The sequence below is a fragment of the Pseudophryne corroboree genome, chromosome 8 (assembly GCF_028390025.1).
Source record: "Pseudophryne corroboree isolate aPseCor3 chromosome 8, aPseCor3.hap2, whole genome shotgun sequence".
Taxonomy (NCBI): domain Eukaryota; kingdom Metazoa; phylum Chordata; class Amphibia; order Anura; family Myobatrachidae; genus Pseudophryne; species Pseudophryne corroboree.
In genome coordinates this window covers 240,499,342-241,052,529 of record NC_086451.1, presented here as the reverse complement: position 1 = coordinate 241,052,529, position 553,188 = coordinate 240,499,342, and the positions used below count along the sequence as shown (strand labels likewise).

Sequence of the window (553,188 nt, the reverse complement as noted above, 5' to 3'; positions counted from 1 at the left end):
TGGTGGGGGACCGAAAAATGGGTAAAGTCTTTAGTGTGAGGATGTTGTAACCGCCAGGTATCACAGAGGCCATGGCGTTTTAAGGTGGCAATGAGGGTACAAGAGGCCCTAGGGAAAATCGTTATAGAAGCGTGAGGAGGAGGACTAGTTCTATCTAACAACGGGTTGATGAATGTATTAAAGACACCGCCCATAATAATGCGACCTTGTGCCTTTTTGTCCAAGCGTTTAGACAGGGAATCAAAGAACAGAGATTGGTCTTGGTTGGGGGCATAAATAGAGACTAAAGTGAGAGTCACGGAGTGGAGGGTACCTATTACCATAAGAAACCGCCCATCCGGGTCAATTACTGTTTTAGAGTGGACAAACTGGATATTACGGTGGAGTAAAATGGCCACGTCATGTTTTTTTTTTTTTTTTTTTACAGTCCGCAGTCGTGAAAAAAGACTGAGAAACCACCTACCTCTAAGCAGAGTATGCAAACCAGTGAGATGTGCTTCTTGGAGAAAGGCAATGTCAACTTTTTCTCGCCCACAGGCACAGTACGTTCAAGCCATTAACATTGGCTATGCGTAAAAGGGAGTACTACATATTGCATATAATAACCTGTGGAGGCACAGTATGAGCCCGGCAGGGGCCACCCCATAAAAAAAAAAAAGTGTAAGAAAAGAAAGAACCCAAAACGGGGAAAATCCCTGAAATCATGGGTCCGGTTCACGGACCGCAACAGAAAAAAGCTGCATAAAAAAACATTAGAAACATCAGTAAGGGAGTTTTGGGGGGTAACTGGGAGACCAAGCAGCATAGGCTAGACCACCTAGACCATAACAAGTGAATGTGGCGGTGACGGAGGAGGAGGAGGAGGACTGTCTACACAAAAAGGAAGAGGAAGAAAGGGAAAAAAAAAAAAAAAAGAAAGAAGGGGGAGCAGTGGGTAAAGGGGGGAGAGAGACTGACGTAATACAACATCATGTAAGAAACATATGAAAATCTAGAGTTTAAACAAACTATACAGTAGCGAAAAAACATAGATCAAAAAAATTAAGATTTTGGGGCATAGTCTACGTCAGCCAACAGATATCAGAGGGCATGGAAACATGGCTTCGATACAGAGAGAACAGATAGCAAAAGGGGTACCCTCTTAGTTCAGGGAGGTTCATTGTTCTCAGAACGCTGGCGAGTTACTCTTGTCCAGTCGGGAGGCAAGGGAGGTTGAGGGCGTTGCGATTTAGGGGGTGGGGCCGTAGTGTCGACCGCAGATTATTCTGGGAGAAGATCAAGCTTAGCCAACAATTCCTGTCCTTGAGGTAAAGTTTTAACAGATTGGACGGAGTTATTTACTGAAACCTGAAGTTGAAAAGGAAAGCCCCATCTGTATCGAATCTGGTCCTGTCGCAAGATCCGAGTGACAGGCTGGAGATCCTGTCATTTTTAGATGGTAGAGGGGGCTAGATCCTGGAAAACTTGTAGTTGCATGCAATTGAACAAGAGCTCTGGGGAGTCTCGAATGAAGGACAGGACTCTCTCCTTGGAGCGGAAATAATGAAGACTGACAATAACATCCCTGGGCGGCTGAGTGGGGGAAGGTTTTGCATGAAGCGCTCTATGAGCCCTATCACAAAGGCAATCTTCATCTGTGAGGTCTGGTACGAGTTATTTGAAGAAGTCTTTCAAGAAAGACGGGGACCGTTGGGCCGAGGACCGATTCTGCAACGGTGCATATTCGCAAGTTGTTTCTACGAGAGCGATTCTCCTGGTCCTCCTGCCGTTCTTTAAGCGACTCCACTTCCTCATGCAGCCTGGTGTGCTCCTTGGCGAGGCGATGCTGGGAGCGGCAAAGATCATCAGTCTTTGATTTCAAAACATCTGTTCGGTTACCAAGAGCTGAGAGGTCAGACTTGAATTCCGTAATAGCATTAGAGAGTTCTTGTTTAAACGCAGACTGAACTCCCTCCAGTAGACTCGTCATTAACGCTTGAATCTGAGGGTCGATACCAACTTCCGATGAACAAGGAGAAGGAGGGGAGTCGAGGGAATGGCGGGGATTCTGCGAACCCTTCGATTTTGATCCAAAGAAGTTGGTCGGGACCTGCAAAGCCTTCTTGTTTTTGGACATTGTGAAAAAAAAACAAAAAAAACAAACAAACCACAACACACGACTGTAGGGGGGTGGGGGGGGGGGGAGAAATCAGTAAAAAGGGACAAAAGGGAAAGACATAGTCTGCGGATGATGTATCAGGCAAGGACAGTGGTCCAGGCGGGCCAAGTAGCAGCCTTAGCGCTCCATCCTGGGTTCTGGTGTGAGTGAGAAGTCAAGTCCCGTAAGGAACTCAGAGGACGAGAGGGGGCAAGCAATAACTTCGTAGAAAGACAACGCTCCAGGCTTAAGTTGTAAATTGAACAAGCAATAGGTAGTGTAGATAACAACAGTAGCCACCAGACGGGGTCAGAAGATCAGCCTCAATTACAACACCATAGATGCTGGTAAGGTGTATATAGCGGCAGCAAAAGTCCAATTATATGTGCATGGCAGGTGGAGTATAATGGGAATCCAGGCACATCAATATAGGAGCCAAGAAAAATTGCAGCCTCTCCAGGAGCAATGACAGCAGCTTGGGCAGTGTGCAGCAAAAGGATGGGAAACAAACAGCTACTCACCACTCCATGGGCTCTGGCATCCAGTGATAGTATAAACAGGGGGGGGGGGGGGTGCTCCGACCACGGACCAAGCCTGTGGTCAAGGTGCCACTGGGGAAGAGATGGAGATGGCTGCCGCAAGTCAGGACTAGCGCTGGGGGCACAGCAGCCACAGCCTCCAGCAGCCTCTGGAACAGTCTCCGGCGGGTGAACAGAAGGTACGGCGCCACAGCTGCTACCCCCGCACTCCGGCGATTCGGCCCCTGCAACTCAGGGGATCTTGGCTGGCCGCAGCAGGTGCTGATGGAGCAGTGTCAGCTGAGCAGCAGCTGGAGGTCAGCGGCCACCAGCGGGAGGGATGGGATCAGATGCACGCGGAAGGGGTCGCCGGCGGGGATCCACTGTAGGGACATGCTGAGAGCCCAAGACACAGCTGATTGCCGGCCGGTAGGATGGAGCCTCTCTCCACAGCATGTGCAGGTGGGTGGAATAGAAAAGAGAGCCCCCTCGGGAACATCCGTTGAGAGGCCTCCTGCAGCGGGCAGAAAGTCTCACTTGAGGCCGCGGCTTTAACATCCGGGAAGGCCACAACCTGCAGAGGCTCTTATAAGAACCTCCCGGGTGTCCAGAGGATGTGAGGGGACTGGGTGAGTGCACAGGTAGTAGGTTAGGGTGGCAGGAGAGGTGAGCAGGGGAAAAAAACTGGCAAAGGAACGGGAGCTTCTTTACCACACCGCCATTCATGCCACTCACCAGGCCACGCCCCGAGAATAAGGGGATTTTGGTTCTTACCTGTAAAATCCTTTTTTTCTGAGTCCACGGGGGGATACTAGAGACCTTGGTAATGGGGGAGCTGCAGAAGTCCTGGGCACCAAAGGGTAAACTTCTTTGGACTGTAGCACAGGCTCTTCTCCCCCATAGCCTGCCTGGAAAACGGAGAACACCCCCCCCCCCCCCCCCCCGGCACATACAGATGGGTCCATCTTTATCTTGACCTTTAATAGAATTAACGGAGACCGGGCTGTATTGTATTGCAGCTGAGAACAATAGATGAAGGGTTTATGTTAATAAACCATGTTGTGCCTAGGCGCAGCAAACTAGCCAAGATAACCGCGGACTCATCTGTACACACAACTGCAAAACCCCCAACCTGCCAGGGGTGTGTGCGTCCAGTGTACCCCATGCAGGACTGCAGTCCCCCCCAGTTAAAATCCACAAACTCAGCATCAGTGAAGTCAGATGCAGTCAGTGACTGCACTGACTTCACTGTGGATTCCTATTGGAAGTTCTACCTGACAGTCAGACATACAAGGCATTCCCATTGGTAGGCATGTCCTCCCTCCAGGACTGCCATGCCTGGCTGTGATAAGCAGGGAGCTGGCTTCTTGTAGAAAGCCAAATCACTGCCTTTTGTGCTGCCATTGACACAGTCCATTGAAGCCGGGGGATTGCATATGCGCAGTCACGACGATAACGACACCTGCAGGATTCATTGTACAGGTACCGGGACCAGGGGCTGACTAAACTCTCCTCTCCGGGCATGGGGATAGCGGCAGCCCCATACGTTTAATAAGTAGGAGCAGCGGCTGCCCCCATGTCTTCCATGTGAGCAAACAAATCAATGGACTCCATCAGTTCAAAGGGGATAGCTCCTTACACCAATGTTAAGTCCCACTAAGAAATAGGGGGAACCACCGGAGGCTGAATATGCAGGCCCTACTGCAGAAAGTCTGTACTGCTGGTAAAAAGGGCCACCTTGCACTGGAAAAGGATTGAGAGGGCAGACACCTGCACTGTCCAGGAAGAAAGATGAAAACCTAGATCCAAACAAGACCGCAAGAAGGACAAAATTCAGGAAAGACAAAAGACCAAGGGATTCAGACAATGGGCAGAACACCAATTAAAATAGACCTGCCAGATGAATAGATTTCAAAGAAGAGGGTTTCCAGGCACAAAACATGGTCCAGATACCCAAATCTGAGAACCCACGAGCCCCCAAGATTGAGGTCTCAGTAGCCACCCCATTAAAGCCAGATGAGCCGGGTCTGGCAAAAGCATGGGCCCTGAGATAGGAGATCCGGACGGGGAGGTAAGCGTCACAAGTGTTCTATGGAAAGACTTCATAGATCTGCATACCAAGCCAGCCATGACTAGTCTGGTGATACCAGTATGGTGGTGCTACCCTCTAGCTTAAGTGTGCTGAGGACCAGTGGTAGTAGAGCAATTGGTGGAAAGATGTACAAAAGTGGATGTCTGGTCTGGGAGCAGTATTGAGGAAGCTTATGGTTGTGGAGGGAGGCCATCATGCTGATTTATGGACTACCCCAGCAGAAGACCAACATCTGGAATACTTTAGGGTGAAAAGGACCACTGGCCAGCTGAGGAAGTCCACCTCCCAATTCTCGCCCCCGGAATGTACACTGCTGAGAAGGCTGGTAGAAACTGTTCAGCCCACAGGAGGATACGGCAGACCTCCTGCATGGTGCCTCAACTTGTGGTGCCTACCTGGTGATTTAAAGTATATAAAAGAGACCATAGTCGCATTGTCCAACTGCACCTTCTCCGCCTTGTGCTGATGGAGGTCATGTTTGTCAAGGTGCCAGAAAACCAAAGTTCCAGTATGTTAATTCGTACGCCCACTTCTTGAACTTACCACCAACCCTGGAGAGAGAGTGGTGTCATGGATCCCCAACCATGGAGACATGCATCAGTCATCAAGAGAAACCAATCCTGAAATAGCAATGGGCAACCCCTGTCCAGGTGGGAGGACTGGAGCTACCATAGGAGAGTGGCACACTTAATAGAACAATGGTATGGGACAAGAGATGAAGGGTACAGCGGTTCCACCTTCCCATGAGTTTCAGATACAGGGGTCTGGAATGGAACAGGGCGAACTCCACCACATTGAAAGTGGAAACCAGTTTGCTCAGAACCCGCATACACAAGTGGATTGAGACTATGCGGTGTAGAAGAAAATAGCTGATTAGGGAAAGGAAGGAGACCAACTTCTCCCTGGAAAGAAAAACCAACTGAGTCCAAAAGATCTCCGAGATGGAGCAAGTCTGGACTTGGGTAAATTAATCAGTCAACCGTGGTCAGCGTGATGCGCAGATGTTTCTGAGGGGGTGTCCAGAGACTAGGTGAGAAGGAGATGTTCGTGAAAGTAAGGTAAACAATTAGCGAAGAGTAGATGATGACCGCCCATGCTGGAAAGTCCCAGGATGGAGCCAGTTCAGTCATGCTGCACACTTGACCTCTTGCCTTAACTCGTGAGCGAAACAGACAAAAGGAAAATCCCTTTACACTAGGAGATGCCGAAGATGGAAAGCAGCCTTAGACTCTGGCAATAATCTCATACAGTTCTTGGCCAAAGAGCACTTTGCCAAAGAAAGGAAGAGCCTCCATAGCCTTTTTGGACTCATTGTCCTCCCATCAGGTGTGAAGCCGTAGAGCCTGCCTGGCCACCACATTAGATGAGAGTACACCCAAGTCAATAGCGGCCTCACCCAGATATGCGCTAGCTTCCTAAATGTTATCTACTAATGATAGTAATGTAGTATGGATCTGTGGGTACCTGAGTGAAGACCATCCTCCAGGGAATCTACCCAGCGACCCAAGACCTTGGCTACCCAGGCAGAAGCAGGGTCAGCACCCATGTTAGCGAAGATCAACTTCATGAAATGTTTTTTTCCTGAGGGAGGACAGGTTTAGAATAGTAAGTGTGGTAGTATTTACAAACCATGCAATGTGGGTATCCACTGGAGGAGGTGACTCACTTTTTCCTGTCCACTAGAAGGAGATAATAAGAGGTCAAGATTCACTTGGAAACCAGGAACTTCTTGTTCGGATGTGACCAAGCTCCACCTGGAGATCCTCTAGCTGAGCAGAGGGAGGGAAAACAGCCAACCTCCTCCTTCCGTTTGGATAGAGGTAACTCTGAGGTCAGAGAGACCTCAGAATCTTTTATAAGCAATACAGACCGCACTGCTTTTAATAGTGCATCAAAATCAACCTGGTACCAAGCACTTGTTGACATCCGACATCTGGTACAAAACATCCTCTAGACCCGAAGAGTTGTCCGACTGAGTCATAGCCAGAAAAGAGGGTAGTGAAGCTATCCCACCTGGAGGAAGGCTCTAACATCTGTTGCAAGGAATCAATGCAATACAAAGCTTGGGGAACTAAATTGGCGCTTCCGTGAATATGAGCTGAGCCTTCAGTGAGACTTCGGTTCTCCTAGTGGAACCACAGAAACACAGCAATTGTGGAAGTAGTGTCACGTGATTGGCGCTTATCCACTGAACCAATAAAAGCAGTAAAGAGAGAAGTGGTAAAACGCAGATTTAATTATAAAACAAAAACAAACAAGGATATATTGTAGACAATGATATAGATGGCACTCTTTCATTAGTATAAAATTTGACATAGGGTGGAGAAAAATCAAAATCCTACCAAGGATGACGTATTGGACCCGCAGGTGCAAATGTGCAGAGTAACCAGGTTCTCCCTGCACATGGCTCCAAAGCTTGAATGAAGGGTACAGCGGTTCCACCTGTGGCAGTGCCCCCTATGGATTCAAAGAAAAGGATTTACCTGGTAAGTACCAAAATCCTATTTTCTTTTTCATCCACTAGGGGTCACTGGAGTACTCTTGGGACGTACCAAAGCTTCCCCTGTGGGCGGGAGAGCCGTTTGGCACCTGTAACACTAGGCGGCCAAAGCTAGAAGCCGATGCCGCAAACTTATCAAACTTGTAAAAGCGCACAAACGTGTGCACTGATGACCATGTAGCCGCACGGCAAAGCTGCGTCGTAGAAGCTCCACGACCAGCTGCCCATGAAGTTCCCACAGAACGTGTGGAATGAGCTGTTACTGATGTAGGCGGCTGTAACCTAGCATGAAGGTAAGCCTGACGTATAGTCAGTTTTATCCATCTGGATAAGGTCTGCTTAGAAGCTGGGCAACCCATCTTGGCAGCATCATAGAGAACAAACAACGTATCCGTCTCACGAACTGTAGACGTTCGGGATACATAAATGCGTAATGCGCGTACCACATCCAGAGTTCCAGACTGTCCTGTTAACACAGGAACTACTATTGGTTGATTGATGTGAAAAGATGACACTACCTTTGGTAATAAAACGGGATTCGTCCGAAGTTCTGCTCTGTCATGAAACACCAAATACGGTGGCTTGCATGACAAGGCACCCAAATCTGAAACACGCCTTGCCAAAGCTAAGGCTAGGAGAAAAATAGTTTTCCAAGTGAGAAACTTAATATCCACTTGTTGTAAGGGTTCAAAATATGAAGACTGTAAGAACTCTAAAACCAGATTCAAGTCCCATGGCGCTGTAGGTGGAATGAATGGAGGCTGTACTCTGAGGACACCTTGCAGAAAAGTGTGTACCGACGGCAATAGAGCCAATCGTCTTTGAAAGTAAATTGACAACACAGATACCTGCACCTTTAGTGTAGATAAACGCAGTCCTCCATCTAACCCCGTTTGTAGAAATAACAAAAGACGGGATAACTTGAAAGATGATGTCGGAAACTTCTGAGCTTCGCACCAACCTATATAGGCACGCCAAATTCTGTAATAATGAGCTGCCGTAACCAGCTTCCTAGCTCGTAACATGGTTGGTATAACAGATTCTGGAATGCCCTCTCTGCTTAAGAGTGCGGTCTCAACAGCCACCCCGTCAAACACAGCCGCGCTAAATCCGGGTGAAGGAACGGACCCTGTTGTAACAGGTCTGGACGTAGTGGGAGCGGCCACGGATCGTCTGCGAGTAGTCAGCGGAGATCCGAGAACCAAGCTCTCCGAGGCCAATGAGGCGCCACTAGTATGACTGACTGACTCTTGATCCGTTTTAGCAACAGAGGGAGCAGCGGAAACAGATACACGAGGCTGTACGGCCAAGCGATTGTGAGAGCATCCACCGCCACTGCCTTTGGATCTCTCGTTCTGGACACATACTGGGGCGTTTGGTGATTGTGGCGAGATGCCATCAGGTCCACTTGAGGGTAACCCCACCTCTGGACCAACATGTGAAACACTTCTGGATTTAATGCCCATTCTCCTGGATGAAAATCCCGACGGCTGAGATAATCCGCCTCCCAGTTGTCCACTCCCGGAATGAACACTGCCGACAATATCACTTGGTGATGTTCGGCCCAATTAAGGATTCGAGCTACTTCCCACATTGCTATGCGGCTTCTCGTTCCTCCTTGTTTGTTGATGTACGCGACTGCCGTCGCGTTGTTTGACTGCACCTGGACAGTGAGACCGAAGCATGTGTACTGCTTGTCGTAGCGCATTGTAAATTGCCCGGAGTTCCAGGACATTTATAGACAGCAATCTTTCGTGATCCGCCCAGAGACCCTGGAGCTGACAATTTTGAACTACAGCTCCCCAACCTCTGAGACTCGCGTCCGTCGTTAGAATTATCCAATTCCAGGCGCCGAACCGTTTCCCTGCGGTTAGATTGTGTACTTTGAGCCACCAGAGTAGAGATACCCTTGCCCGTGGCGACAACCTCACTCTGTGGTGAATCTGCAGATGCGAGCCCGACCACTGTGCGAGCACATCCAGTTGAAATGGACGTGAGTGAAATCTTCCGAACTGAAGCGCTTCGAAAGCCGCCACCATTGTGCCTAAGAGGCGAATGCACAAATGTACAGAGACTGTGCGTGGCTTGAGCACTAATTGTACCAGATGACTAATAATTTGTACTTTGTTCTGGTAGGTAAAATTCTTTGATTTACCGTATTGAGAATCATACCTAGGAATTGAAGTCGTTGAGACGGAATTAGATGTGATTTCTTGAAGTTGACAATCCAACCGTGGTGAACTAGTACATTGTACGTTAGCAGCGCATGTTGGAGGAGCATCTGTTGAGACGGAGCTTTGATGAGCAGATCGTCTAAGTACGGAACTATTGTCACTCCTAGGGATCTGAGATGAGCTATCATCACAGACATCACTTTGGCCTCTCGTCAGCGCCTCGGGTATTCACCAAACGGTAGAGCCTGAAACTGGTAATGGTTCTGGCGTATTGCAAAACGCAAGAACCTCTGATGAGGTTGCCAAATCGGAATGTGTAAGTACGCATTCTTGAGATCTAGCGCAATCATGAATTCCTTTGGCTCTAAACCTGCAATTACTGACCGCAGAGATTCCATCTTGAATCTGTAGTAAGTGACGTACTGATTGAGACCCTTTAAGTTCAATATTGGCCTGACGGAGCCATCCGGCTTCGGTACCACAAACAGACTGGAATAATAACCCTGACCTTGTTGTTGTTCCGGGACCTGAATCAAAACTGCTGAATGCAGTAGGGACTGAATGGCAATTTGCAGAACCGCCCTCTTGTCGTCCGAGAGAGGTAGTCCTGTCTTGAAAAACCGCAGTGGCAGAAGACAGTCGAACTCTATTTTGTAACCTTTTAACACTAAATTGCGGATCCACCCATCTGTGGATGTCTGGAACCACGCCAAATGGAACGTCTGAAGGCGTGCTCCCACAATTGGAGATCCGAGATGGGCTGGGAGCCCGTCATGCCACTGGCTTGTCGGTGACCTTAGCGTCCTGACGACTGGTGTTGGTTTGTTGGAAACCACGTCCTCGACCTCGTCTACCAGGCGTGGCTGTTCCTCTGCCACGCCCGCGAAAGGGCTGAGGTCTAAAGGATTTGAACGCAGGTCCAGAGTATCTCCGTCTTGGTACCGTTGGAGGCAATGGTAAGAAAACAGACTTTCCTCTCGTGGCCTCAGAAATCCATTTGTCCAATTCAGGACCAAACAACTTCTCGCCCCCGTAAGGTAACGCCTCTATACCTCTTTTGACCTCTGCCTCCGCTTGCCAAGAACACAGCCAGAGTGCTCGTCGTACTGTAACCAGTGACGATGAAATGCAAGAAGTGAGCTGACAGACGTCAGTAGAAACTGTACATAGATACTCCGCAGCCTCACACATTTGATCAGCAAGAAGTATAAGGTGATCGTCATGTAGGGCAGACTTGAGTTCTGTTATCCATACTATGAGCGCCTTAGTGACCCAAATGCCAACCAACCCAGGTCTCAGCAGCACTCCTGCTGCTATATACATGGACTTTAGCATGGTTTCTATTTTGCGGTCTGAAGGGTCTTTAAGCGTAGTAGCAGTTGGCACTGGTATGGTTAATTTCTTTGTAAGTTTTGACACAGACGAATCAACCATTGGTGGATTCTCCCATGTACATGTCACCGAGTCTGGAAACGGGTAACTAGACTTAAATCTACGAGGTATAGAAAACCGTTTATCTGGATTCTTTCGCGTTTCTACTAACATCTTATTAAGAGACTCCGAAACAGGAAAACACATTGGAGATCTGTCGTTTAGTAAAGACTACTTCATCATTTGTCAAAGGCTCCTCAGTTTCTGTAAACTTCAGAGACTGACGCACCGCTCTGATGAGATTATCAATGCCTGGGCTGGTAAAATCATCACTATCTGACTGCTGGTCCACTTCGCCCTCCTCACCCTCATCTTGCGCAGTGAGGTCTGGCATGGAATCGCCAGAATGCAACATAGCAGAAACGGGTAAATCATAAGACATATGAAATTTATCCAGTCTACCCAAAATGGATTTGGACTTTTGGCAAGGCTGAGACCCCTCCGGTAGTTCTGGCGGTCTCACCCTAGACACAGATCTTGCCGCTTCCCGCTCTTGTCGAGCGGCGGTCAATTCTGATTGCAACCCAGCCAGTACATTGGCTAGCATTTCCCATTGATGGTCCGGGGAGGAAACTGGCTTTAAAACCGGAGCAGAAATTGTATTCGTAACCGATTTAACAAAACATACTGTACATGTGGTAGATCCATCCGGTAACACACTGCTACAGACCTTGCAGCGAAACTGCTTTTTAGTTTTTGCTGGTGCCTTACTCATTATGCAGACAGACAATACAATATACAAAAACAGACACTGCACGACTCAGTAAAATAGTACTAAGGTGTGTGTAATATATATATATATCTGACCAAGTGCAGTACACGTGGCCAGTCCTATGAAATGTGATCCCAAATTCCCACTAACACCCCTGCGCCTCCGGTGGAGTAGAGATGTAGGACAGGAACGTTCTGGAATCACAACAGGAAGAACAGGAAGCATGGTTAAAATGGCCCCCATGCCATGCTTACAGTATAATCACAGTGCAGGTTATAATCTTTTTTATATAACCTGGGATAGTGGTAACAAAAAGCTAATTTCTATGCTTCCCTTATATATATATGCAGCCTAGCATACTGCTGCTGCTGCTCCCCCCCCACCCGTGCAGCATTGTGTGCTGTGAGCTTCTCCCCCCCCCCCCCCCCTCCCTGTATGCTCCGTATATTGGAACACCAGGAGCAAGTAAAAGGGCCGGGGAGCGGTAGCCGGGGGACAGCCAGCGGGAGGCGGGTAGCCGGAGACCAGGCAGCGGGAGCCGGGGAGCGCGCTGCATAGAGCGTGGTGCGCTGTGAGCAGCGGCGGCGGGCAGCTCTTTGATAAACAGTGCTCCCCCCTTCCCACACAGCGGCCCGACCAACATACCTGGACTCCTGTGGTGAGGCTCCGACGGGGCTTCTCTGTAAGCACCAGCCAGCCTTTCTGCAGTATGTCTGCTCTGGCTGTGAGGGTGCTCTTTTAGAGAGGACCGACACGCCACAGCTGCTAGTAGCAGCTTCCACTATCCCTGACCCTGGCCTTTTGGAAGGGGGAAAGGGATGTGGTAATGTGAAAAAAAAGAAAAAATCAGAAATAAAAATATATTCAAAATTAGTGTGGATTGAGCCACACAAGCCTGTTGCTACGATGAGCACAGAAAAAACACTGAGGTACTCTGAGATATGGAGGGGAGGAGAGTTCTAAATTTAAATATTCAGTGCCCTGTTCCTGCGGAAGACGTCCATATCCCAAGAGTACTCCAGTGGCCCCTAGTGGATGAAAAAGAAATTGTATAACCGCATTCTCACAGTATATACCAAGAAAACATAAAAAAAAGCAAATTTGCAATATAAGTATTAGGATATAAAAGTAGGAGAACAGTCGAATAGATAATGTCACAGCTTAAATCTTCATCGAATATTATAGATTAAGATTTGTCGTTCAGAGAAGTACTCATGCCGGTTCTGATAGAGATGGATGTGATTTTGCTGGAGCAGAGTGAGCAGTGACAAGATGACCGCCATATGTAGCCGAGGCCAATGGTTAATGAGGCATCCAGATGACAAGCCAATTCTCGTATAGCATGCAACAAGACAGTTGCCCACCCAGGCTCTTGAGAGGGAAAAATACCTGAGGCGCAGTGGTCCTATGCCTCCGCAGAGCATTGGTCACAGAGGCCAGTCTGAATCTTTGGATATTTTTTCTTTACAGACTTTGCAGGTTTAAGTGAGCAGCACAGAAGCACCCCGTCCCTGAATAAACTTAGCGGAGGTTCCCTTAGAAAACATAATAGTGTTGTCTTCCACTGGAGAAGAATCTGAACACAAAGCTCACTACAGTGGTTGTAAGGGTGTGAGAGCAGTGAAGGACGCGAGACCACAAAGTGGAATAAGTGGTCTTGTGGTCTTCGAAACTTTAATACCCAGATACAGTAGGTAGGCACAAGTGAGAGAGAAAAATAAACTATTAAAGAATAGTCAGTAATAAAATATATAGCTAACAGAAGAGATAGAAAACACAATTCTATCTAACAGGCAACCTGCATTAAAAGTAGTAGCTGTATGCAGCAGAGGCTGGAAACAAAACAGTGAAAATAGGATTTTAATTACCTACCGGTAAATCCTTTTCTCGCAGTCAGTAGAGGAAGCTGGGGTCCACATTAGTACCACGGGTATAGACGGCTCCACCAGGAGCCATTGGCACTTTAAGGAGGTTGAGAGTGTGGGCTGGCTCCTCCCTCTATGCCCCTCCTACCAGTCTCGTCTAGAAACTGTGACCGAGGAGAATGACAACTTCGGGAGAAGGATTTTACACAGATAGTGGCGAGATTCATACCAGCTCACACAGACAAGGCAAACCAAGCTAACCAGCTTGAAAAATCAGCAACGACTGAACAAGATTACTTAACCAAGTAACAAAACCGTACTTAACCAAGAACTAAGCAGTACTGAACTAAGTAACAACTGCAGGATCACGAAGCGCTGGGCAGATGCCCAGCATCCTCTACGGACTACGAGAAAATAAGAATTTACTTACCGATAATTCTATTTCTCGGAGTCCGTAGTGGATGCTGGGGTTCCTGAAAGGACCATGGGGAATAGCGGCTCCGCAGGAGACAGGGCACAAAAAGTAAAGCTTTAGGATCAGGTGGTGTGCACTGGCTCCTCCCCCTATGACCCTCCTCCAAGCCTCAGTTAGATACTGTGCCCGGACGAGCGTACACAATAAGGAAGGATTTATGAATCCCGGGTAAGACTCATACCAGCCACACCAATCACACTGTACAACCTGTGATCTGAACCCAGTTAACAGTATGATAACAGCGGAGCCTCTGAAAAGATGGCTCACAACAATAATAACCCGATTTTTGTAACTATGTACAAGTAATGCAGATAATCCGCACTTGGGATGGGCGCCCAGCATCCACTACGGACTCCGAGAAATAGAATTATCGGTAAGTAAATTCTTATTTTCTCTATCGTCCTAGTGGATGCTGGGGTTCCTGAAAGGACCATGGGGATTATACCAAAGCTCCCAAACGGGCGGGAGAGTGCGGATGACTCTGCAGCACCGAATGAGAGAACTCCAGGTCCTCCTTAGCCAGGGTATCAAATTTGTAGGATTTTACAAACGTGTTTGCCCCTGACTAAATAGCCGCTCGGCAAAGTTGTAAAGCCGAGACCCCTCGGGCAGCCGCCCAAGATGAGCCCACCTTCCTTGTGGAATGGGCATTTACATATTTTGGCTGTGGCAGGCCTGCCACAGAATGTGCAAGCTGAATTGTATTACACATCCAACTAGCAAAAGTCTGCTTAAAAGCAAGAGCACCCAGTTTGTTGGGTGCATACAGGATAACAGCAAGTCAGTTTTCCTGACTCCAGCCGTCCTGGAACCTATATTTTCAGGGCCTTGACCACATCTAGCAACTTGGAGTCCTCCAAGTCCCTAGTAGGCGCAAGACACCACAATAAGCTGGTTCAGGTGAAACACTGACACCACCTTAGGGAGAGAACTGGGGACGAGTCCGCAGCTCTGCCCTGTCCGAATGGACAAACAGATATGGGCTTTTTTGAGAAAAAAACCACCAATTTGACACTCGCCTGGTCCAGGCCAGGTCCAAGAGCATGTTCACTTTTCATGTGAGATGCTTCAAATCCACAGATTTGACTGGTTTTAAACCAATGTGTTTTGAGGAATCCCAGAACTACGTTGAGATCCCACAGTGCCACTGGAGGCACAAAAGGGGGTTGTATATGCAATACTCCCTTGACAAACTTCTGGACTTCAGGAACTGAAGCCAATTCTTTCTGGAAGAAAAATCGACAGGGCCGAAATTTGAACCTTAATGGACCCCAATTTGAGGCCCATAGACACTCCTGTTTGCAAGAAATGCAGGAATCGACCGAGTTGAAATTTCTTCGTGGGGCCTTCCTGGCCTCACACCACGCAACATATTTTCGCCACATGTGGTGATAATGTTGTGCGGTCACCTCCTTTCTGGCTTTGACCAGGGTAGGAATGACCTCTTCCTGAATGCCTTTTCCCTTAGGATCCGGCGTTCCACCGCCATGCCGTCAAACGCAGCTGCGGTAAGTCTTGGAACAGACATGGTACTTGCTGAAACAAGTCCCTTCTTAGCGGCAGAGGCCATAAGTCCTCTGTGAGCATCTCTTGAAGTTCCGGGTACCAAGTCCTTCTTGGCCAATCCGGAGCCATGAGTATAGTTCTTACTCCTCTACGTCTTATAATTCTCAGTACCTTAGGTATGAAAAGCAGAGGATGGAACACATACACCGACTGGTACACCCACGGTGTTACCAGAACGTCCACAGCTATTGCCTGAGGGTCTCTTAACCTGGCGCAATACCTGTCCCGTTTTTTGTTCAGACGGGACGCCATCATGTCCACCTTTGGTAATTCCCAACGGTTTACAATTATGTGGAAAACTTCCCCATGAAGTTCCCACTCTGCCGGGTGGAGGTCGTGCCTACTGAGGAAGTCTGCTTCCCAGTTTCCATTCCCGGAATGAAACACTGCTGACAGTGCTATCACATGATTTTCCGCCCAGCGAAAAGTCCTTGCAGTTTTTGCCACTGCCCTCCTGCTTCTTGTGCCGCCCTGTCTATTTACGTGGGCGACTGCCGTGATGTTTTATCCCACTGGATCAATACCGGCTGACCTTGAAGCAGAGGTCTTGCTAAGCTTAGAGCATTATAAATTTACCCTTAGCTATATTTATGTGGAGAAAAATCTCCAGACTTGATCACACTCCCTGGAAATTTTTTTCTTGTGTGACTGCTCCCCAGCCTCTCGGGCTGGCCTCCGTGGTCACCAACATCCAAAACTGAATGCCGAATCTGCGGCCCTCTAGAAGATGAGCACTCTGTAACCACCACAGGAGAGACACCCTTGTCCTTGGATATAGGGTTATCCGCTGATGCATCTGAAGATGCGATCCGGACCATTTGTCCAGCAGATCCCACTGAAAAGTTCTTGCATGAAATCTGCCGACTGGAATTGCTTCGAAGGAAGTCACCATTTTTTTACTATGGCCCTTGTGCAATGATGCACTGATTTTAGGAGGTTCCTGACTAGCTCGGATAACTCCCTGGCTTTCTCTTCCGGGAGAAACACCTTTTTCTGGACTGTGTCCAGAATCATCCCTAAGCACAGGAGACTTGTTGTCGGGATCAGCTGCGATTTTGGAATCTTTAGAATCCACCCCTGCTGTTGTAACAGTATCCGAGATAGTGCTACTCCGACCTCCAACTGTTCCCTGGACTTTGCCCTTATCAGGAGATCGTCCAAGTAAGGGATAATTAAGACGCCTTTTCTTCGAAGAAGAACCATCATTTCGGCCATTACCTTGGTAAAGACCCGGGGTGCCGTAGACAATCCAAACGGCAGCGTCTGAAACTGATAGTGACAGTTCTGTACCACGAACCTGAGGTACCCTTAGTGATGAGGGCAAATTTGGGACATGGAGGTAAGCATCCCTGATGTCTCGGGACACCAGATAGTCCCCTTCTTCCCGGTTCGTTATCACTGCTCTGAGTGACTCCATCTTGATTTGAACCTTTGTAAGTGTTCAAATTTTTTTAGATTTAGAATAGGTCTCACCTAGCCTTCTGGCTTCAGTACCACAATATAGTGTGGAATAATACCCCTTTTCTTGTTGTAGGAGGGGTAATTTAATTATCACCTGCTGGGAATACAGCTCGTGAATTTTTTCCCATACTGCCTCCTTGTCGGAGGGAGACCTTGGTAAAGCAGCCTTCAGGAGCCTGCGCAGGGGAAACGTCTCGACATTCCAAACTGTACCCCTGGGATACTACTTGTAGGATCCAGGGGTCCTGTACGGTCTCAGCGTCATGCTGAGAGCTTGTCAGAAGCGGTGGAACGCTTCTGTTCCTGGGAATGGGCTGCCTGCTGCAGTCTTCTTCCCTTTCCTCTATCCCTGGGCAGATATGACTCTTATAGGGACGAAAGGACTGAAGCTGAAAAGACGGTGTCTTTTTCTGCAGAGATGTGACTTAGGGTAAAAACGGTGGATTTTCCAGCAGTTGCCGTGGCCACCAGGTCCGATGGACCGACCCCAAATAACTCCTCTTCCTTTATACGGCAATACACCTTTGTGCCGTTTGGAATCTGCATCACCTGACCACTGTCGTGTCCATAAACATCTTCTGGCAGATATGGACATCGCACTTACTCTTGATGCCAGAGTGCAAATATCCCTCTGTGCATCTCGCATATATAGAAATACATCCTTTAAATGCTCTATAGTCAATAAAATACTGTCCCTGTCAAGGGTATCAATATTTTTAGTCAGGGAATCCGACCAAGCCACCCCAGCTCTGCACATCCAGGCTGAGGCGATCGCTGGTCGCAGTATAACACCAGTATGTGTGTATATACTTTTTATGATATTTTTCCAGCCTCCTGTCAGCTGGCTCCTTGAGGACGGCCCTATCTATAGACGGTACCGCCACTTGTTCTGATAAGCGTGAGCGCCTTATCCACCCTAAGGGGTGTTTCCCAACGCGCCCTAACTTCTGGCGGGAAAGGGTATACCGCCCATATTTTCTATCGGGGGGAACCCACGCATCACCACACACTTCATTTAATTTATCTGATTCAGGAAAAACTACGGTAGTTTTTTCACATCCCACATAATACCCTCTTTTGTGGTACTTGTAGTATCAGAAATATGTAACACCTCCTTCATTGCCCTTAACGTGTGGCCCTAATAAGGAATACGTTTGTTTATTCACCGTCGACACTGGATTCAGTGTCCCTGTCTGTGTCTGTGTCGACCGACTAAAGTAAACGGGCGTTTTAAAACCCCTGACGGTGTTTTTGAGACGTCTGGACCGGTACTAATTGTTTGTCGGCCGTCTCATGTCGTCAACCGACCTTGGCGCGTGTTGACATTATCACGTAATTCCCTAAATAAGCCATCCATTCCGGTGTCGACTCCCTAGAGAGTGACATCACCATTACAGGCAATTGCTCCGCCTCCTCACCAACATCGTCCTCATACATGTCGACACACACGTACCGACACACAGCACACACACAGGGAATGCTCTGATAGAGGACAGGACCCACTAGCCCTTTGGAGAGACAGAGGGAGAGTTTGCCAGCACACACCAAAAACGCTATAATTATATAGGGACAACCTTATATAAGTGTTTTCCCTTATAGCATCTTTTTTATATATTTCTAACGCCAAATTAGTGCCCCCCCTCTCTGTTTTAACCCTGTTTCTGTAGTGCAGTGCAGGGGAGAGCCTGGGAGCCTTCCCTCCAGCCTTTCTGTGAGGGAAAATGGCGCTGTGTGCTGAGGAGATAGGCCCCGCCCCTTTTTCGGCGGCCTCGTCTCCCGCTCTTAACGGATTCTGGCAGGGGTTAAATATCTCCATATAGCCCCCGGAGGCTATATGTGAGGTATTTTTAGCCAAAAAAGGTTTTCATTTGCCTCCCAGGGCGCCCCCCTCCCAGCGCCCTGCACCCTCAGTGACTGCCGTGTGAAGTGTGCTGAGAGGAAAATGGCGCACAGCTGCAGTGCTGTGCGCTACCTTAAGAAGACTGAGGAGTCTTCTGCCGCCGATTCTGGACCTCTTCTCGTTTCAGCATCTGCAAGGGGGCCGGCGGCGAGGCTCCGGTGACCATCCAGGCTGTACCTGTGATCGTCCCTCTGGAGCTAATGTCCAGTAGCCAAGAAGCCAATCCATCCTGCACGCAGGTGAGTTCACTTCTTCTCCCCTAAGTCCCTCGTTGCAGTGATCCTGTTGCCAGCAGGACTCACTGTAAAATAAAAAACCTAAGCTAAACTTTTCTAAGCAGCTCTTTAGGAGAGCCACCTAGATTGCACCCTTCTCGGCCGGGCACAAAAATCTAACTGAGGCTTGGAGGAGGGTCATAGGGGGAGGAGCCAGTGCACACCACCTGATCCTAAAGCTTTACTTTTTGTGCCCTGTCTCCTGCGGAGCCGCTATTCCCCATGGTCCTTTCAGGAACCCCAGCATCCACTAGGACGATAGAGAAAAGGATTTACCGGTAGGTAATTAAAATCCTACTTTCTCTTATGTCCTAGAGGATGCTGGGGTCCACATTAGTACCATGGGGGATGTACCAAAGCTCCCTGAACGGAAGGGAGAGCGTGGAGGCTCCTGCAGAACAGACTGACCAAATTTCAGGTCCTCAGAGGCCAAAGTATCGAACTTGTAGAACTTTGCAAATGTGTTCGACCCAGACCAAGTAGCCGCTCGGCAAAGCTGTAAAGCCGAGACAGCCCGGGCAGCCGCCCAGGAAGAATCCACCTTACGAGTAGAGTGGGCCTTAACAGATGAAGGACATGGCAATCCTGCCGTAGAGTACGCATGCTGGATAGCGAACCTGATCCAGCGAGAGATAGTCTGCTTAGAAGCAGGACACCCAAGTTTCTTGGGATCATACAGGACAAACAAAGAGTCCGATTTTCGGTGATGAGCAGTCCTCTTCACATAGATTTTCAGAGCCCTTACAACATCCAAGGACTTTGATGAAATTGAGGAGTCAGTAGCAACTGGCACCACAATAGTTTGGTTGATATGAAATGCCGACACAACCTTCGGAAGGAACTGCTGATGTGTCCGGAGCTCAGCCCTATCTTCATGGAAGATCAAGTGAGCCAACAAAGTGACAGCCTTCCACGTGAGAAACTTGACCTCAACCTCCGGTAGAGGTTCGAACCAATCCGATTGGAGAAACTGTAACATCACGTTAAGATCCCAGGGCGCCATAGGTGGCACAAAGGGAGGCTGGATGTGCAGAACCTCAGGGGAGGGAAGCCAAATGTTTCTGGAAGAAAATTGATAGGGACAAAATCTGGACCTTTACGGATCCCAACCTCAGGCCCATATCCACACCTGCTTGCAGGAAGAGAAGAAACCGTTCCAGTTGAAACTCCACCATAGGAAACTTCTTGGACTCACACCAAGATACATATTTTTTCCAAATACGATGGTAATGTTTAATGTTTAGGCTTTCCTAGCCTGTATCAGGGTAGGAATAACCTTGTTCGGAATGCCCTTCAGAGTGTCACGGGCTGGTCTGATTGTGTTCCCGGTAATGACCTTGGTGAGCCAGTGGAGGGCGCAGGGAGGCAGAAGTTAGGTGGCTTGAGATATGGACAAGTCATATGCTGGAGCACTCTGGAAGTTTACACAGTGAGCACAGAGAATTGGCGAGACCTGAAGCAGAGGCGTGGAGTCTAACTCGACAGGGGTTTTTGGCAGTGACCCCAGCTAGGGGATATGGTCTTTGCTGCGCCTGATGGGCAGGTCGCGGCCCTCTGCTCAGGTTCCTCTGTGGAGGCTGTGAGACACTCTGGTATACAGGGATGCTTAATAACAGATTATACTGAAGTGCTTAACCATCGATGGTGACGTGAAAAGGTAAGTATATCGGAGATGGTGCACTCTGGAGTGCTTGGGTAGCTGAGGATATCCGGAGCCTGTGAGGGGAATCCTGGACTGAGCACCGCAGACTGGTAACACACGGAGATGGAGATAGTGGAAGTCTATGGCGGCAAGTAAGTAACCAGGAAAGGCAGGTACAGCAGAACACAGGTAAACAGATCTCTGGAGCAAGCCTGGAGCCTTGAGAGCGATGCTGGAGAACTTGCAGGAGAACCGACAAGTTGTTCAAGGCAATGAGGACTCTGGGAAGCCTGCTTATATCCCCCAAGAAGGATGCGGATTGGTTGCTGCCGGCAGCAGCAGCATGCACAGAACCAGGAAATAATTACCTGGATAATGTGACTCTGGATCATGTGACTGCCAGTGTCAGTGAAAATCATCCTAGTAACCACAGAAAGCACCAGCAGCTGATCTGCGGCACAGAATACACCAGCGTGCCGGTAAGTGCCATGTGCGAGCAGTGCGTGAACTGTGGTTGCTGACAGTACCCCCCCCTTTTAGGGTGGGCACCGAACACCCACAAGGCTTAGAAGGATTGTCCCTGTGGAAGGCTGCGATCAGACGAGGAGCGTGAACATCAGAGGCATTAACCCAGCTTCTCTCTTCTGGGCCATAGCCCTTCCAAATCGATAGGATACTGGATATGCCCATATCTCTGGCGAGAATCCACAATTTTATTGACCTCAACTCCTCGATGGGTGTACACTCTAGGGGGCTCAGGGGAAGATTTTTGGAAGCTGTTAAGAATGGGAGGCCGCAGCAAAGAGATGTGGAAAGAATTAGGTATTCTCAGGTAGGCTGGAAGTTTTAACTTGTATGCCACAGGATTGATCATTTGTTCCACGGAGAATGGGCCTATGAATCGAGGGGCAAACTTCATGGAAGGAACCCTTAAACGTAGATTCCGAGTAGAGGGCCAAACTTTGTCTCCAGGTTTTAGCAGAGGAACAGCTCGCCGTTTGCGATCAGCAAAGATTTTATATCGCTTGGAAGCTTTCTTGAGCGAGACATGGACATTTTTCCAAACTAGAGAGAAGTGCTTGAGTGTAGAAGATGCAGCCGGCACTTCTAAAGCTGGTAGCGCCTCGAAGTTAGGTGGATGCAGATGTTGACCATACACAATATAGAATGGTGAATAACCCATTGCCGTATGGTACCTGAAATTATGGGCAAACTCTGCCCAAGGAAGTAGACTAACCCAGTTATCCTGTGGAGAGGAAATGTACAGCCTGAGGAATGCTTCAAGGTCCTGGTTGACCCTCTCTGTTTGACCATTGGACTGGGGGTGGTACGTAGTGGAGAAATTTAACTTCACTTGTAAGGCAGAACAAAGGGATTTCCAGAAGTGGGCTACGAATTGTACACCGGTCAGAGAGAATTTCTGTAGGAAGTCCATGAATCTTGAAAATATGCTGTATGAATATGTGTGCGAGCTTGGGAGCCGAAGGTAGACCGGTGAGTGATATGAAGTGTGCCATCTTTGAGAATCGAGCCACCACTACCCAGATGGTATTACACTCTTGGGACTTTGGGAGCTCTGAGATGAAGTCCATGGATAAGTGTGTCCATGGACGCGTAGGAATGGGCAATGGGATGAGAGCACCTGCATGAGCTTGGCGATGTACTTTATGTTGGGCACATGTGGAACAAAAGGCCACAAAATCTTGGACGTCTTTCCTAATTTTGGACCACCAGTAAGAGCGACTAACAAGTTCAAGTGTCTTGAGAACCCTAGGATGTCCAGAAAAGTGCGAAGCGTGAGCCCAAGATAGTAACTTCGGCCGAAGTTCAGGCGACACATTTTCCCTGGAGGTGGCACAGGAGACACGTGAGTGGTGGCAAAGGCAGTGGGACTGATGATGGGACGCTGAACATCTTCCTCCATGGACCGTGATAACGCGTCTGCCTTTACATTCTGGACGATACAAGATCTTGAAATCAAAACGCAAGAAGAATAGTAACCAGCGGGCTTGGCGAGAATTCAGGCACTGGGCCGCTTGGAGGTAAAGCAAGTTCTTGTGGTCTGTAAAAATGGTTACGGTGAATTTGGCACCCTCTAAAAAGTACCTCCACTCTTCCAATGCCAAACTTGATTGCTAACAACTCTTGATCGCCAATGGAGTAGTTTTTCTCTGCAGGAAGGAATTTGTGAGAAAAAAAAAAAAAATGCATGGATGTTGCTTCCCATCTTCCGCGGTCTGGGATAGCACTGCGCCAATACCCACATTAGAGGCATCAACCTCAAGGGAAAAGGGCTCATCAGGGTCTAGTTGCTGGAGAATAGGAGCAGAGATGAAGGCTTGTTTTAGCAGATGGAACGAGGACAAGGCTTCTTCAGACCAGGCTGCGCGATTTGCTCCTTTTTTGGTCAGGGCTGTAATTAGAGAGGAGCGTGGAGAATCCCCTGATAAATTTTCTACTGATCACCACCCTCAGGAGCTCAGTATCCCGTCAGCGGAGATAGTGGCTCAGACCCCGCAGGGCGAACACCACTCTCCCCCCCCTCCCCCCCCCCTTAGTCCCACTGAGCAGGGAGGCTGTTGCCAGCAGCCTCCCTGTGTCTAAATTAAACTCTAGAAAATAAAATTAATAAATATTTATGTATTTATTTATAGAAGCTCTAGGAGCTCCCCTAACTGTGAACAGCTCCTCCGGGCACCTTTTCTAAACTGAGTCTGGTAGGAGGGGCACAGAGGGAGGAGCCATCCCACACTCTCAAACTCTTAAAGTGCCAGTGGCTCCTAGTGGACCAGTCTATACCCATGGTACTAATGTGGACCCCAGCATCCTCTAGGACATAAGAGAAATGGAGAAAACTTAAATATAAAACATAGATAAATGTCTGACCAACATCATAATACACATGCACACAATAATATTCAAATGCTTTCCACATAAAAGTAGTGATGAGCGGATTCGGTTTTACTCGGTTTTACTCGGTTTTACTCGGTTCTCAAAACGGCATCTTATTGGCTCACGGATGTCACGTGTTTTGGATAGCCAATAAGATGCCGTTTTGAGAACCGAGTAAAACCGAGTAAAACCGAACCTCGCTCATCACTACATAAAAGACAAAAAAAAAAAAAAAAAAAAAAACAAACACCACCAGTAAATCCCAAGAATGATAGATGAGGAAGGGGAGAAACTACAACATGGTAGCCAAAAAGTAAGGCTATGTGCACACTAGTATGACCAGCAATCGTGCCGATGTGCAGGGCGATTACCCATTGCCCTGCACATCGGGGGATTGCCGGCATACACTAGGCAGATATTAATGAGAGTTGGAGCAAACAATGTTCCGTCCCTCATTAATATTCACTGCATTGTAAGCAAGGTCATGTAATTGGCCGTGCAGCTCCCACATGCAACACAGAACAGCATGCAAATGGTCATGCACACTGCACGATATGGCTGATTTGTCATTCCAGATCACCTGGATTGAACAAATCTGTACAATATCGTGCAAGTGTGTACCCATTTTAAGGTATTGGGGGAGGAAGGATTTTCTCTCCGTGCAGGCAGTCTGCTATTAGTCAAGATGGCTGCCCAGCATTTATGGGTAGGAGGAGAGAGAGAGGAGTCTTTGGAGGGCAGCCCTAAGACAGGGGAGGAGATAAGACAATTCTCCTCCCCCTCTGGTCAACCCCAGGGCCTTGCCAGCCATAAATATAGTGCCTCTTTGCAATAATGTCCCTGGTGGTCTAGTGGCAGCATGGAACGAACCGAGTGCCACTACCAGACCCACCTGCGGCCTCCCACGCCGGCGATGACCCGCTCACCAGTACACTGGCACCAGAGGAAGGGGGGTGGAGTAGTTAGTCCTTTGGTACCCAGCACTCCTGCAGCTCCACTATACCCAAGGTCTCCAGTGTCCCCCTTGGCTGAAAGGAAGAAAAAAAAAATGGAGCGTATGATTGTGCCAGGATGAGCAGGTTGTCCAGGTATGGAAATATCCTTATCCCCTGGCAACAAAGTTGAGCCGACATTACCATCATGATTTTGGTGAACACACGAGGAGCTGTAGCAATTCCATAGGGTAGCGCCTGAAATTGGAAATGTTGCTGGAGGACTGCAAACCTGAGATGCAGGTAAGCATCTTGAATGTCCAGAGACACCATGAAATCCCCCGGCTCCATTGCCAGGGTAATAGATCGTAAAGTTTCCACACGAAACCGGGGTACCGAACATATTTGTTCAGAGCTTTGAGATGGAGATGGGCCCCATTGGGCTTGTGAACAAGGAGAAGGGTAGAGTAGAAACCCAGTCCTCACTGTGCTGAGGGAACCAGTTTTATCACTCTATTGCAGTAAGTACCAGTTAATAGTAACATAGTTAATGAGCTTTAAAAAAAATGAAAAAAAAATTCCATCGAGTTCAACCTGTATTATAAATCTTACACTATTCTGTGTGTAGATATAGTTTACATATAATGACCCAGATGGAGTTATGTTTTTTTATTTTAAGATCTGAATTGATTTTTGTAGAGCCTCGGCCTTGATTGAAGCTAAAGGTGGGCTGGTGCTAAAGAACTGCTGGGTTGGGGGTGGGTCGCTTCACAAAGATGAAGGCATAACTGTAAGAAACCACTTCTTGCACCCAGGTATCTGTGGTGCCACCGCCGTCAGCTGGAGGGTTTGTCTTCTGATTTGGAAATTGGATGCTTGGCGGCTCAGGCCTGTCTGGCTTAAGGATTAATGGTTTTAGATGATTGAAATCGTCTGGAATAAGCCTGTCCTTTTGCTTTGTCCTTGGTCCGAAAGCAGAGGACCTTGGTTTCAGAGTTGATGCTGAGGGCAAAAACGCCGATTTAGAGGCTGCTAAGATAGCCACTATTTTGTCCAATGCTGTTCCAAACAAAATATCTCCAAAGGGTAGGGATTCCAATGCCTTATTGGATTCCGAATCCACCTTCCAGGGTTGTAGCCACTATGGAGGTGGTTGAAGCTTGGGAAGCTAGTAGGCCTGTGTTTAAGGCCACTTCTTCCAAATAGGCAAGTGCTTGCCTTATATTCGTTATATGGGATAACCGAGAGACTATCCTCTAATGCATCCACCCGGCCTGCAACAGCCTTGGCCACCCATGCTGAGGCCATAGCTGGTCTTGTAATTGCCACTGTAAGGGAAAACACAGATTTAAGACAGGTTTCAACTTTTGTCTGTTAGGTCTTTCAAAGAAGACGTTGATAGTATAGGCTATGTAGAAGTGTACACTCGACGTGCCACATGAGCCTCAACTGAGGGAGGTACTTCCCATTTGGCATATTCTAACGGTGGAATATGGTATAAAGAAGCCATTTTCTTTGGCAATTATACCTCTTATTTGGAGTACCCCATGCTTCCCGCATCATTTCAGTAAGCTGATCTTACAGACTGCGGAATTCAGCTTTGACTATTTTTTGTCGTTATTTACTTTGGTGGGGGACTCCTGTACTTCTATTGTCAATATGGACTTTACCGCATGAAGCAATGTGGTCACGTCCAGTGAGATGTGACAATCTTCTTCACCTGAGGGGGACTCAAGGAGAGAGGAGTCAGCTTCATCTTCTGAAGACATCTCAGATTCTGAAAGCTGTATTGAGTGTGAGGACGATGCCGCACGTCTACGTGCTTTCCCTTCCACAGACTTGTTTGCCTGCAACATCTGTTAAAATGCCACAATGAGCCATATCCTGGAGTGATCCAGGTGCAGCCATACGATCCGCTATACACGTCTAAACCTGCGTAAAAAAAGCCACCCAAGGTGGTTCTTGTACTTGTTCTAGGCTAGAAGCAAGTTGGTCAGCTTGATTTGGTTTAGGATTTGAACGTAGCTCGTCCTTAGAAGTTAATCCTGCAGCACAGGATTTGCATGAAATTAACACAGCTGCAGTAGCTGCCTTGTTACCTTGCCTTTCATGGACTTTATAACAATATAATCACCCATTCAGTGTATATTAAGCAGCAATGTGACGCACCTTCACTTAAAACAGGTAAAAGTGAAGTACATTGGAAAAAAAAAACCTTTCGCACCAGCCTTTAAGGTTTGAAAGGACCAGAAAAGAGCTGACAGAAAAACAGTATTAAAGTCATAAAGTCACAAACAATGCATTAAAATTATACAATTTCAATGGGCACTTAATCAACTACTCAGTACCACAGAGGTAGGTAGAAGTCAGTGCTGTATAACCTGGCCCTCGGGAAAGGTATACAGGGAGGCTAAACCCAGCATTCCTGAAGACATGCTGTAACAATTTAACCATGAGGATATTGTCGCCAAGCGACCATCTGCAATAGATGCGTCCAGCATATACTGCCGCACATAGCGATTACTGCAGCAGATACAGGTATAATGTTGTTTAGAGTCTTCTGTAAAGGAAGGCAGGAAAACCGGCGTTGATATGCCACCTGAGCCGGTGGTGGTGGTGGTGGTGGGGGGGAGGGGGGAGGGGGAGCGACCAAGGGAGGGCCTTACTTGTCCCCACTGCTGATATCCGCCTCAGGGTTCTGCGGCCTCCAAATTTATCCCTGGAGCATGTGTATCCCTGGTGGTCTGGCAGGGGAACAAACGAAGTGACCACCCTGCGTCAGCGCTGTTCGGTAGCCTCCAACCCGAGACAGCCAGGCTGCTTAAACAAACATGACTTTCCGTGAGTGGGAAAACGAGTTTTATGGTAAGAACTTACCCTTGTTAAAGCTCTTTCTGCAAGGTACACTGGGCTCCACAAGTCTGGACAATGGGGTGTAGAGTAGGATCTTGATCCGAGGCACCAACAGGCTCAAAGCTTTGACTGTTCCCAGAATGCACAGCGCCGCCTCCTATATCACCCCGCCTCACAGCACAGGAGCTCAGTTTAGTTAACCAGCCCAATGCAGGAGCAGGAAAAGAGACGACAACGGTTAGTAGCCACATACACCACACTCTCGCGACAAGAGAAGTGTCAGCGGCTAATGCCATATCAACCCAAAGAAGCTAAGTGCGTCAGGGTGGGCGCCTTGTGGAGCCCAGTGTACCTCGCAGAAAGAGTTTTAACAAGGGTAAGTTCTTACCATAAAAAACTTGTTTTCTGCTGCGGGGTACACTGGGCTCCACAAGTCTGGACAATGGGGATGTCCTAAAGCAGTTCCTTATGGGAGGGGACGCACTGTGGCGGGCACAAGAACCCAACGTCCAAAGGAAGCATCCTGGGAAGCGGCAGTATCGAAGGCATAGAACCTTATGAACGTGTTCCTGGAGGACCACGTAGCCGCCTTGCACAATTGATCAAGGGTCGCACCACGTTGGGCCGCCCAACAAAGTCGAACAGACCTAGTAGAATGGGCTGTAATGTGATGTGAACAGGAGCGGACAGACCAGCCTTCACATAAGCATGCGCAATCACCATTCTAATCCACCTGGCCAGGGTCTGCTTGTGAGCAGGCCAGCCACGTTTTTGAAATCCAAACAAAACAAAGAGAATCAGACTCTCGAATAGAAGCAGTTCTCTTCACATAGATAGGGAGAGCCCGTACCACATCCAAAGACCGCTCTTTGGGCGACAAATCAGGAGAGACAAAAGCTGGAACCACAATCTCCTGATTAAGGTGGAACGAAGAAACCACCTTAGGTAAATATCCGTGACGAGTCCTAAGAACCGCCCAGTCACGGTGAAAAATCAGATATGGGGAACTACAAGACAAGGCACCCAAATCCGACACTCTTCTAGCAGAGGCAATAGCCAGCAAGAACACCACCTTAAGGAAAAGCCACTTAAGGTCAGCTGAACCAAGAGGTTCAAATGTAGGCTCCCGCAACGCCTCCAAAACCACGACAAGTCCCAAGGAGCCACAGGCGGGACATAGGGAGGTTGGATACGCAACACACCCTGAGTGAAAGTATGAACATCAGGTAAAGTCGCAATTTTTCGCTGAAACCACACCGACAAGGCAGAAATATGAACCTTGAGGGAGGCCAGACGCAGGCCTAAATCTAGGCCCTGCTGTAGAAAAGCCAAAAGTTTGGCTGTACTAAACTTGGAAGAGTCATAATGGTTAGATGCGCACCAAACAAAGTAGGAATGCCAGACCAGATGGTAAATCCGAGCAGAGGCCGGTTTCCGGGTCCGCAACATAGTTTTAATGACCTCTTCAGAAAAACCCTTCGCTCTTAAGACGGAAGCTTCAAGAGCCACGCCGTCAAAGACAGCCGGGCTAGGTCCTGGTAGACACAGGGGCCCTGAATGAGGAGGTCTGGGCATTGTGGAAGTAGAAGTGGACGCTCTGACGATAGGCCTTGCAGGTCTGAGAACCAGTGCCGTCTGGGCCACGCCGGAGCTATGAGAAGCAGATTTCCTTTTTCTTGCTTGAACTTCCGAATTACCCTGGGCAGGAGTGACACTGGAGGGAACACGTACGGCAGCCGAAACCTCCACGGCACTGCCAGCGCATCCACGAATGCTGCTCGAGGATCCCTTGTCCTTGCTCTGAAGAACGGAACCTTGTGATTGTGTAGAGACTCCATCAGATCCACATCTGGAAGACCACCTTTCCACGAGGAGTTGAAACACTTCTGGATGGAGGCCCCACTCGCCGGCATGCACGTCCTGACGACTGAGAAAGTCCGCTTCCCAATTCAGGACTCCCGGAATGAATATTGCCGGTAGATAGCATTCTGCCCAACATAGAATCCGTGATGCTTCCTTCATTGCCAAACGGCTTCGAGTGCCGCCTTGATGATTTATGTAAGCCACTGTGGTGGCGTTGTCCGACTGTACTTGAACAGGACGGTTCTGAATCAAATCCTGGGCTAGGTTCAACACATTGAAGACCGCCCGCAATTCCAGAATGTTGATCGAGAGGAGAGATTCCTATTTGGTCCACCGACCCTGCAAGGAGTGCTGCTCCAGCACCGCGCCCCAACCTCTTAGACTGGCATCTGTTGTTAACAGGACCCAGTTGGATATCCAGAAGGGACGGCCTCTGCACAATTGTCGGTCCTGGAGCCACCAGAGCAGCGACAGACGGACCTCCGGAGTCAAAGAGATCATTTGAGACCTGATCCGGTGAGGCAGGCTGTCCCACTTGGCTAGAATCAGCTTCTGGAGGGGGCGAGAATGGAATTGAGCATACTCCACCATGTCGAATGCTGATACCATGAGGCCCAGCACCTGCATTGCCGAATGTATCGACACTTGTGGACGAGAAAGGAAGCAACGAATCCTGTCCTGAAGTTTCAGGACTTTCTCCTGAGACAAGAACAACCTCTGGTTGTGAGTGTCCAACAGCGCTCCCAGATGCACAATGCTCTGAGCAGGGACCAGGGAGGATTTCTTCCAGTTGATGAGCCACCCGTGGGCTTGTAGAAACCAGACCGTCATATCCAGATGACGCAGGAGAAGATCTGGGGAATTTGCCAGGATAAACAAGTCGTCCAGATACGGCAGTATCCTGACCCCTTGACGGCGGAGTACCACCGCCATCACTTTGGTGAAGACTCACGGAGCCGTTGTTAAACCAAAAGGTAATGCCCGAAACTGGTAATTGAGGTTGCCAATAGCGAACCTCAGGTATTGTTGATGTGACACTGCTATAGGAATATGCAGGTAAGCATCCTGTATGTCCAGGGAGACCATGTAGTGTCCAGGTTCCAAGGCCAGTACTATAGAGCGAAGGGTTCCATACGGAACTTGGAAACCTTCACAAACTTGTTCAGTGCGTTGAGGTTGAGAATGGGCCGGGAGGACCCATTCGATTTTGGGACTAGAAACAGCGGAGAATAGTACCCCCGGCCCCTCTGAGCAAGAGGCACCTGTACTATGACTCCTGTATCCAGGAGGGTCTGTACCACCGAATGCAGAGGGTTTGCCTTGGTCTGGTCCGACGGGACATCTGTCAGGCAAAATCGATGAGGGGGTCGGTTTTTGAAGGCTATGGCGTAACCTCGAGTGACAACTTCCCGTACCCAGGCATCTGAAGTGGTCTTCAACCATTCCTGGGTATACCCTAGAAGCCGGCTACCCACCCTGGGCTCCCCCAGGGGGAGGCCCGCCCCGTCATGTGGCAGGCTTATCGGTCTCGGCTGCTGGCTGACAGGCAGCCCAGGCTCTTTTGGGATTCGGCTTACCAGGTTTGGAAGTGCTGGCCTGCTTATGGTACGCCTGACCTTTTGCTTTACCTGAAGGACGAAAGGGGCGAAAATACGTGCCTTTGGCTTTCGACACAGAAGGAGCTGTATTAGGCAGACAGGCAGTAGCCAAGTCAGCCACTATCTTATTTAAGTCCTCCCCAAACAGAATATCCCCCTTGAAAGGGAGTACCTACAGGGTTTTTCTAGAGTCCAGATCCACAGACCAGGATCTCAGCCACAATATCCTGCGAGCCAGGACTGACGTAGTAGAGCCTTGGCTGCTAGGATACCGGCATCAGAAGCGGCCTCTTTAATATAGCGAGAAGCTGTGACAACATATGACAAGCATTGTCTAGCATGGTCAGAGGAGATTTCAGCTTCTAACTCCAAGGCCCATGCTTCAATAGCCTCTGCCGCCCATGTAGCTGCAATAGTGGGCCTTTGTGCAGCACCCGTGAGGGTGTAAAATCGCTTTTAGACAACCCTCGACACGTTTATCCGTAGGCTCTTTTAGAGACGCGACGGTAGTGACAGGTAGAGCTGAGGAAACCACCATCCTAGCCACATGCGAGTCTACTGGAGGAGGCGTTTCCCAATTCTTAGACAGCTCTGGCGCGAGGGGATAGCGAGCCAGCATCTTTTTTTGAGGCACAAACTTCGTACCCGGGCTTTGCCAGGGTTCCTGACGTATATCCACTAGGTGGTCAGAGTGAGGTAAAACTTGTTTAATCACCTTCTGACACTTGAACCTATCTGGTTTCTTAGGAGGAACGGATGGCTCGGGATCATCCGTGATCTGCAGAATTAACTTAACAGCCTCCAAAAGATCACGAACATCCACATGTTAACTACCCTCCCCATCAGCCGTATCCGAGTCAGAACCTGTGGGGTCAGTGTATGTGCCGTCTTCATCAGACGAGGTGTCAGTGACAGCAGTGGATTGTGAGGAGACGAGCGCTCGCTTAGAGGACCTCTTGGATTTAGGCGAGCGATGGTCAGACTTTTTAGTAGTCGGGGACTGGTTCAACTTCTTTAATTGAGCAGATAAATCGTCCGCCCACGGCGGGTTAGCTGCAGGGACCACATACGGTTGTACCGGCATTGGGGGTCCCATAGGGGGTGTTCGTTTATGAACTAGCATATGCAGAAGCGTGGAAAAAGCGGCCCACGGAGGGTCAGTATGTGCCTCCGTTGCCACAGTCCCAGTGGGGGGCAAGGAGCCCCCAGAACCAGAGCCCACAGCTGCTATATTCTCCCCATATGTGCCTGTGGCTTCAGCAACACCAGCAGTGTGTTCCGCCCCAGAACAGTTACCCTCAGAAGCAGACATGATATAACTTGCAGTATGAGGTAACACAGTACAATTATTATTTCTAAAATACACAGCGCTTTATGATAATACCACCAAGAAATCTGTTAATTACTACCCATAATTGATTAAAAAACACACCTAATCTCTACTGCTCCCACCGGTGGTACTGTTCCACCAATTACCAAAAACCACAAAATATATTTAAACAAGGGAGCGCTAAGAACAGGGTCAGTTTAAATCACACATTTATTACAATCCACATATACACAGCAAATAAAATCAAGGATAATATCCGGATATTAAAAACAATATAGTGCACTCTTTATTTAGTCCCATGCCCTGAGCTCGAATTAGTAATTGTCTATTCACACGGATAGATTCGTACAATCTCCACTGGTACGCATTAATTGTGTCCAATTGTAACCATGCTGTCTTGATAATTAATTGGCTTTAGACAAGGCAACCTTCTTATTATTTGTATCCAGCAAAAATGTATCAGTCACTGGAAGGCTCCTTAATAGATAGCAGTAGGGGGAGAGCGCTGTGTAGTAAATGGATGCACAGCGGTATGCTACGACCCCTACGTCCCAGCCGCAGCACGTCTTTTGAAAGGTTACTCACAGCCACCTCTGCTTCCCTCGGGGTGCAGACCGTTTTGCACTTGGTCCTGCTGTTGCTTTATCCCCGGTCAGGTTTCCATTGCGCTGCGTGCGGTAGTGGGATCCGTTCGTGAAAGAGCTCCGGGCACCGGAATCCAAGTAGTGAACGCCCCTCTTACGCGTTTCTCCGCCCACGGGGCCAGCGGTTTCCTCAGAGAGTACAATTATTAGCAGCACTATATCTCTAAACCCAAACCCCTGCGCTGTTAGGTTCCTGGTGCTCAGAACAAGGGAGATGTTATGAAGTGAGTCCAGAGCACCAGGACGTAACGCTGGGAAAGGGGAATGGAAAGGGAATAGCCCCTGGCGCCCTATCTCCATTGTCTCGCCCGTGCTGTCAGTACACTTTTGCGAGACTATGGTTGCTTGAGCCCATGGCAGCCGCGTTTGAAGGGCGGATTACGTCTGACCAACTTCGATGCCCACTCAGGTCTTAATGAGAGAAAGAGTGTACCGAGACAGGGTGATAACAAGGGGCCCTCTTACTGAAACAACCAAAGCCAGGGGCTACTAACTAGCCTAAAACTAAATGTATGTGCGGCTTGCCGCCAAAGGAAAAGAACAACAAAGGAAATGCTGACCACACGCCGACACAATACTTTTGTGTACCGGCGGTGACAGCATAAGCAGAACCCTCTGCAAAACACCAGTGACAGAAATAATAACGGAATACAGCGGCCTAGGCCGACGGACGCGGCAGAGCCGCTACTCACGGAACCGGTACGAATACTGGCAAACGGACAGGAACTCCAAATGCTGCTGACACAGACTCTCAGAACTGGAGGACAGGCAGAATCCCAAACGACAGACCGGTGGACACCAAGAAGCCAGAAACTTGACCAGGCACAGGCAAAGCCACTGGACCTCAGGACAGGAACGCCTCACGGCAGGACACGGGATCAGACACAGGAATCGACACAGGGACTGACACAGGAATCGACACAGGAAGCAGCTCGACTGACACTGCTACACAGGAGCTCAGGAACTAGCAGGAACCAAGCTCAGAACTCAAGCAGACTGGAAACCTAGAAATATCACCAGCGTCTGTGAATAGCACTGAGCCAGCATATAACAGAGAGGCCTAATTAATAATCTCATGCAGCTGCCCTGTTGCATGACTCCAAACTGACAAAATGCAATTAGCAGCCAGGTGAGGCTGAACACATGGGAACAAGCTGCAATTACACAGACTCACCAGCGGCAGCAACCAAGAGTACTCTTAAACAGAGCAATGGGAAATCCTGGCCTGCGAAACAACTTATAAACATAAAATAGGAATGAACCACTACCTGTGGTTCATAACAGTATCCCCTCCTTAAGGGTGAGTTCCGAGCACCCCATGACACCCACGGGGAACATGAACAGAAGAATAACATAAAATACCTAACAGACATGCAAAACAGGAATGAGCCACAGCCGTGGCTCATAACATGCGCAGTGTAGTCAACACCAGCAGAGATATGGTGACTAAATCACAGAGAAAAAATAAGATTTTACTCACCGGTAAATCTATTTCTCGTAGTCCGTAGTGGATGCTGGGACTCCGTAAGGACCATGGGGAATAGCGGCTCCGCAGGAGACTGGGCACAACTAAAGAAAGCTTTAGGACTACCTGGTGTGCACTGGCTCCTCCCACTATGACCCTCCTCCAGACCTCAGTTAGGATACTGTGCCCGGAAGAGCTGACACAATAAGGAAGGATTTTGAATCCCGGGTAAGACTCATACCAGCCACACCAATCACACCGTATAACGCGTGATACTATACCCAGTTAACAGTATGAAATATAACAGCCTCTCAGATGGCTCAACAATAACCCTTTAGTTATGCAATAACTATATACAAGTATTGCAGACAATCCGCACTTGGGATGGGCGCCCAGCATCCACTACGGACTACGAGAAATAGATTTACCGGTGAGTAAATTCTTATTTTCTCTGACGTCCTAAGTGGATGCTGGGACTCCGTAAGGACCATGGGGATTATACCAAAGCTCCCAAATGGGCGGGAGAGTGCGGATGACTCTGCAGCACCGAATGAGCAAACTCTAGGTTCTCCTCAGCCAGGGTATCAAACTTGTAGACTCTTGCAAAAGTGTTTGAACCCGACCAAGTAACCGCTCTGCAAATTTGTAAAGCCGAGACCCCTCGGGCAGCCGCCCAAGAAGAGCCCACTTTCCTCGTGGAATGGGCTTTTACATATATAGAGTCTGTGACTGGCAGGTATAAACTTCCAATAGGAAGTCACTGACAGTCACAGTGAAGCCAGTGTAGTCTCACAGACTGGATTTTGCTCACCGATACCGAGCTGCAATGCTTTCCAGCAACTGCATGGGCTGCCTGCCGAGGCACTTTTCCCTGGTTCCTACTGCTCCCTCAACTCCTGTCATATTATTTCTGAGTGGAGTAATAAGACAGGAAGGAGAGGGGAGTGGGGTAGCGAGCAGGCACCGGGCGGCTGACGGAGCAGGTAGGCGGGAGCTGGCACAGGCGGAAGCTGTGTACACACACACACACACACACACACACACACACACACACACACACACACACCACCCCCTCACTGGCAACTAGCATTACTCACCCCCTAGCAACTAGCAATACACACCCTCTAGCAACTAGCATTACACACCCCCTAGCAACCCCCATCCCAGAGAATGTAACCCCTGTCAACAAGCAAGACACCCAGCTCATGAAACCCCTGGCAATGACGGAGCATGACACCCAGCGCATGAAACTCCTGCAACGAGCATGACACCCAGCGCATGTCCCTTGGCAACAAGCAGGTAATTTAAAAGTAATTAGAAGCTTTACTGTAAGGCATAATGCATCACGGACATTGCGGTATGTGGCATAATATGGTGCTAAGGGCATTACGGTGGGGCTTAATATGGTGGAATTTATGTTTTCCCTGTGGTGGCCGAGGTCTGTTGGTGCAGGGTCAAAAACTGGTGTAAGGTAGTCTTTTCTTGCGGGGACAGACCCATTTCAGCGAGACCACTGGGAGCACGTGATTTTTGTTTTCTCCAACGTCCTAGTGGATGCTGGGGACTCCGTAAGGACCATGGGGATAGACGGGCTCCGCAGGAGACATGGGCACTTTAAGAAAGAATTTAGGTTCTGGTGTGCACTGGCTCCTCCCTCTATGCCCCTCCTCCAGACCTCAGTTTGATACTGTGCCCAGACGAGCTGGGTGCTTTTCAGTGAGCTCTCCTGAGTTTGCTGAGAGAAAGTATTTTGTTAGGTTTTTTATTTTCAGGGAACTCTGCTGGCAACAGACTCCCTGCATCGTGGGACTGAGGGGAGAGAAGCAGGCCTACTCTCTGAAGCTAGGTCCTGCTTCTTAGGCTACTGGACACCATTAGCTCCAGAGGGATCGTACGCAGGATCTCACCCTCGCCGTCCAATCCCAGAGCCGCGCCGCCGTCCCCCTCGCAGAGCCGGAAGACAGAAGCCGGGTGAGTATGAGAAGCAAAGACGACTTTACAGGCGGCAGAAGACTCCGCGGTCTTCACTGAGGTAACGCACAGCATTGCAGCTGTGCGCCATTGCTCCCACACACCTCACATACTCCTGTCACTGTAAGGGTGCAGGGCGCAGGGGGGGGGCGCCCTGGGCAGCAATATAAACCTCTTATTTGGCAAAAGGAGCATATATACAGCTGGACACTGTATATATGCAGGAGCCCCCGCCAATTTTACACTTTTAGCGGGACAGAAGCCCGCCGTCGAGGGGGCGGGGCTTCTCCCTCAGCACTCACCAGCGCCATGTTTTTTTCTCCACAGCACCGCTGAGAGGAAGCTCCCCGGTCTCTCCCCTGCTTATACCACGGTAGAAGAGAGGGTTTTAAAGAAGAGGGGGGGCACATAATTTGGCGCAGATAATAACAGCGCTACTGTGTCAACATTAAATTGCTGTGTTTTTTCCTTGGTCATATAGCGCTGGGGTGTGTGCTGGCATACTCTCTCTCGGTCTCTCCAAAGGGCCTTGTGGGGGAATTATCTTCAGATGAGCATTCCCTGAGTGTGTGGTGTGTCGGTACGTGTGTGTCGACATGTCTGAGGTAAAAGGCTCTCCTATGGAGGTGATAGAGCAAATGTGTGTGTGTGTGGTGTCTCCGTCGACAACGCCGACACCTGATTGGATATGTGAAATTAAGTGCCGAGGTAAATTTATTGCACAAAAGATGAGAACAGACAGGGAATCTAACCAGGTCTGTCCCTATGTCGCAGAGACATTCAGAGTCTCACAACGCTCACTATCCAAAATACTAGACACTGATATCGACACGGAGTCTGACTCCAGTGTCGACTACGATAATGCAAAGTTACAGCCAAAATGGCAGGAAAGTATTCAATATATGATTATTGGAATAAAAGATGTTTTGCATATCACTGATGACTCATCTGTCCCTGACACGAGGGTACACCTGTTTAAGGGGAAGAAAGCTGAGGTAAAATTTCCCTCCTCTCGCATACCCTCCAACATTTTACACAGAAAAATCGGTACAAATCCGAAAAAGGGGCGTGGTCGCGTGTAAAAGGGGAGTGGCCACGCCCCTATTCCTATACTTTCAATGGAAGTTTGGAGAGGCAAAAATCGGTACAGACCATGAAAAAAAAGGTACTGTAGACTGCAGTTTCCCACAAAGAATTCTCAGGGAGTATCCGTTCCCTACTAGGGCCAGGATACGATGGGAATCTTCCCCTAGGGTGGACAAAGCTTGTCACGTTTACCCAAAAGGTAGCGCTGACTTAACAGCTATCCTCAGGGATCCTGCAGATAGCATGCAGTAAAAATAAGAATTTACTTACCGATAATTCTATTTCTCATAGTCCGTAGTGGATGCTGGGACTCCGTAAGGACCATGGGGAATAGCGGCTCCGCAGGAGACTGGGCACAAAAGTAAAAGCTTGAACTAGCTGGTGTGCACTGGCTCCTCCCCCTATGACCCTCCTCCAAGCCTCAGTTAGGATACTGTGCCCGGACGAGCGTACATAATAAGGAAGGATATTGAATCCCGGGTAAGACTCATACCAGCCACACCAATCACACCGTACAACCTGTGATCTGAACCCAGTTAACAGTATGATAAACGAAGGAGCCTCTGAAAAGATGGCTCACAACAATAATAACCCGAATTTTGTAACAATAACTATACAAGTATTGCAGACAATCCGCACTTGGGATGGGCGCCCAGCATCCACTACGGACTATGAGAAATAGAATTATCGGTAAGTAAATTCTTATTTTCTCTAACGTCCTAAGTGGATGCTGGGACTCCGTAAGGACCATGGGGATTATACCAAAGCTCCCAAACGGGCGGGAGAGTGCGGATGACTCTGCAGCACCGAATGAGAGAACTCCAGATCCTCCTCAGCCAGGGTATCAAATTTGTAGAATTTAGCAAACGTGTTTGCCCCTGACCAAGTAGCTGCTCGGCAAAGTTGTAAAGCCGAGACCCCTCGGGCAGCCGCCCAAGATGAGCCCACCTTCCTTGTGGAATGGGCTTTTACAGATTTTGGCTGTGGCAGGCCTGCCACAGAATGTGCAAGCTGAATTGTACTACAAATCCAACGAGCAATCGTCTGCTTAGAAGCAGGAGCACCCAGCTTGTTGGGTGCATACAGGATAAACAGCGATTTCCTGACTCCAGCTGTCCTGGAAATATATATTTTCAGGGCCCTGACTACGTCCAGTAACTTGGAGTCCTCCAAGTCCCTAGTAGCCGCAGGCACCACAATAGGCTGGTTCACGTGAAACGCTGAAACCACCTTTGGGAGAAATTGAGGACGAGTCCTCAATTCTGCCCTATCCGTGTGAAAAATCAGGTAAGGGCTTTTATAAGATAAAGCCGCCAATTCTGAGACACGCCTGGCTGAAGCCAGGGCTAACAGCATTACCACCTTCCATGTGAGATATTTTAATTCCACAGTGGTGAGTGGTTCAAACCAATGTGATTTTAGGAACCCCAAAACCACATTGAGATCCCAAGGTGCCACCGGGGGCACAAAAGGAGGCTGTATATGCAGTACCCCTTTGACAAACGTCTGGACTTCAGGCACTGAAGCCAGTTCTTTTTGGAAGAAAATCGACCGGGCCGAAATTTGAACCTTAATGGACCCTAATTTTAGGCCCATAGACAGTCCTGTTTGCAGGAAATGTAGGAAGCGACTTAGTTGAAATTCCTCTGTAGGGGCCTCTTTGGCCTCACACCACGCAACATATTTTCGCCAAATGCGGTGATAATGTTTCGCGGTTACATCCTTCCTGGCCTTTATCAGGGTAGGGATGACTTCTTCTGGAATGCCTTTTTCCTTCAGGATCCGGCGTTCAACCGCCATGCCGTCAAACGCAGCCGCGGTAAGTCTTGGAACAGACAAGGTCCCTGCTGGAGCAGGTCCTTTCTTAGAGGTAGAGGCCACGGGTCCTCCGTGAGCATCTCTTGAAGTTCCGGGTACCAAGTCCTTCTTGGCCAATCCGGAACCACGAGTATAGTTCTTACTCCTCTCCTTTTTATGATTCTCAGTACTTTTGGTATGAGAGGCAGAGGAGGGAACACATACACTGACTGGTACACCCATGGTGTTACCAGAGCGTCCACCACTATTGCCTGAGGGTCCCTTGACCTGGCGCAATATCCGTCTAGTTTTTTTTTTTGAGACGGGACGCCATCATGTCCACCTTTGGTTTTTCCCAACGGTTTACCATCTCTTGGAAGACTTCTGGATGAAGTCCCCATTCCCCCAGGTGAAGGTCGTGTCTGCTGAGGAAGTCCGCTTCCCAGTTGTCCACTCCCGGAATGAACACTGCTGACAGTGCTATCACATGATTCTCCGCCCAGCGAAGAATCCTTGCAGCTTCTGCCATCGCCCTCCTGCTTCTCGTGCCGCCCTGTCTGTTTACGTGGGCGACTGACGTGATGTTGTCCGATTGGATCAATACCGCCTGACCCTGAAGCAGGGGTTTTGCTTGACTTAGGGCATTGTAAATGGCCCTTAGTTCCAGAATGTTTATATGAAGAGATGTTTCCATGCTTGACCACAAGCCCTGGAAATTTTGTCCCTGTGTGACTGCTCCCCAGCCTCTCAGGCTGGCATCTGTGGTCACCAGGATCCAATCCTGAATGCCGAATCTGCGGCCCTCTAGTAGATGAGCACTCTGCAGCCACCACAGAAGAGACACCCTTGTCCTTGGCGACAGGGTTATCCGCTGATGCATCTGAAGATGCGATCCGGACCATTTGTCCAGAAGATCCCACTGAAACGTTCTTGCATGGAATCTTCCGAATGGAATCGCTTCGTAAGAAGCCACCATTTTTCCCAGGACCCTCGTGCACTGATGCACTGACACCTGGCCTGGTTTTAGGAGATTCCTGACTAGCTCGGATAACTCCCTGGCCTTCTCCTCTGGGAGAAACACCTTTTTCTGGACTGTGTCCAGAATCATTCCTAGGAACAGGAGACGTGTCGTTGGAATCAGCTGCGATTTTGGAATATTTAGAATCCACCCGTGCTGACGTAACACTAACTGAGATAGTGCTACTCCGACTTCTAACTGTTCCCTGGACCTTGCCCTTATCAGGAGATCGTCCAAGTAAGGGATAATTAAAACGCCTTTTCTTCGAAGAAGAATCATCATTTCGGCCATTACCTTGGTAAAGACCCGAGGTGCCGTGGACAATCCAAACGGCAGCGTCTGAAACGGATAATGACAGTTTTGTACTACAAACCTGAGGTACCCTTGGTGAGAAGGGTAGATTGGGACGTGGAGATAAGCATCTTTGATGTCCAGAGACACCATATAGTCCCCTTCTTCCAGGTTTGCTATCACTGCTCTGAGTGACTCCATCTTGAATTTGAACCTCTTTATGTAAGTGTTCAAGGATTTTAGATTTAAAATTGGTCTCACCGAGCCGTCCGGCTTCGGTACCACAAACAGCGTGGAATAATACCCCTTTCCCTGTTGTAGGAGAGGTACCTTGATTATCACCTGCTGGGAATACAGCTTGTGAATGGCTTCCAAAACTGCCTCCCTGTCGGAGGGAGACTTTGGTAGAGCAGACTTCAGGAACCGGCGAGGGGGAGACGTCTCGAATTCCAGTTTGTACCCCTGTGATACTACCTGCAGAATCCAGGGGTCCACTTGCGAGTGAGCCCACTGCGCGTTGACATTTTTGAGACGGGCCCCCACCGTGTCCGAGTCCGCTTGTAAAGCCCCAGCGTCATGCTGAAGACTTGGCAGAAGCAGAGGAGGGCTTCTGCTCCTGGGAAGAGGCTGCCTGGTGCAGTCTTTTTCCTCTTCCTCTGCCCCGGGGCAGAAATGAGTGGCCTTTTGCCCGCCTGTACTTATGGGAACGAAAGGACTGAGTTTGAAAAGACGGTGTCTTTTTCTGCTGAGAGGTGACCTGGGGTAAAAAGGTGGACTTTCTGGCCGTTGCCGTGGCCACCAGGTCCGATAGACCGGCCTCAAATAACTCCTCCCCTTTAAACGGCAATACTTCCATATGTCGTTTGGAATCCGCATCCCCTGACCACTGTCGCGTCCATAACGCTCTTCTGGCAGAAATGGACATAGCAACTCCAGCACTGCACATCCAGGCTGATGCGATTGCTGGTCGCAGTATAACACCAGTATGTGTGTATATACCATGGGTCTTCAACCTGTGGCCCTCCAGCTGCTGCGGAACTACACATCCCACCATGCCCTGCCACAGTTTTGCTATTAAGGCATGGTAAAACTGAGGCAGGGCATGCTGGGATGTGTAGTTCCGCAGCAGCTGGAGGGCCACAGGTTGAAGACCTATGGTATATACCCTTGTAGGGACTGCAGGGGAGAGTCAGGGAGCCGTCCTTCCAGCGGAACTGTGAGGGAAAATGGCGCTTGTGTGCTGAGGAGATAGGCTCCGCCCCTTCACGACGGCCTTATCTCCCGCTTTTTCTGGAAAACTGGCAGGGGTTAAATACATCCATATAGCCCAGGAGCTATATGTGATGTATTTCTTTTGCCATCCTAAGGTATTTCTGTTTTTATTGCGTCTCAGGGCGCTCCCCCCCAGCGCCCTGCACCCTCAGTGACCAGAGTGTGAAGTGTGCTGAGAGCAATGGCGCACAGCTGCAGTGCTGTGCGCTACCTTAGTTGAAGACAGGAACGTCTTCTGCCGCCGATTTCACCGGACCTCTTCGTTCTTCTGGCTCTGTAAGGGGACCGGCGGCGCGGCTCCGGGACCCATCCAGGCTGAACCTGTGATCGTCCCTCTGGAGCTAATGTCCAGTAGCCTAAGAAACCCAATCCACTCTGCACGCAGGTGAGTTCGTTTCTTCTCCCCTTAGTCCCACGATGCAGTGAGCCTGTTGCCAGCAGGACTCACTGAAAATAAAAAACCTAAAATAAACTTTTACTCTAAGCAGCTCAGGAGAGCCACCTAGCATGCACCCTTCTCGTTCGGGCACAAAAATCTAACTGAGGCTTGGAGGAGGGTCATAGGGGGAGGAGCCAGTGCACACCAGCTAGTTCAAGCTTTTACTTTTGTGCCCAGTCTCCTGCGGAGCCGCTATTCCCCATGGTCCTTACGGAGTCCCAGCATCCACTTAGGACGTTAGAGAAAGTACTTTGAAGTCCATTACACACATTCTGGTACACTACTCAGACCGGCATTTATAGCGCTGTAGCAGCGTGGACAGATACCTTATCAGCAGAAATTGAGACACTAATATATATATATATATATATATATATATATATATATATATATATATATATATATATATATATATATATATATATATATATATATATATATATATATATATATATAATCTCACATGCCCAAAGAGACATTAGTCTACTGGGTTCTAGAGTCAACACTTGATTTCTGCTAGACGTGTCCTGTGTTACATGCAATGGACAGGTGATGCCGACTAAAGAGGCATATGGAAGGTTTACCTTACAAGGCTGAGGAATTGTGTGGAGAAGGGCTATCGGACCTGGTCTCCACAGCTATAGCTGGTAATTCTGATCTTTTGCCTTATATTCCCGCACAGCCTAAGAAAGCACGACATTAGCAAATGCAGTCCTTTCGATCACAAAGAAACAAGAAAGTCCGAGGTGCATCCTTTCTTGCCTGAGGCAGGGGCAGAGGAAAAGCTGCACAACACAGCTAGTTCCCAGGAACAGAAGTCCTCCCCGGCCTCTGCAAAATCCACCGCATGACGCTGGGGCTCCACAGGCGGAGCTAGGCCCGATGGGGGCACGTCTTCGAAATTTCAGCCACAAGTGGGTTCACTCCCAGTTGAATCCCTGGGCAATAGATATTGCGTCTCAGGGATACAAGCTGGAATTCGAAGAGATGCCCCCTCACCGATACCTCAAATCGGCCCTGCCAGCTTCCCCCCACGAGAGGGAAAATAAGAAATTTACTTACCGATAATTCTATTTCTTGTAGTCCGTAGTGGATGCTGGGAACTCCGTAAGGACCATGGGGAATAGCGGCTCCGCAGGAGACTGGGCACATCTAAAGAAAGCTTTAGGACTATCTGGTGTGCACTGGCTCCTCCCCCCATGACCCTCCTCCAAGCCTCAGTTAGGATACTGTGCCCGGACGAGCGTACACAATAAGGAAGGATTTTGAATCCCGGGTAAGACTCATACCAGCCACACCAATCACACCGTACAACTTGTGATATGAAACCCAGTTAACAGCATGATAACAGAGGAGCCTCTGAATAGATGGCTCACAACAAGAACCCGATTAGTTAACAATAACTATGTACAAGTATTGCAGACAATCCGCACTTGGGATGGGCGCCCAGCATCCACTACGGACTACGAGAAATAGAATTATCGGTAAGTAAATTCTTATTTTCTCTGACATCCTAGTGGATGCTGGGAACTCCGTAAGGACCATGGGGATTATACCAAAGCTCCCAAAACGGGCGGGAGAGTGCGGATGACTCTGCAGCACCGAATGAGAGAACTCCAGGTCCTCCTCAGCTAGGGTATCAATTCGTAGAATTTTGCAAACGTGTTTGCCCCTGACCAAGTAGCTGCTCGGCAAAGTTGTAAAGCCGAGACCCCTCGGGCAGCCGCCCAAGATGAGCCCACCGTCCTTGTGGAATGGGCTTTTTATTGATTTAGGCTGCGGTAATCCTACCGCAGAATGCGCCAGCTGAATAGTGCTACAAAACCAGCGCGCAATAGACTGCCTAGAAGCAGGAGCACCCAGCTTGTTGGGTGCCATCAGGATAAACAGCGAGTCAGTTTTCCTGACTCCAGCCGTCCTGGAAAAATAAAATTTACAGGGCTCTGACTACGTCCAGCAACTTGGAATCCTCCAAGTCCCCAGTGTCACAACTGAGGGCCTGAGCTGACGGGAGGCAGCCTCAGTTGTAGGGGCTGAGATGTACCGGAACCTGGGAGGTTGTATCAGACCCCTGGACATGTAAGTAACATGAATAATAACTGCCCGAAGGCGTGACCACGACAACTTGGATAAAAGTCAATGATGTTTATTATGACAACTCCGCAACACAGCAGCAGTAAAAGAAAACGTAAAAGTCAGCAAAGAATAAATACAGTTCCTGGGTGTCACAATCCTGACTGTAGGTTTTATATTTGGTGACTTACCCCTGCCATCTGTCCTGGATCCTGTGTCTTTTCACTCACGGAGTTAAACAGCTTGTCAGTTTTCCTGAGTTCTCTGCCTGAGAGGTAATAGTTAATTAGCTCCACCTGTGGTGATCTCCTGTGTGAGGCTGAATTCAGTAATCTAAAAGCAAGCATCCTGTGTTTTGCAGAAGTCCAGGCTTCAGTGTTCTCTTGGCCTGCTAGGCCTCATTCTACATCACAGCCTTGGCTAGAGTAGTCACATGACAGTGACATCACCTAATCCTGCCCACCAATCATCAAGGACCAGGAAGTATAAATCAGGAGGCTGAGTTGGAATCTGGGCCATTTCCTTGTGTCACATACAGCCTTGTGTGGGTCTTAAGCTGAGCTCCCTAAAGGTAACCTTTGTACCTAAGTTCCTGTGGAAACTCTGTTCCCTTGTTACCGTTTGGTTTATTTGTGTGTTGCCATTTGATTTCACCATTTCCCTGAGTCTCAATGTAAAGGTACAGCTGCAATGTTTCGTCTTAAAGGCACAGTACTGAATTCCGTGTTCTCCACTGAAAACCACAGCTGTCGTGTTTCAGTTTTACTACTGTTGTAGTTGGGATCTCCGTGCCTCAGCACCTCAGTGCCTCAGCATCTTCGTGACTCAGTGCCTCAGTACCTCCGTGCTTCCAGCACCTCCGTGCCTCAGTGCCTCAGTACCTTCGTGCTTCCAGCACCTCCGTGCCACAGCATCTCCGTGCCTCAGTACCTCCGTGCCACAGCATCTCCGTGCTTCCAGCACCTCCGTGCCTCAGCACCCCTACGCACCCCAGTGTCTCTACGCATCCCAGTGTCTCTACGCACCTCAGTGCCTCCACGCACCTCAGTGCCTCCACGCACCTCAGTGCCTCCACGCACCTCAGTGTCTCCAAGCACCTCAGTGTCTCCAAGCACCTCAGTGTCTCCACGCACCTCAGTGTCTCCACGCACCTCAGTGCCTCCACGCACCTCAGTGTCTCCACGCACCTCAGTGTCTCCACGCACCTCAGTGTCTCCAAGCACCTCAGTGTCTCCAAGCACCTCAGTGTCTCCAAGCACCTCAGTGTCTCCAAGCACCTCAGTGTCTCCAAGCACCTCAGTGTCTCCAAGCACCTCAGTGTCTCCAAGCACCTCAGTGTCTCCAAGCACCTCAGTGTCTCCAAGCACCCCGTGCCCTTTAGCACAATTATACCTGGTATTCTTCACTGATTCATCAGTGCCTTTCCAGTTCTGTCTTTCAGGAGACCTTCAGCATGCCTCCTGTCTGCCGACCTAATCCTGCATGAGGAGAACCTAGATTCGGCCATCTCTGCTGCGGTTCCTCTTCCCAGTCTCCGGAGGAAACCCAGAGTCCACGGCATTTCCAAACCAGGTCAGTGGTAGTATTCACATAATCCTCCAGTCGCCCGCACAGACTTCACTACACCGGGTTCACAAAACCTCAGTCATGACAGTAGGAACAGGCCACATGGACCCGGCCGAAAGTGTTAGTCTGACGCATGACCTCCTAAGCAATATTGCAGGACGCTTGGAAGGTCTGGAGTCGACTCAGCAATCGATTGGCACAGTGTCTGCAGCGGAATTCGTCCTCCAGAGATTCTATGACCTTCTGCTCTAAGACTCCTGACCAACTGCAGATTTTCTACCAGATGTTACTACAGTTACAAGAACTTTTGTCTAGTATTCTCTCTGTGATGCCTGATCTCCTCAGGAATACTACCAACGTTGTTGATCCTGTTTTGTCCCATCCAGTTAATAGAGTCTCTTCCTCTGCGCAAGGGAAAGTTTTTCATCAGAGCTATCCACGGCCCAAGCTCTCTGAAGCTGAACGTCAGCGGCGTAAGGAGCTACATCTCTGTCTTTACTGTGGAAATTCTGGTCATTTTGTTAAAGACTGCATTCTTCGCAAGCCAGGTAATAGTGACAAATCTCAGTATCATAGTGCTCATGTCTACAAGTCATCCACAGTATCCGATTCTTCTGCTGCTGACGGGGGTATCAAGAAGGCTACTCTTCTGAGAGAGACTCAAATTTATGACTGGGGTCCGGTGGTTAAAAGACCTTATCCCAAGTTGGGTGTCCAGAGAAGAATGTTCAAGCCATTTACAGTCACAGAGGAGTCCGTGTCCACAGACCCAGGAGGGGCGTTTTCAGAGCGTCCAGCCCCAGGAGGGGCGTTTTCAGAGCGTCCAGCCCCAGGAGGGGCGTCTTCAGAGCGTCCAGCCCCAGAGAGTCTTCAGAGTGCTGCCCAGCCAGTGAGTCTTCAGAGTGCTGCCCAGCCAGAGATTCTACAGAGTGCTGCCCAGCCAGAGATTCTACAGAGTGCTGCCCAGCCAGAGATTCTACAGAGTGCTGCCCAGCCAGAGATTCTACAGAGTGCTGCCCAGCCAGAGATTCTACAGAGTGCTGCCCAGCCAGAGATTCTACAGAGTGCTGCCCAGCCAGAGATTCTACAGAGTGCTGCCCAGCCAGAGATTCTACAGAGTGCTGCCCAGCCAGAGATTCTACAGAGTGCTGCCCAGCCCCGTGAAGAGGGGGCTCTTGCCTCAGCCCAGCCCCGTGAAGAGGGGGCTCTTGCCTCAGCCCAGCCCCGTGAAGAGGGGGCTCTTGCCTCAGCCCAGCCCCGTGAAGAGGGGGCTCTTGCCTCAGCCCAGCCCTGTGAAGAAAGGGCTCAGCCCGTCCCGGTTCCAGCCGGTCCAGCAATATTCCAGGCCCTGCCTGGTCAGTCCGTCCCGGTTCCAGCCGGTCCAGCAATACTCCAGGACCAGCCTGGTCCGTCTCCTTTGGCTCCAGCCAATTCAAGTATCCTTGGATTCAATCCAGTCCTACTCGTCCAGCCAAAGCTTTCTTCAGTTTCATCCTCTAAGCTTTCGTCTGATGGTTTTCCACCTATTTACTTTGATGGAGATTTATTGCAATATGCCGCTCTGGTTGAACAATTTCTCTCTCGGATGGAGTCTGATCCTTCAGGTGCAGTAACTCTTTCCAACGTTACTCGATATCTGTTCCTGGCATTCAGAGGAAGAGCTTTGGAGTGGGCCAACATGCTCTTTGAGAGTAATGATCCTGTGTTCCATGACTTACAGACTTTCAGTAACGCTGTAGTTAAAGAATTTAGTCCTAAACCTTTGGAATCTGCATCAACGAAGGTCCTAAATTCTTCTGTATGAATTTCTCAAGTTCCTCTAAGATTCAAGATGGGTGTCCGGAGTCCACCCTTGAAGAGGGGGATACTGTCACAATCCTGACTGTAGGTTTTATATTTGGTGACTTACCCCTGCCATCTGTCCTGGATCCTGTGTCTTTTCACTCACGGAGTTAAACAGCTTGTCAGTTTTCCTGAGTTCTCTGCCTGAGAGGTAATAGTTAATTAGCTCCACCTGTGGTGATCTCCTGTGTGAGGCTGAATTCAGTAATCTAAAAGCAAGCATCCTGTGTTTTGCAGAAGTCCAGGCTTCAGTGTTCTCTTGGCCTGCTAGGCCTCATTCTACATCACAGCCTTGGCTAGAGTAGTCACATGACGGTGACATCACCTAATCCTGCCCACCAATCATCAAGGACCAGGAAGTATAAATCAGGAGGCTGAGTTGGAATCTGGGCCATTTCCTTGTGTCACATACAGCCTTGTGTGGGTCTTAAGCTGAGCTCCCTAAAGGTAACCTTTGTACCTAAGTTCCTGTGGAAACTCTGTTCCCTTGTTACCGTTTGGTTTATTTGTGTGTTGCCATTTGATTTCACCATTTCCCTGAGTCTCAATGTAAAAGGTACAGCTGCAATGTTTCGTCTTAAAGGCACAGTACTGAATTCCGTGTTCTCCACTGAAAACCACAGCTGTCGTGTTTCAGTTTTACTACTGTTGTAGTTGGGATCTCCGTGCCTCAGCACCTCAGTGCCTCAGCATCTTCGTGACTCAGTGCCTCAGTACCTCCGTGCTTCCAGCACCTCCGTGCCTCAGTGCCTCAGTACCTTCGTGCTTCCAGCACCTCCGTGCCACAGCATCTCCGTGCCTCAGTACCTCCGTGCCACAGCATCTCCGTGCTTCCAGCACCTCCGTGCCTCAGCACCCCTACGCACCCCAGTGTCTCTACGCATCCCAGTGTCTCTACGCACCTCAGTGCCTCCACGCACCTCAGTGCCTCCACGCACCTCAGTGTCTCCACGCACCTCAGTGTCTCCACGCACCTCAGTGTCTCCACGCACCTCAGTGTCTCCACGCACCTCAGTGTCTCCAAGCACCTCAGTGTCTCCAAGCACCCCGTGCCCTTTAGCACAATTATACCTGGTATTCTTCACTGATTCATCAGTGCCTTTCCAGTTCTGTCTTTCAGGAGACCTTCAGCATGCCTCCTGTCTGCCGACCTAATCCTGCATGAGGAGAACCTAGATTCGGCCATCTCTGCTGCGGTTCCTCTTCCCAGTCTCCGGAGGAAACCCAGAGTCCACGGCATTTCCAAACCAGGTCAGTGGTAGTATTCACATAATCCTCCAGTCGCCCGCACAGACTTCACTACACCGGGTTCACAAAACCTCAGTCATGACACTGGGTACTACAGGATGGCAGGAGCCACAGGGCACTGGTAGTGTGAGATAGTTCTTATGATCTTCTAGATGGAAAGTCCTTACCAGGCCCGACTGTAGCAATGGAGATAACCCAGGATTGTGCCAGCTGGTGTTCCAGGAAAAGCTGGGTTGCTGAAGATAAAACAGCTGCTGTGGATACTGGCTGGAACCAGACTGTTGTTAGCACGGAGTGGATACTGGCTGGAACCAGTTAAATAATAAATGAACTTGGGAGCGATGAAATATGAACTGAAATGTAGAACTTGAGAGCGGAGAAATAATAATACCGGTGGAGAGTGGTAAAGTGTAGAAAGGACACCGGCCCTTTAAGGGAAGCTGTACTCTGCTGGAAGCTGAGCTGGAAGCAGGTAATGTTGAAGCTGGAAACAGATGAATCCACAATGGATTGGAGAGTCAGGCTACACCGCAGGTGGAATGCTGGTGCGGGTCTCTATGGTGGAAGTCTTGAGACAGGAGCTGGAACCTGGAAGACAATCACAGGAGAGAGACAAACAGGAACTAGGTTTGACAACCAAAGCACTGACGCCTTCCTTGCTCAGGCACAGTGTATTTATACCTGCAGCAAGGAAGGGATTGGCTAGGCAATTATGCAGATTATCAATACTGAGAACAGATTGGTGGAAATGATCAGCTGACAGAATCCAAGATGGCTGCGCCCATGCAGACACTTGGAGGGAAGTTTGGTTTGTAATCCATGTGGTAATGAAAACAGTAATGGCGGCGCCGGCCACCGGAGACAGGAGGCGCCAGGCTGACAGATGCACATCCAACCACGCGGACACAGCGGAGGCCGCGGCTGACGTAATCGCCACTCCGACACTCTGCATGCAGAAGTTCAGGGACGGCGGCGGAGGCCGCGGGAGACGCCATGCCAGGTGTAATATGGCGTTTACTGTGACAGCGTCCCAGAGTGACAGGAGAGGATACAGGAATGTACACATCAGGATAACAGATGGGATCCGGTCCTGGAGCGCTGAGCCAGCCTTAGGAGGCATCTGATGGGTAAGAAATGGCGTCCAGATACCCGGATCGTGACACCCAGTAGCCGCAGGCACCACAATAGGTTGGTTCAAGTGAAAACCTGAGACCACCTTCGGGAGAAACTGAGGACGAGTCCTCAACTCTGCCCTATCCATACAGAAAATCAGATAAGGCCTTTTACATGACAAAGCCGCCAATTCTGACACACGCCTGGCCAAGGCCAACAGCATGACCACTTTCCACGCGAGATACTTTAGCTCCATGGTTTTAAGTGGCTCAACCAATGCGACATTAGGAAATCCAACACCACGTTGAGATCCAAAAAGTGCCACAGGAGGCACAAAAGGAGGCTGAATATGTAGTACTCCTTTAACCAAAGTCTGAACTTCAGGCAGTGAAGCCAGTTTTTTCTGGAAGAAAATCGACCGAGCCGAAATCTGGACCTTGATGGACCCCAATTTGAGGCCCAAACGTCACCCCTGCTTGCAGGAATCGACATAGTTGAAATTCCTCCGTCGGGGCCTTCATGGCCTCCCACCAAGCAACAAATTTTCGCAAAACGCGGCGATAATGTCTTGCGGTGACATCCTTCCTGGCTATGATCAGGGTAGGGATGACTTCCTTCGGAATACCCTTTTCCTTTAGGATCCGGTGTTCTACCGCCATGCCGTCAAACGCAGCTGCGGTAAGTCTTGGAACAGACAGGGTCCCTGCTGCAGCAGGTCTTGTCTGAGCGGCAGAGGCCAAGGGTCCTCTGCCAGCATCTCTTGAAGTTCCGGGTACCAAGCTCTTCATGGCCAATCCGGAACCCCGAGTATGGTTTTCACTACTCGCCTTCTTATTATTCTCAGTACCTTGGGTATGAGAGGTAGAGGAGGAGACACATAAACCAACTGGTACACCCACGGTGTCACTAGAGCGTCCCCAGCGATCGCCTGAGGGTCCCTTGACCTGGCGCAATATCTTTTCAACTTCTTGTTGAGGCGGGACGCCATCATGTCCACCCGTGGTCATTCCCAACGGTTTACCCGCATTTGGAAAACTTCTGGATGAAGTCCCCATTCTCCTGGGTGTAGGTCGCCCATCGGAGAATCCTTGTGGCTTCTGCCATCGCCATCCTGCTTCTTGTGCCGCCCTGTCTGTGTACATGGGCGACCGCCGTGATGTCGTCTGATTGGATCAGTACCGGCTGGTTCTGAAGCAGGGGCCTTGCTTGTCTTAGGGCATTGTAAATGGCCCTTAGCTGCAGAATATTTATGTGAAGCGAAATCTCCTTGGAAATTTCTTCCCTGTGTGACTGCACCCCAGCCCCGAAGGCTGGCATCCGTGGTCACCAGGACCCAGTCCTGTATTCCGAATCTACGGCCCACTAGTAGATGAGCCCTCTGCAGCCACCACAGCAGCGACACCCTGTTTCTTGCTGACAGGGTTATCCGCTGTTGTATCTGTACATGGGACCCGGACCATTAGTCCCACAGGTCCCACTGGAACGTCCTTGCATGGAGTCTTCCGAATGGAATTGCTTCGTACGAAGCTACCATTTTTCCCAGGACTCGTGTGCATTGATGTACCGACACCTGTCCTGGTTTTAGGAGGTCTCTGACTAGAGATGACAACTCCTCTGCTTTTTCCACTGGAATAAACACTCTTTTCTGGTCTGCGTTCAGAAACATTCCCAGGAACAGAAGACGTGTCGTCGGGACCAGCTGTGACTTTGGAATATTGAGAATCCAGTCGTGCTGTTGTAGCACTTCCCGAGAGAGTGCTACCCCCACTACCAACTGTTCTTTGGACCTCGCCTTTATCAGGAGATCGTCCAAGTACGGGATAATAGAAACTTCCTTCTTGTGAAGAAGTATCATCACTTCGGCCATTACCTAGGTAAAGACCTTCGGTGCCGTGGACAACTCCAACGGCCGCGTCTGGAACAGATAGTGACAGTCCTGTACCACATATCTGAGGTACTCCTGGTGAGGGGGGGGGGGGGGGAATGGGGACATGCAGGTACGCATTCTTGATGTCCAGGAGACCCTGTAATCCCCCTCGTCCAGGCTCGTAATAAGCGCCCTGAGCGATTCCATCTTGAACTTGAATCTTCTGATATAAAAGTTCAAGTATTTTAATTTCAAGATGGGTCTCACCGAACCGTTGTGGTACCACAACCACTGTGGAATAGTAACCCCTTCCTTGCTGAAGGAGGGGCACCTTGACAATCACTTGTTGTGATTATAGTGTTGAATATACACCAACACCGTCTCCCTGGCAGAGGGAGGTGCCGGTAAGGCAGATTTTAGGAAACGGCGGGGGGAAGAACGTCTCGAACTCCAGCCTGTACCCCTGAGATACTACTTGAAGGACCCAGGGATCTATGTGAGAGAGCCCACTGTCCGCTGAAATATCTGAGACGGGCCCCCACCGTACCCGGGTCCGCCTGAGCAGCCCCAGCACCATGCTGTGGACCTACCGGACGCAGGGAGGACTTCTGCTCTTGGGAACTAGCTGTGTGTTGCAGCTTTTTTCCTCTACCTTTGCCTCTCGGCAGAAAGGATGAGCCTCTAGCCCACTTGTTTTTCTGGGGCCGAAAGGACTGTACTTGATGATACGGTGCTTTCTTTTGTTGTGGGGTAGCCTGTGGCAAAAAAATTAATTTCCCAGCAGTAGCTGTGGAAACGAGGTCTGAAAAACTATCCCCAAACAGTTTTACCCCCTTATAGGGCAACTTCTATGTGCCGATTCGAGTCGGCATCGCCTGACCATTGCCAAGTCCATAACCCCCGTCTGGCGGCAATGGACCTAGCGCTTATTTTTGATGCCAGCCGGCAAATATCCCTCTGTGCATCACGCATGTATAAGACCACGTCTTTTATATGCTCTATTTTCAGCAAAATATTGTCCCTATCCATAGTTATTTTCCGACAGGGAATCTGACCACGCAGCGGGAGCACTGCCCATCCATGCCGAAGCAACGGCTGGTCGCAATATAATGCCCTAGTGTGTGACCATATCTTATAGAGTAACCTCCTGCTTTCTATCAGCAGGTTCCTTCAGGGCGGCCGTAGCCGAAGACGGTAGTGCCACCTTTTCTGATAAGCGTGTAAGCGCTGTATCTACCCTATGGGGTGTTTCCCCGCGTGACCTATCCTCTGGCGGGAAAGGGTACGCTGCCAATAACCGTTGTAGAAATTATCAATTTCTTACCGGGGGAAGACCACTCTTCCTCACACACCTCATTTAATTTCTCAGATGCAAGAAAAACTACTAATAGTTTTCTCTCACCAAACACAATACCCTTTTATGTGGTACCTGGGGTATAATCATAAATGTGTAATACATTTTTCATTGTCTCAATCCTGTAACGGGTGGACCTATTTGGAGGGTACACCAGTCTCATCGATGTCGACACTGGAGTCAGTATCTGTGTCGACATCTGTGTCTGTTATCTGAGGTAGCGGGCGATTTTAGAGCCCCCCATGACATTTGAGACGCTGGAACAGGCACAAGCTGAGTAGCCGGCTGTTCCGTGTTGTCGGCCTTTTATGTAAGGAGTTGACACTTTCACGTAATCCTTCCATAAGTTCAACCACACCGGTGTCGACTCCGCAGGGGGTGACAACATATTTACAGGCATTTGCTCCGCCTCCACCTCATTATCCTCCACATACCTGTCGACACAGCCGTACCGACACACAGCACACACACAGGGAATGCTCTGATAGAGGACAGGACCCCACAAAGCCCTTTGGGGAGACAGAGGGAGAGTATGCCAGCACACACCAGGGCGCTATATATCACAGGGATAGCACCTATAAAAAAGTGTTTTCCCTTATAGCTGCCTATATGTTGTATACTGCGCCTAAATTGTGCCCCCCCCTCTCTTTTTAACCCTTTCTGTAGTGTATTAACTGCAGGGGAGAGCCAGGGAGCTTCCCTCCAACGGAGCTGTGAGGGAAAAATGGCGCCAGTGTGCTGAGGAGATAAGTCCGCGAAAAAGGGGCGGAGCCTTTCTCCCGCATTTTTATGGAATCTGGCAGGGGTTAATATACATCCATATAGCCCTGGGGGTTATATGTGATGTATTTTTGCCAGCCAAGGTGTTTATATTGCTGCTCAGGGCGCCCCCCCCCCCCAGCGCCCTGCACCCTCAGTGACCGGAGTGTGTGGTGTGCATGAGGAGCAATGGCGCACAGCTGCAATGCTGTGCGCTACCTTGGTGAAGACTGAGGTCTTCTGCCGCCGATTTTCCGGACCTCTTCTTGCTTCTGGCTCTGTAAGGGGGCCGGCGGCGCGGCTCTGGGACCGGACTCCGAGGCTGGGCCTGTGTTCGGTCCCTCTGGAGCTAATGGTGTCCAGTAGCCTAAGAAGCCCAAGCTGGCTGCAAGCAGGCAGGTTCGCTTCTTCTCCCCTTAGTCCCTCGATGCAGTGAGCCTGTTGCCAGCAGGTCTCACTGAAAATAAAAAACCTAAAACTAACTTTTTCTAAGAAGCTCAGCAGAGCTCCTAGATTGCACCCTGCTCGGTCGGGCACAAAAATCTAACTGAGGCTTGGAGGAGGGTCATGGGGGGGAGGAGCCAGTGCACACCAGATAGTCCTAAAGCTTTCTTTAGATGTGCCCAGTCTCCTGCGGAGCCGCTATTCCCCATGGTCCTTACGGAGTTCCCAGCATCCACTAGGACGTCAGAGAAATAGTGTTAATTGCAATTCACAAATTGTATCTTCAACAGGTGGTGGTCAAGGTTCCCCTCCTTCAACAAGGAGGGGGTTATTATTCGACCATGTTTGTAGTCCCGAAACCGGACGGTTCGGTCAGACCCATATTGAATTTAAAATCCCTGAACATATACCTGAAAAGGTTCAAGTTCAAGATGGAAATCTCTGAGAGCGGTCGTCGCAAGCCTGGAAGGGGGGGGGGGGGGGGGGGGATTTTATGGTGTCTCTGGACATAAAGGATGCATACCTTCATGTCCCCATTTATCCACCTCATCAGGCGTACCTCAGATTTGTGGTACAGGATTGTCATTACCAATTTCAGACGTTGCCGTTTGGTCTCTCCACGGCACCGAGAATATTTACCAAGGTAATGGCGGAAATGATGGTACTCCTGCGGAAGCAAGGGGTCGCAATTATCCCATACTTGGACGATCTCCTCATAAAAGTGGGATCAAGAGAGCAGTTGCTGATCAGCGTAGCACTCTCTCTAAATATTCCAAAGTCGCAGTTGGTTCCTACGACTCGTCTGCCTTTCCTGGGCATGATTCTAGACACAGACCAGTAAAGGGTTTATCTCCCGATAGAGAAAGCTCAGGAACTCAGGACACTGGTCAGGAATCTATTAAAACCAAAACAGGTGTCAGTGCATTACTGCACTCGAGTCCTGGGAAAGATGGTGGCATCATACGAGGCCATTCCCTTCGGCAGGTTCCATGCGAGGACCTTTCAATGGGACTTACTGGACTAGTGGTCCGGATCTCATCTTCAGATGCATCGGTTAATCACCCTATCCCCCAGGGCCAGGGTGTCACTCCTGTGGTGGCTGCAGAGTGCTCACCTTCTCGAGGGCCGCAGATTCGGCATTCAGGACTGGGTCCTGGTGAACACGGATGCAAGCCTCAGAGGTTGGGGAGCAGTCACACAGGGAAGAAATTTCCAAGGTCTGTGGTCAAGTCAGGAGACTTGCCTTCACATCAACATCCTGGAACTAAGGGCCATATACAACGCCCTACGTCAAGTGGAGACCCTGCTTCGCGACCAACCGGTTCTGATTCAGTCAGACATCACCGCAGTGGCTCATGTAAACCGACAAGGCGGCACAAGGAGCAGGGTGGCGATGGCGAAGCCAACAGAATTCTTCGCTGGGCGGAGAATCACGTAAGCGCACTGTCAGCAGTGTTCGTCCCGGGAGTGGACAACTGGGAAGCAGACTTCCTCAGCAGACACGACCACCCGGGAGAGTGGGGACTTCATCAGGAAGTCTTCGCACAGATTACAAGTCGGTGGGAACTGCCACAGGTAGACATTATGGCATCCCGCCTCAACAAAAAGCTACAGAGGTATTGCGCCAGGTCAGGAGACCCTCAGGCGGTAGCTGTGGACGCCCTGGTGATACCGTGGGTGTTCCAGTCGGCCTATGCATTTCCTCCTCTTCCTCTCATACCCAAGGTGCTGAGGTTAATAAGAAAAAGAGGAGTGAGAACAATCCTCATTGTTCCAGATTGGCCACGAAGGACTTGGTATCCAAATCTGCAAGAAATGCTCACAGCGGACCCGTGGCCTCTTCCTCTAAGACAGGACCTGTTGCAACAGGGGCCCTGTCTGTTCCAAGACTTACCGCGACTGCGTTTGACGACATGGTGGTTGAACGCCGGATCCTAGCAGAGAAAGGCATTCTGGATGAGGTCATTCCTACGCTGATAAAGGCTAGGAAGGACGTGACAGCTCAACATTATCACCGTATATGGCGAAAATATGTTTATTGCTGTGAGGCCAGGAATGCTCCTACGGAGGAATTCCAGCTGGGCAGTTTCCTTCACTTCCTACAGTCCGGAGTGAATTTGGGCCTAAAATTGGGTTCCATTAAGGTCAGGATTTCGGCCCTATCCATTTTCTTTCAAAAGGAGCTGGCTTCTCTACCTGAGGTTTAGACGTTTGTAAAGGGAGTGCTGCATATTCAGCCTCCTTTTGTGCCTCCAGTGGCACCTTGGGATCTTAACGTGGTGTTAAGTTTCCTGAAATCCCACTGGGTTTGAACCACTTAAAACGGTGGAGTTGAAATATCTCACCTGGAAGGTGGTCATGCTATTAGCCTTGGCTTCGGCTAGGCGTGTGTCAGAGTTGGCGGATTTGTCACATAAAAGCCCCTATCTGGTTTTCCATATGGATAGAGCAGAATTGCAGACCCGTCCACAATTTCTGCCGAAAGTGGTTTCATCTTTTCATATGAACCAACCTATTGTGGTGCCTGTGGCTACTCGTGACTTGGAGGATTCAGAGTTGCTTGATGTGGTCAGGGCTTTGAAGGTTTATGTAGCCAGAACGGCTAGGGTCAGGAAAACAGAGTCGTTGTTTATCCTGTATGCATCCAACAAGCTTGGTGCTCCTGCTTCAAAGCAAACTATTGCTCGCTGGATCTGTAACACGATTCAGCAGACTCATTCTGTGGCTGGATTGCCGCTGCCAAAATCAGTTAAGGCCCATTCCACTAGGAAGGTGGGTTCTTCTTGGGCGGCTGCCCGAGGGGTCTCGGCATTACAACTTTGCCGAGCGGCGACTTGGTCAGTTTCAAACACTTTTGCAAAGTTCTACAAGTTTGATACCCTGGCTGAGGAGGACCTCTTGTTTGCTCAATCGGTGCTGCAGAGTCATCCGCACTCTCCTGCCCGTTTGGGAGCTTTGGTATAATCCCCATGGTCCTTACGGAGTCCCCAGCATCCACTAGGACGTTAGAGAAAATAAGATTTTACTTACCGGTAAATCTATTTCTCGTAGTCCGTAGTGGATGCTGGGCACCCGTCGGAAGTGCGGACTTCTTCTGCAATGCTTGTATATAGTTATTGCTTCAATAAGGGTTATGTTATGGTTGCATCAGGGTTTGACCTGATGCTCTGTTTGTCATACTGTTGACTGGTTGTTATAAACTCATGTTATACGGTGTGATTGGTGTGGCTGGTATGAGTCTTGCCCTGGATTACCAAAATCCTTTCCTTGTACGGTCAGCTCTTCTGGGCACAGTTTCTCTAACGGAGGTCTGGAGGAGGGGCATAGAGAGAGAAGCCAGTGCACACCAGAACCTAAATTCTTTCTTAAAGTGCCCATGTCTCCTGCGGAGCCCGTCTATCCCCATGGTCCTTACGGAGTCCCCAGCATCCACTACGGACTACGAGAAATAGATTTACCAGTAAGTAAAATCTTATTTTTTTTATATCTATGGTGGGGGGGGGGGGGGGGGCGAGCTTTTTTTTTTTTTAATGTCAATGGGGGGGCGCTTTTTTAAATCTTGCACTGGGAGCCAAATTGTCTAGAAACAGCCCTGCAGAGCTGGGTGGCGGATTTTACCTGGGGGTGCAGCCCTGCAACCCGTAGTTTAAAACAGCCACTGGTTGTATCTCACTGTTAATTAACAGATTCATAACTCAGTTTTAGATTAAACATTAAATTTACAAGGCTCTAATATGAATATTCGCTCCTTATCTATTATTCAAAGTCATTATTCCAATAGATTAACATTCCTCTATTTTATTACATAAAAAAAAAATTCTTCACTTAAACCAAAAGTAATAAAACTATATCCCAGTAGAATATTATGATTATCTCCCAACAATATAGGTGTAAACTCAACTTTATGTAGATGAATGCCAGTCACAACTCTACCAAGGACCAGAATTATCACGCCTTGGAGAGTGATAAATTGCACGGTGCTAAAAGTACCAGTCAGCAGTCGTTCTTTTTCTAATTCACAGATCAACACAAATTTTGAGTCTGGGATCTGTATCCGATTTTTATTTCTTCCACATTACTAACGCAAAAAAAATAAATTGGATTTTAGTACCTACCGGTAAATCCTTTTCTCTTAGTCCGAAGAGGATGCTGGGTCACTTCAAAAACCATGGGGTATAGACGGGGTCCGCAGGAGACATGGGCACTTTAATACTTTCAAAGGAGTGTGAACTGGCTCCTCCCTCTATGCCCCTCCTCCAGCTATAGGAACTGTGCCCAGGGAGACGGACATTTCGAGGAAAAGGATTTATTGTTAAACTAAGGTGAGACACATACCAGCTCACACCTCAAGCACGCCGTACAACATGGCATTCAATACAACGCAAGTCAACGGCATGAACAACATCAGCAACAGGCTGACTATAAACGTAACACAACAGGTGTGTAACCATAACTAAAACTGCAGATACAGTACGAACTGGGACGGACGCCCAGCATCCTCTACAGACTAAGAGAAAAGGATTTACCGGTAGGTATTAAAATCCTATTTTCTCATACGTCCTAGAGGATGCTGGGGTCACTTCAAGAACCATGGGGTTTATACCAAAGCTCTAGAACGGTCGGGAGAGTGCGGATGACTCTGCAGCACCGATTGACCAAACATGAGGTCCTCATCAGCCAGGGTATCAAACTTGTAGAACTTCGCAAAGGTGTTTGAACCCGACCAAGTAGCCGCTCGGCAAAGTTGTAATGCCGAGACCCCCCGGGCAGCCCCCCAGGACGAGCCCACCTTTCTGGTAGAATGGGCCTTCACCGATTTCGGTAATGGCAATCCAGCCGTAGAATGAGCCTGCTGAATCGTATGACAGATCCAGCGCGCAATAGTCTGCTTGGAAGCAAGAGCCCCAATTTTGTTGTGAGCATACAGGACAAACAGAGCCTCCGTTTTCCTAAACGGAGCCGTTCTGGCCACATAAATTTTCAAAGCTCTGACTACGTCAAGAAACTTAGATTCCAGCAAGGCGTCAGTAGCCACTGGCACCACAATAGGTTGGTTGAAGTGGAACGACGAAACCACTTTCGGAAGAAACTGCTGACGAGTCCTCAACTCTGCTCTATCTTCATGGAAGATCAAATAAGGGCTCTTGCGAGACAAGGCCGCCAATTCAGACACCCGCCTGGCGGATGCCAAGGCCAACAGCATGACCACTCTCCAAGTGAGGAACTTCAACTCCACCTTTTGTAAAGGTTCAAACCAATGAGATTGAAGGAATTGCAACACCCCGTTAAGATCCCACGGCGCCACAAAGGGAGGTTGGATGTGCAACACGCCTTTCACAAAAGTCTGAACTTCTGGAAGGGAGGCCAATTGTTTTTGGAAGAAAACCGATAAGGCTGAAATTTGTACTTTAATGGAGCCCAACTTTAGGCCCGCATCCACACCGGCTTGTAGAAAATGGAGAAAACTACCTAACTGAAATTCTTCCGTAGGAGCCTTCTTGGATTCACACCAAGACACGTATTTTCTCCAAATACGGTGGTAATGTTTAGACGTTACTCCTTTCCTGGCCTGAATAAGAGTAGGGATGACTTCCTCTGGAATACCATTTCGGGCTAGGATCTGGCGTTCAACCTCCAAGCCGTCAAACGAAGTCGCGGTAAGTCTTGGAACACACACGGCCCCTGCTGGAACAGATCCTCCCTCAGAGGAGGAGGCCAGGGGTCTCCTATGAGTAAATTCCAGAAGATCCAGATACCAAGCCCTCCTTGGCCAGTCTGGAACAAGGAGGATCGTTGGAACCTTTGTTCTTCTTATGATCTTTATCACTTTTGGAATGAGTGGAAGCGGAGGAAACGCGTACACCGACTGAAACACCCACGGTGTCACTAGGGTGTCCACTGCTATTGCTTGAGGGTCTCTCGACCTGGAACAATATCTCTGAAGTTTCTTGTGGAGGTGAGACGCCATCATGTCTATTTGAGGAAGTACCCAAAGACTTGTCACTTCTGCAAAGACCTCTTGATGAAGACCCCACTCTCCTGGTTGGAGATAGTGTCTGCTGAGGAAGTCTGCTTCCCAGATCGCTGACAGAGCGCTTGTATGCCTTTCCGCCCAACGGAGAACCTTTGTGGCCTCTGCCATAGCCGCTCTGCTCTTTGGTCCGCCTGTTGCTGATGTTGTTCATGCCGTTGACTTGCGTTGTATTGAATGCCATGTTGTACGGCGTGCTTGAGGTGTGAGCTGGTATGTATCTCACCTTAGTTTAACAATAAATCCTTTTCCTCAAAATGTCAGTCTCCCTGGGCACAGATTCTAAACTGGAGCTTGGAGGAGGGGCATAGAGGGAGGAGCCAGTTCACACCCCTTTGAAAGTCTTAAAGTGCTCATGTCTCCTGCGAATCCAGTCTATACCCCATGGTTCTTGAAGTGACCCCAGCATCCTCTACGGACTAAGAAAAGGATTTACCGGTAAGTATTAATATCCTATTTTTTTTGTGTTAGTAATGTGGAAGAGAAAAATGAGATACAGATCCCAGACTCAAAATGTATGTTGATCGGTGAATTAGAAAAAGAACGACTGCATCCTCTATGACGTATGAGAAAAAAAAAAATATCGTTTTACCTGAAAAAGTTTGCTTTTGTAGCCATCAGAATGAAATTATGGATTTATAAAAAAATATCCCTATTTTCCTTACTTTAATGTATGTAAACATAAAACAAACTCTTGTTATGAATTTGAATTACTTGTATTTACAAATTATTATTTTTTACACTACTGTAACGAGAGAGAGAGAGAGAGAGAGAGATTTTTTTTTTTTCGGATTTCTCTGTGATTGTATGAACTCTCATATTAGCCCCCAAATATAATCCCCCCATCATACGCTCATTGTATTGACGTTCAAAGTCAAGTCCATCACATCTTGATGAAAACGTTCACCTTGCTCTTCCAAATAGGCATCCATTTTATCTTTTCTGCATTTGTTTGTCTATGCTTAGCTGCCTTTTGCCATGTGACAGTGCAAAGTGGTTAGATCCTCCATTTTTGTTACTACTCAGTTATCTATGCATGAGTTGCTGACAGGCTGTTAAGTTTCCTCTACCCCAGAGACTTATATCTTATTTCCGTGCACTGTTTATTCTTTTTTGTTACAGGTACAGTGATATATTCTGCAGAACTACAGCTATATTGTATGGAGAATCATTCCAGTCTGTATTAATAAAAGGTTTACAGTTCTAGAAATCTCATATGCATAGAGATGGCCACACTGCATACATGTAATGAGGGCATAGGCGTGCGCAGCACATTTTATTAGGGGGTGCACCGTCGGAGGGGTGTGTCTAGCACCGCCTTTTGGGCGTGTCTAGCACCATCTATTGACGGTCAACGCAATATAAAATATCCACCCTTGTACCAATCCTAATAAAGCAGATACATTGTCAGATGTGCACCAAACACCCCTGATGGCACTCACTGCAATTACACTGCTCCTCCTCAGCCTGGTCTGGCTCCCCCTCTCTTTCTTCTGCAAGCTGCAACAGCTTACTTAAAAGTCAGTCACTCACTGACACGGACAGTCGCAGACTAGTACTGCTGCTGGAAAAACGAGTGACGTGTCAATGTTGCTGCTGACCGTATGCCAGTATTGAATTTGTCTTCCTAAGAGGAACACTGGCTGCATGCTGATCCTCATCAGTGGCTTGTGTTGGCATAGCATAGAAGGAGAGAGGTGGGCATGTGGCGGGTGGGCGTGCGAGCAGCATGACGTAATCACATCACGCTGTTTTTGTACATGGAGGTGGAGCCGGGAGTTTGAAAGCCGGTGGCAGTGGCACCCTTGATTAACCCAGGCGTCCGGTCAGTAATACAGTCCTGACAGGGTGCAGCGCAGAAGAGACCATAATCGGCTTGCTCGGCGATCGCTGCATCAGGCATGTGAGATTTGGTGCCAGACATTAGGGGGTGCCTGTGCGCACCAGGCACCCCCCCTGCGCACACCTATGAATGAGGGTCAGATTACAACTTGCTTTCCCCCCTGCTCACCCCCTCCCTTACTTAAACACACTTCTTCTTATGTGGTCATTCAAAAACTTTAATATTTATTGATCATTGTAAAAAGGGACAAAAGCAAAGTTTTTTTTTTTTAAATAAACAAAAGGTTTTGGTTATTTTTCGATATAGAGAATCTGAAAATAGACAATTTTTTATATAATTTATATATATATATATTTTTTTTTTTTTTTTCTTTCCTTGTCATCCGGTGTTATAATGTCAAAGTCGAAAAATATTGTAATGCATATGCCTTGTACTAACCCCATGCACATGCCCGCTGCTCGTGCACTCAGTCCGCCGTGCATGCACATATCCGCAATTTGCGTAGAATCGCTCCGGCGATCATGCGTGTGATATGGGTATTTACGGCAGAGTTTTTGAGCGCGTAGAGGGTTATTAGAACATTACATATTTAACCCAAATAGTGTATATTTTAGATATAACTCCCTTGCACCACATCAGCGAGTATTGATAGTTTAAACAGTTCCAGGACTAAGAGATTCGCCTTTGCATAATAGGAAGGGTCAGATAAAGGTTGGAAGGTGATGTCTAGTATCCAGCTGTAGGGTATTTTGAGGGTAACATTCTGGTGTTGGTTAGAGAAAGATCGCATGTTCCAGCGTATAGTTATGTGCAAAAGTAGAATATAGATATTAACTGTATATTATGTATGCGGCGGGAATCCAGAGGATACCACCCACAAGAGCAGTTGGGGAAAGACATCGCCCATCTATTCAAATCAACCTATGACCTCTTCTGTAATGAAAAGACACATCTGTGTGTCCAATGGACAATGCGATTACAGTGACCATTGTATTGTGTATGTAAGTTGTGTATAAAAAGCCCATTGTTGCCTGGCCGGTCAGAAGACTCTGAACGCTTTCTATCTGACTAGCGGAGGACCGGCCGGGTTGCGCTTGCGAACATTCTCACGTATGTACATTCTCTGTAGCCATTATTCTGTTTAGATTTATCTTGTTAGTCTGTAGTGTATGATTTGTATTGTTTTACCTTTTAGAATAATCCACGGTGGCCTTAGAACCCTGTGGTTTCAACTACAAATTGGTGTTGTGTCTTCACTTTCCTGCAAGGGTTTTAAAGTATATTTATCTGTATAAGGTGTATAAGTATTGATAAGGTGTACGCACTGCGGGTACTTTATACCATCAGCGCTACTTAAGGTTTAAGGTATAACATCGTTGCAGTACTTTGCTGCCAAGGGTTTAAAGTGTAATCATATCATTGCATTGTATCATTAACAAGGTTTAAAGGTTATCAATTGTGTGTGCGTGCGCCGTGTATACTCTGTACACTCAGCGTGGTGTGTGTACGCAAAGTACGTACCACGTGCGGGACTCTGTACGCAAATAGCGTACAAAGTGCGTAGCACGTGCATTCAGTCTAGCGGCCATAGCGGCTCCACGGTAATAGTGTATTTAGAGGTATAGCTTTTCGGTCTAAGGTAATATCGACATTATCAATAAATATCACTGTCGATCAGCGCCCTCTTATTTCACCTCCACAAGTACCTTCGGTGTAATTCCTTCAATAAGATCATGGCAGAATAATCAGAGAAAGTGGATGCTCAAATTACATGAGACCTCGAAAAATAAAATAGAAAGCAAACAGATAATCATTGTAAAACAACCAAAAACAAAGACTGTACAGGTGAAAGTTTAAGTCTACCAAATATTTGCCAACAAGTAAATATAATTGTCATTTCATGGTCATGGCTAGACCACCCCCAATTGCAAAGAGAAATTGCAATTTTCCATAAGTGGAAAATTTATAATCTGAGGAACATTCATCAGAATTAGCCGATAATAAACTTGTTACAGAGTGAGAGAGTGTACATGATGACAAACTTTCCACAATGCCTTGGGTCGATGTAAAAACGGTAACGGAAGAGGGGGTACTCTCACAGACCATAGCACGGACTATATTGAGCTCTACAAGCCAACACAAAGCCAAGATGTTCTCACAGCCAGTCTACTCTCTAGTATGTATAAATCACATGCTTTCTGTTGCTTTAGTGTCCAAGCTGGGATATGAAGGTGCTACAGATCCTGACTGACAGTGGCAGTCAGTGTAATTAGATGCAATACTTTATCAACCAAAAAATTGCATCATCATTGGCGCCCAGCGTATCTCAGTAACTATATTTTACCTGGCCAAGTCGTTAGCAAGATGCCACATGGATTCTCTCCCCCAGTAAATATAGTTACTGAGGCACGCTGGGTGCCAGTGATGATGCTATTCCCTGTCTTATAGTTTCAGACCAAAGCTTACTGTAGCTCACACACTTTGCCTTATTGTACAGTTTGGGCTTAACGCAGAGCTTCTCAAATGCAGTCCTCTGGGCACCCCAACAGTCCAGATTTAAAGTATATCCATGCTTGGCCAAAGGTGACTTAATTAGTACTTCAGTCAATTTGACTTAACCATATGTACTGAGCCTTCGATATACTTAAAACCTGGACTGTTGAGGTGCCTTGAGGACAGTGTTAGAGAACCTCTGGCTTAACGCCTACTTATCCATTTACAAGACTCTTGGCTTTGACCCCGACCATAAGCCACATTAATGGCATACCACACCTATGTATTTCAGTAGCAATATGTAGCCCGTGAGGTTACAGGAAATAGATAGAAGCGATATGCTGCCTCAACCTAAATCACATTGAAGCTCTGTATGGAACAAGATCTCCTTGTTCAACCAGGACTTTTTTTTTCCCCCTTTAACCATTTTATTGCCTATAGAGTCACATAAGAGATGACCTTTATTAGACTTTGTTGAGCTGGGTACACACTGGGTGACCTTAGCTAGTTAGCAAATAAGCGCTATATAAAACTGTTTGATAATTAATTAGGGAAGATCGCCATTGCATACACACTGAACAATATCAATATACGATATCGTTCAGTGACGTCATCTCCTCACTCCCTGAACATGCAGCTCAAGAGATATAGTTAACATTGAACTGCATGTTCAGTAGATGATGGATGAACAAGAACGACCCGCGGCCGAGTGCATTGTTCATCCATACACACGATAGATCTTGCAGAAGAGATAGTTATCATTCATATTGTCCTGTGTGGTCGCCCAGTGTGTACAGGGCTTTAGTGCAAATGAAAGATGACCACACACACACACACACACACACACACTATACCCTGGAAGTGTTATGGCTACATGACCTTACCTCATCCTATAGGACTACTTACATGTTTGGACAAATGTGTATGTCTGACAATAACTGCTGGAGAACGATTCTAAAAATAAATTTTCTTTTATGGAATAGTGAAAAAAAAAAAAAAAAAAAAACCCCACTATTGTCATATCAGATACTATGAAACAAGATATACTGTCCTTTAGGTGAAGACAAAAATATCTGCACAATGCTTTGACTGGTTTTTGCAACCTAATACCTCAGACACCAGACCGAATTACCTCTCCGATGGGTTTGGTCTTAGCAGCTGATCGATCTCCAGGGAGTAGCAGAAAAATGCCCAAAATAGCACGCAACAAAAATAATGAATCCAGGTCTACAGATAAGAGAAAAAATAAATAAATAAATAAGAAGAGAAAACAAAAACCTATGTAAACTAGGAGGCACATAGCTCTATGGGAGCAGTAAATGAAGAACCAAATATTAGATTGAAAAGAACTCACTGAGATGACAACACAGAGTATGTGAGACAGCCCATATCTCTGACTGGACAGGAAATCAGGAACGCTGAGTGACAAGACTGAATGTAAGAGTATACCTTAGAGTAGAGAATAAGGAAATTAATACACATAAGATTGAAACAAATCATGTCATTGAACATTTGTTAGCTCAGGAGGTTGAGCACGTTTCAGGCAAACTAATATCAGACTCCATAAACCTTCATGTATTGTAAAGGGTCTTGCACAGCAGGGCACTTCCAGTCCCAGCCCTTCTATCAGATACAAACTAGAGTAGTATTCAGCTACATATCAACAGGACTACATTGTATTTTATTGCATTATGGGGTAAATATATGAAGCAGTGATAAAAGCAGAGAAGTGAGACAGTGGAGAGTTCTCCATGGCAACCAATCAGCTGCTCTGTGTAATTCAGACTTGCCTACTCTTCCGGAATGGCCGGGAGGCTCCCGAAAATCGGGTGACCCTTCCGGCCACCCGGAAGAGCAGGCAAGTCTCCCGATTGCAAACAAGAAAAAATATAAGTGAAGGCGCACAGAAAAATATAGTAACAGACTGCTGTTTTGATACAAATTAATGATTTATTGCTAATTACGGTATATTTAAAATCTTAAAATGCACACAATAAAACAAGAGTAATTACCATAAGACCAAAAAAACATTAATTTTGTTAATTATTCCACATATATTAATGTTAGCTCCACACAGACTGATGCTTTGGTTAGTATAATAATCCTTCAGGAAAAAGGGCTTAAATGCATGCACCTATCTATATTAGAACAATTATGTATTAGTTCTCCTTCAGCTGATATGGTCAGATTCCATGCACATATGTAAACAGAATTAGATTAGTTTTAGTCCCAAGCAAGTTGGCTGTTAGTTGTGCAGAAAATAAATCACAATGAAGAGAGCATGCACCTGTATAGATTAAAGAAATTACAGGATAGTTCTCCTTCAGCTGAATTGGCTTGATTTCATGCACACATGTGAATATAGTATTGACTCCAAACCGGCTGATTAATAATTTGTGTAGAGAATATTCACAGATAATGATGTAAACACAAGCCACTTAGGAGAAAGGTGCTGTTTGTTGTGAAGATGTTGTGAATACTTCACCAATTCATAGGTATCAGGAGCGCTCCTATGATGTGCAAACCCGTATATGTCCTCCTATTAGTTCCTCCTGCCTGGTCCACAATCGCTGGGGTCCTGATGTCGGATGCAAGGGATGGGGAACTCGTAGCTGTGTCCACGGGTTCGTGCACAGCCGCAGCGGCTGTGGGAGAGTGGAAACACCTGTGTGTCGCGTTCCGCGACTTTCGGTTTCGGGCTTCCGGACTTTGCGGTTCACTTGAAAAATGAGTCACCTGATGCGTTTCTCTGCCCACAAAGATGGCGGTTTCATCAGAGGATGATACTCATTACCATGGGCTCTTTTTATCCCCTTAAGGGGCTCCCAATTGGATAATTCATATTAACTCCTAATCTCCCTTAATTGGAATACATTCCCATTCTGTTCTATCAGCATTATTTATATCCACAGCAAATAGTTAATAAGTGAATCATTAGCTCGTTAAAATGTCCTTGCTAGCATTTACATAGTACAAAACAGTTACATTAAATTATTGAGGTGCCTGTCTATTACTCAATTCAGACTAAAAGAGATAATAAAAAGAATATACAATCTATAATCCAACAATTATTAAATACTAGATAAACAATAAATATATATATATATATATATATATATATATATATATATATATATATATATATATATATACATACACACACACACACACACACACACACACACACACACACACACACACACACACACACACACGGGTTGTAGGCGGCACTCACGGTCTCATATCAAACAAATGACCCGGACACTCCTGGGTTCAAAACAACGTTTCGGTTTTTATAAACCTTCGTCAGGTATGAAAGATATACAAAGAATGAGCTTACCTTTATACAATAAATGAGACACCAGGTGAGAAAACACGTGCAGCACCACTACCCATACTTCTGCCGACGTCATCACTAGCAGACGGCGCCAGTGCGGTGACTGGGACATAATCAAAGTGAAACCATCACCATGGATACATCAACAGGATTACCATATCATACATATAACACCGTAAATGTAGCACAGTCTCTGCAATCATGAAAACTTGACATATTAAAGGAAGCAATTAAAAGAAATCATTTCATTTAATCCATGCGGAGAGACAGTATTAAGGAGGTGAATCCATTTGATCTCAAGTTGCAAAAGGATTCTTCCTCTGTCACCCCCCCTAATATCTTCCTTCACATGATCCACCATCATATAGCGAAGTGAGGATAAACTGTGCTTACAGGCTTTGAAGTGTTTAGCAATGGGTTGATCCACATTCTTCCCCTCTAATATCTGCTTAATGGCACTACGGTGTTATACCATCCGTTCTTTAAATTGGCATACCGTTTTGCCTATATAATATAAACTGCAGGGGCACCTGATGCAATAGATGACATACTTGCTAGTACATGTGAATACGTGTTTTAATTTAATCTGTTTTCCACTGTGTGGGTGTCTAATATAGTTACCAGTATCTAGATACATGCAAGTGGTACAGCCTAGGCATCTGTAGTTGCCCAGCTTTCTTTTCATGAAATGTTCAGGGTGTACTGGTGAAAAGTTAGAAATATCAGTATGTACCACATGGTCTCCGATGTTCTTTCTTTCCCCTTGTGTAACATGGGAGCAAAGCCCGATCGGATAATTAAAAAAGGTCTGGGTCTGATTGTACTACTGGCCAGACTCTTTTAGCCACAAAGATGGCGGTTTCATCAGAGGATGATAGACGCATTACCATGGGCTCTTTTTATCCCCTTAAGGGGCTCCCAATTGGATAATTCATATTAACTCCTAAACTCCCTTAATTGGAATACATTCCCATTCTGTTCTATCAGCATTATTTATATCCACAGCAAATAGTTAATAAGTGAATCATTAGCTCGTTTAAATGTCCTTGCTAGCATTTACATAGTACAAAACAGTTACATTAAATTATTGAGGTGCCTGTCTATTACTCAATTTAGAATATAAGAGATAATAAAAAGAATATACAATCTATAATCCAACAATTATTAAATACTATATATATATATATATATATATATATATATATATATATATATATATATATATATATATATATATATATACATATACATATACACATACACATATATACACACACACATATACACAAATCTGAGAGATTTCTCTTTTGAATATCTGAATAAATATATCAACATATAACATTATCATATCTTCTCAGATTTCAATTAAATTTCATTTTCCATGTATATATTGATATTAATATTAGATACTTGTTTGGCAGAATATATATATATATATATATATATATATATATATATATATATATACACATATACACACATATACACACACACATACATACATACATACACACGATCTTATTAGAAAATAGAATCAAATATATGCAAATATTTATAGATCAGACAGGTCAAAGTGTATAGAGAGATGTTTATAGAAAAAACAATCATATATCCAGTTATCCTATAGGAAGAGACAGAGGTCATATATAGAGACATATATTTTAATTTAATATTCAATATTTAATAGTTTATAGGGAGGAAGAAACAAAGAAAGACAAATAGAGAAATAGAGAACATCCCTTCAGTTTTCCTTCTCATAAGGGGACAATATTAGTATATTTAATACCTAATCATTATAAATACTCATCCAGATATAATTATTTTTATATATATTTATTGGTTTTAATTATTATTCATATTTAGATTAATTATTGTTCTTTTTAGTTTAAAGTCTATAGAATACCAAATATTTAATTCAGAAAGAGGCATCATAATTCCCATATATTATTTAATTCAATGTTCTCGTTGAGCCCTAAGGGTTCCAATGTCTTTAATAGGAATATCCAATAAGCTTCCCATCTGCATAGCAGATTAAACCTGTTTCCCCCTCTTTCAGTCATTCTAACTTGTTCAATTACACATATGGTAATATTCTTTAATTCCCCTTGTTGGCAGTGGTTTGTGTCTAGATACACTGTGTAATAAACTTTTCTTCAGGATGTTACGTCTATGTTCCAAAAACGTATTTTACATTTTCTAATGGTGCGACCAACATATTGTCGGCCGCACCCACAAGTAAGTAGATACACAACATAAGATTCACAATTGGTAAAATTTTCTATAAGATATATTTCTCCTGTAATAGTTGACTTATAACTGGTTACTTTCCTAGAACCAACATAATTACAAGTAAGACACTTATTTTTAGCACACTTGAAGAAGCCCTTTGGTCTTTCTAATCTCCAATCTTTAATACCCATACTCTTTTCTATCTTATCATTCTCTTGTTTGGGTTTCCTCTTCCCAAACATACTGGGAGCTAATTTTGATTGCAAAGTGTCCGACTTCCTATATACCACTTAAATTAATGTCAGACCCTACATTCAATAAACTGTCTACTTTCAATATAGCAGAGTTCTGATTAATAATTCTTCCTATGTCCGCAGCATGAGTATTATACTGTGTCACAAAAAATAAGATTTTACTCACCGGTAAATCTATTTCTCGTAGTCCGTAGTGGATGCTGGGGACTCCGTAAGGACCATGGGGAATAGACGGGCTCCGCAGGAGACTGGGCACTCTAAGAAAGAATTAGGACTACTGGTGTGCACTGGCTCCTCCCTCTATGCCCCTCCTCCAGACCTCAGTTAAGGAAACTGCCCGGAAGAGCTGACATTACAAGGAAAGGATTTTGGAATCCAGGGTAAGACTCATACCAGCCACACCGTATAACTGGTGATAAACTTACCCAGTTAACAGTATGAACAACAACAGAGCATCAAACAAACGGATGCCAACATAACATAACCCTTTTATTAAGCAATAACTATATACACGTATTGCAAAAAGTCCGCACTTGGGACGGGCGCCCAGCATCCACTACGGACTACGAGAAATAGATTTACCGGTGAGTAAAATCTTATTTTCTCTAACGTCCTAGTGGATGCTGGGGACTCCGTAAGGACCATGAGGATTATACCAAAGCTCCCAAACGGGCGGGAGAGTGCGGATGACTCTGCAGCACCGAATGGGCAAACACAAGGTCCTCCTCAGCCAGGGTATCAAACTTATAGAACTTTGCAAAGGTGTTTGAACCCGACCAAGTAGCTGCTCGGCAAAGTTGTAATGCCGAGACCCCTCGGGCAGCCGCCCAAGAAGAGCCTACTTTCCTTGTGGAATGGGCTTTCACTGATTTTGGATGCGGCAAACCAGCCGCAGAATGAGCCTGCTGAATCGTGTTACAGATCCAGCGAGCAATAGTCTGCTTTGAAGCAGGAGCACCCAGCTTGTTGGATGCATACAGGATAAACAGAGAGAGTCAGTTTTCCTGACTCCAGCCGTCCTGGCTACATAAATCTTCAAAGCCCTGACTACATCAAGCAACTTGGAGTCCAAGTCACGGAGTAGCCGCAGGCACCACAATAGGTTGGTTCAAATGAAAGGATGACACCACCTTCGGCAGAAATTGCGGACGAGTCCGTAATTCTGCCCTGTCCATATGGAAAACCAGATAGGTGCTTTTACATGACAAAGCTGCCAATTCTGACACACGCCTAGCCGAAGCTAAGGCCAAGAGCATGACCACTTTCCACGTGAGATACTTTAGCTCCACGGTCTTAAGTGGCTCAAACCAGTGGGATTTCAGGAAACCCAACACCACGTTGAGATCCCAAGGTGCCACTGGTGGCACAAAAAGGGGCTGAATATGCAGCACTCCTTTAACAAACGTCTGAACCTCAGGAAGAGAAGCCAGTTCTTTTTGAAAGAAAATGGATAGGGCTGAAATCTGGACCTTTTATGGACCCCAATTTTAAGCCCATAGTCACTCCTGACTGTAGGAAATGCAGGAACCGGCCCAGCTGGAATTCCTCTGCAGGGGCCTTCCTGGCCTCACACCAAGCAACATATTTTCGCCATATACGGTGATAGTGCTTAGCTGTCACGTCCTTCCTAGCCTTTATTAGCGTAGGAATAACTTCCTCCGGAATGCCTTTTTCCACTAGGATCCGGCGTTCAACCGCCATGCCGTCAAACGCAGCCGCGGTAAGTCTTGGAACAGACAGGGCCCTTGTTGCAACAGGTCCTGTTTGAGAGGCAGAGGCCATGGGTCCTCTGTGAGCATTTCTTGCAGTTCCAGGTACCAAGTCCTTCTTGGCCAATCCGGTACAATGAGTATTGTTCTCACTCCTCTTTTTCTTACGATTCTCAGCACCTTGGGTATGAGAGGAAGAGGAGGAAACACATACCAACTGGAACACCCACGGTGTTACTAGTGCGTCCACAGCTATCGCCTGAGGGTCCCTTGACCTGGCGCAATACCTTTTTAGCTTTTTGTTGAGGCGGGATGCCATCATGTCCACCTGTGGCAGTTCCCATCGATTTGCAATCTGCGTGAAGACTTCTTGATGAAGTCCCCACTCTCCTGGGTGGAGGTCGTGCCTGCTGTGGAAGTCTGCTTCCCAGTTGTCCACTCCCGGAATGAACACTGCTGACAGTGCTTGCACGTGATTCTCCGCCCAAAGAAGAATCCTGGCGGCTTCCGCCATCGCCACCCTGCTTCTTGTGCCGCCCTGGCGGTTTACATGAGCCACTGCGGTGATGTTGTCTGATTGAATCAGCACCGATTGATTGCGAAGCAGGGTCTCCGCTTGACTTAGGGCGTTGTATATGGCCCTTAGTTCCAGGATATTGATGTGAAGGCAAGTCTCCTGACTTGACCACAGCCCTTGGAAGTTTCTTCCCTGAGTGACTGCCCCCCATCCTCGGAGGCTTGCATCCGTGGTCACCAGGACCCAGTCCTGTATGCCGAACCTGCGGCCCTCGAGAAGGTGAGCACTCTGCAGTCACCACAGAAGAGACACCCTGGCCCTGGGGGATAGGGAGATCAGCCGATGCATCTGAAGATGCGATCCGGACCACTTGTCCAACAGATCCCACTGAAAGATCCTTGCATGGAACCTGCCGAAGAGAATGGCTTCGTATGATGCCACCATCTTTCCCAGGACTCGCGTGCAATGATGCACCGACACCTGTTTTGGTTTTAGGAGGTCTCTGACCAGAGTCACGAGCTCCTGAGCCTTCTCCGCCGGGAGAAACACCTTCTTCTGGTCTGTGTCCAGAATCATGCCCAGGAAGGGCAGACGCGTCGTAGGAATCAGCTGCGACTTCGGAATATTCAGAATCCAGCCGTGCTGTTGCAACACTTCCTGAGAGTGTGCTACGCTGATCAGCAACTGCTCTCTGGACCTCGCCTTTATGAGATCGTCCAAGTATGGGATAATTGTAACTCCTTGCTTTCGAAGGAGCACCATCATTTCCGCCATTACCTTGGTAAATATTCTCGGTGCCGTGGACAGACCAAACGGCAACGTCTGGAATTGGTAATGACAGTCCTGTACCACAAATCTGAGGTACTCTTGATGAGGTGGATAAATGGTGACATGCAAGTAAGCATCCTTGATGTCCAGAGACACCAGAAAATCCCCCTCTTCCAGGCTTGCAATCACCGCTCTGAGCGATTCCATTTTGAACTTGAATCTTTTCAGATAAATGTTCAGGTACTTTAAATTCAATATGAGTCTGACCGAACCGTCCGGTTTCGGTACCACAAACATTGTGGAATATTAACCCTTCCCCTGTTGAGGAAGGGGAACCTTTACCACCACCTGCTGGAGATATAACTTGTGAATTGCCGCTAACACTACCTCCCTTTCCATGGGGGAAGCCGGCAGGGCCGATTTGAGGTAACGGTGAGGGGGCATCACTTCGAATTCCAGCTTGTATCCCTGAGACACAATCTGTATAGCCCAGGGATCCACCTGTGAGCGAACCCACTGGTGGCTGAAATTTCGGAGACGCGCCCCCACCGCTCCCGGCTCCACCTGTGGAGCCCCAGCGTCATGCGGTGGACTTAGTGGAAGCCGGGGAGGACTTCTGTTCCTGGGAACTAGCTGTATGGTGCAGCTTCTTTCCTCTACCCCTGCCTCTGGCAAGAAAGGATGCACCTCTGACTTTCTTGCTTTTTTGTGAACGAAAGGACTGCATTTGGTAATATGGCGCTTTCTTAGGCTGTGAGGGAATATATGGCAAAAAATTAGACTTCCCAGCCGTAGCTGTGGAAACCAGGTCCGAGAGACCGTCCCCAAACAATTCCTCACCCTTATAAGGTAAAACCTCCATGTGTTTTTTTTAGAGTCGGCATCACCTGTCCATTGTCGAGTCCACAGGACACTTCTGGCAGAAATCAACATTGCATTTATTCTAGAGCCCAGTAGGCAAATGTCCCTCTGGGCATCCCTCATATATAGGACAGCGTCTTTTATATGCCCCTGGGTTAGTAAAATAGTATCCTTGTCCAAGGTATCCAGTTCCTCACACAGTATCTGTCCATGCTGCTACAGCACTACACATCCAGGCCGACGCAATTGCCGGCCTCAGCAGAGTACCTGAATGTGTAAACACAGACTTGAGGATACCTTCCTGCTTCCTATCCGCAGGATCCTTTAGGGAGGCCGTATCCTGTGACGGCAGGGCCACCTTCTTAGATAAGCGCGTCAGAGCTTTGTCTACCCTAGGGGAGGATTCCCAGCGCATCCTGTCCGTTGGCGGGAAAGGGTACACCATAATTAACCTTTTGGAAATCAGCACTTTCCTATCAGGAGAATCCCACGCTTTTTCACATAACTCATGTGAAGGGTGAAAAGTCACCTCTTGCTTTTTCTCCCCAAACATATAAACCTTTTTGTCAGGGACAGGGTTTACCTCTGATATGTGCCATACATCCTTCATTGCTATAATCATGTAGCGGATGGCTTTAGCCATTTTAGGCTGCAATTTTGCATCATCGCCATCAACACTGGAGTCAGAATCCGTGTCGATATCTGTGTCAACAATTTGGGGTAGTGGGCGCTTCTGAGACCCTGACGGCCTCTGCGCTGTAGGATCGGGCATGGGCTGAGACCCCGACTGTCCCAAGGCATCAGCTTTATCCAACCTTTTATGCAAGGAGTCTACATTATCATTTAACACCTTCCACATATCCATCCAATCAGGTGTCGGCGGGGACACCTCATTCATCTGCACCTCCTCTGCCTCCACATAGCCCTCCTCGTCAAACATGTCGACACAGGCGTACCGACACCACACACAGGGGATGCTCTATATGAGGACAGGACCCCCACAAGGCCTTTGAGAGAGAGAGAGAGAGAGAGAGAGAGAGAGAGAGAGAGAGAGAGAGAGAGAGAGAGAGAGAGAGAGTATGCCAGCACACACCCCAGCGCTATATGACTCAGGAATCACACAGTAACTTAGTGTGTACCCAGTAGCTGCTGTATATATGATTATTGCGCTAAATTTATGTGCCCCCCTCTTTTTACCCTTTTTCTACCGTGAGTCTGCAGGGGAGAGCCTGGGGAGCTTCCTCTCAGCGGAGCTGTGGAGAGAAAATGGCGCTGGTGAGTGCTAAGAAGCCCCGCCCCCTCAGCGGTGGGCTTCTGTCCCGCGATTTGGTGTAAAAATGGCAGGGGCTCATGCATATATACAGTGCCCAGCTGTATATATGCTGCTTTTTGCCAGGAGGTACTCAAATTGCTGCCCAGGGCGCCCCCCCCCTGCGCCCTGCACCCTACAGTGACCGGAGTGTGTGGGTTAGTGTGGGCGCAATGGCGCACAGCTGCAGTGCTGTGCGCTACCTCATGTGAAGACAGGAGTCATCTGCCGCCGATTTTGACTTCTTCTTGCTTCATCCGCCGGCTTCTGTCTTCTGGCTCTGCGAGGAGGACGCGGCGCGGCTCCGGGAACGGACGACCAAGGTTAAGATCCTGTGTTCGAACCCTCTGGAGCTAATTGTGTCCAGTAGCCTAAGAAGCGCAACCTAGCAGCAGTTAGTAGGTTTGCTTCTCTCCCCTCAGTCCCACGTAGCAGAGAGAGTCTGTTGCCAGCAGAAGCTCTCTGAAAATAAAAAACCTAACTAAAATACTTTCTTAATAGCAGGCTCAGGAGAGCTCACTAAAATGCACCCAGCTCCTTCCGGGCACAGATTCCAACTGAGGTCTGGAGGAGGGGCATAGAGGGAGGAGCCAGTGCACACCAGTAGTCCTAATTCTTTCTTAGAGTGCCCAGTCTCCTGCGGAGCCAGTCTATTCCCCATGGTCCTTACGGAGTCCCCAGCATCCACTAGGACGTTAGAGAAACTAATGTATCCCTGATGGGGTCTTCTTTATCTCTTTCCCCCTCACCTTAACTAATAATGTTATTAATATTTTTATTTTACCATATCAGCTGAAGGAGAACTAATACATAATTGTTCTAATCTAGATAGGTGCATGCATTTAAGCCCTTTTTCTTGAAGGAGCATTATACTAACCAAAGCATCAGTCTATGTGGAGCTAACATTAATATATGTGGAATAATGAACAAAATTAATGTGTTTTGGTCTTATGGTAATTACTTTTGTTTTATTGTGTGCATTTTAAGATTTTAAATATAAATTAGCAATAAATCATTAATTTGTATCAAAACAGCAGTTGGTTACTATATTTTTCTGTGCGCCTTCACTTATATTTTTTCTTGTTTGCATTTGTGTGTTGGGTGGATTTCCAGGTTCACATTGTGAAGGCAGCCGAATATAGGTTGTCCTCTCTTTTTATAGAGACATAGTACTTATCATTAATCTAGCGCCAGACACTTTTGTTTTGAAGTCTCCCGATTACAGGGGTCCCCCCCTGCCCGGCCGCCCACTTAGCGAGTAAAGTGGGTGGTCCGGGCAGGCGATGACGCGATTCTTGTTGAATCGCGTCATCATAGCCACGCCCCCTGCGGTATAATGATGGTAATAGCGCCATTACACAGCGGGGGGCAGGGTTTACACAACATGATCCCGTGGTCACGCCCCTGGCCCGCCTCCACCACACCCCCGGTCCGCCCCCCTCTGCACGCACATCACAGCCCGCCCCCCTGCCGAGCTGGCTGCTCTCTCCCGGAGAGAGCAGCCAAAAAGTCGGTAAGTATGGTATAATTTTATAGTATGCAAATTATAAATGTTGCTTCAATGCTGATCGGTTGCCATGGGTAACTTCTCCACTCTTTATCAATGCTTCATACATTTACCCCTATATGGAGGTATGGCTATTAAATAATGAGAACGTATTTGTAAAAAAATAAACCACACAGAGTTAAAAGGGAGTAGGGGGGGGTAACATTGACCTTGGACTATCCCAAAACAGTTTTTACTAGTGTCATCCATCTTTAACAGATAGTTTGCCGTCTCACAGCATTCAAAGACCTTGTGTTTTTCCCCGTGTGTTGTAAAAAATAAGATTTTACTCACCGGTAAATCTATTTCTCGTAGTCCGTAGTGGATGCTGGGAACTCCGTAAGGACCATGGGGAATAGACGGGCTCCGCATGAGACTGGGCACTCTAAAAGAAAGATTAGGTACTATCTGGTGTGCACTGGCTCCTCACACTATGACCCTCCTCCAGACCTCAGTTAGGATACTGTGCCCGGAAGAGCTGACACAATAAGGAAGGATTTTGAATCCCGGGTAAGACTCATACCAGCCACACCAATCACACCGTATAACTGGTGATACTACACCCAGTTAACAGTATGAAATATAACTGAGCCTCTCAACAGATGGCTCAACAATAACCCTTAGTTAGGCAATAACTACATACAAGTATTGCAGACAATCCGCACTTGGGACGGGCGCCCAGCATCCACTACGGACTACGAGAAATAGATTTACCGGTGAGTAAAATCTTATTTTTTCTGACGTCCTAGTGGATGCTGGGAACTCCGTAAGGACCATGGGGATTATACCAAAGCTCCCAAACGGGCGGGAGAGTGCGGATGACTCTGCAGCACCGAATGAGAGAACTCAAGGTCCTCCTCAGCCAGGGTATCAATTTTGTAGAATTTAGCAAACGTGTTTGCCCCTGACCAAGTTGCAGCTCGGCAAAATTGTAAAGCCGAGACCCCTCGGGCAGCCGCCCAAGATGAGCCCACTTTCCTCGTGGAATGGGCTTTTACCGATTTAGGATGCGGCAATCCAGCCGCAGAATGCTCCAGCTGAATTGTGCTACAAATTCAGCGAGCAATATTCTGCTTAGAAGCAGGAGCACCTATTTTGTTGGGTGCCTACAGGATAAAAAGCGAGTCAGTTTTCCTGACTCCAGCCGTCCTGGAAATATAAATTTTTAAGGCCCTGACTACATCCAGTAACTTGGAATCTTCCAAGTCCCTAGTAGCCGCAGGCACTACAATAGGTTGGTTCAAGTGAAAAGCTGATACCACCTTAGGGAGAAACTGGGGACGAGTCCTCAATTCTGCCCTATCCATATGGAAAATCAGATAAGGGCTTTTACATGACAAAGCCGCCAATTCTGACACACGCCTGGCCGAAGCCAAGGCCAATAACATGACCACTTTCCACGTGAGATATTTCAAATCCACAGTTTTAAGTGGCTCAAACCAATGTGATTTTAAGAAACTCAACACCACGTTGAGATCCCAAGGTGCCACAGGAGGCACAAAAGGGGGCTGAATATGTAGCACTCCCTTTACAAATGTCTGAACTCCAGGCAGTGAAGCCAGTTCTTTCTGGAAGAAAATCGACAGAGCCGAAATCTGGACCTTAATGGAACCCAATTTTAGGCCCATAGTCACCCCTGACTGTAGGAAGTGCAGAAAACGACCCAGCTGAAATTCCTCTGTTGGGGCCTTCCTGGCCTCACACCACGCAACATATTTTCGCCAAATACGGTGATAATGGTTTGCGGTTACTTCTTTCCCGTCTTTTATCAGCGTAGGAATGACTTCTTCCGGAATGCCCTTTTCCTTTAGGATCCGGAATTCAACCGCCATGCCGTCAAACGCAGCCACGGTAAGTCTTGGAACAGACAGGGCCCCTGCTGTAGCAGATCCTGTCTGAGCGGTAGAGGCCATGGGTCCTCTGATATCATTTCTTGAAGTTCTGGGTACCAAGCTCTTCTTGGCCCATCCGGAACCACGAGTATCGTTCTTACTCCTCGTTTTCTTATTATTCTCAGTACCTTTGGTATGAGAGGCAGAGGAGGGAATACATAAACCGACTGGTACACCCACGGTGTCTCTAGAGCGTCCACAGCTATTGCCTGAGGGTCCCTTGACCTGGCGCAATATCTAGTTTTTTGTTTAGGCGGGACGCCATCATGTCCACCTGTGGCCTTTCCCAACGGTTTACCAACAGTTGGAAGACTTCTGGATGAAGTCCCCACTCTCCCGGGTGTAGGTCGTGTCTGCTGAGGAAGTCTGCTTCCCAGTTGTCCACTCCCGGAATGAACACTGCTGACAGTGCTAAGACGTGATTTTCCGCCCATCGGAGAATCCTTGTGGCTTCTGCCATCGCCATCCTGCTTCTTGTGCCGCCCTGTCAGTTTACATGGGCGACTGCCGTGATGTTGTCTGATTGGATCAGTACCGGCTGGTTTTGAAGCAGAGGCCTTGCCAGACTTAGGGCATTGTAAATGGCCCTCAGTTCCAGAATCTTTATGTGTAGGGACGACTCCTGACTTGACCAAAGTCCTTGGAAATTTCTTCCCTGTGTGACTGCCCCCCAGCCTCGAAGGCTGGCATCCGTGGTTACCAGGACCCAGTCCTGTATGCCGAATCTGCGGCCCTCTTGAAAAGGAGCACTCTGCAGCCACCACAGTAGAGATAACCCTGTCTCCAAGGACCAGGGTATCAGCCGATGCATCTGAAGATGCGATCCCGACCACTTGTCCAAGAGGTCCCACTGAAAGGTTATTGCATGGAACCTGCCGAATGGAATTTTGCTTCGTAAGAAGCTACCATTTTTCCCAGGACTCGTGTGCAGTGATGCACCGATCCCTTTTTTGGTTTCAGGAGGTCTCTGACTAGAGATGACAGCTCCTTGGCTTTCTCCTGCGGGAGAAACACTTTTTTCTGTTCTGTGTCCAGAACCATCCCCAGGAACAGTAGGCGTGTGGTAGGAACCAGCTGTGACTTTGGAATGTATAGAATCCATCCGTGCTGTTGTAGCACTTCCCGAGATAGTGCTACTCCGACCAACAACTGCTCCTTGGACCTCGCCTTTATAAGGAGATCATCCAAGTACGGGATAATTAAAACTCCCTTTTTTCGAAGGAGTATCATCATTTCTGCCATTACCTTGGTAAAGACCCTCGGTGCCGTGGACAGTCCAAACGGCAGTGTTTGGAATTGGTAATGGCAATCCTGTACCACAAATCTGAGGTACTCCTGGTGAGGATGGTAAATGGGGACATGTAGGTAAGCATCCTTGATGTCCAGGGATACCATGTAATCCCCCTCCTCCAGGCTTGCAATAACCGCCCTGAGCGATTCCATCTTGAACTTTAATTTTTTTATGTATGTGTTCAAGGATTTCAAATATAAAATGGGTCTCACCGAACCGTCCGGTTTCGGTTCCACAAACAGTGTGGAATAGTAACCCCCTCCTTGTTGAAGTAGGGGCACCTTGACTATCACCTGCTGGGAATACAGCTTGTGAATTGCCTCTAGCACAGCCTCCCTGCCTGAGGGAGTTGTCGGCAAGGCAGATTTGAGGAAACAGCGGGGGGGGGGGGGACGCCTCGAATTCCAGCTTGCACCCCTGAGATACTACTTGAAGGATCCAGGGATCCACCTGTGAGCGAGCCCGCTGATCGCTGAAATTTTTGAGGCGGCCCCCCACCGTACCTGGCTACGCCTGTGGAGCCCCAGCGTCATGCGGTGGACTCAGAGGAAGCATTTTGATTCTGGGAACTGGCTGACTGGTGCAGCTTTTTCCCTCTTCCCTCGTCTCTGTGCAGAAAGGAATCGCCTTTGACCCGCTTGCTTTTCTGAAGCCGAAAGGACTGTACCTGATAATACAGTGCTTTCTTAGGCTGTGAGGAAACCTGAGGTAAAAATTTTTCTTCCCAGCTGTTGCTGTGGATACGAGGTCCCAGAGACCATCCCCAAACAATTCCTCACCCTTATAAGGCTCTATGTGCCTTTTAAAGTCAGCATCACCTGTCCAGTGTCGGGTCTCTAATACCCTCCTGACAGAATGGACATTGCATTAATTCTGGATGCCAGCCGGCAAAATATCCCTCTGTGCATCCCTCATATATAAGACGACGTCTTATGTTCGCAAAATAGTATCCCTGTTTGACAGGGTTACAGACCACGCTGCAGCAGCACTATCTGCAGGTCTCAGTCTAGTACCTGAGTGTGTAAATACAGACTTCAGGATAGCCTCCTGCTTTTTATCAGCAGGTACCTTCAAAGTGGCCGTATCCTAAGACGGCAGTGCCACCTTTTTTGACAAACGTGTGAGCGCCTTATCCACCCTAGAGGATATCTCCCAGCGTAACTTATCCTCTGGCGGGAAAGGGTACGCCATCAGTAACTTTTTAGAAATTACCAGTTTCTTATCGGGGGAACCCACGCTTTTTCACACTTCATTCACTCATTTGATGGGGGAACAAAACACTGCCTGCTTTTTCTCCCCAAACATAAAACCCTTTTTTAGTGGTACTTGGGTTAATGTCAGAAATGTGTAACACATTTTTTATTGCCGGGATCATGTAACGGATGTTCCTAGTAGATTGTGTATATGTCTCAACCTCGTCGACACTGGAGTCAGACTCCGTGTCGACATCTGTGTCTGCCATCTGAGGGAGCGGGCGTTTGAGCCCCTGATGGCCTTTGAGACGCCTGGGCAGGCGCGGGCTGAGAAGCCGGCTGTCCCATAGCTGTTACGTCATCCAGCCTTTTATGTAAGGAGTTGACACTGTCGGTTTATACCTTCCACCTATCCATCCACTCTGGTGTCGGCCCCACAGGGGGAGACATCCCATTTATCGGCATCTGCTCTGCCATCACATAAGCCTCATCAAACTTGTCGACACAGCCGTACCGACACACCGCACACACACACACAGGGAATGCTCTGACTGAGGACAGGACCCCACACAGCCCTTTGGGGAGGCAGAGAGAGAGTATGCCAGCACACACCAGAGCGCTATATAATTTTGGGATTAACACTATATTGAGTGAATTTTTCCCAATAGCCGCTTGTATATACAATATTGCACCTAAATTTTGTGCCCCCCCCCCTCTCTTTTTAACCCTTTGAGCCTGAAAACTACAGGGGAGAGCCTGGGGAGCTGTCTTCCAGCTGCACTGTGAAGAGAAAATGGCGCCAGTGTGCTGAGGGAGAAGCCCCGCCCCTTTTTCAACTGACTTTCTCCCGCTTTTTCTGGAATACTGGCAGGGGTAATTTTACATCTATATAGCCTCTAGGACTATATATGATGTAGATTTGCCAGCCAAGGTGTCATATTGCCCTCAGGGCGCCCCCCCCCCCCAGCGCCCTGCACCCTCAGTGACCGGAGTGTGAAGTGTGCATGAGGAGCAATGGCGCAGAGCTGCAGTGCTGTGCGCTACCTTGGTGAAGACCGAAGTCTTCTGCCGCCGATTTTCCGGACCTCTTCATGCTTCTGGCTCTGTAAGGGGGACGGCGGCGTGGCTCCGGGAACGAACACCAAGGCCAGTTCCATGCGGTCGATCCCTCTGGAGCTAATGGTGTCCAGTAGCCTAAGAAGCCCAAGCTAGCTGCAAGCAGGTAGGTTCGCTTCTTCTCCCCTTAGTCCCTCAATGCAGTGAGCCTGTTGCCAGCAGGTCTCACTGTAAAATAAAAAACCTAAAATAAACTTTCTTTCTAGGAGCTCAGGAGAGCCCCTAGTGTGCATCCAGCTCGGCCGGGCACAGAAATCTAACCGAGGTCTGGAGGAGGGTCATAGTGGGAGGAGCCAGTGCACACCAGATAGTACCTAATCTTTCTTTTAGAGTGCCCAGTCTCCTGCGGAGCCCGTCTATTCCCCATGGTCCTTACGGAGTTCCCAGCATCCACTAGGACGTCAGAGAAAGGCTTAGTTCAAAAGTAGAGCAGTGTTAACGTAAAATTTAGTTAAAAATTTACAAAACGCACGCCAAATCTTTCTGTAATAACTGAAGCTTATGGGGGGGGGGGGGGGGGGGGAGAGATTGTATGTCACATGCATTTGAGAGGCACAAAAGATTTAGTGACTGTTGTGAGGATGTCGAATATGATGAACGTACCGGAAGGCCTTGCACATCAAAAACAAATGAAAATGTGGAAGAGATTGAGAGAATTGTTCGAAAATTGACCATCAGCTCAGCATTGAAAAAAAATAGCAGAAATGGTAAACATCGACAAAGACTGTCAGACAAGTTTTGCATCAATATCATAATATGACAAAAGTTTGTGATAAGATGGTTCCAAGGCTTCTCACTGCCAAGCAGAAAGAAAATGAAAAGCAAATTTGTACAGACATTTTAAAACAAATGCAAGCAGATTTGCATTATTTTTTTTTAATCACGTTATTACCCGTGATGAAACATGGAACTTCCGGTACGATCCGGAGACAAAAAACACCATCATCAAGAATGAAGAAGAAAACATGTCAAAGCAAATGCAAATGCCAAGTTAATAGTTTTCTTTGATATCAAGCAGTGGCAGCCGTTTGGCAGCGTTTGGGGTGGCAGTTAGTGTGGCTCCCCTATTTGAATTTTGGGCCTCACCTCTGGAGCCACCACTGAAATCAAGGGTATTATATAGGCAGACTGGGAACCAGAAGGTGCAACAGTGATTCAACCAGGGCCGGTTCTAGACCTTATGACCAGGGTCGGCTCGAGGCATGTTCGACTCGAGCGGCCGCGCAGGGCGCCACCCTTAAAGGTCGCCGCGCGCTGGCGTCGCCATGTCGGAGCCTGGAGCCGGCCCTGATCTCCCCTGCTGTCCTCCCTCCCGCTGTGTGCGCTATGCGGCACCGGCGTCTGATGTCAGACACCAGCGCCGCACAGCGCGCACAGTTCTGTGTCGGTCAGCGGCGCGCACAGCAGCACTCCCCCTCCCTCGGCACAGCAGGTACTGGAGGCATATGTGGCACTGTGGGGGGCATTTATCTGGCACTGTGGGGGGGGGGGGGGGCATTCATTTATCTGGCACTGTGGGGGGGCATTTATCTGGCACTGTGAGGGGGCATTTATCTGGCACTGTGGGGTCATTTATCTGGCACTGTGGGGTCATTTATCTATCTGGCACTGTGGGGTCATTTATCTATCTGGCACTGTGGGGTCATTTATCTATCTGGCACTGTGGGGTCATTTATCTATCTGGCACTGTGGGGTCATTTATCTATCTGGCACTGTGGGGTCATATCTGGCACTGTGGGGGGCATTTATGTATCTGGCACTGCTGGGGGGGCATGTCATGTGCATTTGGCACTGCTGGGGGGGCATGTCATGTGCATTTGGCACTGCTGGGGGGGCATGTCGTGTCTAGCTGGCACGGCTGGGGGGCATATCATGTAGTGTTCCCATGTCTCAGTGCAATACCTGGCGCAAAGTGTCTAACGTGCTCTGCCTGGCGCAAAGTGTCTAACGTGCTCTGCCTGGCGCAAAGTGTCTAGGAGGTTCTACCTGGTGCAATGTGCATTAGCTGCACTACTGTGTGGTGTAATGCGAATTGCCACTATTATGTGGCCGCGCCCCTTCCCCAAGAAGCAACGCCCCTAAATTTTTGATGTGCGCCTTCGGCGCGCAAGGTCCATGATTTTGAACGGAGCAACAAGCATTACAGTATGTACATAATTTTGCCCTTCTAACTTAAATATGTGCCCTCCCAAATGCAAAATGTGCCCTCCCCGTGATCAGCACCCCTGCCCTAAAAAAATCCTAGAGTGAACACTATCATGTGTAGCTGGCACTGCTGGGGGGCATATCATGTGTAGCTAGCACTGAGGCAGGGCATGTCCTGTCTATCTGGCACTGCTGGGGGGTATATCATGTCTATCTGGCACTGCTGGGGGGCATGTCGTGTAGCTGGCACTGCTGGGGGGCATGTCATGTGTAGCTGGCACTGCTGCGGGGCATGTCATGTCTATCTGGCACTGCACTACTATAGACATTATGGGTAGCTGGCACTATACTGGAGACATTGTGTGTAAGGAACACTACTGTAGCTGTTATGTGTAAGGCTGCTAATTGTGTGCGTAGAGGGGGTGTGAAAATATATTTATTTATAGTGTGATAATATGAAGTTGTGAGGCCACGCCCACTTTTCCAGGAGCGCGCGTGCGCATAGAGTATGGGGGGGGGGGGGGGGGGGCTTTTACATTTTCTCTCACAGGGTGCTAGTAGGCCTGGAGCCGGCCCTGCTTATGACGCCCAGTGCAAACGTAGCTTCATGGGGAAGGGGCGTGGCCACAGAACAGCACTAATTCACATGAAACCGCATAGTAGTGTTAGTCCGTGCCATAGTGTGTCTTTTCCCTGAAATCAAATCTGTACTTGAGGGAACACGTTTTGCATCAGTTACGGAGGTAAAGCAGAAGACGATGGAGCAGTTTGGACAGCTGACGGGATAATGAGCTACAGCACGGCTTTAACAGACGGTGTGTGGTTGCACAAGGGGAGTACGGAGTTCAAATATACTCAATATAATTAAATGTAAAATTATAGCAACAGTCTTGTTATTTAATAGCCACACCTCATTCCGTGCTACAAATTGCTAGCATTTTAGTGATCTAAAAAGGTAATATCACACAAACTATAAATATAAAAAAATACATATAAATACATTACAGAAGTGAATAAATCTTACACGTGTCAATTTACTTCTGTGTCAGCGTGCAAGCAGTTAATCGATATATTATATGCAAGCATTTTAGTTGTTCATGTGACATTAAACCTTAATCTCGGCCTTCACCAGTTGCTCACTAAGGAGCAAGTGTGATGACCGATACAGTGAGAGGAACAGGAGTCTCCCTTCCTGTCCCTGCTCTCAAGGGCCCTACAGACTCGGCGACCCGCCGCCGAGCTGCCCGACCGCCGATATGGCAGACGGGCGACCCGGCGGCGGGGAGAGTGAAGTTTCTTCACTCCTCCCGGCTCCATAGCAATGCATGCTAATATGGACGATATTGTCCATATTGGCCTGCATGTTTAAACGAGCCGGCACACTGAAAGATATGAAATCTTTCACTGGTATTGACCAGTGTGTAGGGCTCTTCAGTCTGCCAGTTCTCACTACAGCGATTGCATGAAACTGGCAGACAGAGCACCTTCTACAATTATTTGCAGGGTCTGGGGAGGAGGACTTTGTAGCCAGGAGGCAAAATGGAAATTAGGGGGTAAATTTACTAAAAGTCGACTTTGGTTCTATTCTATTTAAAATTTGACCAGAATAGAACCAATAGTCCCACAAAATCGACTACAGTGGCATACCCTCCAACTGTACCTTTTTGACCGGTACAGTACCTTTTGTATTTTTATGTCTATACCATCCAAAAAGGAATATGTACCAATTTTCAGCATCTCCATTGTCGTATTGATTCCTGTGGCAAAGCCACGTGGCCGCGCCTCTTTATGGATTTGTACCGATCTCCTCTTTAATTATATGGGAGGATATGCAGTGGTTCTATTTGAAATAGCTCATTTACTAACCGCCGATTTTGAGTTCCTTTTAAAAATTTCTGTGTGATGCGAGTTCTGTTTTAAAGTTCTAAAAATATTATATTCATCAAAAAATTAACCCAAAATAGACAAAAGTATTTCTATTGGTCAAAACAGGTCACACCCACAAACACCTTCATTCCTGGGCTAATTTGCATATCCACTTTTTTTTTTATTTTTTAAATCATTGTTGTGCCTTTCAAGGCCATCATTTGTGAAGCCAGAGTGCCCCACATGCTTCTCTGCCATGTTATTCCCATCATATTGAGGTTTCAGACAATTCTACATGAAAATAAAGAAATAAAAAGAGATTAATGGTAGACTTACCATTGTTAAATCTCTTTCTGCGAGGTACCGTTGGAGAGGGCGAGAATGGAATTGAGCATACTCCACCAGGTCGAAAGTCGACACCATCAGGCCTAGTACTTGCATCGCCGAGTGACTGGACACTTTTGGGGCGAGAGAAAGTACCTGATCATGTCCTGAAGCCTCAGGACCTTCTCTGGAGGCAGAAACAGCCTCTGGCTGTGCGTATCCAGTAGGGCCCCCAGGTGCACCATGCGCAGCGCAGGGACCAGGGAGGACTTTTTCCAATTGATGGTGCAATTCCTCACAGCCCACGGATGGCTCATCAGCTGGAGAGGACTCAGGAGGACATCTTGGGAGGTTGCCAGGATCAGCAGGTCGTCCAAGTATGACAGGACCTTGATTCCCTGTTGATGGAGAGGAGCGGTCATCGCGGCCATGACCTTTGTGAAAATCCGAGGGGCGTAGCCAGTCCAAACGGCAGAGCCGTGAATTGATAATGGAGGTTGCCAATAGCAAACCGCAGATATTGCTGATGCGAAATGGCAATAGGTATATGCAGGTAAGCATCCTGTATATTCAGGGATACCATGTAGTCCCCAGGTTCCATGGCCAGCACAATGAAGCGCAGTGTTTCCATACAGAACTTGGAAACTCTCACAATCTTGTTCAGTGACTTGAGGTTGAGAATAGGCCGGAAAGACCCATTGGGTTTCGGTAGTAGAAAACAGGGTCGAGTAGTAGCCCCTCCATCTTTGAGAGATCGGCACCGGCACCACCACTCCCGTCTCCAGGAGGGATTGGACAACCAAGTTTAGAGCTCGCGCCTTCAACAGGTCCAATGGGATAACTGTTGCGCAGAACTGGTGAGGGAGGGGGGGGGGGGCAGTCTCTTGAAGGAGACCGCGTACCCGTGAGAGGCAACTTCCTGCACCCACGCGTCTGAAGTGTTCTTTAACAAGACCTGGGTGAACTGGAGAAGTTGGCCAGGGGGAGGCCCGCTCGTCATGCTGCAAGCTTGTCCTGTTTGGAAGCAGGCTGACGGGCAGCCAAGGATTGCTTAGAGTTGGGCTTCCTGGTCTTGGAAGTCCGAGGCTTGCTTGAATACCCTGGACCCTTTGCTTTACTGGAAGACTGAAAGGAACAAAAAGTAGAACTTTTAGCTTTCGGAGCAGAAGGAGCAGTGTTAGGAAGGCACGCAGTCTTAGCAGAGGCTAAGTCAGTCACAATCTTAAGATCTTCTCCAAATAGGATGTCTCCCTTAAAAGTACCTCCAGAGTCTTCTTGGAATCTAGGTCCACCTTCCAGGACCGCAACCATAGAATCCAGAATAGACGTAGTGGACGCTTTGGATGCCAGAATACCTGCCTCAGAGGACACGTCTTCAATATAATGGGAGGCAGTGGTAATGTGAGACAAACAGTGTTTGGCAATATCAGAAATATCATGGAGGTAACTCTTCCTCAAAAACCTGAACCCACGCATCAATAGCTTTTGCAGCCCAGGAGGCCGCAATAGTGGGCCTGTGAATTGCCCCAGTTATGGAATAAATACACTTCAGGCATCTCTCCACACGCTTATCTGTCGGCTCCTTCAGGGAGGTGACAGGCAGAGAAGAGGAAACCACAATCCGGGCGACATGAGAGTCGACCGGCGGTGGAGTTTCCCCACTTGTTAGTCAACTCAGCAGGGATAGGAAATTGAGCCAACATCCTCTTGGACAGGTCAAACTTTTTACCTGGGGAGATCCAAGCCTCTTGACGTATGTCAATTAAATAAAAAAAAAAAAAAAAAAAAAAAAAGAGAAGGTCAGAGTGAGGAACAGAAAGAAGAAATATATATATATATATATATATATATATATATATATATATATATATACACACACACACACACACACACACACACACACACACACGTACGTACGTACGTACATATATATATATATATATATATATGTACACACATACATACATACATATACACACACACACACACACACACACACATATATACATACTATATACATACACACATATACACCAATGTAGGGTACCTTCAACTATTGACCATAGGTAAGGAACCAGGCGGCACTCCAAGGGTTTTGTTCAAGCAAAAAAGTTTGTATTAAAGTGACAGTGCAAAAATAATTAATCCAGCATAGTGCAAACCACCGACGTTTCAACGCCCATCCGGCATTTTTTTCAAGGTGCTATGCTAAAAAGTGCAACGTGACAACAGCAAAAACAAACATATCTGTAACATCTTTCCTGTGCTGTATAAATACCTGAATGTACATGTGGTCCTCCCCGTTCGTTCACGCCGGCCGGTGTCCCGAAGCCGGAAGCCGCGACCACCCTGTGTTCCGGTCACATGGGACGCAGCTGTGACGTAAACTCCTGTCACTTCCGCCGTTGCCTAGTGACCGCGGCCCAACCGTAGCCAAAGGAACCGGCCCTGACAGAACGAAAACAATGCAGGGGTGATCACTGTGCATGAGTGCAAAAGATAAAGTGCTAGTGCATAATAAGTGTCATAACGTGGTAAATGGGCAACCAGTTACGGTTGCACGTGGAAGGCCTGCAGGTGCAGGCGTTAAAATATTGACAGAATTAAAGAATTAAAATACTGAGATAGCTGCTAGGCTGCAGCACAGGACTAGGTACAGCAGTAAGTACATTTAGGGAAGAAAAAGGTTAATCCTACATGTAGAAGACATGTGCTATGGCCTAGAGGAAATGCTTAATACTATGTACTTATGCAAACTTGTATAATACAGAACTTCCAAGGGCAGACCGTACCGCTAGAGGAGAGGATCAGATTAGTTATCATAAAAAGACATTCCACATTAACTGTTCATTCAGGCCATTGGGGGCCAGGGAGTCAAGCATATAGATCCATTTCACTTCTTTCTGCGACAACATCCTGGCACGGTTGCCACCCCGTACCGGTTTCGGCACATGGTCCAATATCATATGTCTCAACTGTGACAGCGTGTGGTTAGCTGCCTTAAAATGCCGCGCTACCGGCTGATCATTACCTCTCCCCTCCAGCGCTGCTCTGATGGCCGACCTATGTAGCGCCATGCGTTCGCGGAATGTCCTTATAGTTTGACCCACATATATACCTCAACAGGGGCGAACGATTGCATATATGACAAACTGAGATGTACAGGAGAGATGGTGTCTAATGTCATATTCCTTATTAGTTTTAGGGTGTCTAAATTTGCACCCTGCCAGCATATAATTACAGGTCTCGCATTTCGGGCATTTAAAACACCCTTTTCGACTTGGCCCAATGGCTCTCTTCGTAACATCTAGTTTCACAACTCTGTCCTTCAAATTGCGACCCCTTTTATAACTAGGCATAATAGTTCTTCCCTTGAAGCAAGGTACTGCTGGGTCTGAAGACACCAAAGGCCACAGGGCTCTCGTTGCCCTGGGGAGTACTGAACTGGCCGTCGTGAACTCAGTAATAAGGGGAATCCTCTTCTCACCATTATTTTTAGTCCTACTCCTAAGTAGCTCTTCTCTAAACATGCCCAGCACCTCATTCTTTAAAGAGAGTAGCGGGCCCTTATGGTAGCCTCTAGCTTGAAATTTATCTACTACTGCATCCAGAGCCGGTTCCAATTTATGTCCATTGCTTGTTATCCTGGCCGCCCTCATCAACTGTGACTTAGGTAAGCCATTCTTGAGGGCCGGCGGGTGGAAACTACTATGCAGGAGAAGAGTATTCCGGTCCGTGGGTTTATTAAAGACCTCTGTACCTACTTGACTACTTGTGACAGAAATACAAACATCCAAAAAGTTAATTGTTTGGCAACTGCAGGTAAGGGACAGTTTAACTGGTGAATCACTTTTGTTGTTGCCGTCAACCAAATCCTCCAAAGCTCCTTGTTCCCCTAGCCAAAACAGTAATAGATCGTCTATATAACGCTTATACAGTAGGATATTCCTACTGATAGAACTATGGGTCAGGAACAGCTCTTTTTCTACGTCAAACATGTACACATTCGCATACATTGGCGCTACATTCGATCCAATTGCACAGCCGGTCAATTTAAGATTACTTCCTCCACAATGGGGGATATTATTAGGTGTAAGAGTAAAGTGCAAAAGCTGGAGAAAAAAAAAAAAAAAACTGTATATCCAAAGATTCAAAGTTATTTTGGACCAAGAATCTTTCCATGGCCTCCATCCCCCTAGCGTGTGGGATAATGGTATACAGGCTTTTTACATCTAGTGTAGCAAAGATTGTATCCGGGGGTAAGTTGCCCAGGCCTTTCAAGCAATTTAATTAATGTGTCGTATCCTTGAGGTACGTAGGCTGGATTGTTACCAGAGGTTGTAATAGAGCATCCAGATATTGGGATACAGGTTGGGTCAGGGAGCCACTTGCGGAGATTATCGGCCTGCCCGGTGGGTTATCTTTGTCTTTATGGACCTTAGGGACCGTATAAAATATCGGAGTGATGGGAAATGGTTGCGTAAGGGCTTTCACCACCTTCTGGTCTATAAGGTTCTTCATGACGGCTTCCTTCAAGAGGGCATCTAATTTCTTTTTGAAGACATTAGTCGGGTCACTGGGCAGTCTCTTATACGTACCCTGATCCTTAAGTTGATTGTCTAAGAGACTGCCCAGTGACCCGACTAATGTCTTCAAAAAGAAATTAGATGCCCTCTTGAAGGAAGCCGTCATGAAGAACCTTATAGACCAGAAGGTGGTGAAAGCCCTTACGCAACCATTTCCCATCACTCCGATATTTTATACGGTCCCTAAGGTCCATAAAGACAAAGATAACCCACCGGGCAGGCCGATAATCTCCGCAAGTGGCTCCCTGACCCAACCTGTATCCCAATATCTGGATGCTCTATTACAACCTCTGGTAACAATCCAGCCTACGTACCTCAAGGATACGACACATTTATTAAATTGCTTGAAAGGCCTGGGCAACTTACCCCCGGATACAATCTTGGCTACACTAGATGTAAAAAGCCTGTATACCATTATCCCACACGCTAGGGGGATGGAGGCCATGGAAAGATTCTTGGTCCAAAATAACTTTGAATCTTTGGATATACAGTTTTTTTTTCTCCAGCTTTTGCACTTTACTCTTACACCTAATAATATCCCCCATTGTGGAGGAAGTAATCTTCAATTGACCGGCTGTGCAATTGGATCGAATGTAGCGCCAATGTATGCGAATGTGTACATGTTTGACGTAGAAAAAGAGCTGTTCCTGACCCATAGTTCTATCAGTAGGAATATCCTACTGTATAAGCGTTATATAGACGATCTATTACTGTTTTGGCTAGGGGAACAAGGAGCTTTGGAGGATTTGGTTGACGGCAACAAAAGTGATTCACCAGTTAAACTGTCCCTTACCTGCAGTTGCCAAACAATTAACTTTTTGGATGTTTGTATTTCTGTCACAAGTGGTCAAGTAGGTACAGAGGTCTTTAATAAACCCACGGACCGGAATACTCTTCTCCTGCATAGTAGTTTCCACCCGCCGGCCCTCAAGAATGGCTTACCTAAGTCACAGTTGATGAGGGCGGCCAGGATAACAAGCGATGGACATAAATTGGAACCGGCTCTGGATGCAGTAGTAGATAAATTTCAAGCTAGAGGCTACCATAAGGGCCCGCTACTCTCTTTAAAGAATGAGGTGCTGGGCATGTCTAGAGAAGAGCTACTTAGTCCTACTCCTAAAAATAATGGTGAGAAGAGGATTCCCCTTATTACTGAGTTCACGACGGCCAGTTCAGTACTCCCCAGGGCAACGAGAGCCCTGTGGCCTTTGGTGTCTTCAGACCCAGCAGTACCTTGCTTCAAGGGAAGAACTATTATGCCTAGTTATAAAAGGGGTCGCAATTTGAAGGACAGAGTTGTGAAACTAGATGTTACGAAGAGAGCCATTGGGCCAAGTCGAAAAGGGTGTTTTAAATGCCCGAAATGCGAGACCTGTAATTATATGCTGGCAGGGAGCAAATTTAGACACCCTAAAACTAATAAGGAATATGACACTAGACACCATCTCTCCTGTACATCTCAGTTTGTCATATATGCAATCGTTTGCCCCTGTGGAGGTATATATGTGGGTCAAACTATAAGGACATTCCGCGAACGCATGGTGCTACATAGGTCGGCCATCAGAGCAGCGCTGGAGGGGAGAGGTAATGATCAGCCGGTAGCGCGGCATTTTAAGGCAGCTAACCACACGCTGTCACAGTTGAGACATATGATATTGGACCATGTGCCGAAACCGGTACGGGGTGGCAACCGTGCCAGGATGTTGTCGCAGAAAGAAGTGAAATGGATCTATATGCTTGACTCCCTGGCCCCCAATGGCCTGAATGAACAGTTAATGTGGAATGTCTTTTTATGATAACTAATCTGATCCTCTCCTCTAGCGGTACTGTCTGCCCTTGGAAGTTCTGTATTATACAAGTTTGCATAAGTACATAGTATTAAGCATTTCCTCTAGGCCATAGCACATGTCTTCTACATGTAGGATTAACCTTTTTCTTCCCTAAATGTACTTACGGCTGTACCTAGTCCTGTGCTGCAGCCTAGCAGCTATCTCAGTATTTTAATTCTTTAATTCTGTCAATATTTTAACACCTGCAGGCCTTCCACGTGCAACCGTAACTGGTTGCCCATTTACCACGTTATGACACTTATTATGCACTAGCACTTTATCTTTTGCACTCATGCACAGTGATCACCCCTGCATTGTTTTCGTTCTGTCAGGGCCGGTTCCCTTGGCTACGGTTGGGCCGCGGTCACTAGGCAACGGCGGAAGTGACAGGAGTTTACGTCACAGCTGCGTCCCATGTGACCGGAACACAAGGTGGTCGCGGCTTCGGGACGCCGGCCGGCGTGAACGAACGGGGAGGACCACATGTACATTCAGGTATTTATACAGCACAGGAAAGATGTTACAGATATGTTTGTTTTTGCTGTTGTCACGTTGCACTTTTTAGCATAGCACCTTGAAAAAAATGCCGGATGGGCGTTGAAACGTCGGTGGTTTGCACTATGCTGGATTAATTATTTTTGCACTGTCACTTTAATACAAACTTTTTTGCTTGAACAAAACCCTTGGAGTGCCGCCTGGTTCCTTTCCTATGGTCAATAGTTGAAGGTACCCTACATTGGTCTATAATTTCTGGAGGAGGGCACCCAGGTGGATGACATTGTGTTTGGGAGTGCCATAACGATATAGATACATACATACATACATACATACATACATACATACATAGGTTGAGTATCCCATATCCAAATATTCAGAAATACGGAATATTCCGAAATACAGACTTTTTTGAGTGAGAGCGAGATCGTGAAACCTTTGTTTTTTGATGGCTCAATGGGGGTAATTCCAGGTTGATCGCAGCAGGAATATTTTTAGCAGTTGGGCAAAACCAAGTGCACTGCAGGAGGGGCAGATATAAAATGTGCAGAGAGAGTAAGATTTGAGTGGGGTGTATTCAAACTGAAATCTAAATTGCAGTGTAAAAACAAAGCAGCCAGTATTTACCCTGCACAGAAACAAAATAACTCACCCAAATCTAACTCTCTCTGCAAATGTTATATCTCCCCCCTCTAGTGCACATGGTTTTGCCCAATTGCTAACAAACTTGCTGCTGCGATCAACTCAGAATTACCTCAAATGTACACAAACTTTGTTTAATACACAAAGTTATTAAAAATATTGTATTAAATGACCTTCAGGCTGTATGTATAAGGTGTATATGAAACATAAATGCATACTGTGCTTAGACTTAGGTCCCATCACCATGATATCTCATTATGGGATGCAATTATTCCAAAATACAGAAAAATCAGATATCCAAAATACCTCTGGTCCCAAGCATTTTGGATAAGGGATACTCAACATGAGAGATTATATATAATATATATATATATATATATAATTTAAAATCACCTACCGGCAAATAATTTTCTCGTAGTCCGTAGAGGATGCTGAGGTCCACATTAGTACCATGGGGGTATAGACTGGTCCCTTGGGAGCCATGGGCACTTTAAGAGTTTAATAGTGTGGGCGGGCTCCTCCCTCTATGCCCCTTCTACCAGACTCAGTCTAGAAACTGTGCCCGGAGGAGACGGACATACACAGATAGTGGCGAGATTCATACAAGCTCATACATAACAGAAAGCCAAGCTAACCAGCTTGAAACAATTCAGCAACGGCTGAACAACAGTACTTAACCAAGTAACAAATGCAGGAAAAAGCGCTGGGCGGGCACCCAGCATCCTCTACGGACTACGAGAAAAAGATTTACCGGTAGGCAATTAAAATCCTATTTTCTCTTACGTCCTAGAGGATGCTGGGGTCCACATTAGTACCATAGCTCCCAGTACGGGAGGGAGAGCGCAGAGGCTCCTGCAGCACCGATTGGCCTCTGAGGACCTAAAGTTTGGTCAAAGTATCGAACTTGTAGAACTTAGCAAACGTGTTCGACCCAGACCAAGTAGCCGCTCAGCAAAGTTGTAAAGCCAAGACATCCGGCCAGCTGCCCAAGAAGAACCCACTTTACGAGTAGAGTGGGCCTTAACCAATTTTGGACACGGCAAGCCTGCCGTAGAATAAGCATGCTGGATAGTAAACCTGATCCAGCGAGAAATCGTCTGCTTAGAAACAGGACACCCAACCTTGTTGGAATAATAAAGGACAAACAGAACGTCTGACTTTCTGGGACGAGAAATTCTCTTTACATAAATCTTCAAAGCCCTCAGAACATCCAAGGACTTTGAGGAGTCAGTAGTCACTAGCACCACAATAGGTTTATTGATTGATATGAAACGCAGACACAACCTTCGGAAGAAATTGACGCGTCCTGAGCTCAGCTCTATCTTCATGGAAAATCAAGTAGGGGCTCTTGCAGGACAATGCCCCCAAATTCTGACACCTGTCTAGCAGATGCTAATGCCAATAGTGTGACCACTTTCCAAGAAAGAAACTTGACTTCAACCTCCTGTAAAGGCTCGAACCAATCCGACTGCAGGAACTACAGCACCATATTAAGATCCCAAGGTGCCATAGGAGGCACAGAGGGAGGCTGGATGTGCAGAACTCCTTTCAAGAAAGTCTGAACCTCAGGGAGGGCAGCCAATTGATTCTGGAAGAAAATGAACAAGGCCGAAATCTGGACTTTTATGGAGTCCAAATGCAGGCCCACATCCACAACTGCTTGCAGAAAGAGGAGAAATCGTCCTAGTTGAAACTCCACCACAGGAAACGTCTTGGATTCACATCAAGACATGTACTTTTTCCAAATTTGATGGTAGTGTTAGATGATACTCCTTTCCTAGCCTGTATCAGGGAAGGATTAACAGTGTTCGGAATGCCCTTTCGAGCTAAGATCTGGCATTCAACCTCCATGCCATCAAATGTAGCCGTGGTAAGTCTTGATAAGCGAACGGCCCCTGTTGCAGAAGGTCCTCGCGAAGAGGAAGAGGCTTCAGATCTTCCAGAAGATCTGCGTACCAAGCCCTTCTTGGCCAGTACAGAGCAATGAGGATCACATGAACGCTTGTTCTTTTTATTAATTTGAGAATCCTTGGGATGAGGGGAAGTGGAGGGAACACATACACTCACTTGAACACCCACGGAGTCACCAGGGTGTCCACCGCCACTGCTTGTGGGTCCCTTAGCAGACGACTTTCAACAGTACCTCCGAAGCTTCTTGTTGAGGCGGGAGGCCATCATGTCTATGTGAGGTACGCCCCACAGACCTGTCACCTCCGCGAACACCTCCGGGTGGACGCCCCACTCTCATGGATGGAGATTGTGTTTGCTGAGGAAGTCCGCTTCCCAGTTGCCCACTCCCAGAATGAAGATTGCCGACAGTGCCACTGCGTGCTTTTCTGCCCAGAGGAGGATTCTTGTTACCTCCGACATTGCAGCTCTGCTCTTCATTCCGCCCTGTCGGTTTATGTAGGTCACCGTCGTTACATTGTCCGACTGACTCTGAATAGCCTGATCTTTTAGAAGATGTGCCGCTTGTAGAAGACAGTTGTACACGGCCCTTCGTTCCAGAATGTTTATCGGAAGGATGGATTCCAGACTTGACCACTTTCCTTGGAAGTTTTCCCCCTGGGTGACTGCTCCCAAACCTCTGAGACTTGCATCCATGGTTAGAAGGATCCAAATCTGAATCCCGAACCTGCGGCCCTCTAGTAGGTGAGAAGTTTGCAGCCACCAGAGGAGAAGAATTCTGGCTTTCAGCGAGAGACGTATCCACTGGTGCATGTGAAGATGAGATCCCGACCATTTGTCCAGGAGATCCAGTTGGAAAGACAGTGCATGAAATCTTCCATACTGTAGAGCCTCGTAGGAGGCAACCATCTTCCCCAAAAGGCGAATGCACTGATGAACTGATACCCGGGCTGGCTTCAGGACATCCCGGACCATTGTTTGTATCACCAACGCTTTCTCCGCCGGCAGAAACACCCTCTGTACTTCAGTGTCGAATATCATCCCCAGGAAGGACAGTCTCCTTGTCGGCTCCAAATGCGACTTTGGAAGATTCAGGAGCCATCCATGATCCTGGAGTAGTTCAGTTGAGAGAGCAATGCTCTGTAACCGCTTCTCCCTAGAAGACGCTTTTATTAGCAGGTCGTCCAGTTAAAAGAATAATGTTCACACCCTGCTTGCGGAGGAGTAGCATCATCTTCGCCATGACCTTGGGGAACACCCTCGGTGCCGTGGAGAGGCCAGACGGCAGTGCCTGGAATTGATAGTGACAGTCCATCAGCGCAAATCTTAGATAAGACTGGTGAGGCGGCCAGATCGGAATGTGAAGGTACGCATTCTTGATATCCAGGGATACTAGAAATTCCCCCTCCAGACCCAAGATCACCGCTCATAGACAAATGTGGACCCTGACACACTTATACTCACAGGGTTCAGAATATAGTTATAGCAAGGGTGTGATACACTTAAGAGAGCACACACAGCAGCTCTATGGCACACTCAGTCACAAACACAATGCAGGAGTAATGTACACAACAATATTACTGCACTGGACAGGCAATTTACATATAATAGCAGGTATGTATATGCAGAGAGATATAACAATGCACAGCATACTTGCCTACTTTTGAAAAAGCATTTCAGGGAGATTGTGAAGTAACAACTAAAAGCGCGGACACGTACTGCTACATCGGAGAGGCGTGTTATGAACAAGACTTACAGCTAAATGTAAACGAGGCCCAAACTTAGTACTATCTATTTGTTGAAGAAAAGACAGGGATATTTTGCAGGATTTGTTTGTGTATTGTGTTTTTCAAGAGGTGAAAAAGGAGATTGCTGCTATTTCCGGGAGTCTCCTGCAGAATGAGGGAGGGTAGGAAACTATGATGCACAGCAGTACTGGATGTATATCACAGAATAATTGTACCACCTATTCTGTCAGAAGCACACATTTCTTAACTAACACAGTCAAATGACAGGTAGAATACTCAAGTGTCCTGTATAAGCATGGCGGTGCGATGCATCCTGGGAACAGTCAAAGTTTTTAGCCTGTTGGTGCCTAGGATCAAGATCTAACTCTACACCCTGATGTTATTCCCTGTGGAATATTAGTGTACCCCGCTGCAGAAATAGAACTATTTTTGGCGGTTCTATTGAAAATGGTTATTTGGGGGTCGATTTTCAAATCAACTATTAGTAAATATTGGTTAGAAGCTGAACCCTAAGTATATGAAGTTCTATTCTATTTGAGTGTAAGGTTCTATTTGGGTCGATTTCAACTTTAGTAAATACCGGTCACTCAAAATCGACTCAAACACAAAATCGACTGTTAGTAGATATACAACCCCCCCTACCCCCAAAGGCGTAGCTACCATCGGTGCGGGCAGTGCAGCTGCTATGGGGCCCACCTTCCCTGTCAAAGTTACATGTGTTATATATTTTTCACCATTGAGTGGTACATAGGGGGTCCTTTCAAACGTTTTTTTCTTGGTGCCTGCAATAAAATCTAGGTATGCCCCTGGACTGTTAATTGTAGTGTGGCATAAAATGAACTGGAGGGCATTTTAATTGTTATATAATATGAACCAGGGCACTGTAATGAGGCACAATATGAACGGGGAGCACTATATATTATAATGTGAATTGGGGGTACTGTGCGGCATAATGTGTACTGGCAGCTCTGAAATGTGACATAGGGTGAACTTAAGCACTAATACAATTCATAAAAAAAAAAAAATAATAGACTAGGGCACTTCTATGGGGCACAGTATTAAATAAGGCTCTACTATGGTTCAGAAAATTAACTAGGGCACTATTATAGGGCATATACTTAACAACTGCTGCAGAGAAGTGTCTCTCTAGAAGCATTGGGACGGGGGCCCCTTTAAAATGTTGCTATGGGGGCGGCCCACAAAGTACTGTCTACGCCCCTGCACCCACCCTTCACCCAGTCTCTGCCACTCTTAGCTATAGCAAGTCTGAGAAAAGGTTCTAGGCTCACCCCATATGCAATGATAAACCTACTGTAGAAGACACACACATTGCCATAGAGGAGAAATACGGAGATGTAATGCTCCATTTTATACTACAAGGAAATGCTTGTGTTTCAACCCAAGGAATGTATCTTTTAAGGTCTGCATTGCTCTACCATTATATCATATGTAGATTCTGGTTTCTCATCACAGCAGCCTTTAACAGCTCCATGGGAGGGTCTTGCAGCACTACACAAAACCAGTAGTGAGCCGGTCAGAGATAAAAATGATTAGTTAATATTTCAGCTAGTGCTGTAACTAGGCATTTTAGCGCTGTGTGCAAGAAACGGCATTGGCGACCCCCCCCCCATGCAAGACAGGGGCAGTGCGCGGCGTAGGCGCGCTAAAAATCTATAGGGGGCGTGGCTTCATGGGGAAGGGCGTGGCCACAAAATAATACCAATTCATACTACGGTGCACCAGTGCCGTAACTAGACATTTTGGCGCAGTGTGCAAGAAACGGCTTCGGCGCCCCCCCCTTTATGTAAAATAGGGGCAGGGTGCACGTGAAAAATATAGAGGCGTGGCTTCATGGAGAAGGGGTGTTGCCACAAAATAATACCAATTCATATTACGGTGCATAGTAGTCTCCATTATTCAAATTACGCCGCACAGTAGTGCCACTACACCAGGTAGAGCCCCTTTTACACATTACGGCAGACAGCATCCCCTTTTTACACATTACAGCCGACAGCGTCCCCCTTTTTACACATTACGGCAGGTGGAGCCCCCTTTTACTCATTACGGTAGGAACAGCACCTTACAGCCCCCCTACCCTCAGGCTGTAATGTAGTGTACTGTACTTTAGTGTAGTGTAGTGTAGTGTAGTGTAGTGTAGTGTAATGTGTGGGCAGCCACTTACATGATTTCTCCTTCTTACTGCCGGCTCCTGACCCAGCGCTCCCTCTGTACACTGCAGGCCAAGAGAGGGGGCGGGCCGTGGGAGCGCAGCACAGGGGGACCAAGAGAGGGGGCAGGCTGCGGGAGCACATGGGGGCGAAGAGAGGTGGTGGGCCGCTGGAGCGCAGTACACGGGGGCCGATGGAGGAGGGGCCATATGAGCACAGTACACAGGGACCAAGAGAGGGGGTGGGCCGCTGGAGCGCAGTAGACAGGGACGGGCAGTGGGAGCGCAGGGGGAATATGTGCTGTAACTAGGTGTGCGCTGTGGGCAATGCCCCTTCTGCACACACCTAGTTACGGCGCTGCGGTGCACAGTAGTCTCCATTATTCAAATTACGCTGCACAGTAGCGCCACTAGACCAGGTAGAGCCCCTTTTACACATTATGGCAGCCAGTCCCCCTTTTTACACATTACGGAAGACAGGAGAGGGAGAGATACTTACCATCTCTCCCCACTGGCAGTCAGGCTCCTCGTGCTGGCAGATCCCAGTCAGCCGCAGGGGAGCAGGATGGAGGGGGACTGGAGCCGCAGAAGCGCTATGTCATTCGTAGTAGCGCTGCTGCAGCAGTCCCCTCTCCTTCCGCATTGGCTGGCCACCGCTGTAAATGCTGGGATGAGGGAAGCGCATCCCAGCATTCACAGCGGTGGCCAGCCAATGCTGAAGGAGAGGGGACTGCTGCAGCGGCGCTACTACCAATTACATAGCGCTGCTGCGGCTCCAGTCCCTCTCCCTCCTCCTCCTTCCCTGCTCTCCAGCGCAGCGCACACAGCACAGGCGGCTTGTAATGAGTCAATTTGACTCATTACAAGCCGCTGGCAGTGTGCCCTCAGGGCAACTGCGCTGTGTGCCAGGCACACATGTAGTTACGGCGCTGGCCTTTATTGTGCATATCAACGTTTTGGGGAACAAGTTCCCTTCCTCAGGACAGTGTAAAAACAATGTGTCACATCAAAAAAATAACATATGTCACTTACCCAAACAATGACTTCCCCCCCAGCACGCTCCGAGGCCGGCAGGAGCATGGAGTGTGCTGGGGGGGAAAGTCATTAGTGCCAGTTGCATATTTTATTTTAAAGACCACAGATTGCATTTAGATAAACGTACCACAGCATATTCAAAATCAAAGAAAGAAGAAGGAAGAAAGTTTATCCTTTGAATAATAATAATATATATATATATATATATATATATATATACACACACACACATATACATACACACACACACACACACACACATATATACATACACACACACTGTTATTGCTGGAATGTGACCCCAGACAAGGCTGTACTCTCCAATCAGTCACCACTTAAACCTCCCCTACAATAAAGGAGCCATTTACAAAGACCTCTGATCATAGGGGCAGCCCATTACTTCTACTCACCCTCCTCCAGTGCTGCAGTGTCGCGGCCCCTTCAGTGACAGACAGTCTCACTCTGGCTGGCAGCGGCTCATTCACTGTGCAAGCGTGCTTACACGCCAGTTTAACCTGATTGGTGGATAGCACCAGCCATCCGCCAATCAGTGTTTAGATACTCCCGAGAACTGTGATTGGTGGATGGCCAGCGCCTTCCACCAATCGACACTTGTATCACCCAGCAGTGGAGCCGCAGCGTGACCACGGACACCGATAGCTCCTGGGCTGGCAGTGAAATAGTGTATAGCTCGGCGATAGCTAGCGACCGGGAGCAAGCAAGAGAAAGCTGGCCGCTCCAGTTGTGGCAGGGAAGCATTCTTTTCCTGCCAATGGGCTGCGGCCATTGAATGCAGAGCACACAGGGTTGCGGGAGCCGGAGGAGCAATAAGCGGAGCACACGGGGGCAAGAGGCGGCCGATCGGGGTGTATGTGGAAGGTGTGCCCACAGGGCAAATGCGCTGTGGGCAATGCACCTTCTACACACACAGGTACGGCCATGATTTCAGCAGGTGTAAAACAAATGGGTGAGATGCAAACATATAGACTTTCCCACACCCTCCAACATTTTACACTCAAAACCCGGTACAAAATTAAGAAAGGGGGCATGGCCAAGGGGTAAAGGGGGCGTGAAAACGGTCCCTTTCCTATACTTTTAATGGAAATTTAGGGAGTAAAAAAAATCGGTACAAAGCCCTTTTTGTCCAGTACGGACCATAAAAAAAATAAAAGTAAAAAATACTGTACCTTCCAAAAAGGTACAGTTCGAGGGACTAATGTGGCCATTAAACAACAGTATTTACTGACCTGTCCAATCAATATCACGTTCTATGCAACTGGGATAATAGATCATTGTTTTCAGCCCAATCAGCAATTTCAGGTTTGTTTGTTTTCATTTTTTTTACTGTGCCAAATTGGCAAGTGCCATCCCTTTAAACTGCCATTTCAGGGATCTGAACACATAGAACATGAGGCATATTTATACTGCAAATTAATTAAAATGTATGCTGAAAAAGTCTATTGCTGTCTGAGTGGAATTATACAGAATGTATTAGCTTACTCTCTCATAGCTGATCAGGCAAACACAACCCATACCCTCCAACATTTTACACAAAAAAAAAAAAAGCACACATTAGGAAAAGGGGCGTGACCATGGGTAAAGGGTGTGTGACCACAGCCCCTTTCCTTTACTTCCAGTGGAAATTTAGTGAGTACAAAAAAAAAAATCGGTACAAAGCCCTTTTTGGCCGGTACAGACCATAAAAAAAAAAAAAAAAACCACAACCACACACACACACACACACACACACACACACACACACACAAACGGTACTCTACCAGCCAAAAAGGTAGAATTGGAGGGTATGACATCCAAGAGTTCAAAGAGAAAATCTGCTAAATCATACCATTATGCACCAGCTCAGTAAAAAGCATTCTATGACAAAACCTTTGGCTACCCACTTGTGGAACTTCAAGCCTATGAGATAATAGCCTAAGAGAAGGACAAGTAAGCAGAAACAAAACACGTGACCTTTTACAGGACAGGATGTTACAATGGTGGCTGGCATATTGTATTTTGTAACAGATGCCCTACAATGTTATAGACCATTTTCAAAGTACTATAGGCTATCAAAGGCAAAGGTTGTGGCTATAACCCTTTATAAAACTAAAAGCAAGGTACAGATCATTAATACACACTTTTACAGCAGACAAAAAAAAAAGAAAAAGCATAATTCAACATCATTTAAATTCTGATGTCACTCACAACCTGCAGCCTTATATTTGTATCATTATAGGTAAACCACTGGGCACACCTGCAGTGACCAAAGCACTGGCCAAGAGAACTCTCCCACCCATCCTCACAGTTCGTCTCTTTCTTTTATTTCTGCAACGGCAGCAGATGGTCAAACTTAATAGTCCCAGGAGAGCGCTGCAGCCACATAAAGCATGATAGAGGGTAGAATCCATCAACAGCTCAGTGCCGGCATCCTTATCTGGACAGCACAATCGGGGAAGCCTCAGTGATGCCATAACCTGGAACAACACAGGAAACATGCCGTGTGGCAGTGTATATAACCTAATGACAGCAGGTGTTGCTCAGCTCCTACTAATTTCATTCCACTATTGACCAATGACTAATACTAAAAAGTATATAGTACCATGGTACCTTAATTAACACTAAAGTGTATCTAATGTAGTGATACACCAATCACTAACACAACGCAGGCTATGTCCACTGACATTTGTAGGAAGCTTGCAGGAGAGAAAAGGAGTGCAGGAAATAATTATTGCATAATTTCTCAAAGTCCTCTACGATACATAAAGACTAATGCTGGCCATACAATTGTGCGATGCCCTGCGACGCGACATCGCGAGGCATCGCTCCGGCAGTTCAGGTGCGATGAAATCGCACCTGAACTGCCAAAGTGATTACCATGCGATCATGAGATAGATCGCATAGTAATCACGTGATGGGCACGTCACTGCTGAGTGGGAGCGGCCCCTGGCCGCTCCCGGCGAGTGCCCATCGCACATCGCAGTGCGATATATCTCATGTGGGTTTAAAACCACATGCGATCGCATTGCGATGCGAGAAATATTATGTGCAGCACATAATATCTTGAGACGCGATATTCGACCGGCGTGCCCTCGCATCGCATCTCAAGGTGCCTAAAATGTGCATACAATCCTTCGATTTCTCTCACAGATGTGGTCGAAATCGAAGGATAGCACCGATTATCTCATAAGTGTATGGGCACCTTAACAAATCTGGAAAAAAAACCCATTGAATAAGCAGGTATCCTAAGGGGTATTACACTGCACAATACACCACTAATACCCCTTTCACACCGCACAAATAACCCGGTATTGACCTGGCATATTGCTGGGTCGATATGGGTCAGCGTGCGCTGTGAAAGCGCCATAGCCGACATCCAGAGTCCCCTGACCCGGCAATTCAACCCGGGAATAAAGTGTTATTCCCGGGTTGAATACCGAGTCAATGGCAGCGTAAACGGGTTTGGGACCCGTTCACTACAACAAGGAGTGGTGGCACGGAGATAATCTCATCTCCCACTGCCGACCCTGCCCCCCGCCGCTATGGCAACCCACCCGGCATATTGCCGGGCCGGGGAAGCCAGCAGAAGCGTCCAATGCCGGATCCCACCCGGTAAGGACCCGTTTCCAATTCCTGGGTGGGATCCGGTATTGGCAGTGTGAAAGGGGTATTACTAATACCGCTTTTATATCTAATGTAAATGTAGGGTCACACCCAAGATTTTGTAGCCAGCAAGACCCCTGATCAGACTGGCAGCAAGACCAGGCTTATTGCTGGGTCGCTGACGTCAATGGTCACATGTGCAGTGCCAGCGCTATCATCTCATAGCGCCACCTCTCTATGTGCAGTAAATGGGACCCAGGTTGCATCGACCCAGCTTACCTGTTTACAAAGCACCACAACCATTCTAAAACAAACCATGCAAAGCTAGTTTCTGGACTCGGGTAAACCCTTTTACACTGAGCCACTGCCAGGTTATCACAGCAAAAACCCGTGCTTTTAACGGCAGTGTAAAAGGGGTATGTTCTTTATTAGTGTTGGAGCCTCTGGTTGAGGTAACCTAGGAGGGCACCGGACCAGGTGCAAGTATGCTCTGCTTCTGGACTTTCCTCTTAATATATGATTGCCATCACCTGTGCCGAAACACCTTTTCCATTAACCTGTTCAAACCAGGTGCCAGCAATCACAGATTAAGAGAAAAGTCCAGAATCAGAGCATTGTGTCCCTCCTGGAGAGGGTCATGTTGGGAGGTATGGGTATATGATTTAAGTTTAGAACATGGGGCATTGGGGCCCCCTGGGCTTTAGCGTAACCAAACTGCCTCAGAATACTATATAACATCGTTTGAGAAATAAAATGTGCAAACGTTCTCTATTGAACTGAAAACGAACATTGATATAGAGTCACATATACGCACTTTTCAAAGTTTAAAACAGCCCAATAATGGCTGACTGCAGTTAGACAAAGTACCGTTAGATGATATGTACACACTGTATTCCTACTGGTCGGAGACAAGGAGAGGCCACACTGCCAAGACTAAAGATGGTGGCTTCAGAGTCGCTGCTCTCACATACAGCGACGTAAGCAGCGCGCTCCCTACCACAGCGGGGTTCGGTCACGGCCAGTTGTTTCCTTTATACGTCATCTGGTGCGCGGCCCCTGTAAGGGAAGGAAGATGGCGGCCTTCGGTATACTCAGCTACGAACACCGGCCGCTAAAAAGACCACGACTCGGCCCGCCAGACGTATACCCGCAGGACGCCAAGCAGAAGGAGGCAAGTGCAGGGTCACTGCAAGCCCAGCGCTGAGGGGAGGAGGGTTCTGCTTCTGCAAGGGAGAGGCCAGTGCTGACTGCATGTATGGGGAGAGGGCTGTGACATAAGGGACAATACACATTCACTGCTGGGGCTGCAGGCAGGGGACAAAGTAGGCGATGGCTGAGGGTGCGGCTATTATAGGGAAACAAGGATTCGGGCATGAGACTAAAGTGAAGGGAAGAGGATCAGTCAGAGGAGGACAATGGAACTGAGATACATGCATGCCACCCAATACTGAATCCACAGATCAGAGGGGTCTTAAGATGGGGTCAGGTGACTGCTGTGGTTATGATGCCCTGATTTTTTAGTTATGAATTTGGGGTCTTGTGAAATTAGTTGGGTATAAATGAGAGAATAGTACGTGGAAGCTGAATGTCGGATAGAATGGGAGTTGTCCAAGGAGAGGAGTAAGAGGTTTTTGCAGCAGGTAAGGACAAGTGGAGTATGCTGGGGAATGGATCAGGTAAGGATGAGCGGAAGAGCAGGTTAAGGGTAGGCTTACCATATAGTCCCTTTAAACTGTGACACATGAATTGCATAGGTTCTGTGGATGGCTGAAATCATGCCGACATTTCACCTGGTCTTAATCCGCTAGAGAACATGTGTGATTCATGAGTGTCCCGGTTTAAAGGGGTAGTATGGTAAGTCTAGATAAGGGGCAAGTAAGGATGAGAGAAGGCGTAGGAGTGTGTTGGATTGAGGGGAAAGAAGAGATGAGAGGAGTAAAGTGCTGGGATCCAGCAGTCACTAGGGATGGGAAAGCTGGCGTGTGCTGGGCAGTTTGTACAGTATGAGGAGCAGAAGTGTGCTGACGTAGTGGCCAGTAAGGATGAGAGGAGTATGCTGGATTGATGGACCAGTAAGGATGAAAGGAGGTGGATTGTGCTGGGTTGAGGGGCCAGTCAGAACTAGAGCAGGACCCAACATAAGATAGATTTAAGAGCAAGCTAGGACACAGGAGAAGTGTGCGGGTATGATGTGCCAATAAGGATGACAGGAGTAGTGTGCTATGTTGAGAGACCAGTAAGGACAAGAGGAGTGGGAGTGTGCTGAGCCGTAAGGACGAGAGGCGGAGGAGTATGCTGGGTTGAGGGACCAGTAAGAAGAGAGGAGGATTAGTGTGCTGGGATAAGAGGACAGTAAGGACAAAAGGAGACGTAGGAGTGTGCTGAGTCAAAAGAACGATAAGGGCGAGAGGAGGAGAATGCTGGCTTCAGGTGCCAGTAAGCACGAGAGAAGAATTAATGTGCTGGGTTGTTGGGTCCCATCATCCCAGCACATTAATTCTTCTCTCGTGCTTACTGGCACCTGAAGGATGAAGGGAAAGGTGTCATGTTCTGGGCAGGTAAGAACAAGACAGGGAAGAGTATGCTCCATTTAGGTTAAGGGGCCTGTAAGTATTAGAGGAGGATTGTGCTGTTAGAAGGGAAAGTAAGGACTGTGGAGGACATTGTACTGTGGAGAGGGACCTGTTAAGTGTTACAACAGATGTTTGGTAAAGGAAACAGACCTAAACAGGCCAAACACTTTACGATTATCTTTTGGCAAGAAAATCTGGTAATGACAAATGACAATCAACTATTGCCAACAAAAGCCAGAAAACAGACAAAAAACAGTAATTCATATTAGTTACATCAAACTGACTTGTGCTGTTTTATTATTTTTTTTCACATTAAATAATCCAAATGAGTAATGAGGCTTTTTCATGGGCCTTAGCTGTCTGTCTGTTGGAACTCTGTCTGCCAATGCTGTTATAAAGTCAGCTTCAGTGGAATGACTTTAAACCACAACACTTGGTGATCATGTCCTGTCTTAACATGGGTGGTAATTGTTTTCCCAAAATTAATAGAAGGTCAAAAGATTGATTTGTTTGGTTTGTATTTAAAAAAACAACAACTAAAAAAAACCTGTGAATTTAATGTCAGAATAACTTGTCATCCTCTGCCCAAACATAATCTTTCCACTTGGCTGTGTATATGTCAGGCCTGGCCAACCTCTGGCTCTCCAGATGTTGTGAAACTACACATCCCAGCATGCCTTGCCACAGTTTTAGCATTCCCTAATAGCAAAACTGTGGCAAAGCATGAGGGGACTTGTCGTTTTACAACAGCTGGAGAGCCACAGGTTGGCCAGGCCTGGTATATGTGGTTTATTTGGTGAGCAACTGGTTTAGCTTATGACTACAAAGAGATTGCTGATTTAGATCTCCCTTTAGATCTCCCAAGCAACAACTGGTCTTTAGCAGTCTCATTCAAACTCATAACTACTGACTCAAATATAATAGAATGATATGGCAAGTGTACATGGGGGAATACAATCCAATTTCAGTGTAATGTCTTTCAGATTTACTGGGAATTGAGCTATTTGGAAAGCTCTCCTAACATTCATCCTCTCTATACAGAATTTTCTTCATATTGAGGGTCAACTCAGATGTTGTATGCATACTGCTTGCCTCATTCCCATTCTACATAGAGTTCCCCCTAGGACGTGGGCAGGGCGCATGGGTGACTGGACAGTGCGTTGGAACTCGCATGAAAGGGGGCGGGATGGCCAGGGAGGGGGGGCCCCCCCTTCCCCCACGACTCAACTAATGGGGGCGTGCCCAGAACCTATGGAGTTGCTGGGCTTCCCCCAAGCTCTCCATTTAATGTAAATAGATGCTGTGCATGTGCGCACAGTATCTATTCACACAGTGGCAGCGAGCAGGCTGTTTTGGCATGGTGCATTTTGCCCTTTAAAAATCATGCAGGGTGCAGCGCCCTTCTAAAGCAGCCTAGCATAAACCCTACTACAGATGTGTTCTCATACTTCTAGCCTCAATACACAATGCACCATGAGATGTCTGGCTTGAATGAACCGTCAGTTCCCGAGCAGGTCTGCTAACATACGGCAACTTTTTTTGTCGAAAATGCGTCCTATTCCCATCGCTATGCTATTAAGACGCACATGCATACTCTGCTGATTAAAATGATTTGCAACTGCCTATAAGTCTGTGGCTGTATGCATATGAAATGCTATGTTACAGTGTTTTCCAGGTAAGCGATGTGAATAATATGCATTTTCATAGAAAAAATGCAGAAAAAGACACCCAGCATTAGTAAACGTGCTTACAACTAGGCGTGACTAGAAGGGCTGTTTAATGTGACTGCAACACGGGTGTAGAAGGACACATCTGTATATGTACCAGATACGTGCAAAAGTGTACCAACGAGCTCCAATATAGACTTTCCATTTCAATCTTATGCTGTGTGCCTACAGTGCTGCTATCTACCTCCGCCCAGTCCTCCAATTCCTGTTGTCTCTTCACTTTCAACTGCATCCTCTGCCCCCCTCCCTCCTTGCCTTACCTCTTCACTTTCTGCCTATGACTTTGCCACCCACTGCATATCCATAATTGAATACTATTGTTACTACCACATCCCATCAGACCCCTTCTTTTCTAGCCTGTCTGTCTCCAATCCTCCCTATCCATTTTACCAACTCTGACTTCCTTCTCCCCAGTATCTGGAGATCGTCATGGTCCTAATCTGTGGAGTAAAGATAGATCGGAGTGTCATCAGCAAAGAGATAATATTGGAGGCTGAAAGACCTGATGAGTTCACCTAAAGAGGATGTATGCAGGGAGAATAAGAGAGGACCAAAAACAGAAACGTGGGGGACAGTGAAGTCAGGAGAGTATCTAGAAAAAGAATAGTCAGATAGGTAGGAGGACAGCCGAAAGAGGGCAGTAACTTACAGACTGAGGAAGTTAAGGATTTGCAAACGGAGAGGGTGGTCCACAATGTCAAAAGCAGCATAGCACAGTGTCTCTTGGATTTGGCAGTAATGAGAATACACTCAAGGGATGGTATTCAATTAAACGTTCTATTGAATAGCACCAGGAGTGAGTGCCCAGAGTTATTCAGTTTGTCACAGATTTTTTGCTCGCACCTTCCAGGTGCGAGCAAAAAAGTGCATTCTGAAATTTAACAAAAAAAGTGCCATGGTGTGAGTTGTGGGCTTACCACCCACGCTAGCAGCATCGCACCTGGCACGCAAGTCGGAGAATGCTCTTTACAGCGACAAAATGGTATTGTTTAGGAGCTGTGTCCTGCATCTCCCGACTTAAGTGCAGTTCGCGATGTGGTCCTTGATCAACCATATATAGAGCGGGATGTACTAAAGGGAAAATGCTACGAAAACCCTGAAAAACTACCTTTTTCATACTTGGGCACATTTCCCATATGCACTAAGCCCCTCAATCACAAGGTTCGATGTGGTGGGTAACACCATCCTTTAGAAGCCTATGGGCTTCTTTCCACATTCTGCCTGAGAGGCTGAAACCCGGAAGTGCTGTGATCACAAAGGACAGCTCTTTTCGGGAAAGCTGTCCTTTGCGTTACTAATTGCATATTTAGGTACATGTGCGATTAGTATAGGTGCAGTAATTGGTTGGATGTACCGGATCGCGGATGCCGTGCTTGGTGCATTCCACCCTAACAATCCAAAGTTGTTAGTATTTGATGTGATTTTATTTTACATCTTTCGATAAAACCATTTTTTTTATGGCTCATCAATCCTATTCTATCTGAATGTGCCCCAAGTCCTCCTTTGTCTTTGTTGTTTGACTATGCATCTAGTGTTCCCGCCAGGAACAGAGCAAGGTGCAGGGGCAATATGTTGCACGCGCCTTCAAAAAGTCAACCCCCTTCAAGGCACTAATTGGAGTGTGACCAGCACTTGCGTAGTCCTGGGCTTCACTTAAACTCTCACTTTAATGTGAATAGATGCCGCACAGCATTTATTCACGCGGTGGCAGGCTCTTCTAGCAGGGGGGCGTTAAAAGAGCAGATCACATTTTGTCCTTTAACCACTTAACTGACTATTTATTTTGCCAAAAACCGCTGCAAAATTGTCAGGGTTTTTTACGAGTGAATTACATGAATTTAGGTGAAGAACATGAATTTAACCCTATCCCAAATGATTTTAGTTTAAAAAAAGGAAAGCAAATTTATTTGTGTGATTTTTTTTTTTTTTTTTTTTTTTCTTTACATTTTTTCCCCAAACCTCGAAACATCGACCGGGAACATCGCGGCTTTCATTTTGAAAGCCACGTCCAGGTATACAGGGGAGGTCTGGGGGGCTTAATTTACACTTCCCCAACGGCTGCTATTGTCTGCAGCTGCTGGAGGTGGGTCCTGCCTTGCTGACCGATCAGCAGTGATCGGCAGCACGGCAGACACAGGGGGAGAGTGCGGGGAGGCAGAGGGACCTTCCAGTCCCTCTGACAGCAGCAGCGGAGGGAAGTTTCTCTTCCCTGCCGCTGCTAACACTGTTTATCTGACTGGTCGCATCCTGTGCGACCAGGTCAGATAGAGCACTTGCAGGCATGGTCGCATCTGATGTGACCATGCCAGGAAAGTGGTTAAAAATGGGCAGGACACGGTGCCCTGCTAAAACAGCTTAGCATGAACACTTTACATCCGAATATATGTAGCTAGATTCAACAGTTTATAACATACTTAGTACATCCGGATATAGAGGAAATTGAAAATGAGAATAACAAAATGTTAAACATTAGTCCTACTTATTACTTAATTAAATTAATAAAAACACACACAAAGGTTAAGTATTAGCACTGGGCACCACTGGCATTAAACATTTTGAATACATTTTTTTTTTTTTTTTTGTATAATAATTTTTTTTGAGAAGTCACGTCACAGCTTTATAAAAAAAAAGTGTTTTTTTTTGTTTGTCTAAACCAGTCAACCTTGCCGAGTGCTTATTCCCACCGCTATTAAATAGCATGTTTGAATGAATTCCTCCCCCAAAATGTTGCTGTGTGTTCTTGGTTTTCCAATAGGAAATGATTGCATCAGGGAAAAGTCCTGTCATGCAACTTAGTTGCTTGAACAGTTGCTCTGTAAACAGTTTGGCCCCATAAGTAGAAGGCCAGGTATAGTTGCAGCCATTCAGACTTCCAACTGAGATGCACTTTGTACCTAATTTAAGATTACAAGTAGATAGACGCAATTTACTGTCCTGCCAGTTTTGATTCTACTAAATATTCACACATAAAGTGAGATAATTAACCATTTTGGCAAAGTTACATTGGACAGCAATGTCTATATAAACAAATATGCAGTGGGGATGGTGTAATGGTTGGCTTTTCTACCTCACAGCACTGAAGTATTGGTATCAATTCCTACCATGGCCCTAACTGTGTGGGGTTTGTATATGCTGCATGTTCATTTGTGTGTTTCCTCCGGGTACTCCGTTTTTCTCTGACGTCCTAGTGGATGCTGGGACTCCGTAAGGACCATGGGGAATAGCGGCTCCGCAGGAGACAGGGCACAAGAATAAAAGCTTTAGGATCAGGTGGTGTGCACTGGCTCCTCCCCCTATGACCCTCCTCCAAGCCTCAGTTAGATTTTTGTGCCCGAACGAGAAGGGTGCAGGCTAGGTGGCTCTCCTGAGCTGCTTAGAATAAAAGTGTATTTTAGGTTTTTTATTTTCAGTGAGTCCTGCTGGCAACAGGCTCACTGCATCGTGGGACTAAGGGGAGAAGAAACGGACTCACCTGCGTGCAGAGTGGATTGGGTTTCTTAGGCTACTGGACATTAGCTCCAGAGGGACGATCACAGTTTCAGCCTGGATGGGTCCCGGAGCCGCGCCGCCGGCCCCCTTACAGAGCCAGAAGAGCGAAGAGGTCCGGTGAAATCGGCGGCAGAAGACGATCCTGTCTTCAGACTAAGGTAGCGCACAGCTACAATCTCAACCCTTTTTGAACCTTAATTCTTTGTAAGGATATTCATATGCCTATCCCAAGCATGTTTAAATTGCTCTACAGTCTTAGCCTCTACCACCTCTGATGAGAGGCTATTCCACTTATCCACTACCCTTTCTGTGAAATAATTTTTCCTCAAATTTCCCCTGAACCTGCCTCCCTCCAGTTTCAGTGTATGTTCTCGAGTTCTAATACTCCTCTTCCTATGAAGAATGTTACCCTCCTGAACTTTAAAACCTTTGGTATATTTGAAAGTTTCTATCATGTCTCCCCTTTCCCTTCTCTCCTTCATACTATACATGTTAAGATCTTTTAGCCTTTCCGGGTAAGTTTTGTGATGTAGGCCATGCACCATTTTAGTTGCCCTTCTTTGTACACTCTCTAATGTATTTATATCCTTCTGGAGATATGGTCTCCAGAACTGGACACAGTATTCCAGATGACCTATACAGTGGCATTATTACTTCTCTTTTCCTGCTACTGATTCCTCTCCCTATGCAACCAAGCATCTGACTTGCCTTTCTCATTGTTTTGTTGCATTGCTTTCCTGCCTTTAAGTCACTTGAAATAGTGACTCCTAAATCCTTTTCCTCCTCAGTAGTTTCCATTATAATACCGTTGATACTATATTTAGCCTTTGGGTTTTTGAGACCCAAGTGCATGATTTTGCATTTTTTTTAGCATTAAACTGTAGTTGCCATGTTCTTGACCATTTTTCAAGCCTAGCTAGGTCATCATCAATCATTTGTTTTACCCCTCCTGGTGTGTGTACCCTGTTGCATATCTTTGTATCATCTGCAAAAAGGCATACTTTCCCTTCAATACCATTTGCAATGTCACCAACAAAGATATTAAAGAGAACTGGTCTGAGTACAGATCCCTGGGGTACTCCTCTGGTAACATTTCCCTCCATAGATTGCACTCCATTTACTACAACTGTCTGTTTCCTATCCTGCAACCAGGTTCTTATCCATTTAACTATTTTATAATCCACCCCCACGCTTTCAAGTTTATTTAGCAGTCTGCGATGTGGGACAGTGTCAAATGCCTTACTAAAGTCTAGATATGCTACATCTACAGCTTCCCCTTGATCTATTATTTTCATCACAGAGTCAAAAAAGTCAATAAGATTTGTTTGGCATGATCTCCCACCAGTGCTGTTTTGGATCCTGTAAGTTGTTTGATTTAAGATATTCCACAACTCTTTATGTTAGTAGTTTTTCCATTACTTTCCCTACTACTGATGTAAGGCTTACTGGTCTGTAGTTACTTGCTTCTTCCTTGTATTAAATACAATGAGAGCATACATCAATAATAATAGTTAACCAGTGAATAATAGAATATTTAAACTATAAAGTGCAAAGACCTAATATTCAGTGTTACGTCAAGTCATCTGCAGATAACATGTAATCTGTCTAAACTAGAGATGAGCGGGTTCGGATTTACTCAGTTCTCAAAACGGCATCTTATTGGCTCACGGATGTCTCGTGTTTTGGATAGCCAATAAGATGCCATTTAGAGAACCGAGTAAAACCCGAACCCGCTCATCTCTAGTCTAAACATAACCTACTCAGTGGTCAATCTCTAGTTTAATTTTATCAATTCAGAAACAAAAACAGATAGGAAGAAGAAAAAGAAAAAATTCAAGGGAGGTAAGGGGAAAATAACAAATGAACAGATGATTAAACGGGAGAATGGGTTTGGACGGATGTGGATCATCAAATCGACAGTGTCTAGGTCGACAATGTTTAGGTCGACAGTCACTAGGTCGACAGGGTTTGAAGGTCGACAGGGTTTCTAGGTCGACATGTACTAGGCCGACAGGTCAAAAGGTCGACATGAGTTTTTTCTTTTTTTCTTTTTGTGTGTCGTTTTCTGCGTACAGTGACCGGGAAGCCGAATCAGTGCACCGTGTCCCCTCGCATGGCTCGCTTCGCTCGCAGATTACCATTCCAATCGTAGTCCACGTGGATCGTTATGTATGAAAAAGTAAAAAAAAAAGAAAAAAATTTGAGAAACTCATGTCGACCTGGAGACTGTCGACCTAGACCGTGTCGATCTTCAGACCGGATCCCGTTTGGACATAGATAGGGATATCAACAGGGTATGGGTAAGGAGCGTGTGAGATACCATGGGGACCAGATATTATGAAACTAAGCCACTGTGTTATTCTGTAAGGTGGTGATATATTCCAATATCAGTAATATAGTTAATCTTCGCCACTAGTGCTGTCAGGGAAGGTGCTTTTTGGTCTTTCCAGTGTTTAGCTATCAGGGACTTAGCCGCCATACAAAAGTGCATAATGAGCCTGTTCTGGGCAGGTCGAAGATAGGGACATGAAGCAAAGCTGTTGCTGGAGAAAGAAAAATACTATGCCCAAAAGATAGGGAGCGCGTTAATTGCCCAAAGTTCTAGAAGGGCCGAACAGAAGCACAGGTCCACCATATGTGGAAAAGGTACCCTCCTCCCCACAAAATCTCCTGCATTGATTCGAGTTCGCGGGCAAGATAGTGAAGTTTGGACGAAACTAGGTACCACCGGATACAAACTTTATAACAGGTTTCCCTAATCGCCGCGCTAAGAGAATCCTTAGCAATACACATTCTAATTTCTTCCCACTGATCGTCCACTAAAGGTTGAATGAGGTCTGTTTCCCAGGCTAATTCGTGGGGTGCACGAGGGGGAGGATCAGGAGCTAAAATGGAGTTGTAGATTATCGAGATGTTCCCCCTTCCTGCCATTTGAGAGTAGGCACATACGTTTAAAGGAAGTAGGCAACCTCAAAGAAGAAGATTTAAGTTGGGAGCTGAGGAAACTAGAAGTTGTGTGCTTTTTTGCTTTATTTAGCTGGGCAAAAACTACAATTATCTGGCAGAAGATCTGCTAGATCTGGCTGGTTGGAATGAAAATCTGGTAATGGATATGGGAGCAAATGACAATTGACCATTTGATCCCAAACACTAGAAAACAGACAACAAACGGTCATTCATACAAATTGCTTAAATAGCGAACAGGTTTTGTTCATTTTCCAGTGTTTGTTAACAAATGGTTTATTGTCATTTACTCTTATCTATTACCAGATTTTCATTTCAACCAGCCAGATAATTGTATAATGTATAGCCCAGATTTACAAACCTGAATCAAGCCCATAGATTGTAAGCTCCACAGGGGCAGGAACTAATGCGCATGGCCTAAATATCTGGTAATAAATGTGGCTTAAGGTTTTTGAAGTCTAAAGCTCACCAAAGTTCATTGCCTTAATCACGTGGCGACTCATGCTCAGTAATAGAGCTTACTGGCATCCGTTCAGTTTTCTGCACTGAACTTTAATTGTCTGTTGGAGAATAGTGGGGGGGAGACGCAGTAGCCACCTGGAGAGAAAGCTGACATGAAGTGCCGATACTTAGCATGTGATTAATAGACTGAGAACCGTGCAAATAATGTTTCTAAAGTTTTACATCTGTCACCTACAGTTTGCACACATTTGTCAAAACTTGCCTCTATTTTCTCTGACGTCCTAAGTGGATGCTGGGACTCTGTAAGGACCATGGGGAATAGCGGCTCCGCAGGAGACTGGGCACAACTAAAGAAAGCTTTAGGACTACCTGGTGTGCACTGGCTCCTCCCACTATGACCCTCCTCCAGACCTCAGTTAGAATCTTGTGCCCGGCTGAGCTGGATGCACACTAGGGGCTCTCCTGAGCTCCTAGAAAAGAAAGTATATTTTAGGTTTTTTATTTTCAGTGAGATCTGCTGGCAACAGACTCACTGCTACGAGGGACTAAGGGGAGAAGAAGCGAACCTACCTGACTGGAGATAGTTTGGGCTTCTTAGGCTACTGGACACTATTAGCTCCAGAGGGATCGAACACAGGACCCGACCTCGATCGTTCGGTCCCGGAGCCGCGCCGCCGTCCCCCTTACATAGCCAGAAGCATGAAGATGGTCCTGGAAATCGGCGGCAGAAGACTTCGGTCTTCAACAAGGTAGCGCACAGCACTGCAGCTGTGCACCATTGCTCCTCATGCACACCTCACACTCCGGTCACTGATGGGTGCAGGGCGCTGGGGGGGGGGGGGGGGGGGGCGGCGGCGCCCTGAGCAGCAATATTCATACCTTGGCTGGCAAAAAAATCACAATATATAGTCCCAGAGGCTATATATGTGATAAATACCCCTGCCAGAATCCATAAAAAAAGCGGGAGAAAAGTCAGCCGAAAAAGGGGCGGGGCTATCTCCCTCAGCACACTGGCGCCATTTTCTCTTCACAGTGCAGCTGGAAGACAGCTCCCCAGGCTCTCCCCTGTAGTTTTCAAGCTCAAAGGGTTAAAAAGAGAGGGGGGGCACTAAATTTAGGCGCAATATTGTGTATACAAGCTATTGGGAAAAAATCACTCAGTTATAGTGTTAATCCCTGCATTATATATAGCTCTGGTGTGTGCTGGCATACTCTCTCTCTGTCTCCCCAAAGGACTTTGTGGGGTCCTGTCCTCAGTCAGAGCATTCCCTGTGTGTGCGCGGTGTGTCGGTACGGCTGTGTCGACATGTTTGAGGAGGAAGGTTATGTGGAGGCGGAGCAGATGCCGATAAATGTGATGTCGCCCCCTGGGGGGCCGACACCAGAGTGGATGGATAGGTGGAAGGTATTAACCGACAGTGTCAACTCCTTACATAAAAGGCTGGATGACGTAACAGCTGTGGGACAGACGGCTTCTCAGCCCGCGCCTGCCCAGGCGTCTCAAAGGCCATCCGGGGCTCAAAAACGCCCGCTACCTCAGATGGCAGACACAGATGTCGACACGGAGTATGACTCCAGTGTCGACGAGGTTGAGACATATACACAATCCACTAGGAACATCCGTTGCATGATCTCGGCTATGAAAAATGTGTTACACATTTCTGACATTAACCCAGGTACCACAAAAAAAAAAAAAGGGGTTTTATGTTTGGGGAGAAAAAGCAGACCGTGTTTTGTTCCCCCATCAGATGAGTGAATGAAGTGTGTGAAGAAGCGTGGGTTCCCCCGATAAGAAACTGGTAATTTCTAAAAAGTTACTGATGGCGTACCCTTTCCCGCCAGAGGATAGGTCACGTTGGGAGATATCCCCTAGGGTGGATAAGGCGCTCACACGTTTGTCAAAAAAGGTGGCACTGCCGTCTTAGAATACGGCCACTTTGAAGGAGCCTGCTGATAAAAAGCAGGAGGCTATCCTGAAGTCTGTATATACACACTCAGGTACTATACTGAGACCTGCAATTGCCTCAGCATGACTAGTGCTGCTGCAGCGTGGTCTATTACCCTGTCAGGACAGGGATACTATTTGCTAACCATAGAGCATATTAAAGACGTCGTTGTCACAACTGAGGGCCTGAGCTGACGGGAGGCAGCCTCAGTTGTAGGGGCTGAGATGTACCGGAACCTGGGAGGTTGTATCAGACCCCTGGACATGTAAGTAACATGAATAATAACTGCCCGAAGGCGTGACCACGACAACTTGGATAAAAGTCAATGATGTTTATTATGACAACTCCGCAACACAGCAGCAGTAAAAGAAAACGTAAAAGTCAGCAAAGAATAAATACAGTTCCTGGGTACTACAGGATGGCAGGAGCCACAGGGCACTGGTAGTGTGAGATAGTTCTTATGATCTTCTAGATGGAAAGTCCTTACCAGGCCCGACTGTAGCAATGGAGATAACCCAGGATTGTGCCAGCTGGTGTTCCAGGAAAAGCTGGGTTGCTGAAGATAAAACAGCTGCTGTGGATACTGGCTGGAACCAGACTGTTGTTAGCACGGAGTGGATACTGGCTGGAACCAGTTAAATAATAAATGAACTTGGGAGCGATGAAATATGAACTTAAATGTAGAACTTGAGAGCGGAGAAATAATAATACCGGTGGAGAGTGGTAAAGTGTAGAAAGGACACCGGCCCTTTAAGGGAAGCTGTACTCTGCTGGAAGCTGAGCTGGAAGCAGGTAATGTTGTAGCTGGAAACAGATGAATCCACAATGGATTGGAGAGTCAGGCTACACCGCAGGTGGAATGCTGGTGCGGGTCTCTATGGTGGAAGTCTTGAGACAGGAGCTGGAACCTGGAAGACAATCACAGGAGAGAGACAAACAGGAACTAGGTTTGACAACCAAAGCACTGACGCCTTCCTTGCTCAGGCACAGTGTATTTATACCTGCAGCAAGGAAGGGATTGGCTAGGCAATTATGCAGATTATCAATACTGAGAACAGATTGGTGGAAATGATCAGCTGACCGAATCCAAGATGGCTGCGCCCATGCAGACACTTGGATGGAAGTTTGGTTTGTAATCCATGTGGTAATGAAAACAGTAATGGCGGCGCCGGCCACCGGAGACAGGAGGCGCCAGGCTGACAGATGCACATCCAACCACACGGACACAGCGGAGGCCGCGGCTGACTTAATCGCCACTCGGACACACTGCATGCAGAAGTTCAGGGACAGCGGCGGAGGCCGCGGGAGACGCCATGCCAGGTGTAATATGGCGTTTACTGTGACAGCGTCCCAGAGTGACAGGAGAGGATACAGGAATGTACACATCAGGATAACAGATGGAATCCGGTCCTGGAGCGCTGAGCCAGCCTTAGGAGGCATCTGATGGGTAAGAAATGGCGTCCAGATACCCGGATCGTGACAGCACCCCCCCCCTTTAGGAGTGGCCCCAGGACACTTCTTTGGCTTTTGAGGAAACTTGGAATGGAATCTCCGGACCAAGGCAGGAGCATGGACATCAGAAGCATTGGTCCATGAACGTTCCTCAGGACCATAACCTTTCCAGTCAATAAGATATTGTAGTTGACCGTAACGGTGACGTGAGTCCAGGATCTTGGCCACTTCATACTCAACGCCTCGTTGAGTTTGGACTTTCGGAGTTGGAGGAAGTGAGGAATGAAACCGATTCAAGATCAGCGGTTTCAACAGGGAAACATGGAATGTCCTGGGTATTTTTAAGAAGGGAGGCAACTGGAGTCTGTAAGCAACAGGATTGATGACTTGTTCAATCTTGAAAGGACCGATATAGCGAGGTGCAAACTTCATACTGGGAACTCTTAACCTCAAATTCTTCGTGGATAACCATACCCGATCACCCACCTTGAGAGCAGGAACTGCTCGACGCTTCTTATCCGCAAACTTCTTGTACCTGAACGATGCCTTGAGCAGAGCTGATCGTACGCTCTTCCAGATATTGGCAAACTGATGCAAGGTGATATCCACTGCTGGAACAGAAGTTGCTGGAAGCGGTTGGAACTCAGGGACTTTAGGGTGGAATCCAAAGTTAGTGAAGAATGGTGTTGAAGCAGATGAAGAATGATACTGGTTGTTATGACAGAACTCGGCCCAGGGAAGTAATTGAACCCAGTCATCTTGAGAGGAGGACACATAGATGCGGAGGAAGGCCTCCAAGTCCTGATTCACCCTCTCGGTTTGACCATTGGTCTGAGGATGGTAAGCCGTGGAAAACTTTAGCTTGACTTGGAGGACTTGACATAAACTTCGCCAGAATTTGGCTGTGAATTGAACTCCTCGATCTGAGATAATTTCTTCAGGAAGACCGTGGAGTCGGAAGATCTCTTGTATGAATACTTGAGCCAACTTGGAAGCTGACGGAAGACCGGTGAGAGGAATGAAGTGTGCCATCTTGGTGAACCGGTCAACTACCACCCAGATGGTATTGAACTTGTTGCACATGGGTAAGTCTGTAATGAAATCCATCGACAAGTGGGTCCATGGTCGACGGGGAACGGATAGTGGAACCAGTTGCCCCGCAGGCGACTGGCGGGATACTTTATGTTGGGCACACTTTGGGCAAGATGCAATAAACTCCAAGACGTCCTTTTTCAGAGTTGGCCACCAATAGGACCTAGAGATAAACTCCAGGGTTTTTTGGATACCTGTATGTCCGGCAAAACGGGAAGCATGGGCCCAATGCATGAGCTTCTTCCTTAGCATCGGCTTCACAAAACTTTTCCCTGATGGGGGCGTAGAGTCCATCCCTACCGTAGAGAATGCCAACGGATTTATAATAGGATGCTTGTCTGAAGACTCTGACTCATTTTCTTGCTCCCATGAGCGGGAAAGGGCATCGGCCTTGCGATTCTGAGAGCCCGGACAGAACTGGAGTTTAAAGTCGAACCTGGAAAAGAAAAGTGCCCATCTGGCCTGACGAGGGTTGAGACATTGTGTGCCCTTCAGGTATAAAAGGTTCTTGTGGTCTGTAAGTATGGTGATTGAATGAGAAGCTCCCTCCAACAGATACCTCCACTCTTCTAGAGCGAGCTTGATGGCTAGCAACTCCTGGTCGCCAATGGCATAGTTGCGCTCAGCTGGGGAGAACTTCCGGGAGAAGAAACTGCAAGGGTGTAAATGGCCATCTTTAGCCCTCTGAGATAACACCGCTCCTACTCCAACGGAGGAGGCATCCACCTCTAAGATGAAAGGAGAGTCGATGTCAGGCTGTTTCAGAACAGGCGCAGAGATGAACCTTTGTTTTAAAAGATGAAATGCTTGCATGGCTTCTTCAGACCACTTGGACGGGTTAGCACCCTTCTTAGTGAAAGCAGTAATAGGCGCCACAATGGTGGAAAAGTCTCGTATAAACTTTCGGTAATAGTTGGCGAACCCTAAGAACCTCTGGACCCCTTTGAGGGTTAAGGGTACCGGCCAATTTTGGATTGCTTGTAGTTTCTCAGGATCCATCTCTAGTTCCGGACACAATGTACCCTAGAAACGGAATGGACTTGACTTCAAAGACGCATTTTTCTAATTTGCAATAGAGATGATTGACACGGAGACGGGACAGAACCTCTTTAACCCAAAAACGATGTTCCTCTAAATCGTTGGCAAAAATGAGGATATCGTCTAGATAGACCACGACATGACGGTATAGAATGTCTCTGAAGATCTCATTGACAAAATGCTGGAAGACAGCTGGAGCATTGCTCAATCCGAAGGGCATGACGAGGTACTCATAATGTCCGTCACGGGTGTTAAAGGCGGTCTTCCACTCGTCACCCTCACGGATCCGGATGAGATTGTATGCACCTCGCAAGTCCAGCTTTGTAAAGATGGTAGCTCCGCTAACTCTGTCAAAGAGCTCAGTAATCAGGGGTAAAGGATAACGGTTCTTGATGGTAATGTCGTTCAAACCTCTGTAGTCGATGCACGGCCGCAGCCCACCATCTTTCTTTTTTACAAAAAAGAAGCCTGCGCCGGCTGGAGAAGAAGAAGGTCGAATGAACCCCTTTGCTAGGTTCTCTTTAATATATTCCTCCATAGAATGCGTCTCAGGCAGAGACAACGGATAAGTTCGGCCTCGAGGTGGAACCTTCCCTGGAACGAGATCAATCGGACAGTCCCATTCTCTATGAGGAGGAAGGATATCAGCAGAAGCTTTACTGAACACATCCGTGAAATCTTGATATGGAGGAGGTGGAACATCAGACGACCTGGGGGAGGAAGAACAGACAGGCAATACTTTAAACAAACATGTCTCAGCACAGGAGGAACCCCATGCCAGGATTTGCGTAGTCGTCCAATCAATTGTAGGATTGTGAAGACGGAGCCATGGAAGGCCCAGGACCACAGGATGTGTGGCTCTTGGAATCACTAAAAAAGAAATAAGTTCGGAATGAAGAACTCCCACTCTCAGACGAACTGGTAGAGTCCTTAAAGAAATAACTGCATCAAAAATTTTGCTGCCATCCACGGCAGTTAAAGAAATGGACGAAGGAAGTCTCTCGGTGGGTAGGGACCACCGTTTAACATAGGCTTCGGTAATAAAGTTCCCAGCCGCTCCGGAATCAAGGAGGGCAATGACGTTCCGATAACGTTGAGCAACTTGAAGCGAGACTGGGAGATTACAATCTTGAGGAGATGGAGAGGAGATCATTACTCCTAGCCGGCCCTCTCCTTGGCGAGCTAGGATTTGGAGTTTCCCGGACGTTTGGGACAGGCATTAATGGTGTGAGACGGAGCTGCACAATAGAGACAGAGAAACTCGGAGAGACGTCTTCGGCGCTCAGCAGGAGTTAAACGGGAACGGCCAAGTTGCATGGGCTCATCTTTAGATGGTGACAGTTGACGAGGAGGAGGAGCAGAAGATTTTGGAGCAGATGATCTTCCACGCTCAGTTGCTCTCTCTCTGAAACGTAAATCAACTTTCGTGCAGAGTGAGATTAGCTCATCTAACTTAGAAGGTAAGTCTCTGGTAGCTAACTCATCTTTAATATGCTCAGATAAGCCATGCCAGAATGCAGCATACAGGGCCTCGTCGTTCCATGCCAGTTCGGATGCCAGGATCTGGAACTGTATCAGATATTGTCCTACAGTACGTGACCCCTGGCGTAAACGGAGAATCTCGGATGAAGCTGAGGTTACCCGGCCTGGCTCGTCGAAGATGCGCCTGAATGTTGAGACGAATGCAGTGTAAGAAGATAGCAGGGTGTCGGACCTCTCCCATAACGGTGATGCCCAATCAAGGGCTGAGCCACTGAGAAGAGAAATAATGTAGGCAATTTTTGTACGGTCACTGGGAAAATTGCCAGGTTGTAGCTCAAACTGAATCTCACACTGGTTGAGAAATCCCCTGCAGAATCTTGGAGATCCGTCAAATTTTGCTGGCGTTGGAAGATGAAGACGTGGAGCAGAAATGGGTAAGGTGGGTGGGGTTATAGCTGGAGTCACTGTGGTTGACGCACCAGACGCGCCTGATCCACGGAGAGTTGTCTGAATCCCATCCAGCCGAGTAGAGAGATCCTGGAGACAGCGGATGATGTGGCCCTGTGCAGCCTCCTGATGTTCTAGTCGGGCTGCCAGTTCTTGCATCGGCCTGGCCGCTTGATCCTGGTCTCCGGCTGGATTCATTAGGTCAGTGCTTACTGTCACAACTGAGGGCCTGAGCTGACGGGAGGCAGCCTCAGTTGTAGGGGCTGAGATGTACCGGAACCTGGGAGGTTGTATCAGACCCCTGGACATGTAAGTAACATGAATAATAACTGCCCGAAGGCGTGACCACGACAACTTGGATAAAAGTCAATGATGTTTATTATGACAACTCCGCAACACAGCAGCAGTAAAAGAAAACGTAAAAGTCAGCAAAGAATAAATACAGTTCCTGGGTACTACAGGATGGCAGGAGCCACAGGGCACTGGTAGTGTGAGATAGTTCTTATGATCTTCTAGATGGAAAGTCCTTACCAGGCCCGACTGTAGCAATGGAGATAACCCAGGATTGTGCCAGCTGGTGTTCCAGGAAAAGCTGGGTTGCTGAAGATAAAACAGCTGCTGTGGATACTGGCTGGAACCAGACTGTTGTTAGCACGGAGTGGATACTGGCTGGAACCAGTTAAATAATAAATGAACTTGGGAGCGATGAAATATGAACTTAAATGTAGAACTTGAGAGCGGAGAAATAATAATACCGGTGGAGAGTGGTAAAGTGTAGAAAGGACACCGGCCCTTTAAGGGAAGCTGTACTCTGCTGGAAGCTGAGCTGGAAGCAGGTAATGTTGTAGCTGGAAACAGATGAATCCACAATGGATTGGAGAGTCAGGCTACACCGCAGGTGGAATGCTGGTGCGGGTCTCTATGGTGGAAGTCTTGAGACAGGAGCTGGAACCTGGAAGACAATCACAGGAGAGAGACAAACAGGAACTAGGTTTGACAACCAAAGCACTGACGCCTTCCTTGCTCAGGCACAGTGTATTTATACCTGCAGCAAGGAAGGGATTGGCTAGGCAATTATGCAGATTATCAATACTGAGAACAGATTGGTGGAAATGATCAGCTGACAGAATCCAAGATGGCTGCGCCCATGCAGACACTTGGAGGGAAGTTTGGTTTGTAATCCATGTGGTAATGAAAACAGTAATGGCGGCGCCGGCCACCGGAGACAGGAGGCGCCAGGCTGACAGATGCACATCCAACCACGCGGACACAGCGGAGGCCGCGGCTGACGTAATCGCCACTCAGACACTCTGCATGCAGAAGTTCAGGGACGGCGGCGGAGGCCGCGGGAGACGCCATGCCAGGTGTAATATGGCGTTTACTGTGACAGCGTCCCAGAGTGACAGGAGAGGATACAGGAATGTACACATCAGGATAACAGATGGAATCCGGTCCTGGAGCGCTGAGCCAGCCTTAGGAGGCATCTGATGGGTAAGAAATGGCGTCCAGATACCCGGATCGTGACAGTCGTCTTATATATGAGGGATGCACAGAGGGATATTTGCCGGCTGGCATCCAGAATTAATGCAATGTCCATTCTGCCAGGAGGGTATTAGGGACCCGGCAGTGGACAGGCGATGCTGACTTTAGAAGGCACATGAAGATTCTGCCTTATAAGGGTGAGGAATTGTTTGGGGATGGTCTCTGGGACCTCGTATCCACAGCAACTGCTGGGAAGAAAAAAATTTACCTCAAGTTTCCTCACAGCCTAAGAAAGCACCGTATTATCAGGTACAGTCCTTTCGGCTTCAGAAAAGCAAGCGGGTCAAAGGCGCTTCCTTTCTGACAGAGACAAGGGAAGAGGGAAAAAGCTGCACCAGACAGCTAGTTCCCAGGATCAAAAATCTTCCCCCGCTTCCTCTGAGTCCACCGCATGACGCTGGGGCTCCACAGGTGGAGCCAGGTGCGGTGGGGGCGCGTCTCGGGAACTTCAGCGACCAGTGGGCTCGCTCACAGGTGGATCCCTGGGTTCTGCAAGTAGTATCACAGGGATACAAGCTGGAGTTCGAGGCGACTCCCCCTCGTCGTTACCTCAAATCAGCCTTGCCTGCTGCCCTCGAGGAGAGATAGTACTGGCGGCAATTCACAAGCTGTACTTCCAGCAGGTGATAATCAAGGTACCCCTCCTTCAACAAGGCCGGGGTTACTATTCCACAATGTTTGTGGTACCGAAACCAGACGGTTCGGTGAGACCCATTCTAAAATTGAAATCCTTGAACACTTATATACGAAGGTTCAAGTTCAAAATGGAATCGCTCAGGGTGGTTATTGCAAGCCTGGACGAAGGGGATTACATGGTATCACTGGACATCAAGGATGCTTACCTGCATGTCCCCATTTACCCTCCTCACCAGGAGTACCTCAAAATTGTGGTACAGGACTGTCATTACCAATTCCAGACGTTGCCGTTGGTCTGTCCCCGGCACCGAGGGTATTTACCAAGGTAAGGGCCGAAATGTGATGATACTCCTTCGAAAAAAGGGAGTTATAATTATCTCGTACTTGGACGATCTCCTTATAAAGGCGAGGTCCAGGGAGCAGTTGTTCGTCGGAGTAGCACTATCTCGGGAAGTGCTACAACAGCACGGCTGGATTCTGAATAGTCCAAAGTTGCAGCTGGTTCCTACGACGCGTCTACTGTTCCTGGGTATGGTTCTGGACACAGAACAGGAAAAAGGGTTTCTCCCGGAGGAGAAGGCCAAGGAGTTGTCATCTCTAGTCAGAGACCTCCTAATACAAATACAGGTGTCGGTGCATCAATGCACGCGAGTCCTGGGAAAGATGGTAGCTTCTTACGAAGAAATTCCATTCGGCAGGTTCCATGCAAGGATCTTCCAGTGGGATCTGTTGGACAAGTGGTCCGGATCGCATCTTCAGATGCATCGGCTGATAACCCTGTCTCCAAGGGCCAGGGTGTCGCTGTTGTGGTGGCTGCAGAGTGCTCGGGCCGCAGATTCGGCATACAGGACTGGGTCCTGGTGACCACGGATGCCAGCCTTCGAGGCTGGGGGGCAGTCGCACAGGGAAGTAACGTCCAGGGACTGTGGTCAAGTCAGGAGACTTCCCTACACATAGATATTCTGGGACTAAGGGCCATTCACAATGCCCTAAGTCAGGCTAGACCCCTACTTCAACACCAGCCGGTGCTGATCCAGTCAGACATCACGGCGGTCGCCCATGTAAACCAGCAGGGCGGCACAAGAAGCAGGATGGTGATGGCAGAAGCCACAAGGATTTTCCGATGGGCGGAAAATCATGTGTTAGCACTGTCAGCAGTGTTCATTCCCGGAGTGGACAACTGGGAAGCAGACTTTCTCAGCAGGCACGACCTCCACCCGGGTGAGTGGGGACTTCATCCAGAAGTCTTCAAAATGATTGTATACCATTGGGAAAGGCCACAGGTGGACATGACTGCGTCCCGCCTCAACAAAAAGCTAAAAAGATATTGCGCCAGGTCAAGGGACCTTCAGGCGATCGCTGTGGACGCTCTGGTAACACCGTGGGTGTACCAGTCGGTGTATGTATTCCTTCCGTTGCCTCTCATACCCAAGGTACTGAGAATACTACGAAGGAGAGGAGTAAGAACTATACTCGTGGTTCCGGATTGGCCAAGAAGAGCTTGGTACCCAGAACTCCAAGAAATGATCTCAGAGGACCCATGGCCTCTGCCGCTCAGACAGGACCTGCTGCAGCAGGGGCCCTGCCTGTTCCAAGGCTTACCACGGCTGTGTTTGACGGCATGGTGGTTGAACACCGGATCCTAAAGGAAAAAGGCATTCCGGAGGAAGTCATTCCTACGCTGATTAAGGCTAGGAAAGATGTGATCGCAAAATATTTTCTCTAACGTCCTAAGTGGATGCTGGGACTCCGTAAGGACCATGGGGAATAGCGGCTCCGCAGGAGACAGGGCACAAAATAAAAGCTTGAGATATCAGGTGGTGTGCACTGGCTCCTCCCCCTATGACCCTCCTCCAAGCCAGTTAGATTTTTGTGCCCGGCCGAGAAGGGTGCAAACTAGGTAGCTCTCCAGAGCTGCTTAGAATAAAAGTTTAGTTAGGTTTTTTTATTTTCAGTGAGTCCTGCTGGCAACAGGCTCACTGCATCGTGGGACTAAGGGGAGAAGAAGCGAACTCACCTGAGTGCAGAGTGGATTGGGCTTCTTAGGCTACTGGACGTTAGCTCCAGAGGGACGATCACAGGTTCAGCCTGGATGGGTCACCGGAGCCGCGCCGCCGTCCCCCTTACAGAGCCAGAAGAGACGAAGGTCTGGTGAAAGCGGCGGCAGAAGACATCCTGTCTTCAAGACTAAGGTAGCGCACAGCACCGCAGCTGTGCGCCATTGCTCTCAGCACACTTCACACTCCGGTCACTGAGGGTGCAGGGCGCTGGGGGGGAGCGCCCTGAGACGCAATATAACACACATATACCTTAGCTGGCAAAAGGAATACATCACATATAGCTCCAGGGCTATATGGATGTATTTTTTCCCCTGCCATTTTACACAAAAAAGCGGGAGTTAAGGACGTCGTGAAGGGGCGGGGCCTATCTCCTCAGCACACTGGCGCCATTATTCCCTCACAGCTCCGCTGGAAGGACGGCTCCCTGATTCTCCCCTGCAGTACTGCATCTGATTCAGGGTAAAAAAGAGAAGGGGGGGCATTTTGGCAGCAAATAACTAGATTAACAGCAGCTATAAGGGATTAACACTTATATAAGGTTATCCCTGTATATATATAGCGCTGGGTGTGTGCTGGCAGACTCTCCCTCTGTCTCTCCAAAGGGCTAAGTAGGGTCCTGTCCTCTATCAGAGCATTCCCGGTGTGTGTGCTGTGTGTCGGTACGCGTGTGTCGACATGTATGAGGAGGAAAATGAGGTGGAGGCGGAGCAGTTGCCTGTGTTAGTGATGTCACCCCCTAGGGAGTCGACACCTGACTGGATGATTGTGTTTAAGCAATTAAGTGATAATGTCAGCAATTTACAAAAAACTGTTGACGACATGAGAAAGCCGGCAAATCAATTAGTGCCTGTTCAGGCGTCTCAGACACCCTCAGGGGCCCTAAAACGGCCGCTACCTCAGTGGGTCGACACGGATCCAGATACAGATACTGAATCTAGTGTCGACGGTGACGAGACAAACGTAATGTCCAGTAGGGCCACACGTTTCATGATCACGGCAATGAAAGAGGCATTGAACCTTTCTGACACTACAAATACCTCAAAGGCGGGTATTATGTGGGGTGTGAAAAAACTGCCAATAGTTTTTCCTGAGTCTGAGGAAATAAATGAGGTGTGTGATAAAGCGTGGGTTTCCCCCGATAAAAAACAGCTAATTTCTAATAAGTTATTAGCACTATACCCTTTCCCACCAGAGGTTAGGGCACGGTGGGAAACAACCCCTAGGGTAGATAAGGCGCTCACACGTTTATCTAAACAAGTAGCGTTACCGTCCCCTGATACGGCCACCCTCAAAGAACCAGCTGATAGGAGGCTGGAAAATATCCTGAAAAGTATATACACACATACTGGTGTTATACTGCGACCAGCAATCGCATCAGCCTGGATGTGCAGTGCTGGAGTCGCATGGGCGGATTCCCTGACTGAGAATATTGATACCCTGGATAGGGACAATATTCTGTTAACTATAGAACATTTAAAGGATGCATTGCTATATATGCGTGATGCGCAGAGGGATATTTGTACCCTGGCATCAAGAGTAAGCGCAATGTCCATCTCTGCCAGAAGAGCATTATGGACCAGACAGTGGTCAGGGGACGCAGATTCCAAACGGCACATGGAAGTATTGCCGTATAAGGGGGAGGAGTTATTTGGGGCTGGTCTAACAGACCTGGTGGCCACGGCAACGGCTGGAAAATCCACCTTTTTACCCCAGGTTACTTCACATCAACAGAAAAAGACACAGTCTTTTCAAACTCAGTCCTTTCGTTCCCATAAGTACAAGCGAGCAAAAGGTCACTCTTTTCTGCCCAAGGGCAGAGGAAGAGGAAAAAGGCAGCACCATGCAGCCGCTTCCCAGGAGCCAGAAGCCCTCCCCTGCTTCTGCCAAGTCTTCAGCATGACGCTGGGGCTTTACAAGCAGACTCAGACACGGTGGGGGCCCGTCTCAAGAATTTCAACGCGCAGTGGGCTCACTCGCAAGTGGATCCCTGGATTCTACAGGTAGTATCACAGGGGTACAAACTGGAATTCGAGGCGTTTCCTCCTCATCGGTTCCTGAAGTCTGCTTTACCAAAGTCTCCCTCCGACAGGGAGGCAGTTCTGGAAGCCATTCACAAGCTGTACTCCCAGCAGGTGATAATCAAGGTACCCCTCTTACAACAGGGGAAGGGGTATTATTCCACACTATTTGTGGTACCGAAGCCGGACGGCTCGGTGAGACCAATATTAAATCTAAAATCTTTGAACACTTACATTAAAAGGTTCAAATTCAAGATGGAGTCACTCAGAGCGGTGATAGCGAACCTGGAAGAGGGGGACTATATGGTGTCGCTGGACATCAAGGATGCTTATCTCCACGTCCCAATATATCCTTCTCACCAAGGGTACCTCAGGTTTGTAGTACAAAACTGTCATTATCAGTTTCAGACGCTGCCGTTTGGATTGTCCACGGCGCCTCGGGTCTTTACCAAGGTAATGGCCGAAATGATGATTCTTCTACGAAGAAAAGGCATCTTAATTATCCCTTACTTGGACGATCTCCTGATAAGGGCAAGAACCAAGGAACAGTTAGAAGTCGGAGTGGCACTATCTCAGGTAGTGCTAAGTCAGCACGGATGGATTCTAAATATTCCAAAATCGCAGCTGATTCCAACGACACGTCTACTGTTCTTAGGAATGATTCTGAACACAGTCCAGAAGAAGGTGTTTCTCCCGGAGGAGAAGGCCAGGGAGTTATCCGAGCTAGTCAGGAACCTCCTAAAACCAGGACAGGTCTCAGTGCATCAGTGCACAAGGGTCCTGGGAAAAATGGTGGCTTCTTACGAAGCGATTCCATTCGGAAGATTCCATGCTAGAACTTTTCAGTGGGATCTACTGGGAAAATGGTCCGGATCGCATCTTCAGATGCATCAACGGATAACCCTGTCGCCAAGGACAAGGGTGTCTTTCCTGTGGTGGCTTCAGAGGGCTCATCTACTAGAGGGCCGCAGATTTGGCATTCAGGATTGGATCCTGGTAACCACGGATGCCAGCCTGAGAGGCTGGGGAGCAGTCACACAGGGAAGGAATTTCCAGGGCTTGTGGTCAAGCATGGAAACATCTCTTCATATAAACATTCTAGAACTAAGGGCCATTTACAATGCCTTAATTCAAGCAAAACCTCTGCTTCAGGGTCAGGCGGTGTTGATCCAGTCGGACAACATCACGTCAGTCGCCCACATAAACAGACAGGGCGGCACGAGAAGCAGGAGGGCAATGGCAGAAACTGCAAGGATTCTTCGCTGGGCGGAAAATCATGTGATAGCACTGTCAGCAGTGTTCATTCCGGGAGTGGACAACTGGGAAGCAGACTTCCTCAGCAGACACGACCTTCACCCGGGAGAGTGGGGACTTCACCCAGAAGTCTTCCACCAAATTGTAAACCGTTGGGAAAGACCAAAGGTGGACATGATGGCGTCACGTCTAAACAAAAAACTGGACAGATATTGCGCCAGGTCAAGGGACCCTCAGGCAATAGCAGTGGACGCTCTGGTAACGCCGTGGGTGTACCAGTCAGTGTATGTATTCCCTCCTCTGCCCCTCATACCGAAAGTATTGAGAATCATAAGAAGGAGAGGAGTAAGAACTATACTCGTGGTTCCGGATTGGCCAAGAAGGTCTTGGTACCCGGAACTTCAAGAGATGCTCACGGACGAACCGTGGCCTCTACCTCTAAGACAGGACCTGCTACTGCAGGGGCCTTGTCTGTTCCAAGACTTACCGCGGCTGCGTTTGACGGCATGGCGGTTGAACGCCGGATCCTGAAGGACAAGGGCATTCCAGAAGAAGTCATCCCTACTCTGGTAAAAGCCAGAAAGGAAGTAACCGCAAAACATTATCACCGCATTTGGCGTAAATATGTTGCGTGGTGTGAGGCCAAGAAGGCCCCTACACAGGAATTTCAACTGGGTCGTTTCTTGCATTTCCTGCAAACAGGACTGTCTATGGGCCTAAAATTAGGGTCCATTAAGGTTCAAATTTCGGCCCTGTCGATATTCTTCCAGAAAGAACTGGCTTCAGTACCTGAAGTTCAGACATTTGTGAAAGGGGTGCTGCACATACAGCCTCCTTTTGTGCCTCCAGTGGCACCTTGGGATCTCAATGTTGTGTTGAGATTTCTAAAATCACACTGGTTTGAACCATTGTCTACGGTAGATTTAAAATATCTCACGTGGAAGGTGTCGATGCTGTTGGCCTTGGCTTCAGCTAGGCGTGTGTCAGAATTGGCGGCTTTATCATGTAAAAGCCCTTACCTAAATTTTCATTCTGACAGGGCGGAATTGAGGACTCGTCCTCAATTTCTACCTAAGGTGGTTTCTGCATTTCACATGAACCAACCTATTGTGGTACCTGCGGCTACTAGGGACTTAGAGGACTCTAAGTTGCTGGACGTTGTCAGGGCCTTGAAAATATATGTTTCCAGGACGGCTGGAGTCAGGAAAACTGACTCGCTGTTTATCCTGTATGCACCCAACAAGCTGGGTGCTCCTGCTTCAAAGCAGACGATTGCTCGTTGGATTTGTAGTACAATTCAGCTTGCACATTCCGTGGCAGGATTGCCACAGCCAAAATCAGTAAAAGCCCATTCCACAAGGAAAGTGGGCTCATCTTGGGCGGCTGCCCGAGGGGTCTCGGCTTTACAACTTTGCCGAGCAGCTACTTGGTCAGGGGCAAACACGTTTGCTAAATTCTACAAATTTGATACCCTGGCTGAGGAGGACCTGGAGTTCTCTCATTCGGTGCTGCAGAGTCATCCGCACTCTCCCGCCCGTTTGGGAGCTTTGGTATAATCCCCATGGTCCTTACGGAGTCCCAGCATCCACTTAGGACGTTAGAGAAAATAAGATTTTACTTACCGATAAATCTATTTCTCGTAGTCCGTAGTGGATGCTGGGCGCCCATCCCTAGTGCGGATTGTCTGCAATACTTGTATATAGTTATTGTTACAAAAAATTCGGGTTATTATTGTTGAGCCATCTTTTCAGAGGCTCCTTTAAATTTATCATACTGTTAACTGGGTTCAGATCACGAGTTGTACGGTGTGATTGGTGTGGCTGGTATGAGTCTTACCCGGGATTCAATATCCTTCCTTATTATGTACGCTCGTCCGGGCACAGTATCCTAACTGGCTTGGAGGAGGGTCATAGGGGGAGGAGCCAGTGCACACCACCTGATATCTCAAGCTTTTATTTTGTGCCCTGTCTCCTGCGGAGCCGCTATTCCCCATGGTCCTTACGGAGTCCCAGCATCCACTACGGACTACGAGAAATAGATTTATCGGTAAGTAAAATCTTATTATCACCGAATATGGCAAAAATATGTTGCTTAGTGTGAGGCCAGGAAGGCCCCAACGGAGGAATTTCAACTGGGTCGATTCTGCACTTCCTACAGTCAGGAGTGACTACGGGCCTAAAATTGGGTTCCATTAAGGTCCAGATTTCGGCTCTGTACATTTTCTTCCAAAAAGAACTGGCTTCACTGTCTGAAGTTCAGACTTTTGTTAAGGGAGTGCTGCATATTCAGCCCCCGTTTGTGCCTCTAGTGGCACCTTGGGATCTCAACGTGGTGTTGGATTTCCTGAAGTCGCATTGGGTTGAGCCACTTAAATCCGTAGAGCTAAAATACCTCACGTGGAAAGTGGTCATGCTGTTGGCCTTGGCGTCGGCCAGGCGTGTATCAGAATTGGCGGCTTTGTCATGCAAAAGCCCTTATCTGATTTTCATATGGATAGGGCGGAATTGAGGACTCGTTCCCAATTCCTTCCTAAGGTGGTATCAGCTTTTCATGTGAACCAACCTATTGTGGTGCCTGCGGCTACGTGGGACTTGGAGGACTCCAAGTTACTGGACGTAGTCAGGGCCCTGAAAATATATGTTTCCAGGACGGCTGGAGTAGGGAAAACTGACTCGCTATTTATCCTGTATGCACCCAACAAGCTGGGTGCTCCTGCTTCAAAGCAGACTATTGCTCGCTGGATCTGTAGTACGATTCAGCTTGCACATTCTGCGGCTGGGCTGCCGCATCCTAAATCAGTGAAAGCCCATTCCACGAGGAAGGTGGGCTTTTCTTGGGCGGCTGCCCGAGGGGTCTCGGCTTTACAACTTTGCCGAGCAGCTACTTGGTCGGGGTCAAACACATTTGCTAAATTCTACAAGTTTGACACCCTGCCTGAGGAGGACCTAGAGTTTGCCCATTCGGTGCTGCAGAGTCATCCGCACTCTCCCGCCCGTTTGGGAGCTTTGGTATAATCCCCATGGTCCTTACGGAGTCCCAGCATCCACTTAGGACATCAGAGAAAATAAGATTTTACTCACCGGTAAATCTATTTCTCGTAGTCCGTAGTGGATGCTGGGCGCCCATCCCAAGTGCGGATTGTCTGCAATACTTGTATATAGTTATTGCCTAACTAAAGGGTTATTGTTATGAGCCATCTGTAGTGAGGCTCAGTTATATTTCATACTGTTAACTGGGTATAATATCACGAGTTATACGGTGTGATTGGTGTGGCTGGTATGAGTCTTACCCGGGATTCAAAATCCTTTTCCTATTGTGTCAGCTCTTCCGGGCACAGTATCCTAACTGAGGTCTGGAGGAGGGTCATAGTGGGAGGAGCCAGTGCACACCAGGTAGTCCTAAAGCTTTCTTTAGTTGTGCCCAGTCTCCTGCGAAGCCGCTATTCCCCATGGTCCTTACGGAGTCCCAGCATCCACTACGATCTACGAGAAATAGATTTACTGGTGAGTAAAATCTTATTTTAAGTGCCTTCAAAGTCTATCTGCTCTGTTTTACTATTGTGCAAGTTGAGGACACACTTGGCCCAATGGTGAAAAATATTATTTCAGAACACGAAATATTCGGGGGTGAAGATATTGTATCAGTAGCTCATTTCATTTAGATCAGAAGACAAGGGAACAAGTCCTGTTAATACTGAAATAGAAGCTGACAAAGTCTTTTATCAGAGAAAATTTAAATAGTGTGGATACCTCTTATTTTTTAATAAAGGTGAAATTAAAACTATGTTTCTCTTACGTCCTAGTGGATACTGGGAAACTGTACTTTAGTACCATGGGGTAAAGATCGGGTCCACTGGAGCCTGGCACTTTAAAACCTTTAGTGTGTGTGTGCTGGCTCCTCACCTCTATACCTCTCCTACCAGACTCTGTTTAGAAAAATGTGCCCAAGCAGCCGGGTGCATTTCTCTGGAACTCCAGAGAGTTTCCTTTATTTTTTATTTTAGTTATTTATTTGCAGGTAGTACTGGTAGGCAACCAGTCTGCATACACACGGAGAGATTTTGACTATGAGAGATTTTTACTGAGCGATTTCCCTTGAACTGGCACTAGGAGATTTTGACTAACTTTTCCAGCGATTTTGGCTCTGGGCGATTTTGGCTAACTCATTCAAGCAAGGGGATGCTTTTTCTTTTCCAGCGACATAGCCAAAATTTACTTGCCTGCACAGTCTATTTTTAGCAGCGATAGCGACCTGGCGGGGCCGCGCATCGCTATCGCTGGCTGTGTACACATGGAGAGATATGCACTAACTTTCTGAGCGATTTTGACTATATAGTCAAAATCGCTCAGTTATATCGCTCCGTGTGTATGGTGCATACACACGGAGCGATATAACTGAGCGATTTTGACTATATAGTCAAAATCGCTCAGAAAGTTAGTGCATATCTCTCCATGTGTACCCAGCCAGCGATAGCGATGCGCGTCCCCGCCAGTCAAAATCTCCTACTGCCAGTTCAAGGGAAATCTCTCAGTCAAAATCTCTCATAGTCAAAATCTCTCCGTGTGTATGCACCTTAGAGTGGGGACCGAACCAACCTTCTGAGAGTTAATGGTTCGCAATCCCAGGTGACAGGACATTGAGCTCCTGAGGTGCTGTTTCACACCATTCTGTGTGTGCCCACGCCAGCGGCTACCTGCCACTCTCTAACAGAAGCAGAAGAGTCACAGTTGTGGTGAGTGTTAACACCGGGGTCCCGGTTAGCGGGTCCCTGGTGCGGTTTGGCGGCATGTCATGTGGTGGTCACAGGCCACGAGCTGCGGTGCCTGCTGTGGACTACACTGGCTCAGCAGGGCTTTATGCGCCACTGGGTGCTCACTGTCAGTAGGCATTGTGGGGCAGATATATTAAGCCTGGTGAAGTGATAAAGTGGAAGGTGATAAATGACCAGCCAATTAGATCCTAACTTCCATGTTACAGGCTGGGTTTGAAAAATGTCAGTTTGGAGCTGACTGGCTGGTGCGATATCACCTTCCACTTTATCACTTCACCAGGCTTAATAAACCTGCCCCTGAGTGAACTGGGTATATTATTTCAGCCAGTATAAACAACTTTCTGCGGCTGGGTACACTGGTATTCCACAGGGAATAACATCGGGGTGTAGAGTTGGATCTTGATCCGAGGCACCAACAAGCTAAAGCTTTGACTGTTCCCAGGATGCACTGCACCACCTCCTCTATAGCCCCGCCTCCAGGCACTGGAGCTCAGTTTGTAAGTTGGTGCCTGTAGTGCAGGCAGCTAACAGGGAGGGCTGCGCTAGGCAGCCCTAATAGCTTTTTTTGAGAAAAAAAGACTGCAAGGGCCGCAGCATAGGCACTAGATGCTATGTCTTACTGACATATGAATATTTAGTACAAGTATTCTGTGATATACATCCAGTGTTTGCTGTGCATTGTTATATCCGTATACATACATAGCTCTATGTAGTATTATTAGTCCAGTGCAGTTATATGTATTAATTTCTGCATTGTACCTGTGTCTGTGTGTGCATATAGCTGCTGTGTGGTTTCCATTCTGTGTATCCCCACATATTGCTATCATTATATTCTGTACCCTAAGAGGGGCTAAGCGCATCAGGGTCTCATATATTATACTAGGCGCTTCATCGCGCCCTACGGGCGCTCTTCACACCGTTGAAAGGGGCTACGCCCCCTTAACCCCTGCACGCCTTGCTGGGGTTCAATATTTGTATGAGTATTACCTGCATTCCTAGGTTTGTTAGTTGTTAAATATTGCACGACGAAAGGGCTTCAGATGGTGAAGGGGGTGTAGGCCCTTGCGACGGCGTTAACGGTGCCTGCAGGGCACGATGTACAGAATGTAGCGGGGGGGGGGTGCGCGGATGAGGCAGGGAGTATGTGGATGCTGCGGGTGGAGGGGGGGGCGGTGGATGCAGGTGGGGGGGGGTGCAGGACCTATAACTGTGATTGTATGTGTAACAATATATAGGACACTGATAAGGATGCATGTGGTATAGACATACCGGCATGAAGAGGTATATGGTGTCATTAGACACAGAGGGGAGTGCTGGTACAATGCGGAACAGAGGCAGCTGTGTCCTGTCTCTACACCGTCTGATCTTTCAGGTGTAGCAATGCGGACATGTTGCGCACGCAATGTCTCCACGCGGCCACAGGTGCACCAGTCCCCTCTGCATGCGCTATGTGCGCGCCCCCCTCAGGTGCAGTAGGAGGAGGGTGCGCAGGCTGGAGCTGCTCCCAGGGCCAATGGCCATGGGCAGCGCGATCATCTGCTTGGTGCTGGGCTTGCGCCCTGCGCTTGCTGAGTGAGGGATAGGGAGGAGGCGGCAGAGCGGAGCATCACCAATATACCGGTAACTACGGTGAGCACCGCAGGGGGTTACGGCTCCTGTCCTCCTGGTGACGATTTGTCAGGGAGGTATCAAGGAGCCGGTGGTATGGACCCTGTATGGGACGCAGGGGGGTAGGGAGGGGACACAGAGACACAGGGCCATAGGGAGGGGATACAGAGACGCGGGGAGGTAGGAAGGGGATTGAGAGACGCAGAGCGGTAGGGAGGGGATAGAGAGAGGCGTGGCGGTAAGGAGGGGATACAAAGACGCAGGGCAGTAGGGAGGGGATACAGAGACGCGGGGCGGTAGGGAGGGGATACAGAGACGCGGGGCGGTAGGGAGGGGATAGAGAGGCGGGGCGGTAGGGAGGGGATACAGAGATGCAGGGCGGTAGGGAGGGGATAGAAAGACGCGGGGTGGTAGGGAGGGGACAGAGAGACACGGTAGGGAGTGGATAGAGAGATGCGGGGCGGTAGGGAGGGGACAGAGAGACGCGGGGCGGTAGGGAGGGGACAGAGAGACGCAGAGCGGTAGGGAGGGGACAGAGAGACGCAGAGCGGTAGGGAGGGGACAGAGACGCGGTAGGGATGAGACAGAGGCGGGCGGTAGGGAGGGGACAGACAGACGCGGGCGGTAGGGAGGGGACATAGAGACGCTGGCGGCAGGGAGGGGACAGAGAGACGCGGTAGGGAGGGGACAGAGACGCGGGGCGGTAGGGAGGGGATAGAGAGACGCGGGGCGGTAGGGAGGGGATAGAGAGACGCGGGGCGGTAGGGAGGGGATAGAGAGACGCGGGGCGGTAGGGAGGGGATAGAGAGACGTAGGGAGGGGATAGAGAGACGCAGGGCGGTAGGGAGGGGATAGAGAGACGCAGGGCGGTAGGGAGGGGATAGAGAGACGCGGGGCGGTAGGGAGGGGATAGAGAGACGCGGGGCGGTAGGGAGGGGATAGAGAGACGCGGGGCGGTAGGGAGGGGATAGAGAGACGCGGGGCGGTAGGGAGGGGATAGAGAGACGCGGGGCGGTAGGGAGGGGATAGAGAGAAGCGGGGCGGTAGGGTGGGGATACAGAGGTGTAGGGAGGAGGGGATACAGAGACATGGGGCGGTAGGTAGGGGATACAGAGACATGGGGCGGTAGGGAGGGGATACAGAGACATGGGGCGGTAGGGAGGGGAAAGAAAGATGCGGGGCGGTAGGAAGGGGAAAGAGACGCGGGGTGGTAGGGTGGGGATACAGAGGCGTAGGAGGAGGGGATACAGAGACATGGGGCGGTAGGGAGGGGATGCAGAGACATGGGGCGGTAGGGAGGGGAAAGAGACGCGGGGCGGTAGGGAGGGGAAAGAGAGACGCGGGGTGGTAGGGAGGGGGAAGAGAGACGCGGGGCGTTAGGGGATAGAGAGACGCGGGGTGGTAGGGAGGGGATAGAGAGACGCGGGGCGGTAGGAAGGGGATAGAGGGACGCGGGGCGGTAGGGAGGGGACAGAGACGCGGGGCATAGGGAGGAGGGGAAACAGACGTAGGGCGGTAGGAAGTGGATACTGAGACGTGGGGCGGTAGGGAGGGGACAGAGAGACGCGGGGCGGTAGGGAGGGGACAGAGAGGTGGGGCGGTAGGGAGGGGACAGAGAGGTGGGGCGGTAGGGAGGGGACAGAGAGGTGGGGCGGTAAGGAGGGGACAGAGAGACGCTGGGCAGTAGGGAGGGGAAAGAGACGCGGGGCGGTAGGGAGGGGATAGAGAGAGACGCGGGGCGGTAGGGAGGGGATAGAGGGACGCGGGGCGGTAGGGAGGGGATAGAGGGACGCGGGGCGGTAGGAAGGGGACAGAGACGCGGGGCATAGGGAGGAGGGGAAACAGACGTAGGGCGGTAGGAAGTGGATACTGAGACGTGGGGTGGTAGGGAGGGGAAAGAGACGCGGGGCGGTAGGGAGGGGACAGAGGTGGGGCGGTAGGGAGGGGACAGAGAGACGCAGGGCGGTAGGGAGGGGGGACAGAGACACGGGGCGGTAGGGAGGGGACAGAGACACGGGGCGGTAGGGAGGGGACAGAGAGACGCGGGCGGTAGGGAGGGGACAGAGAGGTGGGGCGGTAGGGAGGGGACAGAGACACGGGGCGGTAGGGAGGGGACAGAGAGATGTGGGGCGGTAGGGAGGGGATAGAGACACGTGGGGCGGTAGGGAGGGCCCAGTGAGGAAGCTGATGAAGAAAGGGCGGAAGTAGTGGAGGGGGTGGACTTGTGTAAAGTGGCAACCAGACATATATACAGTGGCTAGGATGGTTGGAGGGACTCACCGTTGGGGCTGTGGGTGGCTGCTGCAGGCTGTGAAATAGTCCAGTATCCAGAGGCGTCACCAGGTGTGGGAGAGCAGTCTGTACTATGACATTTCCTCCCCCGCCCCCCCCCCCTCGCACGGCGAAACGGGGGCGTGGCCTAAAGTAAAAGGGGGCGTGGCCTCGTGGGTATGTTCTCTCTCGCTCCGGGGGTGTTTCCAGCTTGCCTGTAGATGCTGGCAGCCCCCGGAGACTGGAGTGTGTGTGCCGGCTGTGTGACAGGAGGCGAGTGCTGCAGGAGATGACATCACTGCAGCACTCTGCTCCTGTCACAGCAGGAGAGCGGACAGCTGGATGTGTGCGGAGGAGGCGGCGGGTCTGTGTACGCGGGGCAGGGAGGGCTATGAAGCCTTCTCCTGCGCCACCCTCCTAATGTCTGTGCCTGTGGCAGCAGCTGCTGTTGTTCGGCCGGGGAGTCAGAGTTGCTGGGGGGGGGAAGGGGTGTGAGATGGTCAGGCAGCAGGAGCAGAGACTTGCTGCACATGTGGTGGGCGGGCTCTGTGACTCCGCCCACCGCTGTGACTCCGCCCAGCATTACGGCCAGGCACAGAATCACAGACTTGGGCTAATATATAGGAGATAGTGTTCCACAGGATATACTATTTTGTATTTTTCACTGTGTGTTTCAGTCAACCCATACCGCTTAAATCCTCTGTTTGTGCTCTGCATTTGCAGTCACTTTACACAAGGGGGTTTTGTCAGGTACTGTGTTTGTCTGGCTATATTGTACTGTTACGTTTCCAAATAATGTCTGCTGTACAGGGCGGGAAATCTGTGGACGCTCCTGCATCATGCAGTGCTGCTGCCACAGATTTACATGAGGAAAATATTTCAGCTGAGGGTCCAGGTACTGTGACACACCAAGACCCACCTTGGTCTGCTTTTTCTAATATGCTGACTATGCTTGTAACAAGACCTACGCACTAAGTGGGACCTCCTGTGCCATTGCAGCCACATATCGTCCCTGTAGTTAATCCGCCATGGGTATATACTCAGTTACAGCAATTAAATTAGTCCTTGGTTAAACAAAATCCTAACTCTCGCCCTCCTAGGACCAAAGGGTCATCTAAACGGGACATTTCTTCCTCACAATCCACTCATGTTTCGGATACTTCTTCCGATGAAGATGGTGAATATACTGATCCCTCAGACTCTGATGTGGAATCTGCAACACAGGTTGATGTTCGTGACTTAGTGGAGGCTATCAAACTGATTCTTCAGATTGAGGATGAGATTGATCCTCCTGATACGTCTAAGAAACCTGATAAGTTCAAACGTCAGAAGGTTACTAAATTAGTCTTACCACATTCTGACCATTTAATTGACATACGTCAAGAATTTTGGTCGTCTCCAAGAAAGAAATTTTCCCTGTCTAAAAAGATGCTAGCTTGTTATCCTTTCCCTGCGGAGTTGAGTAACAATTGGGAAACTCCACCGCCGGTGGACTCTCGTATCGCCCGTCTTGTGGTGTCATCTACTCTGCCTGTCACCACTGTCACCTCTCTGAAGGAACCAACGGATAAGCGTGTGGAAGGATGCTTGAAGTCTATTTACACTCTTGTGGGTGCTGTACATAGACCCACTATAGCAGCCTCTTGGGCTGCAAAAGGTATTGAAGCATGGGTTCAAGCAGTAGATGCAGAGCTACCGCTGAAGTTTCCTGATAATGCCAGACAATGTCTGACCATGTCTATCATATATTACCACAGCCTCCCATTACATTCAGGAGGCGACCTCGTCGGAGTTATGGCGGCCAATGCGTCTACTACATCTATTCTGTATCGCCGGATTCTGTGGTTGCGCTCCTGGTCAGTGGACCTGGACTCTAAAAAGACCTTGGAGGTGCTCCCTTTTAAGGGACATATACTATTTGGGGAAGATCTGAACAAGATTGTGACGTACTTGGTGTCTGCCAACACTGCATGTCTCCCAAGTACTAATCCTTCAGCTCCGAAGGCTAAGCGTACCACCATTCGTTCCTTTCGACCTCCAGGTAAAGCAAAGGGTCATGCGTACCCGAAACAAGCTTGCGCTTCCAAAACTTCTAAGCGCAAACATTCTTGGGCCGCCCGTCAGCCTGCTTCCAAATCAAACAAGCCTTCTGCATGACGGGACGGGCCTCCCCCGACGGGACGGGCCTCCCCCTGCGGGACCGCAGAGTGGGACGCCGACTTCGACAGTTCGCCCAGGTATGGTTACAGACCACTTCAGACGCCTGGGTGCGGGAAGTCGTCTCTCACGGATACGCCATCTTTTTCAGGAAATGTCCCCCTCGCCATTTGGTTGTACAATCCCTCCTGGATACAGGAGTGATAGTGCTGGTGCCTCTATCTCAGAGAGGCAGGGTGTACTATTCGACACTGTATGTAGTTCCGAAGCCGAATGGATCTCTCTGCCCATTCTCAACCTCAAATCTCTGAACAAATTTTTGAAGGTATCCAAATTCCGTATGGAAACTCTTCGCTCTATTGTTCTAGCTTTGGAGCCCAGGGATTATATGGTATTCCTGGACATACAGGATGCTTACCTTCACATACCTATTGCCATGTCACATCAGCAGTATCTGCGGTTTGCTATTGCAACCTACATTATCAATTCCAAGCCTTGCCTTTTGGCCTAACTACAGCTCCTCGGATCTTCACCAAGGTCGTGGCAGTCATGACGACCGTTCTCCGTCGTCGAGGCATAAGGATCCTGCCGTATCTGGACAACTTGCTGATCCTGGCGAACTCCCCAGAGGTTCTCATCCGTCTTTTTTAATTGACGGTCCAATTCCTACAAGCCCACGGATGGATCATCAATTAGAAGAAATCCTCGCTTGTCCCTGCTCAGAACATGGTGCACCTTGGGACTTTTCTGGACACACACAACCAACGTTTGTTCTCGTCTCCAGAGAAGGTCCTGAAACTCCAGGACAGGATAAGATGCTTCCTCTTTCGCCCAAGATTGTCAATACACTCGGCGATGCAAGTACTAGGCCTCATGGGGTCTGCTTTCAACATGGTAGAGTACGCTCAATTTCATTCCCTCCCTCTGTGGAGGTTACTCCTTTCCAAGTGGGACAGCCTGCCGCCCCGGATCAGATCTCACATGATCTCCTTGACTCCGGAGGTTGTCTGTCACTGAGCTGGTGGATACTGGACAAACAATTGAGCAGGGGTCGTACCTTCTGGATCTCCAATTGTGTCCTCCTAACGACGGATGCCAATCTGCGGGGTTGGGGTACAGTGTTAGAGCAACACTCTCTCCAGGGTCGGTGGACCAGGGAGGAATCTCTCCTAATAAATATTCTAGAGTTGCGGGCAGTGTTCAATGCTTTGGAGCTTGCCCTGCTTCTGGTACAGAACAGGCTGTTCAAGTACAGTCGGACAAAGCTACCATGGTGGCGTACATAAATCATCAAGGCGGCACTCGAAGCTGCATGGCAATGATGGAAGTGTCAAAGATTCTTCAATGGGCGGAACGCCATCTGCCAGCCATATCGGCAGTGTTCATTACGGTGGTCCTCAACTGGGAAGTGGACTTCCTCAGTCGTCAGTACGTACACGCCGGAGAGTGGAGCCTTCTTCCGGAAGTCTTCCAATTCCTAGTGGACAAGTTGGGCCTACCAGATGTAGACCTGATGGCGTCTCGACACAATCACAAGGTTCCGGTCTTCGGAGCAAGGACAAGGGATCCTCAAGCAGCTTTCGTGGACGCACTAGCCATTCCATGGAACTTTCGGCTGCCATACGTGTTCCCTCCAGTGTCACTCCTGCCCAGGGTAATTCGGAAGTTCAATCAAGAAGGAGGAATACTATACTCGTAATCGCTCCAGCGTGGCCCAGACAACATTGGTTCTCAGACCTGCTGGGTCTTTCGATAGAGCGTACTTTTCTACTTCCGCAACGCCCAGACCCCCTCGTTCAGGGCCCCTGTGTCTACCAGGACTTGGAAAGACTGGCTTTGACGGCGTGGCTCTTGAAGCTTCACTCCTGAGGGCCAAAGGATTTTCTGAGGCGGTTATTCAAACTATGCTGAAGGCCCGTAAACCAGCGTCAGCTCGGATTTATTATAGGGTCTGGAATTATTACTTCACCTGGTGTGCTTCTAAGAATTATGATACTTACAAGTTCAGCACTGCCAAACTTTTGGCTTTTCTGCAACAAGGCCTGGCCTTAGGCCTTCGTCTAGCCTCCCTCAAGGTTCATATTTCTGCCTTGTCTGTTTGGTTTCAGAGCAAAATTGCATCTCTACTGGACGTTCATACTTTCACTCAGGGTGTTTTACGGATTCAGCCACCCGATGTCCCTCCTGTGGCTCCATGGGATCTGTCTGTTCTGGATTCCCTACAAGGGGCTCCATGTGAACCACTTGAGTCTGTGGACCTTAAGTGGCTTACGGTTAAGGTCTTGTTTCTACTGGCTATTGCCTCTGCTAGGAGGGTGTCGGACTTAGGGGCTTTGTACTGTTGTCCACCCTTTATGATTTTTCACCGTGACCGGCAGATCTTAGAACTTTCCCTGGTTATCTAACTAAGGTGGTGTCGTCTTTCCACCTTAACCAAGAGATTGTGGTTCTGGCTTTTACCTCTCCCGGTTTATCCTCCAAAGAGCGGTCTTTGGATGTGGTACGGGCTCTCCGTATATATGTGGAGAGCACTGCCTCTATCAGGAGGGCTTATTCTCTCTTTTGTATTGTTGGGTTTTCACAAACGGGGCTGGCCTGCGAATAAGCAGGCTTTGGCCAGATGGATTAGAATGGTGATTGCACAAGCTTATGCGCAGGCTGGGCTCCCTGCTCCTGCTGCTATCAAGGCCAATTCTATTCGGTCTGTTGGACCTTCTTGGGTGTCCTGTCGTGGCGCGTCCCCAGAACAATTGTGCAAGGCGGCTACGTGGTCCTCCGTGAACACGTTCATAAGGTTCTATGCCTTGGATGCTTCTTTTGGACGCCGGGTTCTTGTGCTCGCTACAGTGTGACCCCTCCCATGAGCAACTGCTTTAGGACTTACAATGGTTAAATCTCTTTCTGCGAGGTACACTGGATTCCACAGGGCGCCCACCCTGACGCACATAGCTTCTTTTGGGTTTGTATGGCATTAGCCGCTGGTACCTTCTCCTGCCCTGGGAATGTGGTTCCATGTGGCTAACGACTATCATCTCTCTTACCTGCTACTGCATTGGACTGGTTAACAAAACTGAGCTCCAGTGCCTGGAGGTGAGGCTATAGAGGAGGCAGTGCAGTGCATCCTGGGAACAGTCAAGTTTTAGCCTGTTTTTGCCTCGGATCAAGATCCAACTACACCCCGATGTTATTCCCTATGGAATCCAGTGTACCTCGCAGAAAGAGATTTAACCATGGTAAGTCTTACTATAAATCTCCTTTTGTGTTACTGCGCACCATTAGAGGGACGGGGCTTCCCGGAGAGCGGAACCAGAGGTGGGAAGGCGCCATTTCCTGCTGCTGCGAATCACAGGCTGCATGCACGCTGCTCCTCCACAGACCCACGCTGTTACGGACTCTGCACTGGTACCAGGAGGTCATAGTGGGGGGGGAAACATCAGCGGTAGCGCCGCTGAACATAAGTAAGGTGATACACATACTTTTACACACTGCGCTGCTGTGTTTTGTGTGCTGGTCTCCATTTCTCTGTGTCACTCCAGGGGCTATCTGTGGTCTGTGTGTAGGTGTTTTCAGAGGGTTTGCGCTACATTATCATTGTGTACAATGTCAGTTGACATGGTTATGTGTACTGGTTGTAACTCTACCCCTTCTGCGGGGACCCTCATGTGTAAACAGTGCTTCTTATTTCCACAGGGACACAGTTCAGAGGCACCTGACTAGCTAGATACTTTTAAGAACATGATTCACAATGTGAATTCAGAATTAGCTGCAGCTAAGAAGGAGAGACAGGTGTTAAAACAGTCTATTGATTGTATGGCTAAAGCAGCAGATACCAAAAAGGCTTCTCGGCCCCTTCTGTTGGTTTCACATGCTCACTGCCACAGGTGCTCCAGTCTGATTCTGACCAGCCTGATGATGATGATGATGATATGGGCGAGGACAGCTCTCTGTCCCCCGGGGTGGAGGCCCTCATTTATGCTGTAAGAGAAGTTCTTCACATACCCGATCAGGAAGCAGAACCAGATGAGGGAGGCATGGGTGAACCCTGACAAGAAATTCAATACCCCTCAGATGTTTTTATCTACATTTCCCCTCCCAACTGATGACAGGAAGGTATGGGACAACCCCCCCCCCCCCAATCAGTCGATACGTCTGTGTCCAGACTGTCTAAGAAATTGGTACTGCCAGTGCCAGGGGCTATATCCCTAAAATATCTTGCTGACCGTAAAATTGAGACCACTCTCAAGGCAATATACATGGCAGCGGACGTAGCACAGCACTCCACAATAGTTTGTGGGTGGATTTTCAGGGCAGTAGTTAAGTGGTCCGATAATAATAGATTAGACACTCTACCCCAGGATGAGGTCATTACTCTGTCACAACACATACCGGATGCTGCAAATGTTATGAGTGAATCTATAATGGAATTGTGTAAGATAAATGGCCGCACTACTGCTACGGCAGGTTCGGCACGCAGGGCTCTGTGGTTACGTCAATGGTCAGCGGTTGCTGATTCCAAAAAGGGTGTTGAAAATTTTCCCTTTGCAGGTGATGCCTTGTTTGGAGATGAGTTAAAAAAATCGATCTCTCGGGCAACGGCGGGTAAGTCTTCCTATCTTCCGTCGGCTGTACACCTGCTCGACGTTCTTACCCAGGACCCTCCTTGCAGTCCTTTCGTGTGGCAAGGTTCAGAGGCAGGGGCCGGGTGGTCTCCACTGCTCCCAGAGGATCTCATGGTAAGTCCCGTAAAAACCTGCAACTGCTGCATGGACCAGACCACCGGGTCTCCTGCCACTAGGCCTTCCTTGTGACGGTTGGCCCCAACAGCAGGGCGAGTTTCAAGTAGGTCCTTGCCTTAAACACTTCGCCCAAGTGTGGGCGACGTCCTGCTGGGATCCTTGAGTGAGGGACCTCATTTCCCAGGGATTCCGGCTGGAATTTCAAGCGCTTTCTCCTCACAGATTTTTCAAGTCAGTCTTACCAGTTTTACCCGCAGCAAAAGTTACCTTGCAAGAGGCTGTTCAAAAACTTTTGCAGACGGGAGTGGTAGTTCCAGTACCACCTCCATTACGCAACAGGGGTATTTACTCTAGTCTTTTTGCTGTTCCAAAATCAGACTCTTCGGTGCAACCCATCTTGAACCTGACATCTCTAAACCCGTATCTGCGGGTGTTCAAATTCAAGATGGAATCCTTGCTGGCAGTGATGTCTTGTCTGGAGGAGGGGGAATTCCTTGTGTCTCTAGCTGTCAAGGATGCTTACATACATTTTCCCATGTGGCCCCCTCATCACCCTTACCTCAGGTTCGCCATATTGGATGACCATTTCCAGCTCCGAGAGTCTTCACCAAGGTCATGGCAGAGATGATGCTGCAACTGCGCATGATGGGAGTAGACATAGTCCCCTACTTGGACGATCTCTTGATAAATGCTGTGTCCAGGGACCGTCTACTGCGCAGCATCGATCTGACGACTCGCCTACTTACGGATCCTAAATTTTCAGAAATCTTACCTGGAACCAGCCCAACGACTTCCTGGGAATGATACTGGATACGGTGTCTCAAAAGGTGTTTCTTCCGTTGGACAAGGCTTTGGCAATCCAAGCCATGGTCCACTCAGTGCTCCGTCCTTGCAAGGTATCCATACACCTTTGCATACGCAGGATGGTGGTAGCTGCTTATGAGGCAATCCAATACGGCAGGTTTCATGCCCGTCCATTTCAACTGGATCTGCTGGACAAATTGTCAGGATCTCACCTTCACATTCATCAGGAAGTGACCTTATTGCAGAAAGCCCGGATTTTTCTAATATGGTGGCTTCAGATTCCTCACCTGGTAGAAGGCAGGCATTTCAATATCCACTCGTGTTCTACTGACAACGGATGCAGCCTCCGGAGGTGGAGTGCTGTGACCCAGGGCTCCCAGTTCCAGGGGACATGGTCGAATCAGAAATCTACTCTGCTGATAAACATCCTGGAACTCAGGGCAATTTACAATGCCCTTCTGCAGGCTTCCCATCTCCTGAAGGATCAGGCGATCCAGGTTCAATCGGACGACACGGCGATGGCGTACATAAATCGACAAGGGGGAACAAGAAGCAAAGCGGCTATGTGAGAAGTGTCAAAAATACTCTTCTGAGTGGAGGCCAACGCAAAGGCCATCTCAGGCATATTCATTCCAGTTGTGGACAACTGGGAAGCAGACTTCCTCCGCAGACACGACCTCCATCCTGGGAAATGGAGCCTAAATCCCCAGGTGTTTCAACAGTTAATTCACTGGTGGGGCTGTCCGCAGATAGATCTGATGGCTTCTTGTCTCAACGAGAAGCTATGCCGTTACTGTTCCAGAACGAGGGATCCGCAGGCTGTAGCAGTGGACGCACTGACATCACCATGGACGTACCAGTCTGTGTACCTGTTCCCTCCTCTACCGCTAATCCCAAGGGTTCTAAAAAGACTGAGAAAGGAAAGCGTTCAAGCGATTTTGATTTTCCCAGATTTGCCTTGATGGGCGTGGTACCTTCTAACCATGGCTCTGGAGGATCCCTGGCCTGTGCCGCTTCAAAAGGATCTTCTTCAGCAAGGTCCTTTAGTCTATCCAGACTTACCGCAGCTTCGTTTGACTGCTTGGAAGTTGAGAGGGAGATTCTAGCCAGAAAAGGTCTTTCCTCCAGGGTTATTTCCACTATGGTCCAGGCTAGAAAGATGGTTACGTCAAAAAACATAATCATCGTATCTGGAAAAAGTATGTTTCGCGGTGTGAAAGTAGAAAGGTTTCTCCCGTGGCTTTTAGAATTGGTCGCTTTCTACTTTTCCTGCAAGCAGGAGTTGATATGGGCCTATGTTTAGGCTCCATCAAAGTGCAGATTTCGGCGCGATCTCTTTTCTTCCAGATACAACTTGCAATGTTGCTGGAAGTACTGACTTTCCTAAAAGGAGTTCTTCATATGCAACCTTTGTACTTCCCACGGCTCCGTGGGATCTCAATAGGTTTTGTCCTTTCTTCAATCGGACTGGTTTGAAACCCTTACATAGGGTGAAATTGAAATTTCTTACCTGGAAGACTGTGATGTTACTAGCATTGGCGTCTGCCAGACGTGTCTCTAAATTGAGGGCCTTATCCTGTAAGAGCTCTTACTTGATTTTTCATGAAGACAGGGCGGATCTCAGGACCCGATCTCCGTTTTTGCCAAAAGTGGCGTCCGCTTTTCACGTGAATCCAACCCATTGGGGTTCCGGTGTTGTCTAACGCTTCCATTGGTCCAGAGTCCTTGGACGTGGTGAGGGCTCTGAATGTTTGTCAAGCAGACTGCTCGTCATTGGAAATCTGATTCGCTGTTTGTCCTTTATGATGCCACCAAGATTGGTCATTTGGCTTAAAATCAATCAATTGCTCGTTGCCTCCGGTTGACCATTCAACAAGCCTATATTTTGGCGGCTCTGCCTTTGCCGACGTCTATTCAGGCCCACTCAACGAGATCTGTGGGCTCTTCCTGGTTGGCTGCCCGGGGTGTCTCGGCCTTACAGTTGTGCCGAGCTGCTACTTTAGTCTGATTCGAACACTTTTGTTAAGTTCTGTCGGTTCGACACCTTGGTCAAGGATGACCTTCAGTTTGGTCAGGCAGTTTTACAGGGGTCTCGGCACTCTCCCACTTGTTTGGGAGCTTTGGGACTTCCCCATGGTACTAAAGTACAGTTCCCTAGTATCCACTAGGATGTAAGAGAAAATAGGAATTTGATACTTTCCGGTAATTCCTTTTCTCGTAGTCCGTAGTGGATACTGGGCGCCCGCCTCAGTGCTTCAATTCCTGCTTACCTGAGTAAGTGTTTGGTTGGCCCGCCATTGCAGTCCCCTTATGTTGTTGGGATAGCTTTGCTATCCTGGTTAGGTTGGTATAGCTATCCTCTGTTTTGGTTTGCGCCCTCCTTTTCAGTTGTGGTTGTGTGTTGGCTTCGTGCCTCACTGCTGTTGTACCTGTTTTCTTCTCTCGTGGTATGTCCGTCTCCTCAGGCACAGTTTCCTAGACTGTCTGATAGCAGGGGCATAGAGGGGAGGAGCCAGCACACATACAAACTAAAGTTTTTAAAGTGCCAGGCTTCAGTGGACCGAAACTATAACCCATGGTACTAAAGTACAGTTCCCAAGTATCCACTACGGACTACGATAAAATTAATTACCGGTAGGTATCATATTCCTATTTTTAATATTTACCATTTCACATATTCATACATATCATATGAAAGAGTGTCCCCAAAAAAGAATGATTTTCTTTATTAGCCGTTGTTAATTCTGTCCTTTGAGTACACTAACTAAAAACGCTGTAGAGTCCTTGCATTTGCAGGCTACATACTGGAATAGGCACCATTAATGGTAAATCCTGGATAAATTTATATAATCCTGTCAGTATTTGGCATCAGTCCGGGTGTAGGAGTCCCTTTGGTTGGTGTGGCCGAGCTGCTTTGAGGCATCGTTATTGTAAACACTTAAGGCGGTATCCTATTACCTGCAGTAAATTACCCTGGCTAATATAACCGCTACGGGGAAAGAGGGGAGGTGATGCTGGTCCCGGCTTCCCCGCCGGGGGTCGTAGTGCCGAGTGCTGACTCCCGAGCCGCCGCACCCTCCCTGCAGTTCTAGCCTGCCCCAGCGGGCATGGGACACTGCAGGTTTCTGCGGTTATCAGTGATTTAATCCCTGAAAACTGAGCTATTTCTCACGAAAACACACGGGTTTCGCTGAACCTATATGTTTTCGGGAGAAAGGGATTTTTTTTTTTTTTTGGGCGATCTAATTAGGATAGCCTGTAAAAAAGACAAAACAAAAAAACAAAAACCCTGTTTTTTACCATTGGTAATAGGGTACTGCCCTTAATCTAACACTTTTTAGGACCTAAGCTGCTTTTCACTAATGTAACACCATTTAACACCCTAATTACTACTACTCCTCAGTTACAGTATGTTACACGTTTAGTACTGAGTGGCTACTTTTTAGTAATGTAACACCTTTTAACACTTAATTCTGCTCACTAGTATGTTGCCTTCGGGTGCTTAGGTTGTATTGGCCAAGGGGCTCTTGAATTGAATCTTAGAAATATTATAGACCCACCGTATTTTTCAAATTATGCTGAGTCTCAATTTTACACCATATTAAATTGCAGAGTTTATTATAATTGTACTGATTGCCAGTGTTAGCGTTTAGAGTGTGCACCTGCTGTTTTTCTTTTTCTGTGTGGCTTAAAATAGAAGTATGCTTGGAACAGTAAAAAGTCAACTCTGGTTCAGTGATTACAAACCAAGGTAGGGTCTGTGAGGCATTAAAGGAAACTTACCGGTATATACATGATCTGAAGCAGGAACAGAAGTAAAGGTTTTCCAATGTAGGTAGTAATGTTATAATGTTATAATTTATTAAGAATGTATATGAATGCAGCAGTGAATTAGCAAAATACCGTCAGACCAAATTTTTTCAACTGGGCCATAAGGTGTCAATTAGGGTAGTTTTCTCTACCATCCATAAGTTTTCTATACCATCCATAAGGGATATTGGGGGAACTAGTATGATGGGTATAGACAGGGTCCAAAGGAGCCAGTGCACTTTAAATTTCTTCAACTGGGCGTGTTGTCTCCTCCCTAGTATGCCCCCTCCCACAGGCAGTTTAGAAAAAAGTGCCCTCAGGAGAGGATGCACATCTCTGCTGCTCCAGAGAGTTTTCTTCAATTACTTTTATAACTTTTATTATTTTCGGTATGCTGTCTGGGCAACAGCATACCTGCGCCGTGGGAGGAGGGCACCGGGCGTACGAGGTGCAGAGCCGCTTCCCCGCTGAGGGGTTTTGTTCTGCGGGGTACTGCGCCCCCCCCCCCCCGTGTGTAAACTGGCACAAAACTGTTTGACTAGCACTTGTGTGATGTTTTTAGCTGTTTAAGAGACTTTGCCAGCATAAATATGTACAGCTCTGGCGCCATTGGAGGGGCGGAGCTTTCTCAGAGCGTGACTTGGGGCGTTTTGGCGCCTTCCTCTGCTTACTGCAGCCATCTACAGCATACACACAGCGCTTCCTGCCTTACAGACACGCTGGAAAACTGGTACAGGGTGTAGGAAAGGGGGAGAACCACTTATGTACACTATCCTGAGCATATTTAGGAATACAATTGTTAGTGTTTACTGTGTTTTACAGAGCGGACAGTCTGTCTGGGGCTGTGCAGCTCAGGGTGTGCTGATATCATCCCTCTCTCTGTGTCTCATCTCACACACAGTAGGGCAGGCTTGCATTATAGCTGTCTGTGTGTGTTTCTGTACTTACTGTGAAATATGGGTAAGCACAAGCTGTGCAGTGTGTGTTACACCAGATTCTCTCCATTATCTAATGACTGTTTCCTATGAACAATGCAGCCAGTCTTCACAAATTACTGAAGAGGCTGTGGGAGAGGGTCCAGAGCCCCACTGGTTATGGTCTCTTAAGACTATGATGTCAGATATGTCATCCCAGCTCATTGCTAATGTGCAGAAAAATCAGCTACTGCAACAAGCTGTTGCAGATTTAGCTGCTAGGGCTGATGCACAGCCCCCCCTCTCTCATGCAGGTCCCAAGAAGCGTGGTTTACCTGCGCTGCTATCTGATACAGATGATGATATACAAGATGATGGGGATGACCTGGATCCCGTTAGTGGTGATCCCGATTCTACTCAGGGTATTGAACTCCTCATTTTGGCTATAAGGGATGTGCTAAAGCTCCCTCTAGAGGACACTGCGTCACAGCAGCCGTTTTTCTGTGTACAAAACAAGCCCAATGTCACTTTCCCTGATTCTCCAGAGTTAGATGACTTATTCAAACAGGCCTGGAAAATTCCAGACAAAAAGTTTTTGCACACTTTCCCATTTGCTCCTAAAGGTAGAAAATTTTGGGATGTCGTGGATGTCTGTCTCTCGCCTGTCTAAGAAGGCTGCCTGCCCCGGACTCTTACCATGAAGGATCCTGGGGATCGGAAGATAGACTACCCTAAAGTCTATATACACTGCAGCCGGCCTCTCACAAAGACCCGTCATTGCGGGTTGCTGGATGACCCATGCTATTCATTCTTGGGCCATTCAAATTCAGGGGGGGTCACTCAGGGGATATGCCCTTCGGTACTATGGTAACCCTACTGAAGCACATTCAGGACACTACACGTGTCCTCTGTGATTCCCTCAAGGAGATAGGGATAATTAATGCTCGGATGTCTGCCATGGCAGTGTCGGCAAGTAGGGCCTTGTGGTTGCATCAGTGGATTGCGGATGCAGAATCCAGTCGTAGTCTGGAATCCCTCCCCTTTTCTGGGTAATGGCTTTTTGGGGTTGATTTGGATACCTGGATTTCCAAAGTTGGGAAATCCACGTTTCTCCCCTCTGGGGCCCCACCAGCGAGACGCTCCTATCTGGGGCCGTCTGTCCAATCCTTTCAGTCTCACAGATTTCGAATGAAGGCCAGAGGTGCCTCCAATGCAGTTAGAGGCACCAGAGGTAAATCCAGAAAACCTGCAAGTACCAGTTCTCAGGAACAAACCACCATTTCTGCTTCCACTAAGGCCTCAGCATGACGGTGCCCACCCACCCCAAGGGGATCTCGAGGCGGGAGCTCGACTGCATCACTTCAGCGGCGTCTGGGAGACTTTCTGCTGGGATGCCTTGGTCAGTTAGCTTGTTTCTCAGAGCTCGTTTCTCAGGGCTACAAGCTGGAGTTCGACTGTACACTCCCCCCCCCCCCCCCCCCCCCCCCCCAACGATTTTTCAAATCAAGCTTGCCTGCTTTGGAGGATATACAAGTTACGATACATCAGGCTATACAAAGGTTGGTCCTGTCCCACCACTACCGCAATGTGGTAAGGGGTTTTAAGCAAACCTGTTTGTGGTGCCGAAGCCGGACGGTTCGGTCAGACCCATTCTGAATCTGACATCCTTGAATCCTTATTTGAGGGTGTTCAAGTTTAAAATGGAATCCCTGCGAGCAGTGATTGCGGGCCTGGAGGAACAGGAATTTTTGGTCTCCTTGGATCTCAAGGACGCCTATCTCCATATTCCGAGTTGGCCTTCTCATCAGGCGTACCTGCGGTTTGCCCTGCTGGACGATCACTTCCAATTCCTGGCACTGTCGTTCGGCCTGTCAACAGCCTTGAGAGTATTCACGATGGTGATGGTGGAGATGATGCTTCAACTCTGGGTCCAGGGGATCAATGTGGTCCCTTATCTGGACGATCTGCTGATAAAGGCAAGATCCAGGGAGCTTTTGTTGCTCCATATTGACCGCACCATTCGTCTTCTGTCCGACCATCGGTGGATACTCTACTTACAGAAGTCCCACCTGGAGCTTACTCAGAGACTCCTGTTCCTGGGTATGTTGCTGGATACTGTGGCCCAGAAGGTATTTCTACCAGAGGACAAGGCGAAAACACTTCAGGAGATGGTCCGCATGGTGCTCCGACCTACTCAAGTGTCTGTACATCTCTGCATAAGATTGTTGGGAAAGATGGTTTTCTCATACGAGGCAATCCAGTATGGGAGGTTCCATGCCTGAACGTTTCAGTTGGATCTCCTGAGCAAGTGGTCCGGATCGCATCTTCAGATGCACCGGATGATTCAGCTGTCACGTCAGGCCAGGGTTTCCCTCCTGTGGTGGCTACAGTCCGCCAATCTCCTGGAGGGCAGGAGTTTCGGGATTCAGGATTGGACCCTCCTCACGACGGATGGGGAGCTGTCACCCAAGGTGCGCAGTTCCAGGGCAGGTGGTCATGCCAAGAAAGCCTCCTTCCAATCAACATCCCGGAACTTCGTGCAATCTACAATGCTCTACTTCAAGCCTCTCCTCTACTCAAGGATCACGCAGTCCAGGTACAGTCGGACAATGCCCTGGCGGTGGCATATATCAATAGACAAGGATGGACAAAAAGCAGAGCCTGCATGCGAGAGGTGTCAAAGATACTCCTCTGGGCGGAAAGAAATACAAGAGCGATGTCGGCAATCTTCATTCCGGGTGGGGACAACTGGGAGGCGGACTTCCGGAGTCCTCAGGATCTCCACCCGGGGGAGTGGGGGCTCCACCATCTGGTGTTCCAGCAGATCATCGACCGGTGGGGTTGCCCACAAATAGACATGATGGCTTCTCGTCTCAACAAGAAACTTCCCTGGTATTGCTCGCGGACCAGGGACCCTCAGGCGAGGGCAGTGGACGCACTGGCGTGGCCTTGGCCGTATCGGTTGGTCTACCTGTTTCCTCCGATCCCATTGCTCCCAAGGGTGCTAAAGCGAATCAGGAATCAAGGTGTCCAGGCAATTCTAATTGCCCCGGATTGGCCTCTGATGGTTTGGTACACGGATCTTCTGGACATGTCCGTCGAGGACCCTTGGCCTCTACCACTCAGAAGAGATCTTCTTCAACAAGGACTGTTCGTCTACCCGGACTTTCGGCGACTTCGTTTGACGGCATGGAGGGTGAGCGGAACATCCTAGCTCACAAGTGCCTTTCGAAGAAGGTTATTGCAAACATGGTTCAGGCCAGGAAACCTGTGACGTCAAAACACTTATCATATCTGGAGGAGAGATGTCTCTTGGTGTGCGGAACGCCTGCAGAGTTTCACTTGGGACGTTTCCTACGTTTCCTGCAGGCTGGTGTGGATAAGGGCTTACGTCTGGGTTTCATTAAGGTCCAGATGTCAGCGCTCTTCATTTTCTTTCAGAAGAAATTGGCAGTGTTGCCAGAATTTCAGACCTTCTTGCAATATCCTTTATGGATGCTAGAGAAAATAGGATTTTAAAACTTACGTGTAAATCCTTTTCTCGTAGTTCATAAGGGTTATTGGGCGCCCATCTCAGTGCGTGGACTTTTCTGCAGGTTCTTGTTCTATAGTTACCTGTTCAGCTGTTGCTGCTGTTACCAGCCGTTGCTGCTGTTACCAGCCGTTGCTGCTGTTACCAGCCGTTGCTGTTTGTTGTATGTTAGTGGTGTGCTGGTGTGTAAAGTCACCACCCTTTCTGTTATCATGTTTCTTCTCTCGTATATGTTCTTTCTCCTTCTGGCACGTTTTTACCTATAACTGCTTGTGGGAGGGGGCATAGAGGGGAGGAGCCAGCACACCCAGTTGAAGAAATTTAAAGTGCACAGGCTCCTTTGGACCCCGTCTATACCTATCGTACTAGTTTCCCCCAATATCCCTTATGGACTACGAGAAAAGGATTTACCGGTAGGTATTAAAATCCTATTTTTTTTTATTTATTTTTTGTGCCTAGGTGATAAATTTGTCAGGAGCGAAAAACATATGGATCGGTGAATCCTCATGTTTTCGCACCTGTGAAAACGTGGGCTGTTTTCGCCAATTTTGAGTTATTTTTCGCCAATGCCTTTCCACTAAAAAAACAGAAGTGACAATGCATTTGGCGAAAATGCCGTAATGTCTGAAAACGGCCCGCGATTGAATATACAGGGGGGTGAATTTGATCGCTCCAAAATTGTTGGAGCTAATTGAATCTCCCCCCCTTCCATAATCCTACACACTCTCAGGGCTCAATCCAGTTAGGTGCGAGTCTGTTTAATGCACATTCTTGTACAGAAATGCACTCAACCAGTGACCGTATTAACTTATGTACAGGTGTCTGATGTCTTTAAAAGGCTATACAAGTGGTTCCCAAACGCGCGGCCCACAAGGCACTTAACAGTTTTAAAGATATCCATGCTAAAGCACTCGTGACTTAATTATTACCTCAGTCAGTTTGATTATACCATCTATGCACTAGATTGGATATCTTTAAAATCTGGGCTGGACTAGGTACTTGTTAAAATCAGGCTCATGTATATTTGTACACTAGACCTCAGGTTCTCAAACTCCGTATTCGGGACCCCTGTCCTGAGGACAGAGGGGGAGTACGCATCGGGATCGAATTAGTATCGCAGCTGCCTAACACCTTGCGATTTCCACTAACTTTCCTTGCGATTTTCACGATATAGTCAAAGTCGAAAGGAGAAATCTCACCGTGTGTACACACCTTAAGTCTAGTGCAGTTGCTATCAAACAATGGGGCAGATGTATTAACCTGGAGAAGGCATAAGGAAGTGATAAACCAGTGATAAATGCAAGGTGATAAACGATCCAACCAATCACCTCCAATATGTAAATAAACAGTTAGGAGCTGATTGGCTGTGTTTTATCACCTTGCATTTATCACTGGTTTATCACTTCCTTATATCTTCTCCAGGTTTATACATCTGCCCCATTGTTTGATAGCAACTGCACTAGACTTAAGGTGTGTACACACGGTGAGATTTCTCCTTTCGACTTTGACTATATCGTGAAAATCGCAAGGAAAGTTAGTGGAAATCGCAAGGTGTTAGGCAGCTGCGATACTAATTCGATCCCGATGCGTACTCCCACGGGGTCGGTATCGTAAGTCTAGATAGACTGTGCAGGCAAGTCAATCTTGACTATCTAGTGTACTATCTAGTACAGGTATGGGGAACCTTTGGCCCTCCAGCTGTTGTTGAACTACACATCACAGCGTGCCGTGCAACAGTTTTAGCATGGCCAGATAGCAAAACTGTAGCAAGGCATGCTGGTATGTGTAGTTCAACAACAGCTGGAGGGCCAAAGGTTTCCCACCCCTGATCTAGTACAAAATATAGTCAAAATTGGCATTTAGCACAGATTTTGACTGGGTACGATTTTGACTAAGTGCCAATTTTGACTATACTTTGTACTAGATCAGGGGTGGAGAACCTTTTGACCTCCAGCTGTTGTTGAACTACACATCCCAGCGTGCCGTGCAACAGTTTTAGCATGGCCAGATAGCAAAACTGTAGCAAGGCATGCTGGTATGTGTAGTTCAACAACAGCTGGCGGGCCAAAGGTTCCCCACCCCTGATCTAGTACAAAGTATAGTCAAAATTGGCACTTAGCACAGATTTTTGACTTTGTACGATTTTGACTATCTGGGCTCTGAGGGAGTTCAAGGGAAATTGCATAGTCAGAATAGGACAAAGCAAGGATCTCGCCGTGTGTACACACCTTAAGCCAATCAGTGTGGTTTCCCCCCCCCCCCCCCATAAAATCATGTAGTTTTGGCAGTTTCTGCATAATTTTATGAGCTGTTGCTATGTACTAATAGCTTAATGCAGGAAATTTCACAGAAATCTTCTTTAAAAGACAAATGAGTGCTGCAAATCGCAGTCCCCATTATTATCAGTAGGACTACGATTTGACTCTTATGTTCCCAACTCTAAAGAGCCTCGCTAATGTAAGTTTGTCTCTCTCAGTTTATACCATCTTCTGATCCCTCTCCTGCAGCTACTAACTCCCTCCATCTGGAGACGTAAACAGACCCTGTTCCACTCCCCCGATATGCTGGGGAAGTAACTTGCAGAGACAGCAGTTATCGCTACTGCTAGCCTGTGAGTTACATAGTACATAGTAGGGATATTTTCATACAGAATAAAAATATCCATAGCGATACATATTGTTAATAATAGCGGCAGTACCACTTTTATTAATACATAAGCCTCTGATTGTTAGAAGAAAAGACAAATCACAAAGTGCTAATGATATGCGAAAGACATTCGTGTATGTAATCTTTTTTTCTCTAACGTCCTAGTGGATACTGGGGCTCTGTACTTTAGTAACATGGGGTATACATCGGGTCCACTGGAGCCTGTACTTTAAAACCTTTAGAGTGTATGTGTGTGTGGGCTGGCTCCTCCCCTCTATGCCTCTCCTACCAGACTCTGTTTAGAAAAATGTGCCCAAGGAGCCGGGTGCACTTCTCTGGAGCTCCAGAGTGTTTCTGTTAATTTTGTTTTAGTTTATTGTTTTTCTTGTAATCCTGGTTGGCAACCAGACTACCTGCTTCGTGGGACTTAGGGGGGGTCCAAACCAACCTCCTGAGGGTTAATTGTTAGTAATCCCAGCTGACAGGACACTGAGCTCCTGAGGTGCTGATCACACATAATTAGTATGTGTGTCCACGCCAGCAGCTAGCAGCCACCCTCTAACAGATGCTGGAGATCACAGGTGCGGTGAGTGTTACACCGGGGGCCCGGTTAGCGGGTACCCAGTGCAGTTTGGCAGCAGGTCGCGCGGCGGTCACGGGCCACAAGCTGTGGTGCCCGCCGCGGACATTACTGGCTCAGGGCTCATGCCCCACAGTTCTCACTGCCCCTAAGGGCTTGTCTGTACTGATAGGTATGTGACTCTCACTCATGGCCAGTATAATATTGTGAGGGACTCCGCACCATTGCAAGGGGCGGGGCTTTGCGGAGCGGGACCAGAGGCGGGAAGGCGCCATTTCCTGCTGCTGCGGACATCAAGGCTGCATGCACGCTGCTACTCCAGGGACCCACGCTGTTACAGACTCTGTACTGGTACCAGGGGATCATAGCAGGGGGGAGCACTACAGCGGTAGCGCTGCTGCACGTTTTATCAGCTTTATTCATATTATTTCACACACTGTGCTGCTGTGTGGGTGTGCTGGTCTCCGCTCCTCAATGTCACTCCGGGGGCTCTCTAGGGACTGTGTGGGGGTGTTATACAGTGAACTGCACTTCTTTTTACAGTATTTAAGGATGTCTGTAGACATGGTTGTGTGTACTGCTTGTAACTCTACCCCTTCATCAGGAGGGTCGCTCATGTGTGAACAGTGGTCCTTGTCTCCTCAGGGACACAGTTCACAGGCACCTGACTGGTTAGATAATTTTAAAAGCATGATTCAGAATGTATATTCAGAATTAGCTGCAGCTAAAAAGGAGAGACAGGTGTTGAAACAGTCTATTGATTGTATGGCTAAAACAGCTGATACCAAAAAGGGTTCTCTGCCCCCTCTCTCTGTTTCACATAAACGCTCACTACCACAGGTGCTCCAGTCTGATTCTGATCAACCTGATGTGGATGATGATGATATGTATGAAGACAGCTCTCTGTCCCCTGGTGTGGAAGCCCTCATTTATGCTGTTAGAGAGGTTCTTCAGTCAGTCGATCAGTCTGTATCCAGACTAAGAAATTGGTGCTACCGGTGCCAGGGGCTATCTCCTTTAAAGAGCCGGCTGACCGTACAATTGAGACCACTCTCAAGGCAATATATACGGCAGCAGGTGTAGCATAGCGACCCACAATTGTTTGTGGGTGGATTTCCAGGGCAGTAGTCAAGTGGTCTGATTCTGTTATTGATGGTTTGGAGACTCTGCCCCGGGATTAGGACATTACTCTGTTGCAACACATACAGGATGCTGCAAATTTGATGAGCGAGGCAATAAAAGAATTGTGTGAGATAAATGGCCGCACTACTGCTATGGCTGTTTTGGCACGCAGAGCTCTGTGGTTGCGTCAATGGTCAGCGGACGCGGATTCCAAAAAAGGGGTAGAGAATCTTCCCTTTACAGGTGATGCTTTGTTTGGTGACGAATTAAATAAATGGATCTCTGGCAATGGCTGGTAAGTCTACCTATCTGCCGACGGCTGCGCCACCTGTTACACGTTCTTACACAAGACCTTCCTTGCAGTCCTTTCATGTGGCGAGGTTCAGAGGCAGGAACAGGGGCGTCTCCACCACTCCGAACTCGTGGTAAGTCCCATAAACCTGAAGCTTCTGCCTCCCTGGACCAGACCACCGGATCCTCTGCCGCTAAGCCTTCCGTGTGATGGTTGGCCCCTGCAGCGGGGCGACTTTCAGGTGGGTGCTCGCCTTCAACACTTCGCCCACGATCCTTGGAGGAGGGACCTCATTTCCAAGGAATACTGGCTGGAATTTCAGGCTATTCCTCCTCAGATTTTTCAAATCGGGCTTGCCAGTTTTACCCGCAGCAAAAGTTATCTTACAAGAGCTATTCAAAAACTTTTGCGGACAGGGGTGGTGGTTCCAGTACCTCATCCGTTACGCAACAGGGGTTTTTACTCCAGTCTTCTTGTCGTTCCCAAACCAGACGGTTCGGTGCGACCCATCTTGAACCTGAAATCTTTAAACCCATATCTACGGGTGTTCAAATTCAAGATGGAATCCCTGCGGGCAGTGGTGTCCGATCTGGAGGAGGGGGAGTTCCTGGTATCGCTAGATGTCAAGGATGCTTACCTACACATTCCCATATGGCCCCCTCATCAGGTTTACTTCAGGTTCGCCATATTGGACGACCATTTTCAGTTTCGGGCCTTACCCTTTGTCTTGTCCACAGCTCCGACGTCTTCACCAAGGTCATGGTGGAGATGATGCTGCAGCTGCGCGTGATGGGAGTAGACATAGTCCCCTACTTGGACGATCTCCTGATAAAGGCTTTGTCCAGGGAGTGGCTGCTACACTGCATAGATCTGACGACCCGTCTGCTTACGGATCATGGGTGGTTCCTAAATTTTCAAAAGTCTCATCTGGACCCAACCCAACGGCTTCAGTTCCTAGGAATGATACTGGATACGGTTTCTCAAAAGGTGTTTCTTCCGCTTTACAATGCCTTGGCTATCCAGGCTATGGTCCGCTCAGTGCTCCGTCCTCGCAGAGTATCCATACATCTTTGTACCCGATTGCTGGGGAAGATGGTGGCTGCTTACGAGGCGATCCAATATGACAGATTTCATGCCCGGCCTTTTCAGCTGGATCTGCTGACAAATGGTAAGGGTCTCACCTTCACATGCATCAGGAAGTGACTTTATCTTCGAAAGTCCGGATTTCTCCATTATGGTGGTTTCAAGTTCCTCACCTGGTAGAAGGCAGGACTTTCAATATCCACTCGTGGATTCTTCTGATGACTAATGCCAGCCTCCGGGGTTGGGGGGGGGGGGGGGGGGGGGGCGGTGGCTGTGACCCAAGGGACCCAGTTCCAGGGCTTATGGTCACGTCAGGAATCTACTCTGCTGATACACATCCTGGAACTCAGGGCAGTTTACAATGTCCTTTTGCAAGCTTCTCATCTCATGAGGGAACAGACGATCCAGGTTCAATCTGACATCACCACGGCGGTGGCGTACATAAACCGACAAGGAGGAACAAGAAGCAGAGCAGCAATGCGAGAAGTGTCAAAAATACTCCTCTGGGCGGAGGCCAGCGCAAGGGCCATATCAGCCATATTCATTCCAGGAGTGGACAACTGAGAAGCAGACTTCCTCAGCAGACACGACCTCCATCCGGGGGAATGGAGCCTACATCCCCAGGTGTTTCAACAGTTTATTCACCGGTGTGGCTGTCCGCAGATAGATCTGATGGCTTCTTGTCTCAACAAGAAGCTATATCGTTATTGTTCCAGAACGAGGGATCTGCAGGCTGTAGCAGTGGACGCGTTCACGACACATTGGACGTACCAGTTTGTATACCTGTTCACTCCTTCCGCTAATCCCAAGGGTTCTAAAAAGACTAAGAAGGGAAAGCGTTCAAGCAATTCTATTTCTCTTACGTCCTAGAGGATGCTGGGGACTCCGTAAGGACCATGGGGTATAGACGGGCTCCGCAGGAGACATAGGCACTATAAAGAACTTTAGATGGGTGTGCACTGGCTCCTCCCTCTATGCCCCTCCTCCAGACCTCAGTTAGATCCTGTGCCCAGAGGAGACTGGGTACATTACAGGGGAGCTCTCCTGAGTTTCTCTGAAAAAGAATTTTGTTAGGTTTTTTTATTTTCAGGGAGCACTGCTGGCAACAGGCTCCCTGCATCGTAGGACTGGGGGAGAGAAGCAGACGTACTTAAATGATAGGCTCTGCTTCTTAGGCTACTGGACACCATTAGCTCCAGAGGATCGGAACACAGGTCTCACCCTCGCCGTTCGTCCCGGAGCTGCGCCGCCGTCCTCCTCACAGAGCCGAAAGATAGAAGCTGGGTGAGTATACGAAGAAAGAAGACTTCACAGGTGGCAGAAGACTTCAGATCTTCTCTGAGGTAGCGCGCCATTGCTCCCACACACAACACACACAGCGGGCACTGATTGGTGCAGGGTGCAGGGGGGGGCGCCCTGGGCAGCAATATTAAACCTCTAGGGACTGGCTATATATATATATATATATATATATATATATATATATATATATATATATATATTAGCACAGAAAGTTTAGGCGGCACTCAGAGGACTTAAGATGCTGAAAATAAACCGGCACTATCGCCTACATGTCATCAACGTTTCAGTTTTATTTCAAAAACTTTCGTCAGGATACAGAACAGTATAAACCACATACCTTTATAGACAATACACCCACAGTGTCAGGCTCGTGGTCCCGGGGCCGTGGCCGAGGTAGATGACGTCACACAAGGTGCGACGGGTGCTGCGTTTACACAGAGTCCCGTCAGCCGTAGCCTGGAAACCAACAAACAAATAGAAAAGACTAATTAACCCTCATAACCCCCAAAGATGTACAGTGAGCAATATTCCATGACTGAGCTTAATAGTAACAATCTGGTGTGACCACTACGTACTGGTTTACCATGAATATAAGAAACAAGCACTTATTTTAAATCAAAAAACTGCTGAGAAGCAGACTGTAGAATAATATCCCAATAACCCGATTTGTGTGGAGGTTTCTTCCTCCAACACTGGGGTTATGTAGCACAATAACAAAAAATAAACAAACAATGAATGTAGCAATGTGCACTAGAAGCATGCAGTTCTATGGATAAATAGCTACACACACTGCAATTATAGACCACACAGTACCGTTCACATTAAGTCACCTTCTAATTAAATGAAAATAAACCTTAAGGCGTGTTAAAGTGTGGGCAGCGCCAATTTATAGCACAAGTCCAAAGTCCATAATCTATGCTTCTTCTTACTCCGAATGAGAGTAACATACCACAGCTGGTTTAGACACAGCTGTGGTATGTTACTCTCATTCGGAGTAAGAAGAAGCATAGATTATGGACTTTGGACTTGTGCTATAAATTGGCGCTGCCCACACCTTAACACGCCTTAAGGTTTATTTTCATTTAATTAGAAGGTGACTTAATGTGAACGGTACTGTGTGGTCTATAATTGCAGTGTGTGTAGCTATTTATCCATAGAACTGCATGCTTCTAGTGCACATTGCTACATTCATTGTTTGTTTATTTTTTGTTATTGTGCTACATAACCCCAGTGTTGGAGGAAGAAACCTCCACACAAATCGGGTTATTGGGATATTATTCTACAGTCTGCTTCTCAGCAGTTTTTTGATTTAAAATAAGTGCTTGTTTCTTATATTCCTGGTAAACCAGTACGTAGTGGTCACACCAGATTGTTACTATTAAGCTCAGTCATGGAATATTGCTCACTGTACATCTTTGGGGGTTATGAGGGTTAATTAGTCTTTTCTATTTGTTTGTTGGTTTCCAGGCTACGGCTGACGGGACTCGGTGTAAACGCAGCACCCGTCGCACCTTGTGTGACATCATCTACCTCGGCCACGGCCCCGGGACCACGAGCCTGACACTGTGGGTGTATTGTCTATAAAGGTATGTGGTTTATACTGTTCTGTATCCTGACGAAAGTTTTTAAAATAAAACTGAAACGTTGATGACATGTAGGCGATAGTGCCGTTTTTTTTCAGCATCTTAAGTCCTCTGAGTGCCGCCTAAACCTTCTGTGCTATATATTCCACTTTTAGTGGTAAGGAAGGCACCAAGGCGATTTCTAACTTGTCAGACGGAGTGCCAGCCAACGCAACAAGTCTAATATATATATATATATATATATATATATATATATATATATATGTGTGTGTGTATATATATATATATATATATATATATATATATATATATATATATATATATATATAATAATATGCATATGCTGCGGAGGCAGTATATATAATAATCCCCCACCAGTATTGGGAAAATTGAGCGGGACCGAAGCCCGCCGCTGAGGGGGGCGGAGCTTGATCCTCCAGCACTAACCAGCGCAATGTTCTCCACAGCACACTGCAGAGAAGCTGGCTCCCCGGACTCTCCCCTGCTGAACACTGTGACAGAGGGCAAAAAAGAGGGGGGGGGGGGGGCACTTTTAATGGCGCAGTGAGTGTATAAATATATGTTTATCTGGGAAGTTTGTTTCCAGTGTCAGTTGGCGCTGGGTGTGTGCTGGCATACTCTCTCTCTGTCTCTCCAAGGGGCCTTATTGGGGAACTGTCTCCATATAGATATATCCCTGTGTGTGTGGGGGTGTCGGTACGCGTGTGTTGGCATGTCTGAAGCGGAAGGCTCATCTAAGGAGGAGGTGGAGCAGATGATTGTGGTGTCTCTGTCGGCATGTGGAATGTTTTAAATGCAAATGTGGCTTTATTACATAAGAGATTAGACAAAGCAGAGTCCAGGGATAATACAGGGAGTCAATCAATGGCTTTGACGGTGTCCCAGGGCCCTTCAGGGTCTCAAAAACGTCCCCTATACCAAATAGCAGACACTGATACCGACACGGATTCTGACTCCAGTGTCGACTACGATGATGCGAGGTTACACCCAAGGGTGGCCAAAAGTATTCATTATATGATTATTGCAATAAAAGATGTTTTGCATATCACGGATGACCCCTCTATCCCTGACAAGAGGGTACACATGTTTAAGGAAAAGAAACCTGAGGTAACCTTTCCCCCATCTCATGAGCTGAACGAGTTATTTGAAAAGGCTTGGGAAACTCCAGACAAGAAACTGCAGATTCCCAAAAGAATTCTTATGGCGTATCCTTTCCCTGCGCAGGACAGGTTACGGTGGGAATCCTCACCCAGGGTGGCCAAGGCTTTAACGCGCTTGTCCAAAAAGGTGGCGCTACCGTCTCCAGACACGGCAGCCCTCAAGGATCCTGCTGATCGCAGACAGGAAACTACCTTAAAATCAATTTATACACATACGGGGGCTTTGCTCAAACCGGCAATAGCGTCGGCTTGGGTTTGTAGCGCTGTAGCAGCTTGGACTGATACCTTGTCAGCTGACATTGATACCCTAGATAGGGATACCATTTTATTGATCTTAGGTCACATTAAAGACGCAGTCTTATATATGAGAGACGCTCAGAGAGACGTTGGTCTGCTAGGTTCGAGAGCCAACGCCATGGCGATTTCGGCTAGGCGAGCCCTGTGGACCCGCCAATGGACGGGTGATGCCGACTCAAAGAAACGTATGGAAGTTGTACCTTAAAAAGGTGAGTATTTATTTGGGGAAGGTCTCGCAGACCTGGTTTCCACAGCTACCGCGGGTAAATCTACCTTTTTACCTTTATGTTTCTCCACAGCAAAAGAAAACGCCGCAATATCAGATGCATAAGTCCAGAAGGGGTCGGGGCTCTTCCTTCCTCGCCAGAGGTAAGGGTAGAGGGAAAAAACTGCTGGCTACGGCTAGTTTCCAGGAGCAGAAGTCCTCCCCGGCTTCTACTAAATCCACCGCATGACGCTGGGGCTCCACTGAAGGAGTCCGCGCCGGTGGGACCACGTCTTCGACTCTTCAGCCACGTCTGGGTTCAGTCAGACGTGGATCCTTGGGCAATGGAAATTGTATCCCAGGGTTACAAGCTGGAATTCGAAGACGTGCCTCCTCGCCGATTTTTCAAATCGGCTTTACCAGATTCTCCCCCAGAAAGGGAGATAGTTTTAGCTGCAATTCAAAAACTGTGTCAACAACAAGTGGTTGTCGAGGTTCCCCTAGTTCAACAGGGGAAGGGGTACTATTCTACCGTATTTGTGGTCCTGAAACCGGATGGCTCGGTCAGACCCATTCTAAATTTAAAATCCCTAAACCTGTACTTGAAAAAGTTAAAATTCAAGATGGAATCGCTCAGGGCGGTTATCTCCAGCTTGGAAGGGGGGGATTTTATGGTTTTACTAGACATAAAGGATGCATACCTTCATGTCCCCATATATCCCCCTCATCAGGCGTACCTGAGATTCGCTGTACAGGACTGTCATTACCAGTTTCAGACGTTGCCGTTTGGGCTTTCCACGGCCCCGAGGATTTTCACCAAGGTAATGGCGGAAATGATGGTGCTCCTGCAGGGAGTCACAATTATCCCGTACTTGGACGATCTCCTGATAAAAGCGAGATCGAGAGATCAGTTGCTTAAAAGCGTGTCGCTCTCCCTGAGAGTGTTGCAGCAACTTGGCTGGATTCTAAATCTACCAAAGTCACAGTTGGTTCCAACGACTCGGCTATCTTTCTTAGGCATGATTCTGGACACGGAACAAGAGGGTTTTTCTCCCAATGGAAAAAGCCCAGGAACTCCAGAACATGGTCAGAGACCTGTTAAAACTGAAAAGAGTGTCAGTCCATCAATGCACTCGAGTACTGGGGAAAATGGTGCCGACCTACGAGGCCATCCCCTTCGGCAGGTTTCATGCGAGGACGTTTCAGTGGGACCTTCTGGACAAGTGGTCCGGGTCCCATCTTCAAATTCATCATAAAATAAGCCTGTCCCCCAGGGCCAGGACGTCTCTCCTGTGGTGGCTGCAGAGTGCTCACCTTCTAGAGGGTCGCAGGTTCGGCATTCAGGACTGGGTTCTGGTGACCACGGACGCGAGCTTCCGCGGATGGGGAGCAGTCACACAAGGAAGAAACTTTCAGGGGATATGGTCAAGCCAGGAGGCTTGTCTACACATCAACGTACTGGAATTGAGGGCCATATACAACGGCCTGCGTCAAGCGGAGAATCTTCTTCGCGAACTACCGGTTCTGATTCAATCAGACAACGTCACAGCCGTGGCTCATGTATACCGCCCAGGCGGAACAAGGAGCAGAGTGGCAATGGCAGAAGCCACTAGGATTCTGCGCTGGGCGGAAAATCACATAAGCGCTTTGGCAGCAGTTTTCATTCCGGGAGTGGACAACTGGGAAGCAGACTTCCTCAGCAGACACGATCTACATCCAGGAGAGTGGGGACTTCATCAAGAAGTTTTTGCAGAGATAACAAGTCGTTGGGGACTTCCTCAAATAGACATGATGGCGTCACGCCTCAACAAGAAGCTTCGGAGGTATTGTGCCAGGTCAATGGACCCTCAGGCAGTAGCAGTGGACGCCCTGGTGACACCGTGGGTGTTTCAGTTGGTCTATGTGTTCCCTCCTCTTCCACTCATCTCAAAGATATTGAGAATCATAAGACGAAAAAGAGTGCAGACAATACTCATTGTTCCAGATTGGCCTCGAAGGGCCTGGTATTCAGATCTTCAGGAAATGCTAACAGAAGATTCGTGGCCTCTTCCTCTCAGAGAGGACCTGTTGCAACAGGGGCCCTGCGTGTTCCAAGACTTACCACGGTTACGTTTGACGGCATGGCGGTTGAACACCGAATCCTAGCTGGGAAAGGCATTCCGGAAGAAGTCATCCCTACTCTGATAAAGGCTAGGAAGGAGGTGACGGCGAAACATTATCACCGTATCTGGAGAAAGTATGTATCTTGGTGTGAATCTAAGAATGCTCCTACGGAAGATTTCCATCTGGGCCGTTTTCTCCACTTTCTGCAGACAGGAGTGGATATGGGCCTTAAATTAGGCTCCATTAAGGTACAGATTTCGGCCCTATCAATTTTCTTTCAGAAGGAATTGGCTTCTATCCCAGAAGTCCAGACTTTTGTAAAGGGAGTGCTGCACATACAGCCTCCTTTTGTGCCCCCAGTGGCACCATGGGACCTTAACGTGGTGTTACAGTTCCTAAAATCTCACTGGTTTGAGCCCCTTCAAACAGTGGATTAAAATTTCTCACTTGGAAGGTGGTCATGTTGTTGGCCTTGGCATCTGCAAGGCGGGTGTCTGAATTGGCGGCTTTATCTCACAAAAGCCCCTATCTGATGTTCCATGTGGATAGAACAGAGTTGAGGACTCGTCCTCAATTTTTGCCTAAGGTGGTTTCATCGTTTCATATGACCCAACCTATTGACGTGCCGGTGGCTACGAGTGACTTGGAGGATTCCAAGTCCCTGGATGTAGTCAGGGCCTTAAAAATTTACGTAGCCAGGACGGCTCGGGTTAGGAAAACAGTGCGTTTGTCCTGTATGCAGCCAACAAGGTTGGCGCTCCTGCTTCTAAGCAGACTATTGCTCGCTGGATCTGTAACACGATTCAGCAGGCTCATTCTACGGCTGGATTGCCGTTACCAAATTCGGTAAAGGCCCATTCCACTAGAAAGGTGGGCTCTTCTTGGGCGGCTGCCCGAGGCGTCTCGGCATTACAGCTTTGCCGAGCGGCGACTTGGTCGGGTTCAAACACTTTTGCAAAATTCTACAAGTTTGATACCCTGGCTGATGAGGACCTCATGTTTGCTTAATCTGTGCTGCAGAGTCATCTGCACTCTCCCGCCCTGTCTGGAGCTTTGGTATAATCCCCATGGTCCTTACGGAGTCCCCAGCATCCTCTAGGACGTAAGAGAAAATAAGATTTTAAACCTACCGGTAAATCTTTTTCTCCTAGACCGTAGAGGATGCTGGGCGCCCGTCCCAGTGCGGACGTATTTCTGCAAGACTTGTATATAGTTATTGCTTACATAAGGGTTTATGTTACAGTTTTGATCAGTCTCGGGCTGATGCTGTTTTGTTTCATACTGTTAACTGGTTGCGTATATTCCAGGTTATACGGTGTGGATGGTGTGGGCTGGTATGAATCTTGCCCTTTAGATTAACAAAAATCCTTTCCTCGTACTGTCCGTCTCCTCTGGGCACAGTTTCTCTAACTGAGGTCTGGAGGAGGGGCATAGAGGGAGGAGCCAGTGCACACCCATCTAAAGTTTGTTATAGTGCCCATGTCTCTTGCGGAGCCCGTCTATACCCCATGGTCCTTACGGAGTCCCCAGCATCCTCTACGGACTAGAAGAAAAAGATTTACCGGTAGGTTTAAAATCTTATTTTGTCCCTGTTTGACCTCAACGGGCGTGGTACTCGGACGTCCTCACCATGGCTCTAGAACAGGGGTGGGGAACCTTTTTTCTACCGAGGGCCATTTGGATATTTATAAAATCCTTCGGGGGCCATACAAAAATTTTCAACTTAAAAAATGACCCTGCCCCCCAGTAGGTATGCCCCTTAGAGTTACTGTGTGTGCGCGCCGGAGGCGCGCACGCGCCAAAAAAATGGGTGTGGCCAGTTAAAATGGGACATGATACACATATGCCCCCAATAGTGCGGTGCCAGATCCACAATTGCCCCCACAGTGCCAGGTATACAAATGCCCCTCACAGTGCCAGGTATACAGATGCCCCTCACAGTGCCAGGTATACAGATGCCCCCACAGTGCCAGGTATACAGATGCCCCCACAGTGCCAGGTATACAAATGCCCCTCACAGTGCCAGGTATACAAATACCCCCTACAGTGCCAGGTATACAAATGCCCCTCACAGTGCCAGGTATACAAATGCCCCTCACAGTGCCAGGTATACAAATGCCCCCCACAGTGCCAGGTATACAAATACCCCCCACAGTGCCAGGTATACAGCCCCCACAGTGCCAGGTATACAGATTCCCCCACAGTGCCAGGTATACAAATACCCCCCACAGTGCCAGGTATACAGATTCCCCCACAGTGCCAGGTATACAGATTCCCCCACAGTGCCAGGTATACAAATGCCCCCCACAGTGCCAGGTATACAAATACCCCCCACAGTGCCAGGTATACAGCCCCCACAGTGCCAGGTATACAAATACCCCCCACAGTGCCAGGTATACAGCCCCCACAGTGCCAGGTATACAAATGCCCTCCCCTCTCCCCTTACCGTGGACGCGACGGAGGAGAGCGAGGCTGTCGGGTGAAAGCGGTGGCGTGTAGTACTTCAAATCAGCCGCCGGTTCGAGAGCCAATCAGAGCTCGCGGACCGGCAGCCGCGGCTCCTGATTGGCTGCCGGTCCGCGAGCTCTGATTGGCTCACGGACCGGCGGCTGGTTTGAAGTACTACACGCCGCTGGTCCCATTCTACAGCCGCGCTCTCCTCCGTCTCCCTGCTTTGACAGCTGAGTCACGCTGCCGCCCGACTGAGCGGCAGCGTGTCTCACTGACACAACCTGGTGGGCCGGACCAAACGGCTTCGCGGGCCGTATACGGCCAGCGGGCCGGAGGTTCCCCACCCCTGCTCTAGAAGATCCCTGGCCTTTGCCGCTCCGCAAGGATCTTCTTCAACAGGGTCCGTTCGTCTATCCAGACTTAAAGCGGCTAGGTTTGACGGCTTGGAAGTTGAGAGGGATGTTCTAGCAAGAAAAGGTCTTCCCTCCCGGGTTATTTCCACCATGGTCCAGGCCAGGAAGATGGTTACGTCAAAATATTATCGTATCTGGAAATAGTATGTTTCGTGGCGTGAAAATAAGAAAATGTCTCCTGTGGAATTTCAAATTGGTCGTTTTCTACTTTTCCTACAAGCGGGAGTGGATATATGGGCCTATGCTTAGGCTCCATCAGTGTCCGCAAGACGTGTCTCTGAATTGGGGTCCTTATCCTGTAAGAGCCCTTATTTGATTTTTCATGAAGACAGGGCGGAACTCAGGACCCGTCCTCAGTTTTTGCCGAAAGTGGTTTCAGCTTTTCATGTCAATCAACCCATTGTGGTTTCGGTGTTCTCTAACGCTTCCATTGGACCAGAGTACTTGGATGTAGTGAGGACTCTGAAGGTTTATGTCAAGAGGACGGCTTGTCATCGGAAATCTGACTCGCTGTTTGTCCTCTATGATGCCGCAAAGATTGGTCGTCCGGCTTCCAAGCAATCCATTACTCGTTGGCTCAGGTTGACCATCAACAAGCCTATACTTCAGTGGCTCTGTCTTTGCTGATGTCTATTCAGGCCCACTCAATGAGATCCGTGGGCTCTTCCTGGGCGGACCTGATCTATACCCCATGGTACTAAAGTAGAGAACCCCAGTATCCACTATGGACTACGAGAAAAAGAATTACCGGTAGGTATCATATTCCTATTTTTCAATGGCGCCATATGGGATCTGCAGCGCCCAGTTACAGAGTACATAAACAAATAGGCAAAACAAGAAAACAGTGACTTACAGTTCAAGACAATATAGGACAAGTTCAGGGTATGTAAACATAGCTGCATCAGCAGACGACACTGAAATAAATATTAGGGCGGCAGAAAACTGGCGGATTTGGTGCCGTCGAAGGGAATATTGAAAAGATAGGTTAAGTCAGAGATGGAAAAGCACATGAAGGAAGAGGGCACTGCTCATGAAAGGGGAGGGGAGGGGCTCACAGACAGGGGTGACACAGATGGGGGTCGAAAATGAGTGTGGGACAGAGGGCTTAAAATGAGACAGCTGGTTTAGTGAAGCCCATTTGAAGTTTTGTGGAGAGCCTGAGGGGGAGAGGTAGAGAATTCCAGAGAAAGGGAGCAGCACGTGCAAAATCTTGGAGGTAGGCTTGGGAGGAGGTAATCAGTAAGCAGGAGAGGTGACGGGCAGGAGTATAAAGGAAGATAAGGTCAGAGATGTAAACGGGTAGGAGTGGGTGAGGGCTTTGTAGGTGAGTGAGAAGCTTTAAATGGATTCTGAAGGGGAAGGGAGCAAGTGAAGGTCTTGTAAGAGAGGGGAGGTGCGTGCAGTATGTTTTGTGAGGAAGATGAGCCTGGCAGCAGCATTGAGGATAGATTGAAGTGGAGAGAGGCATTTGTCAGGGATGCCACATAGGAGAAGATTACAGTAGTTCAGTCTGGAGATGACTAGTGAGTGGATAAGGGTCTTCATGGTATCCTGGGTGAGAAATGGTCTGATAAGGGCCATGACTTCCTCACCAGATACATGGGAGAAAGATGCCAGAACTGGTAAGAGGGATGAGGAGGTGTAGTAAGGGAGAGGAGGTGGCTGGTTGCTGATGGTTTGGTTGGAAGTGATGTCCTGACGTGTGGAGTCAATTTTGGGAGTGAATTAAGTGCCAAAATTAAGAGCTGAGAGTAAGTATTGGAGATGAGGTGGGGATGGGCAGAGGAGGGAGTTGAGGGTGGCAAAGAGGTGTCGGGGGTTGGAAGACTGGGAGGAGATGAGGTTCTTGAAGTATGACTGTTTAGCGAGCTGAAGGGTAGCACTGAAGGTTGAGAGCTTACGTTTGAAATGGAGCAAGTCTGCCTTAAAGCATGACTTCCTCCACTGTTACTCAGCAGTACGTGAGCATTTTTGAAGATATCTGGTGCATTTGGTGTGCCAGGGTTGAGGTGTAGATATGCGAGGGTGAATGGTGGTCGGTGGAGCGACAGCTAAGAGCAGAAGTAAGGGAAGCATTGTATAGGGAAGTGGCTTGTTCAGGACATGAGAGAGAAGTGAGTCACGCAGGGAGGATAGGGAAGTGGTATTGATAGCCTCAATGTTATGTTTAGTGATGATAGTCTTAGGAGGTAGAGATGGAGTAGCAGAGAGATAAGTTAAAGGAGAGCAGGTGGTGGTCAGAGAGGGGAAATGGGGAGTTTGAGAAATCAGAAATATCACAACGGTAAGTGAAGACCAGATCCAGTGAGCTCCCATTCACATGGGAGGAGGTCCACTGGGAGAGACCGAGGGAAGAGTTAAGAGTAAGGAGTTTAGAGGCAGGGGATTTTGTGGCGATATCGATTGGGATGTTGAAATCACCTAAGATAATTGGAGGGAATGTTAGAAGAGAGGAAGCAAAGTTGTCAAGGAATTGGAGTCAAGAAATTACTGACTGGCTTGTGTGCCAATGCCAACACTGGTGAACAGAATGCATAAAAGCTGCATAATGAATAATATTCTGTACTGTAGGTTCATGCTATAGCATTTAAGTGGAGCTTTACGGTGGTAACTTTTCAGTGTTTATGAGAAACTTGATATATCAGTACGTTATGTATCCTGGAAGATATTTAGGACTTTTTGGTTATATTTCTCATTTAGAAAGTTAGCATTTCCATCTTTTTTGAGGGCAACAAACAGTCTTTTGGGGGAATTCAATTGGTATTTTCGCTGGCAGATGGCGACCAATGGAGCTATTTAAATGTAGGTCTGTTCTGGCGCGATCGGCTGTCGGTGCTGGCATTTCAGCTCGAACAAACCCCCCGTTGGTGGCAAGCTGAAATGATTGAAAAGTGACCTGTTTTAGCTCTTAAGCTGGACTTTTAGGCTAGTTTAGCTGCTTTATGCGTCTAAACCTGACACTATCTCCCGTCACTTTAGAAAGGAGATCGGGCGGTGATATCAATTGAATTCTCCCCCCCTTTGTGTCACTAAGGGGTCTATTCATGAATCAGTGAAAAGGGTTAAGATACCCATGGCAATTAAATGGCTGCTACATATAATTTTATTGAATGCACTTTAGAAATGTTACCTCAGCACTTGTTGCCATGGGCAACTTCTCCACTAGCTTACTTCTCCACTGTTTTTACTGCTTTATGAATAGTCCTCTTTATACCAACTTGTGCAATTTTGTTTCTGACTACGTTTCAATAAGCGCTCCCAGAGAGCCTAATATCAGATTAGTGGAGGCAGATTTAAGTTAACTATAGCTTACTTCAGCAAAATTGGAAACGCTGTGTTACTCTAGAAACTGCTTCTCTACAGCTTAAGTGAGTTAAATTCAGGTTTGTAGAAGCACTTTGCATATAGATAGAATAATGTGCAGCGTGTTTCGTTTCTAGCTCTGTCTGAGGTGCTCATGCTAAATGTTTATTTACTCAGGACGAGCTAACTGCTCTTAACGTAAAACAAGGATTCAATAACCAGCCAGCTGTATCAGGAGATGAACATGGCAGTGCTAAGAATGTCAATTTTAACCCAGCCAAGGTATTTATTTTATTCTTTTGCCAGTGTTCTTTATACCTGTGTGTTTCTCCTTTTCCGATATACAGTATACTGTTGTCATTCAACATCCTTCCGCGTTTTCAAATGGTCTATCCTTAGTTTCTCACCCTCCATTTTCAGAAACCCCATCTTGATGTTCTCGCTTTCTCCATCTACTTTTCACAGATCAGCTCAAACTTCAGTAATATCATGGCAGAAAAGCTGCGATGTAATACTCTGCCAGACACTGGTCGCAGGAAGCCACAAGTTAACCAGAAGGACAACTTTTGGTTGGTAACCGCTCGCTCCCAGAGCTCCATAAATAACTGGTTCACAGATCTTGCTGGAACCAAACCTCTCACATATCTTGCTAAGAAGGTGAGCGCTACAACTTTAATAAAATAGACTTCTACAGTTTAAATGACAGTATAAAATACAGTTAAATTACATCAGTAATCCTTAGATTCTCTATAATGAAAATTTGGTTTTAGTTTTGATGTGAAAGTGCAGATTGTCCATCCTCCAAAACCTATGCTCTCTCCCCAATCTGCTTCATTTTTGTGCTGGACAGGTTCCCATTTTTGGCAAGAAAGAGGAGGTATTTGGTTTCCTGGCTCGTTATTCTGTGCCAGTCATGCGGGCGGCTTGGCTCATAAAGATGACTTGTGCCTATTATGCGGCCATTACGGAAACCAAAGTGAAGAAAAGGCATGTCATGGATCCCTTCATAGGTACTGTAATATGGTGTTTCTTCTACTCCTGGTGCTATTAACTTAAAGCATGAGTATGCTCTTAAATTACTTTCAATCTTTTCTTGGACCCATGTAGAGTGGACACAGATCATAACTCGCTACTTATGGGAGCAGCTGCAGAAGATTGCAGAGTATTACCGGCAGGTGACTGGAGGTTGCGGGCCCTCTCCTGGACCTGTGCCGCCAGAGGTGGAGCTTGCACTGAAACAGTGGGAGTATAATGAGAAATTAGCCATGTTTATGTTCCAGGTAAGCATTCTGTGTGAAATCCTTCAGTCTTGAAGTCAGAAACTTGGCAGAAAGTCTTAAGTATGAAATTGCAAAAATTAAAAGTTTAGAATTTTTATTTAAATGTATGCTTGTAGTGTTGACTGGGAAATCGCCAATACTTTAATAGTGTCTGTTCACTCATCAGATAAATGTATTCAATGAAATTACTTATCTAGTATAAAGAACAAACTATAACCCCTTCTTAGAATTGCTCACTGGGAGCAATGTATAATAGAACATTTTTTTAAAAGTTCTAAAGGGTAACTTGGATGTAGTCCGTAAGATCGCCTGACCGATTTTTCTCTAACGTCCTAGTGGATGCTGGGAACTCCGAAAGGACCATGGGGAATAGCGGCTCCGCAGGAGTCTGGGCACAACTAAAAGAAAGCTTTTAGACTACCTGGTGTGCACTGGCTCCTCCCACTATGACCCTCCTCCAAACCTCAGTTAGATTTTTGTGCCCGGCCGAGCTGGATGCACACTAGGGGCTCTCCTGAGCTCTTAGAAGAAAGTATATTTTAGGTTTTTTATTTTACAGTGAGACCTGCTGGCAACAGGCTCACTGCAACGAGGGACTAAGGGGAGAAGAAGCGAACCTACCTGCTTGCAGCTAGCTTGGGCTTCTTAGGCTACTGGACACCATTAGCTCCAGAGGGACCGACCGCATGGAACTGGCCTTGGTGTTCGGTCCCGGAGCTGCGCCGCCGCCCCCCTTACAGAGCCAGAAGCAAGAAGAAGTCCGGAAAATCGGCGGCATGAAGACTTCTGTCTTCTCCAAGGTAGCGCACAGCACTGCAGCTGTGCGCCATTGCTTCTCATACACACTTCACACTCCGGTCACTGAGGGTGCAGGGCGCTGGGGGGGGGGCACCCTGAGCAGCAATAAAAACACCTTGGCTGGCAAAACAATCACAATATATAGCCCCAGAGGCTATATATGTGATAATTACCCCTGCCAGAATCCTTAAAAAAGCGGGAGAATAGTCAGCGAAAAAGGGGCGGAGCTATCCCCCTCAGCACACTGGCGCCATTTTTCCCTCACAGTTCCGCTGGAAGGAAGCTCCCTGGCTCTCCCCTGCAGTCTACACTACAGAAAAAGGGTAAAAAAGAGAGGGGGGGGGGCACTAAATTTAGGCGCAGTAAATATTATAGCAGCTATAGGGGACATAATTCAGTTAGTCCCTGCAGTATATAGCGCTCTGGTGTGTGCTGGCATACTCTCTCTCTGTCTCCCCAAAGGGCTTCTGTGGGGTCCTGTCCTCTGTTTAGAGCATTCCCGGTGTGTGTGCGGTGTGTCGGTACGGCTGTGTCGACATGTTTGAGGAGGAAAATTATGTGGAGGCGGAGCAGATGCCTGTAGAAGTGATGTCACCCCCTGCGGGGCAGACACCTGAGTGGATGGTTTTATGGAAGGAATTACGTGCAAGTGTCGACTCCTTACACAAAAAATTTGACGACATGCCAAATGCGGGACAGCCGGCTTCTCAGCTTGTGCCTGCCCAGGTGTCTCAAAGGCCATCAGGGGCTCTAAAACGCCCGCTACCTCAGATGGCAGACCCAGATGTCGACACGGATACTGATACCAGTGTCGACGACGATGAGTCTAATCTAATGTCCACTAAGGCCATTCGCTGCATGATTGAGGCAATGAAAGAGGTGTTACACATTTCAGATTTAAACCCAGGTACCACAAAAAAGGGTATTATGTTTGGGGAGAAAAAACTACCCGTAGTTTTTCCCCCGTCTGAAGAAGTAAATGAAGTGTGTGAAGAAGCGTGGGCTTTCCCTGATAAAAGATTGATAATCTCAAAAAAATTACTAATGGCGTTCCCTTTCCCGCCAGAGGATAGGGCACGTTGGGAAACACCTCCTAGGGTGGATAAAGCGCTCACACGTTTGTCTAAAAAGGTGGCACTTCCGTCTCCGGATACGGCCGCCCTGAAGGAGCCTGCGGATAGAAAACAGGAGGCACTCCTTAAGTCTATATATACACACACAGGCATTATACTTAGACCAGCTATTGCGTCAGCATGGATGTGCAGTGCTGCCGCTGCGTGGTCAGATTCCCTGTCAGAAAATATTGACACCCTAGACAGGGACACTATTCTGCTAACCATAGAGCATATAAAAGACTCAGTCTTATACATGAGAGATGCACAGAGGGAGATCTGCCGGCTGGCATCTAAAATAAGTGCATTGTCCATTTCTGCTAGGAGAGGCTTATGGACCCGGCAGTGGACAGGGGATGCAGATTCCAAAAGGCGCATGGAAGTTTTGCCTTATAAGGGTGAGGAGTTATTCGGGGATGGTCTCTCGGACCTCGTTTCCACAGCGACAGCTGGGAAGTCAGCATTTTTACCCCATGTTCCCTCACAGCCTAAAAAAGCGCCGTTTTATCAGGTACAGTCCTTTCGGACCCAGAAAAACAGGCGAGGAAAAGGCGGGTCTTTTCTGTCCAGAGGCAGAGGTAGGGGAAAAAGGCTGCAACAAACAGCTAGTTCCCAGGAGCAAAAGTCCTCCCCCGCTTCTTCCAAGTCCGCCGCATGACGGTGGGGCTCCACAGGCGGAGCCAGGTACGGTGGGGGGCCGCCTCAAAAATTTCAGCGATCAGTGGGCTCGCTCACAGGTGGATCCCTGGATCTTTCAAGTAGTATCTCTGGGGTACAAGCTGGAATTCGAGGCATCTCCCCCCCGCCGTTTCCTCAAATCAGCCTTGCCAGCAACTCCCTCGGACAGGGAGGCTGTGCTAGAGGCAATTCACAAGCTGTATTCCCAGCGCGTGATAGTCAAGGTGCCCCTACTTCAACAAGGACGGGGTTACTATTCCACACTGTTTGTGGTACCGAAACCGGACGGTTCGGTGAGACCCATTTTAAATTTGAAATCCTTGAACACATACATAAAAAAATTCAAGTTCAAGATGGAATCGCTCAGGGCGGTTATTGCAAGTCTAGACGAGGGGGATTACATGGTATCCCTGGACATCAAGGATGCTTACCTGCATGTCCCCATTTACCATCCTCACCAGGAGTACCTCAGATTTGCGGTACAGAATTGCCATTACCAATTCCAGACGCTGCCGTTTGGTCTGTCCACGGCACCGAGGGTGTTTACCAAGGTTATGGCGGAAATGATGATACTCCTTCGAAAAAAGGGAGTTTTAATTATCCCATACTTGGACGATCTCCTAATAAAGGCGAGATCCAAGGAGCAGTTGTTGGTAGGAGTAGCACTATCTCAGGAGGTGCTACACCAGCACGGTTGGATTCTAAGTATTCCAAAGTCACAGCTGGTTCCGACGACACGTCTACTGTTCCTGGGAATGATTCTGGACACAGTCCAGAAAAAAGTGTTTCTCCCAGAGGAAAAAGCCATGGAGCTGTCGTCTCTAGTCAGAAACCTCCTGAAACCAAAACAGGTGTCGGTGCATCACTGCACGCGAGTCCTGGGAAAGATGGTGGCTTCTTACGAAGCAATTCCTTTCGGCAGGTTCCATGCCAGAATCTTTCAGTGTGACCTGTTGGACCAATGGTCCGGATCGCATCTTCAGATGCATCGGCTACTAACCCTGTCTCCAAGAACCAGGGTGTCTCTACTGTGGTGGCTGCAGAGTGCTCATCTTCTAGAGGGCCGCAGATTCGGCATACAGGACTGGGTCCTGGTGACCACGGATGCCAGCCTTCGAGGCTGGGGGGCAGTCACACAGGGAAGAAACTTCCAAGGACTATGGTCGAGTCCGGAGACTTCCCTACACATAAATATTATAGAACTGAGGGCCATTTACAATGCCCTAAGTCAGGCAAAATCCCTGCTTCAAAACCAGCCGGTACTGATCCAATCAGACAACATCACGGCAGTCGCCCATGTTAACCGACAGGGCGGCACAAGAAGCAGGACGGCGATGGCAGAAGCCACAAGGATTCTCCGATGGGCGGAAAATCACGTGTTAGCACTGTCAGCAGTGTTCATTCCGGGAGTGGACAACTGGGAAGCAGACTTCCTCAGCAGACACGATCTCCACCCGGGAGAGTGGGGACTTCATCCAGAAGTCTTCACACTGATTGTAAATCGTTGGGAACGGCCACAGGTGGACATGATGGCGTCCCGCCTAAACAAAAAACTAGAGAGATATTGCGCCAGGTCAAGGGACCCTCAGGCGATAGCTGTGGACGCTCTAGTGACACCGTGGGTGTACCAGTCGGTTTATGTGTTCCCTCCTCTTCCTCTCATACCAAAGGTACTGAGAATAATAAGAAATCGAGGAGTAAGGACAATACTCGTGGTTCCGGATTGGCCAAGAAGAGCGTGGTACCCGAAACTTCAAGAGATGATCTCAGAGGACCCATGGCCTCTGCCGCTCAGACAGGACCTGCTGCAGCAGGGGCCCTGTCTGTTCCAAGACTTACCGCGGCTGCGTTTGACGGCATGGCGGTTGAACGCCGGATCCTAAAGGAGAAAGGCATTCCGGAGGATGTCATTCCTACGCTGATTAAAGCCAGGAAAGATGTAACTGTAAAACATTATCACCGCATATGGCGGAAATATGTTGCTTGGTGTGAGGCCAATAAGGCCCCAACAGAGGAGTTTCAGCTGGGTCGATTTCTGCACTTCCTACAGGCAGGAGTGTCTATGGGCCTAAAATTAGGCTCCATTAAGGTGCAGATATCGGCTCTGTCGATTTTCTTCCAAAAAGAACTAGCTTCACTACCTGAAGTTCAGACATTTGTAAAAGGAGTGCTGCATATTCAGCCCCCTTTTGTGCCTCCAGTGGCACCCTGGGATCTCAACGTGGTGTTGAATTTCCTAATATCACATTGGTTTGAACCACTGAAGACCGTGGATCTTAAATATCTCACGTGGAAAGTGGTCATGTTATTGGCCTTGGCTTCGGCCAGGCGTGTTTCAGAATTGGCGGCTTTGTCATGCAAAAGCCCTTATCTGATTTTCCATATGGATAGGGCAGAATTGAGGACTCGTCCCCAGTTTCTCCCTAAGGTGGTATCAGCTTTTCACTTGAACCAACCTATTGTAGTGCCTGGGGCTACTAGTAACGTGGAGGATTCCAAGTTGCTGGACGTAGTCAGGGCCTTGAAAATTTATGTTTCCAGGACGGCTGGAGTCAGGAAAACTGACTCGCTATTTATCCTGTATGCACCCAACAAACTGGGTGCTCCTGCTTCTAAGCAGACTATTGCTCGCTGGATTTGTAGCACAATTCAGCTGGCGCATTCTGCGGTTGGACTGCCGCGTCCTAAATCAGTTAAAGCCCATTCTACAAGGAAGGTGGGCTCATCTTGGGCGGCTGCCCGAGGGGTCTCGGCTTTACAACTTTGCTGAGCTGCTACTTGGTCAGGGGCAAACACGTTTGCAAAATTCTACAAATTTGATACCCTGGCTGAGGAGGACCTTGAGTTCTCTCATTCGGTGCTGCAGAGTCATCCGCACTCTCCCGCCCGTTTGGGAGCTTTGGTATAATCCCCATGGTCCTTTCGGAGTACCCAGCATCCACTAGGACGTTAGAGAAAATAAGATTTTACTCACCGGTAAATCTATTTCTCGTAGTCCGTAGTGGATGCTGGGCGCCCGTCCCTAGTGCGGATTGTCTGCAATAATTGTACATAGTTATTGTTTAATAACGGGTTATTGTTATGAGCCATCTGTTGAGAGGCTCAGTTTTGTTTCATACTGTTAACTGGATATGGTATCACGTGTTGTACGGTGTGATTGGTGTGGCTGGTATGAGTCTTACCCGGGATTCAAAATCCTTCCTTATTGTGTCAGCTCTTCCGGGCACAGTATCCTAACTGAGGCTTGGAGGAGGGTCATAGTGGGAGGAGCCAGTGCACACCAGGTAGTCTAAAAGCTTTCTTTTAGTTGTGCCCAGACTCCTGCGGAGCCGCTATTCCCCATGGTCCTTTCGGAGTTCCCAGCATCCACTACGGACTACGAGAAATAGATTTACCGGTGAGTAAAATCTTATTTTAACCCCACAGTCCTAAGTCATAATTAATTGACAAATGTCTGTTCTTGGACCATAACCAATGAAATAATCCTATGATTAAAGGCTGGGGATCTGAAACCGGTGAAGTGGTCCTATTGGTTACGTACATGTTTTAATATTTATAGATCTAGTGAGAGAGGATATTTTTTAACACAATGCATGGTTCTGGGTGTGGGTGATAGTAGTACTTTGGGATCTCTTGGTTATATTTGCACAGTCCTTTACATGCACCAGAATTGTTGTTCTTGCTTCCTCTGTATATTTGTATGTTTTTAAAGGATGGAATGCTAGACCGTCACGAGTTCCTTACTTGGGTTCTGGAATGTTTTGAAAAGATCCGACCTGGGGAAGATGAACTATTGAAACTGCTGCTTCCTCTCTTACTGCGTGTGAGCATAATACATTGAATATTCGTTACATACCTATAATGTGTTTCACTAATCTGGTTGTGTTTTCACCACAGTATTCAGGTTCTTTAGTACAGTCTGCTTATCTGTCACGTCGTCTGGCATATTTCTGCACAAGGCGTTTAGCACAGCTGTTGGAAAGTAGTGGGAGTCATACAGGACACCTCCTTACAGCTCAGACGGGTGCAGCTCTGCCTCCAGCACCTGCCCCTCCTCCACCTTCAGGATCATCCCCATCTTCCCCCTTCAGTGACCTTCTACAATGTCCTCAACATCGTCCTCTTGTGTTTGGGTTAAGCTGTATGCTGCAGGTATGGCTTGTATTTACATTGGAGTTGAACTCCTTTATTTTGCTTTTACATAACCGGTTAATAAAATAGCAGCAGAAAATACTGGTCATTTTGTGAAACAAATTCCTGTTTTGGAGCCTTTTTAATGTTTCTACAGAAGAACCCAGACTGTCTTTTTATCAATCGTATATGAACTGGCATCAGTATTGTTTTCCCACTTACTATCCCTTTCTATTTCTGACATATTGACTTCAGAAGTTTTTGGGAGGCAGACAGTGGTTGTATGATCTTTGATAATTATTAGCGCTATATGGTCAGTTCAGTTAAGTGCTAGTCGCATGGATTTTACAAAGTGCCAAAGGAATTCAATTATTAATCCAGCATAGCTCCCAGAAACAGAGCTTATACTGCTCATTTTTACTCATACCTCTGGATATGGTGTTTAATAACTTATTAAATATTTAAATATTCTCTGTCATTAAGGGAAGATTTTGGTATGTAAAAGCCAGTGTCACATTATGCTCCAGTTCAATGGATATCTCAATGTAATATACACGTTTTGCAAAGTCTAAACTTACTGGCCTAATGATAAAAAAAGGCACATTCCTAAATTGTAAGAATGTGTAATATCAAAATCTTTCTCGCAAGTCCTGAATAGTCCTTTTATCTTGCCCTGATTTAAAGCATTGTTACTGAAACATACATCACTAAAACAATGCGGGGTATCCAATTAACCCAAGTATCCACGGTCATCGACTGTTTATCGCCGGGGGCTATCCAGTTGGCCCCGATGTTGTAGCCTCCCCCCCTATCGTGGTTAATGGTTCAGGTGCCAAAGTATTATCTACGATAAACGGCTGCTGGAACCGCGATAACACATGGGTCCCATGTGTGTGTTCACGCGATCGCGGGTCCATTTTTCGGGCAATGAAAAGTGACCCTAATTGGACACTGCAGTAATGACCATCGTTAATTACTCGCGAAATCTGTCCGTTTTCACCCACCAAAAATTGATTGGATCTAATTGGATACCCCCTATGTGTGTTTTCTGTATACATGTAAATAAGCATATATTTTTTGCGGGTGTGTTTAAGTAAGTTTAAAGCTTACAGACTGGAAGCTGTTACAATACTGGTAGTCGGGATCCCGGTAGTCATAGTGCCGATGCCGGAATCCCGACTAGCGGTGAAATGCCACCGCAGGAATACTGGTGACACAGGCTATTCTCCCTCTGTGGGTGTCCATGACTTCCATAGAGGGAGAATATAACCTGTGGCGAGCTCAGTGAGCCACCGTGCACGTGTCATGCGCAGCGAGCCCGCACTGGGCTTAATAGTGCTCGCCCCGCTGCTGGCATACTGATGGCCGGGATGCCCCTGACCGTATACTGACGGCTGCCATCCAGGCTACCGGTAATTTATACTGGACCTTTACAAACATGGCCTTTTCCATGTGAGCAACATATTATAGTGCCTTGGTATTGCTTTTTACTGTTTTCATTTAAAGTACATTTGTTCTTTCTCCAACTTTTGTAAAATGTAATAATAAACCGCTTCTCTGAAAACTCTTCTCTTTACTATAAGTAGGATTTTTCTTTTTTCAGAGCATCGTCCTCTGCTGTCCCAGTGCTCTTGTATGGCATTACTCTTTGACTGATAACCGAATTAAGACTGGGTCACCCTTAGATCATCTTCCTATTGCTCCCTCTAGTCTCCCTATGCCAGGGGGCAATTCTACGTTCACTCAGCAGGTTAGTGCTGCCAGCAGGTTGTGTGTAAACATTTTCTTTACATGCCTTTTATGTCTGTGTATTTAAGGCTATCCATGTACCTTTCCACCCATTTTCTTTCAAATACATTATTCTCTTTGATTTATCTCTAGAACTGTCTACCAGTTTGACTAGCTATTCATTTTTCAGGTGCGTAGGAAACTGCGGGAAATGGAGCAGCAGATAAAGGAGCGGGGTCGCGCTGTAGAGGTCCGATGGTCATTTGATAAGTGCCAGGAAGCCACAGCAGGTAACCATACTCTGCCTAAGCATACTGGAGTTGTTCTGGAACTGTTCATGTCTTTATGATCTCTATCTCCTTTCAGGATTTCCTATTGGACGAGTTCTTCATACCCTGGAGGTTCTAGATAGCCACAGTTTTGAGAAATCTGACTTTAGTAACAACTTAGACTCTCTGTACAACCGCATCTTTGGACTTGGTCTTGGCAAGGATGGTCATGAGGTGATGAGGGAAATTGTGCTCTCACTAATGTCTGCAAGTGTGGCACAGTTGACAGACTAGTATCACAGTTGCAATCCATTATATCTTTATTTCTTTTTTTTTTTTTTTTTTCCCTTTGGTTGTATTCTCAGGATGCATCCTTTGTTGGTAAAAGCTGATCTCATGTGTCTCTTCTGCCCCCTAGATATCTCCAGACGATGATGCTGTAGTTGCACTTCTTTGTGAGTGGGCTGTCAGTTGTAAACGCTATGGACACCATCGCGCATTAGTTGTTGCTAAATTACTAGAGAAGAGGCAAATGGAGATTGAAGCTGAGGTGTGTTACTGTTTGTATATGGAATGTCCCTGTTACTGTCTCTCTTCTGTGGCAGCATTGATATTTTGTGTCTTCTTTTTCAGAGATGTGGGGATTCTGAGGCAGTTGATGAAAAGGGATCTGTATCTTCAGGGTCCTTGTCTGCACTTAGTTCCCCCCCTGTTTTCCAAGATGTTCTGCTCCAGTTTCTTGATACACAGGCTCCAGTATTAAGTGAGTGTTGGCTATGCAGTGTTGTGTAACATATTGTAATTATGTGTACACTGGCGAATATAGAGTACATGCCCAGTCCTTGAGGTCAGACACTAAAATGCAGGCCGTTTTCCAGGCATGACTTAAGCAAATTGAAGTTTAGTTTTCTTAGGAGTTGGGCACACATGTATGGAGGTGGCAGTACTTGTACACCGGATATAACTGATAGATGAATATTAGTGTGAAACTTTAAAATGTTATTGTCAAGAGGGTATAAATGTTACAGATGTTTCCTCATATGTCATTGCTGCAGTCACTTTAAACAGCCCCTGTTGCCATGCCAGTTAGCACGAGAATCTTCTGGTGTCTTTTTTTCCAAAAATGTGCCTTAGTTGTGATGCGACTAGAGCGCATAAGCAGATGATATAAAAAAAGCAAAAGCACCCTACTGCGTCACCTATTGTAGCACCTGAAAACTTCAAACATAAAATTGGACGCACAAGCAGACTGTACTGATTAGTTTGATAGACAATACTTCTGTGTGCGACTGAGTCTCTGAATCTGTATATAAAGTGCTACAATGCAGTGGTTGCAGCTTTTTCCAGTGCTAGTTCTGTGCTGCTCTTTATACAGAATCAGCCACGCACAATATAAAGGTGTCACATACCAAATTATTCAGCACAGTCTACTTGTACGTCCTAGTTGCATCGTGTTGTGACTACTGTTTTGAAAAAAAAAGATGCCCAACATTAGCAGAGTTGCACGGGACCTGGTGGCTCACTCACTCCAGGCATCTTGTGATACATGGCATATTGAGGCTGTATGTATGAGGAAACATCTGTACTTTGGTTTTCATGCGTTCCTGTTACTGCTTCTTACGTTCAGATATTTATGGTTGACCAAGTCTCAGTGAATCATTAAGATTAGTTGATGTATCACTGCTACGGATGGAGTACAACAACCTTTCTCTTACGTCCTAGAGCAGAGGTTCTCAAACTCGGTCGCATGTTTTGCAGGTAACCCAGCAGGTGCACAGGTGTATTAATTACTCACTGACACATTTTTAAAGGTCCACAGGTGGAGCTAATTATTTCACTTGTGATTCTGTGAGGAGACCTGCAAAACATGCACTGTGTGGGCCCCCGAGTACCGAGTTTGAGAACCTCTGTCCTAGAGGATGCTGTGGTCCACATTAGTACCATAGGGTATAGACTGGTCCACCAGGAGCCATTGGCACTTTAAGAGTTTGAGAGTGTGGGCTGGCTCCTCCCTCTATACCCCTCCTACCAGACTCAGTTTAGAAAATGTGGCCGGAGGAGCCGGTCACAGCTATGGGAGCTCTACAGAGCTCATCTGGAAAAGTTTATTTTTATTATTTTACAGGGAGGCTGCTGGCAACAGCCTCCCTGCAGCGAGGGACTAAGGGGGGGAGTAGTGTCTGCCCTGCGGGGTCTGAGCCACTGTATCCGCTGACTGAACACTGAGCTCCAGAGGGGTCTGATCGTTCTCCGCCACAGGGGACCGCTCGCCCCAGCAGCATGCCGCCAACCCCTTACAGAGCTGAAGAAGTGGTGAGTAAGATACCGCCCCCCCCCCCCCCCCAGCAAGCGGTGGGCTGGTGTGAAGATGGCGGCACCGTGAAGGGAGCGCAGTATTAACTGCGCTCCTGGGAAGGCTCAGCGGCACATGGTGCGGCGCTGTGAGGGGCGCCCTTGGCCAGCGCTTACCACCTACACAGGTCCAGTAGCCTTTCGGGGTCCTCTGATCTCAGCCAGCACAATTTCTTCAGGCCATTATAATCCATGAAGAGCGGGAAGACAGCGATATCAAGGGGGCGGAGCTTCTCAGAGCGGACCCAGCAGCGTTTCAGCGCCATTTTCCTGCCTCCTGCACAGCGCTGAGAGGAAGAACAGGTCCCTCCACAGCAACTTCAGCTATCTGTACACGGTACCAGGGGGTTGTAGAAGGGAGGGGAGGCTGTAATAAGACTGTGTGTCCTATTAAGGAGCACAGTCGGCACTAACAAGGGGTCTCCCTTTGCTAAAAAGCGCTGTGTGGGGGTTGGCTCCAATCTGTATCTCTCTTGCCATTCTTGGGGGGGAACTCCGTCTACCCTCACCTGTGTGTGGAGTGTTTGGTGGTCTACTTTTAGCTATGTCCAGGGATACTGTGTCATATGCTGCAGAGGATTTATCCTCCCAGGAAGATCCTATTCCATGTAATCAGGATTGCACTGGTTTAGCACAGATACCAGCAAGGGAACCTGAGTGGTTTTCCTCTATCAAATCTTGGATTTCTCAGATTTCTGACAGGGTTGCAAGTAATGAATCTGCAACCCAGGTATTACAGAGCTCTATGGCAGTATGGCCTGTTGCTGGTACCTCCGGACGCCCCGCTATATACTCCCACAAACGTGCGCTTGTGCATGTCACACAAGACGACGCGGATACCGATTCTGACACCACAGACTGTGATGGGGATGTGTTGTGGGGGGGTCCGCTATCAGGGATGTGTTGAATGTTAATGATACCACACCTGAGCAGGTTGAGGAGGCCTTTTTCACTGAAAATAAAAAGACCTCGCTAACCTTCCCTGCATCAAAGGAATTGAATGCTTTATTTGAAAATGCATGGGAAAACCCTGAGAATAAATGGGAAAACCCGCCGATTGTTGACGCCTCTGTGTCCAGACTCTCAAAGAAGGTGGTTTTACCTGTTCCAGGATCTACCGCCTTAAAGGAGCCGGCTGATAGGAAAATTGATAACACGCTTAAATCAATGTACACTGCTTCAGGGGCCATATTACGTCCCACTATTTCTACTGCATGGATTGCAAAGGCAATAGTAAAGTGTTCGGCTGCCTTACTAGAGGATTTGGATACGATGGCTAGGGATGACGTTGCATTATATTTACGCAACATACATGATTCAGCAGGTTTTATGGTAGAATCCTTGAAGGAACTGGGTTCCATGGCTGCGGGAATATCTTCCATGTCTGTTTCAGCTCGTCGGGGACTGTGGCTGCGCCAGTGGTCGGCCGACGCGGAATCCAGAAAAAGTGTGGAGTCCCTACCCTATACAGGTCAGGCTCTCTTTGGGGTAGATCTAGATGCGTGGATATCCACGGCTACAGCGGATAAGTCTCTAAGTCTCCGTTTCTTCCCTCAGCAGTACCTGCTCCGAAGAAATCCTTCTCTTCATCTGCAATGCAGTCCTTTCGGCCTAACCAGCCTAGAAAGTCCAGGACGTCCAAACCCTTCTTTAAGGGAGGTTGGCTTAAGTCCAAGAAACCTGCCGCTGCAGGTTCCCAGGAACAAAAGCCTGCTTCATGTACGCCAAAGTCCTCCGCATGACCGCGCGGCCTGGAGGTGGGGCCAGTGGGAGCGAGACTCAGATACTTCAGTCATGTCTGGGTATTGGGGGTAATTCCAAGTTGATCGCAGCAGGATTTTTTTTAGCAATTGGGCAAAACCATGTGCACTGCAGGGGAGGCAGATATAACATGTGCAGAGAGAGTTAGGTTTGGGTGGGTTATTTTGTTTCTGTGCAGGGTAAATACTGGCTGCTTTATTTTTACACTGCAAATTAGATTGCAGATTGAACACACCCCACCCAAATATAACTCTCTCTGCACATGTTATATCTGCCTCCCCTGCAGTGCACATGGTTTTGCTCAATTGCTAACAAAAATCCTGCTGCGTTCAACTTGGAATTACCCCCATTGTCCGGCCTGGATCCCTGGGTGTGATAGATATTGTGTCCCAGGGATACAGGCTGGAATTTAGGAGTCTCTCTCCTCATCGCTTTTTCAAATTAGGCTTACCAACTCTGTTGGCAGACAGCACTGTATTATATTTTCCAACTCTGTTGGCAGACAGCACTGTATTACAAGACGCTGTCCAAAAACTGGTGGAGGCACAGGTCATTGTGCCAGTACCACCTCAAATGCAGAACAAAGGTTACTATTCAAACCTTTTCGTGGTACCGAAACCGGATGGTTCGGTCGGGCCCATTCTAAACCTAAAATCATTGAACCCCTTTCTAAAGGAGTTCAAGATGGAGTCTCTTAGGGCGGTGATATCAGGTCTGGAAGAGGGGGAATTCCTGGTATCACTGGATATCAAGGATGCGTACCTCCACTTTCCGATCTGGCTGCTGCATCGGGCTTATCTTCGTTTCGCATTACTGGACTGTCATTTCCAGTTCGAGGCCCTGCCATTCGGCCTCTCCACAGCACCAAGGGTGTTTACCAAGGTGATGTCAGGAATGATGGTTCTCCTCCGCAAGAAGGATCTGCTGATAAAGGCATCGTCCAAGGAGAAGCTGCTGCAGTCCATTGTTCTCACAACACGCCTCCTCAAGATCCATGTTTGGATTCTGAACCTTCTTAAGTCATATTTGGAACCAACCCAGAGGTTGTCTTTTCTGGGAATGATCCTGGATACGGAAGTGCAAAGGGTGTTTCTTCCGCAGGAAAATGCGTTGGTGATGCAGGCTATGGTCTGGGATGTCTTGAAGCCAGCCCGGGTGTCTGTTCATCAATGCATTCGCCTATTGGGAAAGGTGGTGGCCTCTTACGAGGCTCTCCAGTACGGGAGGTTCCACGCTCGGACCTTCCAACTGGATCTCCTGGACAAGTGGTCGGGATCTCATCTCCACATGCACCAGAGAATTCGTCTGTCTCCAAGGGCCAGGATTTCGCTCCTCTGGTGGCTCCAATTGCCTCACCTTAAGGGGCCGCAGGTTCGGGATTCAGGACTGGGTCCTTCTAACCACGCATGCGAGCCTTTGGGGCTGGGGAACAGTCACTCAGGGAGTAACCTTCCAAGAATGGTGGTCAAGCCTGGAAGCCAGCCTGCCCATCAACATCCTGGAACTAAGAGCTGTCTACAACGGTCTTCTTCAAGCGGCCCCTCTTCTAAGAAATCGGCCCATTCAAGTGCAGTCGGACAACGTAACAACAGTGGCTTACATAAACCAACAGGGCGGAACGGAGAGCAGAGCGGCAATGTCGGAGGTGACAAGAATACTCCTCTGGACAGAAAAGCACGCGTTGGCACTGTCATCCATCTTCATTCCGGGAGTAGACAACTGGGAAGCAGACTTCCTGACCAGACTCTATCTCCATCCAGGGGAGTGGGGTCTCCATCCGGAGGTGTTCAAGGAGGTAACAGATCTTTGGGGTGGACCCCAAATAGACATGATGGCCTCTCGTCTCAACAAGAAGCTTCGGCGGTATTTTTCCAGGTCGAGGGACCCACAGGCAGTGGCAGTGGACGTCCTGGTGTCTCCGTGGGTGTTCCAGTCAGTGTACGTGTTTCCACCACTCCCACTCATCCCAAGGATCCTAAAGCTCATAAGGAGAACAAGGGTTCAAGCGATCCTCATTGCCCCAGACTGGCCAAGAAGGGCTTGGTACGCGGACCTTCTGAATCTACTGCAAGAAGAGCCGAGGCCTCTTCCTCTTCGGGAGGACCTGCTGCAGCAGGGGCCGTTCGCCTATCAAGACTTACCGTGACTACGTTTGACGGCATGGAAGTTGAGTGCCTGATACTTGCTCGGAAGGGCATTCCAAAGGAGGTCATTCCTACCCTGATACAGGCTAGGAAAGGGATAACGTCTAAACATTATCATCGTACTTGGAAGAAATGTGTCTCTTGGTGTGAATCCAAGAAGTTTCCTGCGGTGGAGTTTCAACTCTGACGTTTTCTCCTCTTCCTGCAAGCAGGTGTGGATATGGGCCTGAGGTTGGGATCTGTGAAGGTCCAGATTTCGGTCCTATCCATTTTCATTCAGAAACAATTGGCTGCCCTCCTTGAGGTTCAGACCTTTTTGAAGGGAGTTCTGCACATCCAACCTCCCTTTGTACTGCCTACGGCGCCTTGGGACTTTAACGTGGTGTTGCAGTTCCTCCAGTCGGATTGGTTTGAGCCTCTATAGGAGGAGGACGTCAAATTTCTTACATGGAAGGCGGTCACGTTGTTGGCCTTGGCTTCTGCTAGACGTGTGTCCGAGTTGGGGGCTTTATCCTGTAAAAGACCTTATCTTATCTTCCACGAAGATAGAGCTGAGCACCGGACACGTCAGCAGTTTCTTCCGAAGGTTGTTTAGGCATTTCATATCAACCAACCTATTGTGGTGCCAGTGGCTACTGACTCCTCAATTACTTCAAAATCCTTGGATGTTGTACGGGCTCTCAAGATCTATGTGAAGAGAACTTCTCGTCACAGAAAGTCGAACTCTGTTTGTCCTATATGATCCCAAGAAAATTGGGTGTCCTGCTTCTAAGCAGGCTATTTCTCACTGGATTAGGTTCACTATCCAGCACGCTTATTCTACTGCAGGACTGCCGTGTCCAAAATCTGTTAAGGCCTACTCTACTCGTAAGGTGGGGTCTTCCTGGGCGGCTGCCCGGGGTGTCTCGGCATTGCAACTTTGCCGAGCTGCAACTTGGTCTGGGTCGAACATGTTTTCAAAGTTTTACAAGTTCGATACTTTGGCCGCTGATGATCTGACGTTCAGTCAATCAGTTCTGATTGACTGAAAACGCTCTCCCTCCCGTTCTGGGATCTTTGGTACATCCCCATGGTACTAATGTGGACCACAGCATCCCCTAAGACATAAGAGAAAATAGGATTTTGGTTACCTACCGGTAAATCCTTTTCTCGTAGTCCGTAGAGGATGCTGGGCGCCCGCCCAGCGCTTCGTTTTCCTGCTAATGTTACTTGGTTCAGTACCTCTTCGTTTTAGTTATGTTCTGCATTGTTACTTGGTAAGTACTGTTTCAGCAGTTGCTGAGAGTTTCAAGCAAGATAGCTTGATGTGCCTTGTATGTGTGAGCTGGTATGAATCTCGCCACTATCTGTGTTAAATCCTTGTCTCGAAGATGTCCGTCTCCTTGGGCACAGTTTCTAGACTGAGTCTGGTAGGAGGGGCATAGAGGGAGGAGCCAGCCCACACTCTTAAACTCTTAAAGTGCCAATGGCTACTGGTGGACCCGTCTATACCCCATGGTACTAACGTGGACCCCAGAATCCTCTATGGACTACGAGAAAAGGATTTACCGGTAGGTAACAAAAATCCTATTTTTATCTCAGTTGGAATGTGTAAGTGAATAAAATGTGAGAGGTCCTCTGTCAGTGCGTGTACTTTCCTCTTCCTTCCATACCACATATTTCATTTGTTTCCTCTCACAGCTGACCCGGCAAATGAAGGAGAACGTGTGGAGTTCTATAATCTGGTGCTGCTATTTTGTGAGTTGATCCGGCATGATGTGTTCTCACACAACATGTATATGTGTACTCTGATCTCAAGAGGTGACTTAGGACTGGATGCTCACGCACCGCGACCCCGTTCCCCGTATGAGGACCCATCAGATGACACTGACCGCAAGGAGGGAGAGGCCAGTAATAGTACGAAGTTAGAAGTGAGTGATATAGAGGGAAAACGCTTCAGAGCAAATGCACTAGATTAGTGGATTATTTGTTGATTTTGCAGGGTGTTGCTATATTTATTTAATTGCACGTTCTAAAACCATATTACCTTATATGTTGTCAGATATATGTGCATATAGATATTTACTGTAAAAATGAAACTTAATTGTTCAGTTTACGTAAAATCTATTAATGTGACCTTTTTATTTATTTTTCTTAATCTTTCTTGTGCCATGTCTCTACTACTACAGGACACTGCACTTTCAGAAACAATGGATCTGGACCACAGTTCAGGGGCTCTATTTGATGACATGGAGAAGAGCGAATTTCCGGTAAATATGTGAAACTGTATATCCCTTTTTCAGTGAGTGCTCATCTGGGCTCATTGTAAATCCAGGCTGTCTGACAAATAGCTCATAAGCTACCACTGCTTTTTTTGTAATTAAAAAATGTTTAGTATACATGTATGTGTGTGTGTGTGTATATGCATGCATGTATGTATGTGTGTGTATATGTATGTATGTGTGTGTCTATATATATATATATATATATATATATATATACACACACACACACACACACACACACACACACACACACACACACACACACACACACACACACACACACCCCATGACACCATGGATACAACTTTGAAAATTCTTTTTTTTTTTTTTTTTTTTGTGTGAAGCAAACAAATAATAAAGGGGATAAGGACACCTGTATGTCACACTATCATGACAGATGTGTCAAGTACTTGCAGACTATGGAGATAGATAGATAGATATACACGCTGGGTGGACCGGCACTCTGCCCCTCACAAAACAGCCATACCCCGGTGCCCTCTGGAAAACATGTTGTAGTCGTCCAAAATCAAACAGCAGCGGCACTCGTGGGATTTGTAGACAAATTGAAGTGTATTTCACATCAAATCCAAAACCAACGTTTCGGGGCTCGCACGCCCCTTTGTCAAGGTGAGTAACATACATACATTAAACAAGTGATTACCTTATATGCTGTGAAGAAGCCCGCCAGTGTATCCCGCTCGGATCAGCGCAACGGACTTCCGCTCCGTCGCTGGACCCTCTCCTATGACGTCACCCGCCCTGCGCCGCATGGTTGCCTTAGCAACCGCAACGCTGGCTGGCCCCGTCATCCTAGTACAATTCTTACGATCCTCCCCACTTCCTTATACACACACGCAGTGGTGGTGCCTATAACTACAGAGACTCTCCACCTCATGTAAAAAGAGTATAACTAAAGAAACAACAAGCTGTACTACATTAAAATATAACAATTTAGTGAGCTGATCAGTAATCAGTGAAGGCTGAGGTAGAGACAGGACCCCGGTGCTTGCTGCCCTCCAGAATTCTTATGTAAAACACAATTTTAAACAACCAGTCGTCATAGCACTAATACGCCCTATACTGCAGTAAAACAGCCCCACTTGGAGCGCTAAATAAGTGAATAAAAACCATTATAAATCCCTATCATAATGCATTATTGCAGTTGATAAAGCTAGATATTTATCTTATATAAAACCCTTTATGAGGTCTGAGAACACTGTACGCTATTTACGTATGGAGTACCGTAAGGGTACGCACGTTGTGTAGCAATCGCTTAGCCGTAGTCGAGACGCTCAAGCGTCACGTTCGCTCACGGCCAAGAGATCACAGGCAGGCACGCTATTGGCTGCTGACTAACGTAATGATTCGCTATAGCGTAGCGGACGCTCGGGACCACGAGGAGATCACCAGCGGCGCTGACGCTAACAATGTTAAACCTTTGTATCTAAACCATAAGCAGTGTATTGTGCAGTAAAACCTTAGTGTAATGATAGAGAGTAAATGCAACACAGTGTAACCTTATTAACTTAAAAGCTGTTTGAGCGTCACCGACGCTCTGTGAATACTTAACACTATAAGAAATACACAGATACCTGGGCTTAGGGTCCAACGCCTAATATATATATATTATGAATGATATACTTGCAAAAGAATTAACACAATACAAGTCATACACTACAATATAACATAGACTACCTAACCAGATAACTACACATGAAATACAATACAATACTATTACGTTTAAGGGATTACGAGAGAAAGAGAAGAGAGAGAGAGAGAGAGAGAGAGAGAGAGAGAGATATGGCCCATAACAACAAGGAAAGACAATATGGTTGCGGAGAAACACTTACGCACAAGGGGAAACGATCGCATGCGCCTCTGGACATCCAGCTCCCGATTTTCAGCAATGATAACCGTTGAAGAGTGAGAGCTGGATGTGATCGGCTTGCCTATTTATGCCCCACACACAATACAATTCAATGGTCCCTACAATCTCATTGTTCATTGGACACAGGAATTCCTCCTCGCATTATAACAAAAGGTCATAGGTTGATTCATACAGGTGGGCCGTGACTATTTCCAACAGCTCAGGTGGGAGGGAAACTGGGTTTCCCGCCGCATGGATAAGTAAGTGCAAATACAGTAAATGTTCATAAACTTCTTATGTCCATAACTATTCGCACGAGCGATTAATCCGCTTCAAACCAACACCGGAATATTGCTAATTAAATACTCTTCCGATGGGTACTAAACACCACTGTATTACTCCTGTCTGTCCCTTCGTATCAAACAAAGAGGGATTTCTCTGTTCATGAACATTCTACATTAACCAAACTTTCAGAATCTATCAAAGGGACCATGATCTACAAAATACATTATATAGTGAAAATATGTAACGATTGAGTCGCACGCTACGATCACATAAACTCTACCGTAAATACGCATACCGTGCGCCTGCGGGTGCCCACGACTGTGAGTATGCGCACGTACGGGAGAGCGTACGCATGCGCAGCACGGACCTGTGTGAGGTGCAAATATGGTAGTGTGCATAGAGATATTTTTCTGACTTTGACAGTCCACCCTTTGGCAGTCAACAATAACTGCCACCTTCTAAAACATTTCAAAAAGAGAAAAATATATGTCAGGGGTTAATACATTTACATGGTTGGGTAGGGGAGGAGAGGAGAAGGTAGGAAAAAGGGTATGACCTAGTGAGATAGCAGAAGCATGTGTGTATGAATCCGTGCTTGGGGGTCATGTATCATCGTGCCGTACGTGTTTTAAATCAAGCTTCGAGGTATTGCGAAGTATACATTTGAATTCCTTCTTATCCCGTGGTACGGGTCTGTGGATGGGCTGTCAAACTTTACCGAGCTCTTTTCGGCTTTGGTTGTAACAAAATGGGGGAGCACATTTTAGTTGATGATACATGAATGGGGGAGATATGTGATTGCTGATATCTGTGCCTGTATTCCCTATCGACTATGTGTGTCATTACCTGAGGGTTGTAGAAATGAAGAAAAGACATAATTACGGTAAATGCGGTGGTATTCTATGTCAGGTAAATGTACATTCGTCGATTGAGGTCTTGTTTGGTGTCTGTTGGTTGCAGTCTTCTTTGTGCTTTTGCCCATAAGGTGCGAGCAAAAGCTGTCAATGTCCATAGATTTACAAAAGTGTTGGGCTAGCGTAATTTTAAAATTTCTAGGGAAACTGGGGATCCATGGCATAGTTCATCAAAAATCTGTGTATAAGGTTGTCAAAACTTCTTCTTTAATCCATCTGTTGTCTGTATATCGGCTCATCAAATTCCTCGTCCAAGTGGGTCTTTTTACCTTGGAGGAAACGGAAAAACAGGTGAAAGAAACGGACCGTAGAAATCGCATTTTCATCACATCATTGTTTCTACATTTGGGTCATAAATCAAATCCATTGGAATTACAGTTTCCTCACTCCTTAAACTCATCACCCTAGTACGACGATTGCACTTCATTAAAGCCTGACCGCATCTAAATATCAAGCCAATCGTTATGACAACACCTAAGATACATAGGAGAAACTTCCCAACATCCATTATGACTCCTTGAGCCCAGTCTCCTAAACCAGAGAACCAATTTCGCGGGTTCAACCATGACACCCAACCAGTCAGCTCATTACCTACTGCAGCAAGAGTGAGATTGTGTCTCCTGCGAAATTCCCACTTCAGTTGGAGAATATCGTCCATCTTTTGGTCTATGACCTCGACCGGGTCCTCGGTGCTATTCGTAATATATGTGCAACACTTCACGCCGTATTGTGTTGCCAGTGTGACACAATATCCGCCTGTCACTGCTGTGAGGTAATTAAGAACCATTCTATGCTGTACCAGTTCTGTTTTATAAGCTTGAAGTTCTCTTCCAGTATACCTAAACGTGTCATCATACATTTCAGTGATATTATCTAACAAATTTGCAAGTGCAGATATGTATTTATAATTCAACACTCCTCTGGCGGTACGAGTGATGTCTAACGCGATTAGAAACTGAATCCCGGTGGATTCATGGATCATGTCAGAGGCCGGATGCTCTGTTCTTTCTATCAGGTGCCGTTTAACTACGTGCTCGTAATGGGTGTGAGTATAAGGAGTTTGGGCAACACGGTGTATGTCTTTCATTTTGTCATGTGATACAGTCATTACTTCAGGCAGTACTTTTCCAATATAACACAATCCTTCAGAGTTTGGGGCAAGCCACTTATACGCCTTTCTCCCGCATATGAAATATGCATCATCGGGGAGAACATATGGGACGGAGTAGGACATAACCATATTACACACCTTCCATGTGAAATCTCCTAACCCTAATTCTTCCATCTGCTTAGTACACGTATCAGGTTGTATGATATGTGCACAGTATCCTGGTGATACCTCTCCAACTCTCGTAATCCTATTTCCTAAGGTATACCTATATCGGAAAGATTTTCCTCTACTGGCTATGTGGCGTATAAGCTCTGTATCTGTAGGCATTCTATCTGCTCTATGTGAAAAGGTCATGGTTTGATTACTCCATGACACTTCCCAATTTCCCGGCTTTCGGGGATTGGAGATGTTAAAACATAATAGGGACCTATCCACATGGTATTGGTGGAGCTTCAAACTAGGAGGGCTGGAGATATTAAACCTCCTGTCCACCGGTCTCCCACCACTTAACTCAAGTACCTCCCCTAACGTTAAAGGAAATGGTACTAGCCCTGATTTGCTATGACCTTGAGGTACTTGAGAGCATACCCAACAATCTGTTTTATTTAACACACTACCCACTAAGGAGTGATAGTCACTCAATGGATGCCGGTCCATATGGATATTAAAACTGGATTGGCATTTCTTTATGCACCCATCCTCAATGACATTGTTACAGAGCCGACAGATACAGTTTTCTTCAACTAACAATCCTTCACAATTCCTTCTATGGTCAATGCTATCGGATCGTTTTCTGATACTCGCCTTTACTTGTTGATTAAGTTGTTCTTGGAAAACTACGCCTCCATCTTTATCATCAGAACCCATTCCAGAACCTCTCTCGACCTCCATGGTACTCTCGCCGGAACAGACTGCTCTGGTCAACATCATGGTCAACAGGAAAATCCGGATCACAGTCTCTTGGGGCAAGTCCATCTTGTAGGAGGAAACGGAGAAGAATGAGAAGGGGGAAAAAATAATTTGAGGGAGAGGGGATGGGAAGTTGGAGAAAAACAATAAAAGGGAACAGGGGATCGACAACTGCTTTTGGTCTTGTGATTTTCAATGCTCAGGTGCCGCCTCAATCCTCCTGGAACAGACACTCCAGTGATACAACCTCTACCGTCTGTTCCTTATCACGGGACCTCTCTGGATCAGCAACCTTCTTGCAGTGGGACGAATGAACCCAAGTCTCTCTCTCAGCAACCTTCAATGCTGTAGTGCTAGTCAATAAGACCTGGTATGGTCCTTCCCACCTGTCAATAAGGCAACCTGAGCGTAGAAAATTCCGTATCATTACATAATCCCCAGGTTCAATGTCATGACAATTACTATCTGGTAAATCAGGAATCACTAACTTCAGATTATCATTTTGATTCCTTAACTGTTTACTCATGTTAATCAAGTATTTTACAGTCACTTCATTGTTACACTTCAAATCATCCTGAGGGTTAATCATAACATGCGGTTGTCGACCAAACAAGATTTCAATGGGAGACAGATTAAGAGGGGACCTGGGAGTGGTTCTGATGCTGTACAGTACAATGGGTAAAGCTTCTGGCCATGTCAATCCTGTCTCTGTCATCACTTTACTCAGTTTATTTTTAATAGTGTGGTTCACTCTTTCCACTTTCGCACTCGCCTGTGGACGGTATGGAGTGTGCAGCTTGCTATCAATTCCCATCAATTTACACATTCCTTGAAAGACATCACCTGTAAAATGGGTACCCCTATCACTTTCGATAATTCTAGGGATACCATATCTACATACAAATTCCTGCACAATTTTCTTAGCAGTAAACATAGCGGTATTTGTGGCCGCCGGAAATGCTTCGACCCAATTTGAGAAAACATCTATACAAACAAGTACATATTTCAAATTTCGACAAGGGGGTAATTGAATAAAGTCAATCTGTATTACCTGGAAAGGGCCGCCGGCAGGTGGGATATGAGATGGTTCTGTAGGTATTGCCTTTCCGATGTTCTTTCTCAAACAGGTAAGGCATGACATTGCTCTTTTACTCGCATGAGATGAAAATCCTGGGGCACACCAATATGCTCTTACCAACTTGCACATCCCTTCCTTGCCCAGATGCGTCAGCCCGTGAGCTGCCTCAGCTAAACATGGAAGGTATGCTTTGGGGGCCACTGGTTTACCGTGTCCATCCGTCCAGAGTCCTGAGGACTCCTGGCCATATCCTTTTGCCTTCCAGACTGCCTTTTCCTGTGTGGAACACAAATTTTGCATCTCACACAACTTCTGTGTGTTGATGGTATTAAATACCATCAGTTGTGTGGTGTCTGTCTGTCTGGGGGTAGCAGCTGCTAACTTAGCAGCTTCGTCTGCTCGGCTGTTACCAAGTGATACTGGGTCTTGGCTATATGTGTGTGCTTTACACTTGATAACAGCCACTCTGTCGGGTTCCTGTATCGCTGTTAGAAGCCTTTTTATGTGAGCTGCATGCGCTACCGGTGTACCAGCTGCCGTCATGAAATTTCTGAGGCGCCATAGGGCTCCGAAATCATGGACTACCCCGAATGCGTATCTAGAATCGGTGTAGATATTGGCTGATTTGCCCTTAGCCAATTCACATGCTCTGGTTAGGGCGACCAGTTCAGCAACCTGGGCTGAGTGAGGTGGGCCTAGCGGTTCCGCTTCTATGGTGCCTTGGTCATCTACGACTGCGTATCCAGTACACAAGTCTCCCGAGTCTGACTGTCTATGACAACTACCGTCCGTGTAGAACGTAAGTTCTACATCTTCCAGTGGGTTGTCACTGATGTCAGGCCTTGCGGTAAAATTTTGGGTCAAATATTCCATACAATCATGTGTGTCTTCCTTTGTATTAAATCCTCCTTCCCCACCACTCTCATCCTCCACCCTTTGTGCCTGTCCAGGCACACCTGGGAGATATGTTGCAGGATTTAATGCACTGCATCTCCTTATGGTGATGTTTACGGGGGCCATTAGTGCCAATTCCCATCTTGTAAACCGCGCTGATGAGACGTGTCTGGTTTGGGCAGAATTTAACAAGGCTGACACTGCATGTGGTGTATGGGTTGTGAGGTTGTGACCTAGCACGACGTCTTCGCTTTTCGTTACTAGCAATGCTATTGCAGCAACGCTTCGCAAGCATGTGGGGAGGGATCGCGCTACCGTGTCTAGCTGAGCGCTGTAATATGCTACTGGCCTGCTGGCATCACCGTGCTTTTGGGTTAGTACGCCTGCCGCGCAACCAGCACTTTCTGTTCCGTATAGTTCAAAGGGTTTCCCATAGTCTGGCATACCTAATGCTGGTGCCTGCGTTAGGCACTGTTTAAGTCTCTTAAATGCTGTCTCAGACTCGTCTGTATGCGAAATCCGATCAGGTTTGTTTGAGGAGACCATCTCCTGCAAGGGTAACGCTAGAATGGAAAACCCTGGGATCCAGTTACGGCAATACCCACACATTCCTAAAAACGTTCTGATCTGTTGCTGGGTTTGTGGCAGAGTCATGTCTCTAATTGCTTGAATTCTATCAGCGGTCAGGTGTCTCAGTCCTTGTGTTAGACAGTGTCCCAAATATTTTACCTTAGTTTGGCATAATTGCAACTTGTCTTTGGAAACCTTGTGTCCTGTGTCTGAAAGATGAAACAGGAGCTGTTTCGTATCCTTCAGGGATGCTTCCAATGAATCAGAACACAGTAGTAGATCATCCACGTACTGTATTAATACTGATCCACTCACTGGTTGGAAAGACTGTAAACAATCATGCAAAGCCTGGGAAAATATACTTGGACTATCTATGAATCCTTGTGGTAATCGAGTCCATGTGTATTGGACTCCTCTGTATGTAAATGCAAACAAATATTGGCTGTCAGGGTGCAGAGGTACCGAAAAGAAAGCGGAGCAGAGGTCAATAACAGTGAAAAATTTCGCAGTGGGAGGGATTTGCATTAGGATGACAGCTGGATTTGGCACTACGGGGGAACTGACTCTCAACTATTTTGTTAATCCCCCTTAGATCCTCCACTAGCCGGTAACCCCTCCCCCCACTCTTTTTCACAGGGAAGATGGGACTATTTGCAGTGCTGGACGTTCTTACCAGAATGCCCTGTTGTAGCAAGCGCTCTATTACGGGATACACTCCTAACTCCACCTCTGGCTTCAGAGGGTACTGTGGGATTTTTGGAGCTATCCTACCATCTTTTACTTGTACAACTACCGGAGCTACGTTTGCCATTAATCCAGTGTCCTGTCCATCTTTAGTCCAAAGTGACTCTGGTATCTGAGATGTCATTTCTTCTACTTGGGAGGGAGTCCTATTTGTCATAATGGTATGTGACATTAATTTTGATGGGGAGTCTAACATGTCTCGCACTTCCTGAGCGTGATTCTCAGGTATGTCCAAGAATACACCTTCAGGAGTACAATAAATGACGCACCCCATTTTACACAGTAAGTCTCTTCCCAGGAGATTAGTCGGTGCCGATGCAGCCAGCAAAAAGGAATGCTTGGTATGTAAAGGCCCTATTGTAATCTCGGCTGGTTTGCTAACAGGGTAGTGCTGGACTACCCCCGTTACCCCTATGGTTGGAATTGTCTTACCAGTGGTTCTCATGCCCACTGTCGAATTTATCACTGATTTGGCCGCCCCTGTATCTACAAGAAAGTTTAATGATTTACCAGCTACATTGATTGCAATTTCTGGTTCACTTCCAAGGCTTGCAATCAATTTTACTGGCTGCAGATTACAGGTATGGCCACACCCCTATTGGGTATGGTGACCTCCCTGAATCCCGCTGGCAGCAACTACTTGTGATGGAGTTAATTGGGAGCTACCAGAGGCTTGCCAGTCTCTGTTCGGGGGATATCTTTTTGTTTCCCCTGCATGTGGCTCATAACTCCGTTTCTGCGGACCCTGATCCCAATGTCGTGTGTCGTGTCGTTGTCTAGGGGGTTGATAAGATTTTTGTATATTTCTCGATCTACAGTCTCGTGCAAAGAGTCCCTGTTTGTGACAAGAATAACATGTTACCACATTTGACTTACCCACAGGGTTTGGTGATATTAACACAGGCTGTTTTGTGGTCAAGGCCTGTATACTTACTGCCATTAACTTATCACCTTGTTGTTCCCTGTGTCTGGTGATGTTCCTATCGTGATCAATAGCAGCCTCTCTCAAAGTAGCCACAGACAGACCTCGCCAACATGGTTGTGTGGTCTGTACCCTAGTCTTTAATGATTCTTTTAAACCATCCATCAGTACCGATACTGCTACTTCTCGATGGTTTATGTTTGTTTTAATGTCCTCTATGCCTGTGTATTTTGCCATTTCTAATAATGCCCTGTGAAAATATTCTGCAGCCGTTTCTGACTCTTTCTGTCTAATGGAGAAAATCTTGTTCCACTTAACTACCGCTGGGAAATACTCTTTTAACTGTAAACTTATTCTTTTTACGTTGTCTTTGTTGTACACATCTGTAAGAGGTACATCCTGATCTAATCCACAGTCAGCTAAAAATTGAGTTGCGTCAACATTGGAGGGTAAACATGCTCTCAGCAATATCTGCCAGTCTTTGTTGTTGGGCTCTACCGTGTTACCTAGGTCTCTGATGTATTTTTGGCTGGCAACTAAGTCTTTTCTAGGGTCAGGGAATTCAGACACTATGGTCCTTAATTCCATTCGGGAAAATGGGCTATACATGGCAATGTTCCTAACAGGAGTGACTCCTGAAGTGTCTGTTTTCCCATTTGGAACTACTATTACCTTAACAGGATTAACTCTAACAACCTCATTCTGTGTAGATTCTACAGGCTGTGGTGAAATAGTTTCAGCATAGTGTATGGTGCCGTACTTACCCGTTGATACGACCTCACCTATCCCTCCGCTAGGGGCCTTTGTTACTAATCTCGGGGGTGGAGCTGTGCCTACTGTGGTCTCTGCTATGGTGGCTGCTAGAGAGAGTGCTGAAATTGTTGCCGATTCGTCCTCTTGATCACACTCCTGAGGAAAGTTCAAAACAGGGTACATCTTGCACGGGTTAATACTTGCATTGGTTAATTGGTTAACATTATCTTTAACATTTACACAGTTGCTAAGTGTTTGTGTGTTACACCTTAGTGCGTCATTCTCCGCAACCAATTTCTCTCCTGATATGTATGGTGGCGGTGGGGCCGTGGCTATCAGTTTCCTGATCGAGCCAGATCCCGCCGCCTGAGCCAATCCTCTCTGTATGTCACCCTCCTGTTGCCACAACTGCAAATAATCATAATGCTTGATTCGTCTCTTTGCTGATTTAATGAGACATATCCTTCTCCTTAAATTCGTTAACACTTCTGTGCTGAAGCTACCTACTCTTGGGAATTTCTCCCCGTCATGTACTGTCATTCTCTCCCATTCATCACATAAAGCTTCTGTGTGACTTCCGTACTTTTCACACATTACGTACCTTGCCGACCCGACTGGTCGGTTTATGGAATCAACCCGAACCGAGGTTGATCGCCCCCTTCCTGAACAACTGGCCCCCATAATTTGCAGGTGTTACGGACCCTTACAAAAAACCAAGATATTCACGATAGGTTGACGGTAAGGTTTACCGAGCACCTTACTCACTCTGCCCACGCCGACCAATACGACCTGATCACACCGATATGGTGCTGGCGTACTCGACCCAGGGCACCTATTTAACCTTTGTTTACTGGAACATGCGAGGGATATCCGCAGAACACTTACTCTTTCCAGTAAAGGTGAGGTTGTTGGATAATTCCTGAGTGACCAGCGAACTTCCCTTTGTAAAAATAAAAAATTACACAAATCACATCAGAATGTACAAATAGCGTTTATGACCTTCGTACACAAATAGTACCGGTCAGGTTTACTAATGCACACAATTACGTGCGGTACAATCGGTCAGCACATAAGCAACTAATCTTATGTACGGAGCGACCAGCGGAATCGAAAATTGCGGCTGCGAATTCCTTCAGCAAGAGCTTGTATGGCCTATATGGGTGTTGCACCAACCCTTTTAGGTGTTGTGCCTGTGGACTGTATAGCGGACTTCCTTGTCTGCTGTACCTGAACCTGCTGGTCTGCTATGACCTCCTGGTCTGCTACAGTATGACCTTCTGGTCTGCTATACTCTAATGCTCAAATTTTATGTTTAACCAAGGATTCCTCCCTAGCCACCGTGCATGTCACTTACACGTATGTACCTCACGAGAACTCGATGATTTCTTTTGGTTCAACCTCAAAAATTGTATGTAAAAACACTCACTCATCACATGTACACTTTTGTTTCAATTTCTATTTCTGCGCAGAAATTTCTCTTTAGACCAGATGTATTACAAATTAGGAGAAGGATCTATTAATTTAAATTTCGAATGTTAAAATAAATTTTCGCTATTTATCGCCTGTTGCGTTATTTATCGCGTGTTGTTTGAGTTACGTGGGCGTACCCAGACGCTCCGTTGCGTAATTTACGCTGCGTGCGTCGGCCTTTGCGTACGCGAGTCTCCCTTTGTTAGACACACGTGTACACCAGTCTTTGTCTACCGTAACACAACTAACACGTTTTATCAATGTAGATGATCCTTGATCATCTACCAAGCACCACACCAATCTCTCTTTATACCTTTAGGTAGAGTTGCGTGTGCGCTTTACACTTTATCCCTTTACTTTTACACTTTAACTATGAAATAGCGACAAATCTCTCTTAGTACGTTTATCAATTATACAATGGCAAACAGGAGAGTGATATATGAAAATACACGAATGCAAAGAAATGCAGATATGCGTGCGTGTGTACGCAAGACAGAAATAAACAGTTTTAAAAGGACACTCGTTTTGTTCTTACCTCCGGTCCCGGATTCCTTCAGCACCCTTTACTAAGCGAAGCAGACGCTTATCCAAACAGCACTACGAGGAATATGATCTCCCGCCCTTTGCTGCTGGATAATGTCTGCTGAAATTACCTAGTGCAGATATGTGAAGGACGGGCGAGCCGCCAATTGATAAAGCTAGATATTTATCTTATATAAAACCCTTTATGAGGTCTGAGAACACTGTACGCTATTTACGTATGGAGTACCGTAAGGGTACGCACGTTGCGTAGCAATCGCTTAGCCGTAGTCGAGACGCTCAAGCGTCACGTTCGCTCACGGCCAAGAGATCACAGGCAGGCACGCTATTGGCTGCTGACTAACGTAATGATTCGCTATAGCGTAGCGGACGCTCGGGACCACGAGGAGATCACCAGCGGCGCTGACGCTAACAATGTTAAACCTTTGTATCTAAACCATAAGCAGTGTATTGTGCAGTAAAACCTTAGTGTAATGATAGAGAGTAAATGCAACACAGTGTAACCTTATTAACTTAAAAGCTGTTTGAGCGTCACCGACGCTCTGTGAATACTTAACACTATAAGAAATACACAGATACCTGGGCTTAGGGTCCAACGCCTAATATATATATATTATGAATGATATACTTGCAAAAGAATTAACACAATACAAGTCATACACTACAATATAACATAGACTACCTAACCAGATAACTACACATGAAATACAATACAATACTATTACGTTTAAGGGATTACGAGAGAAAGAGAAGAGAGAGAGAGAGAGATATGGCCCATAACAACAAGGAAAGACAATATGGTTGCGGAGAAACACTTACGCACAAGGGGAAACGATCGCATGCGCCTCTGGACATCCAGCTCCCGATTTTCAGCAATGATAACCGTTGAAGAGTGAGAGCTGGATGTGATCGGCTTGCCTATTTATGCCCCACACACAATACAATTCAATGGTCCCTACAATCTCATTGTTCATTGGACACAGGAATTCCTCCTCGCATTATAACAAAAGGTCATAGGTTGATTCATACAGGTGGGCCGTGACTATTTCCAACAGCTCAGGTGGGAGGGAAACTGGGTTTCCCGCCGCATGGATAAGTAAGTGCAAATACAGTAAATGTTCATAAACTTCTTATGTCCATAACTATTCGCACGAGCGATTAATCCGCTTCAAACCAACACCGGAATATTGCTAATTAAATACTCTTCCGATGGGTACTAAACACCACTGTATTACTCCTGTCTGTCCCTTCGTATCAAACAAAGAGGGATTTCTCTGTTCATGAACATTCTACATTAACCAAACTTTCAGAATCTATCAAAGGGACCATGATCTACAAAATACATTATATAGTGAAAATATGTAACGATTGAGTCGCACGCTACGATCACATAAACTCTACCGTAAATACGCATACCGTGCGCCTGCGGGTGCCCGCGACTGTGAGTATGCGCACGTACGGGAGAGCGTACGCATGCGCAGCACGGACCTGTGTGAGGTGCAAATATGGTAGTGTGCATAGAGATATTTTTCTGACTTTGACACAGTCTAAATAGATGCACGGACAAATACAAACTCCACACCTTGCTCAATGCTTATGTGTATAAGTGCATATTATTTCGAAGAATTCAATAGTGCTGACTCAATATATCAACATATCTAGTACTTTATAAAAAAATACCTTAAAATGCCTTGTGGGAAGCTGTGACAATATCAAAACACTAACTTGCTTAAAAAAGTTGCTGAGAAAAATCAAAATTTAAATAATAAAAACAAAACATTCCCCACCTCCTAATCTCAGTTAGGGAATGGGGACACCTATGAAAAACTAACACAAGATCCTTCCAAAGAATATCAAAGAGATCTGTTCCTTATCTTGGATCAAGCTTGTAAAGAAGGAAAATTGACCAAGAAACTTTGTGAAGCTTTGAAACAGGAACACCCACCAGTCCCCATCCTTTTTACTGTCCCCAAGATTCATAAAAACGCCACCTCGCCGCCGGGGAGGCCTATAATCTCGGCCAGGGAATCCATCTTCCAGCCTGTTTCCATGTTTTTGGATGAGATTCTCCAACCACTGATAGTGAAACAAGATCGTTTCATTAAAGACACGACCAGCTTTTTGGAACGCCTCATTCCACTAGTAGATCTACCGGCGAATACATTGATCTGTGTAATAGACGTTAACAGTCTTTACACAAGCATACCACACGAAGCCGGGCTGCAAGCAATGAGAAGTTTCCTAGTGAGGGAAAAGATGGATGCAGTGGATTTGGATGTTTTCTTGGAATTACTTTCCATGACATTGAAAAAGAATTTTTTCTTGTTCAATGGTAATTTCTTCCGCCAGAAGACAGGGTGTGCGATGGGGAGTAACGTCTCCCCATCGTTCGCGAATGTGTATATGTTCCAGGAGGAGGCGGCAGTATTCTTTAGTGATAGGTCTGTTGCACAACATATAGTGTTGTTCACAAGGTACATAGACGATTTATTTTTGTTGTGGACAGGAGGAAAAGAAGCATTTATACAGTTGATGCAAATAACAAATGTTAGATCATTGCCCATTAAATACACCTACCAAGTTAGTGAGACCTCTTTAAATTATTTAGATGTTCAGGTCTCTCTGGTAGGGGGCAGGCTCAATACGAGCCTTTATTCCAAACCTACGGATAAGAACGTACTCCTTCGGGCCAATAGCCATCACCCCAAGCCTTTGAAAGAAGGACTCCCTCGATCGCAGATGATCAGAGCCTCTAGAATCATAAGTGATCATTCCACTTTGGATCAAGAACTGGATAATATGGTTTCCAAATTTACGGCCAGAGGATATGATCCACGAAAATTGAAACTACACAAGGCAGAAGTTATGGCGATTCTGAGAGAGACCCTGCTGAAACCATCCATGAAGGATAATAAACAAATTATCCCATTTGGTTTTTTTTTTGAATAGAGTATTTCGCTAACGTCCTAAGTGGATGCTGGGGACTCAGTCAGGACCATGGGGAATAGCGGCTCCGCAGGAGACAGGGCACAAAAATAAAGCTTTAGGACTAGGTGGTGTGTACTGGCTCCTCCCCCTATGACCCTCCTCCAAGCCTCAGTTAGGTTTTTGTGCCCGTCCGAGCAGGGTGCAATCTAGGTGGCTCTCTTAAAGAGCTGCTTAGAAAAAGTTTTTTTAGGTTTTTTATTTTCAGTGAGTCCTGCTGGCAACAGGCTCACTGCATCGAGGGACTTAGGGGAGAGAATTTCAACTCACCTGCGTGCAGGATGGATTGGATTCTTAGGCTACTGGACACCATTAGCTCCAGAGGGAGTCGGAACACAGGTCTCACCCTGGGGTTCGTCCCGGAGCCGCGCCGCCGACCCCCCTTACAGATGCTGAAGATTGAAGGTCCGGAAACAGGCGGCAGAAGGCTCTTCAGTCTTCATGAAGGTAGCGCACAGCACTGCAGCTGTGCGCCATTGTTGTCACACACTTCACACCAAGCGGTCACGGAGGGTGCAGGGCGCTGCTGGGGGCGCCCTGGGCAGCAATATTTTAATACCTTATGGCAAAAGAATACATCACATATAGCCATTAAGGCTATATGTATGTATTTAACCCATGCCAGTTATCTAAAACTACGGGAGGAAAGCCCGCCGAAATAGGGGGCGGAGCTTATTCTCCTCAGCACACAGCGCCATTTTCCTGCTCAGCTCCGCTGTGAGGAAGGCTCCCAGGACTCTCCCCTGCACTGCACTACAGAAACAGGGTAAAACAGAGAGGGGGGGCATTTTTTGGCGATATATTGGATATATTTAAGCTGCTATAAGGAACAACACTTATATAAGGTTGTTCCCATATATATTATAGCGCTTGGGTGTGTGCTGGCAAACTCTCCCTCTGTCTCCCCAAAGGGCTAGTGGGGTCCTGTCTTCGATAAGAGCATTCCCTGTGTGTCTGCTGTGTGTCGGTACGTGTGTGTCGACATGTATGAGGACGATGTTGGCGTGGAGGCAGAGCAATTGCCGATAATGGTGATGTCACCCCCCAGGGAGTCGACACCGGAATGGATGGCTTTGTTTATGGAATTACGTGATAATGTCAGCACATTACAAAAATCAGTTGACGACATGAGACGGCCGGCAAACCAGTTAGTACCTGCCCAGGCGTCTCAGACACCGTCAGGGGCTGTAAAGCGCCCTTTACCTCAGTCGGTCGACACAGACCCAGACACAGACACTGAATCTAGTGTCGACGGTGATGAAACAAACGTATTTTCAAGTAGGGCCACACGTTATATGATCACGGCAATGAAGGAGGCTTTGCATATCTCTGATACTGCAAGTACCACAAAAAGGGGTATTATGTGGGGGGTGAAAAAACTACCTGTAGTTTTTCCTGAATCAGAGGAATTAAATGATGTATGTGATGAAGCGTGGGTTAACCCAGATAGAAAAATGCTAATTTCAAAAAAGTTATTAGCATTATACCCTTTCCCGCCAGAGGTTAGGGCGCGCTGGGAAACACCCCCTAGGGTGGATAAGGCGCTCACACGCTTATCAAAACAAGTGGCGTTACCGTCTCCTGATACGGCCGCCCTCAAGGATCCAGCGGATAGGAGACTGGAAACTACCCTAAAAAGTATATACACACATACTGGTGTTATACTGCGACCAGCCATCGCCTCAGCCTGGATGTGCAGTGCTGGGGTCGTCTGGTTGGATTCCCTGACTGAAAATATTGATACCCTGGATAGGGACAGTATTTTATTGACTATAGAGCAATTAAAGGATGCTTTCCTTTATATGCGAGATGCGCAGAGAGATATTTGCACTCTGGCATCGAGAGTAAATGCGATGTCCATATCTGCCAGAAGGAGTTTATGGACGCGACAGTGGTCAGGTGATGCGGATTCCAAACGACATATGGAAGTATTGCCGTATAAAGGGGAGGAATTATTTGGCGTCGGTCTATCGGATCTGGTGGCCACGGCAACTGCCGGAAAATCCACCTTTTTACCTCGGACCCCCTCCCAACAGAAAAAGACACCGTCTTTTCAGCCGCAGTCCTTTCGGTCCTATAAGAACAAGCGGACAAAAGGACAGTCATATCTGCCTCGTGGCAGAGGAAGGGGTAAGAGAGGGCAGCAAGCAGCCCCTGCCCAGGAACAGAAGCCCTCCCAGGGTTCTGCAAAGCCCTCAGCATGACGCTGGGGCCTTACAAGCGGACTCAGGAGCGGTGGGGGGTCGACTCAAGAATTTCAGCGCACAGTGGGCTTGCTCACAGGTGGACCCCTGGATTCTGCAGGTAGTATCTCAGGGTTACAGGTTGGAATTCGAGAGGTCTCCCCCTCGCCGGTTCCTAAAGTCTGCTTTGCCAACGTCTCCCTCAGACAGGGCGACGGTATTGGAAGCCATTCACAAGCTGTTTTCTCAGCAGGTGATAGTCAAGGTACCCCTCCTACAACAGGGAAAGGGGTATTACTCCACGCTATTTGTGGTACCGAAGCCGGACGGCTCGGTAAGACCTATTCTAAATCTGAAATCTTTGAACCTGTACATACAAAAATTCAAGTTCAAGATGGAGTCACTCAGAGCAGTGATAGCGAATCTGAAAGAAGGGGACTTTATGGTGTCCCTGGACATAAAGGATGCTTACCTGCATGTCCCAATTTGCCCTTCACATCAAGGGTACCTCAGGTTCGTGGTGCAAAACTGTCATTATCAGTTTCAGACGCTGCCGTTTGGATTGTCCACGGCACCTCGGGTCTTTACCAAGGTAATGGCCGAAATGATGATCCTTCTACGAAGAAGAGGCGTATTAATTATCCCTTACTTGGACGATCTCCTGATAAGGGCAAGGTCCAGAGAACAGCTGGAAGACGGAGTAGCACTAACCCAACTAGTGCTGCAACAACACGGGTGGATTCTGAATTTTCCAAAATCTCAGTTGACCCCGACGACACGTCTGCTGTTCCTGGGAATGATTCTGGACACGGTTCAGAAAAAGGTGTTTCTTCCGGAGGAGAAAGCCAGGGAGTTATCCGAACTTGTCAGGAACCTCCTAAAACCAGGGACAGTGTCTGTGCATCAATGCACAAGAGTCCTGGGAAAGATGGTGGCTTCTTACGAAGCGATTTCATTCGGCAGATTCCACGCACGAACTTTTCAGTGGGATCTGCTGGACAAATGGTCCGGATCGCATCTGCAGATGCATCAGCGGATAACCTTATCGCCACGGACAAGGGTGTCTCTTCTGTGGTGGTTGCAGAGTGCTCATCTGTTAGAGGGCCGCAGATTCGGCATACAGGACTGGGTCCTGGTGACCACGGATGCCAGTCTGAGAGGCTGGGGAGCGGTCACACAGGGAAGAAACTTCCAGGGAGTATGGTCAAGCCTGGAGATGTCTCTTCACATAAATATACTGGAGCTAAGAGCGATTTACAATGCTCTAAGTCTGGCAAAACCCCTGCTTCAGGGTCAGCCGGTGTTGATCCAGTCGGACAACATCACGGCAGTCGCCCACGTAAACAGACAGGGCGGCACAAGAAGCAGGACAGCAATGGCAGAAGCTGCAAGGATTCTTCGCTGGGCGGAAGATCATGTGATAGCACTGTCAGCAGTATTCATTCCGGGAGTGGACAACTGGGAAGCAGACTTCCTCAGCAGACACGATCTACACCCGGGAGAGTGGGGACTTCATCCAGAAGTCTTCCACATGATTGTGAACCGTTGGGAAAAACCAATGGTGGATATGATGGCGTCCCGCCTCAACAAAAAACTGGACAGGTATTGCGCCAGGTCAAGAGATCCTCAGGCAATAGCTGTGGACGCTCTGGTAACACCGTGGGTGTTCCAGTCAGTGTATGTGTTCCCTCCTCTGCCTCTCATACCAAAAGTACTGAGAATTATACGGCAAAAGGGAGTAAGAACGATACTAGTGGCTCCGGATTGGCCAAGAAGAACTTGGTACCCGGAACTTCAAGAGATGCTCACGGAGGATCCGTGGCCTCTACCTCTAAGACGGGACCTGCTTCAGCAGGGACCGTGTCTATTCCAAGACTTACCGCGGCTGCGTTTGACGGCATGGCGGTTGAACGCCGAATTCTAAGGGAAAGGCATTCCGGAAGAGGTCATTCCTACACTGGTAAAAGCCAGGAAGGAGGTGACTGCACAACATTATCACCGCATTTGGAGAAAATATGTTGCGTGGTGTGAGGCCAGGAAGGCCCCCACGGAGGAATTTCAACTGGGTCGATTCCTACATTTCCTGCAAACAGGATTGTCTATGGGCCTCAAATTGCGGTCCATTAAGGTTCAAATTTCGGCCCTGTCGATTTTCTTCCAGAAAGAATTGGCTTCAGTTCCTGAAGTCCAGACTTTTGTAAAAGGAGTACTACATATACAGCCCCCGGTTGTGCCCCCAGTGGCACCATGGGATCTTAATGTAGTCTTGGATTTTCTCAAATCCCATTGGTTTGAGCCGCTCAAATCGGTGGAGTTGAAGTATCTTACATGGAAAGTAACCATGCTACTGGCCCTGGCTTCAGCCAGGAGAGTATCAGAATTGGCGGCTTTATCATATAAGAGCCCATATCTGATTTTCCATACGGACAGGGCAGAACTGCGGACGCGTCCTCATTTTCTGCCTAAGGTGGTGTCAGCGTTTCACCTGAACCAGCCTATTGTGGTGCCTGCGGCTACTAACGAGTTGGAGGATTCCAAGTTGTTGGACGTGGTCCGGGCATTGAAAATATATATTTCAAGAACGGCGGGAGTCAGAAAGTCTGACTCACTGTTTATATTGTATGCACCCAACAAGATGGGTGCTCCTGCTTCTAAGCAGACGATTGCTCGTTGGATTTGTAGCACAATTCAACTTGCACATTCTGTGGCAGGCTTGCCACAACCTAAATCTGTCAAGGCCCATTCCACAAGGAAAGTGGGCTCATCCTGGGCGGCTGCCCGGGGAGTCTCGGCATTACAACTCTGCCGAGCTGCTACTTGGTCAGGGGCAAACACGTTTGCAAAATTCTACAAATTTGATACCCTGGCTGAGGAGGACCTTGAGTTCTCTCATTCGGTGCTGCAGAGTCATCCGCACTCTCCCGCCCGTTTGGGAGCTTTGGTATAATCCCCATGGTCCTGACGGAGTCCCCAGCATCCACTTAGGACGTTAGAGAAAATAAGAATTTACTTACCGATAATTCTATTTCTCGTAGTCCGTAGTGGATGCTGGGCGCCCATCCCAAGTGCGGATTGTCTGCAATACTTGTACATAGTTATTGTTACAAAAAAATCGGGTTGTTATTTGTTGTGAGCCGTCTGTTCAGAGGCTCCTACGTTTGTCATACTGTTAACTGGGTTCAGATCACAAGTTATACGGTGTGATTGGTGTGGCTGGTATGAGTCTTACCCGGGGTTCAATATCCTTCCTTATTGTGTCCGCTCGTCCGGGCACAGTATCCTAACTGAGGCTTGGAGGAGGGTCATAGGGGGAGGAGCCAGTACACACCACCTAGTCCTAAAGCTTTATTTTTGTGCCCTGTCTCCTGCGGAGCCGCTATTCCCCATGGTCCTGACGGAGTCCCCAGCATCCACTACGGACTACGAGAAATAGAATTATCGGTAAGTAAATTCTTATTTTTTATTCAACAGCATAATTAATGATACAGACATTTCAGTGTACACTGGGAAGCACATTCGGCATTACACATTATACTGGACTATACTCCTCTCCAAGGATATACATATACTGAAGACATTCCCCGTATTGCTGTTCCCGTGCATCCTTCCCACATAATACATATTTTCTGAAGTCTGTAAACAGATCATGATCCACATACTTAACATTTTAGATATTTTCTCCCCAAACCTTTATTGTAAATACCCCGTCTAGTAGGCCATTTATAGCCCACAACACCTCTAACCCAAAACAAAACCCCCTGAAACAAACTCAAACCTAGTCAACCTAAGGTGTGTAAGGTGTGGTGCAGCAGCAAGATAATTAAACAAACTACGTTAAAGGAGAGAGAGAGGTCCGGCTCAGCGCCTCATGGCCCAAATAACGCGCCGCAATGACAGCCAGTGCCCCCTAAATCCGAAGGGCAAGGGATGAGTATGTGGAATTGATCCAAGGAGACCATATTTTCTCGTATTTGGTAAGGGCATTATATTTCATATATACATAGCGGTCTTTTAATAGGGTATCATTTACCAAACCTTTGAATGCAGGTATCATGGGAGGATGCGGAGCCATCCATGTCCGCGCAATACACACCTTAGCAAGAGCGCACATACTGCGGGCATATATGCCTTCCCAACGAGACCCAGAGTCAGGATTGCCCACCCCCAAAATACAAAATCTCGGAGTCAGCAAGCCTCTCGGTATCCCCGTATTTTCCAGAATCGACCCGACCCCAGCCCAGAACACCTGCAGCAACGGGCATTCCCATGTAAGATGCCAGAAGGTGCCTCCGGCGGCCCCGCACTTAGGACAAATATCAACGCTATCTGTCCTAAATCTGGCCAGCCTGCTTGGCGTCATATATGATCTATGCAGAATGAAGAGCTGTATCTGTTGAAACCGCAGCGATTTGGTGACCTGGCTCGGGTTACCCAGAGCGCCCCCCCCAATCTTCCCCATCTATGGGACCCAAGTCACACTCCCAGCTCTCCCGAAGATTCGAGAGCGGGTCTGCATGAATTGTCTGAAGAAGGTACGAGTAGGTGAAGGAGATCACCTTGACTCGACCCAGTGAATGTAGAAATGTTTTTATGGGGAAGGGGAGGAGCACCGGGGGAGAATCTCCGAACTGCGCCTGCAAGGCGTGCCTGAGCTGTAAGAATCTGTAAAAGTGAAATTATCCCATTTGTTAATAAGTTTAATATTGCCAGTCCAGTGATCCAAAGGGCAACAAGGGCTTTGTGGCCCATTGTAGCAACAGATAGTACAGTATAGGGGTTCAGGGACAAACGTCCCATGATGTGTTTTTCTAGAGGCCGTAATATCAAAGATATTATAGTACACACAGATATTACAGGGTTTCAGGCTACAATAGGTAAAGAATCATCTTCTTTTCTTAGTAAGCAACCGGGTTGTTATAGATGCCTCAAGTGCACTACATGCACTAGTATGATCATTGGTTCAACTTTCAAAAATCCACATAAAGATAAAATCTATCATATTCGTCATGTATTGACTTGTACATTGACGCACATAGTGTATCTTATTTCTTGCCCTTGTGGGCTTCATTATGTGGGTAAATCTATTCGTACTATGAGGGAAAGAATGGCCTTGCATATGTCTTCTATTAAACAAGCCCTAATAGGGAAACGAGCAGAACAACCGGTAGCCAGGCATTTTGCAGTGGCAGGGCATACGCTGAATGATCTTAGACATCAAATCATAGATCATGTACTCAAGAGCATCAGAGGGGGAGATAGAGACCGCAAGCTCTTACAGTTGGAAACAAGGTGGATTTATGAGCTGGACACCGTTAACCCTCTGGGATTGAACGAGAAATTCTCATGGAATGTCTTTTTATAGTCCTATATTGGACTATTGATTAGCCTGATTTATGATGGGCATTAATAATAGGATTGAGCATTGTGATGATAATCTTGTAGTATATTGGTTCCAGGGGGTGTAACTATGGTGATGGTGATGGTTTTGGTGAAGGGGGGAGGTGGACACAGGGCCAGGGTAATATGTGTTTTTTAATATATAGGATCCCTAGAGTGAGTAAGTTAGTCTTTTTTGATTTGGGTTTCCTTATACAGTTAGGAGTTTAGCTAGATTGCTAAAGTTGTTTGGATAACCAGTATATTGCTAGCCACTGGAGTCCAGAACCATTGGTCATGGCCTTCCCATGTGGGGAGGGCAGCAAAATACCAGTAAGCATTAGCACTTCATGCAGATATTAGGAGGTGGGGAATGTTTTGTTTTTATTATTTAATTTTGATTTTTCTCAGCAATTTTTTTAGCAAGTTAGTGTTTTGATATTGTCACAGCTTCTCACAAGGCATTTTTAGGCATTTTTTTATAAAGTACTAGATATGTTGATATATTGAGTCAGCACTATTGAATTCTTCTAAATAATATGCACTTATACACATAAGCATTGAGCAAGGTGTGGAGTTTGTATTTGTCCGTGCATCTATTTAGACTGGAATAATGCAGTATGATAGGGATTTATAATGGTTTTTATTCACTTATTTAGCGCTCCAAGTGGGGCTGTTTTACTGCAACATAGGGCGTATTAGTGCTATAATGACTGGTTGTTTAAAATTGTGTTTTACATAAGAATTCTGGAGGACAGCAAGCCACCGGGGTCCTGTCTCTACCTCAGCCTTCACTGATTACTGATCAGCTCACTAAATTGTTATATTTTAATGTAGTACAGCTTGTTGTTTCTTTAGTTATACTCTTTTTACATGAGGTGGAGAGTCTCTGTAGTTATAGGCACCACCACTGCGTGTGTGTATAAGGAAGTGGGGAGGATCGTAAGAATTGTACTAGGATGACGGGGCCAGCCAGCGTCACGGTTGCTAAGGCAACCAGGCGGCGCAGGGCGGGTGACGTCATAGGAGAGGGTCCAGCGACGGAGCGGAAGTCCGTGGCGCTGATCCGAGCGTGATACACTGGCGGGCTTCTTCACAGCATATAAGGTAATCACTTGTTTAATGTATGTATGTTACTCACCTTGACAAAGGGGCGTGCGAGCCCCGAAACGTTGGTTTTGGATTTGATGTGAAATACACTTCAATTTGTCTACAAATCCCACGAGTGCCGCTGCTGTTTGATTTTGGACGACTATATAGATAGATGGATAGATCTATCTCAATCCATTTGAGAATCTGGGGTCAGACTTAAAGATTGCTGTTCACAAGCAGAAACCATCCAACATATAGGAGCTGGAGCAGTTTTGCCTTGAGGAATGGACAAAAATCCCAGTGTCAAATATGTGGAAAACTCAGAGACTTATCCAAAGCGACTTGCAGCTGTAATTGCTGCAAAAGGTGTCTCTACAAAGTACTGACTTTACGGGGGTGAATAGTTATGCACGCTGAAGTTTTCTGTTGTTTTGTTCTTTTTAACTCATTGATTAGCCAATAAATCAACCCACCAATTAATTTGAATCTGTGAACATGAGCAGCATTAGTGCTAGGATTTACTCTGATTTAATCTCACTGATTTGCAGTACACAGGTAGCTTAAATCTCCAAAGTGCAGTTCACACCTATAATAAAGAAGAGAATTGATAGGTGTAATGTTCTCACTGCTGGGTCGTACACTGGGCACCTCTGTTTCTTGTGTGACATGTTAAGGCTAGGAGAAATTAGGGCCTACTTCTTATTGTTGTATTGGCTCCATGTTATGCTCAGACAATTGTTGCCATTTTGCATTTGGTCTCTTATGGAGAATGCATATTACAAGGTATGGCCCCTCCATTCTCCCATATGTACACACCTGTAGCTGGCAATTGTAACCCAAAGTGGCTACTGACTTCAGTCTTTTTTGTGGGACCTCGCTTCTATTATAGAACATGTAGTAGATTAATCCACATATCCCTGAGTACACACAGTTTGACTAGGGTTCCTTTCTGCGATTTAAAATAAGTTCCCTTTTTCTCAGGTTCGTGATTTGGAAACTGTGACTTTCACTTTTTTTTTTTAAATATATTTATTGGTTTTTCAATATTTGTACAAGAGATAAACATAGTAATTTGGATATACAAGAGACAGACACCGCAGGGTATCCAAAAATAGATACATCGCATAAAAGTATGAACAATGGTACACACAATGCCCTGCCCCTACAGTCAGTCTATCCCACAAACTAAACATACTATTGAAATAAAAAATACAATAGATGAAGAAAATAGGAAAGAAAGAGAAGAAGAAACGACAATTACAAAGGGAAAAAGGGGAGGGGGGGTTTCCTCCCCACCGACCCTATGAATAATCTGAAAAATGTCTACATGTGCATAGAGAGTACTAGGATGTCACAACTTCAGCGGCAAAGCCGAAGTGTGAGAGACCTCATGAATTCAGTTACAGATAAACATTCCTGAATTTCAGCAATAAGTAAGATTGTTTGACAGTCTAACATCGGTCCGTCTAAATACATGCTTTAGAAAGTTGATGGTAATGATACCAGTCAGTATTTTCAAAAATCTGAAGAATCTTGTGTCTAGTAATATCAGGCAGAGACTCTATGTACGGACCCCATTTTCGATAAAATCTCACCACTCCCGTCTCAATATCAGTCATAGTAGAAAATCTGTCAAAATATAGAGTTTTTAAAAGCATATTATGTACTATCTCAAGTCTGGGTACAGACTTCGATATCCATAGGTGCATAATTAGCTTTTGAGCCGATGTCACTAGCAAAATCAGGAACGGGCGCAAATCAAATTTAGTTGTCCCGAAACTCCAGTATATCGGCAAAGAGCAAAGCACTCGGGTCCAGAGTAGCATTACATGAAAATTGTTCTTTCGATGTATTGTACTATCTTATTCCAGAATTTCTTAATGGTCCCGCATGACCATAAATTATGTAGAAGTGTCGCTGAAGTAGCCCCACACTTCAAACAGTGACCCGTTTCGCTCGGCACATAGTGCTTTCTCTGTGCCTGTGATATGTAGGCTCTGTGTATTATTTTGAAATGTGTTTCTTGTAACGAGACGGAGTGAAGAGACTTCATCACAAAAACAGTATTCTCCAGAGACCCAAGGTAAAGCTCAAGAGGGCATACACTATACAATTATCTGGCAGATGATCTGTGGTTGGAATGAAAACCTGGTAATGGATGAGCGCAATTAACAATCGACCATTTGCTACAAAATGGACAAAACATGTTGTTTTTACAAATTGGTTAGATCATGGACTGGTTTTACCCATTTTCCAGTGTTTGGTAGCAAATGGTCCATTTTCAGGTTGCTCTCATCCATTACCTGGTTATCAGTTCAACCACAGATCATCTGCCAGATAATTGTATAGTGTATGCCCTCTTGAGCTTTACCTTGGGTCTCTGGAGAAGGGCCTGTCCAGCTCTAATACAGCTCCTATTCTAATTACTGTCTGTAAATAGAAATATGGGTGGAAGTCAGGCGTCTTCTGAAACTCAACCTATGTTGGTCTAAAATTGCCATATTCCAGAAAATACATCCTCTAAGTGTTCCAGGTAATCTAAATTAGGATGCATTGCAAAGCTTAGAATTCCTCATTGAATGAATACATAGGTCTGATGCAGTGGTGGTACGTTACCTCTATTTCAGTGCTTGGTACTATTTGTTCTTCTAGATGTTTTCACCTGCAATGCGCTGTGAGGGGCGGAGCCCAGGTCCGGATGAGGGGGATTGTGAAGGTCGTCGCCCAATAAAAGCTCAGAATGGGGATGGGCTTCTGGCTTCCCTGTATGATCAGCCCCGTCACATCCAATATGCCACTCACTTCCCCATCCCACAGGTTAGTGTCAAATACATGCATCTTTTGGTTCTTTTTATTTCAACTATTCTTACACATGTTTCAGCCTTAACTGTTTTTTCCTCCAGGAGGAGTCATGTAGTCATGAGTGCAACCAGCGACTAGTTGTTCTATTTGGAGTGGGTAGACAAAGAGATGATGCTCGTCATATAATCAAGAAGATCACTAGAGACATCCTTAAGGTGCTGAACCGGAAGAGTACAGCTGAGACAGGTGCGAACAGTGCTTAGAAGTGTTTAGAATGCATTGCAGAGCAGTATACACAGACTGATGGATACTTAAAATCCATTCTAGGGTCAAATGAAGGACAGCGCAGACGCAGGGTAAAACCTGAAGCTTTTCCTACAGCAGAAGAAATCTTCTGCCGATTTCAGCAGCTCTCACATTTCGACCAACACCAAGTTACAGCACAGGTAACCTACGTAAGGTGCAGTAGGTTCTAAGGCGAATTTCTTACGTAATAGTATTAAATTATATGCACTAAAGGTTAACACCACCTGAAAACCGATAACAAAAAAATACTTTTGGGTGTGGTAAGAGAAAATACTATGCTGACATTTCACTTGAAGGATCCAGTGATCCTATCCTTTGTGGGAGAACCCATCCATACTGAGGTAATGGGTTGGGTATGGGAGACCGGTAGTTAGGATGCCAGCGCTTAGAATCCTGACCCCGGCATCTCGACAGGTCTTATTACAGACATGGGCGCTGCATTAAAGGAATGCTATTCTTAAGCCTAAACCTAACCCTGCCCCCACAGCCTACCGCTGCCACAGCATACTTGGGTTCAGGATCCCGGCGGCGTCATTCCGACAGGTGTCGGTATTTCGGCGCTGGGACCCCGAACGACGGCATATTGACTACATCCCAAGGTAACATAGGGCCGAACAGAGAGAATACTGTTTTCATTGGGTTATAAATTGCTGCTATTTGAAAACTGCAAATAAGTGAAAGTATAATGATTCTTTTGCTTACAGGTTTCTCGAAATGTTTTAGAACAGATTACAAGTTTTGCACTGGGTTTGTCTTACCACCTTCCTTTGGTACAGCATGTCCAGTTCATCTTTGATCTGATGGAATATTCTCTTAATATCAGTGGTCTCATTGATTTTGCCATTCAGGTGAGTATATTAACACCCCAATAATAGTCATAATTTTTGTTTGTCTTGTTTGCACATTGTTTTCTATGTTTGTTTTTCTTTCTTTGAATCCTAGGTTTTTGTAAATTATGTTAGCTCTTTTTTATTAATATTATTTATTACTATTTTTTTTTGTCTTGTATTTTTCAGTTGCTAAATGAGCTGAGTGTTGTTGAAGCAGAACTCCTGCTAAAATCCTCCAACCTGGTTGGTAGTTACACAATGGGCCTGTGTTTGTGCATCGTGGCTGTCTTGCGACATTATAACACCTGCCTTATTCTCAACCAGGAGCAGACGGCGCAGGTCTTTGAGGGGTGAGAGCAGTGCAGAGAACTATGAGAAAGCTAAAGGGTGTTTTGAGCAGTATAGAAGGCCATTAAAATAGCAGTTAAATGAAACTGCACCTTTTAAATTAGAGTAGAAAGAAAGGGTTCTGTGTATTGGTATAATCCTCATTGTATCGGGTTTTTTTTTTTGGCCTTAGTTTTCGTGAGAAACAGCCCTATTTTCGCTTGAAAACGCGCGGTTTCTGGGACTTGGTTTCGCTTGCCCGAGGCAGGTGAAACAAAATCCCTGATAAGCCACGCCTCGTGCCGGCTTATCGGGGCTAATAGGATAGCCCCCAGCGAGCCCTTTAGCCGTGGTAATTTACTGCAGTTTATAGGATACCGCCCAAAGCGTGTATCAAATCCTAATTTCTATTAAAATATTGTTTCAGCAAAATCTTAAAAATGTATATGTTTAATTAAATGATGGGTGTCACCGTTACTCATGTCTGTTCACCTTTGTGACTATAGTGTAATACTGTCCAATTAAACTTCAGTAATTTTTCCTGTATTTATCAAGTGACTGGAGTAGTTCTCCGCCACTTGTTAGGTTGATATTTCTATTGTTTTCCATGGACAGTCTGTCACGTTTCCTTATACAGTGAGAGATTTAAATGGAGGCACAATTAAACTACGCTCTTTTCCCCTGATGTCTGTATGTGTAAACATCGTATCCCTCAAAATCTTTTCAGAAGCTATGGACTGTTTCTTCATATGTGATATAATGGTATCTTGATGGAACAACACATTCAGATGTAGCACATTAAGTAATTTGTTCTTTGAGTCTGTATATTATACTCTTGTAGTTTGAAGCATCCCAATGCATTCTATGATATATATATATATATATATATAATTTTATATATATAATTTACATTATGGCCAATTCTTTATTTTTCTAGCTCTTATAGTTTATCATAGAGTATTTTCCTTTTATAGTTTGTGTGGAGTGGTGAAGCACGGAATGAATCGATCAGATGGATCCTCTGCTGAGCGTTGTATTCTTGCATACTTATATGACTTGTACATGTCTTGTAGTCACCTCAAGAGCAAATATGGAGAATTGTTTAGGTAAGTGGATTACACTTGATCTGTAGCAATAACCCTTTTTTTTTTTTTTTTTTTTTATAGCCATTTTAAGATTTTGCTATGTAGAAAAAATGTATTATAATTACAAGGAACTATAAAGCAAACTGTACAGTTGCATAATTGGGTTAAGTGCCAAGGTGTCGTATGTTATGCCGGCGGTCGGCCTCCGGCGAATAGCATACCGGCACCGGAATCCCGACCGCTGGCATACCGACAGCTGGGCGAGCGCAAATGAGCCCCTTGCGGCCTTGCTGCGGGTGCCACGCTATCTATTCTCCCTCCAAGGGGGTCGTGGACCCCCAAGAGGGAGAACAACTGTCGGTATGCCGGCAGTCGGGATTCCGGCGTTGGTATGTTGGTCACCGGGAGCCCGACCGCCGGCAAAGTGAAGACCACCCAAGTGCCAGCACACCCACCAATACAGCATTGCAGTAAATATTTCCATTAACACTCACAAGCACAATCCATTTCTGGTACTAAAGGCATCTTGCTAAGCACACATGATGCAGGGATAGTAACAGATATGTAATGGAGAACAGCACCCCTTGCGAGATTATCTTCAATGAAAGGGCGTTGGAGCCCTCTGAGAATGCACTCAGTGTACAAACAATCATAAGAAGAGCAGTCTAGCAGCCTCTGTGTAAAGCTACTACTGCAATTAGTAAAAAGTCCAACATTTTCATGGTGAAGAGAGCACATAGATGATGTAACTAGCCTGCAGGAAATCTGTTTCTGCATGGTGTATTTTGATTGCTTTACTTTCTCTATCGTCCTAGTGGATGCTGGGGTTCCTGAAAGGACCATGGGGAATAGCGGCTCCGCAGGAGACAGGGCACAAAAAGTAAAGCTTTAGGATCAGGTGGTGTGCACTGGCTCCTCCCCCTATGACCCTCCTCCAAGCCTCAGTTAGATTTTTGTGCCCGGCCGAGAAGGGTGCAATCTAGGTGGCTCTCCTAAAGAGCTGCTTAGAAAAGTTTAGCTTAGGTTTTTTATTTTACAGTGAGTCCTGCTGGCAACAGGATCACTGCAACGAGGGACTTAGGGGAGAAGAAGTGAACTCACCTGCGTGCAGGATGGATTGGCTTCTTGGCTACTGGACATTAGCTCCAGAGGGACGATCACAGGTACAGCCTGGATGGTCACCGGAGCCTCGCCTCCGGCCCCCTTGCAGATGCTGAAACGAGAAGAGGTCCAGAATCGGCGGCAGAAGACTCCTCAGTCTTCTTAAGGTAGCGCACAGCACTGCAGCTGTGCGCCATTTTCCTCTCAGCACACTTCACACGGCAGTCACTGAGGGTGCAGGGCGCTGGGAGGGGGGCGCCCTGGGAGGCAAATGAAAACCTTTTTTGGCTAAAAATACCTCACATATAGCCTCCGGGGGCTATATGGAGATATTTAACCCCTGCCAGAATCCGTTAAGAGCGGGAGACGAGGCCGCCGAAAAAGGGGCGGGGCCTATCTCCTCAGCACACAGCGCCATTTTCCCTCACAGAAAGGCTGGAGGGAAGGCTCCCAGGCTCTCCCCTGCACTGCACTACAGAAACAGGGTTAAAACAGAGAGGGGGGGCACTAATTTGGCGTTAGAAATATATAAAAAAGATGCTATAAGGGAAAACACTTATATAAGGTTGTCCCTATATAATTATAGCGTTTTTGGTGTGTGCTGGCAAACTCTCCCTCTGTCTCTCCAAAGGGCTAGTAGGTCCTGTCCTCTATCAGAGCATTCCCTGTGTGTGTGCTGTGTGTCGGTACGTGTGTGTCGACATGTATGAGGACGATGTTGGTGAGGAGGCGGAGCAATTGCCTGTAATGGTGATGTCACTCTCTAGGGAGTCGACACCGGAATGGATGGCTTATTTAGGGAATTACGTGATAATGTCAACACGCGCCAAGGTCGGTTGACGACATGAGACGGCCGACAAACAATTAGTACCGGTCCAGACGTCTCAAAAACACCGTCAGGGGTTTTAAAACGCCCGTTTACTTTAGTCGGTCGACACAGACAGGGACACTGAATCCAGTGTCGACGGTGAATAAACAAACGTATTCCTTATTAGGGCCACACGTTAAGGGCAATGAAGGAGGTGTTACATATTTCTGATACTACAAGTACCACAAAAGAGGGTATTATGTGGGATGTGAAAAAACTACCGTAGTTTTTCCTGAATCAGATAAATTAAATGAAGTGTGTGATGATGCGTGGGTTCCCCCCGATAGAAAATATGGGCGGTATACCCTTTCCCGCCAGAAGTTAGGGCGCGTTGGGAAACACCCCTTAGGGTGGATAAGGCGGTCACACGCTTATCAGAACAAGTGGCGGTACCGTCTATAGATAGGGCCGTCCTCAAGGAGCCAGCTGACAGGAGGCTGGAAAAATATCATAAAAAGTATATACACACATACTGGTGTTATACTGCGACCAGCGATCGCCTCAGCCTGGATGTGCAGAGCTGGGGTGGCTTGGTCGGATTCCCTGACTAAAAATATTGATACCCTTGACAGGGACAGTATTTTATTGACTATAGAGCATTTAAAGGATGTATTTCTATATATGCGAGATGCACAGAGGGATATTTGCACTCTGGCATCAAGAGTAAGTGCGATGTCCATATCTGCCAGAAGATGTTTATGGACACGACAGTGGTCAGGTGATGCAGATTCCAAACGGCACAAAAGGTGTATTGCCGTATAAAGGAAGAGGAGTTATTTGGGGTCGGTCCATCGGACCTGGTGGCCACGGCAACTGCTGGAAAATCCACCGTTTTTACCCTAAGTCACATCTCTGCAGAAAAAGACACCGTCTTTTCAGCTTCAGTCCTTTCGTCCCTATAAGAGTCATATCTGCCCAGGGATAGAGGAAAGGGAAGAAGACTGCAGCAGGCAGCCCATTCCCAGGAACAGAAGCGTTCCACCGCTTCTGACAAGCTCTCAGCATGACGCTGAGACCGTACAGGACCCCTGGATCCTACAAGTAGTATCCCAGGGGTACAGTTTGGAATGTCGAGACGTTTCCCCTGCGCAGGCTCCTGAAGTCTGCTTTACCAAGGTCTCCCTCCGACAAGGAGGCAGTATGGGAAAAAATTCACGAGCTGTATTCCCAGCAGGTGATAATTAAATTACCCCTCCTACAACAAGAAAAGGGGTATTATTCCACACTATATTGTGGTACTGAAGCCAGAAGGCTAGGTGAGACCTATTCTAAATCTAAAAAAATTTGAACACTTACAAAGGTTCAAATCAAGATGGAGTCACTCAGAGCAGTGATAACGAACCGGGAAGAAGGGGACTATCTGGTGTCCCGAGACATCAGGGATGCTTACCTCCATGTCCCAAATTTGCCCTTATCACTAAGGGTACCTCAGGTTCGTGGTACAGAACTGTCACTATCAGTTTCAGACGCTGCCGTTTGGATTGTCTACGGCACCCCGGGTCTTTACCAAGGTAATGGCCGAAATGATGGTTCTTCTTCGAAGAAAAGGCGTCTTAATTATCCCTTACTTGGACGATCTCCTGATAAGGGCAAAGTCCAGGGAACAGTTGGAGGTCGGAGTAGCACTATCTCGGATACTGTTACAACAGCAGGGGTGGATTCTAAATATTCCAAAATCGCAGCTGATCCCGACAACAAGTCTCCTGTGCTTAGGGATGATTCTGGACACAGTCCAGAAAAAGGTGTTTCTCCCGGAAGAGAAAGCCAGGGAGTTATCCGAGCTAGTCAGGAACCTCCTAAAATCAGTGCATCATTGCACAAGGGCCATGGTAAAAAAATGGTGACTTCCTTCGAAGCAATTCCAGTCGGCAGATTTCATGCAAGAACTTTTCAGTGGGATCTGCTGGACAAATGGTCCGGATCGCATCTTCAGATGCATCAGCGGATAACCCTATATCCAAGGACAAGGGTGTCTCTCCTGTGGTAGTTACAGAGTGCTCATCTTCTAGAGGGCCGCAGATTCGGCATTCAGTTTTGGATGTTGGTGACCACGGAGGCCAGCCCGAGAGCCTGGGGAGCAGTCACACAAGGAAAAAATTTCCAGGGAGTGTGATCAAGTCTGGAGATTTTTCTCCACATAAATATAGCTAAGGGTAAATTTATAATGCTCTAAGCTTAGCAAGACCTCTGCTTCAAGGTCAGCCGGTATTGATCCAGTGGGATAAAACATCACGGCAGTCGCCCACGTAAATAGACAGGGCGGCACAAGAAGCAGGAGGGCAGTGGCAAAAACTGCAAGGACTTTTCGCTGGGCGGAAAATCATGTGATAGCACTGTCAGCAGTGTTTCATTCCGGGAATGGAAACTGGGAAGCAGACTTCCTCAGTAGGCACGACCTCCACCCGGCAGAGTGGGAACTTCATGGGGAAGTTTTCCACATAATTGTAAACCGTTGGGAATTACCAAAGGTGGACATGATGGCGTCCCGTCTGAACAAAAAACGGGACAGGTATTGCGCCAGGTTAAGAGACCCTCAGGCAATAGCTGTGGACGTTCTGGTAACACCGTGGGTGTACCAGTCGGTGTATGTGTTCCATCCTCTGCTTTTCATACCTAAGGTACTGAGAATTATAAGACATAGAGGAGTAAGAACTATACTCATGGCTCCGGATTGGCCAAGAAGGACTTGGTACCCGGAACTTCAAGAGATGCTCACAGAGGACTTATGGCCTCTGCCGCTAAGAAGGGACTTGTTTCAGCAAGTACCATGTCTGTTCCAAGACTTACCGCAGCTGCGTTTGACGGCATGGCGGTGGAACGCCGGATCCTAAGGGAAAAGGCATTCAGGATGAGGTCATTCCTACCCTGGTCAAAGCCAGAAAGGAGGTGACCGCACAACATTATCACCACATGTGGCGAAAATATGTTGCGTGGTGTGAGGCCAGGAAGGCCCCACGAAGAAATTTCAACTCGGTCGATTCCTGCATTTCTTGCAAACAGGAGTGTCTATGGGCCTCAAATTGGGGTCCATTAAGGTTCAAATTTCGGCCCTGTCGATTTTTCTTCCAGAAAGAATTGGCTTCAGTTCCTGAAGTCCAGAAGTTTGTCAAGGGAGTATTGCATATACAACCCCCTTTTGTGCCTCCAGTGGCACTGTGGGATCTCAACGTAGTTCTGGGATTCCTCAAAACACATTGGTTTAAAACCAGTCAAATCTGTGGATTTGAAGCATCTCACATGAAAAGTGAACATGCTCTTGGACCTGGCCTGGACCAGGAGAGTGTCAAATTGGTGGTTTTTTTCTCAAAAAAGCCCATATCTGTTTGTCCATTCGGACAGGGCAGAGCTGCGGACTCGTCCCCAGTTCTCTCCCTAAGGTGGTGTCAGTGTTTCACCTGAACCAGCTTATTGTGGTGTCTTGCGCCTACTAGGGACTTGGAGGACTCCAAGTTGCTAGATGTGGTCAGGGCCCTGAAAATATAGGTTCCAGGACGGCTGGAGTCAGGAAAACTGACTTGCTGTTATCCTGTATGCACCCAACAAACTGGGTGCTCTTGCTTTTAAGCAGACTTTTGCTAGTTGGATGTGTAATACAATTCAGCTTGCACATTCTGTGGCAGGCCTGCCACAGCCAAAATATGTAAATGCCCATTCCACAAGGAAGGTGGGCTCATCTTGGGCGGCTGCCCGAGGGGTCTCGGCTTTACAACTTTGCCGAGCGGCTATTTAGTCAGGGGCAAACACGTTTGTAAAATCCTACAAATTTGATACCCTGGCTAAGGAGGACCTGGAGTTCTCTCATTCGGTGCTGCAGAGTCATCCGCACTCTCCCGCCCGTTTGGGAGCTTTGGTATAATCCCCATGGTCCTTTCAGGAACCCCAGCATCCACTAGGACGATAGAGAAAATAAGAATTTACTTACCGATAATTCTATTTCTCGGAGTCCGTAGTGGATGCTGGGCGCCCATCCCAAGTGCGGATTATCTGCATTACTTGTACATAGTTACAAAAATCGGGTTATTATTGTTGTGAGCCATCCTTTCAGAGGCTCCGCTGTTATCATACTGTTAACTGGGTTCAGATCACAGGTTGTACAGTGTGATTGGTGTGGCTGGTATGAGTCTTACCCGGGATTCATAAATCCTTCCTTATTGTGTACGCTCGTCCGGGCACAGTACCTAACTGAGGCTTGGAGGAGGGTCATAGGGGGAGGAGCCAGTGCACACCACCTGATCCTAAAGCTTTACTTTTTGTGCCCTGTCTCCTGCGGAGCCGCTATTCCCCATGGTCCTTTCAGGAACCCCAGCATCCACTACGGACTCCGAGAAATAGAATTATCGGTAAGTAAATTCTTATTATTCCTGACAAAAGAATGACATTTCTAAAATGTTGGCTTTCGAACTTGTAGTCATAATAACTTGGTCGAGTGCCTCCATACTGCTCTTAAGAATTATTTTTAAATATATGTGTGTGTGTGTATATGCATATGCAAAATGGTGACACCTGATCAGTCAAATGCCCAAATTGGAATAGAGATGACTAAGTAGTCACTTCTTATGTAGTGGCCAATGACGTGGAGTTCAGCTAATTCACTATTCGGTTTGATTTGGAGTATATTTGGAAAATAAATTTTTATTTAATATATTGTGCATTTATTTTCTTCTCTAATAAATGTATGGTATATGTACATAGTGCACGTTGTCTTCCATTATACTTACTTTGAGCTAGCATTGTTTGGGAGGGTCGGAGATATAATTACTGAGTTTAGAAGAATCCATTTTTTAAAAAGTATATTTGCCGACACCTAACTGGTATGCATACTATCCCTAACCCTCTGTCCCTGCAGCCTGACTCCACTTCCTTACCCCCGCAGGCTAACCCTACCGGATCCCTGTGTGGATTACCTCCTGTATTCTCCGGTTTTCACCCATCAAAATCAAAAAAATTGCTAAATAGTTTTTTTCTCTTAGGTCCTAGAGGATGCTGGGGACTCCGTAAGGACCATGGGGAATAGACGGGCTCCGCAGGAGATAGGGCACTAAAAAAGAACTTTAGGTATGGGTGTGCACTGGCTCCTCCCTCTATGCCCCTCCTCCAGACCTCAGTTTAAGACTGTGCCCAGAAGAGACTGGGTGCACTACAGGGAGCTCTCCATTGCTCCCTCACAGAACACATACAGCGCACACTGTTGGGTGCAGGGCGCGGGGGGGGGGGGGGGGGTGCCCTGGGCAGCAATGTATACCTCTAAGACTGGCTATACATATATATACACTTTTTTGTGGTGTTTACAGTGAATACCCGCCAGTTGTTTTAAAAGAGCGGGACCGAAGCGCGCCACTGAGGGGACGGGGCTTCTCCCTCAGCACTCACCAGCGCCATTTTCTCCACAGCACACGCTGAGAAGCTGGCTCCGCGGACTCTCCCCTGCTGGTCACCGGTGACAGAGGGTTTGAAAGAAGAGGGGGGGGCACATAATTTGGCGCAGTACATATATAAAGAAGCGCTGTATCTGGGTAATTTTTTCCAGGGTTATTGGCGCTGGGTGTGTGCTGGCATACTCTCTCTCTGTCTCTCCAAAGGGCCTTGTGGGGGAACTGTCTCCAGATTAGAGCTTTCCCTGAGTGTGTGGTGTCGGTACGTGCGTGTCGGCATGTCTGAAGCGGAAGGCTATCCTAGGGATGAGGTGGAGTGCATGAGTGTGGTGTCTCCGTCGGCAACGCCGACACATGACTGGATGGATATGTGGAATATTTTAAATGCAAATGTGAATTTATTGCACAAACGTTTGGACAAAGCAGAGTCCAGGGACGGTACAGGGGGTCATGCCCTGCCTTTCCCTATGTCACAGGGGCCTTCTGGGTCTCAAAAAACGCCCACTTTCTCCGGTAGTCGACACAGATACCGACACGGATTCTGAATCCAGTGTCGATTATGATGATGCGAGGTTGCAGCCAAAATTGGCAAAGAGTATTCATTATATGATTATTGCTATAAAGGATGTGCTGCATATTATTGATGACCCCGCTGTACCTAATCCAAAGATCCACATGTTCAAAGAAAAGAAGCCTGAGGTTACTTTTCCACCTTCTTTTGAATTAAATGAGTTATTTGAAAGTGCTTGGGAAACTCCAGACAAGAAACTGCAGAATCCCAAAAGGATTCTTATGACGTATCCTTTCCCGATAAAGGACAGGGGACGGTGGGAATCCTCCCCAAGGGTGGACAAAGCGTTGACGCGCCTTTCCAAAAAGGTGGCGCTGCCGTCTCAGGATACCGCTGCCCTCAGGGATCCTGCTGATCGCAAGCAGGAAACTACCTTAAAGTCGATTTACACACATACCGGTACATTACTCAGGCCGGCAATAGCTTCGTCTTGGGTTTGTAGCGCTGTAATACCGTGGACCGATACCTTATCTGCTGATATGGATACGATGGATAAGGAAACTATTTTATTGACCCTGGGCCATATTAAGGATGCGGTCCTTTTTATGAGAGAGGCTCAGAGGGATGTGGGCATACTTGGGTCCAGAGCGAACGCTATGGCGATTTCTGCCAGGCGAGCACTGTGGACCCAACAGTGGTCTGGTGATGCCGACTCGAAACGGCATATGGAGGTTTTGCCTTACAAGGGTGAGGAATTGTTTGGGGAAGGTCTCGCGGACCTAGTTTCCACGGCTACTGCAGGTAAATCAACCTTTTTACCTTATGTTTCCTCACAGCCTAAGAAAGCGCCACATTATCAGATGCAGTCCTTTCTGTCGCATAAATCCAAGAGAGCTCGGGGATCTTCCTTTCTTGCCAGAGGTAAGGGCAAAGGGAAAAAGCTGCCATTTACAGCCAGTTCCCAGGAACAAAAGTCCTCCCCGGCTTCTACTAAATCCACCGCATGACGCTGGGGCTCCGCGGGGGGAGTCCGCTCCTGTGGGGGCACGTCTTCGTCTTTTCAGCCAAGTCTGGGTTCACTCTCAGGTGGATCCCTGGGCAATAGACATTGTTTCCCAGGGGTACAAGCTGGAATTCGAAGAGGTGCCTCCTCGCCGGTTTTTCAAATCTGCACTGCCGACTTCTTCCCCAGAGAGGGAGGTAGTTTTGGCAGCAATTCAAAAGTTGTGGCTTCAACAGGTGGTGGTCAAAGTTCCCCTGCTACAGCAGGGGATGGGCTATTACTCAACCCTGTTTGTGGTCCCGAAACCGGACGGTTCGGTCAGACCCGTTCTGAATTTAAAATCCTTAAACCTATACTTAGAGGTTCAAGATGGAATCGCTCAGAGCGGTCATCGCAAGTCTGGAAGGGGGAGATTATATGGTATCCCTAGACATAAAGGATGCATACCTTCATGTCCCCATATATCAACCTCATCAGGCGTTCCTGAGATTTGTGGTGCAGGATTGTCATTCCCAATTTCAGACGTTGCCGTTTGGGCTTTCCACGGCCCCGAGGATTTTTCACCAAATTAATGGCAGAGATGATGGTGCTCCTGCGCAAGCAGGGTGTCACAATTATCCCATACTTGGACGATCTCCTAATAAAAGCGAGATCGAGAGAACAGTTGCTGGACAGCGTATCTCTCTCCCTGAGGGTGTTGCAACAACACGGTTGGATTATCAATCTACCGAAGTCACAGTTAGTTCCAACGACCCGATTGCCTTTCTTAGGCATGATTCTGGACACGGAACAAAAGAGGGTCTTTCTCCCGACGGAAAAGGCCCAGGAACTTCAGAGCTTGGTCAGGGACCTGTTAAAGCCAGACAGGGTGTCGATACATCACTGCACTCGAGTTCTAGGAAAGATGGTGGCGTCTTACGAGGCCATTCCATTCGGCAGGTTCCATGCCAGGACTTTTCAGTGGGACCTTCTGGACAAGTGGTCCGGGTCACATCTACAGATTCATCAGATGATCCGCCTGTCCCCCATGGCCAGGGTATCTCTCTTGTGGTGGCTGCAGAGTGCTCACCTTCTAGAGGGTCGCAGGTTCGGCATTCAGGACTGGGTTCTGGTGACCACGGATGCGAGCCTCCGAGGATGGGGAGCAGTCACACAGGGAAGAAACTTCCAAGGTCTGTGGTCAAGCCAGGAGACTTGTCTACACATCAACGTACTGGAATTAAGGGCCATATACAACGGCCTTCGTCAAGCGGAGACCTTACTTCGAGGTCTACCGGTTCTGATTCAGTCAGACAACATCACAGCAGTGGCTCATGTAAACCGCCAAGGCGGCACAAGGAGCAGAGTGGCAATGGCAGAAGCCTCAAAGATTCTTCGATGGGCGGAAAGTCATGGGAAGCGCTCTGTCAGCAGTCTTCATTCCGGGAGTGGACAACTGGGAGGCAGACTTCCTAAGCAGACACGATCTGCATCCAGGAGAGTGGGGACTTCATCAGGAAGTCTTCGCAGAGATTGCAAGTCAGTAGGGACTGCCTCAAATAGACATGATGACTTCACGCCTCAACAAGAAACTTCCGAGATCTTGCGCCAGGTCAAGGGACCCTCAGGCGGTAGCAGTGGATGCCCTGGTGACACCGTGGGTGTTCCAGTCGGTCTATGTGTTTCCTCCTCTTCCTCTCATCTAAAAGATACTGAGAATCATAAGACGAAGAGGAATTCAGACAATTCTCATTGTTCCAGATTGGCCTCGAAGGGCCTGGTATCCGGATCTGCAGGAAATGCTCACAGAAGATCCGTGGCCTCTTCCTCTCAGGGAAGACCTGTTACAACAAGGGCCCTGTCTGTTCCAGGACTTACCGCGACTGCGTTTGACGGCATGGCGGTTGAACGCAGGATCCTAGCGAAAAAGGGCATTCCGGATGAGGTCATTCCTACTCTGATAAAGGCTAGGAAGGAGGTGACATTGAAACATTATCACCGTATCTGGAGGAAGTATGTATCTTGGTGCGAAGCCAGGACTGCTCCTCCGGAAGAATTCCATCTGGGCCGTTTTCTCCACTTCCTGCAAACTGGAGTGAATTTGGGCCTAAAGTTAGGCTCCATTAAGGTTCAGATTTCGGCCCTATCCATTTTCTTTCAAAAGGAATTGGCTACTCTTCCAGAAGTCCAGACTTTCGTGAAAGGGGTGCTGCATATCCAGCCTCCTTTTGTGCCTGCGGTGGCACCATGGGACCTTAACGTGGTGTTACGGTTTCTTAAGTCTCACTGGTTTGAACCTCTTCAAACTGTTGAATTGCAGTATCTCACTTGGAAAGTGGTCATGTTATTGGCTTTGGCTTCGGCGCGGTGAGTGTCGGAGTTGGCGGATTTGTCTCACAAAAGCCCTTATCTGATTTTTCATGTGGATAGAGCTGAGTTGTGGACTCGTACTCAGTTTCTGCCTAAGGTGGTTTATTCTTTTCATATGAACCAACCTATTGTGGTGCCGGTGGCTACTAGGGACGTAGAGGATTCAGAGTCCCTGGATGTGGTCAGGGCATTGAAAATTTATGTGGCCAGAACGGCTCGGGTTAGGAAAACAGAGGCCCTGTTTATCCTGTATGCAGCCAACAAAGTTGGCGCTCCTACGTCTAAGCAGACTATTGCTCGCTGGATCTGTAACACGATTCAGCAGGCTCATTCTACGGCTGGATTGCCGTTACCAAATTCGGTAAAGGCCCATTCCACTAGGAAGGTGGGCTCTTCTTGGGCGGCTGCCCGAGGCGTCTCGGCTTTACAACTTTGACGAGCGGCGACTTGGTCGGGTTCAAACACATTTGCAAAATTCTACAAGTTTGATACCCTGGCTGATGAGGACCTAATGTTTGCTCATTCGGTGCTGCAGAGTCATCCGCACTCTCCCGTTTTGGAGCTTTGGTATAATCCCCATGGTCCTTACAGAGTCCCCAGCATCCTCTAGGAGGTAAGAGAAAATAAGATTTTAAACCTACCGGTAAATCTTTTTCTCCTAGTCCGTAGAGGATGCTGGGCGCCCGTCCCAGTGCGGACAACATCCTGCAAGACTTGTATATAGTTGTTGCTTAAATAAGGGTTATGTTTTCAGTTTGGATACGTTTTGGACTGATACTGGTTTTGTTTAATACTGTTGACTAGTTCGTGTATCCCAGGTTATACGGTGTGAATGGTGTGGCTGGTATGAATCTTGCCCTTGTATTTCCAAAATCCTTTCCTCGTACTGTCCGTCTCCTCTGGGCACAGTTTCTCTAACTGAGGTCTGGAGGAGGGGCATAGAGGGAGGAGCCAGTGCACACCCATACCTAAAGTTCTTTTTTAGTGCCCATGTCTCCTGCGGAGCCCGTCTATTCCCCATGGTCCTTACGGAGTCCCTAGCATCCTCTACGGACTAGGAGAAAAAGATTTACCGGTAGGTTTAAAATCTTATTTTTTGCATGCCTGTGTTAGGGAATTTAGCCTGGAAGCTCTGATGTGGATGACCTTAGATTAGCAACTCTGTGGGCTGAAGATTGCTGCTTCACCCACAAAATACATGTAAATTGCTTTGAGTCTAATTGGGAGAATGGTGCTATATAAATAAAGATTTATTATAATGTGGCTCCACTCCCTTCTCCTACGTCTTTTCCCATCTGTAAGCAAGGTAGGACAAGCAGCATTTTCTTATCTCTGTAATGCAGACGCTTACAAGCTCAATGGTCCTGGGGATGAAATATCTGATACTGAAGACAGGTTGGCTGACCAAAACTTATTAGTCTGATGCCTCCAAGACCAGAAGTGATGGCGAAATTGTGAAATACCCAGCCAAAACTGCATATGCATGCGCACTGTGCTTCATACTGTAGTAAGGACTGGGCAGGCTGTACACGAGTCAGTAATGCGGAGTAGCATGCAGCATTGCAGTTTCTCTCTGCAAAGATGAGTCTGCTCCTGAAAGGAGCATGAGCCCAAACTAAAAAGCAGAATAAAACTCAAAATATGCCCGTACATTTGGGTGGGAGGGGATGCAAATGCTCTCTGTCTGGAAAGTTAGCTAGTGACTAGTGTATTTTCTTCAGTGCCCCTGCAGAACTTACTGGAAAAAAGAAACGGACAAGTCACATCATTATAAGATCTGTGCAGCCTGTGATTAAAGTTTTCTCTAACGTCCTAAGTGGATGCTGGGGACTCCGTCAGGACCATGGGGAATAGCGGCTCCGCAGGAGACAGGGCACAAAAATAAAGCTTTAGGATCAGGTGGTGTGTACTGGCTCCTCCCCCTATGACCCTCCTCCAAGCCTCAGTTAGGTTTTTGTGCCCGTCCGAGCAGGGTGCAATCTAGGTGGCTCTCCTAAAGAGCTGCTTAGAAAAAGTTTTTTTAGGTTTTTTATTTTCAGTGAGTCCTGCTGGCAACAGGCTCACTGCATCGAGGGACTTAGGGGAGAGAATTTCAACTCACCTGCGTGCAGGATGGATTGGATTCTTAGGCTACTGGACACCATTAGCTCCAGAGGGAGTCGGAACACAGGTCTCACCCTGGGGTTCGTCCCGGAGCCGCGCCGCCGACCCCCCTTACAGATGCTGAAGATTGAAGGTCCGGAAACAGGCGGCAGAAGGCTCTTCAGTCTTCATGAAGGTAGCGCACAGCACTGCAGCTGTGCGCCATTGTTGTCACACACTTCACACCAGACGGTCACGGAGGGTGCAGGGCGCTGCTGGGGGCGCCCTGGGCAGCAATATATAATACCTTTTATGGCAAAAGAATACATCACATATAGCCATTGAGGCTATATGTATGTATTTAACCCATGCCAAATGTCTAAAACTCCGGGAGAAAAGCCCGCCGGAATAGGGGGCGGGGCTTATTCTCCTCAGCACACAGCGCCATTTTCCTGCTCAGCTCCGCTGTGAGGAAGGCTCCCAGGACTCTCCCCTGCACTGCACTACAGAAACAGGGTAAAACAGAGAGGGGGGGGATATTTTGGCGATATTTTTATATATTTAAGCGGCTATAAGGAACAACACTTATATAGGGTTGTTCCCATATATATTATAGCGCTTGGGTGTGTGCTGGCAAACTCTCCCTCTGTCTCCCCAAAGGGCTAGTGGGGTCCTGTCTTCGATAAGAGCATTCCCTGTGTGTCGGTACGTGTGTGTCGACATGTATGAGGACGATGTTGGCGTGGAGGCAGAGCAATTGCCGATAATGGTGATGTCACCCCCCAGGGAGTCGACACCGGAATGGATGGCTTTGTTTATGGAATTACGTGATAATGTCAGCACATTACAAAAATCAGTTGACGACATGAGACGGCCGGCAAACCAGTTAGTACCTGCCCAGGCGTCTCAGACACCGTCAGGGGCTGTAAAGCGCCCTTTACCTCAGTCGGTCGACACAGACCCAGACACAGACACTGAATCTAGTGTCGACGGTGATAAAACAAACGTATTTTCAAGTAGGGCCACACGTTATATGATCACGGCAATGAAGGAGGCTTTGCATATCTCTGATACTACAAGTACCACAAAAAGGGGTATTATGTGGGGGGTGAAAAAACTACCTGTAGTTTTTCCTGAATCAGAGGAATTAAATGATGTATGTGATGAAGCGTGGGTTAACCCAGATAGAAAAATGCTAATTTCAAAAAAGTTATTAGCATTATACCCTTTCCCGCCAGAGGTTAGGGCGCGCTGGGAAACACCCCCTAGGGTGGATAAGGCGCTCACACGCTTATCAAAACAAGTGGCGTTACCGTCTCCTGATACGGCCGCCCTCAAGGATCCAGCAGATAGGAGGCTGGAAACTACCTTAAAAAGTATATACACACATACTGGGGTTATACTGCGACCAGCCATCGCCTCAGCCTGGATGTGCAGTGCTGGGGTCGTCTGGTTGGATTCCCTGACTGAAAATATTGATACTCTGGATAGGGACAGTATTTTATTGACTATAGAGCAATTAAAGGATGCTTTCCTTTATATGCGAGATGCGCAGAGAGATATTTGCACTCTGGCATCGAGAGTAAATGCGATGTCCATATCTGCCAGAAGGAGTTGATGGACGCGACAGTGGTCAGGTGATGCGGATTCCAAACGACATATGGAAGTATTGCCGTATAAAGGGGAGGAATTATTTGGCGTCGGTCTATCGGATCTGGTGGCTACGGCAACTGACGGAAAATCCACTTTTTTACCTCAGACCCCCTCCCAACAGAAAAAGACACCGTCTTTTCAGCCGCAGTCCTTTCGTTCCTATAAGAACAAGCGGACAAAAGGACAGTCATATCTGCCTCGGGGCAGAGGAAAAGGTAAGAGAGGGCAGCAAGCAGCCCCTGCCCAGGAACAGAAGCCCTCCCAGGGTTCTGCAAAGCCCTCAGCATGACGCTGGGGCCTTACAAGCGGACTCAGGAACGGTGGGGGGTCGACTCAAGAATTTCAGCGCACAGTGGGCTTGCTCACAGGTGGACCCCTGGATTCTGCAGGTAGTATCTCAGGGTTACAGGTTGGAATTCGAGAAGTCTCCCCCTCGCCGGTTCCTAAAGTCTGCTTTGCCAACGTCTCCCTCAGACAGGGCGACGGTATTGGAAGCCATTCACAAGCTGTTTTCTCAGCAGGTGATAGTCAAGGTACCCCTCCTACAACAGGGAAAGGGGTATTACTCCACGCTATTTGTGGTACCGAAGCCGGACGGCTCGGTAAGACCTATTCTAAATCTCAAATCTTTGAACCTGTACATACAAAAATTCAAGTTCAAGATGGAGTCACTCAGAGCAGTGATAGCGAATCTGGAAGAAGGGGACTTTATGGTGTCCCTGGACATAAAGGATGCTTACCTGCATGTCCCAATTTGCCCTTCACATCAAGGGTACCTCAGGTTCGTGGTGCAAAACTGTCATTATCAGTTTCAGACGCTGCCGTTTGGATTGTCCTCGGCACCTCGGGTCTTTACCAAGGTAATGGCCGAAATGATGATCCTTCTACGAAGAAGAGGCGTATTAATTATCCCTTACTTGGACGATCTCCTGATAAGGGCAAGATCCAGAGAACAGCTGGAAGACGGAGTAGCACTAACCCAACTAGTGCTGCAACAACACGGGTGGATTCTGAATTTTCCAAAATCTCAGTTGACCCCGACGACACGTCTGCTATTCCTGGGAATGATTCTGGACACGGTTCAGAAAAAGGTGTTTCTTCCGGAGGAGAAAGCCAGGGAGTTATCCGAACTTGTCAGGAACCTCCTAAAACCAGGGACAGTGTCTGTGCATCAATGCACAAGAGTCCTGGGAAAGATGGTGGCTTCTTACGAAGCGATTCCATTCGGCAGATTCCACGCACGAACTTTTCAGTGGGATCTGCTGGACAAATGGTCCGGATCGCATCTGCAGATGCATCAGCGGATAACCTTATCGCCACGGACAAGGGTGTCTCTTCTGTGGTGGTTGCAGAGTGCTCATCTGTTAGAGGGCCGCAGATTCGGCATACAGGACTGGGTCCTGGTGACCACGGATGCCAGTCTGAGAGGCTGGGGAGCGGTCACACAAGGAAGAAACTTCCAGGGAGTATGGTCAAGCCTGGAGATGTCTCTTCACATAAATATACTGGAGCTAAGAGCGATTTACAATGCTCTAAGTCTGGCAAAACCCCTGCTTCAGGGTCAGCCGGTGTTGATCCAGTCGGACAACATCACGGCAGTCGCCTACGTAAACAGACAGGGCGGCACAAGAAGCAGGACAGCAATGGCAGAAGCTGCAAGGATTTTTCGCTGGGCGGAAGATCATGTGATAGCACTGTCAGCAGTATTCATTCCGGGAGTGGACAACTGGGAAGCAGACTTCCTCAGCAGACACGATTTACACCCGGGAGAGTGGGGACTTCATCCAGAAGTCTTCCACATGATTGTGAACCGTTGGGAAAAACCAATGGTGGATATGATGGCGTCCCGCCTCAACAAAAAACTGGACAGGTATTGCGCCAGGTCAAGAGATCCTCAGGCAATAGCTGTGGACGCTCTGGTAACACCGTGGGTGTTACAGTCAGTGTATGTGTTCCCTCCTCTGCCTCTCATACCAAAAGTACTGAGAATTATACGGCAAAAGGGAGTAAGAACGATACTAGTGGCTCCGGATTGGCCAAGAAGAACTTGGTACCCGGAACTTCAAGAGATGCTCACGGAGGATCCGTGGCCTCTACCTCTAAGACGGGACCTGCTTCAGCAGGGACCGTGTCTATTCCAAGACTTACCGCGGCTGCGTTTGACGGCATGGCGGTTGAACGCCGAATTCTAAAGGAAAAAGGCATTCCGGAAGAGGTCATTCCTACACTGGTAAAGGCCAGGAAGGAGGTGACTGCACAACATTATCACCGCATTTGGAGGAAATATGTTGCGTGGTGTGAGGCCAGGAAGGCTCCCACGGAGGAATTTTAACTGGGTCGATTCCTACATTTAATGCAAACAGGATTGTCTATGGGCCTCAAATTGGGGTCCATTAAGGTTCAAATTTCGGCCCTGTCGATTTTCTTCCAGAAAGAATTGGCTTCAGTTCCTGAAGTCCAGACTTTTGTAAAAGGAGTACTACATATACAGCCCCCGGTTGTGCCCCCATTGGCACCGTGGGATCTTAATGTAGTCTTGGATTTTCTCAAATCCCATTGGTTTGAGCCGCTCAAATCGGTGGAGCTGAAGTATCTCACATGGAAAGTAACCATGCTACTGGCCCTGGCTTCAGCCAAGAGAGTATCAGAATTGGCGGCTTTATCATATAAGAGCCCATATCTGATTTTCCATACGGACAGGGCAGAACTGCGGACGCGTCCTCATTTTCTGCCTAAGGTGGTGTCAGCGTTTCACCTGAACCAGCCTATTGTGGTGCCTGCGGCTACTAACGAGTTGGAGGATTCCAAGTTGTTGGACGTGGTCCGGGCATTGAAAATATATATATTTCAAGAACGGCGGGAGTCAGAAAGTCTGACTCACTGCTTATATTGTATGCACCCAACAAGATGGGTGCTCCTGCTTCTAAGCAGACGATTGCTCGTTGGATTTGTAGCACAATTCAACTTGCACATTCTGTGGCAGGCTTGCCACAACCTAAATCTGTCAAGGCCCATTCCACAAGGAAAGTGGGCTCATCCTGGGCGGCTGCCCGGGGAGTCTCGGCATTACAACTCTGCCGAGCTGCTACTTGGTCAGGGACAAATACGTTTGCAAAATTCTACAAATTTGATACCCTGGCTGAGGAGGACCTTGAGTTCTCTCATTCGGTGCTGCAGAGTCATCCGCACTCTCCCGACCGTTTGGGAGCTTTGGTATAATCCCCATGGTCCTGACGGAGTCCCCAGCATCCACTTAGGACGTTAGAGAAAATAAGAATTTACTTACCGATAATTCTATTTCTCGTAGTCCGTAGTGGATGCTGGGCGCCCATCCCAAGTGCGGATTGTCTGCAATACTTGTACATAGTTATTGTTACAAAAAAAAAATCGGGTTGTTATTTGTTGTGAGCCGTCTGTTCAGAGGCTCCTAAGTTTGTCATACTGTTAACTGGGTTCAGATCACAAGTTATACGGTGTGATTGGTGTGGCTGGTATGAGTCTTACCCGGGGTTAAATATCCTTCCTTATTGTGTACGCTCGTCCGGGCACAGTATCCTAACTGAGGCTTGGAGGAGGGTCATAGGGGGAGGAGCCAGTACACACCACCTGATCCTAAAGCTTTATTTTTGTGCCCTGTCTCCTGCGGAGCCGCTATTCCCCATGGTCCTGACGGAGTCCCCAGCATCCACTACGGACTACGAGAAATAGAATTATCGGTAAGTAAATTCTTATTTTTCTCCCGAACTGTTAAGTGCGTTATGTAACTCATTCAGTTCCCAGACGAGTCAAAGATATCAGACTCCAGAATAAATTAAGGAATGAATTGTATAGATTAAGAATGCATTTGTCACTAAAGAAGATCTTTACAAGACATGGTCTTAAAAGAATAAGATCTCTTACAAGCATTATGTCGAACAAGGGTGGCCAATATTCAACTGCTGTCTGCTGAGAAAACATAAGTCACTGGTGGCAATTTGGGATGCAGCTCAAATACAAATGTGCCCATCAGATGGAGTGAGGGGTGTGCCAGGTTGCAGCTTCAGTGTGATGATGTGATGTCCTACACCAAACCCTCCTGCAGATTCACGCAAGAAGGATGGAAGAAATACCAATTCTGATCTTCAGGCAACTAGCAAGTTTTCGACCAGCAACACTTTCTCTTCCCACTAACAGTGCCCGTAGGGTGAGGGTGGTTGGAAATGTTGCCCCCACGATTTTTTCTTTTCTGGGGCCAACCCTGATGAAGTTATGGTTGTAGTTTTTGGTTTGTTCTTTTTAGAAGGAAATTGATTCTGGTGCAGCTGGAGATTAATCTGGTGATTTTGAAGAAATTTTTCGGAAATATGAATTGAATAATGATACATTTTTGAAGAACATCTATAGGTCTTTGGGAATAATGGAGTAAATAACATCCCCATATGAACGATGATGTTTTTGAGACGTGTAACTATAAGAAAATAAATAAATAAATATATATATATATATATATATAGAGTACGTGAAGGGTGGCACTCGTGGGTCTTTGTAGTTCAAATGAAGAACGGACACGCTGGTCACAAGCTTACATCAACGTTTCGTTAATTTAATAACGTCATCAGGATACATAGTGCAAATACATACAGAAATATATAACCACTTACCCCACCTCGTGAGTCCCCGCCAGCGTCCGCAGCGCCGGGTCCACTGACAACGCCCCTCGACATCACGCACTTCCTGTGCGTCCGGCTGCCTCGGACGGTAGCTAGGCAACATGACAACATACACTGTGAGGGGAATCAAGCAAGCATAGTTACCGGCATATACATAATGAAAAATCCATTATAAAAAAGTGTCATAGCGTCCTGGATTCTGTCTCAGGAATCTATCAGACACAAGTGTATACAAACAATTCTATAAATAGAAGTACCATGGAGTTGGACAGTGTGTCGTGTATGAAAAAAGAAGATATACACTGTCTGGTTTGTGTCTCCAAAAAAATGCCCGTAAATACAGATCTATACTCCGTAATGTAATAGTATGACATCGGTATAGCAGACAAAGCAGGTTAAAGACAAGAGTATTAGCATTGCAAATAAAAGTCCACTAATATAGACAATAACAAAAAAATAGCTACAGAAAGCAGGTCAGAGATAAATGTTCGTTGAGGCCTCTTGGGGCAATGGTATTCAAGCGATGGATCCATCGAGACTCCATTTTTAACAAAGCTTTTCCTCTGTCACCTCCTCGTAATCGTTTAGGCACTGTATCAATGATCTTGTACCTTAATGTGGCTAAACCATGATTTAGAGATTTAAAATGTCGGGCTATGGGTTGATTAGTCCCACTTTTGCCACCTTCCAGGGCCTGTCGAATAGAGGACCTATGGAGTGCCATACGCTCTTTAAACTGTCTTGTGGTTTTCCCCACATAGAGGAGACCACAAGGACAGCGAATAATGTAGACTACATAAGTGCTGCTGCAGGTCAGTATATGGCGTATGGTTATCCGCTCCCCCGAATGTGGGTGGGCGAATGAGTCCCCAGATTCCATATAACTGCATGTCGTGCAACCGGTGCAACGGTAGCAGCCCGGTTTTCTAGATAAAAATGTGCTTGGGCCACTTATCTTGCGGGCAGATATATCATTTTTCACAAGCCAGTCTTTTAAGTTCTTGTTACGGGTATAGCTTGACATGGGTTTCGACGTTTTTAGCATCTGAAGTTCTGGATCGGAGGTCACTACTGGCCATAAGTTCTTCACAGCCCTCGCAATTGCTGGACTAGCAGGATTATATTGCTGAACAAAGGGTATAATGTCCAGCTTCCTATTTTTATTGTTGTCTTTCTTCGAAATCAACGTTTTGGAGCGTGGAATGGCCAGCACCTTCTTTTTTGCCTCAATCAAATAGTGATGTCTGTAACCTCTCTTTATGAACTGTCGAATCATCATGTCAATTTCTTTAATGGTATTGTCCATGTTGTCTGAAATCCGGTGTATCCGGAGAAATTGGGAATATGGAAGTCCCTTTTTTGTAGAACTTGGATGCTGACTGTCGCCTCGCAGAATAGTATTGCGGTCCGTATTTTTCTTGTACAAAGCAGTATGCACCCTGCCATCCTTGAGCGATAGCTGAACATCCAAATAGTTGACACACTGGGTACTCATGTTGTAAGTAAATTTGATCGTACTCTCGGTTGAATTAATCCGATCCATGAGATCATTAAATTCAACGTCAGTGCCCAGCCAGATAAGGAGAAGATCGTCGATATAGCGTACAAAGAAAGCTATCTTCTCAGTGATCTCCCTTTCACTGAAGAAAGCTTGTCGCTCAATTTCAAACATGTAACTATTCGCGAAGGCTGGTGCCACGCAAGATCCCATGGCACAGCCCCGTTGTTGTACAAACCAACGTGAGTCAAATAAGAAATAGTTTCTCTTCAGTGTTAGCTCTAGCAGTTTAATAAAGAATGATATTTCTGGGCCCCTATAAATGGGACTAGATGAAATCAATTCTGCCACAGCTTCCAAACCACCTGAGTGCGGGATGTTGGTATATAGACTTACAATGTCCAAAGTGCATAAATATGCATTGGGAGGGAGTGCTGGTAAATTCTGTAGAAGTATTATTAATGAAGTTGTGTCTTTGAGGTATGTGCTTTGAGCCTGGACTACCGGTTGAAGAAAGACATCCAGATATTGAGAAATCTTGTAATATATCGACTCTCTGGCCGATATAATCGGACGACCCGGGGGAGCAGTAGGGTGCTTGTGGATCTTTGGCAGCGTATACAGTACCGGAGCCACCGGGTACTGTTGTATCAACATTTTCATGGTTGCCTGAGGGATAATCCCTTTTGTTACTGCTTCCTCCAACACTCCTCTAAGCTCTGCCTCAAATCTGGTAGTTGGATCCATTGTGAGTTCAAGATATACTGCACTGTCCTCCAACTGGCGGTATATCTCCTCCTTATACATTTGAAGATCCTGTATTACAATCCCACCCCCCTTATCCGCGGGGCGGATCACAATGCTGGTGTCTTCACTTAATTTCTTAAGCGTCTCCCATTCAGATTTGGACATATTTGGTCTCTTTGGTTCGAAGGTTTGGGCGACATCCTTAACTTGTTGGTCCAATGACCGGTTAAAGCATCTCAGTGACGTATTCATGCTGATCGGGTCGAATTTTGAAGACCCTTGTATTTTCCTCAATGGATTCTCATCCCCTGAATCCATAGACCCACTTTCCCCAAAATGTTCACGTAGCCTTAATTTTCTATTAAAGCGATAAGCATCTATTTTCCATTGAAACTCATTGAGCTGACTAGAGGGAACAAAGGACAAACCTTTGTTGAGAAGATTTTTTTCTTCACTTGACAAAGGCCTATTAGATAAATTAAATACTATTTCTTCGCAGGGACTTTGTTCTTGCGTTTTGAGGACCCTTTGCCACTGTCCTCCTCTTCTGGTAAACGATCTCCTTTTGCTTCTCGTTGTGCACGAGTGCTGACCCCTAAAGGGGGTTTATCAGTGTTACGTCTTCCAGTTGATTCTGCTTCACTCTGTAAGGACTGTCCCCCACTAGATGTTTCTGTGTCCCCAGCGAATCTTCTAAACTTCCTTTGTCTTGGATTGTATGTCCTCTTGTAGCTAGGGTTCAATGCCCAGGGATATACCCTGCCTTCTGCATAATCTTTTTGAACCAAAGTAAGTTTATTACGTTTGAACTTGACCAGATCTTTACGGTAATTGTCCACTTGTGTAGCTAATTTTGCTATCCAATCCGTATCCTGGTCTTGTCTTATTGTGGCAAGGTGCAATGTTTCAAACTCTGCTTTCTTACTCCTGATGCTGTTTAGCTCTCTGGTAGCCTCCTCAATGACTAACAGGATCAGGTCTAGGCTGCATTTATTAAGAATTGCTGCCCATTTACGGCAGAACTCAGCATTAAATTTCCCTATAGTAGGGGAATTCCTGATCCGAAAACCCCTGGGAATTTGACCACTGCGATGGTAGTCAGAGAGAGTTACTCCGTGTAAGAAGTAATCCACTTCTTTTTTAGACAGCCTCAGGAGCTGTACATACAGCTGCTCTGCAGATTCACCTGTTTCCGACTGTTCAAAATGTTCCTTGAACCTTATCGTATCAGCGTCCACATCTGAAAAGCTCCAGGTTTCCCCCGTAAGGAGGGTGATATTCCTAATGCCTGTACTGTCCTGCATCACCCCGTGATATAATCCACAACACCCAGGAATGTAGTCCTGCCGTGCAAAGAAGTCTGATGAGAGGTGTTTCCTATTAAGTCAGATGGTGCCTTGCAAGCTGAATGTAAATGGCCGACGGTCAGTCTCAGACAACGTCCCGCAGTCTTTTTACATCCCAATGTAGGTACAAGATAGCCGGCACTCTCTCCTTGAAACTTTACTGCCCCGGTGCCTCCCAATGAGGTTTTTCAACCAAATGCAGAGTACGTGAAGGGTGGCACTCGTGGGTCTTTGTAGTTCAAATGAAGAACGGACACGCTGGTCACAAGCTTACATCAACGTTTCGTTAATTTAATAACGTCATCAGGATACATAGTGCAAATACATACAGAAATATATAACCACTTACCCCACCTCGTGAGTCCCCGCCAGCGTCCGCAGCGCCGGGTCCACTGACAACGCCCCTCGACATCACGCACTTCCTGTGCGTCCGGCTGCCTCGGACGGTAGCTAGGCAACATGACAACATACACTGTGAGGGGAATCAAGCAAGCATAGTTACCGGCATATACATAATGAAAAATCCATTATAAAAAAGTGTCATAGCGTCCTGGATTCTGTCTCAGGAATCTATCAGACACAAGTGTATACAAACAATTCTATAAATAGAAGTACCATGGAGTTGGACAGTGTGTCGTGTATGAAAAAAGAAGATATACACTGTCTGGTTTGTGTCTCCAAAAAAATGCCCGTAAATACAGATCTATACTCAGTAATGTAATAGTATGACATCGGTATAGCAGACAAAGCAGGTTAAAGACAAGAGTATTAGCATTGCAAATAAAAGTCCACTAATATAGACAATAACAAAAAAATAGCTACAGAAAGCAGGTCAGAGATAAATGTTCGTTGAGGCCTCTTGGGGCAATGGTATTCAAGCGATGGATCCATCGAGACTCCATTTTTAACAAAGCTTTTCCTCTGTCACCTCCTCGTAATCGTTTAGGCACTGTATCAATGATCTTGTACCTTAATGTGGCTAAACCATGATTTAGAGATTTAAAATGTCGGGCTACGGGTTGATTAGTCCCACTTTTGCCACCTTCCAGGGCCTGTCGAATAGAGGACCTATGGAGTGCCATACGCTCTTTAAACTGTCTTGTGGTTTTCCCCACATAGAGGAGACCACAAGGACTCGATGGATCCATCGCTTGAATACCATTGCCCCAAGAGGCCTCAACGAACATTTATCTCTGACCTGCTTTCTGTAGCTATTTTTTTGTTATTGTCTATATTAGTGGACTTTTATTTGCAATGCTAATACTCTTGTCTTTAACCTGCTTTGTCTGCTATACCGATGTCATACTATTACATTACTGAGTATAGATCTGTATTTACGGGCATTTTTTTGGAGACACAAACCAGACAGTGTATATCTTCTTTTTTCATACACGACACACTGTCCAACTCCATGGTACTTCTATTTATAGAATTGTTTGTATACACTTGTGTCTGATAGATTCCTGAGACAGAATCCAGGACGCTATGACACTTTTTTATAATGGATTTTTCATTATGTATATGCCAGTAACTATGCTTGCTTGATTCCCCTCACAGTGTATGTTGTCATGTTGCCTAGCTACCGTCCGAGGCAGCCGGACGCACAGGAAGTGCGTGATGTCGAGGGGCGTTGTCAGTGGACCCGGCGCTGCGGACGCTGGCGGGGACTCACGAGGTGGGGTAAGTGGTTATATATTTCTGTATGTATTTGCACTATGTATCCTGATGACGTTATTAAATTAACGAAACGTTGATGTAAGCTTGTGACCAGCGTGTCCGTTCTTCATTTGAACTACAAAGACCCACGAGTGCCACCCTTCACGTACTCTGCATTTGGTTGAAAAACCTCATTGGGAGGCACCGGGGCAGTAAAGTTTCAAGGAGAGAGTGCCGGCTATCTTGTACCTACATTGGGATGTAAAAAGACTGCGGGACGTTGTCTGAGACTGACCGTCGGCCATTTACATTCAGCTTGCAAGGCACCATCTGACTTAATAGGAAACACCTCTCATCAGACTTCTTTGCACGGCAGGACTACATTCCTGGGTGTTGTGGATTATATCACGGGGTGATGCAGGACAGTACAGGCATTAGGAATATCACCCTCCTTACGGGGGAAACCTGGAGCTTTTCAGATGTGGACGCTGATACGATAAGGTTCAAGGAACATTTTGAACAGTCGGAAACAGGTGAATCTGCAGAGCAGCTGTATGTACAGCTCCTGAGGCTGTCTAAAAAAGAAGTGGATTACTTCTTACACGGAGTAACTCTCTCTGACTACCATCGCAGTGGTCAAATTCCCAGGGGTTTTCGGATCAGGAATTCCCCTACTATAGGGAAATTTAATGCTGAGTTCTGCCGTAAATGGGCAGCAATTCTTAATAAATGCAGCCTAGACCTGATCCTGTTAGTCATTGAGGAGGCTACCAGAGAGCTAAACAGCATCAGGAGTAAGAAAGCAGAGTTTGAAACATTGCACCTTGCCACAATAAGACAAGACCAGGATACGGATTGGATAGCAAAATTAGCTACACAAGTGGACAATTACCGTAAAGATCTGGTCAAGTTCAAACGTAATAAACTTACTGTGGTTCAAAAAGATTATGCAGAAGGCAGGGTATATCCCTGGGCATTGAACCCTAGCTACAAGAGGACATACAATCCAAGACAAAGGAAGTTTAGAAGATTCGCTGGGGACACAGAAACATCTAGTGGGGGACAGTCCTCACAGAGTGAAGCAGAATCAACTGGAAGACGTAACACTGGTAAACCCCCTTTAGGGGTCAGCACTCGTGCACAACGAGAAGCAAAAGGAGATCGTTTACCAGAAGAGGAGGACAGTGGCAAAGGGTCCTCAAAACGCAAGAACAAAGTCCCTGCGAAGAAATAGTATTTAATTTATCTAATAGGCCTTTGTCAAGTGAAGAAAAAAATCTTCTCAACAAAGGTTTGTCCTTTGTTCCCTCTAGTCAGTTCAATGAGTTTCAATGGAAAATAGATGCTTATCGCTTTAATAGAAAATTAAGGCTACGTGAACATTTTGGGGAAAGTGGGTCTATGGATTCAGGGGATGAGAATCCATTGAGGAAAATACAAGGGTCTTCAAAATTCGACCCGATCAGCATGAATACGTCACTGAGATGCTTTAACCGGTCATTGGACCAACAAGTTAAGGATGTCGCCCAAACCTTCGAACCAAAGAGACCAAATATGTCCAAATCTGAATGGGAGACGCTTAAGAAATTAAGTGAAGACACCAGCATTGTGATCCGCCCCGCGGATAAGGGGGGTGGGATTGTAATACAGGATCTTCAAATGTATAAGGAGGAGATATACCGCCAGTTGGAGGACAGTGCAGTATATCTTGAACTCACAATGGATCCAACTACCAGATTTGAGGCAGAGCTTAGAGGAGTGTTGGAGGAAGCAGTAACAAAAGGGATTATCCCTCAGGCAACCATGAAAATGTTGATACAACAGTACCCGGTGGCTCCGGTACTGTATACGCTGCCAAAGATCCACAAGCACCCTACTGCTCCCCCGGGTCGTCCGATTATATCGGCCAGAGAGTCGATATATTACAAGATTTCTCAATATCTGGATGTCTTTCTTCAACCGGTAGTCCAGGCTCAAAGCACATACCTCAAAGACACAACTTCATTAATAATACTTCTACAGAATTTACCAGCACTCCCTCCCAATGCATATTTATGCACTTTGGACATTGTAAGTCTATATACCAACATCCCGCACTCAGGTGGTTTGGAAGCTGTGGCAGAATTGATTTCATCTAGTCCCATTTATAGGGGCCCAGAAATATCATTCTTTATTAAACTGCTAGAGCTAACACTGAAGAGAAACTATTTCTTATTTGACTCACGTTGGTTTGTACAACAACGGGGCTGTGCCATGGGATCTTGCGTGGCACCAGCCTTCGCGAATAGTTACATGTTTGAAATTGAGCGACAAGCTTTCTTCAGTGAAAGGGAGATCACTGAGAAGATAGCTTTCTTTGTACGCTATATCGACGATCTTCTCCTTATCTGGCTGGGCACTGACGTTGAATTTAATGATCTCATGGATCGGATTAATTCAACCGAGAGTACGATCAAATTTACTTACAACATGAGTACCCAGTGTGTCAACTATTTGGATGTTCAGCTATCGCTCAAGGATGGCAGGGTGCATACTGCTTTGTACAAGAAAAATACGGACCGCAATACTATTCTGCGAGGCGACAGTCAGCATCCAAGTTCTACAAAAAAGGGACTTCCATATTCCCAATTTCTCCGGATACACCGGATTTCAGACAACATGGACAATACCATTAAAGAAATTGACATGATGATTCGACAGTTCATAAAGAGAGGTTACAGACATCACTATTTGATTGAGGCAAAAAAGAAGGTGCTGGCCATTCCACGCTCCAAAACGTTGATTTCGAAGAAAGACAACAATAAAAATAGGAAGCTGGATATTATACCCTTTGTTCAGCAATATAATCCTGCTAGTCCAGCAATTGCGAGGGCTGTGAAGAACTTATGGCCAGTAGTGACCTCCGATCCAGAACTTCAGATGCTAAAAACGTCGAAACCCATGTCAAGCTATACCCGTAACAAGAACTTAAAAGACTGGCTTGTGAAAAATGATATATCTGCCCGCAAGATAAGTGGCCCAAGCACATTTTTATCTAGAAAACCGGGCTGCTACCGTTGCACCGGTTGCACGACATGCAGTTATATGGAATCTGGGGACTCATTCGCCCACCCACATTCGGGGGAGCGGATAACCATACGCCATATACTGACCTGCAGCAGCACTTATGTAGTCTACATTATTCGCTGTCCTTGTGGTCTCCTCTATGTGGGGAAAACCACAAGACAGTTTAAAGAGCGTATGGCACTCCATAGGTCCTCTATTCGACAGGCCCTGGAAGGTGGCAAAAGTGGGACTAATCAACCCGTAGCCCGACATTTTAAATCTCTAAATCATGGTTTAGCCACATTAAGGTACAAGATCATTGATACAGTGCCTAAACGATTACGAGGAGGTGACAGAGGAAAAGCTTTGTTAAAAATGGAGTCTCGATGGATCCATCGCTTGAATACCATTGCCCCAAGAGGCCTCAACGAACATTTATCTCTGACCTGCTTTCTGTAGCTATTTTTTTGTTATTGTCTATATTAGTGGACTTTTATTTGCAATGCTAATACTCTTGTCTTTAACCTGCTTTGTCTGCTATACCGATGTCATACTATTACATTACTGAGTATAGATCTGTATTTACGGGCATTTTTTTGGAGACACAAACCAGACAGTGTATATCTTCTTTTTTCATACACGACACACTGTCCAACTCCATGGTACTTCTATTTATAGAATTGTTTGTATACACTTGTGTCTGATAGATTCCTGAGACAGAATCCAGGACGCTATGACACTTTTTTATAATGGATTTTTCATTATGTATATGCCGGTAACTATGCTTGCTTGATTCCCCTCACAGTGTATGTTGTCATGTTGCCTAGCTACCGTCCGAGGCAGCCGGACGCACAGGAAGTGCGTGATGTCGAGGGGCGTTGTCAGTGGACCCGGCGCTGCGGACGCTGGCGGGGACTCACGAGGTGGGGTAAGTGGTTATATATTTCTGTATGTATTTGCACTATGTATCCTGATGACGTTATTAAATTAACGAAACGTTGATGTAAGCTTGTGACCAGCGTGTCCGTTCTTCATTTGAACTACAAAGACCCACGAGTGCCACCCTTCACGTACTCTGCATTTGGTTGAAAAACCTCATTGGGAGGCACCGGGGCAGTAAAGTTTCAAGGAGAGAGTGCCGGCTATCTTGTACCTATATATATATATATATATATATATATATATATATATATATATATATATATATATATATATATATATATATATATATATATATATATATTTATATATATATATATATATATTTATATTTATTTATTTGTAACTGCCTATCAGGTGGTGAAGGACTTAATCCACAAGGAATGGGAACAAGTGGAAGAAGCCAGTCTAATGCTAAGGGACTGGGATGTGTGTGTCCTTTTGATGAAGAGCAACTGATGTGGAGTTAGGTTTCTAAAGTAACTGAAACTAGAGCTACAGTTGTTGCAGAAAAGGATACATTTTTCTTTGTATTAGAAGGCACTTTGATAAACCTTCTAATTGTGCTATTATAAGGTGTTTGTATTCCATTTTCTTCAGATTTTAGTCCAGTTTTTAAATGTCAACTTTTTGAATAATTAGAAACAGTTAAATCTCCTCTAAAAAAGCACAACATCCATACAATTTGAGTATGAGCTGATTGTAGCTAATCAATCAGATGTTGCTGGCAAATTTGCATTTGGAATTTGCTAGCTATCACTCAAACATTTCATTCTTCTACCCTTGAAAGTTTCTTCAACAATAAGCTTGACAAGGAAAATCTGCTTTAAAACTGTTTTCTCACAGGAATATTACAAAGCAAATCGATTATAATAAATTAAGTGTCAAGAAATATGACAAACCACAAATGCTTTCTGTAGACAATCTTCCATAATTAGGGTGCCCAAGTTCGACGTCAATCCAAGATCCAGGTCTTCAGAGCATCACTCCTGCAGATTGGTACATCACATCAACTAAACTTCTCTTAAAATGGACAGCAAAGGCAAATGTTGATGTCTGCACATGTATATTCCATAGCCATTTGCAATCTGTTGGTCTGAGATGCAGCTGTAGAGCAAGAAAAAAGCCCCCAGACAAGAATGCGCGCTGTGTGATCACAGCTATAGACCTTCAGTCATGGATCCATTCAACGATGGTGAAAAGTACATTTCTTTTTTTATTTTTTGTATTATTATTATTTTGGAAAACAAGCTAGCCCCTAAGCAAGCTCTTATCCACATGAAGAGCTTCAATCTCTGAGATCCTCCTGAGAAGACTATGGTTTGGAGCTGCATGTCAGTAGCTTGTCAGTTTTCTTCATATTTTGATTGAATGATGAATGAAAGAAATATTGTGACGTTCTCAGAAGCAGGATGCTTTCTTGAGCTCAAGAGATGTTCCCTGAACTAATTTATCAAGACAAAAATGCACCATGTCATTGTGCAAAGATTGCTGAGAAATGGTTTGGAATCTACTGTATCATGCAAACATCAATCCATTTGAACATTTGTGTAATAGAAGTGGCTGTGAGATCTCTAAAACCAAAGCAGCAACTACAAGAGAGCTTATTGTAACTTGTAGAACTTTGTGGAATTAGATTGTCACCATCAGTCTGCTGGAAAAACTTGTCTACTGAAAAGCTATGATACAATTAGTAAGGTTAGGGTTAAAGTTTTGCCACTAATTTATTAAGCGCTTTAAAATATATTATAGTAGCTGTTCTACCCGTTCTTTGCACGGGAGTTTCTGATTTTCATGGTTGTACACATAAATAAGTGTTAAAAATGTGGTAACTCTATAGAGATGTAAATTTGAGACGTCTTAATGTAAGTAAATATTAATTTGTTTTTTGGCGTGACCCGAGGAGCACCTGTAGCAGATATGGTTAAAAGTGACGAGGCCATTTTCTCTAACGTCCTAGTGGATGCTGGGGACTCCGTAAGGACCATGGGAATAGACGGGCTCCGCAGGAGACAGGGCACTTTAAGAAAGAATTAGGAATACTGGTGTGCACTGGCTCCTCCCTCTATGTCCCTCCTCCAGACCTCAGTTGGAATCTGTGCCCGGACGAGCTGGGTGCACTTTAGTGAGCTCTCCTGAGCTTGCTAGATAGAAAGTATTTCGTTAGGTTTTTTTTATTTTCAGAGAGATCTGCTGGCAACAGACTCTCTGCTACGTGAGACTGAGGGGAGAGAAGCAGCCCTACTAACTGCGGATAGGTAGTGCTTCTTAGGCTACTGGACACCATTAGCTCCAGAGGGATCGAACACAGGAACGCACCCTTGGTCGTCCCATCCCAGAGCCGCGCCGCTGTCCCCCTCGCAGAGCCAGAAGCCGGCGTGAGAAGCAAGAAGACTTCGAAAGCGGCGGCAGAAGACTCCAGTCTTCATATGAGGTAGCGCACAGCACTGCAGCTGTGCGCCATTGCTCCCACATTAAACCCGCACACTCCGGTCACTGTAGGGTGCAGGGCGCAGGGGATGGGGCGCCCTGGGCAGCAATTAAGTACCTCTTGGCATAAAAGAGCATATATACAGTTGGGCACTGTATATATGCATGAGCCCCCGCCATTATTTTACACAAAATCGTGGGACAGAAGCCCGCCGCTGAGGGGGCGGGGCTTCTTCCTCAGCACTCACCAGCGCCATTTTCTCTCCACAGCTCAGCTGAGAGGAAGCTCCCCAGGCTCTCCCCTGCAGAAGCACGATAGAAGAGGGTGAAAAAGAGAGGGGGGGCACATAAATTTGGATATGTGTAAGTGCTAAGGTGAATTTATTGCACAAAAGATTAGAGAACAGACAGGAAATCTACCGATGTCTGTCCCTATGGCGCAGAGACCTTCAGAGTCTCACAATGCTCACTATCCAAAATAATAGACACTGATATCGACACGGAGTTAGACTCCTGTGTCGACTACGATAATGCAAAGTTACAGCCAAAATGGCAGAAAAGTTTTCAATATATGATTATTGTAATAAAGATGATTTGCATATCACTGATGACTCATCTGTCCCTGACACAAGGGTACACATTTTAAGGGGAAGAAAGCTGAGGTAAATTTCCCTCCTCTCATGAGGAAAAAGAGCGGGAATCTCAAGACAAGAGACTGCAGCTTCCCACAAAGAATTCTCAGGCAGTATCCTTTCCCCACTAGGGCCAGGATGTGATGGGAATCTTCCCCTAGGGTGTCACGTTTGCCCAAGAGGTAGCCCTAGCTATTCTCAGGGATCCTGCAGATAGCGTGCACATTTTGGTACACTACTCAGACCGGCGATTGTGTCGGCAGGGGTTTATAGCGCTGTGGCGGCGTGGACAGGTACCTTATCAGCAGAAATTGAGACCCTAGTATGTATGTATGTATGTATATATATATATATATATATATATATTAAAGATGCTGTCTTAAGAGATATATATCATAAAACATGCCCAAAGAGACATGAGTATACTGGGTCCTAGAGGCAAAGCTATGTCGATTTCTGCTTGACGTATCCTGTAGAATATGCAATGGACAGATGATGCCAACTTATGTGGCATATGGAAGGCTGAGGATTGTGTGGAGAAGGGTTCTCGGACCTGGTCTCCACAGCTATAGCTGGTAATTCTGATATTTTGCCTTATATTCCTCCCTGTTTGATCCCTGGGCAATAGATATTGTGTCTCAGGGATACAAGCTGGACTTTGAGAAGATGCCTCCTCACTGACTGCCCTGCCGGCTCCCCCCCCCCCCCTTCCCGAGAGGAAAACAGGGTTAACTGCAATTCACAAATTGTATCTTCAACAGGTGGTGGTCAAGGTCCCCCTCCTTCAACAAGGAGGGGGTTATTATTCGACCATGTTGTAGTCCCGAAACCAGATGGTTCGGTCAGACCCATATTGAATTTAAAATCCCTGAACATATACTTGAAAAGTTCAAGTTCAAGATGGAATCGCTCAGAGCGGTCATCGCAAGGGAGGGGGATTTTATGGTGTCTCTGGACATAAAGGATGCTTACCTTCATGTCCCCGTTTATCCACCTCATCAGGAGTACCTCAGATTTGTGGTACAGGATTGTCATTACCAATTCCAGACGTTGCCGTTTGGTCTGTCCACGGCACCGAGAATATTTACCAAGGTAATGGCAGTAATGATGGTGCTCCTGCGAAAGCAAGGAGTCACAATTATCCCATACTTGGACGACCTTCTCATAAAGGCGAGGTCCAGAGAGCAGTTGCTGATTAGTGTAGCATGCTCTCGGGAAGTGTTACAACAGCACGGCTGGATTCTGAATATTCCAAAGTCGCAGCTGATTGCTACGACACGTCTGCCCTTCCTGGGCATGATTCTGGACACAGACCAGTAGAAGGTTTTTCTCCCGACGGAGAAGGCTCAGGAACTCATGACGCTGGTCAGAGACCTCTTAAAACCAAAACAGGTGTCGGTGCATCACTGCACGAGAGTCCTGGGAAAGATGGTGGCGTCATACGAGGCCATTCCCTTCGGCAGGTTCCATGCGAGGACCTTTTCAATGGGATCTGTTGGACAAGTGGTCCGGATCGCATCTACAGATGCATCGGCTGATTACCCTATCCCCCAGGGCCAGGGTGTCTCTTCTGTGGTGGCTGCAGAGTACTCACCTTCTCGAGGGCCGCAGGTTCGGCATTCAGGACTGGGTCCTGGTGACCACGGATGCAAGCCTCCGAGGGTGGGGGGCAGTCACTCAGGGAAGAAGTTTCCAAGGGCTGTGGTCAAATCAGGAGACTTGCCTTCACATCAATATCCTGGAACTAAGGACCATATACAACGCCCTAAGTCAAGCGGAGACCCTGCTTCGCAACCAATCGGTGCTGATTCAATCGGACAACATCACCGCAGTGGCTCATGTAAACCGCCAAGGCGGCACAAGGAGCAGGGTGGCGATGGCGGAAGCCACCAGAATTCTTCGATGGGCGGAGAATCACGTACGAGCACTGTCAGCAGTGTTCATTCCGGGAGTGGACAACTGGGAAGCAGACTTCCTCAGCAGGCACGACCTCCACCCGGGAGAGTTGGGACTTCATCAAGAAGTCTTCGCGCAGATTGTAGGTCGGTGGGAACTGCCACAGGTGGACATGATGGAATCCCGCCTCAACAAAAAGCTACAGAGGTATTGCGCCAGGTCAAGAGACCCTCAGGCGATAGCTGTAGACGCACTGGTGACAGCGTGGATGTTCCAGTCGGTTTATGTGTTTCCTCCTCTTCCTCTCATACCCAAGGTGCTGAGAATCATAAGAAAAAGAGGAGTGAGAACAATATTCATTGTTCCGGATTGGCCAAGAAGGACTTGGTATCCAGAGCTGCAAGAAATGCTTGCAGAGGACCCATGGCCTCTGCCTCTAAGGCAGGATCTGTTGCAGCAGGGACCTTGTCTGTTCCAAGACTTACCGCGGCTGCGTTTGACGGCATGGCGGTTGTACGCCGGATCCTAGTAGAAAAAGGGAGTCCGGAGGAGGTTATTCCTACGCTACTAAAGACTAGGAATGACGTGACGGCTAAACATTATCACCGTATACGGCGAAAATATGTTGCTTGGTGTGAGGCTAGGAATGCCCCTACAGAGGAATTCCAGCTGGGCCGTTTCCTTCACTTCCTACAGTCGGGAGTGACTTTGGGCCTAAAATTGGGGTCCATTAAGGTCCAGATTTCGGCCCTATCCATTTTCTTTCAAAAAGAACTAGCTTCTCTACCTGAAGTTCAGACGTCTGTAAAGGGAGTGCTGCATATTAAGCACCCGTTTGTGCCTCCAGTGGCACCTTGGGATCTTTACGTGGTGTTTAGTTTCCTGAAATCACACTGTTTTGAGCCGCTTAAAACCGTGGAGTTAAAATATCTCACGTGGAAGGTGGTCATGCTATAAGCCTTGGCTTCGGCTAGGCGTGTGTCAGAATTAGCGGCTTTGTCACATAAAAGCCCCTATTTGGTTTTCCATATGGACAGGGCAGAATTGCAGACTCGTCCGCAATTTCTACCAAATGTGGTGTCATCTTTTCATATGAACCAACCTATTGTGGTGCCTGTGGCTACTCGTGACTTGGAGGATTCCGAGTTACTGGATGTAGTCAGGGCTTTGAAGGTTTATGTAGCCAGAACGGCTAGAGTCAGGAAAACTGAGTCGCTGTTTATCCTGTATGCATCCAACAAGCTGGGTGCTCCTGCTTCAAAGCAAACTATTGCTCGCTGGATCTGTAACACGATCCAGCAGGCTCATTCTGCGGCTGGATTGCCGCTTCCAAAATCAGTAAAAGCCCACTCCACAAGGAAGGTGGGCTCTTCTTGGGCGGCTGCCCGAGGGGTCTCTGCATTACAGCTTTGCCGAACGGCTACTTGGTCAGGTTCAAACACCTTTGCAAAGTTCTACAAGTTTGATACCTTGGCTGAGGAGGACCTTGTGTTTGCTCATTCGGTGCTGCAGAGTCATCCGCACTCTCCTGCCCGTTTGGGAGCTTTGGTATAATCCCCATGATCCTTACGGAGTCCCCAGCATCCACTAGGACGTTAGAGAAAATAAGATTTTACTTACCGGTAAATCTATTTCTCGTAGTCCGTAGTGGATGCTGGGCGCCCGTCCCAAGTGCGGACTTCTTCTGCAATACTTGTATATAGTTATTGCTTAAATAAGGGTTATGTTATGGTTGCATCAGGTTTGTCTGATGCTCTGTTGTTATTCATACTGTTAACTGGGCAAGTTTATCACGAGTTATACGGTGTGATTGGTGTGGCTGGTATGAGTCTTACCCTGGATTCCAAAATCCTTTCCTTGTACTGTCAGCTCTTCCAGGCACAGTTTCCTTAACTGAGGTCTGGAGGAGGGACATAGAGGGAGGAGCCAGTGCACACCAGTATTCCTAATTCTTTCTTAAAGTGCCCTGTCTCCTGCAGAGCCCGTCTATTCCCCATGGTCCTTACGGAGTCCCCAGCATCCACTACGGACTACGAGAAATAGATTTACCGGCAAGTAAAATCTTATTTTTGTAGTTTATTAAATTCTACTCACTGGAGGTGCAATACAAATTTTGATCCGATTGTCTGTTTGGGCGTTATCGTTCATGCAACGCAAGCCACGCATCGGTGATGACGTCATTATGTCAACTGCCTGTTCATCCCCGTAGGGCAGGTTTATTGAAATTGTAATTAAATCGGTATTCTTCAGGTGGGAAATAGGAAAACTGTTAAATTTCGGCTTCCTAACGGGTTGGTATTGATATCCCGGCGTGAATCTTAAATTTGTCTGAGCATCAACCAGTGATATTGTCGATAGTGTTCATGCCTGGAGTGGTAAAATGGAAACCAGATTATCTCAGTCGTCAGGATTTTCACGTCCACAGATGGGTGGATCCGCAATTTAGTGTTTAATTCTCATCCAGGAGTATGAGCTTTACATACAGTCGTGTTCCAGATGTTAGTCTGGCAGTGGGGTTATCCACAGGTGGATCTAATGGCATCTTGCCAAAATCATTAGATACCTGCGTATGTGTCCAGTACAAGAGATCCAACTGCAGTGGATGCTCTCACGATAGCGTGGCTGTACAGCAGGGCTGGCCAAACCGGTCCTCGAGATCTACCAACAGTTCATGTTTTCCAAGCCTCCTGGAGATCTGTAGAATTGTCAGTTAGGAATGAATGCAGCACATCTTAATTAGTAATGACAACACCTGTGCTCCAGCTAGGTGGTCTGGAAAATGTGAACTGTTGGTAGATCTTGAGGACTGATTTGGCCAGCCCTGCTGTACAGCCTTGTGTATTTATTTCCACCATTTACACTGCTTCCTCGGTTAATAAAGACAATCAGCAGAGTGTCCACGACCATCATACTTGTGTCGCCTCATTGGCCTCGGAGAGCGTGGTTCTCGGATCTCTGCGGTCTACTGCAGGCCCGTTTCTTTACCTCGATTTTAGCGCAGCTGCGTTTGATGGGGTGGCTGTTGAAATCGCTCTCTTAAAGATCGGTTATACCAACCATGTTACGTGCTAGGAAGCCAGTTACAGCAGCTCATTATCCCAGGATTTGGCGAGCTTACATTGGTTGGTGTGAAGCTCAGAAGTTTCTGACATATTCGTTCAAGTTATCCCGTCTTTTGCTATTTTTACAGACAGGGGTAGATGGAGGACTATGTTTAACTACTGTAAAGGTGCAGGTCTCTGCCTTGGTGTCCTTAGAGTTCAACCTCCGTTTATACCACCTACAGTTCCATGGGACTTGGATCTAGTTTTAGATTTATTTTTTTGCAGTCTTCAATTTTTGTACCCTTGCAACACATGGATGTTAAGTTTCTAACTTGGAAAACAGTGTTTTTCCTAGTCTTGGCTTCAGCAAGGCGTGTTTCAGAGTTGGATGCCTTGTCATGCAAGCCATCATATCTGGTGTTTCATGATGACAGAGCGGTACTTCGGACAAATCCATTTTTTCTACCAAAGGTAGTATCTTCTTTTCACAGCAATCAACCAATCATAGTTCCTGTTTTCCAGAAGGTTTAGGAACTCCAGCTACTTTGCTTGTGGTACGCGAACTTCGCGTTATTGTAGCCCGAACATCAACAGTATGTAAAAGTGATACATTGTTTGTTCTCTATGAGGCAGTCAAGATAAAGTTGTCCAGCTTCCAAACAGACCTTGGCTAGATGAGTTATGCTGACCATTCGTCAAGCTTACTTTCATGCTGGTCTTCAACAGCCTGCATCTATTTCAGCACAACGCATTCTGCGGGAACGTCATGGGCAACAGGTTGTGGAGCTTCCACGCCGCAACTTTGGCATGCGGCTACATGGTCGTCCGTGCATATGTTGGTACGCTTTTACAGATTTGATAATTCTGTGGCATCAGCATCTAGCTTTGGCAGTATGCTGTTACAGGTGCCAACCAGCTCCTCCGTCCAAGGGAGGAACTTTGGTACGTCCCAAGAGTACTCCAGTGACCCCTAGTGGATGATAAAGAAAATAGGATTTTGGTACTTACCAGGTAAATCCTTTTCTTTGAATCCATAGGGGTCACTGGACGCCCGCCCAGAGCAGTTTCACCTGTCTTGTGGTAGGTTCAGTATATCTTATCACCGGCTTGTTTAAAGGTTATGGTGATTGTTATAAGTTGTCGTGTCAACTTTCTAGTTGTCCGTTATGTGTCAACTTTATAGTTGTCCGTTATGTTCTAATGTTATATGTAATTCTCCATTGTTCATCCTCTTTCGCTCCTGTTCGCCCAGGCAAAAAACAGTGAGGCATTTTGGGAGTATGGAGGGGAAGGAGGGTTACACATTTAAATATTTAAATGTGCCTATACCTGCTATTGCACCGTCCATATCCCAAGAGTACTCCAGTGACCCCTATGGATTCAAAGAAAAGGATTTACCTGTTAAGTACCAAAATCCTCTTTCTCTTACGTCCTAGAGGATGCTGGGGACTCCGTAAGGACCATGGGGATAGACAGGCTCCGCAGGAGACATGGGCACTTTAAGAAAGACTTTAGGTATGGGTGTGCACTGGCTCCTCCCTCTATGCCCCTCCTCCAGACCTCAGTTTGCTACTGTGCCCAGAGGAGACTGGGTGCATTACAGGGAGCTCTCCTGAGTTTCCTGTCAGAAAGTATTTTGTTAGGTTTTTTATTTTCAGGGAGCCTGCTGGGGGACTTAGGGGAGAGAAGCAGACCTACTTCTGTGAGTTTCAAGGCTCTGCTTCTTAGGCTACTGGACACCATTAGCTCCAGAGGGATCGGTACTCAGGTCTCACCCTTGCCATCCGTCCCAGAGCCGCGCCGCCGTCCTACCTCACAGAGCCGGAAGATAGAAGCCGGGTGAGTATCAGAAGAAAAGAAGACTTCAAAGGCGGCAGAAGACTTCATGATCTTCACTGAGGTAACGCACAGCGGTGAAGCTGTGCGCCATTGCTCCCATACACCTCACACACAGCAGTCACTGTAAGGGTGCAGGGCGCAGGTGGGGCACCCTGGGCAGCATAAAAACCTCTTTCTGGCATAAATAGGTATATATACAGTTGGGCACTGTATTTATAATGAGCCCCCGCCAGTTTTCAGTATATTTTAGCGGGACAGAAGCCCGCCGCCGAGGGGGCGGGGCTTCTCCCTCAGCACTCACCAGCACCATTTTCTCCACAGCACAGCGCTGAGAGGAAGCTCCCCGGACTCTCCCCTGCTTAACTGTGGTGAAAGAGGGTTTTGAAGAAGGGGGGGGGCACATAATTTGGTGCATTTATATATGTACAAACAGCGCTACTGGGTAAACATATATTTATATAGTGTTTTTTCCTGGGTCATATAGTGCTGGGTGTGTGCTGGCATACTCTCTCTCTGTCTCTCCAAAGGGCCTTGTGGGGGAACTGTTTTCAGATAAGAGGATTCCCTGAGTGTGTGGTGTGTCGACATGTCTGACGTAGAAGGCTTTCAGGGGGAGGAGGAGGAGAGAATGAGTGTGGTGTCTCCGTCGACCACGCCGACACCTGAGTGGATGGATATGGGGAAGGTTTTAAGTGCTAATGTAAATTTATTGCACAAAAGATTAGACAAAGCTGAAGCTAGGGAACAGCCAGGGAGTCAACCCATGTCTGTCCCTATGTCGCAGGGACCTTCGGGGTCTCAAAAGCGCCCACTATCCCAAATTGTAGATACAGATACCGACACGGATTCTGACTCCAGTGTCGACTACGATGATGCAAAATTACAGCCAAAAGTGGCTAAATGTATTCGATATATGATCATTGCAATAAAAGATGTTTTGCATATCACAGAGGAACCCCCTGTCCCTGACACGAGGGTACACGTGTATAAGGGAAAGAAACCTGAGGTAACCTTTCCCCCCTCACATGAGTTGAACGAATTATGCGAAAAAGCTTGGGAATCTCCAGACAAAAAACTGCAGATTCCCAAAAGGATTCTTATGGCGTATCCTTTCCCGCCAACGGACAGGATACGGTGGGAATCCTCCCCTAGGGTGGACAAGACATTAACACGCTTATCCAAAAAGGTAGCGCTGCCATCCCAAGATACGGCTACCCTCAGGGACCCTGCTGACCGCAAGCAGGAGGTTATCTTGAAGTCCATTTACACACATTCTGGTACCTTACTCAGACCGCCGATTGCGTCGGCCTGGGTTTTTAGCGCGGTAGCAGCATGGACAGATACCTTATCAGCGGATATGGAGACCCTAGACAAGGATACCATTTTATTGACCCTAGGGCATATAAAAGATGCTGTCTTGTATATGAGAGATGCTCAAAGAGACATTAGTCTACTGGGTTCTAGAATAAACGCGATGTCCATTTCTGCTAGACGAGTCCTATGTACCCGGCAATGGACAGGTGATGCCGACTCAAAGAGGCATATGGAAGTTTTACCTTACAAGGGTGAGGAATTGTTTGAGGAAGGTCTCTCGGACCTGGTCTCCACAGCTACAACTGGTAAATCAAATTTTCTACCTTATATTCCCTCACAGCCTAAGAAAGCGCCACATTATCAAATGCAGTCCTTTCTATCACAAAGAAACAAGAAAGTACGAGGTGCGTCCTTTCTTGCCAGAGGTAAGGGCAGAGGAAAAAAACAGCTAGTTCCCAGGAACAGAAGTCCTCCCCGGCCTCTACAAAATCCACCGCATGACGCTGGGGCTCCGCTACAGGAGTCCGCCCCAGTGGGGGCACGTCTTCGAGTTTTCAGCCACATCTGGGTTCACTCACAGGTGGATCCCTGGGCAATAGAAATTGTTTCCCAGGGTTGCAAGCTGGAATTCGAAGAAGTGCCTCCTCGCCGGTTTTTAAAATCGGCCCTACGAGCTTCTCCCCCGGAAAGGGAGATAGTGTTAAATGCAATTCACTAATTGTATCTTCAACAGGTGGTGGTCAAGGTTCCCCTGCTTCAACAAGGGAGGGGATATTACTCAACCCTATTTGTGGTCCCGAAACCGGACGGTTCAGTCAGACCCATTTTAAATTTAAAATCCCTGAACCTATACTTGAAGAGGTTCAAGTTCAAGATGGAATCGCTCAGAGCGGTCATCGCCAGCCTGGAAGGCGGGGATTTTATGGTATCTCTGGACGTAAAGGATGCATACCTTCATGTTCCCATTTATCCACCTCATCAGGCGTACCTGAGATTTGCGGTACAGGATCGTCATTACCAATTTCAGACGTTGCCGTTTGGGCTTTCCACGGCCCCGAGGATTTTCACCAAGGTAATGGCGGAAATGATGGTGCTCCTGCACAATTATCCCGTACTTTGATGATCTCGTAAAAGCGAGATCAAGAGAGCAGTTACTGAACAGCGTGTCACTTTCACTGAAGGTGTTACAGCAACACGGCTGGATTCTCAATATCCCGAAGTCGCAGTTGGTTCCTACGACTCATCTGACTTTCTTGGGCATGATTCTGGATACAGACCAGAAAAGGGTTTATCTTCCGATAGAAAAAGCTCAGGAACTCATGACACTTATTGAAGCCAAAACAGTTGTCAGTGCATCACTGCACTCGAGTCTTGGGAAAGATTGTGGCATCATACGAAGCCATTCCCTTCGGCAGGTTCCATGCGAGGACTTTCCAATGGGACCTATTGGACAAGTGCTCCAGGTCACATCTACAAATGCATCGGTTGATCACCCTGTCCCCCAGAGCCAGGGTATCTTTCCTGTGGAGGCTGCAGAGTGCTTACCTTCTAGAAGGCCGCAGGTTCGGCATTCAGGACTGGATCCTGGTGAACACGGACGCGAGCCTCCGAGGTTGGAGAGCAGTCACGCAGGGAAGAAACTTCCAAGGTCTTTGGTCAAGTCAAGAGACTTGTCTTCACATCAACATCCTGGAACTGAGGGCCATATACAACGCCCTACGTCAAGCGGAGACCTTACTGCGCGACCGACCAGTTCTGATCCAGTCAGACAACATCACTGCAGTGGCTCATGTAAACCGCCAAGGCGGCACAAGGAGCAGAGTGGCAATGGCGGAAGCCGCCAGGATTCTTCGCTGGGCGGACAATCATGTAAGCGCACTGTCAGCAGTGTTCATTCCGGTAGTGGACAACTGGGAAGCGGACTTTCTCAGAAGACACGACCTGCATCCAGGAGAGTGAGGACTTCATCAGGAAGTCTTCGCACAGATTGCAAGTCAGTGGGGACTGCCCCAGATAGACATGATGGCATCCCGCCTCAACAAAAAGCTGCAGAGGTATTGCACCAGATCAAAAGACCCTCAGGCGGTAGCTGTAGACGCCCTAGTGACACCGTGGGTGTTCCAGTCGGTCTATGTATTTCCTCCTCTTCCTCTCATCCCAAAGGTGTTGAGAATAATAAGGAAAAGAGGAGTACAGACAATTCTCATTGTTCCAGATTGGCCACAAAGGACCTGGTATCCGGATCTACTGGAAATTCTCACAGAAGATTCATGGCCTCTTCCTCTACTACAGGACCTGTTGCAACAGGGGCCCTGTCTGTTCCAAGACTTACCGAGGCTGCGTTTGACGGCATGGCGGTTGAACGCCGGATCCTAGCGGAAAAGGGCATTCCGGATGAGGTCATTCCTACTCTGATAAAGGCTATGAAGGACGTGACAGCTAAACATTATCACCGTATATGGCGAAAATATGTTGCTTGGTGTGAGGCCAGAAATGCTCCTCTGGAAGAATTCCATCTGGGCCGTTTCCTTCACTTCCTACAAACTGCAGTGAATTTGGGCCTAAAATTAGGCTCCATTAAGGTTCAGATTTCGGCCTTATCCATTTTCTTTCAAAAGGAATTGGCTTCTCTCCCAGAAGTACAGACTTTTGTAAAGGGAGTGCTGCATATTCAGCCTCCTTTTGTACCTCCGGTGGCGCCTTGGGACCTTAACGTGGTGTTGAGTTTCCTTAAGTCGCACTGGTTTGAACCACTTAAAACGGTGGAGTTGAAATATCTCACTTGGAAAGTGGTCATGTTGTTAGCCTTAGCTTCGGCTAGGCTAGTGTCGGAATTGGCGGCTTTGTCTCATAAAAGCCCCTATCTGGTTTTCCATATGGATAGAGCGGAATTGCGGACCCGCCCTCAATTCTTGCCTAAGGTGGTGTCATCTTTTCATATGAACCAACCTATTGTGGTGCCTTTGGCTACGCGCGACTTGGAGGATTCCAAGTCCCTTGATGTAGTCAGGGCTTTGAAAATTTACGTGGCCAGAACGGCTAGAGTCAGAAAAACAAAGGCACTGTTTGTCCTATATGCGGCCAACAAGGTTGGCGCCCCTGCTTCAAAGCAGACTATTGCTCGCTGGATCTGTAACACAATTCAGCAGGCTCATTCTACGGCTGGATTGCAGTTACCAAAATCGGTCAAGGCCCATTCCACTAGGAAGGTGGGCTCTTCTTGGGCGGCTGCCGACGGGTCTCGGCACTACAGCTGTGCCGAGCTGCTACTTGGTCGGGTTCAAACACCTTTGCAAAATTCTATAAATTTGATACCCTGGCTGAGGAGGACCTCCTGTTTGCTCAATCGGTGCTGCAGAGTCATCCGCACTCTCCCGCCCGTTTGGGAGCTTTGGTATAATCCCCATGGTCCTTACGGAGTCCCCAGCATCCTCTAGGACGCAAGAGAAAATAAGATTTTAAACCTACCGGTAAATCTTTTTCTCCTAGTCCGTAGTGGATGCTGGGCGCCCGTCCCAAGTGCGGACTACTTCTGCAAGACTTGTATATAGTTTTGCTTACATAAGGGTTATGTTATAGTTTTCATCGGTCTTGGACTGATGCTATGTTGTTTTCATACTGTTAACTGGTTAGTATATCACAAGTTATACGGTGTAATTGGTGTGGCTGGTATGAATCTTGCCCTTGGATTAATAAAAATAATTTCCTCGTACTGTCCGTCTCCTCTGGGCACAGTTTCTCTAACTGAGGTCTGGAGGAGGGGCATAGAGGGAGGAGCCAGTGCACACCCATACCTAAAGTCTTTCTTAAAGTGCCCATGTCTCCTGCGGAGCCCGTCTATCCCCATGGTCCTTACGGAGTCCCTAGCATCCTCTACGGACTACGAGAAAAAGATTTACCGGTAGGGATGCTAGGGGTGTATATATACACACCACACTCCGGCACTCTCGGCCTCCCCAGCTGGGTGTACCTTGCTCCGGTGCCCTCCTCAGGGTAAAAACCCTTGTATATGCACAAATGGAAAATAAGAGGCGGCACTCAGCAGACTTGTGAAAAATTCAACGTAGTGTAATCAGTACGGCCAACGTTTCGGGGACCACCTCCCCGTCTTCAGGCCACAAGTCTGCTGAGTGCCGCCTCTTATTTTCTATTTGTGCATATATATATATATATATATATATATATATATATATATATATATATATATATTCTACGCAGAGGAGGTTCAATCCAAATTTTTATACTCTTGTCCGTTTGGGCAAGCCACGCATCGGTAATGACATCATTACAGTATGTCAACCCAATTTTCATCCCCTTAGGGGAGGTTTATTAAAATTCTAATGATGTAGTTTTCCTATTTCTCTAGCATCTATAAGTGATTTTGAGGAGACTTGGTACGATGGGGTATAGACAGGGTCCAAAGGAGTCGGTGCACTTTAAATCTCTTCACTGGATGTGCTGTCTCCTCCCCTCTATGCCCCCTCCCACAGGCAGTTTAGAAAAAAGTGCCCTCAGGAGAGGATGCATATCTCTGCAGCTCCAGAGCGTTTTCTTCAGTTTCTTTTAAACTTTTATTATTTTCGGAATGCTGTTTGGGCAGCAGCATACCTGCACCGTGGGAGCTTGGGGGGGGAGATCAGTCACAGGCCTTGTGAGGTGTCAGAGCCGCTTCCCCGCTGCAGGACCACCGTCCTGAGAGGTGGTTTGTTCAGCGGAGCACTGCGCTTTAGCTGTCACAAACGCAGCACGCTGCACATTCCTAACAAATGCCTGAAGGTGACGACTGTGGTGAGTACAAGCCAGTGGCCCCGCTAGGGGGTTCCCCGGTTCATGGTGCGGCTAAACGCGGGCGCGGCATATGGGACCCTCCTGGGGGGACCTGCTAGAGCCCCCATGTAAACTGGCTAGCGGTGGCTTAAACTAGGACTTGTGTGATGTTTTTAAGCAAACTAGGAGACGTTGCCAGTATAAAAATCTCTTTAGATCCGGTGCCATTGAGGGGGGCGGAGACATGCTGGAAAACTGGTACAGGGTGTAGCAAAGGGGGAGATATAGTAAGCTGACATCCTCACTGGGGCTGTGTAGCTGGGGTGTGCTGGTCTTCTCTCTGTGTCTCTCTCACATACAGTTAGGGCAGGCTTGCTAAGTATTACTGTCTGTGTGTATGTCATTGTGATTACTATGAACATAGGTAAACAAACTATGCAGTGTCTGCCACACCAGATTCTCTCCTTTATCATCTGATTCTGTTTCATGTGAACAAAGCAGCCATTCTTCACAGCTCAGTGAAGGGGCTGGGGAGAGGGACCAGTGCCATCCTGGTTAGGGTCTCTTAAGACTATGATGTCTGATATGTCATCACAACTCGCTGGTAATTTTCAGAAAACTCAGCTGCTACAACAGGCTGTTGCAGACTTAGCTGCTAGGGCAGATGTTACACAGCCTCCCCCCCCCCTCTCTAACTTAGGGCCACAAAAGCTTGGTTTACCTGCTCTGTTCTCTGATTCAGATGAGGAAATACAGGAGGATGGCGATGACTTGGATCCCATTAGTGGGGATTCTGCTTCTGCTCAGGGTATTGAACCCCTCATTCTGGCTATACGGGACATGTTAAAGCTCCCTCTAGAGGACGCTGCGTCACAGCAGTCATTTTTCTTTACACAAATCAAGCTTAATGTCACTTTCCCTGATTCTGCAGAGTTAGATGACCTATTTAAAGTAGCCTGAAAAAATATCCAGACAAAAAAATATCAAGTGTCAAAAAGATTTTTGCACACTTTCCTATTTGCTCCTGAAGGTAGGAAATTCTGGGAAGAGCCCCCGGGAGTTCACGTCTCGGGCTCTCGACTGTCAAAAAAGGTGGTGCTGCCTGCCCCGGCGGGCTCCTTAACCATAAAGGACCCTGGGGACAGAAAGATAGACTTCAGCATAGTATCTATCTACATAGCATCAGGTTTATCGCAAAGGCCAGTCATAGCGGGTTGCTGGACGACCCATGCCATTCATACGTGGACTACTCAGATTCAGGAGGGCCTCTCCAGGGATATGCCTCTGGTCACTACGTTGACTCTCCTGAAGCACATTCAGGACACTGTACGCGTCCTGTGTGAGTCATTCAAGGAAACGGGCAATATTAATGCTAGGACGTCTGCCATGGCAGTATCGGTGTGCAGGGCCTTGTGGTTCCATCAGTGGATAGCGGACGCAAAATCCAAGTGTAGTGTGGAATCCCTCCCCTTTTATGGGGAATGGCTCTTTGGTGTTGTGTTGGATACGTGAATTTCCAAAGGCACTGCAGGGAAGTCTACGTCTCTCCCCTCTGGGGCCCCGCCGGCTAGGCGTTCCTAACCCGGGGTCGTCTGTTCAGTCCTTTCGGTGTAACAGATTTCGATCTAGGGCCAGGGGTGCCTCCAATGCAACTAGAGGCATCAGAGGTAAGACAAAAAGACCTGCAAACACCGGTTCTCAGGAACAGAGCACCAGTTCTGCTTCCATTAAGTCCTCATCATGACAGTGCCCACCCACCCCGAGGGGATCTCGAGGCGGGAGCTCGACTGCATCACTTCAGCGCATCTGGGAGGTTTCCTGCCAGAATACCTGGGTCAAGGACCTCATTTCTCAGGGCTACAAGCTGGAGTTCGACGGTGCTCCTCCCAAACGCTTTTTCAAATCAAGCTTACCAGCTTTGGAGGATACACAAGTTACGTTGCAACAGGCCGTCCAAAAGTTAGTCCAGTCCCACGTCATTGTTCCAGTACCCATACCACAATGAGGCAGGAGTTATTACTCCAACCTGTTTGTGGTACCGAAGCCGGACGGTTCGGTAAGGCCCATTTTGAATCGAATGTCCTTGAACCCTTACCTATAGGTTTTCAAGTTCAAATTGGAATCCTTTAGAGCAGTGATTGAGGGCCTGGAAGAAAAGGAATTCATGGTTTCCTTGGCTATCAAGGACACCTACTTTCATATTCCTATTTGGCCACCTCATCAGGTTTATCAGAGGTTTGCCCTGCTGGACGACCACTACCAGCTCCAGGCACTGCCCTTCGGCCTGTCCACAGCTCCGAGGGTATTCACAAAGGTAATGGCAGAGATGATGTTCCAGCTCCGGCTCCAGGGGGGGTCAATGTTGTCCTTTACCTGGACGATCTTCTGATAAAAGCAAGATCCAGGGAGCTTTTATTGCTCCATATCAACCGAACTCTCCACCTTCTGTCACACCATGGGTGGATTCTCAATTTACAGAAGTCTGACCTGGAGACAACTCAGCAGCTCCTGTTCCTGGGGATGTTACTGGATACTGCGGCCCAGAAGGTGTTCCTCCCGGAGGACATGGCAAGAACACTTCAGGAGATGGTCCGCATGGTGCTCTGACCTGCTTGAGTATCCATCCATCTCTGCATAAGATTGTTGGGGAAAATGGTCGCCTCATACGAGGCAATCCAATATGGGAGGTTCCATGCCAGAACATTTCAATTGGATCTCCTGAGCAAGTGGTCCGGATCACATCTACAGAGGCACCGGATGATACAGCTGTCACCTCAGGCCATGATTTCCCTCCTGTGGTGGCTGCAGTCCTCCAATCTCCTGGAAGGCCAGAGTTTTGGGATTCAGGATTGGATCCTCCTCACACCGAATGTGAGTCTGAGAGGATGGGGAGCTGTCACCCAAGGGGCGCAGTTCCGGGGAAGGTGGTCAGCCCACAAAGCCCTCCTTCTGATCAACATTCTGGAACTTAGGGCGATCTACAATGCTCTGCTTCAGGCCTCTCCTCTGCTCAAGGATCACTTGATCAAAGTACAGTCTGACAACGCCACAGCAGTGGCGTACATCAGTCGGCAAGGAGGGACCAAAAGCAGAGCCTGCATGTGAGAGGGGTCAACGATACTCCCTCTGGGCGGAAAGAAATGCAAGAGCAATGTCAGCAATCTTCATTCCGGGAGTTGACAACTGGGAAGCGGACTTCCTGAGTCGTCACAATCTCCACCCAGGGGAGTGTGGGGGCTCCACCATCAGGTGTTTCAGCAGATAATCGACCCGTGGGGCTGCCCACAAATAGACATGATGGCTTCTCGACTCAACAAGAAGCTTCACTGGTATTGCTCATGTACCAGGAACCCTCAGGCGTGGGCAGTAGATGCACTAACGTCGCCTTGGCCCTACCGTCTGGTCTACCTGTTTCCTCCGATTCCGTTGCTCCCAAGGGTGCTCAAGCGAATCAGAATTCAAGGAGTCCAGGCAATTCTGATTGCCCCGTATTGGCCTTGGAGGGCGTGGTATACGGATCTTCTGGACACGTCCATTGAAGACCCTTGGCCTCGACCACTAAAAAGACATCTTCAACAAGGACCGTTAGTCTACCCGGACTTTCGCCGACTTCGTTTGACGGCATGGAGGTTGAGTGGAACATCCTAGCTCACAAGGGCCTTTCCAAGAAGGTTATTGCAACCATGGTTCAGGCCAGGAAACGTGACGTCAAAACGCTATAATATCTGGATAAGATATGTCTCCTGGTGCGAGGAACGCACGTATCCACCTGCAGAGTTCCACTTGGGATGTTTCTTCCGTTTCCTGCAGGCTGGTGTGGATAAGGGCTTACGTCTGGGTTCCGTTAAGGTCCAGATTTCAGCTCTCTCCATTTTCTTCCAGAAGAAATTGGCACTGTTGCCAGAAGTTCAGACCTTCTTGCAAGGGGTTCTCCACGTACAACCACCTTTTATGCCGCCTATGGCGCCCTTGGATTTGAATGTGGTGTTGGAATTTCTACAGTCATCCTAGTTTGAACCTCTGATGACTGTAGAAGATAAGTACCTCACGTGGAAGACGGTGATGTTACTGGCCCTGGCTTCTGCTAGACATGTCTCAGAATTGGGGGCCTTATCGTGTCAAAGTCCATACTTGGTCTTTTATGATGGCAGAGCGGAGCTCAGGACTAGATAGCAGTTCCTGCCGAAGTTTGTCTCTCCGTGTCACCTGAATCAACCTATTGTGATTCCGTCAAGTTCTGACACTTCTGCTCTTCCGGAGTCATTGGATGCTGTGCGAGCCTTGAAGATCTATGTCAAGCGAACGGCTCGGATCAGAAAGACGGATTCCTTGTTCGTGCTCTATGATGCACAGAAAAAGGGTTGTCCTGCTTCAAAGCAGTCCATTGCTTGTTGGCTTAGGCTTACTATCCAACAGGCCTATGTGTCGGCAGCCATACCTGTTCCTAAGTCTCTAAAGGCTCACTCTACAAGATCGGTGGGCTCTTCCTAGGCGGCTGCCCGTGGAGTCTCGGCCTTGCAACTATGCCGAGCTGCTACCTGGTTGGGGAAGAACACTATTGTTAAGTTCTATAAGTGATACCCTGGCCAAAGAGGATATCCAGTTTAAGCAGGCGGTGCTGCAGCAGTCTCCGCAGGATCCTGCCCGTTCTGGAAGCTTTGGGACGTCCCCATCGTACTAAGTCTCCCCAATATCCCTTATGGATTCTAGATAAAAAAAAGAAGGTAATTTTAATTACCTACCGGTAAATCCTTTTCTCATAGTCCATAAAGGATTTTGGGCACCCGCCTCAGTGCGTTGACTTTTCTGCAGGTTCTCTTTTATGTGGTTACCTGTTCAGCTGTTGCTGTTGTTACCAGCCGTTGCTGGTTGTTGTATGTTCGTGGTGTGATGGTGTATAAATCTCACCACTCCTGTTATTATGTTCCTTCTCTCATATATGTCCTTTCTCCTTCGTGCACTGTTTTACCTATAGATAAGCATGTGCATTAGACCAGATGAAGTGCGCTAATCTTTTAACAGTAGAAAAAGTGGTACTTCCCTCAATATTCTTCTGTATTAGGGCTTTATGTATGCTTCAAATGGGTGTGGTATTGACAGTCGACAGTAACTAGGTCTACAATGTCTAGGTCGACCACTATTGGTCGACAGTAACTAGGTCGACCGGGTCTTTAGGTCGACATGTTCTAGGTCGACAGGTCAAAAGGTCGACATGAGTTTTTCATGTTATTTTGGTGTCGTTTTCTATGTAGAGTGACCGGGAACCCCAATTAGTGCACCGCGTCCCCTCGCATGGCTCGCTTCGCTCGCAATGCTTCGGGCATGGTGCCTTCGCTCCGCTACCGCTTCGCTCGGCACAGATTACCGTTCCAATCGTACTCCACGTGGATCGTTAAGTATGAAAAGGTTCAAAAAAAAGAAAATAATTGTGAAAAACTCATGTCGACCTTTTGACCTGTCGACCTTTTGACCTGTCGACCTAGACACCCTGTCGACCTAGACACCCTGTCGACCTAGTTACTGTCGACCAATAGTGGTCGACCTAGACATTGTCGACCTAGTTACTGTCGACTTTCAGTCCGGATCCCGCTTCAAATGTCAAGCTCCATCTGGGATGCCCTCCCGTTGCCGCTACTTCCGGTCCAGTTCCTGGTCAGGTGTCCGGAAGTGAGGTCACACGGGCCGTTCTGGGCACCAGGGCTGTTGCTGTGGCAACAGTATGAAACAATGTATGTGCCTTTCATAAGCCCTCTATCATACCTCTCAACTTTTCTATGGAAAACTCATGTTGACTTTTTCACCTGTCGACATTTTAAATATCAGTATTTTGACCTTGTCGGGAGTTTAAATGTCTGTATTTTGACCTTGTCGGGAGTTTAAATGTCTGTATTTTGACCTTGTCTGGGTTTTGACGGCCGGTCAATTGTCAGGATTTTGATTGTCTGGATTTTGATCAACACCGAGAGCGTCTTCATCCAGGCGCACGAGCACGCGACAGAGATGCGCCCCATTCACTTGAATGGGTAGCGTCTCCGTCCGGGCGGGCTCAAGCGCCCGGACGGAGCCGCTTAGAATGGGAGTGTCTCTGTGCACTCCCGGCGTGACTAGGCGGTGGGATCGCCTAGTCACGCCGGTAGTGCACGTTTGCGATGGAGCCGCCTCAGATGAGCGCAACTCCGTCTGTATGAATTGTAGAGAAGTTGCACTCACAGGATTATTGAATCCACATCAGCTGGGGTGCATAAGTCCAGGGATTTACCTGCTCCAGCAGGATCCCAATAATATACTTTTGATAAAGGAGTGCACTCACCAGTCTTTCTTCAGATGAAAAAAAGATTTTAATCCAACCTCACATCAACTGAAAATATGTGTCAATGTCAGTGTTTCGGTCCTCGTCTGGATCTTTCTCAAGACCAGTGGTACAGCAGACAACTGTCATTTTTCAAACTCTGACATGACAGTAAGGAAATAATTGTATTGTACTATATCTCCCTGTCCACTTTATCTCCAGCCAAGTCTTAGTAACTAGACCCCTAAATCAATAACATACCCACCCGGAAAGTATACAGTGGGAACCTTCTCTCACTTTTGGGGTATTTATTTCTTCAGTTTTTGTAAAGCTGTGTACACACCTGAAGAACAGGACATTGCAATGTAATGCTATATTGCGTCGCTGTACAACGACACAATATATTGTTACATGCTTCATGTAACAATTCCATGTCACCCGTGGTGTCGTTTAATTGGCTATGCAGGACATCCATTGGGACAATGCAACCACCCATTCATCAGTCAGTGAAGTGGGTGGATTTGTGGGTATGCCGCGGATCTGAACATTGTCCATTATATCGTATAGTGTGTACACATCTTTAGTGCTACTATAATTATTTTGTTTGGGCTACATGGTTTATATGTCTCAGTCGAGTTTGGGCCGGTCCGTGCAGCACACTTCGTGACCGTATTTTACCAATGAAAAAGGTGGCTGAGGGGATAAGGTTGGTGAGTTATAGCCCGCACATGTTGTGAGTAAACCTGTCAGTAGGGAGCCGGGCATGGTAGGAGTACCATGATTCCTAAAGCCTACATTGTAAAAATTTGGCTACAGTATTTTGAAGATTAGGGATGTGTTCCATTTTGGAAATATACCTTAAAGTGATTAAAGAGCTACTGTTTGGTGGTGGGAGACCATTCCCAACTATGGCCTAATTGGTATTTCACAGTACAGGTGATGTGTAGAATAAGCTTGTTAAAAGTTCTGCCGATACATTTAATAGGGACACGGAGTAACATTGACACGTGTGTGTTTGTGTAGAGGAGAGGCTATTAAGAATGTTATGATTGCATTAACAATTGTCCAGAGTGGGGAAATTTTCAGACTCGTTCACCTTATATAGAAGAAAGTGCCGATCTTGCCACATTGTCTCCATATTTTAAATATGTAAAGAATTGTGTATATCCCCAAAAAATGTTAACCTTTTTTAATGATTATGTAAGATTAATAATAAAAATAAATATACCACATATATGCAAAACAAACTATTGTGCTATCTATTTTTAAAGCTGCGTCAGAGGTTGGAGATTCCTTTGTCACTGTGCGAAGAGGCGGTGAACAGAACTCTGTTAATAGGGAAATTCAAGATGCCTGCAAAGAGCCATTGGAATTCTGTCAGCTCAGGAAGCCATCATTACATATTTTACTTCTCAATCCATAGAGTGCTTAGAATGGGATGCCTTCAGCATCCTGGCTGTCGGGAAGCTGGCGGTCATTTGACAGACGCTGGTATCCCGACACCTCAGGAGACCGGCGCCGAAACCACTGACAGCCGGAATGCCAAAAGGGAGTATCGAGGTTAGGGCCTGGTTACACCCTCCGATGTCGGGCTCTGCACTCTCAGGATGCCGCTGTTGGTCATGTGTCTGCCGGCATTTCCACTGCTGGGATTTTGCATGTATTACCTTAGAATAATGTGTAAAGTTGCTGTTCCATAATTCTCTGGGACGCGCGTAGCAAACACTTTGGGCGTGACATCATTTGAATACCGCCCTATCTCCTTTCTAAAGTGATCCCCGTTATCGCACATATTGTGGCCATAGTAATCTGGTTTAGCGCCCTCGCTACCCCAGGGGTAGCAAGCTAAAGTTATTATACCACTCCTGTCAACAGAAAGGGTGTGGAAGGTACCGCCCTTAGTCTTTTGTTGCAGTCTGAGTATATAAAAAGATTGGATAATACAGTTTAGCCATATTTTCTCTGATCATCCATGGAGGCACTGGGTAAAAACTGTGGGTATAGAGGGGGGCCTGGGCACCAAATGGTTAATGTTCTTTTCTTAGCAGCACAGGCTCCCTGTCCCATATACCCTGCCCCCTCAGGCGGCTAGTCCATTTTAGTTTGATGTCTCAAGAGCAAGTACGATTTCATGGGGGGCAGTCATTTTCTTTAAGTTTAGTTTTTTAGTTTTTTTTTTTTTAACTTCATTTTCTTTATTTCTCTTCATCCTAGAGGATGCTGGGGTCCAATTTAGTACCATGGGGTATAGACGGGTCCTTTGGGAGCCACTGGCACTTTAAGAGTTTAACTGTGTGGGCTGGCCCCTCCCTCTATGCCCTCCTACCAGACCCAGTTTAGAAAATGTGCCCAGAGGAGCCGGTCACAGCTTGGGGAGCTCCTATGAGTTTTATTTTTATTTTTTAGAGTTTGTTGGGTTACAGGGAGGCTGCTGGCAACAGCCTCCCTGCTTCGTGGGATTTAGTGGGGGAGTAGGAACCAACTCTAGAGGTTAATGGTTCTCTACTCCGTACAGCTACTACCCCCTAACAGAGCCAGAAGAAAGAAGAGTGGCGAGTACAGCGCAGACGTCCCGGTTAGCGGGCCGCCGGCGGGTATAGTGGCACAATGGTGGGAGAGCACAGCACTGACAGGCTGCGCTCCAGGAAGGCTCAGCAAAATTGTGTAGGCGCTGTGAGGGGTATCCTGAGCCAGCGCGAAACACCCTACACTGGTCACGCTGCTAACAAGGGCTAATCCCACTGTTGGCTCTAGGAAACCTCACACCAGTTTAAACATTTAGTGCGGAAAGTTGCGGGGCTTCCTCTCAGAGTGGATCCAGCACTCACCAGCGCCATTTTTTCTCTTACGTCCTAGAGGATGCTAGGGACTCCGTAAGGACCATGGGGTATAGACGGGCTCCGCAGGAGACATAGGTACTCTAAAGACTTTAGGATAGAATGGGTGTGCACTGGGCTCCTCCCTCTATGCCCCTCCTCCAGACCTCAGTTAGATCCTGTGCCCAGAGGCGACTGGATGCACTGCAGGGGAGCTCTCCTGAGTTTCTCTGAGAAAGACTTTTGTTAGGTTTTTTATTTTCAGGGAGCACTGCTGGCAACAGGCTCCCTGCATCGTGAGACTGAGGGGAGAGAAGCAGACCTACTTAAATGATAGGCTCTGCTTCTTAGGCTACTGGACACCATTAGCTCGAGAGGAAGTCGGAACGCAGGTCTCACCCTCGCCGTTCGTCCCGGGGCCGCGCCGCCGTCCTCCTCACAGAGCCGGAAGATAGAAGCCGGGTGAGTATGAGAAGAAAGAAGACTTCAAAGGCGGCAGAAGACTTCATGATCTTCACTGAGGTAACGCTGCGCGCCATTGCGCCCACACAGATCACATACAACAAGCACTGTACGGGTGCAGGGCGCAGGGGGGGCGCCCTGGGCAGCATTATTAACCTCAAGGGACACTGGCATATAAAATAGATACTGCAGAGGCAGTATGTTAATAAACCCCCGCCAGTATAAATAATTTGAGCGGGACCAAAGCCCGCCGGTGAGGGGGCGGGGCTTGATCCTTCCAGCACTAACCAGCGCCACTTTCACCACAGCACACTGCAGGAGTTGGCTCCCCGGACTCTCCCCTGCTGCACAAGGTTACAGAGGGCATAAAAGAGGGGGGGGGGAGGCACATGTAATTGGCGCAGTGAAGTGCATTTATATATATTACAATAAAAGTGCTGTACTACTGGGATTTTATTCCAGTCCGGTAGCGCTGGGTGTGTGCTGGCATACACTCTGTCTCTCCAAAGGGCCTTATTGGATATATCCCTGAGTGTGTGGGGGTGTCGGTACGTGTGTGTCGGCATGTCTGAAGTGGAAGGCTCATCTAAGGAGGAGGTGGAGCAGATGATTGTGGTGTCTCCGTCGGCAACGCCGACACCTGATTGGTTGGACATGTGGAATGTTTTAAATGCAAATGTGACTTTATTACATAAAGGATTGGACAAAGCAGAGTCCAGGGAAAAAGCAGGGAGTCAATCCATGGCTTTACCTGTCTCACAGGGCCCTTCAGGGTCTCAAAAACGTCCCCTATCCCAAATAGCAGACACTGATACCGACACGGATTCTGACTCCAGTGTCGACTACGATGATGCAAGGTTACACCCAAGGGTGGCCAAAAGTATTCATTATATGATTATTGCAATAAAAGATGTTTTGCATATCACAGATGTCCCCTCTGTCCCTAACACGAGGGTACACATGTTTAAGGAAAAGAAATCTGAGGTAACATTTCCCCCATCTCGTGAGCTGAACGCATTATTTGAAAAAGCTTGGGAAACTCCAGACAGAAGACTGCAGATTCCCAAAAAAATTCTAATGGCGTATCCTTTCCCTGCACAGGACAGGGTACGGTGAGAATCCTCGCCCAGGGTAGACAAGGCTTTAACGCGCTTATCCAAGAAGGTGGCGCTACCGTCTCCAATACACATACGGGTACTTTGCTCAGACCGGCAATAGCATCGGCTTGGTTTTGTAGCGCGGTAGATACCCTAGAGAGGGAGACCATTTTGTTGACCTTAGGTCACATCAAAGACGCAGTCTTATATATGAGAGACGCTCAGAGAGACGTCGGGCTACTAGGTTCAAGGGCCAACGCCATGGCGATCTCGGCTAGGCGAGCACTGTGGACCCGCCAATGGATGGGTGATGCCGACTCAAAAGAGGCATATGGAAGTTTTACCTTGCAAGGGTGAGGTTGTATTTGGGGAAGGTCTCGCGGACCTGGTTTCCACAGCTACTGCGGGTAAATATACTTTTTTGCCTTATGTTCCCCCACAGCAAAAGAAAACACCACAGTATCTGATGCATTCCTTTCGGTCGCATAAGTCCAGAAGAGGTCGGGGCTCTTCCTTCCTCGCCAGAGGTAAGGGTAGTGGAAATAGAATGCCTGCTACGGCCTGTTCCCAGGAACAGAAGTCCTCCCCGGCTTCTACTAAATCCACCGCATGACGCTGGGGCTCCACTGAAGGAGTCCGCATCGGTGGGGGCACGTCTTCGACTCTTCAGCCACGTCTGGTGTCAGTCGGACGTGGATCCTTGGGCGATGGAAATAGTATCCCAAGGCTACATGCTGAAATTCGAAGACGTGCCTCCTCGCCGATTCTTCAAATCGGCTTTACCAGCTTCTCCCCCAGAGAGGGAGATAGTTTTAGCTGCAATTCAAAAGCTGGGTCAACAGCAAGTGATTATCACGGTTCCCCTAATACATCAGGTAAAAGGGTACTATTCAACCCTATTTGTGGTCCCGAAACTGGATGGCTCGGTCAGACCCATTCTAAATTTAAAATTCCTGAACCTGTACTTAAAAAGGTTCAAGTTCAACATGGAATCGCTCAGGGCAGTTATCTCCAGCCTGGAAGGGGGGTATTTTATGGTGTCTCTAGACATAAAGGATGCATACCTTCACGTACCCATATATCCTCCTCATCAGGCATACCTGAGATTTGCTGTACAGGACTGTCATTACCAGTTTCAGACGTTGCCGTTTGGGCTTTCCACGGCCCCGAGGGTGTTCACCAAGGTAATGGCGGAAATGATGGTGCTCTTGCGCAGGCAAGGAGTGACAATTATCCCGTACTTGGACGATCTCCTGATAAAAGCGAGATCAAAGGAACAGTTGCAGAAAAGCGTGTCGCTCTCCCTGAGAGTACTACAGCAACATGGCTGGATTCTAAATCTACCAAAGTCACAGTTGGTTCCAACGACTCGGCTGTCTTTCTTAGGCATGATTATGGACACAGAACAAAAGAGGGGTTTTTTCCCGATGGAAAAAGTCCAGGAACTTCAGAACATGGTCAGAGACCTGTTAAAACCGAAAAGAGTGCCAGTCCATCAATGCACTCGAGTACTGGGAAAATGGTGGCGACCTACGAGGCCATCCCCTTCGGCAGGTTTCATGCGAAGACTTTTCAGTGGGACCTTCTGGACAAGTGGTCCGGGTTTCACCTTCAAATTCATCAGAAAATAACCCTGTCCCCCAGGGCCAGGGTGTTGTTCCTGTGGTGGCTGCAGAGTGCTCACCTTCTAGAGGGTCGCAGGTTCGGCATTCAGGACTGGGTTCTGGTGACCACGGACGCGAGCCTCCGAGGATGGGGAGCAGTCGCACAAGGAAGGAATTTTCAGATACTGTGGTCAAGCCAGGAGGCTTTTCTACACATCAACATACTGAAATTGAGGGCCATATACAACGGCCTACGACAAGCGGAGAATATTCTTCGCGACCTACCGGTTCTGATTCAATCAGACAACGTCACAGCCGTGGCTCAGGTAAACCGCCAAGGCGGGACAAGGAGCAGAGTGGCAATGGCGGAAGCCACCAGGATTTTGCGCTGGGCAGAAAATCACGTAAGCGCTCTGTCAGCAGTATTCATTCCGGGAGTGGACAACTGGGAAGCAAACTTCCTCAGCAGACACGATCTCCATCCAGGAGGTGGGGATTTCATCAAGAAGTTTTTGCAGAAATAACAAGTCTTTGGGGACTTCCTCAAATAGACATGATGGCGTCACGCCTTAACAGGAAGCTTCGGAGCTATTGTGCCAGGTCAAGGGACCCTCAGGCAGTAGCGGGGGACGCCCTGGTGACACCATGGGTGTTTCAGTCGGTCTATGTGTTCTCCTCCTCTTCCTCTCATCTCAAAAATATTGAGAATCATAAGACGAAAAAGAGTGCAGACAATACTCATTGTTCCAGATTGGCCTCGAAGGGCCTGGTATTCAGATCTTCAGGAACTGCTCACAGAAGATCCTTGGCCTCTTCCTCTCAGGGAGGACCTGTTGCAGCAGGGCCCTGCGTGTTCCAAGTCTTATCGCGGTTACGTTTGACGGCATGGTGGGAAGGGTATTCCGGAAGAAGTCATCCCTACTCTGATAAAGGCTAGGAAGGAGGTGACGGCGAAACATTATCACTGTATCTGGAGGAAGTATGTTTCTTGGTGTGAAGCCAAGAATGCTCCTACAGAAGATTTCCATTTGGGCCGGTTTCTCCACTTTCTACAGACAGGTGTGGATATGGGCCTAAAGTTAGGCTCCATTAAGGTACAGATTTCGGCCCTATCTATATTCTTCCAGAAAGAATTGGCTTCTCTCCCTCAGAAGTCCAGACTTTTGTAAAGGGAGTGCTACACATCCGGCCCCTTTTGTGCCCCCAGTGGCACCATGGGACCTTAACGGGGTGTTACGGTTTTTAAAATCTCACTGGTTTGAGCCTCTTCAAACAGTTGAATTAAAGTTTCTCACTTGGAGGGTGGTCATGTTGTTGGCCTTGGCATCTGCAAGGCGGGTGTCCGAATTGGCGGCCTTGTCTCATAAGAGCCCCTATCTCATTTTCCATGTGGATAGAGCAGAGTTGAGGACTCGTCCTCAATTTGTACCTAAGGTGGTGTCATCGTTTCATATGAACCAACCTATTGTGGTGCCTGTGGCTACGGGAGACTTGGAGGATTCCAAATCCCTTGATGTAGTCAGGGCCTTAAAAATTTACGTAGCCAGGACGACTCGGATTAGGAAAACAGAAGCTTTGTTTGTCCTGTATGCGGCCAACAAGGTTGGCGCTCCTGCTTCTAAGCAGACTATTGCTCGCTGGATCTGGGCGCCCATCCCAGTGCGGACAAAATTCTGCAAGACTTGTAAATAGGTGTTGCTTACATAAGGGTTATGTTACAGTTAAGATCAGTCGTTGGCTGATACTTTTTTGTTCATACTGTTAACTGGTTACGTATATTCCAGGTTATATGGTGTGGATGGTGTGGGCTGGTATGAATCTTGCCCTTAGATTAACAAAAATCCTTTCCTCGTACTGTCCGTCTCCTCTGGGCACAGTTTCTCTAACTGAGGTCTGGAGGAAGGGCGTAGAGGGAGGAACCAGTGCACACCCATTCTATCCTAAAGTCTTTAGAGTGCCCATGTTTCCAGCGGAGCCCGTCTATACCCCATGGTCCTTACGGAGTCCTCAGCATCCTCTACGGACTAGGAGAAAAAGATTTACCGGTAGGTTTAAAATCTTATTATTTTCTCCCTGCAAAGACGCTGACAGGGAGCGCTGTCCTCCACATAACTCCATTGCCACACGGTACCAGGGTGTTATAGATGGGGGGAGGGGGTTATCAATACTAACTACTCTATTAGGGTAGTTAATCAGCGCCGGGCTTTTATCATAATAATTGCCTACAGGGCCGCTGTGTGGCTGGTTCCTTATACTCCGTGTCTCTCTGAAGATACTCTGGGGAAAACTGTGTCTGACATTTTCCTGTGTGTGTGTTTATCCCACATTACCATGTCTAAGGACTCTGTGTCCTGTGCTGCAGAGTGTTTATCTTCTCCTGAGGAGTCTATTCCATGTACTCAGGAATGTAATATACTGTCTCAGCCTTCTGATTCCTAACCCCCATGGGTGGATTCTTTAAGGGGAATGATATCCCAGATTTCTACTAGGATGTCACATACTGAAATGGAGACGCAGGTTTTGAAAAGATCTGTGGAAAGCTTAAAGTTTTCAGCCCCTACTACTATGTACCCACCTACATACCCTCAAAAACGTACACTTGCCTAGATAATGCAAGTTGATACTGATATCGACTCGGATACTGGGGACGATGATGGGGATATGCAGGGGGGAGATACATCCCTTGCATATATCTGAGGAAGTGCCTGAGCAAGAATAAGAATCTTATTTTACAGTAAATAAGAAATCCTTGCTTACCTTCCCTGCTTCTAAGGAGTTAAACTACGTATTTGAAAAGTCCTGGGAAAACCCAGAGAAAAAATTCCAGATTCCTAAAAGAATTCTCATAGCTTTTCCTTTCTCTGAAGAGGACAGAAAAAAGTGGGAAAACCACCTATAGTTAACGCTTCTGTATCTACATTGTCAAAAAAGGTGGTTTTACCTGTAGCCGGTTCAACCGCCTTAAAGGAGCCGGCTGACCGCAAGATTGAGACTACGCTCAAATAACTACACGGCTACAGTCGTTGCATTGAGTCCCACTATTGCTTGTGTGTGGATTTCTAAAGCTATAATAAAGTGGTCAGGCACATTACTTGAGGATTAAGATACTATGGATAGGAGTGACATTGACTTGTTTTTACGTCACTTACAGGATTCTGCCGGTTTCATGGTGGAGGCCATGAAGGACATTGGCCTGCTTAATGCAAGGGCTACTTTCATGGCAGTCTCGGCACGCAGAGGACTCTGGCTACGCCAATGGACTGCGGATGCGGAATCCAAGAAAAGGGTAGAGAACCTACCCTTCACAGGTCAGTCCCTGTTTGAGGAAGCTCTGGATGCGTGGATATCCACGGCAACTGCGGGTAAGTCGGCCTATCTTCCCTCCACAGCTGCACTGGCTCGGAAGTCTACGCTTACACTGCAGTCCTTTTGGACCGCTAAATTTAAAAAATCCAACCCCCCCCCACCTTCTTTAGAGGAGGTCAGGGAAAGTACAGAAAACCTGCTCCAACAGGTTCCCAGGAACAGAAACCAGGTTCTGCTTTCTCAAAATCTTAAGCATGACGGTGGACCTCCCAGCCTGGAGATTGGACAGGTGGGAGCGAGACTAAAAGATTTCAGTCACGTCTGGGCGTCATGATGCCTGGATCCCTGGATGACAGATATTGTTGCCCAGGGGTACAGACTGGAGTTTCAGGGACTCCCACCTCACAGATTCTTAAAATCAGGCTTACCAGTTTCGCTGACAGAAAGTGCTATCCTACAGGAAGCCATTCAAAAATTGGTACAAACAAATGTCATTGTTCCAGTTCCACCTCGCCTAAAAACCAAGGGTTATTACTCAAACCTGTTTGTGGTACCGAAACCGGATGGTTCGGTAAGGCCTATTTTGAACCTGAAGTCATTGAACCCTTACTTGAGGGTTTTCCAATTCAAGATGGAGTCTCTGAGAGCGGTGATCTCAGGTCTGGAGGAGGGGGAATTCCTAGTATCCCTGGATATCAAGGATGCGTACCTTCACATTCCGATATGGCCGCCTCACCAGGCCTGTCTACGGTTTGCACTACAGGACTGTCACTATCAGTTCCAGACATTACCATTTGGCCTCTCCACAGCACCGAGGGTGTTCACCAAGGTCATGGCGGAGATGATGCTCCTCCCCGCAAACAGGGAGTGAATATAATTCCATATCTGGAATCCAAGGAGAAGCTGTTGAAGAGTATTGCACTCTCAACTCGACTACTCCCGGATCATGGGTGGAACCTTCAAAGTCACATTTGGAACCGACAAGGAGACTGCCCTTACTGGGGATGATACTCGACACGGAAGTGCAGAGGGTGTTTCTACCACTGGCGAAATCGTTGGTGATTAATGGTCCGGGATGTCTTGCGACCAGCCCGGGTATCGGTTCATCAGTGCATTTGCCTTCTGGGGAAGATGGTAGCCTCCTACGAGGCTCTACAATACGGAAGATTCCATGCAAGGTTCTTCCAGCTGGATCTCCTGGACAAGTGGTCGGGATCACATCTTCACATGCACCAGTGGATACGCCTGTCGCCGAAAGCCAGAATTTCACTTCTCTGGTGGCTGCAAACTTTTCACCTGTTCGAGGGCCGCAGGTTCAGAATTCAGAATTGGATTCTTCTAACCACGGATGCAAGCCTCGGAGGTTGTGGAGCAGTCACTCAGGGGGAAAACTTCCAAGGAATGTGGTCAAGTCAGGAATCTGTCCTTCCAAAAAACATTCTGGAACAAAGGGCCATCTGCAACGGCCTTCTCCAAGCGTCACATCTTCTGCAAGATCGAGCCATTCAGGTTCAGTCGTACAACGTCACAGCAGTGTCCTACATAAACAGGCAGGGCGGAACAAAGAGCAGGGCTGCAATGTCACAGGTAACAAAAATCCTCCTCTGGGCAGAAAGGCATGCGCTGGCGCTGTCGACGATCTTCATTCCGGGAGTGGACAACTGGGAAGCGGACTTCCTCAGCAGACACGATCTCCATCCAGGAGAATGGAGCCTCCACCCGGAGGTGAACAAGCCGATGGGGGTGTTCCTCTAATAGACACAATGGCCTCTCGCCTCAACAAGGAGCTTCGGAGGTACTGTTCCAAGTCACGAGACCCACAAGCAGTGCCAGTGGACGCCCTGGTGTCTCCGTGGGTGTTCCAGTCAGTGTATGTGTTCCCTCCACTTCCACTCATCCCAAGGGTTCTCAAACTAATAAAAAGATCAGGAATTCCGGCGATCCTCATTGTTGCTCCGGACTGGCCAAGAAGGGCTTGGTATGCGGATCTTCTGGCATTACTGTGGGAGGATCCGAGGCCTCTTCCTCTTCGCGAGGACCTTCTACAACAGGGGCCGTTCGCCTATCAAGACTTTCCGCGGCTACGTTTGACTGCATGGAGGTTGATCGCCAGATCTTAGCTCGGAAGGGCATTCCAAACAAGGTTATTCCTATTCTGATCCAAGCCAGGAGGGGAAAAGTATGTCTCTTGGTGTGAATCCAAGAAGTTTCTTACGGTGGAGTTTCAACTGGGATGTTTTCTCCTCTTTTTGCAAGCAGGTGTGGATGTGGGCCTTCGCTTGGGCTCAATAAAAGTCCAGATTTCGGCCTTGTCCATTTTCTTCCAAAAACAATTGGCTGCTATCCCTTTGGTTCAGATTTTCTTGAAAGGGGTTCTGCACATCCAATCACCCTTTGTGCCTCCTACGGCACCTTGGGATCTTAATGTGGTGCTGCAGTTTCTGCAATCGGATTGGTTCGAACCTTTACAGGAGGTGGACGTAAAGTTTCTTACTTGGAAGGCGGTCACACTGTTGGCATTGGCATCTGCAAGACGTGTCAGAATTGGGGGCATTGTCGCACAAGAGCACCTATTTGATTTTCCATGAGGAAAGAGCTGAGCTCAGAACGTGTCAGCAATTTCTTACAAAGGTTGTGTCGGCTTTTCATATCAACCAACCTATTGTGGTGCCAGTGACTACTGACACCACAATTCGCTCAAAGTCCTTGGATGTTGTGAGGGCTTTGAAGATATATGTGAAGAGAACTTCTCGTCACAGGAAATCGGACGCTCTATTTGTCCTTTATGATCCCAACAAGATTGGGTTTCCTGCTTCTAAGCAGACGATTTCTCGCTGGATCAGGCTTACTACCCAGCATGCTTATTCGACGGCAGGATTGCTGATTCCAAATTCTGTCAGGCCCACTTTACTCGTAAGGTGGGTTCTTTCTGGGCAGCTGCCCGGTGTGTCTTGGCTTTACAGCTTTGGCGAGCAGCTACTTGGTCAGGGTCGAACACGCTTGCTGAGTTCTACAAGTTCGATTCTTTGGCCTCCGATGACATAAAGTTTGGTCAATCTGTTCTGCAGGAACCACAGCACTCTCCCTCCCGTACTGGAAGCTTTGGTACATCCCCATGGTACTAAATTGGACCCCAGCATCCTCTAGGACGTAATAGAAAATAGGATTTTAATTACCTACCGGTAAATCCTTTTCTCGTAGTCCGTAGAGGATGCTTTGTATTACTGCATAGTTACTTGGTTCAATATTGTTGGTTCAGCCGTTGCTGAATTCTTCCAAGTTGGTTAGCTTGGCTTTCCTTTTTGTTATGTGTGAACTGGTGTGAATCTCGCCACTATCTGTGTATTTCCTTCTCTCGAAGTATGTCCGTCTCCTCGGGCACAGTTTCTAGACTGGGTCTGGTAGGAGGGACATAGAGGGAGGAGCCAGCGCACACTGTTAAACTCTTAAAGTGCCCATAGCTCCCAAAGGACCCGTCTAGACCCCATGGTACTAAATTGGACCCCAGCATTCCCTACGGACTACGAGAAAAGGATTTACCTGTAGGTAATTAAAATCCTATTTTTATACTGAGCCTGTGGCGAGTCAACGTCTTAGATGCTGGTCTTTGTGACTATACGCCGCCAGCCAGGAAGGCAGTCGGCTGTGCTAGAAGGTGGGGTCCTGGTGGTCTCCCTAGCCCCACTAGACCACCAGGGAAGATAGTTGTAACGATGGGCACTCTACTGAGCAGGACACATTCCCTGGGGTTGGACAGACAGAGGGAGGGATTACTTCCCCATAATCTCCTCCCCTCACTCCTTGGTGTGTCCTCTGATGCGCGCCACTCACCACAGGGCTGCTGCTACTCTTCTTTGCTCCTCCCTGAAGATTCTTGGCAGCCATTTTCACACTGCTTGCCTTGCTATCAGAGAGAGACAGTGGCACCTTCCTCCCCTGAACCTCATTCTTGCAGTCAGGTTTAGCATTAGACTCCTTTCACCCCTATTGGAGTTTATTGTCGAGCACTATTGTCCATTATCTGTTGACTTTCTGCACTAAATGTTTTCTGTGTGCCTGTATTATATATAATGTTGTTGTTTCCTATTCTAACAATTGCTGTGACTGTTTTCTTATGACACTTTTCTTTCCCTCTAACCTGTGTTGCTGGTCAGTGGATTTTGTGTGCACACTTATTTGTTATACACTACTAGGTACCAATTTATTATTTTAGATGGTCTTTTAAATCATTTTGGTGCTCTTTACCCTAGTTGTTTATATAGGAAATTGGAGAATTTTCTGCAGGTTTTTTTTTCCAATGTAGGAGAAGCGCTCAATCCAGCACTGGGTTGTGCCTGGGTGTCTAAGACATGAGGGCATTGGGTGGATTCTCCTGTGGATAGTTTGCGCACTGGTACCCACTGAACTACTGTCTAAGGTGCAGCTAATCCGTGATGCCAATGTTTATTTGGGAGAAGTGGCCACTGAATCTGGCCTTCTGTGTTCAAAGGTCCTATTTGCGGTGGTAGCTGCAGGACGTGATCTGTCTGCGTACTTGGAGGGCTGACTCAGACTTCTAAAAGGCTCTGGAAGCATTACCTTTAACTGGCAATGTTTTATTGGTCTCCGAACAAGATAAGATAGTGTCTACCATAGCGGATTCCAAGACCGCTTTCCTCCTGTCAGCAGCTCAGAAGTCGAAGAGCTTTTCCTATAGTTCCTTTTCTTCCACAAGGCAAGGCTAGGGGACAATCCTACCCGAGATCAGCTAACTGCGGTTAGCCTCTGCCCTTCTCTGGGACCAACTTCCATTAGCATCACAGGTTTTCTAGCCACACCTGCATTCAGATCCTGAGTATTTTTGTCTCCACCTTCAACTTTGTGGAGTACTGTACACTCCGTTTCACTCCAGATCTCTTCAGTTGGAGCCACTGGCCAGATGGAACCGATCCCATCTTCATCTTCGCTCCCAAATGTTCCTCCTATCTTTGGTGCCCCACAGCTTGATGTGGTGGCTCCACAAATCCCATTTGGATAAGGGTTGTCCATTCTAGATCCAAGGCCCTGCTTAATACCGATGTCAGCCTATGGGCTAGGGAGCGGTATCGGGCCACCACACCTTTCAGCGTTGGTGAATGTCTCAGGAGGAGTTACTCCCAATCAACGTCCTGGAGCTTCAGGCAGTGTTACAAAACCCTGTACCAGGCAAGGTTTCTTCTTCAGCACAAGCCGGTCAAAGTCCAGTAATGTACATAATCCATCAAGGTGGATTCTGCAGCAAAGGAGCCATGCGGTAGGTGAGCCGCATTCGTCATTGGGCCGAATGGTTCCTTACAGCTTTCTCTGCAGTTTGCATCCCAGGAGTTCAAAATTGGGAGGCGAACTTTCTAAGCTGCCAAGACGTCCACTCTGGTGAGTGTTGACTTCACCCAGCAGTGTTCCCTATGTTGGTGACTCATTGAGGATGTCAGCACATTGACATTATGGCTTCCCATCACAACAACAAGCGTCCTCGATATTGCTCCTGGATCCGCAATCTTTTTCTGATGGACACTCTGGTGGTCCTGTTGACCCTGACACTTTACATTTTTCCTCCAATCTCCTGAAGTCCATGAGTTCTCCGCAAGCTGAAGTTCAAGGCCCTTGTCTACAGAAGCGTCTTGCATTGATGGGGTGACTCTTGTGACATCCATCTTAAGATAAAAAGGCTTCTCAGCCTCTGTCTTCTGTACTTTGTGGAATGTCCAGAGACCTCCGGCTATAATCTGTCCGAGTGTGGCAAGCCTACTACAATTGGCGTTCGGTCTGCTGTCTGAATTCTCAGGTTTTTAGTTTAGCCCAGCTCCTGTCCATTTTATAGGAAGGTTTGAATTTGAGCCTTAGGCTTTCCTCCCTTAAGGTTAAGTCTCCGCACTCTTTTCTTTTCTAGAAAAATATTGCTTTGTTGCCAGATGCCCGGACCTTTTACCAAGGGGTTCGCCACTTTCAACCACTATTTGTTCCTCTGGGTAAGACCTGGTTTTGGTGTTGAAAGCACATAAGGTTTCTCGCTTTTGAATTTTTGAACATGGTGGGCCTTTGCTTTACACTGAAGTCTTCTTACCATCGCCTTGACCTGTTGGGTTTCCCATTGTTCTCTTTTTCTTATCTTTCACCCAGAATGACCGGTTTTGCAGATGTGCCTTGGCTACCTACCAAAGTTTTTGTCCCATTTTGGCATTAATCAGGAAATTTTGTTACAAATGTGCTCTGTTATGTTGTTGATGTGGAGGCTGCTTGCTGTGGCGCTGCCGCAAGTTGCAGCCTCCCGCAGCGTGGTTCTTCCTGTTATACTGCTATGGATAGCTACCATGCCGAGTGCCGTGAGGATACCTGCACTTACTGATCCTCACTGGTAGGAGAGGTAGCACCTCTCCCCTGCTCCCTGCACTTATAGTATGGGTTGTTTGTAGTGTTGGAGATAAGCCTCCTCTAGCAAGTCCCTTCAATTGTCTGTACGATACAGTTTGTTTACCAATCGATTGGGAATCCCAGGAAGCAGACAATACACACGCAGTTAGGTCCACAAGATGAGACTGCAGCTACTTGATTCAGCATGACATTATATAGCAGAAAGTTACTTTCATGAAAAACTGCTATACCTCACAAAGTATAACAAAATGCATCTCTTCTCATAACCCCTCAGTAGCTGACACCCTCCTTTGTGTCCTTCACAAGAAGTCTAAACACACAGAAACTGTATAATATGTTTTCAAGACTTATAGCTACGACCTTGCTTCGCACAGAACGTACTAACTATGGAATGTCAGCATTATTATGATTTCTCCAGCAAAGCATACTTCTTATTCACTACATCATGGCTGCTACTTAACAAAATGGCTGATACTGCTTAAGCTCAATACATCTATCTCCCTCAGTAGTATGGCTTGCGGGAGTGCACATACACACGCTCCTGTTACAGCACACTATATCGGTAAATAAAAAGATTCGAGGGATGCGCTCATCACTTCACTTGATAAGTTAAGTTGCTATGGAGGGATGAGAGGATTCAACGTTACTCTCAATATATACAAGTACAAAAAAGGAGGGGTGCCTTCCAGCGCTAATTTCATCAAGTGTGATGTTTACACTCACCACTGTAACACTAAAAATGCCTAAAAATAAGTCTAATTCAGACTGAATAATAAAATGGATATATTTTCTTTATTTGAAAACACGAATAATAAAATTATATCAGAAATGAATGTTAATATACAAATATCCTTAATAGTGATTCCTAATACCGGTATACTGTAACACATACATAACATACACACATATAACATAACATATACTGGCTCGTGATGATACGCCCGTTGGCGAATTACTCACTTTTTTAAGCCTTTAAAATCCGTGATAAGGATCAATTGGTGTCTAATTGCCGCTCTAGTATTGTAACAAGTTGCTACAAAAATGCAGTTGACAATGTCCTTATAAGCTTTTACTGAATACAAGTCCAGGATCGCCCTTTGATGGTACTGGCAAAATGCTGGAGGGCAGTCTCCTATATAGGGCTTCTAGTAATAAGTCCAAAGTTGCCCTCTGTTCATACAGACAAAATAACTGGAAGACTTACTGAACTTTCTGTGGCTGGAAGCATAAGCATCGGGTGTCTGCCGGCAGACGTTGCTGGTGCCTCTGCGATCAATATACCGGGACTCACAGCAATGCAACATTTTCTATCCCCGATCCCTCTTCGGAGTTGGTCTAGCTTTTTGTGGTTCGGGTCCTACATATTTATATTGAGAGGCCGCGGGATCATTGTAACTCAGACTCCCATAATCATTCTCTGTGACTTTCACAAGTCCTAGTGAACGATAAGCTTCACTGTCAGCCAGGCCTACCTTTTGGCAAACTAATTGGTCCTAACTTTGGTGCAGACTCATTCCACCAGGTTGGCAAGGACTTCATGGGCAACTTGATGTGGTGCCTTTGCTGAGCAACTTTGTAGAGCTGCCAAGGGGTCTTCTGCTGGCATATTTATCATATTCTATTTCTTTAGTACCTTTGCCGTCTCGGCTGCTGGGTTCGAGCATACGGTATTGAGCACAGCACAAGAGCATTCTCTCTCTTAGGTGGACTGCTTTGGGACTTCCCATAGTTTTCCCCTGTGTCCACCATGCATGATGAGATAAAAGGAGATTTTTGTCCTTACTGTTGAATCCCTTTCTCTGAATCCATGAGGGACACTGGGTGCCCACCTTGACGCCTGTGTCTGAACTGGGACCTCCTATTGACCTTGTGTGCTTTAGGTGTGTATGAGGCTTTTCTTCTCTTCTACTTTTCCCTCTCCTTGGACTTGTTAATATAACTGACAAGCCGGCTGAGGGGGCAGGGGAGAGGGAGCCCGTGCTGCTGGGAAAAGAACATTACCATTTGGTGCCATCCTGCTCCACTGTATACCCACGGTTTTCTCCAATGTCCCCAATGTATTCAGAGAAAAAGGAACTAACAGATAAGGACAAAAAAATTAAATAATTTTTTTTCACGTATGTAAATGTAACTTGATGTAATTTTGTCATTAGAAATGGTAGATTGGAGGGGTAGTTTTCCGGTCTTAAACATGACATGGTGTGAAGAATTTGTCTTTTAGGGATATCATTTAAGAATCTGACATGGTAGTGTTGTGTATATATGTATATTTAACTTAAGTGACAGACATGCTAGATACAAAATGATTTTTATTTGTATTCATTTTTTATTATTATTATGTTTTTCTTTTCTCTGAAGCGATTTCTGCTCCAAGGTGAAGAACACAATATATTGTATTGTGGATCCATCTGACTCGAACATGTTGTGGGAACAGGAGTTTATGTTGGACACCATCATTAATCCATCTGCTCACAGTTACAACTGCGGCATGCTGGGAAAACTTTTAAGAGATTCTCCTACTAACCGTTACAGCTTTGTGTGCAATGCTCTTGTGCATGTGTGTGTCGGAGACCACGATACTGATAGGTAAGGACAATGTAAAAGAGCAGTAAAGACAAAAAGGGAGGAGTATGTTTACAAGTAATAGCAAAAAGAAAATCTCATTGTTGCGGTGAACAGATTCATGTTGCTGTCCTATTTTTTTATTTTTTCTCCTTGTGCAGAGTGAATGACATTGCAATCCTCTGTGCCGAGTTGACTGGATCTTGCAAAGATCTCAGCTCTGAATGGCTTGGAGTCTTAAAAGCTCTTTGCTGCTCATCCAATAATGGCACCTGTGGCTTCAATGACTTGCTGTGCAATGTAGATGTAAGTTTTACAGAAATCTATATCTCCTTTCTAGTTTTTTTTTTTTTTTTACCATGTGAAATTTTCTTGTGAGAGTCCATAAGGTATTTGTATGTCTCTTAACCATTGTAGGTAAGTGATCTGTCTTTCCATGATTCTCTTGCTACATTTGTAGCAATCCTGGTTGCTCGCCAATGTTTTCCACTTGAGGATCTAATACGTTGCGCGGCCATCCCTTCCCTGCTTACTGCTGGTAAGTCAGAAAAATGTTAATAAAATGTGTATTTTTAATGTGTTTTTAAGTATCTTTCTCCAAAGTTGTATTGGGCACTGAACGGTAGGTTAGGTTTACCCCCTAGGAGGCAGGGCACTGGGAAAAAACAAGAATCTACCATCTCCTCCATGTAACTCAGTTGTTCTTACGTCCATTGACAGCGCAGTGAACAGACCAGAGAGCGCAAAATAAAAAAAATCATCATACACTCTTGAATGGGTTGGGCACTCTTACCTGGCAAACAAACAAGGGTCTATGTGGTTTTAACGGTGACCATGCATGATAATAGGTACTTTCTTCTGATCCCTTGACAACCCAGGCTCATTGTGATAAGACATACAATCTCTGACTGTACACTTAAGACATACACTTCTCTGGCTGTGCACTCGCTATTACACTACACTACACATAAACACTGGCCTGCAGTAACTAAAAGCACTGGTACAGGGAACACAGAGTCTTGTGCATTATGCTGCCTGGAGATATGACACAGTAGCGTTTTCCCACACTTGACCTGGTGGAACTAGGACCTTATTTTCCAGAGGAAAACCTCTATTGTGAACTCTCTTCCATTTCTCAGCAGGTTGAGCGACCAATCGCCTTCCAGTAGTTCACCCCTAAAATGAGTCACTGATACGGCAGGAACAAAGATGCAGGATGCTTCCCTCACTCATGGCTTAGGGGCCTCCTCCTTTATGGAGACCTCTTTCCTTTCAAACAACTTCCATCAAATCAGTGTCATGGGGACTGGGAAGACACTTCCTGCAATCAGATTTTAGATGCTAGCCATCCACTAACTTGCAAGATAGTCAAGATAATGTTTTTTTGGAGGGGCTGTCGGGATTCAGATGGCTGGGATGCCGCTGTCAGGATTGTGACAGCCGGCATCCCGTCCATCAGGTTATTATACTGAATCCTCCGGACGTGCATGATAATCTAATATATTCGCTTGTCTAGCAAGTTTGTTTTTCCCTAAAGTCGGAAGGTCAGTGATGATATTTTGGAATTGGTGGTGGTCCGATACACGCTGGTCCAAGTCTAACAGGTCCTTCAGGAGAAACTTGGATGAATAGAGTAGGAAAACTCCACAGCCAAGGCATATATCAACATGCAGGGCGAGAAAATGAGTCGTCAAGCAATGACAGAGGTGTCTTACATACTCCTTTGAGTGAGTAATGGGTTTCGGCTCATTCATATTCCCAGAGTGGACAACTGGCAAGTAGACTTTCTCAGTCATCACACTGTCTTCCCTGTGAAACGGGAAGTACATCAGGAGGTGTTTAAACAGATTGCAAATTGTTGGGGAGAATAGAGGTAGATCTTGTTGCCTCCCAGTTAATCAAAAAGGTTCTCTTGTTCGGAAATGCTCAAGGGCTCCCAGAACAGTGCTAGTGGATGAAATGACAGCATTGTGGCCTTTTAGTTAGAGTACTTGTTTCCACCCCTGTCCATGCTGAACATGGTACACCAGCAGTTCAATGAAGGGGATTGTCTATAATCCTCATAGACTTGCCTCGTCAGCAGTGGTACACACGCTGAGGTTCCTTACAGGCTTTCTCTCCAGCAAGACCTACTAAATCAAGATCCCAGTCAACACCCAGTTTTGTCTTGCCTGGCTTTGACAGCATGGTTCTTGATACCCAGATCTTGAGAGCTTTGTGGGTTGTTCAGGCTATGATTCAGGCTTGTAAACCAGCTACTTCTAGAATTTACTATCATATCTGGAGGTTGTGCATTTCATGGTGTGAATGTCGGGTTGTTCTGCTGATGTGTTTAGATTACCACATAGTTTGCCTTTAATTAGGACGTTCTGACCTAGGACCTTAGATTGTTTTCCCTTAAGGGTCAGGTTTTAGTCCTTTTTTTTTTTTTTTTGAGGGGTGGGGGTTGGGTCGGAGAATTTTAGGATTCAGCCTCCCTTTGTGAATTTGGTATTGGAGGCTCTTCTGAGGCCTCCCTTTGAGCCTCTTGAGACTATAAAATTGTGGTACTCTGACAGGGTAGTTCTTCGGATGAAACAGTCCTTTCTTCCAAAGATGGTTTCGAAATTTATCTGAACAAGGATATTGCTCTTCCTTAAAACTACATCTTTTGGCTGTTAGGGCGAATTCGTATAGACCATACATACTTTTTTTTTGTATTGGTGGAGGAGCCAAAGAAAGGTTGGTTGGCATCCAAGTGTCCATTGCAAGATGGGTTACTTAAGCTTTTCGCCAGGCTTGGTGATCCTTAGACAGGCCTGTTCTGGTTGCCCTCTGGGTTCAGTATTCTTGTGCAGTCAGGACTTCCTTGTGGTTCACTACGGGACTTCACAAAGCATCCGGGGGGGGCGCTATGTCTGGAGTGTGTGACAGTGGTGGCAGTTTACTGCGTGGTGACAACTTGCAGCAGCATAATGCAGTATACACTGTGGCTCTCTTATACAAAGTGCATGCAGTTACACCTTCCACGCTATACAACACACCTAGGTGCAAAACATGTTTCTCTTACGTCCTAGAGGATGCTGGGGACTCCAAAAGGACCATGGGGTATAGACGGGATCTGCAGGAGCTTGGGCACACTAAAAAGACTTTGACTGGGTGTGAACTGGCTCCTCCCTCTATGCCCCTCCCCCAGACCTCAGTTAGACTTTGTGCCCAGGAGTGACTGGACACACACTAGGGGAGCTCTACTGAGTTTCTGTAGAAAGACTTTTGTTAGGTTTTTTTATTTTCAGGGAGACCTGCTGGCTACAGGCTCCCTGCATTGTGGGACTGAGGGGAGAGAAGTCCGACCTACTTCTTAGTTAAAGGCTCTGCTTCTTAGGCTACTGGACACCATTAGCTCCAGAGGATTCGATCACTTGGTTCGCCTAGCTGCTTGTTCCCGGAGCCGCGCCGTCACCCCCCTCACAGAAGCCAGAAGAAAGAAGCCGGGTGAGTATTAGAAGAACTGAAGCCATCAGACAGCAGAAGACTTCAGTAACGGTACAGCGCAGCGGTAGTGCTGCGCTCCATGCTCCCACACACACTTAACCAACGGCACTCACAGGGTGCAGGGCACTTGGGGGAGCACCCTGGGCAGCAGTTTCTGGGGTCAGAGGACTGGCAGAAGCGATTATACGGTGGCCTGGCACCGTATAGATTACCCCCGCCAGTATAATAAATTTGAAATTGAGCGGGCTACAGCGTGCCGGGAAGGGGCGGAGCTTAGACGCACGTTGCTCACCAGTGCCATTTTCTCTCTCTCTACAGTGCTGCAGAGACGCTGGCCCGGACCTCCAAGCTCCCTCAAGTAACAAGGGGGAATAACAGGGGGGGCACATAAAATTTGGTGCTTTTATCATATTGTAGACAGCGCTGGACACATATATGATATATTTTAGTATATGGGCTCTGGGGTGTGAGCTGGCATACTCCCTCTGTGTTTCTCTCTACAGGCTTCCCTGTGGCTCTGTCCCCTTGTTTTTGGCCAGTGTGAGTGTGGGTGTGTCGGTACTACGTGTCGACATGTCTGAGGCTGAGTGTTCCTCCCCGGAGGAAGTTACTGGGGGCACAGAGAGGGATTTGGGTATGACTCTGTCGGCACAGCCGACTGCTGATTGGGTGACTATGCTGAGTACACTGAATGCAAATGTGGCTTTATTGTCTGAGACTGGATAAATCTGATTCACAGACACAAACATGGAGGAAATCCATGGAGGAGGCTTTGTCTCAGGTACAGACTACCTCAGGGTCACAAAAGCGTTTTTACCCAGATGGCGGATACAGGTACTGACACGGACTCTGATTCCGATGTCGTTTTCAATGAGGCTTCTTTACATCCAAGGGTTGTTAGGAGTATTGAGTACATGATTGTAGCCATCAAAGATGTTTTACATATATCTGATGAACCTGCCGTTCCTGACACAAGGGTTTGTTTATTTAAAGGGAAAAGGCCTGAGGTAAAATTTCCCCCCTCTCATGAAATGAATGCGCTTTGTGAAAAGGCTTGGGAGTTGCCTGACAAAAGGTGGCAGATTCCCAAGAGAATTTTTATGGCATATCCTTTCCCCTCTGACGACAGGGAAAAATTGGAGTTGTCTCCCAATGTGGACAAGGCTCTATCCCGATTGTCCAAGAAGGTGGCGCTTCCGTCTCCTGACACGGCTGCTCTCAAGGACCCAGCGGATCACAAGCTGGAGACGACATTGAAGTCCATTTTCGTTAATACTGGTGCATTGCTCAGACCTGCTGTGGCGTCGGTATGGGTGAGTAGTGCTATTGCTAAGTGAGCTGATAATTTGGCTTCGGATATGGATACCCTTGATAAGGATAACATTCGTTTGACTCTTGGTTATATCAAGCACGCTGCAGATTACCTAAAGGATGCAGCGAGGGATGTTGGCCTCTTGGGATCAAGAGCCAATGCCATGGCGGTATCGGCCAGGAGGGCGCTGTGGATTCATCAATGGAATGCTGATGCCGACTCCAAGAAGAATATGGAAGCTCTCCCTTTTAAAGGTAGGTTCTTGTTTGGTGACGGCCTTGCTGACCTGGTGTCTACCGCTACTGCGGGTAAGTCATCTTTTCTTCAGCAGATGCAGTCCTTTCGGCCTAATAAATACAAAAGAGGAAAGGGCTCGTACTTCCTCGCCTCAAAGGGTAGAGGAAGGGGAAAGAAGTCGCCTGCAGTGTCAGGCACCCTGGACCAAAAGTCCTCCCCCGCCTCTACCAAGTCCACCGCATGACGCTGGGGCTCCCCTGCAGGAGTCCGTACCGGTGGGGGGCCGTCTCCGATTCTTCAGTCAGGTCTGGTTTCAATCGGCCCTGGATCCTTGGGTCTTAGACATAGTGTCCCAAGGGTACAAACTGGAGTTTCAGGAGATACCCCCCCGCCGTTTTTTTCGTGTCGGCCTTGCCAGTTTCTCTTCCCAAAAGAGAAGTGGTAAAGGCTGCGATACAAAAGTTGTGTCAACAGAGGGTCGTTGTGCCGGTTCCCCCATCCCAACGGGGGGAAGGGTTCTATTCGAGCCTCTTTGTCGTGCCGAAGCCGGACGGCTCGGTCAGACCGATTCTGAACCTAAAATCCCTCAAACCATACTTGAAAATTTTCAAGTTCAAGATGGAATCTCTTCGAGTTGTGATTTCCAGCCTCGAAGGGGGGGATTTTATGGCGTCAGTCGACATAAAGGATGCTTACTTGCACGTCCCGATATACCCTCCTCATCAAGCCTTCTTGAGGTTTGCGGTACAGGATTGTCATTACCAATTTCAGGCGTTGCCGTTTGGGCTTTCCACGGCCCCGAGGGTTTTCACCAAGGTAATGGCGAAAATGATGGTTCTCCTTCGCAAGCAAGGGGTCACAATTATCCCGTACTTGGACGATCTCTTGATAAAGGCTAGGTCCAAGGAACAGTTGTTAAGAAATGTGGATCTCTCCCTGTCGGTTCTGCGACATCACGGTTAGATTCTAAATTTGCCAAAGTCTCAGTTGATCCCGGCCACTCGGCTGCCCTTCCTGGGCATGATCCTAGACACTGAGCTACAGAGAGTGTTTCTTCCGGAGGACAAAGCTCTGGAAATCCAGACCATGGTCAGGGAGCTTCTGAGGCCGACAAGTGTGTCGATTCGTCAATGCACTCGGATACGAGGGAAGATGGTTGCGGCTTACGAAGCCATTCCGTTTGGCAGGTTTCATGCCCGGGTGTTTCAGTGGGATCTGCTGAACAAATGGTCCGGGTCTCACCTGCACATGCACCGGAAAATAAGTCTATCTTCCAGGGCCAGGATTTCTCTCCTGTGGTGGCTGCAAGGCTCTCACCTTCTAGAGGGACGACGATTCGGAATCCAGGACTGGGTCCTGCTGACAACAGATGCAAGTCTCCGAGGCTGGGGCGCAGTCACGCAAGGAAGAAATTTCCAGGGAAAATGGTCAAGCCAGGAATCTTGTCTCCACATAAATGTTCTCGAGTTAAGAGCCATATACAACGGCCTGCTGCAAGCGAAGAACCTTCTTCAGGGTCTCCCTGTCCTAAACCAGTCGGACAACATAACAGCGGTGGCGTACGTAAACCGCCAAGGCGGAACAAGGAGCAGGGCGGCAATGGCGGAGGCCACAAGAATTCTTCGCTGGGCGAAACAGCACGTGAGCGCTCTGTCAGCAGTCTTCCTCCCGGGCGTGGACAACTGGGAAGCAGACTTCCTCAGCAGACACGATCTCCATCCGGGAGAGTGGGCTCTTCATCAAGAGGTATTTGCAGAAGTGACAAGGCGTTGGGGAATTCCTCAACAAGAAGCTTCCGAGGTATTGTTCCAGGTCAAGGGACCCCCAAGCCAGTGCAGTGGACGCCCTGGTAACTCCGTGGGTGTTTCAGTCGGTGTATGTGTTCCCTCCGCTTCCTCTCATTCCAAAGGTGCTGAGGATCTTACGACGAGCAAGGGTTCAGGCAATACTCGTCGTTCCAGATTGGCCACAGAGGGCCTGGTATCCGGATCTTCAGGAACTACTTGTAGAAGATCCTTGGCCGCTTCCTCTAAGAGAGAACCTGTTACTGCAGGGGCCCTGCGTGTTTCCGGACTTACCGCGGCTGCGTTTGACGGCGTGGAAGTTGAGCGCCAAATCTTAGCTCGAAAAGGTATTCCCGGGGAGGTCATCCCCACTCTCCTTAAAGCTAGGAAGGAGGTTACGGCGGAACATTATCAACGTATTTGGAGAAAGTATGTGTCGTGGTGTGAAACCAAAGCAGCTCCTGCGGAGGAGTTTCACTTGGGCCGTTTCCTCCATTTTTTGCAGGCAGGCGTGGATGCTGGCCTGAAATTGGGTTCCATCAAGGTGCAGATTTCGGCTTTATCTATTTTCTTTCAAAAAGAATTGTCCGTCCTTCCTGAGGTTCAGACTTTCGTGAAGGGAGTGCTGCATATCCATCCTCCATTTGTGCCACCCGTGGCGCCGTGGGATCTTGAAGTGGTGTTTCAGTTTCTTATGTCTCACTGGTTTGAACCTTTGCGTAAGGTTGAGTTAAAGTTTCTCACTTGGAAAGTGGTCATGCTTTTGGCTCTGGTGTCTGCCAGACGAGTGGCCAAGTTGGCGGCTTTGTCTCACAAGAGCCCATATTTGATCTTTCATTCGGATAGAGCGGAATTGAGGACTCGTCAACAATTTCTGCCTAAGGTGGTTTCTTCGTTTCACATAAACCAACCTATTGTGGTACCTGTGGCTACGGAGGTTGTGGCGGTCCCAAAATCTCTTGACGTTGTAAGAGCTTTGAAAATTTATGTCGCCAGAACGGCACTTACTAGGAAGACAGAGGCTCTGTTTGTCCTGTATGCTTCCAAGAAGATTGGAAATCCTGCTTCTAAGCAAACTATTGCACGCTGGATTTGTAGTACGATTCAGCAAGCTCATTCTTCGGCTGGGCTCCCGTTGCCGAAGTCAGTAAAGGCCCATTCTACCAGGAAGAGGTGGGCTCATCTTGGGCGGCTGCCCGAGGGGTCTCGGCACTTCAGCTACGTGGTCGGGTTCAAACACTTTTGCTAAGTTCTACAAGTTTGATACCCTGGCTGATGAGTACCTTATGTTTGCTCAATCGGTGCTGCAGAGTCGTCCGCACTCTCCCGCCCGGTCTGGAGCTTTGGTATAGACCCCATGGTCCTTTTGGAGTCCCCCAGCATCCTCTAGGACGTAAGAGAAAATAGGATTTTAATACCTACCGGTGAATCCTTTTCTAGTCCGTAGAGGATACTGGGCGCCCATCCCAGTGCGGACTGTTCCTTGCAGTTGTATTGATACTGGTTATTTTTGGTTACACGTGGGTTGTGTATCAGTTATATTTAGCTTGTTGCTGTTGTTAGTTCATACTGTTATCTGGTTTCCTACTACTCCGGTTGTACGGTATGTTTGTGGTGTGGGCTGGTATGTTTCTCGCCCTTAGTTTAACAAAAATCCTTTCCTCGAAATGTCCGTCTCTCCTGGGCACAGTTCCTATAACTGAGGTCTGGGGGAGGGGCATAGAGGGAGGAGCCAGTTCACACCCAGTCATAGTCTTTTAAGTGTGCCCAAGCTCCTGCGGATCCCGTCTATACCCCATGGTCCTTTTGGAGTCCCCAGCATCCTCTACGGACTAGGAGAAAAGGGTTTACCGGTAGGTATTAAAATCCTATTATTTGTTATATTATTGTTAGCGCTAATAATCGGGGAACACATTTTTGAGGTTCACTCTTCCAGTTGTATGCCCACAAAACAATTTTGTTATAATGGTATATTTAATATATTCTTTGAAAGTATGAACATATAGTATTTGCATATTTCGTTTCCTCTGTTAATGGAGCACAAACTATGTTTTTAGCTATTTTTTTTAATTAACGTGTTGCTGTTTAAAAACTTCCTGCAGGCGCTGAGTTGGTAGAGGTGATTTGCTTGTATCCTCTAATGAGACATAGCATTACAATATTGTTCAATGTGTAGGAAGTGTTAAGAGCAGCAGACAGAGAGGGAAGCTTTATAGATAAAAAAAAACACATTTTTTCTTTGCAGTTGTACTAAATCTTATTTACTTTCAGCATGCAGTGAGCAGGATTCAGAGTCTGGAGCACGTCTCACATGCCGTATTTTGCTTCATCTGTTCAAGACGCCACAACTGAATCCATATGAACCAGATGGCAGTAAGTGTGCAGTCCAGTGGGTTATTTAGTGGGGCCACTAGGTGATTAAGTAAGAAAACAGCTTTCAGTCTATATTGGATTGTGTTTAGTTCTTTATAAATACAATTCTTCAACACTCTGAAGGAGGTTATTGATTAATGCATCTTTTTCTGCTGTCTCTTAGGTAAGGCAACGTTTGGCATTCGCTCTTCCTGTGATCGCCACCTTCTAGCAGCTTCTCAGAATCGTATTGTACCTGGAGCACTTTTTGCTGTTCTCAAGGCGATCTTTATGCTGGGTAGATTGCATTTTTCTTTTCTGACTGTTAAACTTTAAAAACTTAAACTCATATATTTATGTCCGCTTTATACTGATTTCACTATAGTTTAGTGCATTGGAAAGTGTGTATAAATATGTTTTTCTTTTGGAACAGTCCATGTAGGGGCTTAGTAAAAAAAAAAAAAAGATTTAGTAACGGATATTGTATTGTTTGTAGGTGGTGAACAGTAGGATCTAGTATATATTTGGATCAGGGAAAGTTTATATGCACAAACCTTATTTACTTTAGATAAGAATATTAAGAAGTTTGCATTTGGTGCCATTAAATATTCAGCAGTGAAACAATAGCAAGTCAGATTGTTATGTTCTCATTCCTCCGACTGGGGCTCTGGAAATACTGCTGTATGAGGGAAATGCAGGAGCTTGGGCTCCTCCATATTGGCCTCCAAAAGCTCAAGCTCCTTTTCCTCTATACCCCAGAAGCCTGCCGAGAATCCCACTCTTTCTAAATGCCTGCTGGAGCTGAACGCTCATTTTTGTGACTGCCTATGGCAACCACTCTTGTATATAAAACTAGCACTTTAAATGTAATGTACTGTATAAACAATGTATCAAAAAACATCTGCAAAGAATTGTTGCAGAATAAGCCATAAATTAAAATACTCCAGAATATCCTTCTTTTTTTAAATACTGTAACTGGAAGTATTATAATTGCACATCAATTAGTGAACAAAGTAGAAATACTCAATGTTTAAATCCCCTTCTAGGATAATGTAATATCCTGGACTGTAGCACTGCAGCACTGCTTGTTTTTTTCCAATGTTGTTTTATAGGACAGATGAAGCAATAGGATCTAGCTTCCCCTAATCTCTTCCTAACTCTACCTTTAGTTGTCTGTTCAGTGTGTCAGTGGGGTCTCCAGTATCCGGAGTTGGCAATCCGGATTCTGTGTGGCTGGCTGAGGATGCGGCCGATGATGGTAATTTCACACTGGACCTAAGGCTACGCTGTACGCCAACGAGGTTGGCAGTCCAGTTACTATGCGTCAGGCCAGGCGGCCGATGATTATTACGTCACACTGGGGCTCCGGCTGTAGCTTGAGACTTAGCACCATAAGATCCAAGTTACTGGCCAGCTACAGCAGAAATATCTTACTTGGAAGACTGTCATGTTATTGGCTTTAGCCTCTGTAAGATGAGTGTCGTAATTGGGTGCCTTGTCCTGTAAGAGCCCTTATTTGATATTTCACGACGATACGGCGGAGCTCAGGACTCGCCCACAGTTTTTGCCTAAGGTGGTATCTGCTTTTCACATTAACCAACGATAGTGGTTCTGGTAATGTCTGACACATCGGTTGCTCCAAAGTTCTTGGATGTGGCTCGGGCTTTGAGGATTTACGTTAAGAGGACTGCTTGTCACAGAAAGACTGACTTGCTCTTTGTCCGCTACGAAGATTATCCAACAGGCTTATTCTACGGCAGCATTGCCGCTGCCGAGTTCTATTCAGGCCCACTCCATAAGGTCGATGGGTTCTTCCTGGGTGGCTGCCCGGGGCGTCTCGGCCTTTCGGTTGTGCCGAGCGGCTACTTGGTCTGGTTCGAACACATTCGTGAAGTTCTAGAAGTTAGATTTCTTGGCCGGTGATGACCTTCAGTTTGGTTAGGTGGTTTTGCAGGGGTCTTAGCACTCTCCCACCCGTTCTGGGAGCTTTGGGACTTCCACATGGTACTAATCCATCCCAGTATCCCCTAGGACTTTAGAGAAAATAGTAATTTGATACCTATAGGTAATTCCTTTTCTCGTAGTCTGTAGGGGGATACTGGGCGCCCGCCTCAGTGCTTCGTGTTTCCTGCTTACCTTGTTGTAAGTTCTTCATTGGGTCTGCTGTTGCTGTCCCTTCCACTGTTCGTGTTAGGGTTGCTATCCTTGGTTTGTTAGCGTGGCTATCCTGTCTTACTGTTATGTGTTGGTTCCATAACCTCACCGCTGCTGTTATCTGTTTTCCTTCTCTCAAAGTATGTCCGTCTCCTTTGGTAGAGTTTTCCTAGACTGAGTCTAGTGGAGGGGCATAGAGGGGAGGAGCCAGCACACTGAACATTTCTTAAAGTGCCAGGCTCCAATGGACCCAATCTATACCCCATGGTACTAATCCATCCCAGTATCACCTACGGACTACGAGAAAAGGAATTACCTGTAGGTATCAAATTCCTATTATTTACACTAAGGGGTGCTCTTATCCCTTTTTGTATTATAGGTTGGAGGAGTTGGTGTATACCAGGATAAGGAGCCTTGCCATCCTGGGATTGGGGATTTTCCTGTGCTAAAAATTTCCATTTGGGGACTGTTGCTGCACATTTTGTGTGTGTGTATATATATATATATATATATATATATATATATATATATTTCTCTGACGTCCTAAGTGGATGCTGGGACTCCGTAAGGACCATGGGGAATAGCGGCTCCGCAGGATACTGGGCACAACTAAAGAAAGCTTTAGGACTACCTGGTGTGCACTGGCTCCTCCCTCTATGACCCTCCTCCAGACCTCAGTTAGAATCTTGTGCCCGGCTGAGCTGGATGCACACTAGGGGCTCTCCTGAGCTCCTAGAAAATAAAGTATATTTTAGGTTTTTTTATTTTCAGTGAGATCTGCTGGCAACAGACTCACTGCTACGAGGGACTAAGGGGAGAAGAAGCGAACCTACCTGCTTGTAGCTAGCTTGGGCTTCTTAGGCTACTGGACACCATTAGCTCCAGAGGGATCGAACACAGGGCCCGACCTCGATCGTCCGGAGCCGCGCCGCCGTCCCCCTTACAGAGCCAGAAGCAAGAAGATGGTCCTGAAAATCGGCGGCAGAAGACTTCGGTCTTCAACAAGGTAGCGCACAGCACTGCAGCTGTGCGCCATTTCTCCTCATGCACACCTCACACTCCGGTCACTGATGGGTGCTGGGGGGGGGGGCGCCCTGAGCAGCAATATTAACACCTTGGCTGGCAAAAAAATCACAATATATAGTCCTAGAGGCTATATATGTGAAAAATACCCCTGCCAGAGATCCATAAGAAAGCGGGAGAAAGTCAGCCGGAAAAGGGGCGGGGCTATCTCCCTCAGCACACTGGCGCCATTTTTCCCTCACAGCTCCGCTGGAAGGATCGCTCCCAGGCTCTCCCCTGCAGTTTTCAAGACTACAAAGGGTAAAAAAGAGAGGGGGGGCACTAAATTTAGGCGCAGCAGTATATATATATAATATATAATATATATATATATATATATATATATATAAGCAGCTATAAGGGAAAATCACTCAGTTATAGGGTTCATCCCTGTGTTATATAGCGCTCTGGTGTGTGCTGGCATACTCTCTCTCTGTCTCCCCAAAGGGCTTTGTGGGGTCCTGTCCTCTGTCAGAGCATTCCCTGTGTGTGTGCGGTGTGTCGGTACGGCTGTGTCGACATGTTTGATGAGGCTTATGTGGAGGCGGAGCAGATGCCGATAAATGTGATGTCACCCCCTGCGGGGCCGACACCTGAGTGGATGGACTTGTGGAAGGAATTACGTGAAAGTGTCAACTCCTTACATAAAAGGTTTGACGACATACCAAATATGGGACAGCCGGCTTCTCAGCCTGTGCCTGCCCAGGCGTCTCAAAAGCCATCAGGGGCTCTAAAACGCCCGCTACCTCAGATGGCAGACACAGATGTCGACACGGATACTGACTCCAGTGTCGACGACGATGAGACTAATGTAACTTCCAATAGGGCCACACGTTACATGATTGAGGCAATGAAAATGTGTTGCGCATTTCTGATGTTACCCCAGGAACCACAAAAAAGGGTATTATGTTTGGAGAGAAAAAACTACCAGTAGTTTTTCCCCCATCTGAGGAATTAAATGAAGTGTGTGAAGAAGCGTGGGCTTCCCCCGATAAGAAACTGGTAATTTCTAAAAGATTACGAATGGCGTACCCTTTCCCGCCAGAGGATAGGTCATGTTGGGAAACATCCCCTAGGGTAGATAAAGCGCTCACACGCTTGTCAAAGAAGGTGGAACTACCGTCTCCGGATACGGCCGCCCTAAAGGAGCCTGCTGATAGGAAGCAGGAGGCTATCCTGAAGTCTGTATATACACACACAGGTATTATACTGAGACCAGCTATTGCTTCAGCATGGATGTGCAGTGCTGCAGCTGCGTGGTCAGATTCCCTGTCGGAAAGTATTGATACCCTAGACAGGAACACTATATTGCTAACCGTAGAGCATATTAAAGACGCAGTCTTATACATGAGAGATGCACAGAGGGATATTTGCCGGCTGGCATCTAAAATAAGTGCAATGTCCATTTCTGCCAGGAGAGGGTTATGGACTGGGCAGTGGACAGGTGATGCAGATTCTAAAAGGCACATGGAAGTTTTGCCTTATAAGGGTGAGGAGTTGTTCGGGGATGGTCTCTCGGACCTCGTTTCCACAGCAACAGCTGGGAAGTCAGCATTTTTACCCCATGTTCCCTCACAGCCAAAGAAAGCACCGTATTATCAGGTACAGTCCTTTCGGCCCCATAAGGGCAAGCGGGTTAAAGGCGCGTCCTTTCTGCCCAGAGGCAGAGGTAGAGGGAAAAAGCTGCAGCATACAGCCAGTTCCCAGGAGCAAAAGTCCTCCCCCGCTTCCTCCAAGTCCGCCGCATGACGCTGGGGCTCCACAGGCGAAGCCAGGTACGGTGGGGGCCCGTCTCAAAAACTTCAGCAATCAGTGGGCTCGCTCACGGGTGGATCCCTGGATCCTTCAAGTAGTATCTCAGGGGTACAAGCTGGAATTCGAGACGTCTCCCCCCCGCCGTTTCCTCAAATCTGCCTTGCCTACAACTCCCTCAGGCAGGGAGGCAGTGTTAGAGGCAATACACAAGCTGTATTCCCAGCAGGTGATAGTCAAGGTGCCCCTTCTTCAACAAGGACGGGGTTACTATTCCACAATGTTTGTGGTACCAAAACCGGACGGTTCGGTGAGACCCATTTTGAATTTGAAATCCTTGAACACATATATAAAAAAATTCAAGTTCAAGATGGAATCGCTCAGGGCGGTTATTGCAAGCCTGGACGAGGGGGATTACATGGTATCACTGGACATCAAGGATGCTTACCTGCATGTCCCCATTTACCATCCTCACCAGGAGTACCTCAGATTTGTGGTACAGGATTGTCATTACCAATTCCAGACGCTGCCGTTTGGTCTGTCCACGGCACCGAGGGTATTTACCAAGGTAATGGCCGAAATGATGATACTCCTTCGAAAAAAGGGAGTTTTAATTATCCCGTACTTGGACGATCTCCTGATAAAGGCGAGGTCCATGGAGCAGTTGTTGGTCGGGGTAGCACTATCTCGGGAGGTGCTACAACAGCACGGTTGGATTCTAAATATTCCAAAGTCACAGCTGGTCCCTACGACACGTCTACTGTTCCTGGGGATGGTTCTGGACACAGAACAGAAAAAAGTGTTTCTCCCGGAGGAGAAGGCCAAGGAGCTGTCATCTCTAGTCAGAGGCCTCCTAAAACCAAAACAGGTGTCGGTGCATCACTGCACGTGAGTCCTGGGAAAAATGGTAGCTTCCTACGAAGCAATTCCATTCGGCAGGTTCCATGCAAGGACTTTTCAGTGGGACCTGTTGGACAAGTGGTCCGGATCGCATCTTCAGATGCATCGGCTGATAACCCTGTCTCCAAGGACCAGGGTGTCTCTGCTGTGGTGGCTGCAAAGTGCTCATCTTCAAGAGGGCCGCAGATTCGGCATACAGGACTGGGTCCTGGTGACCACGGATGCCAGCTTTCGAGGCTGGGGGGCAGTCACACAGGGAAGAAACTTCCAAGGACTATGGTCAAGTCAGGAGACTTCCCTACACATAAATATTCTGGAACTGAGGGCCATTTACAATGCCCTAAGTCAGGCAAAACCCCTGCTTCAAAACCAGCCGGTACTGATCCAGTCAGACAACATCACGGCAGTCGCCCATGTAAACCGACAGGGCGGCACAAGAAGCAGGACGGCGATGGCAGAAGCCACAAGGATTCTCCGATGGGCGGAAAATCATGTGTTAGCACTGTCAGCAGTGTTCATTCCGGGAATAGACAACTGGGAAGCAGACTTCCTCAGCAGGCACGACCTCCACCCGGGAGAGTGGGGACTTCATCCAGAAGTCTTCCAAATGATTGTAAACCGTTGGGAAAGGCCACAGGTGGACATGATGGCGTCCCGCCTAAACAAAAAGCTAGAAAGATATTGCGCCAGGTCGAGAGACCCTCAGGCAATAGCTGTGGACTCTCTAGTGACACCGTGGGTGTACCAGTCGGTTTATGTGTTCCCTCCTCTTCCTCTCATACCCAAGGTACTGAGGATAATAAGGAGAAGAGGAGTAAGAACTATACTCATTGTTCCGGATTGGCCAAGAAGAGCTTGGTACCCGGAACTTCAAGAGATGATCTCAGAGGACCCATGGCCTCTGCCGCTCAGACAGGACCTGCTGCAGCAGGGGCCCCGTCTGTTCCAAGACTTAGCGCAGCTGCGTTTGACGGCATGGCGGTTGAACGCCGGATCCTGAAGGAAAAGGGCATTCCGGAGGAAGTAATTCCTACGCTGATTAAAGCTAGGAAAGAAGTGACCGCAAACCATTATCACCGCATTTGGCGAAAATATGTTGCGTGGTGTGAGGCCAGGAAGGCCCCAACGGAGGAATTTCAGCTGGGCCGTTTTCTGCACTTCCTACAGTCAGGGGTGACTATGGGCCTAAAATTGGGTTCCATTAAGGTCCAGATTTCGGCTCTATCGATTTTCAGCCCCCTTTTGTGCCTCCAGTGGCACCTTGGGATCTCAACGTGGTGTTGGATTTCCTAAAGTCACATTGGTTTGAGCCACTTAAAACCGTGGAATTAAAATATCTCACGTGGAAAATGGTCATGCTGTTGGCCTTGGCTTCGGCCAGGCGTGTGTCAGAATTGGCGGCTTTGTCATGTAAAAGCCCTTATCTGATTTTCCATATGGATAGGGCAGAATTGAGGACTCGTCCCCAGTTTCTCCCTAAGGTGGTATCAGCCTTTCATTTGAACCAACCTATCGTGGTGCCTGCGGCTACTAAAGACTTGGAGGCTTCCAAGTTGTTGGACGTAGTCAGGGCCCTGAGAATTTATGTTTCCAGGACAGCTAGTGTCAGGAAAACTGACTCGTTGTTTATCCTGTATGCACCCAACAAGCTGGGTGCTCCTGCTTCAAAGCAGACTATTGCTAGCTGGATCTGTAGTACGATTCAGCTTGCACATTCGGCGGCTGGACTGCCGCATCCTAAATCAGTGAAAGCCCATTCCACGAGGAAGGTGGGCTCTTCTTGGGCGGCTGCCCGAGGGGTCTCGGCTCTACAACTTTGCCGAGCAGCTACTTGGTCGGGGTCAAACACATTTGCTAAATTCTACAAGTTTGACACCCTGGCTGAGGAGGACCTAGAATTTGCCCATTCGGTTCTGCAGAGTCATCCGCACTCTCCCGCCCGTTTGGGAGCTTTGGTATAATCCCCATGGTCCTTACGGAGTCCCAGCATCCACTTAGGATGTCAGAGAAAATAAGATTTTACTCACCGGTAAATCTATTTCTCGTAGTCCGTAGTGGATGCTGGGCGCCCATCCCAAGTGCGGATTGTCTGCAATACTTGTATATAGTTATTGTTTAACTAAAGGGTTATTGTTGAGCCATCTGTTGAGAGGCTCAGTTATTGTTCATACTGTTAACTGGGTATAGTATCACGAGTTATACGGTGTGATTGGTGTGGCTGGTATGAGTCTTACCCGGGATTCAAAATCCTTCCTTATTGTGTCAGCTCTTCCGGGCACAGTATCCTAACTGAGGTCTGAAAGAGGGTCATAGAGGGAGGAGCCAGTGCACACCAGGTAGTCCTAAAGCTTTCTTTAGTTGTGCCCAGTCTCCTGCGGAGCCGCTATTCCCCATGGTCCTTACGGAGTCCCAGCATCCACTACGGACTACGAGAAATAGATTTACCGGTGAGTAAAATCTTATTTTATATATATTTATATATATATATATATATATATATATATATATATTTCTCTAACGTCCTAGTGGATGCTGGGGACTCCGTAAGGACCATGGGGAATAGACGGGCTCCGCAGGAGACATGGGCACTTTAAGAAAGAATTTAGATTCTGGTGTGCTCTGGCTCCTCCCTCTATGTCCCTCCTCCAGAGCTCAGTTTGAATCTGTGCCCGGACGAGCTGGGTGCTGTTCAGTGAGCTCTCCTGAGCTTGCTGTAAGAAAGTATTATGTTAGATTTTTTATTTTCAGGGAGCTCTGTTGGCAACAGACTCCCTGCATCGTGGGACTTAGGGGAGAGAAGCAGCCCTACTCTCTGAAGCTAGGTCCTGCTTCTTAGGCTACTGGACACCATTAGCTCCAGAGCGATCGTACACAGGATCTCACCCTCGTCGTCCGATCCCAGAGCCGCGCCGCCGTCCCCCTCGCAGAGCCGGAAGACAGAAGCCGGGTGAGTATGAAAAGCAAGAAGACTTCGAAATCGGCGGCAGAAGACTCCGGTCTTCACTGAGGTAACGCACAGCACTGCAGCTGTGCACCATTGCTCCCACACACCTCACATACTCCGGTCACTGTAAGGGTGCGGGGGGGGGGGGGGGGGCGGCGCCCTGGGCAGCATATGGACCTCTTTTGGCAAAAGTACACATATATACAGTTGGGCACTGTATATATGTATGAGCCCCCGCCAAGAAAATGAATATGTAAGCGGGACAGAAGCCCGCCGTCGAGGGGGCGGGGCTTCTTCCTCAGCACTCACCAGCGCCATGTTTTTTCTCCACAGCACAGCTGAGAGGAAGCTCCCCAGCCTCTCCCCTGCAGATACACGGTAGAAGAGGGTAAAAAGAGAGGGGGGGCACATAATTAGGCGCAAAAATCAATATAAACAGCAGCTACTGGGTTAACATTAAGTTACTGTGTTATTCCTGGGTTAATAGCGCTGGGGTGTGTGCTGGCATACTCTCTCTCTGTCTCTCCAAAGGGCCTTGTGGGGGAATTGTCTTCAGATGAGCATTCCCTGAGTGTGTGGTGTGTCGACATGTCTGAGGTAAAAGGCTCCCCTAAGGAGGAGATGGAGCAAATGTGTGTGTGAGGGGTGTCTCCGTCGACAACGCCGACACCTGTTTGGATATGTGTAATTAAGTGCTAAGGTGAATTTATTGCACAAAAGATTAGAGTACAGACAGGGAATCTACCCATGTCTGTCCCTATGTCGCAGAGACCTTCAGAGTCTCTCAATGCTCACTATCCAAAATAATAGACACTGATATCGACACGGAGTCTGACTCCAGTGTCGACTACGATAATGCAAAGTTACAGCCAAAATGGCAGGAAAGTATTCAATATATAATTATTGTAATAACAGATGATTTGCATATCACTGATGACTCATCTGTCCCTGACACAAGGGTACACATGTTTAAGGGGAATAAAGACTGCAGTTTCCCACAAAGAATTCTCAGGGAGTATCCTTTCCCTACTAGGGCCAGGATACGATGGGAATCTTCCCCTAGGGTGTCACGATTGCCCAAAAGGTAGCCCTGACTTAACAGCTATCCTCAGGGATCCTGCAGATAGCGTGCACATTCTGGTACACTACTCAGACCGGCGATTGTGTCGGCATGGGTTTATAGCGCTGTAGCAGCGTGGACAGGTACCTTATCAGCAGAGATTGAGACCCTAGTATGTGTGTATATATATATAGATAGATAGATAGATATATAGATAGATATATATAGATAGATATATTAGAGATGCTGTCTTAAGATATATATATATATATATATATATATATATATAAAACATGCCAAAAGAGACATTAGTCTACTGGGTTCTAGAGTCAACGCTATGTCGATTTCTGCTTGACGTGTCCTTGAGAATATGCAATGGACAGGTGATGCCGACTTAAGAGGCATATGGAAGGCTGAGGATTGTGTGGAGAAGGGATCTCGGACCTGGTCTCCACAGCTATAGCTGGTAATTCTGATCTTTTGCCTTATATTCCTGCACAGCCTAGGAAAGCATGACATTATCAAATGCAGCCTTTCGATCACAAAGAAACAAAGTCCGAGGTGCGTCCTTTCTTGCCAGAGGCAGGGCCAGAGGAAAGAAGCTGCACAACACAGCTAGTTCCCAGGAACAGAAGTCCTCCCCGGCCTCTACAAAATCCACCGCATGTCGCTGGGGCTCCACAGGCGGAGCTAGGCCCGGTGGGGGCACGTCTTCGTTATTTCAGCCACAAGTGGGTTCACTCCCTGTTGGATCCCTGGGCAATAGATATTGTGTCTCAGGGATACAAGCTGGACTTTGAGGAGATGCCCCCTCACCGACGGCCCTGCCGGCTTCCCCCCACGAGAGGGAAATAGTGTTAACTGCAATTCACAAATTGTATCTTCAACAGGTGGTGGTCAAGGTTCCCCTCCTTCAACAAGGGGGGGGGGGTTATTATTCGACCATGTTGTAGTCTCGAAACCGGACGGTTCGGTCAGACCCATATTGAATTTAAAATCCCTGAACATATACCTGAAAAGGTTCAAGTTCAAGATTGAATCGCTAAGAGCGGTCATCGCAAGCCTGAAAGGGGGAGATTTTATGGTGTCTCTGGACATAAAGGATGCATACCTTAATTTCCCCATTTATCCACCTCATCAGGCGTACCTCAGATTTGTGGTACAGGATTGTCATTACCAATTTCAGATGTTGCCGTTTGGTCTCTCCACGGCCCCGAGAATCTTCACCAAGGTAATGGCGGAAATGATGGTGCTCCTGCGGAAGCAAGGTGTCACTATTATCCCGTACTTGGACGATCTCCTCATAAAAGCGAGATCAAGAGAGCAGTTGCTGAACAGCGTATCACTTTCTCTGGAAGTGTAACGGCAACACGGCTGGATTCTAAATATTCCAAAGTCGCAGTTGGTTCCTACGGCTCATCTGCCTTTCCTAGGCATGATTCTAGACACAGACCAGAAAAGGGTTTATCTCCCGATAGAGAGAGCTCAGGAGCTCATGACACTGGTCAGGAATCTATTAAAACCAAAACAGGTGTCAGTGCATCACTGCACTCGAGTCCTGGGAAAGATGGTGGCATCATACGAGGACATTCCCTTCGGCAGGTTCCATGCGAGGACCTTCCAATGGGACTTACTGGACAAGTGGTCCGGATCACATCTTCAGATGCATCGGTTAATCACCCTGTCCCCCAGGGCCAGGGTGTCACTCCTGTGGTGGCTGCAGAGTTCTCACCTTCTAGAGAGACGCAGATTCGGAATTCAGGACTGGGTCCTGGTGACCACGGACGCTAGCCTCCGAGGGTGGGGAGCAGTCACACAGGGAAGAAATTTCCAAGGTCTGTGGTCAAGTCAAGAGACTTGCCTTCACATCAACATCCTGGAACTAAGGGCCGTATACAACGCCCTACGTCAAGCGGAGCACTTGCTTCGCGACCAACCGGTTCTGATTCAGTCAGACAACATCACCGCAGTGGCTCATGTGAACCGCCAAGGCGGCACAAGGAGCAGAGTGCCGATGGCAGAAGCCACCAGAATACTTCGCTGGGCTGAGAATCACGTAAGCGCTCTGTAAGCAGTGTTCATCCCGGGAGTGGACAACTGGGAAGCAGACTTCCTCAGCAGACACGACCTCCACCCGGGAGAGTGGGGACTTCATCAGGAGGTCTTCACACAGATCACATATCGGTGGGAACTGCCACAGGTGGACATGATGGCATCCCGCCTCAACAAAAAAATACAGAGGTATTGCGCCAGGTCAAGAGACCCTCAAGCAATAGCAGTAGACGCCCTGGTGACACCGTGGGTGTTCCAGTCGATCTATGTATTTCCTCCTCTTCCTCTCATACCCAAGGTGCTGAGGATAATAAGAAAAAGAGGAGTGAGAACAATCCTCATTGTTCCAGATTGGCCACGAAGGACCTGGATCTGCAAGAAATGCTCACAGAGGACCCGTGGCCTCTTCCTCTAAGACAGGACCTGTTGCAACAGGGGCCCTGTCTGTTCCAAGACTTACCGCGGCTGCGTTTGACGGCATGGCGGTTGAACGCCGGATCCTAGCAGAAAAGGGCATTCCGGACGTGATCATTCCTACGCTGATAAAGGCTAGGAAGGACGTGACGGCTAAACATTATCACCGTATATGGCGAAAATATGTTTCTTGGTGTGAGGCCAGGAATGCTCCTACAGAGGAATTCCAGCTGGCCCGTTTCCTTCACTTCCTACAGTCAGGAGTGAATTTGGGCCTAAAATTGGGCTCCATTAAGGTCCAGATTTCGGCCCTATCCATTTTCTTTCAAAAAGAGTTGGCTTCTCTACCAGAAGTTCAGACGTTTGTAAAGGGAGTGCTGCATATTGAGCCTCTTTTTGTGCCTCCAGTGACACCTTGGGATCTTCACGTGTTAAGTTTCCTGAAATCACACTGGTTTGAACCACTTAAAACGGTGGAGTTAAAATATCTCACGTGGAAGGTGGTCATGCTATTAGCCTTGGCTTCGGCTAGGCGTGTGTCAGAATTAGCGGCTTTGTCACATAAAAGCCCCTATCTGGTTTTCCATATGGATAGAGCAGAATTGCGGACCCGTCCACAATTTCTGCCAAAAGTGGTGTCATCTTTTCATATGAACCAACCTATTGTGGTGCCTGTGGCTACTCGTGACTTGGAGGATTCCGAGTTACTGGATGTGGTCAGGGCTTTGAAGGTTTATGTAGCCAGAACGGCTAGAGTCAGGAAAACGGAGTCGCTGTTTATCCTGTATGCATCCAACAAGCTGGGTGCTCCTGCTTCAAAGCAAACTATTGCTAGCTGGATGTGCCGCTGCCAAAATCAGTTAAAGCCCATTCCACTAGGAAGGTGGGCTCTTCTTGGGCGGCTGCCCGAGGGGGTCTCGGCATTACAACTATGACGAGCTGATACTTCGTCAGGTTCAAACACTTTTGCAAAGTTCTACAAGTTTGATACCCTGGCTGAGGAGGACCTATTGTTTGCTCAATCGGTGCTGCAGAGTCATCCGCACTCTCCCGCCCGTTTGGGAGCTTTGGTATAATCCCCATGGTCCTTACGGAGTCCCCAGCATCCACTAGGACGTTAGAGAAAATAAGATTTTACTTACCGGTAAATCTATTTCTCGTAGTCCGTAGTGGATGCTGGGCGCCCGTCCCAAGTGCGGACTTCTTCTGCAATACTTGTATATAGTTATTGCTGCAATAAGGGCTATGATATTGTTGCAACAGGGTTGAACTGATGCTCTGTTGTTGTTCATACTGTTGACTGGGTAAGTTTATCACAAGTTATACGGTGTGATTGGTGTGGCTGGTATGAGTCTTGCCTTGGATTTCCAAAATCCTTTCCTTGTACTGTCAGCTCTTCCGGGCACAGTTTCTCTAACTGAGGTCTGGAGGAGGGACATAGAGGGAGGAGCCAGAGCACACCAGAATCTAAATTCTTTCTTAAAGTGCCCATGTCTTCTGCGGAGCCAGTCTATTCCCCATGGTCCTTACGGAGTCCCCAGCATCCACTACGGACTACGAGAAATAGATTAACCGGTAAGTAAAATCTTATTATATAATATTGTGTATGTATATATACACTGCTCAAAAAAATAAAGGGAATACTTAAACAACACAATGTAATTCCAAGTCAGCCACACTTCTGTGAAATCAAACTGTCCACTTAGGAAGCAACACTGATTGACAATCAATTTCACATGCTGTTGTGCAAATGGAATAGACAACAGGTGGAAATTATAGGCAATTAGCAAGACACCCCCAATAAAGGCGTTGTTCTGCAGGTGGTGACCACAGACCGCTTCTCAGCTCCTATGCTTTCTGGCTGATGTTTTGGTCACTTTTGAAAGCTGGCGGTGCTTTCACTCTAGTGGTAGCATGAGACGGAGTCTACAACCCACACAAGTGGCACAGGTAGTGCAGCTCATCCAGGATGGCACATCAATGCGAGCTGTGGCAAGAAGGTTTGCTGTGTCTGTCAGCGTAGTGTCCAGAGCATGGAGGCGCTACCAGGAGACAGGCCAGTACATCAGGAGACGTGGAGGAGGCCATAGGAGGGCAACAACCCAGCAGCTGGACCGCTACCTCAGCCTTTGTGCAAGGAGGAACAGGAGAAGCACTGCCAGAGCCCTGCAAAATGACCTCCAGCAAGCCCACAAATGTGCATGTGTCTACTCAAACGATCAGAAACAGACTCCATGAGGGTGGTATGAGGGCCCGACGTCCACCGGTGGGGGTTGTGCTTACAGTCCAACACCATGCAGGACGTTTGGCATTTGCCAGAGAACACCAAGATTGGCAAATTCGCCACTGGCGCCCTGTGCTCTTCACAGATGAAAGCAGGTTTTTACTGAGCACATGTAACAGACGAGTCTGGAGATGCCAAGGAGAACGTTCTGCTGCCTGCAACATCCTTCAGCGTGACCGGTTTGGCAGTGGGTCAGTAATGGTGTGGGGTGGCATTTCTTTGGGGGGCCGCACAGCCCTCCATGTGCTCGCCAGAGGTAGCCTGACTGCCATTAGGTACCGAGATGAGATCCTCAGACCCCTTGTGAGACCATATGCTGGTGCGGTTGGCCCTGGGTTCCTCCTAATGCAAGACAATGCTAGACCTCATGTGGCTGGAGTGTGTCAGCAGTTCCTGCAAGACGAAGGCATTGATGCTATGGACTGGCCCGCCCGTTCTCCATACCTGAATCCAATTGAGCACATCTGGGACATCATGTCTCGCTCCATCCACCAACGCCACGTTGCACCACAGACTGTCCAGGAGTTGGCGGATGCTTTAGACCAGGTCTGGGAGGAGATCCCTCAGGAGACCATCCGCCACCTCATCAGGAGCATGCCCAGGCGTTGTAGGGAGGTCATACAGGCACGTGGAGGCCACACACACTACTGAGCCTCATTTTGACTTGTTTTAAGGACATTACATCATGTTTTTTTCCACTTTAATTTTGAGTGTGACTCCAAATCCAGACCTCCATGGGTGAATAAATTTGATTTCCATTGATAATTTTTGTGTGATTTTGTTGTCAGGACATTCAACTATGTAAAGAACAAAGTATTTAATAAGAATATTTCATTCATTCAGATCTAGGATGTGTTATTTTAGTGTTCCCTTTATTTTTTTGAGCAGTGTGTATGTATATATATATATATATATATATATATATGTATGTATGTATGTATATATATATATATATATATGTATGTATGTATATATATATATATATATATATATATATATATATATATATATATATATATATATATAAAACCTGACTCAGGGTAAACATCCTATACTTGCAGCAAGTCACAGTCAGTGCGGGGAGCTGTGCTCTGAACCCTCTTTGCTACAGCATTTCAGCATGTCCCAACAGCTGTTTCATGTCTCCTTCCTCAGGTGACTGCCGTTGACTATATTCATGCTGCTATATGTTTATGCTGCTAACAGGATGATTTAAATAAGTGTTTGGCTATGTGCAAAGGTGTTCTGGTTTATCCCTGAAAGTTCCAGGAAGTGGACTGTTTGGATTTTTGCACGCACGCATATGAGTGTATATACACACTTCAGTATCACTAGCTTACTGTACTGGTAACTTAGCTTTAATGGTACTCTCTCACTATAATATCTCTGTTGAATTCTGATAAGTGCCTTTTGGGATCCTACCTTGCCTGCACTTTTAGGTAGATTGTAGGCAGTGTCTGCTGCACTTTTCCTGGATAGGCAGTTTAAAATTTTTATAAACCATCACAGTATTTTGGCATCATGTCGGGGAAACCAGGCAAAGTTTCCAAGGGCTAGCCAGGCTGTTTATTTTGCATGTTTTGCTTGCAGTAAGAAGTGTGCAGCGTGTTTCAGGTCGTTAATGCACCCACAGCTGGGAGCTTCTACAGGCAATTCAGGGGTGCCTGAGTGGGCCAGGTCTATGGCGGAAGCTATAGCAGAGCTATGCCATTCTCAGGTTAGTGACTCACTACCCTGCGCTCAGCCACAACCTTTGTTTGATTCCTCTGAGGAACCATTATGGGCCCGTATATGGGCAAGTGTCGTTCAGAGATGGCTTCATTTTAAATAGGATGGTAGCATCTGTGGGGGCTACAACCACTAGAAAGCGTTCCCCTCTAGACTTTCGAGGAGATACTACGGGGTCTACCGCATCTTCTCGGGAAGAGTGAGAGGTGGATCCTGGTTGGGAGGATTCCTCGGTCTGGTAAGAGGATGCCCAATCTAGCTCTGGTGTTGCTCTATTAATTGATGCAATTAGTCATATTTTACAGTTTCAGGATTCTCCAGCTTCTGAAACCATTTCTGCCTCCTCCTTCAAATGTTAAAAGAAACTGGTATCTCTGTTACCAACTTTCTCACACTTCGGAGATACATTAAAGGAGGCCTGGCTCAAGCCAGTTACGAAGTTCCAGGCTCAAATATCTTTAGCCTTTTGCACAGGAGGAAGCCAAAACCTTGAGAATTACCCCCAAAGGTGGACGCTTCTTTTACCAGATTGTTATCCCAACGGTTCAATCGGTTAAGCTTAAAGATCTTATGGACAGGTAGAGCGAGGCCGCCCTAAAGTCTATGTTCACGCGGTCAGGAGTATTGCTTCGGCCTATCTTGGCTAGCGCTTGGGTGGTTAAGGCATGTGGACGCCTGTCACTACCCGCAGATGCTTCTTCATTGTGCTTTCGGACATTGTTCATGCTCTACATATTTATCTAGACTGTACTTCTTCTTTTAGGTGCACAGATTCCTTATTGGTATTGATTGATGCACCAAAGCGAGGTTGGCTGGCTTCTAAGAGTACCATTGCTCTGTGGGTCACCGCTGCCACCCGGGATGGGTGTCCAACAAGGCTTCCAATTCAGTCCTATGTACCTTCAGATGTGCCGGTGCTGGCTACTGTTCGGCCTCACTTTTAAGGTGTACGGATTATCACTTACCTGGCAATCTCCTGATTGAGGCTCGGTCTCAAAACTCCTTGCAGGAACATCTCTTGACTGTTCAGGTCCTTTAGCCCACCAGCTGGCTCATAAATTGGCACAAGTCGAGTCTGACCCAGTCTCAAAGGATGCTCCACTTGGGAGCCCTGTTGGGACAACCATCCCAGTGAGTTTTCCTCCCCAGGGACAAGATTGTATCCTTGCAAGCAATGATGAGAACACCTATGAATGATTTGGATGTCGTTCCACTTCTGAATGAGAGTTAAGTGCAAATTAGTCTCCACCGTCGAAGTTGGAATTTGCTCTGTCTCTCTTCAGGGGATGTGTTTACTAAAGTTTTGGCTTTCAGTTACATTGTGCATGCATTGCAAGATGCCAGACGTAAATGTGCGGTCCGTTCCCCGCAGCATTGCTAATGTTGGGTGTGCCTTTTTTTGCTGTAAGTGCGTCTTATACGCATCACTATTACAAATAGGATGCACAAGCAAACTCTGCTGATTACAATGATATGCGGCATGCCTATATTCAGTGTGAGACTGCAGATGTATCTGCATAGGAAATGCTATGTTACAGTGTTTTCCTGGAAATCTATACCCTATGGTAATAATCCATCCCAGTATCACCTACGGACTACGAGAAAAGGAATTCAAATTCCTATTATTTACACTAAGGGGTGCTCTTGTCCCTTTTTGTATTATAGGTTGGAGGAGTTGGTGTATACCAGGATAAGGTATAGTGATGCAATTAAGGTATTGCTGGTTGTGTGCATCGAATAGTCACTATCGGTTCACTGCAAGCAGATCTTTTTCTGTGTTGTCATTCTTAGTTTGTTCTCACTTTATACAGTGATCCTGGGGTCCAGCGTTCATTTGTAAGGCAAGTTAGAATTGTGTGAGCACACTGCAGAAATTGAAGATTAGCGCTTTTTTATAGTGCTTTGTGTCCCAACTCTATCACTGATTGTAAGTACTGTGTAGAACTGTGAACTGTGGTTTTCATATTTCTACTTAATGTAGAGATCATTTTTCATAGCGCACCAGAGGAGCGTACAGTTTTAAGGCATATTGTCACTGGGTGCCAGCTGTTAGTGATTGTGTACTCCTCCCTGCAGTATTACTGTATTAAAAAAAACACAACTACTACTGTATTTGTTTACTGGGTCGCTTGTCTGGGCTTGCTACATTGTACGGTATTCTGTAGTTCCATATTCATCCGCTACTGTACAGCATTGTATTTTAATTTTTATTAGTGGAGCAATCCCCACCCAGTGGTGAAGCTGTGTATTGCATGCTGTGGATCCTCTAGCGCAGGGGTGGGGAACCTCCGGCCCGCAGGCCGTATACGGCCCGCGGAGCCGTTTGGTCCGGCCCACCAGCTTGTGTCAGTGAGACACGCTGCCGCTCAGTCCGGCGGCAGCGTGTCTCAGCTGTCAGAACAGGGAGGAGAGCGCGGCTGTCGGGTGGGAGCGGCGGCGTGTAGTACTTCAAACCAGCTGCCGGTCCGTGAGCCAATCAGAGCTCGCGGACCGGCAGCCAATCAGGAGCCGCGGCTGCCGGTCCGCGAGCTCTGATTGGCTCTCGAACCGGCGGCTGGTTTGAAGTACTACACGCCGCCGCTCCCACCCGACAGCCGCGCTCTCCTCCCTGTTCTGACAGCTGAGACACGCTGCCGCCGGACTGAGCGGCAGCGTGTCTCACTGACACAAGCTGGTGGGCCGGACCAAACGGCTCCGCGGGCCGTATACGGCCTGCGGGCCGGAGGTTCCCCACCCCTGCGCTAGAGGATCCACAGCATGCAATACACAGCTTCACCACTGGGTGGGGATTGCTCCACTAATAACAATGAGCGTGGCTACATCGCTACCATCACCTTACCAGTTAATCTTTAAGCGCCATATGTATCAAATCCCAGAAATCTGTGTTCCATGTACAAAACAAGGTATGTATGCATGCTCACACTTCTTCACACTGAACATCACATGACTATAGTAAATCACATGTGCATCATGACCGCACACTTGGGGGGATGTAGTTAAAATGCCGCCTGTTGAAATACCGACACTGGAGTCCCGAACGGCGGCATAATGCCGGCATCAAAATCCTGATGGAGCTCAGGAACTCGGCGTCAAAATACAGACGCTGAGAATCCCGAACGTTCTTTTAGCGGGACGCACTTGCATCCTGCTGCGGGCGGGGGTGTTAGGTTTAGGCATTAGAAAGGGGGGTTAGGGTGCAGGGACAGGAAGGGGATGGTTAGGCACCGGGGAGGGTTGGGGTTAGGCACCCACAAGGGAGGGTTAGGGTAGGGGGCAGGGGAGGGTTAGGGTACTTTCTGGGGGACTGTCAGGATTCTGACCGCCAGCATCCTGTCTATCTGTATGTCATACCGAATCCTACTAGGTAGTCTCCATGCACATTCAATATAAAAAAACACAAAACACCATTTTATCCCCAATTAGCTATATCCCCAACATGAACAAAGTCCTTCACATAAGCATTTCCCAGTGGAGGGACTGGAAGCACGATAATACAATGGATACAGACCAACAATGCATAAATTATTTAAATCCATAATATGATCAGCAAAACATGATTATAGAGGACTATTTTATATGGCAAACCAAGATATACAATAAACTGGGCACAAGACTACACCCGCTAATGGTATATATCATTATATTACATGCTCAAAGTAGTAGTTATATAATATCACTCAAATAACAAAACCGTTTAAGCCAACTGGTCAATTAAAGGGTACAGAATTTTATTGGCTTTCCCACTATGTGTGTGACATGTCACTCATCCGGAACGTATAAAGCAACACGTTTTGCCGTATATAGCCATAAGCACTTCGATTTCTTTGTAGGGCTCATTTAGAAGTTGTTTCACATTTTAAGTCCCGGCGATACGGTATCATGAGGTGCCCTAATTTTTCATCCTTAAAGACCGGTTTGGATGCCAAAATATGCCATTTCATCCTCACTGTACTTCTCACCTCGCTTGAGGCCTAGTCAAAATGACTTACAGAGGTCATCCGTTTACTTCTCTCCCTTTAGAAACACTGGAGAATTTCTGTCTTGCTCATCTTAAACATCCCTCGATAATTCTTTGGGAGTACCCCAACTGTTTAAATCTTTCATTCCATCTATTTGCACACCGCTTTCTTCACAAGTTTATATTCAGCAAGCTTTCGCTTGAGAAGGCATCGGGCTGTTCCCAGCCTGTTCTGAGAATTGGATTGCTGAGTATCTCCACTTTGTGTATATGTGTGTGTGTGTAATGTATGTATATATAGATATATATATATAGATAGTTATAGATATATATAGGTGTATATATATATATATATATATGTGTGTATGTATGTATATATATATATATATATATATATATATATATATACATATATATACATATACATATATTAGCGATGAGCGGATTCGGTTTTACTCGGTTCTCAAAACGGCATCTTATTGGATAGCCAATAAGATGCCGTTTTGAGAACCGAGTAAAACCGAATCCGCTCATCGCTAATATATGTATATGTGTGTGTATATGTTTTTATGTATATATACAGTATATATAATGTGTGTGTGTGTGTATATATAAATATGTAGTAAAAGGCACTCCAACTCAGATTCACGAGCAAGTTAGTTACATTTAATTACCACAGGAATTTAAAAAGGTAAACACATAAAGTGTCTTGTGCATCAGCATAGAACATGCATAGTATAGTATACTTAAATCTCTGTGACCTCAGTCCTTATAGGGTCGTTCAAAGACTCCTAGTCATCCTGCCAGTTCTGTGGTCCAGAACAAGGATGGGATTGAGTAATTAAATTGAACTGACCTGCCTGTGAATCTCATTAGTAGTGCTGTCTACTACATATTTTTGTCTATTCCTGTCCTGTTATGGAAGCACCATATATACGGAAAGAGAGTGTAACCGTATAAGTATGTATGTGTGTGTGTGTGTGTGTGTGTGTGTATGTATATATATCTATATATATATATATATCTATATATATATATATATCTATATATATATATATATATATATATATATATATATATATATAAAATGTGTGTGTGTATATATATATATTATATATATATGTGTGTGTGTGTATATTTATATACATACATACACATATATATATATAGTGTGTGTATGTATGTGTGTATATATATATATGTGTGTGTGTATATATATATATATATATAGATATATAAAATCTATCTCTGTATTACTTGATGAAAATGCCACATTAAATAGGCATTGAAACGTTATCACAATATGCTGTTTCTGTGAAGTTTTTTCCAAGTCGCCAGGAGTGCCGCACCTTTGGGTTGTTTATGCTATTGCTTATTGAGGCATCCGGTGCTATTACAGCCATTCTAATGGGAGCGCCGGGTGCTATGGACTATATAGATAGATAGCAACGCACATTGGTGTTCCCAGGTTTAACTGTATTGTGGTTTTGTTTATGTATTACTATGTATAAGCTTCCCACACTGCCTGCGGCACACTAATGGCCTTAAAGCGGACTAACGCTGTACAGTATCTATGTATGAATTATACTACCATGCTTGTTTGATACCTGGCGTTTATCGTGAATAATCAGTATATACACATATTCAGTATGTCATTTGATGATAGTGCCCAGTGTTATCTATTTAGCTCCTTTGATGCTGGAATATCTATGTCCGGTTGTTGAAACGCAAACAATTAAACCAGGGAACACCAATGCGCGTTGCTAAGCTGTATTCAGCCTTTGGAACGCACTTCCAATGCACACTTCCTGTGTGTGGAACGCATGCACTTCCGGTGGAGGCCGGAAGCGCAGATTGCATGGCTTTCCGTTGTTTCTATTTAGTAGTGCCCCTGGCAGTGTGTGACATGTGGCTACATCCCCTGGGCTTGCTTTGTCTTGACAAATGTCCACACTGGACCAAAACGTCGGCTTGCACCTGTTTTCCGATGATGTAACCAATAAAGAATAAAGGGGCAGATGTATTAACCTGGAGAAGGCATAAGGAAGTGATAAACCTTAAAAAAAAAAAGTGATAAAAGTGATAAAGTGATATGTGCAAGGTGATAAAGGCACCAGCCAATCAGATCCTAACTGTTAATTTACATATTGAAGCTTATTGGCTGGTGCCTTTATCACCTTGCACGTATCACTGGTTTATCACTTCCTTATGCCTTCTCCAGGTTAATACATCTGCCCCAAAGTCTCTTTGCTGTATTGGTTAGTGCTCCTCTTGCTGTGTCCTATGTTTTTCCGGAACTGGAAGGCTTCTTTGCTGGGCTGCACCCCTAAAATTGACTTTTTTTAAAGATGTGAGTGCTGATTTGAAAGTTCTAGATAGATAGATAGATATGCAGAGTAAAGGTGGCACTCAGAAACGTAGCATATCTCCGAAACTAAGCCACCCAAAATCAAATACCAGGGTGCTTTCCTAATGTATAATTACAGTCCGGTTTTCAAACAGACAAAAGGTGGCAATCCAAGTATGTTTTTTTTTCCCCCCACTTGTTTTTTTTAAATGGTGCTTGTATTCCAATAAGTACAAAGTTCATTGACAATGCATTTTTAGCAGATACATTACTGGGTAATCTAAAAGTTGCTAGGTCATAGTTTCAGGGCTTCCATGCCCTTTCCCTGAGACCACATTATGCAAACATGTCTTTTGCATAATGTGGTCCTGAGGAAAGGACATGGAAGCCCTGAAACGTTGACCTACTGTAACTTTAAGATATTCCAGTGATGTATCTACTTATAATGCATTGTTAATGAACTGTGTACTACTTAGAATACGAGCATTATTTTTAAAAGAAAAAACTCTTTGGAGTTTCTGTGGGGGCGGGGAGGAGGAGTTCTTTTACCTTCCATATATTCTGGATTCATTCTTTTGAAACACTAATTGAAGGGAAGTTAAAAAAAAATACCTATTGGAAGTTGTGGTTCATTTTACTACATAGAATATATAGTATATGGTTGCAGTCAAATTTGTTTCTACCTCAAGGTCATTGGTTTAGAAACTGCAGCTACTTGAAACCCTAATTCAAGCCTAATTGCTCTATTCAAAAGTACATAATCTGCAATAATATCAGAGTCTTATAATAATGATTCTCCTTTTCCCAGGTGATGCAGAGTTGCAAGGTTCTGGCTTCTCACTGCCTGCAGGCACTGAAGACATCACAGAGGAAGATTTGGCGACAAACAAGGCAGGAGGCCGATCTGTATCCATAGAGACTGCCAGCTTGGATGTGTACGCCAAATATGTTCTACGCAGCATCTGCCAACAGGTCAGTTCTTGCTTAGGTTAGAGGAGTGCAGGTTACATGCTCCATATAGTGCACACAATGTGGTTTCTTCACATTTTGTGGCATATAGAGAGATAATCCAAGTAACAACAAAATGTAGATTTTTGAATTTCAATTAAATCCATTTCTCAAATTCCATCTTGGGACACTGCTACCTTATAGAGTAAGTAGGGTTTTACTATTCAAAGTATGAGATCCTTCTCTCTCTAACTTGTGGTCACCAGATCTCTAGTTTATAATCTACAACGCCTCGAAAGATGGGGTAAATCGAATGAGCTGGAAATCTTACATGCTAAAAACCCTCAGAATTAAACAATAAGTGTACAGCTGCTCACGCTCACCAGATTACCTGTCTCTTGAGAGAGATGACAATTGTATCCCTGGCAAAGCCAGGTGAAACCTGTACAGCACATGGGGCTGGAAAGAAGGCATGGTATGCTAGACCACCTTAGGAGTGGTGACCTGCAGGAAGATATAGCAAACAAAGAATAGTTTGATCTTTTGAAAACGACAGCGTAGGAAGCTTCCATGCTAAAAGAATGAATTTACAGTGGATTAACATGTAACACATTCTGCAGGAGCATTTGACCAACAGTCAACCTCTTATGAAATATGTAGACAGGGCTGAGATAGTAACTTAGTTTCTGAGGTTGAAAAAAGACAATATGTCGTCCATCGAGCTCAACCTATTTGTGGTCTCCTACGCTGTATTATTTTTAAGCAGATTTTGCCTGTTGCTAATGTCGTCCGTTGTGTTTATTCCTCTTTTTTTTTTTTTTATAATTATAGTGCGTGACTACACACCATCCTTATCCTTATATATATCCTTATCCATTATGAATTTATCTAGCCCATTCTTAAGTGTTGACAGAGTCCGCCATTACTACGGTCTCAGGCAGGGAATTCCAAACATGTATTGTCCTTACTGTGAAAAAACCTTTTCGCCTCCTATGTGCGAAATCTCCTCTCCTCTACCCTAAGTGGGTGTCCGTGTGTCCCCTGTGTTGATCTTACCAAAACCCGATTTCCCGCAAGCTCTGTGTATTGTCCCCTTATATATTTGTAAATGTTGATCATGTCCCCTCTTAGTCTCCTTTTTTCCACTGTAAACATGCCTAGCCTTGCAAGCCTTACCTTGTATTCCAGCGTCTCCATCCCCTTAATTAGTTTCGTCGCCCGCCACCTATTCTAGTTCCAACATATCTTTTTTGTGGTATGGTGCCCAAAATTGTGCATAGTATTCAAGATCTGGCCTCACTAGTGATTTATATAATGGGAGCATAACACTTTCATCCATTGCATCAATTCCCCGCTTTATGCATGCTAATACCTTGTTAGCCGCCTTTGCTGCAATCCTACTTTGGGTACTGCTGCTTAGTTTGCTATCTATGTGAACACCCGAAGTCTTTTTTCAGTACAGAATTCCCTAATTTTACCCCATTTAGTATGTAGGTGTTATTTTTGTTCCTGCTAACAAAGTGCATTACCTTACACTTGTCTGTATTTAAGCAGTCCAGTTTAACTAAGTCGTTCTGAAGAGACTCTGCATCCCCCTCCGTATTTATAACCTTACACAATTTGGTATCGTCTGCAAAAATTGACACCATGCTCTCTAGATCTACTGCTAGATCGTTAATAAAAATGTTGAACAATAGTGGTCCAAGTACATACAGACCCTTGTGGCACACCACTTAGTACTTCAGTCAAATTTTAAAAAGTTCCATTTACCACAACGTGCTGCTCCCTATTATCTAACCAATTTTTTACCCAAGTGCATATTGTGCCCCCTAGCTCTAGTTCTTGTGTAACTTATAGATAAGTCTCATGTGCGGTATTGTGTCGAAAGCTTTAGCAAAGTCTAAAAAGATTACATCCACCTCCTTACCCTTATCAAGGTTCGCACTAACTGTTTCATAAAAGCCTAGTAAGTTTGCTTGACATGATCTATCCTTCCATGTTGGTTCCTATTAATAACCTTATTGGCTTCAAGGGACTTCTGTATACTATCCCTTTAGAATATCTTCCAGTATTTCCACAATATAGATGTAAGACTAACTGGTCTATAATTACCCGGTTCAGGTTAACTTCCCTTTTTGAATATCGGCACTACGTCCACTATACACCAGTCTTTGGGAACCAAGCCTGATGTAAATGAGTCATTGAAGATCAAAAATAGCGGTCTTGCTAGTTCAGAATAAAGCTCCATGAGATCCCTTGGGTGAATTCCGTTGGGACCAAGTGACTTATAAGTCTTAATTTTTTTAATGTGTCACAGACTACCTCCTCACTTAAATAAGCACTTAGCAGTGGGACGTTATCTTTGTTGAGATTGTGTGTTAATCCCTGCATCTGGTCCTCTCTAGTAAATACCGATGAGAACTCTTTTAATTTGTCCGCTATGTCATTATTGTTTTTGATCTGGGTCTGTCCCAGCCCAGCTTGTCCTTTAAAGGGCCTATACTCTCCTTCTTTCTTCTTTTGCTGTTGATATATTTAAAAAAAAAAAATTGGTTGTATTTGCTTTCCTTTGCTACTAGCTTTTCAGTTTCTACTTTAGCTGCTCTTATTTCTTTTTTTGCATATTTTGTTACAATCCTTATAGTGGTGGAATGACTCTGCATTCCCATCTGACTTGCATTTTATGAATGCTTGCCTTTTTTTGGCCATTAGTTCCTTAATCTTTTTGTTAAACCACATTGGTTTGGAATTTTTGGTCCTTTGTTTGCTGCCCAAGGAAATAAATGTGCGAGTATTAACAAGCAGTAATTTTTAATACCTCCCATTTCTCCGTAGTATTTTTCCTTGAAACAAAATTCCCCATTCAATGTCCCTTAAAGCTTCCCTCATCATGTCAGAGTTGGCTTTGCCAAAGTTTAGAGTCCTAGTTGAGCCAATATAGGACTGCTTATGAATACTGATATTGAATGTGACCATATTGTGGTAGCTGTTTCCCATGGACTTCCCTACTATAATATTTTATATCAAATCCCCATTATTAGTTAATACCAGGTCCAAGATTGCATTGTACCTAGTTGGCTCTTCGATTAGTTGAAGTAAGTAGTTATCATTTAGTGTGTTCAAAAACATATTACACCTTGCAGTACCACATGAATCGTTTGTCCAATTTATCTCTGCATACTTAAATAGGCCCTACACACATGCCGATATTCTGAAAGATATGAACGATCTCGTTCATAAATGAACGAGAACTCGTTCATATCTTTCAGTGTGGAGACTCCAGCGATGAACGATGCGCGGCCCCGCGCTCGTTCATCGCTGATCTCCCGTCGGCTGTGCATGCAGGCCAATATGGACGATCTCGTCCATATTTGCCTGCACTTCAATGCAGCCGGGTGACGGGGGGAGTGAAGAAACTTCACTCCCCCCGTCACTGCCCCCCCGCCGCCGGGTCGCTCGTCGGCCGTCGGGCACCTCGGCGGCGCATCGCCGAGTGTGTAGGGCCCCAAAGACTCCCATCAATATTACGTCTTTTACTCCTGCTGCTTTTTCAATTTGCTTCAGTAACATTTCCTCATCAGACACATTAATACCAGGCAGCTTGTAGCATAGCCCCAATACTATCTTATTTGTTCCCTTTCCCCCGCTTGCAATTTCCAGGCGGGGGGGGAGAGATATCCAGCAGTACAAAACATATATAGAGGGAAATCTCTCTCTATATGACTACTGTCTTTTTCTTTGATATTTATTACTTGTTTATTGTTTACTTAATAGGCCACTGATAGGTTTAACAATGGCCAGTAAACCAGACAAATCTGCTAAAGGGAAAGCAGGCTGAGCTGTGTATTTTGCTTGTTCTCAGTGTGGCTCCAAACTTTCAAAGGGTAGCACGGAGCCGGGCTCTCTCTGCACTGCGTGCTCCATTACACCTGATGTAGAACAGCAATTTCTACCCATAACGTCCCAACAGTATTTACAGTCCCCTCGTTAATATCTTCCCGTATATCCGGTTTTAAAACGGCTTTACGTAAAGACATACCGCTCCACCCCGTTTATTTAATCTGTCTCTTCCTGAACAGCGTATAACACTCTAGATTGACTGTCCAGTCATGAGATTCGTCCCACCAAGTTTCAGTAATGCCTATAATATCATACTGTTTGCTTGCTGCAAGGACTTCTTTTTACCTCCTTTTTCTTTTTACCTCCTTTTTACCTGTAAGGCTTCTAGCGTTCACATACATAAAATTAAGATAAATATCTTCCCTTGTGCTAGGGACATAATTTTCTATATGCAGTAATGATGACCCATAATTGTCGTTAGTAAGTGTTTTGGCACTCTGTCCCTCTATGTCTGTCCCTCTATGGGCCAGGAACATGGCCGATGCTATTGCTGATTTACGCCAATCACAGTCAAGTACTGATTCCGGTCAATCTAATGTGGAGCCGCCATGGGCAAGAAATATGGGTTAAAGTCTTTCAGACTTAGCACAGTCTATTAACAAGTTGTCGCTTCTTCAGGTTCAGCGGCTACTAAACGACAGCATCATCTTCCCGCTATCACCTTCCCAGGAGAGGAGTTAAATTCGGTAGCCACCCCTCTGGAAGAAGGGGAAGTGGACTCTGAGTGGGAGGATGCTTCCGCTTGGGAAGAAGAGGAATTGTCTTCCTGTTCAGGTGTCAGGTTATTGATAGAGGCCATCCGTCAGACTCTTAATTTTCAAGATACGGTAGAGGCGGAGGCCTCGTCAGCCTTTTTCAAACATCAGAAAAGACATGTAACGGTCTTTCTCTGACGTCCTAGTGGATGCTGGGAACTCCGTAAGGACCATGGGGAATAGCGGCTCCGCAGGAGACTGGGCACAAAAGTAAAGCTTTAGGACTACCTGGTGTGCACTGGCTCCTCCCCCTATGACCCTCCTCCAAGCCTCTGTTAGATTTTTGTGCCCGGCCGAGAAGGGTGCACACTAGGGGCTCTCCTGAGCTTCTTAGTGAAAGTTTAGTTTTAGGTTTTTTATTTTCAGTGAGACCTGCTGGCAACAGGCTCACTGCACCGAGGGACTAAGGGGAGAAGAAGCGAACCTATCTAAGTGGTGGTAGCTTGGGCTTCTTAGGCTACTGGACACCATTAGCTCCAGAGGGACCGAACACAGGCCCAGCCTCGGAGCTCGGTCCCAGAGCCGCGCCGCCGGCCCCCTTACAGAGCCAGAAGCAAGAAGAGGTCCGGAAAAATCGGCGGCAGAAGACATCAGTCTTCAACAAGGTAGCGCACAGCACTGCAGCTGTGCGCCATTGTTACTCAGGCACACTTCGGTCACTGAGGGTGCAGGGCGCTAGGGGGGGGCGCCCTGAGCAGCAATGTAAACACTTTGGCTGGCATAAATACACCACGTATAACCCCCAGGGCTATATGGATGTATTTTAACCCCTGCCAGAACTCACCAAAAAGCGGGAGAAAAGGCCGCCGAGAAGAGGGCGGAGCCTATCTCCTCAGCACACGGGCGCCATTTTCCATCACAGCTCCGCTGGAAGGACGTCTCCCTGACTCTCCCCTGCAGTCCTGCACTACAGAAAAGGGTAAAAAAGAGAGGGGGGCACTAATTTGGCGCAGTTTTAATACTAACAGCAGCTATAAAGGGAAAAGCACATTTTATAGTGGTATTCCTGTCTATATATAGTGCTCTGGTGTGTGCTGGCATACTCTCCCTCTGTCTCCCCAAAGGGCTAGTGGGGTCCTGTCCTCTATCAGAGCATTCCCTGTGTGTGTGCGGTGTGTCGGTACGATTGTGTCGACATGTTTGAGGAGGAAAATGAGATGGAGGCGGAGCAATTGCCTATTATAGAGTTGTCACCCCCTAGGGAGTCGACACCTGAGTGGATGAGCTTATGGAAGGAATTGCGTGACAGTGTCAGCTCTTTACGACAGACAGTTGACGACATGAGACAGCCGGCTACTCAGCTTGTGCCTGTCCAGGGGTCTCAAACGCCATCAGGGGCTTTAAAACGCCCGTTACCTCAAATGGCAGACACAGACACGGATACTGACTCCAGTGTCGATGATGAGGAGACAAACGTGACTTCCACTAGGGCCACACCACTAAAAAGGGTATTATGTTTGGTGAGAAAAAACTGCCTGTAGTTTTTCCTGTATCCGAGGAATTAAATAAAGCGCTCACACGCTTGTCTAAACAGGTAGCACTACCCTCTCCTGATACGGCCGCCCTAAAGGAACCTGCCGATAGAAAGCAGGAGAATATCCTAAAATGTATATACACTCACACGGGTGTTATACTGCGACCAGCAATCGCCTCAGCCTGGATGTGCAGTGCGGGCGTGGCGTGGTCGGATTCCCTGACTGAAAATATTGATACCCTAGATAGGGACAGTATATTACTGACTATAGAGCATTTGAAAGATGCATTTTTATATATGCGTGATGCACAGAGGGATATTTGCCGACTGGCATCAAGAGTTAGCGCGCTGTCCATTTCTGCAAGAAGAGGTTTATGGACGCGGCAGTGGTCAGGTGATGCGGATTCTAAAAGGCACATGGAAGTATTGCCTTATAAGGGGGAGGAGTTATTTGGGGTAGGTCTATCAGACCTGGTAGCCACGGCAACTGCTGAAAAATCCACATTTTTACCCCAGGTAGCTTCTCAACCTAAGAAGACGCCGTATTATCAGGCGCAGTCCTTTCGACCCCATAAGGGCAAGCGGGCAAAAGGCGCCTCATTTCTGCCCCGTGGCAGAGGGAGAGGAAAAAGGCTGCAGCAAACAGCCAGTTCCCAGGAACAAAAGCCCTCTCCCGCCTCCGCAAAGTCCTCAGCATGACGCTGGGGCTTTACAAGCGGACTCAGGCACGGTGGGGGCCCGTCTCAAGAAATTCGAGACGTCTCCCCCTCGCCGTTTCATAAAGTCTGCTTTACCGACGTCTCCCTCAGACAGGGAGGCAGTATTGCAAGCCATTCACAGGCTGTATTCCCAGCAGGTGATAATCAAGGTACCCCTCCTGCAACAGGAAAAGGGGTACTATTCCACACTATTTGTGGTACCGAAGCCGGACGGCTCGGTGAGACCAATTTTAAATCTAAAATCCTTGAACACTTAGATACAAAGGTTCAAATTCAAGATGAAGTCACTCAGAGCAGTGATTGCAAACCTGGAAGAAGGGGACTATATGGTCTCTCTGGACATCAAAGATGCTTACCTACATGTCCCAATTTACCCTTCTCCAAGGGTACCTCAGGTTTGTGGTACAGAACTGTCACTATCAGTTTCAGACGCTGCCGTTTGGATTGTCCACGGCACCCCGGGTCTTTACCAAGGTAATGGCCGAAATGATGATACTCCTTCGAAAGAAGGGAGTTTTAGTTATCCCTTACTTGGACGATCTCCTGATAAGGGCAAGATCCAGGGAACAGTTGGAAGTCGGGGTAGCACTATCTCAGATAGTGCTGCGGCAGCACGGTTGGATTCTCAATATTCCAAAATCGCAGCTGATCCCGACGACACGCCTTCTATTCCTAGGGATGATCCTGGACACAGTCCAGAAAAAGGTGTTTTCTCCCGGAGGAGAAAGCCAGGGAGTTATCCGAACTGGTCAGAAACCTCCTAAAACCAGGCCAAGTGTCAGTGCATCAGTGCACAAGGGTCCTGGGAAAAATGGTGGCTTCCTACGAAGCAATTCCATTCGGCAGATTCCACGCAAGAATTTTCCAGTGGGACCTGCTGGACAAATGGTCCGGATCGCATCTTCAGATGCATCAGCGGATAACCCTGTCACCAAAGACAAGGGTGTCTCTCCTGTGGTGGTTGCAGGGTGCTCATCTTCTAGAGGGCCGCAGATTCGGCATTCAGGACTGGGTCCTGGTGACAACGGATGCCAGCCTGCGAGGCTGGGGAGCAGTCACACAGGGAAGAAATTTCCAGGGCTTGTGGTCAAGCCTGGAGACATCACTTCACATAAATATTTTGGAGCTAAGGGCCATTTACGATGCCCTAAGCCAAGCAAGACCTCTGCTTCAAGGTCAGCCGGTGCTGATCCAGTCGGACAACATCACGGCAGTCGCCCACGTAAACAGACAGGGCGGCACAAGAAGCAGGAGGGCAATGGCAGAAGCTGCAAGGATTTTTCGCTTGGCGGAAAATCATGTGATAGCATTGTCAGCAGTGTTCATTCCGGGAGTGGACAACTGGGAAGCAGACTTCCTCAGCAGGCACGACCTCCACCCGGGAGAGTGGGGACTTCACCCAGAAGTCTTCCACATGATCGTAAACCATTGGGAAAAACCAAAGGTGGACATGATGGCGTCCCGCCTAAACAAAAAATTGGACAGGTATTGCGCCAGGTCAAGGGACCCTCAGGCAATAGCTGTGGACGCTCTGGTAACACCGTGGGTGTACCAGTCAGTGTATGTGTTCCCTCCTCTTCCTCTCATACCAAAAGTACTGAGAATTATAAGACGGAGGGGAGTAAGAACTATACTCGTGGCTCCGGATTGGCCAAGAAGGACTTGGTACCCGGAACTTCAAGAGATGCTCACGGAGGACCCGTGGCCTCTGCCTCTAAGAAGGGACCTGCTCCAGCAAGGACCCTGTCTATTCCAAGACTTACCGCGGCTGCGTTTGACGGCAGGGCGGTTGAACGCCGGATCCTGAAGGAGAAAGGCATTCCGGATGAAGTCATCCCTACCCTGATCAAGCCAGGAAGGATGTAACCGCAAAGCATTATCACCGCATTTGGCGAAAATATGTTGCGTGGTGCGAGGCCAGTAAGGCCCCGATGGAGGAATTTCAACTAGGTCGATTCCTGCATTTCCTGTAAACAGGAGTGTCTATGGGCCTAAAATTGGGGTCCATTAAGGTTCAAATTTCGGCCCTGTCAATTTTCTTCCAGAAAGAACTAGCTTCACTACCTGAAGTTCAGACGTTTGTAAAAGGGGTACTGCATATACAGCCTCCTTTTGTGCCTCCAGTGGCACCTTGGGATCTCAATGTAGTTTTGGGGTTCCTAAAGTCACATTGGTTTGAACCACTTGAATCTGTGGAGTTAAAATATCTCACATGGAAAGTGGTCATGTTGTTGGCCCTGGCCTCGGCCAGGCGCGTGTCAGAATTGGCGGGCTTTATCCTGTAAAAGCCCCTTATCTGATCTTCCATTCAGACAGGGCGGAATTGAGGACTCGTCCTCATTTTCTCCCTAAGGTGGTTTCAGTGTTTCATCTGAACCAACCTATTGTGGTACCTGCGGCTACTAGTGACTTGGAGGACTCCAAGTTGTTGGACGTAGTCAGGGCCTTGAAAATATGTTTCCAGGACGGCTGGAGTCAGGAAATCTGACTCGCTGTTTATCCTGTATGCACCCAACAAGCTGGGTGCTCCTGCTTCTAAGCAGACTATTGCTCGTTGGATTTGTAGTACAATTCAGCTTGCACATTCTCTGGCAGGCCTGCCACAGCCAAAATCTGTAAAAACCCATTCCACAAGGAAGGTGGGCTCATCTTGGGCGGCTGCCCGAGGGGTCTCGGCGTTACAACTTTGCCGAGCAGCTACTTGGTCAGGGGCAAACACGTTTGCTAAATTCTACAAATTTGATACCCTGGCTGAGGAGGACCTGGAGTTCTCTCATTCGGTGCTGCAGAGTCATCCGCACTCTCCCGCCCGTTTAGGAGCTTTGGTATAATCCCCATGGTCCTTACGGAGTTCCCAGCATCCACTAGGACGTCAGAGAAAATAAGAATTTACTTACCGATAATTCTATTTCTCGTAGTCCGTAGTGGATGCTGGGCGCCCATCCCAAGTGAGGATTGTCTGCAATACTGGTACATAGTTATTGTTACAAAAATCGGGTTATTATTGTTGTGAGCCATCTTTCCAGAGGCTCCTCTGTTATCATGCTGTTAACTGGGTTCAGATCACAGGTTATACGGTGTGATTGGTGTGGCTGGTATGAGTCTTACCCGGGATTCAAAATCCTTCCTTATTGTGTACGCTCGTCCGGGCACAGTATCCTAACTGAGGCTTGGAGGAGGGTCATAGGGGGAGGAGCCAGTGCACACCAGGTAGTCCTAAAGCTTTACTTTTGTGCCAAGTCTCCTGCGGAGCCGCTATTCCCCATGGTCCTTACGGAGTTCCCAGCATCCACTACGGACTACGAGAAATAGAATTATCGGTAAGTAAATTCTTATTTTTCTTCATATACACATTTTGCAGAAATTATAAAAGAGCCTTGGCTTAAGCCGTACTCACACTTTATGGCTCCTAAAAAATTAAGATTTCTATATCCTTTTGCAGAAGAGGACACACAGTTCTGGGAAACTGCTCCGAAGGTGGATGCTCCTATCTCTCATTTGACGAAGGCTACGGTAATCCCTTCGGTACAATCTGTGACGTTGAAGGATTCAACGGATCAGGAGATTGAGGTGATTCTTAAATCCATTTTTGCCTTATCGGGCATTTCTCTGCGTCCAATCTTAGCTAGTGCCTGGGTCCTTAAGGGCGTTGATGACTGGCTAGCTCAAGTGGTTTCTGGTATGCAGTTGGATGACCCGTCAGAGGCTATTCAGCTAGCTGAACAAATTTCTGAGGCTCTCGCTTATGTTGGTGAGGCCTTGTTGGACTCGGCCTCGCTACAGTCGCGTGTATCTGCTCTAGCGGTTACGGCGAGGCGTTCACTATGGCTTCGTGTTTGGAACGCGGATTCTGTTTCAAAACAGACTCTGACCGCTGTTCCGTTTGAAGGTTAATTTCCTTTTGGTCCGGAACTTAAGAAGATTATCTCCGATACTATGAGTGGTAAGAGCCCGTTTCTTCCAGCTGCCCCTCAGAAATCAAGCAACAAAATTTTGGTATTTTCGTACTCAAAGCAGTCCTTTTGAGCCTTTTCACGATTTCCACGCAGAGGTGCATACCATGGTAGAGGCGCACAAGCACCTCGTAGACCGGCAGTCAAGCCTACCGACAAGCCTGCCGCATGACGCGGGGAGGACTCAGGAGGGATCCTTGGTGGTGGGAGCACGGTTACTACAGTTCAAAGACATATGGCACCTATCACATCCGGATCGGTGGGTGATGGGGGTCATAACCCAAGGTTACATTTTGGATCTCGAGGAACCTGTTCCAGACCGCTTTTTCGTCGCTCCTTTCCCAAGCGATCCCTCCAGACGACAAGCACTCATTCAGGCACCTTCCATGCTTTTACGGCAGGGGGTAATTCTTTCAGTTCCCAGACTTCAACAGGGTCAAGGATTTTACTCAAGTCTTTTTCTTGTATACAAACCGGACGATTCATTTCGACCCATTTAAACCTAAAATGCCTGAATCCATATCTCTCCACCCACAAATTCACGATGGAATCGATACGTTCGATCATCGCGGCCATGGAACCGGAGGAGTATTTGGCATCTATCGACATAAAAGACGCGTACCTCCATATTCCAATTTGGTCGGGTCATCAACAACTGTTGAGGTTCGCACTGGGGCCTTGGTATTTCCAGTTTCAGGCCCTTTCAGTCTTTCCACGGCCCCTTGGGTATTTACAAAAATATTGGATCACGTGGTGGCGATCCTCAGATGTCAGGGGGTCAGCATTACTCCTTACCTGGACGATTTGTTGCTAAAGGCTCCGTCACCGGAACTTCTTCAACAACATCTGCAACGCACCACGGACATTCTCCAATCTTTCAGATGAATTGTGACTTTCCGGAAGTCTTCATTGATTCCCTCTCAGGAGATGATTTTTCTAGGTCTCCTGTACAACACAAGAAGTTAGAAGGTTTTCTCTTTCATCCACTAGGGGACACTGGAGTCCTATACAGTAGGGGTGTGAAGCCTTGAACCGGAGGTGTGGCACAATTCTAAAATTAACATTGTCTGCACAGCCGGTTCCTCCCCCTTCACATCCCTCCTCCCTCAGTTTGAAAAATTGTGCTGGAGGCACAATACGTGGAGCAGAATGCTAGGGACAATTACGTTGAATGCCGAGCTGAAGTCAACAAACATGACCCTCGCATAGGTACCCAGCAGGTCCAAATGCTGCAGAATATAATGCAGACCCATCCTCAACACGCCTATTCGAATCTTCATACAATCGGGCGAGTTTATTGGGGTTTGGCAGTTCAGAGATGTCGTGCCTCCCCCTCTTTTTCTTCTAACTGTGACCCAGCTGGCTACCTGGTTTTCCTCGTCTACTGGTGTCACCCGTCCGCCTGCCCCCCCACTCCCGCAACTCCTCCACCGTTCTATCTAAGCTTTGCTTAAGATTGTGAATATCCCTTAGTCACGTAACTACTTGCTCTTGATCAGTTACCTGGGCTTCAAGAGCAGCTATTTGCACTTACATCTTGCACGACATACACTGAGTGAGATTCTCAATCACGGCCCCACCCATTTGCTTGACAACTCTATCTCCCTATTAGCTTCCGGAAAAAAAAACAATATAAACAATTCAAACTATGCAATACGATAATGTACTATGGCCTAGCTGTGAAGTAAAACAATATTCACAACAGAACAGAAATGGCTAATTCAATCAAGGACAATGGGAGAGAGAAAAGAAGAAAATAATCACTTTTACAATAAAGTAAGAAAGCGAATACTTATCTGCGGGGGCCCTCTCCTGCAGCACCGCTTCACCATCTCCCTTCGCCAATGTTCTCTCCACTTGCAGTTGTTCCTTCTTGCACCTCCATCCCATTTGCTGATGTGCACTGCTTCCGGCAGTGTCCGGGGGATTCAGCAGCTCCTCCTGTAGCAGCAAAAAAAAAAATGTGTGGGCCCATTTTTGCTTTTGCTTTCCACTGATTCTGACTTCTTTACTCATGTGCCTTTCCTTTTCTTACTTACACTATCTTATACTCCATACTCCCTTTGATGGCACCTAACCCTGGCTTTTCTATACCTGTCCTATTTTGACCTGTACTGTAAGTGCTGTTTTCTTGTTTGCTCATTTTATTATGTACTGTGTAATGGGTGCTGCAGATCCCTTGTGGCGCCATATAAAGGATAATAATAATGATGATAATAATAAAAAAATTCTTGATTGTTTTGACCCCGAAAATTGAAAATGGTAATAATATTAGATGCATACAATGTTTGGCTTTACATTTAATAATATTACAGTTTAAAATTTTGGGGTCAAGCCCCCCACCCTCTCTTATAAATCTAGCCTTGTTTATAAAGAACTAATTCAGGGCCTACTGACAAGACTGTCCTATAAGTAAGAAATGATACAAACATATCAAAAGATGAAGGGCCAAATGGGCCAAGATTCCAGCGATTAAGCCTTAATTTTTTTTGATTTTGTTTTGGTTTTTTTTTTAAACCAATTTATTTGCAACTCTTGCCAAAACTACAAATTCAGTGAGACTAAAGATAGTAGCAAATAAATATTAACCTCATGAAACAATCTAAAAAGAAAAGTAATGTTTTAAATCACACGACTAAATTGACAAAATCTCTGCACTTGCTGCATGCAGCTCGCAGGCTCTCATGTTTAGCCTGAATTGTTTTATTTTCACATCGAGCAGTTTCATATCTCCATACCCTGTGTTTGTTTCTATCTTACACTGGCTTTCTGACTTATATCATGGTCTGCATAACTACTTCTGACAGACCTGCTGCCCTCAGAGTCATGGCTTCAATAGCCACACCGTTAGAAATGCTGTAGAAATGGACACTTAGAGCTTTTACCCTGACCATGCCGCTAACCTTACCCTTTACCATGACCATGCTGCTAAAAGTCACTGGAACCCCATTCTCTCCTGGATTTCTTGGGAACCTAATGAAACCTCAAAATTGACAGAAACAGATAAACACAAATCAATATTTCCAGAGCACAGTCTGGTTCTCAAATCTCAAATAGGACCTCCAGTTGTGGTAGCGTAAAGAGGCACAATTAGGCTGAATGCTTCTGTTTGGGGAGCCCTCATGTCCTAGAAGAATAGAATATGTACTTAGACAGTCCTCCTCCAATACTCCACGTCAGATATTTTTACACGGATCAGGTTGGCACATACCATTTCAGTCATTTTCTGATTTTGGCAAAACAAAAAAATAATCACTAGGGGACTCCTATTTCCCCCCTGATGATTAATATAAGCCTTAGCTGTGGCATTGTCTGATTAAGCCGGTCCTTATTTCAGAAAAGATTGACATTTTATCAGAGAGCATTCACTACCTCTCTGGACTACAGGCTCTATAACCCTAAAAGTGCAAGGCCACACTTCCTAATCCCTGAAGAGTTGTGTCCTTAGTCACTATGGTCAGATGGAAAAGGGACTACACTTGGTCAGGTTGTCTGCCTGCAAACTACAAATAAAAGACTGAAGACCCTATGGAGACAGTCCGAGCTGAAATTGTAACCGTGAATGGAACCTTGACCACTTTTCCAAAATGTCTATTTAAAACCTTCAAGGTTGAAAATGGGCAAACTGGAACGTGGAAACCATCATTAGCCTCATACATACAAAAAGTTATGGTCTCGAGTTGTGGAATTGATACAGAACAATAAAACGTTACCAGACGTGAGTTAAAAATGACAAAAACAATATCTGTATTTTGGTACACCTGTAAAAGCATTTAAAAAAATACTGGCAGATGTACAGTAAACATGTATTAGTACCTGTCATTTTTCTGACACACCCACCACCTTTCACAAGAAAGACACATGAGAAAAAAGTTACTTTGCCATGAAAGAGAAGTCATGCCGAGGAGGCTCTGTTTTTTAGGTAAACTGTGAGGGAGAGGAGCTTCAGCTTAGCCCAGAGGTGATGTGGAAGACGTTTCTCACAGCCTGACAGGAGATCAGCCCCCCAGTACAGTGTGAGCTACCTGTCCATATGATAAATCCTCTATTGGCTGCCATGTACCCTAATAGCATGTTTCCTGAGAAAAGGTGCTACGTGACCAGCTGATCCATACTCCGTGGCCAGTTAGATGAAACTGGAAATTTGGTGAGCAGGTGTTAAAACAGCTCAAAGCTTCAGGGTTTGAGTTGTTTGCCTCTTAAGTGCACAGCTCTGGATCCCATGGTAGCAGTAATCCCATGGAAGCAGTGTCCTGCATATTGGAAGAAAGATAAATAACATTTCCAACACAAGTGATAGAATCACAAGTTTGTTTTCCAAGTTGGATGAATAACTATCTTGTGCTAAAAATTTAGTATGTAAAATAAAGTTTGGATTCTGTATAGGGCTTGTATAGAACAATGAGAGTACATGTGTTCGCCTATAGCACCATTTTAAACATTTCTATTCTGACCCTTGTGACCACACAAATGTGGTTGTTTGAATTACAGTACATAACTTATTTTTGGAGTATGTTACTAAATGCTCTTTAAAAGGCTAGGGTTCATTAGGTCGACCCTGTTTTGGTTGACAGTCACTAGGATGACATAATTTGGTCAAAAGGTCCACAGGGTTATTGGGTCCACAGGTAAAAGGTAGACAATGGAAAAGTCAACACCATTTTAATATTTTTTGGTGACGTTTACACCATTAAAGCACATGGAACCCCAAATAGTGTACTGCGTCACCTTGCATGTATGAAAAAGTTAAACAAAATGCCACAAAAAAACTATAAATAGTGTCGACAATTTGAACCTGCCTACCATAAGCACTGGCGACCTTGTGACCATGTAGCCCTAATGCATGTTGACCATTAGTTGCCGACGTATTGACTGTCAACCTTTTTACAGTCAACCTGTATACCAGATACCCTTTAAAATTGTATCTCTGTAAGTGGAAGTGTTTGTATTTTGTTGTGTGTGTTGTTGGGTAGACTTCTTTGTGCTTAGCATTTTTTTTTTATTCTGTTTGTTTTGTCCCCCCCCCCCTTCCCCATTGCTTCCTCGTAGGAGTGGGTGGGAGAGAGATGTGTTCGCTCCCTTTGTGAAGACTCCATTGATCTTCAGGATCCAGTTCTGAGTAGCGCTCAGGCTCAGCGCCTCATGCAACTAATCTGTTACCCACACAGATTAAGTGACGCAGAACAAGGGGAAAACCCTCAGAGGCAGCGGATCAAATACATCTTGCAGGTGAGCGTATAAGAGGAAGAGGTAAATGGAGTGTGGATGATTGGCAAGGTAAAAGTTCCTGTGGCTAATGCTTAATGAGGTGGAGGAAGTGTGCACAAGTAATTTTCTCCTGAGTTGATGAGAGTTTGATGGCCATGGCTTAGGTAGGATGTGTAATATCATCAGTATTGCTGCTTAATGATTCATGCAACATTATCATATTCATTATTAATTTAGCAGCAACCTGCAGCACTTTCAGTATTACTAAAAAATACAGGTTTTACATCCTCATCTGTCAATCCCATATCTGCTTTCTTCCTTTCTAGTTGTTGTCCTCAAAACGCAATATGCTGTGATATATAAGAAACTGATGATAATAATAATAATAATAATAAATAATAGACCTCCGAAGTATTAGTGATGTATTAGTTGATGCTACCTGGTGATTATTCTAATCACGGTATGTGGTTAAAATACCGCCCATCAGGATCCTAGCTGTCTCAATACCAAAACCGGGATCCCGACAGGGGTACTATGCCACCACAGGAATACCGGTGAGGTAGTTGATTCCCCCTATGTGGTGTCCACGACAGCCATAGAGGGAGAATAGAACCTCTTTTTAATGGTGGTGGTTGTAGATGAGCCTCATTTTTAGATTTCAGATTCTAGTAACAGTGCAAGCATTCCTATCAGATTGCGGTGGCCTGCTTATCACGTAGCTATGAACTATGGGCAGTAATTAAATAAACTCAATGCTACTTCTGTGCGCCCCATCGTTCTTGGGTCCTCTAATTAAACATGTGAGAATAGGACTTTTGTACATATGATTAGGGACAGACTACTTTCCCCATCTATTCATGATCTGGAACCTGACTCCACCTCATTGAAGTTTTGCTTTCTCGTTGATGCATACTGGTAGCTAATGTCATGGCTGAAGGTATTGCTTGCAGAGGAATATTTATCTCCTCCATTTCAGTCCTCCTTGAGGAGGAGTCTTTTACCACCAGTTGCATTAGTGACTATCATTCCTCATTGAATATCATTGAAGTAGAATAAAATAAATATAGATTTCTCACGTGTTTTCTTCCTCTTTAAATAGTGTTTTGCCAACACCCTTTCACGCACTACCATAAGCACAGGATTTTGAACCATCCCGTACCTTACAATTTTGACTGCTTATATTGTGTACTAGTCAAAAACATTCTCAGATTAGGGCATCAGTAGAGAAGTGTATCAGCAGAAAAGATGAAAAATTTGTCCAGACTTTATTTTTTTGCAGACATTTGTTGTTAGACTCATGAAAGTTTTTGGAACATGGTTTTTACAAACCCTCTGCAATGGCTTATATTATTTTTTTGTGAATTAGGGGATTAGATTGTGTAACAAAGTTGGCACTTAAAGGAAAAAGGTGTTCGGATGTAAAATAAAAAAAATTAAAAATAACCCTTTATCTTTGTTTTAATAATTTCCACCATTGGTTTATTGTTTCCACTCGACAGAGCCTGGATCAGTGGACGATGCGTCAGTCAGCACTGGAACTGCAACTGATGATCAAACAGACCACCAGTAATGTAAGAGGATTGAGCCAATGTGTGGTAATGTGTTTGTGGTGCATTTTAGAGTGAGTGTGTGTGTCCTTGAAAAGCCTCAGAAGTTTTAAGTAGTAAACATTGCTAGCCCAGGGAGACAGAGGGAGATTAGGGAGGTAAATGTGTGGCTTAGGGATTGGTGCAGGAAAGAAGGGTTTATGTACCTAGAACACTATGCGGACTTCTCAGTTAGGCGCCATCTTTTTTGTCGTGATGGATTGCATCTGAATGAGGAGGGGGCAGCGGTGCTGGGGGGAAGGATGGTTAGAAGGTTGGAGGAGATTCTAAACTAGGTGCCTGGTGGGAGAGTTTAGGAAGAAATTACGGGTCATTCAGTAAGAATAGCAGGGGTAGCGATAGTGAACAAAATGGGGGGGGGGGGGGGGGGGAATAGAGCATACGGCAAGGGTAGTTATATGGTTTGGGAACTAAAAAGGGTTTTAGAATAACAGTATCCAACGACGATAACGGGTCAGAATTACGATGTTCCTACCATAAGGGGAAATACATATCTCAATTGTATGTATGTATGTAAATGCTAGAAGCCTTACAGGTAAAAAGGGGTAACTAGAAATCCTCGCAGCATTACTGAATCGTGGTGGGACGAATCTCACGATCGGACAGTCAATCTAGAGGGTTACACGCTGTACAGGAGAGACAGACTAAATAAACGGGGTGGAGAGGCATGTCTTTACGTAAAGCCATTTCTAAAACCTGTTATATGGGAAGATTTTCAAGAAGGGACTGTAAATACTATTGAGACGTTATGGGTAGAATTTGCATGCGGGGGTAAAGGAATAAAGAAGTTATTATTGGGGTTATGCTACAGACCACCTGGTGTTAATGTGTCTGTCGAGAAATTGTTACTGAACCAAATTGAAAGAGCAGCAGGAGTAGGAGATATAGTAGTGATGGGAGACTTTAACTATCCCGAGATAAACTGGAAAAGCAATTCATGTGATACAGCTAGGGGCAATATGTTTTTAAACATGCTAAATGATAATTACTTAGTTCAATTAATCGAGGAACCAACTAGGTACAATGCAATCTTAGACCTGGTATTAACTAACAATGGGGAATTGGTATCAAATATTGAACTAGGAGAGCCCATAGGTAACCGACCACAATATGGTCTCATTCAATATCAGTTTTCATAAGCAGTCCTATATTGGCTCAACTAGGACTCTAAACTTTAACAAAGCCAACTTTGACATGATGAAGGAAGCGTTAAGGGACATTGAATGGGAAATTCTGTTTCAAGGAAAAAATACTACAGAGAAATGGGATGTATTAAAATCACTGCTAATTAATAATACTCGTAAATTTATTCCCACCAGCAGCAAAAAAAGGAATAAAAATCCCAAACCAATGTGGTTTAACAAAAATATAAAGGAATTAATGGACAAAAAAAACGAGCATTTAAAAAATACAAATCTGAGGGGGATGCGGAGTCATTTCAGCACTATAAGGACTGTAACAAAATATGCAAAAAAGGTATAAGAGCGGCTAAAGTAGAAATTGAAAGACTAGTAGCAGGAAAGCAAAGCGAATCCCAAATTTTTTTTTAAGTACATCAGCAGTAAGAGACTAAAGAAGGAGAGTATAGGTCCTTTAAAGGGCAAGAGGGGAGTCTTAATCAAAAATTATAATGACGTAGCAAACAAACTAAACAAGTGTTTTTTTCAACGGTATTTACCAGAGAGGACCAAATGCTGGGTCTAACACAAAATCTCAACAAAGATAATGTCCCACTGCTAAATGCTTATTTGAGTGAGGAGGTAGTCTGTGACTGATTAAAAAAAGTTAAAGATTAATAAGTCACCTGGTCCCGATGGAATTCACCCGAGGGTTCTTATGGAGCTGCACGCTGAACTAGCAAGACCTCTATTTTTGATCTTCATGGATTCGGTTAAATCGGGTATGGCTCCCAAGGACTGGCATATAGCGGAGGTAGTGCCAATATTTAAAAAGGGGAGCAAAGCTGAATCAGGTAATTATAGACCAGTTAGTCTTACATCTATAGTGGGGAAAGTATTGGAAGGTATTCTAAGGGACAGTATTCAAAAGTTCCTTGAAGCAAATAAGGTCATTAAAAGGAACCAACATGGATTTGTGAAGGACAGATCATGTCAGACCAACTTACTTGGCTTCTATGAAACAGTAAGTGCGAACCTGGATCAGGGTAAGGAGGTGGATATAATCTTTTTAGACTTTGCCAAAGCTTTCGACACTGTACCACACATGTGTCGTATCTATAAGCTACAAGAAATAGGGCTAGGGAGCACAATATGCATTTGGGTCAGTAATTGGTTAGATAATAGGGAGCAGCGTGTTGTGGTCAATGGATCATTTTCAAATTGGACCAAAGTACTAAGTGATGTACCACAAGGGTCTGTACTTGGACCACTTTTGTTCAACATTTTCATCAATGACCTAACAGTAGGTCTAGAGAGCATGGTGTCAATTTTCACAGACGATACCAAATTGTGTAAGGTTATAAATACGGAGGGGGATGCGGAGTCTCTTCAGAACAACTTAACTAAACTGGAAGCATGGGCAGCAAAATGGAGAATGAGATTCAACACAGACAAGTGTAAGGTAATGCACTGTGGGGGCAAGACCAAAAATTACACCTACATACTAAATGGGGTAATATTAGGGGATTCTGTACTGGAAAAAAGATTTAGGGGTTCACATAGATAACAAATTAAGCAGCAGTACCCAAAGTAGGAGTGCAGCAAAGAAGGCTAATAAGAAATTAGCATGCATAAAACGGGGATTTGATGCAAGGTTCGAGAGTATTATACTCCCCTTATATAAATCACTAGTGAGGCCACATCTTGAATACTGTGTACAATTTTAGGCACCATATTACAAAAAGGATATCCTGGAGCTAGAAAAGGTTCAGAGGCGGGCGACCAAACTAATCAAGGGCATGGAGACGCTGGAATACGAGGAAAGGCTTGCAAGGCTAGGCATGTTTACATTGGAAAAGAGGAGACTAAGAGAGGACATGATCAACATCTACAAATATATAAGGGGTCAATACACAGAGCTTGGGAGGAACCTGTTTTCTATAAGATCAGCACAGAGAACACATGGTCACTCGCTTAGGTTAGAGGAGAGGAGTTTCCGCACATTGAGGCGAAAAGGTTTTTTCACAGTAAGGACAATACGTGTTTAGAATTCCCTGCCTGAGAGAGTAGTAACTGCGGACTCAGTCAACACCTTTAAGAATGGGTTAGATAAATTCCTATTTGCTAAAGATATTCAGGGTTATGGTGCGTAGGCATGCATTATAGTTAATTTAACTAGTCCTAACATAAAAATAACTAATCCTATAATAAGACTGCATAGGAGACCACAAATAGGTTGAACTCGATGGACAATTGTCTTTTTTCAACCTTAGTTACTATGTTACGTTGGGGTGACTGAGTCATTCACATGGAAAGCATTGGGCACAAGTATTTGATGTGTTCCCTCTGCACATATGTCCTGATGGTTACCGTCGAGGGACGCATGTCGAAATTGTAAGGAGATCCATGACATTTTCGATGGACATTTCATAATGGTAGCAGAGGTTAACAGGCAGAGGCATTTCAGGGTCGACAACTGTATGTAAAGACGCAGTTCCACTGACACCGGTGGCCATGGTCGCTCAGACATGCTGCACCTGTTGCCGATGGTTCACCAATAGTGCATCTATCACACATTGCTATGTCTCTTAACACACATCAGCAGATTTGCCCCATTGCCGGTATGTGTCTTATGGGCATGCCCATCTGCTGCAGCATTAACATATAGATGCAAGCACCTGCATCTGCCTCTGAATAACCCCCTAATGCAGAACCTTGCTCTTCTCAGGTCATGGTGTGCGAGTTTGTGTTGGTTTTTAAATGAATTTGTGCAAAATACTTCAGTGTGCTTTGTGTAAAATAAATTTTTCTCCGGCATGGTCCACAGGTTATCCACAGGATATCAATGGGATATGATGAAGCAACAGCGGATTTGCACCAATCGGTCAAAGCTTTTCCGGCCTCCCAGCATGCAACAGGCCCATCCATACATGTGCGGCAGGAGCCGCACCATGGTCAGAGGGCTGCTGGCTTTTAGCATACCTAAGCTTTCTTATTTTATTTTTATAGTCTTACTATTTTTTTCTTGAGTGATCTTTCTAAACAGCGTCTTATACGTACCTTAGAAAGATAGAAAGAGTCGCTCCAACGAGACTCCGCCGGGTGGCGACAACACTTACCCACGAGTACAGTGCTGTTTTGGCAGGCATCTGTGTCAGATATACTAGCAGGTCCAGCAGACGTTACCAGGCTGTGACCGGAGCACGGGGAGAAGGTAAGGCATCGGTTCTGCTTAGTAGGGGAATATGGACACAGCCGCACTGTTTTGGGAGGAGACTACCAAACAGTCGCTGACGCGGCTGCCACCACGGGTGCATCAGCGCTAGGCCTTAGGGATCAGAGGCTCCAGGAATAGTATGAGGCCGCGATCCCTAGGGTTGATGTCAGCAGTGGGGAGTCAGACGCTCTCCTGGTCGCCCCTCACCTCGGTTCATGATCAGTTTCCTCCGTGTCTCCCGCCATGAACTGTTTCCCGCTTCCATCTCAGATGCTGTACACGATGGGGACCCAGTTGCAGCATAGGCGGCTGTGTGACTGGTGCGTCGGTGTTCACTGAGCGTCTGTGTTCACTATAGGTTCATGGAGCGGCAGTGTACACTAGTGGCGTCTGGATCCACTCCGCGTTCGCTAAGGTATTGATCGGTCCTGGAAGCGAGGACTCCCTGTATCCCACTCTACGGAGTACTGGTAATACAGCACTAAGTCTCTACCCTTTTGAGTACAAATAGTTAGATAAGTGCCTATTGCATATGAGTCTGTATACATTTACTGTTGTTTCTTTCGCATTTGCGTCTGAATAAGTTAGATCTGTTTAAACATGATGCAGTAATATGTTCTCCTACATACTTAAAATGTAGTTGATATGCTCATATTGCTTATTATACTAATGTATAACATGTGACTGACTGCTAGTGTGATTGCTGACTTTACTATATCTCGGTCGGTTTGTATATTCCGATCCTCAATGCTGGTCCATGGGTAGGGTCGGTTTGTATGTCACTTTAAGAAGTTTAAAGTGATTACAGTCACAAATTGTGTAGTACACTGTGGAAGTGTTGATTATTATCATGTCTAAGAGCAGTAAAGGTGAGGAAGGTACTCTCACAGCAACACCAACACTCATATCATGTTTGTCTTGCAAAGCTGTGTTATCCTCTCAGGATCTGGTTCAGGATGGTTTGTGTGCAAATTGTTTTAGCTTTCACCAGGTGTTAATGAAAAATACAAGGCAGATTCAGGTGCAGATGGATCCACCTTGGGCTATGTTTGCACAGACTTTATCCAGTATAGCTGAACGGATAATTCCTCCAACTCCTGTACCAGGGATAGGTTACACTATTAACACTTACATGCAGCTCCCCACCTATGTGTATCATTTCCAGCAGCAGCCTCTCAAAAGAAACAAGCTGATAAGACAGTGGTAAGTAAATTTTCACCCTCACAGGCTACACATGATTCAGATTCATCAGAAGATGAAAGCTCAATAAATTCTACTTTGGCATACGAAGGGGAGGAGGAAGGTCTCAGCTCAGTGGATATAGCTAAGTTAATTAAAGCAATGAAAGCCATTCTGTCCTTAGAGGATTCAGGAGAGCCTGTGTTGAAAACCAAGGCACCTGTGTTTAAACGTCCCAAAACAGTTAAGACTGAGTTTCCAGGGTCAGATCAGCTGACGGAAATTCTGGAAGAGGCTTGGGCTATGCCCAGTAAGAAGTTTAGAATTCCTAAGAAATAGAATTCCAATTATCCTGTTCCAGCTGGGGATTGTTTAAAAAGGGAGGTGACTCCTAAAGTAGATACACATGTAATTCGATTAGTGCGAAAATCTACATTACCTTTGCCTTCAACATCATTAAATCATGTCACGGATAGAAGAGTGGATGGTTTTCTAAAAAACATTTTTTCCCTTTCTGGGGCAGTCATGAGGCCAGCCATGGCTTCAGCTTGGATGGCAAAGGCAGTGGCTGTCTGGGCTGTTGCATTGGAGGGGAATTTTTCAATAGCTTCTAGAGAGTAAAAATCCCATATAGCTTATATAAAACAGGCTGCAATGTTCTTAGAAGCAGCAGCATTGGATATGGGTACTATTGCCTCCAGGGCATCAGCTTCAGCAATAGCTGCTCGCAGAGAAGTTTGGCTACGTATGTGGAAAGCTGATTCAGAATCTAAGAAGGTTTTTGGAATCTTTGCCCTTTTTCTGGAGATATTCTTTTTGGGGCCGAAAAGCCGGAACTTCAGGTTTGGAATTGTATGTGGAAGGAAACTTGACCTTCTTGGAGTCTGCTTCTGACTCCAGAATATCTGTCAATTCTTTAAATTGACAAATATTCCGGAGTCAGAAGCAGACTCCAAGAAGGTCAAGTTTCCTTCCACATACAATTCCAAACCTAAAGTTCCGGCTTTTCGGACCTTTCGGTCTCAAGGAAATAGAGATGGCAAGCAGCCCCAAATACAACAAGTCTGGTAAGACTAAGAAGCATTGGGCTACCAGAAGATCGGTTGGGAAAACAGATAAGCCATCAGCCTGATGGTGCAGGCCTCCACCTGGGGGACCCCAGGGTGGGGGGCCGACTTCTTCAGTTTGCACAGATCTGGCAGCAGTCTACAACAGATGCTTGGGTGCAGGAAGCGGTATCTCTAGGTTATGCTTTTTGCCTTCAAGATGCACCCTCCTCAAAGGTTTTTTTGTACCAGCCCATCTCGGGTAGAGACGAAGGCCAGGCTTTGTTAAAGGCAGTTCAGAAATCGCTTCACTCAGGAGTAGTCATTCCAGTTCCTCCTGCACAACGAGGATAGGGTTTTTACTCCAACCTGTTTTTAGTTCAGAAGCCGAAGGGGTCATTTCGGCCCATTTTTAATCTCAAATTACTGAACAAATACATTTGGGTTCCTCGGTTTCACATGGAGACGTTACGTTCCATCATTTTGGCCATGGAGTCAGGGGATTATATGGTATCCCTGGATATACAGGATGCTTACCTACTTGTTCCTATAGCACTGTCCCATCAGTGCTATCTCAGTTTCTCTATCCTCCAAAAGCATTTTCAGTTCCAGGCCCTACCTTTTGGGTTAGCCACAGCTCCCAGCGTATTTACCAAGATTATGGTGGTAATGGCAGCTTACCTCCGCCAGCAGGGGATAAGAATATTTCCATACCTCGACAATCTTTTAATCCTGGCACGGACGCAGGAATTGCTACTATGTCTTCTGCAACAGACAATAACGTGTCTGCAAAACCACAGGTGGCTCATAAATTGGGCAAAATCGTCTCTGGTTCGGTCACAACGGATGACTCACTTGGAGGCTGTACTGGATTCAAGTCTTCAGAGAGTAATTTTACCTCTGAACAAGATATCCAAGGTTCAGTCAAGGATTCAGGACTTGTTACACAGTCAAAAGGTATCCATTCACGCAGCAATGCGCGGGATGGGTTTGATGGTGTCAACATTCGACATGGTGGAGTATGCACAATTCCACTTGAGGCCTCTGCAGCGTCTGATTCTTGCCATATGGAATGGGTTGCATCAGATGATAAAAACACAGACTATGGTTCTTACGATAGAAGTAAGAAGGTCATTAGCCTGGTGGCTACAGACATCCCATCTGGACAAGGGAAGACCGTTTTGGATATCAGATTGGGAAATTCTGACGACAGACGCCAGTCTCCAGGGCTGGGGAGCAGTGTCAGGAAGGTTGTGTTTTCAGGGGCAATGGACCAAGGAAGAAAATTGCCTGCTAATAAATATATTGGAACATTCGGGCCATATACATGGCACTGATTCAGGCAAAGGACATTCTTCGAGGAAAACCAGTCCAGATCCGCTCGGACAATGCGACGGCAGTAGCGTACCTCAACCATCAGGGAGGAACTCGCAGCCGAAAAGCTGGTAAGCCACATACTAAAGTGGGTAGAATTTCATCATCCAGCCTTGTCCGCAGTGTTCGTTCCAGGAGTCCTAAACTGGGAAGCGGACTTTCTCAGTCGACACGCCATTCAGGCAAGCAAATGGGCTCTACACCCGGAGGTCTTCTAGACTCTAGTAGACAAGTGGGGGTTGCCAGAGATAGATCTCATTGCGTCCCGGCTGAACAACAAAGTACTCGCATGTGGGTCAACAAAGGATCCCAGAGCGATCTTTGTGGATGCCCTGTCAGTGAGATGGGATTTTCATCTGGATTATATGTTTCCTCCAATCACCCTATTACCCAGGGTGGTGAGAAAGATAAAGCAAGGAAAAGTTGCCGTGATATTAATAGCTCCGGCTTGGCCCAGAAGACATTGGTACACAGATCTGCAGAGGATGTCGATGGATGTTCCACTTCTGCTCCCTCAACGTCCAGATCTACAGATGCAGGGTCCTTGTTATCACAGACATCTGGATCGACTGTCTTTGACGGCATGGCTCTTGAAACCTGTATCCTGAAGTCAAGAGGATTCGCACAACAGGTAATTCAAACTATGCTCAGAGCAAGGAAACCTTCCTCAGCTTGCATTTATCACTGAATATGGCAAACCTATATTCATTGGTGCAGTAAACGGAAAATGGACCCTAAGTCTTTCAGAGTTTCCAGGGTCTTAGCATTCCTTCAGACAGGAATGGATAAAGGTTTGAAGGTGGCTTCCCTAAGAGTTCAATGGTCGGCATTGACTGTATGTTCCAAAAGAAAATTGACAATTTACAGGATGTGTGTACTTTTTCCAGGGAATGCTGCGCTTTAAATTTCCTTTTGTTCCTCCTACAGTGCCTTCAGACTTAAATCTAGTCCTAAAAGCCCTTCAAGTTGCCCCGTTTGAACCCCTTAATAAAGTGGATCTTAAATGGTTGACAGCTAAAGTTCTTTCTACTGGCTATGGCATCAGCTAGAAGACTATCAGATTTAGGGGCATTACCATGTCATTCCCCATTTCTGATTTTTTTTTTTTTTTATCCAGATAAAGCAGTTCTCAGAACTAGATCTGGGTATCTTCCGAAGGTGGTGACTAAATTCCACCTTAATGAAGAAATTGTAGTCCCGGCTTTCCAGGTACCGGGCCTGTCTGCAGGAGATGCATCGCTGGACGTGGTCCATGCATTAAGGATTTACGTGGATCGTACCAGTGCCATCAGAAAGACAGATTCTCTCTTCATTCTCTACGGATTTCACAAGAGAGGATGGCCTGCTGATCAGCAGACACTGGCAAGATGGCTTTGGATGACAATTTCAGAAGCATATTCTCAGGCTGATCTCCCTGTTCCGGCTCATGTCTCTGCTCACTCTACTCCAGAGGTTCTCAAACTCGGTCCTCGGGAGCCCACACAGTGCATGTTTTGCAGGTAACCCAGCAGGTGCACAGGTGTATTAATTACTCACTGACACATTTTAAAAGGTCCACAGGTGGAGCTAATTATTTCACTTGCGATTCTGTGAGGAGACCTGCAAAACATGCACTGTGTGGGCCCCCGAGGACCGAGTTTGAGAACCTCTGCTCTACTCGTAAGGTAGGTCCATCATGGGCAGCACAACGTGGTACTTCAGCAGAACAGATATGTAAGCCGGCCATATGGTCTTCCATTAACACATTCATTAGACATTATGCCTTGGATACCTTTGCCTCTCATGACGCTGAATTTGGGCGAAGGATTCTCCTATCCAATCAGGAGCGTCCCCACCACTAAATTGCTTTGGGAAATCCCATTGTTATCCTGTGGACCCTGCCGGAGAAATATACGTTATGGTAAGAACTTACCGTTGATGACTGTATTTCTCCGTAGTCCACAGGATCCACAGGGATCACACCCTGACGCACCTGATTAGCGGATCCTTTTACTCACTAACCTCTTCCTTCTTGTACGGAAGGGTGTACTTGTGTGTTCTTATTGCCTGATTAGGGCTATCTATGATGCTCCTTCCTTGAGCTTTGGAATATAACTGATTTGCCTGAGCAAGGAGGCGGGGATATATGGACGGGCCCGTTGCATGCTGGTAGGCCAGAAAAGCTTTGACCGATTGGTGCAAATCCGCTGTTGCTTCATCATATTCCCTTGTTAACCTGTGGATCCTGAGGACTTAAAAGAAATACCGTTATCAACGCTAAGTTCTTACCCTAACGTATATTTTTCTACGTGCCCTATGCATGGGGAAAGATGCATTTCCATGCTGCCTTCACCCAGGAGAGCGCATAGCATAATGTGCTGTATGTTAGTCACTCGACTAGTCGTCTTGTCCACATGCTATGTTGTTCTCATTCCTAAGTGGGTTCCTCCTTCAAGGTGTTAAGTAAGATTCAGACTGTGGTGTTTTGGAGGGAAGAGGGTTTTATCTCCTATATAATAGCCCAGATATGTGACTGTGTGGATAACGCTGGGCGTGGCTGGGAGCTCTCATTTGGTTAGTGGCAGGTCTGTCACACCCAGTCCACAGCTAATTGGGTGAGAAACGCCCTCCCACACAGGTTACATCCAATGGGAGGCTCTGCCCTTTGGCTGCTGTGTGTTCCCAGAGCAGGATTAACAATAGGGCTGATGGAGCTGCAGCTCCAGGTCCACACCCCAAAATAGGCCCACTGCATCTGCAGCAACATACCCTCAAACAATATACACAGGAAAATAGCTACAAATTCGAAAAGGGGTCGTGGTCACGGGTAAAGTGGCGTGGCCACGCCCCCTTTCCTATACTTTCAATGTAAGTTTGGAGAGCCAAAAATCGGTACAGACCATAAAAAAATAAAAGGTACTGTACCTGCCAAAAAGGTACAGGTGGGGGGTATGCCACTGCATCTGCAACAAGTCTCTGCACTGTAGATAGGGGGGGGGAATCCTTTTACTGCAGCATCCTGTGTCCTGCTGCCAGTCCGCTTGCACCCTCCGGCATCAACAATCCCCACTCCCTAGCTGTGGCGCAGGTGGAACAAAAGCTGCTGCGGCCACCGGCATAGATGTGTATGATAGCGGTAGGCTTTCATAGCCATCCCTGCGCCGTATACTCTCTGAGCCTCCACAGGAGTGCCTCCCCGCCACAGCCGTGCCCAGATCCCCAGCGGCCCTGACTCCGCGACACAGCACCTGGGCTGCCGGCCTGGAAGCCCCAAGATGGCTAATGTAATGGATAGAGTGGGTGATATCGCGGAGGGCAATGTCTGGACACTGAATCAATGTAAAAGGTTACAGTGCTGTGCAGTGTCACTGACACTGCACAGCACTCTCACCTTTTACATTGATCCAGTGAGTCAGTCAGTTCTGCCAGCCAGTCACTATTATTAGCGCAGGTGTCCCAACGCGCTGCATTATAGGGCTGCTGGGAGCTGTAGTTTGAGTGCATCTTCTTCCCTGTAATGCAGTGTGTTGGGACACCGGTGCTAACAATAGTGACTGGCTGCTTGGCTGCTGTTCGAGTCTCCGGGAGATCCACTGCCAAAGAGAGGACAGCAGCGTAGCTGCTTCCAGGAGGAGAAGCATTGCCCACCCCTTCGCCACTCACGGTACCTCCGAGCCCTATCTGCGGCACCCCTCCACCACCCGCAGTGGCTCCGAACCCCCACCCGATGCACCCCTGCACCCACCTTTCCCCACCCGCGGCGCACTTGCGGTGTCTCTGGACCCCTACCCGTGGCACCCGCCCCTCCCCCACACGCGGCACCCCCGCAACTACCCCTCCCCCTCCCACCACTCCCCAACCAGAGCACCTACTAGGTGATTCATCAGGCCCTGCATGCGCTGTTTATACCGTTGCAAGGGGCTACGACCCCTTAACCATCGGACGCAGTTTGTCCATGCAATATTTAACCACTGACACAATTATGATTGGCGGTGATACTCCATATAATACAAGTATTGCACACCACAAGGGCATGCAAGGCTCAAGGGGGCGTAGCCCCATAAGATGGTGTAAAGAGCGCCCGTAGGGCGCGATGAATCACCTAGTTTTCTTATACTGTTCTTCTTTACAAACGTTTCTCATACAGGAAATGAACTCCCTGCTGGAAAACATTGCCAAGGCTACAATTGAAGTGTTTCAACAATCTGCAGAAAATGTCAGTACAGCACCTGCTACCAATGCTCCTAGCAATGCCCCAACAAGCAATACAACCCCTAATGCAAAATCCAAGCCAGTGCTCAGGTATATGTTCTCATACCCAGCTGTCAAGTATCTAGCCTTTGCTTGGTTTGGCCAATTTCAATGACCTATGATCTTTTCTCCTTATAAATTAGTGCTCTAGAGCGGTCTGGTGTTTGGCTTGTGGCTCCTTTAATTGCTAAACTCCCAACATCTGTGCAAGGCCACGTGCTCAAGGCAGCTGGGGAGGAGCTGGAAAAGGGGCAGCACCTAGGATCCTCTTCTCGCAAGGAACGTGACCGTCAGAAACAGAAGAGGTGAGTAGGAAGGAGGAGTTTTAGAGACAATCATTAATGCACTTTCTTAATAAACTACAATTATTTATCTAAATGTTAGCGGTCATTCTGGATATTTGGTGCTGGCTTTATTTATTGTATACTGGGAATCTTCTTAATGTGTGAGAAATGTACATCACTTTACAGAGCACAAAGCCCTCTTACATCTATATGGATTTTAATGACTTTTTCTGCCATGCATCTACATGTATATTTATTTCTCTTTGCAGTATGTCTCTTCTCAGTCAGCAGCCATTTTTATCCTTAGTGCTGACCTGCCTAAAGGGACAGGATGAGCAGAGAGAGGGACTGCTGACTTCTCTATACAGTCAAGTCCAGCAAGTATGTCACCTTGTTCTTTCCCTTTTTTATTGCTTTATTTTTTTCCTTCTTCAAATATAGCAGTCTCTCCTTTCCTAGAAATTCCGCCTTCTTAAATGCATAAAGTGTTACCACAATCATTATGGTTTTATATATATCTTATTTTTCTGCAGCAGGGTACACTGGTATTCCACAGGGAATAACATCTGGGTGTAGAGTTGGATCTTGATCCGAGGCACCAACAGGCTAAAGCTTTGACTGTTCCTAGGATACATTGCACTGCCGCTTCTATAGCCCCACCTCCAGGCACTGGAGCTCAGTTTATAAGTTGGTGCCTGCATAGCAGGTTATTAACAGGGGGGGCTGCACTAGACAGCCCTTAAAAAAGCTTTTAAGAAGACGCCAAGTGCCGCAGCACTTTCTATGTCATTCTGACATTCTGTACTGCGGCTCCATCACCTCCCCCAGCAGCGCTGCATACTGCCGCGGCCTGGTTCACAGGTACTTGTAGCGGAGGTGCGCCGGACGTCGGGCACACTCAGCTGACGCTCTCCTGGATCGCGTGTCTGCACATCAGGGAGGAGATAAGAGGGTCCCTCAGGTGGGACCTGCCGAAAAATTGCGGTCCGGTCGCAGTCCCAGGAGATGGAATCGCGCCGCTGGCGTGGACACTGTACTACACAGGGACCCCACTATAGCCACCAGGGCAGGGAGCATAGGTCGGATTTACTAAAATCGATTTAATATAGGCTCCATAGTACCTTGTGAGGCCCAGTATAGGGATTGACCTATAGCCCCTCCCCCAGCTCAGGGCGCCATCTACTGCTGGTGTTCCCGCCCTGGAGCTGCATTTCTCTCTCCCTCACTCCCTGACAGAGATTTTGGCACCGTCTTCACTACTAGCTGATCTCCGGGACTGCAGGTCTCTGTCTCCTCTGTAAATCCGCCTGTCTCATCAGCGCTGTGCATTTACAAGCAATTAAGTATTGTACATGTCATTTTAGACAGTGTTAGTTAAGAACAAGTGTACTGCTATCTGAATATTTAGTACAAGTGTTCTGTGATATACATCAAGTATGTACTCTGCATTGTTATATCTATACTCATACATATTTATATGTAGTTTTACTAGTCCAGTGCAGTTTTATTGTTTATATGTAATAACTTCTGCATTGTACATGTGACTGAGTGTGCCTGTAGCTGTTGTGTGGGATTCCATTCTCCTATAGCACATATTGCTATTACTATATTCTGTACCCTGAGGGGCTAAGTGCGTAAGGGTCCTATATAGAGAGATAGATATATATATATCTATAGAGAGATATCTATCTATTTCTCTTACGTCCTAGACGATGCTGGCGTCCACATTAGTACCATGGGGTATAGACGGGTCCCTTGGGAGCCATGGGCACTTTAAGAGTTTAATAGTGTGGACTGGCTCCTCCCTCTATGCCCCTCCTACCAGATTCAGTTTAGAAAATGTGCCCGGTGGAGCCGGTCACAGCTAGGGGAGCTCCTAGGACGTCTTTTATTTATTTTTTATTTTGTCTTACGTCCTAGAGGATGCTGGGGACTCCGTAAGGACCATGGGGTATAGACGGGCTCCGCGGGAGATAGGGCACCTAAAAAGAACTTTGACTATGGGTGTGCACTGGCTCCTTCCTCTATGCCCCCCCTCCAGACCTCAGTTAGATCTTGTGCCCAGAGGAGAATGGGTGCACTGCAGAGAGCTCTCCAGAGTTTTCTGTGGAAAAAGAATTTTGTTAGGTTTTTGATTTTCAGGGAGTCCTGTTGGCAACAGGCTCCCTGCATCGTGGGACCGAGGAGAGAGAAGCAGAGCTGGCTTGTCAAGTTGGGCACTGCTTCTAAGGCTACTGGACACCATTAGCTCCAGAGGGAGTCGGAACACAGGTCTCACCTGGGGTTCGTCCCGGAGCCGCGCCGCCGTCCTCCTCACAGATGCCGTAGGTAGAATGCGGATAGAGAAGACAGAAGACTTCTTAGGCGGCAGAAGACATCAGATCTTCATGAGGTAAGCGCGCCATTGCTCCCAGTCACACACACACACAGCAGCACTGAAGGGTGCAGGGCGCGGGGGGGGGGGGGGGGGGCGCCCTGGGCAGCAATAAACCTCACATTTTGGCACAAATACAGTGGGATTAGACTGCGGAGGCAGTAAATCGCTGATCCCCCGCCATTTTATTGAAAAATCACTGGGACCGAAGCCCGCCGTCGGGTGGGCGGGGCTTGATCCTCAGCACTAACCAGCGCCATTTTCTCCACAGAAGCTGCATGAGAAAGAAAACGCTGGCTCCCTGGTCTCTCCCCTGCTGAACACAGGTTGGAAAAAAGAGGAGGGGGGGCACTTTGGCGACGCAGTGAGTGGGAATTGACATAATATATATAAAAAAGCGCTAACTGGATATATATATTTTTTTCCAGTGTTGTTAAGCGCTGGTGTGTGCTGGCATACTCTTTCTCTGTCTCTCCTTAGGACCTGGTTGGGGTTTTGTCCCCTTATAGGTTAATCCCTGTGTGTGGGGTGTCGGTACGTGTGTGTCGACATATCTGAGGCGGAAGGCTTCTCCAAGGAGGAGGTGGAGCAAATGAGTGGTGTGTCCCCGTCGGTTGTGCCGACTCCAGATTGGATGGACATGTGGCATACGTTGCATGCAAGTGTGGCATCTTTACATAAAAGGCTTGATAAGGCTGGTTTAGGGGGGGACATCACGCGGTCAATCCTCAGATTGGACCGACTCACAGGGCCCGTCGGGGTCTCAAAAGCGTCCCTTAACACAAGACACTACTACCGACACGGATTCTGATTCCAGTGTCGACTATGACGAAGTAAAATTGCACCCTAGGGTGACTAAAACCATTCAGTGTATGATTGTGGCAATAAGGGATGTGTTGCATATTGTGGATGAACCCTCGGTCCCCGACACAAGGGTACACATGTTTAAGGAAAATAAACAGATTATTAATTTTCCCACATCTCATGAATTAAATGAGTTCTTTGGAAAAGCTTGGGAGACTCCGGATAAGAGACCGCAGATCCCCAAAAGAATTTTTATGGCATACCCTTTCCCTAAGCAGGACAGGGATATTTGGGAATCACCCCCCACTGTGGACAGGGCCCTGACGCGCTTGTCCAAGAAAGTGGCGCTACCGTCTCCTGACACAGCGGCCCTTAAGGACCCTGCAGCTCGCAGGCAAGAAACTACCTTAAAGGGTATTTATTCTCATACGGGTGCTGTGTTAAGACCGACGATTGCGTCGGCATGGGTGTGTAGCGCAATTGCAGCTTGGACAGATGAGCTGACAGATCAATTTGATACTATGGATAAGGATACTATATTCCTAACTCTAGCCCATATAAAAGACGCAGTCTTATTTATGAGGGATGCTCAAAGGGACATTGGATTGCTAGCTTCTAGGGCCAATGCCATGTCTATCTCAGCGAGAAGATCCTTATGGACTCGCCAATGGACGGTTGATGCGGATTCCAAAAAACATATGGAAGTACTACCCTATAAGGGTGATGTATTGTTTGGGGATGGGCTGACGGACCTGGTTTCCACAGCTACAGCAGGTAAATCAAATTTTTTACCATATATTCCCCAACAGCAAAAGAAAGCAACACCCTATCAGATGCAGTCCTTTCGGTCGCACAAGTCCAAAAGAGGTCGGGGATCCTCTTTCCTCGCCAGAGGTAAGGGCAGAGGCAAGAGAGCACCTGCTTCGGCAGGTGCCCAGGAACAAAAGTCCTCCCCGGCTGCTCCAAAAACCACAGCATGACGCTGGGACTCCCCTGAGGGAGTTCGCACCGGTGGGGGCACGTCTTCTACTTTTCAGTCAGGCCTGGGTCAGTTCGGACCTGAATCCCTGGGTGTTGGAAATAGTTTCCCAGGGTTACAAATTGGAATTCGAGGATGTGCCCCCGAGCCGATTTTTCAAATCGGCCCTACCAGCTTCCACATCGGAAAGGGATGTAGTGTTAGCTGCAATTCAAACGCTGTGTATACAGCAAGTGATAATCAAGGTTCCCCTGCACCAGCAGGGAAGAGGTTACTATTCAACCCTATTTGTGGTCCCGAAACCGGACGGTACGGTCAGACCGATTTTGAATCTGAAATCCCTAAACCTGTACATAAAAAGATTCAAATTCAAAATGGAATCTCTCAGAGCAATAATAGCCAACATGGAGGAGGGGGAGTTTATGGTGTCTCTGGACATAAAGGATGCGTACCTTCATGTCCCCATATATGCCCCCCATCAGGAATACCTGAGATTCGCTGTACAGGATTGTCATTACCAATTTCAGACGTTGCCGTTTGGACTTTCCACGGCCCCGAGGATTTTCACCAAGATAATGGCGGAAATGATAGTGGTCCTGCGCAAGCATGGAGTCACAATTATCCCATACTTGGACGATCTCCTGATAAAAGCGAGATCAAGGGAGAAATTGCTGAGCAGTGTGGCGCTCTCTCGGAGAGTGCACCAGCAACACGGTTGGATTCTAAATCTACCAAAGTCACAGTTGATTCCGACAACTCGACTACCGTTCCTAGGTATGATACTGGATACGTAACAAATGAAGGTCTTCCTCCCAATAGAGAAAGCCCAAGACATCCAGAACATGGTCAGAGACCTGCTAAAACCTAAAAAAGTGTCAGTTCACCAATGCACTCGAGTTCTGGGGAAAATGGTGGCGGCCTACGAGGCCATTCCCTTCGGAAGGTTCCATGCAAGGACTTTTCAATGGGACCTTCTGGACAAGTGGTCCGGGTCCCATCTGCACTTACATCGGAAAATAACTCTGTCCCCAGGAACCAGAGTGTCCCTCCTGTGGTGGTTGCAAAGTGCTCACCTGTTGGAGGGTCGCCGGTTCGGGATTCAGGACTGGATCCTGGTTACCACGGACGCGAGCCTCTGAGGATGGGGAGCGGTCACACAGGGAAAGACTTTTCAGGGTCTTTGGTCAGACCAGGAGTCCTGTCTACACATCAATGTGTTGGAACTCAGGGCCATTTACAACAGCCTTCGACAAGCGGAGAGTTTTCCTCGAAACCTTCCGGTTCTGATTCAATCAGACAATGTCACAGCAGTGGCTCATGTGAACCGCCAAGGCGGGACAAAAAGCAGAGTCGCGATGGCGGAAGCCACAAGGATCTTTCGCTGGGCGGAAAATCATGTAAGCGCTCTGTCGGCTGTCTTCATTCCGGGAGTGGACAACTGGGAAGCAGACTTCCTCAGCAGACACGATCTCCATCCAGGAGAGTGGGGACTTCATCAAGAAGTCTTTGCAGACGTAACACGTCTTTGGGGAACTCCTCAAATAGACATGATGGCGTCACGCCTCAACAAAAAACTTCGGAGGTATCGTGCCAGGTCTCGGGACGCTCAGGCAGTAGCAGTAGACGCACTGGTAACACCGTGGGTGTTCGAATCGGTCTACGTGTTTCCTCCTCTTCCTCTCATCACGAAAGTGTTGAGGATCATAAGACGAAGAAGAGTACAGACGATACTCGTTGTCCCAGACTGGCCTCGAAGGGCCTGGTACTCTGATCTACAAGAGATGCTCACAGGAGACCCATGGCCTCTTCCTCCGAGGGAAGACCTGTTGCAGCAGGGGCCCTGTGTATTTCAAGACTTACTGCGGTTACGTTTGACGGCATGGCGGTTGAACGCCGAGTCCTAGCAAAAAAGGGGATTCCGGAAGAGGTCATCCCTACTTTAATAAAGGCTAGGAAGGAGGTGACGGTAAAACATTATCACCGTATCTGGCGAAAGTATGTGTCTTGGTGTGAGACCAAGAATGCACCTACGGAAGATTTTCATCTGGGTCGTCTTCTCCACTTCCTACAGACAGGAGTGGATATGGGCCTGAAATTAGGCTCGGTTAAGGTACAGATTTCGGCCCTCTCGATTTTCTTTCAGAAGGAATTGGCTTCTCTTCCAGAAGTCCAGCCGTTTGTAAAGGGAGTGCTGCACATCCAGCCCCCTTTTGTGCCTCCAGTGGCACCGTGGGACCTGAACGTGGTGTTGCAGTTCCTAAAATCACACTGGTTTGAACCGCTTAACAAGGTTGAGTTGAAATTTCTTACCTGGAAGGTGGTCATGTTGTTGGCCTTAGCATCAGCAATTCGCTGCTCTATCACACAAGAGCCCCTACTTGATTTTTCATGTGGATAGAGCTGAATTGAGGACACGTCCGCAATTTTTGCCTAAAGTGGTTTCGTCGTTCCATATGAATCAACCTATTGTGGTGCCTGTGGCTACCGGTAACCTGGAGGATTCCAGATCCCTGGACGTAGTCAGGGCCTTAAAAATTTATGTAGCCAGGACGGCTAGTATTAGGAAAACAGAGGCTCTGTTTGTCCTGTATGCGGCCAATAAGATTGGCGCTCCTGCTTCAAAGCAGACTATTGCTCGCTGGATCTGTAATACGATTCAGCAGGCTCACTCTACGGCTGGATTGCCGGTACCAAATTCGGTTAAGGCCCATTCCACTAGGAAGGTGGGCTCTTCTTGGGCGGCTGCCCGAGGTGTCTCTGCTTTACAGCTTTGCCGAGCGGCGACTTGGTCGGGTTCAAACACTTTTGCTAAATTCTACAAGTTTGATACCCTGGCTGATGAGGACCTAGCGTTTGCTCAGTCGGTGCTGCAGAGTCGTCCGCACTCTCTCGCCCGATTGGATGCTTTGGTATAAACCCCATGGTCCTTACGGAGTCCCCAACATCCTCTAGGACGTAAGAGAAAATAAGATTTTAAACCTACCGGTAAATCTATTTCTCCTAGTCCGTAGAGGATGCTGGGCGCCCGTCCCAGTGCGGAAACTCTGCAAGACGTGTATATAGTTGTTGCTTACATAAGGGTTATGTTACAGTTGACATCGGTCTTGGACCGTTACTGTTGTTTTTGTTCATACTGTTAACTGGTTATGTATGTTCCAGGTTACATGGTATGATTGGTGTGGGCTGGTATGAATCTTGCCCTTGGATTGCTAAATCCTGCCTTGTATTGTCCATCTCCTCTGGGCACAGTTCTCTAACTGAGGTCTGGAGGAGGGGCATAGAGGGAGGAGCCAGTGCACACCCATAATCAAAGTTCTTTTTAGGTGCCCTATCTCCTGCGGAGCCCGTCTATACCCCATGGTCCTTACGGAGTCCCCAGCATCCTCTACGGACGAGGAGAAATAGATTTACCGGTAGGTTTAAAATCTTATTTTTTTTACTAAGAGTTAGGCACAGGGAGGCTGCTGGCAACAGCCTCCCTGCTTCATGAGACTTAGGGAGGGGGGGGGGGGGGGAGTAGGATCCAACCCTCTGAGGTTAATGGCCCCCATCTCCGCTGACAGGACACTGAGCTCCTGAGGGTGTCGATTGCAAGCCCCTGAGGCGACCGCTCGCTCCCGCAGCACTGCCGCCACCCCCTAACAGAGCCAGAAGACGTCGGTGGTGAGTTGGACACCAGCGCCCCGACAAGCGGGGAGCCGGTGAGAATGGCAGCATCAGGGTGGGAGCGCAGTGCTGATGCTGCGCTCCAGAGGGCTCAGAGGTACTGGGGTGCGGCGCTGTGAGGGGCGCCCTGGGCCAGCACAATACCCTACAGACTGGTCATATAAGCTATCAGGGACTCTGTACTGCTGCTAACATGCGATACCTCAGGCCAGTATAATCCTTACAAGTGTGGGAAGACGCACCATTTTAGGGGGCGGAGCTTCTCCTCAGAGCGGATCCAGCACCATTTTCTCCCTACAGATCAGAGACGCTGACAGGGAGTGCTGACACTCCACATAACTCCAGCTATCCTGTGCGGTACCAGGGGGTTATAGAGGGAGGGGAAAGTGTTTATTCACGTTTAGGACTGGGTAGTCTATTAAGGTTACTCAGTCAGCGCCAGTCTTTTATTATATAACTGCCTACTGGGGCGCTGTGTGTGCTGGCTCCTTAACTCTGTCTCTCTGACAGTACTTGGGGAAACTGTGTCTGACATTTTCCTGTGTGTGTATGAAATATCTCACATTGCCATGTCTAGGGACTCTGTGTCTTGTGCTGCAGAGTATGTATCTTCTCCAGAAGTCTATTCCTTGTATTCAGGAATGCAATATACTGTCTCAGCCTTCTGAATCCGAACCCCAGTGGGTGGCTTCTATTAAGGGAATGTTATCCCAGATTTCTTCTAGGATAGCTCATAATGAGACTGAAACACAGGTTTTGAAAAAATCTGTACAGGTTTTGTCGTATTCTGCTCCCAATTCTTCCTCAAGATACCCTGGTATATGCCCAAAAAAGCGTGCTCTTGTCTAGATAATGCAAGTCGACACGGATACCAACTCTGATACGGGAGACAGTGTTGGGGATATATTGGGGGGGAGGCATCACTTGCTAAGGGGGTGCAATTCATGATTGAGGCCATTCGGGATGTTTTACACATTGCTGACAAGGTACCTGAACAGGTAGAGGAGGCTTACTTTACAGACAATAAGAAAGCCTCCCTTACTTTCCCTGCGTCTAAGGAATTAAACGCATTATTTGAAAAATTCTGGGAAGACCCAGAGAAAAAAATTCCAGATCCCAAAGAGAGTTCTTGTTGCTTTTCCTTTCCCTGAAGAGGATAGTAAAAAGTGGGAAAACCCCCCTATTGTAGACGCTTCTGTATCTAGATTGTCTAAAAAGGTGGTTTTACCTGTCCCTGGGTCTACCGCTTTGAAAGAGCCAGCAGACCGCAAGATCGAGACTACGCTCAAATCCATATACACTGCTACAGGCATGGCGCTAAGGCCCAATATTGCTTGTGCATGGATTTCTAAAGCCATAGTAAAGTGGTCAGGCACATTACTAGAGGATTTAGACTCTATGGATAGAAGTGACATTGAAATGTTTTTACGTCACATACAGGATTCTGCAGGTTTCATGGTGGAGACCATGAAGGACCTTGGTCATCTGAATGCACGGACATCTTCCATGGCTGTCTCAGCACGCAGGGGACTCTGGCTGCGCCAATGGTCTGCGGATGTGGAATCCAAGAAGAGTGTGGAGAACCTACCCTTCACAGGTCATACTCTGTTTGGGGACGCGTTGGATGCGTGAATTTCCACGGAAATCGCGGGTAAGTCAACCTTTCTTCCCTCAGCCACTCCGCCGACGAGGAAATCTTATCCTACGTCTACTATGCAGTCCTTTCGGACCGCAAAGGTTAAAAAGTCCCAGCTTCCTTCCACTTTCTTCAGAGGTGGTCGGGGCAAAATCCAGAAAATCTGCACCATCAGGTTCGCAGGAACAGAAGCCTGGTTCTGTTTCATCAAAATCCTCAGCATGACGGTGGACCTCCCAGCCTGGAGATCGGGCAGGTGGGAGCACGTCTAAGAAACTTCAGTTAGGTCTGGGCGTCATCAGGCTTGGACGCCTAGGTAAAAGATGTTGTGTCCCAGGGGTACAGACTGAAGTTTCAAGAACTCCCACCTCACCGATTTTTCAAATCAGGTTTATCAGCTTTGCCTACAGAAAGGGCTATCCTACAGGAAGCCATTCAAAAATTGGAAGAAGCAAATGTCATTGTCCCAGTTCCACCTCATCTGTAAAACAAGGGTTACTACTCAAACCTCTTTGTGGTACCGAAACCGGACGGTTCGGTCAGACCGATATTGAACCTGAAATCTTTAAACCCCTACTTGAGGAAATTCAAGTTCAAGATGGAGTCTCTGAGAGCGGTGATCTCCGGTCTGGAGGAGGGGGAATTTCTGGTATCCCTGGATATCAAGGATGCGTGCCTCCACATTCCGATTTGGCTGCCTCACCAGGCTTATCTCAGTTTTGCGCTGTTGGACCGTCACTATCAGTTCCAGGCTACTGCCATTTGGCCTATCCACGGCACCGAGGGTGTTCACCAAGGTCATGACAGAAATTATGCTACTCCTACGCAAGCAGGGAGTGAACATGATTCCGTATCTGGACGATCTGCTGATAAAAGCATCTTCCTGGGAGATGTTGCAGATCATTGCTCTCACAACTCGACTGCTCCGGGATCACGGGTGGATCCCGAATCTTCCAAAGTCACATTTGGAGCCGACAAGGAGATTGTCTTTCTTAGGGATGATCTGAGGGTGTTTCTACCAGTGGAAAAAGCGTTGGTGATACAATCAATGGTCCGGGATGTCTTGAAGCCTGCCTGGGTATCTGTTCATCGGTGCATTCGCCTTCTGGGGAAGATGGTTGCCTCCTACGAGGCTCTACAGTACGGAAGATTTCATGCTCTGTCCTTCCAACTGGATCTCCTAGACAAGTGGTTGGGATCTCACCTGCACATGCACCAGAGGATACGTCTGTCGCCGAAAGCTAGGATTTCACTCCTATGGTGGCTACAAATGCCTCACCTTCTCGAGGACCGCAGGTTCGGGATTCAGAACTGGATCCTTCTAACCACAGATGCAAGTCTCAGAGGTTGGGGCGCGGTCACCCAAGGGGAAAACTTGTTAGTCTGGAATCCATCCTTCCGATAAACATTCTGGAACTAAGAGCTGTGTACAATGGACTTCGACAGGCGGCACGTCTTCTACAACTGGGAAGCGGACTTCCTCAGCAGACACGATCTCCATCCAGGAGAGTGGGGCCTCCACCCCGAGGTGTTCGCAGTGGTGACAAGTCTTTGGGGCATACCTCAAATAGACATGATGACCTCCTGCCTCAACAAGAAGCTTCGCAGGTACTGTTCCAGGTCGAGAGACCCACAGGCAGTGGCGGTGGACACACTGGTGACTCCGTGGTTCTTCCAGTCGGTGTATGTGTTCCCTCCACTTCCACTCATCCCAAGGATTTTCAAACTTATAAAAACCTCATTGCTCTGGTCTGGCCAAAAAGAGCTTGGTACGCGTATCTTCTGGAATTACTGTTGGAAGATCCGAGGCCTCTTCCTCTTTGAGAGGACCTTCTGCAGCAGGGGCCGTTCGCTTATCAAGACTTACCACGGCTATGTTTGACGGCATGGAGGTGAACGCCAGATCTTAGCTCGGAAGGGCATTCCGAACAAGGTTATTCCCGCCCTGATCCAGGCTAGGAAAAGAGTAACGTCTAACCATTACCATTGCATTTGGAAAAAGTATGTGTCTTGGTGTGAATCCAAGCAGTTTCCTACGGCGGAGTTTCAACTTGGGCGGTTTCTCCTCTTCCTGCATGCATGTGTGGAAGTGGGCCTACGTTTGGACTTCATAAGGGTCCAGATTTCAGCCTTGTCTATTTTCTTCCAGAAACAATTGGCTTTCCTCCCTGAGGTTCAGACTTTTTTGAATGGGGTTCTGCACATCCAACCTCCCTTTGTGCCTCCTACGGCACCTTGGGATCTTAACGTGGTGTTGCAGTTCCTGCAATCAGATTGGTTTGAGCCTTCACAGGAGGTTGAGGTCAAGTTTCTCACTTGGAAGGCAGTCAGCAGTTTCTTCCAAATGTTGTGTCGGCTTTTCATATCAACCAACCTATCGTGGTGCCAGTGGCTACTGACTCCTCAATTACCTCAAAGTCCTTGGATGTTGTGAGGGCTTTGAGGATTTATGTGAAGAGAACTTCTCGTCACAGAAAGTCGGACTCTCTCTTTGTCCTTTATGATCCCAACAAGATTGGGTGTCCTGCTTCTAAGCAGACAATGTCTCATTGGATCAGGTTCACTATGCAGCATGCTTATTCTACGGCAGGATTGCCATGTCCAAAATCTGTTAAGGCTCACTCTACTCGTAAGGTGGGTTCTTCCTGGGCGGCTGCCTGGGGTGTCTCGGCTTTACAGCTTTGCCAAGCGGCTACTTGGTCACGGTTGACCACGTTTGCTGAGTTTTACAGGTTCGATACTTTGACCTCTGAGGACCTAACGTTTGGTCTATCGGTTCTGCAGGAGCCTCCGCGCTGTCCCTCCTGTACTGGGAGCTTTGGTACATCCCCTTGGTACTAATGTGGACCCCAGCATCCTCTAGGACGTAAGAGAAAATAGGATTTTAATTATCTACCGGTAAATGCTTTTCTCGTAGTCCGCAGAGGATGCTGGGCGCCCGCTTCGTTCTCCTGCTATTGTTCCTTGGTTTGGTACTACCGTGTTCCTTGGTTTGGTACTACCTTGTTCCTTGGTTAAGTACTGCATTGTTACTTGGTTAAGTACTGTTGTTCAGCTGTTGCTGAATTGTTCAAGCTGGTCAGCTTGGTTTGCCTTATGTGTGAGCTGATGTGAATCTCACCACTATCTGTGTATTTCCTTCTCTCGAAGTATGTCCGTCTCCTCGGGCACAGTTTCTAGACTGAGTCTGGTAGGAGGGGCATAGAGGGAGGAGCCAGCCCACAATATTAAACTCTTAAAGTGCCCATGGCTCCCAAAGGACCTGTCTGTACCCCATGGTACTACTGTGAACCCAAGCATCCTCTACGGACTATGAGAAAACGATTTACCGGTGGGTAATTAAAATCATATTATAGTGTCACACAGAGTATACTATTGGGTATTTTTACTGTGTGTTTCGGTCACCTCATACTGCTTAAATCCTCTGTTTTAGTGTAATGTGTTTACTGTCACATAACATAGGGGGTTATTTGCAGGTATTGTGTTTGTCTGGCTTTATTATACTGTTACGCCCTAAGGCTACATTCCTTATAATGTCTGCTACACAGGGCGCGAAATCCGCATACGCTTCTGCATCCTGCAGTACTGGCACCACAGATTTACCTGAGGGGGAAGTTTTAGCTGCTGGTTCAGGCGCTGAGTGCCATACACCCAGTCAACCTGCAGCACCTGTGGCCAATCAGAACCCACCCTGGGCAGCGTTCTTAAGTCTGCTGACTACACTTGTAACACATCTTTCGCCCCCTGTGGGACCTCCTGTGCCATTGCTGCCACATATTGCCCCTGTAGTTAATCCGCCCTGTGCGGATACTCTGTCTACCGAATTACAACAATTAAATCAGTCTTTGGTTAGACAAAAGACTACCCCACGCTCCTCTGGGGAAATGGGCCATTTCTTCCTCACAATCCACTAATATTTCGGTTATGAGGATGGGGAATATACTGATCCGTCAGACACTGATAAAGTTGCTTCTGATGAGGAATCTACAACCCAGGTTGATGTTCCTGACCTAGTGGAGGCTATTAAGATAATTCTTCAAATAGATGATGACATTGCGCCTCCTACTGCCTCTAAGAAACCTGATAAGTTCAAACGTCAGAAGGTTGCTAAAGTAGTCTTACCACATTCTGACCATTTAATTGACATACGTCAGGAATCCTGGTCGTCTCCAGGAAAGAAATTTTCCCTGTCTAAAAAGATGCTGGCTCGTTATCCTATCCCCGCGAAGTTGAGTAACAATTGGGAAACTCCACCGCCGGTGGACTCTCAAGTCGCCCGTCTTGTGGTGTCATCTACTCTGCCTGTCACCACTGTCACCTCACTGAAGATAAGTGTGTGGAGGGATGCCTGAAGTCTATTTACTCCCTTACTGGCGCTGTACGTAGACCCACTATGGCAGCCTCTGTGCTGCGAAAGGTATTGAAGCATGGGTTCAGGCAATTGAGGATGAGCTGCCTCATGATTTTTCTGACACTGCCAGACAATATCTGTCTTATATTACCACAGCCTCCCACGATATTCAGGAGGCGGCCTCTGATGCAGGTGTATTGGCGGCCAAGGCATCTACTACATCTATCCTGGCTCGTCGAATTATGTGGTTGAGGTCCTGGAAGTTGGACTTGGACTCCATTTAAGGGAGACATCCTATTTAGGGAGGATCTGAAAAGATTGTGACTGACCTGGCTACTGCCAAGACTTTGTGTCTCCCAATTACTAATGCTTCTGTTCCAAAGGCTAAGTGTACCAACTTTTATTCCTTTCGACCTCCAGGAAAAGCAAAGGGTCAGGAGGAGTATCTGCTACAGGCTCGTGCTTCCAAAACCACTAAGCCTAAATCTAAACAATCCTGGGCCGCCCGTCAGCTTGCTTCCAAACAAGACAAGCCTGCTGCATGACGGGGCAGGCCTCCCACTGGGGGACCCCAGGGTGGGAGGCCGACTTCTGCAGGCCTGGTTAAAGACCACTTCGGACGCCTGGGTGCGATAAGTTGCTTCTTACGGGTACGCAATCTCTTTCAAGAGACGTCCCTCTTGCCAGTACTGCTCAACGGTTATCCCTTCGGATCAGTTGAAAGCGCAAGCTCTACACTTGGTTGTACAATCCCTCCTGGACACAGCAGTGATAGTGCCGGAACTTCTGTCCCAGAGAGGCAGGGGATACTATTTGACCCTGTTTCTAGTTCCCGAAGCCAAATGGGTTTTTCCGGCCTATACTCAACCTCAAATCATTGAAAAAGTTTGTGAGAGTATCCAAATTCCGTATGGAAACTCTGCGCTCTATAGTGCTGGCCATGGAGCCCGAAGACTATATGGTATCCCTGGACATATACAGGATGCTTACCTTCATATACCTATTGCCATGTCGCATCAGCAATATCTGCGGTTTGCTATTGGCAACCTACATTATCAATTCTGGGCACTGCCTTTTGGATTGGCCACGGCCCCTCTTCGCCGTCAGGGTATCGTGATCCTGCCGTATCTGGACGACTTGCTGATCCTGGTGAACTCCCAAGAAGTTCTCCTCAGTCATCTGGAACTGACGGTCCAATTCCTACAAGCCCACGGGTGGCTCATCAACTGGAAAAAGTCCTCGATGGTCCCTGCTCGGAGCATAGTGCACCTGGGGGCACTACTGGACACAACCAACAACTGTTTTTGTCTCCAGAGAAAATCCTGAAACATCAGATACATCCTCTCTCGCCCAAGAGTGTTGATACACTCGGCGATGCAAGTACTAGGCCTCATAGTGTCGGCTTTCGACATGGTAGAGTACACTCAATTTCATTCCCGCCCTCTGCAGAGGTTAATTATTTTCAAGTGCGATGGCCTGCCTCATCGGATCAGGTCTCAATTGATCTCCTTGACTCCGGAGGTTCGTCTGTCACTGAGCTAGTGGCTACAGGACCAACAGTTGAGCAGGGGCCGTCCCTTCTGGATCTCCAACTGGGTCCTCCTGACAGCGGATTCCAGTCTGTGGGGTTGGGGCACGGTGTTGGAGAAACACACTCTCCAGGGTCGGTGGACCAGTGAGGAGTCTCTGCTCCCGATAAATATTCTGGAATTGCGGGCGGTGTTCAATGCGTTGACACTGGCCCTGCCTCTAGTACAGAACAGGCCTGTTCAAGTACAATCCGACAACGCCACCACGGTGGCGTACATAAATCATTAAGGCGGCACTCGAAGCCGCATGGCAATGCTGGAAGTATCAAAAATCCTCTGTTGGGCGGAACGCCATCTGCCAGCAATATCTGCAGTGTTCATCCCCGGAATCCTCAACTGGGAAGCGGATTTCCTCAGTCGTCAGGACGTTCACACACCGGAGAGTGGAGTCTTCATCCGGATGTCTTTCAACTCCTAGTGGACAAGTGGGGCCTACCAGACGTAGACCTGATGGCGTCTTGACACAATCACAAGGTTCTGGTCTTCGGATCAAGGACAAGGGATCCTCAAGCAGCATTCATGGACGCACTGGCAATTCCATGGAACTTTCGGCTGCCATACGTGTTCCCTCCAGTGTCACTCCATCCCAGGGTACTTCGGAAGTTCAAGCAAGAAAAAGGAATACTAATTCTAGTCGCTCCAGCGTGGCCCAGACGGCATTGGTTCTCAGACCTGCAGAGTCTCTCGATAGAGCGTCCTCTTCTACTTCCTCAACGCCCAGACCACCTCGTTCAGGGTCCTTGTGTCTATCCGGACCTGGCCAGATTTGCTTCGATGGCGCGGCTCTTGAAGCTTCACTCCTGAGGGCCAAGGGATTCTCTAAGGCGGTTATTCAAACTATGTTGAAGGCCCGCAAACCGGCTTCTGCACGGATTTATTACAGGATCTGGAATTCTTATTTCACATGGTGTGCTGCTATGAATTATGATGCCTATTCATTCAGAACTTCTAGGCTTTTGGCTTTTCTGCAACAAGGCCTAGATTTAGGCCTTCATCTGGCCTCCCTCAAGGTTCATATATCTGCCTTGTCGGTTTGGTTTCAGAGGAAAATTGTGTTTATTCCTAACGGTCATACTTTCACTGAGGGTGTTTTAAGAATTCAGCCTCCCTATGGCCCTCCTGTGGCTCCATGGGATCTGTCTGTTGTCTTAAATGCCCTGCAAGAGTCTCCATTCAAGCCTCATGAGTCTGTGGATCTTAAATGTCTTACACTTTCTGATTTTTTACCATGACCGGGCAGTTCTTCGAACTCGCCCTGGTTATTTACCTAAAGTGGTATTATCTTTTCATCTTAACCAAGAGATTGTGGTTCCGGCCTTTATCTTTTCTGGTTTGTCCTCCAAAGAGCGGTCTTTGGATGTGGTATGGGCTCTCCGTATTTACGTAGAGAGGACTGCCTCCCTCAGGAGGTCAGATACCCTATTTGTACTTGTTGGTTTTCACAAATGTGGCTGGCCTGCGAATAAGCAGACCGTGGCCAGATGGATTAGAATGGTGATTGCACAAACCTATGCGCAGGCTGGTCTCCCAGCTCCTGCTGCTATCAAAGCCCATTCTACTCGGTCTGTTGGACCTTCTTGGGCGGCCCGCCGAGTCGCGTCCGCTGAACAATTGTGCAAGGCGGCTATGTGGTCCTCTGTGAACACGTTCATCAGGTTCTATGCCTTCGATACTTCCGCCTCCCATGAGGAACTGCTTTAGGACATCCCCAATGTTATTCCCTGTGGTATAGCAGTGTACCCCGCTGAAGAAAAGGAGATTTATGGTAGACTTTACCATAGTTAAATCTTTCTGCGAGGTGCACTGGATTCCACAGGGCGCCCACCCTGACGCACTTAGCTTCTTTGGGTTTGTATGGCATTAGCCGCTGGTCCTGTCTCCTGTCGTGAGAATGTGGTTCTATGTGACTAACATCTGCCGTCTTTTACCTGCTACTGCATTGGACTGGTAAACGAAACTGAGCTCCCGTGCCTGGAGGCGGTGCAATGCATCCTGGGAACAGTCAAAGCTTTAGCCTGTTGGTGCCTCAGATCAAGATCCAACTCTAAACCCCGATGTTATTCCCTGTGGAATCCAGTCTACCTCGCAGAAAGAGATTTAACTATGGTAAGTCTACCATAAATCTCCTTATTTTACAGCTCTTTGTTATTCCCCCTATATACAGATTGTTAGTAACTGGCGGGAAGACCAGTATCAGGATGACTGTAAAACGCCTCAGCTGCTGCATGATGTGCTGAAACTTAGGCTTAACTTGGTGAGTACACTGATCCTCTAACACAGGCACGTCAAACTCGTGGCCCTCCAGCTGTTGTGAGACTACCAGTACCAGCATGCTTTACCAGCTGACGGGTGGAAGATATGCTAGTAAAGCATGCTGTATTTATAGTTTCACAACAGCTGGAGGGCCACGAGTTTGACATGCCTGCTCAAACAGGTACAAAGTGTGACTATGAGTGAGGAATGTCAGTAGGCTAGCTCATAAATATGTGTGTGCATATATTTTAGGCTGCGGGGAGGTTAGGTTTAGGCTGCAGAGAGGGGAGGGGGGTTAGGTTTAGACACCACCGGGGAATGTTGGGGTAAGGCTGTGGGAAGGCAGGGTAAGGGGGGCATTGAAGAAAAGTAAGTATACCTATATTCCTCCTGCTGGGATCCTCAACATTAGGATGCCGCTGTCGGTATTTTGACCACCAGCTTAAACAAAAACTAGAGGAGTCCAGATGTTTTACTTTACTGCAAACGTAGTATGAAAGCCAGTAATATACTTCATATCTGCCACCTTTCTTTAAGTATCATTTAATGTTATGCAAGTGTATGACAACATAATCCTGTGCTTCACCAGAAATTGGTTACTTGATCTTATTTTTGATGTTCTCTCTTTCTGTTTCGTCAATTTCAGGTGGGCGGAATGTTTGACACTGTTCAGCGCAGCACGCAGCAGACCACAGAGTGGGCAGTACTTCTCCTGGATATAATAAGCAGTGGCACTGTGGACATGCAATCTAATAAGTAAAGTACCTTGCTGTGAAATCTAAAATTAAAATCCACTCCTACGCTGAAATATTTTGTCTAGAGTAGACTCTTAATACACTTGCTAGTATTCTGCTTTCACCTATCTCTAATGAGCCACTTCTTGTTCTCTGGTCTGAGTTGAACGCTCCTCCTACTTCTAGTTCTCTTGTCCGTAATGAGCTGAAATCTCTTCTTTACTTTGTAGCGAGCTCTTCACCACAGTTTTAGACATGCTGAGTGTGCTGATCAATGGAACACTGGCAGCAGATATGTCCAGTATATCTCAAGGCAGCATGGAGGAAAACAAAAGGGCATACATGAACTTGGTGAAAAAACTACGGGTATTCTTTTAAAATATATATTTTCTATTCTCTTTGTCGTCTTTCTATGCTTGTGTCTAATTGTATATGCTTGTGTGTCCATGCAGAAGGAGTTAGGTGACCGTCAGTCAGAGAGTTTGGAGAAAGTGCGCCAGTTACTGCCTTTACCGAAGCAGACACGGGATGTAATAACATGTGAACCTCAGGGATCGCTTATTGATACCAAAGGAAACAAGATTGCTGGCTTTGACTCTATCTTCAAGAAGGAGGTGACATAAATTATGGTTTCTATCTGCACATAGGGCCTTATTCAGATGTGGACAAAGTTGCTGCGCATATCACTGGACCCGTACAGGCGTTGGACACATATCAGCAACGGACTGTCAGTGATTGACAGTCTGCTGCTGTTTGGGGGCAGGGAGAGAGGCAGTGACGGCCTCCGCTTCCCAAAACGGAGGTGTGTCTCTGCCGTTGTGGTGGAGTAACGAGGCCAGGATCTCCTTCTGGAGACTGAGATTTCCTGGCCTCTTTGTTGAATCTGCAGGACCAGCTTTTGCAACCCTATGTGGCATGTAGCTGACCGATAGTGTCGCAGATGATCTAATGCAGCATTGTAAGATGCAGTTTGGATCACTAATGAAAGCAAGAAGTATGACTCCTCCTGCTACATTACCATATTAGTGGTATCGCGACTGCTTCCATGTAAGCAGCCGTGATGGTAACTCCATCCACCTCTGAATCAGGCCCCTGGTGCAGTGGTTCTCAAACTGTGTGCTGTGGCACCCTGGAGTATCTCAGAGCACTTGCAGGGGTGCCTTGGACTGGTGGTCCAGGACCAATTCAAATTATTTATGGTCAATGTAATAGGCAAAACCAGTGCTGGTGGCTGGCAATCATAAACTATGTAGACAAACAGAAGCAAATCTTGTCCCTCACAACACAGCTGACCCTAAGGGTGACATAAACACAATTTACTTAATTTAAGAAGTTAGAAACTGTTGGCCTAGGGGTGCCGTGAAAGAAATTCTGATACTCTAGGGCGCCGTGATTCAAAAAAAAGTTTGAGAATCTCTGCCCTAGTGCCTGTATTTTCACCTTGTGTTCAGAATTTTATATTGATATAGTATGTTAAGCATTTTAATTTTCTTTATGAACTGTTTGCATAGGGGCTGCAAGTCTCCATTAAGCAGAAAATTTCCCCCTGGGATCTATTTGAAGGTCTGAAACAGTCGGCCCCACTTTCCTGGGGTTGGTTTGGGACAGTTCGTGTAGACAGACGTGTGTCTCGTTTGGAGGAGCAGCAACGATTACTACTGTACCACACACACTTGAAACCTAAGCCACGTACTTACTATCTGGAACCTCTATGTCTTCCACCAGAAGATGAGGAGCCTCCTACTCCCACAAGCAGTGAGCCGGATAAAAAGCCAGCTGAGCCACTCAAGGTGGATAAGAGTAGCGGAGGTTGCACAGGTGCTGGTGAGGATCGGAAAAAGCAAAGCAAGAAAAACAAGAAGAGCCGGCAGTCGGCAAACAAGGTGGAGGTATGCATTTTTAAAGCACTGTCCAATAGCAGAACAATTCTAAGTGACTTTTTTGTGCATACAGGCTTACACCTGAATTTCCATTAAAGGACAAAAATTCTGTATGACTTCATAGTACTCCACTAGAACTTAATTTTCTGCTATTCAGCAGGATTATGGACTTGGAGGACGTGCTATGTCTTATCAAATGGGGGTTCCCACTGACCTTCTACACCCACAAGGAACTGGGTCAGTGTCTCGTCTGCCTTACGGTGCGCCTAGTGTGTACACTCAAAACCAACCACTGCCTCCTGGTGAGTATTGAGCATCTACTATAAGTCAAGCAACATGAGAGGACTTTGCCCCTGTTTCTTCTACCTTCTAGAATTGCCACTGCATTCTATATCTGTCTTCATGACGGTAATTTTTTTGGACATAGGTGGCCCACGTCTGGAGCCATACCGACCAACTCGGATGAATATGGTGAAGGTGGTTCAGACTCGGCCTCCATATGGTGGTGGTGTACCACCAGGAGTCGGAGGGATGATGGATCCTTACAAACCCATGATGTATAGACAGCAACCTCCTATTCCGCAAGGGCAACTATTAAGGCAGCATCTGCAGGCCAAGCTGGTAAGTGGATGCAGAATGTGGAAGGCCAGTATAAAGCAGTAAGCAGTGGCCAGGTTATAAAAATGTTGTTCCTGTGTTTTAGTTAATTTATTACACCGTATTCCTTACCCCAGCAGGGTCAGGGTATGATGGCTCAGCAAGTCAGACCGATGACTCCAACTCCTTCATATGGCTCTATGCAACCCTCCCAGGTATACATGGGCTCTATGGGGTAGATTTATCAGAGCTTGGAGAGAGAGAAATTACTAACCAATCATCTCCTAATTGCCGTATTACAGGCTGTGTTTGAAACATTACAGCTAGGAGCTGATTGGTTGGTACTTGATCTTAAATCTCCCTATATGTGCTGCTTATGTTGTTTTTAAATCTGTTGGTCTCACTACTGTGTTGTTTTTTTTTTGCTTTGACACCTCTGCTCTTCACTAGGGTTATACAACATACACCTCCCATGTACCCATGCAGCAGCATCCTCCGCCATCACAGACTGGTACTTTGGTACCACCTGCATACAGTACTCAGTCCTATGCTGGTTCTCTTCCACCTTCGGGGGGTGCCCTCCATGACCCTGTGCGTCCGATGCAGCAAAGGCCAAGTGGCTATGTCCATCAGCAGGCATCTGGATACAGTCACAATCCCCAAACTGGCCAGAGGTACTTGAAGGAGAATAATAATTACTAATTCATGGTACTGTGTTTTGTATCTAACTTTAAAGTTCCAACAGATTCCCACACCAACAAATGCCACAGGCTGGCATGATGGCAGGAATGGGTCATATGACTGCACAAACAGTACAGGGTAGCATTCGACCCACTCAGATGTTACCAGAACAGCAACAGCAGCAGTATCTTAGGCAGCAACAGATGTTAAGGGTGAGTGGGTAAATGTTTGGAGTCTTAAGGGAAGTAATTACAGCTGTGTTTGTGTGGTAGATGGATGGGTGCTGTGAGTTTCTGTAGTTAACAGCCCATCCTGATCTCAGCAGCAGCAGCAGCAGCAGCAGCAGCAGCAACAACAACAACAACAGCAGCAGCAGCAACAACAACAACAACAACCTCAAGCGCCTCCACAACCCCAAGCACCTCCTCAGCCACAGCAACCACCCCAGCAAGTAGCAGCAGTACAACAAACCCAGACACAAGGACAGCCCCCTGGACTTGGAATGCAGTCATTGCCCCCTCAGCAACATATGGTAAAATGTTCTTTGTGGATGCTTTGCAAGGTTTTTTTATTTTCTAACTACTTTTGAGCAGTATTTTGAATTAGATAATAAAGTTATGTTCGCATTGGCATTTGATCCCTTTTTGATAGATAAATAGAGAAGAGAAGGGTGCCCACGTAGACATCATTTTACTTCATGGAGAGACTTTAGTATTGTGCTTACAACAGACTCATCAAAGCAGATGGCGGAGTACAAATGGGGGTAATAGGAAATGTTCTATCCCCCTCTCATCTACTTTAGTGCGTCAGCTGTGTATGCGGTATTGCCGTCTCTGTTGCGATCAGTGCTCGCTGATTGAGCTTTTCCCCCTCCTTTGACCATCCAAAAGATGGATTAGAGAGGAGACAATTGAAAATAGACTAGTACATAATCCTTTACGTAGCTCACATTCATCCACCAGGGCCTTCCAGATTCACAGATGTTGTTTCCTACATTGATTGTGTGCTTTGTGTAATACTTGTGTGTTATCTCATGATTTCGTAATATCATATATTTGTCTTCAGTTTCAAAGACATGGTGTGCAGCAAACTCAGCAGCAGCAACAGACCGCAGCTCTAGTACGGCAACTACAGCAGCAATTATCCAGTGAGTATTGCGGTGGGTGAAATTTCCCTATGTTTATCTGTAGTAGACAACCCTATGCTATCCCCTGTAGCTTACCTGAATAATGTGCAGCGCTTTGTGCTGTGATTCCCTCACTCCCCACCTCCTTTTCCCTTTCCAGTGCAAAAGTGCTTAGTGACTAATGTTCTCGTTCTTTTTCCAGACACACAACCACAGCAAGCTCCCAATCCATTTGGGCGTTTCTGATTTATGGATGGACCCTATGGGTGGAAGCTCTGGGTGGCGCCCTTCTGTGATATAAGACAGGACTGAGTACTTGAACGAAACAGGAACAGTGTTATTGAAGATCCTGTGAAAATGCAAGGCAAGATCCAGGTGTTGCGGCACACGAAAGCAGAAACCGTAGACTTTGGTGACTTAAAGGACTGTAATCTAAGCGGGAGCCGAATGTCACTTGTCTCCCCACAAAATTTGGAGCAAGGGCTTTTGTGTCTTGTGGACCTTTTACCTTTAAACAAAAAAAGAAAAAAGTTTTTATTATTTTGATAACCAAATGATTAAATTGTCATTTTCTAACCTATTTATATGGAACCTGATCTCAGGCACTTGTATGGACACAGCTGCAGACAGTTTCTTGGCATGTTCCCAGTGTAAGAAGCTCCTAAATAGACCGAAATACACAGCCGCATTCAGTGTGCAGATATAACTTTCTCCAGCAGGTGGTGTATGTTTGTCACTTGGGTCTTTGAAATGATAGCTGCAGTATGGAAGCTCATTGCTCAGTACTTTTTCTTACTGTGTGAGTTCATATGCCACTGGGATTTTTTGTGGATGTGTCCCTTCTCTTCACTGACATTACTATAATGCATTCTTACAGATGGCTGTGACTGTCTTTTACAACACAAATCAAACGTTCCCCTACAATAATTGTACTCCTTTTTAAAAAAGAATTCTGCTGCACTGAGCATTCTAGAACATGGAAATGGATCCAGATTCGATGTTTCTTAACCAGATGTAATTTTCGATGAACTGCAGCTTAAAGAAGATCACATGCCAATAAAATGCCATTAGCTACCGCTCAAAATATTTATTTTTCTCAAGGTTAGGTGGGAACGGCTATAAGACCTGATCCTGACATTTCTATAAGTGTAGTTTGACCTTTGACACTCTTTTTTGATAGACTCTCCCACATATATGAGCATTAGCTGCCTGAGCATAGACCTGTGAGCTGTTAGTTCATTCAACCATTAATATCTATGTGCGCATACTGTATAAGAAATATCCCAAAATGTGCTTCCTAAACATGTCACTGCAGAAACCAAACACAGATTGTAGCTTCTCATCTTACAGCAATGCAGCCTTATAACTCTGCAGTAAGTGGCCATAGATCTTGTAGATATCATTTACACTGGGAAAAAAAAAGTTATCTTCCTCCTCCCTATGACTCCCCTGCGGGAAGGTGATCGCAGAGCCTTCTGGCGTTTCTTACATTAATGTTGGATTGTGGCAGATCATTGGCTTGCTTGTTGGTGGAACTCAGACTCCTGGAAGAAATCCTGTTCTGTAGACATTACTTCCATATAGTGTCCATTTACTGTATACTTCTACTATGTTTCATGGAAGGCCAAAACTAGAGAAGATAATCAAGAACCCTACAGACTGGCTGCAATTGTTCCTTAGAACAAACCCTATAGTTAATTTCTGCCACGCGAGCTCCTTCTTGCAGCACTGCACTTCTGAAATCCCAAAAGAGCTGGAAGACTTTTGACAGTGGTGAGTGGTCTAGGGTCTGGAATAAGTTGAGCTCCTTGTTTGACCCCTGGGTGTACTTGCCATCATCAATCCTTTTGTCTTGTATTTGAGCTGAATACCATAATCACATTTTGTCCACTGTAATTTTAGTCATTCGCTATAAACAAGCTTCTGTGGATTTCAAACTTGCATATCTCCTTGTATCATATGGAAAAATCATCAGCGTTTCAACACTTTTTTTTTTTTTTTTCTTTCTTTCTTTCTTCAAAGGCATGCACTTTTAAATTCAAAGCTACCCTTTGGCCAGATGTCTGCCTTGCAGATATTCACAAAAGTTGTGCCTTCCGTTCTGGCTTTGAGTGGGAAAAGTGGTTCATAACCATCCTGTATCTGGATGATATCTTAAGGAGAACCCAATACAGTGAGCTGAAAAATAAGCTGCAGCTCTTGGATTTGTACAGCTGAATAATAAAGCAAAAAGTGTAATTTACACCTTGTGCATCCCATATGTCCCTCGGTGATTTCCTCCATGAGGTGGTAGTTGTAGCTTTCCAATATGATGGGATGGGAAACTCTTGTTGTGCCAAACAAGTTCCATGGAGATGCATATTTCCCAGGCTGTAGGGTGTGTTTTCCTTAATGACTGCTCCCATGTTATGTTGTCTCTTTTATTTATTTATTTATATATATATATATATATATATATATATATATACACACACACAATGGGGAGGGAACAAGCGCCTAATAGTGTAGTAATTTCGAATAACAGATTAACAATGTATATAATATATATGGTGCCCGTACCAGATTTTTGTATATATAACAGCCTGTAGTCAGATAGTTAATGAAGCAGCTCCCGAGACATGTATTAACTCTCAAAGAGAAACAGAAAACCTAGAAATAGTGTAATACAGTTACGATGGGGTAGTTAGCTGGGTAATGCTAATATGTGTACCTTGAAGCGATAGTAATCTTGCATGTGACAACAGAGGGCCTTGTAGTTTCCTCTTATAGCAAAAACTTCCGGCAACAATTCTGGATCTCCAAGACAGAGAGAGGACTATATAGTGTAGTATTGTTTGTCACCAAATGGTACACCAATCACAACAGTTATGCCTTTACCTTGAAACAATAGTAATCCTGCATGTAATAGAACCAGGCCTAGTAATTTCCTCTTATGGCAGAACCTTCCGGCAACAATTCTAGGTCTCAAAGACAGAGAAAGGACTGCATAGTGTAGTACTGATGTCACGAATGGCACATCGAACACAACAATTATGCCTTTGCCTTCATATATAGGAAAAGACACACATATCAAGGTTCTTTTGCTTCTTAGTGCGCCCCAGATGGTGACAGGATAACCAGCTTCAAGTGAAATAGAGATCAAACCAGGACCGCTCCTTGGTTATTTAATATATGATAGCTGGTTTATTTAACATTAAACAATTTACAAATAATAGTAAACTTAAAGTACTTAACTTAAAACAATGTCCAAATGTAGCTACTCAACGCGTTTCAACAAGTAAATGGCTTCCTCAGGAGTAAAGTTTTGAGCACAATGGGTCCTTCTATACCCACTACTATTAGAATTAATTACTGAAGGAATTGAAAGATTGTGAGTTCCTGTCCGCGTGTCTGGCCGGAACCGGAAGTGACAGGAAAAAAAACTACTACCGGTTTTCGTCACTTCCGGTTCCGGCCATTCGTGACAACAGTACTACACTATGCAGTCCTTTCTCTGTCTTTGAGACCTAGAATTGTTGCCGGAAGGTTCTGCCATAAGAGGAAATTACAAGGCCTGGTTCTATTACATGCAGGATTACTATTGTTTCAAGGTAAAGGCATAATTGTTGTGCTTGGTGTGCAATTTGGTGACAAACAATACTACACTATATATAGTCCTTTCTCTGTCTTGGAGATCCAGAATTGTTGCTGGAAGTTTTTGCTATAAGAGGAAACTACAAGACCCTCTGTTGTTACATGCAAGATTACTATCGCTTCAAGGTACACAGATAAGCATTACCCTGCTAACCACCCCACCGTAACTGTATTACACTATTTCTATATTTTCTGTTTCTCTTTGAGAGTCAATATGGGTCTCGGAAGCTGCTTCATTAATGATCTGACAGGCTGTTATATATACCATCTGGTACGGGTACCATCTACATTATATACATTGTTAATCTATTATTCGAAATTACTACACTATTAGGCGCTTGTTCCCTCCCCATTGTTTCCACAGATTACCTAAAACCACCTACCAAATGGTATACAGGTTGAGTATCCCTTATCCAAAATGCTTGGGACCAGAGGAATTTTGGATATTGGATTTTTCCGTATTTTGGAATAATTGCATACCATAATGAGATATTATGGTGATGGGACCTAAATCTAAGCACAGAATGCATTTATGTTACATATACACCTTATACACCCAGCCTGAAGGTAATTTTAGCCAATATTTTTTATAACTTTGTGCATTAAACAAAGTGTGTGTACATTCACACAATTCATTTATGTTTCATATACACCTTATACACACAGCCTGAAGGTAATTTAATACAATATTTTTAATAACTTTGAGTATTAAACAAAGTTTGTGTACATTGAGCCATCAAAAAACAAAGGTTTCACTATCTCAGTCTCACTCAAAAAAGTCCGTATTTCGGAATATTTGGATATGGGATACTCAACCTGTATAAGGAAATGAGCTGCCATCCAAAGAGAAATCTGTGGGCTAAGTGATAAAAAATCACTACATGAGCTATTGCTGCGTGAACTACTATTAAGAACATATTATTATAGACAAGTAACAGAAGGAGCGCAACAACGTAAGTACTGTTCATACATACATACATACATACATACATACATACATACATACATACACTGCTCAAAAAAATAAAGGGAACACTTAAACAACACAATGTAACTCCAAGTCAATCACACTTCTGTGAAATCAAACTGTCCACTTAGGAAGCAACACTGATTGACAATCAATTTCACATGCTGTTGTGCAAATGGAATAGACAACAGGTGGAAATTATAGGAAATTAGCAAGACACCCCCAATAAAGGAGTTGTTCTGCAGGTGGTGACCACAGACCACTTCTCAGCTCCTATGCTTTCTGGCTGATGTTTTGGTCACTTTTGAAAGCTGGCGGTGCTTTCACTCTAGTGGTAGCATGAGACGGAGTCTACAACCCACACAAGTTGCTCAGGTACTGCAGCTCATCCAGGATGGCACATCAATGCGAGCTGTGGCAAGAAGGTTTGCTGTGTCTGTCAGCGTAGCGTCCAGAGCATGAAGGCGCTACCAGGAGACAGACCAGTACATCAGGAGACGTGGAGGAGGCCGTAGGAGGAAACCCAGCAGCAGGACCGCTACCTCCGCCTTTGTGCAAGGAGGAACAGGAGGAGCACTGCCAGAGGCCTGCAAAATGACCTCCAGCAAGTCACAAATGTGCATGTGTCTACTCAAACGATCAGAAACAGACTCCATGAGGGCCCGACATCCACAGGTGGGGGTTGTGCTTACAGCCCAACACCGTGCAGGACGTTTGGCATATGCCAGAGAACACCAAGATTGGCAAATTCGCCACTGGCGCCCTGTGCTCTTCACAGATGAAAGCAGGTTCTCACTGAGCACATGTGACAGAGTCTGGAGACGCCAAGGAGAACGTTCTGCTGCCTGCAACATCCTCCAGCATGACCGGTTTCGCAGTGGGTCAGTAATGGTGTGGGGTGGCATTTCTTTGGGGGTGCCGCACAGCCCTCCATGTGCTCGCCAGAGGTAGCCTGACTGCCATTAGGTACCGAGATAAGATCCTCAGACCCCGTGTGAGACCATATGCTGGTGCGGTTGGCCCTGGGTTCCTCCTAATGCAAGACAATGCTAGACCTCATGTGGCTGGAGTGTCAGCAGTTTCTGCAAGACGAAGGCATTGATGCTATGGACTGGCCCACCCGTTCCCCAGACCTGAATCCAATTGAGCACATCTGGGACATCATGTCTCGCTCCATCCACCAACGCCATGTTGCACCGCAGACTGTCCAGGACTTGGCGGATGCTTTAGTCCAGGTCTGGGAGGAGATCCCTCAGGAGACCATCCGCCACCTCATCAGGAGCATGCCCAGGCGTTGTAGGGAGTTCATACAGGCACGTGGAGGCCACACACACTACTGAGCCTCATTTTGACTTGTTTTAAGGACATTACATCAAAGTTGGATCAGCCTGTAGTGTGTTTTTCCACTTTAATTTTGAGTGTGACTCCAAATCCAGACCTCCATGGGTTAATAAATTTGTTTTCCATTGATAATTTTTGTATGATTTTGTCAGCACATTCAACTATGTAAAGAACAAAGTATTTAATAAGAATATTTCATTCATTCAGATCTAGGATGTGTTATTTTAGTGTTCCCTTTATTTTTTTTGAGCTGTGTGTGTGTGTGTGTGTGTGTGTGTGTGTGTGTGTGTGTGTGTGTGTATATATATTCCTATATATATTCCTTAGAACCAGAACCCAGCTTTCGGAAATAATGGAAGTACAGCAGCAGTAATTGGCACCAGATATTTTCTGTTAAACTGCAGTGCTGTATGTACAGTATGCACTTCAGAATAATTCAACCACATACATATGGTATTCACAGCACTCGTATTGACATATGTCAAGTATTCCCTTTCGGACTGAGCAGCAAAAACTACTGTTCAAGTGCAGATTCTGGTTTGTATAAATAAAATAATGTGCAATATAATAGTCACAGATAGATTCAACTGGCTAATGGCACTGTAGTATTGCATATTTCAACCATATAGTAAAGCAAATATTTGCTCACAACAGCCAATTGTTAATCATGCCTTTCCTCTGACAAAGGTAAAATAATAACTGAGAATTAGTGTTATACTGTATGTAAATTCCAGTATTGACCAAACTTGTAATCAATGCTTCTAAAAAGAAACTGCAATTCTTCAGCCTCCACTGGGGGGCCCAGGGAAATACCAGCATAGCCTGGAGAGGAGAGAGCCTGGGCACCAAGCAGTTACTATTTTTTTATTAATTTTCTCCAACGTCCTAGAGGATGCTGGGGACTCCGTAAGGACCATGGGCAATAGACGGGCTCCGCAGGAGATAGGGCACTTTAAGAAAGCTTTGGATTCTGGGTGTGCACTGGCTCCTCCCTCTATGTCCCTCCTCCAGACCTCAGTTTTACACTGTGCCCAGAGGAAGATGGGCAGCTCTCCTGAGTTCTTTGCATTAGAAAGCATTTTTGTTTGGATTTTTCTATTTTTACAGGGAGCACTGCTGGCAACAGGCTTCCTGCATCGAGGGACTGGGGAGAGAGGAGCAGACCTACTTAAATGATAGGAACTGCTTCCTCGGCTACTGGACACCATTAGCTCCAGAGGGGGTGAACACAGGTTCGTCCTGGGCGTCCACCCCCGGAGCCACGCCGCCGTTCTCACAGAGCCAGAAGAACAGAAGCAAGAAGACGTCTTCACTGAGGTAACGCACAGCACCACAGCTGTGCGTCATTGCTCCACACACCTCACACACTCCGGTCACTGTATGGGTGCAGGGCGCAGGGGGGGGCGCCCTGGGCAGCAATAATAACACCTCAAAACATGGCAAAAAGATATATACATGTACAGCTGGGCACTATACATGTATATAAAAGAACCCCCGCCATTTTTACTAAAATTTGAGCGGGACCGAAGCCCGCCGCCGAGGGGGCGGGGCTTCTCCCTCAGCACTCACCAGCGCCATTTTTCTCTCCACAGAACGCTGAGAGGAAGCTCCCCGGACTCTCCCCTGCTTACACACGGTGAAGGGGTTTTTAAAAGAGAGGGGGGGGGGCACATAATTGGCGGATAAGATATTATACAGCGCTGCTGGGGAAAAACATTTTGTGTTGGTCTCCAGGGTAATTGCGCTGGGGTGTGTGCTGGCATACTCTCTGTCTCTCCAAAGGGCCTTAAAGGGGATGCTGTCTTCAGAAAAGAGTTTCCCTGTGTGTATGAAGTGTGTCGGTACGTGTGTGTCGACATGTTTGACGAGGAAGGCTCGCTTAATGTGGAGGGGGAGTGTTTGAATGTCAGGTGGCTGTCGGCAACGCCGACACCGGACTGGGTGGATATGCTGAATGTCTTAAATGCAAATGTGAATCTCCTGCATAAAAGGTTAGACAAGGCTGAGGCTAGGGATCAGTCAGGTAGCCAGACCGTGCCTGTCCCTGTGGCGCCAGGACCTTCAGGGTCTCAAAAGCGCCCCATATCCCAGGTCGCTGACACAGATACTGACTCTAGTGTCGACTATGAGGATGCAAAATTACAGCCGAAGGTGGCAAAGGGTATTCGATACATGATTATTGCCATAAAAGAGGTTTTGCATATCACTGAGGAACCCCCTGTCCCTGACACGAGGGTTCACATGTATAAAGGGAAAAAGCCTGAGGTCACGTTTCTGTCCTCATTTGAGCTAGGCGAATTGTGCGAAAAGGCTTGGGAGTCTCCGGATAGGAGACTACATGTTCCCAAAAGGATTCTTATGGCGTATCCTTTTCCACAGAAGGATAGGATACGATGGGAATCTTCGCCTAAAGTAGACAAGGCACTGACACGCTTATCCAAGAAGGTGGCACTGCCTTCTCCGGATACTGCTTCCCTCAAGGATCCTGCTGATCGCAAGCAGGAAATTACCATGAAGCACATTTACACACATTCTGGAACTATCGTTAGACCGGCCATGGCGTCGGCCTGGGTTTGTAGTGCTGTAGTGGCATGGGCAGACTCCTTATCTACGGAGATTGACACCTTAGATAGGGATACCATTCTAATGACCATTGAGCATATCAGAGATGCTGCCTTGTATATGAGGGATGCTCAGAGAGACATTTGTTTACTAAGCTCCAGAATAAACGCTATGTCTATTTCTGCTAGGCGACTCTTGTGGACCCGACAGTGGACGGGAGACGCCGACTCAAAGCGGCATATGGAGTCATTGCCTTACAAGGGGGAGTAGGGGGAGTAGTTGTTTGGAGAAGGCCTCTCGGACCTTGTCTCTACTGCTACGGCCGGTAAATCGAATTTTTTACCTTATGTTCCCCCGCAGCATGCTAAGAAGGTACCGCATTATCAAATGCAGTCCTTTCGTTCCAATAAAAGCAAGAAGGTACGAGGATCGTCCTTTGTTGCCAGAAGTAAAGGCAAGGGAAAAAAGCTGCACTCTGCTAGTTCCCAAGAGCGGAAGTCCTCCCCTACTTCTGCAAAGTCCACCGCATGACGCTGGGGCTTTCCGGGGGGGGGGGGGGGGTCAGATCAAGTGGGGGCACGTCTTCGTCTGTTCAGCCACGTCTGGGTTCTCTCACAGGTGGATCCCTGGGCGATAGAGTTTGTTTCCCAGGGATACAGACTGGAATTCGAAGACATGCCTCCTCGCCGGTTTTTCAAATCGGCTCTGCCGGCTTCCCCGTCGGAGAGGGAGCTGATGTTAGCTGCAATTCACAAATTGTACATTCAACAGGTGATAGTCAAAGTTCCTCATCTCCAGCAAGGAGAGGGTTATTATTCATCCCTGTTTGTGGTACCGAAACCGGACGGTTCGGTCAGACCCATTTTAAATCTGAAATCCCTGAACCTGTACTTGAAGAGGTTCAAGTTCAAAATGGAATCGCTCAGAGCGGTCATCGCCAGCCTGGAGGGAGGGGATTGGATGGTGTCCCTGGACATAAAGGATGCGTACCTTCATGTTCCGATTTTCCCTCCTTACCAGGCGTTCCTGAGATTTGCAGTACAGGACTGTCACTACCAATTTCAGACGTTGCCGTTTAGTCTTTCCACGGCCCCGAGAATTTTCACCAAGGTAATGGCGGAAATGATGGTGCTCCTGCGCAGGTAGGGCGTCACAATTATCCCGTACTTGGACGATCTCCTCATAAAGGCGAGATCTCGGGAGAAGTTGCTGGACAGCGTGTCTCTGTCCGTGAAGACGTTGCAGAGGCACGGCTGGATTCTCAATTTACCGAAATCCCAGCTAATCCCTGCAACGCGCCTGACCTTTTTGGGCCTGATTCTAGACACAGACCAAAAAGTAGTTTTTCTTCCAGTGGAGAAGGCTCAGAAGCTCGTAGCTCTGGTCAGGAACCTATTGAAGCCAAAAAAGGTTTCAGTGCATCATTGCACGAGGGTTCTGGGGAAGAGATGGTGGCTTCATACGAGGCCATCCCCTTCGGCAGGTTCCATGCAAGGACCTTTCAATGGGACCTATTAGACAAATGGTCCGGGTCCCATCTACACATGCAAAAACGGATCACCCTGTCTCCCAGGGCCAGGGTGTCTCTCCTGTGGTGGCTGCGCAGTGCTCACCTCCTGGAGGGTTGCAGGTTCGGCATTTAGGACTGGGTCCTGGTGACCACGGACACGAGCCTCCGAGGTTGGGGAGCTGTCGCACTAGGAAGAAATTTCCAGGGTCTCTGGTCAAGCCTAGAGACTGGGCTCCACATCAATGTCCTGGAGTTGAGGGCCATATACAACACCCTACGCCAAGCGGAGGAATGGCTTCGGAACAAACCGGTTCTGATTCAGTCAGACAATGTCACGGCAGTGACTCATGTAAACCGCCAAGGCGGCACAAGGAGCAGAGTGGCCATGGCAGAGGCGACCAGGATTCTACGCTGGGCGGAAGGCCATGTAAGCGCACTATCAGCAGTGTTCATCCCGGGGATGGACAACTGGGAGGCAGACTTTCTCAGCAGGCACGACCTGCATCCGGACGAGTGGGGACTTCATCAAGAAGTCTTCACACGGATCGGTGGGGACTGCCTCAGATAGACATGATGGCGTCCTGCCTCAACAAAAAGCTAAAGAGGTATTGCGCCAGGTCAAGAGACCCTCAGGCGGTTGCGGTAGACGCTCTGGTGACACCTTGGGTGTTCAGATCGGTCTATGTGTTTCCTCCTCTACCTCTCATACCCAAGGTGTTGAGGATAATAAGAATAAGAAGGGTCAGAACAATCCTCATTGTTCCAGATTGGCCAAGGATGACTTGGTATCCGGATCTGCAAGAGTTGCTCACAGAAGATCCGTGGCCTCTTCCTCTAAGGCAGGACCTGCTGCAGCAGGGGCCCTGTCTGTTCCAAGACTTACCGCGGCTGCGTTTGACGGCATGGCGGTTTAACGCCGGATCATAGCGGAAAAAGGGATTCCGGAGGAGGTCATTCCTACCCTGATCAAGGCTAGGAAGGACGTGACGTCGAAACATTATCACCGTATATGGCGAAAAATATGTTTCTTGGTGTGAGGCCAGAACTGCTCCTACGGAGGAGTTCCAGTTGGGCCGTCTGCTTCACTTCCTTCAAACGGGAGTGAATTTGGGCCTAAAATTAGGGTCCATAAGGGTTCAAATTTCAGCCTTATCCATTTTCTTTCAAAGAGAATTGGCTTCTCTTCCTGAAGTACAGACTTTTGTGAAGGGCGTGCTGCATATTCAGCCTCCCTTTGTACCTCCGGTGGCGCCTTGGGACCTTAACGTGGTATTAAGTTTCCTCAAGTCACCTTGGTTTGAACCACTCAAAACAGTAGAGTTGAAATACCTCACTTGGAAAGTGGTCATGTTGTTGGCCTTAGCTTCTGCAAGGCGGGTTTCGGAATTGGCGGCTTTATCATATAAAAGCCCATACCTGATTTTTCACGTGGATAGGGCAGAGTTGAGGACTCGTCCTCAATTTCTGCCCAAGGTGGTCTCATCTTTTCATATGAACCAACCTATTGTCGTGCCTGTGGCTACACGGGACTTGGAGGATTCAGAGTCCCTGGATGTGGTAAGGGCTTTAAAGATTTATGTGACCAGAACGGCTAGGATCAGGAAGACCGAAGCTCTGTTTGTTCTGTATGCGGCCAACAAGGTTGGCGCTCCTGCTTCAAAGCAGACTATTGCTCGCTGGATCTGTAACACGATTCAGCAGGCGCATTCTTCGGCAGGATTGCCATTGCCTAAATCGGTTAAGGCCCATTCCACTAGGAAGGTAGGCTCTTCTTGGGCGGCTGCCCGAGGGGTCTCGGCACTACAACTGTGCCGAGCTGCTACTTGGTCGGGGTCAAACACCTTTGCAAAGTTCTATAAGTTTGATACCCTGGCTGAGGAGGACCTCCTGCTTGCTCAATCGGTGCTGCAGAGTCATCCGCACTCTCCCGCCCGTTTGGGAGCTTTGGTATAATCCCCATGGTCCTTACGGAGTCCCCAGCATCCTCTAGGACGTTAGAGAAAATAAGATTTTACTTACCGATAAATCTATTTCTCGTAGTCCGTAGAGGATGCTTGGCGCCCGTCCCAAGTGCGGACTTCTTCTGCAATACTTGTATATAGTTATTGCTTCAATAAGGGTTACGTTATAGTTGCATCGGTCTTGCACTGATATGTTGTTTTCATACTGTTAACTGGGTAGTTATCACAAGTTATGTGGTGTGATTGGTGTGGCTGATATGAATCTTGCCCTTAGATTTACAAAAATCCTTTCCTCGTACTGTTCATCTCCTCTGGGCACAGTTTCTCTAACTGAGGTCTGGAGGAGGGACATAGAGGGAGGAGCCAGTGCACACCCAGAATCCAAAGCTTTCTTAAAGTGCCCTATCTCCTGCGGAGCCCGTCTATTGCCCATGGTCCTTACGGAGTCCCCAGCATCCTCTACGGACTACGAGAAATAGATTTACCGGTAAGTAAACTCTTATTTTTTTTTCCCCCAGCAGCCCATGACTTCCATTCTACTAAGCCCTGCCCCTATCCATTTTGAGTTTAGTGCTGGCAGTAGTGGGCATCTTTGTGTGTGTGGGGGGCTGCTTTAGGTGGCCCATTTCTTTTATTTCTTTTAACTTTTATATTTGTGCTGCTGCGTGGGCAGAGTCTGGTGCCCTATAGGATGTCCTCACTGCCGCTCAAGCATTGGTGGCGGCAGCACCGGCAACTGGGTCAGCAATCTTCTGGTACATGGCTCCAAAAGGGACAGCACACCTCCGCTCGTTTATGGCTAAAACCATGTTGGGGTAAGCACCTCTGACGTCAACAGGGCGAGGAGCAAGGCCAAAACATGGTACCTGAAATGTTCGCTCGCCATGCTTCAGGCTTGGTGGTGAATGAAGCGAGTCACCAGGTTACTAAAGGGAGTAGTGGTTGCCGTGGACAGTGAAAGTACTATTCTGTTGGCCTTGCTCCTCCCCCTGATGTCAGAGGTCCTTTAGCCCACTTGGTTTTAGCATCTACCACCACTACTATCAAAGCCAGCAGTCTTGGACAGGTAAGCACAGCTCCCTGTTTGCTGGGAGCCGCATCCTTGTGGCTATACACTGCCAGTGTGGGAGACCCGGCAGTGCTGGTTGTGTTGTCTCTGCGGGTCCCCACTCCAAACACTAGACCACTAGGGCAGTGCAGGAACAGGATACTACCCTAGCAGTGTGGCCATTTGCCCTTGGTTTCACGCCAGAGGGTGGAGGCAGGTTCTCAGTTAGCTCCTCCCCCACCCTTGAGTACACGCCCTCACAGAGACGGCCCATCTCAGTTGCTCTCCTTCCCTCTCTCCACCTACTAGACGCTGGTCAGCCATATGAACTACATTGCCTTCCCCAGCACTGCACTTGGAGAGAAGTTTGGGCTCCTTTCTTCCCATATTTCTCGTACCTGGCAACCAGGTTATATTTTGAGCTCCTTCTTGCTGTTTTAAGACCGGACTGTTGAGCACTACAGTATTTGCCCACTATTTCTGTGCATTCCATGGTCTCTGAATGTGCAGTGCTTTCTACTTGTGCTCCTGTGTGTGCCTTGCTGCTATTTGTCACACTATGGACACACCCAGGTCAGTTTGTGCTGTTACTCTTACTGTATTAGTGTATGTGTGTGTATGTATATATATATATATATATATATATATATATATAATGTGTATATATGAATTTCTATATATCTTTTGCAGCAACGGTTAATAATATTACAGCTGCTCCCCACTACTGCATCACCTTTTGTGTGTTAGGATACCTTGGATTGGGGTGGTCTTCTGTTTGCCGGCGGTCGGGCTCCCGGCGCTCAGTATACCGGCGCCGGGAGCCCGACAGCCGGCATACCGACACTTATTTTCCCTCGTGGGGGTCCACGACCCCCATAGAGGGAGAATAAAATAGCTACGCGCGCCACCGTGCCCGTAGCGTGGCGAGCGCAGCGAGCCCGCAAGGGGCTCATTTGCGCTCGCCAAGCTGTCGGTAAGCCGGCGGTCGGGCTCCCGGCGCCGGGATGCTGGTCGCCGGGAGCCCGACCGCCGGCCAGCCGTAGTGAACCCCTTGGATTGCATAACAATGTCTTCCAAGAACAAACCTCCCAAGGAGGTGGGTGCGCCTGTACTGCGCAGTTGTAAATCCTGTGTTAATGTGATTTCTTCCCAGGAGCCGGACAGTGATGGCCTTTGTGTCCATTGCTTCCCGGCTACTCTGAAAGAAGCTCCTTCTGCCACAGCATCCACTCAGGAACCAGCTTGGGCTTCATTGTTGATGCAGATAATGCCTCCATTAGTTAACCAGCTTGCAGTGCCCAGGTTAGCTCTCCCTGCTAGCCTTACTCTGTCTGTGCTCTCTGTTATCCATACTGTGCCTGCTCACAGGGGCCCTCATTCCGAGTTGTTCGCTCGGTATTTTTCATCGCATCGCAATGAAAATCCGCTTAGTACGCATGCGCAATGTTCGCACTGCGACTGCGCCAAGTAACTTTACTATGAGGAAAGTATTTTTACTCACGGCTTTTTCTTCGCTCCGGCGATCGTAATGTGATTGACAGGAAATGGGTGTTACTGGGCGGAAACACGGCGTTTCAGGGGCGTGTGGCTGAAAACGCTACCGTTTCCGGAAAAAACGCAGGAGTGGCCGGAGAAACGGTGGGAGTGCCTGGGCGAACGCTGGGTGTGTTTGTGACGTCAACCAGGAACGACAAGCACTGAACTGATCGCACAGGCAGAGTAAGTCTGGAGCTACTCTGAAACTGCTAAGTAGTTAGTAATCGCAATATTGCGAATACATCGGTCGCAATTTTAAGAAGCTAAGATTCACTCCCAGTAGGCGGCGGCTTAGCGTGTGTAACTCTGCTAAATTCGTCTTGCGACCGATCAACTCGGAATGAAGGCCAGTGTGCAGATGTCTGCCATAGAGCCCATGTGGATGCATTAATTTACTCAGATCATGCAGGGGTTGGCACAGGAGTCGGCAAATGCTAGACAAGAATAGGGCATCCAAGTGCAGCCTTCTAAAAGGGAGAGTTCTATGCCCCTCCAATCTGAGTTTTCCTAAGTGCACGAGGCTAGTGTTTCTGTCACATCTGACATGCAGACTTCCTAGTGCTTGAGGAGTCTTTTTTCACTAGTAGGTTTTGAGGTATCAGAGCAGTTATCAGTACTCCAGATTGAGGATTCCTAGGTTCAAGGCTCTGGAATTCAAGTGTCAGAAACAGGTGATGACGGAGTATCCCTTTTCTGGCCAGCTACAGAACCTCCTTGGTGAGGCATGGGTTCACCCTAATAGGCGTTTCTCCCATTGTTTAGGCGCCCTGTGTCATTTTACCCACTGCCTGCTGTAGAGTAAACCAAGTGTGAGACCTTTCCTCTGGTTTGGCCTATTCCGAATATGGTTTTCCTTTATGATCCCGCATATAGAAAGCTAGAGAAATTTCTGCAGAGGGGTACACTGGTATTCCACAGGGAATAACATTGGGGTGTAGAGTAGAATCTTGATCCGAGGCACCAACAGGATAAAAGCTGTGACTGTTCCCAAGATGCTCAGCGCCGCTTCCTCTATAACCCCGGCTCCGTGCACAGGAGCTCAGTTTGTAAGTTGGTGCCTGCAGTACAGGCAGGGCTGCTCCAGCAGCCCTAAGAAGAGCTATTTTAAAGAAAATAGAAGACTTAAAGGGCTGCAACAGAGGCACCCTAGTGCTAGATATCATTCTGATATCTCCTGCTGCAGCTCCATCACCTCCCCCAGCGGCACTGTATACTCCCGCATCCCTGGTTGCCGGGTACTTACAGCGGAGGCTCTGGTTCTTTACCCAGGGCACACACACACTAACAGAAGTTCTCCGAATCGCGTGGCCGCACTCAGGGAGGAGGCAAGAGAGTCCCCCAGGTGGGACCCACTGTAAATCGCGATCCGCCGTGGCCATTAGGAGGCGGGCCGCGCACGCTGGCGTGGACACTGTGGCAGTACAGGGATCCCAGGGCACGGGCACAGGTTGGATTAGGCTATAATCCATTTTATTAAGGCCCGCAGCACCCGGTGGTGAAGTCCAGCAAGGGGATAAGGCTCTGGCCTGTAGCCCCTTTGCCAGCCCCTGGGCGCCATTTAGAGCAAATGTTCCCGCCTTGGAGCTGCATCTCTCTGTCGCCCTCACTCCCTGTCAGCGTTTGGGTGCCATTACACACAGCTGCGCTGATTCTGGGACTGCTGGGTGATACCTCCTCTGTAAAGCCGCCTGCATCATCAGCGCTGTGCATTTACAGGACACTTAAGTATTCTACATGTCATTTAGACAGTGTTAGTTAAGAACAAGTGCATACTTCAGGGTTATTTAGTAAAAGTATCCGGTGATATTCATCCAGTTTTTACTGTGCATTGATTATCTGTTTATATACATAGCTTTACTCAGAAATAGTATTGCTAGTCCAGTGCAGTTTTATTGTTTGTCATAATTTCTGCATTGTACATGTGACTGTGTGTGTGTGCATATAGCTGCTGGGTGATTTCTACTCCGTGTATCTCACTCCTACTGCTATCCCTATATTCTGTAACCTGAGGGGGCTCTGTGCGTTAGGGTTATTAGATAATGTAGGTATTTCACAGGATATACGTATTTTGTATTTTTCTCTGTGTTTTTCAGTCACATTTTAACTCAGAATTCCTCTGTTTGTACTGTCACACTGCACGAGGGTTCATGGTTAGGTATTATATTTGCTGATATTGAACTATGTCGGCCGTGGTTTACGCTTTCATATCATGTCAGCTACAGGGGATGATGGGTCTGGGGCTGATTCCGCCGTGCGTGGTTATGATGTCCCAGATGCATTTGAGGATAACATGACTGCGGAGGGTTCAGGTTCTGAGGGTTCTGTACCCCCAGTCAGTTTGTAACAATGGGGGCACATCAGGGCCCACCTTGGTCTGCCTTTTCTAATTTACTGACTACGCTGGTAACTAGACTTGCGCCCCCTATGGGACCTACTGTGCCTTATCAGCATTATATGGTCCCTGCGGTTAATCCGCCATGGACAGATGCTCTGTCCACTAAGTTACAGCACTTGAATAACTCTTTGGATAAACGTATTCCTGACCCTCGCCCGCCTAAGACTAAACCTAAGAAGTTCTCTAAGCGGGCTGTTACTTCCTCTCAATCCACGCATGTTCCGGATACCTCTTCCGATGAAGATGGCGGGTATACTAACCCTACAGACTCTGATCATGACGTTTCTGATGGGGAATCTGTTTCACAGGTGGATGTTCCTGATCTATTAGAGGCTATCAGGCTCATTCTTCAGATTGATGATGATCCTGAGCCTGCTACTACATCTAAGAAACCGAATAGGTTTAAACTTCAGAAGGTTACTAAATTAGTTTTACCTCATTCTGACCACTTGGTTGACATGAGTCAGGAATCCTTTGGAGAACCCAGGAAAGAAATTCACCCTGCACAAGAAGATGCTAGCCCGCTATCCACTTGCGGCAGAATTGAGTAAAAATTGGGAAACGCCACCGCCGGTGGATTCGCAAATCACTCGGCTGGTGGTGTCATCTGCTCTGCCTGTCACTACCATCACTTCTCTCAAAGAGCTGATGGATAAGCGTGTGTAGGGCTGCTTAAAAGCTATCTATACCCTTGCAGGGGCTGCACATAGGCCCACCATTGCAGCTACTTGGGCCGCAGAAGCTATTGAGGCGTGGCCTCAGGAAATAGAGGCTGAATTTCCATCCAATTTTTCTGCACATGCCAGACAATGTCTCTCTCATATTGTCACGGCATCTCATTACATTAAAGAAGCAGCTTCAGATGCAGGTGTTCTGGCGGTCAAGGCTGCTACTACATCCATTTTGGCTCGCCGTATTCTCTGGCTGCGGTCCTAGTCGGTGGACTTGGACTCTAAGAAAACCCTGGAGGTGCTCCCGTTTAAAGGAAACATCCTCTTTGGTGATAATCTCAACAAGATTGTCGTTGATTTGGCGTCTGCTAAGACTGCATGTCTACCTAGTACTACTCCTTCGGCCCTGAAGGCTAAGGGTACTTCCTTTGTTCCTTTCGCCCTCCGTGTAAAGCAAATGGTCAGGCGTACCCAAAACAGTCTTGCACTTCCAAAACCACCAAGCCTAAACGTGCATGGGTTGCCCGTCGGCCGTCTTCCAAATCTGACAAGCCTGTGGCATGATGGGGCGGGCCTCCCCCTGGAGGATCCCAGGGTGGGAGGCTGACTTCTATAGTTCACCCAGGTATGGTTGAAGACCACTTCAGACGATTGGGTACGGGAAGTCGTCACTCACAGATACGCTGTGTCCTTCAAGACACGTCCCCCTCCTCGCTGTTGCCTGACGGACATCCCTTCGGATCAGGTGAAAGCAACAACTCTCCGTTTAGTGGTACAATCCCTCCTGGATACCGGAGTGGTAGTGTCGGTGCCACTGGCTCAGAGGGGCAAGGGGTACTATTCAACGCTGTTCCTCGTCCCCAATCCGAATGGTTCCTCCCAGCCCATTCTCAACCTCAAATCTTTGAACAAGTTTGTGAGGGTCTCCCAAGTTTCGTATGGAGACCCTTCGCTCTATTGTCCTGGTTTTGGAACCAGGGGACTATATGGTATCCCTAAATATACAGGATGCTTACCTGCATATCCCTATTGCCATAACACATCAGCAATAACTGCGGTTTGCTATTGGCAATCTCCATTACCAATTCCGGGCCTTACCATTTGGTCTGAACACGTCTCTGCAAATTTTTACCAAGGTCATGGCAGTTATGACGGCTTCACTCCGCCATCGGGGCATCAGGATCCTGCAGTATCTGGACGACCTGCTGATCCTGGCCAATTCCCCAGAAGTTCTCCTCCGTCATTTGGATCTGACGGTCCAGTTTCTGCAAGCCCACGGGTGGCTCATCAACTGGAAAAAATCATCCCTGGTCCCTGCCCAGAGCATGGGGCATCTGGGAGCATTTTTGGATGCACACAACTAGAGATGTGCAGCGGGCATTTTTCAGGTTTTGTGCTTTGGTTTTGGATTCGGTTCCGCAGTCGTGTTTTGGATTCGGACACGTTTTGGCAAAACCTCCCTTAAGAATTTTTGTCGGATTCGGGTGCATTTTGGATTCGGGTGTTTTTTTTCAAAAAAAACCCTCAAGAACTGCGTAAATCATAGAATTTGGGGGTAATTTTGATCCTATAGTATTATTAACCTCAATAACCAGAATTTCCACTCATTTCCAGTCTATTCTGAACACCTCACAATATTATTTTTAGTCCTAAAATTTGCACCAAGGTCGCTGGATGACTAAGCTAAGCGACCCAAGTGGGCGGCACAAACACCTGGCCCATCTAGGAGTGGCACTGCAGTGTCAGACAGGATGGCACTTAAAAAAAATAGTCCCCAAACAGCACATGATGCAAAGATAAATTAAAAAAAGAGGTGCAAGATGGAATTGTCCTTGGGCCCTCCCACCCACCCTTATGTTGTATAAACAGGACATGCACACTTTAACAAACCCATCATTTCAGCGACAGGGTCTGCCACACGACTGTGGCTGAAATGATTGGTTGGTTTGGGCCCCCACCAAAAAAGAAGCAATCAATCTCTCCTTGCATAAACTGGCTCTACAGAGGCAGGATATCCACCTCCTCCTCATCATCCGATTCCTCACCCCTTTCACTGTGTAAATCTCGCTCCTCACAGAGTATTAATTCGTCCCCACTGGAATCCATCATCACAGGTCCCTGTGTACTTTCTGGAGGCAATTGCTGGTAAATGTCTCCACAAAGGAATTTATTATAATTCATTTTGATGAACATCATCTTCTCCACATTTTCTGGAAGTAACCTCGTACGCCGATTGCTGACAAGGTTACCGGCTGCACTACACACTCTTTCGGAGTACACATTGGAGGGGCGGCAACTTAGGTAAAATAAAGCCAGTTTGTGCAAGGGCCTCCAAATTGCCTCTTTTTCCTGCCAGTATACGTACGGACTGTCTGACATGCCTACAGTGATGCTGTCACTCATATAATCCTCCATCATTCTTTCAATGGTGACAGAATCATATGCAGTGACCGTAGATGACATGTCCGTAATCGTTGGCAGGTCCTTCTGTCTGGGTCAGATGTCAGCACTTGCTCCTGATTACCCTGCATCACCGGCAGTGGGTGGTTTTGGACATTTTATCCTTTTCCTGGCAGCTCCAGTGGCGGTAGAAAGTGAAGGAGGAGCTGTTGGCGGTTCACGTTCCGCTTGACTTGACAAGTGTCTCATCAGCAGGTCTGTGAACATCTGCACACTTGTGTCTGCCGGAAAGAGAGATACAACGTAGGCTTTAAACCTAGGATCAAGCACGGTGGCCAAAATGTAGTGCTCTGATTTCAACAGATTGACCACCCGTGAATCCTGGTTAAGCGAATGAAGGGCTCCATCCACAAGTCCCACATGCCTAGCGGAATTGCTCCGTTTTAGCTCCTCCTTCAATCTCTCCAGCTGCTTCAGCAAAAGCCTGATGAGGGGAATGACCTGACTCAGGTTGGCAGTATCTGAACTGACTTCACGTGTGGCAAGTTCAAAGGGTTGGAGAACCTTGCACAGGGCATGTTCAGGAGTGTTCGCTGGTGCTCCAGTCTTCGGCACACGGTGGCTGAATGCCGAAAGTGGCCCGCAATTCTTCGGGCCACCAACAGCATCTCCTGCACGCCCCTATTGTTTTTTTTTTTAATTCTGCAACACCAAATTCATTGTATGTGCAAAACATGCTGGAATTTGCCCACATGTAATGCACGCACAATATTGGTGGCATTGTCCGATGTCACAAATTGCCAGGAGAGTCCAATTGGGGTAAGCCAATCTGCGATGATGTTCCTCAGTTTCCGTAAGAGGTTGTCAGCTGTGTGCCTCTTATGGAAAGCGTGATACAAAGCGTAGCCTGCCTAGGAACGAGTTGGCGTTTGCGAGATGCTGCTACTGGTGCCGCTGCTGCTGTTGTTGCTGCAGGAGGCAATACATCTACCCAGTGGGCTGTCACAGTCATATAGTCCTTAGTCTGCCCTGCTCCACTTGTCCACATGTCCGTGGTTAAGTGGACAGTGGGTACAACTGCATTTTTTAGGACACTGGTGACTCTTTTTCTGACGTCTGTGTACATTCTTGGTATCGCCTGCATAGAGAAGTGGAACCTAGATGGTATTTGGTACCAGGGACACACTACCTCAAGCAATTCTCTAAGTCCCTGTGAACTAATGGCGGATACCGGACGTCTAACACCAACATAGTTGTCAAGGCCTGAGTTATCTGCTGTGCAACAGGATGACTGCTGTGATATTTCATCTTCCTCGCAAAGGACTGTTGGACAGTCAAGTGCTTACTGGAAGTAGTACAAGTGGTCTTCTGACTTCCCCTCTGGGATGACGATCGACTCCCAGCAGCAACAACAGCAGCGCCAGCAGCAGTAGGCATTTCACTCAAAGATCCATCGGAGGAATCCCAGTTAGGAGAGGATTCTTCAGACTTGCCAGTGACATGGCCTGCAGGACTATTGGCTTTCCTGTCTAAAGAGGAAATGAGATTGAGGGAGTTGGTGGGGTGGTTTGCAGGAGCTTGGGTACAAGAGGAAGAAGGGATTTAGTTGTCAGTGGACTGCTTCCGCTGTCGCCCAAAGTTTTTGAACTTGTCAATGACTTCTGATGAATGCGCTCCAGGTGACGTATAAGGGAGGATGTTCCTAGGTGGTTAACGTCCTTACCCCTACTTATTACAGCTTGACAAAGGCAACACACGGCTTGACACCTGTTGTCCGCATTTCTGTTAAAATAATTCCACACCGAAGAGGTGATTTTTTTTTGTATTTTGACCAGGCATGTCAATGGCCTTCTTCATCCCACGGACAACAGGTGTCTCCCCAGGTGCCTGACTTAAACAAACCACCTCACCATCAGAATACTCCTTGTCAATTTCCTCCTCAGCGCCAGCAACACCCATATCCTCATCCTGGTGTACTTCAACAGTGACATCTTCAATTTGAATATCAGGAACTGGACTGTGGGTGCTCCTTCCAGCACTTGCAGGGGACGTGCAAATGGTGGAAGGAGCCACCTCTTCCTGTCCAGTGTTGGGAAGGTCAGGCATCGCAACCGACACAATTGGACTCTCCTTGGGGATTTGTGATTTAGAAGAACGCACAGTTCTTTGCTGTGCTTTTGCCAGCTTAAGTCTTTTCATTTTTCTCATGGGAGGATGAGTGCTTCCATCCTCATGTGAAGCTGAACCACTAGCCAAGAACATAGGCCGGGGCCTCAGCCTTTCCTTGCCACTCCGTGTCGTAATGGCATATTGGCAAGTTTACGATTCTCCTCAGACGCTTTTCATTTAGATTTTTGGGTTATTTTACTGAACTTTTGTTTTTAGGATTTTACATGCTTTCTACTATGACATTGGGCATCGGCCTTGGCAGACGACGTTGATGTAATTGAATCATCTCTGCCATGACTAGTGGCAGCAGCTACAGCACTAGGTGGAAGTGGATCTTGATCTTTCCCTATTTTACCCTCCAAATTTTTGTTCTCCATTTTTTAATGTGTGGAATTATATGCCAGTAATATATCTGGAATTAGACGACAGTAATGTCTGGAATTAGATACCACTAGATAGATACCAGATACCACTGTGACTGGAATGATGATGACCTATGCACTGTGACAGGACATTACTACAGACCCTACAGCAGCAAGATGCAGCACAAGACACTGGACTTCTAGTAATGTACTGTAGTATACTGGTCACCACAATGCAGCACAAGACAATGAGCAGTAATACTGAGCACTGATGAGGATACTAGAACTGACACTGGGCAGCGAGATGCAGCACTGGACTATTGTACTGTAGTATACTGGTCACCACAATGCAGCACAAGACAATGAGCAGTGATCTTGAGCTCTGATGAGGGTACTAGAACTGACACTGAGCAGCGAGATGCAGCACTGGACTATTGTACTGTAGTATACTGGTCACCACAATGCAGCACAAGACAATGAGCAGTGATACTGAGCACTGATGAGGATACTAGAACTGACACTGGGCAGCGAGATGCAGCACTGGACTATTGTACTGTAGTATACTGGTCACCACAATGCAGCACAAGACGATGAGCAGTGATTCTGAGCACTGATGATACTAGAACTGACACTGGGCAGCGAGATGCAGCACTGGACTATTGTACTGTAGTATACTGGTCACCACAATGCAGCACAAGACAATGAGCAGTGATACTGAGCACTGATGAGGATACTAGAACTGACACTGGGCAGCGAGATGCAGCACTGGACTATTGTACTGTAGTATACTGGTCACCACAATGCAGCACAAGACAATGAGCAGTGATTCTGAGCACTGATGATACTAGAACTGATACTGGGCAGCGAGATGCAGCACTGGACTATTGTACTGTAGTATACTGGTCACCACAATGCAGCACAAGACAATGAGCAGTGATCCTGAGCTCTGATGAGGGTACTAGAACTGACACTGAGCAGCGAGATGCAGCACTGGACTATTGTACTGTAGTATACTGGTCACCACAATGCAGCACAAGACAATGAGCAGTGATCCTGAGCACTGATGAGAATACTAGAACTGACACTGAGCAGCGAGATGCAGCACTGGACTATTGTACTGTAGTATACTGGTCACCACAATGCAGCACAAGACAATGAGCAGTGATACTGAGCACTGATGAGGATACTAGAACTGACACTGGGCAGCGAGATGCAGCACTGGACTATTGTACTGTAGTATACTGGTCACCACAATGCAGCACAAGACAATAAGCAGTGATACTGAGCACTGATGAGGATACTAGAACTGACACTGGGCAGCGAGATGCAGCACTGGACTATTGTACTGTAGTATACTGGTCACCACAATACAGCACAGATACTGAGCACTGATATTGAGCTTTCCATTCAGAGAACTTAGCCACGTCCTCTCGCTCTCTCTACAATGCACGAGTGAAAATGGCGGCGACGCGCGGCTCTTTATAAGGCATCCAAATCTCGCGAGAATCCGACAGCGGGATGATGACGTTTTGCCTCATTCGGGTTTTCTGAGTCAGGCAGGAAGAACCGAGGCTGCCTTGGACCCGTGTATACCATGTGAAGTTCGGGGGGTTCGGTTCTCGGAGAACCGAACCCGCTCATCTCTACACACAACCAGAGGTTGTTTTTGTCACAGGAGACAGTCCTGAAGCTTCAGGACACGATACGTTGCTTCCTCTCGTCCGCATGTGTCGATACACTCGGCGATGCAAGTACTAGGCCTCGTGGTGTCGGCTTTACACATGGTGGAGTATGCTCAATTTCATTCCCGCCCTCTACAGAAACTGATTCTTGCCAAGTGGGATGGCCTGCGTCAACGGATCAGGTCTCCAATGATCCGTCAGTCACTGACCTGGTGGCTGTAGGACCAACGATTGAGCAGGGGTCGTCCCTACTGTATCTCCAACTGGGTCCTTCTGACGATGGATGCCAGTCTGAGGGGTTGGGACGTGGTGTTGGAGCAACACTCTCTTCAGGGTCGGTGGACCAGGGAGGAGTCTCTCCTCCCGATAAACATTCTGAAATTGCGGGCGGTGTTTAATGCTCTGAACCTGGCCCAGCATCTGGTACTGAACAGGCCTGTTCAGGTACAGTCAGACAATGCCACCACGGTGGCGTATATAAATCATCAAGGCGGCACTCAAAGCCACATGGCAATGTTGGAAGTATCAAAGATTCTTCAATGGGCGGAACGCCATCTGCCAGCCATATCAACAGTGTTCATTCCAGGGGGCCTCAACTGGGAAGCGGACTTCCTCAGTCATCAGGATGTACACGCCGGAGAGTGGAGCCTTCATCCAGAAGTATTTAAACTCCTAGTGGACAAGTGGGGCCTACCAGATGTAACAATGATGGCGCCTCAACACAATCACAAGATTCCGGTCTTCGGAGCAAGAGCAAGGGATCCTCAAGCGGTGTTCGTGGACGCACTGGCTATTCCATGGAACTTTCAGCTGCCGTACGTGTTCCCTCCGGTGTCACTCCTGCCCAGAGTAGTTAGGACGTTCAAGCAAGAAGGAGGAATCCTTCTTCTAATAGCTCCAGCGTGGCCCAGACAGCATTGGTTCTCAGACCTACAGGGTCACTCACTAGAGCATCCTCTTCTACTTCCGCAATGACCAGACCTCCTCGTTTTGGGCCTTTGTGTTTACCAGGATTTGGCCCGACTGGCTTTGACGGCGTGGCTCTTGAAGCTTCCGTACTGAGGGCCAAGGGATTTTCTGAGGCGGTCATTCACACTATGTTGAAGGCCCGTAAGCCGGCTTTTGCTCGGATTTACCATAGGGTCTGGAATGCTTACTTTGCTTGGTGCGCAACTAACAATCATGACGTTTACAAGTTTAGTACGGCCAAACTTTTGGCCTTTCTACAACAGGGCCTGGACTTGGGCCTTCGGCTGGCCTCCCTCAAGGTTCATATTTTTGCATTGTCGGTATGGTTTCAGAGAAAAATTGCGACTCTGCCTGATGTTCATACATTCACTCAGGGTGTTTTACGGATTCAACCTCCGTATGTCCCATCTGTGGCTCCTTGGGATTTGTCGGTGGTTCTGGAGGCTTTGCAAGAGTCTCCATTTGAACCTCTTGAATCTGCGGACCTTAAGTGGCTTTCCCTCAAGGTCTTGTTTCTGCTGGCTATTGCCTCTGCTAAATGGGTATCAGATTTGGGTGCCTTGTCTTGTAGGTGCCCCTATCTGATTTTTCACTGTGACAGCAGTTCTTCGAACATGCCCTAGTTATCTACCTAAGGTGGTGTCTTCTTTCCACCTTAACCATGTGATTGTGGTTCCGGCCTTTGTCTCTCCGGATTTATCCTCCAAAGAGCGGTCTTTGGATGTGGTACGGGCTCTTCGTATCTATGTGAAGAGGACAGCTTCCGTTAGGAAGTCTGATTCTCTCTTTGTACTGTTTGGTTTTCACAAACGTGGCTGGCCTGGTAACAAGCAGACCTTGGCCAGATGGATTAGAATGGTGATTGCACATGCTTATGTACAGGCTGGCCTTCCAGCTCCTGCTACCATCAAAGCCTATTCTACCGCCGTGGTGCGACCCACCGTGGTGCAACCCTTGAACAACTGTGCAAGGAGGCTACGTGGTCATCAGTGAACACGTTCATAAGGTTCTATGCCTTCGATACTTCCGCATCCCAGGATGCTTCCTTTGGATGCCGGGTTCTTGTGCCCGCTACAGTGCATCCCCTCCCATAAGGAACTGATTTAGGACATCCCCAATGTTATTCCCTGTGGAATACCAGTGTACCCCGCTGCAGAAAAGGAGATTTATGGTAAGAATTTACCCTTGTAAAATCTCTTTCGGCGAGGTACACTGGATTCCACAGGGCGCCCACCCTGACGCACTTAGCTTCTTTGGGTTGGTATGGCATTAGCCGCTGATACCTTCTGTCGTGAGAATGTGGTGTCTGTGGCTATGAACTGTTGTTGTCTCTCTTACCTGCTACTGCATTGGTATGATTAACAAAACTGAGCTCCTGTGCACGGAGGCGGAGTTATAGAGGAGGCAGTGCTAGAGGAGGCGGCGCTGAGCATCTTTGGAACAGTCAAAGCTTTTAGCCTGTTGGTGCATTGGATCAGGATTCTACTCTATACCCCAATGTTATTCCCTGTGGAATCCAGTGTACCTCGCAGAGAGAGATTTAACAAGGGTAAATTCTGACCATAAATCTCCTTTTCTTAACGTTGCCTATAACAATGTGGGTGCTATTGCTGGTGTTGGTCTCGGAGGCTAAGGCCATTGGGCAGAGGCTCTAGAGCAGGCCTGGCCAACCTGTGGCTCTCCAGCTGTTGTGGAACTACACGTCCCAACATGCCCTGCCACAGTTTATGCATTCCCTAATAAAACTGTGGCAGGGCATTCTGGGATTTGTAGTTTCACAACAGCTGGAGAGACACAGGTTGGCCAGGCCTGCTCTAGAGCACAGGTTCTCAAACTCGGTCCTCAGGATCTCACACAGTGCATGTTTTGTAGGTAACCCAGCAGGAGCTCAGGTGTATTCATTACTCACTAGCACATTTTAAAAGGTCCACAGGTGGAGCTAATTATTTTACTTGTGATTCTGTGGGGAGCCCTGTAAAACATGCACTGTGTGGGGTCCTGAGGACCGAGTTTGAGAACCTGTGCTCTAGAGGAAAGTCTCTCTAGTACTAGCAGGAAGGACTTTGTTGTCTCTTGAAGGGCTAATTAAGGAGGCAAGCTCTTTCCTAGGAAGGTGGCCATTGATACATGGATCTTGACCTCTAAAGTGTTGGTGTCCACAGTAGCAACTAGGAGGGTGCTCTGGCTGCATTCCTGGCACATGGACACTGATTCCAAAAAAACCATTAGAGGTGCTACTGTATTCTGTGGACATCCTCTTTGAAGGAGAAAAAGAAAAAAGGGCTGTATTGTCGATGCACAAGAAGAGAAGTGACCTAATTATCACAACCATCTGAAAAAATTCCTAAAATTTAACTTTTATTAATGTCAAATTAAAATAGTGTGACGATGACTAACACACAAACTACGAGTATAGACGAAACATAGAGGTTAAAATCAGGACATATACAACACATACCACAAGTGAAATGAAATAATAATCCTTCCTAAGCCTTCTAAGGAGCGTTCATAAAGAATACATGTTGAATTCCTCTGCCTGAAAATTTGCACATTCACTATATTGAGTAGTGCTTATGTGCGGATTATAGTTGTAGACAGTGCTAGTAGACTACAGTGTACCAGTGTTTCTATGCACTTGTATTTGATGTGCTCGTGGCTTTAATGAGACTCTCTGTAATCACGTAGAGCAATTGTATCAGAAATCATGCCATTTCGGATAGTGAGAGTGAATGCCTCCCTCACTCCTCAATGTAAATTTTGTAGATGTATAGCAACTTGCTGTATTCATCAACTGTGCAAAATACTAATGCCCCTCTTAAGGAGGGCACCTTCTATACTACCGGATTCAATATATCTGGGTTAGAGAAGGATGAATGCGTCCCTTATTAATTATAGGTGACCAGACGATTATCAATTGTAGATTATACAATGTTGGCTTATATTACTGCCTCTAGAAATATACACGTACTGAATTATGTTAGTCTATGTTCTTGCCTATATATTAATTCAATGTATAACCAGCTCTGATTTATGTGATTAGTTAGATTCCAATAGCACCTACAGTATTGAATAGCAGGCAGACTGAGTACTAAATGATAGAGATCTGTATTCCTTCCAACGCCTACTGATAACGTAATCAACGCTATATTAACTACTAGATATTCTGATACAACTCAATGAAAGGATAGCAAGTGCCTGAATTCAGTAGACATGTGCCGTATATCTATGTCAGTGAGCAAGTAGTAACAAGTAGTGTTGTGGTTTAAACAGACAGAAATGTAACAATGTTTCATAGTTAATCCTTGAAGCTACCTGATAGTCATGTGGAGACACTTATGATACAATCTAACAAATGCCAATAGTTTAAACGTTGCAGTATCAACTTGTGCAGCAGATACATGAACATTATAGGAAATACCTCAGAATCTGTGCTATTTGAGAATAACCAGCACAGACAATTCAGCATGTCTATATCTCTAGAGGTAGTAATAAAGCCAGCAATGTTCAATTCATAATTTATAATTGTTTGGTTACCTATAATTTAAAAAAAGGGGACGTATTCATCGTTTTCTAACCTAGATATGTCATGGCATGTGGAGACACTTATGATACAATTTAATAAATGCCAACAGATCAAGTGTTTCAGTATTAACTTGTACAGCAGTTACATGGACATTATAGGGAATACCTCAGAACATGTGCTATTTGAGAAATAATTAGCACAGATAATTCAGTACGTGTATATTTCTAGAGGCAGTAATATAAGCCAACATTGTATAATCTACAATTGATAATAGTCTGGTCACCTATAATTAATAAGGGACGCATTCATCCTTCTCTAACCCAGATATATTGAATCCGGTAGTATAGAAGGTGCCCTCCTTAAGAGGGGCATTAGTATTTTGCACAGTTGATGAATACAGCAAGTTGCTATACATCTACAATATTTACATTGAGGAGTGAGGGAGGCATTCACTCTCACTATCCGAAATGGTATGATTTCTGATACAATTGCTCTACGTGATTACAGAGAGTCTCATTAAAGCCACGAGCACATCAAATACAAGTGCATAGAAACACTGGTACACTGTAGTCTACTAGCACTGTCTACAACTATAATCCGCACATAAGCACTAATCAATATAGTGAATGTGCAAATTTTCAGGCAGAGGAATTCAACATGTATTCTTTATGAACGCTCCTTAGAAGGCTTAGGAAGGATGTACCTAGTACTGAATAAATGATATATATACAGTAAATGATATTCTACCCTAACAAGGCCGTATATTTGGACATGAACGGCCTAGACTGAGTAGGACTCATCTAAGTGTTATTAAAGAACCCCATTGGGATTGGGGAATGAGACAGTCGCAGAATACATTATATATGCTATTGGAATTATATTGTCAGCCACAATTATAAACATAGGAGTGAGATATTCCTGATACTATAGATATTAATAAATGGTCATGTGAGTATATAGAGATCAACTGCTGACAACGACTATCAGACTGGGTTAAAATTGAGAGCAATACTACATAATTGGACACAAGAACAAACACGCGGACACATCTTTTAATCTTTAATCACATTTATTATTTCATTTCACTTGTGGTATGTGTTGTATATGTCCTGATTTTAACCTCTATGTTTCGTCTATACTCGTAGTTTGTGTGTTAGTCATCGTCACACTATTTTAATTTGACATTAATAAAAGTTAAATTTTAGGAATTTTTTCAGATGGTTGTGATAATTAGGTCACTCCTCTTCTTGTGCATCGACAATACAGACCTTTTTTCTTTTTCTCCTTTGACTTACCTTAGCTGTAGTCGGTAGCACCCGCACAAGTAATGGAGCTTTTTGTTCCAAATCTTGTATCAATAAATTGTGTGTGTGCAGATACAACTCCATTTTCTCGTATCTTACTGGTAAACCACCAGTTTCCCACCATAGTATCTAGCACCCCCCCCCCCCATTTTAGGGATCAATTATTCAATAGAATTTGTAAATTTCTTATAAAGAACCAATATCTCTCCTGAATTAAAATGTCGACATTCAATCTAACGAAAGACTTAGAAAACAGAAGAGACAAACTTAAAAAAGACATGGACTCTGTATTCAATATGAACCCTGATTCCCAGTTTACTAGTGATCCAAATTGGTCAGGTGATTTATATAGCTTGAAAGTAGCCCTGATGAAACAGAATAAAACAAGCTGGAATAGGCGCACTTTTGAAAACTATCTCAAACATAATCTGATTCCACGTGGCCTCAGGCCCAAACTATTCCCAGCTTTTGAACTAGCGACGGAGGGTTTGAAAAGAGAATGGGAGGGTACTCTTACCAACTGCTCTAAAGAACTGATTAAAATCCTAATGAGACATGACGAACTTATACTCACTCAATTAAATAGTAAAATATCACTATTGAGTGAAAGACTTAAGAACTTTGAATCACTGGAAGCTTTTCAACAGAAGTATGATAGGTTTAAGAAGGACATTGAGGAACACGAGAAAGAGATCATAGAAAGAAAATGTCGCAAATTTCAACGTGACAAGACAGATTATGCCTCAAATAGGGTTTATAAATGGAATACCCCAACACAAAGGAATAGGCCGACATACTCAGCTAATTATTCAACATCTGAGGCGGAATCCTCAGGAGGGGAAAACTCCACAGGCAGCAATGGTGGCAGGCCTTTTAGACGTGATTTTTTTAGGAAGAGGCCAGAAATATTCACGGTTACACACAGATATAGAAGGAGAAAGATCAGGCGGAGCTCAGGGAGGGAGAAGAAAAAGAGACTCCTTGGACTGGAGAGAAGAACCCAGGGAGAGGAGGAGATACAAATAACTCACTCCAGATTATCTGGAAGGGAGAGAATGGATAACCTTAGAATTATCAATCTAACAGATAAGAATTTGACACCTGAACAAATCTCTGTCTTAAGTAAAGGTTTATCCTTCTCACCGACACAGACTATGGACAGGTTTGAATGCGAAAAAGATCTGAAGCTATTTATTAGAAAGATCCTCCTCAAGAAATTTTTCATTAATCAAGAACTCCAAAAAGAGATATCTGGGATAAATTCTGTTGACACAGATGATTTAATGGCTTTACAAATTTTGGAGGAGCTATCGAATGAATCAGCCGCGGTGGTAACATCTCAAGATGCTGTCAGAAATAAATCAATAATAAGATCAAAGTCTAAGTTCTTTCCAGATACCAGTCTTTGTCCCCAAGTAGAAGTATTTCAGAAATTAGTCTCCAAGGATTTAGAATCACTATTTAGTCATCACAAATGTCATGATGACAACTTAAGTCTGTTGGAATGATCTGCCCTAGATGAAATATCCAGATGGCAAGACACTATAGTAGAGAAAGACCACCTTTCTGTCAAACTGACAGTTGCTCCACCCCTTTCTCCAGTGGCACGCCCCCTTTAATATTAAATGATAGTGTTTGATATCGCTTTTATATAAAATGTAATATAAAATTTATAGAGTTCGATATTAAACTGTATTAAAAGATAATTGCTTTGAAAAGAGTGTCACGTAACACCAGTCACAGAATACGCAATAAAGCTGTATCACAAACCAGCTTGTGATGAAAAAATTCACCATTTGAAACTTCATGCATGGCACATATGGTACTATTTAAAAATCACACTATGTCATACATGGTACAGGTTTAAAAAGCATAATGACTAATGACCATGTCCATTTTCTTAGATGCACGGAAGCATCACACATGGCACTGATTTAAAAAGCATATTGATTTTAATGACCATGCATGATTAATGATGACAGCACAATTTCAAAATCCTTAGATCTACGGACTACCCATGACCGCACAATTTCAAAATCCTTAGAGCTACGAACTACCATGCTTGTAACAATAACATCTGGTTATTAATGTACACAACGTGTTAATCTCTGCAAAAGAACATTAGCACCACCTACAGGTCTATGTATTGACTCAAAACGACATCTTAATTTAAAACTATCGTGCTTTTAAATAAAAAGATATATATCTTTTTATTTAAAAGCACAATAGTTTAAATAGAATCAGCAACATGAATGTTGGGAATACATGACATAAGAAGTTGGGGTGCTGTGTAAATTATAAGTATTTGGTATATTTTTGATGTGCTGAGTACAACGTTTAAGAACCCGCTAACAGATTATATTTTAATTGTAACTGAAAAGAATTATCACAATTACTAAATTATACACCCAAAATTTATATATATGTTTAAAAAATCCTAGCCATGCTTGTAACAAAAACATCTAGTTATTAATGTACACAACGTGTTAATCTCTGCAAAAGAACATTAGCACCACCTACAGGTCTATGTATTGACTCAAAAGGACATCTTAATTTTAAACTATCGTGCTTTTAAATAAAAAGATATATATATAAGTATTTGGTATATTTTTGAAGTGCTGAGTACAACGTTTAAGAACCCGCTAACAGATTATATTTTCATTGTAACTGAAAAGAATTATCACAATTACTAAATTATACACCAAAGTTTATATGTTTAAAAACCCCGCCCCAGGATCTTGGAAATGTGGGACGGCATACCACAGGTTGGTGGGGGCCATTTGGCTCACATCCATGACTATAAGAATGGGACACAGCTCTGAAGTGGGACACAGCTCTGAGAAGGAATTTCAACTGAAGTTACATCGCTATACACACGCAAAGGCATCATGGTAAGTGTTATTATTATTATTATTATCATTATGTATCTAATGCTTGGGCTGTGATGGGGTTAAAATTATTATTATTATTATTATTATTATTATCATTATGTATCTAATGCTTGGGCTGTGAGGGGTTAAAATTATTATTATTATTATTATTATTATTATTATTATTATTATTATTATTATCATTATGGCTCTAATTTGGGCTGTGAGGGGTTACAATTATTATTATTATTATTATTATTATCATTATGGCTCTAATGATTGTGTTGCAGGGATGCAGATTAAATATGTGGTAATAGTGCCATCTAGCGGCGCATTTTGGACATACATTTAAATATATATATATATATATATATATATATATTATGGGTCTAATGCTTGGGCTGTGGGGATGTAAAATGATTATTATTATTATTATTATTATTATTATTATGAATCTAATGCTTGGGCTGTGATGGGGTTAAAATTATTATTATTATTATTATTATCATTATGGCTCTAATGATTGTGTTGCAGGGAGGCAGTGCAGATGCAATAGGCTGTCTCATATTATACAAATGTTATATTTTTTATTTTACAAATATGGCTGTGAATTAGGTATAATTGTGACTCACTGAAGGATGTTTAAATATGTGGTAATAGTGCCATCTAGCGGCGCATTTTGGGATTGCACCGGCACTGTATTATTTCATGTAAATCATTTGAAGACAGATGTTATAGGCTGTCTCATATTATACAAATGTTATATTTTAAAGCAAACACATTTAATGTGTGCATCGTTTAATAGAGCACTGATATTAATCGTATCACATTTTCATTATTGGTTCAGCGACAGACAATGCAGAACATCAACAACAAAGATAATGACATGTGCACATCCGAATCTGAAGATGATGATTTGCCAAGTTATCAAATGAACCATGATAAGCTAAGTCTATAAATACCATTGACACATTTTTATTTATTTTTAAAAGTTTAAATAGTACGAAATTATAGCCAAGGTCTACAATTTGATCATTTTTACTTATTTTTAAAAGTTTAAATAGTATGAACGTACAACAGTCTGGATACAACATTGGAGAAAGTCCGTTTGGTTCAGATTTCAGCATCATACCAGATTTTACTAATATTTTGGAATTGGCTCCTGCCTGTGGGTAACATGTAATAGCTTATTATAATAATATTAATAATAAAATAATAATGAAAAAGATTTATATTTTAAAATAAATTAAAAATAAATGATGTTAAACGCCTGTAATTATTATTATTTTTTTTTTCACCGACTAAAGAATTAAAAATAAACCTTGTACCATTGTGCTGATTTGTTGTCACCTTTACACACTTTATATTCTCAATAATACAACTCTTTTTCATGTTATTCTAATTTTATACCGTATGTAATAATTATTTTTCATTTTTTCACCGGCTAAAGATTCCACAAAAATGGATGATGCGACAGCTGACAGTATTCTGCGGGACATATTGAACAAACCTGAATATTGTCACAACACAGCTATACAGACCAGCAATGCTGTTGATGAGCGGCCGTTTTTTCCCCACCCGACAGGGGGCCGGGCTCAAACATTCGAATATAAAGCAGGTGTGTAATCAAACACTGTTATATGGTATATTGTTATGCAGTAATTTAAATGTTAATTTACGTGCATCGGAATATAAAGCAGGTGTGTAATCAAACACTGTTATATGGTATATTGTTATGCAGTAATTTAAATGCTAATTTACGTGCATCGGTGTTTATTTATATTTTAATATATATGTATTACAGATGATGCTGTAGCAAGACAATATGATCCTACGATACCAGTAGGTCGTGATACAGTCGCGCAAATACACAGGCCTAGTACAAGCGGGAAAACAACAAAACGCACAACAGTCGCTGAAACGGAGAACCATCAATTCGCAACGCCGTCGATCGTACATAACAGCCTAAAGGAGCAAGCTAGGTCATCGGTTATGGGGGTGCATAACGGCTGTATCAACCCGAACAAACGAAGGCCGGCTCGACCAAGAACGAATGAGAGAAGTCATAATTCAGCATTTACCGATCTTAAAAGAAAATTGTCGTATTCCGAAAATGATACGCCGCAACGGAGAAGGATCGCGTTACAAACTGTATCAAGCGTAAGTAACGATGGTGCTGTAACATCAAAACACACATCATTTAACACTGCAGACCGGGATTTCGCTGGTAATACAAAGACTGTAAAAGTTAAGAGGGCATCGCGTCTCTCAAGAAGTAATGTTAAGCAATTGTCGCAATCAGCTGTAATCACAATTCCTGATACACAGGGTTGCTCTGAAACAGAAACAAGACACATAGCAGGCATTGGTGTGTTATCAAATGTTGACTCAAGAAGTAATGTTAAGCAATTGTTGCAATCCGATGTAACCACTATTCCTGATACACAGGATTGCTCTGAAACAGAAACAAGACACATAGCTGGTAATCCTGTGATTTCAGATATTGATGACATAAATGGGCAAGAGCTTATTACACCCTGTGTAGAGTCAACGACACAAGAACCGCAGAATAGTTCTGATGAAGTATTATCAGCCGTTGCAGGAATTCCTGGTAATACTACAACAGTTGATTGGGTATCATCAATGCCCAATATTTTTACAACGGCCGCCGTGGTACACGCATCGGCAGATGCGTGTGCACCGGCGCACGGGATAGCGTCCGACATAGTTGATGGAAGTCAAAATACAGAACAATTAGACCAAGACGCTGAAATACAATTTTACGCGTTGTTGGGTAAGATACGGGAAGATGTTGAGAACATGGGCGTAAAAGCCGGATATTTGTTAAAACACATTAAAGGTGTGAGCCACGGTGGTAAATGTAAACAAGACATTGTTAAAGAAGTTGTTGAGACGTATATGAATGTCATGTCAAAATACATAGATCGGTCATTTAAGACAACTGAATTTATTAAAGCCAACATACATCATTTTGCAGAAATAAATGAAACTGAGCCGTGACTAGGCATGTTAGGCAATGGTTTGAAACGTGTTTTAAATTTAAATGCCTGTAAAAAAATCCACGAATTAAACCTTGTGTAACATACAAGATCTCACAGTTATTCCGATGTGCAAAGGTGAAACAGGCTGTAACAACATTAACCAGATTGAGAAAGCGCAAGCGGCACAGGGAACATGTGGAAGGCGGGGAGCAGAGCGCGATGCATGTAGATTTAGATCATTCGCCACCCCAAGCATTACCGATTGACGAATCACAGCCTGACAATATTGAGCGCATTGCAAGCCCCATATATAATGAGGGACGCGGTGTTGAGTCACCCGGTAATGACGAAGGTCGGCAACATGTATACTTAGAAGCAATTAACAGTTATGAACGACAACAACCGAATTTCAGAGCCGTTGAGTACCACAACCACTATCGGTTTGTTAATTTGGACAGGGTTACATCATTTGTAGAGGGAGTTCGAGCCGTTCATACTGCTATACAGGCCATAGTCGATGGGGTCCTTGCGGGCGTGGATCCTGCCGACCGCGTTCAGCTTACATTGGAGGGGGGTGGGTTAAACAACGCCATCTATTCGCATCGTAAGCCGCAAGAAACATTAGACGCTGCCAGTTTTTTTAACCAGATTACAAACGCGCTTCAAAGTAACGCTGAATTCTTATTATCCACAGGTTTAAGGTTTGTGATCAGTATTTTTAGGAACAGGTCGGGAGGGGGGTTGATCGGTAGAAGTTTACACCGCTCACCCTATAGTTTAATAATTAATAAGCGTAAAAGATACCTCTATGATTTCAGAAATATCGGTAATAACCTGTGTTTGGCCGCTAGCGTCTGTAAACTTCTGGATAAAGGTAACAATACCAATGACCATGTAATACAGGAGAGAGTGATCCAACTACATAAAGCTTTGAATCTGCCGCTTGATAAAGCGGTCAGCTTTAGCGATGTTGCATTTTTTGAAAATTATTTAAAATTTAAATAAAGAGGAGATTGATCGAAACATTTAAATTTTAAATGTTTCGATCAATCTCCTCTATTATAATCAAGGGGATTGGAAATATTACTGTACGGACAGCCATTACAAAGACACGCTGTTTGTGCTATATCACGATTGTCACTTTTATGGGATACTCGATATCAAAGCGTTTCTTGGAGCCCGATATTATTGCATCCGTTGTCAAAGCGCTTATCATCATAGAAATAATCACGATTGTCTTTTCTTTTGTAAGGCTTGTCACAGGCCGGATTGTATTGACGACGGTGTGACTGCGTTAAGGTGTTCGGTGTGTAGGGTATTTTGTCGATCAAACGAATGTTTAGAGCTACACAAAGCTTTAGCTCTTGATCAGAAAATATCCTGTCTTGAACATGTATATTGTGACAGGTGTTGTCTCTACCGGCGAACAGATCATAACTGCCGAGGCCTAAAGTGTCCCATCTGTAAGGTGTTCTTTGATGGGTTTTCGAACCATTTGTGCTATATACAAACCATCAAGCTGGAAGAGCCCACAAAGAAATACATCTTTTATGATTTTGAGTGTATGCAGGAGACGGGTGTGCACATACCAAACTACTGTTACGCTTTAACATTAACGGGGGAGAAAGACTGGGAGTTTAAGGGTGTTGCGTGTATCGAAGACTTTGTGAAGACGTTCATGAAACCAAAATTTGCGCATTACACATTCATAGCCCATAATGCAGGTCGCTATGATGCGTATTTTGTGCTGCGCCAGCTGATTAAGGAGAAATTAAAGATGGAATTATTATCTAGAGGCGGCAACATGATGTGTATCACGGTAAAAGATTTGAAGATAATATTTATCGACTCTTTAAATTTTTTACCCATGCGGCTTAGCAAGTTACCAAAGGCGATGGGGTTTGACGGTACCAAAGGTTATTTCCCACATTTTTTTTACACAGCTGATAACCAAAATTACATAGGTACTATGCCGTCAATAGAGTATTTTGGTCCACAATACATGATGCCTGATGAATTATCTGAGTTCACAGCCTGGTATAAACAGTGTGTACACAAACCGTTTAACTTTCAAAAAGAGCTCATACGATATTGTAAAGACGATGTGAAAATATTACAAAAAGCTTGTGATGCTTTCAGATCGGCTGTTATAGCCATGACAGAACAGGAGTTTCTAATAACAAAGGAAAAAAAAAAGGTTGTGGTTAAACGTCACATTGAGGCTTTTCAATTAGTCACGTTGGCATCCGTATGCATGTCCATGTACTGTTGTAAATTTTTACAGGAAAAGACACTGGCCCTTGTACCGGGTGATAACTATCACAAGACTCAGAAGCGTTACTCAACGCCAGCCATACAGTGGTTAATGTACATAGAGCACAAAGAAGGTGTGAGTATAAGACATGCTTTACAAGGGGGAGAGAAGAAAGTTGGTAAATACAGCCTGGATGGTTACGCCGTGATTAACGGCACACCCACTGCTTTTGAATTCCAAGGTTGTTTTTATCACGGCTGTGGTGCTTGTTACAACGCCGATGATAAAAACAAACTGACTAAAACGACCTACGGTCAATTACACCACAAGACGCAGGTAAAGTTGCACTACCTTAAACGATGTGGATTTCAGATACGTGAAATCTGGGGTTGTGAATGGAAGTCTATGCTAGAGTCTTATGCGGATCTACAGGCTTTTCTGAAGCGTAAAGAATTACCCGAACCCTTGGAGCCACGTGATGCTCTTTATGGCGGGCGCACAAACGCCATAAAGCTGTATCACAAAACAGGTTGTGATGAAAAAAAAATCACTATTTTGACTTTACCAGCCTGTACCCTTTTGTTAACAAAACCAAAACGTATCCTATACAGCACCCACGCATCATTTATAAGGATTTTGGTGATGTCACAAAGTATTTCGGTTTTGCCAGGGTTAAAGTTTACCCGCCTCGTGGTCTATTCTTTCCGGTTCTGCCAGTTAAAATGGGCGGCAAGTTAATGTACCATTATGTCGCACATGCGCTGAGTCTGGACAGACTGAGCCGTGCGTTCATGATTCAGAAAAACGTGCACTCATCGGTACATGGTGTACCGTGGAACTAAACTTGGCTGTAGAAATGGGGTACATGGTGTGTAAAATCTATGAGGTGTGGCATTTTGATGAGAGATCTGACAAATTGTTTTCAGGTTACATTAAAACGCACCTCAGGGATAAACAAGAGGCCTCTGGTTATCCCGAATGGTGTACAGACGCCGTGAAACGCCAAGAGTATATAGACGCCTATCAAAAAAATGAAGGCGTGTCATTAAGATCCGATCACATAGAAATCAACCCCGCTAAAAGACAAATGTCAAAATTGTTTTTAAATTCCTTATGGGGTAAATTTGGCCAACGTAGCAACATGCCCAATACGTGTCTAGTGACCGATCCCGAAAAACTTTTTGAATACGCGTTCTTACCGTACTATGATGTGTCCGCTTTGGACTTTGTTGACGATGATACCGTTATGGTAAATTGGAAGTATGCCAAAGACCATTACACCAGGGGCGCAATTTCAAATGTAACTATAGCCATCTTTACAACTGCTTATGCACGTGTTGAACTGTACAAACTACTGTATAGATTACAAGATAGATGTCTTTATCACGACACAGATTCTGTAATTTTTGTCAGTAGACCCAGTGACTGGAGCCCACCATTGGGTGATTATTTAGGCGAGTTGACCAGCGAACTACCCACAGGCACCCATATAACAGAATTTGTCTCAGCCGGTCCCAAGTCATACGGCTATCGACTAAACAACGGAAAGACCTGTTTAAAAGTTAAAGGTATAACGCTCAATGTTGATAATGCGCAGCACGTTAACTTTGACAGCCTGAAAGAACTGGTCTTAGATTATCCTTTAAACCCCGAAGACGACGACCAGAAAAAGGTTGTGATCCGTCAACCCGGTATAGTACGTGTGCAAAAGTGCTGGCAGATAGAGACGCGTACTTTGCAGAAGACGCAAAGGTGTATTTATACTAAACAGTCTCTTACGGACAACTTCACAACACTGCCATTCGGCTATTAAGATGGACACCAGATTTCAGCACCCTTTCTCATGTATTTTAGCGGGTCCGTCCAATTCGGGTAAAAGTTATTTTGTGAAAATGCTGTTGCAGCACGCTGCAACACATATGACTCATGTACCTGATAATGTTGTTTAGTTTTACACCTGTTGGCAGCCTATATACGACCAACTTCTGTGTGATTACCCCAGTACGCATTTTATAGAGGGTTTACCAGAGTCTTTTAGCGATGATCAACTTTTCCCCCTGATAAGATTAATTTAACAGTGATTGATGATCTGATGGACGCAGCTAGTAATAATTCTGAGGTTGAGAAAGCTTTCACAAAGTATGTACACCATCGTAATCTCAGTATCCTGTACCTTGTCCAAAACATATTTTGTCAAGGTAAAAAGAGCAGAACTATACATTTAAACACAAAATATATGGTCCTGTTCAAAAACCCCAGGGATAAAATGCAGGTGGGCATTCTGGCTAGACAAATGTACCCATCGAAACATCGTTTTTTTCTCGAATCCTATGAATCCGCGACGGAGGCCCCTTATGGGTATTTACTGGTTGATTTAAGAAACAACGCTCTTGACGATTGTCGTTTACGAAGCGGCTTATTCCCACCAGACACACCTGTCGCTTTTGTCATTAAGAAGCGCGGTTCTATAAAGCTATAACCGTACAACCTTTAGTCATTCGTTGTCATTCTAACAATGGTGAACATGTCGGGACGGATAATACGTAATTGGGTAGTTTTAAAAACGTTAATTAAAGCAACACCAACCCAAAGAAACGCTATTTTATCCAACGCTTCAAATGATTTAGTCACGGCTATTTGTGAGATAGCGCTCAACACGCTGAAAGGTAAAATACCACTGTCTCAACGACAGTTGAACTACCTTAAAAAGAAGCGAGAGCTTATAAAATCACTTTGTAATAAGAAATGTGCCATTGGAAAAAAGAAGAGGTTGGTTAAACAGTCGGGTGGTTTTATCGGTTCGCTGCTTGGTTTTGCTATACCGCTAATTACAGGACTATTGTCTAATCGCTGATGGAGTACGCTGAGAAAATGTATCTGGTGCCTCAGAATCAGATAGACCATTTACATAACAAACCGAACAGCAACGACATACGTAAAACAGCAACGCACGGTCTAGATGTAGAGATCGTGAAAATACTACAGAATAATGATTTATCAGAATATGAAAAAGCAAAGCGATATACAATGTTGTTGCAGAGATATCTGGTGTTGAGTAAACAGGCTGATAGTGAAATGTCAACTTTAGCTCTTTTATCCCCCGTTGCAAAATCTGTTGATGAATCAAATAACACGACACAACCTGTTGTGCCCGATGCTGTTTATCATGAGCTTTTGAGCGGTGTTAATGCCCGGTATAAAAAAATTGTGAAATACTATTGAGTAAAATGACACGCTCTAAACACATCACAGACTGGAACAGTAAAGGGGAGTTTCTGTACAAAGGCATCGCTGTGCCAGATTCCAACATGTTAGATTTAATAAGAATGTAAAAAGGAAGTATGGGAGCGCTAATGTTTTGAAGTTGTATGTGTACCTGCAAAGTCAAAAACCAATTTATTATTCACAATAGTGCTGCGTAGCAATAATGTTTACACTCTTTTCAGAGTAATTTTGTTGGGATACCGGACGGCCGGTGCGGAGGTTGCTAGTGTCCGAGTTTCCGAGTTCTGCTGGCTGGAGGTGGATTCCCTATCTAACTATCCCTTTCCTACCTTCCCTCCTTGCGCTGCTGGTCGCTCGTTCTTGCAGTCGTCCTCCGTTTCTGGCGTATTCCACACTACCGGAAGTGTCCGCTCCGTGACTTCCGGTGTGAGGTCAATCCGGTTTTCCCAGCATCCAACGCGTTTCGTGACAGGGCACTTCGTTGGATGCTGGGAAAACCGGATTGACCTCACACCGGAAGTCACGGAGCGGACACTTCCGGTAGTGTGGAACACGCCAGAAACGGAGGACGACTGCAAGAACGAGCGACCAGCAGCGCAAGGAGGGAAGGTAGGAAAGGGATAGTTAGATAGGGAATCCACCTCCAGCCAGCAGAACTCGGAAACTCGGACACTAGCAACCTCCGCACCGGCCGGCCGGTATCCCAACAAAATTACTCTGAAAAGAGTGTAAACATTATTGCTACACAGCACTATTGTGAATAATAAATTGTTTTTTGACTTTGCAGGTACACATACAACTTCAAAACATTAGCGCTCCCATACTTCCTTTTTACATATATATTTTTAATTGGAGCAGCTTTTTCATTTAGAAGCGCGGTATTAACATATACAATCTTAGATTTAATAAGAAGCATCACGCAAAGCCACGGTGTGTCGATCCGTAATATACCGAACGGCTGGCCTGAATTTATGCGGGCTATGTCTGAATTAAATATTCCCTCAACCGTCATAGCCAATGCTGCAAATAGAATGTGCTTAGAACGCTTAAAAGCTGAGAAGCAGGAGGACTCTGATGGCACTGTGACATCGCCCATGTCGCTACAAACCCTTAACAAAGGTCGAATAAATGTTTTAAGTCCCCCAGGGTTAACAACGCCGCACGGTTACTTGCTGCCTAGGAAAAGATCCGTAAATCTATTTCAGGATTCACAGTGGCTGAAACTATAACATATAACTAATTTATAATATTTTTATACACTGTATTTTGTGTTGGCATTTTGCGCCACAATGTTTAACTTATGTCAATAATATTTTATGTAATGTTTTAAATGTGTCTTTACCGTGTTATATATATATATATATATATATATATATATCAATAAAATATGCTTATGATTTATAAAACAACGTTTTGTTCTTTGTTTCTATTGCTGTAAACGGAAAAAATTTCAAGCACGCGATATAAAGTTTAATAAACAACGTTGTTTATTAGAAAAACATCATAGATATTATACGTTGTACATAAAACGCATCAAACAGAATGTTGATTACAAGTTACACAAACAATACAACGTTGTACGTAACACGCTTCACACACAACGTTGTGTGTGAAACGTTTTATGTACAACGTGCCATAGTTATGCCGCGTTGTACATAAAACGCTTCACACACAACGTTGGTTACAAGTTACACAATTCTGTATATATCTATCTGCATAATGACTCAGACAATGGCTTCTTGGGAGCCGTCTTACAAAATTTGAAACAAAACAATCATTACGTTTTGTGTCATCACTAAAACGGGTCAGTACATCCACATATTTGTATTTTTTACACATGTAAAATATAAAGTATACGCAATATTGACCGCAAACAGTGCTGTTAAAATTTTGCAACTGCTTATTTTGGTGATAAACACTTTTTGAATTCAAGTTTAAAAAATGTATTATAGCTTTTGGGAATAGGGGGCTGTCAGGGGCTAACCCGTAAGAATCAAAAAAGTAACATTCACGCTGTTCGTTAAAATAAGTGGCCAACCAGTGCTCACCCGGCTGCCCGCTGCTATGCGTTTTGATTACAAACGCGCAGGGGTATTGCGCCAGTATACTGACCGGTAACATATCGCACGGATACGTTCCTTTAAAAATATGCCGTGTGCTTTGCACAGCGTACAGAATACAGTTTATCTGTAATGTGTTCATTTTTTCAGCAGCGTAGTGTTAGTTTATTTCATTTATAGATAATCGTACAGCACATCGCGCCTTTGATTAATCTCGATGATGTTATCAAATAGAGCGTATATTATCACATTGACTGTCCGGTCCAGCGCTTCTGCAAAGCCGAATTCGGCACGTAGATTGCCTGTTCTTATCAGGGAAAGGTGTTCTCCACACTCCTGTTCTGGTGAAAGGTCAAAAGCAAATAGCGTGTAGCCTCTGAGGTACTCTTCGCGGTCAATCAGTATACCATTGTCAGATTTCTGCTTATTTGTGATCTGTATGAGTGACATATACTCTCTTACAGCATTACCGCGTTCAAAATCGAGTTGAAATGGTTTGGCGGGGTGCGGTGTTCTATCCAGATAAAGGGACGCAAAACTTACATTTTTATGTTCAAAGCAAAGGGGGTTCCGGTTATGGATTCCTGAAAATGATTCGTTATCCACAAAACAGGCTATAACTGTTTTCGGCACTTGACCTAAAAATAGATTTTCTAGATTAAATACTCTACTGCCTGTTGGTACGCTGTAGATTTTCATCCCAACACGGTCAATCGCGTATTTCGCGTTACTGTTTAACAGGGCCTGCGCGTGCCCAATCCGCACGGCTGGTGAGACCTGAACTCTTTTCGCAAACAGGGATGCCGCTGTGATCTGTATTTTAAAGGCATCCGCTTCCGACGACATTAAGCAGAATGCGTCTTTGTTTCTGGTTAGTTTAATCTTCAGATCAACGGCGTTTAAAATTAGTTTATGTTGATGGAAAAGGTCGCAGTGAAGCGGTCCTAGCAATTCAACCGTGCGACTCTGCTCTGTTGCTCCTGCTCGTTTTTTGAACCCCGTATTCGGACCGTCCAGCGCCATGTTGTTAAATTCACCAGCCGAATCTTTGTAAAATAATCCTGTTGTGTGTTTTGTTGACAATGCATCCGAGCTGTAATTCAATATAATCTCAATGTACGCGCGGTATGCGTAAAGATTGTTGGATTGTGATATGAGCCTGTCGCCCAAAGTTACATCCACTTGGTTGAATAAAGTCGCTATTGGGTAATTAATAAGTGCGACCCGCGCACCTTGCGGTATCGGTGTGCTATCGGTTCGTACGATCTTGCATGTCACGTACAACAGCGTGTTGTTCAGATCGTAGTAGTGTTCACCGCTGGCTGCTATATAAAATTCAAGCGGAGCTGTGTCGGATAATGCCGCTAAAGGTTGAACTTCGACGTATAGACTTTTCTCTATGCTAGTTTGTGTCGGGGGCACGTCAAAAAGATCCAGCTCTGTTTTTGAACATTCAACGGACTCGTGGTGTATGAAAGACATGTTTAAAAAATATCACCAACGAAGCGCTTCGGCTTTCTCTTCTTCTTTGAGTTGCGTCGTCTCTGATTTTTATTTAAAAAGGGTATGTCCCAAGGCGGAAGTGCTATCATACGCTTCCGTTTTCTTTTGGACACAACTTTTCTTGTATATATTAGTCCTGAACCGTCTTGCTTTGCTTGGTTCGCCTCGTGTATCTTATTCACCACGGCCGTTGTGTCTTGCCCGATAACATCTTTTGCTATATTACGTGCCGCGGTCTTCATATGCGGTTTAGCTAACTCTAAACCTCTCCGGAAAAGAGGAACAGCTTTTCTGAAAAGACTTCAAAAAATACCGCCTAAACCGCAGCCGTACATGTACGCGCTGCTGTGAAAACCTGGTAATCCATTACCGGCTTGAGATTTATAATATTGCGCGTAGAGGCCCGGATCGCCATAATTTTTAACAGCGACCATTCTGCTTAGTTAATAAAATTCAGTTTTGTGGCGTCTGAAGTGTAGCTTCACGATCGCTTTCCCAAACTTAAATGCCATGTTCTCGTTCTGGTCGTTCTTTATCTCTATGGCTATCGTGTCAAAATGTGTTTTGCACAATGGTACATAATCGGGCTTCTCGTATCGTATTGTGACCACCTGATTGTTATAACCCTTCATTTCAACAGTGCGAAGTAGCGGTACATAACTATCCCCGACCCGTTGGTGTTCGATAATGTCTGTGTACACGTACATCGTATATTGGCCGCCTTTGATGTTGGCGCATGGTTTAGAAATCTTAGTTTTAGGTTGTAAACCCAGTATCCATGTCAGCTTAGAACCGGCATGGATTTGATACAACAGCTTACTGTCGCATGTTACAACGCGTGCAAACGGATCGTACGTTAGTCTTAATCCAACGTCCAGTTTCAGTTGTACAATTTCAGCGTTGATTACGTTCAGTAACATTTCGATTGTTTCATAAAAACCCGGTTTAATGCACAAACTCGCGACTCTCGCCACCGGCTGATCCGCCGTTCCATCCCATGATAATTGCAGTCTACAATCTTGTAAATCCAATGTATTCCACGTGTGCGGATATTGTATCTCAGTAAGTGCTACTTCCCATTCGCCATTTAAGTCTATCGGTTTAGCCAACTTTGTCGTATAGTTAGAAATCTTATTTTGCGGGAAAGTAACCGCCGAGGCGTTGCTGGGTAAGGTTATGTAGAATGACTTGTCATCCATCGCTCGTCTTGTTTAGATAGTGATGAGCTTTATATGTCTTTTATCACCGATGCCGCGGCCCAACTGTTAAATTTTGCGGGGTACCCACGCCACTTGACTAACGCGTATTTTCGGCCTCTGACCGTCTTATTTTTTCAAATGTTTTCCACTTTGTAAACCCTATTATAGTTTTTTGGTATGCTTTGAAGCTCTTCGGGGTAAAAACTACCTTTTATAACTTCACCGTACAGATCTGCCAACTTATAAAGCGGCTTAAGCCCTTTAGTGTTCACACTATGTACAACAAATATCTCCTCAGAAAAACTCTGTTCGTAACCTTTCTGAAATATGTCCTTATATTTAGAAATACGGACGTGGTCACCGATTCCTAAACAAACGGGGTTTTCTTACTTCTAAAGTAATCACCGTAGGTCGTTTTGAAGACACTCAATGCGTTAGAGTCATTCACATCGTTTGGAGCGCACTTAATCATTCTATGGTATGTGTTATTATAGCTGCGTATGAAGTCTTGTAAAACGTCTATATATCTGTAGGTATTCTTTGCCGTGAAATAGCGCCACATGCGTGTTTTTAAAGTCCTATTGAAGTGCTCTATAACAGCCACTTTCACATCGTTATTGGTCGTGAAATGCTTTATACCGTATTTTTCTAACACCTTTTTTAGGTTTCTGTTTAGAAACTCTTTACCATTATCAGTTTGTAGCTTCATCGGCACAGCACCCCGCTGGAATATTTTTTCAAAAGCATTAGCGACTGTTGCGGCATTCTTAGCGGTCAGACTTTCAGCCCACACCCTCTTACTGAAAAATATCGATGACTGTTAATATGTATTTAACACCATCGTTGTATTTTGACAGATCTATCAGCGAAACCAAATCGCATTGCCACTGTTGGTTTATACCCGATACACAAATCATGTTCCTTTTATAGTTTTTTCTTGCCGGTTTGTGCAACGTGTATGCGTCTTGTTCTTGTAACCACTTTCTTACGTCGGATCTTTTAAATTTATTTTTAACCGACCCATAATATTTATCAATACTGCTAAAACTACCTGGTTTTAACACTGTGTAATATGCATCTTTCATCCGCTTGATTTGACGCGCTGCGTTGCGTGACATTCTGCGACTGGTGTTATGTGACACTCTTTTCAAAGCCATTATCTTTTATTACGGTTTTATATATATATATATATATATATATATATATATCTTTTTATTTAAAAGCACGATAGTTTAAAATTAAGATGTCATTTTGAGTCAATACATAGACCTGTAGGTGGTGCTAATGTTCTTTTGCAGAGATTAACACGTTGTGTACATTAATAACCAGATGTTTTTGTTACAAGCATGGTAGTTCGTAGATCTAAGGATTTTGAAATTGTGCGGTCATGGGTAGTCCGTAGATCTAAGGATTTTGAAATTGTGCTGTCATCATTAATCATGCATGGTCATTAAAATCAATATGCTTTTTAAATCATGCCATGTGTGATGCTTCCATGCATCTAAGAAAATGGACATGGTCATTAGTCATTATGCTTTTTAAACCTGTACCATGTATGACATAGTGTGATTTTTAAATAGTACCATATGTGCCATGCATGAAGTTTCAAATGGTGAATTTCTTCATCACAAGCTGGTTTGTGATACAGCTTTATTGCGTATTCTGCGACTGGTGTTACGTGACACTCTTTTCAAAGCAATTATCTTTTAATACAGTTTAATATCGAACTCTATAAATGTTATATTACATTTTATATAAAAGCGATATCAAACACTATCATTTAATATTAAAGGGGGCGTGCCACTGGAGAAAGGGGTGGAGCAACTGTCAGTTTGACAGAAAGGTGGTCTTTCTCTACTCACTATAATCAAACCCTCTGACAAGGGGGGGAATGTAGTCTTGTGGCCTAGGAATATGTATCTAGATGAGTTGAATAAACAACTGAATTATGTTAATTGTTATAAACGACTCAGCTTCAACCCTACAACTAAATTTTTGGGCCAATACAATAGCATAATTCAAAGTGCCTTTGACAATGGAATCATTGATAAAAAGGATTTTGACTTTTTGACAGTGGCCAAACCTAAGACTCCCACCATGTACCTATTACCTAAGGTACACAAAGATGAAAAGAAACCACCTGGTAGACCCATCCTGTCGGGAGTTGGAAGCCTAACTGAAAAAGCGAGTACCATTGCAGATTTCATCTCCGCAAACATGTGATTGCATTACCTTCCTATATTCATGACACAATGGATGTCTTAAATCGACTAAACAATCTTAGTGTCAACCCAGGAGTGTGACTAGCCACATGCGACGTAAAAAGTCTCTACACCAGCATTATCCATGATAAGGGGATTGCCGCTACAAAATACTTTCTGAGTATGGAGACCCATAGTGAATTGAGTGACTTCATTATTGAATTATTGGAATTCATTCTCCTTAAAAACTATTTCACCTGTAACGAGTACCACTACCTCCAGGTGAGGGGCACCGCTATGGAGACAGCTTGTGCCCCTATGTATGCCAACCTCTACCTGGGGTGGTGGGAAAGGGAGGTAGTATTCCAGGAAGTCTTCGAGAAATACACTGACAATATATTGATATACCTTAGATATATCGAAGATATATTGATACTGTGGGAGGGGCCACTGAGAACATTGAAGGAATTCATTGGAATCCTGAACATCAATGATCTCAACCTTAAATTAACCCTAGAGGCTAGTCAGACTTCCATCAATGTCCTCGATATCTCTATACACATCAATGATGAAGGAAATATTTCAACTGACCTGTATAGGAAACCTACAGCAACAAACAGTGTCCTACACTCAGAGAGCTCTCACCTTCCAGCTACCATTCGAGCAATACCTAAGGGAGAATTACTGAGGAAAAAAAGGAATTGCTCCAGTGATGAGGCCTTTCATGTCAGACAAAATGAACTTAGTGAACGTCTCCAGACAAGAGGCTATAGTAAGAGACTCCTTAATCGTACGATCAGAGAGGTGAGTACGTATGAACGAGACACCTTACTATAACCCAAACAAAAAACCCTCAGAGAAGAACCTATAAGATTTGTGGGCACCTTTAATGCCCAATGGAAAGGGATTATGAACAGTTTGAAAAGCACTGGCCCATACTCCAGACAGATAGAGATTTATCTCTAGTTTTACCTACAAAACCTCAAGCGAGTTGGAGAAGGTCCAGGAATATAAAAGATCGACTTGTCCATAGTCATCTGACCAAACTTTCAGACAAGAAATCCAAATCAATAGGTTACTGTAAATCCTGTATGCATATGGTTCCCACAGAATACTTTTTTGATAAGTTTGGCAAAAAATGGCCAATTTCTCCAAAGATTACTTGCACAACTGTGGGAACCGTTTATCAGCTAGAATGTCCATGCCACAAAAAATATGTAGGGAAAACCATCAGACCTTTGAAGGTCAGAATTTTAGAGCACATTGGAAGCATACGTAATGCCAAAAAGGATACCTCCAATTTTAAAACCCTACAACCTGTAGCGAGACACTTCCTCAATTACCACAATAGTGACCCAAATGGTCTCAAGGCCTTCGGTCTGAGACATATACAGTTGGGGATACGCGGTGGAGATTTGGATCACGAATTACTCTGTTTTGAGACCAAAATGATCTTTCTTTTGGATAGTCTATACCCCAATGGACTTAATGAGTCCAACAGTTATATACCCTTTTTGGTTTAAAAATTCCTCTGACAGCAGTCATCATACCCTGGAGTTGACCTATATCTGTGGTGGTTTGAGATCATTCAACCAGGCAGAATTATTGTTCATGTGTATTGTCTCCAAGTTGATCATGTGTATTGTCTCCAAGTTGATCTATTCCCTGCTATTATAATTTTTTGCTTTTTGAAATACTATATGTGATCCCCAATTTTTGGTACACATTATACCAGTGACAGAGGGTACTCTTGAGCCAGTGTGCCTTTACTTTTACCTTGATGGTAATTTACAATCACTTTAATATTGGGCTTTAGTTATTTACGTCACTTTGAAAAGACTTAATGAGACATCATGATTACTTGAATTTGTGGAATATTGATGTGGTCCTCACACTTTCGGCACACACTATATTAAATATTGAGGCTACTCTAAGTTGGTTTATTTTTTTCTTTAGATGGTCCAAGGTTGGGTAGTGAGATATTTATTAAAACAAAATAAATAACATATACGGCTCCTATCTTTGGAACTCATCTCTATTGGACACTCAAATTGTAGACTGAGCTATTATACTATTCTCCCGTCACCTCCTTCCTTGTTATTTTCCACTGTTCATGTACTCACATTTTGGTCACAGTTATATTTATTCACATTTACACAATTGCTGCTTGCTCCCTCCCCCATCTCTTTCCTTTTACAATATATTATTAGGGGGTCTTAATACACGTCATATCCTCTTGTATTCTTATCACTCCTATTCCTCTCACTTTATGATACACTTTTTATTATAACAACTTTATTTTCACTTATTAGGCTCTTAGAATTTAATTAAAATGTATCAACCTTCTTCTCATCTTACTTTGGATTTATATGTGGTTGCATTCTATCACAATCGAGACACTGACCTGGTCCCTCTGGACCGAGGATTCATGACCAACAATGTTTTACTTATGTGTAATGAGGACCACATGTTTCATTGACATCCAGTATTACTAGTGAAGTGTTTCAGGACATACATCCATGTAACAATGTTATTGTGGTCCCCATGTGCAGAATTGACAGCATGAAGTAGGAGGAAATAATTTTTATTTCTTTCTTGAGATTAATGTGACATATGTGATGAGTATGTATGAAAGAATATCTATATATGAGGGACTCACAATTAATCTGTTAGGATTTTGATGAGCCTCTATTGATATATTTATCTGTCATATTGAACTCAGCAAACGACCAGTACCATATAGTGGATGAAATTTTGTGATCATTTTCAACTCTTTATATATACTTACCTGTTATAGACAACCTTATAGCATTTTTCCTATTTTTATGAGGTAATGGTCATCTTTGTGGAAGGACCAGAAATCTGCGATCTACATTTAAGTATGTATATACTGGAACCTTGAGGGTTTATATATTATACATAGTACAGGGTGATACTGACGCCAGATATGTATACTATTAATAATATCATCAGCAGGATTATATATATATCATGTGAGACGAACAACACTTAGTGCTTAAAGCTTGGTTGAATAAACAGAATTAGGGACATCAAAAGACGGATCTTTCTATCCAAACATAGTGTATGAAATACCTGAATAAAATTACAGCTATACAGAGGAAGGGGCACGGACAATCAATAGTGTCCGGGAACGTGGCGCGGCTACCAGCCGTTACCATGGGGATCAAGGTATCCCGTGATTGGCTGCACGGAGCATGTGACCGCCAATGCAGCACAGTGATTGGCTAGTAATCACATGTGATCAGTTAGATCACACTGATTGGTCAATGGTGATAGTTTAAATATTATGCCAGGAGAGGCATTCTGGTTCAGCCCTGACGAAGCTGTCAGAGTAACGGCGGAACACGCGTGTGGGCAGCGTGTGTCCGCGTGTTAGTCTATGTCCTTGCCTATATATTAATTCAATGTATAACCAGCTCTGATTTATGTGATTAGTTAGATTCCAATAGCACCTACAGTATTGAATAGCAGGCAGATGGAGTACTAAATGATAGAGATCTGTATTCCTTCCAACGCCTACCGATAACGTAATCAACGCTATATTAACTACTAGATATTCTGATACAACTCAATGAAAGGATAGCAAGTGCCTGAATTCAGTAGACATGTGCCGTATATCTATGTCAGTGAGCAAGTAGTAACAAGTAGTGTTGTGGTTTAAACAGACAGAAATGTAACAATGTTTCATAGTTAATCCTTGAAGCCACCTGATAGTCATGTGGAGACACTTATGATACAATCTAACAAATGCCAATAGTTTAAACGTTGCAGTATCAACTTGTGCAGCAGATACATGAACATTATAGGAAATACCTCAGAATCTGTGCTATTTGAGAATAACCAGCACAGACAATTCAGCACGTCTATATCTCTAGAGGTAGTAATAAAGCCAGCAATGTTCAATTCATAATTTATAATTGTTTGGTTACCTATAATTTAAAAAAAAGGGGACGTATTCATCTTTTTCTAACCTAGATATGTCATGGCATGTGGAGACACTTATGATACAATTTAATAAATGCCAACAGATCAAGTGTTTCAGTATTAACTTGTACAGCAGTTACATAGACATTATAGGGAATACCGCAGAACCTGTGCTATTTGAGAAATAATTAGCACAGATAATTCAGTACGTGTATATTTCTAGAGGCAGTAATATAAGCCAACATTGTATAATCTACAATTGATAATCGTCTGGTCACCTATAATTAATAAGGGACGCATTCATCCTTCTCTAACCCAGATATATTGAATCCGGTAGTATAGAAGGTGCCCTCCTTAAGAGGGGCATTAGTATTTTGCACAGTTGATGAATACAGCAAGTTGCTATACATCTACAATATTTACATTGAGGAGTGAGGGAGGCATTCACTCTCACTATCCGAAATGGCATGATTTCTGATACAATTGCTCTACGTGATTACAGAGAGTCTCATTAAAGCCACGAGCACATCAAATACAAGTGCATAGAAACACTGGTACACTGTAGTCTACTAGCACTGTCTACAACTATAATCCGCACATAAGCACTAATCAATATAGTGAATGTGCAAATTTTCAGGCAGAGGAATTCAACCTGTATTCTTTATGAACGCTCCTTAGAAGGCTTAGGAAGGATGTACCTAGTACTGAATAAATGATATATATACAGTAAATTATATTCTACCCTAACAAGGCCGTATATTTGGACATGAACAGCCTAGACTGAGTAGGACTCATCTAAGTGTTATTAAAGAACCCCATTGGGATTGGGGGCTGAGACAGTCGCAGAATACATTATATATGGTATTGCAATTATATTGTCAGCCACAATTATAAACATAGGAGTGAGATATTCCTGATACTATAGATATTAATAAATGGTCATGTGAGTATATAGAGATCAACTGCTGACAACGACTATCAGACTGGGTTAAAATTGAGAGCAATACTACATAATTGGACACAAGAACAAACACGCGGACACATCTTTTAATCTTTAATCACATTTATTATTTCATTTCACTTGTGGTATGTGTTGTATATGTCCTGATTTTAACATCTATGTTTCGTCTATACTCGTAGTTTGTGTGTTAGTCATCGTCACACTATTTTAATTTGACATTAATAAAAGTTAAATTTTAGGAATTTTTCAGATGGTTGTGATAATTAGGTCACTCCTCTTCTTGTGCATCGACAATACAGCCCTTTTTTCTTTTTCTCCTATGACTTACCTTAGCTGTAGTCGGTAGCACCCCCACAAGTAATGGTGAATACCTGAATTTAATAGGGGTCATTTTGGAGCTTTTTGTTCCAAATCTTGTATCAATAAATTGTGTGTGTGCAGATACAACTCCATTTTCTGACATCCTCTTTGATCAAGAGTTGGGCAAGATTGTTGCTACAGTGGTGGCGTCTAAGACCACATTCCTTCCAACGACATCTTCCAAAGCCAGAACGTCTACTTTTTGTTCCTTTTGTCCACAGGGACAAACCTCTACCAGATGCATACACGTTGCGTAAGCACGCCGTCACGCTGTAAGCACAGAGTAGCTACACGTGAGGCGGAATACACTTTTATAACCACTAGCAGGAAAGGAATACGACACCAATTGTATTTAAAATGTTGGGATCCAACCCACCAACAGTTATTTAGTAAAAAGGGGGTTACAACAATAATACAATCACATAAGAGAAGAGGCTACATACGTTTGTTCGCCTGCGCCACCCGGTCGGTCCTCAGTCAATCTAGGTAGATGACCTTCAGAGAATGTCTCTGACTGGCCAGGCAGCGTGGCTTTATACATTAGTCCAAATCATGACACAATGGAATCTGTAATCTCTTCACCCATAGGTCAAAGGACTGGTCATTTACAGTACAGGAGGGGTCATAGGTCGGTTTGCATAGGTAGGCGATGCCTGGTCCAGGTGCAGTTGCAGATGTTCTCCACTGGGTTCCCGCCGAATATCAAGAGTACAGTAAATACAGTGTAATATTAATATTCTTTTCCTGCATATATCTATGTGCAGGAGCGTGCTATCTTCTGCAAACTGCTACCGTGATATTGCTCTTAAAATACTGTACAGCTGGATACCAAACACCACCTCCTAACCTAATTCTGTCCCCTCGTATCCTGTAAAGTCGAATCCCTCTGTTGTACCTTTTAAACAAATGTAACTCGCTGGTGTGGCGCATGTAGACAATGGTGGTCATTCCGAGTTGTTCGCTAGTTGCCGATTTTCGCTATGCTGCGATTTGTTGCTAAATGCGCATGCGCATGGTATGCAGGGCGCATGCACTTAGTTATTTAACTAAAAACTTAGCAGTTTTGCTGTTGATCCTGCAGCGCTTTTCACTCGCATTGCTGATCGGTGAGTGATTGACAGGAAAGGGGCGTTTCTGGGTGGTAACTGAGTGTTTTCCGGGAGTGTGCTAAAAAAACGCAGGCGTGTCAGGGAAAAACGTGGGAGTGTCTGGAGAAACGGGGGAGTGGCTGGCCGAACGCAGGGCATGTTTGTGACGTCAAACCAGGAACTAAACTGACCGAGCTGATCGCAATCTAGGAGTAGGTCTGGAGCTACTCAGAAACTGCAAGAAAATATTTAGTAGCAATTATGCTACTCTTTCGTTCGCTATTCTGCTAAGCTAAGATACACTCCCAGAGGGTGGCGGCTTAGCGTTTTCAATGCTGCTAAAAGCAGCTAGCGAGCGAACAACTGGGAATGAGGGCCTATGTGTAAATTATGTGCTATGTGGAGTAAATATGAAATATGTCTTTGTGGCTTTTCCATGCAAATCCATATGCTACCGTAATTACTCATACCACGCGCTAACACGCACGACCGCGTGATCGATTATACATAGCTTGCGAGTATGCGCACGCACGGCAGAACAAGCACCCGCACGGAGGCCATCTGTGTGGTGTTTGTACGTAATGTGTGTGGCTATAATATTTTCGACTTCGACAGTACAAACAGATTTTGTGCAGTCTCTGCGCACCCCAGGACTTACTCAGCCACTGCGATCACAACGGCCTGTCCGGGACCGGAAATGACGTCAGACACCCTCCTTCCAATGCATGGACACACCTACGTTTTTCCAGGCACTCCCTGAGGATGGTCAGTTGACACCCACAAACGCCTTTTTCCTGTCAATGTCATTGCGATCGTCCATGCGAATGGAACAGTCGCACAAACCCATCGCTGAGCGGCGATCCGCTTTGTAACGACGTGACGCGCCGGTGCGTTGTGGTGCAGTTTGGACCTGATCACCCACTGAGCGAAAAGGCAGGCCAGGTTCTACTTCTCACTGAGATGTGGATGGAGACTGCAGCGACTTTTCCTGCCCGTGCTGTGGTGCCTGCTCATTCCACCTGTTCTGTGGGAGTGTCTTGGGCAACTCACTGTGGTGCTATTGGAGAACAGCTTTGTAAAGCTGCCACATGGCCTCTGGCCACACTTTCATTTGTTTCTGCTCGTTTGATACCTTCCCGTCTTTGGATGCGATCTTAGAGCAAATGGTTCTCTATGCTGCTCAGGAGTGTCCCCTCCCATGGGGTAACTACTTGAGGATGTCCTAGTGTTTCCCTGTGTCCCCTAGGGTGGATGAAGAAAAGGAGATTTATGTTTTTATGTTGTTAAATCCTTTTCTATGACTCCATCCTTGCAATTGGCTTTCTAATTAAACTGGCTGGCTGGGGGCGGGGTATAGTGGAAAGGGAGTCCTGGTCTGCTGGGTAAAAAGGAGTAACTGTTTGTTGCCCAGGCTCTCTCCTCTCCAGGCTGTATCTAGTGTTTTTCTGTGCCCCTTATGGAGTTGAAGTAAAGGATTTAATCCAATTTCCTTTCCAAACGTCGGGAAATAAGACTTACAAACGTAGTCAGTAATCAAAACAAAGCTCAAAATATTAAGCAGTATACAGATCTGAATTCAGAAAGCACAGATAGAGACCCCAGTAGTAGAAAATATTCTAAGGAATGAGACATATCCTTTACTTACATTTTGCACGTCAGATTCCAATGAACACATACCCGTTCTGGAGTGTACAGCCAAGCAATCTGTGATGCGGTTATGTGACTGCTGCTGTGTATAATCAGCTGCCGATTGGTAAGTGACAGTCAACTAATGGGCCCTACTCACTTGGCGATGCGCCGCCGAGGTGCCCGACGGCCGATACGGCCGACGAGCGACCCGGCGGCGGGGGGGCAGTGACGGGGGGAGTGAAGTTTCTTCACTCCCCCCGTCACCCGGCTGCATTGAAGTGCAGGCAAATATGGACGAGATCGTCCATATTGGCCTGCATGCATAGCCGACGGGAGACCAGCGATGAACGAGCGCGGGGACGCGCATCGTTCATCGCTTAAGTCTCCACACTGAAAGATATGAACGAGTTCTCGTTCATTTATGAATGAGATCGTTCATATCTTTCAGAATATCGCCAAGTGTGTAGGGCCCATGAGATGTAGAAGTTGTGCCCTCGTACATGTCTAGGGTCCTGCACACTTGGCGACATTAATGGTAGATATGAAAGATATTGTTAAAAATGAATGATAAATCGTTCATATCGTACAGTGTGGCTGTACCAGTGATGCACGTCCCCGCAGTCAGTCATCTTTGATCTATCCTCGTTTATACATGCAAGCTAATTTGGACAATAAAGATGTAATGCACTGTCATATTGTCCGAATTGGCCATAGATATCGTCCAGTGTGTATGCAAAAATCTGTGAAAAATCGGCCAGCGATAATATCGTTGGTTATTATAATCGCCTAACAGAAATATATGGGATTTAAGGAATATATCTGTATTTATAAAACACCTGCTCAAAAACATGAATCGCACAATTGGCTTCTCTTCAAACAAAAAGAGTTTATTACACATGGCATATAAAAACATTCAAATAAATAATAGAGCTGTTAATCTTGCCGTATTAGGTTTGATAAAATGACCACATATAAATAAATAATAAATATATGGGTTAATATTCAACTGATCCAGTATCAAGCAAATATATTCTCTAAGTGTATACCCTATACCAAGCATGTCCAAACTGCGGCCCTCCAGCTGTTGAGAAACTACACATCCCAGCATACCCTGACACAGCTTTAGCATTCTCTGACAGCAAAACTGTGTCAGGGCATGCTGGGATATGTAGTTTCACAACAGCTGGAGGGCCGCAGTTTGGACATGCCTGCCGTATACAATAGCAATTGTCATTTTAGATCTGGACATACACTATATGGACAAAAGTATTTGGCCACACCTGTTAGTAATTGAATTCAGAAGTTTCAATCAGACTTGTTGCCACAGGTGTATAAAAACAAGTACCTAGCCATGCAGTCTCCATTTGCAAACATTTGTGATACAAATTAGGTCGTTCTGAAGAGCTCAGTGACTTCAAGCGTGGTACTGTGATAGGATGCCACCTTTGCAATAAGATGGATATTCCATTCACCTGTAAGTGATATTATTAGAAAGTGGAAGCATTTAGGAACAACAGCAACTCGGCCTCAAAGTGGAAGACCACGTAAAATCACAGCGGGGTCAATGACTGCTAAGGCGCATTATGCGTAAAAGTCACCAATACTTAGCTGATTACATAGCTGAAGAGTTCTGAACATCTACTGTGAAGTGTGGTGGAGAAGGGATAATGGTATGGGGCTGTTTTTCAGTGTTTGGGTTAGGACTCTGATCTTCAGTAAAGGGCAATCTTAATGCTTCAGGAACACTGGCAACAGTTTGGTGAAGGCTTTTTTCTTCACCAGGGTCCATAGTGATCCACAGTCCTTATATTGGGGTGTAGGTAGGAGGAGTTAACAGGGCAGCACACAGTTAAGCTTTTAGCTCCTAGGATGCTTCAGTCCTCCTCATACCCTGCCCCCAGCCTTCAATGTTGGTGCTGGCAGAAGCCGGAGCACCGTTCACACAGCTGAAAGAAAAAAGTGTTTTTTTGTTTTTTTTTATAACTAAGCATGAATGAGTGAGCAAGCGCTGGGAGTCTGTTTGAGCACCAGTGCTGCGGATCCAACAATCCCCTGCTGGTGCCACAACGTCAGTGAGGCTGAGAGACTGACTGTTCCAGCAGGATTTCTTCCTGGTCGTCATGCTAGTACAGCGTCCAGGACCCTGGACTGCAACCGGAGAATGGGGAACCCACGAAACATGCAGTCTATGCCTCCAGTCCCTGGGAAACGGACTGCAGGCACTGGTGTTAATCCTGGCTGTGGCTATGGGTCACACTAGATCACCAGGTCATATATATGAATATACATACTGGCGCTGGTTATTATGGAGGCCGGGGTACCTGGTGGATGATGTCAGCCAGGGGAGGTAAGCACTCTCCCAGCGTCCCCTACCCCAGCCCAGAGCCAGATATCACAGCTGGGATTCTCGTTTCTGTGCTGCTCCTCCCTCACATGCAGCAGTTGCAGGCAGACAGTCCTCAGACGAATACGGCGCATAAGCGCTCTGTGTTATCCTCACAGTTTATAGACACCTCTCTCCCTGGATCTCCCTCAGGTGAGGAGGATCGTCATTTCTCAGTGGATGTGACAGCCCTTGTGAGGGCAGTTAAGTCTGTTTTGGTTTTTGAGGAGGAAGAACCAGGGCCTGCCCCTAAAACTTCTTTGCTCAAGCATCAGAAGGTGGTTAAGGTTGAGTTTCCTCACTCTGAGTATCATGTTGAACGTGTGCAGCAAGCTTGGAATGCTCTTAGTAAGAAGTTCCCAGTGATTAAGAGATTGGCGTCTCATTACCCTATACCACAGGGAGAGTGCGCTAAATGGGAAAATCCCCCTTTGACGAATATTCATGTGGCACACCTGATGCGCTCCTCCACATTGCCTATTCCATCAGCTTCCTCCCTTAAGGATGAGACAGACAGGAAGACTGAAGCGGTTCTTAAGGCTATTTTTTCTCTTATAATGGCTATTACTAGACTAGCATTAACTTCAGCCTGAGTGGCTAAAGCTGTGAAGCATCGGGCTGATGCACTAGAGCAGCAGTTCCCAACCTTTTTTCTCTCCCGTACCCCTTGATTAGGCTTTTCAGTTATGAGTACCCCCTCATCTCATAAATACCCCCAATCCATCTGTCCACACCAGAAAAGATGCTCATTCACATTACGCCACACAATGCGGCTGCTTATTCACATTATGCCATGCAGTACGGATGCTTATTCACATTACCCCACACAGTAGTACCCCACACATTGTCAGATTAAATTTATGCCACACAGTAGTGCTCCTTTATTTTATTATATATATATATATATATATATATATATAATGGACAGCAAAGCAAGCAGCACTCTAAGTCTGTCTAAAAGTCAAGTGTATGAATTTTATTATATTTGTTATTGTTCACCTTGACAAAGGGGCGCTTGGACCCCGAAACGTCGGACCACTTTTTGTGTGAAATACACTTGACTTTTAGACAGACTTAGAGTGCCGCTTGCTTTGTTGTCCATTATCCATCCTCACCTGAGATGGCACCTAAGCACTAAGTCTTGGAGGGGGAGTGCTGGTCCTTACAGTCTTCCTATATATATATATATATATATATATATATATATATAAAAAAAATGAAAGAATGAACAACTATTTATTTCACAGAGACAGCCATCACTCATATCTCCTCAGAGCTGAGGCTGCTGCTGGCTTTCAGATGTTAGCTGAAGCCTCCTCACTCAGTCACTCACCACCTGTCCTCTCACTGACATGTGCAGAGCATTCAGTGTGTGGCATCAGGGCAGGGGAGCATGGCTGATGAATTGGAGAGCAAATCAGATTATGGGAGAAGAGGGGGTATACATAGACAATGTGTGCACATTATGAGGGAGGGGATGGGAACACATGGCCAACAGGGCTGTGAGCCGCGAGTAGCGGGTGCGAGACTGCCTGTGCAGAGGTGGTCTTACCAACATCAGGTATATTGTGGAGTGTGTCCCTTTGCTTGGGTTGAGGCTCCTTGGTAGAGAGGAAAGGGGGAGCATGTTCAGTACATGCCGGGTGCTGCCGCTTCCAACATCAGTGCTCACGCAGAGGAGAGGGGCTTCCCTCCTCTCCTCCGGCTGTGCCACTTCCTGCTCCTCCATCCAGCCATGGCTGCGCCTCCCGGAGTCCTCCTAGGGCATGCGCCAAGGGAACGCTGATGACTTCCGCCATTTCCGGCAGTGTTTTGAAGAACTCAGACCAGTCCGCTGCGTACCCCGGGGGTTTGTACCATGGCTTGGGAACTGCTGCACTAGAGGACAGTCTGAAGGTGGATGGTTTCAGAAACCAGCTGTCTCTTATTGCTAACATCAGGCAAGCGGCCCGATATTTGGAAGAGGCTTCCTGGGATATGAGTCTGTTGGCTTCCAGGGCCTCGGCTACTTCAGTGGTTGCATGCTGTGTGCTTTGGCTACACTACTGGAAGGCGGATTCAGAGTCTAAAAGGGCGTTGGAAGCTCTGCTTTTCGCTGAAAACATTCTGTTTGGTGCAGAATTGGATAAGATTGTGGCTACGCTGGCAGCTTCTAAGTGCTTTTTTGCCATCAGCATCTAACCCAAAGGCTGGGATATCTTCCTTTTGGAATTTTCGGTTTCAAGGCAAAGTGAAAGGGCAGGCTTTTTCACTGTGGGTAGTCTCCAGCAAGGTGGCTAAGCAAGCCTGGATGGCCAGATGCCCAACCCCCAAGCCGGGGGTCGGCCTATCCTCAATCTAATATCGCTGAACAAGTTTTTGCAGATGCCCAGATTCCATATGGAAACACTACAGTTTATTACTCTGGTGTCAGAGCCAGGGGACTTTATGGTATCCCTGGATATTCGAGATGCCTACCTATCAGAGATTTCTAAGCCTTGCTGTTCGGCAACAGCATTACCAGTTTTAGGCACTACTCTTTGGGCTGGCTATGGCTTCACGGGTATTTATCAAGTTGATGGTAGTTATGGCAGCTCAGCTGTGTCAAGGGATCAGGGTGCTCCCATATTTGGACAATTTGTTGCTCCTGCAACAACCTCAGGAGATTTTGCACCGCCGCCTTCAAATAACCTTGTGATTTCTACAAACTCACGGGTGACTGGTCAATTGGGGGAAAGTCCTCCCTTATCCCTTCACAATGGATGTTGCATTTAGGGGCTCTCCTGGATTCGCAGGCAGAGTCTCTTCCTGCTAGCGGACAAAGTTGCCATATTGCAATCAAGGGTCCACAACTTACTGAACAATCCCCGGGTGTCCATACATTCGGCAACGCAGGTTCTGGGGTCCATGGTCCGGGAGTATGCCCAGTTTCACTCCAGGTGCCTACAACAGCTGATTCTTTCCAGGTGGAATGCAGTGTGCTTTTAATTTATAACAACTGCACCCCTGAATTTTTATAGCATACAGGGCCAGTTTAATGTTATTTGAACAGCAACACCCCTATATTTTACAGCATACAGCAGTGTGCTTTTCATTTTTAACAACTGCACCCCTGAATTTTTACAACATACAGGGCAAGCAGCACCTCTATATTTTACAGCATGCAGGAGCAGAATGCTTTTAATGTTTAACAACTGTATCCCTGTGTTTTGCAGCAAACAGGAACAGTGTGCTTTTAATTTTTAACAACTGCACCCCTGAATTTTTATAGCATACAGGGCCAGTGTAATGTTATTTGAACAGCAACACCCCTATATTTTACAGCATACAGCAGTGTGCTTTTAATTTTTAACTGCACCCCTGAAATTTTACAACATACAGGGCCAGTGTAATGTTATTTGAACAGCAACACCCCTATATTTTACAGCATACAGCAGTGTGCTTTTAATTTTTAACAACTGCACCCCATAATTTTTACAACATACAGGGCCAGCGGCACCCCTATATTTTACAGCATACAGGAGCAGTGTGCTTTTAATTTTTAACAACTGTACCCCTGACTTTTTACAACATACAGGGTCAGCAGCACCCCTATATTTTAAAACATACAGGAGCAGTGTGCTTTTAATTTTTAACAACTACACCCCTGAATTTTTACAACATACAGGGCCAGCAGCACCCCTATATTTTAAAGCATGCAGTAGGACAGTGCCCCTGCACCCAGTAGAACACAGTAACAACTAGGAAAGCAACACCCATGTACAGCTGCAGCACATGAAATGCCAGGACAGCACCCCTAACACAGCACAGGTACACCACAGTGACTGCAGCAGCACCCCTACAGAGCACACACTAACCCCACCCAACGCCACCACCCACAGAGAGAGACAGAGGTCCGGAGTGAAAATGGCAGCGACACGCTGCAGTTTATATGGAATCCAAAACCCGTGAAAATCCAACAGCGGGACAATGACGTTTTGCCTCGTTCTGGTTTTCGAGTCTGGTGGGAAGTCTCGACCCAGGATTGGATCCGGGCTCGGGACGTGATGTTTGGGGTAGTTCAGTTCTCAGGAAACTGAACCTGCTCATCTCTAATTATAATAATTAATTTCGTGGGTATTACAGGATTTTAGTCTGTGTGTGTGATTAGGAGGAGTGTGTGTAGGTAGGAGGAGGTGCTGGCTATGCTCTATGTGTGTTTTCAATTCAGTCCTGGAATTACTAAAATAGGGCATGATTGTCTTCTCTATTGACATACTGATGTCTGATTGACATCAGACATACTGTATGGGAAGAGAAACATTATATACCATCATGGAGGAAGAAGGGCTTCTTGTTTTTGTATCTACCTTACAAGGGAAGCTAACTAGTACAATGGCTGCCATGTAATATTTGGAAGAAAATGAATTATCGGTTATTGTAGGTCACTGGTTTCATTCTGTAACTACGTCATATTTTAGAGCAGTGTTTCCTCAAGGCACCCTAACAGACCAGGGGGAGATATATCGGTATCCAGGTGATTGGTCGACAGTTAAAAGGTTGACATGACAATGGTCGACACAGCGTATGGTCAACGTGAGGTTTTTTTTTCATTTTTACTTTTTCATACTTTACCATCCATGTGGACTACGAATGGGAATAGTAACCTGTGCCAAGCGCAATGAGGCACTTTGCCAGAAGCATGGCAAGCAGACGCAATACACTAATTGGGGTTCCACGTGCTGGAAGGGATTTTATACAAAAAATAGAAAAAACGCATTTTAACCTTTTCTCTTATGTCCTAGAGGATGCTGGGGTCCACATTAGTACCATGGGGTATAGACGGGTCCACCAAGAGCCATTGGCACTTTTAAGAGTTTGAGAGTGTGGGCTGGCTCCTCCATCTATGCCCCTCTTACCAGACCCAGTTTAGAAAATGTGCCCGGAGGAGCCGGTCACAGCTAGGGGAGCTCTACAGAGCTTCTTTATTAAAAGTTTATTTTAAAGTTTATTATTTTACAGGGAGGCTGCTGGCAACAGCCTCACTGCTTCGAGGGACTAAGGGGGGGTAGTGGTGTCCGCCCTGCGGGGTCTGAGCCACTATCTCCGCTGACAGGACACTGAGCTTCTGAGGGGATCGAACATTCCCTGCCACGGGATCACTCACCCCGGCAGCATGCCGCCACCCCCTTACAGAGCCGGAAGATCAGAAGAGGCGAGATATGGCAGCACAAGGGTAGGAGCGCAGCTCTGAGTGGCTGCGCTCCGGGAAGGCTCAGCAGCACACAGTGTTGGTGCTTTGATGGGCGTCCTAAGCCAGCATCTTAATACCCTACACTGGTCACAGACGCTAACCGGAGACTGAATCCCCAGGCTAGCATCACAATCCTCTGTAATCAGATGCTCAACAAAGGGCGGAATCCCCCGCCTTGCAACGAAGTCCTCAGGCCAGTATAAAGAATTTGTGCTGGAAGACGCGCCACCTTCAAGGGGCGGAGCTTCTCAGAGCGGACCCAGCAGCATTCAGTGCCATTTTCCTGCCTGCAGTTCCTGTACACAGATGCTGACAGAGCTGTCCCTCCAGGCAACTCCAGTTATCCTGTGCGGTACCAGGGGGTTGTAGAAGGGGGGGAGGCGGTGAATTAGATCTGTGTAACTATTATAGTACACAGTGGGCACTGATAAGGGGTGTCCTTTATATATAACAGCACTGTGAGTGGGTTGGCTCTGATCTCTGTGTCTCTCTTGCCATTCTCAGGGGAGAAACTCTGTCTAATCTACCCTGTGTGTGTGTGGAGTGTTTGGGGTCTCCAGTTAGCTATGTCCAGGGACTCTGTGTCATATGCAGCTGAGGACATGTCCTCTCAGGATGATCTCATTCCATGTAATCAGGATTGCACTGTTGTAGCGCAGATTCCAACAAGGGAGCCAGAGTGGTTATCCTCTATCAAAACTATGATTTCTCAGATTTCTGCTAGGGTTGCTCAGAATGAATCTGCAACTCAGGTTTTACAGAATTCTATGGCAGTTTGGTCTGGTTCTGTTACCTCAGGCCCCGCCTCTGTGGGTTCTGACAAACGTGCTCTTGCCCAGATCATGCAAGACGACACGGATACTGATTCTGACACGGCAGATGGTGATGGGGACATGCTCAGGGGGGCCGCATCTCTTGGAAAAAGGGTGCAGTTGATGATAGAGGCTATCAGAGATGTGTTGAATCTTACTGACACAACACCTGAACAGGTTGAGGAGGCTTAATTCACTGACAATAAGAAGGCCTCGCTAACCTTCCCTGTGTCCAAAAAATTAAATGCTATTTTTGAAAAAACATGGGAAAATCCAGAGAAAAAATTCCAGATCCCTAGGAAGGTTCTGGTTGCTTTCCCCTTCCCTGAGGAGGATAGAAAGAAATGGGAAAACTCACCCATAGTGGACGTGTCTGTATCCAGACTCTCAAAAAAGGTGGTGTTACCTGTCCCAGGATCAACCGCCTTAAAGGAGCCAGCTGATCGCAAGATTGATACTACGCTCAAATCCATATACATGGCTCCAGGGGCGATACTCCGTCCTACTATTGCCTGTGCATGGATTTCCAAAGCTACAGTAAAGTGGTCTGGCACGTTACTTGAGGATTTGGTAACGCTAGAAAAGAGTAACATTGAATTGTTTCTCCGTAACATTCAGGATTCTGCAGGTTTTATGGTGGAATCCATGAAAGACCTGGGTTCAATGGCTGCAGGAATTTCTGCCATGTCCATCTCAGCTTGTCGAGGACTGTGGCTGCGCCAGTGGTAAGCCGACGCGGAATCCAGGAGTGGTGTGGAGACCCTACCCTACACAGGTCAGGCTCTCTTTGGGGAAGCATTGGATGCGTGGATCTCCACGGCTACAGCAGGTGAGTCCCCTTTTCTTCCCTCAGCAGCTCCTGCTACGAAGAAACATTTGTCTTCACCTGCATCTCAGTCCTTTTGGGTTTCTAAACCAAGAAAGACCAAGCCAGCCAACACCTTCTTTAGATTGAGCCGACCAAAATCCAAGAAACCTGCGGTGGCAAGAACAGAAGCCTGCTTCAGGTGTGCCAAAGTCCTCTGCATGACGATGGACAGCGCAGCCTGGAGGTAGGGCCGGTGGGGTCGAGACTCAGACATTTCAGTCACGTCTGGGTGTCGTCCGGCCTGGACCCCTGGGTACTAGATATTGTGTTCCAGCGGTACCGGCCGGAATTTCAAGATCTCCCTCCTCATCGATTCTTCAAATTGGGCTTGCCAGCTTTGCCGGCAGACAGGGCTACCCTACAGGGAGCAGTCCAGAAGTTGGTGGAGGCACAGGTCATTGTCCTCAAATGCAAAACAAAGGTTACTATTCAAACCTTTTCGTGGTACCGAAACCATATGGTTCGGTCAGGCCCATTCTGAACTTAAAATCACTACACCCCTTTCTGAGGAAGTTCAAGTTCAAAATGGAGTCTCTAAGGGCGGTGATATCAGGTCTGGAAGAGGGGGAATTCCTGGTATCCCTGGATATTAAGGATACCTACCTCCACATTCCGATTTGGCTGCCGCATCAAGCTTATCTCCAATTCGCTCTGTTGGACTGTCATTTTCAGTTCCAGGCCCTACCATTCGGCCTCTCCACAGCACCAAGGGTATTCACCAAGGTGATGGCGGAAATTATGGTTCTCCTCCGCAGGCAGTGGGAGAACATAATTCCGTATCTGGACAATCTGCTGATAAAGGCATGTCCAAGGAGAAGCTGTTTCGGTTAATAGCGCTCACGACCCAGCTTCTCAAGGAACATGGTTGGATCCTGAATATCCCAAAATCACACTTGAAACCAACCAGAAGGTTATCCTTTCTGGGAATGATCCTCGACATGGAAGTGCAGAGGGTGTTTCTTCTGGAGGAAAAAGCGTTGTGATACAAACGATGGTCCGGGATGTCCTGAAGCCAGCCCAGGTGTCCGTTCATCAGTGCATTCGCCTTCTGGGGAAGATGGTGGCCTCTTACGAGGCTCTGCAGTATGGGAGGTTTCACGCTCGGTCCTTCCAACTGGATCTCCTGGACAAGTGGTCGGGATCCCATCTACACATGCACCAGAGAATATGTCACTCCTCTGGTGGTTGCAATTACCTCACCTTCTGGATGGCCGCAGGTTCGGGATTCAGGACTGGATCCTTCTAACCACGGATGCAAGTCTCCAAGGCTACTCAAGGTTAAACCTTCCAAGGAAGGTGGTCAAGTCTGGAAGCCGGCCTGCCGATAAACATTCTGGAACTAAGAGCCGTCTACAACGGTCTTCTCCAAGCGGCACATCTTCTGAGAAATCGGGCCGTTCAGGTACAGTCGGACAACGTAATGACAGTGGCTTACATAAACCGACAAGGCGGAACAAAGAGCAGAGCTGCAGTGTCAGAGGTAACAAGAATCATCCGCTGGGCAGCTGTCGGCAATCTTCATTCCGGTAGTGGACAACTGGGAAGCGGACTTCCTCAGCAGACACGATCTCCATCCAGGGGAGTGGGGTCTCCATCCGGAGGTGTTCAAGAAGGTAACAGATCTTTGGGGCGTACCCTAAATCGACATGATGGCCTCTCATCTCAACAAGAAGCTTCGGCGGTATTGTTCCAGGTCGAGGGACCCGCAAGAAATGGCGGTGGACGCCCTAGTGACTCCATGGGTGTTCCAGTCAGTGTACGTGTTTCCTCCACTTCCACTTATTCCAAGAGTTCTCAAACTCAGGAGAACAAGAGTTCACACAATCCTCATTGTTCCAGACTGGCCAAGAAGGGCTTGGTACGCGGATCTTCTGGATCTACTGCTAGAAGAACCGAGGCCTCTTCCTCTTCGGGAGGACCTGCTGCAGCAGGGGCCGTTCGCCTATCAAGACTTACCATGGCTACGTTTGACGGCATGGAGGTTGAATGCCAGATACTAGCTCGGAAGGGCATTCCGAACAAGGTTATTCCTACCCTGATACAGGCTAGGAAAGGAGTAATGTCTAACCATTACCATCGTATTTGAAAAAAATATGTATCTTGGTTTGAGTCCAAGAAGTTTCCTACAGTGGAGTATCAACTGGGACGGTTTCTCCTCTTCCTGCAAACAGGTGTGAATATGGGCCTGAGATTAGGATCCGTAAAGTTCCAGATTTCGGCCCTATCCATTTTCTTCCAGAAATAGTTGTCTGCCCTCCCTGAGGTTCAGACTTTTTTGAAAGGAGTTCTGCACATCCAACCTCCCTTTGTACCACCTACGGCGCCCTGGGATCTTAACGTGGTGTTTCAGTTCCTCCAGTCGGACTGGTTTGAGCCTCTACAGGAGGTTGAGGTCAAGTTTCTCACGTGGAAGGCTGTCACTTTGTTGGCCTTAGCTTCTGCTAGACGTATGTCGGAGTTGGGGGCTTTGTCTTGTAAGAGCACCTACTTGATCTTCCATGGAGATAGAGCTGAGCTTCGGACACGTCAGCAGTTCCTTCCAAAGGTTGTGTCGGCATTTCATATCAACCAACCTATTGTGGTGCCAGTTGCGACTGACTCCTCAATTTCATCAAAGTCCTTAGATGTTGTAAGGGCTCTGAAAATCTATGTGAGGAGGACTGCTCATCATAGAAAATTGGACTCTCTGTTTGTTCTGTATGATCCCAAGAAACTTGGGTGTCCTGCTTCTAAGCAGACGATCTCTCGCTGGATCAGGTTCACTATCCAGCATGCGTATTCTATGGCAGGCTTGCCGTGTCCTACGTCTGTTTAAGCCCACTCTACTCGTAAGGTGGGTTCTTCCTGGGCGGCTGCCCGGGGTGTCTCAGCCTTGCAACTCTGCCGAGCAGCTACTTGGTCGGGGTCATATACATTCGCAAAGTTCTACAAGTTTGATACTTTGGCCTCTGAAGACCTTAAGTTTGGTCAATTGGTTCTGCAGGAGCCTCCGCGCTCTCCCTCCCGTTCTGGGAGCTTTGGTACATCCCCATGGTACTAATGTGGACCCCAGCATCCTCTAGGATGTAAGAGAAAATAGGATTTTAATTACCCACAGTAAATCCTTTTCTCGTAGTCCGAAGAGGATGCTGGGCGCCCTCCCAGCGCTTCGTTATCCTGCAGTGGTTATTTAGTTCAGTACTGCTTCGTTCTTGGTAAGTACTGTTTTGTTACTTGGTAAGTAAGCCTGTTCAGCCGTTGCTGATGTTTCAAGCTAGTTAGCCTGGGTTGCCTTGTGTGTGAGCTGGTGTGAATCTCGCAACTATCTGTGTAATCCTTCTCTCGAAGATGTCCGTCTCTTCAGGGACACAGTTTCTAGACTGGGTCTGGTAGGAGGGGCATAGAGGGAGGAGCCAGCCCACAGTCTCAAACTCTTAAAGTGCCAATGGCTCCTAGTGGACCCGTCTATACCTCATGGTACTAATGTGGACCCCAGCATCCTCTACGGACTACAAGAAAAGGATTTACCAGTAGGTAATTAAAATCCTATTTTCATGTATCAACCATTTCCATGTCGACTTTTTGAACCTGTCGACCTTGTGCATGTTGACCATTTGGTGTCGACATAGACACGGTTGACCTTTTGGCTGTTGACCTATTATACCATAACCGATGTATTAAAGCATGGCAAGAGATAAAGTACTATCCAATCAGCTCCTGACTCCCGCGTCCGGGAAGTCTGTGCACAGAGATGCAAACCCTGGGCTCAGCACACCTACAAAAAGTCGGCAATGCTCCATTTTGTAGAACGCTCCTGATCATTGCCTTCACTCTGCCCCCCAAATTTCGCAGAATGTAAATCATGATGCAGCTAAGAGGTGACTGCAAGCCATCATGCAGGACCCGTTCTGTACATGTGCAGTTCCCCAAACATCGGATTTACTGTGCATACAAATCCAAATTAGGCCCTTAGTCATGTGTGCTTAAGGATGATATAATATCCTTAAAACCTGGACTGTTAGGGTGTCTTGACGACAAAGTTTAGGAACCACTTCTGGAGGCTGAAACCTCAAGCCATATTATAGTGTGTTGTAATGAGTTTAGAAATATTTTGGTGAGATGATAGACATAAACTGGTTTCACACTGTGCGGTCCAAGTAAACAGAGTCTTCAGATTATTGAGCAGTTGTAGGCACATATTTTATCATACTAAATGTTATTTTTAATTTGGCAGTACAGATGGTGTAATGGTTAGCATTACTGCTTCACAGCACTGAGGTCATGGGTTCGATTCCCACCATGGCCCTAACTGTGTGGAGTTTGTATATTCTCCCTGTGCTTGTGTGGGTTTCCTCCGGGTACTCCTGGTTCCTCCCACAAACCAAAAATATACTTGTAGGTTAATTGGCTTTTGACAAAATAAACCCTGGCGTGAATGTGTGTGTGTGTACATGTGGTAGGAAATATAGGGGGTCACTCCGAGTTGATCGCAGCCAGCAACTTTTTGCTGCTGCTGCGATCAACTAATCCCCGCTATGGGGGAGTGTATTTTAGCATAGCAGGGCTGTGTTCACTTGTGCAGCCCTGCTATGCTTAACATTTTTCCTGCAAAACAAGACCAGCGCTACAGCTACTTACCCAGTGCGATGGATCCAGCGATGAAGGTCCCGGTCCTGACGTCAGACATCTGCCCTCCGTTCGCCTGGAAACGCCTGCGTTCTTCTTACCAATCCCCGAAAACGGCCTCCAAGGTGAGTATCCGCCCCGGACCGCCTGTCCGCTGTCAATCTTCTTCCGTCCAGCATTGCGTCTTTTCTTCTCGCTAGGCGCTCCGTTGCCTAACGACATCTGACGCCGTGCAACGGCGTGCGTGCACATTGCGCACGCTGTGCATGCGCTGTTCTGCCCGTTCGCACCGCAGAGAACAACCGCTGCGTGCGAAAGGGTCAGATTAACCCCAATAGAGTGTAAGCTCCACCGAGCAGGGACTGATGTGAATGGCCAAATATTCTCTGTAAAGTGCTGCGAAATATGTGTGTGCTATATAAATAACTGGTAATAAATAATAATAATAATAATAATAATAATAATAATTATTAAAAATAATAATAATAATTAGTATTAACACAGCTCTGAGAATTAGAGCAGATAATAAGAGCTACCTTAGTCAATTTTTAAAAATAGGAACATTTCTAGTGTCACAATTTTCAGGGATCAATCTATCAAAGTAGCTGGAATTTTGGAACTGTAGGCTACTATGGCATCTTTAGTAAACTCGCTTTCTGCTTTTATCATATTCTTATTTGTGAGCTGCATAGAGAACACATATGGGGCATCCTTAAGCATTGGTCACAAGCCTATTTGTGGGTCATTTTGAGTAAAATGTTACACTTTCATTCAGTGTTACCCAGCTATAATCCATATCTCATTTGGGGGGAGATTTATCATACAAAGAAAAAATGCACTTCAATGGGCGCTATGTGGGGTTACATGTAATGAGACTAGGTGTGACCCGTAGTTATAAAATGAAAACTTCCCTCAGGCAATACGAATGTCTTTAGTTGAAGCGAAAAAAAGACTTTCCCATTCCTCCTCTAGTAGTAGTAATTTTCTTTATGATCCTCCAAATGAAACTCAAAAAGAGGAAGAGAACAGCATATGGGGGGGGTCATTCTGACCGGTTCGCTCGCTGCTTTTTAATGCAGCAGAGCGAACGGGTCCCTACTGCGCATGCACCGGCGCCATAGTGCGCCGGCGCATGCCAGACGGCCGAAGGCCGTAGCAGGGATGCAATCGCCTCTGCCTGATTGACAGGCAGAGGCGATCGCTGGACGGGAGGGGGCGGAACGGTGGCGTTTGGCCGCCGTTTCGTGGGTGCAGTCCGGCCAACGCAGGCATGGTCGGACCAAACGGGGGGCGGGCCGCAGCGGCTGCGTGACGTCACACGCAGCCGCTGCGGGCCGGGGAGCGATGAGTAGCTCCCGGCCAGCATGCTAAAGCTGCGCTGGCCTGGAGCTACTCTTGAATTGCAAAGGCATCGCCGCTGTGTGATGCCTGTGCACTTCTGCAGGGGGGGGGGCAGACTGACATGTGGGGCGGACTAGCCCTGTGCTGGGCATCCCCCCGCAAGTCAGGGAAGATGATCGTAGCTGCGCTAAATTTAGCACAGCTACGATCGACTCGGAATGACCCCCATGGTGCAATACTGCTTTGCAAAATCTGATTAGAATTAGGAGGGGGTTCGCACTCACATGATACAGATAATATATGGGCGTATCTCTCACCATTAGGTAAGTAATCACTGGGGATTCAGTTTTCACAACAAATTTCAGATTTTTCTTGATTGGAGAGGAATGATCAGATGTGGCTATATCCACATACCCTCAAATGAGAAAAAGACATACAGTGGTGCAGATCCTTTTTAAAGGGGTAACAATTTTAATAAAATGCACTCACAAAATAAAAACATTCAAATGGCATATCTACCAACAGCTGGTATCCATAGAACCAAATGGAGCAACAATAAGTCCTGATAGATGAAGAAACAGCGGTGGGCAAAATCCGGATAAGTCCACGTGCTGAACGGGAAGAATGTCACCAGCTGGTTCAGGTCCCGTGCTGTCGGGTTTTTTCAGCAGCTTAACGCGTTTCAAACCATAAATGGGTCCTTCCTCAGAAGCATGCTGTCCTGGTCTCTTAACCATCTATTTAAAGGGGTTTCTAATTGGTCTCCTCCCCCTCTATGGATGGCTTCCTCCCGTGATTTCCGCGGGAAGACGCCAGGTGGAACTGATGTGTACCGGAAGTGACACGTGGCCCGGAAGTTGAATGGGGCCGGAAACAGGAACTGCCTGCCGCCATATTTCCTCATGCATTCCACGTGCAGTCCAGTGCTCCCGCGGCCATATCGACTCTCTAACTCAATGTTGTAAACAATCAATACTTCCGGGGCGGACGTCATCAGTGTTTCTTTACAAAATGGATAATACTAAAGAGTAAAAACGTATTAAAACACACATATACAACAATAGGATCATTTGTACATCCACAACATTATTTAATTTAAAAAGTGTTTTAATTCAAAGTCTGCATTGAGACCTTTAGGTACCGGAGTTTTTAGTGTATAGATCCATCGCATCTCACTTTTTGAGAGCCTAACATCTAAATCCCTAGTCCTCCAATTAGGAAGTATTTGCTGAATGGCCCAAAATGCCTGTCGCTCATATTCCTTTGATTTATGCACATTTTTAAAGTGAGAGGACACAGTATGTGTCTCTAACCCCTTTCGGATATTGTAAATGTGCTCGGCTAAGCGTACTTTAAGATTTCTACCCGTTTTTCCAATGTAAAGAAGTCCACAGCTGCATTGGAGGGCATATATCACATTTTTGGAGTTACATGTGATAAACTCATTTATCTTATTTGTTTGTCCATTAACTTTAAACTCCTTCATTTTCCTATCTCCCTTTACCGTACGACACATAAGACACATACCACAACTGTGGAACCCCTCACAGCAGATACTTGTTCTTTTTATATCATCTAAAGTACTTCTCACTAACCTATTTTTCAATGATGGGGCTCTCCTATAAATAAAAGATGGATAGGTCGGTAGGGAGGGACCCAATACTGGGTCTTTCTTAAGGATCAGCCAATTTCTTCTAAAGACTGATTCAATTTCTTTATATTGACAATTATTTTTACTGATGAAAGCCCAATCATGACCAGTGTCCTTTATGGTACTTTTTTCCTTTTCTTTTAACAAGGATTCCCTTTCTATTAGGTCAATTCTTTTCTTTGCATTACATAAAGTGGTAATATCGTATCCCTTTTGTTTGAAACGATCCATGATTTCCTCAATCTGATTATCGCAGACTGCCCTTTCAGAGCAGTTCCGCTTAATCCTAATAAACTGGTCAAAAGGTATCCCTTCGAGCCAGTGCTTGTGGTGTAAACTATTTCTTTCAATATAGAAAAAATCAGTGGGTTTTCTAAAGCCTTTCGTATATATTACATCATCCTTAATGTAGATTAAAAGATCTAAAAATGACATATGTGTGTTACTTATGTTGAACAACAGTTTAATTCCACAATCATTCATGTTTAGCTTAACACAGAAATTGGAAAGATCACCTTCCGATCCATACCATACAAAAAGAATATCATCTATAAAGCGGGTCCAGGACACCAGACTCGCCCCGAGCTCCCCCCATGCCACACCGCGGACTCCTCTCAATATGACATGAAGAGGTTAGCATAGCTCCGGGCGAATCTGGTGCTCATCGCTGTACCCACCATTTGCATGTAGTATGTCCCAGTAAAAAAGAAAAAAATATTCTTCAAGATGAAATGGATACTTTTTAGAATGAAATCCTTCAGTTCCTCCCCATATTCTGAACGCTCTAAAAAATATTTCACAGCTTCTAGCCCTTTTTCTGCCTCAATAATAGTGTATAAAGTGCTTACATCAGCACTAGCAAAATAGCACTCCTTATTCCATTTGATGTTCTCTAATTTCCTTATGATATCTCCAGTGTCCTTCAAATACGCCCTTGTTTTTTTAACTGAGGGCTGCAGATTGGAAGTGAGGCTATTGACTCCAGAAATAATGGGTCGGCCTGGTGGTTTTAACGGATTTTTATGAATTTTTGGTAAAACATATATAGTTGGGGTTGAAGGATGTGTGATATTAATAAAATTATATTCTGATTTATTAATAATACCTTTTGATAGGGCATCATTAATTAATTTCAACAGGTCCTGACCTATCCTCGTAGTGGGGTCTCCTTTTAGTTTCTTATAGGTAACACCATCCTCCAATTGACTAATGATTAAGCAGCACTACTGTCCCTCCTTTATCAGCAGGTTTTACAATCAAGTCAGTGTCACTTTTTAGATCCTGACTGGTCCATAAGCTGGAAACCAAGGACGGCCAAACGTGACTCTTTAAATCAGAAACCGCCGGCTGGGTCTTCTGCAACGAGGAAGCGGCCAACCAGCTGACGGGGAGAGTCAGATCTGCACAGCCGTCCGTATACAAGTGGCTCCAGCTTCCCGTGCTCCGTTGAGCGGACGTAGACGGGTGAGAGACAGCACCACACACCACTGAGTGCAGCGCAAGATCCCGCAAAACAGCCAGTTGGGCTGCAGTGGTAAGCTGCCATACACGGCACATAAGCAGCAATCACATTACGGGACAAGTGCTCTCAGGATCATTTGCACATAACGTGGGACACCATACATAGTGCCACTGCTTGTATATACAAGAGACTGCACCTTAAAACTGAAAAGCATACGAGTGTGCAAAAGTTTTCATACCATTTTAAGAAACATATATATCATGGAACAATAAGCTGTGTGCATACAGCATATGAGTGGTAACCACAATTTGGGACAGCATCTTTAAACAGTTGTTTCTACAATATCTATATGGATAACATTTTAACTGTCACTGAATGCCTTTCTGCCATTTCATCTTGGATGACATCTCGCCACCTCAAACTTAATATTTCCAAAACAGAATTAATTATATTTCCACCGGCCAATAGTAGTTTCTAACCTGATATCTCTATCACTGTTGAGAACTCTGCAATCACCCCTACCCCACAAGCTCGCTGCCTAGGTGTCATTCTTGACTCTGAACTGTCCTTTGTTACCCACATTCAATCTGTCTCAAGATCATGTTACATACATCTAAGAAACATATCCAAAATACGCCCTTATCTTACACAAGACACAGCAAAAACTCTAATCCATGCTCTCATTATCTCCCGCATTGATTATTGTAATAGTCTCCTGACCGGTCTTCCCAAACATAGGCTCTCACCCCTACAATCCATTTTGAATGCAGCTGTGAGGCTAATCTTCCTTGCCAGACGTTCATCGTCTGCAGATCCGCTCTGTCAGTCCCTCCATTGGTTACCGGTATTCTACCGTATTAAATATAAAATACTTTTACTCACATACAAGGCTATTAACAAAACTGCACCAACATACATCTCTTCACTCATCTCAAAATATCTCCCTACCCGACCTCTCCGCTCTGCACAAGATGTACGTCTCTCATCCACACGCATTACTTGTTCACACTCAAAATTACAGGACTTTATCCGGGCTTCACCCACTCTGTGGAATGCCCTCCCACGCACAGTAAGACTCGCCTCTAGTCTCCAAACCTTTAAATGTTCCCTGAAAACTCACCTTTTCAGACAAGCCTATCAAATTCCAGACCCACCCACATAACCTTCAGTGCTTCCCTATCTAATTACATCCTCTGTAGAGTATTCATAACATCACATATCTTGTCTTTCTTTAGTCTCACACCCTACTGACACTTGGATAACTTTGTGGGGTATCATCATACAACCCATTAAGAACCTAGCAATCTGGTGGACCATTATGCAATAGGTAGCATCTATCCTTGTGTATCTATGCCTATTTCCCTATAGATTGTAAGCTTGCGAGCAGGGCCTTCCTACCTCTATGTCTGTCTGTTTTTACCCAGTTTTGTTCTATTACTGTTGTTCTAATTGTAAAGCGCAACGGAATATGCTGCGCTATATAAGAAACTGTTAATAAATAAATAAATAAAGTTACCGTATATACTCGAGTATAAGCCGAGTTTTTCAGCACATGTTTTGTGCTGAAAAAGCCCCCCTCGGCTTATACTCGAGTGATGCTCTGGAGCAGAGCGTAGGGAGCAGCCATGAGGGAAGGAGGAGGAGGGAGGGAGGACACGGGTGCCGCAGCAGCGCACTGTAATTGGTGCATCAACCAGTGACGCTGCTGCAGCCATCCGTCTCCCTCTCCCTGCTTGCTGAAGCAATGCCGCGCCGCCCGCCTCCTCAGCCGCTGCAGACTTTCCTCTATGTCCTAAGGCCGGCCACCACTGCCCGCACTTCGCTGCCCCGTCATTCAGTTACACATAGCCGGATCATGGTGAGTATAGACAGGCGGCGGTGGTGGAGGTGGTGGGGGGGTTGGGGGCTGGGCATATCTGGCACTATGAGGGCATATCTGGCACTGAGGGTATATCTGGCACTGTGGTGGCATATGTAGCACTGTGGGGGAATATCTGGCAGTATGAGGGCATATCTGGCACTGTGGGGGCATATCTGGCACTGTGGAGGCATATCTGGCACTATGAGGGCATATCTGGCACTATGAGGGCATATCTGGCACTGTGGGGGCATATGTAGCACTGTGGGGGCATATCTGGCACCGTGGGGGAATATGTGTATCTGACAATGTGGGGGCATATCTGGCACTATGACGGCAAATATCTGGCACCATTGGGGCATATCTAGCACTGTGGGGGCATATATGGCACTGGGGGGCATATCTGGCACTATGAGGGCATATCTGGCACCGTGGGGGAATATCTGGCACAGTGGGGGCATATCTAGCAGTATGAGGGCTGTGTACGGCTAGAGCTGCATTTCCCACCCTAGGCTTATACTCGAGTCAATAAGTTTTCCCAGTTTTTTTGGGTGAAATTAGGTGCTTATATTCGGGTCGACTTATACTCGAGTATATACGGTAAATTGCACTTTTTTATGAAAGATGTATACTTAAGATTGGATACTATCTAGAGTGTGCATAAGTATTCATACTACATGTGGTAATATATATCAGGTGTTTTCCATTGTTATACAGATGTAGCCACCTTTATCTTGACCGATTCTCCGCCAAGACGGACGTTTAGTCACGCTAAGGCGATAGCTGAGTTTAATCACAAGCAGGCGCGTTAAGGCGATTCTAGATACTCAGCATGCATTACACATCTCCACCACTGGGTGGCTAATGCTCCACTAATCCAGTACTTTCGATCGTACAGTATAGTGGCGGATTGATCTACAGCTCTGGCAATTCATCAGTGACGACTGTCATGTTAATACTGTAGGCGTAACGGGAGGCGGTGGAAAAAGATGGTGACCTATGGAGACGCAACTAATTGTGTAAAAGGAAGAATGCACAGTACAATGTATAAGCACTGTGCTTTTAAAATACATGTACAGTACATGAGCGTCTGAGTTCCCTAAGGCATAATGGGAATGGTGGGCTAGCGGGAGGCGGTGGAAAATACCGTGCTTTACAAATGCGAGCGTCCAAGTCCCCTAAGGCATAAACCAACACCAATGGGGAGGGGGCCGGGCGCTGTTTGCTGTACTTTTACACATGAAATTGGGAATCTCTCATCAGGCGTCGTGGGCTTGCGATGAAGGCTCCCACCTCCCACGCTGGGGTTCCAGGGTTCGAGACCTGATGTGCCTTCTTTTTTTTTTTTATTGTAATAATATACTGTATTACTTTATTTTCATTGTAAGACAGTCAATGGAAGGGTGCACACAACTTACATATAAATCAGAGTAGATCTGCAGGAGCGATTCTTTACGCTAAATGCAACTACACAGCGGCAATGAGTAGAAATGAGTGTATTCTGACGCAACTAATTGAGCAAAACAGTACTGTAGATCTTCGGAGTTTGTGTATTGCACAGGACCTGAATTCCCTCCCTGTCTACTGCATGATATGTGCAGGCTCCCAGGGGGGAAGGGCGATGGGAGTAGGGGGAGACGATGGAAAATACCGTGCCTTTGAAATGCAATTATATGAGCGTCCGAGTTCCCTACGGCATAAACCAACACCAATGGGAAGGAAGTGCCAACCTTTTTTTTTATGTGTTCCCGTGACATTCACTTTAATATTTTTTTTCTCTGTCTAATACATCCAATGGAAGGATGCACACAACTTTCACATAAATCAGAGTACATCTGCAGGAGCGATTCTTTATGCTAAATGCCACAACACAGCGGTAATGAGTAGAAATGAGTGTATTCTGAGTGAGTAAAACAGTACTGTAGATCTTCGGCATTTGTGTATTGCACAGGACCTGAATTCCCTCCCTGTCCACTGCATGATCTGTGCAGGCTCCCAGGGGGGAAGGGCGATGGGCTAGTGGGAGGTGGTGGAAAATACCGTGTTTACAAATGTGAGCGTCCGAGTCCCCTAAGGCATAAACCAACACCAATGGGGAGGGGGCCGGGCGCTGTTTGATGTACTTTTACACATGAAATTGGGAATCTCTCATCAGGCATCGTGGGCTAGTGATGAAGGCTCCCACCTCCCCACCTCCCACTCTGGGGGTCCAGGGTTCGAGACCTGATGTGCCTTCTTTTTTATTTTTTTATTGTAGTAATATACTGTATTACTTTATTTTCATTGTAAGATAGTCAATGAAAGGGTGCACACAAGTTACATTTAAATCAGAGTACATCTGCAGGAGCAATTCTTTACGCTAAATGCAACTACACAGCGGCAATGAGTAGAAATGAGTGTATTCTGACTCAACTAATTGAGCAAAACTGTACTGTAGATCTTCGGCGTTTGTGTATTGCACAGGACCTGAATTCCCTCCCTGTCTACTGCATGATCTGTGCAGGCTCCCAGGGGGGAAGGGCGATGGGGGTAGGGGGAGACGATGGAAAATACCGTGCCTTTGAAATGCAATTATATGAGCGTCCGAGTCCCCTACGGCATAAACCAACACCAATGGGAAGGAAGTGCCAAAAAAAATTTTTTATGTGTTCCCGTGACATTCACTTTAATATTTCTTTTTTCTCTCTAATACATCCAATGGAAGGATGCACACAACTTTCACATAAATCAGAGTAGATCTGAAGGAGCGATTCTTTACGCTAAATGCCACTACACAGCGATAATGAGTAGAAATGAGTGTATTCTGAGTGAGTAAAACAGTACTGTAGATCTTCGGCATTTGTGTATTTCACAGGACCTGAATTCCCTCCCTGTCCACTGCATGATCTGTGCAGGCTCCGAGGGGGGAAGGGCGATGGGCTAGCGGGAGGCGGTGGAAAATACCGTGCTTTACAAATGCGAGCGTGCGAGTCCCCTAAGGCATAAACCAACACCAATGGGGAGGGGGCCGGGCGCTGTTTGCTGTACTTTTACACATGAAATTGGGAATCTCTCATCAGGCGTCGTGGGCTAGCGATGAAGGCTCCCACCTCCCACGCTGGGGTTCCAGGGTTCGAGACCTGATGTGCCTTCTTTTTTTTTTTTATTGTAATAATATACTGTATTACTTTATTTTCATTGTAAGACAGTCCATGGAAGGGTGCACACAACTTACATATAAATCAGAGTACATCTGCAGGAGCGATTCTTTACGCTAAATGCAACTACACAGCGGCAATGAGTAGAAATGAGTGTATTCTGACGCAACTAATTGAGCAAAACTGTACTGTAGATCTTCGGCATTTGTGTATTGCACAGGACCTGAATTCTCTCCCTGTCTACTGCATGATCTGTGCAGGCTCCCAGGGGGGAAGGGCGATGGGGGTAGGGGGAGACGATGGAAAATACAGTGCCTTTGAAATGCAATTATATGAGCGTCCGAGTCCCCTACGGCATAAACCAACACCAATGGGAAGGAAGTGCCAACCTTTTTTTTTAATGTGTTCCCGTGACATTCACTTTAATATTTTTTTTCCTCTCTAATACATCCAATGGAAGGATGCACACAACTTTCACATAAATCAGAGTAGATCTGCAGGAGCGATTCTTTACGCTAAATGCCACTACACAGCGGTAATGAGTAGAAATGAGTGTATTCTGAGTGAGTAAAACAATACTGTAGATCTTCGGCGTTTGTGTATTGCACAGGACCTGAATTCCCTCCCTGTCCACTGCATGATCTGTGCAGGCTCCCAGGGGGGAAGGGCGATGGGCTAGCGGGAGGCGGTGGAAAATACCGTGCTTTACAAATGCGAGCGTCCGAGTCCCCTAAGGCATAAACCATCACCAATGGGGAGGGGGCCGGGCGCTGTTTGCTGTACTTTTACACATGAAATTGGGAATCTCTCATCAGGCGTCGTGGGCTAGCGTGAAGGCTCCCACCTCCCACGCTGGGGGTCCAGGTTCGAGACCTGATGTGCCTTCTTTTTTTTTTTTATTGTAATAATATACTGTATTACTTTATTTTCATTGTAAGACAGTCAATGGAAGGGTGCACACAAGTTACATATAAATCAGAGTACATCTGCAGGAGCGATTCTTTACGCTAAATGCAACTACACAGCGGCATTGTAGATCTTCGGCGTTTGTGTATTGCACAGGACATGTGCAGGCTCCCAGGAGTGAAGGGCGTAGGTCGAGACAGTGGAAAACACCGTGGTCAAACAAAGGGCATATTCAAAACTAAGGGAAACTGTCACACAGTAACAATGCTGAATGCCTGGAACGCACGACGTCTGAGACGCACGACGTCTGAGACGCACGACATCTGAGACGCTCATTGCGCATAAGGACGGTGTCATGGCTGTTGTAAGGGACCGTCCTTATGCTCTTGGTGAGCTGTGTCTCCTCGTTCGCTGGCGGGACAGAAGTCTCACCAGCAACGAGGAGAAGGAGAGGGCTTACAGGAGGTCCAGCAGGGAGATCCTCCGGACATATAACCGGAGGAGATCCGTAAGGTCCTTGCAGAGGAGGTGGAGTGACCTCATCTGCAGGACTCCAAGGCGCCTGCAGGCCATAAGGGATTGTAAGTACAGTACAATACTGTAGATTACTGTACTTTAAGTTACTGTAGTTACAGGTACAGTACATTATAGCAGGTGGCTGCTGTAGCAGCAGGTATCCGGTCTATACAGCACTGTATCTGTGGTAAACAAATGGTTAAACAAGGCCCAAACATTAACCAGGGTTAAAAGGTCAATTTGTTTTTTTTTTACACTTTTCCAATTGTTCTTACATTTACTATCCATGTCAAAAGTGACACCATCTAGGTCGACACCATGTCGACCTATATCTGGTGTCAACCAATTGGTGTCGACCTAGATGGTGTGGCTTTTGAAATTGGTTGACAACAGTTATACTGTAGGTTGACATGGCCGTTAAGTTGACATGGAAAAAGATCGACATGAGTTTTACAAAAACTATTATTATTTTTTAAACTTGTGTGTATATATAGTTCTTTACAATCCACGTGGTCTACGATTGTGCAGTGTATCATGCAGTGTACAGTATATGCAGTGTATCACAGTGTATCGTGCTGCGTAATTGCAGCGTGTCATGCAGTGTACATTCAGTATATGGTATTGTGCAGTGAGTGTAATGCATAGTGAATCACATCGTGCAGTGTACTGTATACACATGTGGTAATTGCAGTGTTTTGTGCAGTGTACATTGTATCATATTTTGCAGGCAAATGTGCAGTGTATCGTGCAGTGTAATGTGCAGTTTGTTGTATTACGCATGCAGTGCATACAGTATGCAGTGTCGTGCAGTGTGTTGTGCAGTGTAATGTGCAGTTTGTCGTATTGTGCAGTGTACTGTATCACATAGTGCAGTGCATATGCAGTGTCGTGCAGTGCATCGTGTGGTGTAATTGCAGTGTGTCGTGCAGTGTACCTGCAGCGTATTGTGCAGTGTATCGTACATTATCATTCAGTGTAACGTGCATCTGTAATTGCAGTCTCCTGCCTCCCACGCTGAGAGTCCCGGGTTTTATTCCCAAAGTTCCAGTCAATGGCCCTCATTCCGAGTTGTTCGCTCGGTATTTTTCATCGCATCGCAATGAAAATCCGCTTAGTACGCATGCGCAATGTTCGCACTGCGACTGCGCCAAGTAACTTTGCTATGTAGAAAGTAATTTTACTCACGGCTTTTTCATCGCTCCGGCGAACGCAATGTGATTGACAGGAAATGGGTGTTACTGGGCGGAAACACGGCGTTTCAGGGGCGTGTGGCTGAAAACGCTACCGTTTCCGGAAAAAACGCAGGAGTGGCCGGAGAAACGGTGGGAGTGCCTGGGCGAACGCTGGGTGTGTTTGTGACGTCAACCAGGAACGACAAGCACTGAACTGATCGCACAGGCAGAGTAAGTCTGGAGCTACTCTGAAACTGCTAAGTAGTTAGTAATCGCAATATTGCGAATACATCGGTCGCAATTTTAAGAAGCTAAGATTCACTCCCAGTAGGCGGCGGCTTAGCGTGTGTAACTCTGCTAAATTCGCCTTGCGACCGATCAACTCGGAATGAGGGCCAATATATTTTTGTTATAAGGGAGATTTCTGTTTCAGATAGTACAGTGTTCTAAGGGACGTTACTGTGGCAGAAATTATTCTAAGGGATGTTACAGTGGCCTAATGTGTTCTGACGTGCATTACTCTTGCATAATGTGTTATAAGGTTCATGACTGTGGCAGATCTCTACTTTGTGACGTAATGTGGATATACTACTGCACTACTGTGCCGTACAGTACAGTAACGTGAATAAGGTGCTCTACTGTGTGACACAACGTGAATCAAGGACAGTACTGTGACGTGAATAAACTGCACTACTGTGACATGACGTGAATAAGATGAATTCAGGTGAGTGCTGCATCATCTGTCATGAAATCAATTTATACTGTAATGAACAGTACTGAGATGGTTAAGGGTGGGAGGGCTGCATGCTGATGTGTGTCATAATGTTTATAAGGGCAATGCTAATGTGTGTTACAATGTCTATAAAGGTAGTGTTCTGTCTAATACCCTGGACCTACTGTACTGTAGCGATACTGTAAGTGTACTGTATGTCACATTTAGAAATGTGCCCTTTAAGTTTTGAAGACAGTACAGTACACTATGCCCTCCTGAGTGATTAGGTGCAGGGTACTAGAATGAACAATTCCATTGATTATGATGTCATAAAGATGCTGTCAATGTTGAATATCATTGGCTGTACAGTATGCTGCCATTATACTGTATATATATATATATTTTTACAGGGCTGGGAGCACGACGGCAGAGGAGGCGGGACAGGCGCCGCCAAGCTGGTAAGTATTGTCAAATACAGTAGTGTACATACTGTAGTGATTTATACAGTCCCACCCCCCTGTCCTGACCAGCACAGATAACTCACTGCAATCCAGATGGGAGGGAGGGTGGGACACTTCCTGTGAGATCTGGTTGCCAGTGATGTTAAGAATGTCTGTTTATAAAAATAAATGTAAATATTAAACACACAGTATAAATAAAATTGTAGATATCTGAATACCCGTGCTTCGCTACGGGATGAGGATGGTAAATTACAGTGATAGTTGTTTGTTAATTTACGTTTGTTGGCGATCTAGTATACTGTATACTTTCGACATACTGTATCTGGCTTCTCTGATGCAGATTGTATAGTGGCCGGACCCCTTTTTGGTCCCCTCGCTCTTCCCACTATACAACTCTCAGTCTGTGTCTCCCTGCTTCTCCCATTCCCCTCCTCACATCATGTCACTGCCCCTGTCACATGCAGCCCTGTCCTCACTGACACATCACTCATCTCCTGATACACTCTGTGCTGCTGGGCACCCTGCTCCTCCCACTATATAACTCTCAGTCTGTGACTTCCTTCTGCCTCCATTCCCCTCCTCACATCATGTCACTGCCCCTGTCACATGCAGCCCTGTCCTCACTGACACATCACTCATCTCCTGATATACTCTGTGCTGCTGGGGACCCTGCTCCTCCCACTATATAACTCTCAGTCTGTGACTTCCTTCTGCCTCCATTCCCCTCCTCACATCATGTCACTGCCCCTGTCACATGCAGCCCTGTCCTCACTGACACATCACTCATCTCCTGATATACTCTGTTCTGCTGGGGACCCTGCTCCTCCCACTATATAACTCTCAGTCTGTGTCTCCCTGCTTCCCCCATTCCCCTCCTCACATCATGTCGGTGCTCCTGTGAAATTATCTTTTTTTTTTATAGTTTCTTATATAGCGCAGCACATTATCTATCTCCTGATATACTCTGTGCTGCAGGGGACCATGCTACTGTACTTCCAGTATATAACTCTCAGTGTGTGGTTTGTTCTACCTGCATTCCCCTCCTCACATCATGTCACTGTCCGTGTCACATGCAGCCCTGTTATCACTGACATACTGTATCATGCATGTCCTGATATAGTCAGATGTGTACCGAGTGTGTTGTAAATAGGTCCAGGCAGTCAGGAGTTATGCTGCCCGCTGATATACTCTGTGCTGCTGTTTCCCCCCTAGGGGTGCTAGGGATTTCTAATTGTATTAGTGGCGTCCACCGTGTTTTAATACGCTCGTATGACAAATTTTCCCACAGTACCACCACCACCACCACCACCTGCACCGCCAGGCACCAGTGCAGCCGGTAAGCACACTACAGTACTCTCTGATTAGTGCTTTGCTTCCCAATGGTATTGTGTAACGAGAATTCTGGTGCGACTGTCATCGTTACACTACTGTACATGTGTCCTGGATACTGTATAGTACATGTTACAAATTGACAGCTTCACTTACAGCACTGTTATTTTTTTTCTCACAGTACCACCACCACCACCACCACCACCTGCCAGCCTGCACCCAACACATGGCCAGGAGGAGGCACCACCAGGCCCCATATCATCCGGTAAGCACACTACTCTCTGATTTCTGCCTCGCTTCCCAATGGTATTGTGTAACGAGAATTCTGGTGCGACTGTCATCGTTACACTACTGTACATGTGTCCTGGATATTGTATAGTACATGTTACAACTTGACAGCTTAACTTACAGCACTGTTATTTTTTTTCTCACAGTACCACCACCACCACCACCTGCCCGCCCGCACCCAACACATGGCCAGGAGGAGGCGCCGCCAGGCCCCATATCATCCGGTAAGCACACTACTCTCTGATTTCTGCCTCGCTTCCCAAAGGTATTGTGTAATGAGAATTCTGGTGCGACTGTCGACGTTACACTACTGTACATGTGTCCTGGATACTGTATAGTACATGTTACAACTTGACAGCTTCACTTACAGCACTGTTATTTTTTTTCTCACAGTACCACCACCACCACCACCTGCCCGCCCGCACCCAACACATGGCCAGGAGGAGGCGCCGCCAGGCCCCATATCATCCGGTAAGCACACTACTCTCTGATTTCTGCCTCGCTTCCCAATGGTATTGTGTAATGAGAATTCTGGTGCGACTGTCGTCGTTACACTACTGTACATGTGTCCTGGATACTGTATAGTACATGTTACAACTTGACAGCTTCACTTACAGCACTGTTATTTTTTTTCTCACAGTACCGCCAGTTATGCCACTGACACCATTTTATGTACCACACACAAAATTGCCCCTTATAAATTATGCACCAGTGGAGGGCTGATGGTACTGTGTACCACCACCAAATTTCTTAATGGTACTCCATACCACCCTACTGTTCTTTCACAACTGGGTACAGTACTATACAGTACTTAACGAACCATTGTTTGGATTTTCACATTTGGAATTTTTGCATTTGGGGTGCCATCATCTGGATACTGAGCGATACTGAGGGAGCATTAGGGTTAGGGTTGTGCTGCGGCCATGGGTGGTTAGGTTTAGGCAACACCAGGGGGGGGGCTTAGGGTTAAGCACCAAGTGGAAGGTTTAGGCTGCTTGAGGGTAGGTTTTTGGTTAGGGGGGGGAATATACTTAACAACCCCCTGTGGGGATTTTCCGATTCTGTATTTTTGCATTCGGGATGCCATCGTTGGGATACTGAGCGCCGGCATAGTGTATCTTATGATATTTTATGATTTATTTTAATCCATTATTTACTGTACTGTATTTCATTGTACTGCACAGCAGCTTATGTTACAGTGTTATTTTTCCACAGCAGCACGTGCCCCACCCACCCAGGAGCCCCCACTTGACCAGCAGAGCTCCAGAAGTGGTAATCATTATTTTTGTTACAGACACACTAGTTTCCTACAGTATTACTGTAATTTTTTTATTTTACAATACTTGTTATCTTTTACACACAGATCGCCTCATTATTGACACAGAGGCGGAGGAGGAGGAGGAAATGGGGGAGCCCTCAGGCCGGCCTGGTAAGAATTGTAATCTACTGTACAGTACTCTACTGTACTGTATTGTACATTTATTATTTATTGATTTATTAACAGTTTCTTACCGTATATAGTGCAGCATACAGTATTCCGTTGCGCTTTACAATTAGAATAACTGTCATAGAACAAAACTGGGTAAAAACAGACAGACATACAGTAGAGGTAGGAAGGCCCTGCTTGCAAGCTTACAATCTATAGGGTAATAGGTGAGGTTATGTGTTCTGTACAGAGAGGATGTAATTGGATAGGGAAGCATTGAAGGTTATGTGGGTGGGTCTGGAATATGATACAGTAGGCTTGTCTGAAGAGGTGAGTTTTCCAATTGTGTACCAATGGCTTGGGTTCGTGTGACCAGTGGTCAGGATTCCAGCAGTCAAGTGACCGACAGCGGCATCCTGATTGCAGAAATCCCATCAGGTTGAGGTATGGTATCGAAACCCTCCTCCACTACCCCCTAACCCTCCATTTATACTCTGATTCCGGCCTCTTCATTCTGAATGCCGGGGTCCGGACAGCTGGTATTTTAGATGCAGGTACAGTACGTCCCCTACCAATGGACGGTCATTCCACACTCCGGCTAAGAATGTCTCTCTGCCTCTCTACTTTCTGTAGCACTGTACTACTGTAATGTATTGGATAATATTTTAGTATAGTAGTATTGGAAATAACAATGGCAAATTTGACTTTTCTTTTTGGTTTATAATTTTTTTTTATATTCAACACAGATGTCACTTACGTGGTGTCGGAGGAGGAGGAGCCACAGTATAGTAAGTACAGTAAGATTTTCTCAAGACCATTCTTAAAAGTATTGACCGAGTCCACTTTTATTACTTTTCAGGCAGGGAATTCCAAACATGTACAGTAGTTCCCTCACTGTGAAGACCCCTTTTCGCCTCTGTGTGCGAAATTTCCTCTCCTCCAACATGAGTGACTGTGCACGTGTCCTCTGTGTCAATCTTATCAAAAACAGTTCCTGTGTATTGTCCCCTTACTGTATATATTTGTAAAGGTTAATCATGTCCCCTCTTAATCTCCTCTTTTCCAATGTAAACATGCCTAGCCTAGCAAGCCTTTCCTTTTATTCCAGCTTCTCAATCCACTTGATCACTTTGGTCGCCCGCCTCTAAACCTTTTCTAGTTCCACGATATCCATTTTGTAGTATGGTTCCCAAAATTGTGCATCCTACCCACCCTCCACTAGCCTAACCCTCCAATCATACTCTGAATCCAGATTATGCATTCTGAATGTCGGTATCCTGACAGCCGGTATTTTAAAGACAGGTACAGTATAGTACAGTACTGTACTGTACATCCCCTACCACTGGACAGTCATTCTGTTCCTATTTTTCATTTTTGCTTTTGAATATATATTTATATACTTTTTATTATATTATATTATATATATATATATATATATATAGATAGAGTGAGGTAGGCGGCACTCAATACAGGCTTCACAGCTGCAGAAAATGATACTTTATTAGGCCAACATGTTTCGGGGACCAAACCTCGTCCTCAGGGCCAGACAAGGCTCACTAAACAAACACATACATTTATACACACTAAACACGACAAACATTAGTGCAGATCATACTCACCTGCTCCACGGCGCTGCCGCCCGCCAGTCCGTCCGGCCACGCTTGCACGTCGCCCACCGTTGATGTCACGGCGCGCCGTGTTGCAGGAGAGTAGTCATGGCAACCAAACGGAGCCTCCGCTCGGTCACCTGAAAGTGCAGCGTGAATTAAAATGACAGTCACATATAAAACAGTTATAAAATCGAACAAATACATACTTGTGATAGGGGATCTATAGCGGTCATAACTTAAATGAATACTTTATCCACAAATAGTGTATCAACTCTGTAATATTAATGGGGAGGTACATGAGCTAATAAGGGGAGTGGCTATTAGGGACAAAAATAAATGATGATAATTTAGAGGAAACACTGTAATCCTAGGTTCTCATTGAGACCCCCAGGTGACAGTGTTCCCAATTTATAAATCCACCTGGATTCCTTTTGCAATAGCGTCCTATCCCTATTACCACCCCTAAGCTTACGGGGAGCATGATCTATAAGGATGGCCCTAATGCTAGCTACTCCGTGACCCATTAACATACAATGCCGTGCAAAAGGTTGTTCACTTTCTTTTTTGTCAAATGCCTTCTTAATGGCACTCCTATGAAGCGCCATTCTCTCACGGAACTGCCTAATGGTCTTGCCCACATATGCAAGACCACATGGGCACGTGAGTAGGTACACCACATGAGTGGTGGTACAGGTTAATCGATGTTTAATGGGAATTTTACGGCCCGTAGAGGGATGGTTAAAAGAGGTGCCTACTATCAATGTATTGCATGTGGCACATCCCAAACATCGGTAACAACCATTTTTGGTTCGTAGGAAATGGGATTCCCTATTGGTGGCCATATCAGAGATGTCCAGTTTCACAATATGGTCTCCAATGTTCCTCCCTCTAGTGTGGCTGGGCAACAATGTTGTATTGGCTAAGGAGGACATGGCTCCGTCTGTTTGAATTATAGGCCACATCTGCTTGGCTACTTTCACTATCTGTTTGCTCTTGGTGGTATATTTGTTAACCCAAGGGAATACCTCCCTCTTAGGTTGTTGAAAACCATGGCTAGAGGTTCTCTGTATCATCCCATCTCTACCTATCTAGACGCATACCTCAACCCCTGTGTGCAATCTATCCCGTCCTATCTTAAAGATACAACAGCCTTACTTCTCCAGCTTCAGGACCTAGGTCCCTTACCTGTAGGGCTGACTCTGTGTAGTGCTGACGTCACTAGCCTCTATACCTGCATTCCTCATGATGCGGGTATGGAGGCAGTGAGGTCATTGATTGATAATAACCCCAATTATCATGGGCCGGAGGTGGTGTTTTTCTTGTCCCTGTTGGATAAAATACTCAGGAGAAATTACTTTGTATTTAATGGTAAATTTTGGCTACAGCTCTCTGGGTGCGATGGGGTCGGCAGTGGCCCCATCGTATGCGAACGCATTTATGTACCAATTAGAAGTCCAGATGTTCTCTATGGACCCCGAGGTATCCACTGATGTTTTCTATTACAAGCGCTATATTGATGACTTGCTCATCTTATGGCAGGGTCCCAGGGACAAACTCATTTCCCTTCTGGATAATCACAACAGAACTGGTCATCCAGTGCAGTTTACATATGCTATCCATGATGATGCCATTAATTACCTAGATGTGTCCATAACCAATAGGGATGGCCGATTGACTACCTCCTTGTATGTAAAAGCCACAGATAGGAACACCATATTGAAATATCAGAGCTTCCACCCCGCCCCTTTACGCAGAGGCTTACCGTACTCACAGTTCTTGCGAGTACGGAGGATTACATAAGACCCATAAGAGACACACAGGGCATGAGAAACCATGAAGCACAAATTTGGGGAAAGGGGTTACCCAATGGGGGATCTTGAGGCGTCCAAAAGACGTGTCTTGGATATAAGCCGCCAACAAGCGTTGACATCTAGCCATGGTTTTCAACAACCTAAGAGGGAGGTATTCCCTTGGGTTAACAAATATACCACCAAGAGCAAACAGATAGTGAAAGTAGCCAAGCAGATGTGGCCTATAATTCAAACAGACGGAGCCATGTCCTCCTTAGCCAATACAACATTGTTGCCCAGCCACACTAGAGGGAGGAACATTGGAGACCATATTGTGAAACTGGACATCTCTGATATGGCCACCAATAGGGAATCCCATTTCCTACGAGCCAAAAATGGTTGTTACCGATGTTTGGGATGTGCCACATGCAATACATTGATAGTAGGCACCTCTTTTAACCATCCCTCTACGGGCCGTAAAATTCCCATTAAACATCGATTAACCTGTACCACCACTCATGTGGTGTACCTACTCACGTGCCCATGTGGTCTTGCATATGTGGGCAAGACCATTAGGCAGTTCCGTGAGAGAATGGCGCTTCATAGGAGTGCCATTAAGAAGGCATTTGACAAAAAAGAAAGTGAACAACCTTTTGCACGGCATTGTATGTTAATGGGTCACGGAGTAGCTAGCATTAGGGCCATCCTTATAGATCATGCTCCCCGTAAGCTTAGGGGTGGTAATAGGGATAGGACTCTATTGCAAAAGGAATCCAGGTGGATTTATAAATTGGGAACACTATCACCTGGGGGTCTCAATGAGAACCTAGGATTACAGTGTTTCCTCTAAATTATCATCATTTATTTTTGTCCCTAATAGCCACTCCCCTTATTAGCTCATGTACCTCCCCATTAATATTACAGAGTTGATACACTATTTGTGGATAAAGTATTCATTTAAGTTATGACCGCTATAGATCCCCTATCACCAGTATGTATTTGTTCGATTTTATAACTGTTTTATATGTGACTGTCATTTTAATTCACGCTGCACTTTCAGGTGACCGAGCGGAGGCTCCGTTTGGTTGCCATGACTACTCTCCTGCAACACGGCGCGCCGTGACATCAACGGTGGGCGACGTGCAAGCGTGGCCGGACGGACTGGCGGGCGGCAGCGCCGTGGAGCAGGTGAGTATGATCTGCACTAATGTTTGTCGTGTTTAGTGTGTATAAATGTATGTGTTTGTTTAGTGAACCTTGTCTGGCCCTGAGGACGGGGTTTGGTCCCCGAAACATGTTGGCCTAATTAAGTATCGTTTTCTGCAGCTGTGAAGCCTGTATTGAGTGCCGCCTACCTCACTCTATCTGTATATTCGGGACCAGAGCCGGCCTTAGGCATAGGCAAACTAGGCAAATGCCTAGGGCATTTGGTATGCTTAGGGGCACCAGCAGGTTCTGATGATTAAAATGATATGTGGCATGCCTATATTCTGTGTGTGACTGCGGCTGTATCTGCATACGAAATGCTACGTTGCAGTGTATTCCTGGAAATCACTGTAATGTAGCATTTCATATGCAGATACAGCCGCAGTCGCACACAGAATATAGGCATGCTGCATATTATTTTAATCAGCAGAAGCTGCTTTTGTATTCTAGCCACATAGTAATGCAAATAAGATGCATTTTCATAAACAAAAGGCGCCCGACGTTAGCAGAGCTGCCATCTGACTCATGCCAAGCATCTCCTGCAGAACTAGCGGCGGTGCTAGGGGGCACCAGCCAAAATCTTGCCTAGGGCATCATATTGGTTAGGGCCGGCTCTGTTCGGGACCTTTGTGTTCCTGACCAGGAGGGCACCGCAGCAGTTACATTTATCTTGGAGTGGAGTGCCGGGCTGTTCCCGTTTGTGCTATATATATATATATATATATATATATATATATAGATTTCCAGCAATGACAGCACTCAGAGATTTTTTCAGCAATGAAAGTGTATTAAAGCAATTGACGTTTCGGAGCTGCAAGCTCCGTCCTCAGAATACACACCACAATTCTGAGGACGGAGCTTGCAGCTCCGAAACGTCAATTGCTTTAATACACTTTCATTGCTGAAAAAATCTCTGAGTGCTGTCATTGCTGGAAATCTACTCATGATATGGACATGCACCTGAGGAAGCTGCTTCTATGTTTGTGAGTGCCGGTATTCACTGGATGGATATATATATATATATATATATATATATATATATACATACACAGGTGTGTATATATATATATATATATATATATATATTTGATTTATATTCAACACAGACATTATTTTCATGGAGCCGGAGGAGGAGGAGACACAGTGTAGTAAGTACAGTAGGAATTTATCTCGCCCATTCTTAAAAGTATTGACCAAGTCCGCCTTTACTACTCTCTCTCAGGCAGGGAATTCCAAACATTTACAGTTTTGTCCTCACTGTGAAGAACCCTTTTTCACTTCTGTGTGGGAAATCTCCTCTCCTCCAACCTGAGCGGATCTTATAAAAAACAGATCCTCCGCAAGCTCCGTGTATTGTCCTCCTATATTTTTGTAAATTTTAATCATGTCCCCTCTTAATCTCCTCTTTTCCAATGTAAACATGCTTAGCCTAGCAATCCTTTCCTCATATTCCAGCTTCTCAATCCACTTGATAAGTTTGGTTGCCCGCCTCTGAACCTTTTCGAGTTTCACAATATCCATTTTGTAGTATGGTGCCCAAAATTGTGCATCCTACCCACCCACCACTAGCCTAACCCTCCAATCATACTCTGATTCTGGACTTAGCATTCTGAATGTCGGGATCCAGACAGAAGGTGTTTTAAATACAGGTACAGTACAGTACTGTATGTCCCCTACCACTGGACAGTCATTCTGCTCCTACTGTATTATGAATATCTCTCTGCCTCCTGTAGCATTGTACTACTGTAGACTACTGTTCAATTTTGTAGTAACAGTACTCTATTGTATTTTGTTTATAATATTTTTTTTATTTTCCACTCAGTAATTATTGACAGTGAGGAGGAAGAGGAGGAGGAAAAGCCCTCTCCCCAACTTGGTAAGTAAACTGCAGTATTGTACTGTACTGTACATTGTGTTAAACCAATGGGTTAGGATTCCAGCGGTCAGGTGACCGACAGTGGTATCCTGATTGCAGCAATCCCAACAGGGTGAGGTACGGTATCCTAACCCTCCTCCACTACCCCCTGATTCTGGCCTCGACATTTTTGTCTCTGTGTGCGAAATCTACTCTCCTCCAACCTGACTGAATTTTTGTTATACTGTATTCAACACAGAATACAAAAGTATATTTCATGGAATTTTTGTTTTCACAGGCCCTACACTGTCACAGGCCATGGCGGAGGAGCAGGAGGAGGACCAGTACCCTCTGTCCCCCACCACACTGCACCCATCAAGTAAGTCGAGTCTGGTACATCTTGCCTCTGTAGAGCCAGTTTGAGCAAGGAGAGATTGATTGCTTCTTTTTTTGGTGGGGGCCCAAACCAATCAGTCATTTCAGCCACAGTCGTGTGGCAGACCCTGTCGCTGAAATGATGGGTTTGTTAAAGTGTGCATGTCCTGTTTATACAACATAAGGGTGGGAGGGCCCAAGGACAATTCCATCTTGCGCCTCTTTTTTTATTTATTTATCTTTGCATCATGTGACGTTTGGGGCAAATTTTTATAAGTGCCATCCTGTCTGCCACTGCAGTGCCACTCTGTCTGGAAGTGTTTTAGTAATAGCCTTTATCATGAGGCCTACTGTGACAAATTACATGGCCCTATGTGGGCACTGCTATTATGTAGGTTAGGACTGCTGTATCGGAGAAGCCGTGACGTGGCCAGCAGCTAAACATGTGTTTGCAAACATTTGTGACTAATTCTCTGAATTTTAATACCAGATAGGTTCAGGGATGGTTACAGGTAATTTTCAGTGTGCGGAAGGGAATTTAGGGGTGGGGATTTGCACCCCCCTCCTCTCTGTCTGTTGCCACTCCTAGATGGGCCAGGTGTTTGTGTCGGCCACTTGGGTCGCTTAGCTTAGTCATCCAGCGACCTTGGTGCAAATTTTAGGACTAAAAATAATATTGTGAGGTGTGAGGTCTTCAGAATAGACTGGAAATGAGTGGAAATTATGGTTATTGGGGTTAATAATACTATAGGATCAAAATTACCCCCAAATTCTATGATTTAAGCTGTTTTTGAGGGGTTTAAAAAAAAAAAAGAACACCCGAATCCCAAACTCATCCGAATCCGACAAAAATCCGAAAGGGTGGTTTTGCAAAAACACGTCCGAATCCAAAACCAAAACACAAAACCCGAAAAATTTCCGGTGCACATCTCTAGTTTTAATAAAGTCCAGGAGGGAAACATTCTCCGACTCCTAATGAAGATACTGCAAGCAATAGGACACGAGGACGTGCACTGAGACTGGAGGGGGGGAGGTTCAGGGGGAATTTTAAGAAAAATTACTTCACAGAAAGTGAAGTGGACAAGTGGAATAGACTCCTATCAGAGGTGGTAGAGCTACAGTATTTAAACATGCATGGAAGAGACATAAGGATATCCTTACAAAGAAATAAGGATCAAATAAGGTTTGATGTAAAAAATGGTAAAAAAAAAAGGCAGATTAGGTGGCCAAAGTGGTTCTTACAGTATTTGTCGTCAAATTCTGTGTTTCTGTATGTGCAACATTGTGTTGAAAATAGTACAGTAGTGTATTTCCTGGAATGAACCTTTTTTTCTCATTAATGTTTTTTTTCACAGGCCCTACACTGGAACAGGCCGCCGAGGAGGAGGAGGATGATGACGCGGCATTTAGTGGTAAGAATTATTACTGACATTGATCTGATGCCATCAGAGTAGCACTTTTCATTAGATTTTTCTGGCAAATGCGTAGAAATCGGATGAAAATTGCACAAATCAGAATAGTAGATGGGGGACTTTAGATGAGTGTTTTTGTTTGAACTGGTGATGTTGCCCATACAGTAGCAACCGATCACATTCCACATTAACATTTATCTAGCTACACTTAGACGATAATGCAGTACAATGGACAACATCACCAGTTCTAAAAAAAACTCCCATCTTACTAAATTTACCTGTCTCTCTCTCTCTCTCTCTCTCTCTCTCTCTCTCTTTCTCTCTCTCTCTCTCTCTCTCTCTCTCTCTCTCTATCTATCTCTCTCTCCCCTTGTCACTGTCTCTCCATTCATCTCTCTCTCTAGCTACTGTCAGTGATGAATTTCCCATTAGGCACGAGAGGCACGTACTGTATCTAGGGCCGGCATCTGTTTGGGGGCCGCAGTTGGATGCTTACAGTATGCTGATACTGTCATCCCAAAAATTACCAGTACAGTAACTGCTAAATATTTTCAGTGTACTGTACAATATGCCATCATTGCATGGAGTGTAAATAGGTAGCACATACGGTACAGTACTTTACAGTATACATAATTCAAAACAAAAAAAAGTTGCTACCTTAGGCTAGTCATAATCACCGGCATACGGGCCACTCACAAATTTTCTGATGGTCTCGGTGGGGCCCCTTGGAATCACCATGCCTGTCACAAGCATCCCTTTTTTTACCCACCTGTCACCGGGCCTGGACACTAGTGTACTATTACTATACTTTTTACTGTATACTGTATATTATAATATTCTTCTCTTTTACCCACCAACGACGAGCCAGAATACATTTTTGGTAAATATACTGTACAGTAGCAATAGTTGGTACTGTAATTACAGTATTTTTTTCTCCAACATTATTTTAAGTCAAACTGATATGACTAACTGTCTTTTATTGTCTTTTTTGTTGTCCGTCGCCAACCAGTGGAGGAGACACCTGGTAATAAGAGAGAAATACATAATGCACTGTACTGTACTCTAACTTACTGTAACATGTATCAAAACACTGAGCTGATCATCTTCACACCCTCTGACATAACCTTACAGTACATACTGTACATTCTCTCCTTTTTCACCCTCTTCATTCCACAAATGCATGCTGCATTTCCTGACTACTGATTTCTTCCTTAAACTGCCACCTCCAATATTTTGCAGAAGCTGCTCTCTACAGTACTGTACAGTACTGTATCTCTGGAATTCTCCAAGTCTAAAGTACTGTACAGTATATTATACTTGTTTGTAAAACAGGCTCTCAATGCCCACTTCTTCATCACACCCAGCCATCTTTCATACTACAGTACCCCTATCTTCCATACTGACAGTCTATCCCTTTCTGTCTTTCTGCTCATTGCAGTTAAATGCCGGGTGTCGGGTTAACAGTGACAATGCCGATAGGCGTAATCCCTACGCTACATATGTTCCCACTTGTGGTTGTCCACGACACCCATAGAGTGAGAATAGATCCTGTATGGAGTTATGCGAGTCAAAAGTCTGCTGCGAGAGCAACAAGGCTGCAAGGAGACTTGGAGCACTCATCCCTCTGCCGGCGTTCTGACAGTATAGTTGGAGCCTGCCCTAGGCATAGGCATACTAGGCAAATGCCTAGGGGCACAAGCAGCTTCTGCTGATTAACATGATATGCAGCATGCCTACAGTATATTCTGTGTGTGACTGCGTCTGTATCTGCATATGAAATGCATTACTAATGTGCAGCATTACGTGTATAAGGGGTACTACAGTACTTTGTTGCATAACATATAGACAGGGCACTACTGTGTGGAAAAATGTGAACAAAGAGCAATATGATGTGGTGCAATGTGAGTAAGGGGCACTACTGTGAGAAGTAATGTAGTACCACCATATGCTGTAATGAGAATAAAAGACACTATTGCATGATACTGTATAATGTGAATAAAGTTGCAGTACTGTGTGGCGTAATTTCAACTGGGGGTATTAATGTGTGGCCATGCCCCTTCCAAGCAATAAGATGCCCCGTTTTGGGATGCACACCTAATGTGCACACTGTTCCTATTTAAAATATAAGTTGTAGGAGCACCAAAATGAGGACTGCTATGGTTGAGGGGTGATGGTGCTGGGAAAGGGGTACAGGGTCAGAGGCGGAAATAGCATCTGTGCAAGGGGGCACCAGCCAAAAAACGTGTCTATGGAATCACATTGGTTAGGGCTGACTCTGAGTACAGTCCACTATTATTTATAGTACTCCCTACAACACCACCTACAGTACTGTAACCCTCTGGTTTTGCCACACTGAAGCTGTCATGAAATGTCATGACTGCTAATGCATAAATGTCTACAGTATTTACCATGATCTGTATTTGTACTGTGGTGTTTTATAGAGATGAGCGGGTTCGGTTTCTCTGAATCCGAACCCGCCAGAACTTCATGTTTTTTTTCACGGGTCCGAGCGACTCGGATCTTCCCGCCTTGCTCGGTTAACCCGAGCGCGCCCGAACGTCATCATGACGCTGTCGGATTCTCGCGAGGCTCGGATTCTATCGCGAGACTCGGATTCTATATAAGGAGCCGCGCGTCGCCGCCATTTTCACACGTGCATTGAGATTGATAGGGAGAGGACGTGGCTGGCGTCCTCTCCGTTTAGAATTAGAATAGATTAGAGAGACACTTGATTTACTAATTTTGGGGAGCATTAGGAGTACTCAGTAGTGTACAGTGCAGAGTTTTGCTGATAGTGACCAGTGACCACCACTTTTATTTATAATCCGTTCTCTGCCTGAAAAAAGCGATACACAGCACACAGTGACTCAGTCACATACCATATCTGTGTGCACTGCTCAGGCTCAGGCCAGTGTGCTGCATCATCTATTATCTATATATAATATTATATATATCTGTCTGACTGCTCAGCTCACACAGCTTATAATTGTGGGGGAGACTGGGGAGCACTACTGCAGTGCCAGTTATAGGTTATAGCAGGAGCCAGGAGTACATAATATATTATATAGTGAGTGACCACCAGACACACAGTGCAGTTTATTTAATATATCCGTTCTCTGCCTGAAAAAAGCGATACACACAGTGACTCAGTCAGTCACATACCATATCTGTGTGCACTGCTCAGGCTCAGGCCAGTGTGCTGCATCATCTATATATATTATATATCTGACTCTGTCTGACTGCTCAGCTCACAAAGCTTATAATTGTGGGGGAGACTGGGGAGCACTACTGCAGTGCCAGTTATAGGTTATAGCAGGAGCCAGGAGTACATAATATTATATTAAAATTAAACAGTGCACACTTTTGCTGCAGGAGTGCCACTGCCAGTGTGACTAGTGACCAGTGACCTGACCACCAGTATATAATATTAGTAGTATACTATCTCTTTATCAACCAGTCTATATTAGCAGCAGACACAGTACAGTGCGGTAGTTCACGGCTGTGGCTACCTCTGTGTCGGCACTCGGCAGCCCGTCCATAATTGTATATACCACCTAACCGTGGTTTTTTTTTCTTTCTTTATACATACATACTAGTTACGAGTATACTATCTCTTTATCAACCAGTCTATATATTAGCAGCAGACACAGTACAGTGCGGTAGTTCACGGCTGTGGCTACCTCTGTGTCGGCACTCGGCAGCCCGTCCATAATTGTATATACCACCTAACCGTGGTTTTTTTTTCTTTCTTTATACATACATACTAGTTACGAGTATACTATCTCTTTATCAACCAGTCTATATATTAGCAGCAGACACAGTACAGTGCGGTAGTTCACGGCTGTGGCTACCTCTGTGTCGGCACTCGGCAGCCCGTCCATAATTGTATATACCACCTAACCGTGGTTTTTTTTTCTTTCTTTATACATACATACTAGTTACGAGTATACTATCTCTTTATCAACCAGTCTATATTAGCAGCAGACACAGTACAGTGCGGTAGTTCACGGCTGTGGCTACCTCTGTGTCGGCACTCGGCAGCCCGTCCATAATTGTATATACCACCTAACCGTGGTTTTTTTTTCTTTCTTTATACATACATACTAGTTACGAGTATACTATCTCTTTATCAACCAGTCTATATATTAGCAGCAGACACAGTACAGTGCGGTAGTTCACGGCTGTGGCTACCTCTGTGTCGGCACTCGGCAGCCCGTCCATAATTGTATATACCACCTAACCGTGGTTTTTTTTTCTTTCTTTATACATACATACTAGTTACGAGTATACTATCTCTTTATCAACCAGTCTATATATTAGCAGCAGACACAGTACAGTGCGGTAGTTCACGGCTGTGGCTACCTCTGTGTCGGCACTCGGCAGCCCGTCCATAATTGTATATACCACCTAACCGTGTTTTTTTTTTCTTTCTTTATACATACATACTAGTTACGAGTATACTATCTCTTTATCAACCAGTCTATATATTAGCAGCAGACACAGTACAGTGCGGTAGTTCACGGCTGTGGCTACCTCTGTGTCGGCACTCGGCAGCCCGTCCATAATTGTATATACCACCTAACCGTGGTTTTTTTTTCTTTCTTTATACATACATACTAGTTACGAGTATACTATCTCTTTATCAACCAGTCTATATATTAGCAGCAGACACAGTACAGTGCGGTAGTTCACGGCTGTGGCTACCTCTGTGTCGGCACTCGGCAGCCCGTCCATAATTGTATATACCACCTAACCGTGGTTTTTTTTTCTTTCTTTATACATACATACTAGTTACGAGTATACTATCTCTTTATCAACCAGTCTATATATTAGCAGCAGACACAGTACAGTGCGGTAGTTCACGGCTGTGGCTACCTCTGTGTCGGCACTCGGCAGCCCGTCCATAATTGTATATACCACCTAACCGTGGTTTTTTTTTCTTTCTTTATACATACATACTAGTTACGAGTATACTATCTCTTTATCAACCAGTCTATATTAGCAGCAGACACAGTACAGTGCGGTAGTTCACGGCTGTGGCTACCTCTGTGTCGGCACTCGGCAGCCCGTCCATAATTGTATACTAGTATCCAATCCATCCATCTCCATTGTTTACCTGAGGTGCCTTTTAGTTGTGCCTATTAAAATATGGAGAACAAAAATGTTGAGGTTCCAAAATTAGGGAAAGATCAAGATCCACTTCCACCTCGTGCTGAAGCTGCTGCCACTAGTCATGGCCGAGACGATGAAATGCCAGCAACGTCGTCTGCCAAGGCCGATGCCCAATGGCATAGTACAGAGCATGTCAAAACCAAAACACCAAATATCAGTAAAAAAAGGACTCCAAAACCTAAAATAAAATTGTCGGAGGAGAAGCGTAAACTTGCCAATATGCCATTTACCACACGGAGTGGCAAGGAACGGCTGAGGCCCTGGCCTATGTTCATGGCTAGTGGTTCAGCTTCACATGAGGATGGAAGCACTCAGCCTCTCGCTAGAAAACTGAAAAGACTCAAGCTGGCAAAAGCACCGCAAAGAACTGTGCGTTCTTTGAAATCCCAAATCCACAAGGAGAGTCCAATTGTGTCGGTTGCGATGCCTGACCTTCCCAACACTGGACGTGAAGAGCATGCGCCTTCCACCATTTGCACGCCCCCTGCAAGTGCTGGAAGGAGCACCCGCAGTCCAGTTCCTGATAGTCAGATTGAAGATGTCAGTGTTGAAGTACACCAGGATGAGGAGGATATGGGTGTTGCTGGCGCTGGGGAGGAAATTGACCAGGAGGATTCTGATGGTGAGGTGGTTTGTTTAAGTCAGGCACCCGGGGAGACACCTGTTGTCCGTGGGAGGAATATGGCCGTTGACATGCCAGGTGAAAATACCAAAAAAATCAGCTCTTCGGTGTGGAGGTATTTCACCAGAAATGCGGACAACAGGTGTCAAGCCGTGTGTTCCCTTTGTCAAGCTGTAATAAGTAGGGGTAAGGACGTTAACCACCTCGGAACATCCTCCCTTATACGTCACCTGCAGCGCATTCATAATAAGTCAGTGACAAGTTCAAAAACTTTGGGTGACAGCGGAAGCAGTCCACTGACCAGTAAATCCCTTCCTCTTGTAACCAAGCTCACGCAAACCACCCCACCAACTCCCTCAGTGTCAATTTCCTCCTTCCCCAGGAATGCCAATAGTCCTGCAGGCCATGTCACTGGCAATTCTGACGAGTCCTCTCCTGCCTGGGATTCCTCCGATGCATCCTTGCGTGTAACGCCTACTGCTGCTGGCGCTGCTGTTGTTGCCGCTGGGAGTCGATCGTCATCCCAGAGGGGAAGTCGTAAGCCCACTTGTACTACTTCCAGTAAGCAATTGACTGTTCAACAGTCCTTTGCGAGGAAGATGAAATATCACAGCAGTCATCCTACTGCAAAGCGGATAACTGAGGCCTTGACAACTATGTTGGTGTTAGACGTGCGTCCGGTATCCGCCGTTAGTTCACAGGGAACTAGACAATTTATTGAGGCAGTGTGCCCCCGTTACCAAATACCATCTAGGTTCCACTTCTCTAGGCAGGCGATACCGAGAATGTACACGGACGTCAGAAAAAGACTCACCAGTGTCCTAAAAAATGCAGTTGTACCCAATGTCCACTTAACCACGGACATGTGGACAAGTGGAGCAGGGCAGGGTCAGGACTATATGACTGTGACAGCCCACTGGGTAGATGTATGGACTCCCGCCGCAAGAACAGCAGCGGCGGCACCAGTAGCAGCATCTCGCAAACGCCAACTCTTTCCTAGGCAGGCTACGCTTTGTATCACCGCTTTCCAGAATACGCACACAGCTGAAAACCTCTTACGGCAACTGAGGAAGATCATCGCGGAATGGCTTACCCCAATTGGACTCTCCTGTGGATTTGTGGCATCGGACAACGCCAGCAATATTGTGTGTGCATTAAATCTGGGCCAATTCCAGCACGTCCCATGTTTTGCACATACCTTGAATTTGGTGGTGCAGAATTTTTTAAAAAACGACAGGGGCGTGCAAGAGATGCTGTCGGTGGCCAGAAGAATTGCGGGACACTTTCGGCGTACAGGCACCACGTACAGAAAACTGGAGCACCACCAAAAACTACTGAACCTGCCCTGCCATCATCTGAAGCAAGAAGTGGTAACGAGGTGGAATTCAACCCTCTATATGCTTCAGAGGTTGGAGGAGCAGCAAAAGGCCATTCAAGCCTATACAATTGAGCACGATATAGTAGGTGGAATGCACCTGTCTCAAGTGCAGTGGAGAATGATTTCAACGTTGTGCAAGGTTCTGATGACCTTTGACAAAATTGTCAAGTCAAGCGGAACGCGACCTGTCAACATCTCCTCCTTCACATTCACCCGCAACTGGGGGTGCGAGGAAAAGGCTCAGAATTCCGAGCCCACCCGCTGGCGGTGATGCAGGGCAGTCTGGAGCGACTGCTGATGCTGACATCTGGTCCGGACTGAAGGACCTGACAACGATTACGGACATGTCGTCTACTGTCACTGCATATGATTCTCTCAACATTGATAGAATGGTGGAGGATTATATGAGTGACCGCATCCAAGTAGGCACGTCACACAGTCCGTACTTATACTGGCAGGAAAAAGAGGCAATTTGGAGGCCCTTGCACAAACTGGCTTTATTCTACCTAAGTTGCCCTCCCACAAGTGTGTACTCCGAAAGAGTGTTTAGTGCCGCCGCTCACCTTGTCAGCAATCGGCGTACGAGGTTACATCCAGAAAATGTGGAGAAGATGATGTTCATTAAAATGAATTATAATCAATTCCTCCGCGGAGACATTGACCAGCAGCAATTGCCTCCACAAAGTACACAGGGAGCTGAGATGGTGGATTCCAGTGGGGACGAATTGATAATCTGTGAGGAGGGGGATGTACACGGTGATATATCGGAGGGTGAAGATGAGGTGGACATCTTGCCTCTGTAGAGCCAGTTTGTGCAAGGAGAGATTAATTGCTTCTTTTTTGGGGGGGGTCCAAACCAACCCGTCATATCAGTCACAGTCGTGTGGCAGACCCTGTCACTGAAATGATGGGTTGGTTAAAGTGTGCATGTCCTGTTTTGTTTATACAACATAAGGGTGGGTGGGAGGGCCCAAGGACAATTCCATCTTGCACCTCTTTTTTCTTTTCTTTTTCTTTGCATCATGTGCTGATTGGGGAGGGTTTTTTTGGAAGGGACATCCTGCGTGACACTGCAGTGCCACTCCTAGATGGGCCCGGTGTTTGTGTCGGCCACTAGGGTCGCTAATCTTACTCACACAGTCAGCTACCTCATTGCGCCTCTTTTTTTCTTTGCGTCATGTGCTGTTTGGGGAGGGTTTTTTGGAAGGGACATCCTGCGTGACACTGCAGTGCCACTCCTAGATGGGCCCGGTGTTTGTGTCGGCCACTAGGGTCGCTAATCTTACTCACACAGCTACCTCATTGCGCCTCTTTTTTTCTTTGCGTCATGTGCTGTTTGGGGAGGGTTTTTTGGAAGGGACATCCTGCGTGACACTGCAGTGCCACTCCTAGATGGGCCCGGTGTTTGTGTCGGCCACTAGGGTCGCTAATCTTACTCACACAGCTACCTCATTGCGCCTCTTTTTTTCTTTGCGTCATGTGCTGTTTGGGGAGGGTTTTTTGGAAGGGACATCCTGCGTGACACTGCAGTGCCACTCCTAGATGGGCCCGGTGTTTGTGTCGGCCACTAGGGTCGCTAATCTTACTCACACAGCTACCTCATTGCGCCTCTTTTTTTCTTTGCGTCATGTGCTGTTTGGGGAGGGTTTTTTGGAAGGGCCATCCTGCGTGACACTGCAGTGCCACTCCTAGATGGGCCCGGTGTTTGTGTCGGCCACTAGGGTCGCTAATCTTACTCACACAGCTACCTCATTGCGCCTCTTTTTTTCTTTGCGTCATGTGCTGTTTGGGGAGGGTTTTTTGGAAGGGCCATCCTGCGTGACACTGCAGTGCCACTCCTAGATGGGCCCGGTGTTTGTGTCGGCCACTAGGGTCGCTAATCTTACTCACACAGCTACCTCATTGCGCCTCTTTTTTTCTTTGCGTCATGTGCTGTTTGGGGAGGGTTTTTTGGAAGGGACATCCTGCGTGACACTGCAGTGCCACTCCTAGATGGGCCCGGTGTTTGTGTCGGCCACTAGGGTCGCTAATCTTGCTCACACAGCTACCTCATTGCGCCTCTTTTTTTCTTTGCGTCATGTGCTGTTTGGGGAGGGTTTTTTGGAAGGGACATCCTGCGTGACACTGCAGTGCCACTCCTAGATGGGCCCGGTGTTTGTGTCGGCCACTAGGGTCGCTAATCTTACTCACACAGCTACCTCATTGCGCCTCTTTTTTTCTTTGCGTCATGTGCTGTTTGGGGAGGGTTTTTTGGAAGGGCCATCCTGCGTGACACTGCAGTGCCACTCCTAGATGGGCCCGGTGTTTGTGTCGGCCACTAGGGTCGCTAATCTTACTCACACAGCTACCTCATTGCGCCTCTTTTTTTCTTTGCGTCATGTGCTGTTTGGGGAGGGTTTTTTGGAAGGGACATCCTGCGTGACACTGCAGTGCCACTCCTAGATGGGCCCGGTGTTTGTGTCGGCCACTAGGGTCGCTTATCTTACTCACACAGCGACCTCGGTGCAAATTTTAGGACTAAAAATAATATTGTGAGGTGTGAGGTATTCAGAATAGACTGAAAATGAGTGTAAATTATGGTTTTTGAGGTTAATAATACTTTGGGATCAAAATGACCCCCAAATTCTATGATTTAAGCTGTTTTTTAGTATTTTTTGAAAAAAACACCCGAATCCAAAACACACCCGAATCCGACAAAAAAAATTCGGTGAGGTTTTGCCAAAACGCGTTCGAACCCAAAACACGGCCGCGGAACCGAACCCAAAACCAAAACACAAAACCCGAAAAATTTCAGGCGCTCATCTCTAGTGTTTTATTCCTTGGATAATTTTTTTATGACCTGTTGAAGCTAAACTATTGTACAGTACTTTATACTGTATTGTGAATACCAGCAATACAGTATAATACTGTACCTACAGTATACAGTAGTAATTGTATAGTATTGGAATGTGACTAATGTTTTTTTTCCCTCTAATATAGTGCCAATGATTTATGGGGGCCCTAGACACGGGCAAGAACGGTGGGCTGGCCCAGAAGCGGGCAGGCAGCAACCCACTTATTCAAGAGGTAAACTATAGCAATGCTTAAATTACCTCGAGAGCATACAGTAGGGTTCTATTTACTGTAGTGACAATACAGTACTGTACATTGTAAATAACAAGATTTTCTAATATAGCGTACAGTACTGTATTGCCATTACTACACTGTAAAGTATTCAGTATTTGTGTTGTAATACTGTCCATTTTCCCACAGAACAAGTGCGGCGTGTCATCATGCTGATGAGGGTGATAATCCACCTGCTAGTGGACCATCTTTTTAATTTGATTTTACGTTCAATTTAAAAAAAAATAAGATTTTACTTACCGATAAATCTATTTCTCGTAGTCCGTAGTGGATGCAGGGGACTCCGTCAGGACCATGGGGATATAGCGGCTCCGCAGGAGACAGGGCACAATAATAAAATCTTTAGGATCAGGTGGTGTGCACTGGCTCCTCCCCCTATGACCCTCCTCCAAGCCTCAGTTAGGATACTGTGCCCGGACGAGCGTGCATAATAAGGAAGGATATTGAATCCCGGGTAAGACTCATACCAGCCACACCAATCACACCGTACAACCTGTGATCTGAACCCAGTTAACAGTATGATAACAACGAAGGAGCCTCTGAAAAGATGGCTCACAACAAGAATAACCCGATTTTTGTAACAATAACTATGTACAAGTATTGCAGACAATCCGCACTTGGGATGGGCGCCCAGCATCCACTACGGACTACGAGAAATAGATTTATCGGTAAGTAAAATCTTATTTTCTCTGACGTCCTAGTGGATGCTGGGGACTCCGTCAGGACCATGGGGATTATACCAAAGCTCCCAAACGGGCGGGAGAGTGCGGATGACCCTGCAGCACCGAATGAGAGAACTCCATGTCCTCCTCAGCCAGGGTATCAAATTTGTAGAATTTAGCAAACGTGTTTTCCCCTGACCAAGTAACTGCTCGGCAAAGTTGTAAAGCCGAGACCCCTCGGGCAGTCGCCCAAGATGAGCCCCCTTCCTTTTGGAATGGGCTTTTACCGATTTTGGCTGTGGCAGGCCTGCCACAGAATGTGTAAACTGAATTGTATTACAAATCCAGCGAGCAATCGTCTGCTTAGAAGCAGGAGCACCCATCTTGTTGGGTGCATACAGGCTAAACAGCGAGTCAGATTTTCTGACTCCAGCCTTCCTGGAAACATATTTTTCAGGGCCCTGACAACGTCAAGTAACTTGGAGTCCTCCAAGTCCCTAGTACCCGCAGGTACCACAATAGGTTGGTTCATGTGAAAAACAGAAAACACCTTAAGGAGAAATTGAGGACGAGTCCTCAATTCTGCCCTGTCAGAATGAAAAATTAAGTAAGGGCTTTATATATGATAAAGCCGCCAATTCTGACACACGCCTGGCTGAAGCCAGGGCTAATAGCATCGTCACCTTCCATGTGAGATATTTTAAGTCCACAGTGGTGAGTGGTTCAAACCAATGTGACTTTAGGAAACTCAAAACAACATTGAGATCCCAAGGTGCCACTGGGGCACAAAAGGAGGCTGTATATGCAGTACCCCTTTTACAAACATCTGAACGTCAGGCACTAAAGCCAGTTCTTTCTGGAAGAAATTCAACAGGGCCGAAATTTGAACCTTAATGGACCCTAATTTTAGGCCCATAGACAGTCCTGTTTTCAGGAAATGTAGGAAACGACCCAGTTGGAATTCCTCTGTAGGGGCCTTCTTGGCCTCACACCACGCAACATATCTTCGCCAAATGCGGTGAAAATGTTTTGCGGTTACATCCTTCCTGTCTTCGACCAGGGTAGGGATGACTTCATCTGGAATGCCCTTTCAGGATCCGGCGTTCAACCGCCATGCCGTCAAACGCGGCCGCGGTAAGTCTTGGAACAGACAAGGCCCCTGCTGGAGCAGGACCTTTCTTAAAGGTAGAGGCCTCGGGTCTTCCGTGAACATCTCTTGAAGTTTCGGGTACCAAGTCCTTCTTGGCCAATCCGGAACCACGAGTATCATTCTTACTCATCTCCCTCTTATGATTCTCAGTACTTTTTGTATGAGAGGCATAGGAGGGAACACATACTCTGACTGGTACATCCACAGTGTTACCAGAGCGTCCACCGCTATTGCCTGAGGGTCCCTTGACCTGGCGCAATATCTAGTTTTTTGTTCAGGCGGGACGCCATCATGTCCACCTTTGGTTTTTCACAACGGTTTACAATCATGTGGAAGACTTCCCGATGAAGTCCCCACTCTCCCGGGTGGAGGTCATGCCTGCTGAGGAAGTCTGCTTCCCAGTTTTCCACTCCCGGAATGAACACTGCTGAGAGTGTTATCACATGATTTTTCGCCCAGCGAAGAATCCTTGCAGTTTCTGCCATTTCCCTCCTGCTTCTTGTGCCGCCCTGTCTGTTTACGTGGGCGACTGCCGTGATGTTGTCCCACTGGATCAATACCGGCTGACCTTGAAGCAGAGGTCTTGCTAAGCTTAGAGCATTGTAAAGTGCCCTTAGCTCCAGTATATTTATGTGGAGAGAAGTCTCCAGACTCGATCACACTCTCTGGAAATTTTTTCCTTGTGTGACTGCTCCCCAGCCACTCAGGCTGGCATCCGTGGTCCCCAGGACCCAGTCCTGAATGCCGAATCTGCGGCCCTTTCATAGATGAGCACTCTGCAGCCACCGCAGAAGAAACACCCTTGTCCTTGGAGACAGGGTTATCCGCTGATGCATCTGAAGATGCGATCCGGACCATTTTTCCAGCAGATCCCACGTAAAGGTTCTTGCGTGAAATCTACCGAATGGGATCGCTTTGTAAGAAACCACCATTTTTCACAGGATCCTTGTGCAATGATGCACTGATACTTTTCCTGGTTTTAGGAGGTTCCTGACTAGCTCGGATAACTCCCTGGCTTTCTTCTCCGGGAGAAAACATCCTTTTCTGGACTGTGTCCAGAATCATCCCTAGGAACAGTAGACGTGTCGTCGGAAAAAACTGCGATTTTGGAATATTTAGAATCCACTCGTGCTGTCGTAGAACTACTTAAGATAGTGCTACTCCGACCTCCAACTGTTCTCTGGACCTTGCCCTTATCAGGAAAGCGTCCATATTTCTTTTAAGAAGAATCATCATTTCGGCCATTACCTTGGTAAAGACCCGGGGTGCCGTGGACAATCCAAACGGCAGCGTCTGAACTGATAGTGACAGTTCTGTACCACGAACCTGAGGTACCCTTGGTGAGAAGGGCAAATTTGGACATGTAGGTAAGCGTCCCTGATATCCAGTGACACCATATCGTCCCCTTCTTCCTGGTTCGCTATCACTGCTCTGAGTGACTCCATCTTGATTTGAACGCTTGTATGTAAGTGTTCAAATATTTCAGATCTCACCTAGCCGTCTGGCTTCAGTACCACAATATAGTGTGGAATAATACCCCTTCCCTTGTTGTAGAAGGGGTACTTTGATTATCACCTGCTGGGAATACAGCCTGTGAATTGTTCCCAATACTGCCTCCCTGTCGGAGGGAGACGTTGGTAAAGCAGACTTCATGAACTTGTGAGGGGGAGACGTCTCGAATTTCCAATGTACACCTGGGATACTACGTGTAGGATCCAGGAGTCCACTTGTGAGTGAGCCCACTGCGTGCTGAAACTCTTGAGATGACCCCCTACCGCACCTGAGTCCGCTTGTACGGCCCCAGCGTCATGCTGCGGACTTGGCAGAAGCTGTGGAGGGCTTCTGTTCCTGGGAATGGGCTGCCTGCTGCAGTCTTCTTCCCTTTCCTCTACCCCTGGGCAGATATGACTGGCCCTTTTGCCCGCCTGCCCTTATGGGGACGAAAGGACTGAGACTGAAAAGACTGTGTCCTTTTCTGCTGAGATGTAACTTGGGGTAACAAAAGGTGGATTTTTCAGCTGTTGTCATGGCCACCAGGTCCGATGGACCGCCCCTTTATACGGCAATACTTCCATGTGCCGTCTGGAATCTGCATCACCTGACCACTGTCGTCTGGCAGATATGGACATCACATTTACTCTTGATGCCAGAATGCAAATATCCCTCTGCGCATCTCGCATATATAGAAATGCATCCTTAAAATGCTCTATAGTCAATAAAATCTTGTCCCTGTCAAGGGTATCAATATTTTCAGTCAGGAAATCCGACCAAGCCCCCTCAGCGCTGCACATCCAGGCTGAGGCGATTGCTGGTCGTAGTATAACACCAGTATATGTGTATATACTTTTAGGATATTTTTCAGCTTCCTATCAGCTGGCTCCTTGAGGGCTGCCGTATCTGGAGACGGTAACGCCACTTGTTTTTATAAGCGTGTGAGCTCCTTATTCACCCTAAGGTGTGTTTCCCAACTCGCCCTAACTTCTGGCGGGAAAGGGTATACCGCCAATAATTTTCTATCGGAGGAAACCCACGTATCATCACACACTTCATTTAATTTATCTGATTCAGGAAAAACTACAAGTAGTTTATTCACACCCTACATAATACCCTTATTTGTGGTACTTGTAGTATCAGAAATATGTAACACCTCCTTCATTGCCCTTAACATGAAACGTGTGGCCCTAAAGGAAAATAAGTTTGTTTCTTCACCGTCGACACTGGAGTCAGTGTCCGTGTCTGTGTCTGTGTCGACCGACTGAGGTAAATGGGCGTTTTTACAAGCCCCTGACGGTGTCTGAGACGCCTGGACAGGTACTAATTTGTTTGCCGGCCGTCTCATGTCGTCAACCGACCTTACAGCGTGTTGACATTATCACGTAATTCCTAAATAAGCCATCCATTCCAGTGTCGACTCCCTAGAGAGTGACATCACCAATACAGGCAATTTGCTCCGCCTCCTCACCAACATCGTCCTCCTACATGTCGACACACACGTACCGACACACAGCACACACACAGGGAATGCTCTGACAGAGGACAGGACCCCACTAGCCCTTTGGGGAGACAGAGGGAGAGTTTGCCAGCACACACCAAAAACGCTATAATTATACAGGGACAACCCCTTATACAAGTGTTTTCCCTTATAGCATTTTTATATATGTAATCATATCGCCAAATAAGTGCCCCCCCTCTCTGTTTTAACCCTGTTTCTGTAGTGCAGTGCAGGGGAGAGCCTGGGAGCCTTCCTCACAGCAGAGCTGAGCAGGAAAATGGCGCCGTGTGCTGAGGAGAATAGGCCCCGCCCCCTTTTTGGCGGGCTCTTCTCCCGGAGTTTGTGAGATCTGGCAGGGGTTAAATACATCCATATAGCCTCAAGGGCTATATGTGATGTATTTTAGCCATAAAAAGGTATTATACATTGCTGCCCAGGGCGCCCCCCCCAGCGCCCTGCACCCTCAGTGACAGTTGGTGACTGTTGGTGAAGTGTGCTGACAACAATGGCGCACAGCTGCAGTGCTGTGCGCTACCTTATGAAGACTGAAAGTCTTCTGCCGCCTGTTTCTGGACCTCTGGACCTCTTCAACTTCGGCATCTGCAAGGGGGGTCGGCGGCACGGCTCCGGGACGAACCCCAGGGTGAGACCTGTGTTCCGACTCCCTCTGGAGCTAATGGTGTCCAGTAGCCTAAGAAGCAAATCCATCCTGCACGCAGGTGAGTTTTCTTCTCTCCCCTAAGTCCCTCGTAGCAGTGAGCCTGTTGCCAGCAGGACTCACTGAAAATAAAAAACCTAACTTAAACTTTTATTCTAAGCAGCTCAGGAGAGCCACCTAGATTGCACCCTTCTCGTCGGGCACAAAAATCTAACTGAGGCTTGGAGGAGGGTCATAGGGGGAGGAGCCAGTGCACACCACCTGATCCTAAAGCTTTTATTATTGTGCCCTGTCTCCTGCGGAGCCGCTATATCCCCATGGTCCTGACGGAGTCCCCAGCATCCACTAGGACGTCAGAGAAAATTGTTTACTAAACTTTTTCGTTATACTCCGTTGTACAGTATCTTTTTTTTACTGCATGGTACAGTACCTTACTTACTGTATGACAGAATCTCAGGTCATTCGTAAGCAAGGCATACTGTACACCATACAATTATTTGGCAGATAATCTGCCAGATCTGGCTGTTAGGAATGAAATTCTGATAATGGATGAGAGCAAATGACAGTCATCCATTACCAGATTTTTACTCCAACCAGCCAATCAATCAATGTTCAGGTAGCAGTTGATTGATACAGTTTGCACACTTCTCGGTCTTATCACTGTTTCATACTGTACATCTACCCCATGTGTGCTTTACATAGAATTCAGAAAGGTGCGTCTAGGGACATGGCAGCAGTACAATGCAAGGGACTAGGGCACTATCTCACAGTAGATTGAGCATACTGTACATTGTAGCAATAGCATACAATAAGTGTGACATGTACAGTATAATACAGTGGGTGGCATGTACTGTATCACTGGGAACCCGATTAGGATCAACTGCTAATGTACAGTACCAATGGTGACCTGCTGTACCATATATACAGTGCTGTATGCTACAGTATACTGCACTACAAAGTTCTAGTACAGTAACAGTATGACCCTGCCTGGATGAAGCCATCACAAGCCATAGACTAATGCCCAGTAACAGGGGGATAAAATGGGGGACACTTCTACCATGCCCTGAAATGCCCAAGGATTCTGCCCCTCGGCAAGCTTGTACAACCCCTTCTCTTGAGTAACACTGCTCCCCAGGCCACCATAGACACCAGTGAAACAAGCAGCCTAACCAAGTGGTTTTACATATACCACTCGTAATTGAATTCCCATCATACAGTATTACTAATTTATAGAGTACAGTATATGAGGAAGTTGGGAATACAAAAATTGGAAACCACGTCATGTTTATTTTAAGAAACACTTTATTTACGGCAGAGGACGTGGGACAAAATCAGTAGGAACATGTAACATCACACATATTGTAATAAGAAAGCCAACATCACACATACTGTATGGTACTTTAATCAAAAGGGAACAGCACAAATACAGTAACAATATCAACTTTAAAAAATAATAATTTTGTGGTGTGGGGTGCGGGGTAATGGTTTCTGTTGTATTTTTTTTTAGTTTTTGTTTTTTTGTATTATTTTTAGTTTTTGTCTTTTGATTTTGGAACATGGGCGCATACGGACAGCAGAACGGAGAACGGAAACAGACAACAGCAGCCCCTGGATGGACACAGCACAATGGACTCAGACGCTTGGGGATTGAAACACTTTATTTTCAGCATGGACGTGGGACAAAATCAGTAGGAACATGTAACATCACACATATTGTAATAAGAAAGCCAACATCACACATACTGTACGGTACTTTAATCAAAAGGTAACAGCACAAATACAGTAACAATATCAACTTTAACATTTTTTTATTTTTTTTGTGGTGTGGGGTGTGGGGTAATGGGTTTTTTTGGGTTTTGTTTTTTTTTAGTTTTTGTTTTTTTGTATTATTTTTAGTTTTTGTCTTTTGATTTTGGAACATGGGCGCATACGGACAGCAGAACGGAGAACGGAAGCAGACAACAGCAGCCCCTGGATGGACACAGCACAATGGACTCAGACGCTTGGGGATTGAAACACTTTATTTTCAGCATGGACGTGGGACAAAATCAGTAGGAACATGTAACATCACACATATTGTAATAAGAAAGCCAACATCACACATACTGTACGGTACTTTAATCAAAAGGTAACAGCACAAATACAGTAACAATATCAACTTTAACATTTTTTTTATTTTTTTTGGGGTGTGGGGTAATGGTTTTTTTGGGGTTTTGTTTTTTTTTAGTTTTTGTTTCTTTGTATTATTTTTAGTTTTTGTCTTTTGATTTTGGAACAAGGGCGCATACGGACAGCAGAACGGAGAACGGAAGCAGACAACAGCAGCCCCTGGATGGACACAGCACAATGGACTCAGACGCTTGGGGATTGAAACACTTTATTTTCAGCATGGACGTGGGACAAAATCAGTAGGAACATGTAACATCACACATATTGTAATAAGAAAGCCAACATCACACATACTGTACGGTACTTTAATCAAAAGGTAACAGCACAAATACAGTAACAATATCACAATATCAACTTTAACATTTTTTTTAATGTTTTTTTGTGGTGTGGGGTAATGGGTTTTTTTGTATTTTTTTTTAGTTTTTGTTTTTTTGTATTATTTTTAGTTTTCGTCTTTTGATTTTGGAACACGGGCGCATACGGACAGCAGAGCGGAGAACGGAAACAGACAACAGCAGCCCCTGGATGGACACAGCACAATGGACTCAAACGCTTGGGGATTGAAACACTTTATTTTCAGCATGGACGTGGGACAAAATCAGTAGGAACATGTAACATCACACATATTGTAATAAGAAAGCCAACATCACACATACTGTACGGTACTTTAATCAAAAGGTAACAGCACAAATACAGTAACAATATCAACTTTAACATTTTTTTTATTTTTTTTGTGGTGTGGGGTGTGGGGTAATGGTTTTTGTTGTATTTTTTTTTAGTTTTTGTTTCTTTGTATTATTTTTAGTTTTTGTCTTTTGATTTTGGAACATGGGCGCATATGGACAGCAGAACGGAAACAGACAACAGCAGCCCCTGCATGGACACAGCACAATGGACTCACATGCTTGGGGATTGAAACACTTTATTTTCAGCATGGACGTGGGACAAAATCAGTAGGAACATGTAACATCACACATATTGTAATAAGAAAGCCAACATCACACATACTGTACGGTACTTTAATCAAAAGGTAACAGCACAAATACAGTAACAATATCAACTTTAACATTTTTTAATTTGTTTTTTTGTGATGGGGGTGCGGGGTAATGGTTTTTGTACTTTATTTTTTTATTTTTAGGTTTTGCTTTTTTGTATTATTTTTAGTTTTTGTCTTTTGATTTTTAACACGGTCGCATACGGACACCAGAACAGAGGACGGACAACAGCAGCCCCTGGATGGAAACACAGCACAAGGCCCCAGATGGACACAGCCCAATGGACTCGGCTGCTACTGGATAGATACAGCAGCACCAAAAAAATCAACTGGTGCCAGGGGAATAAAAGGGGCAACTTGTACCAGGCCCTTACATTACCAGGGCCAGACACTCCCATCAGGAATGTGGTGAGCCAAGTTCATGCACTCCCCTTTGAGTAACCGTGCTGCTCCAAGTGGATTCAGCACAGTGCATGAAGCACCAGAAAATTTACAGGTCATACAGGTACAGTGTCACAATTTTGTAGCTCCAGCTGTGTCAAGCTGATGTGCTGAAGCTAGGAGGATCGTTAGGTAATAATCTGGTTTCATCAAAGTTGATCTTCCAAGGCATTTTCCTCTTCATTCTCAGCACAGCGTTTATGGTATCCCTTATCTTCCTCTTTTCTGGAGCACCAATCCTCACGCAGCGTTCACACCTAGCCATGATGTCATGTACCAGATTTTTGGGCAGCGGAATTTTGCCCTTGGCACTATCAAAGTTCACACGATTGGCCCACGCCAAGTATTTGTCGTATTGTACATGGTACTGGAACAGAGAATGTGCATATTTGAGAATATGTCCATTTGAAGCTCTGTACAGATGGTCGTCCAGGGCAGTGGAGATGATAGCCAGGGGAATATCGGTCAGAGCGCCTCCGAATGTATTGAGAAGTGGCCTGTGAGCAGGTGTGCTGGTCATCATTGGTGTTCCTGGCAACAGCATACTTGAATCCAGGCCTCTGCGGTCGTCCAGGCCTCTGCGGTCTTTCATGCCTCTGCGGTCGTCCAGGCCGCTGCGGTCGTCCAGGCCTCTGCGGTCGTCCAGGCCTCTGCGGTCGTCCAGGCCTCTGCGGTCGTCCAGGCCGCTGCGGTCGTCCAGGCCGCTGACTTCGTCCAGGCCGCTGACTTCGCCCAGGCCGCTGACTTCGTCCAGGCCGCTGACTTGAACCGCTTGGTGGTGTGTTGAAATTATGGTGCGGCCAACTCCAACTTGCCATTCTTCCCTTGTTTGTTCGATTACTTTCTTCATGGCTTCTACCATCTGTTCCTTTATGCCTTCTTTAAGGCCAGCCACATCTGTCTGCAGCTGATTGACCTGTCCCCCAAGGTTACTTACCTGTCCACCAAGTTCTGCCTCCATATTGGTCACCTTGCTGAGTAGCTCCTTTACTAAAACAGCACAGGTACACTGGCAGTCCTGCACTTTGGTGTTCACATCTGTGAAATCCAACCTTCTTCGTGGTGAATGTGCCATGTCTTCTTGTCCGGGGGTGGCTACATGGTCCAAAAAAGAAGCTTCCTGATGCAGCGTGTTTGTCACGTCCTCTGGCACCGATATTTCCAGATTCTTTGGCTGAACACCGTGATCTGCAAGAGATGGAACAATGACATAATTTGGAAAACCACATATCTGCCCCAAACTATTATTCTTTGCCTTGGAATTTTTTCGTGGTTTCACCACATTTTCTTGCTGAGCCACCTTGGCAGTTTTCTTCTTCTTTTGTGGGACTAATGCAGTAAGTTTCCGTGCCACTGATGGGCGGGTAAAATCTGGTAGTCTGCATTCTTTGTCTTTTGTCTAAAAAAATAAAAACCACAATAAGAAAACATGTAAAGCACAATATGATAAAAATAGCAAACAACTGTACATTTTCAAATAAAGTGCACAACAGTAAAGTGCAGATACTGTACAGTATTATACTTTTTTCCCTGTGCCTCCCAACACGATCCTCTCCAGGAGGGACAGAATGCTCTGTTACGGACTTCAGTTTAAATGTACAGTATGATTGCCATCACCTGTGCGAACAACTATACTGTACAGTAGTTACTGTATTTGATAAGATAGGTGTTTCACCACAAGTGATAGCAATCATACAGTACTGCACATTGATATAAGGAGCGTCACAATCCCCTAGCTAAAATACACAGGGGCGATAGGGATAGGGATAAGGATAAGCGAGGTCTATGCACATTACAGTACGTTACACCGAGCTCGATCGCATAGCAACCTGACAAAATGGCCACCGACCGTGAACTCCTTCAGCATTGCCCCTTGGCCTGTAAAACTTATGCCATCTCTCACTCCATATCCGAGCGCTGCCACGTGGTGTTGGTTCATGGTCGGCGGCCATTTTGTCAGGTTGCTATGCGATCGAGCTCGGTGTAACGTAATGTGCATAGACCTCGCTTATCCCGGTGTATTTTAGCTAGGAGATTGTGACGCTCCTTCAGCATTGCCCCTTGGTCTGTAAAACGTATGCCATCTCTCACTCCATATCTGAGTGCTGCCACGTGCTGGGGGTTCACGGTCGGCGGCCATTTTTAATGTGCATAGACCTTGCTTATCCCCATAGGCCCCTGTGTTTTTTAACTACCATATTGAGATGCACATTTCTAGGCCTACAGTATTTAATATACAGTAAGCAGCATTGTTGTTAGGCAATAATTGAATAATTTACATACAGTACTGACATGTACTGTATGTAATGCTTGTACATCATGTCAGTCGCCCCTTACAGTATGCTGTACACTACTGTAAGTCTCACAGGGCCATGCACTTCCAAGGAGGGTTATTTACTGTATCTGTTTTATACAGGAAACTAATTGCAGTCCATAACACTAATGTGGTATTTTCAGTATTGTACAGTATACAGTACTGAAATTTGAACATCAGGAACTATATAGTAAACATGTACAGTATTAATTTTTATCATAAAACTCTTACAAATTTTCAGATGTGTAAATTTTAGACTACAATATTCGCAAATGTTTTTTCTCCATACAGGAATTACAGTTGGACACCATGCCAGTAACTATCAACAAAACTATGAGCAAGATAATCGCCAACATGAAAAAAGAAAATAAAACCATCAAAGAGATCCATGCATGGCTCAAGGAAAGTGGCATTATAGTCACTTTAGAAATGGTGCGCTATCATGCTTTCCAGAGAACAACGCCCAGATTTGTATTTCCTACAAAATGCACATGGTACGTACTGTTCAGTACTGTAATGTTTAAATGACTTGCTGTATACAATAGACAATTTTTTGGAAATAAAAAAAAAACACTTCATCTAACTGTGATTGTGCTGTTCATTAATTCATATTTTTCATACTGTATTGTACTGTAGTAGAGTGCAAGAAATTGTGGAGGAGCTAACTCGTGAGGATGATGAGCGTACTGCTTTGTAAATAAAATGAATTCTCCATTCCAAGTATGACCTGGACATATCAGCCACCAGCGTCAGAAGGATGCGACGGAAAATGGGATGAACCTTTGGCGCAACAAAGCAAAATAATGAAAGCAGTATAAACCATACAGTAAATGCACACTTATTCACTGTTAATAATCCCTTGATAAGTGATATAACAATGCCATAAATCATTATACAGAGTGTGTACTTTATACTATATACAGTATGTGTGTGTATGTGTATATATATAAATATATATATATATATATATATATACAGGGGCGGATTGGGAACAAAAAGCGGCCCTGGAAACATATGTACTAGTGGCCCCACATGGGCAGCACCAGAGGTGTAAGGTCTAGCCATGGGCCATGGCAGCAGCACCCTCCCCCCAAGACTTTCCAGATAGTGGGCATGTCCAGCATCAGGGGGAAGTTAAAAGGAAATAAAATTCAATATTATGAGCACATTATATGATACACCTTTAGAATTTAGGAAACTATATAATTATTTAGAAAGATATATTTTCTTGCTTATTACACCAACCGCCTATCCCAATCACTATTCACTCAATCTTATATGTCAGCCAAGCAGGCAGACAGAGCATACACTAGATCAGTGGTTCTCAAACTCGGTCCTCAGGACCCCACACAGGGCATGTTTTGCAGGTAACCCAGCAAGTGCACAGGTGTATTAATTACTCACTGACACATTTTAAAAGATCCACAGGTGGAGCTAATTATTTCACTTGTGATCTGTGAGGAAACCTGCAAAACATGCACTGTGTGGAGTCCTGAGGACTGAGTTTGAGAACCTGTGAATTAGAGAGAGTATGAATTCTAGCCTCTAAACCCTACACAACAGCAATTATTGGTATATGTTTTAACAAACACACTTTTTTTGGAGTCAAAATATTTTAATTCAGAAACAACAGTAACATTTTTAGAAAAAAAAATTATTTTTTTTGATTGTGAAGTGGTCAAACATTACATATTATTGTTTCTTTGCTGTTATTTACATACCTCCCTTTAAGGAATTATGTGTAAATATTTGTTTCACTAAGTATACAAATGGAGCAGAATTTGCAAAACTTGAAAATAAAAAGATGGTGTTGCTGTTCTTCAACGTATGTTTATGTGTGTAGCGCACAAATAAAATAAAAAAAATAAAAAATCTATGTGGGTATGTTTTGTTTAACCAAAAAATGTTGGTAGTTTAAAAAAAAAATGTTAGGAAGCTAAATGTCATTCAGCAGATACTACTAAGCACAATGCTTGTAAAGGTTATTTTACATTTGTTTCTATCAAATAGTGCGGTTGTCAAACCTCGATTGTTAGTAAGTGTAAACACAAATCGGTTAGTAACATATATTTTCACAATCAACATGTGTTACAGAGTTAGACAATACCTTACATCACAGGTTCTCAAACTCGGTCCTCAGGACCCCACACAGTGCATGATTTGCAGGTAACCCAGCAGGTGCACAGGTGTATTAATTACTCACTGATACATTGTAAAAGGTCCACAGGTGGAGCTAATTATTTCACTTGCGATTCTGTGAGGAGACCTGCAAAACATGCACTGTGTGGGGTCCTGAGGACCGAGTTTGAGAACCACTGCACTAGATCATCTGCAATCACAGGCCAAGTGGCAAAGAAATTTTCATATATGCAAATTATTTTGCATCTTATTCATTATGTCTATAAATAAGACCACATGTCCTCAAACAAAACAGGCCCCGCGGGTGCGTCGGCCCACCGGGGATCTTCCCTGTAAGCCCTATGGCCAATCTGCCTCTGTATATATATATATATATATATATATATATATAAAATCTATCCCAAAAGAGATACTTACTGTATAGGCACTCAGAGACAGCAATGAAGCATTGCCGGCTTATTGTGATGATTACATACTGTATACTGTGTGTGTGTGTGTGTGTGTGTATATATATATATATATATATATATATTACTCTGTATATACTGTAATGTATGTACAGTTTAATGTATACAGTAGGTATATAATACAGTATACTGCACATACAGTCTACTGTATATACAGTAATCTCTTTCATTACTGTATCTGATTCATTATTTTTGGCTCTTCACAGGATATCTCCCATGATAAGAGATGTGAATAAAGAAAGGAGAGTGGAACAGGCACGGCGATGGATTGAGAGTGGTGAAACATTTCATGATGTCATTTTCACAGATGAATAGTCTGTTGCCCTTGAGCGGTTCTCCAGAATGTCATTCCGGAAACGTAACCATATCTCATTAAAACCACGCCCAAAGCATCCATTGAAAGTCCATGTATGGGAAGGCATAACACGATTAGGAGCTGGTCCCCTATTATTTTTCGAAGGTACAGTACTATACTTTATTCTGTGCCTGTGTTCTGTAAAAATACATGCTATACTGTAGAGTACATGTAACTGCACAATAAAATGAGTTGCTTATTAATGAACAACATTTTTTTATTTCTGTAGGGATCATGGATAAGAATTTTTTCCAAGAAACAATAGTAGAGGGATGTATGGTACCATTTGTGAATAAATATTACCCAACTCACCATAGGATATTCCAAGACAATGATCCTAAACACTCCGCCTCAGCCAAATTTATGGAAGAGAAAGGTATGAATTGGGAACGCACACCACCAGAGTGAGTATTCTTTCAACAGTGTACAAGTAAAATTTTGGATAGCACTCTAGTACTGTAAATGTATTTTTTGGTTTAATAAACAGTACAATACCGTATGTTTAATTTTCTCTATTTAATGTCATTAATTGACTAACTTTTTTTCTATACTCTTTTTTTTTTATAGATCACCAGACATGGGGAGTCATTCCGAGTTGTTCGCTCGTTATTTTTTTCTCGCAACGGAGCGATTAGTCGCTAATGCGCATGCGCAATGTCCGCAGTGCGACTGCGCCAAGTAAGTTTGCTATGCAGTTAGGTATTTTACTCACGGCATTACAAGGTTTTTTCTTCGTTCTGGTGTCGGAGTGTGATTTACAGGAAGTGGGTGTTGCTGGGCGGAAACTGGACGTTTTATGGGTGTGTGTGAAAAAACGCTACCGTTTCTGGGAAAAACGCGGGAGTGGCTGGAAAAACGGAGGAGTGTCTGCGCGAACGCTGGGTGTGTTTGTGACGTCAAACCAGGAACGACAAGCACTGAACTGATCGCACTGGCAGAGTAAGTCTCGAGCTACTCAGAAACTGCACAGAGAGGTCTTTTCGCAATTTTGCGAATCTTTCGTTCGCAATTTTGATAAGCTAAGATTCACTCCCAGTAGGCGGCGGCTTAGCGTGTGCAAAGCTGCTAAAAGCAGCTTGCGAGCGAACAACTCGGAATGACCCCCATGAATCCATTTGAATTAGTGTGGGCTCAATTGAAGAGGTACATTAGGAGTGTTGCAAAGCCAACAACAAAACAGCAGCTGTTGGATGGGGTAAAGAAATTTTGGCTAGAAGTACTCACACCTGAACATTGTAATAATTATATAAATCACCTGTATAAAAGTATTACCTGTTATAGTCGAAAGAAATGGTCAAGCCACAAATATGTAGTTCTGTACTGTATTTTCTGTTTCAAATTTTAAATTGGTGCATTATTAAAAATGTTTTTAAAATTGCCTTTGTCTGATTATTGCATAAACTAATGTAGAATATTATACAGTAGTAATGTTATTGATGTGTATGAACAGTTGTTTTCTGTTTTATAAGTCCTGAATAAGAGTACTGTACATTTTAATCAGTACAGTACATGCAATCGGATGTTGTAATAAATACTTTTTTTTACATTAATATTGATGCTTTTCCAATAAATATTCCATTATACAGTATGGTACGGTACAGTACATGGGGGTAACTGTACAGTATGATGTGCCGTTATGGGGGAGAAATACTGTATCCACTAAATGTACAGTAAAATATTTTTTTTCTTATTATAAACACACAAATGCATCCCAGATGGAAATCTGCTATACACAGCAGACAGCTTATGGTGACAGAACATACCTACTGTATCCCCACCCATAGTCGTAGTATATTTTAGATTGCCTAATGAGACACTCCTGCAGCATTGCCAATGATTCATGTAAAACCTGTGTGCAAACAGTATCTCTATTGAATGCAAAGTACAGTAAGGGTACAGTATACAGTATTATCAGAGCCATACCTGACCAACATGATGCCCTAGGCTAGATTTTGGCTGATGCCCTCTTGCACAGATGCTAGTTCCGCCTCTAACCCTGCACCCCTTTCCCAGCACCATCACCCATTTTGGTGCTCCTACCCCCTATAATTTAAATAGGAACAATGTGCACATTTAGTGCCAAAACAGTGCATGTTCTTGCTGGGAAGGGGCATGGTAACACAATAATTCCTTAAGATGAAATGACACAACACAATACTGCAACTTTATTCACATTATATCATGCAGTAGTGTCTCTTATTCTCGTTACATCATATGATAGTACCACATTACTCCTAACAGTATTGCCCCTTATTCACATTACACCCCACCACTTTGATCTTTATTTACATTAGACCACAGGTTCTCAAACTCAGTCCTCAGGACCCCACACAGTGTTTTGCAGGTCTCACAGAATCACAAGTGATATAATTAGCTCCACCTACTGTATGGACCTTTTAAAATGTGTCAGTGAGTAATTAATACAGTACACCTGTGCACTTGCTGGTTTACCTGCAAAACATGCACTGTGTGGGGTCCTGAGGACCGAGTTTGAGAACCACTGCATTAGACCATGCAGTAGTGCCCTTTCCTTATGTTATGCCAGAAAATATTGTAGTACACCTTATACACATAATGCCGCACATTAGTAATGCATTTCATATTTAAATTTTCAGATTTCATTTCATAGAGCTGCAGTCACACACAAAATATAGGCATGTACAGTAGCATCTCAATTTATTCAGCAGAAGCTGATTATTCCCGTTTGGCTAGTTTGCCGCCTCTGTATATTACAATAGAAAAAAATAATAGTGTCAGTGAAAAAAACACCTCATGACAGATACTGTACACAAGCTCATGTCTAAATATGGTATATGCAATTGCGGTCGAATTCCGGCTGGAATTCAACCGTTTTTAAATTCGACAGTCGAATTCCGGCCGCCGGGGCCGGAATTCGACATATTCAATAAAAAACGGATTCGACAGTCCCGCTGTCGAAAAACTGACCAATTCACGGATATGTGCGTCCTGTATTTGACTTTTTGGACAGCAAAATAGTGTTTAAAAAACCCCGAAAAAAAATGCGTGGGGTCCCCCCTCCTAAGCATAACCAGCCTCTGGCTCTTTGAGATGGTCCTGGTTGTACAAATACGGGGGAAAAATTGACAGGGGATCCCCCGTATTTTTAGAACCAGCATCGGGCTCTGCGTCCGGTCCTGGTGCAAAAAATACGTGGGACAAAAGACGTAGCGGTCCCCCATATTTTTAACACCAGCACCGGGCTCCACTAGCTGTAGAGATAATGGCCCTCATTCCGAGTTGATCGGTCGCAAGGCGAATTTAGCAGAGTTACACACGCTAAGCCGCCGCCTACTGGGAGTGTATCTTAGCATCTTAAAATTGCGACCGATGTATTCGCAATATTGCGCTCACAAACTACTTAGCAGTTTTAGAGTAGCTCCAGACTTACTCTGCCTGTGCGATCAGTTCAGTGCTTGTCGTTCCTGGTTTGACGTCACAAACACACCCAGCGTTCGCCCAACCACTCCCCCGTTTCTCCGGCCACTCCTGCGTTTTTTCCGGAAACGGTAGCGTTTTCAGCCACACTCCCATAAAACGGCCTGTTTCCGCCCAGTAACACCCATTTCCTGTCAATCACATTACGATCGCCGGAGCGATGAAAAAGCCGTGAGTAAAAATACTATCTTCATAGCAAAGATACTTGGTGCAGTCGCAGTGCGAATATTGCGCATGCGCACTAAGCGGAATTTCACTGCGATGCGATGAAAAATACCGAGCGAACGACTCGGAATGAGGGCCAATGCCACAGCCGGGGGACACTTTTATACTGGTCCCTGCGGCCGTGGCATTAAATCCCCAACTAGTCACCCCTGGCCGGGGTACCCTGGAGGAGTGGGGACCCCTTAAATCAAGGGGTCCCCCCCTCCAGCCACCCAAGGGCCAGGGGTGAAGCCCGAGGCTGTCCCCCCATCCATGGGCTGCGGATGGGGGGCTGATAGCCTTGTGTCAAAAAAAGAATATTGTTTTTTGTAGCACAACTACAAGTCCCAGCAAGTCTCCCCGCAAGCTGGTACTTGGAGAACCAAAAGTACCAGCATGCGGGGGGGAAACGGGCCCGCTGGTACCTGTAGTTCTACTGCAAAAAAAATACCCAAATAAAAACCGGACAAGCACACCGTGATAGTAAAACTTTATTACATACATGCCGACACACACATACTTACCTATGTTGACACGATGTTCGGTCCACTTCTCCAAGTAGAATCCACGGTGTACCTGAAAATAAAATTATACTCCCCAAAATCCAGTGTAGCATCTGTCCTCGTCTTTTTTGTAATCCACGTACTTGCCAAAAAAACAAACTGCATACTCGGAAAACGTCCGTTTTTTTGTCAAAAAGTACTGTATTGCATTGTCGAGTCCAATTCGACATGTTTTTTTGTCGAAAATGCCCCATTTTTCGACTTTTGTGACAATTCGACCGCAATTGCAATGGCTAGCGGACTTGGCCGCTGACTTACTGTACTGTACCACATCCCTGACTTTAATGAACCACACTGTTGCTTAAGCTCCTTGTTTTGGGTCTGTATACTGTACATTATACAGCATTTATTATTTGATCATTCTACAGGACCTCATTGCCTCTGTGTACTGTTATTTTAGCGAGGGGATTGTGACGCTCCTTCAGCATTGCCCCATAGCCTTCAAGACTTCTGCCATCTCTCACTCCATCACCGTGTGCTGCCTGCCACGTGGTGGGGGTTCTGGGGCAACGGCCATTTTGACAGTGTGCTATGCGATCGAGTCCGGTGTACCGTAATGTACATAGACCTCGCTTATCCCTATCGCCCCTGTGTATTTTAGCGAGGGGATTGTGACGCTCCTTCAGCATTGCCCCGTAGCCTTCAAGACTTCTGCCATCTCTCACTCCATCTCAGATCGCTGCCTGCCACGTGGTGGGGGTTCAGGGGCGACGGCCATTTTGACAGTGTGCTATGCAATCGAGTACCGTAATGTGCATAGACCTCGCTTATCCCTATCGCCCCTATGTATTTTAGCGAGGGGTTTGTGACGCTCCTTCAGCATTGCTCCGAAGCCTTTGACGCCCCTGTGTGTTGGCGAGGGGATTGTGACGCACCTTCAGCACTGCCCCGTTGTCCGCAAAATCTATGTCGTCACTCGCTCCATGACTGGAGCAAGGACTCCATGGGGCAAGGAGTCACAGGCGGTAGCCATTTTGATTGAGTCTGCCCTGCTACAGAATTGTATGTGTACCGAATGGTGCATAGAACCTTAACAGTACATCTGCTCCTGCAGCTTTGCCCTGGTTTATGTGAATTTAAAAAATTTAAAAGTGTCTGGAAAAAACTAACATGCGTTCGTACTGTACAGTACTTTAGGAATCGAACACGGGACTCTGAGTATAGGAAGCGGAACACTTCACCACTTCGCCGCAGACAGATGAATAAATCCATTAGTTGTGATTAAGCCATAATGGCTACGGGATTAGGATGCTAACATACTGTACTGTACAATATTCCTAATATCATTAGGCAATAATGAACTTCTAACACGTCCTTTTGCGTCAGTGTACACTACTGGTTTTATGTTGCTTTGTCTGCGGGATTCAGCGTAACGAGACGCACTAGTAAAGTAGTCCTTACTATACAGTATACAGTATTTCAGTATTGTATTTGACAGAAGCCCACACGCATGCGCAGTGGTGATTGTAAAAAGCGACATCTGGTGGATGATCGCAGGTATTACACATAAAGGTAACGCCAAATGCCAAACGTCTGTCTCCGTGCGATTAGATAGCCTCTCTGTGACTAGGCGCGCCTCCCTACACCCCAGTACGCTGCGTATGCTCGATCGCAACAAACGCCTCAGCCACTCAAGATAAAGGTGGCTACATCTGTATGCAGTTTCTATCTCTCACACAGGGCCGAAACTAGGATTTCTGTCACCCGGGGCAAGGCAGTAATTTGGCGCCCCCCACCCCACCCCACCCAAAAAAAATTAAATAAAAACATAAATAAATAAAATAATAAATACAAAACACAGAAAACCCCACGTGCCCCCTGTACTAAATAGTATATTGTCAGGTGTCACATCATATAAGCCAATGTTACGAGGCCCGTAGCCCAAAGGGGCAAAGGAGAGGCTACGGGCCCCGGAACATTGCTTGTTTGTTGTGACACCTGACAATATACTTGTAACACTTCAAAAGACCTGCTTGAGTGCCGATATATTCATATATCTATATGTGTACAATATATATTTATATAAATATTACATATATATATATATATATATAGAGAGAGAGAGAGAGCAAGCGGATGGAGGCAGCACTCAGAGACTTTTTAATATAAAACGTGAACAAGTTTAATGGTGCATGTACGTTTCGGAGCCATAGCCCCGTCGGCTCCGAAACGTAGATGCATCATTAAACTTGTTCACGTTTAATATTGAAAAGTCTCTGAGTGCCGCCTCCATCCGCTTGCTACATTGGGGGCTATTGTGTCCATGAGGAAGGCACCGTGAGCACATCAGCACTTGCAGCCGAGGGCCTGCTGGAGTGCCGGATCATTCTGTATGTGTGTGTGTGTGTGTGTGTGTGTGTATATATATATATATATATATATATATATATACACACAGTATAATATATATATATACAGTATAATATCTATATACATATAGATACACATACTGTATATATAATATAAAATATATTTTATATATAATATATTAAAAAAAAAAATATATATATTATATATATATATATATTAATGTGGGATACTCAGTATCCCACATTAACATATATATATATATATATATATATATATATATATTTTGGCTCACTGACGTGACATTTTTTTTAAACCAGTATCATACTGGTTTCAAAAAAATGTCACGTCAGTGAGCCAGTCAGTGTCAGTGTATATTTATTAACTAAGAAGTCCCCAGTGCTGACTGTGTACTCTGCAGCCAGTGGACCACACTCACTGTGGAGGTAGCCGCCCGCCCGCAGCTCGCACCTACTTTTTTTGCAGCCAGCCCAGGTCGGATTTGATTATATTTATTTTTTGCCCCCGCCGCCGGCACCAGAGACTCTCGCCTCCTCCAGCTCCGTGCTCTAGCCGGGTGCGCGCGTCACACCACATGCACGTGCGCGTGCGACGTCATGACGTCACACGCGCGATGTGCCTGCGCCCGCATCCCGGAACACAGATGAGCCGCGTCTAGTAGTGCTGCTGCTGGCTTCTTACAGCCGGTCAGTAGCTACAGACGAACTGGGCTCATTAGCGCCCCCTACAGCCCAGCACCCGGGGCACGTGACCCCCTAGCCCCCCCTTAGTTTCGGCCCTGTCTCACATGACAAGTTATCAAGGCTCTATTAGTATGCTCAGACTGCCTGCCGCAATCATACAGTGGCCATACATATACACTTCATTTTCCTGATCCACAGATCAGGGCCCATTGATGATTGGTAATCTGTCAGGGAATCAATACATTTTGCATGCTAAAAATCTCCAATTTGCCAATCCTCATGTTACGGGATCAGGGAATTGCTTCAATAAGTCACTGATGTATGGGGCCTATTACTAAATTTTAGGCTTGGCAGACTATCAGTATCAATATGCTTATTAAAGCTTCCCATGCATAAGCAGCTCCATATGACTCTTGCTAGCCTTTTACACAGAGCTGTGTCTACTGTACTATATTTCTCATTTCCCTCATAGCACCCAAGCTTGGGTTTCTATTGAATCATATATCATCTTCAGTTTATTTTGCCCTGTAGCAAAGGCACTGAATTAAAAACAAAAACATCCCTGCCATATCTGTGTCCCTGAAGGTCTGTTATTAGAACAAATAGCATTGCTCTGAAATCCCACCTCTCGTACACTATTTTGGGAATACACTGTATTCCCATCCGGATTTAACCATACTTCCCCCGGCCTATATCAAATATGACCTATGGTTTCTTACAGACATTACACCACTCTGGAGCGTCTCTCCATTTACAGAAATAAAATAATTTCCAGATACAGCTTTTTTTTTTTTTTTTTTTTTTATATTGTCAGTGGTACTATACTTCTTTAATACAAGTTTGTGCATGCCAAACTACAATGGAATCCTTGTTTTAGCTTTGATTTTCTACTAACAGGTTGCTTTCTACAATTTATTGAGTACTTCTGTGACACCCTGAAGAAGGTATCACTGAAGTTAACAATTTACAGGTAAGTACTAGGAAGTCTGATCCTCTGGTTTAATGTGTTACTTTATCTCTTCTGATGCTCCTCACCTGGACCTAGTGTCTGTAGCTTGTAACAGGAATAAGTTTAACCAGCAACTCACGATATTGTTCAGGATATATTATACACAGACATTAATTACACAATTTCTCTATAGGAGCTTTAACTGAAACACTTCTATACGTTTTTCTCAGCTGTATGAATTTGAGATTATCTCATACGATAGCAATTTAGATTAACCTCATTGTGTATGTAATGGGGGGTACACACGGAGAGAGCACAATCTAGCAGTTCGCTCCTTTCACTGCTGGGTGAAATTAGTGGCCCCCTGTTGCTCAGCACACTTTGCGCTGTGCTGAGTGGGGGGAGAGTTGTGTGCTGAGCGGTCACTGATAGATCGCTCAGCACACATCTCAACCCAAGTGTACAGGGCTTTAGTCACATACCCTTTTCATGCAAAGAACAACAAAGCACAAGAAACAATGGGGTCATTCAGACCTGATTGCACGCTACGTTTTTTTTGCAGCGCTGTGATCAGGTCAGAACTGCGCATGCGTATTCTCCGCAATGCGAAGGCGCATCACCACATGGCGACAGGGATCACCGGACAGTGACGGGATGAATGAAGAAAGCGATCGCACCGGCGGCAGCAAGAAGATTGACAGGAAGAGGCCATTTGTGGGTGTCACCTGACTGTTTCCAGGGAGTGTACAGAAAAACACAGGTGCGTCTAGCCATTGGAAGGGAGGGTTCCTGACGTCAGCTCCGGGCCGGATGATCGCACTGGAAGAGTAAGTCCTGAGCTGTGCAGAGACTGCACAAACTTCTGTTTGTGCAGCTCTCTGCACATGCGATCGCACCCCTGCACAGTGACTACCCCATTTCCCTGCAGGCGGCGACTACCTGATCGCAGGGATGCAAAAAATGCACCCTAGCGATCAGGTCTGAATTAGGCCCAATATACACATTTGACAATCCTTACACACTAATACAAAGTTTTCAACAATCACCTGTAAAATACTCTTATAATTGGGGCCCCGTAAAACCTTTAGTTTTGTAGCTAGCTACATTGAGTTTAGTGCACCTTTCTAGGAAATTTATATCCTGAGAAAAGTTAATAAAAGTCTGGGATGAATGTAGCGATAGATGGATTACAACAAATAAAGTGTAGCTGGTTCTGTCCAGCAAGGCAATTTTGCAACTTCTTTTATGGTGCAGCACAATATTTTAGGCAACTATGGGTCTTTCTTGCTAGTCTGGATGTTATGTTAGCTGATTGTACTGTAGGTACTATTTCCTTAACCACTTAACTGATGATTTTCCCCCAAAAGAAACATTCAGAAATTGATGTTTTTTTATGAGTGAATTAGGTGAAGAGCATGAATTTAACCTTATCCGAAATGATTTTAGTTAAAAAAAGAAAGAAAAAAAATGTTTTGAATTTTTTAAAATAATTTTCGTCAAACATCGGAACATTGGTCGGGTACATCGGTACCATCAGAATATCAGTAACATTGCAGCCATTGCAACATTACATTTTACACTCCAGACAGCTGCCAGGTATAAGGGTGTGGGGGTTGTTTACACTTCATCAGCAGCTGCTATCGTCTACAACCGCTGAGTGGGTGGTCCTGCCATGCTGACCAATCACCTCTGAGAGCAGCAGTGGAGGGAAGTTTCCCTTCCCTGCAGCTGCTAACACTCTGCTTGACTGGTCGCATCCTGCGCGGCCAGGTCAGATACAGCACTTGCTGGTATGGTCACATCTGATGCGACCATGCCAGGCAAGTGGTTAAAGGAGGCTCTCTGCAATGCCACTTGATCCTGACTCATCCTTAAACACAATATAGGCAGCTAAGGTGTCTCTGTGCCTGTTATGAGCACTCTATTTCTGGAAAAGCTTGCGATGAGTAGTTAATGAAATAGGGCTACTGACCTGTACTCCAAAAAGGTTACTGTGCTCAATTGTTACATTTACCCTCTGTCTGACTGAGAGCAGTACAACATCAGCTGCAGGCTCCTGTGATATTGAGTCCTGCTCTACTGCGCTACAAAATTCTGGCTGTGTGCTGAGACAACTGTTAGACAGTGGATCACTCTGTGGTCTGTCTCCGTTCCCAGCACTAGAGGTAGCTTCACTTCTCTAGTGTTTTCCCTCCTAGTGTCAGCTCAGTGCAGGAGGAGGTGCTTAGTGCACAGTCTGAGAGAATTCTTCCTGGGAGAGACAACTGCACTGACGTGCAGCTTCTGCTCTCCTCAGTGTGTGACCTTGTCTACCTCGCAGCCACACCCTGTGTGTACTGAGATGCTGTGTTACTGTTGTACTGCATCATATGTATACTGTGAGTTCCTGCTGCTGCAGAACATCTTCTATATGCTATAACCTGTTATCTCTGTTATCTGAATAAACCAATCATCCTGGTTAAGTGCTGTTGTGTGGACTAACATCCCTATCCGACACCGCAACACTCTGCCAACAGGTTATGGGCCCAAGACCCCAAGTTTGGAAAGGCATTCTAAAACAGAGGTACATAAGAAATAAAAGTGCAGCTGATTAAAGAAGCAGTACTTTAATTAAATATAGAGAAGAACGTACAGCACAGGGAACAGCATAACCTTTACAAAGCTAAAAGGCTCAGAGAATTACACAATGTGTAAATTCACCATGGAGGGGCAGCTTAAGCAGGATAAGTTGTGGAAAGTCACAATTGAGCCAGGAGCAGACCCAAACCCAGTTGAAGTGGATAGAGCCATCAGAGCAATAGGCTTGGCTGTGGAACAACACATCTACTCCATTATCAGTGGGAAAGTGTCAGCCAAAGACATGTAGGCTGCTCTGCAAATGGCGTATGAGGACAAAGGTCTGATAAGAAGAATAAACTTGAGGCATGTGCTGTACAGGACAAAGTTAAGTGCCTGTAAAGACATGAGTGATTATATTGATAAAATACTGTCAATAGCTCAGCAGTTGGGATCTGTGGGGGCACAGGTGGATGATGAGGAAGTGGCGGGGGCAATGTTACAAAATCTGACACCAGAATTCGATTTCTTGGTAGTAGCTTTGGAGTCTAACGATACCAAGCTGACAACAGAAATTGTAAGAGCCAAGATGCTGCAGTTCCAATAACGTATTCCTGTCGAGACACATGCTGAGGGTTCTGGCTTATTCACAAAAGGTGTCAAGTCCAGAAAGCTCAAGTTCAAGTGCTTTATATGTCACAAGGTGGGGCACAAGGCCTCAGATTGCAGACTGAGAAATTACAGTGGTACACAGAAGAAGTGTTACAAATCAAATGAGTCAGCATTAAAAGTAGCAGATAGTCACAAGAAGGATTGCTGGTACATGGACTCGGGGGCCACTAGGCATTTCAGTTGTAATCAGGAATGGTTCAATTCATTGACAGCATTTACTGCTTCAAAATTTGGGACAATCACAGTTCATCTAAGAATTAAAGGTGAAACAGTTATTACAGACATCCAAGACGTCTTGTTCGTGACAGAATTGGGAAGCAATCTCATTGCTATAAGCGTCCTGGAGAAAAAGGGTTAGAGAGTCCAGTTTGCAAAGGGTAAATGTATGGTGCAAAATGAGAATGGGACTGTAATTGCTTCAGCAACCTGGTGCAACCAACTGTATGTCTTGGACACCGAGCAGTGTTCTGCAATGGTGACCTCTGATTCAAACCAGTTGATGGGGCTGTGGCACAGGCGCCTAGGTCATCTGGGATATGACAACGTCTAGAAACTACTCGAAGGAATAGCAACTGGAATCACTATGAGTAATACTGAGATACCTGTGTGTGAGAGTTGTATAAAAGGAAAGCAGACACGCACCCCATTTCCTAAGTCTACTAGCAAAGTGGAAATGCCATTAGCCCTAGTGCATACTGATGTATGTGGTCCGATGGAGATGGAATTAATGTGTGGCTACAGGTATTTTATAACATTTATTGATGATACCATAAGGATGACACGTGTATTTCATGAAAGCTAAAACTGAAGTTATCAATAAAATTGTAGAATACAAGAACCTGGTGGAGACTCATGGGGGGATTCAGACCTGATCACACGCAGGAGATTTTTTGCAGTACTGCGATCAGGTAGTTTCCACCTACAGGGGGAGGGGGTAGTTGATTTGCAGGGGTGTGAACGTTTGTGCCGAGAGCTGCACAAACAAAAGTTTGTGCAGTCTCTGCACAGCTCAGGACTTAGCCGCTGCGATGATCCAGCCAGGAGCTGACATCAGGAATGCTCCCTCCAAATGGCTATCTTTTTCCGGACACTCTGTAGAAACGGTCAGTTGACACCCACAAACGGCCTCTTCCTGTCAATCTTCTTGCAATTGCTGGTGCGATCGCTTTTTTCGTAAAATCCGTCGCTGTTTAGCAATCCCCGTCGCCGATGGCCGACGCACCTGCGCATTGCGGTGCATATGCATGCACAGTTCAGACCCGATCACACCACTGCAAATAAAGCTAGTGTGCGATCAGGTCTGAATTACCCCCTCATACGGGTCTGAAATTAAAAGTCTTGAGATCTGACAATGGGGCAGAGAGTATGACAACAGAGGTTTAGCACAGTTCCTGGAAAAAAAATGGCATACAGCATCAACTGACAATTGCTTGCACACCAGAACAAAACGGTGTGAGGAAGCGTGAAAATCGAACAATTGTTGAGAGAGCACGGACTATGTTGAGTGACGCAGGCCTGGAGAAAAGCTTTTGGGTGGAAGCAGTGTCTACCACAGTATATCTTAAAAACCATGTGCCCACAGTAGCCGTAAATAGTAAAACGCCACTGGAGGCATGGTCCAATAAAAAGCCAGCTGTCAATCACCTCCGTGTCTACGGCTGTAAAGCTTATGCACATATACCTAAGGAGAAAAGATGTAAATTAGATCCAAATCAGAGGAATGTATTATGCTAGGATACTGTGAATAAAGCAAAGGGTACAGGCTTTGGGACATTACAAACAAACGTCTTCTAAAGTCTAGAGATGTGGTGTTCCATGAGACAGCACCAATCACTGGGACAGTGGAACAAGAATCACAGCAACAATATGTACTGCTGGATGTACAGCCAGCGGAAAGTGTGTCTGAACCTGAAAGAGTTAATGTGGATACCCAATCAGGAAACAGGAGTTCCATGAGGAGAAATAAAGGTGTTCCATCCAAAAGATACAGTGAGGAATAAGCAAATATAGCTTACTGTCAACCCCAAAATATACAGGAAGCAAAATAAAGTAGCAACTGGAAAGAATAGAAGTCAGCAATAGATACAGAGCTGTCAGCTCTGGATGATAACAATACATGGACTGTAGTTGACAGGCCGAATAACCATAAGAAAAACAAAAACAAGTGTTTTTTTTTGCAGAAAGCTGAATGTAGACGGGACTATTGCTCGTTATAAAGCCCACCTTGTTGCTAAAGGATACACATAAAAATACGGGATTGACTACGGAGAGATCTTTTCGCCTGTTGCAAGGTACAGCACCTTGAGGTTAGTCATTTCCATTGCTACACTTCATGATTTATTGTTATACCAGTTAGACTTTGATTCTGCATTCCTAAATGGAGAGTTAATTGAGTAGATTTATATAGAACCACCTGAGCATTATGACGAGAGTATGTTCCAAAAGGGAAAAGTTTGCCTCTTACAGAAATCGTTGTACGGCCTATAGCAAAGTGGTCGTTGTTGTTATGTAAAGCTGGAAGCTGTGCTGCTAGAGATGAACTTTGTTAGGTCAGAGACTGATCACTGCTTATATCACAAAACTATAGAAGAAAAGCGGTTCATCATAGTTGTGTATGTGGTTGATCTATTGCTAGCAGGTCAAGAACAGCACATTATTGATGTAAAATAGCAGCTGAAACAAAGATTCAAGCTAAAGGATTTAGGCCCTGAAAATAATTTGTTAGGCATAAGGATTGTACAAAACCTGAAAGATGGGACTGTTACAATTGATCAACAGACATATATTGAAGCAATACTTCGCAAGTATGGAATGTCTGATGCAAAACCAGTGAGCCCTTCTATTGACAAAAGCATAAAGTTGGTAAAGGCAATGTCACCAACCAGCCAGGAGGAGATAGAGGAAATGAGAGATTCCTCATCAAAATGCTGTTGGTAGCTTGATGTATGCAAGTATTGGGACTCACCCCGACATCACACATGCAGTGAGGAGGGCAAGCCAGTTTTAAATTAATCCTGGGAGGCAACACTGGATTGCAGTCAAAAGAATCTTAAAGTACTTAAATGGTACAAGTTCATTAAAGTTGGTGTTTACAAAGTCAGAAGGTACAACTTTGGAAGTTTTCTGTGATGCCATTTGGGGATCAGATGATGATAACCGCTGTTCCTATATGGGATACTTGTTCATTTTGGCAGGCGCAGCCGTCAGCTGGGTGAGCAGAAAGCAACCCACTGTTGCCCTATTTACCACTGAGGCGGAGTACATGGCACTTACAGAAACTGCAAAAGAAGCTTTGTGGATAAAGGAGACTTTATGTGAGCTTAGCCCTCTTTATCACATTGAGACTATCAACATTGTGTGTGATAACAAGGGAGAAATTGATTTGTCTTCCAGCATGAAGCTTTATGGACGGTCCAAACACATTGCCATTAGACATCACTTTATCCATGAGTTAGTGGAAAACAAGTCTGTCAATGTGGATTACATAGCAAGCGAGAGCAATGCTGCTGATATGTTGACAAAGGGACTGTCATCACACTTGCTGAATATGTTCATAATAAAATGTGGACTGGAATACTTTTGAGAAATGTTGATTTGTTTTACTGTTTGCTTACCATCCTTTATTAATGTGTTTTTGGTTACAGGAAACCTTTATTGAGAAATGTTTTTGATAAAGTGTTATGCAAATGTATGTAACCGGAGACAGCCTTGAGCAAGGGGGAGTGTTAGACAGTGGATCACTCTGTAGTCTGTCTCCATTCCCAGCATTAGAGGCAGCAAAACTGCTCCAGTGTTTTCCCTCCTAGTGTCAGCTCAGTGCAGGAGGAGGTGCTTAGTGCACAGGCTGAGACAGTTCTTCCTGGGAGAGACAACTGCACTGATGTGCAGCTTCTGCTCTCCTCAGTGTGTGACCTTTTCTACCTCGCAGCCGCACCGTGTGTGTACTAAGATGCTGTGTTACTGTTGTACTGCATCACATGTATACTGTGAGTTCCTGCTGCTGCAGAACATCTTCTATATGCTATAACCTGTTATTTCTGTTATCTGAATAAACCAATCATCCTTGTAAAGTGCCGTTGTGTGGACTAACATTCCTATCCGCCACTGCAACACTCTGCCAACAAAAACTGCAGCATGTGACTGCTTCCGCACAGAGGTGCTTACTGCTATTTGACGGCTCTTATCAGTCTCTTAAAGGGTGTTGGTAATATAGAAAAGGGCTAATTTACTGCATAAAAATGTATTTCAGCAGGGAGTCTGTGACAGTCAATTAGAAGAATCATTATTGAGACACCTACTATGGCATGTGAGAATGTATAGTCTGCAATGGGACTCCTGGATCTCACCGCTCCATAGACACTCTCTTTGTCAGCTGCTGGACTCTGATAAGGTGCTTCTTCCTCCTCACTTCTCACTGGCTGATTTACTGAAGATGGCACCACTTTTGTGCCCATCAGATCAGGAGCCTCCTTTGGTCCCGGGGACACCACCAAATCAGGTTAAGTACACCTCAGCCCCTTCTGCTCCAAGCCACTGTTCAACTCTGCCCATCCTCTTAAGATGGCCGCCACCCAACTGCCAACAGATTCGGCAAGCGGCAGTTAACTGTCCCAGCGCATGACAGCTGCAGCAAAGAAAATTTTCTTAACCCTTTCCCTGCTGAAGTTTCAAAGCGTTTAGCCATGCTGCATTTTGTAGAGGGGGAAAAAGGGCACAGAAATAAGTAAAATGTCCACGGCAACCCTGATGGGGTGTCGCACTTCAACCTACAAAAGCTCCCCTAAAAGATGATCAGAGCATTGTATGGTGTAGGTTCTGGATCCTGAGACCGGGTCAGGTATTAGAACCAACATTGTAAATAGCTTCATGCAGTATGAGTATCAAAGAAAACCAGCAAGATTTTCTTAGATGACTCCTAGTCCCCTTCCATAAAAATACGTTTTTCCCAGTAGCAGCAACTTATTTACTGGCGTCAGTGTGGTCGAGAGGGAATGTCCAAAGATTATTTCTCTTTGGAAGGTCATTATCTTATCTTCAGTATCACTGATGTTTGAAAGCCTTGGTCACTGACATATTCTCTATTCCTTGATCTCTTCCTGATATGCACAATTATATCTAGATTCGATTTAATTCACATATTACAAAAAGTTCACCCACCTATAATCCCCTCAGTTGTAGAAAAAAATCTGGCTAACAACATACAATGTGGAAAATATATGGCATAGTATAGACAGTGCTGTAATTAGACATTTTGGTGCCCTGTACTAGAAAGATAATTGTTTCCCCCCCATATTCAAAACAGGTATAGCATGCACTGCTGGCGCGCACCAAAAAGAAATGCTTGTGACTTTGTGGGGCCACAGAATAGTACCAGTTCACATTAAACTGCAGAGTAATGTCTATTATCCACATTACACTGGCCAGTAGAGCCCCTTGTACACATTACACCTGACCTCATAGTAGTGTCCATTATTCACATTACACTGCCCAGCAGAGCCCCTTGTACACATTACACCTGACCTCATAGTAGTGTCCATTATTCACATTACACTGCCCAGTAGAGCCCCTTGTACACATTACACCTGACCTCATAGTAGTGTCCATTATTCACATTACACTGCCCAGTAGAGCCCCTTGTACACGTTACACCTGACCTCATAGTAGTGTCCATTATTGACATTACACTGCACAGTAGTGTCCATTATTCACATTACACTGCCCATTAGAGTCCCGTACACATGCTACACTTGACGACACGCTAGTGTCCATTATTAAAATTACAAAAATTACAACTAACAGCAGTCCTCATTCATCATCATACCTTATCATCATTACTCCATCTCATCTCATTCCTCCTTCCCCCAAACAAGGGAGCTGCAGTGCTGCTAACCTCATTCCACTCTTCCTCTGTCAGAACCTGCCAGTTGCTGCCTCTTCTCCTGAGTCTTGACTCCTGCTGGCTGCTTACTGTGCTGCTACTGTGTGGCATACTGCATGTCCCAACGACGTGGCTCCTCTGCGCAGGGCACTGTGGGAATGGACAGGGAGAGACATCATGACGTCTCTCTCAGGGGCAGGTGTATTAAGCCTGGAGAAGGGATAAAGAAGTGATAAACCAGTGATAAGTGCAAGGTAATAATGCACCAGCCAATCAGCTTCTAACTGACAATTTACATATTGGAGTCGATTGGCTGGTGCGTTCTCACCTTGCGCTTACCACTGCTTTATCACTTTTCCAGGTTAATACATCTTCCCCTCCGTCTCAAGGGGGGGTGGAGCACACAGGTAGGCAGCTGCATTGCAGGGCACACAGCAACTATTAGACATTGCAGCGGGCGGTACACAGCAGCTAGCAGTGGCAAATACAAAGGGGATCATGGGTGGGTGTTCTCAGTTGTACCCACAGGGCAAATATGCTGTATATGTCGAGCACCATCTGTACCACCCTAGTTACTGCCCTGAGTATAGATAATACCCAGTTATATTTTCTTCCCTATGGTTCCTGTGGCTAGACTACAATGGGCATTCTCTCTTTCTTAGGCTTTAACTATTATAAGCCCAAATCAAAGATCAGTGAAGAGTGTATCAATGCCCACTTGAAATTACATTATATTGGTGTTTAAGCATAAACATTACCTGTTTATGTACTTTATAAAGGTTTTCTATTTTTTTACACTTATTATTGTGATGATCCATGTCCATTATATCCATATGCATTTTGTAGACAACATTTTCCCTTCCTTACCATTGCTTCCCTCCTTTGTGAGAAGTAACATGATGGGGATACAAGTCTCCCTCTTATCTCCAGAGAGACCACTTCGCTCAAGCTCCTCCATCACCTGTGTGTATACAAGAGTGAGTATGGCTGTACCTGTTATACAGTACTTCAATAAACTAACACCACTGGTTACGTAAATGGACTGTTCATATCTTGGTGTGTGTTTATATAACTCTGCAAGTAACAACACTGACACACATATCATTCACAACATCCTGTAGCTTTTTTTTTTTTGTGGATTCAAGTAGCGACTTTTTTAAATATGAAGGTCCTCCAATATGTAATGTAAAGCGCAACAATGTAAACCAGAAGGAATGGTTGTGCAACGTTAATTGTATATTTCATAGATTTAATTGGTTCAAATAATTAGGATGATATATATAAAGCATGTATGATGTGGGGCATATACAGTATTTGCACTCTATGTGGCACCATGGAAAATTGTGTTTGTAACCCGGTGAGTATTTTCCTGGTACAGTAGGGGTAAAAGGACGGACCGGAGTCTGGTCACGTGTCCTGTACTGGTAAGGTGGCAAGAGCCAATTGGACAGAGAGAGAGAGAGAGCGGATCCTTGTAGGAAGAAGATGGAGGAGTTAAATTGAAGCCATTGATGGAGTTGGACATGTTGTGAGAAGCGGAAGACGCTGAATGGAGTAATCCGAGTGGTCACGCAGTGTGGTAGAGAGCAGCGCTGCAGAGCTAGAGCAGCGGGATACTTCCATGAGAGCAGAGAACCGGGAGAGCGGGCATGAGTTGTTGCAGCCGGGGACAAGACACCACCAGGCCTATCAAAGCCCAAATCAATCATGGATGCCGTAGCCATCTTGAGAAGCTGAAAACCTCTGAGACAGATCCAGAAAGAGAGCGGAATAACCTGTTATATTCAGAGTGAATAAATAAAGACTGTGTTGCGGACTGCAAACGGGCAAGTGCTAGACCCAGTTGTCCATTTGTCACACACATACTGCTCACTACAGCACAGAAGGATGGGGTGCTACCAGGCCCTTAATAGAACAGCCCACAGAATAGCCCCTGCTTGAACACAGGTACAAAGACAGAGACATTACTTGTAAGAGGAACATGAGAGAGAAATTGCGTTGCTTAAAAGAGTAAAGATTAAGTTATTTGTTAAAGGAATATTTAGTTGCTTTGAGGAGTAAGGACTGATTTATTTTTTCCAAGAATAATTACTACAGAAAAAGTTGCATTGTTAGTGATTCTGAGATACCTTCACTATATACACTTCCTTTCTGCAAGTGACATATCTGCTAAATAAACACAGGATTAATATTGCTTCACAAGAACAGTTACCCCACAGCCCCATTGCAACACTGTTATTATTATTATTATTATTATTATTATTATTATTATTATTATCCTTTATTTATATTGCGCCACAAGGGTTGAACTGTCAGATCTAAGGGCTCCAACGTAAACTTGCCATTGAAGATTAAGACATTCTTATCAGGGATAGCTAGAAAAATATTGATTGTCACTGAAACAGTATTTTTAATAATTTTCTTCAGTGTCCTCCTCATTATTGTCTTCTTTTCTTGGACTATGCCTGTATCTGTGATTAGATTGAGCCACTCAAATATTGAATGTTTCAGTGTGTTGTGAGCTTTAGTCAAATTTGATTTTCTTGTCTACTTTAATTCACCATTATTATTGTGATTGTCCAATTTTGTAAATAACTAATCACCAGAGTTCTTTACGGCTCAATAAAAGAAACATCATGTTGGAATTGCTGTCAGTACATTACTGTTGTGTATCAATTTATCTTACCTCTCTGAGCAAGGTACAAAACACAAGGTAAGGGGGAAAACATCTTAACACATAGCCACCGAACAACTGTTATACCTCATCTTACCACTTGGCACCCTCCGAGTGTTACATCTACAGGACACAAATAAGTGTTTTAGTATTTTTAGACTGTTGATTTTATTTTATATTTTTTTCATTGTTTGTTATCATTGGACTTTATATACCGGTATATTTTTATATGTATTTTCCTAATTATTTTAACTAATTAAATCTGTGAAATATACAATTCATTTTGCGCTCCCATTCCTTCTCATTTACCTTTGAGTTTGAAAGGTGACAGGAGCTGATTGGCTGGTACTTTATCTCTCTCCATTCTATCTCTCTCCAAGGTTTGATACATATCTCCAAATGTATGACCAGCATAAGATGCAAACATATAGTACGTATTCTTTTTGATTTACACATTTAAAAGCTTATGAGTTCAATATAATGGGAGGCATTAATTTTGCTGGCTGTTGGGATCCCAGCTGTCAGGATACCGATGCCGGAATCCCTATACCCGGTGAAATACCGGCAGTTGGAATCCCGACTGCCGTTTGGAATCCCCACTCGGGTGGTGGTCCACGCCACCACCCGAGGGGGGATATAACCCAGTGGCGACTGGAGGTCGCCACCGGGCCCAAAGCGTGGTGAGCGCAGTGAGCCTTTGAGGGGACATGCGCTCGCCACCAGTATTCCAGCTGTCTGGATCCCGGCATCGGTTTACTGACCGCGGGGATCCCGACAGCCGGGATACCATAATGAATCCAATATAATTTTATTCCAATAGCAGGAATCTCTATCAATCTGGATTTGGAGTAAATTATAACAAGTTCAAACAAGCAATATCACAGCAGAGTTAAATATAAATTCAAAACAGGGTGCCATAGGCCAAATGACTGCCTCACAATCCACCACTGGCCAATGAGCCATCATGTGCTCTGTGTGTGTTGCTCATATGAGGACATTTGAAATCCTTGGACTATCCAAGTAGGCAAATGAGACTTAATTGTTAGATTCAAATTTGCCCAGTTAATGAACTTCATCAGCAGGATGTAATGGAGTCTGAGATCAGAGAAGGAACGGGATGCCGGACGATTTCAGATGTGTTTTTAAAGGGGCAATCACAAGGCATGGTTTTGCCTTGTAAGTGTTTTCCCCTTTAAAAAAACATCCGAGATCGGCTGGCTTCACGCATTTCTGGTGATCTCGGACTCCATTAGAGCCTGCTGCATATATTAACTATGCGTCTTATCTTTAAAGAGGCTGAACTTAATTTGGCCTACTTTGCCGAGATCGGCTGGCTTCACGCATTTCTGGGGATCTCGGACTCCATTAGAGCCTGCTGCATATATTAACTATGCGTCTTATCTTTAAAGAGGCTGAACTTAATTTGGCCTACTTTGCCATTTGTATGGATTTCTCAGATTAAGCATGTTAAAATTAATTAGTGAATTATCCCTGACTCATGCATAAATTTGTTGAATAGAAAAAAAACCCACAGCAAGGTTGAGTAATGAACCCCTAAAGTAGTACATAATAGATCCTTAGAAATTATATAAAATACTCTACATTTTATAGAGATTGAAGAATGTTTTTTTGTATCGATTGACTTTTTTCTTTTCTGCTCCTCCAGCCTTAGAAATATTTTTCTTGCCCAATAGTGCAATGGGTGTTTATGGCTACCAATTGTGATGCAGGTTTTCTATTCACAAAGTCTGATAAACAGATTTATTTTTGAGTCTTATAAGTAACACAAAATGTGGTTCTAATAGATGTCATTTACATTCAAACTTATAAATGTTAAATAGTAAATTCACATTTTTTGTTTTTCAAGGGACCAGGGCAAAAAAATCAATGTAACATAAATGAAAAGATAAAATAATCTAAAAACACTGCAAAAGTCAAATAATATACAGAAAACTAAAACTAAAGGCAATTTACATTTGACCATATTTGTAATGTCAGACCCGCAAGCTTTTTTTGTGACCACAAATAACCTAGGATGCTCATGCAATTTGTCAGCATATCAGCCCCTTTTCACTTGGAGCAGCTACATGTATTTACATTTATTTACTCTATTGCCCTCGGGACTTCTGCACAGAGTTATTGGTGGTTCTAACTCAGCTATGGCAGATAAGACCTTTCTAAGCTTAAATTAAATAACTAAAAACACTGCTGTGTTGACATATGTTTGTATATTAGGAAAGGCCCCATTTATTTGAAATGGGGTCCATTTATTTAAAATGCCATGTGTAGTTACTATACTGATGTACTGCTATACAAATAGATGCAGGTGAATGACAGGGAACCCTATCATCATTTGTATTATTATTGTTTTATCTACAAATAGATAGACACATTGCTTTTTTTGTGGTGCTAATCAAGTAGCCCATAGGCACTTTGTTTTCTGGAAAAGTAGATCTTCTGTTATTGCTAGTATATTTTAAGACGCTTTGCTAGAACTTGTATAAAGAGGCTAGTCCATTCCAGCTGCTGCTTAATAATTCACCTGGCCACAGAGTCTTCAGCTGTTTAGGTGACTACCAGTACTTTTCTTTTTCATTTCATAATACTGGCACCTTTTTTAATAGACAAAAAGGACTGATGACACATCAATGACCCTCTATATCGCTGGTTCCCAATCTCGCTCCTGAAGGACCCCCAACTGTGCACGTTTTCCAGGTCTCCACTCAGAATCTCAAATGAAATATTTAACTCCACCTGTGGATCTTTTAAAATGTGTCAGTGAGTAATGAATACACCTGTTAGGTGACCTGGCAAACATGCACTGTTTGGGATCCTTGAGGACCGAGTGAACCACTGTTCTATACCATACCTCCCAACATGACTCTCTCCAGGAGGGACAGAATGCTCTACTCCTGGACTTTCCTCTTAATTTAAGATTGCCATCACCTGTGGTGATACATCTTTCTTATCCATTAACTTGTTCAAAACAGGTGCCGTCAATCATTAATTAAGAGGAAGTCCAGAAGCAGAGCATTGTGTCCCTCCTGGAGAGGGTCATGTTGGTAGCTATGGTATACCAACACAGGCAGACTTCTTAAAAATGGCACATGCCTATTAGTGCTAAAACGCTCAATATATAGTGTGGGGTAATTCTATGATGTCATTTAATGTGTGAAACCAACATAATAAAAACAACCATACAGTTTGGGATCCAGAGTAAAGGGAAGATAAACGTACTTTGAAGCCCTGCAATGTAAATTTAGATTCCAGACAAGAAGGTGTGAATACAGAGGGGATACTATGTGGTAGCAGTGGCTGCTGCCCCAGTGTTGCCGTGTCATCCAAAGTGTGCAGCGGTGGAGAGGTGGAGGGTGGCCAGCACATATAAACATACATGTAACGTTGTATGTAACATATGTGCTGGCTTCTTTCTCCAGGGATCAGCAGCTGCCGCACGCTTGTAAGACAGGAATACACTGCTCAGTCTGTCTAGCATTAATAAGCGGGCCCCTAGACTTCTGGGAAACCAGCTAATGGGAGTCCTGGGGCGTGCTTATTGATGATAGATAGGCCGAGCAGTGTAAAGGGCCCCGTACACTAGGACGATAATGCCCGATTTCATCCAATTTCAGGCATTCGGCCCGATATATCGGATGAAATCAGGCATTTTGGAGGCGTTTCCGATCCGATTCGCGTTCCTGGCAGCATGGGATCGGATCCTCCAGATTGAATGTGCTGCACATTCAATCTGGTCCGACCCCACAGGCGTGGCTAGGATCGGTCAGGATCGCCCAAGATACATTGTATGCAAAAGGACAGCATACGATGTAACTTGGGCGATCCTGCCCCCCAGGAGGCTGCCGGGGGTGATCGCCCGCGACATATCAGACGGACATGTCGCAGTAGTGTATGGGGTACTTAAGTCTGCCTACCATACCTATGGATCCCCGGGTAAGGAAGCGAGCACATATGTCACATACAACCTCGCTTGTACTGTAGCTCCCCCCTGCACACTTTGATCAGCGCTGCAGCCCAGGGGCAGCAGCCGCCGTTGCTATGCAGCAACAAAAAATGTCTTCTTATTGATTGTCTAATGTGCAAGTTTTTACTAAAAGTAAAACATGCTTTCTCTTTCTTCCAATCTTGCAGACACTGCTACCATGGGCTTAGAGTTGGCACTTTGGAGCTAGGCATTTAGGGGCTAACATTTAAAGTGTGAATCTTCTACCCTCTTTAACACTCTCTGTAGTGTGGAGTGATTTTCTGCAAACTGCGCATGCGCTACAGGAACACAAAAGGATGCAATCACATTATGATTGACAGCGGCAGTCATCAGGGGGCAGCATTGCATAGGAGTGGTCCACCCAATGCAGGTGTGGCTGGACCAATTACGGGGCGGCTGCGTGATGTCACATGCAGCCTCTCCGATTAAGAAAATGGCAGAGGTCTGCCTGCATACGCAGCCTTGCTGCATATGCAGGCGTCATCATTCATTTTTGCCTCAGCAATGCAATTGCAATTGTTTTGTGATCGCCTCACTGGCTGTCAAATAGCATGCTGGGTGGCCTTGCCCTGCGCTGGGCACCCCCCAGCATGCTACAGAAGCATACTGAATAGGATTCTCAGTTTTCTGTTCGCTACCTCCTGAGGATGTGAAAAGGTAGGGAAAAATCTTTATTTTAAGATAAAAATGTTGGGACTTGCTTCAGAATCCCTTGGATCTCCCCTCTCCCCTAAAGACTAATTAGACATTTGGAAGTTTTCAATTAGCTTACTTAGGCCAATAAAATTACATGTCCTTTTGGGGGTTAAAAAAATTACCCCAAATTCAACTTTTTCATTAGATTATGTTTCCCGAATTTAATGAAAGCATTTATTTCAGCCAAAAATAATTGCTTTGGATCATTTACTTTTTTTTAAACTTTCAAATGTCAGAAAATTACCCTAAATGCACCTTTTTAAAAAATGTCTTTGCATTGTTCGTTTAATTCCCTTGTGATTAAATAAAATGTGTACGTTTTTTTATTTTATTTTTGAAGCACAAATCAGCCATTTGACACCTTATAAAAGCATCCAGTATTTTCATTTTTCTCACTAACATCCTTCTATCTTATTTTGCTAATGAAATTGTCACGTTTCTGGGGTCCAGGAAGTTCTCCACACTTTTTCAAGCACATCTCCCACATTGCATATTGTAGTAAACTAGCACACCCTTGCCATGAATAGACATATTTAATTGGACTGGAGATTTCTTGGCTGCGCACAATTGTGTGAAGTACTGTATGAGACTTTCAAGAAACAAATTTGCACTCACAGACTTGCACCTACTGTAATTGGATTGACCCCTGAGTTCCCAATTTGTTTGGGCAGGTTAGGGGTTGCTTTATGTTACTTTATTTAGTATGCACTGCTGCCTTGAAGCATTAACTCCCATGCAGGAGTGGGATTTCTTTATAGATATTAGTAGAGCCAGTTCCAGTCTACATCCTCCATGGCACCTGTATATTGAGGAGTGGCCCCACATGTGGCCCAGAACCGTACAAAAGGCAGACTAGCATCCCCTTGCTCTAGTAGTGCCATGGGCATGTATTTGTGGCAGTATGTTTCCAATAGGACTTGGGCATAGCAAGTCAGGTAGCACTCCTTCTAAGATAGAACCACCTGCCCCCTTATCTTATTCCTTCCAATCTCCAGAACTGTCTTTTCCCATTGTCTGTTTTAGCTACAAATCAATAAATTGTTGTCACCTCATCAATCGTTCTCTCTCATCAGGCTTTGTCCTCTCTGTAATCAAGTATGCCCTTGCCTCTCCCATCCCTACTGTCTCATCTCCCTCCCTCCTTCCTTTCGACTCCAAGCTCATTAAGAGGATTGTCTACATTTACAACCACCTTTCTGCTTTTTGTTCTTCCACTTACTCCTTAAACTACTATAAGGGTATATGCAATTGCGGTCGAATTCCCGAAATTGTCGAATTTCGGGTCATTTTCGACCAAAAAAAAAATTTGCCTATGCAATTCAGTGCTTTCCGACCAAAAAACGGACTTTCAAAATTCGACTTTTTGAAATTCGAATTTTTGCAAATTCGACTTTTCTGCAATGATATAAGTGCTGCAATTCGACCAAAGCATATTCAATTCAAGTTTGGAAATTCGACAGCAGTGCTTTTAGACAGCAAATTCGTCATTTTCAATCCGCCACACTTTGGAGGGTGAAAACAAATAAAAAATTTTTAAACATGTTTTTTTTTGTGTTTTTTTGGGGGGGAATAGCAGATCTATTTATATTAGAAGGGATTAGGTACTTTTTTTTTGGAGGCACAAATATTATTTATATATTTTTTAAAATATTATTATTATTTTTTATTTTTTTATTGCTGGAACGGTAAAATCCTAAAAAAAAATGGCGTGGGGTCCCCCCTCCAAAGCATAACCAGCCTCGGGCTCTTCGAGCTGGTCCTGGTTCTAAAAATGCGGGGAAAAAATTGACAGGGGATCCCCCGTATTTTTAAAACCAGCACCGGGCTCTGCGCCTGGTGCTGGTGCCAAAAATACGGGGGACAAAAAGCGTAGGGGTTCCCCGTATTTTTAACACCAGCATCGGGCTCCACTAGCTGGACAGATAATGCCACAGCCGGGGGTCACTTTTATGCCGTGCCCTGCGGCCGTGGCATTAAATATCCAACTAGCCACCCCTGGCCGGGGTACCCTGGGGGAGTGGGGACCCCTTCAATCAAGGGGTCGTCCCCCCCAGCCACCCAAGGGCCAGGGGTGAAGCCCGAGGCTGTCCCCCCCCATCCAATGGGCTGCGGATGGGGGGGCTGATAGCCTTTTGTGATCATGAAAAGAATATTGTTTTTTCCAGCAGTACTACAAGTCCCAGCAAGCCTCCCCCGCAAGCTGGTACTTGGAGAACCACAAGTACCAGCATGCGGGAGAAAAACGGGCCCGCTGGTACCTGTAGTACTACTGAAAAAAAAATACCCAAATAAAAACAGGACACACACACCGTGAAAGTAAAACTTTATTTCATACGTCGACACACACATACTTACCTATGTTCACACGCCGACATCGGTCCTCTTCTCCATGTAGAATCCAGGGGTACCTGAAAATAAAAGATCAATATACTCACCTCAACCAGGCTCCAGAGATAAATCCACGTACTTGGAGAAAAAAACAAACCGAACACCCGCTCCATGCCGGACTGAAAGGGGTCCCATGCTGACACATGGGACCCCTATCCCCGAATGCAGAGAGACCTGTCAGTGACAGCTGTCACAGAAAGGTCTCTATAGCCAATCAGGAAGCGCAACTTCGTTGCGCTCATCTGATTGGCTCTGTGCGTCTGAGCAGACAGCGCATCGCACAGCCCAGTCCATTATATTCAATGGTGGGAACTTAGCGGCTAGCGGTGAGGTCACCCGCCGGTCAGCGGCTGACCGGCGGGTGACCCCCCCGCTAGCCGCTAAGTTCCCACCATTGAAAGTAATGGAGCGGCTTTGCGATGCGCTGTCACATCACAGACAGCGCACAGCCAATCAGATGAGCGCCACGGAAGTAGCGCTTCCTGATTGGCTGAAGGGACTTCAGTGACAGGAGTCACGTGATGTCCCGGCATTCGGTAGAAAGGGGTCTGATGTGAAAGCATTGGACCCCTTTCTAGTCCGGTATGGATCGTTGTTCGTTTTTTTGTTTTGCCAAGTACGTGGATTATCTCTGGACCTGGATGTACCTCTGGACGCTGGAAGGTGAGTATAATTTTTTCACAGGTACCTCGGATCGTCGGAGACCGTGGCAGTCGGCGTGTCAACATAGGTAAGTATGTGTGTGTCGGCGTATGAAATAAAGTTTTACTTTCACGGTGTGTGTGTCCTGTTTTTATTTGGGTATTTTTTTCCCAGTAGTACTACAGGTACCAGCGGGCCCGTTTTTCTCCCGCATGCTGGTACTTGTGGTTCTCCAAGTACCAGCTTGCGGGGGAGGCTTGCTGGGACTTGTAGTACTAATGGAAAAAACAATATCTTTTTATTATCACAAAAGGCTATCAGCCCCCCCATCCGCAGCCCATTGGATGGGGGGGGACAGCCTCGGGCTTCACCCCTGGCCCTTGGGTGGCTGGGGGGGGGACCCCTTGATTGTAGGGGTCCCCACTCCCCCAGGGTACCCCGGCCAGGGGTGACTAGTTGGGTAGTTAATGCCACGGCCGCAGGGCACGGCATAAAAGTGACCCCCGGCTGTGGCATTATCTGTCCAGCTAGTGGAGCCCGATGCTGGTGTTAAAAATACGGGGGACCCCTACTCTTTTTGTCCCCCGTATTTTTGGCACCAGCACCAGGCGCAGAGCCCGGTGCTGGTTTTAAAAATACGGGGGATCCCTGCCCAATTTTTCCCCTGCATTTTTAGAACCAGGACCAGCTCGAAGAGCCCGAGGCTGGTTATGCTTTGGAGGGGGGACCCCACGCCATTTTTTTTTCCCGGGTTTTTCCCGTTTTTTCCCGTTTTTTAAAATCGCGGCAAAATCCGCCAAATCGGACGATTTTCGCCCGCGACTCTGGCGAATCCGTTTTTCATTGAATATGGTGAATTCCGGAAGCCACCTTCCGGGATTCACCTGTCGAATTGAGTCGAATTAAAAAACGGCGAAAATTGCCGCGAATTCGACCGCAATTGCATATACCCCATAGTCTGGCTTTCTTCCTGGCCACTCAAAAAATAAAATAAAAAAAAACTGCCATCACTAATATCATGGATAGTCTTCCAATTCCAAAGGTAATTACTAATCCTCATACATCTTGCCCCTGCCTTTAACACTAGGGACTACTTTCTACTATGGCACATCCTTAAAACCTTTGTTCTGCATGACACCGGCCTCTTATGGCTTAGTCCTACCTCTGACCACTTTCAAATGAGAGGAAGTGAAGAAAATGCCCATAGCAATAAATCAGGTACGGATTGGATGAGTCCAACATTTCTATCGTCTGGTAAATTAAAGCATCCCTCAATGTCCTGTTAGTGTCTCCCTACATACACTTCCACCCTTGGTCAGCTTGTCAGCTCTTATGGCCTCCTGCGTGCCCTCGGTGCTTTGCCATCACATCTCTACCCAACTGATTACTTCTTCCCACTCCCTCCTCCAGGACTTCAACCCTTCCCATGCAGATGGGCTCTCAGATGTAACTTTCTCATCTCTTGTGTCTCCTCCAGCTGTCTTTACTCTATTTCATCCTGGTTGTCCCAGACTATTTCTAATTATAACATACTAGCTGAATACTTATGTTTCGCTATGGAATTTCAAGTATAATGCCAATCTTTGTCAATCCTTTCCCAGATTGATGCTGTCAAAAGGCTGGTGCTGAGGAGAATAATACGCCTACTTCTCTGGCCTGTCCCGCCTCTGATGCTGCCCTGCTCAGTGCTGTTAATGCTGGGATGACAGGCCAAGCTCCAACCGCTGTACAATATGTAAGGTTTGCAGGGATAGGCTGACTCTATTCCAAAGGGCCCTAGCTCTCCTTGCTTAGTTCTCGCTCTCCTTAGGGCTCCTCCTTTGAGGTAAAAGGGTAAAGATTTTTGCACAACACTTAAGGTCATTGGGAGAGTTGTCAGTACCCTTTACACAGCAGATAAACAGTTGCTGACTAGCAAACTTTCCTTTAATGCATTTAAGAGTCAAAATATCTATCTCTCCTTTCCTCCTATTGCTCTCTGAGAGGTTCGGTAATGTTTAGTTCAAGTGACAGGTTAACCTCTGATAATTGAGAAACTATCCTCTCCTGACTGGAAATAGGTTAAATAAGTACTTAAAATGCAAATACTACTGAATCATCACAAAATCTCCTGAACCATAAGGCTGGACTTCCTTGCTAGTGGCAGTTGCAGAGCAGTCCATTATTCAAATAGTGGAGCCACACCCAGTGATGTTTGACAGTATTTCGGGGTGGCAGTGATGTGGCCCCCCTATCTGAATTACTAGACTGCTGTTCAACTGCAACTGGCAAGGAAGTCCAGGAACAGAGCATTGTGTCTTCCTCCCTTTGCTACTTGGTATCACCGACACCATGCATTCTTTATAGCCACGGCTGGGTGGGCTGTCTTAACTCTCCTCTGTGAGGGGGGAATTCCCAATAATCACCTCACTCCTTTTAACCCCTTTGTGGGTGGAATTTTGAGGAAATCCCTTCTTAGTGGGTGACTACATCACAAAAGCAAGCTACTGTCCAAATGGCAAGTTCCCAGTCCTTATGGTTCAGTAGATTTTGTGATGAGTCAGTGGTATTTGCCTTTTATATATATAAAGATAAGACTAGTGATGTGCACCGGCAATTTTTCGGGTTTTGTGTTTTGGTTTTGGATTCGGTTCCGCGGCCGTGTTTTGGATTCGGACGCGTTTTGGCAAAACCTCCCTGAAAATTTTTTGTCGGATTCGGGTGTGTTTTGGATTCGGGTGTTTTTTTACAAAAACCCCTTAAAAACAGCTTAAATCATAGAATTTGGGGGTCATTTTGATCCCAAAGTATTATTAACCTCAATAACCATAATTTCCACTCATTTTCAGTCTATTCTGAACACCTCACAATATTATTTTTAGTCCTAAAATTTGCACCAAGGTCGCTGGATGACTAAGCTAAGCGACCCAAGTGGCCGACACAAACACCTGGCCCATATAGGAGTGACACTGCAGTGTCAGACAGGATGGCACTTCAAAAAAATAGTCCCCAAACAGCACATGATGCAAAGAAAAAAAGAGGTGCACCAAGGTCGCTGGATGGCTAAGCTAAGCGACACAAGTGGCCGACACAAACACCTGGCCCATCTAGGAGTGGCACTGCAGTGTCAGGCAGGATGGCACTTCAAAAAAATAGTCCCCAAACAGCACATGATGCAAAGAAAAAAAGAGGCGCAATGAGGTAGCTGTGTGACTAAGCTAAGCGACCCAAGTGGCCGACACAAACACCTGGCCCATCTAGGAGTGGCACTGCAGTGTCAGGCAGGATGGCACTTCAAAAAAATAGTCCCCAAACAGCACATGATGCAAAGAAAAAAAGAGGCGCAATGAGGTAGCTGTGTGACTAAGCTAAGCGACCCAAGTGGCCGACACAAACACCTGGCCCATCTAGGAGTGGCACTGCAGTGTGTCACACAGGATTGCACTTCAAAAAAATAGTCCCCAAACAGCACATGATGCAAAGAAAAAAAGAGGTGCACCAAGGTCGCTGGATGGCTAAGCAAAGCGACACAAGTGGCCGACACAAACACCTGGAACATCTAGGAGTGGCACTGCAGTGTCAGGCAGGATGGCACTTCAAAAAATAGTCCCCAAACAGCACATGATGCAAAGAAAAAAAGAGGCGCAATGAGGTAGCTGTGTGACTAAGCTAAGCGACCCAAGTGGCCGACACAAACAACTGGCCCATCTAGGAGTGGCACTGCAGTGTCAGACAGGATGGCACTTCAAAAAAATAGTCCCCAAACAGCACATGATGCAAAGAAAAAAAGAGGCGCAATGAGGTAGCTGTGTGACTAAGCTAAGCGACCCAAGTGGCCGACACAAACACCTGGCCCATCTAGGAGTGGCACTGCAGTTTTCTAGCGAGAGGATGAGTGCTTCCATCCTCATGTGAAGCTGAACCACTAGCCATGAACATAGGCCAGGGCCTCAGCCGTTCCTTGCCACTCCGTGTCGTAAATGGCATATTGCAAAGTTTACGCTTCTCCTCAGACGCTTTTAATTTTGATTTTTGGGTCATTTTACTGAACTTTTGTGTTTTGAATTTTACATGCTCTCTACTATGACATTGGGCATCGGCCTTGGCTGACGACGTTGATGGCATTTCATCGTCTCGGCCATGACTAGTGGCAGCAGCTTCAACACGAGGTGGAAGTGGATCTTGATCTTTCCCTATTTTACCCTCCACATTTTTGTTCTCCATTTTTTAATGTGTGGAATTATATGCCAGTATCAATAGCAATGGCCTACTACTATATATACTGCGCACAACTGAAATGCACCACAGGTATGGATGGATAGTATACTTGACGACACAGAGGTAGGTAGAGCAGTGGCCTACTGTACCGTACTGCTATATATTATATACTGGTGGTCAGCAAACTGTGCAAAACTGAAATGCACCACAGGTATGGATGGATAGTATACTTGACGACACAGAGGTAGGTAGAGCAGTGGCCTTCTGTACCGTACTCCTATATATTATATACTGGTGGTCAGCAAAATTATGCACTGTAGTCCTACTATATACTACAATGCAGCACAGATATGGAGTGTTTTTCAGGCAGAGAACGTATAATACTGGTGGTCACTGGTCAGCAAAACTCTGCACTGTACTCCTCCTATATAATATACTGGTGGTCCCCAGTACCCACAATAAAGCAGTGTGAGCACAGATATATGCAGCACACTGAGCACAGATATGGAGCGTTTTTCAGGCAGACAACGTATAATACTGGTGGTCACTGGTCAGCAAAACTCTGCACTGTACTCCTCCTATATAATACTGCTGGTCCCCAGTCCCCACAATAAAGCAGTGTGAGCACAGATATATGCAGCACACTGAGCACAGATATGGAGCGTTTTTCAGGCAGACAACGTATAATACTGGTGGTCACTGGTCAGCAAAATTCTGCACTGTACTCCTCCTATATAATATACTGGTGGTCCCCAGTACCCACAATAAAGCAGTGTGAGCACAGAAATATGCAGCACACTGAGCACAGATATGGAGCATTTTTCAGGCAGACAACGTATACTGGTGGTCACTGGTCAGCAAAACTCTGCACTGTACTCCTCCTATATAATACTGCTGGTCCCCAGTCCCCACAATAAAGCAGTGTGAGCACAGATATATGCAGCACACTGAGCACAGATATGGAGCGTTTTTCAGGCAGACAACGTATAATACTGGTGGTCACTGGTCAGCAAAACTCTGCACTGTACTCCTCCTATAATACTGCTGGTCCCCAGAATAAAGATATGCAGCCCCCTGAAACAAAGTGAGAGGACGCCAGCCACGTCCTCTCACTATCATTTCCAATGCACGAGTGAAAAATGGCGGCGACGCGCGGCTCCTTATATAGAATCCGAATCTCGCAAGAATCCGACAGCGGGATGATGACGTTCGGCGCGCTCGGGTTAACCGAGCCATACGGGAGAATCCGAGTATGCCTCGGACCCGTGTAAAATGGGTGAAGTTCGGGGGGGTTCGGTTTCCGAGGAACCGAACCCGCTCATCTCTAGATAAGACCCAGCTTATTGTATTTCCACCTCCAGTATCCCCTCACCTCTGACCTTCCCCTTATTGCAATCTATTTACAACATTATCCCATTTTCTGTCCAACAAGTCCACTGCCATTGTATCCTCGACTCCTCCCTCTCACTCAAACTCCACATACAGTATGTGTCCTCTCCCATTCATGTCACTTACATTGTTAGAACATTGCTAGGACCAGACCCTTTCACAACCTGGATGCCATTAAGACCCACATCTACTCACTGTTTATTTCTCAACTGACTACTGTAAACTGGCCTTTCCTACTGACACTTATTTCCATACCAGTCCATCTTTTAAGGCTGCTACACACCTTATATTTCTCCCCAATGGCTATATTTCATATCCCCCTCACTGCCAGGGCCTACACTGTCCCATTTTCCTCTAAAGACAGCACTTCAAATTCCTCACACTCAACTTTAAAGCCCTCAGCCAATATTCTTCCCCCTGCATCTCTAACCTCATCTCCTTGAACACTCCTGCTTGCCCTCTGTGCTTTGCCATCAGCTCTTCTCCTAACTAACAACCTCTTCCCACTCACACCTCAAGGACTTCAACCCTTCTGTTTCCCACCACTGTAACTCACTTCCCCTCTCTATCAGACTTTCCACCTCTTCAAAGCTTCAAACCGGGCTCTAAAAGTTATTTATAAATGCCTACCAGCTCTCTATTTTTCCCTGCACACTAACTGCAGACTGGAAGCTTTATCTAATAAAAGCAAATCCTGTCAAAATTCTTCATCACTGACTTTCCTACCAAGCTGTGAGAAACATCTCCAATATTCTGTGCAGACAATGCTTGGCTGAAGCTACTATCCCAGTTACTGTAACTTCACAAATAAAGCTTCTCTGTGTAACGTATCTTTTGGAAAGCCTTTTTGGGCTTATTAAATATTTTTTTTTTGTTCTGTGCTATGTACTGTATGTGAGAATAGGTACTCTACTTTTAACTGCTTGTATCTGTTAGTGAATTTTAAATAGAAATACAGAAGTTCCATTGCGCTGGATTAAAAAGGTTCTAGACAGTGGATTTGAAATTTATACACATGTGGATAGAAATATTTTCCAGCATGGATGATAACAGATGTCTTGTGTTATGAGATAAGAAGTGCTGGCTAAATGATTAAAACTAAGGTAGCTTCTTTATAATAAATTAACATTTAATATCTTAAGCACAATTCATCACAGTACTAATATCACAATAAAAATAATAAAATATAATAAGAAAATAACTACTAAAATACAAAATGTCCCAAACAAACAGTATTAGGGTTTGGAGGGCACAATTGACCATACTGGGATATCAATAGGATTAGAAAATCTTTAATTATGTCACAGCACATCAGTAGATTCAAATATTTTTAGGAGAAGTCTTGGAGATGATATGTCACTGAAGATTAGTGGTAGTTTTCAGTTCAGTGATGTTTAAGCACAGTAATAACTGTCGCCTTAAGAAACAGTAACTGCGAGGTAAATTGAGGTAAATTACATTGGGAGTGTCTTCCTCAGAAGGCCCAAAATCAGCTTGTTAATAAACATTCATCTCTGTAACCTCTTATGGGATTCAACAACATGAGACATTCTTCATTTTGAGTGATTGGGGTTGGCCGGTACAGAGATACAAAGCAGAAGAATATTGGATCTGATCCGTGTTCCACAACACTATCACCTTAAAATTACTCTTAGTGGTGAGGCCTTGTTTAATTTATGAAGTGCTACTAATAATATCCAGTTGTCACTGTGTTGTGTTCTCTGTATGAAGAGCCCTTTCTAGACTCGATTTTTCATGCTTGGGAAAGTTTTTATGTACCATATTCCTTCTGCAATGTCCAATAAAGGGACCACTTTTAAATATTGAGGTGGTAGGTACGTTATTTATTTTTACCTGTTCCAGCTTTGAAATTTGATGGCAGGAACCAGGTGCTCAATGTGCGACTTGTGAGGTGGTGGACCATGGTCAGCACACACCTGTGTGGGGATGCAGTTGAGATGGCTGAGCATGCTTATGAGAGATCCCTGGCTTAATCTGTTTCTGAGCTAACAGAATTTGCTGTGTCCTGTAGAGGTGAGTGTAAATGTTTCTTTGGTCTTGACAGACACTGCCTTGGTGATGCATATCGAGCCATTATGGTCAAATATTCTTTTAAAAATCGATGTTTAACATGTTTTTCTATACTGGAGACAACGCTCCCTCAGTTCAGAGACCATGGAAGCCGGAAAATGTAGCCCAAGTTTGCTTCATGCAGGATTCTGATTGAGTCCTTCTGTCAAGAGGAGAGTGAACTAATCTGAAATCGTGATTTGCATAACCCAAAAAGGTCTGAAGATGAGCTTCTCAGGAAACAGGGTATTAACAAACTAGTAAATGAATTTAACCGAGCTTTTAATATGCAAAGAGAAGTCTCCTGTTGAAGATACTTATTTATTCAAAAGTAAAAAGAAGAATATGGTGACCTATCTATCCATATCCCAGCTGGGCAAAATATTGGAAGATGGGTGTGGCTAGGTGGCCATCTCACAGGGCCACTTCTCTGAGCTCCATTACGTCTGCTTGTTTTTATCTCATGACTTGCTTTATTTCTCATTGACAATGAATCAACCAGCCTTTGCACTCTGGCACCGGTATAGTACATCATCCTTTGGTAGACCAACTACGTTTAGCTATTCTGCATCCTGAAGCCTCCTGTGCTCTAATCTCTATCTGGTATATTCAATTAAAGTCGGATCCATTCCGACATGCATTTGTCGGAATGGATCTAACAAGGGCTATTCAATGAACATCCAAATCCGACAGGATTTGGCCATTCCTGACCATCTCAATCCAACTTTAAAAAAAAGTCGGATTGAGATGAGGGAGCTGAGAGGAGGAGATGGGGAGAGCAGCGGGGAGACATTGGAGAACAGCAGCATAGAAGGAGGATGGGGCACTGCCGCCAGACCTCCCGGCAGCATCCACCCAGCTCCAGCAAGCTGAACCTTACTTGCTGGAGCTGGGTGGATGCTGCCGTGACCGGCGGGGGTGCCCCATACTGCTGTATCTCCTCCAGTGTGAGAAGTCAGACACAGTGGGTTCACAGTCAGGTGAGACTCCTGCCACCATCTTCAATCACAGATGCTCTCAAAATTGGCACTTCCTGTTGGTGCTCTGTGGAGACACTTCAGTGTTGGAAGCTGTGTCTTCTGACTACCTGCCACTAAGTCCTACAGTTCCTTCCACAGTTGTGTTATCTATCTACTGTCCAGTCTCTTTTATAGTTTTATACTAACTCATGTACAGTGTGTTTGGAGACTGACATTTCTATACATCTTTTCATCTTTATACTGGTGCCTTCTGGGCACCCTGCTGCTCTGATGTATCTCTTTAACCTATACTTTTGGCTTCCTGAGTTAATTTTTTTTTGCTGGGTCAAAGACACAAGTGATAATACTGCACCTGAACCCTGCTTACATTTTTTTTATATATTGCATTTATTTTGAATTCAGTATATATGGAGTTAATCTGGCTTGCTATGATGTATGAAAACCCATCAAAATGCATAAACCACAGAATAACAAACCAGAACCAATCAGTGCAATGGACGTTTTATTGATGGACCAACACACCAATGACACGATTAACAGAAGGATCAATCATGACAATGGACATTAACCGAAGGATCAATCATAACAATGGATAATCATAGCAATTGGACCAAGATGGCCAATTAACCCATATATACTGAATTCAACACAAATGCAATATATAAATTGCATAAAAACCCTAAGATGCAATAAATGCTAAAATCCTGAGATACAATAAATGCAATATAAATTGCATGATAATCCTAATGCATATTCTTCAGAATCACAGAAATTATGATGTACATAATTTTTTTTATGCTTTGCATTAAATTCCAGCAACATGCATAAACCACAGAATAAGAAACCAGAACCAATCGTAACAATGAACGTTTACAATTGTTCACAATCACAGAATTTATGTTGCACATATATTTTTTATATATGTTCTATATATGCTCTGTATGAAAACCCATCAAAATGCATAAACCATAGATTAACAAACCAGAACCAATCATAGCAATGGACGTTTGATTGATGAACCAATACACCAATGACAGGACTAATAGAAGGACCAATTAAGACTGATCCCTGCCCCAAGATCAACCCCATATATACTGAATTCAACATGGCAATGCACACTACGCTCCCAGAAGAAGATCCTGATAGATCAAAATGCATTGGGGGACACTAACAAAACCAATCATACCCACACCAGGAGAAACCAAGCTACAGCCACTGACTTTGCTGCACATCACGATCAATCACATGACGCGACCCTGTGACCAGAAGCTAGGTGAAGGCAGAAGGGCAACAGGAAAAGGCACCTGACCCAAGCTGGCACATCCCCTCGTTACAGACTAAGCACCAATGCGCTGATAGAAGGAGCTTTAGGCTACGTACCAACCAGGCAGACCCTGAGTGCCCCACCAACGCAGCAGGTAAAACAGTCCGGGACCCGCACTCTTCCTATATACCCCCACTGCGGCCACACCACCCACCCACCACTCCGGTATCCTGACCTCTGGAGTAGCGTGACACCGCAATCCAGAACGGCATCTCAGAGACACCATTAACCACTTGCATGGCATGGTCGCATCAGATGCGACCATACCTGCAAGTGCTTTATCTGACCTGGTCGCACAGGATGCGACCAGTCAGATAGTCAGTGTTAGCAGTGGCAGGGAAGGGAAACTTCCCTCCGCTGCTGCTGACAGAGGGACCGGAAGGTCCCTCTGTCTCCCTGCACTCTCCCCCACTGATTGCCATGCTCGCTATCATTGGTGATCGGTCAGCACAGCAGGATCCCACACCCCCAGCGGCTGCAGACAATAGCAGCTGCTGGGGAGTGTAAATTAACCCCCCAAAAACCCCCTGTTTACATGGAGGCTGTCCCGGATTTCAAAATGAAAGCTGTGATGGTCCTGATCAATGTTTCGATGTTTGGGGGGGGGGGGGGGGGGGATTACAAAAAATATATTTTTTTAAATTTTTTTTTTACTAAAATCATTTTGGATAGGGTTAAATTCATGTTATTCACCTAATTCATTCATTAAAAAAAGCCCTGACAATTTCGGAGCAGTTTTTGGTGAAAAAAATCGTCAGTTAAGTGGTTAAGGATATAAACTGCTGGACATTCATCCCCCCTACCAAAGACAAATACTTTTTGCATTTGAAAACTCACACCTTTACCCTCTGTTAACATATATCTGTATTAATGTTCTTGACAATTAGCATGTACATACTTCTTTGCAGTTTGAATATTAAGGATATCGACCACACTGTACTGTATGTATTGTTTAACACACTGTACCATATGTTGTCTTAGACACTGTATACTTGTGTAACAAAAGAAATTTGGAGTGTCAAACAGTGCGCAATTAAGGCTGCTAGTCATACAGTGTACCACCAGAGGCTTTTCCCACCTCTAAAATAAAATTCAATAGAAAAAAAGATACGTGGAATACCGCTCGACCAGCGCCTCACTCTACGTCAGTAGAGCCTTAGTCATGCCCGGCTCTCAGATCCATAACATCCTTCTGACGTATTATACAGGAACAGACTCTCAGTGTGGATCACAGGAATTTTACCGGAAAGAGAGATAATGGGCAACCATAGTGTGATATTGTTTAAAAATTTAATACATCACACAAGACAACATGACAATTAAAAACAATCCTAAAATACAAAAACCACACAATGGTGGTGCAGACATTCACTGGTAGGGCTGACACCCTGGGCAACAACAGTAGAAATGGCTGATTACCGGCTAGAAGTGAGTTTACAATCTCCTTCGCAATTCCACAGATCATGGAGTCTGAAAGTGGGGATCTCAGCAGCTTTTTCACACTCTGTTGATATACCCACTATACAGGACTATACTACTGTAGCTAACCATGAAATGAATTTGTCATGTCTTGTCACCAGACACCCAGTCTTGAAGAACCACAGCAAAGCTATTCTTGACTACCATAATAAGTTATGAGAGGTTCATCAGGCAAAAAAAAAATGTGCTTATTACAAAACAGAATTGATGACATATACAAAAGAGGCAGGATGAATAACTTGCCAATTTTTGCTTGTTTTTTTGCCTGTTTCTTTATCTTCTGTTTTTAGCTCCTTTTTGTCCCCTCCTTTTGAACATCTCCATTTGTCGTGGACATGGTAATTGTCTTCATTCCTATGTTCATTAGAATTGATTTAATCCATTTTCACATACCAGTCTGCTGGTTCTTGCTACTTATTCCCCTTTTGAAGTCCTGATTTGCTGTCTACCCAATGACTCATAGTTGTTGTGAGGACGTAGCTCCCACCACCATTCCCTGCCCCCTTCTCTACTGCTTCAAATACCTCTACATGCATCTTACAGTTATGGGTTGCTCCCCAAAGTCTTCACACTGTGGTTGGTATAACATTATTCATCTGACATTTAAAAAGTTACTTTGGACATAATTATCAGGAAACATTATCTTACATTTTCACTGTAACTCTTGCATATTGTGTATGCTGTATTTATAATTCACAGTGTTTGCATGGAATATATACTATTTACCGGCGGGCGGGATGCCGGCTGTCAAGATACCAACAGCGAAATAGGCAACTTTAATAGGTTTATTTAAACAGTATACACCAAATACTGATAAAAAACGGCTATGCATAGAGCTACAATGGACCTGATTCAGAGTTGCAAGTAAAGCAAACAAGCACATAACTGGGCAAAACCTTGCTGCACTGCAGGTGGGTCAGATGTAACATGTTCAGAGAGAGTTACTGTATATGTGGATGCGGTGTGTTCAAACTGAAATTTAAATTGCAGTGAAAAAATAAAACTGTCAAACATTTGGAGGCTACATGGAAAAGCAGTCAGTATTTACCCTGCACAGGAAAATTATAACCCATCCAAATCTAAATTGTTCTGCACATGTTATATCAGCCCCACTTGCAGTGAAACATGGTTTTGCCCAGTTGTGTGTTTTTTTTGCTTTGCTTGAAACTCTGAATCAGGCCCAATATCCTAATGCTGTCGGTCCCAAACATTTTTTGAATGACGGCACCCTAGTTTATCAGAATTTCATGGCACCTCTAGGCCAAAAGGTTCTTATTGAGAAATTTAAAATACAGGTTGAGTATCCCTTATCCAAAATGCTTGGGACCAGAAGTATTTTGGATATCGGATTTTTCCGTATTTTGGAATAATTGCATACCATAATGAGATATCATGGTGATGGGACCTAAATATAAGCACAGAATGCATTTATGTTACATATACACCTTATAAACACAGCCTGAAGGTTATTTTAGACAATATTTTTTATAACTTTGTGCATTAAACAAAGTGTGTACATTCACACAAATCATTTATGTTTCATATACACCTTATACACACAGCCTAAAGGTCATTTAATACAATATTTTTAATAACTTTGTGTATTAAACAAAGTTTGTTTACATTGAGCCATCAGAAAACAAAGGTTTCACTATCTCACTCTCAGTCAAAAAAGTCCGTATTTCGGAATATTCCGTATTTCGGAATATTTGGATATGGGATACTCAACCTGTATATATTAAATTAAGTAAATTGTGCTTATATGTTATCCTTAGGCCCAGTTTTGTGGTGAGGGACAGGATTCACTTCGGTTGTCCACATATTTTATGACTGTCAGCCACCAGCACTGGTTTTGTCTATTACATTGACCATATATCATTTGAATTGGTCCTGTACCACCTACCCAAGGCACCCCTGCTAATGCCCTGAGGCACCACAGGGTGCCATGGCACACAGTTATAAAACTTTTAAAACATTGCAGCAATACTTAAGTAAAATATAACTGACAACATATATATTTAGTCATGCACCTAATCAGCACACTTACGAGTGCACAGGCAATAGTATCAATAAATGCACAGAATTATGGCCCTCATTCTGAGTTGTTCGCTCGTTATTTTCCTTCGCATCGGTCCGATTTTCCGCTAACTGCGCATGCGCAATGTTCGCACTGCGGCTGCGTCAAGTAAATTTGCTAAGAAGTTTGGTATTTTACTCACGGCATTACAAGGTTTTTTCTTCGTTCTGGTGATCGGAGTGTGATTGACAGGAAGTGGGTGTTTCTGGGCGGAAACTGACCGTATTATGGGTGTGTGTGAAAAAACGCTGCCGTTTCTGGGAAAAACGCGGGAGTGGCTGGAGAAACGGGGGAGTGTCTGGGCGAACGCTGTGTGTGTTTGTGACGTCAAACCAGGAACGAAACTGACTGAACTGATCGCAGTGGCAGAGTAAGTGTCGAGCTACTCAGAAACTGCTAAGAAATTTCTATTCGCAATTTTGAGAATCTTTCGTTCGCAATTCTGCTAAGCTAAGATTCACTCCCAGTAGGCGGCGGCTTAGCGTGTGCAATGCTGCTAAAAGCAGCTTGCGAGCGAACAACTCAGAATGAGGGCCTATGAGGTTCATGCAGTAATATAATGGAGACATTAATATAGTCGTTGGGTGTTTACAGATACAGACCAATGGGGGTAATTCCAAGTTGATCGCAGCAGGAATTTTTTTAGCAGTTGGGCAAAACCATGTGCACTGCAGGGGAGGCAGATTTAACATGTGCAGAAAGAGTTAGATTTGGGTGTGGTGTGTTCAATCTGCAATCTAATTTGCAGTGTAAAAATAAAGCAGCCAGTATTTACCCTGCACAGAAACAAAATAACCCACCCAAATCTAACTCTCTCTGCAAATGTTATATCTGCCCCCCCTGCAGTGCACATGGTTTTGCCCAACTGCTAAAAAATTTCCTGCTGCGATCAACTTGGAATTACCCCCTATGTTCTGTAGGTCCATCATGTGTGATGATTATATAAGTGTAACACACAGATCCAAGTTAGCCAGCATCAGAAGGGTTAATTTGGCTGAATAAATTGAGCGCCAATGGGTTAATCAGTTCCGTGGCAATATCAGAAAGTCTTTTGCATAAGGTACCTTATGACAGCGTACTGCTTCTTGTAGTTTCTCTCTGTCTTCACAGCGCCAGCTTCTTACCTCAGCTATGTGAGTCTTAATTTCCTCTAAATCGTCCCTGATTTTAACCACTGCCCTGTTATGCCCGACACTGGTAGCTGTTCATTCCTGTCATGCAGGAGCACTGCTGCTGGATTGTGTGTGTGTGTGTGTGTGTGTGTGTGTGTGTATAAGTGTGTGTGGGGTGGTGGTGGTGGTGGTGGTGGGGGGGGGGTCATACCTATGCATTTTGCCCAATCAGGGGCTTCCCCTGGGTCATCTGGCGATGTTCCTTCAGGCTGATGATTTATAGCTGGCATCCAGTAACCATGGTAACTCAACGATTTCTCGGATATCTTTTTATATCCCTTTCCTGTTTTATACAGTTCAATTACCTTTTCCTGCAGATCCTTTGACAATTCTTTTGCTTTCCCCATGACTCAGAATCCAGACACATCAGTGCAGCACTGGATGAAAGATGCAAGGGTCTTTCAGGAGTCCAGAAACTCACTGACCTTTTATACACACACACTGATTACAAGCAAACAGATCACAGGAGAGGATGGTTACCTTTAGTAGCCATTCAAACCCGTTTGTGTCAACTTGTGTGCATGTTATCAGGCCAAAATCTCCAGGGTATGTAAACTTTTGATCAGGGTCATTTGGGTAGTTTCAGTTGTCATTATGATTTAAAAAGAGTAAACACAGTTGTTTGACAATAAATGGCTTCACCCAACCACTAACCGTGAGTGAAAGAAAAGTTTGTGAGTTATCATTCATATTCTCTGACAAATGGCCAGAAAATCACAAATTCTGCTAGGGTATGTAAACTTATGAGCACAACTGTATATATATATCCAAAAAGAGTACAGGCACTCACCACTTCCTTGATGATGAAAAATTTATTACAACTCACAGGTGTATCTCACATAGGGGTATATGCAATAGCGGGCGAAATCGCGGCAATTATCGCCGTTTTTTCAATTCGACCAAATTCGCCAGGTGAATTCCGGAAGGTGGCTTCCGGAATTCACCATATGCAATGAAAAACGGATTCGCCAGAGTCGCGGGCGAAAATCGGCCGATTTTGCGGATTTTACCGCGATTTTAAAAAACGGGAAAAAACGGGGAAAAACCCGAAAAAAAAATGGCGTGGGGTCCCCCCTCCAAAGCATAACCAGCCTCGGGCTCATCGAGCTGGTCCTGGTTCTAAAAATGCAGGGGAAAAATCGGGCAGGGATCCCCCGTATTTTTAAAACCAGCACCGGGCTCTGCGCCTGATGCTGGTGCCAAAAATACGGGGGACAAAACGAGTAGGGGTCCCCCGTATTTTTAACACCAGCATCGGGCTCCACTAGCTGGACAGATAATGCCACAGCCGGGGGTCACTTTTATATAGTGCCCTGCGGCCGTGGCATCAAATATCCAACTAGTCACCCCTGGCCGGGGTACCCTGGGGGAGTGGGGACCCCTTCAATCAAGGGGTCCCCCCCCCCCCAGCCACCCAAGGGCCAGGGGTGAAGCCCGAGGCTGTCCCCCCCCATCCAATGGGCTGCGGATGGGAGGGCTGATAGCCTTTGTGTTTAAAAAAAAGATATTGTTTTTTCCATTAGTACTACAAGTCCCAGCAAGCCTCCCCCGCAAGCTGGTACTTGGAGAACCACAAGTACCAGCATGCGGGAGAAAAACGGGCCCGCTGGTACCTGTAGTACTACTGGGAAAAAAATACCCAAATAAAAACAGGACACACACACCTTGATAGTAAAACTTTATTTCATACGCCGACACACACATACTTACCTGTGTTGACACGCCGACTGCAACGATCTCCGACGATCCGAGGGTACCTGTCAAAAAATTATACTCACCTTCCAGCGTCCAGAGGTCCAGAGGTAAATCCACGTACTTTGTAAAAAAACAAACCGAACACCGAGCCATACCGGACTGAAAGGGGTCCAATGTTTTCACATCAGATCCCTTCCCCCGAATGCCGGGACATCACGTGACTCCTGTCACTGATGTCCCTTCAGCCAATCAGGAAGCGCTACTGCCGTGGCGCTCACCTGATTGGCTGGACGCCGTCTGTACTCTGACAGCGCCTCGCAAAGCCGCTCCATTACTTTCAATGGTGGGAACTTAGCGGCTAGCGGTGGGGTCACCCGCCGGTCAGCCGCTGACCGGCGGGTGACCTCACCGCTAGCCGCTAAGTTCCCACCATTGAATATAATGGAGGGAGCTGTGCGATGCGCTGTCACAGCGATCAGCCAATCAGGTGAGCGCAACGAAGTTGCGCTTCCTGATTGGCTTAGAGACCTGTCAGTGACAGCTGTCACTGACAGATCTTAATCGTGGAAAGGTGTCCCATGTGTCAGCATGGGACCCCTTTCAGTCCGTTTTTGGTGCAGGTAAATGCGCTTTCTTTTTTTGCCAAGTACGTGGATTTATCTCTGGAGCCTGTTGAGGTGAGTATATTGATCTTTTATTTTCAGGTACCCCGGGATTCTACATGGAGAAGAGGACCGATGTCGGCGTGTGAACATAGGTAAGTATGTGTGTGTCGGCAGTGTGTAATAAAGTTTTACTGTCGACGGTGTCTGTGTCCTGTTTTTATTTGGGTATTTTTTTTCCATTAGAACTACAGGTACCAGCGGGCCCGTTTTTCTCCCGCATGCTGGTACTTGTGGTTCTCCAAGTACCAGCTTGCGGGGGAGGCTTGCTGGGACTTGTAGTACTAATGGAAAAAACAATATCTTTTTTTTGAACACAAAGGCTATCAGCCCCCCCATCCGCAGCCCATTGGATGGGGGGGGGACAGCCTCGGGCTTCACCCCTGGCCCTTGGGTGGCTGGGGGGGGGGACCCCTTGATTGAAGGGGTCCCCACTCCCCCAGGGTACCCCGGCCAGGGGTGACTAGTTGGATATTTGATGCCACGGCCGCAGGGCACGGCATAAAAGTGACCCCCGGCTGTGGCATTATCTGTCCAGCTAGTGGAGCCCGATGCTGGTGTTAAAAATACGGGGGACCCCTACTCTTTTTGTCCCCCGTATTTTTGGCACCAGCACCAGGCGCAGAGCCCGGTGCTGGTTTTAAAAATACGGGGGATCCCCTGTCAATTTTTCCCCCGCATTTTTAGAACCAGGACCAGCTCAATGAGCCCGAGGCTGGTTATGCTTTGGAGGGGGGACCCCACGCCATTTTTTTTTCTGATTTTACCGTTCCAGCAATAAAAAAAAAAAAAAAAAAAAAAAAAATTATTTTAAAAAATATATAAATAATATTTGTGCCTCCCCCCCCCAAAAAAAAAAAACCTAATCCCTTCTAATATAAATAGATCTGCTATTCCCCAAAAAAAAAACACCAAAAAAAAACCATGTTTAAAATTTTTTTATTTGTTTTCACCCTCCAAAGTGTGGCGGATTGAAAATCGCGAATTTGCTGTCTAAAAGCACTGCAGGCGAATTTCCAAACTTGAATTGAATATGCTGGAGGCGAATTGCAGCATCTGTACCATTGCAGAAAAGGCGAATTCGGAAAAAGGCGAATTGAGAAAAGGCGAATTTTGACGGGCCGTTTTTTTGCGAAAAATGACTGCACTGCATAGGCGAATTGATTTTTGGAGGCGAAAACGTCCCGGAATTCGCCTTTTTTGCCAATTCGCCCGCTATTGCATATACCCCATAGAGACAGTCAACAGCATGTCAGCAAAAGATGTCGACGTTTCGGCTCCATCTGAGCCTTTTTCAAGACAGATAGAATCACATCAGGTTCACACCCAGCAGCCCGGGTGTGAACCTGATGTGATTCTATCTGTCTGCCTGTACTCTTTCTGGATATGTTTTGGACTTCTTGAGAGCCCTTTACGGAGCACCGCCCATGTTGTGAATTGCAGCAGTGACTGTGGACTTACCGGATATATATATATATATATATAACATTTTACTGTCCAAACCTTCCTAAAACTTTCATACTATTGAATGAGTTTGTTTCTGACCCATATTATGGCATCTCAAACTCAAAATCTGGTAGGTACTTAAAAGGTATATGATTTTCTTTATGTTACTGTGATATGCATAGAGGAGAATGAAATAAAAACATAAAAGCAACAAAAGTAAATAAATAAATAAATAAATAACTAAACTAAAAATGTAAAATAGAAATTAAAATAATCATATATAAAAAAATTAAGTGTCAAATATAAGTTTCTTTCTAGATAAACAGTATAACCATTATGAACATTATGTGGGAAACTTCATAGGATTTTAATTTTATCCTTAAAGAAAGTGCCGAGATCAAAGTCTGTATGTAAACTATTGGGCACAAAGGTGTTTAAATAATTATAGGTCCACCTGGCCTCTTCATGTGATATTTCTGCTACGTTGTCCTCTCCTCTTCATGGGAATTATTGTTTCATTATTCCCATGAATTTTAGATCAGATTGATCTTTGTTGTGGAATTCATTAAAATGTGTTGATACACTATGGGGGGAATTCAAATGTTTGAAAAGTCGGTTGGGTATCTGTTTTTTCCTGTCTATTAGATAGGAAAAAACAGACACCCAACTGACTTTTCAAACAATTGAATCTCCCCCAATGTGTCTCAACACCAATTTTTATGTTGCAAATATGCTCTGCTATTCTGAATTCTAGTGCTCTTATGGTTCTGCCTACATATTGCACGCCACAAGGGCACTACAGCAGATTAATGATTTTTGTGCTGTGGCAGAATATTTTCTATTATTGTATATATGTTTCCATTTTTTAGAGAAATAAGCGCTTTGAATGTGATGTGTTATAAGTAATGTGGCACCTGAAAAGAAAAAATGTTGTTAATAAAATGTTTAAGCTCTTTAATGATACATTGGAGTGGTTGCCAGTGACAGTGGTGTTTGGCTGCACCTCTTGGACCTCACTTTCCCTACCTCTAAGACAGCAGTTCGGGGTTCCAATAGATGGTAAATCCTGAATTCTCCCACGCTGCTGATATAGATATCCATGGGAGCCTCGTTCTGACTCCACATCAGGCGAGCAGGTGTTACAGCTGAATATGCCGGAGAGGTCCTGTTTGCAGCTCTCCACTGATGTAAATGCTTTAAATGATGTTTCGGTGGGTGCTGGGTGATGACATCACGCCTGTCGATCGCAGGTCCACTCCAAGGTTGCCTCCAGCGCGTTTTGTACGCACAGTGCACTTTGTCAAGTATGGCTCGCATAGAGACATGCTGGTCTTTTATAGTAATAAACTTTATTGAAAAAATGGAAATCGTTGCTGGAAGTCCTTAAAAACGGTGGGAACCTCATGCTCTTTAGTTCTTCCATATTTCTTTAATTAAAAAATATAGAGAATAAAAAATATTAAAACATTTTTTAAAAATATTTACTAGGTGCCACAATGTGTTGGTTTATGTTAATCGAGAGTATTTGTGATGAAATGTGAATATGTGTTATAAAAAAGCATTACATTCAAAGTCAATATTCAATCCCTTAGGTTCCAGGGTTTGTAGTTCGAAAATCTATTTTGCTTCATTTCTTTTTAGTTCTTTTATTATATCTCCTCCTCTCCAATTTGGTTTGATTTTCTGGGTTGCCATGAACTAAAAGTTCAAAAAGTGCAAAAAGTGGTTTGAGAAACTGTGTTATGAGTCCCCTTTTGATGTTGTATACGTGTTCCGCTACATTGATCTTAAACTTTCTTTTGGTTTTTCCTATATACTGAAATCCAAAAGGACATTGTAATAGGTAAATGACACCTTGGGACGCACATGATATTTTCCTTAATGATGTATTCTTTTCCGGTATGTTTTGATAAAAACGTTGTCTTGGGTTTGGTAGACAATTGGGTACTGTTCTTACAAGTCTTACAGTTTAGACAGTGATAGAAACCTTTCTTTTCATTCGTAGAGTTTGTTTGGGAGGGTATGTAACTTGATACCAGTTCTTATTTCATGTATTTGGCACTTTTATAGATGATCCTCAGTTTCTCTGAAAGGTGTTGTTTCAAATCTTCATCCAGTTTAAGAATGTGCCAATGTTTTTTTTTATCATACTTTCAATCAAATGATGATTGCTGTTAAATTGTGATGAATAGAATCTTTTTCTCATCCTCTTTGAATTCTTCATCCTTGTACTTAATAATTTCCTTTCTTTCCAAGTGGTCCACTGATTCCACTTGTTTTTTCAGGATTTGTTCCTTATATCCCTTTTGTACACAGTTTTTTTTAACATGGCTGTACTCTGTTCCTTAAAACTCTCGTTTCCAGTGCAATTCCTTTTGAGTCTTCTGAATTGTCCTGTAGGGATGCTTTTCACCCAGTAATTTGTGGTAATTGCTTGAAACAGGTAATATATTATTCCCATTCACTTCTTTTATATGGGTTCGGGTATGGATATTCTTATCTTTTATAAAGATCATAATGCACAAAATGGAAAGCTGCTCAATCAGATTGTAATGTCACTCAGGTGCTAAAAGGGAGGGGTAATTCTGTGTAAGAAAAAACAATGTGTTCCCTAATGCACACCGAGTGAAAAATATTACTACATAATAGTCAGATAATACGGAGATCTTAGTTGCGTATATCTGCAGATATAGGGTTAAGCCCCCAGGCCGATCGACAAGGCTTCTCCGTCACTGGGGGTCCCTAATACTAGGTATGGGTCCGGGGTGCAGGACCCCATGATGTCGGCACAGGTCGGCCACCCCAGGTCAGCACACAGGTGAGAATTAATAAGGGTTAATAAGAAGCACAAAAGTGCTATGTAAGTGGTGTGATTAAAATAATACAAAAATATATACAAAGTGATAGGGAAAATCATAAGTGTTAATAAAGTGTTAGGGTGTGCCGACCTGAAGCAGCCCAGCCATACCAACACAGGGGCCACCGCACCCCACACCCACCCCATAAATAATTACAAATATGTCTGGGTTAAATTCCCAGTGTAAGGCCACATGGTAATGGCTCCTACAGCATCTGAGAGCCAGCTTACCTGGAGATACCCCTGGCTTCCCCTATGGCACTCTGGAGTCAGCAATCCCTCCTAATGCTGACCCATCCATGCCTCTCTAAATACAATGCACAAAATGGAAAGCTGCTCAATCAGATTGTAATGTCACTCAGGTGCTAAAAGGTAGGGGTAATTCTGTGTAGGAAAAAACAATGTGTTCCCTAATGCACACCGAGTGCTGACATCATGGGGTCCTGCACCCCGGACCCATACCTAGTATTAGGGACCCCCAGTGACGGAGAAGCCTTGTCGATCGGCCTGGGGGCTTAACCCTATATCTGCAGATATACGCAACTAAGATCTCCGTATTATCTGACTATTATGTAGTAATATTTTTCACTCGGTGTGCATTAGGGAACACATTGTTTTTTCCTACACAGAATTACCCCTCCCTTTTAGCACCTGAGTGACATTACAATCTGATTGAGCAGCTTTCCATTTTGTGCATTGTATTTAGAGAGGCATGGATGGGTCAGCATTAGGAGGGATTGCTGACTCCAGAGTGCCATAGGGGAAGCCAGGGGTATCTCCAGGTAAGCTGGCTCTCAGATGCTGTAGGAGCCATTACCATGTGGCCTTACACTGGGAATTTAACCCAGACATATTTGTAATTATTTATGGGGTGGGTGTGGGGTGCGGTGGCCCCTGTGTCGGTATGGCTGGGCTGCTTCAGGTCGGCACACCCTAACACTTTATTAACACTTATGATTTTCCCTATCACTTTGTATATATTTTTGTATTATTTTAATCACACCACTTACATAGCACTTTTGTGCTTCTTATTAACCCTTATTAATTCTCACCTGTGTGCTGACCTGGGGTGGCCGACCTGTGCCGACATCATGGGGTCCTGCACCCCGGACCCATACCTAGTATTAGGGACCCCCAGTGACGGAGAAGCCTTGTCGATCGGCCTGGGGGCTTAACCCTATATCTGCAGATATACGCAACTAAGATCTCCGTATTATCTGACTATTATGTAGTAATATTTTTCACTCGGTGTGCATTAGGGAACACATTGTCTTTTTTAAAGATCTCCAAATCCAGTAATGTTACTATTTCTCTAATCGTTGTCGTGTTAAATTTCTAATTGATAGAGTTGTCATTCAAGTATATTTTGAATTCCAGAAGGTCTGTCCCTGTCCCTTCCCAAACAAAGAACACATCATCAATGTATCTGTACCACATTTTCAGGTTGTTTCAATATCAATCATTATACCAGATATGGTCGTCTTCCGATTTTGAAACAAAGAAATTTGCATATGAGTGTGCAAATGAAGTGTCAATGGTGGTGCCACAGGTTTGGAGGTAAAATGTATTATCATTCCAAAAAATAATTGTACATCAATATAAAATCAATATTGTCCATAATGAAATTGATGTGTTGGTTGGGTATGTTGATATCCATTGAGAGATAATGTCATTTGTGTTGAAATCCAATATCATGGGAAATACATGTATATAAAGAAGTGATGTCACTCTTCCCTAATATGTAGTTTTCATCCCAGGTGAAGTTGTACATAATCTGTGGTATGTGCATGGTGTCCTTTAAATGACTTTTTTGTTTTATCACCAATGGTTTTAGAAAAAAGTCCAGGTGTTTTGATTAGAAGAAATGGAGTTGATGCAGGATACAATTGGATGGCCAGTGGGATTTATTAAGTCTTTATGAATCTTAGGGAGACCGTAAAAGTTAGATATTTTTGGATGTTCTTGCACAATGAATTCAAATTCTGTCCTGTCGTTTATTTCCTAAGTAGCGTCCTTCCTCAAGGATTATGTTTAATGTTCTCGAAAATTATTTTGTAGGGTAATATCATATAAGTGGAGGTGTCTGACAAAAGGCGTTGTACATCTTTTTCTTAGGCCTCCTCTAAAATTGCTACTCCTCCATCTTTGTAAGCAGGTTTTATAATTATCATATCTTTTTTCTACATTCTTAATACCTGTTTCTCCTCTTGTGATAAGTTGAATTTCATTTTTTGCTTATCTGGTAGTTTATTTATTTCCCTTTCCATTAGCTTCTGAACTGTGCCTATATGTGTTCCTTTACAATGTGTTGGGTTAAATGTTGATGAGGGCTTGAATGTTGTATGGAGATATTCCTGGAGTAGTTTGATGACTTCCCTTGTTGGCGGGTCTCTTGAAAATAATTTTTTTATGCATAATTTTCTGACGACTCTATGTACGTCAATGTACAAATTAAACTTGTTGATACTCTAACCATATGCACATGTAACCAAATAAATAATATAGGATTTGCAATTAATAAACTCTTTAATGTCCCGGTGGGTGGCGCATCCGAGATGGCCACATTTTAGCTGAGCTCTGCCCATACAGGCTCCATCCATTGCCATCTGTTCTTTTCCTATATTGCGGTACAAATACCACAGAGACTGCCTCCTTACCCAAAGAGGATCATGCTGTTGCCATCCTCGGGTGGGTGTACTGGCTGTGAGTCACATTCCCCGGAGTCTGGTTCGTGCTCGGGCTGCCATGTGGGTGAGACTGTACCTGTCTGAGTTCTGATTGCCGCATTAGACCCTGTCCGGGATTCTTGGACAGCTGATATCCACATGTCGCCTGTGGGGACTGAGGCTGCGGTAATCGTGCCTCACTCCAGGCTGCTTTGGGCTGGATTTGCTGTGGAGACCCTGGCTGGCAGAGGTTGTGGCAGCTGTCCCTCACGCCTGCCGCGACAGCGCTGCCGGACTACCCCTAGTGCTGCAGAGAAGCCAGGGGGCTGCTGAATCAGGATCCCGGAAGGCTGTGACAAGGGACCTTGGACACCAGTGGTGGTGGTGTTGGACAGGTCATCTGCTCCTTTGAAGTGCCACACTGTGATACCCCTTCTGCTCCATGCCCATTAAAAGCTCCGCTGCCAAGTGAAAGCTTTTTGGAGCTTGCTGTTCCCTGTCCTGGTGTCTCCTCTCCTGAATTTGGTTCATCCCTAGAGTATCCTGAGGGGATCTTGGTGGATGCACACAACTGGACGTGCTGCTCCTTTCTCCATACTAACTTGGTTTGTCTTCCTTTTATTAATCAACCTTACTTTATCTTTATTCTTTGCTCCTTGACTTGTATACAACCCTCCTTGTGTGTGCTCCTTCTCCTGCCTTGGCCCTCATCTCTCCCTTACCCTTTCATCCATACATCTCTCTCCCTGCCCACCCTCCTTCCTTTATATATATTATTTACATTTTATTATTGTCTCTCCAGTAATCTCTTCTACCTCTTACAACAATATTTACTACTGGAGATTAGCTAGCTAGCAGTGCTGTATTATCATATATAATAATGTGACCAGAGGTACAGTGTAGTTATACAATTCTCCTCTCCTAGATACATGTAATTGGACCAAATGATTTATGGGGTCTAGACATATCTGACTATGTGAACATTCCTTGCCATCATCTTTAATTGATTAGTGGCTAGATCCCGCAGCTCCTTCTCTGGCTCTCCAGAGTCCCCTTACCATTTTTTTATATGGTTGATGGATAAATTCTTGATCTCCTCTGCCACTACACTCTCCTCCATTACCTGTCCTACTGCTGACAAAATGCTGCGCAAGCACAATAACCAGGGAAATACTTTACCCTCACAGACTCAACCTACTGCCTCTGCAAATGATGATAGTCAGTCCGCAAGTCACTCTGATCCCACTCAACACTGGTCCCAAATGGCAAAGTAAATCTTAACGGTTCTTATGCCGCATGTTGACAAACAGAGTTCAAAACTTCTCTCCAACCAACTATTCAGGCAGTTGCTTCTAATACAGTTAGAATTGCTGACTTTGAACAGCAAGTCAGCAACCTCGAAGACTCGTCACTGACTGTGAAGTCTTCAAATGACTCGTCTGTGGCAATGATCCAAGAACTCCAAAATAAATTAGATGACTTGGAAAACCAGAAATATTTTACATTTCATTGGACTACCGGAACAGGTTAAACCTGCTTCCCTTAGTGATTACATCACCTCTAAGCTTGCTTTAGCTTCAAATATCCCTGAGTCGGTGGAGTTTCCCCAAGTTGAGAGAGCCCACAGGGTCAAAGAGGACAGGGGAGGTGTAAACTCTCACCCTAGACCAGTAATTTGATTTTAGAACTAAAGAACTACTTCTGAGGGCTTATAGGAAAATGGACCAATTAATCATTGATGGTACATGCATACTGATATTCCAAGATTTCTCAGTAGCGGTGGCGCAGAAGTGCAGATCTTTCTCTACTATATGTAAATTCTTGGTTGACTCACAGAAAAGATTTGCACTTCTGTATCAGACCAAATTGTGCGTTACTGAAAATGGTCGCACAAAACCATTTTTTGCCTTCCACTTCCTCTGGAATGCCGACATCACCTCCATCACGCTCATCTAATCACTGAAATTGGCTGATATATGTATTGTTGTGTTGCCAAAACACTACTACTGAGCTTTAAGGCTTGGTGATGTTTCTTATGCAAAATGGTAACTCCCCCTATAATTAAATTTCAACATAATGTGGGGTTTTTAGGAATACTTATAATTCCTTAATGGTTGACCTGTTCTTGACTGTTTTGTATTTTTTTTTTCTTTTTTTGTTACTTCTGTATCTAAGTTTTGCCGGGCTGACTCTAACTCGCCCGTCGGAGTCCGCCATGTAAGTTTGGTTATAAAATTTAGAAAAAGATGTTGGAGCTTTAAAATTTTCACGACACTGCTGGTTTCTTGCATTATGTGCTGCTGCCTAATCCATATCATAACCCATTATCTTTCTATATGATGTTATGGATCGGTCTGCATCTGGGATGGATGTTTTGTCTGGGGGGGTTGTCCCTCACTTGCTGGGATGGGGTATGCTCCGAACTTACTAACTTTATCATGTTAATTTTTACCATTCTAAAAACTGGTGTAGGGTAATGGTGAGCAGTCATGTTAATCTTCCATTTCGTTCCCCCGTCAGATTCCATAAAACTCCTTTCTTGGAATGTTGGAGGTCTCAATACCCCTACAAAATTACATAAGGTTCTTTCCCACCTGAAATTAATAAATAATGACATTATGATCCTACAGGAAACCCACTGAAGGGCTAGGGATGGCTCCACCCTTAGGGCCTTGTGATTAAGCGAGTGCATCTCAGCTACTTTTGTACATAAATCTAGAGGAGTGCCCATTGTTTACGCATAGCATCTCACCTATACTATTTTAGACACTGTCAACGATCCAGAAAGCAGGTTTAAATTGGTTGATATCAAAATTAGGGATACTCGTTATACTATATTAAATGTATATGCCCCCAGTGATCACTTATCAGACGTCTTTGGTAATTTATCTCAAATACTAGCCCAACGCACTACTTATCCGCTCATATTGGGGGGTGATTTTAATAGTGTTAGAGATCTGGTTCTAGATAAATCACCCGTTCCATTTAACTTATCTTCTAGAATTTGGACCATTCTGAATACTTTTTTTGACTGTTCCACCCATCTGGCAAATCCTTCACCCTTCACTCCGGAGCCCATCGCTTGTTCTCATGTATAGACTACTTTTTTGTGGGTGTGGTATGTGTGACCAGCGGTCAGTAGACCGCCGGTCAGCATACCAACACAGAAATCCCAGCAGCTGAATCCCAGTAGAGGTGGCGAGTGCAGCAAGCCCCTTGCTGTCTCGGTGGTGACCTATGGTCGCCATGGGTTCTATTTCTACTCTGTGGGTGTCGTGGACACCCACGAGTGGGAATAGTCCCTGTTGGTCGGCATGCCGACTGTCGGGATTGTGAGGGGGTGGGATGTAGGGGGAGGTTATGTAACCATTGGTTACATAACTATATCCCCTTTTTTGTGGTTAATACCTTGGTTCCTGCGGTGTACTCAGCTGAAATAGGTGATATCGTTATTTCCGATCACTCACCAATCGCATTATCTATAAGACGACCTACGGTTGGGCCCTTACATCGAACATGGCGGTTTCTCTCTTATTTATTTTATTTGGATGTTTTTAAATCCTACCTCAAGCATCACTGGGTGGATTTTGTTGACAACAATATTGAGCATTGGGGTGACCCCAGTCTGTTTTGAGAGACCTCTAAAACTGTGATGCACGGCCATATCATCTCTTATATTGCCAAACGTAATAAATCCCTCAAGGAACAATATAACTCCCTCTCTGCGGTGGTGCAAGGGTGTTTTTTGGATTATGTATCTGACCCTTCTGCAGATAATCTTATGGTTTATACTCATGCCAAGCATCTTTTGGCTTTCCTATTATTCCTGTATTTGATAGGGCCGATTTTTTTTTATTTTTGTCACATAAATTTCTAAGATACTCCAAAGTGGATGTGTAAAGATCTCTTTGTTTGGACTCTTGTGTTGTATTGGATAAAGAGTAACTTCCTAATAAATTGTCTTGTAACTGACTTTTGGCTGGATCTAAAAGAACATTCACACATTCTTCAGGATCATCAACTTCCTTGCCTTGTCTTTGGAGCTCATTTTGACTTGGGGGATTTTTTATTACTTTTTTTCCAATTCTCTATAGTAACTCCTTTCTGGATTGAAATATTGATCATTGTCCTTCCCCCTTGCCTCTTGTGAAACCTTCCTGCACGATTTCTCCATTCTGTGTTGCTATGTATTCTTCCTATTCCTGTATTTGAGAGGGCCGATCTACCCTGCCTTTCTCAGGAACAACGTGAGTTTTTAGGTGCAGATATTACTGAGCAAGAAATTAACATTGCCATATCCGCCCTTCATACTTGCAAAACCCCTGGACTGGACGACCTTTCAGATGAGAATTTTAAATTCTTACATGTAGAAATTAACCCCACGTTATTGGAATTATATCGAACCATACAGAAAACGTGCCCACGATACCCAAACTTTAATGCAGCCATCACAACATTAATCCTGAAACCAGGGCGTGATCCCACAAACTTAGATTCTTATTGCCCCATTACTTTGTTGAATGTGGATTTAAAGATCCTCTCTAAAATCATAGCTACAATAATTTTTGTCTTCTATTCTTTCTTCTCACCAGCTGGGTTTTGGCTGCGGACGTTATTCTGTAAAAGGGATTCGTACTGCAATCACATCAATAGTTGCTGCAAATCTTTCTCCTGATGCTCCCAATATGCTCTTCAGCTTAGATTCCCACAAGACATTTGATACCGTATCATGGCCCTTTATCAAGTTCTATCTACATACATATTCGGAACCAACTTCATTAACCTCATTAAATTCATTTACACCTCTCCCCTAACTTCACTTTTGATTAACGGCACTAGAAGTGAGCCAATCACCATGACCCGAGGAACCCGTCAGGGATGTCCCTTATACTGTATCCCCTTTTATTCAATATTACCCTAGACCCTTTACTTTGAATTATACATTTTTGGCCAACCCTGCAGGGCACCTGTATACGCTTTCGCGGATGATGTCCTAATTTACCTGTCTAACCCAAAGTCATCTCTATTAGATTTATTAAATATTTTTGGACCAGTTTCTGATTTCTTTATCAATTTTGCTAAATCTCAAGCTCTTAATCGCAAAAGGTGATTTATTCTTCCAAAATGGGCTGCGTCTCTTCCGCTCAAATGGGCCAAAAGTCAGATGTTGTATTTAGGGATCACCCTCCCCAAAAACTTTACTCACCTCTATAAATGTAATATAGGTAATATAGTGTCTAAACTCGCCAGGGACTTGAGGG

At 46.0% G+C, this 553,188-nt stretch overlaps 2 protein-coding genes and 1 long non-coding RNA gene across 5 annotated transcripts; 1 reads left to right on the top strand and 2 right to left on the bottom strand.

Annotated features, from left to right (window-relative positions):
- Positions 1-65,843: 65,843 nt before the first annotated feature.
- Positions 65,844-104,095, bottom strand: LOC134948876 (uncharacterized). The gene is made up of 3 exons (XR_010183052.1): positions 103,854-104,095; positions 66,187-66,281; positions 65,844-66,059 (listed from the first exon to the last, which is right to left on the bottom strand). It is a non-coding gene; the product is annotated as an uncharacterized LOC134948876 (long non-coding RNA).
- Positions 104,096-106,099: 2,004 nt separating this feature from the next.
- Positions 106,100-378,851, top strand: MED12 (mediator complex subunit 12). Of its 3 annotated transcripts, none has more exons than XM_063937138.1 (44): positions 106,100-106,370; positions 174,723-174,827; positions 175,011-175,202; positions 175,396-175,555; positions 175,653-175,825; positions 182,126-182,236; positions 182,311-182,565; positions 184,148-184,294; positions 184,463-184,562; positions 184,639-184,775; positions 184,960-185,091; positions 185,175-185,304; positions 192,479-192,708; positions 192,967-193,047; positions 219,408-219,572; positions 219,659-219,803; positions 219,885-220,003; positions 220,568-220,711; positions 220,880-221,043; positions 221,995-222,126; positions 291,169-291,396; positions 291,534-291,678; positions 291,790-291,910; positions 300,451-300,552; positions 300,716-300,829; positions 323,995-324,158; positions 339,985-340,164; positions 341,643-341,714; positions 353,811-353,965; positions 354,058-354,219; positions 354,468-354,579; positions 371,762-371,851; positions 372,497-372,606; positions 372,815-372,950; positions 373,037-373,198; positions 374,096-374,473; positions 374,625-374,766; positions 374,892-375,085; positions 375,199-375,276; positions 375,512-375,735; positions 375,807-375,954; positions 376,065-376,274; positions 376,808-376,889; positions 377,071-378,851. In XM_063937138.1, the coding sequence occupies exons 1-44, from the start codon at positions 106,272-106,274 to the stop codon at positions 377,112-377,114; spliced, it is 6,474 nt and encodes a 2,157-aa protein (XP_063793208.1). In that variant the 5' UTR covers positions 106,100-106,271; the 3' UTR covers positions 377,115-378,851. The 3 variants fall into 3 exon arrangements, with proteins under 3 accessions (XP_063793208.1, XP_063793207.1, XP_063793206.1); XM_063937137.1 differs by having other exon boundaries at positions 376,808-376,901; XM_063937136.1 differs by having other exon boundaries at positions 106,101-106,370; positions 374,622-374,766; positions 376,808-376,901.
- A 112,155-nt stretch (positions 378,852-491,006) lies between these two features.
- On the bottom strand, positions 491,007-512,162 carry LOC134947660 (uncharacterized). Its single transcript, XM_063935630.1, has 2 exons — positions 511,931-512,162; positions 491,007-492,345 (listed from the first exon to the last, which is right to left on the bottom strand). Exons 1-2 carry the CDS (start codon positions 512,084-512,086, stop codon positions 491,044-491,046), a joined length of 1,458 nt encoding a protein of 485 aa, XP_063791700.1. The 5' UTR covers positions 512,087-512,162; the 3' UTR covers positions 491,007-491,043.
- Positions 512,163-553,188: the final 41,026 nt, after the last annotated feature.

Coding starts and splice junctions, on each gene's coding strand:
- MED12 (XM_063937136.1), top strand. CDS start 106,272: ATGGCGGCCTTCGGTATACTCAGCTACGAACACCGGCCGCTAAAAAGA. Junction 185,305..192,478: donor TACACAGGCTCCAGTATTAA/GTGAGTGTTGGC, acceptor TTCCTCTCACAG/CTGACCCGGCAAATGAAGGA. Junction 340,165..341,642: donor GGATCAAATACATCTTGCAG/GTGAGCGTATAA, acceptor TCCACTCGACAG/AGCCTGGATCAGTGGACGAT.
- LOC134947660 (XM_063935630.1), bottom strand. CDS start 512,086: ATGGGCACAAAAGTGGTGCCATCTTCAGTAAATCAGCCAGTGAGAAGT. Junction 492,346..511,930: donor ATACATTCTCACATGCCATA/GTAGGTGTCTCA, acceptor TTATTTTTTTAG/ACAAAAGACAAAGAATGCAG.